We start from the raw sequence: 486,633 nt of genomic DNA on the forward strand, positions 1-486,633 counted from the left end.
GTGTGTGTATATATATATATATATATATATATATATATATATGTAGTAGTTGTTGTTAAATCCCTAACAATATTGGAAAACAGGGACTTTTGTGGATGGAAACTGAGAGGAACCCAAGGCCAGCCACTCTTCCATGACTCCTGCACACCCTCCACTCCCCCACTTCCCCTAAGCTGGGTACCAGCCCCAGTAGGCAGGGTTCACTGAACCCCAGGAGGGACCCTGATCGGAGGCTCTTGGTCAGGGTGCTCTGGTGTCTTCAGCTGCCTGTGAGAAGCAGGAAGCACCTATGCCCAGAAGTTTTGACTATAGTGTTTGCTGTCCCAGCAGGAAGTCCTCTCCTGCCCCGTGTTTGCAGAAAACAGGCCAGAATGCATTCCACACAGCACCTCCCAGCCCTCCCCAAAGCCAGCTGAGTCTAACAGCCCGTGACCCAGAGCCAGCCGACGACAGAGAGAAATCACTCCATGAAAAAGGGCAACCACCCCAAGAATGGGAAGAACTTCACACCTGGGAAAACAGAGCCACCGGAGAAAACAGAACTGGACTGAGGAATGAGAGTAACGTCTCCCAGGAGACATAAAGGGCTATTCCAACCTATTAAAATAAACAAACACACCAGAGATGGGCAGGTATGTATTGTTCTTTAAAAAAAAAAAAAAAAAACCCTCAGAACTTCCCTGGTGGTCCAGTGGTTAAGAATCCTCACTTCCACCGCAGGGGGCACAGGTTCAATCCCTGGTTGGGGAACTAAGATCCCACTTGCCACATGGGGCAGCCACAGGAGAAAAAAAAAACCTCTACTGAAATGAGAGGGACTTCCCTGGTGTCGCAGTGGTTAAGAATCCGCCTGCCAATGCAGGGGACATGGGTTTGAGCCCTGGTCCGGGAAAATCCCACATGCCACGGAGCAACTAAGCCCGTGTGCCACAACTACTGAGCCTGCATGCCACAACTCCTGAAGCCCACACGCCTAGAGCCCATGCTCCACAAGAGAAGCCACCGCAATGAGAAGCCTGTGCACCGCAACAAAGAGTAGCCCCCACTAACCGCAACTAGAGAAAAGCCCACACGCAGCAATGAAGACCCAACACAGCCAAAATAAACTAATTAATCAAAAAAAAAAAGAAATGAGAGCTGGGGGACAGGAACAGAACCCCAACATCCTTTTAATGAGATTTCTAGGAGAGAGAATGAAGGAGAGGTGACATTTACCCCTCCCCTGCCTTGTTTTCTTCAAAGAAGCCATCTCCCACTGGAATTATAATTTGATTATATGCACGTATGATTCTGCCAACCTTAAATAAATTGTCACATCATGTACTTATTTATTTGCTTACTGTCTGCTCCCTCCTCTCCAGTGTCTTGTTCCCTTGGGTTCACCCCTTGCATCCCTAATGCCCAGAAGAGTTCCTGGCACAGGAGATGACCTTAATAACAATTTGCTAAATGAAAGAATGAATGGGGACTTCCCTAGTGGCACAATGGTTAAGACTACATGCTCCCAATGCAGGGGACCCGGGTTCGATCCCTGGTCAGGGAACTAGATCCCACATGCATGCCACAACTAAGAGTTTGCATGCCGCAACTAAGGAGCCCATGTGCTGCAACTAAGGAGCCTGCCTGCTACAACTAAGACCTGGTGCAACCAAATTAATTAAAAAATTTTAAAAGCCTACCAAAAAAAAAAAAAGGAGGGACTTCCCTGGTGGCGCGGTGGTTAAGAATCCATCTGCCAATGCAGGGAACATGGGTTCGAGTCCTGGTCTGGGAAGATCTCACATGCCGTGGAGCAACTAAGCCCATGCACCACAACTACTGGGCCTGCGCCGTAGAGCCCGCGAGCCACAACTACTGAAGCCCGTGCACCTAGAGCCCATGCTCCACAACAAGAGAAGCCACCGCAATGAGAAGCCCACGCGCTGCAAAAAACAACAGCCCCTGCTCAACGCAACTAGAGAAAGCCCACGCGCAGCAACAAAGACCCAGCGCAGCCTAAAATAAATAAATAATTAAAAAAAAAAAAGAATGAATGAGTCACATCAAACAAGTAATAACTGAGGATTTCCCCAGAACAAAGGAAAGACACGAGTCTTCAGACTGAAAAGTGTGTTGTCAAGATGAAAACTTGGTTCAGCCAGTTTGGAAAACTGCAGCAAAATCTGCGAAGCTCCACATCCAACCACCTCATGATGCAGGACTTTCACAGCAGCGCGCATCTTGCAGAGAAATGAAAATAGACGTTCGCCAAAGACACGTGCAGGGATGTTCATAGCAGCTTTACTGGTAGGAGCCCTGTCCTGGAGACAACACCAACCTCCAACCACAGGAGAATGGACAGACGTCTCATGGCAAATCCACCTGCTTAAAGGTGTGCCACAATCAGACCGTGGCACCAAAACCTGCACCGACGTGGTGTATCGTCTGAGCTTTTAAAATTTACTGTATTTCTAATGCTTTGACATCTTGGGGCATTGCTGACCCTGAAGAGACTGCCCTCCAGGGCTGGCCAGTCCCTAGAGATGTAAATGCTTGGCCGGGGAGTGTGCCTTCCATAAGCAAACTCAGACCTATCTCCAGCCCACCACCTGACCTACCTGCTCTGTACGCAGGGCCAGTATTCCCCTGCCCAAAGCACCCCAGGGCCAGGTACCAGACAACTCGACAGACAACCTGAATAAAATTATTCAAACTAACCAATGCTAAGCCTGTTGACCCTGCCTCATCCTTCATGGAAACCACAATAAAGGCTCCTGCCCTGCTTCCCCCTCACACCCTGGGCTCCTGACCCTGGTGCTTCCCTGTATGACCCTGGTGGCACTGCCTCTGCTCTTGGGAACCATGCAGGACAAACTGTCTTGTCCAGGGCAGTGGCCTCCTGATCTCTTGGCCTCACCATACCTGAATAATAATAAAACCTACATTTTAAAACAATTGGTGCAGCGAGCAGGGTGTTTTGGCCTCAGACTAAAAGGATATGCTCTTGGCATACTAACTGGTCCCACCAGGTGGCAGTGGTAGCCTGGGAGGGTGGCGCCACCTGCTGGCAACACTTGTGCTTGGTTTCATTGCCGCTGGGGACTGGCGGACGTGGCCACAATTCCTTGAGTTCTGGTCTGAGCCATTACTTGCCGAGATTCCAGGAGGACGTTCCCAGGGTCCCCCTTTTTCTTGGTTGACCAGCTGAGTTTACAAAGGCCCCTCCGAAGGGAAGGAGGTGTGACTTCCCGCTAAATGTTGTGGCCGGGCCTGACCGGGCAGCACCGATACGTGCGCACAAACTGAGCTGCAGTGAAAGGTGCCCTGCCTTTCAGCCCGGCCCGTGGGGCAGAGTCGTGCTCTTCAGAGCCACACTGCCAGGGCGCCCACCCCAGGGACTGTGGCACCCTGCAGGTCCTGGGGGAAGGGCCATCGTCGTTGTGTTGTTTGCCTTGCTGCAGTCCCATTTTCCCTCCACCCAGAGGAATAGGAGGGAGCACACTGGTGGAGACCTGGGGGGGGGGGGGGGGGGGGGGGCAAAAGACGCGTCCCAGGTAGTGGCTGCTACCTAGAGGCTGACAACTGGGCCCCTTGTCCCTGCCCCTTTTTTGCTTATCGGCCCAAGACAGAAACTAAAAACCACAGAATCAAGCAGCTAAACGCCTCAAACAGAAAAGAAAAGAAAAAAAAAAAGAAAAGAAAAGAAAAAGAAAAAAAGCAGGGGTGGGGGAAAAGAGAAAAAAAGGAAGAATAAAGAAAACCCTAGATACAGGGGGAGAAAGCAAAAGGTGAATAAATAAATTACATATCTTATAAATATATAAATATATTTATAAAATATATAACGGGCTTCCCTGGTGGCGCACTGGTTGAGAGTCTGCCTGCCGATGCAGGGGACAAGGGTTCGTGCCCCGGTCCGGGAAGATCCCACATGCCGCGGAGCGGCTCCGCAACGGGAGAGGCCACAACAGTGAGAGACCCGCGTACAGCAAAAAAATAAATAAATAAATAAAATAAAATAAAATATATAACAAATAAATTTTACATATAGTATGTATTTTTAAATATTTTAAATATATTTATAAAATATAATAAATTTTACATATATACATAAATTAAAGGTCCATAGTTTGACCCAACTGGAGATCCAAAATTTAGACACTAACAATTTATACAATAACTTATATATATATCAATACATAACTACACATAACAAAAATAGCACAGAATTTATATAACAAAAAAATTAAAAAGCACCAGTTGGCTTCTGTGCTTCTATGACATAGGTTCTAAATTAGCTTTAGTATGTGCTGACATCACCCACTGACAAAACTTCATGGGGCTTAATCAATACTGGGGCTCAAATGATTGTCATACCTGGGGATCCCACCAAATTTGAACACTGTGGCCCCTATAATCTTAGGGAAGAAACTGAATATCAAGTAGAGAGGAAATAGATAATACTTCATTTTAATAGTAGCGTTGCCTAAATTTCCCATACTCGTAGTACTTTTGCCCTAAAATATCTCATATTGAGCAAAGACGCTCTAACGCTATGAATAATAAAATTAAAGTCTTTGGCATCTACAAATTGACTTGATAAAATGGGACCCCACAGACCCCCGGTTAAAATAGTTAATATGACCCAACGTAAGTTAAAACAGGGCCGTCAGGGAGTAAAACTTTTATATAAAACCTAATTAACAAAGGGTGAATATCCCCACTGCTTCCATTTAACGACCCAACTTTGCCTATTCTGAAACCTGGGAAAAAGAAAGGGTTCCTCCTGGTGGATTCACAACAGTAAAGCTGTGGTTCATGCATTAAGGCCCCTGACCCAATACCCAATTTTTTAAAGAATATTTATTTATTTGGCTGTGCTGGGCCGTCGTTGCGGCACGTGGGAACTTCACTGCAGCATGCATGCAGGATCTAGTTCCCTGACCAGGGATCGAACCTGGGCCCCCTGCATTGGGAGCGCAGAGTCTTAGCCACTGGACCATCAGGGAAGTCCCTCCGATATTATGAAAATCACTCCCTCCACCCAATCAAGACCAGTATTTATTTTGCTCTTACAGATTTGGCGGATATGCTCTGTTCAGTGCCTATATCAACAGCCTTTCTGCCAGTTTGCCTTCAACTCTAAAGGGACACACACACCTTTTGCAGGCTACCCACGGGGACTTCGACAGCTTTGCCATCACCTCTACATGAGAACACCCACTCCCCAGGGCCTTCCCCTACTACACCCTCCAGCTTCCCAGCAGCACCACGATGACTGCCCCTTCCCCTTGGTTACGCACACCACCACTACCCTCACATAGACTTTACCCGACGGTCACCTCATGCCCCCAGCAACTGCCCCCCAAAACACACCAAGATAATATTGTAGAAAAACAGCCAACAGCAGCAAATCATATGTATCTCTTATATTAATATTTTTAACACACTCTAGGACTCCACAGAGATATTGTCAGAGACCCTGGAAATTTCAGGTCTGTTTTCTTGGGTAATGCCATATAGATGAGAACCTTCGGTATAGACCAGCCTAGAAGGACCCCTAATACTTGCCCCTTGTGTCCTTCCTATTCTCACAGTAGAAACGTATGGCCTCCTCTCTAAAATCCTCCTCTATCATCTCCCCACAAGGGTTCCTTAAAGTTATGTCAAAGCAGCACAGGGCCAATTATATTCATCATACCTATTGATTTTCTGTAATTCGAATGCTCTGACATCTTGAAGCCTTGCTGACATTGAAGAGGCTACCCACCTCCCAGGGCTAGCCACATCCTAGAGAGAATACACGGGGAGTGTGCTTTCCACACGCAAATTAACCAAGCCCAAGCCCATGAGCCGCAATACTAAAGAATAACGAAGTAAAGATTTCAGGACTTACTGTGAGACAAGATGTCCACGTGAAAGAACAGACGCGCAGGCCCACAGGACAGAACAGGAAGTCCAGAAACAGACCCCACACAAACGTACTCAGCTGATCTTTGACAACGGAGCAAAGGCATTCCATGGAGAAAAGAGTCTCTTCAGCAAAGGTTCTAGAACCACCGGACGCCCACGTGCAAAAGAACAAACGAACCTAGACACAGACCTCACACAAAAAATTAACTCAAGATGGATCACAGACCTAACTGTGAAGTGCAAAATGATAAAACTTCTTCAAGAAAACAGGACGCTCAGGTTCGCCCAGGCCTTCGCAGATGGGTGCGCCAGCAACTGCTGGGCCGCGACACTGAGGCAGAGGAGGGGGAGGGGGGAAGGAGAGCCCAGCTTCAGGGGACGGCAACGCCCTTAACCACCCTGCGGGCCCAGCCCTGGCCGCCCCTGTGAAACGAGGGCCCTGGGGTTCCCTCTCCCCCACTGGCCCAAGGGCGCCACCTCTAGGCCAAGGCCCGCTAAACGGCCTCCTGTGACCGCGTGCTGGGCCGCGCGGAGGGGGCCCAGAAGCCGGCCTCGGGAAAGGGCATCTTGGATTACGCGGCGGGAGCGATGCCCTCTGCCCCCCAGTGCCGGGACGCCAGCTCTCAGCCATCTCGGTGGAGATGGGCCCGGCCATCACGCTCTGGTGGCTGGGCGCCTGCTGGGAGTACCACTCCCTTCGGGGACTCCCACACCACAGTCAGCAAGGTCATAATGGGGTGTCGGGTCCCTGCCACGTGCTGCCCTCAGAGGGCTCGTCTGCAGTCCTGGCGGCTGCTTTCTGTAGCGTTACACGGCTCCTGCAGCTGGAAGCGTCCCATTCTGGCCCCGGGGATGCTCATAGCTGACTGTAAAGCGTCTGGCACTCATTGGTCGGGGAGGTCCTCTGAAGAATCTGGATTCAGGCTGCCTTGGGGGGTGCCACGATGCGCCACCACCCAGGACTTTAGGGTTGGCTCCGCGGGTCGCCCAGGCCGGAGGCATGTTGTTCCCAGGAGCATAGAGGGTGCTTGCATGTGGAGTGCAGAGTATGCATTGCTCCCGTGGTTGATGAATACCCTTTGCAGGTGAGATAGGAGCATCCCAGGTGCGGGGAGAGTTTAATCCAGGCTGTTCGCTAGGCCTGGGCACACTGGGTAGGGCAGGGCATTTGAAACAGGGCAGGGCAGGGCTGTGACCTTCCCACCCACACTCATTGCTCTTGCTGCCTACTTCGCCTGTAACTGTAGTGTGAAAGCTGGGAAGAAGGCTGCTGGGATGGCTGGCTCCACTGGACTGGAGGAGAGAGGGAACTGGAGCAGCCAGGGGCCCCAGAAGAGGAGAAAGGGAGGTGAGGCCGGTTCAACACCAGCTGTGTCAGGCTTCGAAGGATGAACCCATGAGGGCATCGGGCCACACAGCGACATTTTCATCCCTCCTCGCCAGCCGGTCCTGGCTCCCCAAGACTCAACCATGGAAGGTACAGAAAGGTGTGTGACAAGAAACTCATGGCTTTTAATCCTGGCAGGAAGGACAAGGAAAACCAAGGATAAAGATTTGATCAAGTTTTACTATTCTCCCACTGGAGATGGGGGACGGGGAATCAGTCATATTTAATAAACATCTCTCTCCTCAAAAAAAAAAAAAAAAAAAAGAAAACATAGGATGGACTTCCCTGATGCTGCAGTGGTTAAGAGTCTGCCTGCCACTGCAGGGGACACGGTTCGAGCCCTGGTCCGGGAAGATCCCACATGCCGCAGAGCAACTAAGTCTGTGCGCCACAACTACTGAACCTGTGCTGTAGAGCCCGTGCTCCGCAACAAGAAGCCACCGCAATGAGAAGCCTGTGCACCACAATGAAGAATGGCCCCCGCTCTCTGCAACTAAAGAAAGCCCACGCACAGCAACAAAGACCCAACACAACCAAAAAATTCATTCATTCATTCATTCATTTTTTAATAAAAGAAAACAGGAGAAAAATCTACATGACTTTGGGTTTGGTGATGAGTTTTTAAATGCAACAGCAATAGTACAATCCATGAAAGAGAAAAAAAATTATAGTTTCCCCTTTATTAAAATTTAAAATGTTTGCTCTGTGACAGACACTGTTAAAAGAATGAACAGACAAGTCACAGAGGAGGAAAACATATTTGCAAAACACATATCTGATAAAGGACTTGTATCCAAAACATACAAACTACTACAAAAAGTCAACAATAAGAAAACAAATAACCCAATTAACAAATGGGCAAAAGATCTGAACAGATACCTCACCATAGAAGATATACAGGTAGCAAATAGCTTATGGAAAGACGCTCAACATCATGCCGAGCAAATTAAACAATAATGAGATACGACTGCACACCTATCAGAATGGCTAAACTCCAGAGCACTGACCCCACCGAATACTGTCAAGGATGTGGGGCGACAGGAACTGGGCTGCATCCATACAATGGAATATTATTCAGAGATAAAAAGAAATGAGCTAATAATTCGCGGAAAGACGTGGGTGACTCTTCAATGCATACTGGTAAGTGAAAGAAGCCAGTCTGAAAATACTGTGTGACTCCAATTATAGAATATTCTGGAAAAGGCAAAACTATTGTGAATACAAACAGAACAGTAGTTGCCAGGAGCGCTGAGGGTAGGGTTAGGGATCGATGGGGGTAGCAGGCAAAGCACAGGGGAATTTTTAAGGAGGTGAAATTATTGTGTAATAGTGACTATAAGACATCAGCAATTGTCAAAACTCGTAGAACTTTGTATCACAGAGAGTGAATCTTAATGCATGCAAAAAGCCATTTAGGAGGTACGGATCCCAGGATGCAATGCAGAATATGACAAAAGAATCTAATTGTCTTAAAAATGGGTGAAACAACCTCACTGAAGGGCCTGGAGGAATAAGGTGCTGACCTAAGTAACACTGGAAATGTGTACAGACTGCAAGACTAAAGGCAAAAGAACTGTACTCTAGTTGAGAAAGTTGTTTCCTGTGGGGACATGTGTTAACAATTTTAGAACCACTCTACAAGTATCCTGGAATTGAACAATTAAGTAAATAAGTGGCAGACGGTAAGAGCCAGGTTTCTTGCTGTTGGAGTGGGATGTTAGGATAAGCAACGGCGAGAGGCTGACATGTTCCAGGCAGTAATGGATTAGGGTTGGAGACGTCAACGTAAATTTATGTTTAGCTTAACATATACACAATGGTTACATGTTGAAATAGTAATAGATTGCCTGGCTTTGTTAGCTCTGAGCACCTAGAAACAAGGACATCCCAGTAGCTATGATCACATGTGATCTTCATTTCTAATACCCTTCTCCAGTGAAGAACCCGGGCTCCTTGGAGAAATGGCGGATGGTATGACTAGGGCTAGAAATATACAAGATGAGCCTGGAGCATCCTGTAATGGCTGAAAGTAAGGAAACGCTCAACACACACGCACACGCGCGCACACACACACACACACACAGAGTGAGGGGGGCATGACAGAGACCCAGGAGCCAACCACAAGAGTTCCCAATAGCCAAAGCTAGGACAATTTGAGCAATAAAATAAAGTAGCATTGAATCATTAGAGAAATGCGAATCAAAACGACATGAGGTACCAACTCACACCGGTCAGAATGGCCAGATCATTAAAAAGTCTGCAGGGCTTCCCTGGTGGTACAGTGGTTAAGAGTCCGCCTGCCAATGCAGGGCACACGGGTTCGTGCCCCAGTCCGGGAAGATCCCACATGCCGCGGGGCGGCTGGGCCCGTGAGCCATGGCCATGGAGCCTGCACGTCCGAAGCCTGTGCTTCGCAACGGGAGAGGCCACAACAGTGAGACGCCCGCGTACTGCAAAAAAAAAAAAAAAAAAAGCCTACAAATGACAAATGCTGGAGAGGGTGTGGAGAAAAGGAAACCCTCCTACACTGTTGGCGGGAACGTAAATTGGTGCAGCCACTATGGAGAACAGTAACGAAGTTCCCTAAAAAACTAAAAATGGAGTTGCCGTATGATCCTGCAATCCCACTCCTGGGCATGTATCTGGAGAAAACTCTAATTCGAAAAGATACACGCACCTCACTGTTTATACCAGCACTATTTACAATAGCCAGGACATGGAAGCAACGTAGCTGTCCATCGACAGAGGAATGGATAAAGATGTGGTACATATATACAATGGAATATTACTCAGCCATAAAAAAAGAATGAAATAGGACTTCCCTGGTGGAGCAGTGGTTAAGAATCTGCCTGCCAATGCAGGGGACACGGGTTCAAGCCAGGAAGATCCCACATGCCACGGAGCAACTAAGCCCGTGTGCCACAACTACTGAGCCTGCACTCTAGAGCCCACGAGCCACAACTACTGAGCCCACATGCCACAACTACTGAAGCCCACACGCCTAGAGCCCGTGCTCCGCAACGAGAAGCCACCGCAATGAGAAGCCCGCACACAGCAACAAAGAGTAGCCCCTGCTTGCCACAACTAGAGAAAGCCTGCACACAGCAGGCTTCATTCTTCATTGCACACAGCAATGAAGACCCAACGTAGCCAAAACTAAATAAATTTTTTAAAAAAGAATGAAATAATGCCATTTGCAGCAACACGGATGGGCCTAGAGATTATCATACTACGTGAAGTCAGACAGAGAAAGACAAATACCATATGATATCCCTTATATGTGGAATCTAAAATATGACACAAATGAACTTATTTATGACACAGAAACAGACTCACAGACATGGAATATAAACTTATGGTTACCAAAGGGGAAAGGTGGGGAGAAATTTGGGATTAGCAGATACAAGCTACTATATATAAAATAGATAAACAACAAGGTTCTACTGTTTAGCACAGGGAACTATAATCAATATCCTGTAATAAACCATTATGGAAAAGAATCTGGAAAGAATAAAGATATATATATATGTATATTTCGGATATATATATATACATATATATATATATAATTGAATCACTTTGCTGTGCACCAGAAACTAACACAACATTGTAAATCAACTATGGAAGGAAGGAAGGGAGGAAGGAAGGGAGGACTGGGACTTCCCTGGCGGTCCAGTGGTTAAGACTTCACCTTCCAGTGCAGGGGGTGTGGCTTCGATCCCTGATTGGGGAGCTAAGATCCCACATGCCTCGCAGCCAAAAAACCAAAACATAAAACAGAAGCAAGATTGTAACAAATTCAATAAAGACTTTAAAAATGGTCCACATCCAAAAAAAATCTTAAAAAAAGAAGAAAGAAAGAAAATGGCATTGGATTATAGCCCAAAGCATTAAACAAATATCCATGAGGCCATATTGATATAAATGACTGAGTAAATAACTAAATGGAGAAGAGACAAGCCTCCCGTGCAGAAGAATTCCGAGGGATTTAGGTTCACACCCCACCCTCAAGGACAACTCCCCACTCCTCAAGTGTGGGCTGCACCATGACTTCCTTCCTTCCGAAGACGACAGTATAGGCAATTCCCTGGCAGTCCAGTGGTTAGGACTCAGTGCTTTCACTGCTGAGGACCAGGATTCAATCCCTGGTCAGGGAACTAAGAGAGAACAAGCCGCGCTGTGCGCGGCCAAGAAAAAAAAACAAAGCAAAACAAAAAAACCCCCGAAGAGGACAGTATGGAAGGGGAGGGGGAAGAGTCACTTCATGGAGGAGAAACCCGACAAGCACATCTCAGCCAGGTGACCCAGGGCAACATCAACAGTGATGAATCTCGTCGATAGTATGTGGCCTTGATATGAAGAAAGGACACTTCACCTCTGCGGTCTTCCTCCCAAACCCGTCACTCAAGTCTAATCACGAGAAACAGTCAGAAAAATCCCAGCTGAGGAACATTATACAAAACACCTGGCGGTACTTAAAACTGCCGAGACCATCAGAAACAAGGAAAGCCTGAGAAAGTGTCACGGCCAGGAGGTGCCGGAAGAGACCTGACAACTGAATGTAATGTGCTGTCCTGGAAGGAAGTTTGGAACAGAAAAAGGACATCAGGGAAAAGCTGAGGAAATCTGAATAATGTATGGATTCCAGTTAGTAATAATGTATTGACATCAATCCGTGTTCACTAATTGTAGCGAATCTACCATACTAATGAGCATGAGTATAGGAGAACTCTCTGGACTATCTTCCCAGTAACTGTAAATCTAAAACTGTTCTAAAATTTCAGACGTTTACTTTAAAAATATACACGAAAGCATGCAGACTATGTTTCCACTTACGTGAAGTTCAAGAATAGGCAAAACTAATCAATGGTGTTAGTGGTCAGAATCGTGGTTTCCTTTGTGGGTGAAAGGGAGCCCACCAGGGGCTGGAAGTGAGTGGTCTGCATCCGGACTGGGGTGGTGGTTACACAGGTGTAGACAATTGTGAAAATTCACGGAGCTGTATTCCTAAAATGTGTGCATTTAATAGGTTACATTTTTAAAAATTGGAGTAGAGTTGCTTTACAACGTTGTGTTAGTTTCTGCTGTACAGCAAAGTGAATCAGCTATACGTATACATATAAGCCCTCTTTTTTAGATTTCCTTCCCATTTAGGTCACAGATCACTGAGTAGAGTTCCCAGTGCTATACAGCAGGTTCTCATTAGTTACCTGTTTTATACATAGTGGTGTATATATGTCAATCCCCATCCCCCAATTCGTCCCATGCCCCCAATACATGTTACAATTTAATTAAACAGAGAACACGGGGACTTCCCTGGTGGCGCAGTGGTTAAGAATCCGCCTGCCAATGCAGAGAACATGGGTTCAAGCCCTGGACCGGCAAGATCCCACATGCCGCGCAGCAACTAAGCCCGTGCGCCCCAACTACTGAGCCTGCGCTCTAGAGCCCACGAGCCACAATTACTGAGCCCGCGTGCCATAACTACTGAAGCCCGCACGCCTAGAGCCTGTGCTCTGCAGCAAGAGAAGCCACCACGATGAGAAGCCCACGGACCGCAATGAAGAGTAGCCCCCGCTCGCCGCCACTTGAAAAAGCCTGCGGACAGCAATGAAGACCCGACGCAGCCAAAAATAAATTAATTAATTTTTAAAACAATGAACACAAAAGGAAACAATAACAGCAAAAATGCCTGACATCACCATCTACAAACACGGTCAAGAAATTTCTGAATACCTGCAATGAAGAGACAAATGCCAAAAGCTCCCAAGAAGAGACAGAAAAGAAACAACCTGTAAAAGAACACGAGTCAGCCTGGCCACAGACTCCTCAGCAACGCTGTGCACAGGAAGCCCTGGAGCCGGCTGCCAGGTCCACCCCTCCTGCCTCTCTCCCACCTTGGCGCCCCCAGCCTGCCCAGTACGCCCAGACCAGGCCAGCTCTGCCCTCGTAGCTAAGTCTGAGCAGCTTCTCCAGCTGCACCCCACAATGCTCCCACCCCCTCCCTGTGTCCCCAAATCTCTTACCTCGCACGCCTTCCCCATCTCTCTCCAAATCCTGCATGCCCAGCCCAAGTGCCACCTCCTCCAGAAGCTTCCCAGACCTGTGAGCCTGAACGAGAGGCTCATCTCTCCTCCACCCTCTCCCCGCAGCACTGGTCGCTATATAATACGGAAGAACCTTTGTATTCTATTACAAGTTAATCACTAAAGGGATGTTGCCTATAAACCTCAATTATACACAATGGCCCGTCTCTGGGGACCCTGCCTCCCAGGTAATGAGTGTTAAGCTAAAATACTTTTGTTTAGCTCATAGGAAACCTCCTGACCGGGTCCATCTGTGAACGGCTGCGGGAAGGAAGAAAGTAACACATCCCCTCCAGAGGCTGGCGGAAACCAGGACTTTACCCTGTCCCCTTTCAGTGTAAAAGCAGCCTGAATTCTAGCTCAGGGAAGATGGTTCTTTGGGACGTCTAGTCCACCACCTTCTCAGTGTGCTGGCTTTCTGAAGAAAGTCGCTGTTTCTTGCCCCAGCACCTTGTCTCTCCATTTATTGGCCTGTCCTACAGCAAAGCAGTAACATCTGTCTGTGTGATCTCTGTCTTCCCAGTTCTGCCCAAGGGGCAGTACAGCCTCTGGACACAGATAGACCCAACTGGGATGGCAGCTCTGCCTCTCACCTGCCAGGTGACCTTGGGCAAGCTTCACATCCCAGCCTCGGTTTTCCCACCTGTAAAGTGGGGATAGCTACTCCACTTCCCAGGGTGGTTGGATGTAAGTGGAAGCCTGTGTAGGAAGCACCCAAGACCTCGCCTGGCACCTCGTAGGCCCTCAAATGAAGGCAGTTATCTGCTGGGAGAACCAGCTGATCACGGGATTGATGGACGCCTCCTCCGTGGGGCCCTTGGCACTCTGGGCGGGGAGCCAGGCCCTGAGCACTCTTGTTGAGATTTAATTCATGACCTTCTTTGATTAAGTCATTTCAAACATGTGGCTTAAGGATAAAATTAAAACCAGTTGGAGAAGTCCGCCCTGATTTGGCAGGGGGAGGGTTCCAACCACAGACAAACGAACCCAGTCAGGTGTGGATGGATGTTTGGGGCATGGGATGCGGTGCCAGTCCCACGGGCCCGAAGTCAGGCCCTGCCCCAGGCCACGCCAGCGCCTCCCCTGGGCCAACGGTAAACTGGGCCCTCCCCCTCCCGTGTGACTGTGGCAGAAACAGGTTCCGCAGAGACCGGAGCTTCTGCCCAGGACTGCCTGGCTTGTGTGTGTTCCAAATCAAAGCTCTTGGAAGGTCCTTGGTCTCCAGGGCCAGATCCCCAGCCCAGGCCCAGGTGTGACAGTGTGACAGCCAGGCGCAGGGGCAGCCCAGGGCTGGCACACTGCACACTCAGTCCTCTCCTGCCTCCGTCCACGCCTGTCTGTGGATCCTGGCAAGGTGTCTCCGCAGGGCCCACTCCTGGACCTGGCAGCCTGCTGAGAAGCGTTCTGAAGCTCAGATCTTATTCAGGGTGTGAGGCCTCTAGGTGCCTTTGAAGCAGGAGGGGAGCAGACAGGGCACAACCTCTGAAAGAATGACACAGCCCTGGAGGACAGGACATAAACTGGTTAGAACCAGCTAGTTCCAAGAGAGCGGAAGATTCGACTTCCAGTGGACGTTGAGCCTCCTTATATGCTCATTGTACTACATTAGCATAAGCTAAGTGACACACCCACCAGCAGCATGACAGTCCCCAGGCCGACCATAAAAGGCCAAAAAGTGGGCGGCGGCCCAGTGCCTGGAAATCTCGGCCCTTTCTCCAAAATAGTTGGAATAATCCTCCCATTCATTACCCAGCTCATAAAAACTAACCACCCCATATTTCGGGGCCTTTCGCCTCTGAGACAGCCCCAAACCTGTCTGTGGAGTGTGTTTCTCCCAAGGCCGGTCTTGCCTTTTGAGATGGACCGCATTCTGTCTATAATGTGTATCTCTCTAAATAGATCCACTTCTTACTTATCACTTAGTCTCTCACTGAATTCTTTCTGTGATGAGACATAAAGAACCTGAGCTTCGGACTTCCCTTGTGGCGCAGTGTTTAAGAATCCTCCAGCCATGGGCTTCCCTGGTGGTGCAGTGGTTAAGAATCCGCCTGCCAGTGCAGGGGACACGGGTTCGATCCCTGGTCCAGGAAGATCCCTACATGCCGTGGAGCAACTAAGTCCGTGCACCACAACTACTGAGCCTGCGCTCTAGAGCCCACGAGCCACAACTACTGAAGCCCGCGCGCCAAGATCCCGTGCTCTGCAACAAGAGAAGCCACCGCAATGAGTAGCCCCCCGCTCGCCACAACTAGAGAAAGCCCACACGCAGCAACGAAGACCCGACCCAGCCAAAAATAAATAAATTAAATAAATAAAAGAACCTGAGCTTCATTAAGTCCTGAGACCAGGTGTGTGATTTTAATTAAAAGACAGTGGGTTCAGGGCTTCCCTGGTGGTGCAGTGGTTGAGAGTCCGCCTGCCGATGCAGGGGACATGGGTTCGTGCCCCGGTCCGGGAAGATCCCACATGCCACGGAGCGGCTGGGACCGTGAGCCATGGCCGCTGAGCCTGCGCGTCCGGAGCCTGTGCTCCGCAACGGTAGAGGCCACAGCAGTGAGAGGCCCGCGTACCGCAAAAAAAACAAAAACAAAAACAAAAAAAGACAGTGGGTTCAAGTCCCAGTCTGGGTTTCGGCTGCATTCAAATCCCATCTGAGCTGTGCGGCTTCACCTTCACTGCCGGCGCCACCCAGTGGGACCACCTTCTGAGCTGGGCCTGGAGTTGGGGGTTGAAATGCTTCCTCCCCACACCCAACACACACACCCACAGACTGTAGAAGACAGTGTCAACCAGTCAGGCCCCCTGGGGGCTCTGCTGGGGCTAGGATCGCCTGGGGCATGGTGGCTTTCAAGAGAACTCCCCAGAATTCACCAGAGTGGGGGTAATGGTGGAATTGCAGGCAGAGTGACTGGGCCCCCACGTGTTCAGGTAGACCAAAAGCCCCGGGTGTGGGAGGGCCCTCTCCTTAAGGGTCTCTCCGGGGTCTGCTTTCAGCTCAACATGGTTGCATTTTCAGGGGATAATCAGTGTTTGCGGCCCACACGAATCCAAAGAGCCCCCAAGGCCTCAGACATGTCCCTTGAGAGGGTCAAGGGGTGGCCCCAGGCCAGCCAGTGGCCTCTGACTTCTCCCCTCCTTGGCTTTGCCCTCACTCTCAGGGCATCTTCCTGAATCCCAAGGGGTAGGCAATACCCCATGCCCACACCCAGGGCCCCCCATCACCACCACCCAAGCAGCCCCAGCAATGTGTCATCAGCCGTGAAGAGTTTAGACATGGGCCACCTTGCACCTAGCAGCTGGGCTCACCCACAGTGCGGAAGATGGGATGGAAATGTGAAATGCCTGTTGGTGTGGCAGCAGGAAAGCCGGAAAAGGAGGCGAGGTTTTTATGCAAAACCTGTAAAAATAAAATGTATGTAGATTCATCACCAGAGATGTGTCTGCCTAAATACACCCACGCCGCAGAGGATTCTGACCAACCTATTTATGTGCTACAAGTGTTCTCATGTATCGGCGTGTCCCTGTGTGGCTGGGTGAGTGCGTGTCTGTGAGTGCATCTGGGAGCCTGGCACCTTGCTGTGTGTGTGTGTGTGTGTGTGTGTCCTTGCACACGTGAATGCTCTGGAGGAGGCCTGGAAGGATGCTCCCCAAGAGGGGATGGCAGGGCAGGGATTACTTCCGAGAGGAGGGGCTGTGGGACCAGGGCTGTTATTTTAATGCTTCTGTCCTGTTTGAGTTTTATAAGCTTAGATCGTTAAAAGAACAAAAAATATCTACATGGACCAAAAAACGTTGCCTGCCATCCAGCCAGCAGCCACTGCAGCCGCCTCCTACGGTGCGCCCTGAGGGGAATTCAGGATGGAGAAAAACGGGATACTGGCCCTAAGTAGTTAGGGTGCATATATAAGGAATAATTTCAATGAGCCCAGACTCTTGCATCTTTTTTTTTTGCATTGGGTCTTCTTTGCTGCACTTTCTCTAGTTGTGGCTCACGGACTCTAGAGCACAGGTTCAGTAGTTGTGGCCCATGGGCTTACTTGCTCTGCGCCACGTGGGATCTTCCTAGACCAGGGCTCAAACCCATGTCCCCTGCATTGGCAGGCAGATTCTTAACCACTGGACCACCGGGGAAGTCCCTAGACTCTTTCCTCTTTCCATACATAGAAAGGCACTAGAATCATTAACTTGAGATGCCTGGTTTTTGTGATTAGCAGTAATCGTTTGATGTTCTACTACTTCTTTTTTTTTCCAGCAAAAACTCCTATATACCCTGGCTCCTCACTTATCTCTTTGGAGCAGTTCCTCAAAGCTATCTGAGAGGCACTGAGCTCTCAAGTTACAGTCCTCGGTAAGGCCACCAAATAAAACATAATTCTCAATTTTTAGGTTTTGCATTTCTTTTTCAGTTGCCATCTAATTTAATGTTTTAAAATTAACAGACCTCTCTGGTCCAGCATCGTTCAGTCTCGCCCTCCTCCACCCCCAAGGCCAACCCGCGCCCCCTGCTGGCTGGAAGGTACACACGCGTCCCTAGCCCTCACTGGGTCACCTGGCCTGTGGCCTTTGCTGTTTTGCCTCTGAGAGTCCCACCCTCCCACCCCGAATCCCGGCCCACCGAGGCAGCTCAGCCCAGCCCCTGCCTTGAACTGCCCCCGCCCCGCTCCGCCCCGTCCCCACCCCGGGGCTCCCCGGCGTGCAGCCGGTGGGAACCGGGGCACTGGTGTCCCGAAGGCCCCCCATCCCACCCTCCCGCGAACAAGCGCCAGAGGGAAGAAGGCCCCGGAGGGGAGACTCGCAGGTCTAGCAGAGAGCTTGGTAGCGGGGAGGGGGGGCCGCAAGGAAGGGAGAAATTCGCTTTTGTAATCCTTCTTTTAACCCCTTTTCTGCCGGCCCATCTGTCTCCTATCTCGGGGAGGGGCGCAACAGGCCCCTCCCTGGGCCACGCTCAGGGCTCTCAGCTCTCCGGGCGCCAGCCACGCCCATGCGGGGACGGGGCGGGGGCGGGGGGGCGAGAGCGGCGAGGGAACAGCCACCCAGATGCCACAACCTTGGTGAGGGTGGGAAGCCCTGAAGCTGCGGGTTCGGGCCTCCAAGGAGAGGGAAGAGAGGGTTCCTGACCAGAGGGAGAAGAGGGAAGAGACTGCCAGCGGAGGGCACCGCTGGGCAGAGGCCTGGCATTGGGAAGGAGCCCGCGGGCTGCGGCTGGAGAGGGCGATCACAGGGGCCTCGGGAGGGGCTCCAGCGGTTGCGGGGGAGAAGGGGCAGATGACAGGCGGCCACGAGAGAGACCATTAGACGTCCTGTAAAACGGGGGCTCCCCCCACAGTCCCGTGGTTAAGACTTCCACTGCAGGAGGCGCCGGTTCCGTACCTAGTAAGGGAAGTTCCGCATGAAGCCAAAAAGAAAAGGAAGGGATGGAGGGAGGGAGGGCGGGAGGAAGAAAGAAAGAGTGAATCCTCCTTCAACATTTCTTCTTGGGCCCCTGCTCCTGGGGCCACCTCCATGGGGTCTGGATCAGGGACACCTCCACTTCTGCAAAGAGCAAAGGGGACTGTACCTGAGACCTTGAAGGAGACAAATGCAACCAGCAAGTCAGTCAGTGGCTGAACCAGGGGAGGTGGCCAAGCCTCCTGTTGGTCCTGCCAGAGAAGCTGAGTGTGCCCCCCATCGGTGGAGTGCAGGAATGGCCTGCTCCAGGAGATGAGAGTAGAGAGCATGCCTAATAGAGCCAAGACTAATCCTTGTGCTGATTTCATCACCTGTGGGCCTAGGGCCCTGGCTCATTCAACCCCACCTGCCTCCCTGGCATGGACTGCAGCTTTCAAACCCCATTCACTGATTCACTACACCCCACCCTCCATTCATCTATCTGCCACAGGGAGAGATTTGGAGAGATTTACCCAGGGGCCAACATAAGGTCACACAGAGGGTGAAAGGAAAGCCTAGAGCTCAGGTGCTGCACCTGCTCCAAAGGGAGTCTCCAAGGTTCACCAACACCACCCCAAGGAGGGTCTTGGACCAGCTTCAACAAGCCTTTCTCCTGGGGAATTCCCTGGCAGTCCAGTGGTTAGGACTCTGTGCTTCCACTGCAGGGGACCTGGGTTCGATCCCTGGTCAGGGAACTGAGGTCCCACAAGTCTCGGTGCAGGGAAAAAAAAAAAACAAAGGAAATAAAAGCAAAACAAAAAAACAAGCCTCTCTCCTGAACACTTCTCTCAGCCAGCAGCCCATCGCTGGCCCCAGATCACTCTCCCACTGCTAAGCCTTTGTTCCAGCGGTTCCCTCTGCCTGGAATAACCTCACTTAGGCCTGGCCAAAGTCCCTGAGCCTTCAAAGGCCAACTGCCTGGTGAAGCTTCCCCAGACCCCTCCCTGGAGCACGGCTCTCCTTGGCCCGGACAGGTTGGCTTATCTCTGGGTCTTCAGTGCCTACTCAGGGTACACAGTAGTCACCTAATAGGTGCTGGCTGAGTGCTCATCCACTCCCTGAATAAACACTCAGCCTGCACTTGGAGCTTCAGTTTCCCATCTGTGCGAGGGAAGCTAGGAATAGCAGACATGGCCTGTCCCTCCGGCAGAGACTTCAGAACCAACAAGAACCCACCCCCTAGGAGCCCCTGGATTAAGGCACCAGTCCAGAGATTTCAACCTGGGGGCTCTGGAGCAGGATGACGGAATGTTTTCTCCCCTCCAGACCAAGGCCAAGGCTTGCATGTCTCACCTCCTGGGTATCTACACACAGAGGAGGACAGCAGAGTCCTAGACACCAAGGCTAGACAAGAGCAGGCGCTTGACCTGGGTAGACCAGGGCGGGGCGGAGGGGTAGGGCCCAGTGACCCCAAGGGATGACAGAAGCCACCAGCTTGAGGTAACCTCAGGACGCTGCCAGGACATTTATAAACAGCAAAGCCAAACCACAGATACAACGACCAGTAAAGTGAACTCCCTGGCGTTCTCTGCTGCCCTGATTTCCACCTTCAGAACAGTTTTCAACAATGGAGTCGACTCAGGTCACGTTCTCGTACAAAAAAAAAAAAAAAAAAGCTGAAAGGGTCAAGTTCCCTCAACCAAGCCTCACTATTAACTAATCACTTGCCATGTGCCAGGCCCCAGGGGGAGGGGGATACAATTATTATTATTGTCGTTATTAGTATAATAACATATAGACGGATAACATAATAATGTTAAGTGAAAGAAGTCAGACCCAAGAGAGCACATACTGTATGATTCCATTGATGTAAAGTACAAAAATCAGGCCAAATTCATCTATGGTGGTTAAAGGCAAGGTAGCAGTTGCCCTTGGTGGGGAATTTTGGGGGCTGAAATGCGGTTTGTTTTTTTATTTTTTATTTTTGTCTGCACTGGGTCTTCCTTGTGGTGCATGGGCTTCTCTAGTTGCTGACTGGGTGGGCTCAGTAGTTGTGGTGTGTGGGCTTAGTTGCCCCGCGGCATGTGGGATCTCAGTTCCCCCACCAGGGATCGACCCCGCGTCCCCTGCATTGGGAGGCGGATTCTTAACCACTGTGCCACCGGGGAAGTCCCTGAAATGTGCTATAACTTGATCTGCATGGAGTCACAGTGTAGACATAGGGAAGAATTCATCTGGCTGCTCACATAAGATTTTACACTTTAATGTAAATAAACCAGTAAAGCTAATATAATAATACTATACCAAAATACTAATGATTGCCCCCCCCCCATTTTTGAGCCCCGCTGGCAGGAAGGGCCGTCTCCAACCGCCGTGTCCTCACGGCCACGCACAGGGCAGCCACTTGGCCGCAACTCTCTCTATTCAACCTCACAACTTTTACAACCATGGAAACCGCGGTTTGGTGGAAGTGGGTCTTGCCTGACTCCAGTGCCTTTCCCGGGAAGTTCTGTGGCCACTGCAGCTCTGGGAATGAAGGCAGAAACGTGAGTCCAAGGATGGAGCCAGGGCTTCCAGCGGCCTGGTGGCCAGCTACCCCCGGCCAGGCCGTGAGGGGCCAGAAGAGGGAGGGTCTAATGCTTCCAGCAGGAGGTGATGTTCAGGCTGAGGGTTTAGACCAGTGGGTGAGGTTTAGACCAGCAAAAACTGGAGGGAGGATGGCAGCCCAGGTGGAAGAAACAGCAGAAGCAAAGGCCTGGAGGGAGGCAAGTACAAGGTGTGGGCGGGATAGGGTGCCCTGGTCAGGCTGGCACACAGGAGCTAGAGGAGGCTCAGCGGAGCAGGTGTGACTGGCACAGCCATGGGTTGGCACCAGGCAATGCTGAGTTCTGCTGAGAACTCTGGGGTCCTGAGAAACTTCCAGAAGGCTTTAATAAGATGTTATTAAACAGGAGTTGTTTGGGGGACTTCCCTGGCGGTCCAGTGGTTAAGACTCTGCAATCCCAATGCAGGGGGCACGAGTTTGATCCCTGGTCGGGGAACTAAGATCCCACATGCCGTACAATGTGGCCAAAAACAAAAATAAAAACAAAAAAAACAGGAGTTGTATTTGAGCTAATGTCAGCCACGCCCAGATTCACAAAAGAGGCTGGAGAAAGAGGACCGTCAAGGCAGGGCGGATGTGACATCACCACCCCCCCACCCATCCCCCCCTCCCCCCACTCCCACCACCCCCACCCCACCCCCGACACAGAGCTTCGTGTGCCTGGAATCCAGGGAGACACAACCAGAGCCCCTCCACCCAGGTGGCTCCTGCTGAGACACTCACAGCTGTGATCACTGGCAAGGACGCTGGACACCTCCCCCAAATGGCCCTAAGGAGCACAGGAACTCTGTTGGCAGCCCAGTCAGGGACACAGGGTTCAGAGACAAGACGATCAAGAGGCCCCTGAATTCCATCTCGGGCATGACCACCGTTAGCCCTCTGCAGGGACTGCGGGATGGGAAAGAGTTTTGTTTTTGTTCAAGAAGCTGTTACTACGTCAGTGGAGCATCTTAAAATCAATGCCATCTTAGACACAAGGACATATTTTATATATATGTGATATAAATGGATATATTTAACCTGATGTTTCTTTCATTTAAAATTATATTGTGAAAAGGATGGTGGAGAAAAGGAAGGAGAAAGGAAAGACATAATAGTGTCATCATTACTCATAGCTGGGAGTCAGTAGATAAATAAAGGACTAAGGGTGTTATATAAACTTACAGAGGTAACCACAAGTACACAGCTACAAAATTTCCAAAATATCAGAAGAAATCTTGCACCTAAATTAAGCCAATAGTTTATAAACTACAAAAATAGAAAGCGTAAAATAAGATGACTTCACTGAGTCTAAGATAGATTTGTCACATCGATATATGCAAACTCATCTGTAAAGGGACCTGCCCGTCAGATGGCTCACGTTCAACTTTAAGCTGGAGGCAAAAGACACTCCCCAATCCAGAGGACTCAGAAGGAATGAAAATAAAAGCATGGTGCAAGGGATAACAGGCAAATGCAAACAAACAGAAAGCAGGGGTCAAGTTCAAGGCAAAACATTAGGTGGGGCCAAGAGGTGCACTTTATAATGAGAATGAGTGCAAGTCACAGTGAAGGTATCACATATCTAGTATGCACCAAACTGCATTCATTTGCTCTTCGGTGCCAACCCTGCATCAAATAACACAGTCCACATTCATACAATGAAAAAAATACAGGGAGCAAGTGAAAAGCACATCGGTAGTAGGAAATTTCAATTCATCTCTCGCAGATACGTGTATTAAGAAAATTAAGAAAAATTAAGATTAGAGAAGACAATAATATAATTATTGACATAGATTTAATTAATTTTTTTGAAGATCTTTTCTTTCTTTCTTTCTTTCTTTTTTAAAAGTTAGCCTTTTGGGCTTCGCTGGTGGCTCAGTGGTTGAGAGTCCGCCTGCCGATGCAGGGGACACGGGTTCGTGCCCCAGTCCGGGAAGATCCCACATGCCGCGGAGCGGCTGAGCCCGTGAGCCATGGCCGCTGAGCCTGCGTGTCCGGAGCCTGTGCTCCGCAACGGGAGAGGCCACGACAGTGAGAGGCCCGCGTACCGCAAAAAAAAAATTGTAAAATGGTTTAGAAGAGAAAAAACAGTAGAACTAATTCAAATAAAATAAATTGAGTAGAAATAATTTTTTTAAAATTGAAAATAGCAGGAATTCCCTGGCAGTCCAGTGGTTAGGACTCAGCTCTCACTGCCCAGGGCCTGGGTTCAATCTCTAGTGGGAGAACTAAGATCCCACACGCCCCACAGTGCAGCTAAAAATAAAAGAAAAAAGAAAGATTGAAAACAGCTAAATCAGTAGTTGATCTAGTCAAGGAAAGAAAGGAATAAAATACAAATACACTACAGATGACGACAGTGGTGGTAAATTTTTCACTGCACACCCTCTGATACCTTTAGAGCTTACCTTTTGCGGGGAGAGAGGCCATAGCGAGATAAATCAATAAGGTTGTTTCGTGTTTTGGCAAAGTCCTTGCTCCCACGGGGGTGAGTGGCCTCTGCAGCAGGACCTGACGCCTGCTAGGAGTGCCTGTTTACCCGAAGCTTTGCCCTGCGCTTTGCGTATTTTTTTTTTAATAAATTTACTTATTTTATTTATTTATTTATTTTTGGCTGTGTTGGGTCTTTGTTGCTACGCATGGCCTTCCTCTAGTTGCTGAGAGCGGGGGCTACTCTTTGTTGCGGTGCGCAGGCCTCTTACTGTGGTGGCCTCTCTCGTCGTGGAGTACGGGCTCTAGGCACGCGGGCCTCAGTAGCTGCAGCACGTGGGCTCAGTAGTTGTGGGTTGCGGGCTTAGTACTTGTGGCTCACGGGCTCTAGAGCGCAGGCCCAGTAGTTGTAGCACACGGGGCCCAGCCGCTCTGCAGCATGTGGGGTCTTCCCAGACCGGGGCTTGAACTCGTGTCTCCAGCATTGGCAGGCGGACTCTCAACCACTGCGCCACCAGGGAAGCCCGCTTCCCATAGTTTTGATGCAGTTACACGCCGTTTTCACAGCTTGAATACTGGGTGCAAACGGTCCTTCCTTGGATGCTTTCTAAGGCGCATCTCCCTTACCCTCGGGCCGTCTGAGGGGTCGAGGCCGGGTCATTGGTCCCCATCTGGACTGGTACAGGTGGGGGTTCCGGGGCCAGAGGACACTTCCGGCTTCCCAGGCCTCACAAGTCACGACCGGCCTTGGCGGAAGAAGCCTCCCTGTCTGCATCTCCTCCGGGTCAGTTGCGGGTGGGCCAACTTCAGCCCTTTACTTTGCCTTGATGGACCCCCCAACGAGCCTGGGGCCCTGCCTGGGAAGAGGGCCCCTGCCCTCCGGGATAAACATCCCCATATAACGATGCTTCCGGATGGAGAGAAAAGCCCAGAGCCCTGGGAAGCCCCAGGGAGTCCAGCCGCTGGGGCCTCCAGGGAAGGCTTCTTGGACGAGGCGGCGTGCACGCTGAGACTTATAAGTCGGGACCTCACAAAGGGGGAGAGTGAGTGTTGGGGGGAGGAGGGCAGACTTGTAACTCCACGGCCCCCACAGACCCCCTCACTCCCGCCCTCAGAGGCTTGGAACTCTGGCTCAGCAGAGCAGGGTGGGATAGAGACAACGAGAAATGATCACTTTCCAGCGGACGCCGGACGACCTCGGCCAACACACACGTCATCGTCAGTTCATAGAAATTGGTCTTTTGGCCAAGTGGACGTCCGGGGAATTGCTAATCTGCAACCTGCTGCCAGCCCCCATTCGTGAGCCCCAGCAGCCCGAGGCGCCCTTTGCCGCCCCCTGCCAGCTGGTCTGTAAGCGCCTCGCTGCGCGGCAGAGCTCGGGGCCCGGGGCCCTGCCAGCGCGAGGATTGGCCGCTCTGAGTCAGGTGCCCCCGCCCCGGGCCAACCAGAGAGGGGGAGGCGGAGTCACCGGCGTGTCTCCTGCTGGGCGGGGCTGTGGGCGGGACGGCTGGGCTGTTCGCTCCGCCCCGAGCGCCCGGCGGGGGACTGGGTGCGCCCCTCCCGGCCCCCTGGGACTTCAGGACGCGGCGCCCTGGAGCTGCAGCTCCCGCCTCCTTTCCCCACTGTCTCCCTTCCCCACTTAGTGGCGGGGCAAGGTTTTCAAACCCCGAAGTGGCTTTTTTAGGATAAAGACGCAAATCCTTGCTAGGCCAAGAGGCCCTGCGGATCGGAGCCTTGCGGCCTCTCAGCCTCCCCTCGGGCCTCGTCCTTGCCGTTGGCTCCTCAGCTCCAGCCACAGCTCCCTCCTGCCCTGGGCTTTCACCCAGTCTGTGCCCTGTGCGTAGTCAGCCCTTCCCCCCTCCGGTCCCCTCCCCCTCCAGCCCCCATCTCTCCTCAACTGCAGCCTCCCTCCCCCCATTCTCCAGTTACGCTGACCCGTGCCAAACTCCCAGATCAAGGCCCCTGGGACTTTGCGCACGCCGCCGCCTCCGGGGTTCACCCAACCCCACCCCCATCACGTGGTCAAGAACAGTCCCTACTTTCCAGAGCCCAGTGCCTCTGCTCTGGCCCCACCAGTTCCCTGAGGACCCACAGTTGCAGAGACTTGAGTTCAAACCGAGCCCTCTGCCTGACACATTTGTGGCCGCCCTGGGAGAATGGCTCATCGGTGTTCTTGCAAAACAGTGCAGCCAACTTAGGGAGAACTCTGCTGATTTGCCGTCACTGAGCAGGGCCTTGGTGGACATTGAACCTCCACAGCCCAGCCTGCAAGGTCAGACATGTGGAAAGGGCCTTTCAGGTTCATAAACAGCTTTTTAACATTAACTCTCAGGTTCTAACTTCAGCAACATCTGACAGTGAAAATAGCCTGTCCTCAACATGAGTCTGGTCCCTCTGGCCAGATGGCCTTCTGTGCACCTCCAGCATCAGGTCCAGCGGGGCTGTAGGGCCCACCTCCGTCTCAAGTCTGAACTCTGGCTCAGCTCTGAATCCTGTGTGACCTTGGGCAAGTTCCTTCACCTCTCTGATCCTCTGTTTTCTTTCTCTCTTCTTTTTTTCTCTTTTATTTTCAATAAAATTAGTAACAGGTACACATCTTTAAAGGACAAATAGAATTACAAGGCTAAAAATGAAAAAACGGCAGTTTCCCGACCTTCTCCCCCTCCCTCAGCCCCACCCTGAGTCCTCCCCTCAGAGGCAGCCATTTGTGCTCTTAGAAGTTTCTTCTGGCTTTCACTTTTTTTTTTTGCGGTACGTGGGCCTCTCACTGTTGCGGCCTCTCCCGTTGCGGAGCACAGGCTCCAGATGCGCAGGCTCAGTGGCCATGGCTCACGGGCCCAGCCGCTCCGCGGCATGTGGGATCTTCCTGGACCGGGGCACGAACCCCTGTCCCCTGCATCAGCAGGTGGACTCCCAACCACCAGGGAAGCCTTTCACTTTTATATGTGTAAGCGACAGGCTTATACTGACAATTACTGATTTTTCACTTTTTTTTTTTTTTTGGCCGCACAGCACAGCATGTGGGATCTTAGTTCCCCAACCAGGGATCGAACCCGCACCCCCTAAAGTGGAATCGTGGAGTCTTAACCACTGGACCGCCGGGGAAGTCCCTGATTTCTCTTTTTTTTTTTTTTTTTTTTTTTAAGATACGATCCAATGGCTGCCTGCTGCTGAAAGATGAGGATTTAGCTCCGTTAAACCCTGGTACCTCCACACTTGTCCCTCGCCCTGTCCTCCCAACGTTACCACACGCCTCTAGGTCTCTCACCTGTAACAGGTGCTGGCTCCTCAGGCCTGGTGTGAGGATAAAATGACCTCCTGGATCCTAGGAACACTTCACACAGTGCTTGGCACACAGCAGGTGCTCAATAAATGCAGCTATTCAGTGATAAATATCTGCTGATTGGTTCAGGTATATTTTAAATTTTTTATTATAAACAGTTTCAAACATACATAAAAGTAGAGAGAAGTTAACAGTCTGATGAACCTCCAAGGACCCATCACCAGCTACAGCTACATCAACCCACAAGCCTAAGGGCAACCACTTTATATTATGGGTTTTCCTCCCATCATTTCTAACATAAATAAAAATGTAGCTATTTGTGTCCCCCTAACATTTTTAGATAGATGATGACATGATATATACAAGAATCAAGTGGGTTTTTTTAAAATACCTTTTCATTTATTTATTTATTCTCTTTTTGGCCATGCAGCATGAGCGATCCTAGTTCCCTGACCAGGGATTGAACCCGTGCCCCCTGCAGTGGAAGCACGGAGTCTTAACCACTGGACCGCCAGGGAAGTCCAAGAATCAAGTGTTTTTTCTTTTTCTTTTTTTCTGTTTTTTTAACATTTATTTATTTATGGCTGTGTTGGGTCTTAGTTGCGGCACGCAGGATCTTTCATTGCGACACATGGGCTCTTCGTTGCAGTGCGTGGGCTTTTCTCTACTTGTGGCAGGGGCTCCAGAGTGCATCGGCTCTCTAGTTGTGGCGCCCAGGCTCAGTAGTTGTGGCGTACAGGCTCAGTAACTGCGGCACGTGGGCTTAGTTGCCCTGCAGCATGTGGGATCTTAGTTCCCCGACCAGGGATCGAACCCATGTACCCTGCATTGGAAGGCAGATTCTTAACCACTGGACCACCAGGGAAGTCCCAAGAATCAAGTGTTCTTAAGTAAACTTTTTAAAACTACTGATTACAAATGTAACACAAGTTTATTATGTGTGTTTATCTCACACAATAATCTCACTGCCCAGCTCTGTGCAGGGACCACATTGCAGGAACGTGTGGAAATTGACAGAAATGTAGGTATTTGCCTACACACTTTTTAATAACACATTTATTGAGATACAATTCTCATGGCCTAAAATTCACCCATTTAAGCGGTTTTCAGTATATTCACAGAGTTTTGCAACCATCACCACTGTCTAATTTTAGAGCATTTTCAACACCCCAACAAGAAACCCTGTACCCAGTAGCAGTCGTGCCCCATTCCCCAGCCCCAACTAATCTACTTTCTATCTCTTTGGATTTGCCAATTCTGGACATTCCATATAAATTGGATCTTACAATATGTGGCCTTTTGTGGCTGGCTTCTTTCACTTAGTATATTTTCAAGATTCATCCATATTGTAGCATGTGTCAGTACTTCATTCCTTTTTAAGGCCATATAATATTCCACTGTAGTTAAAACATTGTTTTTAACCTGCTTTAAAAAATAACAACTTAAAGAAAACCCCGCATATTAGGAAAGTAACACACATCATTGCAGGCGGTCTCCTCTGAAACGTGAGTCATGCAAGAAGCTTAGAGATCATGGCAGGGAACAACTTTGTCATTCACTCATTCACTCTTTCATTTATTCATTCAACAAACACCTGCTGAGCCCTGACGTTGAGTTGGGCCCTGGAGACCCAGAGGTGGAGCAGCCCTGGCCGAGACCTTGCCTGGGTCCGTCCAGCAGGATAGCCCAGCCTGAATACAAACACTTGAGATCAATGCAGATGCTCTGAGGAGAGATGGTAACAGCAGGAAACTAGAGTGAGGGGGGACCTTGTGCTGGGGCTGAAGCAGGTGGAGGCTTTCCAAGGAGTTGGGTGGGGGTGGCAGATGGGGCAAGGGCATGGGGTGGAAAGGCCTAGCAGCGGGAACAGCATGTGCAAAGGCCCAGAGGCATAAAAATCGGCCCTATGCTTCCCTTTCAAGCAGACCCACCCAGTCAGGAAGGCTTGCCTCTCTCTGCACACACCCTCCCCCGCTCCTCTCCTAGTCCCTCTTTCACAAGCCTATTACCAGAGCAGGCCTCTTAACTAGGCTTCACAGAGAGAACCGCAGGGAGGGGAGACCGGAGGCTAGAGAAGCCAGGGGTTTCTGAAATTGGACACAAAAATTTTACATCCTCATCTCCACACACCTCTGACTGATATTTACTTTCTCATCAGTTAGGAATGGGGGCAACAAACTTCAGTGGTGTCAGCTGCACCTGTGACTTTGTCACCAACAGAAACCCAGATATTTTCAAATCACATTTCAACTGAAGAAAAATCTTTAAATATCATTTACACTCACTGCTACTTTAAAATGATGAATTTTAATTTTATTTATTTAATTTTGGCTGCCTTGGGTCTTTTTTTTTTTTTTTGCGGTACACGGGCCTCTCACTGCTGTGGCCTCTCACGTCGCGGAGCACAGGCTCTGGATGCGCAGGCTCAGCGGCCATGGCTCACGGGTCCAGCCACTCCACGGCATAGTGGGATCCTCCCAGACCAGGGCACGAACCCGTGTCCCCTGCATCGGCAGGCAGGCTCTCAACCACTGTGCCACCAGGGAAGCCCCTGCCTTGGGTCTTTGTTGCTGCACTAGGGCTTCCTCTAGTTGCGGCGAGCAGGGGCTATTCTTTGTTGAGGTGCGCGGGCTTCTCATTGTGGTGGCTTCTCTTGCTGCAGAGCACGGGCTCTAGGCGCGCGGGCTTCAGTAGTTGTGGCCCACGGGTCCCGCCGCTCCGCGGCATGTGGGATCTTCCCGGACCAGGTCTCGAACCCGTGTCTCCTGCATTGGCAGGCGGATTCTTGACCACCGCGCCACCGGGGAAGTCCTAAAATGATGAATTTTGGACTTGCAGCTTTGGTCTTTTTATTTAATGTGCTAATAAATAAAATACACTACTACATTGCACACGTGTTTAAAATTTTTTATTAATTGCTTTTCTATATAATTGGTTTCCTCCATCTACTCATTTTAAAATACTGTTTAGAGAAGTCCATAGGTTTCCCCCAGACTGCCTCTGGGGTCCGTGGCATGCAAAGTTCAAAGGTGCCTGGTCGAGAAAGAGGAAAGTTCTCAGGGGTGGCAGTGGAGGCCCCAGGGGAGGAGCAGGGGCAAGAGGCCAGGGCCCGGACCGTGGGGAGAGCCCGTAAAGGGCCTGCCACCCGGCCTACGGAGGGCGCAGACGGGACTGGTCCTTGCGGGGAGGGAGGAAGCCACTCCGGCCACTAACCCGGTTAATTTAACCGGACCCCAAAGCCCGACTTGTGAGGATGGTCAAGGCTGCCGCATTTGACAGCCTACAGCGTGCCAGGAGCTCCAAGCGCATCCCGTGTTACTTTCGCACCTTCCGATGACACAGGCCGGGAAGGCGAGGCGGAGGTCCCCAGGGCAGCCTGTGGTTCCCTGACGCCGCAAGTCATCCCCACGCTCCGCCAGCGCAGCCTCCGGACCCTGCCTGCCTGTCCCGCCCACCCTGAGCGCAGGTGCCACGGGGCGAGGGGGCACAGCGTCCGGAGCCATCGCCCTCTTGGGACGCTTGCTGGTGCTGATTCCCCCTGGCCTGGGGGAGCGACTTTCCCAGCTGCTGCCATGGGCCTTCGGACCCGGACGCGACGGGGCGCACCGGCCATGCCGGTGGGGGGAGGTCGGCCCCATGGGCCCAGATGCGCCGCGGCGCGCAGCCTTGGACAGCCCAGCACTCGGCAGAGATCCCGAGAGTGCCACCCGCTCAACAGAGGGGGCTCCTCAAGGCCGGCCTGTAGTGTGACAGAATCCCATCTCCTTTTTTACAGGTGGAGAAACTGAGGCTTAGAGAGGCTGCGTGACTAGCTCGAGGTCACACAGTGAGTTGGTGGCAAGGCGAGAAGAACCCAAGCCCCTGAACTCCCCGGGCGGGGCCTCTCCCCACGACAGTCTGAGAAGGCAGCAGGTAGAGCCCATGAGGTGTGATACTAAGGTAGGGGCCAGCTGCACATTTCGGTGTTCCCAAGGTAAGATGTGTGTCGTAAGAGAAGTGAAAAATTTGGGCCCCCAAACAGGGACACACAGTTTGACCCATTATATTTTTTAAAGGGCCGGTGGTGTGGGGTGGGAACTCAGAGCCAGGCTACCTGAGTTAAAACCCTGCCCTCCGTCTTCCCTGTGACCTTTAATTTAAGAGCTCTGTGCCTCAGGTTCCTTACCTGTAATAGACATACCTAGTCAGGCAGGTTATTAATGCATTTCTAAAGCTGGGAAGAAATGCACCAATAGTTAACAGTGAGATTTGGGGTGATTTAATTTTGCTTTATTTATACTCATACCTGTACAGTGCAAGCTGTTTTAATTCCTGCTCACTGGAAAGTTTCGAAACACTTGGAACCTGTCTGTCTTAGTTACTGACGTATCCCAGCACTGAGCATGGTGCCTGGTGCACTGGACATGTTTGTTGACTGAATAAGTAAACTATCAAAAACAATGCCCGCCCTCTTGGAACACTCATTTGAGTAAAGAATAATTCTACCCAAAGCAATTTTGATAATATGCAGAAATAGAGAAAGAATAAGAAGAAGAATGTATGTATATGTATAACTGAATCACTTTGTTGTACAGTAGAAATTAACACAACATTGTAAATCAACTGTACTTAAATAAAATAAATTTTTAAAAAATGAGAGCAGCACAGAAAAAGAAAAGAAAAGAAATAGAGAGCCACAGGAGGGAGGGGACCCATAGCTAAAGGGAAGGGGCAGGCTTCCTGGAAGAGGTGATGTTAGTGGCAAAAGGGGTATGGACGTGACAGCCTTTGGTAGTGTGTCCGCACGGACAGAAGCTAGGTGTGCCACAAGCTCCGCAGGGCACAGCATTAGGGAAGGGTGGACAGGTGGTCCAGCCACAGTTGAGGGCCATAAGCATCTTGCTATAAGTCTGGATTTTGCCTGGGGGCAGTGGGGACCCATGCATGCTCTGAAGCAGGAGAGAGCTAGGATGGAGATGGAGCTTCGGGAAGACTAGCTGGGGAGGCCCAGGGCAGTACCCCTTAGGGTGCCACAATGGTCCATTTGTGAGGTGGTCTGGTCTGGGAGGAGGAGAAGAAAGAGATGACATTTCTGAGAAAGTGGATCAGGAGTCGAACTTCCCACAGAGCAAATGGCCAGCCCAGATGGCTTCACCTGTGACTCTCACATGCATTTAAGGAACAAAGAGTTCCACTCTTACACAAACTCAGAATGTAGAAAAAGAGGGAAATGCCCCAGTCCTTCTGTGAGGCAGTCATAGCCTTGACACCAAAACCGGATAAGGGAAATGGGAAAAAGAAAAAGTACAGGGCAATCTCATGCATGAAATACAGGCAAAAATTCAACGTAACAAACGGAATCCAGCAATACGTGAAAAGGGTAACAACACAGCCAAGGTGGGTTAATCCCAAGAGTGCAAGCAGATTGGTTCAACATTGGTAAACTCAGCATAATCTATTGCTTTAACAGAAAAAAAATGAGAAGTCATACCATCCTCTCTATGGTTGCAGATGAAATTCAAGCTCCATTCATGAGAAAAACTGTTAGCGAACTAGGAATGGAAGGGACTTCCTTGCCCTGATAAAGGGCAGCTACAAAACCCTATAACAAGCATCACATACAGTGCTGAAGCACTGAAAGCTTTCCCTGTGAGACTGAAAACACGACAAAGATGTCCATTGTCCACTTCCAGTATGGTTCAAACTGTCCTGAAGGTCCTGGCTAGAGCAGTAAGGCAAGGAGAAAAAGGGTATAAAGATTCAAAACGAAGAAGCAAAATTGTCCTTATTTAGAGAGGATAGAAAAGTCACAGAACCAACACATAAGTTACTAGGACACAAAGGTTTTAGCAAGGTTGCTGGATATAAAAATCAATGTGCAAACCCCGCCCCCCCCAAACCCACCAATGTTAAAAACATTCTAGCTAAGACAATTAGAAAATGAAGTAAGAACAACCATTTACAATAACATCAAATATAAGCCTCTTAAAACATGTACAAGACCTCTTTGGAGAAAATCATAAGACTTGATAATGAGATAGAGGCCTCAGTAAATGGTGAGATATACCATGTCCATGGATTGGAAGACTTAACATTATAAAGAGAGCCACTCTCCCCACATGATACATACGTTCAATGCCATCCCAGGTAAAACCCCAATGGGCTGCATCACAAGGCTCTGCACTGGGCTTACCTGCAGGGAGGAGGGAGGATCATGGTCAGGACAGGGCAATGTCTCTGGGGTTCAGCAGTGTTTTTATGTGGGGGGGGAACATTTTCAGGCGAAACTGGTCCATTGCTGTTGGCCTTGTAAACTGATGCATCCCTTTGGGGGCAAAATTTGATAATTATATATATCAAGATCTATGAAAATGCTGGAATGCTTTGACCCTGTCATTGCTCTCCTGAGAATAATCCAAAAAAAAAAAAAAAAGTAATTTATTCCTTGCCAACGTTATTTTAATCCTGAAAACCGGGAGGAAAAAGCCCCTCAATGTCCAGCAACGTGGCTTGAATTCTGGCCACCTACTAGCTGCTTGACGTCAGGAAAGCCCCCTCTTCCCTGGGTTCGCTTCCTCCTGTGTGGAATGGAGGGAATGGTGTCCAGCCCTCGGAGTGACTGCAAGGCACCTGGCACCCAGCCAACAGCTCCCTGAAGCCTTTCTGGAGTAAGCATGCCCCATGCTTCCGGGGGGTGACTCCCCTGAGGGTGATGCAGCCAGCTAGGCTCCGCTACCAGCCCAGGTGCACTGGAGACAACGTCCCCATGGCTGCAAAGCCCCACCATTCTGCTCTGCTCAGCACTCCCCGACCACCCCCGCTTCCTGCACCCCAGTGCTGTTCTACCAGCCGCTTCAGCTTCCCAAGCACCCACCTCCACACCCCATCCAGAGGCGCCCCGGCCAGGGCCAGCTGCTGCAGCTCACCAGAGTGGATAGCAGCACCTGGCTACAGCACAGCACCTGCTCACACACCTGCTGGCCCTGGGCTAGACCCGGCTTCAGCGCAGCTGCCCGCCTGCCCACCGTCACTCCCGTCTGTCTGGATCAACTGCCATTTCCTGCATTTCCTGTGCTCTGACCGACTTGGCAAAGGCACAGGGCGAAAGGGAGGTGGCCCCCGGCCTCCGGGCTCCCGAGCTCCCGGGTAAGTTAACGACAAGCCTCCAGGCTTGTGGCTGTCTTCCATGAGGATGGCCTCCACAACCAGCTGATCCCACCACAGAGGCCCCATCTAGGAGCCCCCGCCCTGGTCCTGCTGAGGAGTGCTCCTTGGTCTGCAGTCTCCCCACCCTGGGTCCTGAGCCCCTGGATGCTACTGCAAGTTACAGATCAAAGGCCATGTAGAAACTAGCGAAATGGGCCACGTTGTGACTTTTTTGGGGTATTTTTCACAGATATCACAAAATAAGTCCATTTCAACCCAGAGGGGACTTACTTACCCAAGGTCACATGGAGTTAGCAGAGACAAACAGAATCCAGGTCTCTGATTGTGGGCTAGGGCCCGCCCCGCGCCAAGCTAAGGTGGCTTTACATACAGAACCTCACCTCATTCTTACAAGTGCCCTGAAAGCCAGGCCTGTTTCCCCACTGTGGCTCAGAGAGGTTAGGTCACCTGTCCAAGGTCACACAGCTAGTAAAGAAGCAAGGGGGGCCCTGTTCTTCCTAGTCAGTGTCCAGCTTGGGTTGCATTTAGGACGCAGCCACAGAAGCAAAGAATTGTCAAGCTGGAGCAGGCAGGCACTGGAGAAGTCCAGCTCATCCATGGTCAAAGCCCAGCAGGACACAGCAGTGAGCGGGAGTCTGTTTGGAGGCGCAGACAAGTTCCTCCGTGCTATGTGGGGACAACAACGGACACCCAGAAGGATGTGCAACCCCCAAAGCAGCAGATGATGATACATATCTGTGGAGAATGTCCCACAGAAAATGAAATAAAATCCAGGGATCCAATCTGACGCAGAGAATGCAGATACAGAATAATGCACAAGGACTAAAAGACTGGTGGTTTCTGACGCTCGATGAAATGTGGAATTCAGAGGAATATCTCCATTTGGATTTGGATTTGCTGTTAATGTTGTATAGCTTTTGATTAGTGTACTTTATGAATACAATGCTATACACATGATTTCATTTGAAAAACCATATTGTATTTGGGTATCTATTAATAGTTTATATTGGGCCCGGGTTTGATCCCTGGTTGGGGAACTAAGATCCCGCCAGCCGCAAGGCACGGGCAAAAAAAAAAAAAAAAAAAGAAGAAGAAGAAAAAGTTTATACTGTATAGAGAGATTATTTTTTAGTTCAATTTAAAAAAAAGAAAAGCACAGCAGATGCGGGGCGCTTCCCACGGCTCACACTTAGTGGCTCCTGTGGCGTTTCCCTCCCCAACCATAAGGTAAGGCGGGGTCAGGCTCCCATCGCAGGAACCCAGGAGCCCACACAAGCACGCGCCGCTCAGCCTCCTCTCCCCTTGCCTTCACACCCTTTTGTCCCAGTTAACTCGGAAAGCTTTAAGGTCGTTTGGAAGCCCGACAGTGCAGATTCCCACTGGAAGGGACGGCGGCCTACTGTAGCTCCAGGAAGGCGCCTCCGTCCTGTGTGCCCCACTTGCCTCTCCTGCAAATCCAGGCGGCTTCCTCACCTCACCTGGATCCCGAGGCAGTTGTTCCACTCCAGAAATAGCTCGTATTTGTTTTACAACTTTTGAGCTGATACAGATTCCAGCCTCATTTAAGGCAGAGGAGTTTCTTTGTCCCTGAGGTAGGCCAGAACCTGCCCTGAGGACAGAGCCACACCCATGACCCAGGTCCTGCTAGAATTCCTTGATGGGCTTTGGAATCAGAGCTTTGTTAAAACCAACCAGCAACTAGGTTTAAGGGCAGGGGGCCCGGCCAGGTGTTAAACCACCCCCAGGTATATGCAGTGTGTAAAGGATAGGCTGAGTTTAAAGCAGGAAGTGACAGCTAGTTAGTTCTACCCCTTCCCTGACCCATTTTGCATTGGGAATTAGAAAGACGGAGGCTCTGGGAAGTCACTTTAGTCCAGATTCCATATTAAGCACCTCTCTGTACAAGGCCTGGGAAACTAGCTGCTTGCTAACAATGGAAGGAGGAGAGAGAAACAACAGGTACCCAAGGCAGTACAGAACTACACGCCACGATGCTGCAGGGGAAGGGAGAAGGAATAATGGGGAGGGGTTGCTGCCCAGTGCGGATGGTGAGAGACGGCTCTGTCTGGCCAAGCCGCTGTAACACAGTGCCATAGGCTGGGTGGCTTATAGACAACAGATATTTATTTCCCACAGTTCTGGAGGCTGGAAGCCTGAGGTCAGGGTGCCAGCACGGTCGGGTCCCGGCGAGAGGTCTCCTCCTGGCTGCAGATGCCCGTTTTCTCACTGTGTCCTCACAGGGCAGAAGGAGCAGAGGAGCTCTCTGGGGTCCATTACGGCACTAATCCCATTCACAAGGGCTCCACTCTCATGACCTAATCACCTCCCAAAAGTCCCACCTCTTAATTAATACCATCACATTGGAGACTGGATTTCAACACATGAATTTTGCTCGGGGAAACATTTAGTCCTTAGCAGGCTCTCTCTCTGCAGTGGTTATATTTCTTATTTTATTCATTTATTTATAAAATAAATTTATTTATTTTTGGCTGCGTTGGGTCTTTGTTGCTGCATGTGGGCTTTCTCTAGTTGCGGTGAGCGGGGGCTACTCTTCACTGCAGTGCGGGGGGTTTCTCTTGTTGCAGAGCATGGGCTCTAGGTGCGCGGGCTTCAGTAGTAGTTGTGGCTTGTGGGCTCTAGAACGCAGGCTCAGTAGTTGTGGCACACAGGCTTAGTTGCTCCGCGGCATGTGGGATCTTCCTGGACCAGGGCTCGAAATCGTGTCCCCCGCATCGGCAGGCGGATTCTTAACCACTGCACCACCAGGGAACCCCTGCATTGGTTATATTTTAAACCGACAGGGGTTAACACAGGGAATTAATTTACAAAATCACTGGATGGGCTGAAAACAATGGGCCAGAGATCCAGGGATGGCTGAACCACGAACAAGGGCCGAGACCAGGAAGGCCACCACCGGGATTGCCGAATTCAAAGGTGTGCAGCAGGGAATTGACCCAGGGATCAGAAGGCAGGGTGACGGCTGGAGGTACAGCCGTGGATGCGCTGGTGTCTCTGTGATCTTTCTCGCCAGAAAACCAAGTACTGGGAAGCCTTGCACGGAGGGGTGCTCAATATGGGAACTGGACTGGAAGTGATTTCCCTCCAGAGCCTCTGTCTTTCTAATTCCCAACGCAAAACAGCCCTCAGCGTCAGAGAGGGGGTAGAACCAATGAACAAACGAATGAAGGAACGAACTAACTGCACTGCCACCTCCTGCTTTAAATTCAGCCTGTCATTTACACACTGCATATGCCTGTACACGGCAAAGCTGACACTTTATTTCAGCCTTCCAAAATTGAGTATCTGATCGAAGAAACCCAATTTTCACCCAGAACCCCAGCGACCAGGGAGTCTGGGAAGCAGAGCAGGGAAGAAGGTGCCCAGCCCATCCTCCTTCCCAGGAGGCAGAAGGAGAAAAACTCCCCACAGGCCCGACGCTGCTGGTGCCAGGGACTGGATGGGGAGGGAGAAGGCCTGTTCCCAGGTTTTGGTCGGTGCAGTGGGTGGGCGGCGGGGAGAGCGTGGAGCTGGGGGGCCGGAGAGGGCCAGAGTTCAGCTCCCACAGAGCTGAGTCTCTGGGCCTCTTTCCCAGGCCTGTATTTCACAGGGCAGTGGGGAGCTTTTCTGTAGAAGATCATTGATCAGGGGAGAAAAATCAATTAAAGCCCACTGACTGGAAAAGTAACTTGGGCTGGAATTTTTCTAGGGGAAAAGCAGCTCCAAACCGTAACTTATCTACTGCTCTATTAATAACACACGAAGCCACAGCCGATAAGCAGAACAAGCGTGAAGCGTATACATTAACTTTATACTGAAGAGGGAGGAGCCAGTGAAGCTGGGGAGGGAAGGATGACGTATGGGGACAGGAAAAGGGAAAGCAACAGAGGAGGAGAGGAAAGCCCGGGAAGAAGCCAGGGAGACAAGGTGCAGAAAGGAGAGAATCAAGAGGACGGAGAGCTGGGTGCAGAGGGGGAAGCGTTGGGCGACAGGGCCGCAGCCCCACATAGGCAGCGAGAGGCCCGGGTGATGAGAGGCTGACTGTGCCTGTTCTCCCATAAATAAGAACTCTATTTAGTTCACCAGGAATATAAAAATACGCCATGCTTCTGGAAGCAGGCTCCAGCTCCTCTGCCCCGAGTCGCTGACGTAACCCATAACCAGCAGGAAGAGCCGTGATGCAATCCTCAGCCTGCTTCCTAGTGACCCAGATGTGCGCTGCCTGCCTCCTTCCAGCTTATTTCCCGCACTTGCTCAGAGCTCAGTAGATAAGCTTGTTTTCAATTCTTTACATTCTCCCTTGCCTCGCCTAAGGTGACCGTTACTAACTAAAGAGTGGGTACATTCCCGTTCCTTTCTTCGTGCTCATATAACATAAAGATTATCTGTATATCTATATCTGGGGGGGGGGGTGGGGAGAGGATGGGGACGACGGAGGGGAGAGAGGAGCCGACAACATATACACACAAGCACAACCGCAAGCCTGCTGCCACACGGAACATAAACGGCGCACCGATCAGAGAACAGAGGTGGATCAAACAGGGAGGGCTTCTGCCCTGCCCGGCTGGAGTGCTGAGGAGGTGGCCTTTGAGGTGGAAGTTGAAGGATCCAGCGGGCAGAGGTGGAGCCTGGGGAGGAAGACATTCCAGAAGGAAGGAAAGGCAGGGAGGGACAAGGCACACCCAGTGTGACCGCAGAGTGACATCTTGCAAAGGAGGAAGGAGTAGGGCTGACAGGAGGCTTGTAAGAGGAGGTTAGGGCCAAAGAGCTGACTTGGGTCTGCCTGGATGGTCAGAGCTCACAGACGATGGCTGTCAACCAGGATGAGCGCGGGAAAGTCCCTTTCAGCTGAACCTACAGCCTGAATGCCTCGCCTAAGTGTCTCACGTGGGTGGACGAAATCAGGTCTAGGGGCTCTGGACTCAAATTCTTTTTTTTTTTTTTGGCCACGCTGCGCAGCTTGCAGGATCTCAGTTCCCCAACCAGGGACTGAACCCAGGCCACGGCAGTGAAAAACATCAAATCCTAACCACTAGGCCACCAGGAAACTCCCCTCTGGGCTCAAATTCCACGACGCCCACCAAGTTAGTGGATTCTAACACTGCCTCTTCCACCTGAAGCAACAGGTTCCCTGAAGGCCGTCTGGTACCCGGTGGGCCTGTTCTTCGCTGACCCCTGGGTGCCTAGCGGGGTGGCTGCCACGTGGGAACACCTAATCTAGTGACTTGAACTTGCTGCTCTCTCGCTTTCTGTGTAGTTCGCTGGGGAAACTGATGACGCCACTACACCTTCTGAGTGCTGCAGGAACACCCAGGGCTGTGGGCACAGTGGGCGGCTCTCCAGGGACGGTCTCAGAGGCGGGGGGCCGACAGGTACTAGGGGAGCATTCTCAGGTGGTAAGAAGTCAAATAACCTGCTCTTTAACTACGAGGGAAGGGGGGAGATAGGTAGAACGCTTGAAAATGGTTAACCACTTCACTACTCTTAGTTTTTTTTTTTTTTTTTTTGTGGTACGTGGGCCTCTCACTGCTGTGGCCTCTCCCGTTGCGGAGCACAGGCTCCGGACGCGCAGGCTCAGCGGCCATGGCTCACGGGCCCAGCCGCTCCGCGGCACGTGGGATCTTCCCGGACCGGGGCACGAACCCGTGTCCCCTGCATCGGCAGACGGACTCTCAACCACTGTGCCACCAGGGAAGCCCTACTCTTAGGTTTTTAAATGGGGAGAAAGCTCCCAGCCACCATTCTTCCTTCTGATAGGGAAATGGTACAGTTAGTTGTCTAAAGTATCCAAAAGATCTGATACAAAATGGGAAATGATGGGAAAAAAGCACAAATTTAATATGGATAATTTGGCTTCCACAAGCTTTTCTTCATTTGCTACTTTAAAAAAAATTATAAAATACTTATTTGTACACCCATGTTCACAGCAGCATTATTCACAACACCTAAAATGTGGAAACAACCCAAGTGTCCGCTGAGGGATGAGTGGATTAGCAAAATGTGATATATACATACGAAGGACCATTATTTGGCCTTAACAAGGAAGGAAATTCTGACATACCTCATGACATGGATGAATACTGAGGATATTTTGTTAAGTGAAATAAGCCAGACAATAAAAGGACAAACACTGCGTGATTTACTTATACGAGTGAGGTACCTAGAAGTCAAATTTACAGAGACAGAAAGTGAATGGTGAGTCTCAGAGGCTGCAGGGAGTGGCAAGTGGGGAGTTACTGTTCGACAGGAACAGAGTTTCAGTTTGACAAGATGAGAAGAGATCTGGGGATGGACGGTGGTGAGGGATATACAACAATACAAACATACTTAACACCAACGAACTGCACACTTAAACAGGCCTATGATGGTAAATTCTATGTCTTTTACCACAATAAAAAAATCTAAAAGTAAAAATACATGTGTGATAACTGCACACAAATATAAACAAACAAACAAACAAAAACCTACCACATAAACCCCAACTGCTCAAAATTCTAGTTCCCGGAAGCAAACGACACTGTTTTGACATGTTTACTTTCCACTTCTCCTATACCTTTCCCTCAAAAGAGCTGGGATTATAATATATACATAAATGTGCTACATTTTTGCTTATTATTGTATCGTAGCATTTTTTTCATATTAAGAACGTTTACAAAATTAAAAATCATTACATATAAAATCTATCCCGTGGATTCCATATGGACGGACCATAAAATTACCAAGAGACAACCCTTTAGACACGCAGAACGGTAACACCCCCTTCAATGTCCCTTCCCCTCCATCCCATTCCCTGGTCTCTCGTTCCCCAAGGGAACAACTTACAGTCTCCCCTGTGGCAGTAGGTCAAGAATGGGCCCCTGCAAGTTCCTCGCACCCCAGGACAAGGGTTTACGTGAGAAGCCCAGTGGGAGCAGTGGGTTCACGGCTCCACAGGGCCTGACCCCTGACTCTGCAATTCCCTTCGCCTTTCCACACAGTCACAAGATAACGCCACAGTCCTCGCCATCACGCCAGTTTCTGGGCAGGAAGGAAGAGGGGCCGTCTTCTCTTGGGGCTTTATCTTCTTATTAGGGAAGGGAAGCCTCTAATGTAACATATGTTTTCCTTAATATTTCACTGGCCAGAACTGGGTCACGTTCTCCCCGACTCCTTTTCACATCCATCACTGGCTAAAGGAAGTAAGACTGCCTTGGGGGGAAAAGAAAGGGACTTCCTGGCGGTCCAGCAGTTAGGACACTGTGCTTCCACTGCTGGGGACCTGGGTTTGATCCCTGCTCGGGGAACGCAGATCCCGCAAGCCATGTGGCGTGGCCCAAAAATAAATTAAAAAAAAAAAAATTTTTTTAAAAAAGGACTGCCTTCGCTGTTTAGCCAATCATGATTTATCCCGCGAGCTAAGATAGTTCCACCCTCTTCCCGAAGGAGCAGATTTCTACCTGCTACCCGAAGAAAAAACTGGGGCTCTGTAAGGAGGGAGCATTGGATGCTGGGAGAAGAGTGGTCGCTGGCCAGACACCAGAGTGGATGCCACAGGGACCTGATGTATTCTGCTAAACAAATGCACACACGTACATCCGCGTGACATACAGTAACGTGTTCAACCACTCCTCGAGGCTATTTCTAGAAGGGATTTCTGATGTACGACTCCAGCTTACATAAAGGCTATGTGAGAGTCAGCAGCTAACATCGAGCTGGTGGAATAACGTGATGGACGACAGTCAAGACGCCTCCCGTCTCCACAGGCTCCTATGACAGACACAGCCAATAAGATGAAGATCCACATATTACATCTCGTATGTAACAGGTAAGTCACTAAATTTGGATCCAAAGAAAAGCAACGGTTTGAATAGAGGATGGGGAAAGGCGATTTAAAAGCTACATACATGTGAAAGCAAGCAGTGGCTGGTTTGCAGCTCTGAACACTGAAAGGGATGAGTTCCAGTGAACCTTGACACCATGAAGTCACAGCTGAACATGGCCAGGCCCGCTACAGGTGGAAGCCAGAGCGGACAGACTGTAGTCTTTCATCGAGTAGGCTTTGCATCTAGAATTCAGTGGTTTGGGGGAAAAAAAAAAAAAGGGATGAGTAAGCGTCCAAGGGAAACTACCACTTCATGGCTGGAGAGATGTGTGTGAGCAGATCTATAAAACACCTCTACCTGCCTGTAACACAAGCAGCATTGTTACCTGCTTACCACTGGATTAATACATGAATCAAGGCATTTACTTCGGCAGGAAATGGTCTTTCTATGTGGACTCCCTCTTTGTTGTGGCAGTTGCACTGGGGGTTTGCTTGTAGTAAAACGTTTGCTTTGAGAGGGCTGGAGCAAAGACTGTGTGGGCTTTGTGCAGGTCAAAATAAGAGCGCTTTTCCAAAGCACAGTCTCCTTAAAGGGTTTCATTTTTGAAGACACTTTTGAGAAATAATTAGAAATATACACTTTCATGTAGTTTGGGATAAGCAATATTCTTTACTTGTTTCACATTATAAACCAGTTTTCACTGTTTGAATTTCCTAGAATTATGTCTAATTTCCAGACACTTATTTGCTCGCAAACGTGGAAATTCCTACTACTCAAAAAATCTTAAGGACGAGTAAGCTAAATTCAGGGTTCCCAGAGTCTGATTACTTTAAGACTCTGCCACGCTGCTTAGCCCATGAAGCAGCATTTTCCTGTCCCCACCAACCCCCATCAAAGTACACCACCATTCATTTAACACTTAGGGCGTTCCAGGCCCTGAGTAACTCAGATGCATGAACAGCTACGAGAAAGCAGAAGAAACATCCCTACCTTCCGGAAGCTTCCAACTCAGGAACTATCTACAAGTAATTAAAGTAAAAGACAGCTAACTGCTTAGCAAGTTGGGAATTTTCCATGCTGCGGGGAAACGGAAGACCAGGGAGGGCGTTATTTGCAACTGGAGGGTCTAGGACGCCTTGAGGCAGGCTCGGAACTGAGCGTGAGGAAGGCATTCCTTAAAGAACGGGAGTATGAACAAAGGCGGAAAACGAAGGGGCAGATTCACCAACAATGACGCTTCTGTGAGGCGGAACTGCGGGGGTGGGGTGGTGCCGGGAAGCAGCAGGAGGGAGAGTGAAAACCAGGAAGAGGTGAGGGAATTTATTTCGCACCTATTACATGCCAGGAGCATTGTGCGTATTATTTAGATCAAACGTTACAACAATCTTGAATAGTAATATTCTGATTTTACAGATCAAGAAACTGGCCCAGAGGGGGTCTCCTGGTGGCCTAGTGGTAAGGATTCCCGGCTTTCACTGCCGGGGCCCAGGGTCAGTCCCTGGTCGAGGAACTGAGATCCCACCAGCCATGTGGCCCGGCCAAAAAAAAAAGAGTGAGAAATGCGAGTAGAGGGAGGAAAGAGAAGAGGACTGAAAATTGGGGCATTATTCCAAGGTGAGGTTGCCAGACAAAACGCAGGACAGCCAGTTAAATCTGAATTTCAAATAAACAAGGAAGACTTGTTTATCTGAAAAACCAAAAAACAGAAAGAAACTGGCCCAGAGAGTTCAACAAACTCACCTGAGATCACTTAGCTTATAAATAGTGGAGCAAATATTCAAAACCGGGTCTGTCTGATCAGAACTCCTATTTTTTTCCTGCTATGCCATGCTTCCTTTGAGCCCAGCCAAGGATTCGGGACTTTATTCCACGTGCAGCAGGGCTGGAGGACACAGAAGGAGCATCAACGGGCACTTCTGCTCTGACAGGGCGGACGCAGGTCCGGCATTGGGCAGACGAGAAACTCCCTGCCCTCAAAGCATGTGCGGTTTTGTGGATGAGCAGAAACATTAACAGCCGTTTTCATTATAATGTGAGGACAGTGAGAGCAATTTGGTCAGAATGCTATGGAAATTCCCCCCCAAGGAAGGCTTCCTAGAGAGGTCATCTGAGCTGTTTCGGAAGAGGAATAAGGTCGAAGGAGGTGAGAAAGGATCTCCTAGGCAGAGAAAAACAGTCTGAAAACAAAGGTGTGAGCTCTTGTGGTGCAGGTATCTGGGAGTAGCAGGAAGGACAGAAAACGAGGCCGGCAGGTTTAGGAATGCCTGGCTGAGGAGCAGCTCCACCCCGAGTTTGCACTGGAGTAACGTGGTCCCATCTGCATGTTAGAAAAACCCAGGAGAGCCTTGGGAACAGAGAGGGCTGGAGGCAGGTAGAGCGGCTGGTCGCCAAAGCTTTAGGTGAGAGAGCGCCAAGGCCTGCACCAAGACAGTAAGAGCAGGAATGGAGAAAAGTTGGTTTGAAAAATATTTAGGAGGACTTGGTGGCTACACACGGGGATTACGGAGCCAGAGGAGTAGATGATTTCCAGATTTCGGCCCCGGGCAACTGGGTGTGACTGGTGAGAGGGTAGGTGCCCGAGAGGAAGAGGGCAAGAAGGTTGTTAGGGAGACCCCGTGGGACACTGAGTGGGGACAGTGGATGTACGTCTAGAGCTCTGTGGAGAATCCAGACTAGAGACAGAAGCTAAGACTGCTCAGCACGCAGGTGGCTGTTAAGGCCACAGGGATGGATGAGGCGACGCAGGACAGCATACAGAAGAGGGCCAAAAGGAGGAAAAGTCAGAAGCGAGAAGATGGACAGCAGAGCTAAGGAAGGAATCCGGGGACCGAGCAGCTGGCCACATGAAGTGCAAGAAAGGATGAGAAAACGAAGTCAGAAAAGCCTCACCTGGGCAGGGCACCACAGCAGGTGAGGACACAGTACCTGCGGCTCAACAGATGGAGCAGAGACTCTCAACACAGACCTGGTCTCAGGAGGCTTCGCTGGGAATGGAAGGAGATGGGCAATGGTTACAAGGAGACACAGGGTCAAGAGACAGCCTTGTTTCTGAAGACCAGGAGAGGGATTTCCCTGGTGGTGCAGTGGTTAAGAATCCACCTGCCAAGGCAGGGGATGAGCCCTGGTCCGGGAGGATCCCACATGCCGCGGAGCAAACTAAGCCTGTGTGCTACAACTATTGAGTCCACGTGCCACAACTACTGAAGCCCGCGCACCCAGAGTCTGTGCTCTGCAACAAGAGAAGCCACCGCAATGAGAAGCCAGCGCACTGCAACAAAGAGTAGCCCCCGCTCGCTGCAACTAGAAAGCCCGCGTGCAGCAACGAAGACCCAATGCAGTCAAAAATAAATATATTAAATAATAATAAAGACCAGGAGAGACTTAATCCAAAGAAAAAGAGCCAGGGACAAGAAAAGAGCCAGGGACAGACAAGAGATGACAAGTGATGGCACAGAGCCCGAGAGGAAGAGGAGGAGGGAACACAGGTAGAGACAGGACACAGGCTCATCCAGGAGCGGCCACAAAGGGAGAGCTGGTGTCTGAGGGAATGAATTCTGACCCTTCCAACTTTCTTGAAGTAGGAGGCATTGGAAGTGGGCTACTGCAGTGGGGACGGAGAGAAGGACACAAGCAGATTTCTTATGAACTTTGAGGCAAGTAATTTAAAGAATCTGCTGAGCAAAATGGTGGAGGGGGGCTGAGTCGGGACAAGTAAAAAGAAATGTCAAGTGACATCACTTAGGTGATACCGGGGACCATAAGTCACTGCAGAACTCTACATACACAAGTGGCGTTTCTTCCAGTAGATGCCAGGATCTCAGAAGTATACAGACAAAAGTGATACAGACAAAAGGGTGACGTTTTATCAGCCATAAGCAGTGCGGGAAGCTGAGGATGCTGGTAATCGATTGTGGAGTTCTGGTCTGGGAAGGAAAGAGAGATTAGAAAATTGAAGGTTTGAGGCTGAAATAAAGGGATAACAGGAAAGACGGTGTGAGAGCTGGAGAGGATAGGAGATTGGGAGTTTAATGTTCCAAATGTGGGACTTCCCTGGCAGTCCAGTGGTTAAGACTCTGTGCTCCCAATGCAGGGGGCATGGGTTCGATCCCTGGTTAGGGAACTAAGATCCCGCATGTTGCACAGCGCAGCCAAAAACAAACAAAAAGAGATTCCAAATATGGCACTGCTCCTAGGAATGACAAGGACCAGGATATGGCAGCCGAAGAGGTGGGAATGAAGGTAGCTGGAGTTTTGGAAGCCAACGTAAAGAGGCTGCAGTGACTCAGACGACTCAGGGGCTGGTATGGCCTAGGTTTGAGAGAAAGATATTACACAAGTTTAAGCGCCAGGTCTTCGATGAGCACGGGAGACAGTGAGGTGATGATAGAGAGGGGCATTGTGGGGTGATGGCTTTAGCCTCCAACCATGTCAGTCGGCACTGCCTTTGGTATGATTTGGTCAGTCACTAGGAAAAGATCCAGGCGATCCACGATCGCATTCTCGCTGCAATGACACCGCTGTTTACTCAGAACAGTGCAAGGACACGCCCAATCCACCCCTCGGGGAATAAGGGGATGGCATGGTTTAGAATATGATAGTTCTTCCTTTGCATCCACCCTTTAAATCCCCCAATTAAAACTGTACACAAGCGCTAAGGAAGTTTGTTGGCAACCCTGTACTGGGACGTGGAGAGAGGAGACCGATGCTCATCCTCTTCTGTCTGCCACCTCTGGACTGCTGTTTCCCTGAGTGGCAGATGTTGACCCCTCCGTGACGACGATACCCTTGCCAAGTCTTCCTCGGTCTACCCTTTCCAAAGCACCTCTGTGTCACAAGGGGAAAAGTGACCAGTAAGACACGAGCAGCTGGATCCCAATGTCGACCCACTTCCAAAAAGAGCTCCAGTGTTGAGAAGTTGAGTTCTGATTGACACAGAAAACACAAAAGCAGTTGTTTAGCCTACTTTTAGTAGACAGTAATCCACCTAGCTCGGGGAGATTCAAAACTTATCCCTGATATGACAAATCTCTTTAAGAAAAGTCTGGCTAGCAAATGAATTCTTATCTGCTCTAAGAAACCAAGTAAGCACTGGGTCCAGCCTATAAGGATGAGCCCTGAAACCAGCACAGAAACTGAGAGGTGAGTGGCAGAGGCTAGCTCACCTGGAGCGAGATGGTAAGAAGGAAATATAATCAGTCCTGGGAAGCATCAAGCCTTCACACGGTTTACTTACCGCCACGGCGGATTCCTATAAGCCTGAAGACTGGCACCGTTAGGCCCGTTTTGAAGCCGAGGAAATGAAGACCCGAGAGGCTACAAGACCTTGTGGATGTCACCTGGATGACAAAGGGCACAGCCAGGCCCCGACCTGTTTGGACGGCACTGCTCTGCTGCTGCCACTCATCAGTTTTGCCTCCCTAAGTACCTTTGTAGCTGGTCTACCTTCCAAGGCCTGGAACTCCAAGACCATTTCCATTATTAATCCCCAAGTTCAAGTGGGACTCTGAACAAGGAATGGCTCATAATAAACGAAAAAAAAAAAAAAAAAAAAAAAAAGGACATGATGTCAGTAACCAAGTACTGAGAAAACCTCAGGCATCTCAGTAGCAGTTTTGGTGGATTAATTTGCTCATTTGATGAGTTTCTGAGGCAAAAATAGCCCTTTTACACTGAGTGTTGTGGGCTTATCGCAAATATTTACAAATTTATCACTTAATTTATTTTACCTACTTTCTTTTCACATAGAAATTAACATTTCAGGAAAAAAAAAAAAAAAAGCTGGTTTGCAGCCAAGCACTGGCCTTGGCACCTGGTGGTTCATTTAACTCTCAAGTCCCAGGTGAGATGTCCCCTCCTCAGGAAGGCCTTTATCTGACTAGCTTGGCCTAGGTCCACTTGTCCCCAGACTCTCCACTTCTTGTCAGGACTGCCAAGTGGAAGTGAGACCGGTATCTCTGAGCTCTCTGGTCATAGCCTGTCTCCCGTCTGGGCGCATTGTTTGGTTAACGGCAGTATTCTCCAGCCTCGAAGAGCAGGTGCTTGACAAACAGGGATGAACAGCTGGGCTCACCTAATCCGCCCGTCACTCCTCTTTAGCAAACGGAGAAAATCCCTAACAGAGGCTGCGTGTCCAGCCCACTCGCACAGAGCTCCAGCACTGACCTGCCTCACACACCGATGCAGGAGTGGCTCGGCTTCCTGTATTGCTGCGCTGCAGTAAGTATGCCGCGAAACAAGGTACCGCGGATTGAGACAGAACTTGCCATTCATTCTGTTCAATCACACGGGTGACATTCATTTGGATGGCAGGTGGCAGGAGCAACTGCAGTACAAAGCAGCTGATTTAGCTTCTACTTTGGAGGGGCACACAACGAGCGAAGCAGAGAAAAACAAGGCGAATTTATCACTAGAGATCTCAACTTTCCTTAGACTTATGGGCAATGACCAGATTCATCTACTGTACTAAACCACTTAGCCTCAGAAAAAGAGTCTGAGACCCTATAAAAGCGAAGGACATAAAACGTTGCAGACATGGTGCTAGCTTTACAGACTTGCATGGTTAAGGTATTTCACCACAATTTAAGCTCCAAATCTAATGTATGCATTGATTTGGGGGGAAGGGAGGAGTATCCCCTGAATAGCCCAGGTTTCAAAAATTCCACAATCAAGAAATAGTTTAGATGATTAGGAAAATGTGTACACACCTATGGTCAATTAACTTGTATTGATCCAAACCAGGGGTAACTAATTTAGATGCAGAAACACAAATTTTCATCCTGATTTTTCTACATGTTTTATTGGAAACTCGGCATGGATCTGGAACAGGGTCCGACCAGCAAATGTAAAAAGACTTCTAGCCTAACAAAAGGCAAAGCTCTAGCTGCAGCCCCATCACTACGCTGCAATGTGACCTTCAGCAGCTCCTCTCTCAGCTGGTTTCCTTAACTGCAAAATAGAGACTGGGCTAATATTCTCCATACAGTAACCGATGCACAGCACCAACTACGTGCTAGAAGTAACTCCAAAAGAACTAGACATTAGAACTAACCAAAAAGCAATTTCATGAGACAGCCAAACTAGTTTGCGGTAAGGGAAATTACTTAGCATGAGTTCACTGCCTGAATCGTTTCCGATCTGTTAGAAATAAAAATAAGGTAGAATCAGATTTCATCGCTAGCCTCCCTATAATTAATAAATGAGAAAATACTCTGAAAAAAGGAGAGAAAGAGATACTAGGTGTCTCTCAATTCACATCCTTTATTCTTCCACCCACTCCCACCCTCTCCCCTCCTCTCCACGCATGTCCCTTCCTAAACCACATGGTCTTAAAGCTGAGTTGGAAATTTAATGGAGGTTTCCGGAAAGGAACCATTAGGAATGAGGGAGGAGAGAAGCCATCCAAAGAGCTGTGGGTAACAGTCCACACCTTTGTCCTGTGCTGTCCTGTCAAGGGACACACTCCTTGCAGGATATGTGTCACGTCTCCTCAGCCATTAGTGAGCTGTGACTTCTCAAAGATTCTAGAAACTTTACACAACTCAGGATTCTTCCAACCTTCTACTTTCTTCTATAGTTGTTGACATTCATTGCCACGGTGGACTGGAAGTCGTTGGAGCTTTTTTTTTTCTTCTTTTTTTGCGGTACGTGGGCCTCTCACTGCTGTGGCCTCTCCCGTTGCGGAACAACAGGCTCCGGACGCGCAGGCTCAGCGGCCATGGCTCACGGGCGCAGCCGCTTCGCGGCATGTGGGATCTTCCCGGACCGGGGCACGAACCCGTGTCCCCTGCATCGGCAGGCGGACTCTCAACCACTGCGCCACCAGGGAAGCCCTCGTTGGAGCTTTTGAGACACCTAAAATGGCCGAGCACTTTCACACAGAAGTCCTCTCTGTCATGGTGCCTTCATTTTTTGATGAACCAACCAACCAACCATCATTCCATGTACAAGGCATTAGGCTTGTAGACGGACCCAGCCGTGGTCTTTGCCCTCAGTTGGAAGGATGAAAGCACGCAAACATGGCTGTAAAATACCCAGTTTAATTAAGTGGGGTCAGTCAATTTTCTTGCTGCCAAGACAAAAGGACTCTAGAAGCTCCGAGGGAAGGTTCATTGGCCCAGTTTACTCTGCCCAAACAGAACAGGATAAAAGCAGTGAAATTATCCCTACCTTTAGAGGCCCATGGCTCTGGAACTGCACTTTAACCTGTCCTTTTAAATGGATTTTCACCTTTAGCAGCAAACGCAAGCAAGCTAGAGCAAATACAGCACCGTGTCTTTGCATGCCTATTCATAAGGTACTCCACAGCTAAAGAACACAAGACGAGAATCTCTCCCACCATGGAAAACTCAAGACCTATCTAACAGGTCACCTGCTCTGGGGCAATTTTTAAAAGCTCTTCATGCAGCAGGTGGACCGTCTCAGTGCTTTCTCCCACCTACTACCCTTCCTGACAGATAAACCCTTTTCAGCTTTCTCCACTTGACTGTGAAGTCTGTAGACCTATGACTCAGGAGCTAGGCTGCCTAACTGGGTACTTCCCCCATTTCTCTTGTATCTATGGGGAAGCATCAACTACTTGCAAAGACATCCTCCCATCAATTACTAGAGAGTGGGGAAAGTGAAATTAATTAAGCCACACAAAAATTCTCCCACAATTCGTTTTCATTTGTGAAATATTTATGCAGAATTTATAAGCTACGAAGCCAGAAATGACTTATTTCAACAGACTTGACTTTGTCAAACTGTGTGGGTGTAGCACTCCAATGGGAATTACTCAGAATTTAAAACTCAAAGAGACAATGATCTAATTTTTCACTCCCTATACCAACATCCTCAAATATCAAGTCCAATGCCGTTGAAAAATAAGCACGGACTAAACGAGATTGACAAAGTCACTTTTTAATCAGAACACACAAACCTCTTTCTCTAAAGGTTCTCAAGAAAGACACCTGCTTGCTTTAATAAGTTGGATCTAAGATTAATGTATATATTACAGTTCAGAATAATCACGGTGTTCACCTGCAAGAACACTGTTCCAAAAGACAAGGCTAAACGTTGTGAATATACACGTTTGAGAAATGCACTCAGCCGTTAAATTGGCCAAACGGGTACAACAAAGACACACCTTCCCAGCTTCTCACTTTCACATGATTTTCTTTCTTAAAAACCAGTTTTTATTTCTGTTGCTTCAAACTCAAAGTCAGGTCGACCAAAACAATGAATAAGGGCAAAACCACTTCACCGCAGCTATTCAGGAAGGGTTAATTGCTGCTAATTCGTGCCAGAAAAAATATAGGCTCTGCTGCAGGTATTAAGGAGAACAGTGCGGGAAAATTGTGGAATTTTCAACGAGGAAACAAATGCAAAGCCTGGTGGGCATTAGGAGGAGCGTCTATGCAAGTGAGAAAAAGGTGAAGACGGTGGTCGAGGGAAACAATGATTGGCTGGAGAGCGAAGAAAGGGAAGCTCAGAAGGAAATTTTCGAAAGCCACAGAAAGCCAAGCTACCGGACCAGCGGCCGGGACCCTGCTGTTCTTAAGACCTATGGGGAAGCAGGCACCCAACGGCTTCGTCTCAGGTTTCCGCGGGTCACAAAAGGATAACGGACATCCTCCCAACGGTGGACCTGGGGGCTCCGCGCGCCGCTTCCGCCCGCCCCGCCCCGCGTGCAGCCCACCTGCGCTCAGCCCCGGACCCAGCGGGGACGGGGCGCTCGCGGCGATATGTGCCGACCCGCGGCCGCCGGCGGACGTTTCCCTCCGCAGCCCGCCCGCCCACCCTCCTTTGTTCGCCTGGCCCTCCTCCCTCACTCGGCCGCCATCGCCCGCCCGAAGCTAGGCGTCAAGAGCGAGCGCCGCCCGACATGAAAAAGGAGGCACAAGCGTTTCTCGTCAAAGCAGACTTTATTGGGGCGCCGGGACCGCCCCGCGCGCGCCGCCCGCTCCCCCTCGCGGCCCCCGGGCCGCCCACCGGCCGGGACCCTGCGCTCGGCCGGCCCCGCCCTGCCCCACAGGCCCCCTCCCCCGCGGCGCCGGGGGCCGCGCGGACGGCTCACCGGCTCCAAGGCGGCGGCTGCAGCGTCGACGCCCCGCTCCCGAGTGCGGCCCGGGCCCGGGGCGGCGGGCTCCGCAGCTGTGGCACCGCGAAGGGCGGGGGCCGCGCGACTCGCGGCGGCGGCGGTGGCGGCGGCGCGCTGACGTCACGCGCAGCGGCCAGCCAGCGCGCGCGGAGGCCGTCCCGGCGGCCCCAATCCGGGAGGAGCCCGGGTTGAGTGGGCTGGGCCGCGGCGGCGAACGGGCAGATCGATTGGCAGAGGAGGAGGAGCGAGAGGGCGAGCAGGCAAGTAGGAGCGAGGCGGGGCGGGCCGAGGCTGCACGGAAGTCTCGCGAGGCCGAGCTTGAGCGGAGTGTGGCGGCGGCGGCGGCGGCGAGATCTGGGCTCTGGGTGAGGAGTTGGTATTTGTGTGGAAGGAGGCGGAGGCGCAGGAGGAAGGGGAAAGCGGAGCGCCAGCCCGGAGGGCGGGAGGAGGCGCGGCCAAAGCGGGCGGCCGAGGCGCGGCGGGGCGCCGGGGCGAGCAGCGGCCGAGCGAGCGCGGGGCGCACCGAGGCGAGGAGGCGGGGAAGCACGCCGCCGCCGCCGCCGCGCCCGCCCCTTCCCCCCGCCGCCCGCCCCCTCTCCCCCCGCCCGCCCGCCGCCTTCCTCCCTCTGCCTTCCTTCCCCACGGCCGGCTGCCTCCTCGCCCGCCTGCCCGCAGCCCCGGAGCTGAGGCCGCCGCGGCCGTGGCGGCCGAGCCCTCAGTCATGGCCTCGGGCGACACCCTCTACATCGCCACGGACGGCTCGGAGATGCCGGCCGAGATCGTGGAGCTGCACGAGATCGAGGTGGAGACCATCCCGGTGGAGACCATCGAGACCACGGTGGTGGGCGAGGAGGAGGAGGAGGAGGACGACGACGAGGACGGCGGCGGCGGCGACCACGGCGGCGGGGGCGGCCACGGGCACGCGGGCGGCCACCACCACCACCACCACCACCATCACCACCCGCCCATGATCGCGCTGCAGCCGCTCGTCACCGACGACCCGACCCAGGTGCACCACCACCAGGAGGTGATCCTGGTGCAGACGCGCGAGGAGGTGGTGGGCGGCGACGACTCGGACGGGCTGCGCGCCGAGGACGGCTTCGAGGACCAGATCCTCATCCCGGTGCCCGCGCCTGCCGGCGGCGACGACGACTACATTGAGCAGACGCTGGTCACCGTGGCGGCGGCGGGCAAGAGCGGCGGCGGCGGCTCGTCGTCGTCGGGCGGCGGCCGCGTCAAGAAGGGCGGCGGCAAGAAGAGCGGCAAGAAGGGCTACCTCGGCGGCGGGGCCGGGGCGGCGGGCGGCGCGGACGCGGGCAACAAGAAGTGGGAGCAGAAGCAGGTGCAGATCAAGACCCTGGAGGGCGAGTTCTCGGTCACCATGTGGTCCTCAGGTGAGCGCCGGCGCGCGCCGGCCCCCGGGATGTTTTTGTTTTGAAGGGAAGCCATGTTTTATGTGTGTGATGGGCGCCGCCATCTTCTTCGCGGGGCAAGTATGGCGGCCCCAAAAGATGGCGGGCCGCGGCGGGGGCGGCGGGCGGCGGCGCGGCGAAGATGGCGGCGGAGGCGCGGCGCCGCCCGCTAGGCCGCAATGGCGTAGTTTGCTCGGGCGGGGCGGGGCGGGGCGGGGCGTGCTCGGCCAACAGCCGGCCCAGGGCCCGTTGTTCGCGGCCCCCGGCTGGCCGGCCGCGAGGCCGTCTCCCCGCGAGGCCCGGGGGTGCGGGAGGGCGTTGGCGGGGCTGCGCGGCCTGGACCTCGCGCCCGGGCTGGGCCGCCGCCTTTCCCCGGCCTTCCTCTGGGGGGCGTCGCTGTCCCGGCTCCGCCCCCGCCCCTACCCGGAGCCTCAACTGATCCCGGGAGGCGCCTTCCGAGGGGGGCGGGGGCGCCCGCCCGGCCCTCCTCTCGCCCGCCCCGCGTGCAGGCCGGATCCTGCCCGCGGCCGCGCTCGCCTTGCCCGCCTCGGCGGGGCGGGACTTGGGCGGCACGTCGAGCTCGCGTGTGTGCGGGCTCGGCGTCGGCGGGGCCTGTCACCGCGCTGCGGCGAGGGCCTTGCCTCTGCTCCCCCCGCGGCGCCTAGCGAGAGGGGCCGCGGGTTTTTGCAGATTGTTCTCAGTCCTGGGCGTTTGGGGGAGTTTTCTTTCCCTTCTTAAGTATTTGGCTCTTTGCAGGAAGGCTGGTTAGTTACACAGCTAGGAACGTTTGCCACTAAATTGATCAAATCGAGTAAAGCTGCCAGATGCTTTTTACTTGACAGAAAACTCCTTATTTTTCCCGTGAAAAGAAGGATTCTGGAAAGGGTCTTTCTACTGTTTTAGTACTGCTTTGAAGGAGGGCCAGAAAAAATATCTGGGGCAGAAAAGCCTTATCTGCATATGTAAATTTTCTTGTTTTTACTTCGTAACTGGTGTTTTCAAGTCCTTATCCTATTATTTTATTCACAGGCTATCTTGTTAAATTGTTGGAATAGTAAATAGACTGAGAATAATCCTACCATAACTAGTTAACCTAGTACCTGTGATAATTAGATTTAAGTGGTAGAATCCTTTACGCCATAGTTACTCCAGCGCTGTCTTAATAAATTCTCACAGTTGGATGGAGCCTCAAAATGCGGTGAACGTTGAGTATTGAAGCGTTGTTAACATTCTCAGGAACGAATGAAATAGGCGAAAAGTCTGGACTGAGAAGCTGGTCTGGTTGTATCGTATCTATCTACCTACCCCAGGCGGAGGTAACTAAAGCTGGATGGATCTGTGACTCAGGACTGAGCGAAGGAGCGGAGGTTCTGTCAAAATGTAATAGCAAGTGCTAACAGCGCTGCTGTTCTGGATTTCGGAGGGCCTGGTAGAACTGTCAGTACTTGGAGTTTAGCGGGGGCTATAGGTTTCAATGAAACATATATTTGAGTACTTAAAAGGTTATCAAAAGATCCTTTCTGTATGCATTCTGGTAGCGCAGAATGATTGCACAGTGATCATGTTGGAACTAAAAGCCATGTTTTCCCATTATTAATCGGAATGGAATAAGAGAGGGGGTGTTGGTTATTGATGAGTTTGCTGAATTCGGGATTGAAATTGAAATTGAAATTTTTTAATTTTTTAATTTTTTATTTTTTTTGCGGTACGCGGGTCTCTTACTGTTGTGGCCTCTCCCGTTGCGGAGCACAGGCTCCGGACGCGCAGGCTCAGCGGCCATGGCTCACGGGCCCAGCCGCTCCGCGGCATGTGGGATCTTCCCGGACCGGGGCACGAACCCTTGTCCCCTGCATCGGCAGGCGGATTCTCAACCACTGCGCCACCAGGGAAGCCCAGGGTATTTTATATATTGTGCATTTGATCTTATCAAATTGTTAATCCACTTCTCCATACTCAGAAAACTTGGTGATGTAGGCTTTACTTGAAGTGGTACATATCAGGTTAGCTTAAAAGTCATTATTTTCTCTGTGCAGGTGGTTGCTGCAGGGTTGTACAGTTTAGGGGTATTGTAATGTCCATTTCTTTAAATTGTTATCTTGGCATGTATGGTTGGTATCTTTTGAATGGAACAGCAGAAAGGGAATCTAGTAGTTCTGTAGTAGAGTAGTTATAGATCTGAAAGAGTGCCTAGAGATCTGCTTTTTTTCTTTTCTTTTTATTGACATAATTCCCACGTGCACAGTTCGGTGGTTTTTAGTGTATTCACCAGTTTGTGCAATCATCACCACTATCTAATTCCAGAACATTTTTATCATCCCAGAAACAAACCCCATAACTGTTATTCCCCACCCCCACCCCCAGCCCTTGGCAACCACTATCTCACTTTTTCCCTGGATTTGCCTATTCTGGACATTTCGTTTGCATGGAATCATATAATATGTTGCCTTTTGTGTCTGGCTTAGTCTGTTTTCAAGATTTCATCCAAGTTGTAGAATGTGCTTCATTCCTTTTTACGGCTGAGTAATACGCCATTGTAGAGAGAACACAGCAGGAGCTGCTTATTTTTGCAGATGAGAAAAGTAAGGTCTAGTTAAGGCTGAATATGTTTTAATATTTAATCACGGTTTAACTGTGTTTTGAATAGTTTTAATCCTTTGCTTTAAGGCTCGTGTTTGTTTTTGCTTTTTTTCCTTGGCATGTAATTAATGAACATTTCATTGTTGCCAGATTTAGGGCATAGTATTATGTATTTTTTTTCCCCTAGATGTTCATCACTATAGTTTGGGAGCGACAGCCTCTTTTGTAGAACTTACTAAAAACTAAACCACTTAACTAAATCACTGGGTCGAGTAGGAAAGCTAACAATAAGAGCTGAGTATTTAAAACATTTAGTTTTGAGAGAACCCTAAGAAGCCTTTCAAATCTTGAGGTTTCAGGTAGTTAGAATTCGTGATCTTCACTCTAGGTTGTTGGTATTTTAACTGTCTTCGGTTAGACCAAATATAGAAGTGCTTTGTGCTAGATCGAGTAAAACATCTCAGAGCAGAAAGCCATTGACATCAGAATCAGCAAATTGAAAGAAAGTAAAAAAGTATTAAATTTTTTCTCACTTTCATATATTCAGAAGGTTCAGGTTTGCCAAAAATTACTAATCCTGACCATTCCATTCACTATTTTTTCCTTTTTTATCATGCTGTTTAACACTAAGGAGAGATGCCATAAATGTAAATTCCCATGGAGCCAAGCCCAAGAAACCCTCCAAAGTAATCATGTCAACCCCATGACCTACATAGGGCAGCCTAAGTCATAGAGCCCAATGCCTAACCTGGTAGCTCTGGAAGCCTGGCTTACTGATAAGCCTCGGTGCTGTCAGATTGCATCTCCCGGTTATTAACCCTCCCTCCCCACCACCCCCAGTCAACAGCTGTCTCCCCCAGTAGGAAAAGAAAAATCCGTGTCGGAAGAGGCCCCAGCTCCTGACCTACCTACAACTAGCATTTTAGGCTTTTGGAAGAGAATGAATAATAATTTTTTAAAGTATGCCAGACTCCTGGGTTGATATTTACAAAAAGCTTTTCTATTTGTTTTGATGCCTGCTTTAGTAAGATCAGTTTTATTTATTTATTTATTTATCTAAAAAAATATTTTGGCTGCGTTGGGTCTTCGTTGCTGTGCGCAGGCTTTCTCTAGTTGCAGTGAGCGCGGGCTTCTCATTGTGGTGGCTTCTCATTGCGGAGCACGGGCTCTAGGCGCTCGGGCTTCAGTAGTTGTGGCACGCGGGCTCAGTAGTTGTGGCGCACGGGCCTAGTTGCTCCACGGCATGTGGGATCTTCCCTGACCTGGGATTGAACCTATGTCCCCTGCATTGGCAGGCAGATTCTAAACCACTGCGCCACCGGGGAAGTCCGATCAGTTTGTTTTGAGGCTGGGAAATTCAGGGCCCACAACAGGTTATTAGCAAAAACAATTATCAAGAACGAACATTTCCTAAGATCTACATTCTTTTGTCATCTCATGACCTTCTCTTTCTAGGTGACCAATTTATAAACTGCTCTCACTACTTCCCATGGGAAGAGTGAATAAAAGTGAAAACTTTTTATAATTTTTAAATCTGAACATTTACCAGTGAGTTGTGTCCTATCGTATTATTGGATAAACACGCAAACATTGTATTTTCAAAATTTGGCATCAGAAACACTACCTGGATGTTGAAGAAAACATTCATGTCATTACTGTTAGCAGACTATTAGGAAGATGTGGGCAGGTCTTGGAAGTTAGTCGACTCTGTTGTGTAAGGTTGTGCCTTCCTATTTATGGTGGACTTCACAGGTCAGGAGAGGAGCCATTTTCTAGTCCTAGATGTCTTGTGTTAGTAGGTCCCATTCTGTTTAACTTTATGATTAATTATCAGTAACAGCAAGCCCAGTGGTTTCTGGGAATCTTACAGTAGCAGCATCACATTTCCCTTTAGAGGGCACTGACCAGAGGTCTGACCTTGGCATATCTTAACTTCTGACCTTGGGATCTTTGTAAAATGACTTGTTTGAGTAGGAGGACCCCAAAAGGCATTTTTCATTTCCTTTACAGCAAAGAAATTCTACTCCTTTATGAATTCTTCTGTGACAAAAGGAAGCAGTAAACTCAATTTCTTAAAGAAAACTACCCAATTTTAACATGATCTGGTGAGATAATAGGAACTCTCTTGAGTAAAATTCATAGTAACTATTCAGTTACTTTAGTCTTACAGTGTGGTTTCAGATATGAATAAACATTAATGTAAATGGTTGTGATGGGCTCTTTTCTTTCTTGTGTAAGTTATTCCCCTCAAATATAAGAACTGAGGGGCAGGGAAAGAGGCACTGTTGTGCTGGAGGCTGTTCTGTGGTGTCTGGACCCTGTCTCCTCTCCTAGGAGAGCCATAAACTTCAGGTAGAATTTCTAGCGTCTCACAGTATCACACTCTTAAAAACACTCCAAAGTGTCTTTCTCCTTTTACAGTTCTCAACTCTGCCCCCTTCTTTCCCCTTTTTGTCTTCTAGATTTTAAGCACCCCAAAAAAATAGAAGCTGCTGCCATGACTCCAAATTGAGAGTTGGTTTTTAATTTTTTATTTTGTTGATAACTCACTTGTAATTTGCAGTAATACATATGGTTATTGTACTAACTACTGTTTTATAGATTCTTGACAAGGATTGAATACAAACTGCTGGATTTTACTTCTGGGGATCTGACTGGATCACACACACACTATTCCTTTCTGAATTAGATTCTAAGGCTTAAATTATGTGAATTCACTCCCTTGCATAAAAATCCCTCAAGCACAACAGTGAGGATATACTTGATACCACTGAACTGTAAATTTAAAAATGGTTATCAGAATGGTAAATTTTATGTTTTATATCTGCACACACACACACATCATCATCATCACCATCATCCCAGAGACATATCATTGCATTCAGTAGAATCCAGGCTTCTCATAAGCCACCAGCCACACGTGATGTGGCCCTGCTTCCTCCCTGACTTCCTTCCTTGTCCCTATGCTCCCATTATGCTCCAGCCTTCCCGGCCTTCTTTGGGTTTCTTGAACTTGTTTCTTTGGACTTATTCTTACCTCTGCTTCCAATGCTCTGACCTCAGATGTTCACCTTCTTAGTGCCATCTGTTTTTCAAGTCTCAACTCTAAGAGGCCTACGCTTTCATCCTTTCAAATTAGCACCCCCCTCGCCATCGTTCTCTCTCAACCCTGTTTTTCTTTGTAGCACCGTCTGAAATTGTCTTGCTTTTATCTTCTAACTTGCTGCTTGTCTGTCTACTTCCTCTAGAGTATAAGTCCTGGGCTGTAACCCTGCAGCCTTACGATGGTACAAGGCACATAGAAGATTCTCAGTAAATAACTTAGTGAATGAGTGCATGGAATTGTGCTATAAGGCAGAATCCTAGTCTAGAGTCCAAAATACCACTCTTACCTGTTACTACTTTCAGAAAAGGAGTAGTGAGTGTGGGGGAGAGGGTGGAGAAGCATTCCTTTTTTAGAAAAAGCATGGACTTCAGTCAGTTCTAGATTCAAATCCTGGATCTACCACTTTGCCTCTTTAGATACACTACTTGGCATTTCTCCCCTGCCCCGGCCGCGCCATGCAGCATGTGGGATCTTAGTTCCCCGACCAGAGGTCGAACCCTCACCCCCTGCATTGGAAGCGTGGAGTCTTAACCACTGGACCACCAGGGAAGTCCCACTACTTGGCATTTCTGAGGCTTGATTTCTTCAACCAAAAACTTGAGGTTAATACCATAAAAGTTTTGTTTGAATTGAGGAATGTGACAGTTGCTGGCATGAAACAGGTACTCAGTAAATGATAGTATCCTTTCCTAAGGTCTCTGTTAGTGGGGAAAAGTGGAAACAGCCTATGTCTGATTTTTGTCTGTTGCTTAACAATGAATCTCAAGTATTAGCTCCCCCCCATTTCGGTGAAGGTTTGGCTTCATGGCGGTGGTGAGTATATAATGTCATTTTGGTCAAAAGTTACCTAGAATGGTCAGACCAAAGTTAATGGCCTAAGATGGAAGGTGTGGAGAAACAAAATCTAGCCAACCCACAAATAAATAAATAGGGAAGTAGGTAAAAAAATATGTAAATTGGTGAAAATCAGGATCACAGAAAAAAAGGAAGCATTAGGGTCAACCCTAATGAGCTTCCTGGCAATCAAGATAAACAAGGAAATTATACTACTGTTAGCTGATTCTAAGATAGAAAAGCTTCTAAGGGAATCAAACTTTTCTTAGGACTGAATTCTAAAATAAACTGTTTTCTATATAAGGGGCCCACTGAGTGATAGCAGTGCACAGATTCCAGCTAGTATAGTGTCAGATTTCATGTAGTGTCTTGGAGCAGCCAAAAGACTTAAATGTAACCTAATTGAAGGTGATTCTTTACTTGGCTTACTATAGTTTTTAAAAGTTCAACATTCTTTAAAAACCATAAGCATAGGACCTACTCTTCCCCTTAGGCCCAGGAGGGAGGGCAAAGTGGAATAAAGGTTTTTTGTTTGTTTATTTTTTGGAATAAAGGTGTTTTTGCACACCTCTTTTCCAGACACCATGGTACCCATTTAATGTGTTACCTTGTTTCAGCCTTATATATGATAGGTGGTCTACCCTTTAATAAGTAAGGAGACCAAAGAAGGGTCAGTGATAGCAACGAGAGGCCTCTTGAAGGAAAGAGATCTTGATCTGGGCTTTGGAAAGCCAAGGTGGGGGATGAGAGGTGGGCAGGAAGGGAAGGAGCGTTGTGTTTATTCACATACCTTTTATCAGACATTGAATAACATTGCAAGCAAACCAGTTTGGTGGGAGCATGGAGGGCATGTGAAGCTCCACTTATGAACCTGTTTTCTAGGCCTGTAGAGTGCTCCCGGCCTTTACATTTAGTTCAGTTCCTTAGTCATTTCTTCTTGACTGTAAATGTTTTGAGTCTCTCTGCTTTGCCTCTCAAATGACTGAGAGCTTTGGTAACTTAGAAACTGAATAGCTAAGAGACAGGGACTTATTTATGTACCTTTTTAACCTTTTGAATAGTTCCATGTACAGAAAAAAGAATGTTTTTAAAATGTAAATGAATAGATTGTCCTGCTGAAACAACTCAAAGTGTGCCACCCCATTGCTGGATGGTATTGGCTAGAGTTTGTTTTTCCAACACCTTCCATCTTAGGCCTGGTTGTTGTAGGTCATTTGCCTCTAGCCATAGTATTAGTGAGCACGGGAATCATCTAATCCACACTTTTGACCAGAAGTTTTCTCAATATTACGTTTTTCCTACCACCCTACTTCTTTGAATCAATGACTTGTTTTCTCAGTTTTTTCCAAACAGGAATTCTGATATTTGGTTTTCATTTGCACTGCCCAGTTGTGTTGTATAATCACAATTATAAGTTTAAGTCACACTGATTATAGAAACTGATTTTTTTGTTTGTTTTGGAGTATAGTTGATTTACTGTGTTACGTTAGTTTCAAGACTATAGAAACTGATTTTGGTGACACTTCTAATGTGGATTAACCCTGTCCCCTTGAAACAATGAGATAATTAACTAAGTCCTACCCTCAGAGAAAACTCCAGAGAATAATATACAAAACAGATTTTAAAGCAAATTTAGATACTTTGCTTCATGAACATGCTTTACTTTGATGTGTATTTGTTTGTTTGTTTTTAATTTATTTTATTTTATTTATTTTTGGCTGCGTGGGTCTTCATTGCTGTGCACGGGCTTTCTCTAGTTGCGGCTAGTGGGGGCTACTCTTGGTTGCAGTGTGTGGGCTTCTCATTGCGGTGGCTTCTCTTGTTGCAGAGCACGGGCTCTAGGCGCTTGGCCTTCAGTAGTTGTGGCACTTGGGCTTAGTTGCTCCACAGCATGTGGGATCTTCCCAGACCAGGGCTTGAACCCGTGTCCCCTGCATTGGCAGGCGGATTCTTAACCACTGTGCCACCAGGGAAGTCCCTTGATGTGTATTTGATAATTACTCTGTTGCCAGTCACTAGAACTCAGTAACACATATAAGAAACTTGATAATCAGAGCTGATCAGTGAACACCTTCATCCTCTTCTATACAGTGAATCTATTTCAGTAGTCATTCTGAAATGGAAGGAATATAATAATGGCCACGGCAGGCAGTGAAAATCTGTATTTGAATACATGTTATAATAGTAAAACATTTTAAAATAAAATTGTACAAAAAGAAAAAATGAATTAATACTTCTCACTTAGGTGTTTTGAACAAAGAGGGAAGCTTATGTACATATGGTCTGTAAATGCCGTTATTTGTCTTTCAGTGCATCATAAATTTCTCTTCTATTTGGCAAAAACTTCTGAAGATTTTCTTTGCAAAAATCAGATAAAATGGACAAATTATAGCAAACAGTGACATAATTTGATCTGTTGCTTTAATATGTGTCCAGTTCTTGGTGAAAATGAGGCAGACATCTTTGATTTCTTCTGGCAATAGATCCTAGCATCTTTTGTCATTTCTCTAGCAGTCTTCTTTGAAATGTGATTTTTTCCCCCTATATAAATAGTTTATTTTCTTAAATTTTGCTGTTGAATAGTTAACAACCGTCTGTTTTACAGTTTCTGTGCACTGGTCTTCAAGGAGTTCTCCAAATTAACTTCCATGAAATACAGTGTTTGTTAAGGAATAAGTAAGAAATATGTGATGATAATTTGAAGTTTTAAGTATATATTATGAAAGCGTACAGTAACCACAGCAATTATTTAGAACTTAGGCCAACAAAAGTTTTTTAAATTTTTTTTTTAAGGAAAGAATATTGTATCACTGACATTGCTTTCAAAGTGCAGGTATATAGTGATAATCAAAAGCAGACTGATTTTTAATCAGTTTAGTTGCGGTTTTTTAAAATGATGTACAGATCATGCACTTATTGTGTGTACTTCAGGACAGATTGCTTTCACTGTGTGCCACTTTCACTTGGTGTGTCACTGATTAAGATTCTCATTAGACAAAGGTAGTTTTCTCTCTATCTGAACACATCTCTTTAGTCTCCTTTGCAAAGTCCTCCTCATTCTCTCAGTATTGGAATTACACAGCTTTTGGTTCTGAGCCTTTTCTCTTCCTATATTTTTTTTATAGATAAGATATATTTCTGCAGCTTTAAATGCAGTTTGTATGCCAGTGATTCCCATTATATTTCTCTCCAACCTAGATTTCTTTTTATCCCCAGTACGTAGCTATGTCTTACCTCCTTGAGGTCTGTCCACTAGGTGTCGCACAGTTAGCCAGTGGAGCCAAACGAAAGTGGGATTCCAGATCTTCTACTGCAGGTTGTCTCTTCCCCCATTTTCCATCTTAGCTAATGACACCACTGTCCTCCAGGAAACACAAACAAGAAACTGAGATGGCATACTTGACATCCCTCTTCCACCCCCCCCCCCGTCTGATTCATCACCCAGCCATGTTCATTCCTTTTCCACAATAAAACTTGAATCTAACCTGTTTTTTTTGTTGTTGTTGTTTTGTTTTGTTTTTTTAAATAAATTTATTTATTTATTTTTGGCTGCATTGGGTCTTCATTGCTGCACGTGGGCTTTCTCTAGTTACAGCGAGTGGGGGCTACTCTTCAGTGCGGTGCGTGGGCTTCTCATTGCGGTGCTTCTCTTGTCGCAGAGCACGGGCTCTAGGCGCACTGGCTTCTGTAGTTGTGGTACGTGGGCTTATTTGCTCTGTGGCATGTGGGATCTTCCTGGACCAGGGCTTGAACCCTTGTCCCCTGCATTGGCAGGCTGATTCTTAACCACTGTGCTACCAGGGAAGTCCCATGTATTCTGATTCTTAATCATTTGATTGTTTTCTGGGTATTTTATATTCTTGAATGTTGGAACTAAGAACTGATCCTCAAGAAGTATTTCCTCATTCGACTTCAGTTTGTGTCACCCCAGAATTCATACGTTGAAGCCCTAATCCCTGATGCAGTGGCATTTGGAGGGTGGAGCCTTTGGAAAGTTATTAGGTTATAAAGCCCTCATGGATGGGGTTAGTGCTTTTATAATAAGAGACAGAAGCTATGTAATGTGATGAGAAATGGTGTGTATGTAAGGATACAACAAGAAGACATCTGATGTGTGGGAACCAGGAAGAAGGGATTCAATGGGCTGGCACCTTGATCTCCAGAACTGTAAGAATACATTTCTGTTTAAGCCACCCAGTCTAGAGTATTTTTGCTGTAGCAGCCTGAAACAACTGAGACCACTTCCCTCGCCAGAATGTAAGTCCCATGAGGGCAGAGACCTGGTTTTGTTTCTGCTGCCTAGATCAGTGCCAGGCTCACAGGAGGCCCTCAGTTATTACGTGTTGAACTAATACAAGGAATGGTTGAGCCTGTGATTCCTTTATGCCAAGAGTTCAGCTTTGTTTCTGCCCCAGCACACTTGAGACATAATCCTTATCAGTGGCTTGCTCAGAGCAGCAGTGATTCTCAACCTTGCCATCATTCTTATATTTATTAGAAAGATACCAACAAGAATATGTCTTCACTGTGAGAAGAAAAATAGTTTCAGTGAAGAAAAATAGCCTCCCTAACCACCAGTTTATTTCGATACCACTAGAAAGTTGATGTGGTAGTAGTTGTGCCTAGGCTGGAGCGATCAGAGGGTAAAGGAATTATCACAGCCCTGAGAAAAGAAATGAAAGAATCTGGTTACAGTGCGGAATCCCAGCTTTGTAACTTGTGATCAGTAGCCACATTTCCTCTTCTTTTTTATTAATGCATCCAGCGAGATTTTCTTAGGCTTCTTCATATGTAAACGGGTAACCTGGGTTATATTATCAGATTCTTTCTAGTTCCAAACAAGAGGCGGCTGAGCCTAACAGTAAAGCGCTCAGGTCTTAGAGTTCACCCGTCAGTTACTAACTGGTTAACCCTGAGCAAGTTACTTAACCTCTCTGTGTCTCAGCTTTCTCTTCTGTGAAATGAACTTGCTAATTTGCCCACCTCATAGGGTAATATGTGCAGTGATTAAAATAGTGCCTTCCCAGAAACATTCAATAACATGTCAGCTGCTATTATATTCTGTGGTTCCTTGTAATGACCTATAATGTTCCCTGAAGTGAAGAGCGGTGAGAAAGGAGAAGCGTTTAAAGTTTAAAACTGTTGTATTCTGTGCTTTTCATTGTGAAGCAATTTGATGGAGAAGCAGAAATTTTCAGTTAGCATCGAGAGTTTTGAAGCATTCTATTTTCTGCTTTAGTCACCAAAGTAGTAGAAGACTGGTTTTGGTCTCTGGGCGCTTCACTCTAGTTTGAGAGACAAGGCCAGCAAAAGTTCAAAACAGCGTGATTTAGAGTTCATCAATGTTATTATTCAGAAATAATCCAGGAATTCAAAGGTAAGGATCTGAGGTTGGAGCGATGGAATCAGCCAGCCCTTAGAGAATTTGAGCTAGACTCCAGAGGGTAGGCTGGGTTTGGAGAGAGGTGATGAGAATAGAGCAAAGGCAGAAACTCCTTATTCTTATTGAATATTTCCTTCCAAGCACTTCTGAATTAACCTGTGTGAAAAACAGACTGGTTGGAATATAGAGGGCATGTGCAAAGGAGAAATAAAATACTAGATATGGTAAAATGAGACCAGACAGCATAGGACCCAGAATGGTCAATAGTATTTGGTGTCTAGAATATAGGAGACTCATTGTGGGGGTCAGTATTCCTTTTCTTTTTTTTTTTTAACCTGTTGGATTTGTGATGGTAGTAGAGCTCTCCTACATTCTTTGAACACGTATTTTATTTATTTATTTTTCTTCATTTCTTCGGTTGCGTCGGGTCTCAGTTGTGGCACGCGGGGTCTTTGTTGAGGCATGTGGGATCTTCTGCCGCCGCGCGGGGGCTTCTGTCTAGTTGTGGCGTGTGGATTTTCCCTCTCTAGTTGTGGCACACGGGCTTTCTCATTGAGGCACACAAGGTCAGTAGTTGAGAGGTCTGTGGGCTTAGTTGCCCCGAGGCATGTGGGATCTTAGTTCCCCAACCAGGGATCGAACCCATGTCCCTTGCATTCGAAAGTGGATTCTTTACCACTGGATCACCAGGGAAGTCCCTGAACACATATTTATTGAGGACCAACCTACATGCCGACTCAGAGCAAGGCTCTAGGGATACGGGATACATGGGGATCAAAACGGACAAATATCCCTGTCTTCGTGGAGTTTACAGTCTAGTGGGAGTGGGTGACGGAAATCACACAGCTCTGAGTACACGTCGTAGTCAATAAAAATTGCACGGGTAAAGGCCGTGAGGTTAGGGTGGATGGGCCATGGTACCTTGGAGGAACTTAAAAGGCCAATATAGCTGGAGCTAAGAGTGAGCGGAGAAGAGTGAAGAATGAGGAGGCTGGAGCGGTAGGCAAGAGGCTAGCTAAGAGGTGAAGGCTAGAAAATCAGATCTGAGTCAGCGTTGCAGAGTTGCTGGTTAACAGGAAGTGTGTGTGGTGGACAGAAAGCAGAACTCTGAGAAGTGGTAGGAGGAGAAGCAAGGAAGCCGAAAATAAGCCGCCAGTTAGAGAAGTGGGCGTAGAACCGGGAAAAGTGGACGCTGAGGACAGTGATGGCCAACGCTTCCCACTAGGCTAAGAAGGAGCAGTGAGGGAAAGGTTGTTGACTTTGGCATTGAGGATTTTGGTGACCTTCAAGCAGAAACAGGGTTTTAAGAGATTGAGGAGAAAGACTGGGTGGTTAAGAGGTAATGGCTATAAATCACCCATTTAAGAAGCTGCTAAGGAAAGCATTTTTTATGGTTTTAAAAATGTGTTTGCTTACATATACTTCTTTACTCAGCTAAGACGATCCATCTTATGATGTTTTTCAGATGAAAAAAAAGATATTGACCATGAGACGGTGGTTGAAGAACAGATCATTGGAGAGAACTCACCTCCCGATTATTCAGAGTATATGACAGGAAAGAAACTTCCTCCTGGAGGGATACCTGGCATTGATCTCTCAGATCCCAAACAACTAGCAGAATTTGCTAGGTAAGTTGTAAGAACTTTTCCTTTCTTTTAGTTAAAGAAAGTACTTGAGTGTTGCCAGCTGTGTTTTTTGGTGCCTAAGTTACAATAGTGGTTTGTATTCTTGCTCTAGGGAAGCTTCTGAAAACAAAAGCAGTTGGTTTTTATTTTCAGTGGTAACTATGCTATGAATGTAACTGGCACCATTTTAGATTTGAATAAGATGAAGCAAATACCTACTCTTTAATTCTGTAATTGATGTTGCTTGTGAATAAATAAAATTGCACTTAATTTGTTTGGAAATGGATCTTTACACTGCCTCCTGGCCTCTTTGTATACATTTTAAATTTGCGTGTATTGTCCTGGTCTGAAGCTGCTGGAGGCCTGGGTCTGTACTGGATTTGTACAGCTGACCGCTGGAAAGGACTTCATCAGTTCCAATTTCAGCAGGTCATCAGTTAGGCTCCCGGTGTTTTGTTGATTTAAGCTGGCATGACAGGAAGAGATCAAATATTTAGGGCCAGGGCCCTGTGCCTGACTATCCAAGGTGAGGAGCAGGAAGGAAGGTCTGAACCCAATGGTTGTTTATTTGTTTTGCCTGAAACCAGCCAGATTCCTATAGAAACCTTGGCCCCTTTTTACATTATTTTCTAGTATAGTTTGGCAGTTTTTATAAGGACGTGAAAAAACCCACACAGATGTAAAATTCTGAATAAAATGAAATGAACTAATAAAATCTAGAGTAGGAAGTATACTCCTTTTCCCTACTTGAGGTTGAATGGAACCTGGAACAGCCCAGGAAATTGAAGCAAAGACAGAATCAGTAAGAAAGAAATCTTTGTGCTCTCCTGTCCTGTCTAACAGAGTGGAGCACCTTTTCTTTCCGCCCCCCTCTCTTGAGAGCAGAGTAGGGAAGAGCTGGAGACCCTGGGGTGTACTGGTTCCTCCCAGCCTGCCAACAACAAGCTGGGCGGCCTCTGGCCATTTGGAGCCTCAGTTTCTCCACATGTCACGTGGGTATAAGAATACCATTGTGCTTTGATAAAAGGGTCTGTACCCTTTTCTCCTTTCCAGTGAAACTGTAGTTATAGGGAATATAAACATTAATTTATTTCTGACTTATCATGGCTTTAAAAAACTTAAGGCCCTATCCTTTTGTTAATGACACCGTGTTCCAGCTTTTTTTGCTGTTTGTATTTTAAATACAGATATGTGAATTGAATATTAACTGCCCTGCTCCCCTCCCCACCAGAAGTACAAATAAAAATGGAATCTGTAGGGTACATAGTTAGCAGTGAGGTCAAGAGTTTTTGGACAGATTGAGCCAAATATCATACCTGTGTTTAATGTTGTCACGTGTCCCTAAAGTTAGTCGCATCTTCCTTGTGGTCCTCGGATTTATTAGGGCATATGGGCTGCTCTCCCAGCGACAGAGAGCTGGAACACGGGAATCCAGGAGGGCTTTGTGGAGGGGCCAGCGTTTGATTTGGGCCTTGAAGAACATAGAGTTGTGACAGGTGGATGGGGCTTTCATGGTGGGGCCTCCATGGCCAGAACAACATGAACACAGAATACGCATTCGCTGTCCAGTATATATTCAGAAAACAGAAGTAGTCAAGTTTGGCTGTGAATTAGGGTGCTTACAGGGAAATGACTGGGTTTAGGTAAACATAAACCAGATCATTAGAGCCTGTGAATACTGGGCCAAGATACGGGCTCTTTAGTATGTAGTAGACAGCTGGTGAAGGTTTTTGAGCAGTAGAGAAGGGGTTGTATGATCAGAGATTTAATCTGAGAGAATTACTTTTCAGCTGTATCCAGGCTGGATGGGTGCAGGGACACCCAGGAAGCGGGAGAAACCAGTTGAACAAGAGCTCATGAAGGCCTGAGCCAGAATTGTGGTGGGTGGCAGTCAGACTATGTAAATGTGAGTAAATGTGACAGAGATGACAGGAGACAGTGGAAGACAGAGACAGTTTGGCTGTATGTCTAGAGGGAGGGGCAAATGCACATTAATTTTTTTAAAATGCACATTAAAAGCTTTGCTCCATAGGTGACAGGGAAATTGGGAGAGGGTGCTGGTGTGGGGTTCAGAGTATGCAGTGTTTGGTTTTAGATGCTGAAGAGACATCCGTGCTGGACTTGAGATGGATTCAGGAAGTAAGTTAGGGCTAGAGCCGTCTGATGGGGGCCAGCTAAGAGCATGAGAGTGTTCTGTAAATAAGCTCTTGGCGGGGGGCAGTAGGAGGTTTTGGAGAGAAAAGAGTAAAGTCTTGGGAAGGCCCTTGTATTCAGAACCAGTGACAGAGCCAAAGGATCATTCAGACTCAAGAAAATAAGTACAGCGGACTTCCCCTGGCAGTGTAGTGGTTAAGACTCCGTGCTTCCACCGCAGGGGGCACAGGTTCCACTGCATCTCCCTGGTTAGGGAGCTAATAAGATCCCACATGCTGTGGGGTGCGGCCAAAAAAGAAAAGAGAAAAGAAAAAGGTAAGTACAGCATTCCAAGAGCCAGTAGAGTTTCCAGAAGGGCCAAGAGAGGGAAGAATAAATATTTCTCTAAATAATATATTGTGAAGTAATTCTGGTGGAGGAGCAGAGGGCTGAGGCAAGATTTTGCAGAGAGGTGGGGCCCATGGGTAGTGAGCAGTAGAAGTAATTAGGTGTTGGTGACCCTTAGCCTTGTTCCCCTTGCTGGAGAATTGGGGCAGCAATCTTAAAGCTTGTCCCCAGTTTTCTGAACAGAAACTCCAGGATGTTTCAGCTCTAAACTCAGGCACATGTCGCTAAAAGCTTCCAGGGAGAAAAGATAGGTCTACAAAAGGATGATAATTAAACCTGAATGAGAATTTTCTTCAACAGCAATAGATAATTAGAAGACAAAGGAGCAATGTTCTGAGATTTCTGAGGAAAATTATTGTAAACAGAATTCTTGATCCAGCAAAGCTATCAGTCCAACACAAGGGCAAAACAATGACAGTTTTAGACACCTAAGGATTCGTTTTATGTTGCATGCATCCTTTCTGAAGAGGTTACTTGAGGGTGTGCTCCAGTATAATGAGGATGAACATCAAAGGGAAGACTTCCTAAAGAATACAGTGAACAGAAAATCAAGAAGACTGCTGTGCAACAGGCTGGAAAACTTGTTCAGTTTAGAATAGGAAGTCAGTGGGTTGTAAGAATTTCTTCAAGAAAAGTCCATTTCATTCAGTAGTGGATAGAATGAGCAAGGAGCTAGAAGATCTTGGTAGTATGGGAAAGAGTCTTCTAAAGAAGAGAAGATAGAAAGTCCATGACAAGCGTGGCAGGGTTAAGAAAACCATGGCCTGAAAATGGGGCATAATCTTGACCATATTTAAAGAGAGAACACTCATTTGACTCGACTCTAGGAAAGTTCTCTCCTTGGTAACTGAAGCTCTACTGTATTGGACTTGCAGAGCATGAAATATGATCCTAGCACACAGTTAAATTCTTTAGTAAGCATTACTTATGTAATTACCTGAATATAGTGTGTGTTTATTATCTTTTATAATCAGCCTGTTAAAGATTCCATTTTGTATACAGAATAGAATGTAATCTTGCTCCCCTTGACAACATGTACAAAGTAAAGGTACAGGATTTGGGCAGTTGTGAGGTTGGGCTCATTCTCCTCCCCATTTTCCATAGTATCTCTTGAAAAGATGAGTAAAACCAAATAAATCTCTCTAATTGGGCAGTGGTGGTGAGAAATAGTTGAGCCTGGAATGCCCTATTCTGTTAGGGCTTCACATTTTGACAATGTAACAGCTGTGAATAGGACTTTCCAGAGACCCCAGAATGGTGACTGGGTCTCAAAGCTGTTGACAAAGAAGCGCCAAGTTTCAAACTGTTGGGGGCCATATCTTATCTTCTTGGCTCATAAAAATGCACAGAAGGGCTTCCCTGGTGCAGTGGTTGAGAGTCCGCCTGCCGATGCAGGGGACACGGGTTTGTGCCCCGGTCCGGGAGGATCCCACATGCCGCGGAGCGGCTGGGCCCGGGAGCCATGGCCGCTGAGCCTGCGCGTCTGGAGCCTGTGCTTCACAACGGGAGAGGCCACAACAGTGAGAGGGCCGCGTACCGCAAAAAAAAAAAAAAAAAAATGCACAGAACTTCTTCTCCTGGCCTCCTCTTTTCATCCACCTCCACCCTGTGACTCAGTTCTCGGCTTAAGGTGGCATGTTAGTTGCTTTCCCCTCCCCTCCATGTACTGGCATGGTAGGATTCTAGACTGGACTTGGAACTGACCAAAGAATGTTCAGGTTCCTGCTGCACTGAGCCTAGACCGCTTAGTAAATCACTTAGTGTGTTTGAACAGGTATAAGAAATAATGACTTATTTGAAAGTCATGGTATCGCGGAGGTGGGACTATGGTGATTTTGTTCTTTCTTGAAATGTGTTTTTAGTAAATACTTCAAAAATTGGTCAGTGGGTGGGACCTAGAGAATTTTGTTCCCTGATTAAATTTTGTGCATTTTTCATTAACTAAACTTAGCTCTTTGGAAACCTTCTGAGCAGGAAGATCAGATAACAAGTGGTTCGATCAGTCCCGAGTGGGTGGTGGTTTGTTGTTGTGGTTCACTACCCACCCTGAGGCTTTTTCACTGGTTTGATATAAAGATGAAGTGTGATGGTGGAGCTGAAATGCCATAAAACCCCTCAATATCACATGAAAGTACACTAAGAGAGAACCCCTTGAACAAACTTTGGCTCGTTTGCCTTAGGCAACACAAAGAAGGGAGGTGAACGGTGCTTGCAGATGGCAGCGCTGTTACACAGGGCCTTCTGTCCCGTCAGCACAGCTGGTTCCAGTCTGGAGTCAGCTAAGCTGCTTATTTTCATTCAGGAATCACTTCTTCAGAAATGTTTCATCTTGGCTTCTGGGACATTTACAGATTTAACTTAGTCAGAACTTCTGGTTTACATAACGCCCTGCTGAAAATTGTCCAGGAAATTCCTGCAGTTAGTGGTACTGGTGTCCAGCCTTCACAATGTATGCAGAATGGCAGAGTGTAAAATCAGCAGTCACGTCATAGGGCACGTAGTCTCTATTTTTAATTGAATGGGAAACTTCTGTTGCCTACCTGGCTCCTCCATATCATTTCTAATACATGGAGGGGCCTTTCCACGTTACCTGTGCAGTTCTTTCTCAGTCTCTCAGTCCTTTATTTGACAATGGTGGTTTGGAGCCACCAGTACCTTCTGGGTTGTTAAATACAACTGGCATTTTTTTAAGGAATGAACTCAGTTTTGCCTCGGCCCATTTAGCACAGGTTGGCGGTAATAAAAGCCGTCATTTCTCAAGAGCTTAACGTACATCATCTCTTAATTTCCACAGCTTTAAGTAGGTAGCATTAATACCTTTTTACAGAATAAGAAACTGAGGCTGAGAAGTTAAGTGATTTGCTCAAGGTCGTGCAGCTGGTTGAAGCCGGCACCCAGTCACACATCCCATTCCACCTCGCTCACGATGCTAATGCGATGCTAATGCTCTTGTCATCGTCTCCGGGTCCAAGAGCTTTGTAAGCTTCTCAGTCAATGAGAAACTCGTATCTTGGTTACTTGTGACTGACTAGTTTAGGTGGGTCAAGAAGGTATTCTAAGTAGTAGTATATAATTTTAGTCTTTTTAAAAAATTACTCTCTTTTTTAGGATTTCAAATATATATATTTTTTTTTATTTTGTAGGTTTATGTACCAATTGTTGCCACAAAGATTTTAATTTTAATCTTTACTCACAAAACAGAACACTTTCAATCTAGGCACGCTTGTTTGGAAAATGCCCTTTTTAGTGTTTGCATTCGAATATAATGTAAAAGGTACCTGCATATACTGCCACTCTGAAGTGAACAAGACTGATTTGCTCAGGAGCTTAAGAGTGGCTGCAATTAAATACCTCCACTTCCTCCTTGAGTCCAAGGGTGTTTGCCCAGATGCGTTTTAAACTCTAGTTCTAAAATTAAGTATATTGCTAAATATTAGCACACATTTTAAAAATGACATTTTAAGAAGAAATGCCACTTAATAACATTCAAAAAATGAATCAAGAGTTGGGTGAATGGCACATAGGACTGTTCTCTTTACTTTTGTGTATATTTGAAATTTTCCATGATAAAACAAAATTAAGTTCCTAGGAATGAATTTAAGAAAATTTGTGAGGTCTGGGGACACTCGTAGGTAACTGGGCCACACCTATCCTACGGTCATAGGCATTTGACTGCCACTGTCCCCACGTTCAAGCCCTAAGGCGGGTGGAAGAGGGGAAAGGTTGTCAGTACGACGTATTTGTCAACCCAGTGAATGTGTTTTTAAAGTCAGAGTTTTTTGTTTTTGAGATAATTTGCATACAGTAAAATTCACCTATTTTAGGTTAGTACCATTCTATGAATTTGGACAATCATGTAGTTATCTTCACAGCCAAGACAGCATTTGAGTGGAATCATCAAAGAGTAAACATCTTAATTGGGAAGATTAAAGCTTGGTTCTTAATATACAGTTCTTATTATTAACATTTGATTGGTGTAGAACCCTGTCGTATGAATCACTATTATTTTTCAGACTCTGTTATTATAACCTCCAGGTGGCGCAGTGGCACCAAATTTTTGGGTACCTGGTTTTGTGAACTCAGACCCAGACTCTATTTAAGGTAACATAGGCTAGTGCAGAGCCCTGTACACAGCGGGCACTTAGAGGATGTTTGCTAACTGATGTGGTAATCTTCCAAGTACAAGAAAGAACAAGTATCTACACGGTTGGACTGGGGAGGATACCAGACTGAAAACGTTCTCTTAGAATTCCAAGTAGGAAATTTGTACTGTCTTGAACAAACTCCTTTAGAGATAAGTTATAGGTACCAGATGAATTGTTTCACCTCTGCTCATCCAGGATGTGGAAAGTTTAAGGAGGTGATTTCATGAGTTCAGGTTTTAATAAAGTAAGGAGCCTCAGGGAATCCTTTTCTCAGATCAAGAGTGAAGAAGGATGATACTGTTAGGGCCTTTGCTCCCTTCAAGATGACAGCAGCAGTCTTTCATAGTAAAAGAGGGGTGGTAAGTGAGCCTGCTCTCAGGGAGCATCAGCTTAGTTGTGTATTAAATATGCATCCTCACACAGGAGTGTGAGATGGCAAAGCTAGGGACAAGAACATCGGTTTCAGAGATTTTAAATCTTTTTTTCTAGTTTTTCTAGGAACTCTTAATTTCTCACCCTCTACCACACACAGATCTTTAGTGAGTTTTGGAGAGAAAGTTTTGACAAAAGACCAAAGGTTGGTTCAGTGAAAATAGCAGGTAGGTAAGTTACCAAATAAGCAAGCTCTGGGTAGTAACTCCACAAGCAGGACTCTCCCTGACTGCCCAAGTGGTCGAAACTATAATCTCCCTCCCATCACCACCAACACCAAAACTAATAGTATGATAAAAATTAAACAGTGTGAAAAGGTTTGGGGGTTTTCCCGCCAGTCCCTAGGGGCTCCTCCCCAGAGTAACCATTACTCACAGTTTGCTGTGTTTCCTTCTAGAGCTATTATACGTATATGTATATAAATAATTCTCTGTTTAAAAGGACTTTTCTGTACCCTTTTTAAAAAAGAGTCTATTATAAAGATCATTTCTGTCAGTATGAGATGGACAACCCCCCCTTTTTTAAGCAGTTGTATAGGATATATAGTTTTAAGACCCCCCTCCCATATCTTCCTTTTTTAAAGCACCCTTATTATCACAGCAGCTGCTTTTGGATACCTCACTTTGCTTACCTCACTTTGCTCCCACTAGGAGTTTCATCTGTGGTTTTGGGGCTGTTGGTCTTTTTTATTTTTTAAAGAGTTTGGGGAAAAGAGCAGATACTTAAATCATGCAGCTCACAGTGCCATCCTAAGCTGCACCAGCTTATCAGCTACGAGACCATAGGCAGCCACTCAGTCCTGTTTGTGCTTGAGAATACTTACCTGTAGGTTGGAAGAGTGCTTCTTCACAGTCGCAGGTCCTCGGAGAATGTGAGTTTTCTCATCCCTTCCCCTTCACGGAAGCATGTTGTAATCTTAGTTTTTGTACCTATAGGGAAAGCATTTTAGGGACTATACGATTTATGCCAGATGAGTCTACCCATTCCTACAAACCTCTCTCTCTTTTTTTTCCCCCCCTTTGGTAAGAATGAAGCCAAGAAAAATTAAAGAAGATGATGCTCCAAGAACAATAGCTTGCCCTCATAAAGTAAGTAACGCTAGGGGGAAGGTGTGCATTACTGTGGATGAAGTTAGAGAGCCTGTAAGAAATCGCACTTTCTGTTTCCATCTTCATAGTTGAGATTCAGTGAGGAACTATAATCTGGTTTCTAAATTCAAGAGACTGTATCTTGTGATGTAAGTATTGTTGTTCCATAAAGCCACTTAAATTTAAGTACCATTAAATGGGGTTACTGTAGGGTGCCAGTGTTTTTATTATCACTGTACTGAATATACTCTGTTAGGATTTTATTCTTTTTGGATTGTTAAACAAGTCAGTCTTAAGGCATTGGGTTGTGCCTCACCCATGGACCTTTATGGGACTGTGGGCTCCTTATGGAAATTTGGAAATCTTTTTGGATGTGGCTGAAGTGACCCTAATAAGACTTCATCATTTCCTTCGCAATTTTAATTTACCCTGTTAATTGTGTGTTGCTAGGGAGTACTTAATTGTTTTCAAATGTGGCTGTTTATTAGTCTTTAATGACAGCCTAAAAAGTACTTTGAGATATTGATTGGGTCTGTTTTAAACGTAATTGGAGGTGAAAATAAAGTATCAAGTAGGTGGTACAGAAAAACAGGAGGGGAGAGATTTTGAATGGAGTAAAAAATTTAAAAAGACAACAACAATTGGAGAAGGATAAATTTACTTTCGTGGTCTCATCTCTGATGGCTGTGCACCCATAAGTTCTTTTTGTCTCTTTTTTTAATGTTCTTGCTGTGGAAATTTTGATATGTAAAAGCATTTCTGTTGAGGCCAAATACTAATAAGCTTTTGAAAACAGTTATGCCTTAAGTGCTCGTCTTCTCTCTAGCTTCTCTCTGTACTTCTTTTCCAGAAAGATTTTTTTTTTTTCCAATTCCATTTTCTGGATGGAAACTCAGCCTAGGGGTCAAGGTGAAAAATCTGTGGTGCCCCGCCCCCTCCCCCCTGCCCCCCTTGCCTGTGAAGCTGTGCAGTGTTGACTCGTGCTGTCCTTCTGTCCTGCTGTCTGATCATTTCCCCATTCACTCCATTATTGGGCAACAACTGCAGAAGAAATGGTGCAGGACATGCTTCTCCCGAGCATCGCCTACCCATCTACCTCCCCCACCCCGCTCTGGTATCAGTTTACCTGCTTCTTTTCCTAGTGTCTCACAAAATAAATTTCTTCTGTAGTTGCCATTCCTTGGAGACCCTCTTGCTTCTTTCTCTGTCAAGAAGGGGAAAGAGGCAAAGAGAGAAGAGGGAACAGTAGGCGATGGAGAATGACAGCCCATTCTTGCAGCACAGAATACGGGGCCCACCAAAGGTAGTGGTGGACTGCCGTCATCTTAACTCCGTTTCTCTCAGTGCTTCTGTTACTTCATCTGGGGGCATAGCCGGGTGAGGCGGCCGTGGTGTAGCCGGCAGCCAGGGTGTCTGGGTTCTACTCCCAGCCTGGCTCCTACTACTAGCGTGACCTTGGGCAAGTCTACTTAAAGACATCTCTAAGCCTCAGTTTCCTCACTGTAAAACAGAAGTTTGCATTTCATGTTAAGGCCTTTTTCAGCTGTTTTTTGGGTTTTTTTTGTCGTAAATAATATTTCTACTGTAATATGAAGTAAAATGTATGTGGGGAGGTTGGGAGGGTCGTTGTATTGTGTCAGTGAAGGCTGTCAGGCGGTAGAATCGTTTGTAACAGTTTGCAGTGTGAACCACTAAGCTTCTCTCTCTGTTCAAAGGGCTGCACAAAGATGTTCAGGGATAACTCTGCCATGAGAAAACATCTGCACACCCACGGCCCCAGAGTCCACGTCTGTGCAGAGTGTGGCAAAGCTTTTGTTGAGAGCTCAAAACTAAAACGACACCAACTGGTTCATACTGGAGAGAAGCCCTTTCAGGTAGAGCCAGCCCTCCTCCCCTCCGCTGTCCCCACAGGTGTAGGCAGGGCGGCAGCCTGCTGGAGAGACGCCGCCCAGAGAGGCCACAGTGGGGTCCTGGTGACTCACTCGGGGGGCTGCCCCAGCTCTCGCCTCCGCTGCGTGTGATCTGTGTGGTACCAGAGACGGGATGTATCGAGGTGTTTCTGGAGTGTACTTGGCGTCAGGAGAAACACGGGATTGCTCGAGAGCAAGCCTAAAACAGAAGTTCTCATGTGTTCACTGCGGGATTAAAGCAATTTACTTGCTGTAGTTAACTTATTTTTTAGAGTATATTGAACTGCTAATTGACAGGGAACTTCTAAAATTTTTGCTGTAAGAGAGTAACTTTGAAAATAGTGTTTATTGCCTTGTTTTTAGAAGCCCATGGACAAGTGAGCGAATTAGCAGTGCAGCTGGTAAATCTCACATGGTTCTTTTTGATACTTGACACCAGGAACCTTCCTAACCGTTTGCCTCTTATTATTTGAAATATTTACACAAATGTTAGGACCCTAACATAAGATTTAGGAAGATTCTTGCTGTTTTGCTGAATGTTTCTTTTACGTTGTAGTTAAACAATTCATGAGGGCTACGCATGGGTCCTAGGAGTTGTCTGGGCAGAGTTACAGCTCCCTGCTCCCTAATTTAGACTGTATCTCAAAAGCTTCCCCCCAGGGCAGGGCAGGGCAAGGAGGAGCAGGGAGGAGCAAGTGAGGTAGAAGAGGTAGGCTGCTCTCCCCCCAGCAGTGAGCTGCCCCCTCCCGGGCCTAGTCGGAGTCTGAGCGGGTTGTCTCTGGTCTCTCCTCGACAGTGCACGTTCGAAGGCTGCGGGAAACGCTTTTCACTGGACTTCAATTTGCGCACACATGTGCGAATCCATACCGGAGACAGGCCCTATGTGTGCCCCTTCGACGGTTGTAATAAGAAGTTTGCTCAGTCGACTAACCTGAAATCTCACATCTTAACACATGCTAAGGCCAAAAACAACCAGTGAGAAGAAGAGAGAGAAGACCCTTCTCAGCCTCGGGAAGCATCTTCCAGGAGTGTGATTGGGAATAAATATGCCTCTCCTTTGTATATTGTTTCTAGAAAAGAATTTTAAAAATGAATCCTACATACCCAAGGGACATGTTTTGATAAAGTAGTAAAAATTTAAAAAAAAACTTTAATAAGATGACATTGCTAAGATGCTCTATCTTGCTCTGTAATCTCGTTTCAAAAACACGGTGTTTTTGTAAAGTGTGGTCCCAACAGGAGGACAATTCATGAACTTCGCATCAAAAGACAATTCTTTATACAACAGTGCTAAAAATGGGACTTCTTTTCACACTCTTATAAATATGGAGCTCACCTGTTGCTTACAATTTTTTAATTTTGTATTTTCCAAGTGTGCATATTGTACACTTTTTGGGGATATGCTTAGTAATGCTATGTGTGATTTTTCTGGAGGTTGATAACTTTGCTTGCAGTAGATTTTCTTTAAAAGAATGGGCAGTTACATGCATACTTCAAAAGTATTTTCCTGTAAAAAAAAAGTTATATAGGTTTTGTTTGCTATCTTAATTTTGGTTGTATTCTTTGATGTTAACACATTTTGTATAATTGTATCGTATAGCTGTATTGAATCATGTAGTATCAAAATATTAGATGTGATTTAATAGTGTTAATCAATTTAAACCCATTTTAGTCACTTTTTTTTTTCCGAAAAATACTGCCAGATGCTGATGTTCAGTGTAATTTCTTTGCCTGTTCAGTTACAGAAAGTGGTGCTCAGTCGTAGAATGTATTGTACCTTTTAACACCTGATGTGTACATGCCGTGTAACAGAAAGGGCAACAATAAAATAGCAATCCTACAGAAAGAATATGGCAGAAAAAGATCTGTAAGCACAGTCTTATTTCCTTTTGTTGTCCAGAATAATTATAATTCTTGAGCCTCCCAGAAATTGGAAGTTAAATAAAGCAACTCAAGTTTCCTTTATTTTGCACTCAATTCCAGTGACTTGTGATTAAAGCGATGCATGGCTATTTTAATACTTCCCATGTGTACTGAATTCTGAGAGAGTAGGTAACAGGCATCCCGAGTTAAGGAACTACCTCAGAGTACCCCACGCCAGGCCCGTTGGTCATAGGATTTTGATTTTAGCTCCCCCAGCAAACGTGTGACCGAAGCAGTTTGTGCTACCCTGGCCTGTGTGTGTTCTCAAGGTAAGGTGTTACCTGGCAGGGGACGCGAGCAGAGGGGAGACCAGGCATTTCCATTGCTCAGGCCGCCTTCAGGGCAACTCCCGCAGGTCCTGGCTTGTCTAACAGGAAACGCTTATGGTTATTGGCTCTTTGGTTTGAGAGCCTTGGTTCCTCCATCTAGTGGAATCTTGCAGCGCTAGCACATTGTAGCAGTTGAGCGCCAGTAGCTTACTTTTGTGCTTCTAAACAAATGGATACGGAGTGCAGATTGGCAAGGTGATTCGGTTATTAAGAAAACTGTACTCAATGAGTACTTTACCTCTCACATTGTGACCTCTTAAATGTACGATTATAATTTTTGGATTTTACTTAGAGTCAAATATCAAACTCATGAGACTGTTTTATAAACTGCCATGATACAGCAAAATCCCATTTATTCAAAATGCAAACATACTGTGTGTCTTTGTGCTGTACGCTTGACTCTGCAAAGTAACTGACGGACTAGCTAATACCAGAGATTCAGGTACAAGACGTCCAGGACATCATCAGGTCAAAACCAGAGCCCTGTCTCTTACAGCTTCTCCATTGGTCCTATGCAGGAGGATTGGTGGCCTAGTGACAGTGGCCCTGTGGCCCTCCGGGATTTTGAAGTGCCTTCTGAATCATAGATGAAAAATTTAACTTGAAACACTTTTTTCTATTTGTTCAGAATCTGTTATCCATTGAGTAGTTTGATGGAACTGAGTTAATCAGAAGACCCCAGCTGTTCTCTGGGTAAGCCAGGCTTTGCTGTATCTGGCAGTCAGGAGAGAGGTAAGCCCATGGCGGAGGTCCCCTTCAAAGCTGAGCGTCCCAGTGCGAACCTGTGGTTCTTTGACTAGACCTGGGGCAGAGGCCTCCACCGCCGCCCGTGGTGTCAGTGCCCGTGCTTCCCTCCCCACCCCACCATCGGGTGAGCAGTCCCCGGCTGGCTGCGTTAGGCATCTGGAGCTGCGTCACCCTCACCCAGCGTTGTGCCACACTGGAGCCTGGTCCTGGCACTGTCCTCAGGACTCCTGCCCAAGGGCCCACGGCAAGACAGACTTGGGCTGTGGGGAAGTCTCCCCGGCAGCCCCGAGAGCCATGTCATGACCTACAGAAGCCAGGCTCCTGAGTTGGAGGGAGGTCCCTCTTCCTCTGTGCCTTGACCCCTTGGGGGATACCTTTGGTCATCTCTTCTGTCCCTTTCTGTCTCTGAGTGGAATAGCCATCGCTCCCCTTGACTCTTTTCTCTGTTCACATGTTTGCTCTCAATCTGCAGTTAATTCGTGAAAGGCATTTCGTTGGGCGTTTGAGGAAAATGTAATGCCCAAGCTCCTCATTGACAAAGCACTCTCAGCTTAACACCGGTAGTGTAGGAAACTGATAAATGAGCAGCAGCTTACAGAGTAGGGGTAGTTCTCCTTGGGTATAACATACCCATTTTGCTCGTGGTTAGAATTTATAATTTTGGTAAAGATGTAATTTACTAAAATTTAAAATCATGTTCTCACAGTGAGTCAATTGTTTTGAGGATTAATCTGATTTATAAGTAATACTGATAGACATATTTTCTTACATCTGAGCTGAAATAAATGCATGTTTCTAGCATATATAAAAACTCCAGAGGATAAGTTTACATTTAACAAGATGTTGTTTTCTATTTTTGGATTTCTTATTATTTTCCCCTTTTTTTGGTGGTAGGGGTTTAGGGGGAAGCATAATATTTGTATAAAGAACTGTCACCCCAGAGTGACATTTATTTTCCAAGGTGACATTGAGCTCTCTGTTGGTTTCGTATGGTGTTCGTGTGCTGTGCGCCTAGGTTCAAGGCCTGCGGATTTGAGGAAAATCAAAGTTGTTCTTGTGGGTTTTTTTTATTTGGTTTTTACGTACATTCTTTTAAATGTCGACTATTTTGCTAAATTTGAGTAAAGCGAGACCCGTTGGATAGTACCCTGGACGCCTGATGGTGTTGCTGAGTTCTGGTTTGTTTCTTCATGATCTATGAGACCCTTCATTCAGAAGGGCGCCTGTAGAGACCGGCGGCTCTGCCTGAGCAGCTGTTGAAGCTCTTTAAGGAGGTTTACTGCTGCCGGCGCTGCTTAGCCAGACTTACCTACTGTACCTTAACCTCAGGATCGGTGTCTGTGGCGCAGGAAGCCCTGGTCTCTCTACGTTTTTGAGTTGGAACCCTGATAATCCACCCGCACAACAACTACAGGAAGGGAACACGGATCACTTCTTGTGTCTGGTTCTTCTGGTTTGGGATCAGCATGCTTAGTAAGACCACGTTACTAATCCTCAGTTCCTTCTATATTCTTGACATCTGACCACCAGCAAAAGCAAGGACCCCAGAGGGCAGAGCAGTGGCGAGAGCTGAGGCGGTTCGTGGGCGTCCGCTGGACGCCGGGGCCGCACCGCGAGGCTCCCTCTCCCTGCCCCACCCCACCCCCCCGCCCGCCCCGTGACTGCCACTGGATGGCCTTGACCGTGGCCTCCCGGGCACCTGACTGCAGAGCCCCTTGCCCTGGCTCCCGTTGGCAGCGGTGCAAGTGCAGCACATCGTCAGAGCTCAGACCCGGCAGGTCCAGGCAGGTGTGTTCCACCCTAACTTTGACCCCAAGAGGTTGAGGAGGAGGCGCGACCCCCCAAGCTGTGCTTCCTCGCAGCCGAGGTCGCGCGCTCCACAGTCTGCTCCTCTACTTAACAGAGGGTGGCCTCGGGGTCCCTCGCGCCTGCGCAGAAGCACTTGACTGCGTGGCTGGCTAGTCTCCTGCACCGCAGCTTCCTGCCCTTTATGGGCCTTGACTGTCACTGCCCGGACTGTGCGGACTGTGCTCGGGTTCCCTGGTTGCCTGAAGGCCTGTAAGTGCGGGCCCTTCAGAGCCACGGCAGCAGGCAGGAGGGGCGGGCCCTCCACGAGTGGGCGTGTCCTGCCAAAGGCTTCCGGTGTCTGTCCTCATGACCGAGTGGTCTCCGGAGGGCCGGAGAGGATGTTTGCTGGAGCTGGGGCTGGATGGAGACCTGATGGGAGGGGCGGGAGGCGTGCGGTTGGCACACTTCATGCGCTCCCATTGGAAAAACCGGAAGTGATAGAACGTTGGCGTTAGGTCAGCAGGCAAATCAAAATTCCCACAGGTTGGTCACCCGGGCCCCCAGGTCTTCAGCCAGCATTCGGGGAGTCCGCAGAGGAAGGTGGGTGTGGTGGCATCACATTCATCTAAAGCGCGATGATTGGTTTTCCACAAAGTGGCAGGTTTGATCAAATTGACTGCTTTTCGTTCAAGGCACTCAGACGCCGTAAGAAACAGCCTTGGGATGTCATAGGGAGGGGGCCAGTCGCTGTGCTGTATTCTGTTTGCTGCTCTATCAGGGGGCTGCACGATGTCTGCATACAGTATGGAGGGGGAAAGGGCATCAGTACCAAACAATAACCTTTTTTCTACAACATCCAAAACTGGTATGAGGCTCTGTTATCTACAGATGGTGATTGGTTAAACTATTTTCATAGAACAATTCTGTTTTTATTCACTTTCTGGTAACTTCTGTAGGCCCTGGTTCAAGGACTTAGCATTGCGTCTCATGTACATCTTTTTCTTAAATGTTCTTTGCCATTTCTGGAATTGTCCTTGGTTTTTCCTTAGCTCATAGGTCATAGATGCAGAAATATTAATAGTATTTAAGGCATCCGCATCAAATGGCTTTGCATCCAGAAAAACATTTAACAATAACTCAGTTTGAAGCACCAAGCATGTGTAACATGGCTCTATAAACTATAATAAACGCATAATATTGTTAAGCTTTTTAACGCCTGTGCTTCTTGTTTGTTCCGCAATCTCTAAGCCACCTCTTTTCCTGAGTTTCATCACACAGTACAACTGGCCGTAAGCTCCCGCTTGGTCTGCCGGCTGCCTCGGCTGCCCGGGGCAGATCCTTGTGGGTTTCCTTCTGGCACAGGAATGGGAACTCCTAGGATTCAATCTTTCTTGTGTTAAGAAATGCTTTCATAACATAACCTCAACTCCAAGATGGACTAATGGGCCAGAAGGAGTTTAAATGAGAACCTCACCCGCTTTTTTTTTTTTTTTTTTTTTTAAGAATTCAGAACCTTTAAGACCCAGAGCACGGTTTCAGGCCGTAGTAAACAGCAACATTATTATAATTTGTCGTTTTTCTTTTTTGGGTTTTTTTTTGGCCATGCGGCATGTGGGATCCTAGTTCCCAGACGAGGGGTCGAACCTGTGCCCCGTGCAGTGGAAGCATGGAGTGTTAACCACTGGACCGCCAGGGAAGTCCCTTCACCTACTTTTTTTTTTTTTTGCGGTACGCGGGCCTCTCACTGTTGTGGCCTCTCCCGTTGTGGAGCACAGGCTCCGGACGCGCAGGCTCAGCGGCCATGGCTCACGGGCCCAGCCGCTCCGCGGCATGTGGGATCTTCCCGGACCGGGGCACGAACCCGTGTCCCCTGCATCGGCAGGCGGACTCTCAAGCACTGCGCCACCAGGGAAGCCCTCACCTACTTTTTAGAGGGCACGGCCAAATGAAATTCTCATGCACTTGGGTCCATGACCCTCACTCAGTGTTAGTTCTGGAAGCTTCTGTGGCAAAAAGAAAAGCTTACTAAAACTGAGATAGACTCTTTAACACTTGGTAAATATACTGAGAACTAGATAGGATTTAGGGACTGGGGAACGAAGTACTCCCCCACCCTCACCCAGCCAGGCTCCTGTGACTTATGTACTGCAGATCAAGGTTTATTATTACCCCTTAATTCATGTGACTTTACCTCCTCTTTGCTAATGATGGAGGGGCTGCTGACAGAATGTGGCTGAGGGGGCACGTCCACGTGAGGCCCAGACTGCTGAGTGAAGGGCCAAGGTCGAGCTGAGCCGAGGAGCAGCCATGGTGAAAAACTGCGCATCTTCAGGCGTGAGGTGGGAAGGACCTCGGATTGTGAGGGCTTTGGCGTTGCTTTCTGTGGGCACCCCCAGATAACAGCGAGACCAGTGTCCCTCCTTTGCACGTGCCTGTACCTCCACCCGGCGAAAATACCATTTGTTGAGAGCTGTGCCCAGGACCGTGCCCGGCATTGTGAACACCCTCTCAGTCATTCCTCCAAACTGCCCTTGGAGGAATTCCACAGATCACCCCATGCCATGGATGAGGGGCACTGGTGAAGGTTCGGGCAGCCGCAAGTCAAAGCCCAGGCTACCTGGCTCCCAGCGGCACTCTGTTTGCCCCAGAACCCTCAGCCTGAGTTCATCTCCAACCCCCTCTCAAAGAAGCCCTGGTCCCTGTCTGTGGTGGACGCCATGGCCTCTGGGCTCCCAGCTAGGCAGCCTCTCTGGCTCTTAGAAGAGAGCATCTCCTGGTCTTGGATCTGGCTCTCCAGGCACTCCCACTGCCAGCAGTTTTTCAGCTCCTAGATCTGGCCCCTGCAGCCTGCCATCACTGCCGTGCCAGGCTCCAGCGTGGGAGCTGTCACCGCACCGGAACCTCCAGTGACTCCCTGCTTGTACCCGGTAAAACCCTAAGCCCCAGCCCCGACCTACTTTTCCAGCCTCTTGCCTCCCTCTTGGAGGTTTTCATTTCCAAAGCTTCCCTGTCCTTGAATTGCCAGGTTTATTTATACCGCTGAGCACCAATGATGTGTCACGCCCCGTTTCAGGTGCTGATGGGACCGCACTAACTAAGGGTACTAGGATTACATCTAGTAGAGGAGATGGCAAGAGACGATAAAAGATAAGTATGGGGGGTGCTGTGAAAGAAAAGAGAGGAAGGGGCTGGGGAGGGAGGGCAGCCTCAGGGCAGGAGGCCCCAAGGAAGGGTGTGCTTGCCTGGCTGGAAGCGACCTGCCTTCTGCAACGTGTTGCTTATGTACTGGATCCCCCGAGTGTCCCCGGAGCTGGTGGCCAGAGACCCGCTCCAGCTCTGCCCACCACTCCCCCGCACCCCAGGCTCTGCCATGGCGAGTTCAGGCTCTGGTCCCAGGTCCCACGCTGGCTCGCACCTCCGGCTTTGGAGCAGCTCGGCCGTGGGGGGACCGCGGGTGGGGCGGGGGGTCGTGTCTGGGCTGGTGGGGACAGGTGCCCGCGTGCGCGGCGTCGAGGTGCCGGGACCCCGAAAGCCAGCTCCCCTGGAGACGCCTGGCCATTTCGGGAGCCCGAGTGCCATGGGAAGCTTAGGGGCCCTCCACCTCGGCACCCCATGGCCCCCATGCCCGCCGCGGGCCAGGGGGAGGGGACACGGTGGTTGGAAGGGCCTTGGCATTCGACCAACACGAAGGGCACATGACCTTGGGCCTGTTGACCTTGGGCCTCAGGAGCTTCCTCTTCCTGGATGGAAGATGGGAGGCCTGCTCCACCATGAGGGGCCGGCAGGGGGACCAGGGGCCAGCCTCGGAGTCCAGGAGGAGGAGGCACCCGCCCTCCAGGGACCAAAGGCAGGAGGGGAGTGGGCGCTCGGCTGGCCCCCAGGAGAGGCCGGGAGGGCGGTCGGGGGGGCGTCGGGGGGTCATCTGAGCGGGCCTGGGGCTGGGAGGGCTCCTGGCACACGCCCAGACCAGGGAGAGGGCGGTGCCTGCCCGTGGAGGGTGGGGCAGGGGGAGCAGCGGCCCCAGGAGGCCTGGCCATCTCGGCTGAAGTCAGGACCTGTATCGGGAGGGTGGGAGACGCTGAGGCTTCAGTGAGGGGGGCGTGGGAGCCCCCCAGGCCAGCGCTGCTTTGTCTCCGTCACCCTCCTTCCGTGGGCCAGGGGCTGGGCTGCTCATCTTCCCTCCCGCACAGCCCCGCTCTGCTGCAGTCACCCCCTTCTAGTGCCAGGCCTCGGGCTCCCCACCACCCCTGGTGACCTCAGCATCTGTCCTAGGATGGCCCACCGCCGTCTGGCCTGTCTGTTCCTTGGCTTCTTCCTCCTGATGACCCCACCCCTGAATGCACTGCCATGGCTGCCCCCAAATTGCCTTGTCTTCACTGACACCCGCCCCCTCCAGTCTGTCCCTGGGCGTCCTGCTCTCTGATTGCCACTCCTGCCTCAGCCTGCAGGCTGCCAGCAGATCGCCCGTCGCCATTCGGCCACTCAACCCCATGTCCCGGCTTCACTCTCCTGCATCCTTGCCTTCCCTCCCTCTGTGTAGGCTCAGCTCCCAGCAGCCGTAGCTAGTGGCCCTGGTCACGGTGGACACTGCCTCCCCCACGGAGCCCAGGTGGGTGCCAAGAGGTCAGGGTCTGGGTACCAACGCAGCAGGGGAGTTGAGACCAAGGCTCGCACAGAGTGGGCGCTGGCCTGTCCCAGGCTCCTCTGCTACGTGAACTGCCACTCCAACCGCAGAACTTGACGAGTCGGCCACCAGGAGTCGGTGGGGCGGGTAGGGTGGGAGCCCAGGCTGATCCTGGTTCTTGTGAAGCTCCCGCCGGTGGGTGGAGGACGGCCGGTCGCCGTGAGGGCTGTGGGCCCACAGGGCCTGGGGCTCTGGCCTCGTGACCCTGGACAGGGCCCCCCGCCCCCCCGCCGGTGTCCTCTGTTGGGCTCTTGGGAGTATTAAAGTGTGTGTGTGTGCAAAGGGCTGATCCGTTGTTCCTGCAGTCACAGGAGCCCGCCCCCCCATGGGGGAGCCATGAAGGCCCCAGCTCTGTGTGGGGCGAGGGGCTTTTGACCAGGAGAATTGATTACATCAGTGAAGGTGGGCCAGGTGGGGCCAGTGAGGATGGTGTCAGGAGGAGGGGCATGCTTTGTTCACTCCCTGTGCCTGGGGCCCAAAGGATAAAAAAGGAAAAGGAGAGAGGCGTGAAGGGGCACGGGGAAGGGGACGCACTTTCCCACGGCCGGCCTCCCGTGCTGCAGAAATCGGGGAAACGGTTGGTGGGTTGACTCGGGGTTTCCCTCAAACTGCATGGGGGCTTCACCTGTCGCCCTTCATTCCCCAGTGGCCCCGCCCACCTGCCACTGGCACCCTCCCTTCCCAGTCTGGAACTGCCCTTTGGCTCAGATGCCCCCATCCAGGCTTGCCTCCTCTTGCCCAGTGTAGCCCACTCACCTCACAGCCTCCTGGGGGGGTCTTTAAGGCATGACCCAGATCACCCCCCACCCCGGGCAAAACCTGCCAGCTCCTTACCGGGTCGTGATGCATTTGGCTACAAATGACAGAGAAACCAAGGAAGAGTGTGTGACTGGCCTTCCACAGGCCAGGCTGGTTCAGTGGCCCACCAAGGCCACGAGGCCAGCTCTATCCCCACTGCACCTGCAGGCATCCTGTCCCCATTTCATCAGTAAAAGGGGGCAGGGTCAGAGGGCAAGGGATGTGTCACAGCTGCGTGTGTCCCTTTCACAAAGCTTTCTCAGAAGCCCCAGCCACAGCTTTCATCTCACTGGCAGGATCTGGGACCCATGGCCACCTCTAGCTGCAAGGGAGTCTGGAAAGGTGTTTTTTTATTTTTCTGGACACACTGAAGCACAGAACAAACTGGGATTCTAGGCACCTGGGAGCGTCTGCCACGCCGCCCTTCCTTCCCGTCCTCCCTCCCAGGCCTTGGCTAAATCTGCCCCCTCAGCTCCAGCCTCACTGTTCCTCTGTGGCCTGGTCAGCTGTTGCCCTTCCTCCAAGACTGTTCAGCTGTCCCCATCCAGTTACTGTCCCAAGCGTAGCTGAAAGAATAAAGTAAGGAATGCTCACCCGATGAAAGGCCATGCAACTGTTCACAAAAACATGGCCGACTGGAACACACTGATAAGGAAAGGTGTCTGTTGTGGGTTGAATTGAGTCCCCTCAGACGTGTTGAGGTTCTTAACCCAGGTGCCTGTGAATGTGACCTTATTTGGAAACGGTCTTTGCAGGTGTTATTAGTTAGGTCATCCAGGAGTAGGTGGGCCCTTAAGCCAACGCCTGGTGTCCTTATAAAAAGAGAAGACAGGGAATTCCCTGGCTGTCCGGTGGTTAGGATGCCCGCTTTCACTGCCGGGGGCCCGGGTTCAATCCCTGGTTGGGGAACTAAGATCCTGCAGGCCGCATGGTTCCGGGTTGGGGCTGGGGAGAGAAGACGGAGACCCACAGGGGAAAAGGGCACATGAAGATGGAGGCAGACACTGGAGGAGCGATGTGCTTACAAGCCAAGGACTGCTGGTCACCAGGTGCTGGAAGAGGCCAGGAGAGATTCTCCCTCAGAACCTCCAGAAGGAACCAACACTGCTGACACCTGAATTTCACACTTCTGGCCTCCAGAACTTAAGAGGATAAATGTCTGTTGTTTTAGCCACACAATCTGTGGGCTGGTGTTATGGCAGCCCTGGGAAACTGCTACAATCTCCAAGATAATTGTCAACTGAAAAAAGCAAAGAACAGAACGGTCAGTACCTGGGCCGTGCTTTGCGGGAGCGTGGATGTTCCCACGTGCTGGGACTCGCCTGGGACGTGCCGGGAGGGGTGCACGGCTGGGAGGCGAGGACCCGGTTTTTCTCTTCGCAGCATAGCCTGGGTTCCGTTTGCATTTTTTACTTTGTAATGTTAATATAGTATTCATTGCAAATAAAACAAGTAAAAATTCAAATCAGGGAGAAAATAAAGTGTCAAAAAATCCACACAAACCCTACACCTCTCCCAAGCCCTCCTCCCGCCTGAGTCTTTGGTAACGTTTAACCATGGCAGCATGGATGGGAGTGGGGGACCCTGGGCTTTAGCAATTGCCTGGTTTCTTTCAGAGGGAAGAGAAGTGAGAGAGAGGCCAGAGGAACCTCACAGGGGAAGGAGCTGCTGCCTGGGAACCGGGGGTCAGGGGGAACACTGCTGGGTTAACAGAGCCTGTGACGTGTCTGAGGACACCCTGCCCGCGGTCACCAGCCAGCCCCTTCCCACCCTCCTGTCCCCGGAAGCTGCAGACAAGCCTGACGTCACAGGCTGATGCTGGGGATTCAACGGGGTGTGAAGGCCCAGGAGAGCTGGCCCCTCCTGCAGCGGAAGCTGGGCCCTCTCCTGCCTTCCTCTGCGGGCGGGCGGGGGCTTCTGGCTCAGCAGTTGGAAGGAGCGTCCAGGCTGTAGCTGTGGAGACTCAGCGTGTCCAGGATTGACTGCAGGAGGCTGGGCAGAAGTGGGGGTGGGCAGACATGAAGACACTCCTTTGGCAAGCGAGGCTTCCTCCAGGAAGCCCTCTCGGACCACTTAGGTTGGACTAGGTCTAACCTCAGAGGGACAGGTCCATTCGCCCTTCAGAGCTCCACTCAGACCTCCCCTCCTCCGGGAGGCCGAGTCTGGCCTCAGCTCGTGTCCCCTGAGCCCTCCCACCTCAGTACTTGCAGAGAGCTCCTAGCACAGGTCGCCTGCCCTGCCCAGCGGGAGGATGGACGGGGCCCAGGCCTCCCATCACCCGGTCACAACAGTCACGGAGAAGCGCTTGCTGCCCGGCTGCGACTGTGCTCAGCATGTTTGTGAGCCGTACTCCCTTAATCCTCACGCCTCCATTAGCCCCATTTTGTAGATGAGGAAACCGAGGGTCTGGAGGTACCCCGTAGCTGGCCCAGGTCAGGCAGACCACCACCATGCTGGCCCCTCTGACTCGTGTCGGGGTGGGACTGAGACCTCTTCCTCTACGATACACAAAGCCCCGCTGTCTTAAAAAAACAAAGAACACTTTATTCCCTTGGCGGTTTCTGTACAACAATGATGCCACGTGTACAAGGTGGGAGTCCTGTCCTTCCTTGAGCACAGCCTGCCTCCTGGGAGAGCTTATCACTTTGCCCAAGACGCTGAGCGCCACTCGGGGCAAAGGAGGCCACAGTCACCTCCAACTTGTGCAGAAGCATCCTCCTCCCCGCCTATTCCCACGGCCATGAGGCACTGGATGCGCCCGGGCTGCCCTGAGCTCACACCACAGCCCCGCTTCTAGTGACAGCCCCTGGAGCGTGGGCTCAGATGCCCTTCGGCCTGGAGGGGCCCAAACTGGCGGTACCTGTGCCCACTTACAGGCCCTGCGATGATTCACAGGGACACGAAGCATTGAGGTTGCCTGGGAAAGACACCTTTTCCTGGGGAACCCTGGTGTTGGTTCCTGGCCGTTGGTAGTGGGCCAGAGCCCCAGACATCCGCTGACCCACGTCCCCATTTTACAGATGGGCAGCCTGAAAGCCCAGAGGGTGAAAAGACTTCTCCTTGCCATGGCTGTATTTACCTGTTGAGATCTCCCCTCCCACTGACCTGTGCCCGCTCCCCCACCCCGGCCCCTAGGCCAATACGGAGCTTCCAGAAGGTCTCATGGCTTCTTAGTGGTCCCCCAGATTACCCTCCAGTGGGAGCGTCAGGGGTAGGGGTATTCCCAGCCTTGCCACATGGAGAAGCTGGAGTGCACTGGCAGAGGATTCAGTTCTATGACACCGGGAGCCCCTGAGCTGCCTCTCTGTCCCTAACACAGACTGGACAGGTGGCCGAGAAGTGTCCCGAGAGCTCCGCCAGGTGGAGGATTTGCAGCGTTAGCGAGTCGCTGGCAAGCTCATGGGTGGGTCATCAGAGACCCCATGGTGGTGTGGCTGGGATCCCAGGAAAGGGCTGGCGTGTTGGCTGGGTTTCTGGAAGACTCCAAGGAACAGTGCCAGGCTGGGCGCCGCAGGGGCATCATCTCTGAGCTTCCTGACTGTACAACGTGGGCATGAGGATCCCCATTTCACAGAGGAGAAAACCGAGGATGTCAAATTTGTGGCCAGGGTCACCCAGCTCGGGCGTGGAATTCAACCCAGGCAGGTCTGATGGAGTCCACAGCCCACGGGGTCTGGGAGTCCGGTGCAGGGCGGTTGGCGTCAGGGGCCCAATTTATGTCTAGGCTGCGTTTTGGAAAAGCGGCCCCGGGAGAGGTCGGGCCCTCTGGTGCCGGGGGCCCCGGGTGTCACAGGCTGGAGGGCTGGGCCAAGGCGGGCCCCGCCGGGGCGGCGGGCACGGCATCGCCCTCGGGCCGGGCCTCCTCGCCGCGCGCGTAGCTGAGCACCACGGTGACGGTGGCGAAGGTGGCGGCGTTGACGGGGAAGGCGCGCAGCAGCGTGGAGGCCAGCCCGCGCGTGAAGACGCGCCAGCCCTCGGCGCGGTAGCTCTGGCGCACGCAGTCGAGGATGCCCCGGTAGCGTGGGGCGCCCCGCAGCCCGTCAGCCTGCAGCCGCGACTTGACCACGTCCAAGGGGTAGGTGGAGAGCCAGGACGCGATGCCCGACGTGCCGCCCGCCAGCAGCAGCTTGGGCACCAGCAGGCGGTCGCCCGGCTCGCAGCCCAGCGCGCGTGTCAGCGTGTCGTAGGTGAGGAAGTAGACGCCGAAGCTGGGGGTCTCGCGCAGCAGCGTGGACACCATGCCCCGGTTGACGCCGCGCAGGCCCTCCCGCCGGTAGACCTGCGCCAGGCAGTCCAGGGGCCCGCGGTAGGTGCGGGCCGGCCCCGCCTCCTGCAGCTGCAGCCGCGTCTTGGCCAGCTCCATGGGGCAGCAGATGACACACTGGATGGCGCCCGCCGCCGCGCCCGCCAGGAACTGGTTCAGCGGCGAGTCCCGGCCCAGGGCCCGGAGGGTGTTGCCCTGCACGCCGAACACCAGCGCGTTGATGAAGGTGAGCCCCAGGAGGGGCGAGCCCAGGCCGCGGTACAGGCCCAGCACCTGCGGGGCGCAGAGACGCGTCAGGGGCGTTCCCGCTTGGAGTCCGGGGTTGCCCAAGCCCACCTCTCCAGGGACCCTCCATGCAGCTGGCGGCTGCCCCGGCCCACCCTAGCGGTACACGAGGATCAAGAAGAATTTTAGTAGAACCGAAGCCCTCAATCTGAGAGGCCTGGGCACTTGCACCCTGCCATTCGCAAAGCCCGGATTTGCCCGACCGTTGCCCCGACGCCTCTTCTTCCAGCTCTGTGGTCTGCGGACGGCAGCATCCCAGAGGCTGGTTCCCCGCCACACCCCCACCGGCCCCAGGCCACTCACGCCTTCCTGCTTGATGATGGCTTGGAAGCAGTGCAAGGTCCCTCGGTACTGGGGCTTCTCCACGCTCTGGACCTGGAGCCGCACCTGGAAGGAGGGCCCGGTGAAAGGCGGGCTAGTGGAGCCAGGACGCCCAGCTCCCCGGGGCCAGCACTCAGGACACCCGGGGAGGCGCTCTCCAGGAGGCCCGAGGCCAGACCCAGAAGGCAGGGAGCCAGGGAGCTTTCTGTGGCTTTAGGAGTTCCGGGGGGGGGGGGGGCAGGGCTGGGTGTCTGTGCCTCTTCAGGGAAGGCTATCAGCGGGCAGTCACAGGGACAGCCAGCTGCAGAGGGGCAGGGGTCCTCAAGACCCCTGCTTCACTATCTCTGCACCGTGTAGTGACAGTGGGGCATGAGACATCTCTCGAGACCTCCCCACCCTCCCGGTAGCAAATCGTGGCCGACGCCAAAGGGGCTCAGGATCTAACATCCCACCACGCACTCCCTTCATCAGGGGCTGGCAGCGCGCAATGGGTACTGAAAGTGAGGAGCCTCGGGCCTCGTGGGCCTTCTGCTTGGTTTCTGCCAGTGCCCCCCGCTGAGGGCAGTGGTCATGAGTTAGTAAAGCGGTGACAGGAGAGCAGCTGGCAGCCTCCTTGGGGACCGTGTCAGCAACTCTGGGGCCTGGGGGATCAGGCTGCGCTGCCCTTGGAGCCCAGCGGGCCAGAACCTCACTGTGAAAGCGTTCTTTGTTGACCGAGAGCTTATCTCTGTCCTTGATACGCAGGCCCCACAGTGCAGAGCAGAAGCACATTTCCTGAACTCCGAATCCGTGTCACGCGGGTCGGGGTGAGCTAGGTTAGGTCCCATTCCGGGAGCTGGTCTCCGGCTCTGACTCAGAGATTATCACCATTACAGGCATAATCACTGGCTGAAGTGGGTTCGGTCACTCCCATTTCAAAGGTGGGAAGACAGGCTCGGAGATGTTTTGCAGCTCGGTCAGGCTGTCCACTCCAGGGACCTGAGTGGCTGTGTTGGTCGGGGCCAGGGTGGGGTAGGGGTGCTGGCGAGTGCACTTACAGGAACTGTTTTGTAAGGAAGAAAAGAATATACCGTCTCGGCACACAAGGACCTCAGCCAACAGCTGGCAGACACTGCTCTGAGAGGCAGCTGACCACCGAGGGCACCCTGCGACGTTCACCCCAGCACCCCTCCCTGCCCTGGCTGCCAGCTCAGAGGAGAGAAGCACAACCACTCGATGAACTTGGAGAACATGTTAACACCATGAGCTCTGTCTCAGGTTGTTTTCTGTGATGGGAGGCTCTTCATTTTCCCTTCAATGTTCTGGGGTCTCTGGGGGACTGTCTCTTCCTCCTGTGGTCCCCCGACACTGACACCAAGAGGGCTGTGTCAGCAGACATGACCTGAAACGGAGCTGTTCCCTCCGAGGCTGGACTTTCAGATGCCTCGGGGGAGTCTTTTAAGTCTTGACAGGATGTCATTTGAGGACTGAGGGACCCACCCCTGGAAAAGTGGTCATTCGCACACAAGCCCCGGAGGCTCCCAGCTCCCCGTCGGGGCTGGGAGACCCCACGCGAAGACTCCCTGATCCAGAGGGGGCTGATTTTTCTCAGCCAGCCCCCAGGGCTCCCACCCCAGGATCTGGGCTGGGCCCAAGCTCACCTCACACCCTCCCTGTCCCTAGCTGGGGAGAGATCTCTGGGGCATAGGGGGTGGGGAGGGGCGTGGCATGGCGGGGTCCAGGCCCAGGGTCTGATGGGGGGGCGGGGAGGGGGGAACGACAGAGAAGAGAAGCGTTGGGTTCACCTGGTCTGTACTTACTAGCGCTCTCCGGGGTGAGGCTTAACGCTCATCTACAACAAAGTTACATTTTGCTATGGATGGAGACAGCCCCTAGCTCAGAAAGTAAAGGCGGTTAAAGCAACACAAAATTTCAACATCACATCCAGGCAGGGACCCCGGAGGCCAGCCCCCAGCCTCCCCGCCCCCTCCCCTGCCCGGGCCGGCTGTTCCCTGGTGAGAGGGCTCAGACACGGTGTCCCTGGTCACTGTCACATCCAGTGACACAGGACAGAAAATGGCCTTCCCACAGAAACATGTGCGAAGGCGGTGTGTCTGCGGACAGTGGCTGCGGTTCTGGGTGCAACAGAGGAAAACCAAACTTTGGACTCAGATTTTAGCCCCAAAGACCTGGAGGAACAAGCTGCCAATGTTGCAGCCATAAGGCAGCGTGGATGGGCATGGAGCACGGGTGTCCCTGCGCGCATAAGGCAGCGTGGATGGGCATGGAGCACGGGTGTCCCTGCGCGCATAAGGCAGCGTGGATGTGGCCATGGAGCACGGGTGTCCCTGCGCGCATAAGGCAGCGTGGACGGGCATGGAGCACGGGTGTCCCTGCGCGCACAAGACAGCGTGGACGGGCATGGAGCATGGGTGTCCCTGCGTGCATTCCGGAGCCCAGGTCCGAGTTCGTGAGGTTCAAGAGGTAAAACAGACCACAGATGAGAATTAGGATGGTGGCCGCCTGGAAAAGGGGAGGGCGGAGGTGTCAGGAGGGGAGGGGGGCTTCGGAGGGACTGGCCTCGTTTCTTCTCCCAGGTGTGTGCTTCACGGTGATTCATAGATTCGTACACGGCGCGCGTGCGCACATTTCTCTGTGTGTGACACTTCAATTAAAACAACCACCGCAGAGCTATGAAGTAAATCCCACCTTTGCCAAAAGCAAGCAATATATATGGGCCTGTGTACACGTCTGTTTTTTGGTAGAAATCATTAACAAGGTTTGGGGGAAAGGTTACATAAAGGACTGTTGTCTTTTTGTTTTTTTTAGTTTATATGTCTCTGTTACAGTGAACATTTTTTATGACCTACATTACTTTTGTAATAGAAAGTCAACGAAAAAAATGTGTATGTACCCGATGATTAAAAAAGCCATCAAAAAAAAATCACGTTTCCCAATTTTCTTTGAGAATGATTAATGGAAAAAAGTAAAAAAAAAAAAAAAAAAAAAAAAGGCCATTGGTGATAGAGCATTAAATCAAACCAAATGAGTGTCTCTAGAATGAGCACAATTTAATAGTACCTGAGCCCATGGGTGGGACAAGAGTGTCAGTGGTGACTGCTGGGGGTGGGTTTTCTCCCCCTTCCGAATAAAAAGCTTGGCTTTTTTTTTTTTTTTAAGAAGGAAACAATGTAAATATTTTAATAAAAACAATCCCACAGCATTTATTGTCATCTGGTAATAACATAAAGGTGAGCAAAACAATACGAATAAATGCTTTAGAACTACACTTCTAACAAAGGACACCTAAAAACACTGTATTGCCTTCTCAACAATTTCTCACTTCACTGATCATCTCTAGTTGGAGACACTCTGGAGCACAGTAATGTTATCTCCTTTCAGCGTGATCCGACTCAGCTGTTTTCTTGACTTTCATTTAGCATGAATCTCTTCTGCATCATCTAATACGGAGTTCATATACTCATCAAAACCAGTGATACAGCCCTCTGTCTGCATATTCACTTGCTCATAAAGCCACACCTGAATCCCAGATTTTGCAAGCATCGGACGATAAGATCGATGGGATGCACCTGCACCTTCTGCACCTTCCGGCCCCGGCCCCGGTACGCCATGGTGGAAGTTCACAAAGACCACACTACCCCGCACACCAAGAGCTTGGCTTTTTAAAGACAGCTTTGCCCAGATGGGATGCTGGTGGGCCACGGTGGCAAAAACACAGTTCCAAACGGATCTCCTCAAAGCCCACCCTCCAGGTGCCAGGTAAGGTGGGGGGAGAGGGGTGTCCCGGGGGCAGGAACCCAGTGGGGCAGAGGCTCCTGTGCTCAAATTACCGCCGGGGGTGCTGGTCATGGTTCAGAAGGTCCAAGGGAGCTAGAGACGCCAGAGCAAAGTGCCCCCCAGCCTGGCGGGCCTGACTGAGGGGCCGGGGGCGGGGAGCTGCAGAAGGCCTGGCCAGGCCTGGCCGAGTCCTAGCTCAGAGAGGCCTCTGCAAAGCTGGGCTGAAGAAGTGAATCGGAGACACCTCCTGGCTGGATGCAGCTCTGAGAGGCATTAACAACACATGAACACGCGACAGAAACACGGCACGACGTGGACCCTGCCTGGCTGTCCTGGGCTGCTCTGGCCCGTGGGCAGGCTCCGGGGGGTGGCCAGCTGGGCAGACACCGGCAGCCGTGCGGACAGGCTGCCCCAGCACCTCACTCTCCACAGGCCCATATGGGGGCTCAGGGGCTGCTGAGTGGCCAGAAAGCCTGGCCTTTCCAACTCCTCCCCAAATGCGCTGAGTGGCTTGGAAGGAATAAGGAATTCCACGACCTTCGGAACCAGCACTTCACCTGGCACAAACTGCACTGTCGAGCACCGGGCCCAAAGGCCTCAGTAATCTTGCCAACCCCTCACTGTGCAGGTCAGAACAGTTGGCCCAGAGGTAAAGTGACTGGCCCACAGTCCCATGACAGATCAGCCGGGCAGGGGGCCCGGAGCTGCACAGGCCCAGGGACAGACTTATTTTTTTTGGCGGGGGGTGGGGTGGGGCACGGGGGAGACTTTGCTGAGTGGCTTGAGGGATCTGAGTTCCCCGACCAGGGAATGAACCTGAACCCTCAGCAGTGAAAGTGGGGAGTCCTAACTACTGGACCACCAGGGAATTCCCGGGACAGACCTTTTTAAAGTCAGAGCCAGTGCATAAGGCAGGGCCCTCACACCTGTGCTGGAGAAAATCCCTGCCCTAGTTCACAAGACTTGTTCTCAGCCCAGGAACACCTGGGTTCCTGAAGAAAGAGGAGACAGGGTGTCCTCTCAAACCCACCTAGGGATGACGTCCTTGCCTGCGCTCTGCCCTTGCCCCCCTGGGAAGAGATGCCAAGTTCAGTGTTCACAGCGGGACGCCAGGTCTGGCCTAGTGCCTGCTGCTGGCAGCTCACCGGGCTCCCAGGGGAAGCCCGCAAGGAAGGGTCCTGACGTGGCTACAGCTGAAGGACCAAAAAGCCCCAGAAACGGGGGAATCTTATTTGCGAATTTCCAACTGGGTATGCGGACTTCCTTGGTTTCCGTTGAGGTGCCGGAGAACCTGGGGCCCGACGACGTGCCAAGGTGTGGGCTCACGGAGGGGAACTGGGCGCCGGCCCCGGGGCCATGCTCAGGAGCCACCAGCACCCTACAGGTGCACACCAGCCCTCGGGAAACGACTGCTCAGTTTCTCAGCCCTGATCACCACCGCTCTGTGAAGATCACGGTCACAGGAAAGGCTGACAAGGTTTGATTTTTCTGCATTTTCTCCCTGAACTTTCTTTTTCAGGAAGCTGTCTGGAGGAGTTCTGCGTAAAGACGGGGTGGGGGGGTGCCCCTTGCTCTGGGTGGGAGGAAACCTGTCCTTCGGCCCCTCAGTCCCAGCTGGCCAAGCCCCAGAATGGACCTCCAAGTTCAGCCCCATCTGGGAGACTGCAGGGACAAACCTGGGAGGAAAGGCCGACTTGGCCCGGTGGACAAGCTGCCTCTCACCTGGGCAGCAGGGAGAAGAACCCTGACTCTACCTTCATTCTAGAACCTGTGGGAGGACCTTGGAAGGGCTCCCAAGGTGGTGCCCGGAAAGGGGGGTCCAGCCACCAGGACGCTGCAGGCCGCCCTCCAATGTCTGTGCCTCCACGAGGGCCTGAGAACAAAACCTCGACGAGAGACTCACCTTGACCGTGTCAAACGGGTGTCCCACCAGCACACCTGCCACACCTGGAGGGAGAAGGGAGGACGTGTGACCCAGATGCCTTGGAAACCGCAGCGTGGGGCACGGTTCTGGCAAGGACGTGCCTGGCACATCCGGAGAGCCCCTTAATCCTCCGCGTGAGGGTAAGTGAGGGTGACCGCCCCGAGGTGAGGCCAGCGCCTGGCCAGCTCAAAGCTGGTGACCCTCCCTCCGCCCTGCTGCTCACTGCAGGTGACAACAGAAGCTCCCCCTTGGGAGGCTGCACGTGCCATTTCTAAGATGCTCACATCACTCCAAATACCTGGCACGGCTGGGGGCTCCAGGGCTCTGGACTTGGGGCCGGCCCCTCGCCCAGATTTGAATTTTCCCTGTCATTTACCAGCTGGTCGAGCTCACAGAGAACTCGGTGTCCGAGCATCACTCTCCACCTGTACAGGTGTGAAGATCAACCTCCCCAGGGCTGCTCCTGGCCCCGAAGTGCTGACCCAGGACCTGAGGCGTTCGTGCCTGGTTATGTACCAGTCCAGGACCTGTCCGAATCCAGCCCCCCTCAGAGGACAAAGGCTCCCCCTCCAAATGGCCCCCAAGCACCTGTCAGAGTCCTGCGTGCTGTGTGGGTTACAAACATCCCTGTGAACCAGGCAGTCTTGTTACTCTGCTTCATGGAAGAAGTGAGGCTCAGTGAGGTCGGGTAACTGCTGCGCTGACTCCCATGCTTTCCTCCCTAGAATTTCATGTGTGTACATCTTACAGTTCTTCTTTTTTTTTTTTTGCTATATTTAAATGTATAATGAAATATAGCAATTAAACAGGCTAACATTTGTTGAGTAACAAACAGTAACGTTTCTACCTTCTGGTTACCGTTCTTAGTTTTGTCCGTGTACCAACTCTCTTTCTTATGTATGTAAAGAAAGAACCATTAGCCCGTTTTACAGATGAGGAAACTGAGGCATAGAAAAGTAATATGTCCATGCCACACAGCTAGGTAAGTGGTGGAGCCGAGATCTGGACCCAAACCTTCTGGCCCTGGAGCCGCCCTCCTTAACCACTCAGAGCTAGCTCCCTGTCAGAGCTGGTTAGCATGTTCGTGGATGCCCAGAGTCAACAGGAGTTACTACGCTTCTTCATAAATTGAATTTTTTAAAATTTATTTATTACTATTATTATTATCACTTTTTGGCCGTACCGCACAGCATGTGGGATCTTAGTTCCCCGACCAGGGATTGAACCCGTGCTCCCTGCACCGGAAGCGTGGAGTCTTAACCACTGGACTGCCAGGGAATTCCCCCATAAATTGTATTTTTAATCCTTGTATAATGTCCTCTTCATCTTAATGCTTCGGACCTTAACATCCACTTTGTTTGATATTAGCTTTGCCAATCCTGCTTTGTTTCTGGTCACGTGTGTCTGGTATAGTTTTGTCCAGTTCCTAATTTTCAACCTTGTCTTACTGCTTTGTTTTAGTTGTTCCACAATCTACAGCTGGGTTTTGGTTTCTACTCTGGCCTGCAGCAGTCTCAGATTTTGCCAAGACAAGAGCTCTGACATGATTCCGTCTTATTTTATGGTCATGATCTATGTACTTCCTTTCCTTTCCACATTTTTGCTGGTTCAGGCAAACTACTATTTATCCCCTTTCTGCTTGCTCATTTCTAACTTCAGCTAAGAGTTACTTCTGCTTTTGAACACTCATAACCCTTATGTAGAAACAGGGTGAGAACCGTCCCTGCCATGGGGTGAGAGTAGGAGGCTCTCTCTGCCCTCTACTGCCCCACCCTACCCCCAAGGGGGTTCCCACCCTGCCAGCTTCCACTGATCTACAAACCCCACGGGACTCGGGGCTATCCCATCTCCTCTTCACCTCTCCCGCCATCTCGGGCTCTCTACTCCGATCGTTGGAGCCTTTCTTGACTATGGCCCTCAGTTGTAACACATGGGAGACATGCCCTCTGAATTCCTGCTCATCTGCAAAATCTGCTTCTTTAACGCCATTAGGGAAAACAGTCCTGTGCTCTGGTGAGAATTCCGGGCCCAGGCCATTAAGGGCGGCAACGTCCCAGAATCTTCTGGTTTCCAGTGCAGATGAGAAATCTGTTGTCAGCGTGTCTGTTCTCCTTTATCAATAACTTATTTATTCTATGAAGAAGCCACTGAGATTTTATCTGTAGATTTCGGGAATGTCACCAGGAGATACCAAGGGTGTTGTCTTTTTCCTTTAAAGAACCCAGCCTGGAACTCCCCCAGCACAGACTAGCCTTTTCCTGATCAGAGAAAATTTCCTCTATTATCTATTCATCATCTCCAGACCTTTTTCTCCCTCTGGGACCCCTAACATTCAAGGTGGGTGAAAAGACACCCCAAGCCTGTCTTTCCCCTCGAGACTTCCACCTCTGTGTTTCTGATCTTCGAGACACACTTTGTTTTTATCGCTTGAGATCTACCTTCTTTTTCATTTCATGTTTCGAATTTTCTGAATTTGAAAATCCTAATTCTAGGACCTCCTCTCGTGGGCTGTAACTGGATCTCCTCGGGTTCTGGAAACCTAACACTGCCTGGGGTGCGTTGCCTGGCCTTCCTTCTCTCTCCAGCCGTGCCCCCTGCAGCCAGGCCCAGCTGGGGTGGGGGTCCCCTTCCTGTGGGTGGATGCCCCCGCCTCTGGTCCCAGACTTGCCCAGGTGCCAGTAACAGCCTTCATCAGCCTGTGGGGTGGGAGAGGCGCCCCTCAATCCCACCAAGGGCTCCGAGAGCAGGCAGCTGCATTCCTATTTTCTCCCTTGATCTGAGGGCCCTCAGGCGAAGGGCTGGCGCCCCTCACCTTAAACATCTCCATCCACAGAAACAAGAGTCGGCTATGGGCCTGCCTCCATCAGGGCCTCCAGTCCCCCAAATCCTTACCCTTTTAACCTCCCAGTCACCTTGAGAGCCAGGAAGCCTGAGGGCCGTCTCCCTGAGAGGGGCCTACAGTCACAGCAGCCAAAGTGGACCGTGTCTCCCAATTCCGAAGCCGGTGCCCACTGCCTTACATAAGCTGGCCTTTGAGGGGCAACCCGCATCCCATGACCCTCAAGGGCAGGAGGTGGGACCACTGTCCTGGAGGCGCCTGGCAGAAGAAGTGGTGGGAAGGGACACCAGGATGACTGACCTGTCCCCCATATGCAGGGTCCCACTGCCTACGGTTGAATTTCTCTCCTCCCATCCATGCCTGTGGCAAGGGGACCCCCATTCAGAGCCCAAGGTCAGACCAGGAACTGACCCGTGGTGGGGGAGTGCAGGCGGGCATTGGGACCCTTCCACCCCGGGAGACCTCGGGGAAGCTGGCAATCAAGGTCCCACCCGCACCTCCCCGGAAGGCGAGGTTGAACACGTGGCCCACACCCAGCCAATCAGAGGTGACGTACTGTCCTTCCTCCGGGCAATCTGAATCAAGAGGCACCCCAGCTGCGGAAAGGCAGCCTTCATCTGCCCTGAGCCTCCAGGCCTTGAGGAGCTCAAACCCCAAGGAGCCAGGCAGCCTCTGGGGGCCAGGCCCCAAGGCAGGGGCGCCACCTGCGCAAGGTTCCTGGACGGCCCCTCTGCTCCAGCCAGGCCGTGCCAGGGGCCCGGAAGGCAGGCCTGGGACACAATCCGGTCACTGTCCTGTGGGCCAGCCCCTAGCGCCCGTGAGGCTGGGGGCAGGGAAGAGCTTAGCAGCCTCTCTCCACTTCTGAGGGCCTAGGTTTCTCCTGGGTCAAATATACCAGGAGAGGGTCTCTCCTACCCTTTCCCGTCACCGCTCACACAGTGCGGGAGAAGGTGGGCACCACCAGCCCCAGGCTTCCACCTGGATCCAGGTAGCGCAGTGGGTTTGGGGGCTGTGGAGTACCTACAGCTCTCCCGGGTGCTGGACCCTGGCCTTGCCCCAACCCTGGGGCCTGGACAGGATCTCTCCCAGGTGGGCTTGGCGAGGATGGGCAGAAGGCATTCCAGGCAGGGTCCTGGGTAAGCAAGAGCCCGGAGTGACTTAACAAGTGTGTCTGGGGGGATGGGCCTGGCCTTAGGATGAGTGTTCCCAGCCCAATCCCCGTGGATCCCAGGACGCCTGCGTGAATACAGAAGGAATCCTGCGCCTCTGGGGAAAGAACCCACACTCTGCCTAGCGGAAAGGGGTTGGAAGGGGTGTTGGCCCTGGGGCTGAGCCACCACTGGGGGTGGGTAGAGAAGGGTCTGGGGCCCAGGAGAAGCTGGCAGCCTGGTGGCAGGACACTCAGGGAGGTCCCTCAAGGGGGACAGGAAGAGCAGAGAGTGGAATGGGGATGGGGGGGATTGAGAGCTGGGTCTACAGAGGCCAACCCCTCCTGTCTCCTCTGGCACCCTGGGCTTGGGAGAAATGCTCCCCAAATTACTGAAAGCTCTGGGGCCTGGAGCCCTGATTGGGTGACCGTCTGGGACACTTCCTGGGCACACCCCCTTCTCCACCAGCCCTCCTCTGGTGCAGAACAGGAAGCTAGCAACGCACTGGTTTAAATGCTAGATGCTCTCCTCTTCCTCCAGGGTGCCCACGGCTGGCAGGCAGCTGAGAGCTTTATTAAAGACAACAGGGGCAGGTGCCGGAGAAGAGAAGCACCTGATGTCAGAGACTGGATGGGGCCTGGGGACACCCAGCCAGCAGCCCTCTCCCCGTGAGGCAGAGCCCTGCCACTTCTGTCCACTCTGCTGAATTCCTGAGGGCTAAACCTGGCTCCCAGTGAATACCTGTTGAATAAATTAACTCTACAAGTAAAAGCAGAGAAACTAAAGGCCAGAGAGGCCAGTGCAGAGCCCGACGCCCAACGGTCAGGCCACAGCAGAGCCCGTACAACACACTGACTCAGGTCCTCCCGGGGACACAGGACCCCAGCGCCACGCCCCGGCTCCGGTGACACGCACGCGTGAGACCAAGGCCTAGCTCGCGCGGCGTGTCAGGCCCACTCTGCCAGCCGGGTGGAGTCTAACCACCAGCAGAACCACGTAGGAAGGGGGCGGGGCGCCAAAGCGTGACTCGGTGCCTGGGGTCGTGCCGGCGCCTTTTACGCCATCTCCCTAGGGCATCGTCCAGTGGCCCCGGCCCCAGCCCCACCCAGACGGCTACGGGAGAGGGGATAGAGCCAGCTTCAAACTTTTTGGGTCGAGGGAGGGGACCCTGCTCCAGGTGGGCGCGGGCTGGGGGAGGGGGAGAGGGAAATGGGCTCGGGGCCTCGCCGTCCGCTGGCCTCGGGCGAGGAGGGCTGTGGGGCATCCTTCTGGCAGTCCCCTGGCAGCCACGGTACTGTCCCGGAGCGTCAGACCTCTCGTCCGAACGTGCCCTGAAGGACTTAGAAGACACCTGCCCTCGCGGACAGCGTGCTAGGCACCCTCCCGGCTTGTCGTCAATTCACGCCCACGAGAATCCCGTGAGACAAGAGCACTGTTAACCCATTTTACAGACGAGGAATCCCCAGCCTCAGGGTAAGCCACTGGGCCGAGAGCTCGCAGGTGAGCTGGCCTCCCAGCCCGGATGCCTCGCCCCGGCGTCCCGGCGTTCCCGGCCCCCGCACGCGCCCGGGCAGGACCCGCCCGCCTCCTTACCCCCAGCGCATCCAGCCAGAAAGTCGAGCGCCATTGCCGGGTCCTCGGTGAGGCCGCCCTTCCTCCTTGTCCTCTTTCTCTAGCCCCTCGCCGGGCTGGTCGCCGTCGAGGGCTCCCCCTGCCCTGCTGGGCCGGGACTCGGCCTGGCCGCCTCCAGGCACAGAGCACCGCTCAGGCTGGGGTCTGGCGGCGGCGAAGGCGGCTCAACGCGCGACTCCTCGCCGGGCGCACGTCCTTCGCTGGCCGGCTCGCCGGCCCTTGCTGTCGCCAGCGCACCACCCGTGGTCCCTCACCTCTGTCGGCGTGTCCGGCCCCTCGGACCTGCCGGCCGGGCTCGGGCGGGGCGCAGAGCTCAGCCAACGGGCGGGCGAGGCTCGGACAACACCCCGGGCCCTGCGCGCCGCCGCCGCGCTTCATTGGCTGGGCGGACCTGGGGCGGGCGGGGCGGGAGGCACGTAACAGGCAGGCGGGCGGGCGGGGGAGCTGCCGAGGCGCTGCAGACAAAGAATGTGCTTCGTGCGCCCGCCCGCGCCGCCCCGGGCGGGAGAGGAAGCCGGGTGTGTGCTGCTGCGGGAAGGTGGGGCCCGGCCCGGACGGGGAGCCAACGGCTTGCGCGGCCCAGGAGCTTCCCGGCGTGCGCGATGCGGGTCAGCGGGGCGGGAGGTGGCGTGCGCTCGCTCCGGATTGGGCCTGGGATCCTGGGGCCTGGGTTTAGATCCCGACTCCGCCGCCCAGCCTCAGGGTCCTCGCCTGTATAATGGGGACACGCCGCGGTAACGAACGTGGAAGCGCCAGGACCCTCCAAGGCCTGCAGGCTCGGACACTAATTGTCACACTCCTCGAGCGGCGAAACACCCCCTCGGGGAGTCTTCGCCCCTCCCGTCTGTGCGCCCTCCTGGCGGCGGCCCTGCGGCTTCCGGCCGCCTGGCTCACCTCGGGAGGGGCGAGGAGCGTGGTCAGGCCCTCGCGGGCCCGCACTTGAGCGCGAACTGCGGGAGCCGCGGAAGGTTGTGAGGCGGGGGAGGTTCCTGGACTGGTCCGAGAGCCGCGAGGCGGGGGAGGCCAGATCGCGGCGCGTCCATATCGGCGGCCAGGCGCTGTGTGGCCGGAGGGGACGGTCCTCGAGCCGCGGCTCTGGGAGGCCTGCGGGCCTGGAGGGCCAGGCGGAGGGGAGGGAGGGTGCGAAGGCGAAGTGGGAGGGCGCTGGGCTCCTGTCTACGCGGGTGGCTGGGCGGCGGGGGGTCGGGGGGGTTAAGTAGGAGCCGAATCCGACGCCGCTCCCCGCCCCTCCCCCCCAGTCCCCGAGATTGGCAGTGGCAAGGGACCTCCTCCCTGCTCCCTGGGGAGGGTCCGGGTCAGAGACTTCCCCCTGCCCTCCTTCCTCAGCGCCTCACGAAGTCCTGATTGGCCGGTTGGGACCGGGCTTGGCTGGACGCTTCCTCACAATGGGAGTCAGGTGACACCTTCAGGCCTGCGCCCAACTTCCTTCTTCGTGCTCCTGTGGTCAGGACCACACCTTGCGGTGTGGCAGATCACACAGTTCTGTTATTTGCATTTTACTGTTTCTGAAATCGACACGGGGGTTGCCGTGGACATGTATCTCATGGACAGGTTTTAAATATTATATATACTTGGTACTAGGGGGTATATGTCAGGAGAATGTACAATAAGTAGTGAACCCTGGTGGTAGAGGCCACTAGGAATCCGACGATTATGTGCGGTTTCCTTTTCTTCTTCTTAGAATCTAAATAGAACATTCTGTAAGCAGAGACCCAAACCCAGGTCTGCTGACTCCTAGTCCAGTGCTTGTGATGGCTGGTGGGCCCTGAGCTAGGGGTCTGGAGGCCTGGGTTTGAACATCGCCAGCCTCTGACCCAGCTCAGGCCTCAACAAGGCCCATGAGCCAGAAAAGCATGTGGGCCCCAGGAGCAGCCCAGACTCAAAACAGGGGCAGGAGTTGGCTGGAGACCTCTGAGGCCGTGGCGATTAAACTGGACAACCTACGTCCAGGTGACTCACCTCTAGGAACAGGGGGTCCCTGGGTGACTGAGGCCTCAGGAGGTAAAGCACAAATGCCTGCAGCATCCGTCCCTGTTTTTGGAGGTTTGAGAGGAGAGTCAAGTGCCTTAACAGGGCAGTGAGTCAGAAGATTATTATGGACCATTTCATAAGGAGACAAAGAGGACCCGCTTTGTTTTGCTTTTAAGAGAACACAAGTGCCTTTAAGTTAATGCCATGCTTGGGGCAGGTGGCATGAGCCCTGACTCCTTGGGGGGGGTCCTTGGGAAGGGGCCCAGCAGCCTGGTGCACAGTAGGCACTCAATATTTGAGCTTCAGAAAGCTCCTTGGAGGGAAGCCCTGTTCGGGCCGACCCTACAGGGGTCCAGGTGGGGGAGCTGGTAGCTGGAGGGTGGGATCCTACAGGCCAGGGAGGAGGGGTGAGGTGTGAGGCCTCTAGCTGTGCATCCTGTCGGGAGGGCTTGGAAGTGGGGCTGGGCTGCGGGGGAGCCAGCGTTCAGGCTGAGGCGTGTTGGGTTTGGGGACAAAGGTCCAGTATGTGGTGAGCAGTAGAGGGGTGGGCTCTGGGGCAGGTCTGCCCACAGTGGCGTGTTAGAGAGGCCTAGGCTGTGGGTGCTGGGCAGTGGCCTCCAGCTGGGAGCACCCCAAGGGCAAGTCCAGGGTCTGTCCCGTTCATCCCAGGGGGTGCTTGAAGCAGCATCTTCAAGGCCGTGAGGAAGGGGTAAAAGCAGGCATTGCGAGGGGTGCGCCGCTGGCTTACTAAACCCTACGACCACATTGCTCCTGAAGCCGCCTCTCCCTGAGAATCATGCATGTCCCCGCTGCCCGGGAATCCCTTCCTCGGCTGGTGCTCTGGGCCTGGAGCAGACCCTGGACCACATACAGTGTCACTCTAGGAACTGGACGAAAGCAGGGCATGGGGATGGGGTGGGGGGAGACCCTCCTCCCTGACCTCCTGGACCTTCCATGACAGCTGAGGAGAGACCCAGAAGCGAAGAAGTCGTGGCCAAGTAAATGAGTACGTCCAGACAGGCCTGCGTTATTACATCAGCCGCTGGGGCCCATGTCTGTTCTTCTTCATTTCCTGAGGATAAAATTACAGCACAGAATGTGCTCTTTCAAACTTCTCACGTTCCACGGGGCCCCAGGACACTTCCCCCTCCCAGGGGAGGCCAGCTTGCGGGGCTCAGACCCCAGCCTTTAAGAGGTGGGAGGGGCCCAAGGCCAGAGCAGTATGAGGACAGCTGGGAGGGGAGAAGTGGCACAGGGGACCAGGGGTCAAGCCAGGTCACTGAATGCACGGTAGAGTTTTTATTTTGCACAGCTTTTATAACTTCTTACACAAGACAGTTTGGGTTTGGAAAATTTAGAAACACGAGCAGGTAAAAAAAAAAAATGGGTCGTAAATGTTCTCACCTTGGAATCTGATGAATTCAGTGACGGAGGCTATTTGGACCCCGGGTGGGGTGGGGAGCGAGGTTGGAGCTCAAGGTGTCACAGGGTGAGTGGGGTGAGGGTGGGCCGAGGCACCTGCTGTGTAGAACTTCTGGGGTGTTAGGCCATGCCGGAGGGTGCGCAGGGCGAGGCTGGGGGCCAGGGCAGGCGTGATTCTAGGATGGAAGCCACCAGAACAGGTTCCAAAGCTCCTGGGCAAAGGCTGGTGGGGAGGACAGGGCTGTCAACTGGCCCCCCTCTCACTTGGAATAAAACCCAAGCTCAGTGCCTCAGAGCCCAAGGTGATGTGGCTGCACCCTCACAACTCCAAGCTCATTCCCACCTCAGGGCCTTTGCACTGACTGCTTCCCCTGGGTGGGAGCTCCTCCTCCCAGCCTGGCACAGGTCATCTCCAGAACTCAGTTCCCTGCTCAACTCTCAGCTCCTCAAAAGGGGCTCGGCTGGGGGCCCCCCCACCCCATCCCCATGCCCTGCTTTCATCCAGTTCCTAGAGTGACACTGTATGTTCCTCTGTGTTTATCACCTCCCTTCCTCAGGCATGTTAGCTCCACCAGGGCCGGGACTTTGCCCCTCTTTACTAACACTAAACTGGGCCTGGCACACAGCAGGGGGTGAGCAGGCAGCCGAGGAGCCTGCCCTGGGTGAGTGAGTCCTGCCCTGTGGCCACGGGTCTCCCACCCCAAACCTCTAGGATCGGAGTCTCCCAGAGAGACCGCTAAAATGCAGATTCTAGGGCCCCACCTGGGCCCTCGGAGCAGGCAGAGGCAAAACCTGCATTGAAACTGACCTCTTCAGGGGCCGAGACCGTCTCCAAGGACAGGTTCGGGAAGCTCTGGCTCAGTTTTGCTTTTCAGTCTCAACTTGGACCCCTCCTGGCTGTGTGGCCCTGTGAGCCATCTTTGTCTCAGGTTTGTCATCTGTCAGATGGCTTCAGGAGGATTCTAGGGTCCAGAGCAAGTGAAGGAGGCCACGCAGAGTGGGCACAGAGCAGGCGCAGACCCGGCCTTGCTGTCGTTCCTCCAGAGCAAAGTGCCCGGCTCTCTGCCTTTATCCATTGACACCTTTGCAGGAAACATGGAAGATCAGAATTAATCAGCTGAGGTACTGAAGGGTTTCCTAAGGGCCTCTTTTTTTTTTTCTAAGGTCTTCTTAAACCCTGACCCCACAGCTGGGCTCCAGGCCCTGGCTCAGGAGGGCCCTCTAATGGCTGCTGAAGATGCTGCAGTGAACAGGCGCGGTGCCTTTGTGCCGGTGCCGATGAAGGGACTCTGCCCAAGGGGCGTCTTTCTCCCGGTGGACAAACGTCTGCCGTCTGCGTGACCCTCTGGCCTCTGGTCCAGTCTGCACTGGGAGTGACTCAGCCACCCCATTGAGGGTGTCTGCGCTGGGCCTCAGAGGGTGGAGGGCCTGGGACCCCTTAGGGACAGTCAGCCAGTGTCCTGGTGGCCCCACCCGAGTCCACGGCGCCCAGAGTTCTCCTGTTGGGTAGATTTTGCGGAATTCACATCTCAGTTGAATTTAGTCATCCCCAAAACGGCCACCGCGCTGTGTGTGTGGGTTTCTTGCATCTTCCTTCAGCTGCAAACAGTCACAGTTTTCCCCAGGGCCACCTCTCCAAGTGAGCTGTGGCCTCCGCTGCGCTCCGCACCCACTTGGCCTTGGAGTGAGTGGACCGAGAGGCAGGATGGAGGGAGGCTCTGGCCAGATTATGAGATGACCAGAAACTCAAGATGGGGAGCGATATAAATAGACACGGCAAGTGCTCCTGGTGTAAAAATAGAGCTAAGGGGAAGTGCCTGGGGCGCCCTGGACCCGGAAGGCCAGTAGGGGTGGACCCCGCTTGGGTTGGGCTAACTGGCCAGCACAGAGGGGCTGGGCTGGGGGGAGCTCGGCCAAGCGTGGACACGTGTGCTTGCTGCCCACGGGCCTCCTGGGGCCAGGCCTGATCGGTGCCCTCTGCGGGCTCCACTGTCATGGTGGGGGCAGCTGGGTGAGCAGACCGTCCCCGGCTGACGGGCAGTGTGAGCAGGCACCCAGCGCAGTGGCCAGAGGAGGGCCGTGTGACCCCACCCAGGCGGAGTCGGTGGGAGGGTGGGGCAGGAGTGGGCAGGGTGGTGCCCCGGGCAGGGGTACTGGGTACTGAGCCCAGGGGCGTGTCCGGACGGCAGGGTGGCAGGCAGGCTCCTCGCCAGCGCCGGAGACCACGGAGAAAGGGGCTGAGAGAAAGACCTCGGCACCCTGGAACCCAGGAGCCCTGCTGTGGTTGTTGGACCCAGAGTCCAAGCTCCCCTTTTCCAGAACCTGTCCGGGTGGGAGGGGCCTTTGTCAGCGCTGTGTCCCTCCTCCCTCCTGTGGCTTCGTCTGTCCTGCCTGCCCAGCCTGGGGCAGTCACCCAGCCAGACGTGAGCCAGCGCCCGACTGGGGCAACCGAGCAGGGAGAACGGTCCCCTCTGCCCGAGCCAGAATCCCCCCTCTGCCACCTGCCCCGCTGCTTTGGGCTCTGCCCTCTGGAGCCCCTGCCACGGGCCCGGCCTTGGGCCCCTTGGTGCCTGACACTTGGGTCCTGTGCCTCTCAGCCAGGGGCCAGGCTCACCTCCCAGGTGAACCCCTCTCGGGGCCTTGCTGTCCAAATGAGGGTGGCGGGCCGGCTTCTGTCATCCGCCTTTGAGCATCTGTTGTGCCAGCGGGGGTCCAGGTGAGCCTGCCCTCAGGGGCTTCCTGTCAGAGTGTGCCTCTCTCTCCTTCGCAGCTGGCTCAGGCGTCTCCTCCGCCCTGACACTTTGTCCCAGCCTCCCCTCCTTCACTGGCCACTGCCCCCCCAGGCCCGCCGCTTCCCCTGGATGTGCCCGTGCCCACAACCAATGAGATGTGTCCACATGCTCCAGCCAGGGTGGTCCAAGCCCCTCCCAGTCCTGGCCCGCCTTCGGCCTTCCCCCACCGCGCTCCCTGCCTGTCTCGTCCAGGTCTCATGTGCTGAGGACGCCCGTCCAGGCAAGCGCTCCTCTTGCTGCCTGTGAGCAATTTGTCTTTTTTTTTTTTTTTTTGGCTGCACGACGTGGCCTACGGAACTTCCCCGGCCGGGGATCAAACCCAAGCACCCTGCAGTGGAAGTGCGGAGTCTTAACCGCTGGACCACCAGGCAGGTCCCCCTGTTGCTGCCTGTGCAGAAACCACCCCCTTCAAGAGGGCCACGACTGCATAAAGGCATTGTGGCCGGACCCCGGCTGTGTGGGAAGCTAGGCGCCGTGTTTTGAGCCTGCTCAGGCGGTCCTGTGGAGCAGGTCCATTTGGCCAGGAACTGAGGCCCCCAGCCGACAGCCGTGTGAGCGAGTCAGCCTGGAACACGGTCCTCCGGCCCCCGGCAGGCGTCAGATGGCGCAGCCCTGGCTGACAGCTTGACTGCAGCCTCACGAGAGACCGTGAGCCAGAGCCCCGAAACTAAGCTGTTACCGGATCCCTGACCCTCAGAAATGGCGAGATAATAAACATTTGGTATCATAAGCTTCTGAGGAATTCGGGGATAATTTCTCATGCAGTAATAGATAACGAATACACTCCCCAGCCAGGCCGGGGCTGCCGGGCAGCATCTGAGTCATTTTTGAACCCCAGCACCCAATGTGAGGCCTGCACAAGGTGTGCGCTGGAATGAATGAATGACTGACAGACGTCAATAGCTTGCTCTCCCCACATCATCAGATACGATAGGCCTCAGGCCCTGCTTGGGACAGAGCCTCATTCCTCAATCCACGCCCCTGGGTCTTAGATCCGGGTGGTGTCAGAGGTCATCTTGTCCAGGCGAGAAGCCTGAAGCCCAGGGGGTATGGTCCTCTCAGCCCTTCCAGCCAGTGGACCCCAGGGTTGAAGATGCCTCCTGGGCAGGTCGTGAAGGGGTCACAGGGGACTGGAAACAGGAGACGCTGCAAGAAGTGACCGGAGGGTTTTGGCTATGGCCTGGGTGCCGGGGAACTGGGGAGACAAGGCCGGCGTGTGGGTGGAGGCAGGGCAGGACTGGAGGAGCCTGACCGCAGGCCCAGGAGCAAGCCAGCAGCGGAGCCGGGCCTGAGGCTGCTGGCTGGCCCTTCGAGGGTCTCTTCTGCTCTGTCTGACAGCCGGTGCCTGGAGCCTTCAAAGTCCTTACTGGCATTGGGACTTCCCTGGCCGTCCAGTGGTTAAGACTCCGCGCTTCCACTGCAGGGGCTGTGGGTTCGACCCCTGGTCGGGGAGCTAAGATCCCACATGCTGTGTGGTGAGGCCAACAAAATAAGAAAAAAAGAATTTTAAAAGTCCTTATCTGCATTAACCCTGCCCTAGGTAGCTGTCGTCCCTGTTCGCAGATAGGGAAACTGAGTCATGGGGTCCAGTTCATCGGTGTCACCGGTGGCACAGCGGGGCTCAAATTCCAGGTCTTCCCCTAATTGTCACTGGTTGTTTCTCTCTGGCCCACGGTGTCCTCATCTGTAACACAGGGGTGGCTCCAGGGGGCCTGGCGCTCTGAGCTGAGCTCAGACGTAAAGGCAGCACCATCTGGCACCCCCACTGGGAGCAGTGGGAGCTGGGGGCAGCCCTTCCTGTTCACCCCGTTGCCATGGTGGAGGTGGGGGCACGGGAGACAGCAGGGGACGCCCTGTCATATGCTTTGCAACCGAGGCCCTGGGAATCAGGGCCCTAACCCCTCAGGATATCAGAGGGGGCTAGGGTGTCTGGGAGAACTGAGGTGGGGACTCTTCCACCCCCTTTCCCCCGAACCAGTCACACCCTAGAGATACCCCCCCCCCACCAAAGGTGGGTGCAGCCTTGCCTCCTGCCCGTGGCCGTGTGGTCTGCAGCACCCAGCTGGGCATGGTGCGAGTGGGCAGAGCACGGCAGGGGTCGAGCCAGAGTGTACAGGCTTCTCTCCTGTCCCATTTTACAGATGAAGAAACTGAGGCTCGGAGAGTCACAGGGTGAGCCAGGAGAGCACCCGGGCCCTCCTGACCTCGTCCAGTCTTGCCAAGGAGCCCTATTTTCTGGAAATGCCAATCTCCGGAGCCAGCCCGGTCCTCCAGTGCCCATTCTGGACTCATTGCCTGGAAATCCCACTATTCCCCTCACCCCCGCCCCTCTAAATCCTGCCAAAAATGGCAACGTACGTGACAGATAAAAATAGTTCAGGTATCCTTGACCCAACAGACTCCTCTCTGAGAACGTGCCCACTGAAACGCCAAAGACTCCAAAGCGTGATTATTGGAGCACTTTCTGTAATAGACCGGAGTATCAAGTACAGTCCAAAGGACATCACTAGCTCCAAGGACACCACTAGCAAGTTGAATCATAAGGGTGATGTTCAGAGCGTCTCCTGGCTGAAGGCATGGCTCCAGGAGCCTCGTGGCTGCTGACGCTTTAGCTCTCTCAAAGCCATACGGTGGGAAGCAACAGAACTGCTCTCTTACAAAGACACTGAGGCCCCAGCGGATCACACAGTGAGAAGCGCAGGGTGAAGGCCACGCCCGGGCAGCCTGGCTCAGCCTCCTGTCCACCCAGGCCCCGCGGCCACCCCACGGGCACTGTGTGCATGCAGGAGAAGGAAGTGAGTCCCCAGGTGCCACGGTGGCAAGGCATCCCAGATGTATTGATAAGGAAAGGAAGCAAGTCGCAAAACGATGGTAAAAAAGAACTTGTATCTGCCTGCATCGTGCTGGGAGGCGGGACCCGCGCCTGGGTGGCGGGGCTCTCACTTCTGTGCCGGCTGCATCTCTTTGGTCCGGACTTTTTGTTAGTAACTTGCAGTCATTCCTTTTGCTATGAAGTGTAAGAACGCGTTTTAGGATGTGTCAAGCTCCTCCATGGCGCCTCGGCCAGCAAACAGCCCCGCCATGCCCAGGGGGGTCTCGCTCCCCCGAGCCCTTTGCATTGGCGGGGCCACGGTTGTTTGTGCCATGTCTGTCTCCCCCTAGAGGGCGGCTCGGAACTCCTCGCTCGGGCTTTGTAGGGCCGCACGTGGTGGGGCTCTGCCGTTGGTGGAGGAGGCCTACAGCCGACCTTGCTGCTAGTAATAGTAACCCTTGCCACTGGGAGGCGTGGCCCCAGCAGCTGCCCATGGGCTCTGTCTCCTGTCATCCATGCAAGACTCAGAGAGGTCACACCACTGTCCGAGTTCACACAGCTGGGAGAGGTGGAGCCAGGAGCCAAGTCTAGGCTGGGGTCTCCCCCAAACCATGTGGGGTTCTCCTGAGCCAAAACCCCTGCCCACCCTGCCACCAGACGGCCTCTTTGCCAACTCCTGTGTCAGGGGTGAGCACATGACCCTGCCCTGGGTTCATCCATCTGTCCATCCGCTATCCATCCATCCAACCATCCCTCATCTATCTACCCATCCCCCACCTTTCCATCTCTCTGTCTGTGCTTCCATCTACCAGTCCTTCTCTTCTTCCATCTATCCATCCATCCATCTCTCCATCTATCCGCCCTTCCATTCACTGACGCATTTTTCTCACGCATTTACTCACCCAGTCTCGCCAGGGTGCTCACCCTGGGCTGGGCGCTGTGGGCTCAGGGACAAATCCAGTACGACCCTGCCTGCAGAAGCTCACAGCTGGGGAAACGCTTAGACCTGCACAAAGCAGCCTGAACAGTGAGGTGGCATGTTTTCTGTTTCTGCTGTGGAGAAGGCTAAAGTTTGGGCATGTTTGTTCAGGAGACAAAGGGCAGGTGAAACCTGGCTGCGGTGACCAAGAAAACACGCCTGTCTCAAATGCCACCTCTTGGGGTGCCCTTTCTAGCACTGTCCCCGCCCCCACCAACACCCCCTGTCCCCTCCCTACTCTGACTCTCACTGGCACTTATCGCCCTCTGGCAGACTCTTTATTTTGGTTATTTATTGTGTTGGTTTTCTGTCTCCTCCCCTGGAACGTAAGAGCCAGGAGAGGACCTTTGCCTGTGTTTACCGCAGTGGCCCAGTGCCTAGAATGTGGCATGTAGCAGGCATGCAGCGTGTGTTGCCCAGGTGGGGGGCATGGGTGGGGTGGGCTGTTGTCCAGGGGTGGAGACCATGCAGCTGGGGGCTGTGCACATGGGTAGCGGGAGTGGATCCCAACGTGAACTTCAGAGGGTTGACCTCAGGACTGGGTGCCTCACAGGATGTGGGGTGCAGGGGGAAGGGTGGCCAGGGCAATTCCTGGGCTCTGGCTCAGGTGCCTGGGGCTGGGTGGCACTTAACTACATTAGACACTGCAGGAAACATGAGACTAGACAGTTCCCTGTTCTTTCAGTTAGACAACACGCCTCAAGCTCCCTCATCATCCAAGGTTCCGGCCCCTCAAGTGTAACATCTGCAGTTGAACCCATGTCCCAAATGGATTTGCCCTGCTCAGAACTGTCCTGTCGTCACCTCCCTCCTTCTAGAACCTATGCTCCTACTAATGCAGCCTTAGCGTCTGGCTGGCCACTCCCACAGGGACACACGCGGGGTTTGCCCTGAGTGCTTACAGACGAGAGGCAGGCACTGTCCTCATTTCATGGGTGCAGAAATGGAGGTTCAGAGAGGTCAAGGGCTTGCGCAAGGTCTCAGAGCTGGGATGTGAAGGCAGACAGCCTGGCTCCTAACCAGATGCTAGCCTGAACCTCTCTAAAGGCCAGGATGGATATCAGGACTGGCCTTGGAAAGGCTGCCTTTTGCCCTTTGTCCTCTGTCGTGGCAGCGGCCACTGCCAACCTGTGTCCCCCGCCTTGCTCCACAAACAGCTGGGCAGGTGGAGGCAGGGCTCCCCCTCTGTCAGCACCAGTCAGTTCAAGGCCAGCCTGCAGATCCTTCTGTCAGAGGACAGGAAATGGGCGGACACATGGCCCCTGCCCCAGGGCCGCCTGGACAGGGCTGCCCAGACACTGCCCTGTCAACACCTCTCCCCACCGGGGGTGACCCTGGGCAAGTGCACAGCCTCCCTGAGCCTCAGTGACCTCGAAGGGCTGTGTGGGGTCACGTGGGGGCGTGTGGGTCGATGGCCATGAGCGCAGGGCTCACGGGCGTCAGGGCCTGGCCCTCGGCAGCAGAGAGGGGCTGGTTGTGCAAGTATCCAGCGATCAACTCTGGCCCTGCTGCTTGCATGGCCCTGGACGAGCCCCTTTTCCGGGCCTCAGCGGCTCCATCTGTAAAATGAGACCATCAGCCCTGCCTCCCTCCCGGGGCTGTGACGGGGACCCCTGAGCTGGTGAGGGAGGGCTTGGTTAACTGAAGCGGGCTGCAGCTGCCGGGGGGTGCGTCACCATTCTTTACAGTGGTTTCCAGCAGACAGAAGTGGCCTCTTATTGGAGCGGCTTCCCCTCCAGGAGTGCCCTGGTTTGGTTAGAGGCCAAATCAGCAGCCCCTGCCCCCGTCCTTCTGTTCAGTGAGCCCTGTTCAGAGCTGGGTCCGTGTTGGGCGCTGGGGACTCAGAACAGAGGCAGACCTGGCTGGGGCCCTGGGCGCAGGGAGAGAGGTATGGAAGCGGCAGGGGAAGTGTGGGCCCAGGGTGGTGTGAAGGGCGTGGAGTAGAGGGTGGGCTGCCCGTGACCTCTGTTGGGGCTGCTCACAGAAGGGCTCTGGCCAGCCTCCTGGATGCTTAGTCGTCGGTGGCCTGTCGCCCCCAACTCCCTCCCTGCTAACTGGAGCTCCTTGGGGACAGGGCCGGGGTCTTATTTGCCTCAGTGCAGCCTCAACTCAGATAGTGTTTGTTGAATGAATCAGCGACAGAGCTTTGAGGGTTCCCTGGGCAGGAACAATTCCAGGGGAGTCGAGGAGGCCCCAGGACATGGATAAAGTCTGAGCTTGGGCTGGGAGGGATGGGGGCATCACAGCCTCCCAGGAGCTGCCTGGACGTGGCCTGGGGCCAGGCCTGCAGGCGGTGCAGACGGTGATCCTGCTTCCCGAGCTTAAGCCTCCTGTGGTCTCTCACACACTTCCCGACACCTGGGTTCTGAGCACACTGGAACAAGGGTCCTTTGGGGTAGTGGGGAGGGAGTCCAGGTAGGCACTGACCTGCCTGCTGCCCAGCACGGCCTCTGCCTTCGGGGCCACTGGTCAGCAGGCTCCGCCCCCCACCGCAGGTATAAGGTCTGAGAGGAGCCAGCGGGGAGCTGTTGAGGCCACCCTGGTGGTGGCAACGTACCTCTCTCAGGCAGGGCCTTCCCCACCAGCCACGCTGTCCATGGAGTTTGCTGCTGGAGCCATCGGAGGTAACAGTGGGGACAGAGGGGTCTCGGGGGGGAACGCTGCTCCTGGGGCCAGCAGGAGGGGCTGGAGGGGATGCTCTGCCCAGGCAGCAGTGGGGTTTGAAGCCCCCCGGAAGTGGCTGGCACCTGGTGTGGGCCACAGGTGCTGGGAGGACAGAGCAGTCTTCCCGGAGGCTCGGGGCAGGCGACACAGGGCCCAGGAGGAGCTTTTGGGGGGCCAGTGGCGGGGAGTCTGCACTGGCCTGGGGGGGCTCAGCCTGGGAGGCTGAGGGGCTGCTGGGTGGGAGCAGAGGGTGGTCTCTGCGTGGCCAGGGGGAGCCTGGGAGCTGTAAGCATGGAGTGGGATGGCGGAGTCATGGGAGGGGAGGGGAGGCTCCAGGAGAGGGTGGACAGTCAGGACAGATGGGGCCTGGGTCCTGCCACACTGACTGCAAGGGTGGGCGCGGAAAGGGAGGGTCCCAGCCGAGCCCAGCACCCCCGTCCACTGGCTGTGTGCACACACAGGGCCAATCCCGGCCTTGCTGACCCCCGGACCGTTTTCACTTTTGGGGAAAGGGCTATTGTGAACGCCCGATCCAGAGACAGCCGGCCCACGGGGAACGGGCTCCTACCGGCATCGATCACACACACACAGGCTATTTTGGGCGAGGCGCCCTTGGCCTTGCTCCTCTTGTGAAACAGCAGCGGCTGCCCGTCAATACTTCTGGGAACGGTGTGGGGTGTTTTCAGAAGGGGAGGGCGGTGCCGAGCCAGGAAAGACCAGGGCCCTGGCCTCATCAGTGTGTTTCCTGAGGTCCCGCTGTGGGCCGGGCCTGAGGCCAGCTGCTTCCCTGGACATTAGCCCCCTAAGGAGGAGGCTCAGAGAAGGGGCTTGACTTGCCCAAGATCACACGGCAGGAAGGGCTCCCGAGTCCTGCATCTTTTCTCCAGAGCCCAGGGAAGCCCTAGGTGGCAAGGGCTCCTGCTCTGTGCCTGGCTCCGGGTCATGGGGATCAGACCTGGGCCTTTTCCTTGAGGAACTCTAGTTCTGGAGTCAGAGACGGCAGGCGGTGGGACAGCAGCAAAGCCATATGACAGGGGCTGTGACTAACGTGTTTTCTGGCACAGAGGCAGCCCGGAGTATAGGGGTCAGGGAGGGCTCCTGAGAGGAGGTGATGCTACGGCAGGGCTTTGGTGGATGAGTAGGAGTTTGGTGAGGTATATGTAAGGGTCAAGGAGGGGTAATTCTACCCAAGTCAGTCAGTCAGTCTTTTGCTTCACTCTTTGTTCCTTCACTCATTCATTCAGTTTATTCTTTCATTCATGCGTATTTCGCGAGTCCTGGGATACACAGTAAATAGGGCACAGCCCCCACATGCCTTACTGTCCTCAGATGGCCCTCACCGCCCCCCCCCCAACCAGGGATGAAATCCCAGGGACCTGCCCACTAGCTCTCTGTCTTTCTCATGGCAGTGCTGGGGGCTTGGACGTTGAGACCCTGGTGTCAAGACAGGAGAAAGAGATAGGCGGGTGGCACCTGGCCCTCTTTGCAGGAGGCAGAGGGCCCTGGTCCAGGAAGCCTTGAGTCCTACTCTGTCCCATGCAAACTTGTGCTTCCAGGCAGTTTGTCACAGAGGCCTGGGGTGACCCGGACTTTCCCAGCCCCCAGCCTCTGCTTGGGCTGTGTCCCCCCGCCATCACCCCCAGAGCTGTGAGGTGCAGCTGCCTCCTGGCTTGCAGACAAACCCTTCACAGACTGAGACTTGAGGGCGAGCTCGGCCTGGCTTGGAGACAGGGCCCAGCAAATTTTGGACCAAGTCTCCCAAAACACACCGCCAGAGGGGAGGCCAAGGAGTGTCCCTGGCTTTCAGAATGAGGCCCCAGTGGGCCAAGACTCGGGAAGGAGAAACCACTAGCAGCCTGGCAGACATCAGTTCACCTCTCTGAGCCTCAGTTTCCTCATCTGTAAAATGGGGGTCACGCTCCCTCACTGATGAGACACGGTGTGGAAGAGAGGAGCCAGGTGTGGCCTTTCTCAGCAGGAGCACCGTCAGGGTTCACCCACCCCCTCTCCCTGGGACGGCTCAGGCTCCCACTCCTCTCACCGGTTCCTCTGGTTTCCTTCCAGGCGTCTGCGGTGTTGCTGTGGGCTACCCCCTGGACACGGTGAAGGTGCGGTCATCACCAGGCCCCTGCTACCCACCCCAAGGCCCCTGCCTGGGCTTAAGCTCCCCATTCATGGCCAGAAGACCTTTCTAGCCTGCTATTCAGAGCCAGTCGCCCCATGCTCCTCGGGACTGTAGTGCCCCTTTCTCCCCCTGTGCCTCAAATTTCTCATCTTAAATGGGGCTCACTGTCCCTGCTCTGCCCACAGTCAGCAAGGCTGCGACAATCAGGTGTTGGCTCTTCCCCTCCCCCAGGGCCTGCCAACCTTGCCCCTGGCCTGGAGCCACCCCTTCCTGAAGCCCACTTCTCCCACAGGTCAGGATCCAGACAGAGCCCAAGTACACGGGCATCTGGCACTGCATCCGGGACACGTATCGCCGAGAGCGGGTAGGCCTGGGGAGAGGGTCACGGCAGCAAGATGTTGGGGCCTCGGACCCCAGGGCTGCCACTCACCAACCAGCCTGGCAATACTGAGCTCCTCTCTGAGCCTCAGTTCTCTCACCTTCCAAATGGGAAAAGTTGTACCAACCTCCTGGATTCCTCCGAGAACAAGAGCCAGGGTGTCTGGCACAAAGGAGGTGCTCAGAATGATGTCCTGCCTCCAGAAGAGGGTCTAGAGGGGACATCTGGGGACTTGGAAGGTCTGGGGAGGAACCTGTTTGCATTTCTGTCCCCTCCAGCCTGGGCACCCCTTGAAAGAATGCTGGGTGGAGTCATCAGGGGTCCCAGGGTCCAGCTCGGAGCCCCGTCCAGAGGAGGGTCTCAGGGACACTTACCAAAGTGAACTTGGGAATCAGTGCCGACCAGGGGTGAGCAAAAGAGAAACAGCAACGACCAAGCTGCGAGTTCAATGTCATCGTCATCAAACAGCTGCCCTAGGTCAGGCCTGGCCCCCCGCCCTTCAACCCCTCAGCACAACCTCACGAGTCGGGGGTTACAATCCCCATTTTACAGCCAAGGAAACTGAGGCCTGAGGCAGTCTACATGACTTGCCTGAGGGAGGACAGGGCAGGGGCTCAGGACCCCCTCGGGCAGCCACTCCTCCCAGCTGGGCCTCTGGCCTGACTCGAGCCCTCGGGCCCCCTCCACCTGCCGCCAGGTGTGGGGCTTCTACAGGGGCCTCTCGCTGCCCGTGTGCACCGTGTCCCTGGTGTCGTCCGTGTCTTTCGGCACCTATCGCCACTGCCTGGCACACGTCTGCCGGTTCCGCTATGGCAGCGCTGACGCCAAGCCTGCCAAGACGGACATCACGCTCTCTGGATTCGCCTCCGGCCTCGTCCGCGTGAGTGGGGCGGGGTGACGGGGTCCCGGGACCGCAGGGTGGGGAGAGGCTGGATGGATCCTGGGGGACTGCGGCTGAGGACACAGCTGACTCGGTAACTGAGGGCAGGCTAGGGAGCCTCTCTGAGCTTCTGTCTCTTCATCTGTAAGAGGCGTGGTGAGGTCACGCACGTGAAGCCCCCAGCACAGGGTCTGACAGGTATGAGCGAGCATGACATGTAGCCAATGTTATTAGTAAAATTATCCTTTATGTTATCTATTAACTTTATCAATGCTTACATTAAGTGTTACGTTATTCTTACACTAAATACTTACATTAATTAAATAATACATTAATATGTTATTAATAGATTAATGATGAGATTAAGCGCTTTCGTGAACTGGAGTCACATTTACCCGACACCTACTGTGTGTCAGGCCACTCTGCCAGCAGAGAACGTGTAGCTAAAGGAAGCACTGCCTCCGGCTGGGTGGGCGCAGCCGGCTTTGAACCCCACTCCACCATGGCCCGTGGGCCAGCCCGGAGCCTCCTGGGGCCCAGGCTCCCTGGCGGTCACCACGGGCCACAGGGGCGGAGGGAGGCCAGGGGCAGGGAGTGCGGGCAGCGGGCAGCGCTGCATCCTCATCCCTGTCGGCCCCGCCCCTGCTCCAGGTGTTCCTGACCTCGCCCACCGAGGTGGCTAAGGTCCGCCTGCAGACGCAGACGCACACACACACGCAGATGCAGACGCAGCAGCGGCGCCCCTCAGCCTCAGGGCCCTCGGCTGCGCCCCCCACGTGCCCTGCGCCCGCTGTGGGTCGGGCGCCAGGGCCCAAGTACCGCGGGCCGCTGCACTGCCTGGCCTCGGTGGCCCGGGAGGAGGGGCTGCGCGGCCTCTACAAGGGCAGCTTGGCCCTGCTTTTCCGGGACGGTCACTCCTTTGCCACCTACTTCCTCTCATACGCCGTCCTCTGTGAGCAGCTGACTCCCGCTGGCTGCAGCCGGCCAGGTGAGCGGGGGCCAGGGCCTGGGGCGGTGCTGGTGGTGAGGCTCAGCCTGGCGGGGGTTGACGTGGGGGGAGGAGACGGGCTGAGGTCACACTGGCACCCAGGGCCTCCCAGGTGGGAAGCTCATTGCCCTCAACAGGAGTCAGGACAGGCCTGCTCTGGGTGGCCCTGGACAGGTCATGTCGGTGGCGAGAGCCCAGGGCTCCCTCATGGCCAGGCCCCGCCCTGGGTGCCCACCAGCTCTCCTCGGGGGCCCCAGTGCGGCTTCCAACCAACGTGCCTGTGGGGCCCTCCCCGCAGACGTCTTGGGCGTGCTGGTGGCCGGTGGCTGTGCAGGGGTGCTGGCCTGGGCCGTGGCCACCCCCATGGACGTGATCAAGTCGCGCCTGCAGGCGGATGGGCAGGGCCAGCGCCGCTACCGGGGCCTCCTGCACTGCGTGGTGACCAGCGTTCGGGAGGAGGGGCCGAGGGTGCTCTTCAAGGGGCTGTCGCTCAACTGCTGCCGCGCCTTCCCCGTCAACATGGTGGTCTTTGTCACCTACGAGGCCGTGCTGAGGCTCATGCAGGGCCTGCTCTCATAGCTGGCGCCCATCCCCCGGGGCCAACCCGCCAGCAGCTTCCAGAGGCCGCAGGGGCTGGAGGGGGCGGAGGGGAGTGTCGGGGTCTGGGCCCCAGGGGGCCATCCCCTCGGCTGACCACGAGGAGGTCAAGGGGCCCAGGGCTGGCCTGAGGGTCACAGGAGCCAGGGAAAAGCGGGCCTCTGGGATGAGGATGCGGCCGCCTGCAGCCGTCTTTGCGTGTGGTCAGTGGCTCGTACCGGCTCCCCTCCCACCTCGTCCCGCCACCCCCTCGGCTCCCCATCCTTCTCTCCCCGCTCAGCTCTCCCTGCTGGGCAGCGTGCTCTTCATTCCTGGTCCGCAGACGCAGCCAACTGGTCTCCCCACCAGCCGGAACCCGGGTGCAGCCGCCTGGCACCCGGCACGCTCGGTCCCCACACCAGCATGCTCAGGGAGGTGTCGCCCGAGCCCCGTCACCCCCCCTCACTCCGCCTGTGGACCCGAGACTCAGCGGCGAGCTGTTGCCAATAAAACGTTTCTCGGGCAGTTCGGTGGTGTTGCTCCGTGGTCTGTGGGGCTGGTGACTGGGTCCCCATCTCCAGCTTGTCCTCAGAGGCCAAGCCCTCCGAACCTGTGTGACCAGGGCTCCCACTGCACTGACGGCATGCTGAGGCCCCGCCAGCTCTCCGGCTGGCCCCGCTCCCTCGGCCTTTGGCGCCAGGGGCCACGCCTGTGCGCTGAACCTGCCCCAGGGGGCCGTTCAGCGTTCAGCATGATGCCTGCTCTCCTCACCACCTCCATCCCCAACCCACCCCCTTTCTGAGTGAAACTGATCTCCAGCCAGTTCCAGACACCAGGATGTGAGCTGCCTTTCCATGGGGCCTGGAGGAGGGAGGCTCCGTGTGTCCTCAACACTGCTGGGTCCGTACACAGGTTATCACAATGGCTCAGAGAGGACCGGCCTACCCAAGGCCACCCAGCAGGGAGAATGGGGGTCTCACACCTGCACTTCTGAGGCCCCAGCCCTCTCTCTGGCATCACGTGGCTTCCGGTGACGGTCCAACACGAACCCTCCGGGTGCCCACCACAGCAGCCCTCTGGTAAAGCCAGACAGCACCTGCCTCGACGCTCACTCAGACACTAGCCTTGACCGTGACTTTGGACTGAAGTCCAGTATTCACTGGTCCACCTCCAGTGTTCTGGCTGAACACAACTCGTTCCTGTTCCCAGAACACGTGGGTGGACCCTCTCCTCCGGCCTCTGCTGTCGTACGGACCCAAGCATTTGCTTACACCCTGTGCTCCCTGCCAGGGACGCCCTTCCCTCCGCTCTGCCTGGCTAACTCCACGCATCACTAATCCCAGACATCACTTCCTCCAGGAAGCTCAGCTGCTTTGAGGCGTCTCCTGCTCTGCTCCATAGGGCCTGGTTTGTGGTCTGGTCACTTACCCACCTCCTGCCCCACCCCCCCGCCCCCGCCGCCCGAGCCGATGAGCCGCGCACGGGCTGCACATGCCTGATGTCAGGGCCCGGCGCGCAGCAGGTGCTCAGGGAGTGTGGAATGCATGAATGCATGAGTGAGTGAACGAAGGCCCGCAGTGGATTCCTGGAAGTTCATCAGGCTTGCGGTTAAAGATGCTGGGATGCTTTGGCCAGGTGCTGGGAAAAGGGGGTCTCCTAACAAAAGGTTTCAATATTCGTCAAGCCCTGTGTCCACTTTTGGCAAGAAGACGACTAGTGTGTCCTCCTGCTTTGGCCCTGGAAGGAGAGTTACTCCTTCCTCATGCGGAGGGTGGGGACCGTCGGTCACGGAGCACCAGCTCTGCTGTGCTGGGGAAGTGGCTCTGCAGGAAGGCCCGGGCCTTGCTCCGGCTGCATCCTCTGGGAAGCAGGGCCCTTCGGAGGGCGGATGTGAAGGGACAGGGAAGAGAAGGGCTGGGCCCAGTGTCAGCGGGCCAGAGCTGGGCTCTCCTACTGAACGGGGCCACCCTAACCACGTCCGGGCTGCACCTGAAGTTTCAAATGGGAGATAAAGGGTGGTCACCCAAGGGCTCCCAGAGCCTGTGCTGACTGGGGGTCATGGGGCCTCCGAGCCGCATCTGCCGCAGTCTGCGCAGGGCCTGGCCCAGCTCTCCACTGCCGTCAGCGGGCTCCTCAGTGCCCCTCAGATGCAGCTCCACTGGGCTCCCCCAGACTGGGGACAGAGGCGGAGCAAGGTCTGAGGGGTGGACATTAACAGTCACGGGGGCTGGGGACCGACCTCCCACTTCAGCCCCCAGACACCGCCGGGCCGCACACCTGCCCATCCTCATCCAAGGCGTCTCTCGGGGAACTTTAAGAATCTACTGGCTTGCAGCAAAATGTGGCGGGTGGGAGGGTCTGTGGCCCTTACCAGCAGTGACCTTGGGCAAGTCACCTGACCTCTGGCCCAGGGCCCGGCTGACCCAAACATGAGGTGTCAGTGCTCTTGTTTTACGGGGAACGGGGGGTCCCGCCCAAAGTCACTGGCCTGTGTGGGGCCTCAGCCCTGCCCTTCTGTGGCCCCAGGATGACGCCCACTCCTTCTGGAGGCTCTGGCTGGGTGAAGGGGCGGCTCTGCCACCCAGGGGACTTTGTTGTGGTCCCTCCTGTGACGTGGACACAATGGAGCAGAGAGAGGTTGTCTCAGCTGCTCAGGCCACACAGCCTTGCCATCTTCTGGGCTCACCTCCACGGGCCACATCCGGTCCAGCGGGAGCTGAGGCCGGGAGAGGAGACGGGATGAGCTCGTGCCGCACACGGCACCCGGCCACCCAGGTGGAAACCTCAGGGCCCTCACGTGTAAAACAGCCTGTGCGAGGAGACAGCACACGAGACAGGATGGGCATGTTTGGTCGCAACTCACTGTGTGGCCTCGGACAAGTCACATTCCTCTCCTGAGCCTCAGTTTGCCCACGTGCAGTACAGGGTGGGCGGGCAGAGCGAGCCCAGGGCTCCATTCCGGCTGGGCCCCTGGCCTGGGCCCTGTCACTACATGGCGCTGCTCTGATGCCCCCGTGCTCTCCGCGAAACAAGGACATCTGCTTGCCTTCTCCAGCAGCTGCTGGGAGCCTCCAGGAGGGTGGAAACCAGCACGGGGAGACCGCTGAGCGCCAGGAAGGCTCCGCTTCCAGCCTATTCCCGAAGGCTGCACCTCCACACCGTGGGGCTCCTGGGACCACGCTTCCATCCCACACACATCCTGGTATGACCCGTGCAGGAGCTAGGGCATCCACGGAGGGTCAGGCGCAGCACGGCCCTGGGCTGGAGCGAGGCCTCTGCTCACCCCTCAAACCCCAGACGGAGCACAGTGACACAGGCGGGACCAAAGGAAGTTTATCTGTCACGAGCGAGACCAGAGCGGGGCACCCAGGAGTGGACCCTGCACCTCCAGCCAGGGCAGGCTCTTGGACCCAGGCTTCCCCGAGACAGGCCATTGCTTTTCCGAAAGTACACAGGGCGCTTGGTTAAACAGGCCTCCCACAGACACACAGCTGAGGGCCTCGAGGGCTGCTGCACGCTGCCTAGTTGTGCCCACCCGTCTGGGGCACAGGCAGGGCACTGCTCTGTGCAGACAGACTTCCACGCCAGTCAAGTGTCAAAACAAAAGCACCTGCAAAGGCAGCAGACTCCCCTCAGCGTCTGGCACCATCAGAGTAAAGCAGCCATCAGTTCTCAGGATGGAGTGTCTAGGATTACTTGGTGCAAACAAAATATTAGTATGTTCAGGGAAAACAGCTTGATTTCTGGAGTACAGTACATGCACGGTCTGGAGTCTGGCACGCAAACTGGGAAGTTTCACCCACAGAAGACTCAATTTAGTAAAAACTGGCCCACTCTGGCCAATATTCAGAAACGTTCAAGGCCACTTCCAAGCCGAGAGGTCTCTTGGTTAAATGCTTAGCAAAGTTCTTGGCCAGCACTTCTTTTTTGATTTTGGGGGCATTGCTGAAATGCCTCTTGTGCCCATTAAGCTTCCCCACAACAATTTTTCGAAGCACTTCTTTTTGGTTTTATGATAATAACATCTTTTTTTTTTTTTTTTTTTTTAAGGGATAATAACATCTTGATTCCAGGTATGCATACACAGACTACATATTCTTTGATAGAGCACGTTTAAGAGTATGTTTGGATGTGGGATGCTTTCAAACAGGAGCTGTCCTGTGGACCAGAACAGGCTGGCCAGTGGACATCCAGCCCAAGGCTGCACATCCTTGGGGCTGCTTTGTGGGAGAGACTCCAGCTGGACTTGTCTGTGTGACCACTCAGTGTTACCCGGCACCCAATCACCCCACAGGGTTATGCTCACAGGAGACAGGGAATGACATTCAGCAGAAGAAACAGCATTGATACACACAGAGGGCTTATAGACACCAGGCCAATAATTACCGTGTGACACAGCCTAAGGGAAGTGGTGATTCGACTGGGCTGGGATTCTTGGTAAATTACATCTCAGTAAATGTATAGAAAGTGAGCGTTACTCAAAGTCGTAGGACAGCTTCCGGGGAGTCATGAACTCTTTCACTATCTCGTCTGTGACCTCCTTGCGCCGGGCCTGGTGCTCGGCGATCAAGGGCTGCAGAACTTCTATGAGCTCCTTCTTGAGCTCGCCGGTGAGCATGGCCCCGCTGGTATAATCCTGCCCGGGAGGAGACAGGCCATGTGAGAAACGGCTGCGCACGCCCTGGGTACCTCCCTTGCCCGGGCACCACCCATGCAGAGCCTGGCACACAGGCGGCATAGAAAAACGAGAACCTTAAGCCGTGCCTTTCTTAAAATGACTCTGGGCCCTGGTGAGCAGCTGCGACTCAGGCTGGCACAGCGAGGGGAACAACGGGGTCCGCCCCCCACCTCGCCCACCCTCCTGCGGGGTCGGGGGACTCCAAGCCCTGAGCCCGTGGCTGCCCCCTTCAGCCTTACTGGCTTCTCTAAAATCTCTGCCGAATCTTTTTTCATTTTCTGATCATGATGGTAACATGTACTTACTGAACAAACTGAATAAGGTACCGAAACCACAAAGCAGCAGCAAAGTAAAGAAAAAAACCCCTGCGAAGCCAGTGCCCAGAGGCTAAGGGCCACTGCTGCTATCCTGGCATGTCTCCTTTTAGACTTTTTCTGGTGCGTTGTATTTAAACATAGTGGATCTCACTGCACGTCCAATTTGGGGTCCTTTTATCACTGTCACTGGCGTACTCTCCTGTGTGATCATAAACCTCACACCTGCATAATAATCCCTCCTGACAATTCTCAGTTAAGGTTTCCTCTGTTGTACAGAGTCTCTTCTGAACTTTTTGCTACTATCATTTTTACCGTCTTTGCATAGAGAGCTCTTTCTTATTCAGGATTAGTTTCTTGGAAAAGATGCCAAGAATTGGAAAACCTGAAGCAGGAGCTATGGACATTCTTCGGGCTCTTTGGCTCGCTGAGAGGCACGCAGGGAACGCTCGACTCACCCGGGTGGGCCCCAAAGCGTCTGGATTACAATCAGTGCAAATACGGCACAAACCCGCTAAATTAGTAGTGGAATTGTTTCAACACTGAAGGCGTCTTGATTTCACTTCTATTTCTCGATGACTCGTGGGATTAAACCTCTCTGTGTGGCTACTCACTAGCGGTTTGTATTTTCTCTTTTGGGAACTATCTGTTCATGAGGTTTCTGGGCACGTGGTCAGAACACGACCGACCTACTCAACTCTAATCTGGTCTCAGCTGAGCGCCTGCCCCTCAGGCACCAGGGACACCGGCTGCCCCCAGCGTGGCTGCCAGGCCTTCCAGGTCCCGTGTGGGCACTGGGCCCCTGCCTCACCTTCCTGATCTGCTCCAGCCTGTCGTCATCCTCCAGGAAGAAGGTCAGGTACATGAAGGACACGTCCACGTCGCAGTTGCCCCCAAACTGCCGGTGCTCCTCCGTGGTGTCTCTGCCTCCGGAGAACGCGTGCTTGTTGACCTGCGCCAGCGAGAGGACACACATGCTCGTCGGGCCACCGCCCTGCGCATGTAAGCCGGCCCGAGCAGTGGGGGGAGGCCTCGGGCTGCTCCTTCCCACCGAGCCCGGGACGGGCCACTGCGGGGCTCGCTGCGGAGAAGGGGGGACCGGAGGGGGGATGAGCTCTGACCCCCCCACTCCCCAGAGACACAGAATAGAATCGGGAAAGCCAAAGCACCACCTGTGCTGAAATTTGGGGAAAATGTCCTAAAGTGTCCTCGGATTCAGTAAGAGGACAGACATGAGCCATCTTCAGAGCAAAAGGGACGAGCAGGGAAGGGCGGCTGCTGCCTGGGAGGGCGCGCTCTTGGCGGAGGACAGGAGAGCAGAGCACCCCCCCCCACCAGCCCCCCACCGTGGACGGAAGGACACGAGGCACAGGACCCGTGAGGAGCACCGAGGTGGACAGGGCCCGCAGGCGGTGCCCACCTAAAGACAGGCACTTCGAGAAGCTGAAGAAAGAAAGACTCAGAAACTAACAAAATGGTTTGTAGGATTGAAGATAATCTTAGAGAAATCAGGGTCAAGAGGTAAGAGAAGAAAAGCCAAAAAGGGGAGACAAAGTTCCTTCAGTGTTCTTTCAACGAGTATTTGAGAAACCTATCATGTACAAACGTCACCCTCATTTTCTTCCGGAAAAGGGTGTGTCAGCAGTCTCAGTGCAGACGTTTGGTAAGCCTCCCAGCAGGACTCCAGAGCAGATTCCTAACCGGATCATCCAGAATCGCAGACTAACGTCGGGGGGCAGAGGCTGGCGGCCACGAGTGAGGCCAGAGAAAGCTGGACTTTCTGGTGGGAGTGCCAGCGGCTCTGAGGGACAGCAGAAGCTCCGACCTGTCCCTGGGCGTGATGTCCCAGGGAGGCGGGAGGCACGTTTTGGCCTGCATGACAAAGGAGCGGTCCAACGATCCACATTTGAACTGAAATCTTAAATTTGGGTGGTACTCTACAGTTTGCAACCACTTTATATGTGATCTCATGGAAGCCTTGCCCCTAGTCTGCAGTTTTGTACAGCTGCTCCCACTTGACAGTGACACCTGGACAGCCATGGTCACCCACCAATGGCAGGTAAGTGGCGGGGCCCAGACAACCCAGGGCTCCTGCCTCCAGGCCACCCGAGGGCCCAAGCCGTGCGGGACCCGGGTTATGGCCCTGCCCCACTGCTTCCCAGCTGTGTGAAAGTAGGGAAGCTGCCGGACCCCTCTGAGCCCTACGTCCTTGCTTCTGAAATGGACGCAGCCCCCGGGGTGGCTGTCAGGACTCAGTGAGCTCGCACAGGTGAGCACGTGGCAGGAGATCACGCAGCCAAGCTGCCGTGTCCCCAGCACTCTACTGTTGTTATTCGTGGGAGGGGCCTGGAGCAGATGCCCCCTCTCCTGGCTGGCGTGGAGATTCTGCTTCTGGAGTTGAAGGTGGGCTTGGGGATTGGGAACAGGGGCCTGGCCTGACCCTGTCCTGCCCCACAGGGTGCTTGTGACCCTGGCAGCCTGGGTGGCTCCCGACCCTCCACTCACTGCTCACCCAGCCCTCGGGTCTTTGCTCGTCCTGAGTGAATGAAAAATGTCCCAGAGCCAAAATGACTTCTTTAAAACAACTTCCAAAAACAAAACAAAATGACTTCTCTGCTAGAGGGAACAGGAGCTTCCCGTCCCCTCTAATGCACCCCGTGCTCTTGAATTTTCGGCCAGAAGTGAAAGAGAAAGGAAAGCCCTGCCGAGGCTGGGAAAGCTGGTGGCTACCACTTCCTGGAAGACAGTTCTGATACTAAGGTTCCCCATTGTCAACCAGAATCTGGGACTTTCCAGAAGGCGTAGGGGCCCGGTGGTCACTCAGATGGGTGCACTACATGCCTCAAATCCAGTTTCTGTCACTCCTGTTGTGATCGTCCAACCCGCAAACGTGCACTTGGTTCCAAATGAAATGTCAACAGCTTTGTGGAACAGAGAGGGGACTGAACACATACTGGCAGTTCAGAACTGAGCAACAGAAGTGCAGCCCTGAAAAGTAAGGAAGTTCAAACTAATTCTGATTTCCAGTTTCTCTGGTGACCCGGAAAATATTTACTGAGCTCCTGCTGCATGCCGGGCCAGGCATAGCACTCCCAGGCGGGACCCGACTGTGGAAGGAGGCTTATCAGTCCTGAGTCTCAGTGAGAACGCTCTGGAGAAAACCAGCCCCTACCAGCTTGGTAACGGCAGCTCGTGGGCCGTGGGCCAGGAGGGCATCTCCTGGTTTCCGGTGGAAACCTGGTCAAGCTGGTCATCCTCTCCGGGCCTCATCCTTCTTGTCTTTAAAGGGAACACACCACTATCTCCCAGTGAGAATTAAAACCTAGAAACATAAAGAAAGCACCTGGCCCAGCTCCTGGAATACGGCTGACGCCCAGAAATACACTACCTTTTTTCTATTGTTTAACTGTAACTAAAGACAATTGCCGTGATTTTGCTTCCCGAACAGTGTTGGTGAGGAAATCAGAGAAGAAAAAAAAGAAAAAAATTCCAAAGCCTTGCCCACATGAAAAGACACAAATAAGAAAATCCCCCTGTCATCTGGGAGCGGGGACAGGCTGCCTGGACCCTGGAATTCAGGGGCCCCGTGGCAGCGGAGGCCAAAGGGCAGAGCAGCACCACGCGTGCGTGTCTCCCCGGGGTGTGGCCCTGCGCAGGGGCCGCCCGCGCCCCGGGTGCCGCTCACCTTGGTCTTGATCTGCTTGGCCGTGTCTGTGAGGAAGATGGAGGAGTTGGGGTCGCTGGCGCTCATCTTGGTCTGGGCCCCCTGCAGGGCGGGGAAGAAGGTCGAGTGCAGCAGGGCTGGCTTAGGGTAGCCGATCCTGGGGGCCACGTCTCTGGTCATCCTGAAGTATGGGTCCTGTGGGGAGGGAGGGGACGGTGGGAGACGTGGGCCAGCTGCTAGCCCGTGAGCAGCCCCTGAGCGGGCCTCACGCAACCCCAAGCTTCCGGTGAGCAGCCCCTGAGCGGGCCTCACGCAACCCCAAGCTTCCGGTGAGCGCGAAGAGTCAGCTCCGCCCCGCAACACCTTTTCGACCCTCCTTTCCCACCGAAGAGGGCAAAGAGCCTCCTGCAACACCCAGGATGACACAACCCTGGCCCTGCCTCCTGACCTGGTCAATGGCACACGGGATGAGGCACTGGACATCTGTCCGGTCTCGGAAGATCTGGGGGAACGAGTTGCTGAAGGAGGGAGCAGCCTGGATGGCAGGAAAACTGATCTTCCCTGGAAAGGAGGACAAAACATCTTTATACACGAGACCGCTTCCTGCTGGAACTGTAAAAGGGGTGAACAAAAATCGGCTTTCTCCCCACTGGAGAAGTAACAGTCATTAAAGAAAACCTGAAAACTACAGAAGAGTAGAAGGAAGGAAAAACCCCCTATAGTCCCGGTTTGTGTCTCTTTTCACCCATTTCCTCTCCCTTTCACTCTGCATTTCAGCTGTGATTCTCCTCCGGTCTGTTTTTACAGGCTCCACTTTGTACCCACACTCTATCCCATCCACGTGCCCTGGAGAGTCAGCGGTTCTCCACCCCCTGGGCGTCTGGGGTGTTCCTCGGCTTTAATTATGATACATTATGACCTCCTGGTGCATAAAACGTTCTCAATATTTTGGATGCTGCTGTTGTTAACACTGCTACTGCTATTTGCTTAGACCTGCAGAAGCGGAACTCTGGGGTCAAAGGGCATGGATCTTGGTGTGACCCTTGATAAGTGGAGCTGGGCCAGTCTACCCCTCTGTGCTGCTCAGGCATTTCCCAGGTAGCCCACTTGGCTCCAGCCCTGAAATGCTGTCTCTGTGATGCTCTTTCCCGGCAGCTGTTCTCTCCCCTCTGCAGAAAGACATGCCTCATTTCTGGGCTCCTTTCTGCCTCTGGGTGTCCGCGTGGCAGCTGCCACTGACACCAGCACCCCCTTTACAGCACTGAGCAGCCCCGGCTCTGGCTCAGGGCCTTCCCTGGGCTCGTCTACGCCCCACGACTCTATGGAGAAGGTGTCACTGTCGTCCCCATTTTATGCACGTGGACACCAGGCTCAGACTGCCTCTGTGGTTTCCTGGGACTAGTGTGCAGTCAGTGAGTGGCTGAGCCAGGGTTCGAGCCCAGGTCCCCTGGCAGCAAAGTGTGTGCAGCTCCTCATCGCGCCTGCTGTCTCCCTACTCACTTGGGCAGCCTTCAGGGAGACACCTCTCCACTCCATGCCGGGATTCCCAGGGTTAAAAAACCCTTTCAAAAGCACCGGGTTTATGCCCCAGTCGTCAGGAATGATCTGACCGAAACATCGAAGGGTTCTGCTTATGTGAAAAGCCTCCCAATAAGGCCTCTGCGCATTTCTCTCTGCACTCTTCCTTACAGGCCCCTCACGGTGGGCCCTGGAATGTGCTCCATCCCAGCAGGCACACCCGGCACAGAGCGCCTGCAGGCACATCCTGGGAGCTGCCTGGGGCCGTGCACCCAAAATAAAGGGGAGGGGGTCCGGAGGCCCAGCCGCTAGTCTCAGGATTGATTCTCTGCCCAAGGAGCTAAGGGTCTCAAAGGAGAGAAAGCCAACGCATCTGAAGGGGGCGTGGAGGGAGACACAGGGAGAGGGGCGTAAACGTGGGCAAAGGGGCCTATCTGCTGCGGACAAGCCTGGAAGGAGAGCGAGGGAGCGCAGGTAGGGTGGGCTTCCCAGGGCCTCCAGTCAGGACCCTCCTTTTGCAGGTGGGGAAGCTGAGGTCCAGGGAGACAAAGACGGCAGGTTCCGGCCATAGAGCAGGCCCTCCTGCAGCCCCTGGGCCCCCACCAAGGCCTCCCACGTGGACTGGCGTCCCAGGAGCAGGCGGAGGACAGAAGTCATCCGTACCCTTCTCTTCCTTCTAAACGTTAAAACGAACGGATAACTAAGGAGAGGGACAGAGGGTGTCACGAGGGATAGCTCCACATGGCCCAGAAAAGGGGCCAAAGGCATCACACCAGCTCTTGATGTTCCAGGGAAAACCCACCTATTTAAAGAGACAAACTGCAAATGCTACCACCTCAGAGAGAGCCCCGGGCATGCACCAAGCGCGTCAACCTGCCTCCTGCTGAGCTTGGCTCCTGTCTGAGGGCAGCGGGGCGGGGACCGCGGGCAGCAGCGGCTCCTTACCGATGCAGTCACTGTCAGTGAAGCCGAAAATGCCTTTCACCTGGTTGAAGGTGACGTGCTTCTGTATCTTCACCACGTTCTTGTAGAAGCCTGGGCTCATCCTGCAAAGACAGTCAGAATCAAACTCCAGACCCAGAGGGTGGCGTCCACTGAGGGCAAAGCAGCAGATGGTACAACATGGCAGGCCAGACACAGGCCGGAACACACTGGGGAAGAAGGCGCTGTGACGCCCCCTGTACGCAAAGATGCCTGCAGCAGGCGAGGCGAACACACCTCTACCTGTGGAAGGAAATCAACATGAAGCTGATAAGCAACTAAGGCAAGAACACACCGGATTCAGTGGTTGACTCAGCGGCTAACATGAGATATTGAGATTCTGCCAGGGTCACTGCTGAGCTTATGGGGCTGTAAGTTTGGGGGCCCCAGTGCAGCTTTTCTGTTGAGACGGACCGTGTGCTTTCTCGTGGGAGATTACCGTTGACCCTGGAACAACGCGGGTCCACTTACACGTGGTACTTTTCAATAGTTAACACTGCAGTGCTACATGGTCTTGGCTTGTTGAATCCACGGATGTGGGGAACTTAGGCTGTGGAGGGCCGACTGTGAGTTATACGTGGATTAACCTTCTCATTGTTCAAGGGTATTTGCAACCTGTTGCTGGATGTAGTGTCCGGATAGCAACTGACGGGCCCAGGAAGGAGGGTCTGTCTCAGTGCAGCTGGTCCTCCCTGCATCCGGCCACCACTGTCCCCTCCACCGTGGGGCAGCCAGGCTGTCTGGACAGGGCGAACTCTCCTGGGTAGTGAGGGGTGTGAATACAAGGCCTGGATCTGTGGCAGCCATTCTGCTATTAGAAGGAACTAGGCTGAAGGGGCAAAACCCAGAGGGGCTTCTTACACTGCATCTTTTGACTGACATATTCAGTAGCTTTTCCTCCAGGCCCTATTATGTGTCAGGCACCATAAAGATAAAAGGAAAAGGCGGGAAAGCTGCCGTTTACTATCGGGGGCAGGAGCTGTGCTGAGTGCGGGAGATACACTGCCACTGCCCCGCTCCCCTGTGAGGCGGCAGCTTTGCCTCCACTTTCACAGAGGCTCAGAGAGGTTATGGTCATAGACCTAGTGAATCTAGGACCTGGGATCCAAACCTAGGCTCGTCTGGCCCCAAGGCCTGTGCTTTTCTCACCACATCTCACAGCATTTGAAGAGTTTAAGGCTTCTGGCCCTGACGGAGGGCCACCGAATGCCTCTGGGCAGGCACGGGGCGCGCGTCAGAAGCGCAGGGATGCCGGCTGCCTGCGTCTAGGGCAGCCACAAGGCAGGGAGGCCGGTAAAGGCCAAGGCCACCGCAGCAGGGTCTGTTTGAGTTGAGCAGAGTCCCACTCAGACAGGGAGCAAGGGCGGGGGAGGGATGGTGGCTTCCACTTCAGCCCTGGGGGCACCGGCCAGGGTGGGAACAGCGCTGCGAGGACGCGCCAGGAGCAATGGCAGCAAAGCGCTCCCAGCACAGGTCACCCCCCCCCTACACCCCCCGACGTACACTGAACACACCAGAGAGCAGAGCGGGATAGCCACCTGCAGAGATGCCCGCTCGTTCATCCTGCCGGAACAGGAGCGACCTCCGTGCCAGGGGTCTCCTGGGGGAAAGCAGCAGGCCTCGTGCTGCCTACGCCTGGCGAGGACCAGCGCTGTCCGCCACCAGGGGGGGATGGGCAAGAACTCCGTGCATCCTGGGGTTGAGGCGACCGTCAATGCTAGTCCCCTGGGCAGGTCAGCCGGTAGGCCCATCCTCTTGTGTCTGGGGTCGTGCTGCATAAGATGGCCTCCAAGGCCCACAAGGAGGGAAAGTCTACAGCAGCCCTAGTATCAGAAGCAGTGCTTCTGAAGAAGACCGCCTTTACCGTTCTTGGAGGCCGGGTCGCTCTCTGGCTGCACCGAGAGCATGGCCACCCCCCGCCACCCCCCCAGGGATGTCTGTCCCCCGGGCTCGCCCCTGTGCCGATGCAGCGTGACGCACCCCGAGGCTTCGCCTTGGGGACCAGAACAGACCCAGCTGCGTCCTGTAAATGAGGGCTGGGTACCAGTTTGTCCCCCGAGAACACCTGCCCCTCACACTCACATAGCTGGAGAACATGGCCTGGCTGTCCTCACACAGGCAGGCAAATGAGCGACAGGGTTCTAAGTTGGAAGAGGTTTTCAAGAGTGACACTGGGCACTCACCAGGGCCAGGCTCTGCTGGAAGCGCCCCACATGCAGCAGCTCAGTGGTCAGTCCTCATGAAGCTGCAGCGTAGGTGCTCCCGTCCACTGAGCTAACCACCCTGTCCTTTCTGTTCTTCCTTTGTCCTCACAACACTCATTCTCACCTGGTTTACTACCTGTTAAGTCCCGTTAGAGAGAACCTGACGGAGCGGCTGGATAACTGTCTTGGCTGCTGACCCCCAGCATCATCTGACATGTAGCAGATGCTCAATAAACACCTGTCCAACACTCACTGCCCGAGTCACACAGGAGGTGGCGGTCAGGATGCGAGCCCAGGCGGGCACTCTGAACCCCTCAGCTAGACCACCCCTAACTAGTAGTAACCCCCCACTGCATAGGAAAACGGGAGCTCAGAGAACTGAAGGACTTGCCCACAGGAACCAAACCAAGCCCGGCACAGAGCTGGGTCTGGACCACTGGCTTTCAGCGTCCCGGAGCAGTGTCCTTCCACCCCTCGGGGGTCCTGTCAGGAAGGCCCCTCTGGGCCCAAACGTGTGGGGGGACAGGGTGGCGGGAAGCCTCAGCCCCAGCACCGACTCCTTCCCCCATGGAGCCCCCCGAGGGGGTGGAGGAGGCTTTGTTGTGTTTCTTGTTCGTAAGGAAGACTGGCTTGGGAAGGAGCTTTATGAAGTCAGAGGTTTAGATTTTGAGTTAAACTTCAAGAAAAACAGTAAAATGCTTGAGTGTTTAGAAGAAACTCTTAAAGGGAAAAAGACACTTGAAAACAGACTTTAACATTTAAATGTCCCTCCTAAATACCTAAGAAGAGCTAGGACAGGCCCTTTGTCTGGGCTTTCATCTTTACCCCACGTTCATAAAGAAAAAGGGAGTTCTTAGGGAGCAAAGGTGGCAGAATTGAAGCTGCAGGTACCAGAAAGACAGGGTGGAAACCAGTCGCCACAGACGCCACATTCTCTCAGAACGAGCTGAAAGCACGTTGAGCCATGGTGGTCTTCTCATGCGGACTGTTCAGAAGTTCACGCCCCCGCCCTGACATTCTCACGGACTCGTCAGAGGTGTTTGTTTCTGTCCTATCAACATCTCAGCACCACAACAGGGGACTTTGTTTTGCTCAGTGCTGTGTTCTCGGGGCCTCGGGGGGCACCTGCCACGGCGAGCACCCCGTGACGGCTGCTTTACTGGCCTAGTGTGAGAGGACAACCCCTCACACTGCACCAGAGGGGGGGCCCGGGGCGCAGGGGGACCAGAGACGGGTACCTAAATCTGGCTGCAGGAGGGACAGCTCCCAGGAGAAGGTGGTGCTTGACCACGTGTTTGGAAGGCAGCATAGGAATCCGCGGAGCTGGGAGTCCTGGGGTCAGGGCAGAGAAGAGCAGGGACAAAGGCGAGGGTGTGGAACAGCAAATTGTTCTATATAGCTGCAGGGGGCGGTGACCAGAGAGGAACACAGGTCAAATCACAAGGGGCTGGTGTGCAAAGGAGAAAGCGAGAACTTTATCCTGATGATGATGGAGAACCAGGAAAGCTGTGAGCAGGGGACTGAGCCACACCTGCCTTTTAGAAAGATCGCTGGCTGGTGGGGGACCAGAGGCTGAGAGGGGCCACGGTGGGTGGGAAGAGGCTGCACAAAAGGATGCCAGTGACTGTGTGATGCCAGTACTGCCTTGTCCTAAAAAGAGCAGAACCCATGGTGTGTCTATGGGTTCAAGCAGTTGAATCAGGTCCTTTTAAGGAATAGGGGGAGAGAAATAAAACTAAGTGTCATGAAAATGATAATAACGGTGACAACTAAGGTCTCATCTAACCCTATTTCATGGACCAGACTTGCTGACTCACAGACCCTGAACAGAGGAGACCTGGGACTCGAACCCAGGTCTATTTTCCTCCCTTGGAAGGTCATGTTTCTTCATGGACCCCACAATGCCTCTGTGCCCACAAGAGAGTGGTTAAAAAAATGTAATAGGTAAAATTAGAAAATGCATTCATTTACTGGCTGCTAGAAAGGTCAGATTTCATACCAAGGCGTGTATTCCTCTCAATGGCTATAAAGCTCCCCCTCAGATCTCAGTAGTTACAGAAGGGACCCTTCTGGGCAGTGTTAACCAGCAAGCTCCTCTGCACCTACTGCTCACGCAGCCTTTGGTGTTTCCGCTACACCCCGTCTGGGCCTCTAACGAATCTCCTAACAGGGGCCACACTCCACCAGCAAGGTGGGCCCTCAAGCACTGTCCCCCACGGGCGGCCAGACCCGTGCAGGGAGCGCCATATCTTAGGGGCTCATGCAATACTTGGTGACCTGAAGAGCATTCTTCTTGGGACGGTGGACAGAGTCTTACTTTTCTAACACACTTCTTGGTAGTCGTCTGGAATGAAGTTCAAAACCGCAGAAGTTACAGTTTGAGGACTTCCAGAAGGAAATCTTTTGGACTATTAAGTGTCTGGTTTAACTAGACTGTGAGGGAACTGTGTCACCAGTGAGTCTTTTCTCTGTAGGGAAAAAGGTACACTGAGAAAGAGAAAGACACCCAAATTGGCACAACTGACCATCCATGGAGAGAAACTACGACACAGATGCACATCTGTCACAAGCTGAGGATGGAAATCGTATTTGTCAATAAACCAATAAACCAGACCATAACATTTAATAAGGGAAGAAAAACACCTTCCAGACCTCGAGATGCTTCAGGTGTTTCAGCTGCAGCCGTGGCCATGATGACTTGTCTACAATCTGCATCTACTTATTTAAAAGGCAGGCAGGCGTTCTCTCCTTACCCCATGTAGTCAAGGTCAGAGAAGATGAAAGTCTTCTTGATGTCAAAGCCGCAGGCGATGATGTCCTTGGCGTTCTCCACAGCGTAGCCATAGGCCTGGTCCAGGGTCAGGTCCTTCCACAGGTACTTCTCGTCATCGGTCATCTGGATGACCAAGGGCACATTGAACACATCCTGCAGCCACCTAAGAGAGGGGGGGAAGAAGGCCGTCATCTCATTTCCCTGCAGAAAAACGCCACTGTGCCTCTGAAAACACGGTTCCTGCTAACAATGTATGTCAAAACGTCCCTGCCCACAAAATCACACGCTCTGATCACACTGTGAATTTGACTCCTGTTAATAAGGGCTACAACTGTTTATTACCATGTCAGCTCTGTGCTGGTTTCCCTGCACACTTTATTTTGAAGCCTTACGAGAACTGTAGGTGGTAGGTATTATTACTCCCTCTGGCAGATGTGGAAACTAAGGCCCAGAGAAGTAACTCTTCTATGGTCACGTGGACAGGGGAAGAGGAGGACGCAGGTCCACTGACTCCAAAGCAGTGCTCTCTCTACCACCCACATCCCGCTAAAGCGACACCAGGAACAGGGTGAAGAGAAGCCACAAAGGCAGCAACTCCCCAAGACCTTGGTTGTTCAAGCAGATGTGAACTAGTACTGTCTTGTCAGTTCTAGACAAGGTTTGTGACTAACATTTCTTTCTTTTTTTTTTTTTGGCAAAATAATACATATATTATCTATGATTGGCAGATATACTGCTGATTTAGTCTCTCCATGGTTCAAAAGAATTTCAAAATAACAAAGTAATTTTATACACCATACTCGATCAGTAATGTGACTAACATTTCTGATTCACTAATACAAGTGAGAACAGTCATACGACGCAATACTTACTTTGTGAAGATAAACGGGATGAGATGACCTACGTGCATTGCTTCAGAAGAGGGGCCCCTGCCCGTATACAGGTAAAATGGTTTCTTATTTTCATAGGCATCAAGAATTTGATGCATGTCTCTAAAGGAAAAAGGAGAAAAGAAAATAGTGTGATGTTCTGAGAAAAAAATCGCGGTGTGAATGCTCATTTGGAAATGATAAACAGACAAAACAACCCGGATAATCACTAGAGCTTGTTATCCTTGGCACTTATGCTGTAAAAACAACAGGAAACTTCTTCTGAGCTGGTTCTCCTGTGATTGTTTTAAAAGTGGAAGACATGCAGATTGGGAATAATATATTTAAATGTTGGTCAGACACTGGATCTCTCTTGGAATTCCTCCAAGTATCGATGTTGACATACTGCCTGCTTCACACACTTTCCTGGGAGTGACACCAGGCCAACACCACCCAGTCCTTGTTGAGAACCACACAGCGCCGACACTCTGCTGGCCCAGATGGGGGAAATCACAGGGCTCCCACAGTCCTGACTTAGGCAGGGAAGTGAGGGATGCCCCCAGGTGGAGATCTGCTTTGGGCTCCCTCAGCTACACTGGGACCAGGTGTCTTCATCTGGGAGTTATTCTGGAATCATCCACCCTCCCCAAGGACTGGGGTCCACTAACAGCGCACACGAAGAGGCCTCCTCCCTGGCAGTGCATCAGAATCACCTGGCCGGCTGTTTCCACACCACATCTGCCTGAGCTGTGCCTCCACAGACTCTGGTCCAGTGGGTCTGGGGTGACGCCTGGGAATCTGTATTTTTAAAACCCCTGCCGGTTCAGAATGGCCATCATCAAAAAATCTACAAACAATAAATGCTGGAGAGGGTGTGGAGAAAAGGGAACCCTCTTGCACTGTTGGTGGGAATATAAATTGATACAGCCACTGTGGAGAACAGTATGGAGGTTCCTCAAAAAACTAAAAACAGAACTACCATGTGACCCAGCAATCCCACTACTGGGCATATACCCAGAGAAAACCATAATTCAAAAAGGGTCATGTACCACAATGTTCACTGCAGTTCTATTTACAATAGCCAGGACATGGAAGCAACCTAAATGCCCATCAACAGGTGAATGGATAAAGAAGATGTGGCACATATGTACAATGGAATATTACTCAGCCATAAAAAGAAATGAAATTGAGTTATTTGTAGTGAGGTGGATGGACCTAGAGACTGTCATACAGAGTGAAGTAAGTCAGAAAGAGAAAAACAAATACTGTATGCTAAAGCACATGTATGGAATCTAAAGAAATGGTACTGATGAACCTAGTGGCAGGGCAGGAATAAAGATGCAGATGTAGAGAATGGACTTGAGGACACGGGGAGGGGGAAGGGTAAGCTGGGACGAAGTGAAAGAGAGGCATGGACATGTATACACTACCAAATGTAAAACAGCTAGCTAGTGGGAAGCAGCTGCTTAGCACAGGGAGATCAGCTCAGTGCTTTGTGACCACCTAGAGGGGTGGGATAGGGAAGGTGGGAGGGAGATGCAAGAGGGAGGAGATATGGGGATATATGTATATGTATAGCTGATTCACTTTGTTATACAGCAGAAACTAACACACCATTGTAAAGCAATTATACTCCAGTCAAGACGTTAAAAAAATCCCACAAAACAAAACAAACCCTGCCAGTGACTGCAACGTTTGGCAGGGTATGAAACCACCCTTCCAGGGTGTGAATGTTCTTTGTTTCTGGGCAAAGTATGCCCAAATAAAAGAGGAATAGCTGCCTTTTCCAGAGGTCTGGGTAGGAGAACCCAGACAAGAGTATTCTGAAAGTGACTTCTCCTTATGCCCCAGACCAGGGGCTAACAGTGCTTATCTCTGGGCTGATAGGATTAGGGGGATTCTGGTTTTCGTGCATAGTTTTGATTTTTCCCCAAGGAATGATCACCCAGTGATTCTGAGATAAGGAAAGAATGAAACACTTGATTTTGGAAGAAAAAGAGTCCTTCTTTGGTTCTCATGAGTAACCAAATCAAACTTTTATCAGCTTATAGAAAAGAAAAAGAGCACAGCTGTCCCATGAGCTGCTCTTTTTATTTTTTTGCCGCACCGTGTGGCATGTGGGATCTTAGCTCCCCAACCAGGGACTGAACCTGTGCCACCTGCAGTGGGAGCACAGAGACCAGGTCCCGGCTGCGCTGCTCCAGATGGCTTTGCAGGAAGTCTCTGAGCACTCACGACGTGCTGTCCCGAGGGGTGCTGTCCCGAGGGCAGGGCGCCGACGAGGCTCCCGTGCTGGGCTCAGCTTTGTGAGGATGGCTTCCCGCAGGGCCCCCTCGGCTGCAGAGGGAGACAGCGCGTGGCAGATCTCATCAAACGCCTACTTCACAGACCTGAGAGGCGTTCTTAAATCTGAGCATGGCCAAAGCTTCAAGTCCTATGCCTCCCTAAACCAAGAGCCCACAGCATTATTATACTGAAGTAAATACGTCACAGGGCAGTGAGAACTGTAAAATGCTAAGATAAAAATTTGATTTAAGATCAACAAAATTGATAAAGCTTGAGCTAAAAAAACAAAAGACTCAAATTACCAAAGTCAACAGTACTAAACACTTTATAGGAGTAAAAAGGATTATAAGGGAATAATACTAGGAACAGCTGTATGCCAGCAAGTTAGACAACCTTGATGTAATAGACAAATTTACCAAAACTGACTCAAGAAGAAATAGAAAATCTGAACAGATCTATAGCAAGCAAAGAAATTGAACTAGGAATAAAAAAAAGTCACACAAAGAAAAGCCTCGGGCCAGATGGCTTCACTAGTGAATTCTCTCAAATTTTCAAAAGAGAATTAACAACAATCCTTCACAAACTTCCAGAAAAATGGAAGAGGGAATACGTCTCAACTCATGCTATGAAGCCAGTATTATTCTGATACCCAAAGCAAAGACATCAAAAGAAAACTACAGACCAATGTCCCTTATGAATACAGATGAAAAAATCTTCAGCAACTCACAAACCAAATCCAGCAACATATAAAAAGGATTACACACCATAATCAACTGGAATTTGTTCCGGGAATGCAAACTTGGTTCAACATACAAAAATCCATCAATGTGATACACGGTATTAATAGAAAACATGACAAAAGCCACATGATCATCTCAACAGAGGAAGAAAAAGGATTTGATAAACCCAATATTCTTTCATGATAAAAATACTCAACAAACTCAGAATAGAAGGGAACTTCCTTAAAATGAAGGGCATTTATGGAAAACTCACAGCTACTCAATGGTGAAAGACTGAAAGATTTCCCCCTAAGATCAGGAATCAGACAAGGATGCTCACTTTCACAAGGACTGTACTAGAATTTCTAGCCAGAGCAATTAGGCAAGAAAAAGAAATCCAAATTGGAAAGGAAGAAGTAAAATTATCCTTACTCGCAGGTGAAATAATGCTATATAACAAAAATGCTCCATAATCCACAAAAAAAGAAAAAAAAGAGAGAGAATGTTAAAAAGAAAACCACAGGCCCCAAATGGTATCACGTTAAAGCCCATGACACTAAACCTAGACTTAATATCTGATTTAACTGCACTTTCCACCTTCCCCAGAAATGTAATCTTAATCAACCAGTCTGGAATTTTCTGCTCAGCACCTATGAGGTAAACTGTCTCCTGCCCTACACCTTCGATCCCTCAAGAATAAATCTGCGTGGTAAAACCCTTGCCATTCCCTTCCACAAAAAGATGTCCTGGCCTAAAACTAATCCTTTTTTTCCTTTTGCTAATTCCTCCCTTGCCCCACCCTTCTCCCTGTAAAAAGCTTCCATTTTGTAAAACCCCTTGGAGCGCCTTTCTAGTTGCTAGATGGGAGGCTGCCTGATTTATGAATCACTGAATAAAGATAATTAGATCTTCAAATGTATGTGGCTGAATTTTGTTTTTTTTAATAAGAACTAATAAATGAACTCAGCAAAGTTGCAGCACGTAAGATCAACAAACAAAAATCAGTTGTGGTATTTCTATACAGTGGTGCAATATTGTGATTGATTATAAGAAATGTACATTTGGTCTTCGTTCTATCCTGTTTCAAGCACAGAGCTCCTTTAACCATTGTGGGAATTTCCTAAGTGAAAAGAATGATAAAGATAGGAGTGTTATTCATATAATAAGCTCCTTTCAACCACACCAAAATTTATGTTACTTAAGTGACTTTTGGAAAGCCCGTAGATAACCTAAGGAGGCGGGCTGGTTCCCAGGGGAGCTAACTCTGATTAGAGGATTGGAACTTTCAGTACCCCCTGCCTTCGCCCCACTTTCTGGGGAGGGCGGAGGGGCTGGATATTGAGTTTAATTACCAGTGGCCAGTGATTTAAATAATCACGTCTATGTAGTGAAGGCTCTATAAAAACCCAAAGGACAGCTTCAGAGAGTTTCCGGGTTGGTGAACACATAGAGAAGTGGGGAGAGAGGTGCCCAGGGAGACCATGGAAGCGCTGTGCTCCCACACACCCTGCCTTGTGCACCTCTTCCATCTGGCTGTTCTTGAATGATACCCTTTTATAATAAACTGGTAATCTAGTAAGTAAAATGTTTTCCTGACTTATGTGAGATGCTCTGGCAAATTCACTCCACGAAGCAGTCATGGGACCCTCTGATTTATGGCACGGGTAACAGTCCAGACCCGTGATTCCTGTCTGAAGTAGGGAGGTGGGGGGCAGTCTTCTGGGACTGAGCCCTTAACCTGTGGGATCAGACGCTATCTCCAGGTAGACAGTGTCAGAATTGGGTTAAATTGTAAGACACCAGCTTGTGCTGCAGAACCTCCTGATGTGTGGAAACCCCACACATCCGGTATCAGAAGTGAAGCAGAGCTGCAGTGAGCACTGAGCTAGAGGAAACACACAGGAGTGTGCTTTCCCTTCAGAAACAGCAATGAACAATCCAAAAAAGAAATGAAGAAAACGTTATCTTCAACAGCATCAAAACAAACAAAACCTTAGGAATAAATCTAACAAAAGAAGTGCAAGGCTTGGGGCTTCCCTGGTGGCACAGTGGTTAAGAATCTGCCTGCCAGTGTCGGGGACACGGGTTTGAGCCCTGGTCTGGGAAGATCCCACATGCCACGGAGCAACTAAGCCCGTGTGCCACAACTACTGAGGCTGCGCTCTAGAGCCCACGTGGCACAACTACTGAAGCCCACGCTCCACAACAAGAGAAGCCACCACAGTGAGAAGCCCGCGCGCAGCAACAAAGACCCAATGCAGCCAAAAATAAATACATAAATAAATAAATAAATTTATTAAAAAAAAGGAAGTGCAAGACTTGTACACTGAAAACTATAAAACACTGCTGGAAGAAACTAAAGACCTGGTGAATGGAAAGACGTCTATGTGCATGGATAGGAAGACTTGATATTTTAAGATGGCAACACTCCCCAAATTGATCTATAGATTCAGTGCAAAATCTCTACCAAAATCCTAGCTGCCTTTTTTTACAGAAATTAGCAAGTCGATCCTAAAATTCACTTGGAAATGCAAGGGACCTAGAACAGCCAAAATAATCTTGAGAAGAACAACGTTGGAGGACTCACACTTTCCAGTGTCAAAACTTACTACAAAGCTACAGTAATCAAGACTATGTAGTATATTTAATAAACCCTTAAATATATGGTCAATTGATTTTCAACAAGAGTGTCAAGAAAATTCAACAACAGTCTTCAAAAATTGGCGCTGGGACAACTGGATATTCACATGCAAAAGAATGAAGTTGAATCCTCCCTCACATATATACAAAAACTAACTCAAAATGGATCAGAGACCTAAATGTAAGGGCTAAAAGAATAAAACTCTTAGAAGAAAAAACAGGTGTAAATATTCATGACCTTGAATTAGGCAATGGTTTCTTAGATATGACACCAAGCAACGAAAAACAAACAGAAGAAAACTGGATTTCATCAAAATTAAAAACTTGTGCTTCTAAGGACACTGTAAATTAAGAGCTAATATTTGAAAATCAAGTATTTGATAAGAAACTAGTATCCAGAATATATAAAGAACTATTATAACTCAATAATGAAAAGATAAATAACCCAATTAAAAAGTTGGCAAAGGATCAGAAGAGACAGTTCTCTAAAGAATACATAAAAACAGTCAATAAGCATATGAAAAGGTGCTCAACATCATTAGTCATTATGGAAATACAAATCAAAATCACAGTGAAATACCACCTCACACTTACTAGTATGGTTATGGAAAAACACAAAATGGAAAATAATAAATGTTGGCGAGGATGTGGAGAAACTGGGACCTTTGTTTGCACTTTGCTGGTGGGAATGCAAAATGATGCAGTCACTGTGGAAAACAGTTTGGAAGTTCCTCAAAAAGTTAAATGGTTAACTGATGACCCAGCAGTTCCACTCCCACGTACACACTCAAGAGAACTTAAAATATATGTCCACATAAAAGCCTGTATACAGGACTTCCCTGGTGGTGCAGTGGTTAAGAATCCTCCTGCCAATGCAGGGGACACGGGTTCGAGCCCTGGTCTGGGAAGATCCCACATGCCGTGGAGCAACTAAGCCCGTGCACCACAACTACTGAGCCCGTGCGCCACAACTACTGAAGCCCGAGTGCCTAGAGCCTGTGCTCCGCAACAAGAGAAGCCACTGCAGTGAGAAGTCCGCCCACCGCAACGAAGAGAAGCTTCCGCTCGCCGCAACTAGAGAAAGCCCACAGACAGCGATGAAGACCCACAGCGATGAAGACCCAACACAGACAAAAATAAATAAATAAAATAAATAAATTTATTAAAAAAAAAAGCCTGTATGCAAGTGTTCAGAGCAGCATTATTGATAACCCAAAAGTGAAAATACCCCAAATGTCCATCAACTGTTGAATGGGGGGGGGTAATGTCCATTCAATAACATATTTTTCAGGTATGAAAAGGAATGAAGTACTGACATATGATACATCACGGAGGAACTTTGAAAACATGATGCTAAGTGAATGAAGCCAGACACAAAAGGCCACATGTGGTATGATTCTATTTATATGAAATGTTCAGAACAGGCAAATCCACGGACACAGGAAGTAGGTTAGTGGTTGCCAGTGGTGCTGGTGGGGAGGGAGGAATGGGGAGTGACTGCTAATGGGTAGAGGGTTATTTTTTGGGGTGAGGAAAATGTTCTGGAATTAGACAGTGGTGATGGTTGCACAATCTTGTGAATACACCAAAAAAAACCACTGAATTATGTACTTTCAGAAGGTGAATTTTATGTCATGTGAATTAAATCTCAATGAAGGAAAAAGCTTTGATTGCATTCTGCCCAGAAAGAGGGCTGAGCGGGGCTTGGAGTTCTCTGCCTGTAGAATTTAAAGTGTTCGGCAGACTGCCGAGTTCTGTCCTGCACGTGCTCTCCGTAACCCTGATGTGCGGGCAGAACAGAACAACCCTACCTTGGACTATAAACTCCACGAACATGGCCTTGAACCCAACCCGAGGCGATGTGTGGGGTGGGAGAGGCAAGACCTCACTCAGAAGCCGCCTGTTCTCTGATGTTATCTGCATGGAATTTATGATCTCAGGGAGGGATATTCTGTGCATGTTCGCTCTATTAGTTTCTCTCTCTTTTTTAAAATTTTTTTTAACTTTTAATTTTGTATTGGTGTATAGCTGATGAACAACGCTGTGATAGTTTCAGGTGCACAGCAAAGCGACTCTTTGGCTATTATTCATGAGTAGGCCAGAACAATAGGAGGAAGAAGTATGTAATTTCAGGAAGCCTCCTGCTTATCTCATGGGAAATGCTGAACTTGGACACGTTGATCTCTTTTGTTTTGTGACATTTTATAGTTTATAGCACGTAACCTGGCATGAATCTCATCTGCTGTGTACTTGACCTTCACCTTGTGAGGTGGGCAGCTTACAGGTGAATAAGCTAAGGGCCAGAGGTGAAGGGACGGGCACCATCCCACGGCCAGTCACTGCCAGCACAGGAGGTGGAACCGGCCTTCTGCCAACTGGCAACCACTCGCCGCAAGGGCCTGGAGGTCTGAGGGAACAGCACCCTGATAGTTTTCTTCATTAGAAGAAGAGGAGGGGTGGGGGGCCCTGCAGTGAGAAGACCCTGACCTGTGTGAGAAGAAGATTCCCCTGCGCAGGAAGCGGTGCGGCCTCTGACCCGTGGCTCTCTCTATTCGGTTTATCAGCTCCTTGTCAATTTTACTGCTTCCGAACCGAACTGGAAAAAAAAAGAAGAGATGCCGATCTTAGGTGGTGGGAGGTTTGGTGATATTGCTGAGACGAGAGGGAAAGCCTTGTGATCCACGCACAGTCTCCACAGACCCAGGCCTCTTTAGGTCTGAGGCTCTGGTCCCTTCCACCAGCCCAGAGTGGAGGTCACAGCCAGCAGAACAGAAAATAAATTACAGAACAAAATGCTCTTTTGTCTGGGATGGGATTCTGACAGGAAACAGATCCAGAATGCAGTTTAGCTAGCAACTCCAGGCAACCACACACACACACACACACACACACACACGCCCCCGCTGCTTACTGCTCATTAAGCTATAATTTATATTCACTCACAACCATAAATTTAAATAAGTCTTTAACCGAATTAACGGCTGTCTTCAAGAGAATTTTCCCTCATTGATAGTCTATACATAAATCATGGAAAATGGCTTAGACTTAGGTAAGAACATTTTAGTTCTGTTTCTTTTTTGACAGCCATCAATGTTCTCAGAGTAAGGATTTTCCTGAGCAGGAAGCCCTCCAGTGAAGGGCTTGGCAGTGAGGACCTGCCCCCTGTGAGGAGTCATCTTTCTTAAGCTGACTTCCAGCTGTTTAGCTCCACACTCAGTATCACACTGGAGGAGAAACCTTAAGTAATCTATGACTGACTTGTACCCACTAAGTTAGAGACAACTTAAGTGACTGTAAAGATGCCCAGTTCCATGGACCTTCCCCAAGTTCTGAATTGCTCAAAAAAAGGAAAAAGTATATTGTTATGTTAATTAAAAATAATCCTCTGGGAATATAGTGCACCACAAAAGATTTTAGGATCTATTTTCTCCTTGGCATTGAAGCTTGACTGGATGTATGATTAATTCAAATTAGAAAACATCAGTGGAATCAACTCAATGGAATCACTCCTAAAAGCTGGGGCTTTTCCCATAACGTACCGATGAGCTTGTCATAGTCAATGCCTTTTGCACTGCTTGTCTGTACTGTCCATGGGTCCACAAAATCCTCGCCTGCTTCTGTGGCATCCAGGCCACCATCACTCCCAGGTGCCGGGTCCCTTGGAGGGTAGTCAGCCTTGTAATCCTCCCCCGTGGCAGCTTTGTAGCTCATTTTCAAGGATAACAACATCTCCACTGCGGAATCAATTTCATTCTGCACAAAGGAGCAAGGGTGAAGGCTGAGTGTATTAACAACGACTAACATTTGCCGAATGTTACTGCTGTGTGGCAGGTGTTGTGCTAACTGCTTTCACACACATTACCTCCTTTAGCCTTACAATGACCCTACGAGGAAGGCATCATTGTCACTGTCCTTTTCCAGTTGAAGAATGTGAGACTCAGAGAGGTGAAGGAGCATGCCCATGGACACACAGCAAGTCATGGGCCTGAACTTATTTTAATTTATGATTTAAAAAAAATCTATTTATTTATTTATTCGTGGCTGCGTTGGGTCTTCGTTGCTGCGCGCGGGCTCTCTCTAGTTGCGGAGCACGGGCTTCTCACTGCGGTGGCTTCTCTTGTTGCGGAGCACAGGCTCTAGGTGCGCGAGCCTCAGTAGTTGTGGCTCATGGGCTCTAGAGCACAGGCTCAGTAGTTGTGGCGCACAGGCTTAGTTGCTCCGCGGCATATGGGATCTCCCCAGACCAGGGCTCGAACCCGTGTCCCCTGCATTGGCAGGCGGATTCTTAACCACTGCACCACCAGGGAAGCCCCTTTGTTTTTTTTATCTGTTGGTCTAGTGCTACGGATTACTACCACAAACACTATAGGATACGTGTAGCGACACAATTTACACCGTTGTTTATGACAGAGTTAATGTGCTAAATGTTACTTAAACACCACCAATGCCAGCGAACATATGGGACAAGCTCCACTAATCAACTACACTGAGCTCTGCACTGGAACTTGTTTTTACAATCCACACAGGTTGAGATGAATATTTATGGAAACTTAAACAACGATTCCACCAAGGACAGCAACAGCAACTCAAGTAGACATTGTGAAAACAGATAAAGGCAAGGAAAAAATACAGACTTTCAGGTCATAAATTAAGGAGGGATTCACTGGGAAACAGTTATACTACAGCATTTTGGAGTCTTATCAAGCTGTCCAAAGTGTTTGCACATTTAGTGTTTTAAAATAAGCATAAGAAAAACAAATGTAAAATATATTCTTGGGTAAGCTGGAAACCTCTTAAAGACCTCCTCTCTTCCAGGAGCCCACACCAGCCACCCCTGGAAGCCTGGCATTTAAAAAAGCAAACCTAATTAAGCAGATCAGTCATGCTATGCCCTAAAGCTCTACTCCCACAATTGGCCTTGCTGGATTAGATCACAAAGAATATACACAGTCCAATTTGCTTGCCAAGGGAAATACAAACACTTCCATTTAGAGTTTATACATAATGTGCTATAAACTGGGCTTCCCAGTGGAGAAACATCACAGCACCAAACTCCATTCAGAGAGAGCTCCTCTGTCAGGTACGGCACCTGGGCCACAGAGGACTGTTACTGTAGGGTGATTTCGCAAGCACAGATTTGTGTTTCAAACTCCGAAACCATCTGGAATTCATCGTTTAAACGAGTCAGAGTTGTGGCATCAATAGCCCCATGGATAGACCTCATGCAAGAGACAGGATGTTGGCCTACCTTAGACAGGCAGGCATGTTTTCCTCACCTCATTACGGTAGTGCCTAGGCTGTACTTGCAGCAGAATAAAGGCTTAGCAAGCATGATCTATCAAGTTATCTATGGGAGAACTACCTTGCTTTGAAGTGCCCTGAAGTCACTACCCTTTAATCACCAGCTGTGTGACATTCATACTCTATGTGGCCTAACTCAGCTTCCAACCAGGTGGCTCTTTGAAAGTCAAACATCTAACCAGGGTCCCAGTTCAAGGACCACCTGTTAACTGGAATGGGACCGAAACAGACAAGCAGGCTCGTCTTGTCCGTTTTCTTGTTCTCAATCTAACATGGACCAGGACGTTGAAACAGATTTTAAAAGCTGATGTTCTGAAAAAAGCCAGACATGAAAGACTCTATATACACTACCTGATTAAATAAAGTTCCAACACAGAAGGAACTATCCACGGTGGGGGAGGCAGGGTGGAGGCCTCTCTTGGGAGAGTAGAGGCAGGGCCTGAAGCGGCCCGAGGGTGGCTTCTGTGCCATTTCTCCAACTGGATGCTGGTTACACAGGTTTGGTCATTTTGTGAAAATTCAGTGAGCTGCCTGTTTGTGATCTCCATATTTTTCTGAACGAATGATGTATTTCAATTTAAAAAGTTTACTTAAACTAAAAGAAGAAGAAAAAAGGCTCTGTTCTCTACCTTAACCCCTACGATCCAGTGTCATTTCTTGAATCCCGCTCTAACTGTCTCCCGTTAGAGCCCCCAGATTCCGACCTACCCGCCAGGAGAAGCTTTGTGAGCTACTGCTTCTGAAAGCAGTGGGTGTTATTCTCTTGGTACACGAAGGAGAAAGAACGCCGAGGGCCGTGACCTGGACAGACGGCACAGAGAGTGGAGGAAGAGCCTGCGGCACCCTCACTGGACCAGAGACCCCCGAGTAGCTCAGCTATTTCACTTAAAGTGAATTTCCAAAACATCAGGTGCTTCTAGTATGATACATTTCAGGGTCAGATACAAACTTACTCCATTTAACTCTGGTTTCATCATGTAACCTCTGATCTCTCTTGTTGTGTGTCAGCTGACTATGCATTAGTCAAAGACCACCCTCGAAAGAGTTATTCTAAACTGTGTTAACAATGTTCATTGCAGCACTACTTATAATAGCCAGGACATGGAAGCAACCTAAGTGTCCACTGACAGATGAATGGATAAAGAAGATGTGGTACATACATACAAGGGAATATTACTCAGACACAAAAAGGAATGAAATTGAGTTATTTGTGATGAGGTGGATGGACCTAGAGTCTGTCACACAGAGTGAAGTAAGTCAGAAAGAGAAAAACAAATACCGTATGCTAAAGCACATGTATGGAATCTAAAGAAATGGTACTGATGAACCTAGGGGCAGGGCAGGAATAAAGATGCAGATGTAGAGAATGGACTTGAGGACACGGGGAGGGGGAAGGGTAAGCTGGGACGAAGTGAGAGAGAGGCATGGACTTATATACACTACCAAATGTAAAACAGCTAGCTAGTGGGAAGTAGCTGCTTAGCACAGGGAGATCAGCTCAGTGCTTTGTGACCACCTAGAGGGGTGGGATAGGGAGGGTGGGAGGGAGATGCAAGAGGGAGGAGATATGGGGATATATGTATATGTAGAACTGATTCACTTTGTTATACAGCAGAAACTAACACACCATTGTAAAGCAATTATACTCCAATCAAGATGTTAAAAAAAAAAACCATGTTAAGTATTGTTTGCTAAAATGCTGAACATAACTGGAGTCACTAAGAGTTACTAACTAAAAGCATTTATTAACATTATTCGAATTTAACGTTAAATGACCAAAATATCACCGTCAGGTTCCTAAAATGGGTTTATAGAGTAAATGATCAACATTTCGGTCCTTTATTTATTTTAGGTTTTCAGATTTTTTTTTTTTTAAAACAACTTAGCCTCATCTATTGAGCCCTGCCTGGTGTTGTAAACCCCTTTCTGTGAATAATCAACTCCTTTTTTTTGGATATCACTGTTTCTTTCTTTTAAAATGTAATGGATTATTTAGGGTCCAAATAGTCAAAGTAAACTACTGGAGTGACTGTGATATGGTTGATACCATCTGGTGAGAACCTAGGAAGAGATTTTTGAAAAGACGACTACAGGGATTGGAAGTGACAGACGAGGAAGTTATGGACATGAAGAAGCTGGGTGACCGAGAGTGAAAGAAAGTGCTTAGGTGATGGTTACAGACGCAGACTGAATGGGTTACACTTCTAAAACCCACTGCAGCAACAGCAAAGAGATCTTTAAAAAAGGCATAACCCACGAGGACCAAGGGAACAGGAAGAGGATGACAGCAACAAGATTCAGAAGCTGGAAAGCGGAGGGATGAGTGGTACCTGACCGAACACGGGAGAAGAACAAATGCTAAGACAACACAGGGAACCTGGGCAGCGACTGGACTTACATTGCTGTGGAATCCCTGAGAGGTCTGGGCATTGGCGGCCCTAGATACTCAAAGAAGTGAGGGTGAAAGCGGGCTATAAAACTAGGAGCACTTTGAAAGTCTGTCTAAGAAGCAGTTATTGAGATCTCCCCCCTACCCGCTACATCCCCCCTCCCCCATCCAGAGGTTTAGTGTCTCATCAAGGAGAGTAAAAAGTGTCCAGACTGGAGGCGCTTTGCCCAGCGGGGGCGGGGGCAGCGCACAGAGAACGGGGGCTTCAGCGAGCGCTCACACAGCCCAGCTCCTCTGCCCCACTCAGCTCACAAGGCTGGCGGCCGGACCCGCACCCTCTGGACAGCAGACTGGAGGAGTCCTCTCTGGGGACTCTACAAGCCTCAAAGAAGAGCTCTAAAGACCCTGACACTGAAGCCTTCCCAAGGCCAGAGAGCAGCGTGGCTGCCGTCCAGGGAAGGGAAAGCCACAGGACAAGCCCCTCCCAGCTCTGAGCGCTCCCGCTAAAGTGCCACTACACGGCTGAGCGTCACCGAACACCAGACGACGGCATCTAATGCAAAAGGCAGAAGGAACAAAAAGCTAACTTGGAAGAAACCGAGTTTATAAAGTGGGTAGAGAACACTGGGAAAACTATCACCAAGATCTCAGAGACAGAAGGACAGTGCACCCATGAAATAGGAGCAGAGAGCTATGAGGAAAGGCATGTTCAGAGGTCAAACGAGCTCTTGGAAGTCAAAAATGACAGAATAAGTGAAAAACCATAGGAGCGTTAGAAGTTGACGAAACATACCTAAAAGAAGAACAAAAAGAAAAATAAATGAGGAAAATAAGTCAAAAAATAAAAAATTCAGAGGACCAGTCTTTGAATTAAAAAAATACACAAAGAAACAGAAACCAAAACAAAAAACCCAGGATAAATCAAAGAAATGATATAATTTCTGAGAATTATATGAATTTCTGGTTTGAAAGGAACAAACTAAAAGATCCTGTACGCTGCAACTAGATCCCACGTGCTGTGACTAAGACCTGGCGGGCGCAGCCAAATTAAAAAGGAAAAAGAAAAGCCAAGCAGGGGAGTTCCCAAGCGGTCTAGTGTTTAGGATTCTGGGCTTTCGCTGCCGCGGCCTGGGTTCAGTCCCTGGTTGGGGAACTGAGATCCTGCAGGCCGCAAGGTGCGGCCAAAAAACCCCAAAATGAAACAAAGACAAGCCAAGCAAAAAGCAATTAAGACAACTATCAACTCTGGAGAAAACAAAAGTTGGGCAGGAAAGGAGAAGCACTTATGCTATACCCAGTGGGTCAGCAGCGTTTACATGGAGACTGGGGGGATGGGAAGTGCTTACGAAAGTGCTAATTCCTTGTCGTCCACAGTGAAAGCCCCAAACCCGAACACCTATCAGGAGCAATATAATGTGTGGGGTTTTTTTTGTTTTTTTTTTTTTTAATGTGTGGTTTTGAGAGACGTAGGGGTTACATAGCCAAAGAATCAGCTAAAAGAATTGAAAATCGTTGTTTCTGGGAGCAGGAAACAGAGAGAGGCGGGGTGGACGGCTGCTGTGTTTCCCAGGGGCTTCCCTTTAGACTACACGCATCGATGCTGATAAAGGAGAAAATACATTTAAATTGAGAGCCAAAACACCTCAGGTGGTGAGGGAACGGAATCCTGGTAACATGACCCTACAGACATGGCTTGGATGTGTGTGTGTGTGTGAGTGTGTGTAGGACCCAGCTAAATGACATACCTTCGCCGCGTTTCTGGCTTTGAGGGCCCTCACGAGCTCCCCTTGAGCAGCAATGTTCTTGAACAGCTCCAGTGGAGACCCACAGCCCTGCTCACCGTTGGGCACATCTGCCATTTTCCAGGACCTGCGTTCACAGCCGGCTAGGGTGTTGGCAGATTTGCTCAGTGGTCCAGACAAGACTGTGGGGGGAAGAGAGAGAGAGATTAACAAACCATCGCAGCTGTTTTTCCTTTACCGTAGCTAGTTCTTCTTTCCAAAAAGGTTGGAGATGAGTTATAAGAAAGGGCATAGATAATATAACATTAATACAAATATAAGCAGAAATTTGGAGCCATGAAACAGGGGAAAAGAGGAAGAACAAATGCTAATGATGAGGTCGAAAGGAATCGCTGTGATATACAGACTTAGGGAGGGCAAAGAAAGACCCCTCCTAACCGAGGGCAAGTGTGCATCTGCCGAGGTGCCCCTGTGCCTCGGCCAGTGCCCAGGACACAGGAAGGACTCGTGTCTGCTCAGGCAGCAAACACCACAGTGCTTTAGTAACCCTAAGTTCACCACAGCTAGAAACATTTGGCAAATGGCTATTTACTCTTTATCTTAATTGCTTTCGGGATGAATTCCCAGGCCTTTGCAGTCATAACCAACATACTGCTGAACAAATGGCTTCCTTTGCTGGCCAGCTGTTCCGTTCTCAGACGAAGGGAAGTCTGGGTGGAGGCAGGGCCTTATCCCTTTTGGGTTCCAAATGAGGTAAGAATCATATACAGCCTGTCCACTCCACATGCTGCCTTATTTAACCGCAAACCTCTGAAGAAGGTGTCCCTGCACCTCCTATTGGTCATTATTTACTATTAACCTTAAGAAAGGTGGGGCACACGGCAGGCTACCTGAGGCCGCCTTGGGGCCCCTTTTGGGTTGGTCACTTCCCTTTTCTGAGTGTCAGCTTCCTCAGCTATAAAGCAGCAGCCTCGGGAACTCTGTCACCTACCTCAAGGGCTGTTATGAGAAGAAATGAGAAAAAACGACATGGTGGCATTTTACAAAATGTAAAGCAAGGCACAAACCCATTGCAAGCATTATTTGTTAGGGCTCCAGAGCTTGGCTGAGCTCCAGTTCCATCTGTAACTTGCTGTTACACCTTGAACGAGGAGGATGACCGTGACAGTGCGGCTACACCAGAGCAGCTAACCTCCAGCTCTTAAGTGCCTGGTATTCTTCTAAGCACCTTATACATAGTAATTCACTTAAACCTACAGCAATCCTATGGGACAGATTTGCTATCTCTGTTTCGTAGATGAGCAAGCTGAGAGGCTGTAACACTTGCCCAAGATAACGCAGTTAGTGAGTGGTCGAGATGAGATACAAACTCAAACAGTTTGACCCCAGAACCTATGCTCTCAAACATTATCCTATGGGCTACTTAACTGTCATACGCCTCAGTTTCTCAACTGTAAAATGGGAATAACAATAACAACACTAACTTGCAGGACTGGTCACGGAATAAGTGTGATAATGTCGGTAAGTAAATAGCAAAGCATCAGCCACAGAGGAGAGGTTTAACGAATGACTATTTTGTGTCTTTGATCATTAAAAATTTTTTTTCTAGCAGCTCTATGAACAAATTTGAGGGGGTAATTTATTTTTATTCATCCATTTGTTAAATATCTGTTTAAAAAATACGTAAAATTTAAACCAATCTTTATATAAGTCAATGAAACCGTAATACTGAAACCAGGATGGAACAGTAGCCAGTTTCTTTCCCCTCCTTGCTGAGAATTGCCTCAATTCCTGGAAAGGGAGGCCCGTAAAAAAGAGAAGGAATGTGGAAGAAGCTTCTGACTAGCGCTGGAGAGGAGAAACACTCAGGCCCATATCAAATAACCACCGAAGTGATGAAAATTACTTCTAGCCACCAATGCTCAAACATCACGCCCAGATGCTTTACCCATGATCCCCAATTCTCCCAACCTTCAAAGCTGGGTGGTACAGTATCTGCTCTGCATTAGCGACCAGAGGCTGACGGCTCAGGGAAGTTAGAACCGTCCTCTGAGGTTCCATGCCAGAGTAGCCGAACCGGGATCCGATGCCAAAGCCCCCCTCGAGCATGTGCTCTCTCAAATTCCAGCTGCTCCCCCTGCCCGGAACGTCTCATACCCTCCTCTGCCCGCTGTCTTACTAATTCAAACCTCGGCTCCTCTTTGCGGCCTTTCCTGACCCCTGCACCCATGGGGCCAAGCTGGTTGCTCTGTCCTTGGTGATCCCTGAGCACTCGTGAGTGAGGTTATTAGAGCACTCACACTGCATGTAGTTATTTATGAAAATCCACCACACAGAGAATGCAAGTACTGGGTTTTATTCTTTCATGTGCTTCTAGCACCTGGTACAGAGTAGCTCATCAACAGACGTTTACGGAATGAATGTCTCACAAATCATCTAGTTTACTTTTCCCCTTCTGGTTTATATCCTCTTATAATACCTCTGCAGTATTCCAGTTTAAGGTAGATTTCTCCTACCTGGACTTTAGAAGTCCTCTTAGAACGTCCTGACACTGCACTGAGCCTTCCGAGACTTGAGAAGAGCCAGGTTAATCCCACGTACCCAGTCTTGTTTCCTCACCCATTGCGAACATCTGCCCACTATCCTGGTCACTCTTTGTGGAATTCCCTTCGGTTTACCCATGTCCTTCCAAAAATGTGGTGTCCTGCACGGAAGGCAACAAGTGGCTTTTGAAGTCTGCGAGTGGGACCCAAATCAAGCACAGATTAAAATTACCCTGAAAAATTCCTAGGGAAAGCGCCAGGTAGAATGACCTGGTGAGCCCCAGACGGCGAATCTACCCCTGCGAAGGAGCAGATAACTGCAGAGGATCAGCTAGATGAACTGAGCCTGCATTTAGGGTCCCTGTTGTAGGGAAAAACATGTATCTTTAACTATCAGAATCCCATTTAAGGAAGAAGAGGCACACGGGAATGAAACTTGACTGAGGAAACAGCAGGTGAGGTCTCCCTGCTCTCAGGATCACGAGGCATGTACTCACTGTGTGGGAATCACCCACACTGTAATCTCGTGTGTGTGTGCATGATGCAACTTCCTGAGTGATTACAGTGCTTCGGCAGTGATCAGAGACAAAGAGAATAGAACTATCACTTCCCTCATGTCAGGCATCCATTCATTAGCCCATTTATGGGCACATACTCTCCGTTTGTCCTCCTATCTAGTCAACATTCTCCTTTATTTCTTTGTTAACTAACTTTTAGAATTTAATTTAGCTTCAGAGGTTTTTAACCCAGAGTTCAGAACCTCTGAAATGACGTCAACGGTTTGCCTGCACGTTTGCGGTTCTAAGCAGAGTATCCAGGTTTTACTACTTTCTCAAAGTGGTCCGAGATGCCAAGAGACTAAGGACCACTGCCTTCAGTGTTTACTGTGTAAACTGCAAATAGGGCTTTGAATTTTTGTCAAGGAAAACTGCTTTATCTATTTCACAAATACTACAATCTAAAACAAAGAAATGAAGCTATATCTGTGAAGTAATGTATCATCTCCTCTAAAAAAGGACTGGGAGTGAAAAGAGCAAAACTGCAGAGTCCACAGCAGGTCAGCACACAGCTAAGGAGGAAACGACAAGACTCTTCAAAATGAACTCTCCGTTCCTCTTTTTAAGGAACTTGAAACTTGTGCTCATTTTGAAAGGTTCCACTGTTCCCAAGGAGCATAACAGGCACCTGAAGAAACTGTGCACAGTTTTGGGATGAGGAATGGAAAGAGGAATTACAGAACTGTTTAACAGAACGGCAGGACAATCCCCTGGGCCACAATGAAACCATCTCACAGATAAGATCAGAATACACTGATTCTGCAATTTGGGGGAAGGGTGGCATTACGCACTACAGCCAATTCTGGAGCAGCTGAGAAGAGTGGGGTACCCAGAAGTTCCTGGATGCCTGGAATATTACCAGGAGGTGGGAGACCATCTTCCACATCCTGACCCCTGAGTGTGGATGACAATGGCCTTGGACTGTCAAGTTTCCAGAGGACAAGAAAATGATGTCTTACCAGCTAGGAGTCCTTTAACGCTTCAAACCTTGGAACAGATTGAGGTCACTTTTTCTTTTTTAAACACTGAGAGGAAAGCTTACTTTCCCCTCCAAATAATAAAATGAACATCATCTTAAAAGGCAAAGAGGACATTAATTTATATGAAGCCAGGCATAAGCTACTTATGAGTATCACAATGAGATACCGTGGATGGATATCGACTATTTAAGGAGGCCTCATCAGTGAAAAATAGGATAGCCAACATCAAAGTGCTGAACGTCAAGCTACGAATCCAAATAGGCAGCTACTCTTCCAGTATCTCCACTCCCTACAGAAGCTGTGAGCCACCTGAACTTTGGGACAATGAGATGAAATAAAATGCACAACACCCTGGTCCTAAGAGATGCTACTCCTCATGCCCTAAGCCAAGGTTTCCAGTACTTTGGGAAAAGGCTGGTAGAAATACTAATAAACTCTAAGCCTAGCAAAGACGGCAATACATACCCAGGTTGCAGGAGGTGCTGCAGAGGTGGCCACTGGTCACGCTGGGCAGTTGAGAAGCTGAGACTGCCCAGTGCAGCTCGAGCTCGTCTTTAATAGTCTTTCCCTTTTTCTTTCAGTTTCCTTTCTAGAAAAGACTCTTCTCTCTCTTTTTTTTTTCCTGTTTACCCCACCCTTTACTACTTGCATGTAGGAGCTTCTCGTAAATCACCCAATTTCTCAGAAACACTTGAGCCTCTCGACCAACCTCTTCGATGAGACTGTCCAATCAGGGGTGGGCGGAGGGGGGGATGCGGGTGGGGACCAGGGAAACTCTCTCGGGAAGCAAGACATTAGCTGGTCATTGCATCAGCCACCCCGTATCCCAGGTTGGCCTCCATATAACCTCCCCACCCTCTTCCCGTTCCCTATTCTCAGGATCAGTATGAATAACTGTGTTTGTGTATAGTCTTGGGGCGGGGAGGGAGGGGGTTGGGGGGGAAGGCGGATGGTAAATTCCTCGCCGCTGCTGTTCACGGAGGCGGCACAGGGCAGTGGAGAGATCATGAGTTCTGGGGTCAGACCCGGATTTCAAACCCAGTTTGGGAGTCTTCTTGTTACAAGACCTTGCGCAAGTCACATTCCCTCTCCGCTTCATCCTGCGTTTCCTCATTTGTGAAATGGGCATAAAGAAGCCTCGTAACTTTATCGTGGAGGGGACTAAGTGCGATACTACCGGCAAAGCCCCTGTCACATGGCAGGCACTCGTTAAAAGTGAGGGCCTCTCCCCTCGGCGAACGAGAAGAGGAGGGAGACGATGAAAGGTCGGTGCCGGTGGCAGTGGGCGACAGGCCAGGTCGGCGGCGCTGGGAGGACGGGGGCGATGGGCGCCGTGGCAGCCTCCGCGCACCCCGTGGTGCCAGAACCCGGCGAGCAGCGAGCCGGGCTTTGAGGAGGATACTCCGGGCCTTGGCGCGCAGGCGGCTCCGGGAGGGCCAGGTCATCTGGCGCCGCCCCGGCCTCCCTCCCTCTTTCATCCCCTCACTTACCCGCCCAGCCGGGGCCGTCAGCGCTGCCGGCTCAGCCACGGGTGGCCTCCTGGGCGTCCGTGGAAACGCCTTCCGGCCGGAACAACTTCCGGCCTGGCTGCGCCATCATTGGCTGTTCGCGTCGCGGGGCCGGACGGAGGCCGCCGCTGATTGGCTGGCGGCCCCGGCGCCGGCAGAACGCGACTGGGTTGCGGGGTACAGGCAGGACAGCCTCCGGGAAGACCGAGAGCTTCCGGTGCGTGTGGTGAGCGGAGGGCCGGGGGCGGTAGGGGACTGGGATCTGGCGGTGGGCCGAGCGCTCCACGCCACTCCGCGCGGGCAGTTCACTGCCGCTCGCCTGTCCTGCGTGTCCGGTTACTTCCGAACGCGCAGTGCTCTGGACGATCCTCACCTCTCACTCTTGACAGCCCGGCTAACTCCTTTGCATTCTTCAAAACCCATCTCTGGTCGTATCTTGTTTGTTGCCTTCATCAGTCTGTGGCCTCCGGCGCAGGATCCGTGTTTTGTGCTTAATCTCTGTCCATAAGACCTAACATAAGGCTTGGCACAGAGTAGGTAATCAGGAAATATTTGTTGAATGAGAATATCCTATTCCTTTTACTTTCTCTGTGCCCCCCCACCCCCCAGGTTGCATTTCACAAATATTTCTAGATGCTGGCGATCAAACAGTGAACAGAACACAAAAAGTCCTGCCCTGGTGGAGCAGACATGCTGATGACTGCCAATGCCACTCCCCCCTTTTGTAGTCTTATTTCTCCAAAGACGACTTTTTCTTCTGGCTGTTCTTCTTCTTGGTTTAATCGCTCCCTCTTTCCATGAAAAAGTTTCCTTTTCTTCCCCCTTTGCCTTAGAAACATAAAAGGCAGCAAACACTTTCCCCCTAAAGTTTACGTTGTCCCCAGTGGCTCACAATCTTCTCTGTTTTTGCCTGTTTTTCTTGAGTCATCCTTGCCTCCTTCTCTCTCACCCCATTTGATCAGTTTTGTTGGTCCGGTCTTCAGTGTTTTTTTTATCACCTCTGCTCCCTCACCTGCAGAGCATCACCTTCTGCCTTAGGCCTGCCTCGGCCTCCCAATGTCAAACTGCATCCCAGGCCCACTACCACGCCTCCTTTTCTTTTCTGTTTTACTTTTCTCCTTAGGATTTCTCACCTCCGGACATGCTCTGTTTCGCTTGGTTCTGGTCTGTCTCTCCCCACTGGCATGTGAGCATGGCGAGCACAGGGCATCGTCGACCATCTCATTTGCCCTGGTGTTCCTGGTGCCTCGTGTGGGGCTTGGCTAGTAGCCCATGCTCCGTCAGTGTTTGTTGAATGACTGAATGAAATGTACATGAAGCAGATGGGGAGCCCTATCATCCACCTGCCTGCATTCATTCAGTCCTTGCTGCCTTGCCTTGTAGGAAGTGGGGCTCATGGGCCCCAAGCCCACTACTCTCTGATCTTTTGCTGTAGACTTCATCTTTAGTTCTGGTCATTGGTGTCTCCTGTGATTCGACAACTGTGGACAACTGGGTGGGTAGGAATCCATCCCAGTGGCTGCAGACAGGAGCCTTTGTGGTGGGAACCTGGTGGGTTCCCTCTGGCAGGACGGAATGCTGTGGTGGGCGGTCCTGTGCATAGGAATTGAGACAGATGAAGTGTCTGATCAGGATGCAGGACCAGACTAAGTAGTGAGAGAAAAGAAATGCCAAATCCTTCACAGTGCACGCTTCCCTTTGTTTATAATTCGTCCGTTATATTATATTAGTTCCATTTGAGATGGGCTGGCTTGTTGTGGAAGTTTTATTTAGGTAACGGCTCTGTGTGTGGAAGGTGTTACCTGCCTGGATTGGGCTACAGGTGGGGGTGGGATTTTTGGAGGAGGCAGGCAACAGACATTTTTTGAATGATGACATAACTTGTTTGGTACCCTTTATGGGAAAGGCATGGAAGGGGTGGGATGGTTGATTCCAGGGGACATGAAACCCACTGCCCAGGGGAAGACGTGGGTGATAGACAGGCTGTCTGGAATGGCGTAACCGAGGACCCCCAGGGAGTCTTCAGGCCTCACCTGACCCCACGTGTGGGAAGAGGAGCTCAGGATGGTTTATTAAGGTAGGGGACGCAGGCTTTCCCGGAAGTGGCCTGTTGCCTGAGCTTTCAGGGCTGCTCCACCGCGCCCTCTGCTGTCCTGGATGTGCGCAGCAGCGTTGTTTTCCTCTTGATCACTTGCTTCCTGTTAACTGCACAGAATTGAATTCCAGGAGGAAGTACTTCTTTGTAGAAACTAGTTGGCTACAACTGATTCTGTAGCATGTTTCAGAATTCCAGGAGGAGTTTTTTAGGGAGGGGAAATTGTTGTGTGAGCCTGTGCTTGGGGTGAAACTGGTAGATTTGGACCACACTCTTGGAACGGGTGGACCCATGCCTCGGGCACCTCCCCGCCCCGTGTTGCCGCGTTGCCGGTCTATCTCTCCGACTGGCTTGTAGTTGAGCTGGGATGTCTGGGGAAGAGCGTTCTAGGCAGAGAGAATAAAAGGAAGGACTGGAGCATAAAGGGAGGACAAAGGTGAGGGCAGCGTTAGCACACGGTGGGTCCTGGTCATCTTTGCATTTCAGTATTTTCAGAACTAACCTCACTCGCGTTGATGAGCGTGTGCTCTTCTTGTCTGTTGCTCATAAACAGTAAAAGCTATGTGTGTTTAAATTTACAATAGGTCCTGCCCAAAGCGCCCTTCCAAAACGCCTCTTTAAAGCCGTGAGTCTTTCTGTCCAGGCACCCTGTCTCCATTTCGTCAGGTCCTCTTTTATATCTTTCAGTACATTTTTAGTTTTCTTTGTGTAGGTCTTACTATTTTCTTGTTGTTAAATTTTTTTTTTTTTTTTGGCCGTGCGGCGCAGCGTGTGGGGGGATCCCCGACCAGGGATCGAACCCGCGCATGGAAGCACGGAGTCTTAACCACTGGACCCCCAGGGAAGTCCCAAGGCCTCATTTTTAATGTGTTTATTCTTATGGGTTTTTCAGTCTTGGATTTGCTCTGTGGCACGTTTGCTTTGGCACGTGGTAGGAAACATCCTGCCATGCACATCTTCTGACACTTTGTTTGGCCTTAGGTAGTTTGCCCTTGACGGACAAGGAGAAACTGTGTCTTCAATGGCTTCGCTGGTGGCTTATGACGACTCGGACTCAGAGCCTGAGACTGAGCCTGGGGGCAGTTTTAATCCTGCCGGCCAGATGAAAGATGCTTCAGATGCCATCAGACCTCCTGGGCGGGATTTTGCCTCGGAAGTCCTGGATGCGAAGGACGGGGGCGCACTGGCCACAAAGCATGGTTCTTGTGAAGATGCAGCCAGCTGTCGTCTCCCTCTGGCTCGGCTCTGGAGCAGTGACTCAGGATCTTGCCCCAACCAGAGGCTGCAGTGGCCCAGGACAGAGCCTGAGGTCACCTTCCCCACCAGCCAGCCTGCTCGTCCTTCCCTGTGGACCAGCCATGCTCCAGCTGGCCACGTGCCCCTGGCAGCTGCCCGCTTAAAGCAGGTGAAACTCTCCTGGGGAACTTCTGGCTCCCCTGAGCCATCTTTCTGTGCCCGAACTGGATCTGAAACCCCAAGTAAAAACGGCAGCTCTCTTCAGAGGCAGTGGTGTGAGGACTGTGTTGTACCCTATACCCCGAAAAGACTAAGACAGTTGCAAGCATTAAGCACGGAAACAGGCAAGAGTAAAGACATGGAGCCCCAGGGTCCCTGTGCAGGGCGTGCCCCAGCCCCTCTCTGTGTGGCGCCCCAAGTGTCCGAGTTTATTCAGCCGTATTTGGACAGTCAGTATAAGGAAACCAAGATTCCCAGGAAGGTACTCTTCCATCTGAGAGGCCACCGGGGCCCAGTCAACAACATTCAGTGGTGTCCAGTCTCTTCCAAGAGCCACATGCTTCTCTCAACGTCTATGGATAAAACCTTCAAGGTAAGACTTGAGTGAAATTGCTCTTTTCAGCTGCTCTTAGGAATAAACTGCTGGGCTGTTCTTCAAAACGGTGAGGTGGGGCCTGGTTACAGGTTTCTTTTTGGGCATTTCTGGAGTTCTCTTTGTTGCCTTTGGGAGAGGGTTTTCAATGGCCCACCTGGACGGCTGGTGCGTCCTGTCCCATCGCCGCCCCCCTCCCCCGAGGTGGCCTTGCCCAGGCCACCAGAGGATGCTAGCCCCACCCCCTGCTGGGGGCGCCAGGGGCGCCCAGACACACTCACGCCCCTGGAGGATGAGGTCGCTGAGTGAGAGGGAGCAGAGGGGGAAGAAAGGCCCAGGCCAGGCCCCAGGACCTTGGGGACATCCACTGTGACCCCCACTGAGTGCCGAACAACAGTTAGCTCTGTACCAGGTGCTGTGCCGGATGCAGGGGGTGTAAAGGTCGCTGAGCTGACCCTGGCTTCCAGGCCGGCACAGTGGACTAGGGGCCATGGACTAGCGGAGAGGCGCTCACAAGCCCGCGTCGGGGCTGTGAGGATGGCGCCCCAGGGGGTTCCATGGGGGCTGAGGGCACCCGGGGGAGGGCAGCAGCTCAGCTGGAAAGGGCTTGGTGAAGGCTTCCAGGAGGGAAGTTTCACTTGGTGAAGGGAGTGGGCTTGGCTCTAAGCATGGGCAGCTATGAGGCCCATGATGGGGTGAGGGGCCCGAGGCTGGGGAAGAGGGCAGGGTCAGAGCAGGGAGGGCTCTGGATGCCCCGCCGGGGACTTCCGGTTTACGCAGAAACTCTTTTTTGGTTGTTATTTATTTATTTTAAAAGCTCCCGAGGTAAGGCAGACTTGTAGTAAGCAGTGCCCATGTGGACAGGTAGGTAGTGTGACAGGTGTGTCACACCTGCCTGGAACCTGCCCTCCAGCCCCCTCGCCTGCCCCCCGCCCCGCCCCAGACTGTCCTCTGTCCCCCTCCTCACTTTCCTCGGCCCCTAGCAAAGCCCAGTACATAGTTGGTGCCAAATACACGTGAGCCAAGCAAAAGCTTCCTGGAAAGAAAGTAGCTTTGGAGTTGCAGGGACGGGGCTTCGGGTGCAGCTTTGCTGTGAGTGGCTGGCCAGCTGCCCAAGCCGCCCCCTCTGAGTCTGGAGGCTCATCTGTGAAGGGCCTGGTTGTACCTGGGTCATGGGACTGTGTGATGAAAACGCTTCCAAAGCCCCTGGCGCAGAGGCAGGAGCCCCATAGGTGCTCAATAGATGTCAGCTTCCCCGCCTGTTTTCCTCACGGTTCTGGATCCTGCCTGCCGAGGACACTGTATTTGCACGTTTCATTTTGAGCTTTTTTTCTCAGGAGGCATTTTTGGAAGCTAAGAAAGGAAGCCCAAGTACAGTGAAGTCTTGGAAACGACCTCTGTCGATGAGTGTCATTTTAGGTGGCACGTTTGAGTCCTGGAATGACGTGTCTGTGTTCTTGTCTGCGAGGCTGATGGAGTTCTGTGGGGACAGTGTCGTGTCCCGTCTGCAGCCTGGAGCCCCAGGGTTTACATGCATATTTTTGTTGCTTTTCCTGCGAGTTCGGGGGCCCTGTGGTCCGCTCAGGAGGCTCCTCACGTCCCTGGTGTGCGTTGTCACGTGCTTGGACCCATCCCCCAGTCCTGGGGCTTCTTGGCCCTTCCTCCCGCGAGCCTGCACCTGTCCCTCTGGTCAGGAGCCTGTCTGGAGGGTTCCTGGTGGGCAGTGTCTGGCTGGCCCCTGGAGTTAGAATGATCTGGACTCAAGGGCTGGCTCCATCCCCAAAGCTTCGTGATCTTGGGCAAGGCACTTGACCTCTCTGAGCCTCTTTCCTCGATGAGACAAGCTTGTGAGACCTACGGCCGGGGCTTCTCAGGTGGGACACACGCCCAGGTGCTGTGTGTAAAGCCCCCAGTCTGATGCCGGGCCCGTGGTGTGGTGGAGTTCTGTGGAGAGTGGCATGGTTACAGGTGGGCCACCTGAAGGGCGTGGGCAGCCCCTTCCTAGGACCCCAGGGGGTGGGGCCAGTCTGCCAGACATGGGCAGCCCAGGCTTTTGTGTGTGTGTATATGTGTGTATAGTATGTGGCGTGATGTGTGTGTGTGTGCACGAACATGCAGGTATTTAAATTTTTTCCTTTTTTCTTCCTATTTTTTTTAATTTTTTAATTTTATTTTTTTATACAGCAGGTTCTTATTAGTCATCCATTTTATACACATCCGTGTGTACATGCCAATCCCAATCTCCCAATTCATCACACCACCCCCACCCCGCTGCTTTCCCCCCTTGGTGTCCATACGTTTGTTCTCTGCATCTGTGTCTCCATTTCTGCCCTGCAGGCCGGTTCACCTGTACCATTTTTCTAGGCTCCACATACATGCGTTAATATACGACACTTGTTGAGGAGGCGGCAAGCTTGCCGGGGGCCTCAGAGGACAGGCTGGGTCGCTGTGGGCAGAGCTGGGTGGAGGGATGTGTCTGCCCACCCGCCCTCGGGGCTGTGTCTCCTGGTGGGGAAGGGCAGGCCTGGAGCCCTGTGGGGACCGGTCTGCACCCGGCCTCAGTCAGGTGCTCTGCGGGCCCTGCTCCGGTCACTTTTGCCCAGAAAGTTTAGATTTGCTGAGCAGGGGCATCCCATGATAGTTTTGGAACACAGAGCGTCTGAGTGACGCCGCTGACTCGGGGCGTGGTGTTTGTTCGGCCGTGTAGCGGGTGTTCGCGCAGAGATGAGCCTGCGGGCTGTGTGCTGGGGAGGCGGGGAGGCCCCGCGGAGGGGACCTGGGAGCAGCCAACCCGCTGTGACAGCTCATGACCAGAAGAGGGCGCAGTTGGTCCACCTTGGGACGGCTGCTCAGGCAGAGGGACTATCTGTTACAGGAAAGCAAGCCCTGCTTGGGGCAATTCCCTGAGGCCTCCCCTGGCCGTGGGGCTGCCCTGGGCGGGGCCTGGCACCGCTGCGTCGCCCATCTGTCCCGAGGACGGTGGTGTGTGCTGCAGGCAATGACGCGGGCACTGGCTCCTCGCTTGGCCTGGCACCCTCCAGGGAGCCCTGCCCCCGGCGCTGTCCGTCTCTCATGGTGGGGCTGCAGAGTGGCGTTGGGGGTGGCCCCAGGGGCAGAGTGTGGCTGCCGTCATGGCTGCTGCGGTCCGCATCTCCTGACCATTTTCTTACCGTGGGTGTCTCGAAAATCAGGGCCTCTACAAGCCATAGATGCAAATAGTCTGGCCAGGGTCCTCTCTGCTTTATGATGTTTGACAGTTTTCAGTGACAGAATTATTTGGCAAATCGACCTTAAGCAACTTTTCAGTGTGAAGACCTTGAGGCAGGGCTGGAGGAGCCAGGATGGGAAGATGGATGGAGAGCAGCTGGGGGCGGGGGGCTGGAAGCCGGGGAGGGAAGTCCCGGCTGGGGCCTTGGAAGCGCTGGGCCCTCAGGGTTGTGTGTGTACCGGTGGGCAGCTGGCAGCTTTTCCCTCCCCGGTGTCGGAAGGTGGGCCACGTGGGGATCCTTGTGGTCGGGTAGGAGCTGGAGGGGTGCTTGGGAGGCACTGCGTGGATGCTTCATCTGAGGTGGGGACAGGATCGTGGGCGCAGGCAGGAGTCCTGGCTTGCTGCAGCCCAGTCCTGGGCGGAGAGCAGATGCTGGGTGAGTAGGGAATGAGCTAGAAGAGGTGGGTGCGACAGGGCACGCCCCCCCCCCTTCGCCACTCTGCACTCTCTTTGGAGGGTACCTTCCCCTTGTCTTTCAGTTAAAGTCTACCAGAGTGCCTTCTTACCGGCCCCCCCACCTTGGTCAGGAAGGAGGGGAGAGCTCGGGGGCTGGGGTCCTAGGACTTCAATTTGAATCCTCCCTCTGCTGCTGACTGGCTGTGTGATATCAGGCAAGTTACTTCACTTCTCTGAGCCTCAACCTGTGTTATGTAAAGTAGAGGTAGTTATGCATAGCTTGCTGGGTTTTCATGAAAAATAAATGCTATTAGTTATGAATTACCTGGTGCGGCTCCTGGCACATAGGAGGCACTTACTGCGTGCTCCCTCTCTTGCTCTCCCTGGGAATTTTCACCCTTCCTTAACCATGGGGTGGTATCTCTTTCTACCTGCATTGCCATGGAACCGTGTCTGCTTGTAGACTTTAAACTTCTTGAGCATGGGAACCGTACCAAATCCACTTTTATATTCCCCAGAGCACCTGCACAAAGTTTTGTACATGTTAAGTGATCAATAAAGATTAAAAAATTATTTTGGATTTTACTTCCAGCCTTTGGGAAAGGATTCTCTTTGACGTGCATAAATGCTCTTTGCCACTAGGGGGCACAGTAAGACAGTATAAGCTGCTCACCCAAGCTTCTAGAACGTGGAAGAATCCTTGATTCAAGGTAACATTTACAGAAATACGATTTCTTTTCTGATCAGGAGAAAAACAGCACAATCCATGTGATTGATCTAAAGAACGTGGCGCGCCAGTTCCTTCATTGCCTTAAAATGCAGCTTTGGAATTCATAAAGTTCAACTGGGCACATTACAGCAGAAAGATACTTATTTTAATATGTTCTAAATGTTCTGTGAGCGGTAAATTATGGTTATATTAGTTTTGAAAAATTTACAGCTGGAGAAATTAAGTAAAACAAAACAATGACTCATAATTCCTCATCGATGCTCCGTTTTCTTTCCTGCCCGTCCCTCCCTGGCCCTGTCGGTACTGTGCGTCTGTTCCCGTAGTTGTAATCCCAGCACAAATACCCTGCTGTACACTCTTTTCATTTCCCCCCTGTCTTCACTTGGCTCAACATGCTTGAATACCCATTCCACGTAAAGGTAGACTTCAGACTTTGAGGCCCTTTTTGAAGGAAAAAGCACAAACGGAATGTATCCTGCTTTGGCCAAACACGGGCAGCCCTGATGGTCAGCCCCGTGTGCAGAGCCCTCTGCCAGGCACCGAGAAGACTCCCAGAGGCATACGGCATGTTTCTTGCTGCCAGGGACCGACTTTGAAAATGCAGAAAACTCGAAGAATGAAGGAGAAAACAGAAATCACTGACAATCCTCACCCGAGCCAGCAGCTCATTAACACAGGGAGCTCCCCTGGTCAGGACAGCGCATCCCTCTGCGTTTACAGAATCGGTCTGGCGCTGCAGAGCGTGTGTGGTTTTGACTGTGCGCTTCCCCACCCGCATCTTTTTTTTTTTTTTTTTTTGCGGTTCGTGGGCCTCTCACTGTTGTGGCCTCTCCCGTTGCGGAGCACAGGCTCCGGACGCGCAGGCTCAGCGGCCATGGCTCACGGGCCCAGCCACTCCGCGGCATGTGGGATCTTCCCGGACCGGGGCACGAACCCGTGTCCCCTGCATCGGCAGGCGGACTCTCAACCACTGCGCCACCAGGGAAGCCCCCCACCCGCATCTTTTGTACTGTTTGTAAGGGGCATTTTTCTACCTCATTCAAAACTTTCCCCAAACATATTTTTCTCACTCTCTCAGATTCCAAACTTTGCTTGGTCATTTCCATGTTGTGTCCTATTGTTTCCTGCTTTTGTTTTTCAAATAGTCAGTACGGCAGTGAACATGGCTATACATAAATGTCTTTTTGCTGCTTTAATGCAGTTAAGGAGGGCTTTGATTTGAACGCAAGCTTTAGCTGAAACCTTTGTGTGTGGTGAGTAGAACCTGATTAGATTGGCCAACCTCCATCAGTGCCATTGTTACTCGAGACTCCTGGGTTGCCATTTCGTATCTGTGCTTGGTAGCTTTGTGACTTTGGGAAAACCACCTAGCCTCTCTGATCCCACATTTTCTTACTGGTAAAATGGGGATAATGGCTACCTGTTAGGGTTGTTGCTGTGGAAGAGAAATGAGAAGATGCAGCCCAGTGCCTAGCAGTGGGAGGGGCTGAAGAAACAGGTTCCCGACTCCCCTGCATCTGGATCTATTAATTAAAAACAACTGGATGAGAGACAAGTCACCCAGAATCCTCCGACTTCATGTAACTCTTGTTCTTGTGAATCTCTTCATAATCTGTCTATAGCTATATAGTTTTCAAGAGTTTCAATATTACTTCCTGAGATGGCTACTTTTAAAATTTAGAAAGTTTTTGAGATTGTCTGTAGCAAGCCATTTACCCGCTCTGTTTTCATGCACCGTGCGCTTGGAAGTTTATATTGGAGGGCTGGGTCCACGTCTCCAAACTGATCGCGTTCAAGTGTGATGGAGGAGCGTGGACCCAGCGACATTCGCCAGTTCACAGAGTGTTTCTGCGTCTGGGCCTCTGGCAGTGCTGGGGGCAGCGATTTCCCACCCGAAGAGACCCAGGAGAGTGAGTGCCCGGTAGGGCAGGTGTGCCGCCAGGTGGGCCTCGGGTCCCCTTCTTATGTACATTGTCCTGGAGGCTGCGACCTCTGCCTGTGATACAGATGAGAGGATGGGGAGAGCCAACCATCCTGGAGCGCCCACCACCTGCTAGGCACACCCCTAAAACACCCCATCTCGTCTTCATAACAGGCGTACAAGGCAAGCGCTGTTATTATTCCCATTTTACAGGTGAGGAAGTCGAGGCACAGAGGGTTAAGGGATTTGTCCACGGTGACACAGCTGGTAAACGGTAGAGGCAACTGGCTGTCAGGCTCCAGAGCCTGAGCAACAAAAGCTAGAAGACCCATTCTGCTCCTCTGCCTCTGAGAATAAAGGATGGAAAAGCGTATCCCCTCTCCTCGGGGGTGCCCAAGCACTGCCCAGCTTCAAAGCCTTGTGGTTCTTGTAAGGGGCATCAGGAGATGAGGTGATTTCCGTGGTGGTTTGGATTTGCATTTTTGTGTATTACAGGATCCCGTTGATTTGTCATTGTTAGCGTATCAGATGATGTTAGGGTATCTTAGATGTGCTTTGTAGAAAGTAGTATATCTCAGATTCAAAGACAAGGAATTTATGGATTCAAGTGCCAGAGTGAGGGTTTATTTCAGTTTTGAAAGAATTATTCTTGACGGATTTTACAAAATGAGATTGAGAAAGGACGTGGTGTGTACAGTGAGGAGTCGTGGAACATTATGCAGATGACCGGCAATGTATTCCAAGCACGAGGCAAATCTATTGGAAATGAGAGCCGCACAGCTGGGGAGGAGGGCTGGGTTGTGGTGGTGGGCGTTTGGTATTTGGGGAGTGAATGATTAACAGTGCATCGAGGGTAATTAGGTGAAGGCGAGGAGAGAATGGGTGGTGTGTGTGCGCGCGCATGTGTGTGCACGCAGAGATCATCTGGTTCCATCTGCATTTGACAGAAGCCCAGAGAGGGGAAGACACTTGCCCGAGGGCACGCAGGGAGGTCAGGTGTAGGAAGTGTTCGGCTGCTTCCCTCTCTGTACCCTATGTTTGCTCCTCTCTGTCCCCATCCTTTAAGGGTTTTCCTTCCAGGGAAAGTTCACGACCATCTGAATTGTAACAGACCGGGGAGTGAGGGCTTTAGGCTGGTCGACAGCAGGGCTGCCGAGCCTCCGGGAGGAGCTGTGAGATCCTGGGTTGGAACCTTCTCCTCGTGGGAAGTGAAGTTTTGACACTCCTCTCCCCCATATGAAAGCTGCGACGTTTCTGAGGCCAACAAATGAGATATTTCCCACTTCTCCCTCGCCTGCCAGAAGGGCCTTGTAAGCTTGTGACTTGCAGGAAAAACCCTGGGTTGAAAGAGGGATAAGAGAGGAAAGTGTGGCAGAACCCAAGCTGTGTTTTCTTTATGTCTTTTGAAAACTTCATTTGGTTTAACTTAAACAGTTCAGTGTCCCCAGTGCCAGAGGCTGATGGGGAGAAAACAGTGCCGTGTGAAGGTGCAGACTCTGTTCTCCGGGAACCGGCCTCATCCAGTCTCATCCTGTGTCATTAAGGGAAGAATAGAGCAATTTGGGAAAATGCTTTTAATGTAATTGAAAAATGCTGATTGCAAAATTGGCACACTTAGGAGTTGAGACAATCTAGTAAATTATTTCTTGCTGCTTTTAAAACTTGGACACCGAAGACTCTTAAAGGCCCCTATCTAGTGCCCAGTGATGGCTTTGTCCTTCTCCTTTTTTTAAAAAAAAAAAGGCAGAAAATTAAAGATGTAACCATAGACCCTCCACTCAAACATATGGACTATGAACATTGGGCAGGGAGTGTTTCCTTCCCATCTTTTTCCCCATGTGCATCAGCTGATTTTAATCATAGCGTAGGTACTTTATTTGTGTAACCAGCATTAAAAACTGTCATGGTGGTCATTTCCTCTCCCAACTGCTAGGATTTTTATTCCTTAAAAGAAGGAGTGGGTGAGTCTCTCCAACTTCTCAGCCTTTTCTCCTGGCTTCTGCAGTTTGTAGTTTCGCGTCTCTCCCAGATGGACACAGCTCTAGCAAAGACCCCACGAACTGGGGGAGTAGAGCGGGTTGCAGGGGCCAGAGCCCTTGAGTGAGGCCGCGCTGTCAGCCCAGCATCCCTGGAAGCCTGCCTTCACATAGCTTCCCTTTGGCAAGCTTCCTGAAGTTTCTTTACTCGACAACAAAAAAGAGAGCATGCTTCAGCCCCCCTCACAAGATACTGTGACCCAGCATGAAACGGAGGAGGGGCAGGAGGGCTTTGGAAACCTAGCACCGGGGAGGGTGTAGCTCTGCTTTGCCAGGGGTCTTGGAGCTGGTCCAGGGCTGTCTTTCCTCACGAGGAGTGAGATGTGGGGACCTCAGGCCCTCGCAGGGAAGGGGGGCCACGGGGAGATGGGCGACACCCCCCGTCTATTGCCGGTCAAGGGCGTTGACTCTGGGACTCTGATTAGTTAGATGATCTGCGTGTCCCTGGATTGAGCTGCTAATTTTTCTTATCTAGTTTTCTGTTGCTTTGCCTTTCTGTTTTATTTTTCTGGGGAATTTCCTCCTTTATCTTTCAATCCTTTTTTTCCTGGGATTTTGTTATTTCTGATGTCCTATGCTTAAACTTTTCTACTGAAGTATAACATATATTCAGAGAAGTATTCGGTTCTATCATATTTTTACATTCCAAGAGCTGTTTATTTTCTGAATGTTCCTTTTAAAAGATATTTATAGGGTATTATTTTTTATTGCATGTTTACAAGGTCTTTTCTTAGCTCTCTGAGTTCTTTGAAAGTTTTCCCATGTTTTCTGAAATGTTTCTGTCTTTTTTCAGCTCCTTTTGTCTTTTTTTTTTTTTTTTTTTTTGCGGTACGCGGGCCTCTCACTGCTGTGGCCTCTCCCGTTGCGGAGCACAGGCTCCGGACGCGCAGGCTCAGCGGCCATGGCTCACGGGCCCAGCCGCTCCGCGGCATGTGGGATCTTCCCAGACCAGGGCACGAACCCGTGTTCCCTGCATCGGCAGGCGGACCCCCAACCACTGCACCACCAGGGAAGCCCTGTCTTTTTGTTTTGGTGTCTGTGTTTCACATTAGAGATTTTCTGCTGCTCATTCTGATTCAGGAGGGAGACCCAAAAAAGCTGATGTGACCATAGGCTCTGTGTGTGCGTGTGTGCATGTGTGCGCGCGTGTGTGTGTGTGTGTGTGTGTGGCTTGTCCACAGTGACGTTGTTACAGAGTGATGAGGTAAGCTGGACCCCCACATGTGAACATCTCTGATGATTTTCTCTCAGCCTAGTCAGCTTCCCAGAGAGGAACCTTCCACTCCCTGGGGTGCGCTCAGCCCTGCTACCTGCCTTCTGGCATCTGAGTGGGAAAGAGGACTGGGGTCTTTGTTTAGCCTGCAAACTGCCCTCTCCGTGCCGTCCTCCAGCTGGATTTTTCACTCACGTGTGGTGCACATCTTTCCCTCTCAGTGCCCAGATCTACTTCCTCCTTTCTTTTTTTTTTCTTTTAATTGGCGTATAGTTGCTTTACAACATTGTATTAGTTTCTGCTGTACAATGAAGTGAATCAGCTATATGTATACATATATCCCCTCCCTCTTGGACCTCCCTCCCCCCGCCCCCAATCCCACCCATCTAGGTCCCCGCAGAGCACCGAGCTGAGCTCCCTGCGCTATACGGCAGGTTCCCACTAGCTATCTGTTTTACGCATGGTAGCGTATATATGTCATTCCCAATCTCCCAATTCTGTTTATGGCACACAGCATCATTTACGAATGTGATCATGTCTCCTCATCCGCGACAGCGCTAGAATTATTACATTTTTAAACGCTTGCTAATCTAGTGGTATCTTGTTGGAGAACCAAATGAGTTCATTTATGTGCAGCTCTTTTAGAACTGAGCCTGGCACCTCGTTAAGGCTGAAGGAGTGTTTGTGGTGGTGGTTCTTGCCCATTAATCTGCTGTAGTCTTGGTGTTTCTCTTACCAGAGCAATTTACATACTAATGCTATTGACCTGTCAAAATAATCGCCCCTCCCCACCCCCTGCCATGTGGTGTTTGACTTTGGTATTTCATCGTTTTATTTTATTTTTTGCAGAGAAAACCTAACATTTTTTGTGGTCAAGTCTGTGGACCTTCCCCTTTGTAACTGTCCTCTGGCTTAGAGCGTGTCCTCTCCCATCCGGGTGCTGATAAATAGTCACCTATATTTGACCTTCATCTAGAAGTGATTGGCTGGAGCCAGCTTAAATGCTCGTCATCTCTCCCCGGCTCTCCGTGGGTCTGGACAGGCCGTGCGTGCTGTGATGGATGTGGTCCGGGTACCAGCGATCGATGGGTATACCAGGAGCAGCCGCGCTTGGTGGCGCTCCCCACACGGATGCTGGCTACCAATGATTTAAAATGACCTTCTTCCCATCGGCTGCTTCCATAGGGCACGGATACACCGCAGCTACCCAAGCCATTCCTCCAAAAAGAAATGTTGTTTTTGACCATAAAAGAAATACACATACACTATGGAAAAAACAGGAAGGCATAAAGAAAGAAATTGCCCAGCGTCTTTCCACCCAGAGGCAATGACTGCAGACTTTTTAGTATATTTCCATCCACTCTTCAAAAAAATTCCACATTGTTGAGTTCCAGCTATACATATAATTTTAAATCGCCCCTCCCCATTACAGCAGCAGTTTTCAATGCTGTAGTTTATTGCAGTGGTTTTCAGCGTGTCTGCAAACCCCTAGGGGTCCTCGAGACCCTCTCATGGGGGTCTGTGGGGTGAAAATTATTTTCATAATAACACCTAGAAGTTCCTTGCCTTTTCACTCTCATTCTCTCATGAGTGTACGTGGAGTTTTCCAGAGGCTATGGGATGTGTGCTGTTGCCATTGATTAAATGCAGAAGCAGCTATGAGAACGCAGCTGTCTTGTATTAAGCCAGCCATTAAAGAGATGGCAAAAATGTAAACAGTGCTTTCTCACTCTTTTTTTTTTGCCTTGGAAAACAGTTATTTTTCATAAGAGATACGTTATTTATGTTAACGTGTAATGAGTTTATTATTGTTACTTTTACATAAATTAGTAAATATTTTAAAATGTCCTCGGTTTTAATTTTTAATATGCTAAATGTGGAGGGATTAAAACTCACATAAACAGGAGCTCTTTGGAGTCCTCCCTCGCTTTAGAGAGTGTCAACGGGACCAGAGGGTTTGAGAACTGCGGTTTTATCCTCATCTGTAATTCCATCTGGGGGCATGTTTGTAGTGTTCACAACGGTGTCACATCCCCGCTCCGGCGCGTGTGTGCAGGTCAGCCCCAGCTCTGCCACTGCCGCCTCCTGTTTGGTTGGATTTCCAAACTGTGTGACCGAAACACGATCCTGCAGGGTCCAAGCCTCCCTCGGTCCCCCTGCCTCTCCTCCCTGCCCTCCATTTTGCCCTTTACGAAGATGATTTAACAGCATTACAAAATGATGGGGGAAGATCGCCCAGTTCCAACGTACACTAAAATTATGATTATCCTTTTAACACCCTCCCATCGATTTCTGGTCCATATGGGCTTGTGTTTCTCACAGGGTGCACGCACAATTTTGCAGCCTGCTTTTCCCACTTAACATTCTCTCCCAGCCTCTCCTGCCACAGCGCTACCGGCTGCCTCTGAGTCGTTGGAGGGCCGTCAATTTCCACTGGTTCCATGATACTCTATCGAGTTGATTAACTGTAATTTACTTAGCTGTCCTTGGACACTTAGGTGGTTGCTAATTTTTGCTATTATAGATAATGCTGAAGTGGTTGTCTTCATGCATGAAACCTTTTCTGTTGGGTTATTTCTTTCAGATTGATTCCCGGAAGTGGGACTGCTGGGTCAAAGGGTTGCACATTTTCATGGGTCCAGACACATCTCCTGTCAGATTGCTTTCCGAAAGGATTATACCAGTTTGCACCGCCAGCACAGAGCCTGCGTAATAACCAACTATTCTGCTTAACTATCGTGCCTAGAATTTTCCCTTGGAGCCCCGAGGGGGCAAAGGCTCTTATCTAAGTGAATGTGACCTATAATTATTTAGACTAACACCCAAATTGCTTTCAGAACATTTTTAACCTGCTGAGTTTAGGATTCTAATTCACATACGTGCCAGCATTAAAAGTTTCACAAGTAGCAATTTCTCTCTCCCGGCTCACAGTGTGTTTACACAAGCCCTGGCAACTGGAGGAAAACTCAAGGGCTTTTATAAACAGAAGTGGTTTCTTTCTAAACTAGCTGAAGTGTTATTTTGAAAGGTACAAAAACACAAATTAAAACTCATTTTCATTGTAACCTTTGGTTAGAGAAGTTGTTTGTTCTCATCCTGGTTTCTTTTCATGTTCTTTTGCTCTCACCCAAGTGTGTTCTGAAATGTCCTGGCTCCTCAGGGTCTCGTTGTGATGCTCTTAGCCAGGTGGTGGGGGGGACGAGTGGGGAGCACGTGGCTGTCCCCAGGTGCTGGCAGGGCCTTGGTGGGGAAGAGGAACGAGACGCACTCTGATTTGCTCCTAGGGCAGGAGCAGGACTAAAGGTGGAAATTGCAGGGGACAGAGTCAGCACAGGGGAGGGAGAACCTTCCAGCACTCAAGAACTGGTCACCATGGCGAGCGGATTCCTCTCAAAAGGGCTGAGGATGGAAGGGTTCAGGGCAGGCTGGAGCCCACGTTGCCAGTGGGCAGGGAGGTGGGTGCGGGTGTGTGTCGAGGCTCCAAGGCCCCTTCTGGAACAGTGGCTCTGCTGCCCACGGCCAGCCCCAAGCTTGGTCTTGACACGCGGCAGCCCTGGCCTGCACGTGTTCAGAATAAGGTCGCGAGTCCTCCCCTGATTTGTCTGGGCTTCCGTGTTCTCATCTGTGAAATAATTACCTCGCAGGGCTGTAAGGATCAGATGAGGTTAGATGTGTGAAACCACTTTGTAAACTCTAAACCCTTACAAATGGAAGGTGTTATCAAGAAACTTCAAGCCAGGGTTTCTTCTGTAATTGCCTGCTAAGCCTCGTTCCTAAGCACACGGGGCTGGCGGTCCAGGCTGCCTCCAGTTGCCTCGATTTGTTGAACGAATAACCTGGCGGGCGCCACTGACGCCAGCAGCCTCTCCAGGCACCTGGGCTGCGCTGCCTATTTTCCAGCTCAGCAGCATGACGTCGGCCGCTGGTCATTGGGGTGTAGACTTGGGACGTGCAAGCCAGGCCTTCTGGACTCTCTGTTGTACGGCCAGTGAGTTGCTCGGACCTTGTTTTAGGCTCTGTCTGTGGTGTGAGCGGCGAGGGTCCCAGAGGGGCACCAGGTGCCAGAGTGCATGAGTTGCCCCTCCGAGTCTGTATCAGGAGACCTGCTTCCCCTAGCACTTCCTTTGATTGAGCATCCATTGGTCCAGCCATTGATTAAATGCTGGCTCTGGACAGGCTCGGAGGGGATCAGACCCCCTTGCTGGCATGAAAGCTAATGGGGGACAGGCATCAAAACAGACTGACAGTGTGACAGGCCCTCCAGGGGCCCCCTGTGCTGGGGACGGGAAGACAAGGGCAGTGGGGTGGCTCTCTTGGGGACAGGGGCTGAGGACCAGCCAGACTTCAGGGAAGGGGAAGGTTGAGCCGGGTCTTAGAGGACGAGGCGGTGGGCAGCTGGCTGGGTGACAGGGATGGCCCTGCGCTGTGCTGACTGCCACGCTGTAGGGGGGCCAGGGAGGGTGGGCCTAGGCAGTGCTGGGGCCCACTGAGGGGAGCCAGGCGGGGGTTCTTGTGGGCTCTAGGCCTGGACAGTCGGTGGCATGAGGCCAGCGGCTGTTTCCTGTGTTGGGTCAGCCTCCATACGGGCTTTTGCATCTCATTTACCCCCAGCTGCGGCACAGGGCAGTCAGCAGAGCTGGAGTCTCACTGTGGTGGGTGAGGGTGTGTGCTCAACCCTGGCCCCCGCACTTTCTAACTGTGTAGCTTTGAGTAAGTTACATAACTCTTGGGACCTCAGCTTCTCCATCAGTACAGCAGGGGTAATCACAGCATCCATCTCAGTCATCTGACAATTAAGCAAGAAAACTCGTGGAAAACTCTCTGGCGAGCATACAGCAGGCGCTCCCTAATGTAAGCTGGCACCGCCATTAGCAGCATCCTATGTCCATTTTACAGACGAGGAAACTGAGGAGCAGAGAGGGGCAAGCACAGAGCTGGTATGTGATCTCCCCTCTCTCTGCTCTTGCCTTCTGGGGTTGTTCCCTGTGCCCTTCCTGCTTGGGAACTCCAGAAGGCAGTCACGTGTGTGTTGGCAGGGCCCTTAATCTTTGTGAGTCTTAACTAGTTCATCTGTGAAATGAGAAGAACTCTAATAACAATTCCATGATGGCAGGGAGTTTATTTTCTTCCTTTGTTGTATCTCCCCTTCTGGGAGGTGAGCTGAGCACATAGTAGGTGCTGAAGAAACATTTGGGAATGAATGAATAACACCTACTCGGTCTGCCGCACTTTTGTGGGCCTCCTTGGACCTCAGGGGCATGGAGGCTCTTGGGGCTGGTCTTGTCCACGCACCTTGATGCCGTCCCCCACCTCCAATCTGTGCAGGAAGCATCCCTGCAGAGGTGGCTGGGCTTTGGAAAGGGCTTCGAAGATCATAGCTGGACACTAGATCAAAGCAATGATTGTTCCCCATCTGTTGAGATGTTTGCCCGTACACTCTCAGCTAATGGGCTTGGGCCGACGCTTGCAGCTTGCATGTTTATTTATTATTTATTTATAAATCATAAATCGAGAAAAGGTTTGAGGAGGCTTACCATAAAAGACACGAATACAGTAAAGCTGTTAAAACAAAACACAGCCTGAAAAGCCACCCTGAACGGAGAAGGAGGCCCCTAACTCAGGGCTGAGCACCGCCGTAGGGCTGGTGTGGCTCTGCGTGTCCTCGCGGCCCCAGGGCAGGGGTGCAGGCATGCGCAGTCTTGCTGCCCGAGCGTAGCCACAGCAAGTGGTCCCGAGCGGGGACGTGGGCTGGCAGGACGGTGGGGCTTGGGGACAGGCATTTTATTCCAGGGCCTTGGCTGCCCTGCGATGAGATCTGAGGGTCAGAGCGGAGGCTTGGGGCAGTTGTGTAGAGACAGCCTGAGGAGTTCGTGTGCTCTCCCCGGGGCCCTGGGCCGAGTGGCCTGGGATGCCCCTCACTTTTCTGCACCTCAGTTTCTCTCCTGTCAAATGGTGCTGAGAATACGTACCCGGCTCGGCGGACCATTGTGAGGATTAAACGTGGCCCGAGACCTGGCACTTGGCAAGCGCAGTTGTTGCGAATCTGACCTGTGTGGGCTGATTCCCCTGATGAATGTGGTCCTGGGCAGGTCCTCACCCGGGCCCCCGGGTTCAGAGGGGGCCCCGCTGGAGGCGGTGGCAGGACGGGGTGCCCCCGCATGTCCTCGGCTCGTCCGTACTGACGCCGTGCACACTGAGCCTGGCCTGTTCGTTATTGCTTATGAACACTTAAGGAGTTCGAAGCAAAGAGAACATACTTTTTAATTATTTCCCTGCTTGTCTCCAGCAATGCTGTTGTCAAGGAAACCAAAACCTTTGAAAAGCTTTTCAGCTCTCTGGTCAGAAGAGGATACTTGTGCGGGACTTGTGTTATCTGTGGAAACGGACCCGTCATTCTGTAACAAAAATCTGTTTCTCTTAAAAGGGCTTGCTTCCTTCACTTCTGACAAATAGGACCTTTTTTTTTTTTTTTTTAAATAGGACCTTTTGACCCTTTAACGGAAGATGGAAGGTTGTATACTGGTATTTTCTCTTTTAAAAGAGTTGCCCATATTCTTGACTCTGAGGCTTTCATTCATTGAGTATCTGTCCCAAGACTTGGGTGCTGGGGATGGGAGTGGGATGCAGAGATGAATACAGCGTCTCACCCTTCCTTGAAAGACTCCTGGCCTCTTTGGGAGAAAGAAACAGGTGGACGTATACTTCTACTGCATCATAGCTGCTCTGGTGGGTGGAGGATAAGATGCCATGGGGCACAAAGGATAGCCCTGGGGGCGCAGTTTCAGCCAGAGTCACAGGGGGTCTTAGAGGATGGTAGAAGTTGTTCAGCAGGAAAGAGATGGAAGAACGTTCGGGCAGAGGGAGTGGACTGTGTGAAGGCTGCGACGCGTGGAGGAGCCTGCAGATTAGGCAGGGCTGGTCGTTGGACCCATGGACCGAGGGGAGCGAGGTTCTCTGGAGAAGGCTCAGGAGGCAGGGAATCCAGAGCATGCAGTGCGAGGAGGTTGTAAAGGCAGGCTCTTCAAAGCTGTTCTAGTTCTGTCAGACAGAAACCTCGCTCCTTGATGCGCGGGGACACGCCACTCCTTATATCCCAGGTGCAAAGCGCAGGGACACTGCTAACATGTTCCGAGTTCAATAATTCACTTTTCCTGCAGGAGTACAGCTTTCGCTGTAACGTTTCAGTCAGCCTTCCAGTAAAGCTTTAGGATAGTTAAACCCTATCAAGGGCGTTGGTTTTCTATGAAAAAACTAAATCAGTGGGAGAAAAACAGGAGTCTCGTTTTTAAACAGACCTCGTTGTTTTTCTTTGAAAACTTTAAAAAATAATTTTAGATTTATAGAAGAGTTGTAATCCAGAGAGTTCCTGTATACCCGTCCCCAGCTTACCGTGGGGCGTTTGTCAAAACCAAGATGATAACATCCGTATAATTCCATTAACTAAACTATAGACTTTCCTGGGGTTTCACCAGTTTTTCCCCTCATGTCCTTTTCTCTTTCAGGATCTAAGCCAGGATCCCATGTTGCATTTAGAGCGCTTGTTATTTTTATTTGTTAATTATCCGCTCTTGGTGGGGGTTAGCTGGGGGGACAGGAAGTGGACTGAATCTTGTCCTGGCCACTTATTCTGAGCTCCTTGCACTGAGGCCCCCCACCCCCTGTCCCCCAGTCCCTGGCTGCTATCCCCTGTCAGAGCCCCACAGCCAAGCTCAGGCTGGACACTCTTTGGTTTTCAGGACCTGTTTCCTTGTGGAATCTCGAGCAGGACCCGCAGGTTGGCCCGTTAATGAGGCTCAGCGAGCACGCTCACTCATCAGGCACCAGTGGGTCCCTGTCCTAATGGCTGTAGGTCAGTGATAACAGGTCTCCGGGGCCTTTTCTTTTTTCTTTCTTTTTTCCTTCTGGATTTAAGCCAGCCAGACCTTTGGGCTGATGTTGACATTAGTGAGGGTTTGGAGTTAGACCTCTCACTGCACTGACGTTTTTACACAGCTTTCCTGGGGTTTATCAGATAATTGAGCATGTCTCGGGGCACTGACTGAGAGTTGAAATGTGTTACATTTAATGACTGAAACGAGAACATTCTTTGCGGACAGATAGAAGCACATCTGTAGGTGATTTGGCCTGACTGAAGTCTCAGCTTCTGATGTTTCCTCCCCTCCCTTCCCTTCCTTCTCTCACACCCCTCCCCACATTCCCCCATCCTTTCTTTCGCTGTCTTTTTCTGTACTTCCCCCCCGCCCCCCCGCCTTCCCCCACGTCCTGTCCCCGTTTGCCCTCTTTTTAGCTTTTCCTCCTTTCCACTCCCCCCTTGCCTCTTTTCCCTCTCCCCCTCCAGTTTCCTCCTTCCATTCCTTTCTGTGACAGGCCAGTGAAGCTGTTACCACAGAAACAGAAGCCCAGCAGAAGCTCTGCTCTGCTTTCCGGACGCTTCTAACGATGATGACGCAGATAATGTTGAGCTCTAGAATCAGCTGAGCCCCGGCCTGTGGCCTTCAGAGTCCCTTCATTTATCAAAGGCCAAACTGTACCACGGCTCGTAAGTCTGTTCAGTAGACGGTCCCTTTTGATTTGGCAGCTTCAAAATTTTGAGTCATCCACTCTCCCGTGGCCCCAGAAGACTGGTTGCAACCCGTGTGAAGAATACTCGGTGGAGTTTACTTACATTAACGGAGGGAAAACGCCAGGGGAACGGCAGTGGGGCTGCCCGGTTCAGAGAGTCATTTACATTCCACCTGGGAGGGGGGTGCTGCACGGTGGTCGCGTTCTTGGGGTGGGTGACTGATTGCTTTTAAAGGAGGTTGGGGGAAAGAGAAATATAGTTGGGGCCTTAAAAAATCTTCAGATACTTAGTTTCACTCAACAAATGTTCAGTGAGGATTTGCCAGTTCCGAGACAGGCGCTGCTCCTCTGGAGAAGCCCGTACTTGAGTAACAGAGCTGCGGTACGTGTGTGCGCGCACGTGTACGCAAGAGTGCACGCGCGAGCACACACACACACACACACACACACACACACTTTACTGCAGAGTCACATTCCTTGATATTTGTCATAGTAATCCAGTGAGTCCAGCTGTTGTCAGTTCTGCGGAACAGCCCGCATGCCTGCACATTAAGTAGGCTTTGTGGTCCCCTCAGAGGACTATTGGCTTCTGCGTCTTCGTGGAGCTGGTTTATAGTGGTGGCAGCGTTGCTCCTCTCTGTTTGTTCAGGGTCTGACTTAGGCCCAGCTTGTTGGCATTAGCTCAGATTTGGAGTTTTGCCATTCAGCCAATAACCCAGCTAATAACCCAGCAGGGAAGAGTTAGTTCATGGATTATATTTAAGTTAGTACTTATTCCCAAAGGTAACTTTACTTAATGAAAACCTTAAGCCTTTATTACTGTGCTTATGGGTATCTTAGCTCCAGGGTGTAAAAATAAGACTTGTAAAATCCAAGCATTATTTGTGGAAATGCAAAAACATTTTCATTAATAGAGGGTGTGATAAAAAGCAAAAGGTGCTTCTCGTTGATGCCTAAGTGGTCTTTCCGCACTCGGGTCTTTTTATTTTCATAGTCATTTCGAGCTTATTTAAATATCGTCCTTTCAGCGGTGAGTTTTAAAGGAAGGAAGCTTTGGTGTGTGAATAACTTTATCACAACCCACGGTATTTCCAGCCAGTTGCTGTGACTTAAGTTGATAATGGACCCCACACAGCAGTCACTAATGGCTGATAATCTGGAGTGTTTTTGTTATTGTGGTTTTTATTTTAGAAGAAAAGATTGAAATTAGCATAGTAAATCTCTGTGGGATCTTTGCAAATAAAAGAATATTCACGTTAAAAACAACTTTCAGGAAAGATGTATGGTAATGAATAAAACATCAGTGAGTGAAAATAAGCGTGTTTAATTATTCAAGTAGAAGTAGTAATTTAAACTAATTATTGCTTGCGGATTTCATAATTCAGTTTTTGTCTTGCAATAATATTTCCTCTGGGCCTCTGGGGCGCATCGGCGGCTGCTCCCATTCCCGGGGCGGGGCCCCCCTCCCTCCCCACCACAGCCCCTTCTCCTCTGAGCATCTGCACGGCCTCCTGGGTGGCCTCGGGCCCGCGTGGATCCCCCCTTGCACTGCTTAATTAAGCATTTCCTTGCTTATGGCTTTCTCTGGATGCTTCAGGGAGTCCCAGACCAGTCCTGCCCACGGGTCCTAGGTGTTATGGGGGCAAGACACCTCTCCCCGCCGCAGTGTCTTAGACTTCTCTCCCCTACCCTGGCAGAAGTGACCCCAGGGCCCACGTCCCTGCATCCCCAGTTCTTCACGAGGCAGGTCCTTGCCTTCCTGGGCTGCCACGAGTTCCCTCTCTGCTGGATGGCCATCCTCACCCCCTGCTGGAATTGATCATTTCTTTCTCCTCGTAGCTTTGGACCAGTAGGCTCTTAGGACCAGTGGTCCCTTAAAAAATTTTTTTGTTTGTTTACAGTTTTTTATTTCTTTGGCTTTTCACTTTGTTTCTGATTCTAAAAGAAAAACATGTTCATGTGGAGGAATTGAAAAGTCCTGGAGAGGACAAGAAACTGCGGGTGATGAATTGCCCGTAACTCGCGCCTGGGCCTCTCTCCTCCTTCCGCAGCTGCCCTCTGCCCTCGTAGTTCAGCTCGTCCTCTGCGTGCTGGTGCTTGCCATCTTCCCCCTGGATTTTGGGGGGTCATCTTATTTATTTATTTTTGGCCGCACCGTGTGGCTTGTGGGATCTTAGTTCCCCAACCAGGGATCAAATTCGGGTCCACGGCAGTGAAAGTGGACCGGGACCGCCAGGGGATTCCCTCGGGGTGTCATTTTAGCACGACTCCTGGGAGGGGCTCTAGCTCACTCTCCTTGGTGCACCTTTCTGGGGTCTGACTGGCATTAGTAGGTGCTGGGGAAGGAGTAGTAAGTGCTGGAAAGGACTCGTGCTCAATCGTGTGGGGCTTTTAAAACCCAGTGATTACTGCTGCTGCCACGAATGCCTGCGATGGTGCGGGAGCTCTGGAACCTCCCTTTATTACACATATGCCACCTGAACAAGTCTTGACGATTCAGGTGAATTATTATTCTACCCCTCAGAAAGTAAAGGGAAAGCTTTCTCTTTGTAACTTCTTCTTCCCAAGTGCCCTCTGTCAAAAGGTAGTGACATCTGCTCTCCTGACATGGGACAGCCATTATTAGCTCGGTATAATCACACACCATTCCATCTCATGCCCAAAAGCTTTCCATCCATCATGTCAGGAAGGACAGGCTTTATTTAAGACACCCCCCCTGCCTCTGTTATTACTTTTTCCTAAAAAAACAACCTTCTGATTTTACAGGCATGATCTGGGTGAGCAAGTGACTCATTTCTTTATGCAGCTATTACTGTGGACGGGAACAAGACAGGAGAGCCACGGGGGTGGGGAGAGCCGTGGGCTGGCTGTCGGGGCCGGAGTCCACGTGCGGATCTGCGTCTACCAGCTGAGACCCTGAGAAGTCAGGCCAGCTCTGGCTTTGGTCTCTTATTGGGAAAACAGGAAGGTTCCACGGATCTCCAGGGCCCTTTTAAGTGGTTTTGTGATCTGCAAACTAACTTTAGCTAAATGAGGTAATGAGAGGATTACAGGTGTCACCCCAGCTCTTGCTGCAGAGTCACTGAAATGAGCTTTCCGGATGCTGAATCGGAAGTCGTTAAGCGAGCAGGGAAGTTACTAACACCTTGTGACCGTGAAAGAAAATGCCACGGGGATGAAACCAAGGCAGCAGCACCGTGCGGGTCCTTCCCTCTCGGAGGAACTGACGGCTGAGTTTCACTGCCTTTGTGACCTGTCTGGCCGAGCTCAGGGCCTCCATAACACAAGAGCCCAATAAATGGTTGTTGGGGTGAATGAAATTTTTCCTGTAGATCAAATCTCATCTCCCCTATTTGACTGTAAGCTTCCTCAGGAGGAAGAAACCATTTTTACTTATGTCATTAAAAAACTTATTTTTAAGAGTAGAAATACATGAATTTGGTACAAAATTCAAAAGAAATGGGTGAACTGTTTTTAATTTTTTTAGTTTAAATAACTTGGGGAAAAAATAGGCAATTAAAAGAAATCAAAGGAGACAAAGGATGTACAGAGAAAAATGGGTCTCCTCCTCTCTGCCCTCGTGCCCCCCGGTCCCCTGTCCTGAGTCTGGAAGAGCCACTCATCACTCATCTCTGAACCTTGGGGAGCAGTCCGCCCAACCGCAAACTGACTTGGGCTCAGTCGAATTAGAAGGACCTAGCTGCCTTTCCAACCAAAGCACTTATGGCCACATATTGAGAGAGTGAACTGGAGGCAAAAGCCTTCGGAATTATTGGGATCAGTGGGACTCCTGGAAGAAGCTAGCGGACTTGTCCTTTAGCGGCCGGTCTACCTGGGGCCTAGGGAAGGCCCTTGGCCTCTCTCTCCTGTGTCTTGTGAAGTGAGGCTAGTGCCACTCCGCCTGCAGGGCTGCATTGCACAGTCAGCAAGATGGCAGCCCTGAGTGACGCCCGGAGCTTCGCGCAGCCATGGTAACTCCTGGTTCCTTCCCGGTGCTTAAAATTCAAGATGGAGAATGAATATGCATCGTTTTGAATGATGATGTAATGTAAAATCATTGTGGAGGTGTGATTCCATTAATAGATTGCTGATTAACTCACTTTTTAGGAGCCCATTTGTTGCCCAGGGTGAAGCTGGCTGGAATGAAGTGGAATTAGAATGGCCAGCCTACTCTTCTAATTGAAACGTACATAAAGTGCTTGGCCCTCAGACTTCCATCGAGATGATTGCGGCGATCAATATTCCAGTTTGTTTGGCTGGCAGCTTGCAGGGAATAGAACGGATGACGGACCTAGGGAAGCACTGCCAAACGGAGCATTAAGTTAATTCTCGTTGGCCTGGTTTCTGCCTTGCCTGATGAAGTGTCTCGAGGAGAAGGGGCCCATGCTGGTGCAGACTTTACCATGGGCCGCGTCTCGTATCACCAGAACTCAAGGTGAGATTGAATTTTGGTGGGATGATAAGTCCCGTTGGCTGAGATGAAGTTTGGTGGGATGATAAGTCCCACTGGCTGAGATCCCACCATGTTCCCAGCTCAGTGCTGGCATCACACACATGATCAGTCCTCCCCGAACCTCTGAGATGTTGATGGTCTGCCCATCCTACAGTCAAGGAGCCCAGGGCTCAGGCCCATCCTACAGTCAAGGAGCCCAGGGCTCAGAGGGCCTAGGGGCTTGCCGCTAGCAGGTGGCGGAGTTGGGACTGGAGTCCGCGACTGTTTACTTCCAAAGCCAGCGTTCTTCCCACCCTCGCGTGCTGAGTAAGTCACATATTTGGATTCTCCCAAGGCTTTGAGGCTCCAGCTCAATCGAGACGTGTGGGCCCCGAGTTCAAAGCAAAGGACGGAGAAGGGAAGTCTGAAGTCCTCGTGCTCACATGGATAGACGTGTGCCAGCACTGAGACCTGGATGACTGGCTTTGGAGGCCGGTTGGGCTGCTGAGTACTGATGGAGTGGGCTCGCTGCAGGAGCACAGGGCAAGCGTGTGTCCTGGTCGTCATACACCCAGGAGGGGGTGTGGGACGATTCAGTGACATAATTCAGCAGCAGCTGTTGACTGTTCACCGTGCGCGTGGACCTTTGTGTGGATAGCCCCCACTTCTTCAGGAGCCACTTGCAGGTGTTCTGTCTTCATTTTGCAGTTGAAGAAATTGAGACTTAAGCTGGCGGTGTCTGTATTTAGTGTGAGGAGCTGGGAGTTGAGTGGGAAATGCACGTGTGGCAGCAGGTACCAGGTCCCTCCTGGGCGGCTTGCCCAAGGTCAGGCTGCTACCGGTGGTAGAGCAGGAATCCATGCCACCCAGCTTCATTAATCCCCACCCCGCCCCACGCACCTCCAGAATTTGTGCCTGTCGTATGTGCGCAGCCTGGGTCCCCTGATCGTCTTCATGTCCTTTTGGACTGGGTTCTTTAAGGTCGGGGCCGCGTCTGCACTTCCCTGGCTCTCTGCCTTGCACAGAGTGGGTGCCGGCTAGGCATTGGTGCCGTGAGTGAATGAATGGCACACCATGGGGACAGAGAAAGGAGGGGCAGGCTCAGGGCAGTTGGGCAGATGTGAAACATGATTTAAAGACTCGGCAGTAGATCTGTAGTTGGGTCCCCTCGTTCTCCATTCCCTTCTTTTTTCCTCATTGTGACTCAGAATTGCTGTCTGGGCAGGGGGCCACCGAGCAGGACCAAAGGTGGGGACCTGTGACGAGCCCAACTTGTTAGGGAAGCCCCAAGGCGTGCGTTGTGTGGATTCAGCATGATGGTGGCTGCAGTTTGGGAGCGGAGTGAGTTAAGCGCAGAAGACAAAGTTTGCTGAAGTCCTTTCAGGGGAAGAAGCTCGATGCCGGGCTGAGTCTGCAGTTAACGTCGTGATAGTAACCAAAGAGTTTCTCAGAGATTAGGTATATGTATATATATATATATATATACTGATGTATGTGCAGTGCTCAGACATTTAATTTGCATTGTGTCCTATATTCCTGAAAAGTTGCTTTCACATTCTTATTGATGTGCTCCCATTCTGCGGGGTACTTGTTCTCCTTTGACATGAATAACTCCCCTGTTTACTCTCAGGCCCACATACCTCTCACAGTCTGGGGGCAGTGAGGAAAAGCTTTTAATTCTAAGCGCTATTCACCTTCCCAGCTCAGGTGAGATGGGGATTGGAAAGTCAACTTGGCTTCGATCAGCGAGGCTGGCTCCTGGCTGGCTGCTGTGGGCTCCCTCGACTCCTTCTTCAGGGTGCCCTCGTTGGGAGCTGGTGCATTCCCAGGGCAGCTGCTACTGGTGGCTGCTTATTACATGCAAATCAGAGAAACCTGCCAGGCCACCTGTACTCTGGGAGCTCTGGCTATGTCCTTTCTGGAGGCTTTGGAGGCAGCTGTCCCCTGAAGCATAAATGTATTAAGAGCGGGGACCACAGTTTCACACTTTGGTGCCCAAACAGGCTCCGATGCCCAGTATTGCTAGGTTGAGTCTGGGTGCCAGAGATTGGAGCGGGGACAGAGATGTGGCCAGGCCCTCCCCTGAGCGCTCATGGTGTCTGATGAATGTCCAGACAATTATAATAATGTGGGCTGTAGGAAGGACCCTTGGCTGGCGTAAACCGGGTGTCGGGGAGCAACGAGGAAGAGAGCCAGTCCTGATGGGGGCGGGAGGGGACAGGTGAGCTGGGCCTGGGGGTTGGGAGGTGGTTGGGGTGGGAGAGAGACTGCAGGCCGAAGGCCCTTGGGTGCAGAGTACAGATGCCTGCACATCAGAAGGGGAGGAGGGGTCTGGGGTGGGGAGCCGTGGTCATGTAGTGGCCTGTAGTGGGGGGTCGGGGCTTTGTGGGGCATGTGGCTGGATCTCAAGTGTTTCGTATAAGAAGTGGGAGCCGTGGCGAGTTTGTGTACCGGTGTGTATGCAGTTGGAGGGAAACCCCCCTGGGGAGACCTCTTCTGAGGCTCCTGTGATAATGTAGACCCCAGGGTAGAGCAGATGGGGAACGGGTGTAGCAAGCCCGACTTCAGACAGCTTTGCCCACTCCTTTATTGCAGACTCCCGAGATTTAGGTATAAATGTAATCAAAATTTAGGGGCTTAAAAATGCCTGCATTTACTGAAAATCCACTTGTACGTATATTGAGCTCCAGTATTGCCTGGCCCTGTGTGGCGGATGTTAGGGGTGAAGAAACCCGAGGTGCGGGAAGGCCAAGATCTTTCTGGAAGCTTCCACAGAGCCCCTACCCTCTTAGTGCCGGCTCTTTTCCTTCCGGTGCCCCCCCTCCCGCCCCCAGTCTCTAAAGCTGAAGGCGGCTGGGGTTATGAGTGTTTATGCAGGCCTGCACAGGGCTCGGTGACGCAGCAGAGAGCCGCAGAGCGCTGGGTGACTCATCAGACCTTTCCAGACACCGTGGTATTTTGCTGCTCTGAAGGGACGAAAGCAATTAGCTGTTAACGCTGGCAGATGACGCTGGAAGAGTACAAAAACCTTCCCGGCTGGTCTCTTCTGTGCCTCGGGTGTTTTTGTTTTGTTTTTTTTAAAGCCATGTGAATTATTTTCTTTTTAATAATGTTTGTTTTCTTCCGGTTATTAAAATAATGTATGCTTATTGTATAAAATACATAAATGCATTAAATAGGAAATAAAATGCATGAATTATTTTTCCATTACAGTCCTATTAAGAGCGTTTTGCTTGTGCAAAGGAAACTCGGAGCACTAGACTTATTTTATTGGAGGGTCCTGTCGAGATAACTCAGATGGCTGGTTTGCAAACTGTGCTTTGGGGGCTCTGAGGGCTTCATGGAAATTTTCGGGGGCTGCCGCCAAGGAGGGTGAGCTGGGGGGCTCGAGCACCCTCCCCCCTCTCCCCGCATAGTTCTGCATTATCTGTCTCAGGTGGGCTTCCTCACATGGCTGCCTTGGAGCAAATGGCTCCGTGGCTTATATCAGGATGGGGACTCAGTGATCCGGGCCCAGCCTGTCATCTCACAAGTGAGGAGTCTGAGGCCGTGGGGAGATGTGTCTGGCCTAAGGTGACATGGTGGCTTGGGGCTGGTCTCTGTGCTTTCTGACTCTGCATTGCCTTTTAGAATATGCATCAGAAATATTGGCAGACTTGAATGTCGTTATCCCAAGCTATGCCACCATGCAGAGATCCCCCGCAGGGTGAGCAGGGGTCTCTAAAGGGCGTGCTTTGGAGGGAAGGGGAGACCTCAGAGCAGCTGGCCCTCGAAAAGATGAAAAGTAAAGCTCCATCATGACTGTTAGGCACACAGAGGACGAGAAATTGCTCTGGGTGATCCCTGGTTGTATGAATAATGAGAAGAAATTAAGTAAAGGCCGTGTTTCCTGACACTGATGTATTAGAACACAGAGTAGCTTTCTACAGGAAATTGGAACAGGGATCCCTTTAAATTGAATTTGAAGCTGTGAATAGCAAGCCTACATTGGCCCTGCTTGTCCTAGAGCAAGTTAAGTAAGCAGTTTCCTGGGTAGGAGTTAAGTACTTTAGGGATACAGGTTAATGTTGAGGCCAACATGGCACGAGTTAATAAATTACCTCTCCCGTGTACTGTCTGTGAAGACGCAGAAGAGTAATTTGCTGCCCGCAGAGCCGCGCCAGATTTCTCCTACTTGTTTTATTAGATTTTTGGCCCAATACATTTGTTCCCTCTCGTTGGTTTCGTTGATAATAATTACCCACCCTCCTTCCATCTCCCCATGGATCACTTTCGATTTTAATTGTTTGCAGTAGCTGAAAAAGTTTACCATTCTAGAAAACAAGTGTTTTAAAATAAGAACAGTCGGGGCCAGAGCCCTTCTGAGTTTCCAGAGGGAGATAGTTAAAGCTCTGTTTTAAAAGGGATTCTGAGGATGACAGCCACTGAGATCAGGAAAAAGAGCAGCCCCCATCAACCGTGTGAGGCCAATCCCTGGCCTCAGGGAACTGCTTCCTGGCGTTTGGAGCTGCTCGAGGGCCTCCCAGGGGAGGATGGAGGCCAGAGCGCACGGCCTCCACTATGCTGCTCAGGTGTGGCTCTTGACCCTGCGGGCCCAGGGGAAGACAGCCGTGGGTAATGGCAGCCATACTCACTGAGGGCCTCCGGGGTGCCAGACGCCATGTGGGGCCGCTGTGCCTAGCTCACAGTCTAATAACTTAACTCATTTACAAGGTAATTATAAGTAGCAAAGTGCTCTTTACTGGGAAATAGAGGAAAATGGCCAGTAGGTAGGGGAGAACCCGTGGAAAGACAACATGGAAGCTGAGCTTGGAAGTGTGAGGGAAGGACTCAGGAACGAGAATGGAGGGGGCAGGGCAGGCGGTGGGGCACGGAGGCTGGGGCTGGGGGTTGGTGTGGCAAGAAGGGAGACAGATGCAAGAGCCGGCTCGTCCTCAGGTTCTCCTCAGACGAGGCATTTCCTGTATAGTTGAGTCTGTTGAAGTTTCTCAAATTATAGGACACTCTCTTAATTTTGGACCACAAAGTTTAAGCAGATCTTTTGATATTTTGTCTATCACTTAGTTTGTTCCAGCCCATCTCTCTCTCTCTCTCTCTCTCTCTCACACACACACACACACACACACACACACATACACACACACACACACACACTCATACACACAGTCTTGATAAAGCATTTAGCAGTAAATGCATCTGTGAAGGCCATGTTGCTTTGTGCTGGGTTTGGACCCCAACTTCTTAGCTCTGTGATTTTGGGTGAGCAATCGCTTGGTGCCTCAGTTTCCCCATCTGTAAAATAGAGACAGTGGTGCAGAGGGTCTCAGTTTACAACGCTCTTAGTGTCACAGTAACGTCTCCCACCTTTCTCCAGGCCAAAGGAAGCCCCTTAGTGGTCCTGTTTACTAAGGAGTTCGGGCCAAACAGCTTAAGTATTTGTGTCCTAACAGCTCGGCACCTGTTGGACACGCACAAGTTCTCCAGTGTCAGGGGCGGGCCGGGCACTTCCACCCACATGTCCTGTTCCACCTTGATTTTCATGTGATACTTGCTTTTTATCACAGAACCTCTGATGAAAACCCAGCTTTGCATAGATATGACCATGGAATATAGAAACGCAGAGTGATCTAACGTTGAAACGGTTAACGACCTCAGCTAGCAGTCTGCATGGTGTCAACAGATAGTACTGCGTTTCCTTTAAAAAGTTAAAATATCTCTTGACACTCACCCTGGTGAGTTTGCTGGTGTGCCTTGGGGTGCCCTGGTGCAGAGTTTGGGAACTGCAGTGATGTTTACCTCTTGTGGTTTTGTGAAGGTTTAAATGAAGTGTTCATTGCAAATGCTCAAGGCAGTGCCCTATACTAGGTGCTTAGTAACCGCTGGGTTCCCTTTTGGACACGCGTAGAATCGTCTCCTTGGAGTGGTGAATACACTGATCTTGAGGATGCCTAGGGATGGCAGTGGAAGGAGACAGTATTTCTGCACTTGTCATAATAGGTGATTCTAAATATGCATGTGTGTAAGTTAATAAATTAAATATAAATATTTGATTATTTCCTCAGTATCTCTACAAGTGTATATGTTCAAGTTGGCCTCTCTCCTTTTTGTTTTGTTTTTAATCTTCTCATTGGGAAAATGAGGGAGTTCCCTACAGTTTGCCTTAGGTTTGGGATATTAGCAAAGGGGAGAGTGGTGTGAGTTGAGGTTGGTGACTTAGGCAGGAACCAGATTGTGAGAGGCCTCGAAGGACATGACCGGGCCTTAGGATTTTGTTTTAGTTTTTAATTTTTTTGCTAGGCACTGTTTTATTTATTTATTTATTTTTCCTTTTTTTTTTTTCTTTAACTTTTTATTTTATATTGGAGTATAGTTGATTAACAGTGTTGTGATAGTCTTAGGTGTACAGCAAAGTGATTCAGTTATACATATACACGTATCTATTCTTTTTCGATTCTTTTCCCATTTAGGTCATTACATAATATTGAGCAGAGTTCCCTGTGCGGTACAGTAGGTGGGATTTTATTCATAATGAAGTAGAGAGGTTTTACATTTTTAAAAAAGTGAATTAACTTTATTAAGGTGCAATTTACATGTAATGAAAGGCACCCATTTTAAGTGTGCTGTTGGATGAGTTTTGACAGATCTGTACACTTGTGCAGTCATCCACCCCTTCTGCATCATCAAGATACGGAACATTTCCACGACCCAGAAAGTTCCTAGTGTCCTTTATCAGTTACCCTCTTCCTCCTAACCCCAGCCCCAGGCAACCATTGATCTGCCTTGTTATTATAGATTAGTTTTGCCTGTTCTAGAATGTCACGTAAATGGAATTATGCAGCGTGTAATCTCTGTGTCCGGCTTCTCGCACTCGGTGTAATGTCTTGGAGGCTGGTCCACATCACCGTGTGCATCAGCAGTGCGTTCCTCTTTATTGCTGAGTAGTACCCATGGCATGAAAATGCCACCATTTGTTTATCTGTTCTGCTGCTGATGGGCATTTGGTCTGTTTCCAATTTGGGGCTATTAGAGTTAGGACTTTTATGAACACCTGTGTGTGGACATTTGTTTTCATGCCTCAAGTAAATATCTAGGAGTGGAACTCCTGGGTTGTATGGTCATTGTACGTTCAAGTTTGCAGGAAACCACCTATCTTGAGCAGGGGTGCGACCTATTACCTGTGGGCATCTGCTGTGCCGGGCCTGTGCCGACACCAGCTGAGGGAGGAGTGCTTTAGCAGGACACTTAAGACATACTGGAGGCTTCGAGTTCCTCAGTCTCCCATCACCCAGCGAGTCCCTGGGGAGGCAGAGGACCTCAGGCCTGAAGAGCTAGAGTTGGAGCCATGTTTGGGGCCAGGCTCTTTCCCACAACCTGGGTGACTTGCCCCGAAAGGGCCTGAGCCTCCAGGCTGTGGATCCAGCCGCCCTGGCCCTGGCCCTGCCCCTGCCCTGATGCTACTGTGAGCATCTCCCTCCCACAGGAAGGAGAGCTGTGAGCATTACCTCATCCTGCGGATAGGGGTGCTAGAGACCGAGCCTTGTGCCGGCTGCGTCTGCCTGCGAGGTGGGAGAGCGAGCCTTTACCTCGACGCTGCCTGGTCTGTCTGTGTGACAGACACAGAGCCGCCATCGCATTTTCCGCCCGACTTCTCTGGGGCCGCAGTGACCCTGAGCTGTTCCTGGCCACTGCCATCTACCTTCCACTGTCTCTGTGATGGTGACCTTCTCCCCGCGCTGGGCCCCGACACTTAAACTCCGTGCGTGTACTTTTAGGTTGGCATGAAGGTCATTACTGAATTCCTCACATCCTGCTTCCCTGCCCGTGATTTTGTACATTATGCACACAATGACGGCCCTGCATTCGCTTCCCTGCATCTATTAAAAGTGACGACTTTGAGCAAAGTGGTGCCGTAGTCCCAGCCACGTGCGTAAAAGGCAGGATGTGTGACTGGGACACACACCTGGGACAGGCCTAGGGGTCACCGCAGGCCGTACTGAGTGGAAGTCTCCCCGCTGCCAGCATCACCCACGATGGCAGAGCGGGCCGGGGAGTGGTCTCCACGCCGCAACTCACGTGAATCCCGTCCCTTCTCCTCTGTTTTCTCACGTGGGACACCGGCCCTGAAATGCCGCGCTCCAGGGAAGCTCTGTTCCCCTCTCCGTGGGGGCTCCCTCTCTCTGGCTTCCTGGTGCCTCTCACGGCCTGCCTCTCACTGCCTGCCCTGTAATGTGATCTCCTTCTCAGGGAGTCTTCAAATGAACAGTTTTTAGAATTGTCAAAAGCTCTGTTGGAAAACAGAAAAGGCTATTTCATGGGAAGATGATGCCCTTTTTAACTATAATTAGGCAATTCACAGAGGTTTCCAGTACAGTCCAGCATCTTGCCTGGTTGAAATTCGGGGAAAATTCTATGGTAATGTCTTTGGGGATGTAATAGTCTTTAACACATTAACAGTTTAATTTCTTCTTGAAGGTTTGGCAGCCTGGTGTTTTCATTTAGCAAGCCGAGGTAGAGTTTTACAGTCATCCACATTAATATAATGATTATAATTGTGAGCAAGTCATTTCAGACACTGACATCAGGAGCTGTTTTTATAGCGGGAGGAGATCTCAGGTAAGAAGGTGGAGCCTCACGTCTAATCTCCCACGAGAAGCATGATACGGCAAACACAGGCGGTTCACGTCTCTGGACTAGACTTCATATTTCGGGCCGGGGATGTACAGGCTCAGAAATTCTTTCTGCACTCAGTCCTCAGAGAACACGTGTATTTGAAGTTAATGGGAAACTTTCTTTCCTGAAGAGTTTCAAGTACATGAGCCCATGCTCTGAAATTCCTTCTGGACTCTTTGTATCAGGTTGCCCCGTGCCCTGGGGTTGTGTGAGGATGCACCTGGGAGGGGGCAGCACCCACCGAGTCCCACGAGAGCTTCCCTCACCAGGCTGTGTTGCCCAGACCTCTGAGGGCCCCTGGCAGCCTGGAGCTGCCATCTTCTGGGCAAGGAGGCTGTTACTCCCCACCCCTCGGCCCCCTGCACCCCTCCCCTCCGCACGCATCAGGCCCTGGCCGCTCCCTGTCCTCTCAGCTCCTTTTGCTGGCTGGGCCGTCCCTGCCCACAGCGAATAACCTGGGTTTTGTGTTTCACCTTTCCCTTGTGAACAGATTTTTTACAGTTCTGTAGGTATTATTCATATATCATTTTGGATCCTGTTTCTGAAGCTTAATGTCTCTCCTCTTTTTATAGGCTTCCAAGTAGACGTCTTCTTTCATGTGGTTGCACCACAACTTATTAAATCGTGTCCCTATTGCTGAACATTGAGGTTTGTTCCAGCAGGTTTTTTATTGTTGTTTTATAGGCAAGGCTGCGGTGATCATCTTTATGTACATAATGTTTAGCTTCTGTGTAGTTATTTTCTTGGGCTTGGTTCCTAGGGCTGGAATTTCTAGCCAAGACTCGGATCAACTTAAAGAAAAACATAAAAATTTTCTTATCATGGTAACAGCATTTGGAAAATAGGAAAAGGGAGAAAAGGGAGAATAAAGATGGCCAGTTGTCCCCTCACTTGGCGTTTGCACCCTGTGGACTAGGAGTGCCCTAGGCTGCACATAACAGGAAACGCCCCCCCCCGCCCCCCCAGGGCAGCTCAACCAGGTGGAGGCGCGTGGCTCAGGGGACAGGATGCTCGAGGGGGCCCGTGGCTGGCTCCTGGGTACCGCTGAGCCGTTAGAGGTGCTGCCTGTTCTCTTCCACCCCCCGTCCTCAGTGGCTTGGCCGTGGTCCACAGCCCGCTTCCTCGTCCTCTGCTCAGCCTTCCCCATGCAGCAGCTTCCTCCTTGCCTGGCTGCAGCCTTCCCCATCCCTTCCTCTGGATGAGTCTTTTGATTTCTGTCCGCTTCTGCTCCTCAGACAGACCGTCTCCGTCTCCTGCATTTGGGCTGTTATTATAATGAGATATTTGCTGCTATTTTCTGTACCTTCTGCATTTGCAGCTGCCTGTGTTTGTGACATACCGTTTGGCCAAAGCTGCAATCTTAACAGTGTCCAGGCAGAGAAGGGGGAGCCGTGCGCCTCAGGCCGAGGAAGGGGCTCGTCTTTCTCTTTAGTGGAGCTGTCTTTCATCCTGCGTTTTGAGGCCTGCCGAGTCCCTTGGGTTAATTAGCGCATCTCCTTTGCTCTCTGCTTGGCTCCCATGCACCAGGGGAGGGAATGCACTCTTCCTGCGGCCTGTTGGTTTCTCCGGTCGACCTGGCAAAGGGAAGTCCGTCAAGCACCAACCGCGTGCAGTGGCGATCTCGAGCACAGTCCTTGCCTCAGGGAACTCCCAGGAGAGTGGAGGAATCAGCCAGAAATGCCATCACCAGCCTATCATCGTGTAAACCAAGCTGAGCGGCACAGAAATGAGCAGTTAGTGACCTGCTCTAATCCTACAGAAAATAAAAGATAATAAAAGGCTCCCATGGACCCCCACCGGATCTAACTGTTACTAACGTTTTGCCGTGTTTGTGTTGGGTCCCTCTTCTTGTTTTGTAAGGAGTAAAATATTTCTGATATAGCCAAAGGCCTGCCTCCCTCCCTGGCAATGGCTGCTCGCCTGAGTCTGGTGGATCTGCTTTTGAACTTTACTGCATGTGCTTATCCATAAACAACGTGTAATATCGGCTTTGTACTTTAAAGATTTATGGAAATATTACCATGCGCTATATCCTTTTGTAATTCGTAAAACATTAAACATTATGTTTTTGCAGTTTTTCCATACACACAAACACACGCTCGCATCTGTCTGTTTTTCTGGATTATTCATTTTTAACTGCTGTGTACTATTCCACAGGATGGACTAACCTATAGTTTGTTTATTCATTCCGCTACTCATGGAAGGTTGTTTTTCGCTTTTTATCTCTTGCAAACAATATTTCAGTGAACGTGTTCCAGTCATCCACTGCTGTATAATAAAGCACCTCCAAATTTAGTAACTTAAAACAGTAATGTTTCTTTTGCTTGTGAATCTGCAATTTGGGCCGGGCTTCGTGGGGAGAGCTCATCTCTGCTCTGCTTGGCGTCATGTGGGGTGGAGTCATCTGAAGGCTGTGCGCTCACATGGCCGAGGGTGACTCTGGCTGCTAGCCAGGTCCTTGACTATGCTGCTGCCTGGAGTGCTGTGGCCTGGGCTTCCTCACAACGTGGCGTCTGGTTCTGTGCGCGAAAGAGCCAGTCCTTAACGGGATTGCTTTTATGATCTTGGCTCAGAAGTCAGGAAGCGTCCTGTTTGCTGCATTCTGTTCGCTGGAAGCCAGTCACCAAGGCTGACTCCCATTAAGGCTGGGGGGGATCCGGCTCCATCTTAACGGGACAAACGTCACAGCTTTTAGAGCTGCTTTAAAACCGACAGCCTTAGCTCTGCTTCCTGTACACACCTGGGAGGGGCTCTTGGACCCCTCTGGGTGGGCTGACAGGCCTTGGCGTGTTGCCCCTTTGGCCCACCCTGATGTTGCCAGATTGCTGTCCTGGGTGTTTGTTCTCCTGACGCCACCACAGCACTCGAGAGTTCCATTACTTCACACCCTCTCCAGCCCTTGCTGGTAGGGATTTTGAGTTTTGCCCCTCTGGTGGGTGTGAAACAGGATCTTGTTGTTTTAATTTGTCTGTCCACCAGTGAGGCCAAGCGCCACACTGCCTCCTGAGATGGTGTTGTGTTCCCTTTCCCAGCTGGTTGCCCTAAAGAAGACAGAAACGTCAAAGGGCTATTTTTTTGGCTTATGATGTCAATTTTTCAAAAGAGAAGTGGTGAGTATCCCACAGAGTTTATTGAAAACTATTATAAAGACCTTGGAGTTATTATTGGTGTGACTCACTTATGAAAAAAATATGATCTCAGTAACTGCAGGCTGAATTTGTAATGTGATAGATTTTCATTTAATCTCTCACCTCTCTATAATTTGCCCAATTTAAAAATGCCCTGAAGCTTGCTTTCTCCTTGTCTGGGAGTCCTGTTCTTGCTGTGTGTTATCACAATAATAGTAATAAGAAATGATGCCGATATGAGTCTGTCTTCGAGCCTTGCTGCCTCCTTGGTCATTTAATTACTTCTGGTACCGATTCCCCCACCCTGGTCTCCTGCTAGAACAGCGTGTACGTGAAGCTTCTGGGCAGAAGGCCATCCAGGACTGGTAGCCATCGGGGTTGGCAGGCCCCAGGTTGGGAGGCTCACCGTGACCCCCAGGCTGGGTTGGGGTCCTCCCTGGGCCGCCTGGCACCCCACTACTCAAACACACCTTGCTTAATGACGCTGTGAGGTCCAGTGGGCAGTCTATCGCCTTCAGAAAGCCTGGCACCTGGGAGCGTTCAGGAAATGCTCACTGAACCAAATAATTCAAAACGCTTGATTATTGTAATGATCAGTCTGACCTACTGGCTTCTCTCCCAAACATCTGGAAAATAGCCACATCTGATCACGAGTTTTAAAATGAATCCCTAGGCCTTCCTTGAAAAGCGAACTTTGGGCTACTTTTAAATTTAATCAGGTTCCGTCTGAACACTCTCTCCGCGGCTTGCTGGAGAACATTATCTTCTCCATCGCCCTCCTAAGGGGCGCTCGGCTTCTTATCTGTGCTTAGAGCCGGAGCCTCTGTGCCGGAAATGAGGCCTCGTCTGTGTGCTGAGAGCTGGCTCAGATCCTCTGCAGACGCTCTGGAAGCAGCCTCTGCCTCCAAACCAGGGCCCCCGGTGAACCGTGCATGCCACTGCCTGAAGCTTCTAGGTTGGGTGCCTGCAGTGTCCTCATGCCATCGCTGCTGCCTTGCTGTCCAGACCTTGCAGCGGGCGCACAGGTCACTGCAGGAAGCTCAGGGGAGCTTCTGTCCTGGCCAGGCTCCATGCTGGTCCTGGGGAGCTGGTGATGGGTGTTGCTTCACAGAACAGGGCGGCCAGCCAGGACTGTCAATGCTGGTCTCACGGGGCTTGCCCTATACCAACCAGAGTGGGTATAAATGAATAGTTCATTATCTGTATTTTTCAGGGGAGGAAGGCTTTGTGGTGGTTCGTTCGCTCCTACGTGGAGCCGCTGGGTCCTATTTGGGTTCTACTTGGGCAAGGCCTCCTAGGCTGGGGGGGTGGGTGCCCGCAGCTCAGGCACTCCCAAGACCATCCCACTTCCGGGGAGCCAAGTTTCAGAGCCTGTGGAGTTTTCACACCACATTCCAGGGGCCAGCAAAAGTCTAACAAGGGCAGGGCATTAGCTCCATTTTTGTGACAAGTTTGTTCACGGCCTAACAGTTTGTATCCCGTGTAAGCAAATACAAGTACCTGCTGTCTTAAACTCAGACCTCATTTGCATAAGGAGAGTAAGCAGGACATATCCTTTGCTGTTGGGGACCTACCCACTGACTCCAGGGCTTCCTTATCTGATGACCCAGGTGTGACCTGACTATGCTTTGCCAAGGGGCCCCAACCTCCTGTGGGTCTTGAAGGCGAGGACCCTCGCCGTTGCTTGGCATTTGGGCCGGAGCATCCTGGGCCCAGGGGTCTGGGGCCTGTGTTCTGGGACAGCCCTTCCCAGCTCGGGTCTTGGTTTCCTAGTCTGTGAGATTCGTGGGTTGGGCTGATTTGGGGCTCCACCCAACAGCAGCTGATGCTGTCATCACCTAGAGGGCACCCGCGATGGACCAGCCTCTGCCAGGTACCTTGCAGTCACGCAGGGCAAGAGTTTAATCATTCATCGCCCTGGTAGGGATACGTAGGTCCAACAAGGTGATACCTTGCCCGGCACACCCGCCCCTCCTGCCTGCCCCTCACAGCGAATGATCCCACCTCCTGCTTGGTGGTTGGGTGAAGATACAGATGTTGCTGTGGGGTGCACAGCTAATAATTAGGGAGACCAGGATTTGGACCCGCATCTGTTAGATTCCAAAACTTCGAGGTGTGATGGGGAACGATACCCAGGCCAAAGCCCGCCTTGTGTATTTCGAAGGAAGCGTCCCTGGCAGCCTGACTCGCCTCTGTGTGAAACCCATTAGGCAGGGCCGTCCCATGCTGACGACGGTGGGACCCGTCCCGCGTTGACGCGCACTCGGCAGGCTGTTATGAAGGCCTTGGCAAATTTTTGTTTTAAAAGAGTTCTCGAAAATGACAGCCGTCATTTCGGGGGTCTTTGTTAATCTAACAGTGTTTCCTGGCTGAAATGTGTGGACTGTTTACCAAAGTTCTTGCACATAATGAGCTCGGGGCAGAATTAAAACAATTCTGGCTTGTTTCAGGCCCGGTGTGCAGCCGGAGAAGCCATCTGGGGGAAGGAGCCCTCAACACGAGCCCAGGGCTATCCGGGTGGTGCCAGGGTTAGACCTTGAGGCTGTCGAAGGCCCCGTGCTAACATTTTCACCCCCAAGTGGATTTGCATCAGCACAAAGCAGTGCCTGGTTATTCTCCGCACGGTGTCACTGCACATATGCATTCCACGGCTTCGCATGGCGTAGTTTAAAAAATTAATAGACGAGCCTTTATTTCTCTCTCTGTGAGCCAATGCTTAGAATTAATTTTTTCTGGCCCACTAACTCCTGTGGTTAAAAGTACAAATTAAGCTTTCTGGGAAAATCCATCACAAAATTATTGAAAAGTCAGTGTGGAGAAGATAATGGGCCCTGTATTGGGTTATGTCTATAGGGTTATTGTTTTCTGCAATTACACTTTTCTTTGTTTTTCTTCTTCTGTGCTTTGGGAAATCAACCCGAGAATGGTCTTCCAACTCGGAAGAGTTATGGGCTATTTTTCCCGAATGGGATTGCCCTTCCCGAGAACAGTGGGCATCTATTTGACAACAGGTTATAAATTTGTGCTCCAAGTTCTCTGAAGAAAGCATGAATCTCAGACAATGGTGCTGTGGTGCGATATTTCAGGCGGGCGTGTAGAGGTGTCAGAAGTCAATAAAGTCCTCAGGCTCCAGCGTGTACCCAGGCAGCATCTGTCAAGCATTCTGTGTGGACTTTGCGCGGGATTAGAAGGTGGATTACAGCGAGTTCTCCAGCGTTTCTTGCCCTGCAACTTCCCCGTGCCCCAAAGCCCATCCTAGAGCGTGCTCCGCTCGAGCCCCAGCCCTCTGGGGGAGTGTGCCCGAGCCACGCCATCTGTCGGCCACGCTCACAGCATCTTTCCAGTCACTAGACCCTGCTGGGTGCCAGGCGTGGGGCCGGGCAGTAGAGCACACAGAACGCAGGTGTGCCCGGCCCCGGAGAGCAGCTCCCCTGCCAGGTGGGCCCTGTGCCTGTTTCCCGCTCGTTTGTCTAGTGGCAGCTACTGAAGTTGCAGGCAGAGGGGCTCAGAGGTCCTTGATCACTCCCAGTCTTGCTTCAAACCATCCAGAGGGGCCCCTGCATCTCCAGAAGAGAGTCCCGATTCCCCCGTGCGCCTCTGAGGCCTTCTGGGGCCTTCCTCTTCCCTTCTGCGGTTTCATCCGCGTAATTCCAGCTGGACCTTTTCCCAGGGTCCACCCCCCCCACACTGGGTTGGGTGCCCCTCCCAGCGTGTCCCCACTGCCCCTAATCTCTCCCCTCACCACACTTGTCTGTCACCTCTTGGAATGTGTCCCTTTGGTTAACATGGGGGCAGGGCCGCGGGGTCTTTCTCATGGCTGTGTCCCCAGCATGATCATGGTGCTTTGTCAGTGTTTGTGGAGTGACACACGGTGCCCTGCGGGATGGCGCCGGCTCCGTGGGCTGAGCGTGACGGCCCAGCAGCCGCCAGCATGTTAGCGGAGGTCTCAGGGAAGGAGCTGGAGGTGGCGTGTAGGTGAAGGATGTGTGCTGGGGTCCCAGTCATCACTTTCTTTATTAAACTGGGCCTATCACTTGACATCCTTCGCCACTGAGGGAAAAATAGCCTGTTTCAAAGTACAAGTTCAGGGGTGTCTGGGCTGCTGCCGCTGGGAGAAAAATGACTCCTGGCGAGAGTGCTGGGGTGGGCGGGGCTGCCGTTAGGCTGCATTGACGGGCTTCCTTCCTGCTGCCCGCTCCGCTGTACCCACAAGGACACTGGGGCCAGAGGGCAGGGGGAGGAGCTGGGGCCCTGGCTGCCTGACTCCTGGTGCAGGGCTCCTTCCTGCTGTTTTTCCAGGCAGCGGAAGGGCCGAGCAGGCAAGAAGGCAGGCCTGTGCGCTGGAGTGGACGTCTTTGGCCCAACGGCCAGGTGGGTGCTTCTGGTGATTCTGCTGATGCCCCGCCTGGGGTGGGAGGCTCCTCCTTTACCGTTCCCAGCCTGGTTCCCCTGGGGAGCGCCCACCAAGGCCACTTTTCCCTCCCGGGGAAACACCTGTTGTGTGCGCCCATCGCGAGATTTGAGGCTGTGCTGTGGGTTCCCAGACGCCGGCTAGAGGCAGGCGGCGTCCCCTCTGCCCCTGGACGGTGAGGGTGGCCTGGGGCCCACGGGCAGAGGGCCGGGACGACTGGGCTCCGGTGTGGGTGGGCTGGTCAGCGTGGAGTGCGCGCTGGTGGGTGTGCGGAGCCACTGTCCCGGCCCCTCTGGGCTCCGTCCCCTCGTCTGCGGAGGGCTGGCCCCTGAGCTCTGTGCCTGTCGAGGGGAACAGACCCCTCCGTGTGGTTCCTCCCGGTGCCGTGCCCTGCCTGCAGCTGCCCCTGAGCGGAGCCCTCTCACTTCTCTTTAATCAAGTGGATGCACATGTGTTTTGTTTTTTTAATCTATAATACGTTTTTCAGAAGTACCGCACCTTAGTTTTTATTCTACTTTGAATGTAAGTTTAATTTCAATGCACATTTATATTTAAAACCTCATATGTATTAATTTCATGATACTGGTTTGCTTTTCTTCTCACCTTCACGAAGCAGTATTATTGAGCGTTCTCCTGCCTCTCTGGCACCCGCGTCATCACGATCCCCCAGGCCACTCTGAGACATCTGATAGAGTTTTCCAGAGCGTGGCAGCTTCACTTCCACCTAAGTCATTTCAGATCCTGCACTTATTGAATCAGTGAACGGTGCTGTCACTGGAAGCTTTCTACCGGGCCGCAGGTGCTCATTTGTAAAACTTTTGGACATTTTGTTTTTCTATTTGGCACTTTGTGGACGTGGTCCACCCACCTTCTAGAACTCTGACCTTCAGCTTGTCACCACTCCCCCTGTCCTTGGGGACCAGGGAGGTATGGGGGCAGGGTAGCACAGCAGAGGGAAAGGGGGCCTTGCATACTCCCACCGCTTGGGGCTCACAGGAGACCTACCTACTAGCAGGTGAGCAGGGCCCAGAGTGAAAGGAAAGAGATGGAGCCATCCCCTCAGGGTTCAGGGGCTCGAGTGGTACAGGATACAAGCCTGTCCTCTTGTAGGACAATCCACTGTTTATCTGCAAGATGCCTTTTTTTTTTTTTTTTTTGAGGTACGCGGGCCTCTCACTGCTGTGGCCTCTCCCGTTGCAGAGCACAGGCTCCGGACGCGCAGGCCCAGTGGCCATGGCTCACGGGCCCAGCCGCTCCGCGGCATGTGGGATCTTCCCAGACCGGGGCACGAACCCGTGTCCCCTGCATCGGCAGGCAGACTCTCAACCACTGCGCCACCAGGGAAGCCCTGCAAGATGTCTTTTATAAACAAGGTCCCAGTGGCTTGTGGGGAGGCCTAGGCAGTCCTACACACACAGCTTCTAAGAGCCTCAGAAAATCAAAGATTCAACCCAGTGATGTATGTGAAATGCCATGTCTTAGTCTGCCCGGGCTGCCATGACAAAATACCACAGACTGCGTGGCTTACACAACAGAAATTTATTTTCCCACAGTTCTGGAGACTAGAAATCCAAGATCAAGGTGCAAAGGGTTGGTATCTGGGGAGGGCTCTCCTCTTAGGCTGCAGACGGCCACCTTCTTGCTGTATGCTCACGTGGCCTTTTCTCCTGTATGGAGAGTGAGCAAGCTCTCTGGTGTCTCTTACGAGGACACTAATGCTGTCAGATCAGAGCCCCACTCTTATGACCCCATTTTATCTTATTTACTTCCTTAGAGGCCCTGTCTCCAAATACAGCCACGCTGGGGGTTTTAGGCTTCAACTTATGAATTTTGGGGGGACACAATTCAGTCTGTAATATGTTTAGCACATTGCCTGACACATGGTGGGTGCTGCTCAGTGAACATTTGTTGCACGTGAATCTGAAACGTCTTAGGTAAGATGGAATTTGCCCCAAAGGCTCTAGCCAAATCCTGAAGATCAAGAGGCCCTGGGGAGTGGTGTGTCTTCTTAGGAAGGCACATCCTGAACCTGTGCCCTTTAATCTGAGCCATCTCCAGATGCCTTGGTCTCTGACTTCCTGACCCTCCTGGGGAAGTGGAAGAGTTGCAAGGTTTGACCAAGGTGAGGGGATGATACTAATGGGGCCAAATACTGTGAAGCCCAAATTCTTAGTCTGTTTGTTAATCATAATACCTTATTTCTGAGGAATTAGCTCCAGGAAAGCCAGGAGTTTGACTGTTTCATGACCAGCATGTTAAACAGTGCCCCGCAAAAATTAGGTGCTCCCTGAATGGATGTTGAATGGGTGTTGACTTAATCGGAAGAGTTGCAGGGTCCTCATGGACCGCTTAATGCTTCCTGCACTGGCAACTTCGGACGAGGCTGGCAGGGCTGCTGTCCCCGCTGGTAGGTGAGGACACAGAGGCGCAGACGGGACCGGGGACCGTGTAGGTGATCCAGTAAGGAAGCCTGGGCCTGCTGGACTCAAGGGGGCGACGTGGGGCAGGTCCCAGGAGGACCGGGCTGGGCAGGCGTGCACGGGAGGGGCTTGCTCTTCGGGTCCCCCCCCCCACCCCGCCCCCGGCGGCCTGTGCCTTTCTGGCAGGTGGGGAGGGCCCCGGGAGGTGCCCACTCTGCGGTGCTCCAGTCCTCAGCCTGCAGGGACAAACCGCTGGAGAAAGCCTCCCTTCTGGCCTGCCTCGGGTCTCCATGGCCAGCCCGAGGCAGGGGTTTCCTGAGTGAGTGAGTGAGTCAATGCAAGGACACGTTAACCACCCTCGCAAGTTTAAATGGAGGCCATTTCTGCTCAGCTGGTTAACCTGTCACTCCCTTTGGCCCCTGACATTCATTCTGAGGTGCATTCTTCTTTTATTGGTGTGGCTAATTAATGCATGACATTAAAATATTGACATGGATTGATTCGGGTATCTGAACCCTTGGAGCCTCAGTTAATAAAACAACTTTTGATAAGACTAGTGGTTTTAAAACGTTTAGACTTAATTATATTTTCTAAAGGATTTTTCTAGACTCATATGACTGCCTGGCAAGGTACTTCAATTCCCTAGTTAACTGAAAGAAATTGGTTTTTCATTTGGTTTTGCTTAATACAAATTAAAAGTCATATACATTTGATGCAAGTAGTTAAAGGATTATTTATTAAAGTCTCCCTCTTTATTTATTGGGGGAAAAATCTGTCAGAACTGAATTAACTTTGAGCATGATGTGAGGAGAATCTGACAGTTGGAGAGCTGTTTGGCCTGGCGAAAGCTCATTTCTGTCTAGAACTCCCTTTTCGATTCTTCCTCCGGGATGACTGCATTTCTTCTTTGAGTTTCTTCTGTGCGGTAGATGTGTTAGCCCACGTGCATCTCACTTTCAGCGTCAGCAAGTTGTGAATTAAGACAGTGCTTGAAATGGGAGAGCTGAGGAGAATTCAGGTGTTTCATTCTCATCTCACTCAGGTTAGGAAGCCTGCCAGAGGTAGCAATTTCAAAAGAAAGAAAAAAAGAGAGGAAATGAAAAGGAAAGTATCCTCAGAAACACTAACTGTAAGAGGATATAATAAGTCAATGGATATTACCCCACTTGTAAGAGTCAACTCCTCTCATTAATTATTTTCAGAAAGCTCACTGTCACAATGCCAAAATCTCCCAAAAGCATAGCCTAACAAAAGACCTTGCAAATAACTCCATCAAATTTACCAGCCTTCAAAAGAAATCTTTTCTCCTTTCTTCTTCTTTTTTAAGGTTTTGACATAATTTCAGCCTTACAGAAAAGTTTTGAGAGTAGTGCAAAGAATTTCCAGACACCCTTTACCCAGATTCCACTACTGTTAATACCATTTTATCCTCTCTCTTTCTCTCTCTCTTGATATATAGATGTACGTGTATATACATTCGTACATACATACTTAGGTACATTTTTTTTTCTGAACCACTTAAGAGTAAGTTGCAGACTGATGGCCCTTTACCTCTAAATACTTCAATGTGTATTTCTTAAAAACAACAAATTCTCTTTCATAACCACAGTGCATTTATCAAAATCAGGAAAATAACATTGAAACAACATTATTATCTAATCTCCTGTGTATACCTTACTGAGATTTTTTTTCAACAATGTCCTAATAATGTCCTTTATAGTGAAAGAAAACTCAAGATCATGTGTTACCTTCATTGTCATGTCTCTTTAGTCTCCTTTAGTTTATAGCCATTCCTGTATTTCATGACATTCACATGTTTGGAGGGTACAAGCCAGTTATTTTGTAGACTATACTTCATTTTGGGTTTGTCTGGTGCTTCCTCATGGTTAGATTCAGGTTGTAGACTTTTGGGCAGGAATGTCCTAGGGGTGATGCTGTGTCCTTCTCGGTGCCTTGTGTCAGGAGGCACATGCTGTCAGTTAGTCCTATTGTTGGAGTTACTGGCTTTGTTTGGTTAGTGTGATGTCTGCCAGGTGATGTCTTTCCAGTATAGTTACTGTTTTGCCTCTTTTTTTTTTTTTTTTGCGGAACGTGGGCCTCTCACTGTTGTGTCCTCTCCCGTTGCGGAGCACAGGCTCTGGACGCGCAGGCTCAGCGGCCATGGCTCACTGGCCCAGCCGCTCCGCGGCATGTGGCATCTTCCTGGACTGGGGCACGAACCCGTGTCCCCTGCATCGTTAGGCGGACTCTCAACCACTGCGCCACCAGGGAAGCCCGTTTTGCCTTTTGTAACTCAAAAGTATCATGTAGGGAGAAACTTTGAGACTAAATAGCCTGTTATCCCTCAAACTTTATCCACTAGTTTTAGCATACACTGATGATTCTTGCTGTATCAGTTCCTATGATGATGGTTGGAAAATGGTGATTTCTGACTCTATCATTTCTTCCTACTATAAAGAGACCCCCCGCTCCCCATAAGTTTATTTATTTTATAAGAGTGTGGGTTCATGGACTCTTTGTCTAATAAATTCTAATTTTTTTTTTAAATAGAATTGCTGGGATTCTTTCTCCTGTGGGGTTTTTTTTTTAATTATTTATTTTTGGCTGTGTTGGGTCTTCATTGCTGCGCGCAGGCTTTCTCTAGTGGTGGCGAGTGGGGGCTACTCTTCGTTGCGGTGCGTGGGCTTCTTATTGCGGTGGCTTCTCTTGTTGCGGAGCACGGGCTCTAGGTGTGCAGGCTTCAGTATTTGTGGCACATGGGCTCAGTAGTTGTAGCGCACGGGCTTAGTTGCTCCGCAACATGTGGGATCTTCCCGGACCAGGGCTCGAACCCGTGTCCTCTGCATTGGCAGGTGGATTCTTAACCACTGCGCCACCAGGGAAGCCCTCTAATCTGTTTTTATCATTGGACCAGTGGAAGCTCCTTCAAGCTGGCTCCTGTGTCCATTTGTCTCCATCATTCCGTGAACACCCACTTACTATTTGGCACGGCAAAATAATCCGGTCTCATCTTGTTCTATCCCTGTCCCATCTCCAAGGAGCTATCTCCAAGGAGCTCTAAGGAGCTCTGCCTTCTTTTAGTGGAGAAAGGCATTTAGAAACCAAGATTTGGGTTTTAAGTGTGCTCACCACTGCTGGGGTGTCAGTGCATCTCAGAAGACAGATCAGTAGATGTACACGTGCACATACCCATATATACCTCTATCTAGTTCTTTCCATTAAACCCACGAGTTCATGTGGGTTTCTCTGAATCCTACCTGGTATTGTGGGGTTCATTTCGCCCTTTTCCATTTCCATATTTGTGACTTCCTTCTCTAGTAATGTGAAACTTAGCTCCCATTTTCACAACATATTTATATACTTGCTCAATTCTAGAATGTCAAAAAGCCATTTCAGAATTGTTAACCTCTGTAAAAAAGCCTACTAATTAGAATTCATTATTAAGAGTTCTTTTATGCCTTTAGCCTGAGGGTATATAGTCCAAATGTATTCAGATGTTCCTTGGGCTAAGTTCTTTTTCTCTTTCCCTTTCAGTGTGATTTTGTCGTTTGTTTGAAATACCATTTGGTGCATTTGTTTTTCTTTGTGTTCTATTTTTTCCTTTTCCCTCCCTTCCTTCCTGCCTCCCTCCCTTCCCCCTTTCCTTCCTTCCTTCCATCTTCCATGTGAACCACTCACATATATATGCAAGTCAAATCTATAAAAAAAGTTCTATTTAGAGAGGTATCCCCCATCCCCACACCATTTCCTCTATCCCATCTGCCCACTTCCCAGCCCTGCCCTGTAGGTAACCAATCTCATTAGTCTTTGGCTTTTCCTTCTATGTTTCTTTTTGCTCAACTGGGTAGTTTCTTTTTTCTTTTTCTTCTTTTTTTTTTTGATGTGGACCATTTTTAAAGTCTTTATTGAATTTGCTGCAGTATTGTTTCTGTTTTGGTTTTTTGGCCCCGAGGCATGTGGGATCTTAGCTCCCCAACCAGGGATAGAACCCGCACCCCCTGCACTGGAAGGTGAAGTCTTAACCACTGGACCACCAGGGAAGTTTCTTTCTTCTCCTTTTTTTTTTTTTTTGTGACTGTGCCATGAGGCTTGTGGGATCTTAGCTCCCCGACCAGGGATTAAACCGGAGCCCCCGGCAGTGAGAGTGTGGAGTCCCAACCACTGAACCAGCAGGGAAGTCCCTCTCCTTCTTTCTTCATGAAAGCATATTAGCATATTATAGATCCTCTTTCACATTTTGCTTTTTTTTTTTCCCCTCCCACTTAACAATGTGTCCAATCAGGCCACACCAGTCCCTAGAGCTCCCCTGGTAGCTTTGTCACAGCTGCAGAGTATTCCATTGCATTCTCCTTCCTTTTGGCTATCATTTGGGTACATGAGAATGAACTATACTGCGTGTATCTAGGTGCTGGTAATAGTACAGTCCTTCCAGGATGTCACCTCGTTTCCACCTGATGGTGGAAGAGTGGCAGTGTGCTTGGAGGAGGAAACTGAGGCTAAGAGTAGTAGCATTGACCCCATGTTATGCACACTGAGCTGGATCCTGGGGTTTGAGGTCCGTCTGTGTGGTGCTGGAGATGGGGCTCATGCACGACGGCTACATTACATGCCCTCGTTGCCCGTCCTCTGTCAGGAGACGGGGATCAAACGGAGGGTGCTCCTAAAAGGAAGGCTCACATCCCTGGGTGCCATGATCCTGGGGGAGGGAGGGTAACCCAGGAGAAATTGTTGTGCATTCCATTTAGAGCTACTTTTCATATCATCATTCTGAAATTTCTGTTTGTGTGTGTACGTGTTTTATTTTTTATTTTTTTGCGGTACGCGGGCCTCTCACTGCCGTGACCTCTCCCGTTGCGGAGCACAGGCTCCGGACGCGCAGGCTCAGCGGCCATGGCTCACGGGCCCAGCCACTCCATAGCATGTGGGATCTTCCCGGACCGGGGCACGAACCCGTGTCCCCTGCATCAGCAGGTGGACTCTCAACCACTGCGCCACCAGGGAAGCCCGCGTGTTTTATAATATATCTAATGTATCGGTAGAATAGTATTTCTGTACTCGAGGTTATGTGCTCAAAAAAAAAATTTTTTTTTTAATGCTAGTGATAAGTGATCAAAAAAGTTTGGAGGCTACTGAAAGAGTTGTTCTCTCAGCTGTCCTGGAGTGGAAAGAGCCTGGCTGGGCCTTTGGTCCAGAGGTGACTCTTGTGACCCGACCTGTCCCTGCCAAGCGGGGTGAGGAGCTGGGCACTCATTGATTCATTTACTCAGCTCTGCTGGGTGGTGGGTTAATGCGGTGAGCAGTGCATTGCCCAGACCTCATCTAGTGGCTCCCGGTCCAGATGGGAACTCCCAGGCCTCTCAGGGAAGAACACGGTGCTGCGGCTCACCTAGGAGAGGCGCCTAAGCGAGATTTGGTGGTTGGACACGTCTTCCAGGGAGAAACGAGTGACAGCGCAGGAGACACCTGCGAGCCTTCAGCTGAAGAGGGGCCTGGAGGAGGGAGAGCGCAGCTGCGGGTGGATTCACCGTGCACAGATCTTTAATCTCCCCGGGGCCTCAGTTGACTGCGGTGCACCACCAGCCCAAGGGCGAGTCTTCTCAGATGAGTGTAGATGCTTCCAGCCCAGACTCAGGCGTCACTCTTCCAGACTCCTCCTTCTACTGACCAGCCACGTGAGCTTGAGATGTGTAGTGTCTGAGCACGTAACTTTCTCCCTCTCCACTCATCTCATTTAACCCTCCCATCAACATAGCATTTTTTGCATACGGGATCTTGAGGCTCAGGGAGGTGAAATGCTTCTGGAGGGTCACACAGCTAGCTGGGGATTGAGGCCAGGCGGGAGCGCAGGGCTGATTGCCAAGTCTGGGCTCACATTTTCACCACAGACCGCGCGCTTTTTACTTAGAATTCTCTTGAGCTTGAGAAAGGGGTTCTGTTTGCTTTAACGTTACTTTAATGTTTCTTGGAATCTATTTCCTTTGTTTATTTTACAGCCGTATAATTTGCAATAGAATAGTTTTGCCTTGAGCTTCCATGTTTTAATGGTGTTTTAATGGCCTCTTAATGGTGTCTCCATGGATTTGTAGTCAGATACTTTTGTTATCCTGACTTCCTCGCGGCCTGAGCGCCCCTCCAGGCCTGTTGGACAGCTCTGCGATGGGTGCCGCGTGTCTCAGGGCGAAGAGGCCTCTGTGCGCTGGGGAGAGGAGAAGGGGACGTAGGTTGCCCGTGCGCCTGGGTTTCACTTTGCCACGTCATTGGGTCGCTCCTGGGGTTGATTTCCACCTAACAGCACCTGACCGGGCATCATCTACATGGAAGAGAAAGTCCGAGTCTCTGTCCCCGAGTCCTTGGGGATGTGGAGGGCGTGCACCCACCCTAGAAGCCAGGACGCTGACCCCACAGGGCCTCGGTTTGCTAGGGTGCCCTGCTTGCAGTTGTCCCTGTGCCACACCATAGGCTGAACCATCTGTTCTGCCTTTCTGTTTTGGAAACCGTGACACAACAGTTAGGGTCTTGCCTGGTGGAGCACAGAAGGCCCTTTAGGTCTGCGGCTGGGCCTCAGCCTTTTGGGTCCCCCCAGTGCTTGGCATGGAGCAGGGGCTCAGTGCTTGCTCATTGAATGAATGAATGAATGAATGAAGGCTTGAATGCTGAAGACGATGATAAGAAACGAGGAGGTGAAACCCAGTCCCGGGGACTTCTGTTCAGGACGAGCCCACTTGTTGGCCTTGCTCCTGGGACAGTGTCCAGCTACAGAGAGCAGGTCCCTCCATCTCTACCGCCATCCAGCCTCAGCCCTACTTTCTTCTTGGCTTCAGCAAGACCCACCTCCAAGGTACCAGCCGGTGCTCGTCGAGGGCCGAACCTTGCTGTTGTGGTGGTGTTGGCACCCAGTACGTGGTGCTCGTGCGCTAGGGAAAGCTACCCAAAGCTGGGCTCGTACTCCCGCTCTGGCGCTCACTAGCTGTGTGGCCTTGGACCAGGTGGGTGCCGAGCTCCGGCACCTCAGTGCCCTTATCTCGAAGTGGGGACAGTGTGTCCCCGTTTGCAGAGAGTGGCTGTGGGGACTTGGAATGCTGTGTGTCCTGCCCAGCACCCAGACACGCGGACATTAGTTGCTGCTGTCATCATTGTCATTACTATTGCTGTGCCACCCCAATGCGATTATCTGCTGTCCCCCACTAGCACACTCCCCCCACTGCGTGTTCACCCACAGCCCTGGCGCGTTAACTCTCCCTCAGTGAGACAGGAGAGACGCTGGCGTCAGTGTGTATGTCTGCTAAGCTGCTCAGAGGCCCCAGCGGATGACTGGGGATTGAGGACCGGAGGGGCTGGAAGGGAGCGGCTGCCCTCCCTTTTCCTCGCCTTCTCTCTCTCTCCTCTCCTGACGCACCACACTTTTCTCAAAAGAAAAAAAGACATGGTTTGAGTCAGGGAGAGAAATCCCCAGGGCCCTGTTTCACACAATTGTCCCATTTCTAAACTTGAGTTAATAAGAATAAACAAAGTAGTAGGAGGGTTTGCACAGAAGAATATTATTCTGACGATTATGTAAATATTTATGTGTTCTGGCTTTCTCATTTTGTTACTGGTGTCTAATTTCTGAGTCTCATAATGAAGTGTAATTTGGAGAAGATTTGCAAAGACAGGCGCAGCCGTGAAATAATTTGACTTGTTCAGTAAACTTGGTTTCAGCTATTCCTTTTCATCAGTTGTTTTAGAACCGCTTCAAGTTCTTTGTGATTTGACAACCGCTTTTAGCCTGATGAAGATATGACTCTTAAACATTGCCAGGAATTCAGAAGAGGTTTATAATACTGTTGCTTAATAAGAAAATGCATTCATCGGCAGGATATAAAATTTATGGGCTTCAAATGGATTTGAGTTTGTAGTTTTAGCCTTCTGTGCTCCTGCCATTCTTGAGGCTACGAGTGGGGTTTTTTCATTAAGTTAAATTGAATTGAATGAGCTTTTACTGAGAGCCCACTCCCTGCTAGACACAGTCTCCTTAACCCGGGCACTGCCCGTACGGTGGCAATGGGGGGCGAGCTAGCGGAGGCCCAGCGAGGTTCTGCCCCGCGCTCACGCACAACCGGCTGGCGAATCTGGGAGGTGGGATCTGAAGTTAGGGCTGAGGCGTCTGCTCTTTCATCCCCTGCTGATTCCAGGCAGAGCTGATTAGAGAGAAGAGACGGGTTGAGTGGCTTTGCATATGTTACCTGTTTTAATCTTCTCAACCACCCTGTGAAGTTCAAGTTTGTTACATTTCCTTTACTTTACATCTGAGGAAACTAAGGCTGCGAATGGTGTGGTGACACGGCAGGTCACAGAGCTGGTGAGAGATGGAGCTGGGATTTGAACTCAGAGCCCTCTGGCTCCAAAGCCAGCATTCCTTCTAGAACTCCTGGGGGGAGGTGGGGGGAGGAGTGTCTGCATTTCCTCCAGCGTGTGGCTGACCGCCTGCCGTGAAAGTGGCCTAGCACTAGTGACTGGGGCACCTTCCTGTAAACCGAGGCAAGGGGAGGTATGGAGGCGGGGCTGGCCTTCAGTTTCCTGGGCACTTTCTAACTCTCTGCCCCAGCCAGGGCCATCTGTCCTCTCTGACCCTCCCTTTTCCCGCTGGTGAATGAATGGCCATGATGACACATCCCGGTTGTTGGTAGGATTACAGAGAGTATGTGTGAGGCACCTGGCGGTGTGTCTGGCGCGTGGCGGGCCCTGCAGTGAGGAGCCCTGCCCTTTAGAGACCTGCTCGCTGCCGCGGCTGAGAAGCTGCCATTGCTTCAGCCCTGGGACTCCTGTGCATCATGGAGCTGATTGCCAGTGGAGACGGGCGATTCATTCGACGGCCTTTTGTGTGGCATTGTGCAGTTCAGCCTGGCACAGCACGCCACGTCCACAGCAGGTATTCAAGAGCCATTAGTGTTTATGAAGGTGATAAAATTGCTGAGATGGAGGGAAGCCGTCAAAGTAAGAGCCTCTGCCTGTCTTGTGAAAGTTAACTCGCAAACCTAATGACTGTTGCGCTGTCGAAAAAGTGTCATCTGGGTTTCTCGCTGGAGATGGAACCCTCTGGAAGGGTAGTCGGGCAGCCCCTGATGGCTGCGCGGGGGCGGTGCTTTTTCTATGACAGTGAGTTGGAGAAATTAACAGTGGTCTCTGAGGAGCCGCGCTCAGCTTAACCCTTTGAATGGCAAAAGCTTTAAAATGGATCCTGGAAATAGTTGTATATTCTTCATACCCCACCACGTTTTCCCTGAAAATGAAAGCAACTTTGAATGTTTGAGGTTTTGGTGACAAAGATCCCTCTCCTTCGTAAAGCATGTTGCAGTGGTTGGGAACGAAACCAGCACAGCGTGTTCTGTGCTGTAGGGGAGGCTGAGAGATTCGTCCAAGCCCCACTTCTGTTCGGTGGGGGGGAAACAAGGACCCCGACTTTTGGTCCGTGTCCAAATCTATGTCAAGGAGAGGATTCATTCTTTAGAAACAAATGTGAGTAACAGCCCCTGAATAGTCATTTTCAAGTCATTCTCTGATAAAGATAGAATGCTTAATTGAGGCACATTGAATGGTTTCAGGGCATTTGGAGTCGTCCCAGGGTGGACCGTTTCTCCCTGACTTCATTCCGCCGTGTGGGTTAAGGGTCGGTTATACCAGGGGAGCGTTTTCCTCTTGGCTGCGTTTGTACCTGGCAAGTTGCGCAGGAATTCCTTAATTGCAAAGTAGCTGCTCTCAGAATGCAGCCAGGCAGCGGCACTCAGTAGCCTCTTGGCCACGGGCAGCGGGCTGGTGCCAGACACCTGGGCTTGGGTCCTGTTGCGCACGCTGCTTAGCTGTTCTCAGCTGCCGTTTGCTCGCTTGTAAAATGGGGCTAGGATGGGACCCCTCGGAAGGTTCTGGGGGGCACGGAGGCCGGCTAGTGTGATGCGGTGTGTTAGCTCTGCGGGGGCCGCACTGGGTGCTGAGGGACCGTGGGACAGAAAGACAGGCCCCGGTCCACTGAGGTGGAAGAAGCTCGTGTGTCCGGGGCCGCGCGACACCCACCTTGCCCGGCGACCTCTACCTTCTGGGGTATTGAGAGGCTCGTTCCTTGTTTTTGTTCCCTTTTCTTATGTAGGGAGAGTCGGAGCAGCAATTCTCAGGTCAGATTATTTGGAAGATCCATATTACCACTGATTATTTACGAAGGGACAGGCCAGGGGGAGGTAACCAACTCGATTAATTTGTCAGCGAGGCAGCTGGAAGGATGTGTGACAAACAGACCAAGCTGTCATTTGGCCAGAGATTGTCAGCGCTGGGGTTGTTCCCCCAGGAGAGCCATGATGGCAAATGTAATTGACATTTTTTATTAACCCTGAAATGATTAAAGATGCCACTGCTGACTTTGTGTCAAAGTGCCCAGTCCCTGGCATTTTGAACGAGGGTTCTATGTTGGAGCCAGTAAACAGCCTTGTGTTTACTTCCTGTTCATCGCTTTAATCAAACAGGGCATACAGAGATCTGCCTGATTTGGTCTTGAAACCAAGCCAGGGAGCCAAGGCTCTGCTTCCTGGCTTAGGTTCTCAGAACATTCTGGTACAAGCGTCATGATGGACACTTAGAAGGCACTCTGTTCATTGACCCACTTAGGCATCAAGCGTTAGCTGAGCTCCTACTGTGTGCTGGGTACCGAGGTGTACAGAGGTGCGGGTTGGGGGCCCTCCTCTCGTGGGAGGTGTCACTACAGAGCGGGGATGGATAAATGTTCATCACTAATTGCGTGACCCAAGCTGTTGGGACCACGACCAGGGCTGCCCTCATTGCCGGGGGAGTGGGGAAAGTGGCACAGGGGTGATTTGGGTCTCAAAGGGAGAGCGTCTCCTCACCATGCAGGACTCACCTCAGGGGCTTTCCAGGCAGAGGTGGAAGCAGCCGTGCCTGGGGCGAGCGGGCACGTGGAGGGGCATGAGGGGGGAGGGTGAAGGGCACATAGGGCCGCTGGCAAGAGCGTCCCTGCACATGGGCTGGGGGCTCAGTGGAGGACAGCGTGGGCCTGCTGCTTCCTCTCCTGCCGCCGAAGTTACGGAAGCTCTGTGTGCTCAGTTTCCTCATCTGTGAAGTAGAAGCAGTCGTAATCTCCCATCTGTCAGGGCTGCTCTGAGGAGGGAATGACCCTGGGGGTAAAGCTCCCGACCAACCAGCCCGAGCCTGGCAGAGGGCCTGCAGGCACGCCGACAGGGGAGGAGGGAGGTTTGCGGCCATGCAGAGTCCTCACCCTGACTCTCTGTTAGGTATTTTTATTCCCATTTTATAGCGGAGAAGCCTCCTCGTAAGAGGGTCAAGCAGCTGCCCAAGGTTGTACGCGGCAGTGCAGGGGCTGGGAGGGTGCAGGGGGGCTCCTGGAAGAGGAGCGGGCCTGTGTAGCAAGGGGGTTAGGACGTGGCCCATCACGGAGCAATGACTCGTATGTTTCCTGAGCACTTGCTTTGTGGCCCGCTCTCAGATGGGCGGTACACACGTTCACTCAGTCACTGAGCAGGATTTAGTAGGCACCGACTGCATCCCAGGTATTCTACCAGATCCAGAGTACCCTAGTGGGTACCTGGCGGGGAAAGAAGGAAAGAAAATAAAATTATGACATGTCCAGCAGTGTGGATAATTGCTGTTTCAGCCTTGAAATAGTGGGTGCGTGTCATTAAAGTTTTATATACTAGCTCCCCTACAGCCCCAGCTAAAGCCCCCTCTGTCGCCCTCCCCCACTCCCCCCCTCCTCCCCACAGTACAGACTTAGAGCGAGATTTATCACTTGTGACTTAGACCTGTTGCTTGGGAGCCTTCCCCATCAGTTTAATCTCTTCTCCCTTTTAATCCTGTGGCTGGCAGGATGTTGCAGGGGCAGTAATTTAATAAAAGTACGCAGTTTGTAAAGCAGCTGCTATTCTGTGTACTAAGCACATTTGCCAACCTTTTCGGGGAACCCTCCAAGCTGTTCTAGGAACTTGGCGATATTGCAGGAAGAAAAAAGTTATATTTAATTTCATCCTCTGGGTTCTGCAGCTAACAGAAGCGTAAATGCGAGCCATGTCTGAAAGCCATTTCTTTATGTGATTCAGAGAATCAGGACGCTGCAATTACCCCGTATATGAGATTTATGAAAACATTAATGCCTAACGAGAAGAAAACATCTCGGTAAGTTATTTAATTTGAAGTTGCAGGCCTGGCTGCTGGTTCCTAATTCAGACCTCGTGCTCTGCCGCCAGCCCACAGGCACTCACTGCCCTCTGGCTCGCCCAGGAGCAGGGGTGGGGCAGGGCAAGGCGGAGCTGGGTTTGAATCCCGTCCGTCTGATTCCGAGCCCACCCCTCGCTCCCCAGCCCTGCACGGGCAACCTCTTTAGGTTTGTCACATGTGGCAGCTGCATGATCTGCACACATTTAAAAAAATTTACGTGCCGCATGCTTTTCCTTTCTTTATTTCGCTTTCCCCTGAACTGACATAAAAAGGGGAGTCACACACAAGCAGATGTCAAAATGACTGCCGTGCTTTGCCTCATCAACTGGAAAAGCCACCGACTGAATTACTCGCGACACCATTTCTGTTTACGGCAGATGCAGAGCGGGCGCTCGGGCTGGGGGCCGTATGTTTTCCTGTTTTTGGCGATGGCTGAAGCCTTAATTCAAAAACAAATTAAGTCCTTCAGCTGTCACTTGATTGTTCCCTCCGATCTTTGGGGATAAACATCATCGCTCCTACCTCGTATCTCTTCTCTCTCCTTTTCCCCAAAGGTTTTCCCCCCTTAATTTTTTTCTCTTTGCCCAGAACTGAACATTTTTTTTTGACAAAAGCATGCATTATTTAGAGCCTGTCGCTTCCTGAAGTTCTTTAATTACAGAATTAAACCAAAGTAATGACAGTTTAATTTGTTCTTTCATTAATTGGGAGCGCTCCGGGCCGATGTGAAATGAATGCATTTGGAAAGCATGAGGAATGTGCGTTGAGTGATTGGAGCATGGTAATAATAATCGCTGTCGTTTAACGCCTGGCACTGGGCAAGGTGCTCTTAAAGCATATTCTCAGTTTATCCTCCTAGCCACCTTGAGGAGGGGGTCACGCTTCTCTGTCCTGCAGATGAGATCTGGAGGCCAAGAGAGGAATGACAGGGCGAAGTCCTCCTGGGTGCCCGGTGGGAGAGTCAGGCCCGCACACCAGGTCGGGCCGTCGAGCCCCTGTCCTGTCCACAGCACCACTCGGTCCTCAGGCCCGAGCAGTGGTCTCAGTTCTACAAGGAGCTGCCCACAGGAAGACAGGCACAGCCTGGTGGGGTGTGCCTGAGAAGCACGCACCCGTGCCGGGCTGAATGCTGAGGTTGAACCCGTGGAAATGAAAGGAAAGCTGGGCAGGAGGGGGCTGATGCTTCGCCGAGGCTGCTGGTGGTTTTTCTACTTTGAAAGTAGCCATGGGGATGCCAAGAGGCGCGCTTGCAAGCACGGCCCGTTCCGTTTCGTTGTGGGTCAGGAGAGCTGCCCCAGAGAACCACAGGACCTATGTCTCTCTGAAGCCTGTGGTTCAAGGTGGAGCCCAGGTGTGTGGGGCTCTGTCAGGCCTGCACTCCTGGGCTCCACTCTGTCCAGGGCCCGGTCCAGGTCTGCTCTGGCTTAGGACGGGTCTCATCTCCAGCTGAGGCCAAGGCCAGGGCAGCTGCTGAAGCCAAGATGGCAGTCATCAGGGCAGCTGCCTTTCCACGGACACACGTGGCCCGGGCATCGTCCTCCTCACACTGGCCTCAGGGTCCGCCAGACCTTTGGACCCTTCTGTGCAGACTTCGGATGTCCCCGTCATGTCTGCATTGGCCCTGGGCTGGGGCTTTGGTACTGGGCTTCTGGGCCCGAACTGAGGGTGGACACTTGGTACCTTCACTTGTGCAGCTGAGCCATCTGGCCCGGCCAGCATCCCGAAGGGAGGCACTCAAGAAGGGCCTTACTTTGTAGGGTCTCGAGTCCTGTTTGCTCCAACAGAGGGTCATTTCGGCAGCAGGTGGTAAAAGACAGGAAAGAGAACAGACGGCTAGTGGCGCCTTCCTTTGTACCTTCTGCTTTACCGTAATGCCCTCTGAGCCTCCCTGCAGCTCTGGGAAGCGGTAGGCCTGGCCCCATTTTCTAGCTGTGGACATGGCAGCTCAGAGACGTGGTCGTCTGCTCAGGCCATGTCAATAGAAGGGGCACAGTGGGGTTAGGATTCGGGGTGTCTGAAGTGCCCTGTGGAATCGGACCTTGATGTCCTTGTTGCTTTCATCCGGTGTCCCCCAGGCCGCCTGCTTGCTCTCACGGTTCCCAACCCCCGGGACTCTCAGAGCCCCGCGCTACAGTTCCCCTGTGAACTTGGGATTTTATTATTAATGCGTTCTCTGCAGCGACGTCTAGATGAGTTTAGGATTAGAGGATTCAGTTACACTTTATTATTGTTTGCCATTAAAAATCATGCAAATAAGACACAGAATAAAGCAACTTGTATTGTTTTGGACAGCAGATTTACATGTTTACTGCAAGAAAAATGACACCAAACGCCTGCAAGGTGGTAATAAGATTGTACCTCAGAGCTTTCGCTTTGTTGGTCTTTATTCATAATTTATGCCACGACAACTTCCAAAAGAGGTTTTAGACTAGTTTATCATAAAAACTTACAGCACAGCAAGAGGATTTTAAAGCTTACTGTTGTAGAGATGAAAAGAAAGCCTGGAAGCCATGTAGCTCGGGGGAGGGGGTGGAGGCGGCAACACATGCTGTAGCCGGCTGACCTGGGCCCCGAAACTGCCGCAAGCTTCCTGGTCGCTAGAGCTGAAAGGAGGCCTGCTGGGTGGCAGGCTTCTCAGTTTTGGATTAACAGGAAGCTTTCCTCCACCTTCGTTCTCAAGCCCTTGGGTTGCCTTGTTGGGCTTCTGACTTCTCTCTGGGAAGAAGTGGGCACGGAGCCTGTCTGGGAGCATCTGGGCGGAGAAGGGCTGGTGTAGAAAGACACTCTGTTCCATCCTAACCAGAGTGTCGGAGGTGGTGCTGGGGAGCTGTTACCACGCCTTGGAGTTTAGAACCCTGGGCTTCTGACTTGGTGGTGGGGCTGCCTGGGCGATGCCAGCCTTAGGGGCAAGGACTTTAGGTCGGCCAAGGAAAAGGAGGCTCAGTCCACGGTGACCCCAAGCCTTCAGTTAACTGCTACGTCTGGTGCTTCCCCAGCACTGCGACCACCTGATGTTTCAGCCCTGGGCCCACCTTCCGGCGGGCAGGGTGGGAAGGATCGACCGAGGCCCAAGCAGAGTCCAGAGCAGAAGCGGGCTGGCCTTGTGCGCCTGCTCCTGTGGTCCCCAGGGGTCTTCACAGATGATGTGGAGCCACAACAGGTGCACTGCCGACGTTGATGGTCACATCAGTAAAAATATATAAATCACAGCACACGGTACACACAGCGCAGTACTGGTAATAATTAACTCAACAAAGGACAGCTCGAAAGCTAAGCAGCAGCTGTCCTGCTTTCCCTCTTCCAAAAAAAAAAGTTGGAAGCCGCGTGCCATGTCTGAAAGCTTGTGATCAAGAGTGTGGGAGAGACAGATTGACTAATGGCCAAATGAGCCTTCTGTAATCACTACAGGTATTGCTGACCTCACCTGGCTCTTGGGGGAACTGCTGTTCTCTGATGTGTGAATCCTTGTTGCTGTCAGCATAGGTTCAGGTAAAGGGATTTCTGGCCGTTAAACTCCCAGCCAAGCAGCTTCTGTAAACTACAGGCTGTGTGACCACAAAAATCATTGACCTAAGTGCTATGGACTTATTATCCTATTATATAACTTTTCTTAATCCTTTAGAATCGCTTGTTAGACTTTTATAGGTAACATAATTTTGTGCTCATTGAAGTAATGTCATTATACAGACTAATTCAAGACTATTAGAAATTTTGGGGACACCATTTATAATACCACCGAATGCATTCCAGGCACAGTTTGTTAGGGAATAATGAATATTCAACCCCCAAGAACCCCAGGCCTGGGCGTGAGCTTGGGCGCTGAGGAGGTTTGTGTTGACCGAAAGCTACTGGAAACTGGTTAGTTAGTCCTTAGCTGGCCCCTTCAGAAGCCATTAGACTTAGGGGTTGTTTCTGAGAAATGAACTTGAGACGCATAAATGTACTATGATTTTATTTTGGGGCACCAGCCTGGAGATATCACAAAGATAATTTCTGGGGAGTTAACAGCAGTGCCGGCCGCAGAGCAGGAACTTCTGCTGCCGGTGGGCATGGTGGGCATGCGAGCTTTCCGGGGGGAGATGGGACTTGTTCCTTGTCAAGTGTCAGCAGCTCTTTTACTGTCTGTGAATTGAGCAGATCAGAACCATCTCCTTGTCTTTCAGGAGGGATTTGGGGGTGATCTGGGCCGAGGGGCTCAGCCTGCTACCACCCCGGGTGTGAGTGCTCTGAGTTTGTCTACACCTAATGCAGCGCCGTGGGGCACCACTGGGCGGGTCGGGGAGGTGGCAGAAGCCGGGCCTGCAGAATGACATTTCTGTGGCCTAATGATTTTCAAAAACCATTTGTGAGATTGAGGTAATGTATTTCCCAGGCACAAGCAATTTACTCCTTCCCACCGTGCTGAACCAGGCTGTTAAATCCTCTTGCTGTGTGCATATAGCTGCCGGCACCAGGGGGAAATGGTCAAGTTCAATGCCCCTGCCATAGCCATGCTTGGCTTTTCTGGAATTGATGAGTAACTGCTCTTTTGGAAAGGAAGTTTTTAAGAACACTGGAAAGTGTTAAGTGAGGAAAGCAGGAGGCCAAATTGTATATTCAGTGAGATCCCAGGAAAAACCAAGCCTGCAGAGAAAAACACTGGGCGGGTGCTGGCAGCAGGGTCACAGTGGCTCCTTCGCCTGAGCACAAGGATTAGATTCAGTGTCCCCTTCTGTACTTTTTCAGTCCCTTACCCACTTCCCACTGCCTAGAGTGGCAACACCTGGCACCCAGGCGAGGAGCACCCCAGCGAGAAGCACACAGATTTGGACACTGGCCATGAATCCTGGGCCCGTTACTTGCACATTGTATAACCTTGGGCAACTCTCTTCATACCTCAGTCTCTTCACCTATCAAATGGCCCAGTTACATCTACCTCAGAGGGGTGCTGTGAAGATTCCATCACTCGGCTCAGCACCTGGCAGTGTGGGGCAGGTGGGGGTCTAAAGAAGTGATAGCCCCGGGCTTCCCTGGTGGCGCAGTGGTTAAGAATCCGCCTGCCAATGCAGGGGACATGGGTTCGAGCCCTGGTCCGGGAAGATCCCACACACCGCAGAGCAACTAAGCCCGTGCGCCACAACTACTGAGCCCACGTGCCACAACTACTGAAGCCCGCATGGCTAGAGCCCGTGCTCCACAACAAGAGAAGCCACCGCAATGAGAAGCCCGCGCACCGCAACGAAGAGTAGCCCCCGCTCGCTGCAACTAGAGAAGAGCCTGCACTCAGCATCAAAGATCCAACGCAGCCAAAAATAAAAAAGAAATAAAATAAATAAAAAAAAAGAAATGATAGCCCTTGTGGGGGTTATTATATAAGTGCATGTGTTTCTTTCATAATCTTAAAAACATTATAAATAAATAATGGGAGAAAGGAGTAATGACTGAAAATGGAAGAACAAAGCAGTCCATCCAGCTGCACAGTGCCACCGACCACTCTGTCCCGACCACAATGACCACTCTTCACTTGTCTTCAGGAAAGAGGTCAGAGGGCAACCACTGCCACATGGTGCATCCAGCCCTCCAGGAGGGAAAGCATGGAGCGCGATGGGAACATCCACTGGGATTATATCCCAGATAGTCAGGAGGGCTTCCTGGAGGAAGGAACATCTCAGCTGAGACTGGAGGGAAGAGTAGGGGCCAATGTGGTGGAGAGGGAGGAATTTGCTTCGGGTACAGGGAAGGGCATGTGTAAAGCCACAGGTTGCAAAGAGCAAGGTGAGTTTGGGAAGCCTAGCTAGAGGGCGATGCGCAGGTGAGGTGGTGGTGAGAGGTGAGGCTGGGCAGGTGAGTAGGTGGCTCTCAGGTCAACTGGAGGCTTTCCCACTAGACTGGGTCCATTTGCAACCCGTATGGAGTCCCTGAGCGTGGCCAGCAGAAGCCCACAGCCAGATAAGGCCTTAAGGCCAGAAGGCTCTGAGCGTACCTCCTTGCTGGGTGTCTGCATGCGTTTTAGGGTGAGGGGCCTGCGTTTTTTGTTTCGTTTTGTTTTTTAATGCATAGTGAGAAATCATAATGAGAATGACCACCCCCATCCAAACCCCCTCACGGAGGGCTGGTGAGAACCGTGGCTTTGGTGGGCAGTGTGGGCCTGACGGAGCCTGCCCTCAGGGCTGCCCTGGAAGGCCTCTTTGGGGAGCAGAGACAGCCTGGCGCTGGCCTGTGGTGGTTGCCGTGGCAGCAGGACCTGAGTGGCCTCACTTTCTGAGAGTGGTCACCCTGTTGGGGGGTCCTGCCCTGGCTGGCGTCAGGTGGGGTGGGGGACTTAGCTGGGTCTCTGGAAAAGCTGTCAGGAGGTGCTCCCCGGGGACAAGGCTGTGTGTGACAGCCAGGACACCAGGGCCCCCCAGCCTGGGCCTGCACAAGGATTAAGTTGGAGGCCACTGGAAATAAGTCAGGCCGTGCTCTCAGGGGCCCCCACTCAGTGAGTGCTGCACGCAGCCCCTCCCTGCCCGTGGGTGAAGCAGACACGCTGATCACGAACCAGCTCCTCCCCCGGCTCAGGTGGCGGGTGTCCCACCTCCCTGCCACTACTGTCCCTTGTCCCCGTCTGTCTTCCCTGCCACTCCTCCAGTGGTGGCCCTTCTGCCTGCAGCACCCCACCTTCTCAGCTTCTCTCCTTCCACCTCACTGCCAGTCAGATCCACCCCCAGGTCCTGGTGACACTTCTCCAAAATGACGTCCAGTGTGTCCTTAGCCCCGGCCTGCTCCCTCCCCTCTGGTCGTCCTCTTCACTGGTCTCCCCACAGGTTTCTGGCCTCCTGTGCAGACTGTTCTTTCAAAAGGAAAGCTGACTCCTGCTTTTCTCTCCTATGTTTAACCCTTCAACAGCTCCCCATCTTTTGTGGAGGGAGACACTTCCAAAGTTCTCCGATCTGTTTCGCCCGCCCCTGCTGCGCTCCCATCCACACGGGGCCCCTGGCCCCTCTGCAGGCTGGCTCTCCCCGCCCTCCCACCTCCCACCTTCCTCAGCAGCCCGCCCACCTCCCCAGTTAGAATTAAGCTTCACCTGCTATTATTATCTCTTGGAGGCCAGCTCTTTTCTCTTAGCACTGTCCCCAGTTGTAATACCCGTTTGTACATTTGCTTAATATCTTTTTCTTTCATTAGACTCTTGTGAGCTGTTTTGTTCCCCGGAGATTCTAGCAGTGAGCAGTGTTCCTGGCACGTAGTGGACCCTGAATAAGTAAATATCTGTGGAATAAACCCAGTGAATGAATGAGTTGCCCACTTTTCAAAGCCTCTGTTTGCATATCTGTAAAATGGAGGTAACTTCCCTGCTGACCTCGTGGGTCTATGTGAGGGTCACATGGTTCCGTAATTTGGAAAAGTACGGTGGAGAGTGATGCACAGACGTTAAAGTATGATATTATGACTCCTTCTAGCCAGGTCACACCCTCCTCTTTCCCCGGGCATTTTCTGAGAACGAGTACTTCTTAGCATAAAAGAGTAGGGAGCGGTACGAAGCCCCTTTCGGTGATCTGGCTTTAGGGTAGGTGCGCCACGGAGGAGAGAGGCCTGCGGCTCAAGGGCAGCTGTGACATTCAGCCTGGAAAAGTCCCTAACTGCCCTTCCTGTTCCCCCTGAGGTGGGCTGGTCTGGAAGAGCACCTGGCAGTGTTTAAGTGAGCTCCAGCACTGAGACCTAGAGCATTCTACCTATGTTGATGGGCTGCGGTAGTGCTTAGAAACTGTGGAGAAGGGGGGAAATTTGAGGAGACTAGATGGGCTTCCCAAGAGAGAGAAAAGGTGGTGTTAGAAGCTAACTATCAATAAAACTCACATTGACCTCTGGAAAAATTCTACAATGGATTTGTGTTAGAACTCTTGGTTCCAAGTGATAGAACACTCAATTCCTAGTAGCTTAAAGCAAAAAAGTGAATCTGTTGGTTCAAGGGTGACAATGCTGAGGGCTGTTTAGCTTCAGGCGTGGCTGCACTCAGGGGTCAGATGTCCTCATGTCTTTGTCTCACCTTCTCTGTCTCTAGGTGTGCCCTGGTCCCAGGGACACACCACCCCTGTGGTGGCTCCCTTTCAGCCTCAGGGCTACTGCTTCGCAGCCCCAATAGAGAGGAAATGCCTCTTCCCCTCTACTGCCTGCTGCAGCCCTGGGCTTGTACCCCAGTGCCTCGGGTTGTCCAGGACTGGGTTACGTGTCCTTTGTAGAAGCTTTGAGCCAGTGCCTCGTGCAACACACTAGCCGAGTGCGGCATGCGTGGTTCTCCAAGGAAGGTGGGCGCATGGACACCAGGCAAGCAGTAGAATCCATGGCACTGCAGGACTAAAAGACAGGTGTGCTGCTGGGAGCCAGCATTCAGTCACCAAAACCATTCATTCTTTTTTGAGTTCTTAGACTCATAGGATCTGTGTATATTGAGGCCGGAGACCAAGTGTATCTTAATTTGCAAAGGCAGCTGACACTCATGGGGCCCAGGTCTTTAGAATCTTGACGATTCCATCTCATCCTTATTTTGCAGAAGAGCTGGAACCCCAGGTCCTCCTGGTGCCAGAGAATCGCAGGCTGTTCTTGCGAACATGGCAGGGTGGTGGTGGTGGTGTCTACCATGCGATAGTGTCCAACTAGATGGCCGTGGCTTGTTCAAAAATAGCACCCAACCTAAAGAATCAACGATTTACTTCTAGGGTGGTAGAGGTTTCTCATGACCAAAGGGCACGATACTTAGCATTCTTCTGTTCCACAGCTTAATAATAAACAAATTGGGTAGCATTTCAGAAGGGAGGTCTGCTTGTCCAAGCTATAGAGGACTCAAAACTAGGAGAGCCATCCTTTGGTTCCTCTGTCCATTTGTCCATACATCTGTTCATCTGTCCATTTGTCTATTCATCCGTCCCTAAAGGGCTGTCAGTGGGAAGAGGGCTCAGTCTGACTTTGTGTTGTATTAGTCCAGAGAACTGGCTTAGGAGCCGTGTATGGGACCGCAGAGCACATTGCAGGTGGGAGGTGGGTGAGCGTTGATGGTTAAGCCTGAAGGCTTTCCAGCCAGTCTGCCCCCGTCTGATTCTCTGCTCCACCTCTCACCATGTGACCTGGGGCAGATAACCTCTCTGTGCTTCAGTTATCTCAACTGTCAAATGATGTTTATAATAATACCCACCTCCTACTGTGCGGTAAAGATTGAGTTAATTCTTGTGAAGTGCTTAAAACACGGCTTCTGTGTAGTACGGTTGAGTGCGTGATTACTGTTACCTGGAGGTATGAGGTGAGGTGGTATTTTGTCTCAGAATAATGTCCAAGGTTGCAGTGCTCTCAGAAGGGGCTCCAGCTCCTCCTGGAGTCGGGCAATCCCCACCGCTGGACGGCTGCACCACCTGCTGGGGGCCCTGCAGGCCGCCGAGGGCTCCTCCCCACTCCACAAGGAGGGTGGAGTGATGACCTCTAGAGCCCCCGCCTCCACTCTCCACACATTCTTCAGCAACCTCTGCAGACATCTTGCTCTTAATCCTTTTTACGCAAAGAAAACTCTTTTTTGCTCCTTTACATCTTCTACTGGCATTTAAAACTCCTTCCCTTTGTTCTGACCTTATTGAACGAGAGAATAATTTCTTGGAATTCTCTGTCTAATGAAAATGCTCATGTACTTACAGATTCTGATCAAGTTTCTCCTCAACCTTTACTTTGAGGGAACTTGCATCATTTGGTATAGAAAACATTTTTTTTTTTTTTTTTTTTTTTTGCGGTACACCGGCCTCTCACTGCTGTGGCCTCTCCCATTGCAGAGCGCAGGCTCAGGGGCCATGGCTCACGGGCCCAGCCGCTCCACGGCATGTGGGATCTTCCCGGACCGGGGAACGAACCCGCGTCCCCCGCATCGGCAGGCGGATTCTCAACCACTGCGCCACCAGGGAAGCCCCTAGAAAACATTTTAGGAAACACTTAGGAGGATGGTGTAAGATGAAAATGCTGCCTTAGCTTTCACTGTTTTTGCAGATACCAGCCGAGGTACCCTGCTCTTAAGAGATTGAAGTGAAATTGGTTCAAACTATACCATGTATGCTAGGAATGCTGCTGGCTTCCCAGTCTCTCTGCAAGTTTTCCTGAAGCTGACAGGGGTGGGGAGAGTGTTGTGCATGGGATTATTTTCTTAAATCATTCCTGGCTCCTCATTCATGCCTGCAGTAAATGACATCAGTTTGTAGATCACACTGGCCTTCTCGTCATCTCTGTGACACAGTGACCCACCCACACAATGAATGCTCCAATCCCCTGACTTTTCTAAATATTCCTACCAGGATTCAGGATGTGGGGAGATTTTTACTGAAGTACTGGGGTAAAGAGATATTCAGTACTTTTTACTGAGGTACTGGGGTGGAGGTGAGGAGATAGGGTGGCGTATTACTCTCCATTACTGCAAACCAGATGCTTAAAATTAGATATTAGATTTGATTTCCAGTAATGAAGGAGCAGTTCCCATCAGACTAAACCTTCCCACAGCTGACAATTATAAACTCTGAACAAAAGCAACAAAAAACTACCCGAAGGTATTGGAGCACAACAAAAAGCAGGCAGACATAGAAGAGAGTCTTCCCTTCGAAGAAGGAAATAGCACTGGATGAATTTCCTACTTTTATGTTTTTCTGCCTGAGGGTAGGCTCCAGTCTCTGCCAGGCAGAGCAGCTAAAAGTCAGATAGAAAACCTGTAGTGTTACTGGCTTGAAGAACCGTAATTTGGGGCAACTACAGCAGCTGGAGAGTGACGAGAAATATCTCAGAAAGGAAAGAGTTGGGGGGGGGGAGCCACAAATTCTGTGTATAGACTCTGCCCAAATCTCTGATGACTCCTGAACCCATGCATGGGGCAGATTCTAAGCAGGTCAGCTCAGACTAAGACAACTGAATAGAATTTCTGCTGCTGCACACAACAGAGGAGACAAAGTTTGAAATGTGAATAGAGTCAAGTTAGTTTCCTGTTTTAAAAAAAATTGATGTTCTTCAGAGAAACATAACAGAATCCAGAGTTTATACAATGTAAATTTTGTAAATCTAATATTTCACCCAAAATTACTCAATATAGAAAGAAACAGGAAAGAAAGAAAGAAACCCATATTCAAGAGAAAGAGTTTCTCTCCAAGATTATCCAGATGTTGAGATTAGCAGACAAGTATTTTAAAACAGTTATAAAAATGCTCAGGGACACAAAGGAAAATATACACACAATGAATAAAAAGATAGGAAATCTCTGTACAGAAATAGAAACTGTAAAGAAAAAAAAAAAAAGGAAAGCCTAGAACTGAAAAATATAGTGTCTGAAATAAAGAGTTTGTGCTTTGCACTCCATTGCAGAATGGAGATGAGAGAAGAAAGAGCCAGTGAACTTGGAGATAGAGCAATAGAAATTATTCAACTTGAAAGCAGAGAAAAAGAATAGAGGGAAAAAGAAACAGATACTCAGGGACCTCTGGACAATATCCAGATATATTTGTCTAATATATAATAGTATATGTATAATTGGAGTCTCAGAGAAGATGAGAGACAATGGGGAAGAGAAAACTTTTCAAAGAAATAATGCCCAAAAACTCCCTAAATTTGGTGAAATATGTACATTTACAGATTCAAAAGGGAAAAGAAAAACCCTGCAGACCCCAAACAGGGCAAATATAAAGGAAACCACACTGTGGCATATCATAGTCAAACTTCTGGAAACCAAAGCTAAAGAGAACAATCTTAAAAGTAGCCAGAAAAAAAAAAAAAAAAAAAGTAGCCAGAGAGGGACTTCCCTGGTGGCTCAGTGGTTAAGAGTCCATCTGCCAGTGCAGGGGACATGGGTTTGATCCCTGGTCCGGGAAGATCCCACATGCCGCAGAGCAACTAAGCCCATACGCCACGACTACTGAGCCTGTGCTCTGGAGCCTGCGAGCCTCAACTCCTGAGCCCACATGCTGCAACTGCTGAAGCCCACGCTCCTAGAGCCCATGCTCCACAACAAGAGAAACCATTGCAATGAGAAGCCCGTGCACTGCAATGAAGAGTAGACCCTGCTCGCCTCAACTAGAGAAAGCCCTTGCACAGCAACGAAGACCCAATGCAGCCATAAATAAATAAATAAATACATACATAAATATATTTTTTAAGAAAAAAATGTAGCCAGAGAAAAATGAGTATCATGTGCAAGGGAATAATGATATGAAAATGACTGATTTCTCTCATCAGAAACAATGGAGTTCAGAGACAGTGGAATGGCATCTTTTGTAAAAAAACATTTATTTATTTTCTTTATTTTGGCTGCCTCTGGTCTTAGTTGTGGCATGCGGGATCTTTTGTTGTGGTGTGTAGGCTCTTTGTTGCGGTGTGTGAGCTTCTGTCTGTGAGTTGTGGTGCGTGGGCTTCTCTCTGTCTGTGAGTTGTGGTGCGTGGGCTTCTCTCTAGTTGTGGTGTGCTGGTTTTCTCTCTCTAGTTGTGGTGCACAGGCTCCAGGGCACATGGGCTGTGTAGTTTGCAGCACGCGGGCTGTCTTGTTGAGGTGCGCGAGCTCAGTAATTGTGGTGTGTGGGCTTAGCTGCCCTGCGGCATGTGGGATCTTAGTTCCCTGACCAGGGATTGAACCTGTGTCCCCTGCATTGGAAGGCGGATTCTTTACCACTGGACTACCAGGGAAGTCTCTGGAATGGCATCTTTTTTTTTTTTTTTTTTTTTTGCGATACGCGGGCCTCTCACTGTTGTGACGTCTCCCGTTGCGGAGCACAGGCTCCAGACGCGCAGACTCAGGGGCCATGGCTCACGGGCCCAGCCGCTCCACGGCATGTGGGATCTTCCCAGACCAGGGCACGAACCCGTGTCCCCCGCATCGGCAGGCGGACTCTCAACCACTGTGCCACCAGGGAAGCCCCTGGAATGGCATCTTTAAAGTGCTGATAGAGAAATAAAAATTCTCAACTCATGATTCTGTATCCTTTAAGAATGAAGGTGAAATAAAGACATTTTCAGATGAATGAGAAGTAAGTGAGAATTCATTGGAAGCAGCTGTGCACTACAGAAATGTTAAAGGACGTTCTTTAGGATGGAGGAATATGATACCAGATAGGAACTCATATCTTTAGGAAGGATTGAAGTGGCTGTCAATGGCAAATATGTGGGAAGATATAAAAGACTATTTTTTCCTCTTAAATTAAAAGAATACATATGACTATTTAAAGCAAACATTTCCACATTGCATTGTGGGGTTTATAACATATATGGGTGGAATACATATGACAACTATAGTGTAAAGAATGGGGGTTGGAGAAGACATTTATGGTTGCAAGCTTCTTATATTTTATGTAAACTGGTACAATTTACTATAAGAAGACTAAAATATTAAGCATGACATATATACAATGGAATGTTACTCAGCCGTAGAAAGAATGAAATTGAGTTATTTGTAGTGAGGTGGATGGACCTAGAGTCTATCATACAGAGTGAAGTAAGTCAGAAAGAGAAAAACAAATACTGTATGCTAACGCACATATATGAAATCTAAAAAAATGGTACTGAAGAGCCTAGTCGCAGGGTAGGAATAAAGACTCAGACGTAGAGAATGGACTTGAGGACACGGGGGGCACAGGAAGCTGGGATGAAGTGAGAGAGTAGCATTGACATGTATACACTACCAAATGTAAAATAGGCAGTGGGAAGCAGCCGCATAGCACAGGGAGGTCAGCTTGGTGCTTTGCGATGACCTAGAGTGGTGGGATAGGGAGGGTGGGAGGGAGGCTCAAGAGGGAGGGGATATGGGGATATATGTATACATATAGCTGATTCACTTTGTTATACAGCAGAAACTAATTGTAAAGCACTTATACTCCAATAAAGATGAAAAAAATAAAATATTAAGCATTTATATTATAATCCCTAGAGCAACCACTTAAAAAAGGTTAAGAGGCATAGCTAAGAAGCCAATAGATAAAATGGAATTCTAAAAATAGGTATTTCAAAAGAAGGCAGTAAAGGGGGAAAGGAGGAATAAAACAGAGGTAAAACAGAAAACTAATAGCAAAATGGTAGATGTAAATCTGCTCATATCAACAATTACATTAAATGTACATGGACTAAACACTACAATCAAAAGAGATTGTCAGGGCTTCCCTGGTGGCGCAGTGGTTGAGAGTCCGCCTGCCGATGCAGGGGACACGGGTTCGTGCCCTGGTCCGGGAAGATCCCACATGCCGCGGAGCGACTGGGCCCGTGAGTCATGGCCGCTAAGCCTGTGCGTCCGGAGCCTGTGCTCCACAACGGGAGAGGCCACAAAAAAAAAAAAAAAAAGAGATTGTCAGAATGGATACAAAAGCAAGACTAAATTATATGCTGTTGACAAGAGGTGCACTTCAAGTAAAAGAGAAACAAATAAGCTAAAAGTAAATAGGTGGAATAAAGGGATATCATCCAAATAGTAAGCGTAAGAAGACTGGAAGTATTATAATACTAACCAATAAAATAGACTTCAAGACAAAGAGTATTACCAGAGATAAGAGGGACTTTTCATAGTGATAAAATGATTAATTCATCAGGAAGACGTAACAATCTGTGTACCTAAAAACAGAGCTTCAAAATAAATGAAAAAGTTTTCATAGAATTAAAGGGAGAATAAACAAATCCATAGTCATAATTGGAGATATTAACACTCTTCTCTAAGTAGTTGATAGAACAACTAGACACATCAATAAAGATGGAAGATCTCTATAACATTATCAACTACCTTAACTAAACTGACATTTATGGAACACTATACATAACAATGCTGGGTACAGATGCTTTTCAAATTCAAATAGTACTTCTCTAAGGTAGGCCATGTGCTAGGACATAAAGCAAATATCAATACATTTAAAAAAGCTAGAGACTTCCCTGGTGGTCCAGTGGGTAAGAATCCATGCTCCAAATGCAGGGGACCCGGGTTCAATCCCTGGTCGGGGAACTAGATCCCACATGCATGCTGCAACTAAGAGTCTGCATGCTGCAACTAAAACATGCTGCAGTGAAAATCCTGTGTGCCACAACTAAGACCCGGCACAGACTAAATAAATGTAAATAAATAAATATTAAAAGAGGGTTTAAACAATAGAAAGCCTAGTCTTTGATCACAGTGGAATTAAATTAATAATAAATAATAATAAGATACTGAAAAATAAGAAAAACTCCATAAACATTTGACGGTTAAATCACATACTTCTAAATAACTTATGGGGATTTATGCTTTCGGCTAAGATGGAGTAATAGGGACCAGATTTATGCTTCAATCTTAAATAATTAAAAGAAACAGGTAAAATATAAGGAACAGTGGTTTTCAGGCACTGAACACCAGGTAGTGTAGACAGTGATCCCTGAGAGAGGGGAAACAAAATGGGATGAGCCCTGAGATTGTTGCAGCTTACAGCCCGATGAGAGTTTCTGGACTATAGCACAGGGAGGAGAAACCCAGATGGGTCCCAGTGATCTTCCTGGAATCCAGGAAGGGCAAGGCAGCTAGAGTTCTCAGAGTTCTCTCTAGAGTTCTGGTTCTCAGAATAGAGAACCAGAGACTAGAGAGCTGCCCAGAGAGAGAGAGAGCTCCAGAGCCTACAGGAGGTTCCCTCAAAGTCTTCAGTGAAATACTGATCAGCACACGTGTAGGAGGAAACTCCCCAAGGTGGGGAAAGAGCCACTTGAAAGGAACAGGATGAACAATCCCCAGAGCTCACAGGACCAAGAATACATCATATTCCCATAAGCCAGAGTGGGAAATCCTTGTAATTCACAAGGGTATTGCCTCAGGAATGGAGTAAAACAGCCCTAGATAAATGCTGCTCTTTTTCCTCCTATCAAAGCTTAGAGACTATCCTGGCGAGAAGTGAACTGTTTCCAAGTAATTTAATTGTGTCCCAGAACAAACCTCAAGACTATTATAGGAATACAAAAAAAAAAAAAAAAAAAAAAATCCACTAAAGTAAAATTCACTGGGTCTTGCTTCCAAACAAAGATTACAAAGGCATGTGAAAGAAGAAGAAAAATCTGAACCATGATGAGAAGAAAAATCAATAAATAGAAACATACCTAGAAATGGCAAGATGATACAATTAGTAAATAACGTTATACCAGCTGTTATAAATATGCCTTATATATACACAGAGGTGGAGAAAAGTATGAACACAATAAGGAGAGACATGGAAGACAGAAGAAAGGTCCAAATCGAACTCTAGAGGTGAAAAAAAAATGTTTTGGATGAAAACTACACTAGATGGAATTAATTGCAGATCATAAACTGTAAAAGAAAAGGTTAGCAAATTTGAAGACATAGTTATAGAAACTATCTAAAATGCAGCACAGAGAGTAAAAAGCTTGGGAAAAAAAATAAACAGAGCACCAGTGAACTGTGAGATAACTTCAAGCTTACCCAATATACATGAAATTGGAGTCTTCAGAGGAAGAGAGAACAGAAAAAGTTATTTAAAGAAATAAAGGCTGAGGGCTTCCCTGGTGGCGCAGTGGTTAAGAATCCACCTGCCAATGCAGGGGACACGGGTTCAAGCCCTGTTCCGGGAAGATCCCACATGCCATGGAGCAACTAAGCCTGTGCACCACAACTACTGAGCCTGCGCTTTAGAGCCCACAAGCCACAACTACTGAGCCCGCACGCCTAGAGTCTGTGCTCCACAACAAGAGAAGCCACTGCAATGAGAAGCCCACATACCGCAACAAAGAGTAGCCTCTGCTCACAGCAACTAGAGAAAGCCTGCATGCAGCAACGAAGACCCATCACAGACAAAAATTAAAAACAAATAAATAAATAGAAAGAAAAAAATTTTAAATAAAAGAAAGAATGGCTGAAAGTTTTCCAAATTTGATGAAAATTAGAAACTCATATATCCAAGAACCTCAGTGAACCCCAAGCACAAGAAACATGAGGAAAAACTTTACCAAGGTACATCATAATGGAATTTCTTATAATTAATGATAAAGATAAAAATCTTAAATGCAGCCAGAGAGGGAGAAAAAGACAAGTTACATACAGAGGAACAAAGATAAAAATGGCAACAGACCTCTTATTGGAAATGATGCCAGTGGAATAGCATACTTAAAGTACCAAGAGAAAACAAACAGACCACTGTTAACCCAAAATTCAAAACCCAGCAAAACATCTTTTTAAAACAAAGGCAAAATACTGTTTCAGACATTTAAAAGTTGAAGCAATTCATTTCCAGCAGACCTGCACTAAAGGAAATGTTAAAGTTCTTGAAACAGAAAGAAGGTGATGCCAGATAGAAATTACATCTTCACAGAGAAATGATGAGCACCAGAAATGGTGACTATGTGGGTAAATGTAAATATTTTTTTTTATTAAAAAATCACTTTAAATGATGATTTATGTTTAAAGTAAAAATAATAACAATGTTTTGTGGAGTTTATAACATATGTAGGTGTAAAATATATGATAACATGCATAAAAGCTGAGATAGGAGGAATGGTGTATATTGTTATTATGATTCTTATGATTCTTAAGGCAAGTGCTAATATTACTTGAAGGTAGACTGTGATAAATTACAAATGTATGCTGTAAGTCTTAAAGCAAATAGTAATAAAACAAAACCAAGATTTATGGTTAGTAATCTAACAATGGGAGATAAAATGAAGTAACAAAAGATACTCAATCCAAAAGAAGGCCAAAAAAAAATTAGGAAAGAGGGAACAATCGAGATAAATGGAAAACAAATAGCAAATTTAAGCCCAAACCATATCAGTAGTGGATAAAATGGCCTAAATACCCATTTAAAAGGCAAAGTTTGAGGACTTCCCCGGTGGTGCAGTGGTTAAGAATCCACCTGCCAATGCAGGGGACATGGGTTTGATCGCTGGTCTGGGAAGCCTGTGCCACAACTACTGAACCTGCTCTCTAAAGCCCGCGAGCCACAACTACTGAAGCCTGCACGCCACAACTACTGAAGCCCACGTGCCTAGAGCCCATGCTCCGCAACAAGAGAAGCAACCGCAACGAGAAGCCTGTGCACTGCAACGAAGAGTAGCCCCTCTTGCCACAACTAGAGAAAAGCCTGTGTGCAGCAATGAAGACCCAACACAGCCAAAATAAATAAATTAAAAAAAAAAAAAGACAAAGTTTGTTAGATTGGATAAAAAGGCAAGACCCAATTATACAATACCCGCAAGAAACCTTAAATGAAAAGACACCAAAGGTTAAATGTAAAAGGATGGAAGAAGATATACCATACTAATAGTAATTAAAAAAAAGAGTGGCCATATTAATATTAGACAAAGTAGATTTCAGAGCAAAGAATATTAGCAGGGATAAAGAGAGACATCTTATAATGAGAAAGGGGTCAATTCATCAAAGGACATAACACTAGATACTTAACTTTGGGCACATAAACATTAAGGGCATAAATATGTATACATCTAATAAGAGAGCTTTAAAATACATGAGGCAAAGCTGATAGAACTGCATGGAGAAATAATCATATATACAATTATAGTTGGAGCTTTCAACACCATTTTTTCGATAATCAATAGATCAAGTAGACAGAAAATCAGTAAAGGTGTAGAAGACTTGAACAACACTATCACCAACTTGGCCTAATTGGCATTGATAGAACACTCCATGTAACAACAGCAGAACACACATTCTTTTCAAGTGTACATGGAATGTTTACCAAGATAGACCATATTCTAGGCCATAAAACAAGGCTCAGTAAATTTAAAAGGATTGAAATTATTCAAAGTATATTCTCTAATGGTGATAAGATTAAATTAAAAATCAATGACAGATATCCCAAATATTTGGAAACTAGACAGCACACTTGTAATTAACCTCTGGGTTCAGGGAGAAACTGATAGGGATATTAGAAAGTATTTTGAACCAAATGCAAATGAAAACACAACATATAAAATTTTGTGGAATGTAGCTAGAGTAGTTCTCAGATGGTAATTTATAGCATTAATGCCTATATTAAAGAAGAAAATTTCAAATCAATGATCTTAGCTTCCACTTTACATACAAAAGAAAGAAAAGCAAATACAACCCAAAGTAAGCAAAAGAGAGGAAATAAAGACAAAGCAGAAATAATTGAAAGAGAAAACAGATAAACAGTAGAGAAAAGTCAGTGGTGCCAAAAGCTGGTTCTTTGAGATCAGTGAAAGTGATAAACCTTTAGCCACTCATCAGGAATAAAGAGAAAACATACAAGTTACCAATATTAGGAATAAGAGAAGTGACTTAATTACAAATTCTAAAGATATTAAGAGAGTACTAAGGTAATATTATGATCAACTTTCTGTCAATGAATTCTACAACTTAGATGACCTGGATAAATCCCTTGAGAGACTCAAGCAATAAAAGCTCACTGACAAAATTAGATAACTCCAAAGCCTTGTCTCTATTAAAGAAATTGAATTCATAGTTAAAAGCCTTCCCATAAAGAAAACTCCATGCCCCAAAACTTCACTAGTGAATTTTACCGAACATTTAAGTAAGAAATAGGACCAATTTGTTATGGGTTGAATTGTGTCTCTCTCAAAATTTGTATTTCTAAGTCCTAACCTCCAATGCCTCAGAATATGTCTTTATTTGGAGATGGGATTTTTTTTTTTTTTGCGGTACGCGGGCCTCTCACCTCTGCGGCCTCTCCCGCTGCGGAGCACAGGCTCCAGATGCACAGGCTCAGCGGCCATGGCTCACAGGCCCAGCTGCTCTGCGGCGCGTGGGATCTTCCCGGACCGGGGCACGAACCCATGTCCCCTGCATCGGCAGGTGGACTCTCAACCACTGTGCCACTAGGGAAGCCCTGGAGATGGGATCTTTATAGAGATATTCAAGTTAAAATGAAGTCTTTAGGCTGGACCCTAATCCAGTATGACTTTCATTTTCTTTTCTTTTTTTAAAATTTATTTATTTATTTTTGGCTGCATTGGGTCTTCGTTGCTGTGTGTGGGTTTTCTCTAGTTGTGGTGAGCAGGTGAGCAGAAGACTGCTCACCACTCTTCGTTGTAGTGAGCAGGCTTCTCATTGCAGTGGCTTCTCCTCTTGCAGAGCACAAGCTCCAGGTATGCGGGCTTCAGTAGTTGTGGCTCTTGGGCTCTATAATGCATGCTCAGCAGTTGTGACGCATGGGCTTAGCTGCTCTCTGGCATGCGGGATCTTCCCAGACCAGGGCTTGAACCCGTGTCCCCTGCATTGACAGGTGGATTCTTAACCACTGCACCACCAGGGAAGTCCCTATGTTTTCATAAAAAGGGGATATATGAAGACAGACAGGCATAGAAGGAGAACACCATGTGAGCGTGAAGACAGCCATCTACAAGTCAAGAAGAGAGGCCTGGAACAGATCCTTCCCTCACAGCCCTCAGAAGGAACCAATCCTGCCTTGATTTCTGACTTTTGACTTCCAGAACCACGAGACAATACATATCTATTGTTTAAACCAGCCAGTTTGTGGTATTTTGTTATGGCAGCCCTAGAAAATTAATACACAATTCTTTTCAAACTCCTCCAGAAAATCAAAGAGGAGGAAGCACTTCCCAACTTGTTCTGTGAGGCCACCATTACTGTGGTACCAAACCAAGAGAAGAAATAAGATTTAGCAAATCAATCCAACATTTATTTATTTATTTATTTATTTATTTATTTATATGTCATGACTAAGTAGGATCTGTCCCAGGAATTCAAGTTTAGCTTAATATTTGAAAATCAATTAATATCATACAACCTATTGATGAACTATAAAAGAAGAACCATATGATGATCATCTCAAGAGATATAGAAAGAGCTTTTGACAATATCCAGCTTTCATTCCTGATAAAAAGTTTCAGCAAACTGGAAATAGAAGATAATTTTCTCAAACTGTTAAGGAGCATTTATGAAAACATAACCTCTAGCATCTTACTTAACTGTGTAAAAGACTGACTGCTTTCCCCATGAGGTCAGGAACAAGGCAGGGGTGTTCACTCACACCGTGTCTATTCAGCATTGTTCTGGGGATTATAGCCTGTGCAATAAGGCAAGAAAAAGAAATAAAAGGTATCTGGATTGGAAAGGAGGAAGTGAACTTCTTTTTGTTCACATATGTGATTGTCTATGTAGAAAACTCTTCTGAATCTACAAAAAAAAACCCTTTAGAACTAATAGTTCAGCAAGTTTGCCGAATTCAAGGTCAATATAGAAAATTAATTGTATTTCTACATTAGAAAAGAACCTGAAATTTAAAAATTTTAAATACTATTTACAATGTCATCACAACATGAAAAAAATAGGGATACATTTGACAAAAGTTGTGCAAGATTTTCTATCAAAAAACTATAAACCATTGCTTAGAGAAATTAAAGACCTAAATATTGATAAAAAGAGAGATATATCCTGTTCATGCATCAGAAGACTCAATATTGTTAGGACATCTCCCCAAATTGGTCTGTGGATTCAACGCAATTCCAGCCCTTGAATACACACACGCCCTGAAGGATTCCCAAAACTTTTGCAGGTAAATGGCCTGATGAAGGCTTGGGCACTGGCTGCACAGGCTTGTGCTAAGCTGTGCAAGCCTGACAGCAGTCTCTAGAATGATATCCTGGGACAGCAGAGACTGTCGAGGATAAACAGGAGTCCATGAGCTGGGACTGAACTAGGCGGGTCCGTGAGGCAGGAGCTGGCAGGACAGGGCCAAACGGGAGGCAAAGATTCACCCAGAAGTGTGACAGCTATTATCTCCAGGTAGTGGGATGATAGCTGCCTCTTATTTTCTTCTTTGTGTTTTTCTGTTTTTTTTTGTTTGTTTGTTTGTTTTGAAAAATTTTTTGCAGAACACTTATTTACAATGTAATCAGAGAAACAGCCATCCTGTTGTTGATTCCTATGGGGTTTTACTTTTTGCACTTTTGTATAATTTGAGTATTTTTTACAGAGATTGTATTTGTTTTATAATATTGGGTTGGCCAAAAAGTGCCTTCGGTTTTTAAGGAAAAATAAAAGACACATTTTTCATTTTCACCAAGAACTTTATTGAGCAACATATTCACCCTTTTGTTCCACTACCTTCTGCCATTTTTTAGGCAACTTCATAATTCCATCTTCCCAAAACTTTTTATCTTTTTGAGCAAAGAACTGTTCCAGGTGCCTTTTACAGTCTTCTAGGGAATTGAAATTTTTCCCCTTAAGAGAATTTTGTAAAGACTGAAATAAATGGAAATCCAAAGGTGCAATATCTGGTGAGTACGGCGGATGAATCAGAACTTCCCAGCCAAGCGGTAACAGTTTTTGCCTGGTCATCAAAAAACATGTGGTCTTGCGTTATCCTGATGGAAGATTATGTGTTTTCTGTTGACTAATTCTGGATGCTTTTCGTCAAGTGCTGCTTTCAGTTGGTCTAACTGGGAGCAGCACTTGTTGGAATTAATCGTTTGGTTTTCTGGAAGGAGCTCGTGATAGAGGGCTCCCTTCTAACCCCACCATATACACAACATCGCCTTCTTTCGATGAAGACTGGCCTTTGGTGTGGTTGGTGGTGGTTCATTTCACTTGCCCCACGATCTCTTCTGTTCCACATCATTGTACAGTATCCACTTCTCATCGCCCATCACAATTTGTTTTAAAAACGGAACATTTTCGTTATGTTTAAGTAGAGAATCACATGTGGAAATGCAGTCAAGGAGGTTTTTTTCACTTAACTTATGTGGAACCCAAACATTAAAGTGATGAACATAACCAAGCTGTTGCGAATGATTGTCAACGCATGAGTTGCGTACTTTGAGTATGTCAGCTATCTCCTGAGTGGTTCTCAATTAATGTCTCGATTTGATTGGTATCAACTTCAACTGGTCTACCTGACCATGGAGCATCGTCCAGCGAGAAATCTCCAGCATGAAACTTTGCAAACCACTTTTGACATGTTCAATCAGTCAGAGCATCATCTCCATACACCGCACAAATCTTTTTTAGTGTTTCAGTTGCATTTTTACCTTTCTTAAAATAATAAAGCATAGTATGCCGAAAATGTTGCTTTCTTTCTTCCATCTTCAGTATTAAAATGGCAACACAAAAATCCACCAATTTTGATGTATTTATTTATTTATTTATTTTTATTGGGGCATAGCTGTTTTACAATGTTGTGTTAGTTTCTACTGTACAGCGAAGTGAAGTAGAGTTCCCTGTGCTATACAGCAGGTTCTCATCAGTTATCTGTTGTATACATATTAGTGTATATATGTCAATCCCAATCTCCCAGTTCATCCCACCCCCCCTTTCCCTCCTTGGTGTCCATACATTTGTTCTCTATGTCTGTGTCTCTGTCTCTGCCTTGCAAACCGGTTCATCTGTACCGTTTTTCTAGATTCCACATATATGTGTTAATATACGATATTTGTTTTTCTCTTTCTGACTTACTTCACTCTGTATGACAGTCTCTAGGTCCATCCACGTCTCTATAAATGACCCAATTTCATTCCTTTTTATGGCTGAATAATATTCCATTGTACCACATCTTCTTTATCCATTCGTCTGTCAATGGGCATTTAGGTTGCTTCCATGACCTGGCTATTGTAAATAGTGCTGCAGTGAACATTGGAGTGCATGTGTCGATAAGTCTTTTTTATAAATGCATGCTGATATGACAGCTGTCACATACAATCTAACAAAATCGTTTTGAATAAAGTTAAAAACAACTAAGTGCTACTACAGCCATCTTATGGAAAAAACTGAACAAACCTTTTGGCCAACCCAATAAAAAACAAAAGTCAGGCAGGTAGGCAGAGAGAAGGTGACCCGTCGCTAAAGCTATAGGTCTTGAGAGACTGTTAGGAACTCCTGGTGGGGCCATGTCTCAGTAAGCAGAACACGGAAACTGCAGTGAACGTGCACCTGCACCACATTTCACTTGTCATGTTCTTTCTAAACCTGACTTTTGTTGGACACGTAGAATGTCTCCAGTTAATACAGCAAGTCATCTTAGCACATGTGACAGAAGACTTAACTCCTTAATTCCATGAAGGCAGATTGGGCTCTCTAATTACTTAATTGAAAAAAGGTACACACTTCCGGCTGCGCGGTGTTTGGGAATTAATCTTTAAAACCTGACAGCAAACATTAAATTCAATTAGGGAGAGCGATTAGCAAAGATTCTTCTCTCCCTCACGCTGGGTACTTTGAGAAGTGGCTGACTGGGGTGCATTGATTCTGATGCTATCATTGTGTCTATATCAACCAGGAGAGCCAAGTATGCATTTTTCATTTCAGAGGGGAGTTACTGGATAATTTACGGATTGATGGATGTCCTTAAGCATGTCTCCGCGGCTGATTTAGGAGGCCGTGCCAGGAACTCAGACCTCTCTGGTTGCTGCTTTCGGCCTTGGTGTCACCGGGTTTAAGGTCTCTTTTTCCCTCCGTCTTTGATTAGGGTTATGAGCCACCCCCTCCTCGTCCCCCACCACCTCCTTCCCCTCCTTTCCCAACACCTAGCTGATAGCAGGTACCCAGGAAGTGTTTGCTGAATGAATGATTAAATGAATGACTTTAATAGATGGGGACATTTGGGCATATTTGTTTTGGAGCACATTCATTTTCTCACGCTCTTTTTTTTTTTTTTTTTTTTCTGTACGCGGGCCTCTCACTGCTGTGGCCTGTCCTGTTGCGGAGCACAGGCTCCGGACGCGCAGGCTCAGCGGCCATGGCTCACGGGCCCAGCCGCTCCGCGGCATGTGGGATCTTCCCAGACCGGGGCACGAACTCGTGTCCCCTGCATCGGCAGGCGGACTCCCAACCACTGTGCCACCAGGGAAGCCCTCTCACGCTCTCTTTGCCTCTCTTTGGGGGAAATACAGTGTAGTGTTCACAGCTCCCATCCCCCAACCCTGCCCCTCTCCCTCTCCCCTCTCCAAGCATATTTTTTATAGTCTGACTACAAGTACATAAAGAAACATGATAGAGTTTTGCTTCATGTGTGTTTTTAAAATTGTGGTGAAATACACATAAGGTTTACCAGCGTAGCCATTTTTAAGTGTAGGTTCAGCGGCATTAAGTACATTCATTCACATTGTTGTGCAGCCGTCATCACCATCCATCTGCAGAACTCTTCATCTTGCAAAACTGAAACTCTGTCCCCATTAAAGTCTCCATTTCCCCCTCCCCGCAGCCCCTGGTAACCACCGTTCTACTTTCTACGTCTATGATTTTGACTACTCTAGGGACCCCACATATGTGGAATTATACTTTCTGTCATTTTGTGAGTGGCTTATTTCACTTAGCGTGTTGTCTTCAAGGTTTATCCATGTGGTGGGTTGTGTCAGAATTTCATTTCTTCTTAAGACAGTAATATTCCATTGTGTGTGTATATATATATATACATATATATATATGTATATATATATCACATTTTGTTTATCCATCTATCCATCAGTGGACACTTGGGTTGCTTCCACATTTTCACTGTTGTGACTAATGCGTGAACATTGGGATACAGATATCTCTTTGAGATCCTGGTTTTAATTTTTTGAGCGCATACACACAAGTGGAATTGCTGGATCATACTGTAAGTCTATGCTTAATGTTTTGAGGTTCTGCTCTGCTGTTTTCTCTAGTGGCTGGACCATTTTGCCTTCCCACTAACAATGTACAAAGGTTCTGATTTCTCCACCTCCTTGCCAACACATATCTTCTTCTTTTTTTTTTTTTTTTTTTGATAGAAGCCATTCTGCTGGGTGTGAGGTGGTGTTCCATGTGTTTTTAAAACTTAGATGGCATCATACTGCATATATGCGCTTGTCTTATGTATTCAATATTATCTTTTCACTGTTTAGCCAAGTTAACCCTGTAGATCTAGTTCATTCATTTTACTTTATTTTTTCCTTTCAAGTCATACTTGCACATCGTTTTGAGAAAACAGCATTCCCTGTGCTCTGCGTTTCTGCCATGAATTCTCACTTCACTTTGAAGTGTTCTGGCTCTTTCCTCTGTTATCTCTGTTCGTATTCTAAATGTAAATGTTGCTACTTTTTGCTTTTCAGTCTGAAACCCCAGCTGTTGACCCCTTATTAGGAAGAAAGGAACTGAGCTGTCTTACCATTCTTTCAAGGCTACCCTTGACCTCTTGTTTTCTTAATCTTAGACATTTCCGTATGCCCGGGAAATACGCGTTCAGAGCTCTCATCCTATGCATTTTGAGAACCTTCAGGATGTGGCGGGGTGAATTTTCTCATCTTGAAAGGGGAGGTTATCTCTCACATCCAGTTTGTGGATCTGTGTGGGCACGCTTTGGGTTTACTCTTATTAAGGAAATAAGAGAGGGTCAGGGAATCCTGCTGTTAAGAACCGCATGCACTACATGCCTCAAGGAGCACAGCCTCCGGCGCCGTGGCTCCTGCTGTGCTCCAGCTACGGTGCGGTGTGCCCAGCCCTCGCTCATTCCTCACCACTGCCCTTGGGACGGGGCTCTTCTTATGCCCATTATATGGACGAGGAGACTGAGGCCTGAAGAGGCCAAGCTTCAGCCAAGTCACAAGGCTGGAAGCATCACACAGGAGGCCCTGTGGGTGCCTTCCTGCTTCTGTGTTCAGTCCTCTGACCCACCTTGGATGGCAGGTGAGAGCATCCCTTTCTTCCAGCAGTGACACCAAGGGAGGACAGTAGCACTGCTGAGCATCTCTGCGTGCCAGGCCCTGGGCCAGCCTGGTTGGGCTCCTCGCCTGCCGGCCTTTCCCTGGGGTGTGTGGTGGTCGGCAGAGTTTCCTGGGAGAGCTGGTGGGAAGCCGAACGCAGCCCTTTCATGCACAAGTGGTCCTGGCCCTTGGAATGTACCGTTCCATACTTGAGGGCCTAAAAACACATTTCAGAGGTCATTAAGTATACATAGGGCTTTCTGCCACAAGCCTCGCTCCCCAGGGAAAGCAGGGGGGAGTGAGGGGCAGTACTTCCTCTCCCAGAAAAAAGGCCAGCTTGCCCCTCGGGCAGAGATCTGCTCTGCCTGGTTGCAAACACAGGTGTGGCAGACTCTATTTTGGATCTTAGTCTTAAAGCGGGACCCGTGCAGGTAGCCTGGCCTGGTGCGGCATCCACTACAGGTCTCAGAAAGTCCTGTCTCGGAGGACACATGTCAGAGGTGCAGGTGAGGCTGGGCTGGAACTTTTTGGTGGTGAGCAGGTGTGAATCAGGTGTGAAGGGCGGGGCAGGTGAGCGGCAGAACACAGGACATGCTGTTTCCTTGTGAGCTCCCTTAACCCCCAGAAAAAATTTTGTGAAAGTCTCCCCCTCGACTTGCCAGTCCCAAGGCCTTATTACATTTCCACGAAGAGAAGTTTAACATCTAGATGTTGCTTTGATGGTAAAATATTGGGAATCTAGTTCCACTGCGAGAGCCTTTTCCCCGTGCACAGGGGCTGAGCTGAGCCCCCAGAATCAGGCCCCCGCTTGTGACATCTGGCGCTGTGTTTGCCTTGTAGGTGTGGAACGCCGTGGACTCGGGAAGCTGCTTGCAGACCTACTCCCTGCACAGTGAGGCAGTGCGGGCCGCCCGGTGGTCCCCCTGTGGCCAGCGCATCCTCAGTGGTGGCTTCGACTCCGCCCTGCACCTAACAGACCTCGAAACAGGTGTGTTCCTCTGTTTCATTACCCCGAGGCGCCCCCTCCTCCGAGTTGGCGCCTTTCTCACTGGGGAGTTTCTGGGAGGGGGATTCTGCAGCCGCCAGCTGCAGACGGTTTCAGGGCAGGGGCAGACGGGACGAGGGGAGACTCACACTCGGCAAGCCTGCCTCCAGGCTGTTTGCCTGAAACCGAGACTGGCCCGTAGGCTTCACAGTGGACCTCTGCCAACCTGCCCGGAGGACAGAGTCCCAAGGTTGTCCCAGCCCCAACCTGTGGAGCTGGACAGAGGTGGCTTTTTAATCAACTTCTGACATGCGATTTGTACTGAGATAGATTTAGCTTCATCCCAGCGTCCTTTGGTTGGAATCAGTTTAGAATTCCTGTCAATTCACTGTCGCTGAAAGGCTGTAAGGAATGATTCCAGCTCGTACGGAAAGCCAGCAAATGAGCTCTGCTTTCATGCCCACACTGAAAAGGCATTTGGGCGAGATGGATTCGCGCTGGCTAAATCCTAAGGGGGCTCTCAACAAGCAGCGCGAGGAGGAGAGAGGAGTCAGTGGGAGGAACTTTCCATTCCCCGGCATTCCGATGCAGCCGGCACGTTGAGCACGAATCCCGCCACAGCCCCGGAGCGGGGGGCCTGTCTGTGCTTCGGGCGAGAACAGAGCCAGCGAGCGCAGACCTGGGTTCCAGCCTTGCCCCTGACCCCCGGGCCGGCTGCCCTCAGCGCCCACGTTGCCTTTTCCTCCCTGGGTTCCTCCTGGGTCACTTTTCTGCTGGGCATCGCTGCCAGCACCAGGAGGGGAGGCCTGGGTTCACACCAGTGCCCGGGGCGTCCCTCGAGCCCTCAGGCAGCCCCTGCCTGCCTGGCCCAGCTGTGGTGGTCCTGGGGTCCGTGCCTCTCCCAGAGCCTGGCAAACAGGGGGTGATCACTCCGGGGTCCAGCCACCCAGCTCCTCCCCGCAGCTTGGATGCAGCGGGTTTGTTGCTCACCTGGAGTGTCCTCCTCTCTTGCTGGGTCACTGAGGGACGACCCTTTTGAGGCCATGCAGCTCCTTTGGCTGGGCCCCGTGTGCCGTCAGTGGGGTGTTGACCAGGCTGTTGGCTGTGTCGGCGGCTGGTACTGTGCCACAGGCTTTGCACACATTTCAATCCTGCCAGCCATTGTTATCCCCATTTCACAGGCGACTAGACTGAGGCTGCAAGGGCCGAGTGACTGGCTCAGGGCCTCCAGTGGTGCAGGGCAGGTGGGGGTTTGGAGCCACGTCCGTGCAGCTGCAAACCCTGGGCCCTTTACACAGTGCTGAGTGTACGGTGTTCTTTTTGGCAACAAAGACCACGCTCTTCCTGTGAGCCCCTCTGAGAGGGAGTCGAGGCTTAGGGGGTTTGGTGCCCTGGGTGACGGTGACAGTTGGGTCGCTGGTGCCAGCAGTAGGTACTGTCACTGAGCACCGGCTGTGTGCAAGGCATTCCTCTGCAGCTTAACATGTGGGGTGAGGGCCCATTCACCCTTTGAGACTGGCACCACCGGAATCCCCTCGTCACACACAGGCACGGGGCACAACCAGGAAGTGGCTGAACCAGGATGCACACAGGTCTGCCAGGCTCCGAAGCCAGCTGCCTGACTGTTATACTTTGTTACCTGTGTGTCCAATAAGCCGTGCTCGGTATTGGAGACACAGAGGTGAATAAGTCCCAGGATCCACCCTGGAGGAGCTCACATCCACTGGGGGAGACAGAATTGCAGAGAGTCCCAGGGTACAGTGATGGAGAGAGATATAGGAACCGCAAGGACATCTAGCCTGGGAGATCAAGGAAGGCTTCCTGGAGGAAGTGGGACCCAAGCTGAGGCAGGAACTGGGGGACAGAGAATCAGGATGGAGTGGGGCTGGGGAGGGGGAGGGAAGTGGGTTCTCAGCAGATGGAATGAGGACGGAGTTCAGGAACATGAACCACGTGGTGTGTGTGGAAGTGTGGGGTGCAGGGAGCTGGGGGAAGTGAGTTTGGGGGTGCAGGAAGGGGAGCTCGGGCTCCATGCGCTTCCTGGCCTGTGGGGTGTGCATTCCCCAGATGCCGCTCCCCAGTCCAGTGTCACTGAGCACCCATGGGTACCTGCACTGCCTGCCCAAGAGTGGAGAAGGGATGCTTCTCACATGCTGGTAATGCTGTCGTGTTAATCAAATACAAGTTCATTTGATAACATTAATGGATTCCTAGCGGCCCTTTGTCATGATCTATCTTCTCAATCAACAGATGTTAAGCAGACATTGCCATTGTGTGTGTGTATGTGTGTGTGTGAGTGAGTGAGTGGGGGGGGGGGCTCTGATATTTTCAGACGTTCGAAGAGAGTCCTCTCACCTGGCCAGTTAGGCACTGCCGCAGCAGGTGGCAGTAGGGGCCATTGCTGAGTTTGGAGCAGGAGAGAATCATGGCTCCATGTGCACCCTGGGCAGCCCTCCCTGGTGGCTGTAGCGGGCTGGGGGTGACCCGAGGCTGGGTGGGGAGCTTCAGGAGGGGATGTGGCAGCCCTGCCCAGCTGGTGGTAGAACTCGCTGGAGGGAACATTGTCTGGCCCGGTCCCAGCTGCTCCTCTAGCTGTGGTGTGTTGGGTGGGACAGGGGAAGCATGGCCGGGCCCTCAGGGCTTTGCCGTCCCCCCGGGGAGGTGAGGGGGCACTTTTGCCCCCCACCCCTCTGCTGGGAATGGGCTCACCACCCGGTTTGCCTATTGAAGGCCCCCTCTCATTCCTTCAGCAGCTACTTGTACAGGACCTGGGCTGGGGCTACCATGGTCAGCGTGCTGGATGTCCTTTGTTGCTTGGTGCGTAGGGTCCAGGGGTCTGGCCTTGCCCTTGGGGAAGGCCGCCAACCCCTGGGTGGGGCCTCTGCCACTGAGAGGTTTGGTTTCTGTGTCCATCTCCATGGCTAGTGTGGGAGCTCCTTGAGGATGGGGCCCATCCAGGTGGTCTTTGTGTCTCTGTCACGTGGCCAGGCCTGGCTCGGAGCAGCTGCTCAGCGTGCGTGCACGTGAGGCAGAGCTGAGGAGGCCCTTGCCAGGCGGGGGTGGGTCCATCAGGGGCCGCCGGAGTGGGGTCTGCACGCACGCCCACGCCGCATTCCGGCACCCCACCTGGCCCAGGGCGTGCGGGGGCTGTGTGCGGCCCCCGTGGCTCTCGGCCTCGTTTGACTTCTGTCCTGTCTTGTCACCGAGTCTGATCGTCCTTCTCACTTGCTTTGCCTCTTTCCGCCCTCAGTGATTTGGCCGTCCGTTTCAATCTAATTAGAGCTCCCCGCCGGGAGAGAGCAGCGCAGGGCGTTCTCACCGCAGCGATCTGGGGATTAGTCACTCGGTGCCCATTGTCGTTAATGGGAATTTGGCGCCAAGGCCATTTATCCTGGTGTCCTCAGTCAATACAGTTAAAAATCTGTGGATTCTAAAACGTCAATACCCGGCCTGAAATATGGAGGGCCAGCAACATTTTATCTCGTTAATTCATAGTTCTGACGGGCTGTTGGCTTAGAGAACAACCATGAATCAACACTTAAATAAAATCTGCTCACAGGTTAATTATTTCTGGTGCTATCATTTCAGTCTGTAATCTTCCTAACGAAACGGCTCTGGCGCGTCAGGCTGAGGCGGCCTCGGGGAGCGCTGGTCTCCGACTCCACCAGGGCCCCGAGTGCCGCCGGCTTTATGAGTCAGCTGTCCGGCACACCACATCAGCCCGTCTCCTCAAAAGCCCCCGAAGAGCTTGAGCTCGTTCAGTTTTAAGTGGTACTGGTTCTTGCAGATTCCACCCCTTAGACCATCGCCCCCAGACTGGCTGTTAAGGCCTGGGAGGCACACGAGGCCTTGAACTTTGCATTTGTTGGCTGCAAAGGAGATGGTCCTTTCCCTGGAGCCTCCAGGGCCCTGGATGGGCAGGGCACCCTGTCCTCCTTCCTGTGCCCAGTCAGCTCTCCTGACGTGTGTCCAGCCCATCCGGGGCATCCAGGCCGTGCCACCCGGTCCCAGCTCCCGGATGCTGGAGGCAGCCCCGTGTGGTAGGAGGAACTTGGATGGGGTGGAGACACGGCTCTTCCACCTACCCAAGCCGGGCGTCCTCGGGGAAGCTTCCTTTGCTTCCGTTTCCGCATCTGTGAGATGGGTAGCAATGCCCAGCAGCTGGGGTCATGGAGGGGAACAGCTGGGATAACGTATCCAGAGTGCCTGGTGCACGGCAAGCACTCAGCAAAGGCTGCCCTTCCCTTCCCCGCCCCTGCCCCACAAGGCCCTTCAGAAGGTAGGAAATCATAGCCGTGTTCCTCTGAGCATCCGGAGGGCCGCAGTGGCTGGACCACGTCCCCAAACGGGGCAGCTTTGGTGGCTCAGTTCCAAAAGCCCCCAGAGGTCCCCCCGAGCCAGCTTCCTGGTGTCGCTCTTGATCCCACGTGTGGGTCTGGGGGCAGACCAGCAGGAAGACCGCCTTTCAGGGTCTCCCAGCCTCTCCTACGTCCTCCGCTGCTCCGTGACAAAATGGCCTGAGCGGGGTAGCAGCTTCCTCCTCGTGATGGGTCGGCACGTGCCTTTCACTTGAGCGGGCGTCCTCTTCACTCAGACCCCGCTTCCCGCGCCCTGCTGCCCCCGCCCCTGCCTGGCTCCTTCTGCTCTGGGGTCCCTGTGTCTTTCCGTGGGGGTCATGGTGCGTGGGCCCGAGTGACCGACTGGAACTGGACCCATGAATGATCATGACTTTTCTTTTCCAAGAAGTGTCTTCTGGTGTCTCCCTTGTTTTTGCATCATGACTGGGGCCTCCATCACAGGAATGCTCCAAGGAAAAGGGGAGTGACAAATCGGCTGGGCGCTCCCTGTGGGCCAGGCTGTGAGCCGTGTAGCCCTGGTTCCTGGCACCCTGCCTGGCCTGGATCAAGCCAGAATGAATAAGTGGATGTTAGGCTCTCTGCTTATTACATAGTTAGTCTTCACGCTAACCTATGGGGGAAGTGTTTTCATCCCTATTTCATGGGCTCAGAAACTGAGGCTTGGAGCGTTGGATGACTTGCAGTGACAGAGCTGGGGTTCAGCTCCGGCCCGTGTGACTGGCAGAGGCTTTGGCTGTTCAAGGACAAGAGTGGGTACCCTCAAGCACGTGTGTTTCTGGGCTGTGACCGAACAGTTTGCTTAAGCCGACTCCGGGGGAGCCCGCTCTCACCCGGGCAGCTGGCTCACCACCTGCCGAGGATAACTCGGGGCCTCTGGGAAGAAAGCGCGCCCAGACTGATCCCTCTGATGAAGTGACTGGCTGAAGGGTGCTTCTCCGGCTATCGACAGCCGCCGTCCCAGCAGGAGAAATGTTTGCCCTGACGATTTTAAAACACTTGTCAGAGGAAGGGTGAGAAGCGTCCATATTAAAAGCCCGGAGAAGAGTGTCAGGGGCTCACTCGGCTTTGGAGAAGTGGCGGCAGGGGGGCTCCTTGTTGGGCTAAAGCCTTCAGAGTGGTGCCGCCCCCTGACCCTGGGTCTCCTGGGAGGCGCTGGTGAGAGGGGCCTGGGCTTTTCCAGCCTTTAGGCTTTCCAGCACCATGACTATTCTCTGGAACAGCTCAGAGGAACCCGGTTAGGTGTCCTTCACGCGCCCGCGGACAGCAGCGGGCATGGACATGGAGCTCCCGAGGGTGTGGGCACGTCTCGTGTCATTGCTCCTTTGATCCTCGGGGTTTTACTACTAGATCCAGATATGGAGGCTGTGCAGAGCTCTGTGCCCCAGTGAGGTCTGAGCTGATGGCGGTCCCTGGCTGCCGCCCCTCCAGTGCCCTCTTGCCCTGGGAGCAGCCGCCTGCCCTCCTGTCCTCCGTCCCACAGATACAGGCGGGACCCCGCAGACTCCTCTACACAGTGGAGTCCCACTTTCTCCTGAGCTCGCTCCTTCACCGGCATCCCTTTCCCAGCCCTCCTTTAAACTAGTCTGTTCTCAAGGCTGTGCCCTTTTGATCCCGGGCACCCGTCCCCATTCCCACCCACGCTCTTCTCCTCCGCTGAGGAGTATTTCTCTCCAGTCCCAACCTCGATTTCTCCCCCTCTTTCCATACAGCTTTGGAGTAAGAAGCTGACCTAGTTGTGGATGTTAAATCAGATGTTACCAAGCTTGAGTAAAGCCCCTGCCAGCCCCGTATCTCACACTTTAGAACCTGCCTTCGAGGTCCTTCCACGCCTCCACAAACCTCTGACTAGTCATCTGCCTCTAGTTAAGCTCGTGCCAGCCCTCTGGATAAATCAAAGGTGGTTTTTAATCAACGGCACTATTTCATTCATTACCATTATTGCACAGAGGTGATGTTTTTATCTGTGTGTGTGTTTAATTGTGCTTGCACTGCAGTTTGGCTCCCTTTGTAGGTAGGACGACCTCTGTTGACTGACCCCGGAGGCTAAACACAGTCACGGCTTGTTCGTTGTCCTGGTAGTGACTTCTGAGTCCCAGAAAACCAACATAAGTTGTACCTTTGGGACCTGTTTGCAAGTTGAGAACTTTTTTTTTTTTTTTAATTTTGGAAAATTCAGTCTTGTCCAGTTAATGAAATGCAGTGGCCAAACTTGATATGAAAGAAATTTCTACAACAGCTACTGCTGTTTCTGCTGTGACTACTGCTGCTGCTGCAGCCGCTGTCTGTCGGGCCTGTCGTTTGCCTGGGGCTTGCTGTCTTATGTGCATTATTTCTAATTCTCACAACAAGCCCTGAAGGTAAGATTTATTCTCCTGAGTGCACGTATTAGGAGCCCACGGATCTGAGAGGCTTGCCGGCGGATCCCGGGGCTGCTACCTTACCTACAGGGAGCGTGCAGACGCGGGCCCGTCTGACTCTGGCCTGGACCCTCCCCGGGACTCTGCCCGGCGTGCCAAGATGGTGCTCGTTTCTGATTCACAGAGTTTGATTTGAAAGTTAGTAAGCTCCTTTCTTCGTTAACTTTGAGTCAGGAGGGTTAAATTTACGGCTGGCTGAATACTTCCCAGAGGATGAGTGTAACGATATTGATTTTCACAGGATGAGTCATACACCGCCTGCCTGGGAACACAAGCTCAATCACCACCAGCCGACAGCACCAGCCAATCCCTCGTCAGCATCTCCCCTACCGGCTCCCGAGCCTGTGATGTGCGCGCAGAGCTCAGCGGAAGGAAAGGTCACGAATCGCTCGCGGGCGGGCTCCGGGGTCACAGGGGTCCAGCCTCTGTCCCAGCGTGGCCGACTCACAAGGCCCTGGACGAGGCCTCACCTCTCTGGGCTTCCATCCCTCATTCCCCCAACGCTGAGAAATGGGGTAATTACACCTCCCACGCAGGGTTGTGGCATGACACGTGCAAGCCCCAGGCAGGCCTGGAGGCGATAGGCGCCATCTCTCTGGAGAGGAGGGCATGAGCTTCCCTGCTCTTTCTTGGGGACCCGTACTTGGGTTTCACCTGACCTGTGTCAAGTGCTTCTTACGTGCCAGGAACTGGGCCGGGGGCCAGACGTGCTGGGACAGAGGAGGCCCCTCAGGGCCCTGGAGCCCTCGTGACCATAGGGTCCCACAGGGTAGGCGTTAGGGTTGACAGGCAGTGTTGCCTGGCCACGCAGGTGGTCACCCTGGGAAGCTCAGTGTCTCCACCGGAGAAAGAGGGGGGCTCCCCGAGGAGGAGCGCGGCCAGTGTTACAGCTGCCTTATCACAGCAATATTGGTGACGGTGCATTGCCAGCGCTAGTTGTGTCAAGAGACCCAGTTGAGTTTCTGCGTTCTGTCTTAAACAGGCTTTTGTTTTAATGGCGATTTATAGTTTATCTGTATCATTATGGATTCAAGGAGGAAAAGAAGTGGTTTTTCCTAACTCCAACAGAGTCTGAACAGTTCTTTTATCCTGGTTGAGATCATTAGAACAAGATCAATAAAGTCAGTGTCAGTGGACTAAATATTTTAAAACTCGGTTTCTTATAAGCAGCATGCAGTGAATAAATGGAATTTTCCATAACAAACATGTAAACAAGCCAGATAAGTCTCACGGTTAAAGGTTATGTACAACTAACCATTGTGCTCAAAGTAGCATTGCCCAGGAGGGGGTGCGATAAACAAGCTACTCCCGGCTTCCCTGGTGGCACAGTGGTTAAGAATCCGCCTGCCAATGCAGGGGACACGGGTTCGAGCCCTGGTCCAGGAAGATCCCACATGCTGCGGAGCAACTAAGCCTGTGTGCCACAAATACTGAGCCTGCGCTCTAGAGCCCGCGAGCCACAGCTACTGAAGCCCGCGTGTCTAGGGCCTGTGCTCCGCAACAAGAGAAGACACCACAGTGAGAAGCCTGTGCGCTGCAAGGAAGAGCAGCCTCCGCTCACCACAACTAGAGAAAGCCCGCGCACAGCAACGAAGACCTAACACAGCCAAAAATAAAAATAAAAAAAATAAAGAAAATAAATAAAGAAAAATTAAAAAAAACAAAAACAACAAACAAAAAAAGCTACTCCATTTATGAAAAGTTGCAGAGTAGGAACACATCTGACAGCAAAGGACCTTCACCTTGAAGGTGGCTATCACCTTCAAGACAGTTTCTGATAAATATTTACCAGCCTTTATTTGTATCTCTTTAACTAAATGTAAAGGCAGCCCAAGGCATTGTATTCTCATAGCCTCAGAACAAAAACTCAACGTCAGTAATCTCTCAAGTTCCCTGCTCTTAAAAACTCATATCCCTTGGCTTTAGCTTTCAGTTTAACTAAGGGTGAATTCAATAATTTGAGGTTTAGTTTTTTTCAAACTGTAAGAGTTTTCCCCTTTGTTGTTTGCTGTCTGCCAGGCCCTCTAGAATGCTTTCCGTACAGCCCTCCCGACAGACGTGTGTTTATGAGGGCGTGTGACACAGCAGGGAAGGGCCCTGCCCAAGGTCGCTCCACTGGAAGTGACAGAGCTGGGGTGGGACCCGGGTGTGTGTGACTCCCCACCCCTCTGCTGTATCACCTCCCACTTTGAACAGGTTGCTGGGTGACAATGGCTGGGGTCCTGATTTCTGTGCCACAGTCTCGCCCCAGACCTCCTTACCTCGTGTTTCCCAATAGGTATCTGTAATTATTATTCAAAACTGGAAAAATTTCATTTTGGTCCCTTTTAACAGAGAAGTACAGTGAAGGCCTAGGTATTACAAGTAAAAGTAGGAAAAAATAGAAATTACAGCTTGTCTTCTAACTGGAAAATTTTAGTACTTAAAAGACATAGATTCTCTCTCAATCTCTTTGGGGGATTGAGGATGAATAACGTAGTCAGAAATACATTTTTTCAGCAAAAAAGTCCAGTCATTATCTTTTAGCAACTCGACTTTCACTTTTCCTCTCATCTTTTTCCCCCATTATTGGCAAGACTGTCACGGCACTTTTTGAAAAAAACATGGCTAATTCACTGCTTTTCCTGAAATAAGCATATGGTATATGCTATGGTCCAAGAAACAGGGAGAATTTTTTCTCCAGGCATATAGAGTTTGTTTTTCCTTTTGGACTTAAGGGTTGGCAGCGAGTTCCAAAGGAGCAAGGAGTCGGCATTAGGCGCGGCTGTATCTGTCTGGAGAGGAGACTTCTGGCCTACAGGGGCCTTCTTGCGCCGGTGTGAGGGTCGCAGCGACATCTGTGCTCCTTTTCCATCGAGGGGATGTAATGATAGTCCCTCGCCCTTAGCCCCCATGTGGCTCCCCCAGCCCCCTGGCTGGAGCGAAGCTCCTGCAGCCAGCGCTGCAGGCACGAAGCCCATCCCCAGGGCACGCGGTACCGCACGGGCGGGCGGCCCCCTGCTCCATCCTCCCTGGGCGGGGGGCTTGCTAACCGGGCATGTCACGCTTGCTTTCTGACCCCGAAGTGTAGCAGAAAAGGCGAGGAAGAGTTTGGGTCCCAGACAAGTTTCAGGAAAGGAAAAGAAGAATAAGAACTGGGAATACCAGGTTTCCAATTAGACCAGTTCCTCAGGAAGTGATTTTTTTGGTCTACTTGAGAGTGTTGCTTGTCTCTTGACCTAATGAGAGGGACACAGCACACAGAATACGACAAGTCTGCTCATCTTCCTCGTGCTTTTATAGAAGAGTTCTTTACTTATTAGAAAAACAGTATTATGACAGCAATATTAGTATAATTTAAGAAGTTACCTTACTACCCCTAGAACAGCTCATTTCCTGTGGGTGAATCACGTCTTCCCTATCTTTGTTCATGTCAGTCCTTCTTTAATACTCCTGTAATTTAAGAACGGGTATCGAGCTTTGTCCCTCTTGCAACAGAATGCTATTTATCATTCCAGTTGGAAATGGCTTTTCAACATCCCACCAGGCAGAGAACCACATCTGCCTTAACTGCCCTCTCAGCTCGGACAGCTAGGCTGCTGTCTATAGTCCCGTCACCGTAGTCAGTGCAACGACCCAAACTGGCCAGGTCTTGACAGCATTGTGATGACATAGGATGACCGTGGAAATCTTTGTGAGTTGCATTTTGTAGCAAAATAGTTAAGGGGCTTGTTGAGCTTAAAGAGGTATAGAGTCTTCATTTACAAAAAGCCAAGTGTTTCCAGAGTTTTCTCTGATGACAACTGACTGCCAATTGTAGGCCCTTAGAAGATACTAGAAAAAAATCCACACAGTTAGTCATCCATCAAGGTAAAGGTGATGTTTGAACAAAGAACAAGGGAGCAGCCTCTTTCCAAGAAATCTGCGCTTTGGAGAGAACACTTTGAAAACAGATGTTTTTAATTGTTTATACCACTGTAATTTTTGTTGCCAAAAACTATGTGAACGTGTCACCTATTAAAAACTTCAGTGTCAGCACTGTTAACCTGGGAACAGTGTTTTTCTAATCCTGCTTTAAAATCCTGTAAATGAAAATTTCAGTGGATTTTGAATTAGGTTGTTAGAAATAGGAGCATATACAGCAATACCCGCTGATGAGTGGCAGGAGCCATTATTTGACATTAGGGGAACTGGAGCTTTACTAGCAAATTGTTCACAAAATCCTTTGCATCAGTGGTAGATGGAAGCGGAAGATGTCTCCCCTGTTGCTAGTGGTAAACGTCTCTTCCATTCTGGATCCTCACATCTCTGGAAGGAGGCTTTGGGGCTCTGACAGTGTTCAGTGTGTAAACTTAAGCTGTAACCGGGCTACTGTCAAATCACTGACTCACAAAAAGGTCCCTACATTTTAAAAAAGTGTAAGCATATTCAGTCCTGTTGCTCTTACTAAAATTATTATAACTCATTTGATTTAATAATTTCCAAGAGGTTTGTTGATACTCTTAGTAAATGGCATATTAAAATATATTTTAAAATATTGTTTGTTTTATCCTTGTCTCATCTTTCAAAATGTTCTTATTTTGGTAATTGCTTTTAGACTCATAATATACTGGTACAGTAGCACATAAATAAATATACACGTGTTGGCGGTATGCGCCTAAGGGTTTCTCATGGCTGGGATGTACTGTCAGACAAGTTTGGAGACCAAGGATCTAGGCAAATTGGATTTGTCAAGGCTTCTGCTGTAACTCTCGAGAGGACCAATTGATGCCTTTCATTTCCTTACCTGGTGAGCTGGTGGAGCATTTAACTACAGTGTGGTCCTAAACACAGAGCAGGACAGCCTTCCGGAAGTGCTCTCTGAATTGAAGGACCAAGTGTACTTCCTGGGTTCCCGTAAGAGGAGGTGATGCTTGAGATCTTGGCGTTGCATTGGTATCCAGCTTCTTATGTCCAGGGGAAGGGTTTCAAGCTAATTGAGTACCAGGTGGCCAGAGAGTGAGGGCAAATGCCGCTGCTGTTGTGTTTCCAGAAAGTCTCTGTTGGCCGCCTCAGGCCCAGGGGAAGGGTTTCAAGGTTGTCCCTCCTGGGCTGTGGCACCGTGTAGAGGAAAGCATGCTGGCTTTCGAGACCTGGGCTCAGCACAAAAGATCTGTTCCCCGAGTCTGACCTGTTCTAAATGATCGACATTTCTGGCGTTTTTATGGCTTACCTCTAAGAGAGCTCAGTGACAGGAAGACAGTTTCCACGGCAGAGGTGTGTGTGTGCACGCAGACGTTTGCACAGCATCCAGGAGCAGTTGACAGCATTTCATGGCAGATAGAAAAGGTGGTCCACGCACCCCCTCCAACCTGTGGCCTGAGCCACTGTGACGTCACACTCGCATTTATTGCCCAGACGCTGACGCCACCCCACTGGCCACGCTCTATGGAAAACCATCGATGGGTTATCATGAGGGTGTGACTGTAAGATGCTGATCCTAAAAAGAATCACTTTGGAGCATTCTGCTTTTTTTGTTTTTTTTTTGCGGTACGCAGGCCTCTCACTGCCGTGGCCTCTCCCGTTGCGGAGCACAGGCTCCGGACGCGCAGGCTCAGCGGCCATGGCTCACGGGCGCAGCCGCTCCGCGGCACGTGGGATCCTCCCGGACCGGGGCACGAACCCGTGTCCCCTGCATCGGCAGGCGGACTCTCAACCACTGCGCCACCAGGGAAGCCCCTGCTTTTGGTTTTTAGACTCCCAGTAAATAATCTAACAAAATTAATTGTGTAGCTCTGGAAATGTTATTCAGTCTCCCTGAGTCTTGGTTTTTTCAATGCAAACTGGATTATGTGCTTGAAATGAGTTGCTGTGCATGATGTTTACAGAGCACCTAAAAGGTGGATTCAGACGTCTCGTTTATCCCTGGGGGTGGGGGGATTCAGCTAATTGAGTACCAGGTGGCCAGAGAGTGAGGGCAAATGCCGCTGCTGTTGTGTTTCCAGAAAGTCTCCGTTGGCCGCCTCAGGCCCAGGGGGGCTTGTGCTTTCCCGTGGCTCCGTATCAGATGGCATCTTAGTGTCAAGGTATTTCGTTTGTGATCTGAGTAGTTTCTAACCCTCTCTTCTCTTTTCGTGTTGTAGGAACCCAGCTCTTCAGTGGTCAAAGTGACTTTAGAATCACTACCTTGAAATTTCATCCAAGAGACCACAACGTTTTCGTATGTGGCGGCTTCAGCTCTGAAATGAAAGCTTGGGATGTAAGGACCAGCAAGGTAACACCCCTCTTCCTCACATGGCCTTTCCAGCAGAGCTTGCCTGGGCATTTTGAATGATTGGGGGTGGGTCAGCATCTATATATAGGACCCTTGAGATGGAATAATTACCACTTAATATTGAATCAGTGGGAAGCATAATTTTTAGATGTTTTGAAAGAACATTCTTGAGTTGTTAGATTATTAAAGCACTATAGGTGCAATTCTATACAGCATGTTACTAAACATATTTGTTGAGCACCTACTGTGTGCAAATGCTTCCTGATGTTATAAGATGAATCAACCTCAGATTACTCAGGGGAATAATATGTAGATACAAATAAGTGGGGTGGAGAAGTGCTCTGTGTGTGTATGTGAGTGAGAGGAGGGGTGGTGGGGAGGGAGGGGCTGGCATTCAGAGCGGGTGAGCTTTCAGTTCAGCTCAGTGTAAGGAAGGCTTCTCGGAGGAGACAGTGTTCCCGTTGGGGCTTAAAGGCTGGTCGCCGTCAGTCCCATAGAGAAGTGATGTCCACTCCCGTCCTTCACCACAGCCTGCCACTCCTGTTGCTTCCCTAACTTAGGAAATGGCAAGTCCAGGACTTCCCTGGCGGTCCAGTGGTTAAGACTCCACGTTCTCAATGCAGGGGGCATGGGTTCAATCCCTGGCCAGGGAACTAAGATCCCGCGTGCCACACAGTGTGGCCAAAAAAAAAAAAAAAAAAAAAAAAAGTGGCAACTCCATCTTTCTGGTTGTTCAGGCCCAAACCATCAGAATCATCCCTCTCTCCACTCTTCCCGTCATCCCCCCAACACCCAAACCATCAGCAAACCCAGTCGTAACTCAGGTTTAAGCTGCCGTTGTCTCTTGCTCAGATAATTGCAGTAGTTTCCTCTCTGGTATCTGTCTTCCCCCACCACACCCCCCACCTCCCCCGACCCCTTACGGTTTGTTCTCAACACAGTAGCCGGCGTGGCCTGTGACAGTGGAAGTCAGATGTGTCACTCTTCTGGTCAGAACCCTCCAGGCTCAGGTCTCACTCACAGGAAAAGCTGTGTCCCTAGGGCGGCCCACAAGGCCTCCTGATCTCCGCTCAGCCTCAGCCCCACCCGCCTCCTTGCCTTTCCTAGAACACACCAGCACAGTCCTGCCTCAGGGCCTTTGCACTTTCTGCCTGGAATGCTCTCCTCCCAGTTTTCTATGGAGAGGCTCCCTCCCTCCTACAGGGTTCTGCTCAAATGCCACCTCTGCAGTGAGGCCTTCCCAGACCACCATGCCAGCCACCCCTGCATTCACTAGTCCCCCTGCCACCTCTTTTCTCCCCATAGCACTTATGATCACCCGGCACACTATGGATTTTCGTTGTCTATTTGCCTTGTCTCCATCCCCTCGAATGTAAGCTCTTCCAGGGCAGGGATTTTTGTCTGTTTTGTTTGCTGCTGACTTCTAGCTCCTAGAACAGTGCCTGGCACATAGTAGGCACTCATCAGACCGTGGGTGACCGAATGAGTGGACGGAGGCAGAGGGCAGCCACACGGGATGGGGGATACAACGTGTGTGCAGGGCCAGTGGCCTGCTCGACTTGGGGGATACAACGTGTGTACATGGCCAGTGGCCTGCTCAACTTGGCCAGGCGTGGGCCCTAGGCAGTGGGACAGGCCGGGCAGAGAGGTTTTTAATGCCATGAGTCTGGGTTTGGATCAGCAGCGGGGAGCCATGGGAGGTTTGTGAGCAGGGGTCTGGGATCAGGGGTGCAGAGGGGCTCAGGGAGGGGCAGTGGGGAAGAGCCTGACTGCCTCCTGCCTCTGGGGGGGCTCAGTGATTTCAGGATGGCTGTTTCAAGCTCTGAGAAGCACCGCCCTGGTCTGAAGGAGGCACACAGCCACTAGGATGCTACAGGGTAGTTCATGATGATACCGGCATTGATCTTGACCTTGAAAGAAGAGGGTGTGGAACGTCAGAGAGTGTCCTCCTCCATTAGGGATTCAGGGGAGTCAGTGGTCCCACACCAAAGGGCTCTAGCCTGCTGCATCTGCAGCGCCAAAGCCTCTACCTAAAGGCATCCCCCTCCAGGGCCGCCTCCTGCCCCATCCTGGGCAGGTGCAGCCCCCCATCAGGTCTTCACTGAGCAGAGGCCGTTCTGCGTGGCCAGGATGGAAGGAGGTGGGACACGACCTCCAGTGCCGGATTCGAAAGGCGAGTTGGTGCGTCAGACCGGCTGCTGCAGAAAGACGCTTTCCCCCCAGGCTGTGGGAAGGGGCTGCTGGTGTTTGCAGGAGAACCTAAAACCAGAGACAGTTTGCTTAAAGAGAACAGGATGTTCTATCCGTAGGTATTTTGCCTAAAGTACTAAACAAGTGGGAGAATTAGAGCATAGAGAGATGTACTCTTTTTAAAAAAAAACACACATTTTTCTTTTACAAGACTTTTTAAAAACATTTGGAAAAGAGAGAAAAGTTACCCGTAAAGAAGTGGATGTGTGGACTTTTAAAAGCACTTGAACACTTGTATATGGGATATAAATACATGATAAATGAAAGAAGACATTGGAAAGTGCTGCTGGAGTTAGAAACTCTTAGTCATGCTGTTTGAAGCGGGGCCTCCTGATCAACCAGCCCCTGGTGACAGCCACGTCCCTTAGAGGTGTGCTGTTTTTAGCCTCAAAGAGCAAACACGTAAGAAATTACTCATCAAGGACGCCATCTGATTTAAGACTTTGTTAAAAATATCGGATTTTCTCCTAGGGCAGACGCCAGCTGACGTGTTCTGAGAATGCTGGGGGAGAAGCAATTAGGAGCAGATGTTGCTGTGACTGGTATCGGCATGTTTGCCAGTCTCTCCCCAGCTAATAATGTGGGTAAAGGGATCTGTGCAATATTTGTTTCTACTTCCTTTTTACCAACAATCTGACTGCCTGTCCTCCCTTGCTGGGTCACAAGGACTGTTTCCATGTGCATCAGCCAGACATAGGGGACCAGTCTCTTTCCTGCTTCAGTTCTGTTTCCTCTGATAGGTGTGGCCCAAGTGCCTTGTACGGACCCAGCAGGAGGACCAGAGAGGAAAGGTGTGGACAGCCACCTGGGGTGGCTCTCTGCCCTCCTGCTGGGCTCCCGTGGGGCCTGGGGCTCTGTCCCAGGTGCTGAACTTTCCAGCCCTCCCTGGTGAGTGTAGGAACACCTAGGGCTGAGCGGCTTGTCTTCTGACTGCCTTCAGGGGCAGCTGTGGAAACTGCAGGAGGGACACAGACCTTAGCTTAAAATCAAGACGGGTTTCCTCTTTTAAAAACAACGGAAGGACTGTTATTATTATAAAAGTAATATGCGATTATGAAAAAACAAATAGAAACAGAGAGAAGGGGTAGTTGAGCCAGCCAAAGGTAAACATTAGTAACATTTAAATATTTTTATTTCATTGTTCTTTTCCACTGTGTGTTTTTTAAAACACTGTTTGGTCTTATTTTGCTTTTCACGCAGCATTGCAAGGGTTTTCCTCGCAGTGAAATGAACTCTTGTAGGTGTTTAATGCGTCCCTCTGACGCAGCTGCTCGGCTAATTCGCTCCATGCTTTAGCCTCAGCACTCAGGGCCGTGTCTGACACAGCAGGCACTCGATAAACATGGATCGAATGAGTCAATTTCAGATGGTTGAGCTTATTAAGCCATTTCCTGAGGTTGGATTTTAGGACATTTCCTTCTGTTTGGTTTGGTTTGCCATTTAAAGTTAATAGATGTGAAGGTGGAGATCAGGGATCGGCAAGTGCAGCCTGGGGCAAAATCTGACTTGCTGCCTGTTTTTGTAAATAAAGTTTTATCGGAATGCAGTTCCTGTCATTCATTTGTGTAACGGCTGCAGCTGCTTTCACACCACAGTGGTAGAGTTGAGTAATTGCACTGGAGACCACATGGCCCGCGAAGCCAAAAATACTTAGGATCTGGCCCATCCCTGCTAAGACGTATCTGGCTGTGGTGTGTGTCACGCTGTGGCTTGTGGGGACTGATCCTTCTGACCTGGCTGACAAGATGGGTGCCTCTGTGCCTCACCCTATTATGGGCACCCTGTGGAAGCCGTGTGCTCAGAGAATGTCTTTTCCAGAGAACCGTGCCTCAGTCAGGGGTGTATGGGTCGTTTCCCCCTCTTGTTATAACCTCCAGACAAACCATCGCAGTCTACTTTGTGATACATTCCACTGTGAGACACGTTTGTGCATCTAGTGTTTTCCACATTTGCAGTTTATTTCCTGCAGCTTGTGCCCCAGAACTCAAACTGCTGGGTTAAAAGTGAGTCAGCATTTTGAAGGTAAGGGGTAGGTTTCTGACGATGGAGCTGAGCCCACCACTGGAGCAGGACGGTGCGGCCAGACAGCCTCTCGCCGGGTCTGAGGAGTAGTTGGAACAGATAACTTTAAAGCTACTTTCCAGTCATAGACTTTTATTCCTTAAGCTTAGCCACACGATGAATGTTGGGATTCTGGACTTCTCTGGTCCAGCCCAGTGCATTACAGCAAATGGGCTCTTTGGTTCCCCTGTCTTTTCTTGGTCCATCTCTCTCTGCTCTGGTTTGATGAGTGGATCACATCCCGTGTCGCCGCAGAGCACCTGGCTTCATTTCCGGCAGGTCGGCAGGATGTGTTCTGCACGAACCCTCCGAGCCTGCTTACTCGTGCCGGCCCCGTGCTGCCAGTGCAGGGTCTTCTGACTCTTCTGTCTCCCGACGGTCTGCTCGAACGTGGGTCTGGTCTGGAACCCAGGATGTCTGTGGTCTGACCTTCATGTTACCATGGGGGTCCAAGCCCCTCCGGGCCACCAGTGCTTATTGGCCTGAGATCTAGTAGCCCTGCGTTCCCATCCTCCCTCTCCTACTTGCTTAGCTGGCTGATTTTAGGCAAATCTCTAAACTAAAGCCTCTCCCAGTCAAGGGTTTCCCCTGTGGTATAGTAAAGGGGCAGGATGAGGCCATCTTTCAAGCAGGGCCTCTGAACTCCCCTGTGCGTAGGAGAGCGCCTGGGACTCTTGTTAGGATGCAGACTCTGTTTCAGCAAGATGATGTCTTAGTCAGCTCAGACTGCTGTAATGAAATACCACAGCCTGGGGGGCTTAAACAGCAGACATTTACTTCTCATTGTTCTGGAGGCTGGAAGTCCGAGATCAGGGTGCCAGGGTGGTCGGGTTCTGGTGAGGGGGCTCCTCCTGGTTTGTAGATAGCTGCCTCTTGCTGTGTCCTCACATGATGGAGAGCGAGCAAGCTCTGGCCTCTTCATCCCTTAGAAAGGTCCCATCCACTCCCATCATGGGACCTCCACCCTCATGACCTTATCCAAACCTAATTACCTCACAAAGGCCCCACCTCCAGATATCATCACACTGGGGATTAGAGCTTCAAAATATAGATTTTGGGGGGGACACAAACATTCAGTCCTTTGCAGGTGAGATCCTGCATTTCAGCAAGCTCCCAGGAGATGCAGAGACAGACGGCCCATGGACCACACTTTGAGAAGTCAGGTCTCAAAGGGCCTCTGAACACAGAGGTCCCATGCTTCTCTCACGTGGGCACCCCTGGTCTTCGTCCTCGATTGACCTGTACCACCTGTGACCTATCTCAGCGATAAACAGGTTGTGAGCACCTTCACCTGACAGCTATTCATTTACAACTGCCTGTGAGGGGGGCTCAGTCCAGTCACGTCTGCGCCTTGGCATCTTCCACAGGACCTGGAACTGGAGCAGGTGCTCAGGGGGTAACTTGGAGTGAGCTGCTGGGGTCAGCCGCCCCTCCCATCACGATGGAGCCCTGCAGGAGCATCCACCTGCCCACATTTCGGGGGGCAGTGGCCTCCCTGGGATTTCTGCAGAGGGAGTGGGCCCTCCAACAAATGGGAAATAAAGGCTAGCTGCAATTCAGCTGTAACTGGTCATTCCAGAAGTGTAGACAGAGGCCGAGGACTTGGGAGATCCTGGGCCAGATGAGGGCTGGTGCAGTGGTTCTAACACTGCAGCCCTCAGCCAAGTCTGAGCTCTCATGTGCCCCAGTGTCTCATAGATGATGGGGTGTCCAGCCTCGCAGGGCCCTGGCTCTTTGCCCGGCCGGGAATGGGAGCTGGAGAGTTCCAGGTCTGCAGGGCCCACCAGCACTGTGGGAAAGGCTCCAAGGTAGTTACTTTTAGGTTTGCTTTAAGATGACTATGTAGTTTGAGCCAAAAGTTAGGATAGGTAATGAAATTTCTCCCTTGTATCATGCATGAAAGTTGTAGAAAAACTCCTACAGAGGCTTAAAAATCATATTGCATATTTTGTGAATCACCCTTTTTGCGAGACCAAATTCTGGAACCCCAGCCTCAGCACTGCTAATTGGAGCAGCCCTGGAAAATCTGGGACATGTGGCTCCCGACACTGGGAGCCTGGCCTCTGCTCCGGTTCTCTTCCCTTCCGTGGGCAGGGCCGACACTGGGCAGGCTAGGGCCGAGCACGACTTCCGATGCATAGGTCTACGCTGCTCCCGAGAAGGAGAGTCTCAGGTGCCCTCAGGTCCCCACTGGGCCTCGAAAACACCGACCCCCACCCGCTCGGGTAGTTCTCAGGGTGAGATCTACTCTGACAGACCAGCTCACTTTCTTTGCTCTAGTGTTGGTTTGACCCGAATCATCATCAATAGTCCATGCTTGTTCTACATCTTTCTCTCCTTTTAAGTTTGTAAAGGGCCGTCTTGACTTCCAGATCTTGAGTTCATTCCTTCACCTCCTTTGGGAGCTTTGTCCCAAACCCACTGCAGGTGTGTGTCCTATCATGCAGGTGACAGTGGGCGAGGCCTCTGGCTCGTCCTTCCCACCTGCTTGGGTTCTCATCTCTGCCTGTTGTTGTCACAGCCCCTCACTCTGCTGCAGTTTCCCCACAGAATGTAAGCTCCCTGAGGGCAGGGATTTGCTCCTTTCCTGCTGTTTTCCCTGAGCCTAGCGAAGTGCTGGATGGGATGGGACTGTTGCAGGAATGACTAACGGCCTTAATCCAGGCCAATTAAAAAAAAAATCCCAAGTGATAAGCCCACCCAGGTGAAGTGGAAGCTGAGTCAGCATCTGTTAACACGCTCTTCTCCGGCACTGACCGACCTTGGCCGTCCTGCCCCGAGGGGGAATGAACCAGCTGGTCATGCAGCCAGTGGTTGCTGGTCTGGACTGGCTGCCCTGGTGCCATGGTCAGAGCACCCGGAGCCTTAGAGGATACCCACCCACCCTTGCAGGTGGCCTCGGCCTCCAGCGTTGTGAAAACCCTCCAGGTGATTCTAATGAAGAGCCCGAGTGGCGAACCACAGCCCTGGGGGCCAGGGTTTGGGAGCATCAGTGTGAGTCCCGAAGGGTGTTTTGCAGGGTCTCTGCTGTGTAGGTGAGGGTGTCCTGAAATGTCCGTTCCTGCCGTGGCAGCTGTCGGGAAGACTCAGCACCTTCACCTCCTGGTTCCTGGGCGCCATCAGTCTTCGTGGCGTTGTAGGCAGGTTGCTTATTTGCCCTAATGAGGTTCTGATTACTCTCCATTTGTCTCTTTCATCAGCTTTATACTAAAAAGCCTTTTGTTTGGACTCTTCGTACTTCTGCAGTTCTGGCTAAGTTTTGCCTTCAGCCAAACTTCTTATGAGATGAGAGCGGGAGCCTAAGGGAGGTGGAGACGGGGAAAGGCGTGGACAGCCTGGTGATGAGGGGAGCGTGATCACCGCTCCGTGTGACTCGCCATGGGTCCTTGTCCCTTCCGGGCTCCCATTGCCCCATCTGTCAGGTGGCGGTGGGGTGCTCTCGGGTGGCATGGACTGGGCGGCCACCACCTGCCGGGCTCTGTACTGGACCCTCCCTGTGTGTCATCTACCGCGACACAGCAGTCCTTGGAGGTGTACCAGGTGCTGCTGTCACCCCATCCCCCTGGCGGGGTGCCCGAGGTTCAGAAAAGTTCCAGCAGCCAGCACACGGCTGGTTGGTAGGGGGGTAAGACCTTGACCCGGTGCCTCGATTCCCGCGCCCTTGCAGGCCCTCCTGTTCGCAGGTCGAAGGAAGTGTTGGTCTTGGGTGTAAATAAAGCTTTGGCAGTGAGAGCCGTGTGCTTTCTTCTTGGAGAAGCCTGCAGGGAGCAGCCCTTGAGTTCAGACACCTGCTCGGTCCCGCCGCTTGCAGCTCGATGCCTGGTGTCAGGGGCCCCCCTGTGAACTTGACAGTGGTGGGCCCTGCGGCCTCAGGCCTGAAGTCACAACCCCGGCGCCTCTGTGAGGGCAGCCCTTCGGCCTCCACAGGTGGATGTGGAAACCAGTCCTGAAAGGCTCAGCTTTCAGCGCAGGGGTGGACGGCCACTGTGGGGCCTGGACCTGATCTGTCGGCCTCACCGGCTGCCTTCACAAGCGACCAGGGGGTCCCCATGTGTCTCCTGGGTCATCCAAAATCTTGAGCAAAGCTGGGGAAGGGGTCCCTGGAATCCAGAACCTCAGACCCCTGCCCCCAGCCCAGTCCTTCCCTTCACCTTCACTCGGCAGCACTTGGCTTGGGGTGTCAAGCAGACTCCAGTTAAAAACCTGAAATGTGAGTTGCCACCTGGAGCTCAGTGTGTGACAACGGGAGAGCATGGCACTCAGGAGGGCCACGTCCCTGTGTGATCACTTGGGCTCTTAAAGATGCAGTAGGATGTATCAGAAAATATAAAGCAGACTCTGGACCCGTAATGATTATATAAATAAAATATTTATGTAATGCTGATGTATATGACCTTTGTAATTTGTTTTGCCACTAAAATAAGCTGTGTTACATACACTGAACATCTCTCGTTGAGATTTTTTATCTCCTTGAGATTTTTAAAAATTTAATATCTTTATGAAATAGATTCACAGTTTTTGTTTTACCTAAAAACTTATTTTAGTTTGCCATAACTAATAGTATCCAAAAAAAATCATGGGTTTGATGCCCTAGTTATTTTTTGTCTTAATATACTTTAAATACTTATTACATTTTTTTGGTAGCAGCTTTTTTCTTTTAATTAATTAATTAATTAATTATTTTTGTGGTACGCGGGCCTCTCACTGTTGTGGCCTCTCCCGTTGCGGAGCACAGGCTCCAGACGCGCAGGCTCAGCGGCCATGGCTCACGGGCCCAGCCGCTCTGCAGCATGTGGGATCTTCCCGGACCGGGGCACGAACCCGCATCCCCTGGATCGGCAGGCGGACCCTCAACCACTGCGCCACCAGGGAAGCCCTAATTTACTTATTTACTTGCCTGCTCCAGGTCTTAGTTGCGGCATGCAAGATCTGGGTTGCGGCGTGTGCGATCTTTAGTTGCGGCATGCAGGCTCTTTTAGTTGCAGCATGCGGGCTCTTAGTTGCGGCATGCAGGATCAAGTTCCCTGACCAGAGATCGAACCTGGGCCCCCTGCACTGGGAGCACGGAGTTTTAACCGCTGGACCACCAGGGAAGTCCCAGTAGCAGCTTTGTTGAGATGCAATTCATATACCATACAATGCGCTCATTTAAAGTATACAATGCGTTCGTTTTTAGTATATTTACAGTTATACAACCATCATCACTGTCAGTTTAGAACATTTTCATCACCTCAGAAAGAAACCCTCTACCCTTTTTAGCAGTCACCCCAACTCCCCTGCCTCTATCCCCTACCCCCAGCCCCTGGCAACCACTGATCTACCTTCTGTCTCTATAGATTCGCCTATTCTGTACATTTTATAGAAACAGAATCATACAGTATGTCACTTAGCATAATGTTTTCAAGGTTCACCTATGTTGTAGCGTGTGTCAGTACTTCATTCCTTTATTCCTTCAAATAATATTCCATTGTACGGATAAACGGCATTTCGTTTATTCATCAGTTGATAGGCATTTGTGTTCTTTCCATTTTTTGGCTCTTATGAATAATACTCTTATAAATATTCATTTACAAGTTTTTGTGTGGACATGTGTTTTCGTTCCTCTCGGACTCCACCTGGGAGTGAAATTGCTGAGTCATGGTCCCTCTATGGGTGACCTTTTGAGAAACTGCCAGACTGTCTTCCAGAGTGGTTGCACCATTTTGCAATGTATGAAGGGTCCGATTTCCCCGTCCTCGCCTTACTTGTTATCGGTCTTTTTGCTTTTCCCCATCCCAGTGGGTGTGAGGTGGTGTCTCCTTGTGGTCTCCTTAAGGTTTGATATAGGACTGTGCAGACTGTATATTTCTTCATGAATGAGCTCTGGTAGTTTGTGTCTCTCAAAGAATTTGTTCATTACATCTAAGTTATCAAATTTATAAACATAAACTTGTTCATAATATTCCTTTATTATCCCTTTTGATGTCTTTAGGTTCTATCTTCTCCTTCATTCCTGATATTGATAGTTATGTCTTCTTTTTTTTCCTTAATCAGTGTGGCTAGAGATGTATTTTCTTCTACTTGCTTTGGGTTTAATTAGCTCTTCTTTTTCTCATTTCTTAAGGTAGCAATTTAGATCATTGATTCAAAATCCTTTTTAATGTAAGCATTTTAATGCTATACATTTCCCTCTAAGAATGCATCCCACAAATCTTGATATGCAGTATTTACATTTTCATTCAATTAAAACATATTTTCTAATTTGATTTTTACCTCCTCTTTGAACTATGGGATATTTAGAACTTATTACTCAGCTTCCAAATTTGTGGCGATTTCCCTGATATCTTTCTGTTGTTAATTTCCTTGTTATTAATTCTGTTATGCTCAGAAAACATACTTTATATGATTCAAATACTTCTACGGCCCAGAATATGGTCTGTTTCGCTGAATGTTTCATGCGCTCTTGGCAAGAATGTATATTTCACTGTTGTTGGGTGGAGTGTTCTATAAACGACAGTTTGGTCAAGTTAGATGATGGTATTGTTCAGTTAGTTCTTCTAGATCCTTGCCGATTTTTTGTCTACTTGTTCTTTCAGTTATTGAGAGAGGAGTGTTGAGGTCGCCAGCTATAATTGTGGATTTGTGTATTTCTCTCTTCAGTTCTGTCTTTTCTCCCTTATGTATTTTGAAGCTGCTACCACAGCTCCACTGGGGGCCTGCTTGCTGGTCAAAGCTGTTAGACAAAATAAGAAGAAGAAGAAGAAGAAAAAAAAAGACCAAGGAAAGAAAATAGCAGCTCGTCTCCGTGCTGTGCACTCCTCCAGCTTTGCCCTCTCTCCGGGGTCTGTCTGCTTGAGTTCACTTTCAGTGTTCTCAAACGCCAGAGCCTGTTGTAATCAGTGGGCAGAGAGGCTCTGGTGGGCTTACTGGATCCCACGTGGCCCCAGGTGGACTTTGAACATATTTTTTTCCTGGCCTTGAGTTTCCCCTCTTCTGTTGGCTGGATGCCACCTGCCCGTGGGCCTCCACTGCTGTCTCCTCTCCAGGGGCTTTTCCCAAGGCCCCCCTGGGTCGGGTGCCCCCCTCCTTCTCTCAGTCTGGGTTGTAGCTGCTTGGCAAGTGTCACCCCGCACTGGAATGTGAGCCGCATGAGGGCTGGGGGACACGACGGCCTTGTCCAACCTGGCATTGTGTCCCCAGACTCTGTATTGCTGGCATGGGATCAGCGGCTCAATCAGTGTTTCTCGAATAAATGGTCACAGCAACCTCCGTGAATCTGCAGCCTAACTCTGCAAAGATGCTATGACTTCGGGAAAGTTTGTGCGATCCAAATTCGTGCCCCAGCCAAGAGCCCCCCAGCTAGAGGGCGGTGTGGACAGCTGTGCTGTTTCCAGTGCATGGACGTTCTGTGCACCCTGCCAGTGGGCAGACTCTCCCGGTGGCCACAGCCTTCCCTGCCTACCCTGAGGGAAGACTGCCTGGTGCCTTTCACAGACGTAGTGCGCAAGCTGAGAAGGATGAGGGGACGTGTGAGAGGAAACCTCGTGGTGCATCCTGTAATTAGGCTGTGCCGAGCTGTCCACTCATCACGCTGGATTCAGAGAGGAGATGAAGGGTGGACATCTCTCCTCACCCGCTGTGTGCCCTTTTTATATCAAGTGAATTTCTCAGTTTTTAATTCTAGTATTTCACTTAAAAATTTTTTTTAAAAAGATGTGGTTACCTGGTTTGCCTCATTCATTTATTCATTGAACATTTGCTGAGCCCCTGCCACGTGTAGGACATCTTCCTAGTTTCCAAGACTCAAAGAAGCTACAGGAAACGCCACGCCTGCTGTTGGCACCGTTATCCACCAAGTTGCTAGACCATGTGGGAAACCTCCCTGGCAGCTTTAGGACTGCCTTCCCCATACCACCCCCATACCCTGTGCTTCCCTCTTCTGGGGTCGTGCAGGCTGTCCACTGCGCACAGGCACCTGGCCAAGGGGGTGGCTGGGTGCTGGAATCCAGCCTATGCTCCACTGGCCAAGCGATGCCCCTAGCATGGGGTGATCTCCACCTGAAGGAGGGTCTTTTCCCGATATGCACCAAGGGGCCAGGTGGGCCAGCCGTGGCCCCATCCCTTCCCCTCTGTCTGCTCTATCCACTCCCTCTCCATCCCCGCAGCCTCACCAGGTCTGCCCCTCGCCCTCTCCCCCCGAGATGCCAGCGCTGCCCACTGCCCACCGCCTTACGTCTTCCACACCACGGCAAGTATCATCACTTGGAAACGCAAATCCGAACACATCGCCCTTGGGCTCAGGGCTCTTCCCGGCCCAGCACCCTGCAGTGCCCGTGAGAGCAGCTCCAGGCCTTCCTTCCTGGTGAGGACAGCTCCGCACCGCCCAGCCCAGCCTCCCTCACCAGGCTTGGCTCTGAGAGCCCAGCCTGCCCCAAGCCACCACCTCACAGGACTGGGGGACCTCACACCTTTCCAGACTGTTTGACTTGTCTGCCACGAGTGGGATTTACTCTTCAGAATAAAAGAGTAGATACATTATTTTCCAAAGAAGATAGAGGAAGGGGAGCTTGCAAAGGAGCAGCCAGAGACCTGGGAGGAGAGCTGGGTCCAGGGCTGCGAGCGGATGGGGATTGGGGGAGGGACTGTGGACTCGGGGTTCCAGCAACATGCAGAGGTAGAGGTGTGAAAGGATGTCAGGGACCTGGAGACATGGCGTGCCCGTGACATGAGAGCAGAAAGGGAGGCTGTTCTCTAGACGTTCAGATTACAGAAGTAATCTGTGCTTTTTGCAGGCTACTTGCAAAATGGAAAACTGTAATGAGGACGATAACGCATTCAATTTCAACACAGCCAGAACCACCACTGACAGTTGGGGTCCTTCCTTCCAGTTTTTCAATGCATATATTTACATTTTTAAGTAATTTCCCCCCAACTGAATATATCCTTAGTGTTTCTGTATTGTTAAACAGTTTTTGGGTGGTGTAATTTTTAATAGTTACCCAATATACTGTCATGTATTTAACCAGCCCTCTATGATCGGGTATTTATCATCTTCCCAGTGTTCCCTTTATGACAGCACTAAGGCGAACATCCCTGTGTGCAAATTCCTAGATGTAGACTTGATCAAAGGGTACGTGTGCTTTCAGGTTCTGGATCGCACTGAATCCAGAAGCCACTCCTTCCAGAAGGGATTACCAGTTCACCCTGGGAACGGGCTTGGTGGGCTAGCTCGCTTGTTTGGGGCATAGGCGAGGCGCATGCAGGCTCACCACCGTCCGGGGAAGAGCTGGTTCAGGGGGAGGGGCTGAAGGTTGGGGTGGGCGGGGCGACCGGAGGTGGAAGGAAGTGGGGCGGGGGGCCAGGGCAGCCAGGCCAGGGGGGCCTGCTTCCTTCCAGGGCCCCTGTCTCGGCCATGGACTAGGTCCCTTGTGCTCTGGTTTCCTTCTCTCCGGCCCAGGCAGGACAGCCCCACACTCTCCGTCTGTCCTGTCCAGAGTAGGCCTGAGCCTCTGTGCGTTGCCCCGTGTTGCTTCTTGAGGGTCCGAGACGCCTGGAAGAGATGGGTGCATACCGTGCACGGCGCAGGCGTCCAGACTCCGCCGAGCTGCGCTGCCCTTGGAGGTGGCTGCATTGTTAGAACCCTATTTTAGTTCATACCTCCATTGTAAAGTGAGGAAAACCAATTTTTCACTTGAGAGGTTCAGCAATGTGGATACATGTGTAATTGTCTATTTCTGCCTTTCTTCCTTTCTCTCGTGTTCTGTAGCCGTAATTTACAATTTCACGGTCTCCAACCTGATGGCTTCTCTGTGGGCATGTTCAGATCCGCCTCAGGTTCAGCAGGCACTAATTGAGCAGCTACTCTCTGCCTCTGGCTGGGCAGCCTGTGGGGTGCGGTGGGGGGTGGGGACGGGCTCCGGTGTCGGCCGCAGATCGCATGTCACGCCGACTCTGCCTCTACTCAGCTCTGTGGTCACCGGCAGGCCCTTCCCGTTTCTGAGCCTGGGTGTCCTCGTCTGCACAGTGGGGCTGGTAATCTCCACCCCGCAAGGTGGTCATGAGGATTAAGTGAGGTCACACGTGAAGCCCCTAGCAAGGCGCATGGCACACAGTAGGTGTTCAGTTAATGCACCCTGCCGTCTCCGATGATCACCACAGGGTCGTGCTTTCCATGAGCTTGGGATAATTGGCAGTCAGGAGCTGCCTTCAGCTTTGCTAAAAGCTGAGTGGGGATCGTACCTTTCCCCCAGCCAGGCAGCGCGCCTGACCGAAGTGTCAAGTGCCTGCTTCCGGCTGAAGACGTTCTAACCGGTTGTGATAACACAGGCTCTCTCAAGCTGATCAGAGGCTCAGATATGCATTCCCCCGCGTCTCTGATTAATTTTTAAAAGAGAGAAATGAATTAATTATTGCCTAGTGAGCATGGATGCTCAGAGTACAGGGGAAGAGCAGACAGCGGGACCGCAGGAGATGCCTCGTTGGGAACCTAGCCCCAGGCGCCCAGGAGTTGTCCCAGGTCCGGTGAGTCCCAGAAAACTGGCCAGTGCAGAGACAGAGGAAGGTGGCGACTCAGGCCCTATCCAGGGGTGACTGTGTGGGTGTGGGTTTCCTGGATTCCCTGGGGCTCCTGGACAGTGAGATGCAGTTGGCTGCTTCTCTCCAGGTGTCCCCTCATGTCCCCCTCCCCCAGGCCCGAGGCCCACGACCTGCCCTGCTACTCCCTGGCCAGCTCCTTGGGCTACATTGTGGAGGGTCACACCTAGGAAGGCGGTCCTTGGGGGCCATATCCTGCTCCTGCTTGGCCGTGGTGGAGGAGCCTGAGGCAGTTTCTGGAGGTGCCGTGTGGGGAGAGGTGCGGTGCCCTGGGCCTCCCACCCAGCTGCAGACAGCTGGTGGCTTCCTTCTCCACGTGGTCTGAGGGACAATCGTCCCCGCCACTCCTCCACCCCCACCCCCTTGGGGAAAAGGCCCGTCCTCTGGGCCGTAGTCCTCCCATCTGTCAGGAAGGGGCTGGACTCTGTGATGGGGTCTGCACCGAGCAGAGCCCCCTCCGCACAGGGTGTATCTGGGAAGGGCTCAGCTGAGGCTTCATGCTGCAAGCAGTCAGCCTCCTGTCCCGCGCTCAGGGGAACTGGAGGCCCAGACGGGGCTGCTCCCCACCCGCTGACTCCCCAGGGTCCTGGAGTGCTTGGTCTAGATCCATTCATCAGGGGCTCCTTCAGACGCTCACCAAATACCTGCCGGGTGGCATGTGGCCACAGGATGGAGGGAAACGAGGCTCATCCCTGCTCCGAGCCCTGAGCTCACAGTCAAGGGGAAGAGACAGAATCAGGCAGAGTGTAGTGTGATGGTAGCTGCCGTGGAGGGGATGACGAGAGGCCCACAGAGGAAGGAACTGATGAGTCTGCCTGGCACTTTGGGAGGCTTGGTTGGCAGAGGGTTTTAAAGGATGCATAGGAGTGTTCTAGGCATCAAGTCTGGGTAAGGAATTCTAGGCATAAGGAATGCACAAAGGCACAGAGGCGTGAAAGGGCTTGACAGGTGAGGGAATGGTGAGGGGTCTGTGTGGCTGGAGTGCGCACAGGGTGTGTGTGTAAGTCGATGTGGGTATGTTTGTGTGTGTGTGTCCAGGAGGGTTAGGAATCAAGGTGGCTGTCTGTGCAGGGCCTCCACCCCAGCCATGTTTAGGTTGTGGCCCAGGGCTGAACACCTCGAGGGAGGCTTTAGAGACAGGGAGCCCTCGGACACCCCCGGTGCCCTCAAACAGGCACGCAGGCACCCCCAGTGCTCACGACATTGCCTTTAGGGAAGGCTCAGAGCAGAGGCTGGTCCTCTGGGAGCCCGAGCTAGCTCATCAGTTACACCTAAATGTAAAAGGGAAAGGTGTCCTCCCCCAGCATATGGTTATTAAAGCTCGCCATCTTTAAACCTCATTAAGGAGTGTTAAATGCTAATGAATTTACAGAAGGGCATCTTGGGGCCTCTGTTTCCTAGGAAACATTTGAGAGCAGGTGCTTTATAATGAGCTGTACCTATTTTAAAAGTGAGCCACAAGGCCCACTTTGATAGGCTGGATCTCAGATGCTGATGGGTAAGTGTGAACAAAGCCGGTGGAGGCCAGTGGAGATGCTCTGAGCTCTCTGAAATATCATTCTCTGGTGGTTTCTATAGAAACCACTGGCACCTAGGTAGGAGAATTGCCGAGCTCTGGAGTCTCATTTACGCAACACAGCGTTGCCTGCAGCCTCAGCAACTCGGCCCCAGCCTCTGAAGACCACTGGAGTCCTGTTGGCAGGTTGGGACTGGGTTCTGGACAAAACAGGACAGATGTGTGTTGCCACAGCTGTAATTTTGCTTTAATTATGTCTGTTCTATACCTGCTGCTTGATTTCCGCTGGTCCCCACTCTGCTTGTTATTTCAGGCCCACTGACAATGAGAAGAATTAACATTTGTGGAGCTCATTCCTCCCCACAGAGCACTTTAAAGAAACTTTTTATTATTGAAGCAGTTAAATATATACCAAAGTAGAGAAACTGATGAACCTCCAGCACCCTGTTTAAACAATTATAAACATATGGCCAAGCTTCTTTTAGCTATAATCCTACCCATTTTCCCAACAGTCTCTCCCTCTGTGCCCCCGCTGCTGAATTATTCTGAAGCAAATCCCAGAAACATGCTAGTATTTCATTTGTACTCTTGTTTCTTTAAAAGATAAGGACTGAAAAAGATGATTATCATACTGTTGTCCCTTCTAACAATTTAGCAATAATTCCTTTATATCATCAGATATTCAGTACATCTTTCAGTTTCCCTGATTGCCTCATAATTTTAAACATTTTACAACAGTTGCCTTGTTCAAATGGGCATCTGAACATTTGGTTGATAAATCTCCCAAGCCTTGTTTAATCTCTGGGTTTCTCTCCTTCTTTGTTTTCCTTGTAACTTATTTACTGGGGAGTGAATTGGTTGTTTGTCCTTCATTTTCCTCACTGCATCCCCTGTGGTGTGATTTAACACATTCCTCTGTTCCCTGTATGTCTTATAAACCAGCAGTTAAGGCCAGACAGGGCTTCTCATGCTGTGGCGTGCATGCAGATCACCTGCGGAGCTTGTTACTCCAATTCTAATTGACTCTGTGGCTCCAGAGAAGGTACATTTCTAATAAGCTCCCAGGTAATACCTATGATGGAGGCTTGATAAGAGTCAGGGACTTATTTTCTCTTTCCTTTTTTAAAAAAAATTTTTATTATAAATTTATTTATTTTATCTTTGGCTGCATTGGGTCTTCGTTGCTGCGCGTGGGCTTTCTCTAGTGGCGGCGAGCGGGGGCTACTCTGTTGTGGTGCGGGGCCTTCTCATTGCGGTAGCTTCTCGTTGCAGAGCACAGGCTCTAGGTGCGTGGGCTTCAGTAGTTGTGGCATGCGGGCTCAGTAGCTGTGGCTCATGGGCTCTAGAGCACAGGCTCAGTAGTTGTGGCGCACAGGCTTAGTTGCTCCGTGGCATGTGGGATCTTCCCGGACAGGGCTCGAACCCATGTCCCCTGCATTGACAGGTGGATTCTTAACCACTGCGCCACCAGGGAAACGCTCTTTTCTTTTTTTCAAGAATATTTGATCAGATTCAGGCTCAGTTTTTTGAAGAAGAGGTCATAGGTGGTGGTACATACTTCCATCAGGAGGCACCTAATGTCTGCTTGAACCATTTTTGATGATGATGTGATTGATCAGGGAGTTCAGGGGTTGTCTGCCTGGTACCTCATTTATAAAATCCTCATCAGCTTTGCACCTAATGGTCTCAGTAGTTACTAATGATCATTGTCTAGATCTATGCAGTCATTAGAAGTTGGAAAATACTGGACTACTTCTATAGAGAAAGATTTGCTTTCAAACTTAGCTACCCTGAGGTCAGGAAAGCCAAGAGAAAGGCTTGAATCTTTTCCTTTATTCACAAGTTTTCAGAATAATGGGTTGCTTCCCTAGCATCTCCAAAGGTACCTAATTGGGTTTTCATGGGTGTTCTTTTTTTTTTTTTTAGTGTCATTATGAACTTTTGGCTTTATAAAATATTTGCTATGTCTCAATCAGTTGTGGCCCTTATTACCGCGGTGGTCAAATTGCCCTGTATTTCGTGAGTGAGTCTCTTTAAATATGCTTCTGAATCTTTTTTTTAAACCAGCTTTACTGAAGTATAACTTAATACAGTCAACTGCCACCCATTAGGGCGCACAAGTCAGTGAGTTTTGACAGATGTACACATGTGTGGAGCCACCGCTACAATCAAGATACAGAACATTTCCATCACCCCAAAATTCCCTCGTGCCCCTTTGCGATGAATCCATTCCTCTATTTCAGCCCCTTGGTAACTACTGATCTACTTTCTGTCACTAAAGAGAAGTTTGCATTTTTCTGGACTTTTCTATAAATGGAATCATACAGTACGTAATCTTCTGTATCTGGTTTCTTTTAGCATCATTATTTTTGGGTTCATCCATATTGTTGTTTGTATCAGTATTCCTTCTTATTGCTGAGTAGTATTCCATTGTACGAATATGTCACACATTGTTTATCCGTTTACCTGCTGATGGACATTTTGGGTTGTCTCCAGTTTGGGGCTGTTATAAATGAAGCTGCTGTGACTGTTCATGAGCAGGTCTTTGCGTGGATATGTATTGATATTTTCATTTCTCTGGGGTATGTAACTGGGAGTGTAGGTGTTAAGTGGTCTAGTATGTGTAAGTTTACATTTATAATAAACTGCTAAGCTGTTTCCTAAGTGGTTGCACCATTTTGCATTCCCATCAACAGTGCAGGAGAGTTTCGGTTCCCCCCACGCTCTGACCAACACTTCGCGTTGTCGATCTTTTCCATTTTAGCCATTGTAGTGGGTGTGTAGTGGTATCTGATTGTGGCTTTCATTTCATTTTCCTGATGACTAATGATGCTGCTCATCTTTTCCTGAGTTTGTAAACCAACCATTTGAATATCTTCTCCTATGAAGGTCTGTTCAAATCTTTTGCCTATTTAAGATGATGATGATGATGATGAAGAAGAAGTTCTACGAATTCTTTGTATATTTTCTTCTCCCATTCCATGGCTTTTTGTGTCCTAGCTAAGAAATCTTTGTCCACTGTAAGGCTGCAAAGATTTTCTCCTGTTTTCTTATACAAGTTTTATAGCTTTTCCTTGGTTTTGTTTTTGTTTTTGTTTTTGGCTGCGTTGGGTCTTCGTTGCTGCGTGCGGGCTTTCTCTAGTTGCGGCGAGCGGGGGCTCCTCTTCGTTGTGGCGCGTGGGCTTCTCACTGTGGTTGCTTCTCCTGTTGCGGAACACGGGCCCTAGGCTCACGGGCTTCAGTAGTTGTGGCGTGCAGGCTTCAGTAGTTGCGGCACATGGGCTCAGTAGTTGCGGTGGGCTCAGTAGTTGTGGCTTGCAGGCTCTCGAGCACAGGCTCAGTAGTTGTTGCTTGTATTTTTAAGTCTATGATCCATTTTGAGTTAATTTTTGTGTATGGTATGAGGTAAGGTTTTTTTTTTTTTATTTTTTTTTTTATTTTTGGCTGTGTTGGGTCGTCGCTTCTGTGCAAGGGCTTTCTGTAGTTGCGGCGAGCGGGGGCCACTCTTCATCGCGGTGCGCGGGCCTCTCACTGTCTCGACCTCTCTTGTTGCGGAGCACAGGCTCCAGACGCGCAGGCTCAGTAGTTGTGGCTCACAGGCCCAGTTGCTCCGCGGCATGTGGGATCCTCCCAGACCAGGGCTCGAACCCGTGTTCCTTGCATTGGCAGGCAGGTCCTCAACCACTGCGCCACCAGGGAAGCCCTGAGGTAAGGTTTTTATTTTTGTCACAGTATTTTGTAGGATACTCAGTTGCTTTAGCACCATTTGTTGAAAAGACATTCCCTTCCCCATTAGATTGCTTTAGGACCTCTGTTTGAAAATCACTTGGCCATGTAAGCATGGTCTCTTTCTGGGTTCTCAGTTCTGTTCATTGATTGATATAGCTATCCTTTTACCAATACCATTCTCTCTTGGTTACTGTAGCTTTACAGTAGTTCTTGAAATTGGAGAGTACAAGCCCTCCAACTTTGTTTTTCTTTTTCAACATTTTTCTGGCTATTTTAGGTTCTTTATCGTCCCATTTCAGTTTTATAATCACCGTGTCAATGTCTACAATAAAGTACCTCCTGATATTTTGATTAGGATTATGTTTAATTTATAGATTGATTTCAGGAGAACTGACATCTTAACAATATTGAGTCTTCTGACTCATGAGCATTATATCTTTCTGTTTGTTTAGATCTTCTTTAATTTCTCTCAGCAGTGTTTTGTAGTTTCCAGTGTTCAGATGTTTCACATATTGTATGACATTTATTCCTTGGTATAAACTATATTTCATGGTTTTGGATACTATTGTGAATGAATTCTTTTAAAATTTCATTTTCCAATGTTTGTTGCTTGTATATAGAAATACTATTTACTTTCTCATTTGACCTTGTATCCTGTGACCTTACTAAATTAACTTCTTAGTCCTAGTAGTTTTTTCATAGATTACTTAGGAATTTTCATGTACATGATCATGTTGTCTGCAAATAATACAGTTTCATAGCTTCCTTTCCAATGTATATGCATTTCTATCTTTTTCTCACTATATTGCAATGGCTAGCACCTCCAGTACAGTGTTGGATAAAAGTGGTGAGAGTGAACATCCTTGTCCTGTTCCTGATCTTATGGGGTTTTACCATTAAGAATGATGTTATATGTGGGGGTTTCTAGATATCTTAAATTGGCTTAAGGGACTTACCTTCTAGTCTTAATTTTCTGAAAGTTTTTATCATATATTGGTGTTGAATTTTGTCAAATCTTTTTTTCCTAGATTCAGTTAATATGGTGGATTACATTGATTTTTTTAAAAATGTTAAATCAATATTTATGCATTTCTGGGATAAACCCTACTTGGTTGTGATATATTATCCTTTTTATATACAGTTTAATTCTAGTTGCTAATAATTTGTTAAGGATTTTATATCTATGTTCATGATGATTATTGGCTTATACTTTTTTCTTATGTTGTCTTTGTCTGGTTTTGATGTGAGGTTAATATTTTCCTCACAAAAATGAATTGAGAAAGGTTCTCTCCTTGTATACTTTCTGAATGTTTGTGTAGGATTGGTGTTATTTCTTTCTTAATGTTTGATGGAATTCACCAGTGAAGATACCTGAATCCAGGGTTTTCTTTGTTGGAAGGCTTTTACTTATAAAATAATTTTTTTTAAGTATAAATAAGGAAACCATAAACAAAATGAAAAGACAGCGCACAGAATGGGAGAAAATATTTGCAAATGAAGCCACTGATGAGGGATTATCTCCAAAATATACAAACAGCTCATGCAGCTGAATATCGAAAAAACAAACACCCAATCAAAAAATGGGCTGAAGATCTAAATAGACATTTCTCTAAAGAAGACATACAGATGGAATAGACACATGAAGAGATGCTCAACATTGCTAATTATTAGAGAAATGCAGATCTAAACTACAGTGAGGTATTACCTCACACCGGTCACAATGGCCATCATCAAAAAGTCTACAAAAAATAAATGCAGAGAGGGTGTGGAGAAAAGGGAACCCTCCTACACCGTTGGTGGGAATGTAAATTGGTACAACTACTACGGGGAACAAACAGTATGGAGGTTCCTTAAAAAACTAAAAGTAGAAGTACCATAGAATCCAGCAGTCCCACTCTTGGCCATATATCCACAGATAACCATAATTCAAAAAGACACATGCACCCCAGTGTTCATTGCAACACTATTTACAATAGCCAAGACATGGAAGCAACCTAAATGTCCATCAACAGATGAATGGATAAAGAAGATGTGGTACATATATATACAATGGAATATTACTCAGCTGTAAAAAAGAATGAAACAGTGCCATTTGCAGCAATATGGATAGACTAGAGATTATCATACTACGTGAAGTAAGTCAGACAGAGAAAGACAAATATCATATGATATCACTTATATGTGGAATCTAAAAAAAATGATAACAGGTGAACTTATTTACAAAATAGACCCACAGACTTCAAAAATAAACTTATGGTTACCAGAGGGGAAAGGTGGGGGTGGGGGGCTTCCCTGGTGGCGCAGTGGTTAGGAACCCACCTGCCAACGCAGGGGACATGGGTTCAAGCCCTGGTCCAGGAAGATCCCACATGCCACAGAGCAACTAAGCCCATGAACCACAACTACTGAGCCCGTGTGCCACAACTACTGAAGCCCATGCACCTAGAGCCCGTGCTCGGCAACAAGAGAAGCCACCACAACGAGAAGCCCATGCACCGCAATGAAGAGTAACCCCCTCTCGCTGCAACTAGAGAAAGATCATGCACAACAGCAGAGACCCAACTCAGCCAAAAATAAATGAATAAATTAATTAATTAAAATTGTTTTCTTAAAAAAAAGAATCTGAAAAAGAATGGATATGTGTATATGGATAACTGAATCACTTTGCTGTACACCTGAAACTAACACAACATTGTAAATCAACTATACCCCGATATAATATAAAAAGTAAATTAAAAAAAAAGTATATGTAGGGCTATTCAGGTATTCTATTTCTTCCTCATTTTTGTAACTTTTTTCTTTCAAGGAATTTGTCCATTTCACCTAAGTTGTCAGATTTGTTGGCCTAAAACTGCTCTTATCATTATTTCTTTCAATTTGTTTTTTAATTGGCTGTAAGGTCTTCATTTCTTCCTGTTGATCTGAGCACCAATCTGCTGTCATTACCCTTCAGCCTGAAGAACTTCCTTTAACGTTTCTTGTAGTACAGGTTTGCGGGTTGTGAATTCTCTCAGTTTTTGTTTATCAAAAAAGTCTTTATTTTGCCTTCATTTTTTCCATGTCAGCCCTTTAAGAAACACCTTTATAGAAGTATAAATGACATATAATAAACAGCACATATCTGAAGTATACAGTTTGATAAGTGTCGACATGCACATATGTCCATGAAACCATCACCACAACCAAGGTTAAGTATTGATACATCCATAACCTTCAGCTGTTTCTGTGCCCCTTCATAATGTTTTCCTCCTACCCCTCCACTGATCTGTTTCCTGTCACTGTAAGTTAGTGTCCATTTTCTAGAATTTTTGTGTAAATATGGTCATATGGCAGGTGATTTTTGATTTTGCGTGATTTTTTTTCCGATTCAGCATAATTATTTTGAGATTGATCCATGTTGTTGTGTATCAGTAATAGTTCATTCCTTCATATTGCTAAGTATTCCATAGTATTCCATTGTAAGGATATACCACAGTGTATCTTTTTACATATTGATGAACACTGGGTTGTTTCCAGTGTTTAGTTATTACAAACAAAGTTACAGTGACCATTCATGTACATGCCTTTGTGTGGACACATGTTTTCATTTCTTTAGGTGTTATGGGCCGAATTGTGTCCCCACCCCCCGGCCCCCTTCCCCCAAACTAAACTGGTATGTTGAAGACCTAACCCCTAATGTAACTATATTTTGAAAGCAGGACTTTAAAGACATAATTCAGGTTAAATGAGGTCGTAAGAGTGAGGCCCTAAACCAATAGGACTGGTGTTCTTAGAAGAAGAGGAAGAATCACCAGAGCTTTCTCTGTGCACCGCATAGAGAAAAGGCCACGTGGGAACACAGCAAGAAGGCAGCACCGTCAAGCCAAGGAGAAAGGCCTCCCCAGAAACCAGCCCTGTTGGCACCTTGATCTTAAGACTTCCAGCCTCCAGAACTGTGGGAAAATAAACGTCTGTTGTGTTAAGCCCCCAAGTCTATGGAACTTTGTTATGGCAGCCTGAGCTGACTGAGACATTGGATAAGTACCTAGGACTGGAATGTCTGGGTCATATGCTGGGGTACGTGTAACTTTTTTAGAGAAACTGCCAGTTTTCCAAATGATTGCACTATTTTACATTCCCGCCAACATTTTGTGAGGATTCCATTGCTCTCTGTCTTAGCCAACATTTGGTATGGTCAATCTTTCTAAGTTTAGACATTCTAAAATGTACTGATATATAGTGTGGTATCTCACTGTGGTTTTGATTTGCATTTCCCTAATGACTAACAATGTTGAGGATGTTTTCATGAACTTATTTGCCATCTGTTGATTTTTTTGATGAAGTGTTTGTTCAGATTTTTTGCTCATTTAAAAAATCGGACTGTTTGTTTTTGTAATACTGAGTTTTGAGTGTTCTTTATATTTAGAATATAAGATGTTTATCACATATGTGATATGCAGATACTTCCTCACAGTCTATAGGTTGTATTTTCATTCTCATAACAGTTTTTTTTTTAAAGAGCAAATTAAAAAATTTTTGGTAAAGTCCGATTTATCAACATATCTTATTGGTGTACAATCTAAGTAAACTTTGCCTAACCTAAGGCCACAAAGATTTGCTCCTGTTTACTTCCAGAAGTGGTATAGTTTTGGGCTTTATATTAGTCTGTGGTCCATTTTGTATTAATTTTTATTTTTGGTGCAAGGTATGGATGGAAGTTAATAGTTTTGCATATAGATATTCAATATTCCTGTAACATTTGTTGAAAACAATATCTGTGCCTTTATGCCTCTGTGGAAAATCAGATGACTAAATATGTGTAGGTCTTTTTTGAACTCTCTCTTCAATTCCATTGTTTTCTTTGTCTATCTTTACCCCATTGTTTCCATTATTGTAATCTTATAATGGGTCTTGTAATCAGGTAGTGTAAGTCTTCCAATTTTTTTCTTTCGCAAAATTGTTTTGACTATTCTAGGTTCTTCGCATTTACATTTCAATTTTACAATCACTTTGTCAGTTTCTACAAGAAAAGCCTGCTTAAACGTTGAATGATATTGCATTTATTTAATCTACAGATCAATTTGGAGGAGGACTGAATTCTTTTTTCTTTTTATATTGACTTACAGTTTTGTTTCAGTGTTCTTATGTGAGCTTATGTGAGCTTTATGAGGGAGGACTCTACTCTAGTTTTATTTATACCTTAATTACCATTACTCCAAAAACCAACCAACCAACCAACCAACCAGCACTCCTTATTGCTATCTAAAGGGACATTTTATATATATATATATATATATATATAAAATTTTTAATTTTTGAATTTTATTTCATTTATTTTTTTATACAGCAGGTTCTTATTAGTCATCAATTTTATACACATCAGTGTATACATGTCAATCCCAATTGCCCAATTCATCACACCACCATCCCCACCCCCCTGCGGCTTTCCTCCTTGGTGTCCATAGGTTTGTTCTCTACATCTGTGTCTCAACTTCTGCCCTGCAAACTGGTTCATCTGTACCATTTTTCTAGGTTCCACATACATGCGTTAATATACGATATTTGTTTTTCTCTTTCTGACTTACTTCACTCTGTATGACCGTCTCTAGATCCATCAATGTCTCAACAAGTGACCCAATTTCATTCCTCTTTATGGCTGAGTAATATTCCATTGTATATATGTACCACAACTTCTTTATCCATTCGTCTGTTGATGGGCATTTAGGTTGCTTCCATGACCTGGCTATTGTAAATAGTGCTGCAATGAACATTGGGGTACATGTGTCTTTTTGAATTATGGTTTTCTCTGGGTACATGCCCAGTAGTGGGATTGCTGGATCATATGGTAATTCTATTTTTAGTTTTTTAAGGACCCTCCGTACTGTTCTCCATAGTGGCTGTATCAATTTACACTGCCACCAACAGTGCAAGAGGGTTCCCTTTTCTCCACACCCTCTCCAGCATTTGTTGTTTGTAGATTTCCTGATGATGGCCATTCTAACTGGTGTGAGGTGATACCTCATTGTAGTTTTGATTTGCATTTCTCTAATAATTAGTGATGTTGAGCAGCTTTTCATGTGCTTCTTGGTCATCTTTATGTCTTCTTTGGAGAAATGTCTGTTTAGGTCTTCTGCCCATTTTTGGATTGGGTTGTTTGTTTCTTTAATATTGAGCTGCATGTGTTGTTTATATATTTTGGAGATTAATCCTTTGTCCGTTGGTTCATTTGCAAATATTTTCTCCTGTTCTGAGGGTTGTCTTTTCATCTTGTTTATGGTTTCCTTTGCTGTGAAAAGCTTTGCAGTTTCATTAGGTCCCATTTGTTTATGTTTGGTTTTATTTCCATTACTCTAGGAGGTGGATCAAAAAAGATCTTGCTGTGATTTATGTCAAAGAGTGTTCTTCCTATGTTTTCCTCTAAGAGTTTTATAGTGTTTGGTCTTACATTTAGGTCTCGAATCCATTTTGAGTTTATTTTTGTGTATGGTGTTAGGGAGTGTTCTAATTTCATTCTTTTTCATGTAGCTGTCCAGTTTTCCCAGCACCACTTATTGAAGAGACTGTCTTTTCTCCATTGTATATCCTTGCCTCCTTTGTCATAGATTAGTTGACCATAGGTGCATGGGTTTATCTCTGGGCTTTCTGTCTTATTCCATTGATCTATGTTTCTGTTTTTGTGTCAGTACCATATTGTCTTGATTACTGTAGCTTTGTAGTATAGTCTGAAGTCAGGGAGTCTGATTCCTCCAGCTCCGTTTTTTTCCCTCAAGACTGCTTTGGCTATTGGGGGTCTTTTCTGTCTCCATACAAATTTTAGGACTTTTTGTTCTAGTTCTGTAAAAACTGCCATTGGTAATTTGATAGGGATTGCATTGAATCTGTAGATTGCTTTGGGTAGTATAGTCATTTTCACAATATTGATTCTTCCAATCCAAGAACATGATATATCTCTCCATCTGTTGGTGTCATCTTTAATTTCTTTCATCAGTGTCTTATAGTTTTCTGCATACAGGTCTTTTGTCTCCCTAGGTAGGTTTATTCCTAGGTATTTTATTCTTTTTGTTGCAGTGGTAAATGGGAGTGTTTCCTTAATTTCTCTTTCAGATTTTTCATCATTAGTGTATAGGAATGCAAGAGATTTCTGTGCATTAATTTTGTATCCTGCAACTTTACCAAATTCATTGATTAGCTCTAGTAGTTTTCTGGTGGCATTTTTAGCATTCTCTATGTATAGTATCATATCATCTGCAAACAGTGACAGTTTTACTTCTTCTTTTCCAATTTGTATTCCTTTTATTTCTTTTTCTTCTCTGATTGCCATGGCTAGGACTTCCAAAACTATGTTGAGAGTGGACATTCTTGTCTTGTTCCTGATCTTAGAGGAAATGCTTTCAGTTTTTCACCATTGAGAATGATGTTTGCTGTGGGTTTGTCGTATATGGTCTTTATTATGTTTAGGTAGGTTCCCTCTATGCCAACTTTCTGGAGAGTTTTTATCATAAATGGGAGTTGAATTTTGTCAAAAGCTTTTTCTGCAGCTATTGAGATGATTGTATGGTTTTTAGTCTTCAATTTGTTAGTATGGTGTATCACATTGATTGATTTGCGAATATTGAAGAATCCTTGCATCCCTGGGATAAATCCCACTTGATCATGGTGTATGATCCTTTTAATGTGTTCTTGGATTCTGTTTGCTAGTATTTTGTTGAGGATTTTTGCATCTATATTCATCAGTGATATTGGTCTGTAGTTTTCTTTTTTTGTAGTACCTTTGTCTGGTTTTGGTATCAGGGTGATGGTGGCCTCATAGAATGAGTTTGGGAGTGTTCCTTCCTCTGCAATTTTTTGGAAGAGTTTGAGAATGATGGGTGTTAGCTCTTCTCTAAATGTTTGATAGAATTCACCTATGAAGCTGTCTGGTCCAGGACTTTTGTTTGTTGGAAGATTTTTAATCACAATTTCAATTTCAGTACTTGTGATTGGTCTGTTCATATTTTCTATTTCTTCCTGGTTCAGTCTTGGAAGTTTATACCTTTCTAAGAATTTGTCCATTTCTTCCAGGTTGTCCATTTTATTGGCATAGAGTTGCTTGTAGTAGTCTCTTAGGATGCTTTGTATTTCTGCGGTGTCTGTTGTAACTTCTCCTTTTTCATTTCTAATTTTATTGATTTGAGTCCTCTCCCTCTTGATGAGTCTGGCTAATGGTTTATCAATTTTGTTTATTTTCTCAAAGAACCAGCTTTTAGCATTATTGATCTTTGCTATTGTTTTCTTTGTTTCTATTTCAATTATTTCTGCTCTGATTGTTATGATTTCTTTCCTTCTGCTAACTTTGGGTTTTGTGTGTTCTTCTTTCTCTAGTTCCTTTAGGTGTAAGGTTAGATTGTTTATTTGAGATTTTTCTCGTTTCTTGACGTAGGCTTGTATAGCTATAAACTTCCCTCTTAGAACTGCTTTTGCTGCATCCCATAGTTTTTGGATCGTCGCATTTTCATTGTCATTTGTCTCTAGGTATTTTTTTATTTCCTCTTTGATTTCTTCAGTGATCTCTTGGTTATTTAGTAACGTATTGTTTAGCCTCCATGTGTTTGTGTTTTTTAGGTTTTTTTCCCTGTAATTCATTTCTAATCTCATAGTGTTATGGTCAGAAAAGATGCTTGATATGATTTCAATTTTCTTAAATTCACTGAGGCTTGATTTGTGACCCAAGATGTGATCTATCCTGGAGAATGTTCCGTGCGCACTTGAGAAGAAAGTGTAATCTGCTGTTTTTGGATGGAATGTCCTATAAATATCAATTAAATCTATCTGATCTATTGTGTCATTTAAAGCTTCTGTTTCCTTATTTATTTTCATTTTGGATGATCTGTCCATTGGTGTAAGTGAGGTGTTAAAGTCCCCCACTAATATTGTGTTACTGTCGATTTCCTCTTTTATAGCTGTTAGCAGTTGCCTTATGTATTGAGGTGCTCCTATGTTGGGTGCATATATATTTATAATTGTTATATCTTCTTCTTGGATTGATCCCTTGATCATTAGGTAGTGTCCTTCCTTGTCTCTTGTAACATTCTTTATTTTAAAGTCTATTTTATCTGATATGAGTATTGCTACTCCAGCTTTCTTTTGATTTCCATTGGCACGGAATATCTTTTTCCATCCCCTCACTTTCAGTCTGTATGTGTCCCTAGGTCTGAAGTGGGTTTCTTGTAGACAGCATATGTATGCGTCTTGTTTTTGTATCCATTCAGCAAGGCTGTGTCTTTTGGTTGGAGCATTTAATCCGTTCATGTTTAAGGTAATTATCGATATGTATGTTCCTATGACCATTTTCTTAATTGTTTTGGGTTTGTTTTTGTAGGTCCTTTTCTTCTCTTGTGTTTCCCACTTAGAGAAGTTCCTTTAGCATTTGTTGTAGAGCTGGTTTGGTGGTGCTGAATTCTCTTAGCTTTTGCTTGTCTGTAAAGCTTTTGATTTCTCCATCGAATCTGAATGAGATCCTTGCCGGGTAGAGTAATCTTGGTTGTAGGTTCTTCCCTTTCGTCACTTTAAGTATATCATGCCACTCCCTTCTGGCTTGTAGAGTTTCTGCTGAGAAATCAGCTGTTAACCTTATGGGAGTTCCCTTGTATGTTATTTGTCATTTTTCCCTTGCTGCTTTCAATGATTTTTCTTTGTCTTTAATTTTTGCCAATTTGATTACTATGTGTCTCGGCGTGTTTCTCCCTGGGTTTATCCTGTATGGGACTCACTGCGCTTCCTGGACTTGGGTGGCTATTTCCTTTCCCATGTTAGGGAAGTTTTCAACTGTAATCTCTTCAAATATTTTCTCTGGTCCTTTCTCTGTCTCTTCTCCTTCTGCTACCCCTACAATGCGAATGTTGTTGTGTTTAATGTTGTCCCAGAGGTCTCTTAGGCTGTCTTCATTTCTTTTCATTCTTTTTTCTTTATTCTGTTCTGCAGCAGTGAATTCCACCATTCTGTCTTCCAGGTCACTTATCCGTTCTTCTGCCTCAGTTATTCTGCTATTGATCCTTTCTAGTGTAGTTTTTCATTTCAGTTATTGTATTGTTCATCTCTGTTTGTTTGTTCTTTAATTCTTCTAGGTCTTTGTTAAACATTTCTTGCATCTTCTCGATCTTTGCCTCCATTCTTTTGACAAGGTCCTGGATCATCTTCACTATCATTATTCTGAATTCTTTTTCTGGAAGGTTGCCTATCTCCACTTCATTTAGTTGTTTTTCTGGGATTTTATCTTGTTTCTTCATCTGGTACATAGCCCTCTGCCTTTTCATCTTGTCTGTCTTTCTGTGAATGTCAGCACTGAATTCTTAACTTCAAGTCTTCCAATCCATAATCATAGTATATTTCTCCATATATTTAAACCTTTATTTTTTCTCACCAATGTTTTGTAGTTTTTATTGTACAACTCCATCACATTGTTTTTGTTTAGATTTATCCCTAAGTATTTATATATTTTTATGCTATTGTAAATAGTATTTTTCAATTTCAATTTCTGGTTATACATTGTTAGAATATAGAAATATAGTGGATATTTGTATATTTACCTTGAATTCTGCAACTGTGGTAAGCTCATTTATTAGTTCTAGTTGCTTCTTTGTAGGTTCTATTTCTGCAAAGATGATCATGTCATCTGTGAATAAAGGCAGCTTTAATTCTTCTTTTCTAATTTGGATGTAATTTCTTCTTTCCTTCTTCCTCCTGTTACCTTATTGCACTGGCTCAAACCTCTAGAACAATGTTGACTTAGAAGTGGTGAGAATGGACATACTTGCCTTTCCAATCTTAGAAAAAAAAATTTCATTCTTTTTCATAGTTACATATGATGTTAACTGTAGTTTTTTTCGGTAGATGCCCCTAGCAGTTTGAGGACATCCCCTTTTATTCCTAGTTTGTTGAGATTTTTTTATCATGAATGAACGTTGGATTTTGTCAAATGCCTTTCTCACATCTATTGAAGGGATAGTGTGGTTTTTCTCTTTTATTTTGTTAATATGGTGGAATTTCTTGATAGATTTTCAAATATTAAAACAACATTGTATTACTGGGATAAATCTCACTTTATTATGATACATTATCTTCTTTATATCTTTATGGGATTCTATTAGGTAAAATGTGTTAAGAATTTTTAATGTATGTTCATCAGGGGTATTGATCTATATTTTTCTTATAATATCTTTGTCTGGTTTTGGTATCAGAGTAATTCTGGCCTCATAAGTAATTTGGGAAGTTTTCCTTTCTCTTCAGTTTTCTGGAAGAGTTTGTGTATAATTGATATTATTTATTCCATAAATATTTGCTAGAATTGACTAGTGATGAGACTGGCTTGGCCTGAAATTTTCTTTGCGGGAAGATTTGAAACCTCAAATAAATTTATTTAGTAAATATAAGGTTATTCCAATTTTCTGTTTCTCTTTGAGTGACCTTTAGTAGTTTGTATCCTTCAAGAAATTTATCCATTTCATCAAAGTTATCTCTTTGACATAAAGTTTTCCATACTATTTTAATTATTAAAAAAATATCTGTATAATCTGTAGTGATGTCACCTCATTTCTCTCATTCCTGATATTGGTAATTTGAGTCTTTTCTCTTTTTCCTCTGATCAGTCTGGATAGAGATTTATCAATTTTGTTGATCTTTTTTAAGTATACATTTTTGTATCATTGATTTTTCTCTATTTCTTGTTTTTAATAAATTTATTTATTTATTTTTGGCTGTGTTGGGTCTTTGTTGCTGCACGTGGGCTTTCTCTAGTTGAGGGGAGAGGGGGCTACTCTTCATTGTGGTTTGTGGGCTTGTCATTGGGTGGCTTCTCTTGTTGCGGAGCATGGGCTCTAGGTGCATGGGCTTCAGTAGTTGTGGCTCGCGGGCTCTAGAGCACAGGCTCAGTAGTTGTGGTGCATGGGCTTTGTTGCTCTGCGGCATGTGGGATCTTCCCGGCCCAGGAATTGAACCCATGTCCTCTGCATTAGCAGGCATATTCTTAACCACTGGGTCACCAGGGATGCCCTGATTTTTCTCTATTTCTTTTATTTAAAAAAGTGATCAATTTTGCTTTTAAACATTTTTTTTTCTGCTTAAAACTTAGGTTTATCATTTTTTTCCATCATGAAGTGGAAGTTGAGGTCATTATTTTGGGATTTTTATTCTTTTCTATTATAGATGTTCAGTACTTTTAATTTTCCTCTAGGTTTTGCAGCTGCATTACACAACTGTTGATATATTGGTTTTCATTTTCATTCAGTTAAAAATACTTTCTAATTACGTTTTGTATTTCTTCTTGATTCATGGATTATTTAAGAGTGTTTAGATTACAAATACTTGGGAAATTTCTACATACCTGTTAGTGATTTCTAATTTAACTCCATTGTGGTCACAAAACATACATTGTATGTTTGAATCCTTTTAAATTTATTGAAATTTTGTTTGATGTTCTATAACATGGTCTATTTTGGTAAATGCTCTGTGTGCATTTGGAAATAATGTATATTCTACTGTGTTGTGTGCAATGTTCTATAAATGTCAATTATCTCAAGTTGGTTAATAGTGTTATTCAAGTATTCTGTATCCTTTCTGATATTTCTATTTGTTCTGTTAGTTATGAGCACCTAGTTGAAATTTGTGACTATAAGCGTAAACTTGTCTAATTTACTTTTTAAGTTCTGTTAGTTTCCCGTCACTTATTTTGAAGCCCTGTTATCAGGTGCATAAACATTTAGGATTGTTATGTTATCCTGACGAATTGATTCTTTTATCATTGTGAAGGACCCTTTTCATCCCTGAAAATATTTTTTACTGTGAAATCGACTTTGCCTGTTACTAACAGGCATTCTTGGTTTATTTTTTTATTTTTTATTTTTTTTGCGGTACACGGGCCTCTCACTGTTGTGGCCTCTCCCATTGCGGAGCACAGGCTCCAGACGCGCAGGCTCAGCGGCCATGGCTCACGAGCCCAGCTGCTCCGCGGCATGTGGGATCTTCCCAGACCGGGGAACGAACCCCCGTCCCCTGCATCGGCAGGCGGACTCCCAACCACTGCGCCACCAGGGAAGCCCCTTCTTGGTTTATTTTGATTACTGTTAGCATGGTATATCTTTTTCATCTTTTTACTTTAACCTATTTGTGTCTTTATTTTTAAAACATGTTTCTTATAGACAGCATTTAGTTGGGTATGGCTCTTTCATTTTAATTCTGTATAACAATCTTTTCCTTTGACTTGTGTATTTACCCTATTTTAATTTAATGTAATTCTTGATATGGCTGGGTTTAAATCTAGCATCTTGCTATTGTTTTTTGTTTGTTCCATCTATTCCTTTTTCTCCTTTTTTTGTTTTTATGGTTTCCTTATAGATTAATTTAGCTTTTATTTTGTGATTTCTTTCTTATCTCCTTTGTTGCTTTATCATCTGTGGATTTGTGTTGTGGTTTATTTTTAGTGGTTGCTTTAGAGTTTATAATATATATTTTTATCTCATCAGTCTACCTTCAAGTCTTAACTCCTTTTGTATTGTATGAGGACCTTGGAACAATATGCAGATGTTCAATCTTACCCCTCAGGGTCTTTGTGCTATTTTTGGCATAAATTTTACTTGTACGTATATTACAATCCCCTACAATACATTGTTATTATTTTTGCTAGAAACAGCAAGTTATCTTAAAAATATTTTAATAATAGAAAAGCATTTTTTATTTCCCTTCATATTTACCATTTTTTGCTGCTTTTCATCCTCTTGTGTAGATTCAAGTCTGGTATAGTTTTCTTTCTGCCTTAAGGACTTAGAATTTTTGTTTTCAACAGTCATGCATATTTTAAAGAACTTAACTGGAGAAAAATGACCTTTTATATTTGCCCAATCGTATGCCATTTCTGTTGTTCTTCCTTCATTCCCGAAGTTCCAAGTTTTCCTCTGCTATTATTTCTCTTCAACTTGAAGAACTTCCTTTAGCGCTTGTTTTAAATAGAGCAGGTCTCCTGATGACAAATTCTCTTAGTTTTTCTTCATCTGTCAAGGTCTTTATTTCACCTTCATTGCTGAAGGATATTTTTACTGTCTATAAAATTCTGGGTTGACACTCCTTTCTTTCACCATTTTCAGTATGTCCCACTGCCTTTTAACCTCCATAGTTTCTGATGAGAAATCCACAGCATTTAAATTGTCGTTCATATAATGGTTCATTTTTTCCCCAGGTGCTTTCAAGATTTTTTTCTTTGAGGTTTTCAGCAGTTGGATTGTGGTGTGTCAGGGCTTGGATTTCTTTGATTTTTACCCTCTTTGTGGCTTGCTGAATCTCTTGACTCTAAATTTATGCCTTTCACCAAATTTGGGCATGTTCAGTCAGTATTTCTTTTCTGCACTGCTCTCTTTTCCCTCTCCTTCAGGAACTCCATTGACAAAAATATTTAAGCTTCTGATATTATCTCACAGGTTCCTAAGTCTTTGCTTATTTTTTCTTTAGATTAAATTATTTCTATTGATCCTTTTTCAAGTTCACTAAGTCTTTCTTTTGTCACTTCCATTTTGTTATTGTGCTTATCCCATGATTAAAAAATTTTTTTTTCAGTTCTAAAATTTCTACTTAAAAGTATATATATAATTTCTGTTTCTCTGTTGAAATCATCTCTCCATTTATTTCAAGGGTGTTTATCTCATTGATGATTATTATTTAATAGCTGTTTAAATGTGTCTGATAATATGGGTCAAACATCTGGGTCACTTCAGGGTTGACATCTATGGTTTCTCTTTTCTCAAGGGTACTGTTTACATTTTCCTGGTTTTTGTGTGTCAAGTAATTTCAGAATATATCCTGAATATTTTGAACATTATGTTGTAAGATCCTGGGTCCTATTAAAATCCTGTAGAGAGTAGTGATTTGTTTGTCTTAACAGGCAACCAAACCTGCTAGATTCATATTGCAAGTTCCTTCTCTCCTGTGGTCAGTGGCTCCATTTTCAGTTCTGTATTAAAAACCTTTGTTATGCGGAACCACTAAAGGGTTAGTTTCGGACTGAGGCAGCAGTTATATGGTACTCCACGTCTCAAAGCTTTAGCTGTGCCCCTTTGGCCGTGTTCCATGCACATGTAGCTTAGGGATTGTCCTGGGATGTGTGTCAGTTCATACACAGAAGTAGAGGATTCCCTTCTCAGCTATCTCCTCTTTGGAATTTCACCCACACTGCCTGGCTCCCTGGGTCTCCTTTCCTGGTTCTTCTGCCCAGAGCAATGGAGTTCTTTCAGAATGTTAGCCTTCTCCCTTGTCACACAGTGTCCATAACCGGGATCCCTTTCAAAGCAAATGGGCCAGAGAAGATAGAGGAAAAAATAACATGAATTTCCGTCCCTTTTCCCAGTTCTTCTCTTCAGGTTTTTTTCCCTTCTGGTTTTTAGGTATTTGTGCTGCACTGCCAGAGCTGTTGGGATTGGCATCAGGGCAGGGCTAGGAGAGCAAGGAGATATTTTAAAAATTTCACCCGGTACTCTCTGGCTTACAAGGACCCACTTTCTTGTTCCTCTGGCCAGGATGATGGATTTATTTCAGAAGCTTTGCTGTCCATGTCTACTGTGTAATTCCTTGATTCGGTCTGTCTGTGGGTCAGCACCAGGAGTTAAAAGACAAAAAAACTCCCCCAAACCCCCAAAGTAAAAACTAAAACAAAAAACTAGAACCTTACCTGTCATATGGGTCTTTCTTCAAATTTTGACTTCCCTCTTCAACCTATCAGCTGTTATTTACTTTTCAAAATCTTCGGGTAGTTGCTTCTTGAATTTCGTCCAGAGTTTTTAGTTGTAACTTATGAAAGAGAGTGAGAGACCATAGTGGGTTTGCTCCATGTTGGTTTAAAACTAGATTTTGTTCATTTTAAAAATTCAGTCTTTTTTCTCTCCAGTATGTTTTGAAATTTTCCATTGCTATGTCCTCTAGTTTCAGTAATGTTCTCTTTTGCAATGTCTCATCTGATGTTAATCCCATCTAATATAGCTTTTCCTCCAACATTGTGCATTTCATCTTCAGAAATTCAATGAGGGGCTCATACATCCTCCATGCCTCTACTAACCTTGCTCAGTCTTCCTTCTACCTTCTTAAACATATGTTATGTATAGTTGATGACCACTGTAATGCCTTGCTCTGTCATCTGTGTCACTTGTGGGTTTAGAGACCAGAATCTGAGTGTTGTGGTTGGTCATTGTTACTAGACTTCTTCTGTGGACAGAGCTAAGAAATGTGTTTCTTGTTAAGAAAAAAATATATCATTGTTTATGCTGACTTGTCCAATTCAAATTTAGCATTACAGAATTTTTCTTTAGCTTCTTTGTTTTTATATGTTTTTGATCTCTTTTAAACTGAAAAATTTTATTTCTGTCTTCCTTACCACAATTTTTTGGGTGTATGTGGACACGAGCAATGTAATGACTGAAAACAATTGAAGATTTCTCACAGTTCTTTTTGTCCATAAGGTATATCCGATTAGGGTTTACCATCAGATTACTGGTTTTCTGTTCATAATGTATATTCAGCTGAGGATCTGCCTTAAACTACTATGCTTTAATGTCTCTTAAAATAAACCCCGTTTGTGTGATTAAGGTACCAACTCAATACATGTTTAGTTTCATTTGCTTAATTTTGCTTTCGCATTTTAGAGCCTGCTTTTTAAGTTAATTTTGTTGTATAATTTTATAAGATACGTACATGGTTCTGGAGAAGGGATTGGAAAACTACAGCCCATGGGCCCAGTCTGGCCTACGGCCTGTTTTTGTATGGTCCTTGAGTTAAGAATGATTTTTACATTTTTAAATGGCTGTAACGCACACACACACACACACACACACACACACAAAGAGAATGCAACAGTGACTAAATGTAGCTTCCAAATCCTAAGATATTTACTGTCTGCCCCTCTGTAGAAAGCCTCTACTTTCTGCCTCCAGCCCTGTCTCCCCCGTTCTGTCCCCTCCCCTCTAGAGGCAGTCTGACTGATTTATTTATTTAGTTTCTGGTTTGTCTTTCTACTGTTTTTTATGGAAGCAGACACAAACCTCTCGTATTTGCTGTACGCCCTTTTGCTCTCCACCTTGCTTTTGCGCTGAGCAGTACCTCCTGGAAGCCAGCCCACAGCAGGCGGGGAGATGGGCCTCTTTTTTACAGCAGCACACATGGTATTCCAGAGTGTGTCTGGACTGATGTCTGTGTAACTGGTCCCTTCTTGTACATTTGGGTTATTTCTGCTTTTTAATTTTACAGGTAGTGCTGCTTTCAGCGGCCTTGTGCTTGTGTTTTCTGGTGTTTGCTGCTGTAACTTCGGGGTCAGTTCCTACAAGTTGGTTTGCTGGGTTATGTATATTGCCGAGTAACAAGGCACATACTGCTTTGCTTGGTGTCACCCAGATTCTCTCCATAGGGACCATGCCATTTTGCATTTCTGTCAGCAGTGTGCAAAGTAAGTAATGCCCAACAGCCACCTAACGGAGTGTGTTGTCAAACTTCTGGCTTTTCTAATCTGACAAGTAAGAAATGATACCGCCAAGTAATTTAAAATTTCATTTCTTGTGAGCAAGATTGAAGGACCAGTTACATTCCCTCTCATATGAACTCTCTGTTCAGTTCTCTTGCCCATTTTTCTGTAGAGCTCTTGGTCTTTTTCATCGATTTTTAGACCCTGCCTGTGTACTAGGGACAGTGACCTTTGCCTCTAATATAAGTTGCAGATATCTCTCCCATTTGTCTTTTTTATTTTTCTTAATTATTTACCTGTTTTTTATGCCGTGCAATAATGTTTATTATTATTATTACTATTACTATTATTTTCATATAGCCAGATTTATGCATCTTTTCTTTTATTGCTCTGGCTTTGGAGTGATGACCAGGAAAGTTTCCCCTACTCTCAGATTGTAGAAAAATTCAGTCATACTCTCTTTTCATACTTGTATAGTTTCTTTTGTTTTAATATAAATTTCTGTTTTTTTAGAAAAAATTATCCACAGAGCACTTTTTTTTTTTTTTTTTTGCGGTACGCGGGTCTCTCACTGTTGCGGCCTCTCCCGTTGCGGAGCACAGGCTCTGGATGCGCAGGCTCAGCGGCCATGGCTCACGGGCCCAGCCGCTCCACGGCATGTGGGATCCTTCTGGACCGGGGAACGAACCCATGTCCCCTGCATCGGCAGGCGGACTCTCAACCACTGCGCCACCAGGGGAGCCCCACAGAGCACTTTCGGTGTACACTATCCCGTGTGATTCGCTACCTTTACTTGTGTGATTTTAAACCGTAGAAAGGGGCTCTTTACTCACCTCTCCAGTTCGCCATTGTGCAGAGACTCCTCGCATCTTAGAATTTGAAGAGACCAATATATTCAAGGGGAAGGAATTGAAATCTGGGGAGAAGGGACTTGCCCAGGGACCCCCAGCCCCATCCCAGGGACTAGCTCTGGCCGGTCTGGGAAGAGGTTTATGAGCATCTGCTGTGTGTTGGCCTCTTGGCCAGGCCTGTCACCGTCCTTCACGCCCAAGCTCTAGGTCCTGCTATTAGCCCCACCTTATAGGTGTGGAGACTGAAGCGCTGAGAGGTGAGCTGCCTGCCCAGCGGCGCGCAGCCAGTGATAGGCCATCAGGCTCAGATACCCGGGTGTCTGCCTGAGAGCTTGGCCCTCCCGCCTCCGGACGTCTGGTGGTGGCGTGCATGCGCTGAGCCCTTCCCTCCCCTCCCCCGTCCACGGTCTTGGAGGTCCTTGGCGGCTGAGGTGTCCTTGTCTCCACGCCGAGGGCCATGGATGGCCCCGTGAATGAACATCATCTCCCAGGGCGCCTGCTGGAGCCAGTGGCGGCAGGACCACGTGCATTGCCTCAGCCCCAAGGGCCCGCCTGTTACTGGCAGCCAGAGGCCTTTCAAGCTGTTCCTTTCGTTCGTCCGTCCATTTGGTTATCTGCTCATTCACTTATCCAGCCCTTAATTCAGCACAACTTACTGATGCCTGCAGTGTGCAGACCCAGTCCTGGCCAAGGGTGTCCCAGAAATGTGACAGGCGTCTGTCCCCAGGAACTCACAGTCCTGTAGGGCGGGCAGGTGGCCTCGGCCATCCTGGGGGGCCCAGAGCAGTGTCTCCCTCATTTTCCCTCCAGGCTTGGGTGCAGAGGACTGGCCGGGGTGGAGGGGAGGGGGGAGCTGGGCCCCCAGCCTCCCTCTTTCTGGGGTCCAGCAGCGCATAGACGCGAGAGGCTGGCTTGTTGTCCAGTCCAGGCCCCTGGTGGTGATGACTCAAAACCAGCCGCGGAGCGGGCAGGGATGCCCCAGGCACACAGTGAGTCAGCAGCGGGCCAGGACCGGAGCCTGCCCCCCAACCCCGCGCACCTCGGAAGTGGCACGGCCCGGGGAAGGGAAAGGCGAGCCTTCGGAGGTCTGTTTGGTGGGCCAAGCAGACAAGATTTTAAGGATATTAGGTGATTTTCATCACACCTGAATGTGTCTTGATCACGTCTTCCATTTTTCCCAAAGCCGTAGACTTTTGGCCAAGTGTCTGCAACTGTCTGCCGACAGAGGCCCTGGTTGCCAGAAGGGTCTGAGTGAGGTTCCCTCCGGCTCCAGCTAGTTAGGCCCTGTAGCGCTGTCCCACGCCCCTGGGATGGGACGTACCAGCTGTCGGTGTAATTAAGGTTGCCATAAAACCCACCAGCTAGACACACAAATGGCTCCCCTGCTCTTTCCCGGGGCAGCAGCAGTTGTGAAGGCAAGTAAATCATGTTCGGCGGCAATCACTTCAAAGGTCAGCCTTCCACTTACAGCAGCACTGTTGGCAGGGATCGCCCGTAACACGGCTTGTTTCCCGGCCATTCGATTTTACGACGCCCTAATGAATTGGGCCATTTCCATCCATTCTCAGGAAGTGTACAGAACGAGGGTTTTCGTTCTCCTGGAAAAGGCAGGTGGTGTGTCGGTGGGCACGTGGGTGGTTCTGCCGGGGACAGGCCGAGGACCCGTGGCACGTTGCTTCTCTGGGCCTTCGCACCGCCCTCTGGGAGCAGCTGCCCCCTGCTGCCATCAGGAGATGATTTCTGTGAAACCCCCGGCCTGTGGCTGGAACTCAACGGGCCCTCCTCTTCCTCCAGGCTTTCCTGGGTCAGTGTGTTTTCCAAGTGCGTGTGGGGATCCAGGTGCCGCCGCTGGAGAGGGGCTCAGGTGCCCACAGATGTCACGGTCCTGCCCATCGGCAGCCACTCCCTATGGGCTCTTGGGGCTGTGTCCCCGCCGCCCGGGAGGAGACGCGCCTCAGTGCACAGGCCACATCTAGGGACATGAGTTGGGCCGGACTTATCACTCTCCCTTGATTCCCTGCTCCTCGCCTGGACTGTGGTGATGGGGAGGGCGTCGGGAAAGGCGGCAGGAAGGCCTTCAGGCCCCACGTGGCCTTGGCAGATGGAGGCCTGGGGCTGCTGGTGGAGAGGGTGGTTTAAGTCAGAGGTGACCGTGGCACTGGGGATGGGAGGTGGGGATGGATCTGGAGCCGTGACGACGGGCCTTGCTCCCTCCCCTCCCTTCTCTTCCCACCAGAGCAGATTCCAAACCCTGCCCTGGGACGGCACTGTTCTTTGAGTCGGGATGTTGTGCACTTCTCAGAGCACGTGTTGGGGACTCTGGTGGTCCACGTCCCCTCCCAGGCCCTAGACCGCTGCCCCAGCTCCAGACTGGGCAGGCCAGAGCATCTGCCAGCAGCACGGCTCCTATGCCCCTCCTGGCGGGGGCTCTGGAGCTTTCCTTCCAGTCCACACTCCAGGAGACTCATGGCTACCTGGGAGGGCAAAGCGGGCATGTGGGATCCTGGTGCACAGAGTGGGAGAGGAAGGGAGGGAGGAAGGTGGGCAGTTCCACGCTGCCTGGGGCGCAGCTACACAGGCTGGCCAGTGTTCAGAGGCCTGCAGGACTGCCTTCACTTTCCTACCCCTGGACTACTCCTCAGGCTCCAGGGGGCCCACCCTGAAATCGCCCTAGCTGAGGGCTGCTTCTGAAAAGGCTCAGAGAAGGTAATCGTTTGTTCCCCACCCTCCACCAGGAATTTGCCCCAGCGTTTACTGAGGCAGGACTTGGCCAGAAGGAGACGGGGATGTGGGCCCCAGAGAAGCACCACACCCTGGCCCTGCGCCCTGGAGAAAATCCCTGCATCTCTCTGAGCCTCAGTGTTCCTCATCTGGAGAATGGGTCTCGAAATACCCCTCTGTCTAAATTGGATTTATGGAGTGCTGCATTTAATGTGAATTTGACTTATATATATTTGAAAGAGGATGATAGAAGATCTATGTCTGAAACATTTTGAAAGTTTGTAAACTCCAGTTTTTATTTTATTTATTTTTTTAGATATTTACTATTTAAAATTATGTTTATTTATTTATCTTTGGCTGCTTTGGGTCTTCGTTGCTGCGCGTGGGCTTTCTCTAGTTGTGGTGAGCGGGGGCTACTCTTCCTTGGTGTGCGCGGGCTTCTCACTGCGGTGGCTTCTCTTGCTGCAGAGCATGGGCTCTAGGTGCCGCAGGCTTCAGTAGCAGTGGCGTACGGGCTGAGTTGCCCTGCGGCATGTGGGATCTTCAGGGACCAGGGCTCAAACCCATGTACCCTGTCTTCTCAGGCGGATTCTTAACCACTGCGCCACCAGGGAATCCCTAAACTCCAGTTTGTAAGTAAGTGTGAAGACAGCTCGTTTCACGGCCGGCTGCCGAGGTGCCGGAGAGCTGTGTTTATGCTGTGGCCACATGGTGGCGCCCTGGGAGCTGGTAAACAGGCCGCCAGACCCCGCAGGCGGGCCCGAGGCACTGTGCCCGCGGCCTGTTGCTCACTATTGCAATTTGAAGTCGTGTTGCCCAGGAGTTTACTGCATGGAGGTGCGTGTTAGTCCGGGTGCTGGGGCCTCCACCCTGCCCCTGCCCAGCCCAGTTGCTGTAGGCTTGAAGGTTCAGGTGAGAAAACGCCCTGAAGGAAGCGGGACAGCAGCTGGCCGCTTGATTGTGTTAGTTTAGAGACAGGAGGCTGTGGAATGTTGGTGATGACGTAAGAAAGAAAGAGTGTCTTTAAAGCTAACTTACATGCTGCGGTTCTGTGGGCTCGAGAACACTGGCTCCCACGATGCACTTATCGCTCCAGGGACGTTAGGCTGAGGCTTTGAAAGCTGTGAATTACGTGACCTCTTCAGAAGCAAGACCCTCGCACAGAGTATGGCCCTGGCATTGATGGGCATCACTGGTGCCTTTAGGTGCCCTGGGCTGGGCGTGGGCCCTTCCCTAAGCTCTCCTTCGCTGGACCCCCGCTGCTCTCCAGGGCACCAGTCTGACTGGGGAGATCTTCATGCCTCCCTGCACCCATGCGCCAGTGGGTGTGGGGAGGGGACGCGGAGGACTGCCCACTGTGGAGGTATCACGGGGCAGGGCCTGAGGTCACCCCGCAGCGGCCCCACCTCCACGCTTGGGCTCCTCAGCCTGGGGGCGCATTTTCCAGCACCAGCCTCTCCAAACTCTCCAGCCCTCGGGGCACTCAGCGGCCCTCCTTGTCCCTGTCTGTGGCACCCGCCCTGTACCCCTGGGGCCCACCGGCATGACGGGTGCCCACTCTTGCAGGTGGTGAGAAGCTACAAGGCCACCATCCAGCAGACCCTGGACATCCTCTTCCTCCGGGAAGGCTCCGAGTTTCTGAGCAGCACAGATGCTTCGAGCCGGGACTCTGCCGACCGCACCATTATTGCCTGGGATTTCCGGAGCTCCGCCAAAATCTCCAACCAGATTTTCCACGTGAGAAACCCTGTTTGGCATTGCTTCCAGTTTCAGGGTGCATCCGTGTAGTCCCAGGCTGTCCGGGGCCCCAGGTCACTTCTGCGGAGATGGTTCAGCAGACAGGACCTTTGGAGACAGATGGGCTGCCTGAAATCTGCAGGGTCGGGGAAGGCAAAATGCAGGTCCAGGCCTGCCCAGAGAACCTTCCACTGGCTCCCAGATCGGAGTGACTCCCTAACGGTCCTCTCACTCATCCTCCGTCCAGCACAGCCTGGCTCTGGGGTAAGCGTGTGGAGGGGCGGCCTGGTCCAGATCCACGGGAACGCGGATGCACCCCCGAGACACCCTTACCCTCCCTCCGCCACCCCAGCCAGCCTGCAGGGTTCCACCTTGCCCTGGCTCAGTGGTTTTGGCAGGGGCTGTGACTCAAGGGTTCAAGCAGGGACCCCGAAGGTAGACCATCTGCATTAAAATCCTGCGTTCACCACTTATAGGCAGAGGGCCTGGGCCCGTTATTTACCCTCTTTGATTCTCATTTTTCTCTTCATAAACTGAGGGTGAGAATGTTTCTTGCCTCATAGAGTGGCTTTGAGAATTAAAAGACATAAGTACTTATAAAGAATCCAGCACAGTGCCAGGCACAGGGAGTTCTCCATAAAATGCACCACCTGTCACCACCCCACCTCTATTACCATCACCACTGTCATCATCATCACTACTGTCATCACCGTCACCTTTAGTACCATCACCATCTCCAACACCATCACCATCTGCAACACCATCACCACGCACCACCGCCATCACCGACATCACTATCGCCACCCACCATCATCTTTTAAGGTTTCAAATTAGCTATGGCTAATCTCTTTGGTGCTGCCACCCTGAATTTAAAAATACATGTCACGTGTATATATACACCATCTTCCTCTCCCTGCTTTTTCCCTTGTTCTTAGAGGATTCTAAGTGACCCCGAGCCAACCTGCCTCTAGACCTTCACTTCAGGGTTCTAGTGCAACCCACGGGAACAATAAGCCCTGGGAGGGCCCGGAGGGTCACGTCTAGCCATTGGGGCATCCTGCCTCTGACGGCCCTGCAGAGGACAGGGAAGCAAGTGAGGTAGAGAAAGTGCTGTGTGCCTGAGCCCCAGCCCTCCTAGGGTCACACCTCCTCACCTTCTGTGCAGGCAAGCAGGCACTCTGCCCGGTAGCATCACACCAGGAGCTCATTATCAGGTTCCCATGTGCCTCTGACAGCACATTAGTCTGCAGCCATGGTTCCACCTGCTCCTGACGTCACCCTCTGAATTTGGGCTCATTTAGAGGCTGTGGCTTCAGGACATCACCTAGAACACGGAACACGTACAATGGAGAAGGGAGCTTTTAGGGGTGTTTCTGTGTGACCGAGCCTGTTAAACAGTGAGATTTTCCCTCCTGTTTGGAACCCCTTGTGCAGGCGTTTACCTCCCCGCTTGGCCAGTCACCTTCTCACTTACTATGTGTTCTGGCTGCGTGGGACCCTGGGCTGGGCCGGGGACCCTTGACGGCTCACTGTGGAGGTGGGGAGATGGGCGTGTGGATTCGTTTTCTATCGCTGTATGACAAATTACAAATTACCATAAACCTGGTGGCTTAAATCAACAGAAACGTATTTTTTCAGTGATGGAGGCCAGAAATTTGTAAAAAGTATCACGGGGCTGAAATCAAGATGTCGTCAGGGTCCGCTCCCCTTGGAGGCTCGGGGCAGCGCCTGTCCCTTGCTTCTTCCAGCTTCTGGTGATACTGGCTTGTGGCTGCATCACTCCAGTCTCCGTGCCAGCATCTTCAGGTCTCTCTCTGCTCCGTCTTCACATCGCCTCCTCTGTGTGTCTGATCTCCTCTGCTTCCCTTTTATAAGGGTGCCTGTGATTGCATTTAGGGCAGTAATACACGATAATCTCATCTCAAGATCCTTAAGTTAATTATACTTGCAAGCTCCCACCGCCTTTTTTTTTTTTTTTGACATATAAGGGGACATTCACACGTCCCAGGAATTAGGACATGGAAGTATTTGGTGGGACATTTTTCAGTCTACTCCAAAGGCCATGAGCTGAGGAGTGCAGGGGGCCCCTAGAAGCCAGAAAAGACAAGGGAACAGATTCCCCCCTGAGGACTCCAGAAGGAACGAAGCCCTGCTGGCATCTTGAGTTCAGTTAGCCCAGAGAGCCCGTTTCGGACTTCTGAGCCCCAGAACTGTAAGATGATAAATGTGTTGCTTTAAGCCACGACAATGGAGGCATTTTGTTACAGCAGCAGCAGGAAACTCATACAGACCCCTAAGCCAGGTCTGGGCAGAGGGCCCGGGGCCCTGCGGGCAGAGTCTGGGGGGCGAGTCCGTCAGAGGCAGAAGCCCAGTTGGGAGCCTCCTCCGCCCTGTCTGTGGCCCTGCTGTTTCTCAGGAGAGGTACACCTGCCCCAGCCTCACCTTGCACCCGAGGGAGCCTGTGTTCCTGGCGCAGACCAACGGCAACTACCTGGCCCTCTTCTCTGCCGTGTGGCCCTACCGGATGAGCAGAAGGCGGCGCTACGAAGGCCACAAGGTACCTCGTCCCTGTCCCCCAGGTGGAAAATTGTCCCACTGACAACGCCAGCAAGGGGCTTGCGGCCCCCGAGGGCAGGGACCCTCTGTCCAGGCAATTCGTTTTTTCTCTTTCCTGGGTGACCCCATGCCACGTGGCCTGGTGTCCACTCGAGGCCCCGGGCCACATCTGGGCAGGGACAGTTTCGTTGATCTGTCAGCTCACGTGGACAGGTCACGGGGCTTGGGGAGGGGCGCAGGACGGAACGGGAGTGGGGCTGTTTCTCCATCTGCCCCCTTTCCCTGCTGAGGGCTGCCTCATGGGGCAGAGCCAGTGGGGACCCAGCGCCTGGCGCGGAGGCCAGACGCCATCAGCTGTGCTGGAGCTGGGCTGTCTGGGGTACACTAAACCAGCCTTGTGGCACAGGCCGATGCCGGGGCCCTGGCCTCAGGGCAGGAGCTCGGCCGCTGGGTGTGAGGCCCCGCCCTGCTCCTGGCCGGCTCTGGGCCCCAGCCCGCTCCCCTGTGGGAGGGGCAGGCGAGGCCGTGCGCCCTGTGCCGTGCGGCCTGCTCACCCCGGGTCGCCCTCTGACCCCGGGTCGCCCTCTGCAGGTGGAAGGCTACTCGGTGGGCTGCGAGTGCTCTCCAGATGGTGACCTGCTGCTGACGGGCAGTGCCGACGGCCGGGTCCTCGTGTACAGCTTCCGCACCGCCAGCCGCGCCCGCACGCTGCACGGGCACACGCAGGCCTGTGTGGGCACCACCTTCCACCCCGTGCTGCCCTCCGTCCTCGCCACCTGCTCCTGGGAGGGCGACGTTAAGATCTGGCACTGAGCCTCCCAGCACGGAACCTTCCAGACACCGGCCGGGGTGGGCCGGTGATGAGGAGGCTCTGAGGTTGGCTTCGGGGTCCGGCTCGGGTGGCCGCTGCCTTCTCCACCCTCTGAGCCTCAGCGTCCTCATCTGTAAAATGGGGACAAACCCGTGTGCCTCGGGGTTCTGAGGACTGCGTGAGCGAAAGCGCCTGGCACGGTGCTGGTGACGCTCAATAAACGTGAGTGTTTTGCTCTTTCTTAGGTTATTTCAGCAACAAATATGTATCGGCTCCCCACTCGCAGGCCTGCTGGAGCTTGGAGACAAAACCTGGGGTGGGAGCTGGAGGGGGGGCAGCCCCCGGGGGCGCTGGGTCCGGGTCTGCCCACCCCCGGTCTCACAGGGCCTGCTCAGGCGCGGGCCGCCCTCTCCCTCCCCCGAAGTGTGGCCAGCGGGGTCCCCGGGTTTGTCCGAGCCCTGGGCCATCTGCGCTCCTCCTCGCCCACTGCCTGTCAGGTGTGCGCGCTGCCCCCGGGAGTGCGTCTGCCCCGGGGGAGGGAGCAACGTGCAGACGCAAAGGTCCCTTGAGGAGCCTCGAGGAGCCGTAAGCCCCAGGAGCCCAAGGTCCACCGATGGGCGAGGGTGGGGACCAAAGGTGCGCACGTCTCAGGACGGGCATCCCCGAAGCCTTGGGAGTCTCCCTGGAGGGGGCAGACCGTGAGCCTGTGAGGAGGGTGTCCCTGGCAGGGGGTCAGTGAGGAAACACAGGGGACCCGAGGAGGAAGCCACAGGAGCAGCTGGTGCCCAGCCTGGCCTCTCCAGAGCCTGGGCTCCAGGCCCGGCTCTGCTGTCCGTGTAGCCGAGACCAAGTCATATTTCCTCTCGGAGCCTCAGTTACCCCCTCTGTAAAGTGGTGTCAGGACCCCCAGCCTGCAGGCTTGCTGTGAGGGTCCAAGAAGGTCAAGTATGTGGGGGGTGTCAGCACCCTGGGAGCTCCAGTCTGGGGAGGGGCTCTGGGCAGATTGGGGGGGGGCTCTGGGGCTTGCTGGGGCTGGTGGTAAACGTTTATTTCAGTGTGTCTAACCCACCCCCGGGCCCTCGGGAATCTTGGGGTCCACAAGCAGGGCATCCCAGGCAGAGGGAAGGGCAGTGCAAAGGCCCTGAGGCGGGACTCATCCTGAGGGCCGACCCCTTTTCTGTCCTTCGTCCTCTTCCCCTGCAGTCAGCACGAAGCCTGGCCTGCAGTGGGTGTTGAGCGGACGCTGTGTCCCCGAGCTGGGCTGGAGAGACCAGGGCCAAGCGCGTGGGTGGGTGGCAAGCACAGGATCCCGGGTGTCCCTCACACCAGGGAGGTGAAGAATGGCTCCAGAATGGCTCAAGGCTCAAGAATGGCTTCTTTGGTGGAGGGAAAGATAACCGCACCCCACGCTCAGCCCTGACAGAAGTGGAGGCCCGCATGGGGGGCTGCCCCAGCCTGAGCAGAGGGGAGGCTGAGTGTGCATCCGCTCAGAGCCTGGGCAGGCAGTGGACACTCCTGCCTCGCCCCTCACGCCCCCAGGTGGCTTCGCTTCACAGAGGAAGTGACCCGCCCTGGGGTCACTTCCTCTGTGAAGCCTTCCCAGGTTACAGCTGCCTCCCGCCGCCCCCTGTGCTGGGCCCCTCTTCCCCCCGCACCCCGCTCCTTCAGGGCTCCGAGTGTAACAGGCGCCCTGAGCCCCGCCCCCTCCTGACGCTGCCTCCCAGCGTGCGTGCTCAGTGCCGTGCAAACTTCCCGGGCTCGCAGGGCCCTGCTCCCGGCTGCATCCCTGGCCCCTGCGTGCGGGAGGCATTCTGTGAATTACTGCAGGTAAGACCTGCCCACAGGATGCGGGCTTTGGGATCTGACGGCCATGGACTTCAACCCCGTCACCCCCTTTCGCTATTGTGCGGTCACAGCCAGTGCTGAGCTGCCCCGTGCCTCAGTGTCCCCTGCTGTAAACGAGAACTCACAGCACCCAGCTTGTGGGGATTCGTGAGGTTGGGTGCGACGGCTCTCGGCAGGACGTGTATGCAGCGGGCGCTCAGGAGCAGCAGTGGGAGTATCAGTATTAGCGATAGTATTAGCATCAGTGTCAGCCCAGCCACTGGTGCAGGCGTTGAGCCAGTTCAGGCCAGAGGGCGCGGTTGGGTTCATCCTCAGACCTGGTCTGGCGAGGCCCCCTCTGGCCAGCTCTGGCTCACTCTCACGGCAGAAGCCCCCAGTGAGCTCCTCCCACTTGACAAGTCTCAGGGAAGGCCTCTGACTGGCTGGCTTGTGTCACATGCCCGCCCCAGACCAGGGGTCCCTGGCCAGGCATAGCTGCCACTATGCAGCTGGAGGGGAGAGTGACGGGACCCCCACAGTATTGTCATGAGGGTGTGTCCCCCCAGGTCCAGCCCGAACAGCCCCTTGGCTGGCATTTGTCGGATGGATTGACCACGTGTGAATGAGCCCAGACACAGGCCGGGAGGGGAGGCTGTGCTCGTCTGGGGCGTAGCGGGGCCCAGCCTTCCCAGGTGCCTCTCGCCCGCCTCTCCTGCCCCCACCTTGCATCCAGCCCCAGATCCTGGGGTCCAGACATCCTACTTTCTAGCCCAGCCCGAAGCGGGCGTTTTTCTGCCTTCCTTGATGTGGAGTGTGTACCGAGTGAGAATTTCATCGCGTGGTTTGCTGACTGCTCTCCCCACTGTGATATGTCGATATGACCACTCCTTTGTTTAGTGAGCATCAGTTACACACGTACTCGACTGGCTTTGGCGTGGCTGCTGGGGTGTGGCCAGGGGATGACCTCCCTGTCCACCGAGCTGCCCGGCCCCTCCCCTGTGCTGAGTCCACACCCCGGCTACCTGCAGCCTTGTGGGACACCATGGGTCCCAGACCCGTCACCTGCTTGCATGGGGCCTTTGTGGGCTGGGACCCTTTTGACTTCTCTCGGGGCAAACAGCAGCCAGATCTCTGTCCTTGGAGGCCGTTTCTTTACCACACTGGTCACCTGGAGCCCGCCGAAGCGCTGACCCTCCTGGGACAGGGATATCCAGGGATCCCCAGACACCACTGCAGCTGCTTCTTAGCACCCCTCCCCTGTGGATTTGATTTCTTAACTACGTGCCCTGCAAGCCCTACCCCTTCTTAGGTTATTTTACTGGGAAGAATGGCAGGTGCTCTCCGTACCCTGATCCTCTGCAAGGCGTCTAGGAGTTCACCATTTGCAATTTTAAAATAAGAGAGCTAAATTTAGAAAGTATGGAGCAGGAAAGAAAAAGGAGTGTGGGCTGCCCCTCCACCCACTTTCCTGGGGCTGCGTGCCTACCTTCGCCTCACCCGTGAATCTGAAATACAGATCCGAAGCCGTCGTGGGAGAAGAACGCTTTCATGTTGAGATGCCAGCGTGGCTGTGTCTGTTGCTGAGCGAGGCTGATGCTCGCAGCCCCCGTGAGGTGGCTGTGGGCCCCCCCGTCCCGGTGGGCAGAGGGACAGGCCCGGGAAGCCTGCGCTCCTCCCCTCCCTCGGGACCCATCTCTGGCCCAGCCTGGGGCTCTCCATGCAGTGGGATAGCCACTAGTCTCGAGGGCCCCTGGGAATCTCACGAGTCACAGTCCTCAGGCTCCAGAAGGGGAAACTGGCCCAGAGGGCCCAGGACTTGCCCAAGGTCACACAGCCCTGCACTGCCTGCTGTGGGCTGAGAAGAAACATGGACAGAAGGGTCGGTGGACGGTGGGTGCACAGCCAGGGTCCTGTTGGGAGGGAGGCAGGACCGGAGTGGAGCGAGGGGTGCTTGGGGAAGGAGGGAAGGAGGGAAGGAGGGAAGGAGGGAAGCCCATCCCGGCCGTGGCTGGCTTCAGAGGCCATGGCAGGACAGCTCTGTGAGGCCTGTTGGCCGCCTGCAGGGACGAGCAGTCAGACTCTGAAGTGACCATGTAGGGGCCCGCCCTTCTGGGCCCAGACTGCAAAGTCCTCAGGGTTCCCAGCCCTGCTGTCCGGTCTCCCAGCCCACGTGGTGCTGACGAGGCTCAGGGCCCCTCTGGGAGCGTCTCTGAGCGAGAGCCTGCTGGGTGCCGGGGGCCATGTGTTTTCCCCTCCACCCACTCATTTGCCCCCCAGTTCGGTGAGGGTTCCTTCCCCACCTGCCCACAGGGAAACCGGGCCCCACACAGGGGAGCTGACTCCGGAGCCTCTCCACAGCCCCTCCCCCGCCAGCAGGCTGCTTCCTGGGGCACATCTGCTCCTGGGGGTGGGCAGCCGGGCCTGCAGTGGCAGGTCAGGTGCAGGCACCCTGGAGCTACACAAAGCTGGGTGGGCCGGAGAACTTCAGGTGTGCACCTGGGCCAAGGTGGTCCCCTCCCAGTGGGAAGAAGCAGACATAAAGCCCCCTGGGGGAGGGGCCCTCCATCCTACGCCTTGCAGAACGTTCACAAGTACTGTCTCAAGGGCATCAATGAGCATGCTCAAAGATAACCAGGCACACAAAGAAACAAGGCGACATGGGCAGGAGCCAAGATAAACAGTCTACACAGACCCCACCTGATGGACGTGTCAGGCCCAGACCGTGAGCCAGCTGTGCCCGCTCTGTTTAAGGAAACAAAAGACAAGCTTGGAAATCTCTCCAGGGAATAGGAAACTATTAGAAAGTGGCATAGTGGGTTTGTAGAATGACCAGACAGAACTTCTAGAAATGGAAAACGTTAATAACCAAAACTAAAAACGTGGTGGCTGTGTTGGGCAGCTGAATGGACGCAGCAGAAGAGAATTAGTGACCTGGAAGAATGCAGGTTGAGCACGGTGACACCACGGTGTGGGTCTCAAGGAGGCAGGGACACGGAGGTAGAGGACACAGAGGTTCTGATGGCAGTCCCAGGGGGAGGGAAGGGTGGAGAAATAGTTTAAGAAGCAGCTGAGGATTTTCCTCAACTACTGAGATACACCAATCCACAGATGCAAGACTCCCTGTGAATTCCCAACAAGGAGGAATCCACAGCGAGACACACCTCAGGGAAATGCAGAAAACCAAAGGGAAGATCTTCCACAGCTGGAGAGAAGAAGACAGATTAGCACCAAAGGAACAACTCCTGGGAAGGGGGGGGACTGATGGTGAGTCCCACCCCAGCAGGAAGCCAGGGGACATCTCTGTGCACTGAGGGTAAGAGACCCCCGCTGACATTCTCCCCAGTGAGAATATCCTTCAGAAATGGGGCAAAGACATCTTCAGAGCAAAAAAAAAAAAAAAAACCCAGAAGAGTTTGTCACCAGCAGAGCCGAACTAAAGGACATCCTAAGGAAGCTTGAGGCAGAAGCAAAGTCTATAAGGAACGTTGTATGAAATGGCAATAACAACGTTTAGTGGGTTGAGACGATGGAAGAATTCAAACACTGGACAACACGGTGCCAGGGCGGGGGAGGAGTGTTATCATCAGGCTGCCCTGGCCTCAGAGAGGGGAGGATGGGGGGAGACACCCAAGGCCACACGTCCCGAGATCAAAAGGCAGGGGAGAGAAGAAACTACCCAAACCCAAATTCTTTCCACTGACGTCTTTTATTAATGAATGCAAAATACAGTACTGAGACGGGGCATGCATCACAGACGACAGGAAAGCAAGCTACAGAAACCGGGGTCGGAGGGCCTCATTACATCTGAGGTAGAGCGAGGTGGTACCGGGGAGCGGGACACTGGGGGGACGAGCACCGGCCCCACTTGGGACTACGGACCACGGGGGAGCTGGGGGGTGGTCGGTCGTCGGCCACACGGCAAGAACAGCTGAAAACGTTACACATCCCTCCACCCGTTCCAGTCCCCCTCTTTGTGGACAGAGCGTCAGGGTTCCCTTGTCACTGGCTGGCGGGGGGTCTCCGCAGGACACCGTCCTTCCCTCTGAGGGGCAGGCCCCACTCACCCTCACCCGAAAATCAAGGAGCGTCGCGTCGAAAACGCCTAGGCCACCATCCAGGGAGCTGGAGGCTGAGTGCGTTAAGAAAGACCCTTTTGCTCTATAAAAATAGTTGCACTTTATAAAAGGGGGGATGCTCATCTCCGGTGGGGAAGGAGGCTGCTGTGTGAGAAACGGTCCACCGTGGCGGTGCGGGGGCGGACGAGACACGTGGGTGGGGTGCGCCCCCTCCCCCGGCTCAACGGGGTCCTCGTTTGCGGGGCCGGGAGGACGGGTATCAGGGAGGCGAGGCAGCACCCCTCGGGACCCGGTGTGCGGGGTGGCCACGGCCGAGGCCTGCACGTGGGTGCTCAGTTGAGCAGGGTTCCGTAGAGCTGGGCTTTTGTGAGACTGTCCTTGCGGCTGAGCCCCGAGCCGCCAGTCCGAGGGAAGGCGGGCTGGGGGCTGAGGCGGGCGCCGGGGTGCATCTCCGGGGAGGCCTCCATGGAGCTGGGCTCCAGGGAATCCCTGGAGCTCCGAGGGCTGTGCTCGGGCTCGGGGCTGCCCCCCGCCCCACAGAGCTGCACCCCGAGCCTCTCCCGCTCCCCCTCGCTGGCCGCGTAGCTGGGCAGGGGCTCAGCCGAGCGGCCGGGGCTGAGGCTCAGGTCACCGGCCGCCCGGAGGTAGCGGGGCTCGGCCAGGTGGCCCTGGGAGAGGTCATCGCCCTCCGAGAAGCTGTCAGCCTTGTAGCTGGCATAGAGGGGGCTGGCGCGGCCCTCGGCCTTCTCGCCCGGGCCGCCTCCGGCCCCAAAGTAGCGGTCGTTGAAGCCGCCGGGCGAGGCGCGCCCGGGGGCGGCGGCGGCCGCAGCGGCGGCCGGGAAGGGGTAGGCGCCGATGTCCTCCACGCTCAGCGGCCGCCACTGGCCGCGCACGTCCTCTGCGGCCAGCCGGGCCGACCCCGGCTTGGCCCGCAGGTTCCACAGGTTGGGGGGCATCAGGGCGGGCTGGGGGCCGGGGGAGACCGGGAAGCGGTAGGGCTCGGCGGGGTACGGCGACACAGTCCTCGCGAACCCCGGGGCCGCCTCGGCCTCGAGCGGGGCGGCCACCGCAGCCGCGGCCGAGGCATAGCGCGGGCTGCTCCCGTAGGCCGCAGGCGGCGTGCGGCCGAAGAGCTCGTCGCGGCTGTTCAGGTAGATGGCCTGCTGCGAGGCGGTGAGCGTGCTGGCCTGGGCGTGCTCCTTCTCCTCCGACGCGGCGCTGAAGCTCGAGTAGGAGCTGGACGTGGGCAGCGAGGCCGCGTAGCCCCCGAAGGCCCCGTGCCGGTAGCCCGCGGGGTAGGCCGCCGCCTCGGGCTCCTCCTCCTCGGCCGCGCTGTCAGTGGAATTCTGGGCCCGCAGGAAGCCCACGTCGGTCACGGGCCCGTCCGCACTGGGCCGCCGGTCACGGCGCCGCTCCTCGGGGCAGTAGAGGGCCGTGTCGCTGCAGTAGATGTCCCCCTTGTAGGGGGGCCGGGGGCCCGGCTTTTCCAGCCTGTCGCGGAAGGCCAGGTCACGGGCTGAGGCATCCGACAGATGGGAGGACAGGCTGCCGGGGTCTGGCTTCTCCAGCACCTTGGCGAGGACGCAGGGGGGGACACTGTCAGCGTAGGCCGGGCGGCAGAGCGGGGAGGGCAGGCTGCAGCCTTGCTTCTCCATGTGCAGGCTCACGTGCTCCTGGAACTCTGAGGGCAGCTAGAACGGGATGCCGCGAGGAAGAGGAGGGGACGGGGGTCACGGTCAGCCCCGGACCGGCAGCCGAGGCTGACCCACCGGGGACCTGCCCAGGGCCTCTCTAATCCCACCAGCTGGAGCCGACGCCCGGGATGCTCTATTTCGCAAGCTCCCGGGATGTGCCTGTGAACCCCTGGTCACCGCCACCCAACCCGGCCCACTCCAGTGGGGCACTGCAGAGCCTGGAGGCTGGAACCCGGCTCTGACTCAGGCCTCTCTCGGGCCTTCCCCTGAGGTGCTGACTTGCTCTCCCAGCCCCAGGGTCTCTGGGAGGGCACCCCCGGCCCACGCACGTGACCTGGGTGCTCCCAAACCAGACAGACTCAGAAACAGATGCGACAAAGATTGAGAGCCAGGCGCCCAGCGGTTTCCGCAGGAGCGCCTGGTGCCCTGTGGGGGGCGTCCCGCTACTGTTTGATCTATTTTGTGAGCGTCTTAGGTGTGGCCCAGGCTCGGGGAGGCGGCAGGTGGAAAGGCCTGGGTGAGAGGAAGGGCAGCCTGGCTGGGGTGGGAGCCCTGGGTCCGAGGCTGGGCCCTGTGGCCTTGGCCCAGTGACTCTCATGTGAAGCCAGTTTCTTATCTCTGAAATGAGCACTGTTAGGAATTGTACCCAAACCAAACCACAGGGTTTCGGGGGGGCTCACACAGCGGGTGGGGACTGGGGGCTGTGCCCGGAGGAAACGGGGTGGGGGGGTGCGCCGGCTGTCCGGGCTTGGCGGGGAGGTGTCTATGCGGTGGTCCCTCCACCACGTACCCAGATAGGCCAGGGCACGGCAGGATCGAGTAGGGCCAGGGGGCCTCGGGCGCAGCCAGCCCCTTCACTCTCAAGGGTGGGACCTGCGAGGAAGGGGCCCCGAGTGGTGGCAGGGGCAGCGGTGGGCCTGGCCGGGGCGGGGCTCACGTTACCTCGGACACCTTATGGCCCCTGCCGTACGTCTGGCTGCACTGCAGCAGCTGGGCCGCTAGATTGCAGTCCTTCCTATAGAGCTCCTAAAAGACAAGAGAAGCTGTTCTGCACAGGCTCGCCCCTCGCCAAGGTCGCTGCCACCCTGACCGGTGCCCAGTGGCCAATGCGGAAACCGGCGGGCAGAACCAGCTGTGCAGTGGGCAGCACGAGGACCCTCTCTGGGCCTCACACTCTCTCCTGCAGAACGGGGGCCCCTGCTCTGACCTGGAGCCTCTGGGGCATGGAGGGCGCCCTCCCAGGCAGTTCCACCACTGACCCGGGTGGGAAGCTCCCACAGGGTGGGGGGCAGTGGGAGAAGAAGGGCCTGCAACGTGCCCTAAAGTCCCAGAGGCCCCAGGCATGGACAACAGGCCCGGTCTCCCTGCCTGCGGCCTCTGAGTCCCTCCCAAGGGAATGCGGTGGAGAGCGCCGGCAACGGCAAGGGACGAGGAACGGGCCTGCCGCTCCCACGTCTCAGAGTGAGGCCTGGACTCGGGCGTGGCTGCAGGGCCGGGCAAGGGTCAGGGCGAGTGGGGGGCAGAGGGCCTGTGTGACCCCAGGTCCGGGCGGGGACCAGCTCAGCCTCCTGAGCTGAAAACAGATGCAAACAGTAGGCCTCGAGGGGTTTTGGTTTCATCTTTGGAAAATCTCTGTTGCACGTGCCTGCCGCTGGGCCTTGGTTCCCACTGCCGGCCTGGGACCCTCTGCAGCCAGGGCTCTGATGGGGGCGGGGGGTCTGGGGTCCACCAATGGGCCCTGAGGTCCACCTGCTCCCATTGTCTCAAGTCAACCAGGCCCAGGCGTCCTGCAGCTCAGGTGAGCTGCTGAGGGCGTGGGCGCCCCTGCCATCCCCTGACCCTGGTCCTGGTGGCTGCGCCCCTCCACCTTCCGTACTGAGGCTGGTGCCCCGGCTTGGCCTGCACAGTGGAGGGTACCCGGGTCTCCCACTCCTTCAGTGCATCCCTGAAAGGGTATAGTTGGTTGAGAGCTGGGAACTGGGCTCCTGTGAGGCCCCAGACTGGCTGCCGCTGGCGTCAGAGGGCTGCAGGCACCGTCTGGCCAGCCCAGACCTGCCACCAAGCTATTAACAGTCTTCTGAGAGCCGCCCCTCATCTCTGTACACTCTTCCGCCATCTCCTACCTGTGGCATCTCCACCTGGCTGTCCAGGGCCCGGCTCCAGCCCCACGCCTGCCACCCCTCCCACGTCTCCCCCAGAAGGTCCCAGCCCAGGAGATGGCAGGTGGCTCCCTTCCAGCAGACTCGGACCCCTGCAGTCGGGCTGGACCCATTTTTTCTTCTCATAACCCACATCCCAAATCAGTCAATCACTTTGGTTCCAGCTTCAAAATATAACCAGAATCCAAGCCCCCCGCTTCCCACCTCCCTGGCCGCCATCCTGGCCAAGCCACCATCGTCTTTCTCCCAGGTTGCTGTCTCATTGACCTTCCCACTCATGGCTTTGTCCTCTACGGTCTGTCCTCAGCAGAGCAACCACTGGAGCCCAGTAAGAGTAAGTTCAGTCAGGCTACCCCTCTGTTCAAGAACCTTCAGTGGCTCCCTACTTCACTCAAAAAAAACCCCCAGATTCCTATCGAAGCCTATACAATGCGGCCTCCTGTTTTCCTTCTGATCTCAGACCCTCGGCCTCTCCTCCCCACAAGAGCCCCTTCTGGTCTCTTTGCTGGTCTTCAAGTTACTCAGACCCACCTTTGCCACTGTGGCTCTTTCTGCCTGGGAAGCGCCCTTCCCCGCTGTCGCATGGCTAGCTCCCTCGTCGCTTTCAGGCCTCGGCTCCAGCAGCCTCTTCCAGAAGCACCCGACTGAGATTCCCTAACCCTGCACCTGGCGACTCCCAGCGCCATCCCCTGCTTTACTTTTCTCTGCAGCGTTTAGCCCTTCTAAGTCACTACACAGTTGACATATCTATCCTGTTTACTGTCCGCCCTCCCCACTCCCCTGCTCAGATGTAAACTCCACGTGGGCAGGGCGCTTGCCTGTGTTGTTCACACGTATTCTCAGAGCCTCGTAGGGTCTGGCCCGGCGAGGAGCAGAGGCTAATCAGTGAGTGTGTGCTCAGCTGACGGGTCTGTGGCAGGCAGCGGGGCCCTTCTCGCGGGACCCTGGAAGTCAGGACCCACGGGTAGCCACAGGACTCTGATGTCCACTGAGAGTGGCCGAAGGCAGGAGTCCTGAGTGGCCACGCCCCAACCCTGGGGTCAGGAAGCCCTGCCTTGACTGGGACAGCGTGGCCCCATGCTCCCTATCTCAAGTCCCATCTCCTTCCAGTAGAGGGTCTCGCGGGATGCAGTTTGTGAGGCAGCCCCCGTCCTTCCCCGACTGCCCAGGTACTCCGTGAGGTCCTGACCATCCCGTCTGTCCACCCGGCCCTGCGCCAGCCCCTCAGGGTCAGAATGGCCCGGCACTCACGTTGTCCTCCGATAGCTTGTCGATGGTCACCTTGGCCTCCAGCAGGTGGCTGTTGAGGGCGACGATCTCGTGGCTAAGCGCTCGTTTCTCTTCCTCATAGTGCTGGCCCTGGAGGTGGGGGACAGGCAAAAGAGGGAGGCGCTCAGCAGCCAGCCAAGGCCTGGGGCCTCCTGGGTCCCCTCTCGCAGCCGATAACGAGGAGGAGTTTGGAGGCCAAGGCACGCAAGGGTCAGAGCACAGAGCAGCCCATGTTCCAGTCCCGCTCTGCCAGGGAGGAGCCAGACGGCCTTGGGCAAGTCACTGCCTCTCTGAGCCTCAGTCTCTCCTCTGCACCATGGGGACAGTGATAGGTGAGTGCTGGAGAGCACCCAATCAGGGCAGAGACAGGTGGGACTGGCCCAACCCCGGGGAGCAGGGAGCGGGCAGCGTGGAAACGAGGCCTTTGGCCCAGCTCCTCATGGGCAAGGGCATGACCACCAGGCCCGAGGTCCTCACCATGGTTCCAGAGCTGGGGGCCCAGGGCTGGGAGTGCTGGGGTGTGGGGGTGTGTGGCGTGCCCTCACCATGCGGTACAGCTTGTCCTCCAGCTCCTGGTTGATCCTCTGCAGCGCCATGTAGTTGCTCTGAATCCTGGAACGGAGGCCTTGACGTCACTGCTGTGCCAGGCCTAACCCTCCCACGGCCCCCGTAGCCATACAGCCCGCTGAGGGCTGAACACAGGCCCCACCCTGCTCTAACTGCTCCTGTGCTAGAAAGCATCTGATTGAAGCTAACTTGTTGCAACATTTCCTGGGCCAGGGCCGAGGACCCCTGTAGATGAGAAGGGAAGGCCTGTTATTCACAAGGGACTCTGTCGGGTCCTCACTCAGAGCCGGTTAACTCACAGTTTACACACAGTCCTTACAAAGCTGGCGAAAGGGTTCACAGTTCAATAGCAGTTTAGCAGGGGTCTAACCTGAAGACTGTGTGATGTGCCCTGGGGTGAGTGCTGGGGACACACAGTGAATAGGATACGGTTCCCCCTGGAAGAGGCTGAGACGGAGGCAGGTCTTGGGTGGGAAGCCGTTGACGCCATGCGGTGTGACGGTGGAAGGGGCAGTGTCCATCCTCTCGACAACCTATGTGTAGTGTTATTGCCCCTGTCTTGCGAGTGGGGAAACTGAGGCTGGAGGTGCTTAAGTAGTGAGGGACAAACAGCCTCCCTGCAAATCCAATGCTCTATAAACATTTATAACAAACCAAGCCAACAGCAAAGTTTGCGTTTCCTTTCATTCTTCCTACAAGAAGCCTGGAAAGCGTGTAATAGTTTTTAGAAGAATACCCATCTTACACGTGCAGCACGATGTTTACAGAAGTTTCGTTTTTAAGGGAGCCATTGCTCAGGGTCCCGCACCCTAGCCTGCTGTCACTGGCTGCTGTGCTGCTCAAGGGAACCGTCTCTAAATGCTGGTTCACCTCCAAGGCTGGACATCATTTCCCGGTCAGAGACCCAGGCGCCAGTGGCTGGGGTCTGGGTCTAGGGATGGCTGCTCCTGTGTCTTGCTGCCGCCCCACCACATAGATACAAGAGAAGGAATGAGCAGGGGACGCAGAGGTGCCTGGGAAGAGCCTGTACCCGGCAGTAGCCAGCGCCAGTTCAGATCCTGGTGTGGCAGCTCTTGGCACAAAGCGCGACTCTTGTCAGAGCCGCCTGCCCTCGCTGAGCCTTGGACTCCCCGTGTACGAATGGGGTCACCAGCTCGGGTGGGAGGCACGGCCCTGCTAGCGGCAGGTCGCCGGCCCCGCGCCCCGCGCCGCCCAGGCCCCGCCCCTCCCAGGCCCCGCGCCGCCCAGGCCCCGCCCCTCCCAGGCCCCGCGCCGCCCAGGCCCCGCCCCCTTACCTGCGCAGCTTCTCCGTGACCTTCTCCAGCTCCTCCTGCGCTCGGCGCAGCTCGATCTCCAGGTAGTGGCGGGTGGAGTCGAACTCGGTCTCGAGCTTCTCGAGCTTGTGCGTGGTGTAGGACAGCCGCTTGCGCAGCTCGCCCTTCTGCTCCTGCAGCGCGCTGCAACGACACGCGGCGGCGGGCCGGGCCGCGGCGCTGAGCTCGAGGCGCCGGTGGGTGCGCACGGGGTGCGCCAGGCCGCACCAACGCACGCGCACACGCACCACAAGCACGCACACCGCCCAGCCCCCGCCCCGGGGGTCAGGGTCTCTGACCCTGAGCCAGTCTGGCACTGGGGGGGGCAAGTGCTTGGGGCGGCTTAAAGGACCCTGGTTTAAAGAGCACCCATCGGCACCCAGTCTCTCGGTCTGCGAGCCGACCTCCAGATGGCATCGCTTACAGGGTCCCCCACTTTTGCTCCTCCACAGCGCTGGCTGGGGACGCTGAGGCCCAGAGGCACTAGTGCCACACCCTAGACCAGGATTGTCTTCCCCAAATCGACTGTGTGGTGCCAGCAGGCTGTGTGATCTCTGGGCCAGGGAGAGGATGAGCCTGGATGCCCCACGTCCAGGTAGCATCCGCCACAGTGGCCAGCTAGCTGCACAGAGCATCAGACACTCAGAAAACCACTGGCCTGCTCATGTCTCCCTTCCTCCAGGAAGCCTTCCAGGGCCAGGCTTGGCTCTTGAGGCGCTATTTTCCCCACAGACTGAGGGCTCCTCTGGGACCCCAGGCCGCCGAGTTCCCATGCTCAGGAAAGAGGAACGGGATGATTCACCCTCTGAGCCATATGCCATCAATTCACATCAGCTACCGTTGGGCACAAGGCAGGAGGGACAGGTGTGGTGGCCACACCCAGGGGACTGGCCACGAACTCCACCAGGGCAGGGGCCACACCCTCCTGTCGGCAGCCACCCAGGTCCCAGGGAGCACCTAACCACGGGCCGACCTGAGGCACCTTTCCCCTGACTGGCTGAGCACGCAGAAGGGGCCAAGGGGGAAGGACTCACCTTAAATAGCCGGGAGGGCTGATTTCTGCAGGGAAGGGAGAGCGGCCCGGTGGGTGAGGGGCGCCAGGGGAGTTCTGCTGGCTGTTAGCCAGGAGTGAGGCTAAGGTTCAAGCTGCCGTTCAGTGCCCTGGGTGTGCGCTTTGCTCTGTCACTCCCTGCACTTTGCCCCCGTCACCCCCTACATTACAGTCACAACGAAGCCCAGAATGGTGCAGCCTGAAGGTGAACTCCATGGTGTCACGGGGTGGGCGGGGTCCCTGCCATCACACAGACCTGGCTGCTGGTCCCCGCCACGCACCCCCCCAGTCCACCTGCGACTGTCCTCATCTTGCCCTGGGGACACAAAGCCCTGGCTTCAGAGAGGTGTCCGGGTCGGAGTAGGGGCCCAACTGGGCTGTTTGCTGGAGGAAGCCCAACCCTCCTCAGGGGACCATTTGGAGCTAAGACCCTTTGGATGGTAACTTCTGGTGGGTTTGCTGTGGGCAAGCAGGAGGCTTCCTCCAGAGCCCGGGGTAGAGTGGGCTTCAGTCTTGGGCCCTGTCTGTAAACCACGCGTGTTACCATAGGCGCACACCCAGAGAGCCCTGATTAAGCCTTCCTGGATTCCTGCCCAGGTCTACATTCTTAAAAATAAATAAAAATAGGGCTTCCCTGGTGGCGCAGTGGTTGAGGGTCCGCCTGCCGATGCAGGGGACATGGGTTCGTGCCCTGGTCCGGGAAGATCCCACATGCTGCGGAGCGGCTGGGCCCGTGAGCCGTGGCCGCTGAGCCTGCACGTCCGGAGCCTGTGCTCCACAACGGGGGAGGCCACAACAGTGAGAGGCCGCATACTCCCACAAAAATTAATTAATTAATTAATTAAAAAAATAAAGAGTTGCCTACGTTTTGAGAACCTCAGAGAAGGGCGGGGTGGGTCCTCCCAAGAGTTGGTCCCCAAGGAAGATGCAGTGACAAGCAAGGAGGGAGACCAGTGGCAGAGTGCCCGCCCATGGCTGCCAAGCAGGCCCTGCCGCTTCCTCCAGGCAGCACGCCTGACTGACTCACTCCAAGCCCCCTGCAGCTACAGGTCCCAGACTGCCCCTGGCCCAGGCCTTTCTCCCCAGGGGGCTGGCGAGCTTCCTGGGGGCTCTCCCATGTCACCCAGGGCCCCCTGCACACATGGGGTCAGGCGTGGGAGTGGGGCGGCGGCCCCTGAAGTCAGTCATCCTGCAGGGGCTGCAGGTCACCCACAGCCCTCGGTCACAGGGTACAGGCGGGGTCCGCACCCTCAGAAAGAGGTGAGAGCACCCGTGGGGCCACCTGAGCCCCCGCCCTCCCCCACCTTGGTCACTCGCCTGCAGCCACAGCTCGGACCCTGCCATCAAGACTCTCCACACCTGACGTGACCCAGCCGTATCCCCCTACGATGCATCCACCCGTCACCCTCCTTCCTTCCTTTCCTGCCCTGTCCCACCATTCCCTGCGCCTCACAGCACTAATGAGACAAATGTGGTCCCCGCCCCGCGGAGCTTATAGTCTCGAGGGGAGACAAACAGTGAACAAGGGAGCAGGTTCACCAACAAGGCACGTGTAGGAGGAAAATATGACAGGGCTGTAAGGTGGGCTCCGAGCAGAGCCGGGACCCGCCAGACGGGCATCTGAGCCGCGACGGCCCCTCACGAGGCAGCCAGCTTCATCGAGCCGGCCCACCCCAGCCTCAGTTTACCCTTGGCCTCCGGATGGCCTTCCAGACATACTGGGCGGCTCTGTCCCACCACCCGTCAAGTACTGCTCTCACCTCCTGAGCCCCTCACACCCACCCACCCACCCCTCAGCCACAGCGGGTCCGGCCCTGGGCTGCCACAGCCCCCAGCCCGCTTGCTGGAGGTACCTGGGCCCTGGCCCTGGACACGCCCCCCTGGTCCCTCAGTCACAGCAGCGCCAACCCCGGTGCCCCACCACGCCTCCCCACCTCTGCCGCTCCAGCTCCGTCGCCCAGGCTGATCCTCAGGGCCCTGGTTTACCCCTTGCCCCCTCCCCGCACATCTCAGGCCTAAGGTCCTCTGTGCCCAGCCACACACGAACCCCTCCCCAGCCTCCATCTGCAGCCCCGACCTCTCTCTAGGGCTCTACTGCCCTCCACGTCCAGCCACCCACCGGCCTCTCCTCCCAGAAGGCCTACAGGCACCTCACAGCCAGTGCGTCCAGTGCTGACTCTTCTCTGCCCCCTGTGCTCCCCAGCCCCGGGAAGGTCACAGCTACCAGCGGTCCCCAGTCAGACCCTGAGAAGCCGTGGTGACCCCTCTCACTGCCTGTGGCCACCCTTCACAGTCCTTCACCAAGTCCTGGCCATCAACTACTCCAGAGCTTTGGACATGTCCCCTCCCCTGCCTGGTCCAGGGAGGGCCCTGGGCTGGGCACCCTGAGGTCTTCAGTCACCTGTTTGGTACCACCATCCTTTCCTGCCTTTCCCTCCCAGGGAATTTGCCCGAGCCCTGCCTGACCTCAGCCTCAGTCTCCACATCTGTAAAACGGGGATGTGTGCACCCACACGCTGAAGCACCCACCCTCAGGGAGCAGGGCTGTCACCGTGGTCCCTGCATTCCCCGGATCATCAGAACCGCCAAGAGACGATGCCGGGGGCAGGCACCATGGGGGGAATGCTCAGTGCCTCTGCCTCCCCCCTGGTGTGGAGTTGGCTCAGGGGGCCCCTCAGCAGATGCACAGGGAGGGCCTGGAAATCCCTCATGCGCCACCCTCCGGATCAGGGTCACCCTCCCGGCTGGGGGGCTCGGGAAGCCCTGCTCACACTGCTGCCCGGGGGGATCCCCTCGCTTTGACCTGGGTCCTGGTGAATTGATCAGTATCTGGCCTCACCCGGCAGGGTGTGTGCTGGTGGGTGCATGCTTCGTGGTTCCCTCCTTGCCCGTGGGAAGCCCCTGGAAGGCTTCCCCACCTCACAGGGGAGAAAGATGAGCTCCCTCGGCGCAGAGTGGGATCCCGCCTGCCTCCCACCAGGAGCCCCTCTGGCTGCTCAGCAGAGGCCTGAGCCTGATGACCGAGCCCAGGGCTGGTCTGTGGGGACACCGGGGCCTCGCCTCCAAGACCAGATGGCCGGGAAGCAATGGCGAGGGTGTGCTGGCAGCCGACACCCTCCCCCTCTCTGGGCCTCATCGGGGGAGTTGATGCAGATGTGGGATGGACGTCTGGGGACAGGCGCAGAGACACCGAGGAGCCGGGGAGACAACAGGTGTATTACCTGTCCCAGAGCGAGGGTGAGGACCTGGCCAGTCGGCCCTGCAGGACGCGGGGTTGCCCGAGGCACGAGGGCACCCAGGGGCTGCGCAGCCTGTGGGTGAAGAGGACAGAGCTGCTCAGAACGGGGACCGGGGGCCACACCGGGCCCGCCGTGGGCACGCAGTCACAGAGAGATGGGGGATCGTCCCCCACCGGCAGGAGAGCTCCTTGTCATCAGCAGGGTGGCAGGGTAGGAGCGTAGGAGCTGGGGGGGTAGGCACCTGCCAGCCCCGGCTGCCCGAGTGCATTGCTGTCACCGAGTCCCACCCCAGGCCTGCATCCCCATCTCAGCCTCAGAGGGGAGCCACGGGGGGCAGGCTCCCCCAGCTCCAGGTTTCTGTCCGGCTACTGCTCCTTCCTTGCAGGACCCGTTGGTCAGAGAGCCTGGGAGGCAAGGAGGATGGAGGGCGTGTGACCCCCGACCTCTGCTGACGGACACCAGTGGGGTATTCTGGAGGTTGTGGGACCTACTGGATGTTAGGGGTCCAGGGCAGGACCCACTTCACCCCTCCTGGCACCCCTTCTCACTCACCCTGCCTGTGGCCTGTCTGGGCTGGGCGGGGGGTGGGACAGAGGCGGGTGGATGACCCACCCCAGCCCCATGGTGCCACCCTGCTTGGGGGCAACGGGACGTACATCACAGCTTTAGGCGCAAGTCGGCTTGGTCGCCCCCTTCCTGTAGTCTCTCCAGGGAGGGCTCCCGGTGGCCTGGCTGGCCCCGGAGCCGGAGCAGAAATCTGACGGGAGGACGCTGCCCCGGACATGAGGCGTCCAGACAAGGCTTAGAGACACGGGTGAGTGTATGTGCTAAGAGAAAGGGCAGCACGACCCCATTTACAAAATAACTGCGTACGGACACCACACAAGATAACAGAAGGGAAGGAATGTTAATGTTGTCTTGGGTGGGTGGTGGGATTCTGGGCAATTAAAAAATTGTCTTTTATACTTTTCTGGATTTGTCATATTTCCTACAGCGAGGATGAAAAATCCTCACTGGCGGTCCAGTGGTTAAGACTCCGTGATTCCACTGCAGGGGGCGCGGTTTTGTTCCCCGGTCAGGGAACTAAGATCCCACATGCTGTGGGGTGCAGCAAAAAAAAAAATTTACTAGGATCAAATTTTGCCCCTCCCCCCAGAGAAGGTTGAAAGTGTTGATTTGATAGGCTGGGGGCTGAGGGGACCGTGAGCTGCACGTCGATCACCACTTCCGTAAGCCCCCATCTGCTCATCTGTGAAATGGGCTGCCCCTGGCCCTGGCCTCCTGGGCTGATCTGCAGGCTGGGCTGGGGGAGGGGTGGGGGGAGAGGCGGCCGCTTGATCTCCATTTGAACTGGACTTTGGAAGTCCAGGCCCAGGGTTCACTCTTGGCCCATGACCCCGACGCTGCTGAGTGAACGGAGAGGAGGGGCAGGACTGGCCCGTTCCCGTGGGAGCAGCCAGAGACCCAGTCTCCCCTTTGGCGGCTCGGCTGGGTCCAGCAATCCCTGGGGGAGTCCCCGTCCCAGCCCTCGCCAGCCAGTCCCCACCCCAGAAGGCCCTTCCGCTGGGGACTCCTGGCAGGTGAGTTCTCAGAAGAGTAGAAGGGAGGCTGGGACCCTGGGAAACTGAGGCCCAGGGAAGGGGCGGGGCTTGCCTGGAAGCACAGAGAATGGGGGGCATGGCTGTGACTTGACCCAGACTCTGCCGCTGGTCACACACAAGGCATTTATCCCTGACAACCGCTCTTGTTCTGACCCAGATTCTCATTTCAGGCCTATGGCATGGGGGAGCGCCTCTTCCTAGAGTTAAGAAAACTGGGGCCCAGAGAGGTCAAGCAAGATCACACAGCAAGTCTGGGATGCGGCTGAAACCCCGATGCCTGTGATGCTGTGCTGGGCACGGGGTGGAAGGACGCGTGAGCTCTGGGGCCCGGGGGCCATCCTTCCCTCCTCCGCGGTGTGCACAGGGTTCCTGGGGGCAGAGGTGCTCCCTGGTGGGCTGTGGTGATGGGGCGGGTGGGGCTAAGGAGTGTCCGCCCTCCGGCTCCCAGGTACCAGGAGCCGGTCCCCGTGGCACCCCCGTGGCACTGCCTGTCTCCACACGCACTGTCTGCGCTCAGGCTCTGGCCCCCAGTCATGCTCCAGTGACACCAAATTGCTTGTCATTCTTCACACGCTGCAGGCAGCTTCTCATCCTGGTGACTTTGTCGCTGTGTCCCCTCTGCCAGGACGGCACTCACTCCTTCCCGCTCAGGTTAACTCCTCCCCACCCAGGGCTCACTGGTGGGACCCTGACACCCATCCCGCCCCAGCCTGCCCGCCAGGGAGCGTCACTGGGGTTGAGCCTCTGTCCCGGGGCCCGGTCTCCTGTCCCGGGGCCCGGTCTCCTGCCCCGTGCCGGCCCCCAGTCCGGTCTCTGCCCTCCGCCAGGTCATGAAACCCAGCCAGACCACTCCCGCCTCTGGGCAAAATTCCCCGAGATTCCTTCCCGAAGCCCCCGTCCCCTCAGACCCCCACGGCCCCCACCTCGCCCTGCGCTGGCCCCCTTCCCGCGCGCTGGCTCCAGGCTGTGCCCGAGTTACCCTGAGCCCCTTCCTCTCCACCTCAGGGCCTTTGTCCTCGCCGTCCTCTCGGCCAGGTACCCCCCCCCCACCTCAGGCCCCTGCAGCCAGGGACAGCATTCCCTCCTCCACCCTCTCCCATTCCTGCGGGGACAAGGACCTGGGGACCTACCTGCCTGCCCTCCCCTGGGACCACCTCCCTCCTTCACCGACTCGTCCCGGTGCCCCGTGCTGTGTCCACGTGGAGCCAGGGACCAGCAGCATGTGCTGCGTGAACGGCTGCAGAAACATCTGCAGAAACATCTGCAGGAGAGGAGCCGATCTTGTCTCCGGGGCTGCAAGGTCCGGTGCATTTTTATATCCCCAGGGCCTACTCTGGGGTTGGATAAATGGGGGGGTAAGCCCCCCCAAGTCCTCCTTGCTCCCCTGAGGTGCTGGTGAGAGCACCCGGTCCCTCCCCCACTGGCCTCTCCCCTTCCCGCAGGGGCCGACACCCTGGAACTCATGGCACAGGGACTCGTGCCAGCTCCCAGTGTCAAGGGCAATGCCCAGCAGAGGCAGACACCATGGAACCACCCTCAGAGCTACCACTGACGGGCCACCTTGGCCAAGGTGAGCCCAGCCCTGGGAGAAGGTCTTTGCCCCCAGAGCTGCTCAGACCCAGCTGGTCCTCTCCCAGCTGGGCCTCCAGTGGGCACCTTGGGACCACCGCATCAGACGCTTGGGATGCCCTGTGTGGGCCCGGGGGCGGGTCCCTGGAGAATAGCCTCTGGCCCTGTCCCATGCTGGCATCATCTCTGAGTCTCCCTGTAGAAGGTCTGGTACCACCATCCTTCCACAAAAGGAGCCAGAGGCAACCCCTGCAGGGCCTCAGAGCCCCCTCGCCCCTGCCACACCCCCCGTGCCCTGGCCTGTGCCCCCGTGCTTGGTGGCCACCACTTTTCTGTGTCTCAGAACAAACAGTCTTTATTCCCCTTGAACTTGTTCACTGCCGCACTGATTCCATCCTGTGTCCCCAGTGGGAACCTACTGAGGACCCTTCTCGAGGGGCAGGTGGGCATGAATGGTTCACCAACGCCCCCAGCACCTGCCGAGGGCCTGCCCTGCCCCAGGTGCCCACACATACCTACTCATCTAGTCTCAGGCCACCCTGTGAGGGAGGCGTGCACCACACCCATATGACAGATGAGTAAACTGAGGTTCATGGCAATGACGTCACACAGCCCTCCTGGGGTTCAACATTGGGCAGCTGTTCTTCCCCTCACGTTGAGATGACAGATTTTAGTGCAAATCGCAGCCCTTTACTCTTCCTTGAACCGTCTCCCGCACGTCAGAATCACAAGGCACAGCCACGGTCTCCCTGCGAGGGTCGACCGCGGCCAGCTTGACGGGGCAGAGGCTGGAGTCTAAGAGGTGAGCCACCTGGCAGGGTCAAGGGCAGGGGCCTGGAGTCCCACAGGACAGCTCATCCCGCTTCCTGGTGGGCCGTGAGCTTCTCCTTGGAGGGAAGCAGTCCTGGGCCTCCGGCTGGCACTGGTCTGCGCTCAGACACGCCTGCGCAGCCCTGGGCAGCCCCTGGGCTGACTCTCTAGCAATTTCACCAGCACCGCCACGTGCACGGAGAAGGGGACTCTGGACACGCCAGGCCACTGTGCAACAGCGTGTGTGTGTGTACTGGGGGAGGGGACTGTCACAGGGCTGGCCTGGGGGCCCACAGCCAGGAGGGGTCACCCACTCAAGCCAGTCAGGGAGTGACCTCAAACTCTACGCCTGCTCAGGCCCTGCTCTCTCCTGGTTTGCTGACCGAGGTCATCCAGTGGAACCAGTCCCTCTTCCCTCCTCGCGGCCCGGTGACACGGACGCTCCACTGCTCTCCTGCCCAGACAGGAGACGGGAGACGCTGCAGGGAACATTTCATCTCGCTTCCGCCTCATCTTATCAGGCGGCTGCAGCCCTGCTCCCGCCACCCCCTCCCCCCACGCCCATCAAGGCAGAACCACGTGCTGGGAGCTGGCAGCTCTGCAGCCTGGGAGCCCTCAGTGGGCGGGTGGACCCAGGGGTGCTCAGGGCCAGGACAAAGAAGAGCAACCTGGGCAAGTGGGCGGAGCAGCTGCAGAGTCACCGCCGGGCCTTTGCACATGCTTCCCCTCCTGCTGAGAACACCCCTCCCCTGTTCTTTAGTTCATTCTATCTACCTCTTCCAAGAAGCCCTCCCGGACCTCCCAAACCCCACTCTGGTTAGGGTCAGCTCTCCATAGACTCGGCGCCTGCACCTGTACAGATGGCAGGAAGTCACACGGCCGAGCTGACAGGCCTCCCTTTCTGCTCATCCGGCAGACTGACCCGGGAACCTTACCACATCCCCTGTTCCGTTCCTTCACTTTCTCCTGTCTGCTCAACCTCCCAACGCCTCCTCCCGCACCGCCACTCACAGCTGATGACCTCGCTTCCTTTTCCACGGCAAAAAAGAAGCCACCCCTAGGGAACCTGGCAGATGCCACCGCCAGGTCTCCCCACCTACCAGCATCTGCCCGCCTGTTACTATAGACAGCCCGCCAGGCAGCCCCTCCGCCCACTCCAGGCGCGGCTCCAGCTACCCTCCCCTCACTCCCAGACCACCAATTTTCCCCTCTTTACTGCATCATTGTCTCCAGCACAAGAACATGCAGGTACGCTTGCCATATTGAGAACAACCCTCTGCTGACCCTCCTGGACCTGTCCTCATTCTCTGCTCCAAGAAACGTTGCCTGTCCTTGCACCCAGCCTGCCAGGACCAATACCCAACCTGGCTCGCGTCCCCTCCACGCGACTGAACCAGCTCTCGCCGGTCCCTGACCTCAGTGCCCAGGTGACCTGAACCCTCAGCGGCCAACGGCACGGTCGACGCCTCCCTCCTCATGCAAACACCATCCTCACCTGGCCATCCTTCTCAGCCCCCTCTGCGGGTGGCCCTCCTCTCCCTGGCCTCCTAACCAGCTGGACCCAGGAATAGTGCCTCCAATCTCTCTCCTGCCCTGGGTACACTCACCCCATGGTGGCCCCAGCCACAAATACCATCGCTCCACTGAGGGCACCCAAATTTGTGTCTCCCCGACTCCAGGCGTGCATACCCTCAGCTGCCTCTGACTCTGCTTGGATATCTCGCAGATGGCACAGACCTGCGGGGCCCACTGTATCCCACTCCGCTCGCCCTCCCCAAATCCACAGCCTTCCCTCCCCAGTCCCTGCCCCGACCCAGCAGGGCCAGCACTCCTCCCCGAGCCTGGAGGCACCCTTGACTCCTTTTCTCTTTCCAGCGCCGCCCACCACGCTGAGTCCAACTTTTCTTGTGCGGCATTGCTGCACACCCTCCTAACTGACTCCTGCCCTCACCTGCTCTCAGCCAGAGGGGTCCTGTTGAAGGCTAAGTCCAATCCACCCTCCATCTCCAAAGCTCCTGCATCGCTAGGGTCAGGCCCAACGTGCTCACACGGATCACCTGATGGCAGGTAGCCTTCCCATTGCCCCCTGGACCTCACCTTCCAGCCGCATTCAGCACGGCCTTGCCTCAGGGCCTTTGCACGTGCTGTTCTTCTGCCTGGATCTGTCTCCCAGATAGCCCACGGCTGCCCCTCTCCTCCTTCACTCAACATTCAAACGCAACTTTCTTGGCGAGGCCTTTCCTACACTCTGCAGGCATCCTCTCTCCCCGTTTCCCTGCCGGGCCTGTGTGTCCTTGGCCTCACCCCCTGGAGTGGCAGCTCCCCAGGACAGGGATTTCTGTCTGCCTCGTTCCCTGCTGGGTCCTCAGACCCTGCAGCAGAGGCTGGCAACCAGGAGGGCCCAATAAACATTCGCTGAATGAATGAAAAACACAGAGTGAATGCATTTTACAGATGAGCAAACTGGGGCTTAGAGGGAGAAAGCGCGCCCCGCCCCAGGTCAACAGGCTGCAGGCCTCCTGGCAATCAACCCGAATTCCCCTCCGCAGCTTCCAGTGCTTTGGGCTTTTCCTTGCCTCTGAGGTCAGCGGCTTTAGGGGGTTGGCTTTGTTTGTCTGGCTCTGCCAGAAGAAGTTGCTCTCTGATTTCCATAAGGGCTGAGCCCCCTGAAATGATCATGAGAGGGTGAAATGTGAATTTCAGGTCCATAATGAGTGTTCAGTGTAAGTACGTACAAAACACGGCATGGAAGTACTTACACTAAGTAAGCATCCAGCTGTTTATTGAGGTCGGGGAGCCCGACAAAGTAGAGGATGCCCAGTGAAATTTATTTAAATTCGCTTAAATTTCACTGGCCATTCTGTACTCTATCTGGCAGCCCGAGTACGGAGACAGAGGTGACCCCATGGAGGAGGGCCTCCAGCACCGGCAGGAGAGGTTATCCCGTGCCCGTCATGAAGAAGGCCGGCCATCTGCGCGGGAAACACAGCTTGGGCAAAGGCCGGGAGATGAGTGTGGCCAGAGCCCAGGCCTGGGGCAGCTGGCAGGAGGCCGAGAGCGCCTGGCCCCGAGTGTGGGCCAAGTGTCCGGTCCCCTTGCTCGGGGCGCCGGGAGCCCCAGGGGAGCTCCACAGCGGAAAGGACTGGCGACAGGCTCCGGCCTGGGGCTGTCCCTCTGGTGGGTGAGTCGGGACAGGGAGTCCCAAGGAGGCTGCCTCAGGAGAGGTAGGGCCAGCCACACAGCGGGCCCCAGGAAGCCCCCAAGGCCCCCCTTTCTGGCTGTGTTGGGGCTCCTTGGGCACCCCCGCCTGGCCTCGTCTTTCCCAGCACCCAGCCCAGCACCGCTGCTCATCTACTCTCTTTCCTCACCCCCTAGACTGAGGGGGCCTGGAGGGTGGGACTGTGCACACGTTGGCCCTGGACCCCTCCCCTGCCCCAAGGCCACACCTGCTCTCTGCCCAGAATCCGTGTTCAGGGGGCGTCCGCTGGGAGGACAGGTGGGTGGTGTGGTGCTTCCGCTGGTGAGGCTCCCAGATGAAGCTCCCAGCGCCCGCCACGCTGCCCTGGAGCCCAGGTGAGAAGAGGCTGCCGTGCAACACTCTGATGATCAGGTTCTGCCCACCACGGAGCCCACGCTGGCTTCACTCATGTGACCACCCCACCACAGACACGGGCACGCATTAACTGGACCGGCGGTGGGGCCTGCTTTCCAGAATTCTGGGGATCATAAAGGTAATCAGGGCTGTGGGAGGCTTGTTGATGACCCTGGAGCGCGGGGCATAGGGTGGCCTGCCCCATCCCGGCACTCTCTACGTGCCCCTGGGCCCCTCCGGGATGCCCTTGGTCCCTGGTCCCTCTGCCCTCACTGCCCCACCTACCCCGCACCTCTCCACACCCACAGGAGACAGTCCTGGGGGCCAAACTGAGTCTGGAAGAAAAGAACACTGGCGTTACGATCATAGATTTTAGCAGCAGCTGGTGGTTGCAAGGCACTGGGGCCGAGGAAGGAGGCTGCTTTTCTGGGCCTCAGTTTCCCCATCAGTAACCAAAGCCCAAAGGACACCTGTGACCATCACCTCCTCTGGAAGCTTCCCCCGAGATCACCCCCATTCAATCACTCAATCACCCAGTGAGACCTACTGCGAGCCCTTGACAGTCCCCTCACTGAATCCTCACCCGAGGCCTGGCAGGGAGTGGGGAAGCGACCCATTGTACAGATGAAAGAATTGTGGCCTGGAGGGCCAGGGCCTTTCTCAAGGGCACCCAGCTAGTGAGCATGGGAGCCAGGATAGAACCCTCCCCATGGCAGCCCCTCTGGCCAGGACACAGGACACAGAGGCGCAACCCCCTGCCCTGGCAGGGCACCCCCCCATGCTGTCTGCCACGAGGGCTGAGGATCCCAGGATACCTGCTCCCGAGCACCCATCCCACAGACATCTTGTGCATCCCTGCCTGCCCCATCTCCATCCTTCCCATGTCAGGTAGCAGCAGCTCCATCGCTCAAGGAAGACACCCAGGCCTTGTCCCCGACACCGGCGCCCTGATGGGCAACGCCTCCAGAGCCTCAGTGGGCCTGTCGAGGGATGCAGGCGATGCGGCAGCTCTCAGGCTGTCATGAAGGTAGGGTGAGAGCGTGCAGGAGGGGGCCAGAGATCTCAAACAGTCAGGGCTGGCTTTCTGCGCGTGGTCAATGGGGGTGAGGCAGAACGCTGAGAAACAGGTACACGGCACGTCCTTGCTCTGAAATACTCAGCCACCACCAGGACTGGTGATGCGCCCTCTCTGGGAAAGATGCAGTCTGGGGGCACAGCAGAGCTGGCCCGCTGCCCCCGACCCTGAAATGCTCTCGCAGTCCTAACTCAGTCTAGGTCTGCAGGTCACAGCCCGACACCCGCCCTCGCCAGGCGGTCCTCTCCTTCACGATGGGAATAATGCCATCTGCCCAATGGTTGGGGAAACAGGGTCTGGGAACAAATGAGACCATGTGAGAGGCGGGCAGGAGGCTAACAGGGTGAAGCGGCCCACACAGTGCCAGCCACGTGCCCAGCTCCACGTTCACGAATTCATTCGCAAAACAACCTTCCAAGTTAGGTGCTATTATTATGATCTGCGTTTTAGAGATGCAGAAACTGAGAATCAGAGAGGTTCAGAAACTTGCCCAGGTCCACACAGCCGGTAAGTGGCAGGTCTGGGATTCAAATCCAGGTAAGTCCACCTTCTTAACCACGTACTTCATCAGGGAGCCTTTGCAGAGGAGTGGGACTCAGATGGGCTGTGAGGACAGGAGACTTTGAAGGGCAGGGCAGAAGAAGGTAAGAGAGAACAGTCCATATGGATGGTCCCTTTATAATGCCCTGACTCCCAAAGGGAGAAATCAAAGTGAGGCAATCATTCACAGCTTAGTAAGAATTAGCGCATAAGACCTCCTCTGCTAGAATCATGTTTAGAAGTGAGGCAGAGCTGGGAGGAGCAGCTGAGTCCAGGGCTCAGGTGGCCACACAGAGGGGCGCTGGGTGCCACACAAGAGCTTTGGGTTTTCTGAAGGGTCAGTGGGGGCCCGGAGGCCTCGGAGGTGCATCCTCACTCTGGGCTTCGGGAAGGGTGCGGGTGTGGCCCTCAGGAGGGAAGGGGCGAGTGGGCTGCAAATTTTGGCCCAGACACAGAGAGGCCTCCTCCCACTGGGCAGTGTCCAGCTGCTCTGGGAGGCTGTGGCTGTCCTGACCCCGGAGACCTAGACAAGCCCCTTTCCGCCTCTGGCCTCTGTTTCCCCAAACCCCTTCGGCTCCGTGATCCCTCCTGGCTGGCAGGGGCGGGAGGCCGAGAGCCCGAGAACGGCAGAGCTCAGCTGCCAGGTGAGGAAGAGCATCCCCCCTGCCCGCGGCATCCCCCCTGCCCGCGGGCCTTTGCCCACATCGGACCCCCTGCCGGGAATGCCCTCCCCCCACTCCTCCTTATCTCCGTCCAAGCACCTCCCTCTCAGGAAGGCTCCCCTACATGCTGCTGAGGCCAGATCCCTCCGGTGGAGGCTCTCACACCTCTGAGGGCCTCTCACGGGGTGATTTTTTTAAAAAAACACTACTCCCTGAGGGGGTGGGGGGCAAAAGTGTCCCCAACACTCCCCTTCCTGGGAGGCAGAGTGGAGGCCCCCCTCTCGGGCATCATGAAGCGTGGGGAATCGCTGTTCCCCATCCTCCTTCCTCACTGTGCACCACACTTTGGTCTCATTCCAGAGCATTTACTGAGCATCTACTACGTGACAGCTCTAAGTGCTGGGGGTCAGCAGTCAGTTGCTGTTCTTGGTGGGGAGACGGATGTAAATAAGATAAATAAATAAGACAAATTGAGAGTCAGGTGGGGATGAGGGAGATGGAAAATCAAGGCAGGGAGGAGGAGGAGGCTGGGGGAGGGGCTATAACTGTACATGGAATGAGTGGTCAGGAGCACCACCCTGACCAGGGATGACATTTGAGAAAGATGTGAAAGGAGGGGAGGCAGGGAGTCACGTGGATATCTGGGGATGAACATTCCACGCAGAAGGAAAGGCACCTGCAAAGGCCCTGGGGCAGGAGCCTAAAAAAAAAAAGCCCAAAACAAGGAAAACCAAAAATATTTAAAAAACAAAAAACGAAAAAATTAAAAACACAACAAAAACACAAAACAACCCCCCAAACAAAAAAAAGCCAAAAAACAAAAAAACCCCAAACTCCCACAAAACCCCAAAAAACACAACCCCAAAAAAACACAACAAAAAAACCCAAACAAAAAAACGAAAAAATTAAAAAACCCAAAACCCAAAAAATCTCCAAAAACCAAAAAAATTTAAAAACAGAAAACCCAGAAAACCAGAAAACAAAAAAAGCCAAAAAACCGAAAAAAATTTTTTAACCCAAAAAACAAAAAAATCCCCAAAACCAATAAAAAAAAAAACCCAAAGTAAAAACCCACAAAACTCCAAAAAGCAAAAAAACACATACACACAAAACGAAAAACCAAAACCAAACCAACCAACCAAACAACAGCAGCAACAAAAACCCACAAAGAACGACGACCAAGAGGAGCCTGACCTCAAAACCATACGCGAAAATCACTTTCAATAGCTTCATGACGTCAGAAGGGTTTCTTAAACAAGACACAAAAAGCTTTCATCAAAAAGTGAAAGCCTGAAAGATTCAAGAGAAATTCAACGGAATTAAAATTAAGAACTTCTGTTCATCAGAGGACCATTGAAAGAGTGAGAAGCAAGCAAACCAGCGGGAGGTGCATTTGCCACACGTGTGACTGACAAGGGCTCTCTGAAGAGCTCCAAATCAATAGGACAAGCGATGGAAAAACACACAGAAGTCACAAACGAGGAAGCCCAAACGGGCAGTAATCCAGGGCCGTGCAATTAACGCTACAGCTACCGGAGGAGCAGCTCCCCGCCTGTGGCCTGAGGGAGCCCAGGGAGGGGAGGCTGCGGAGACACAGGAAGTCCCAGCGCCGCGGGGAGGGCGTGGCCTCATCTCCTAAAGCTGGCGGTGGGCGTGCCCTGTGCCCCCGCAGTGCCGCCCCGAGGTACCCCAGGAAGGCTGCACGAGCTCCCCAGCACCTGGACAGGCACGGTCACAGCAGTTTCATTCAACAATGGTCCAGGCTGGAAGCCGCCCGTCCGGATGGCCATCAGTGAACAAAGAGGTATAACTTCACTCACAAATGCCGTTCCCCAAGACAGCCAGCAATGGGCAGCTCCACGCACTCTAAGGACACCTCTCGAAAACATGATGCTTTAGTGGAAAAAAAAAAAAGCCAACCTGAAAGCACAGGCTAATAGACACCATGTATGTGAAGTTGCAGACCGGGCAAAACAAAACGATGTCAGTTAGGGCTGCTCTCAGCGGCCAAATCGGGAAGAAAACAAGCAACCACTTTATCACAAAAGCCAGGATCCTGAAGACTTCCGGGGGAGGGGGAGGGGGCTGTGACTGGGGAAGGGTCTCGATGGGGGCTGACCCCTGGGAGGTTGGCAGCATTCAACGTGTTGACCTGGGTGGCGGTCGTTCTAAAGTTAACCTCTAAACGGCACAGATGTTTATTACTTTTTCTAGATGCCTATCACAGCTCACAACTTTGAACAATTATATTGTGGGGGGGAGGGATGGACTTGGAACAGGAATAGCTCTGGGTTTCCTAGGCACCTTCTGTGTCCCAGGTGCCATGTGAGGCGACTGACCCACTTTGCTCTATGACAGAGGAGAGAACTGAGGCTCCCACAGAGGAAATGGCTTGCCAAAAGGCATGCAGCAAAGCGGCCACGGCGGTTGTTAAAACAGGCGGAGCCGGGGCAGACAAGGCAGAGGAGGGGATTAACTTGGGATTAGCGGTGCAGCGGCTCCGCGTGCTGACAGCCAGCCGGGACTCGCTAATATCTGCAAATATTTGAGTGTCACAGGAAGAGTTTTTCAAGCAGTCAGAGGCAGGAGAGCTGGGTGAGCGAGGGGCAGGGGGCATGCATCAGGCCAGAGCAGAGGCGGCCAGATCTGGGGCTGGAGAAATGGACCCCATGCTCTGCTCGCAGGGGCTTCCTTATGGGGCGGAGAGGACAGAGGACACCCCACCGACCTCCACTCCCCACCCCTCACCGGTCTCCCTGAACACAGCCTTGTTTCCTCAGGCCCCCAGGACGCTGCACCTCTAGGAAGGCTCGTCCTATCTGTCCTCCTTGCAAACTCCTATTCATTCTTTAAGCCTTGGCTCAAGTGTCCCTGCTTCCAGGAAGCCCTCTCTGATTCCCCAGGCTAGTGTCTCCAACCTGGGATCCCTGGGGGCCTGTGTTTTGGGCCTGGGTCCCTGTTCTGGAGGGCTGACCTGTCTCAGCATCAGCGCAGGACCTGGTACACAGAGGGGGAATGAGCCCATCTGGGGGTGAGGGATAGGAGAGTCACAAAGGCCTCAGAGAAAAGTGACACGGAGGATAACTAGTCTGTCATGTGGACAAGAAGGTGGGTGGAAGGGCATTCTGAGCAGAGACGACAGCATGGGAGGCCTGAAAGGCAGAGAGGCATGAAGGTGACAGCTAGTTCGGGACTCAGAAGTGGGGCTGCAGCGTGGGGTGGTGGTGAGGAGAGAGGCTCGGGCAGAGGGAGCCCCAGCTGGGTACCTGCTCACAAAGGGAGCCGCTGAGGGTCACAGGACATAGTCCTTGTGGTTCGGGCACTGTGGCTGGGTGTGTGTGTTGTGTGACAAGTGTTGGACGGGGCAAAGGGCCTGCCCTCTCGGAGCTCAGTTCAGATTCCTAGGCCCAGCCTGCGATGCGGGCCCCAGGACAAGAGGAAGGACCCCGGCACAGAGCCATCCTGCTGGACAGCCAAGACCCCTTCACTTGGACCACAAATGAATCCTCTCCCGCCTGAGAACCCAGAGTTGTGCAGGTCGGATGCCCCACAGTGAACCTCTACCTGGACACCTGCTGTGGGCCAGGTCCCAGGTGAGGCCCGTCAGACCCCAGTATCTCAGGTCGTCCTCCCAACAGCCCTGCAAGGTGGGGGTGCTCAGGATACCCACTTTACAGATGAGGAAACTGAGCCCCAGAGAGGGTCAGGACTTTGCCAGAAGACCCTGTGACCTGCACCATGGGAGGCCATGCTGACCAGCTTCCCCTACATCCCTTGGGGCCTCTTGGTCCTGGACCCCTGACACTAAATGCAGGGCAGAACCCTACAGGGGCAGCCCCAGTACTGGCTGGGAAGAAAGAGTCTGGAAAGGCCCTCGAGGTCACTCTGAAACTACTAATAGGGTGAGAGGGAGAGGAGAGCAGGATGCTCCCCAATTCTGGGAGGCTATGCTGTGTCCTGGCCACACGGGACCCCCAATCCCACCAGCTCCTGAGCTCTGCTTCCGATGCCTCAGTGAAGCCAAGAAGCCTGGGCCCTGTGGCCACTGCGACTAACCTTCAGGATTCCACTCGGGGAAGCCCTCAGCCCACCCAATAAAGAGATGCTCGGCGCCCTCAGCAGCTGGGACAGTGCATCTGCCCACCCGGCTCACTTGCCCACCTGTGTTCCAGCCAGGCTGGGCCACGTCTCTGTCCCTACTGCTCACAAGCTCCAGGCTGGGCATGGAGAGAGAGGGAAAGAGAACCAGAGAGGGGCCCCCCACCAGCCTGGCCTCAAGGTGCCCCATGAATGCTACCTTCTTTTCAAGTCCCAGGTACGTAGTGATGCCTCCTCCACAGACAGCCCCATCCAGTAGGGGTACTGGTGAGATGACAGCCGATGGGGGTATAGAGGAGGATCCTGGCATGAGGTCAGAGGCCTGAGCTCATCTATGTGGCCAGAGGCAGGGCTGCCGCTGTCTGGGCCTCATCAGCCCCACCTGGACCTTGACCATGATAAGGTGGGCCTGGCTGATGGACGTTTGGTTTTGTGTCTGAGCTCCTACGACCTAAGAGACTGGACTCCTCCTCCCAGCCCAAGACTGATGGGTTCTGGTCCTGTGGGACCCACAAGGGAGGGCTGCACTCCAGCTCAGCGGCCAGAAGAAGGCCCTGCTCTCATGTCCAGTCTGGGGCCTCCCTGTGGGCCCACCTGTCCCCAGGGTCCCCCTGGGCATTCCCGAGTGACCCATCCACAGCACATGAGGGTCACTTGGGAAGGCCCCAGGGCCCTCTCCCCTAGACCGTGGGGCCTGCACTGGAACACGCTGGGCTCTGCTGGGTCCCTGCCCCTTGGGGAATGGGTGCACCCGCTACCGAGCTGCCTTCCCAGGGATGCTGATCCTGGCCTTGGGAGGGGGGAAGAGGGGGGAGGAGGAGGCCAAGAGACCCTCCAGGCCCCGCGGATCTTCCTGAAACCCAGCAGCCAGAGCTGGGCCTCGGTTCAGCTTCCGGAAGGAAGACACAGGAGGGGTGATCCCAAAGTGGGGGTCAGGGTGCCCAAGGGAAGTTGTGAATATTCAAATCGACTGATCCCGGGCCAGCCGAGAAGGGCGCCCAGTGGAGTCCTTAAGGCTCAAAGTTTAGCACCTGGAGGGAGGCCGAGGGAGACTCTCCCCAGACGCCCTCTCGGGATTCCCCTAAAATGGCTCCAAGACACGACTGCCTGGCCCGCCGGGAGGACCCCATCCCCCGCCCCTGCCCCCACAAGGTGGAAACTTAAAAACTCAGAACAGGCAATTGTCAGCTGGGGGATGGGAGACCGGCCGGCGCGGGGGACTGATGCGTAACGGCAGGAGCAGCGTCCCGGGGGACAATCCAGAGTCCAGGGCAGGGCCGGGGGTACCGCGTAAACCCGCGCGCGCGCCGACCCGGCCCTGGGTGGCGCACTCCCACCCGCAGCCGCATCGGCCCCGGCCCGGCCGGGGACCCCCCGCGCGGCGCTCCCCGCGGTCTAGCCGAGCGCGCGCGCGCGCACACACACACGCACCACACACACGCATACCGGCCCGGGCCAGCCCCGCCGGGCGGCCGCGGGCCGTAGATGCGCTCGGGCAAAGCCCTCTCCCGTCGCCCTCCCTAGCGCCCCCATCCCCGACCCCGGCCCCGGGAGCCGCGGCACGGAAGACGCTCCACTCACCTGAGTTTCTCCATGTCTGCGGCAGAGGCCTGCGAGAAACCAAACGAGAGGGTCAGCAGGCAGGAGGCGTGCGCTCCGCGGCCGCGCCGGGCGGAGCTGGGCACCGCGGGCACAGGCGGGCGCGGCGGCGGGTCACCCCCGCGCGGCTCGGTTGTTGGAAAGTCCGGCCCGCGCGCCCCCAGCCCACACTCACTGGCCGCAGTCCCTGGGACTCAGTGGGTGCGCGGGGCCTCGGCCGAGTAACAGGTGAGCCCGCCCGGGCCGCCGCGCACCGAGTTACGCCCCCCGGGGAGAGGAAGGGGCTGGCCCGGGGACTCGGGACCGCGCTGACCGGGCCGATCCCAGTCTCGCCTGCCCGAAAAAGAGGGGACCCGGACTGGCTGCGTTAACTCTCCGGCGGCCGCGGTCCCCGCTGCACCCCCCCCCCCCCCCCCCCCCGCCCGTTAACCCTTCCAGCCCCGCGCTCCCTCCCGGAGGAAGCCAAGCCCTGAATTGCAGAATCTCCGAGTCGGAGAAATGTTCAAATCGGGCAATTGGGGGCCATATGGAAGTGCAGAACCTGACACGCACACGATCCGAGGGTGCTAGCAGTCGGGACCTCAGACTCCTCAATCAGGGACCCTGCTGCCCTCAGCTCCTGGGGTCCGGGCCTGGCTCGCCCCTCTGGGCCCAAGGGATTAACCCTTGCGCGCCCTGTTCGCCAGCGGGGCTCCCTGCCGGGCTTGCGCAGACCCGCCCGCGCGCGGCTTGGAGACCCTCCCCGCCCAGCCCGGCGCAGCCGGGAAGCCCCTCCGAGGGCCGGACGGGGGGCCCATCGGCTGCCATTAACCCTGCGGGCGCCGGCGAACAACCCGGACCGCTAGCGGCCCGGGCGGGATCGCACTTCCTGCGCGAGGCGGGGGGCGCGGGAAGGGCTCTCCATCGCCCGGGAGAGGCCGCTCCCGGGGGCTTTTCCCCGTCCTTCCGTACCATGGCCGGCATTAAAGGGGGACGGGGGGCTGAGCCCAGGGACCACGCGACACACCTGGGAAGACTGATGGCTGCCCATCCCGGCCCCTCGCGCCAGGAGCCGCCGCCGCGTCCGCCGGGAGCGCGCTCCGCTCCGGTCGGGGCCCCACGCCGCCTCCCCACCGCCCCGCCGGGCGAGGGCGCAGCCCGGCAGCCAGCGCCGAGCTGGAAGGCCCGACCGGGGGCCCTCCGCCAGGCTCGGCCACCAATTCCCCGGGTGCTGGTCAGGACCTCCCGAGACTCCCCTGGCCTCAGTTTCCTCACCTGCGAGCTGGGCTTGGGGGCAGGCGGAGCAAGACAAGGCGCTCTGCTGCCCTTCTGCATCGCGGACTGCGGAGGGGCTGGGGTGCGGGAAGGAATTCCAGAGGAAAGGATCCCCGAGGCGTCTGGACTGGCGGCCAGACACAATCCCCGACGCTCTAAAAGTTGTCGGAGACCACGAGCCCAGACCCCTCTATATACCCTCCTCCCCCAAGACAAAGAGCTGGCCGATTGGCCAGCATCTCCCCGACGCCCCCTATGTACCCAGGCCCACCTTTCCCAGGTTCCCATCACCGCGCTCAGCACACTAGATCCCAGCATACAGCAGGCGCTCAATAAACACGGATAATGCATGCTTGAATCCTACACCTCTCTGGCGTGTCTTTCCTGCCTCTTCCCTTCTGGCTGTGAGTTCCAGGCAGGAGCCGGGTCCCTTCACCAGGGCACCCCCAGCACCCAGCAGGCCTGGCTTCCACCCCGCCAACGCAGGGTGGGAGGAGCCCCGCGTTGCGAGGGTCAGCCCCAAGCCCCAAAGTCCAAGTGTTCCATCATCCACCCACGGTGTCTCGCTCATTCATTAGCTCTGGGCTTGGTTCTTGCGGTTCCGAGGCGGCAGCAAATGAGGCGAGCCCTGCCCTCAGGGGCTAATGGTTGAGAAATGAAACCGCGGCTCGCCTCCCGGGAGTGTCCACTCACAGCAGAACGGCAGAGATAATAAGGACACCACCGCCCAGCAGCCCTGCGTTCACCGCACTGTCCGGCTCTTCCTCAGGGAAGCAGTCACTCGCATTTTACGCATAAGGAGAGCGAAGCTCAGAGACAGAGCCCAGCCGGGCCTGGACCCCATTCCTCAGAGACCTTTCCCACCCAAAGCCTGGGGACACCCCTCAGATGCCTCCAGTTGCCTCAGTCACTCACAGTGAATGACCTGCCAGGGAGTTTGTCTAAAATTAATAAGAATGTATTAAAATTTAATTATAAAAATCTCACATTTATTATTTATATTGAATGTTTCAGCTCTTCTCAAAGGCCTGTCTGGGGATTTCTTCCCCAAGAAGGGACTCTAGGAGAGGCTGCTGAGTTGCCCTGGTGGCAGGGGGTGGGGTGGGAGGGAGGGAGGGGGGTGGGAGGGGCAGAAGGCTGACAGGGAATGGGAGGGGGGGTCCAGCCCCAGCACCTCAGCAGCCCCTGCCTTCGCTCTGCTAATCCAGACCCTGAAGCCTGGCTCTGATCCTACCACGCAGTCTCCCCAGACCCAGTGACTGTGTGGTCACCACCGCCCTCACCCTTAAAGGCCGCTTCCTCCAGTCAGCCCTCCATGATGGAGGCCCAGCGGAGTAGTTGGGTTTGGCCTCCACACCAGTTCTGTACTCCCTGGGGCAGGGCCTGTGTCTTGCCCAGCTGTGTCCCGGGGCTAGCCCAGCACCTCACCCAGGGGGTGGGAGCTGTGCGTGAAGCTCTGGGTGTATGTGCAAAGAGTGTCACAGCTGTGTGGGGCTGGCCCTGTGCGGAGGGGCTATGCCTTTGGCAATGGTCTTGGTACTGGGGCCAGAGAACCACGTTTGAGTCTTGACTCTGCAAATCATAATCACAAGATTTGGGGATATTCCTGACATGCCCCTCTTTTGGATGAGGAAACCTGGGCCGGAGCATGAAGTGGCTTGCCCTGTCACCTGAGGTTAGCTGAGGCCTGCCTGTTGGGCTGGGTGGAGGAGAACGGGGCACTGCGTGGGTCTCAGACCAGAGGTGGTGCCTCCATTATAGGAGGGGGGCCGGGGCTGGTGGAGACCATGACTATGAGGGACCTTGAGATGTCTAGGGTCCCCAGTGTGAAATGATGGGGCAGGAAATACCCTCAAGGTCCCATCTGGCCCCTCCAGGGACCACAGGCAAGTGGGGTCCCAGTGCTCTCCTGATACAGGTAGGAACACAGGCTGGCACTCTGGGTGCCCTCAGAGGGAGAGTTCATCCCTGCCCTGGGCGCTGTCCCTCTGGTTCACCCCATACTCACAGCCCCACGCCTATTCCTACGACACACCTGTGACATTGTCACTGTCTGTCCTAGACTCTCCTCTTGTCTCTTCTAGGTGGTCCAGCCCGGTGGCCATCTTTATTTCACACAAGCCCCACTTGTTGGCTAAACCGGACCACACCATGCATCCCTGCCTCAGCCCACCTGCTACGTCTTCCTCCATGCCTTTGCTGGTGCTGGCCCCTGCCGCCCCGAATGCTCACCCTCCTTCACCCCAAGCCATATTCTGAGCTCCCTGCCGACCACCACTGCCCCACCACCTCCCTCCTTTCCCTATTCCCTGAGAGACTCTGAGCTTCCCGAGGGCCAGAGACAGGCCCCTCCACCCTTAGTTGCCTGCTGTACAGCCAGCGCAGCCTTTGGCCCTGTTAAGGAAATCAATCCTGTTTAATCCCCATCGTGACTTGCGAGGCGGGTCTTACAACCCCCATTTTACAGATGCAAAAACAGAGGCTCCAAGAGGCAAACCCCTGCAGGTCGGGTGCAGAAGCGTGGAGGGTTGGGGCAGCTTCCCGAGCGGCCATCCTCCCGGTGGCACCTGGGCACGTGACTGATGCACACAGTAGGTGCTCCCAAGGGCAATGGAGGGAGGCGACTCTGCGTCACAAGTCAAGCCTCAACGAGGGGTCGGTAAATACTGACTGGGCCCGGCCTAACCCTCTGGCCACACCCCCACCACCTGCCCTTCACTTGGCACACATTGGCCACACTGGCCACTTTGCTGGTCCCAAGCTCACCCAGCTCACTCCTGCCTCAGGGCCTTTGCACTTCCTTCCCTCTGCCTGGATCTTTCCTTCTCTGACTACCCACCTAAAGTAGCTCCTCTCTCCCACCAAATGATTTCTCATCACGCCCTGTCCCTTTGGACGCATCCTCCGTGTCCGTTTGCCTGCCCCCGCCCCTGCACCTGCACTACAAGAGACACCCCTGACAGCAGGGTCCCTCTGCTTCAGCTATGGTGTCTCCATCACCAGGGCCTGTTGCAGAGGCCTCTGATGAGCCGTTGGTGACGCCTGAATGAATGCAATCGCTCTTAATCCCCAGCCAGTGGCATCTGCTCTCCACCTCGAGCAGCCTCTGGTCTGCTCTCACGGTCCCTGTCACTCACCCGTCGTCCCATCCCCTCCCCCAAGCCCACCCCCATGTTGGGGGCACCTGAGCCCGCTTGGTACCCAGCACACACACACCTGCACAGAGCCCTGCCCAGGGAACCCCTCTGCTGATGGGGGTCAGTCCCACACTGGCCCCCACGAGCAGATGTGTGAACCCTCTACTGGACCATCTGGCCCGGGTGTGTTGCTGCCCTTTCCCACCCAAATCTTGTGATGCCTGGAAACTGTCGCGAGAAGGAAAGCGGGTCCAGGTCAGGGAGGGGTCTGCTGGGTGCTGAGGCCTCCCCTCTGCTTCCGACTCACCCTGTGACCCTGGGTGAGTCCCTGCCTCCCTCAGGGCCTGTGATGGGTCCCCTGGGCCCTCCTTAGATCTACTCTGAGCTCCAGCTTCCTTGTTCCTGACCCTGTTCCCTCACCCTCTTCTCAAGGGGAGGAAACGAGCCGAAGAGTACAGAGGGCAGAGATGGGGGGGGACCAAATCCCAGATGTGGCCCAGGCAGTGGCCACCCACCTCCCACTGACGGAGACTTGGGCTTCCTATGCAGCTTTGTGAACTTGGGCAAAACCCTCAACCTCTCCGAGCTCAATCCCTCATCTAGGGAGGATGGAAGATCTTCAAAGGACGTTGTGAGTGACACGGTGGCCACGCATGCGTATGGGCCTGTCTTGGGGATAGGGCTGCAGCCACTCCCGAGCCAGACTCTAGACGTCATCACTCAGGGTGGACCCTCTTCTAAGAGGTTTTACATCACTCCTTGCCTTCTTGCATTCACTCAACAAACATTCACTGTGTGCCCTGTTCTAGGGGACTCAGCAGTGAACAGACTAAACTAGAGGACCTTCTCTGCTCTCACGGTGCTGAGATTCCCACCGCGGGGAGGCAGATTAGCCAGGGCATTAGTGCAGTGCCCGTCCTGCCCTGAGTTCAGGAAGCGTCCGGTCACCAGTGGGCAGCAGAGGTTGAGTTGGGGGCCCCTCGGGCTGCTGTGCGGAGGACGCACTGAGGGGTGAGGGCAGGGCCCGAGGAGTCCAGCTGCAGGCACCTACACAAATCCAGTGGGGACCAGGGTGGAGGCAAGAGAGGCACTCAGATGCCCTGACAGACTAGAGAAGGGGGTGGAAGGAAGAATCGCCAAAGATGAGGCCACGGGTTTTGGCCTGAGCAGCTTGAAGGGGGCTGGGGAGAAGCTCGGGATTCGGGTCCAGACATCCCAGCAGGGATACGGACAAGAGGGTGGGGACTTGGGTTTGGAGTTCAGAGGAGGGTCCAGGAGATGTGAATCTGGGAGTGGCCAGCATGGAGACAGCAATTAGGCTTGGAAACTGGATGAGGTCGCCAAGGGAGCAAGCGTAGATGGGGAAGAGGAGGGGCTCTGCCAGGCGAGGGTTCAGAGAGGGGGCGGGGCCAGCCCAGGGCACCGAGGAGGGGCAGGCGGGGAGGTAGGAGGAGAGTGTCATGGGTGAGAAGCCAGCCTCGGGTCCCTCAGCATCCCCCGCAGGGCTCGCTGCGCTGGGCACACAGTGGGTCATCCTGATACCTCAGTCGGAATACCAAGGTGAGCACAGGTGGACGGGAAAGGGGCGAGCGCTGGCCCAAGGTCACTCAGCAAGTTGGGGGCTTGAACCCGTACCTTGGCTTGGGGCTGTCCCCAGATGGGGCCAAGAATGTCCTTCCCCTGCGGATTCTGGAGGACCTCGCTGCAGGCTGAGAGGTGCCCCGTCCCATCTCCCCGGCCGGGCCCCAAGCTTCTCTGCGTGGCCTGGGCAGGGCCTCGGCTTCCCAGCCGTGCGCCGGTACAGACGGACTAGGCCCGCGGCAGCAAACTGGCCCGCTGAGCTAAATCGGGCCCGCCGGCATGTTGTATTTGGCCTGCGAGAGGGTTTTAATTTTTTTTTTTTAAACGTTTGAGCCAACATTTAAAAATTGGGAGAGTTTACATTTTAAAATCCGTATTTTTGGCTTCTACTGAAATTTTGGAAATCTGGCAACTCCGGCCCACATTCCCACATGGCAACAGTTGGGGAGCAGGGAAGCAGCTGCCCCCTCCAGAAGCACCTTGGGGGTCCCCCACCGGGGAGAGGCGCTATCACACCTTACGCTGGCCCTACAGACGGGGAGCCTGAGGCCCAGAGGGTGGAGGGGGCTCGCTCGTGAGGTCTCACGTGGGAAAGCCCCTCAGGCCGGATCCAAACGCAGCCCTGGGGAGTTCCAGGCCTGGCGTCTGGGGTCTTGTCACATCACTAAGGCCACTTCAGAGCCGCCAGCCCGCCTCTCCTTCCTTGACCCCGGCCTGTGCTTTCTGCTCTCTTCTGCCCGTTTTGTTCTCAGGAAACGCCTGGCTTCAGTCATTGACACTGTAGTACGAGTGAGCCTGGTACCAGGTCTGTGACAGTGACGGCTGGAGGTCCCTGAGACCTTCCACAGTGGCTTCTTGTTTGCTGGACAGTGAAGTGGCGGACCAGAGTCCCCCATGACCATGCCGCCAGACGGGGCAGAGGCCTTCCCCCACCCTTGCCTGCTCTGCCACTTCCTCCCTGAACTGGCTGACGGCGCGGCTCCAGGCACTGTCCTCCAGAAAGGGCTTTCAGACGGCTGCCTGGAAGCCCGGGGTCTCCCTACCTTCCCGAAGCCCCACCTTCACCCTGGGAACTGTTCCGAGGACACAAGCCTGTCCAGGCTAGGTAGAGGGGCCGTCGTCTTCACCTTCATGGCCACCATCGTCCCAGGGACGGGATTCCTGTCGTGCGCCAGGCACCTCCACTGGCGACACACACGAAGACACTGGGGGATGCGGCTTGTCCGGGTTCCCTGAGCCGGGGCACAGCCCAGCCAGAACCCTGCCGGGCCCTGCTCGCTGAGCCTCAGTTCCTAGTCTGAGAAATGGGCCAGATCCTAGTATCTCTCACTGGCCTGTTTGGAGTATTCGACGCGAGTCTGGAGCTGACCACATATGACGCTGGGCTGGGCTGGGCTGGGCTGGGGGCTGAGGCCCACCTCCCGCTTCAAGGAGCCAACACCAGCTCCTTGGGAAGGACATGCTGGCCGGGACCCAGGACAGAGCCCTGCCCCCCAGCACCTGCTGCAGGACCCCGACAGGTCCCCGAGGCCCTGTGCTGCCTTCAGACAGAATCTTCCAGAGGCCTGAGCATCACGGGGCTCCCCCGGGCCCAGTGGTCCCTGGAGTGAGGTCTGCATGGTGTGCAGAGCCTAGAGCGGAGGGTGGGGAGGTCCCGGATGGCCAGGCCCACGTGGAGGGGGCCGGGGACGCGATCCTTACTGGGTGCCTGCTGGATGCTTTCCCCGTGACAAGGCAAAAGAAAACTCGTGACCATGACCGCTTTTCCACGGCCGGGGAAACCGAGGCCCCGAGTGGGTGGGCAACCTGCCCAGGTCCTTGAGCTGGGTCCCCCTGAGCTGAGAACTCCCCGGCTGCACTTGGCCCAGCAGACCCCAGAGGAAGGGCTGGTGGTCTTCAAATACCCAGAGCTTCCCTCCAGCCACGCTGCTCCCTGGCTCTCCCTGGAGAAAGGCAGGTCAGGTCATTGGAGGCAAGTGACGCGGAGAAGCGTAGGTGCAGAGGGGGAGGTGAGACAGCCTGTGCCCAGCCCCGGCTCCTCCCGTGACCTCCCCTCGCCTGTCGCCTCCCAGTGCGCAGTAGTTCCGCAGCACAAGGATGACACCGACCCACTGGGGGTGCACAGGGATGGAGAGTTAGAACAACTCTGGTAAGCACTCGGCAAGCATCAGCTCTCTGCTACCGCCCAGGATCTTATTTTTAAAAGAACCCCTCCGTGCAGGGCGGCCATTCCGGGAGGGGCCGGGACGAGATCTCCACCACCTGGCCCTGCAGCCCCACCTCGAGCCTGTGGCCAGGACAAGGCCCTCAACAGCCCATAAGGACCCGCCCTGGTCCCTGGGGACACAGGTGGTTTGGGAGACGAAGGCTAGCAGCGAGGTGGGGTGCCGTCATCCTGACACCTGCACGACCCGATCCCCCAGGACGGCCGAGCAGGTCTCACCGAGTCCTTCTTCCCACCTGTCTGAGGCTGAAGTGTGTGTGTGTGTGGGGGTGATGATGGGCTACTTAGATTCCAAGACCTCAGTCCAAGCCCAGACTCCCCAGGGGGCCCCGGGGCAACTCAGAGCCTCAGTTTTCCAACTCCATAAAATGGGCAGCTAGGAAGGACGTGGACCCACCCGTCTGCCTGACAGGACTGTGACATCCGACCTCACGTGGACGTGTCTGAGGTTCAAAACTTCAAAAGAATCATCATATAAAATCCCACGGTGAAACACCAAGGTCTCTGCCACTGCGGGTGTGATATTATTGTTATCATTGTTTACTCGTGCGTACTCCAGAAATAGCCTGCCTGCCCCAAAGCCAGAAATTTCATCCTAGAGCTGCATTCTTCGGGTGCTTAAGGTCTTTCCCGTTACAGTGATTATGAAAGAGGGGTGATGAGGGAACTCGGAGGGGGTCAGCCAGAACTTGTGAGGAAATGGCCCATCAAGGAGAAGGGAAGGGGCCCCAGCAGACCTCTGTCCAGCTGCCCCCTAGGGGATGGGCGAGGGCTGAGACTCACCGGGCTTGGAGGCCTCTGGGGGGAAGCAGCTGGGCCTCCATGCTTGCCGCCGCCCACGCGAGTCTCCGTGGCCCGGCCCGGCCCCCCTCTGCTTGCAGCCTCCGGGGCCACCTCCGAGGACAGCTGGGGGCTCAGGGCCAGGGTCTTCTCTGGGGCTGCAGATCCTGCGAGGGGCTCCCGGGCCAGGCCTGGGTCTTCCTCGTCTGGGGAGGGCTCCGGGCTGCGGCCTCTGGGGCCCCGGAAGGCCTCCAGGGTCCCGGGGTCCAGAACCCGCACGGCGACCTCATCCAGGAATCTGGAGAAGGGCAGCCTGGCCTCCTGTCGGCGGCTCAGCCGGGCGAGAGGGCCGGTGGCAGCCCTGCTGCCAGTGCCCAGGGGCTCCGGGATGGACAGCGGGCCAGGTGATGCCTTTGTCTCCTCCTGGCCAGGCTGTTTCAGCCAGCTGGGGTGAGATGGTGGGCCCTTGGGGTTCTGACCTGAGCTGGGGCTCAGTCTGCAGCTTTGAAGGTCCTCTCTGCAGACCTCCTTCCTGGGGGCTTCAGCCCTAGGCTCCACAAGGGAGCCGTGGCCATCCTGTCTGCGGCTGCCGGGGTCAGAGCCCCGTGCCTGGAAGCCGGCCCCTGAGAGCATCCTCCTTGGGCAGTCCAAGGCCAAGCCTCTCCAAGTACCTCACTGACACCTACTTCTCTCCTCTCACGTGGCTGGGACCCCTTTGCCCTCTGTGGGGGGCGGCGGCAGGGCCACCCGTCCCTCACTGGCCAGAGTGATCAGCTGAACGCTCGCCCCCATCGATCCAGAGAGCACGTGGCAGGGGGCCTCCCGCCCCCTAAATTGATTCTCAGTAAATAGGAGCTGGAATCCAGGGCTTAGAAAGTGCTAGAGAAGGGAAGGTCATGTCCTGGGCTCTTCATCTGCCTGGGGAGGCAGCCTGCACTGAATGAGCACCTGCTGTGTGCCGGGGGGCGGGGGGAAGCCCTGGGCTGGGCCTCACACCCTGCACTCCCCACGTCTCCTCATCTCTGCCAGGTGTGGGGTTGGGTGCAGGGACATGGGTGAATATGGGGCCTGAAGGAGGGGAAATTAGAACCGCAACCATCTGGCAGAATGGGAGGGTGTGGTGGAGACTGCTGGCTGCCCACTGTCCTCCCACTCTTCCTTAGTGAAGAACCCTCCTTTTATTCTGGGAGGCAAGATACCCAACTAAAAGACTGCATTTCCCAGGCTCCTCTGCAGCCAGGGGTAGCCAATGAGATATAAACAGAAATTACTGGGTGTGACTGCTCCTTAAAAGGGATCAGAAAGCTTGGCTGTGCCCTTTTTGCTCCCACTCCCAAACCCTCCTGCTTCTTATCTAGAACATGGAAGTGATGGTCGGAGCTACTGCAGCTGTTTCGCACTGCGAGGCAAACTTGAGGCGGAAGCCATATATAAAGGCTGGAGGAACAGAAAGACAAAAAAGAACCTGGGTTCCTGATGACCACTGAGTCATCACACTAGCCCTGGACCACCTGCCTCTGGCACTGCCTTAACTTGACAGAAATAACCCCCTGTCTTATTTAAGCCATGGTTATTTCCAGTCCCTGTTACTAGCAGCTGTGTGCAATTCCTCACTGATACACAGGGGATAAGGTTAGGAACCATGGTTGACAGCGCTACGAGGCAAGAGCCTTTGGCACATGGGGGCCCAGGGTGCAGTTAGATGGGGAGTGAGGTGGGGAAGAATACCCCAGAGAAGGGCCAGAGCCCTTGCTCCTTTGCGTGAAGGGAGACACACAGATCCCTGGCATCTCAGGAAGCCAGGGGTCCACGCAGAACTCCTGGGATGCAGCTGCATGAGTCAAAGGAAGGCTCGCTAGGGGGTGGCAGCCCCAGGCTCTTGGCCATGATCCCCAGCCCTGGCTTCTGGTGCTGCTTGGAGGATGGCCTAGGCTCTCTTTGGCACTGCCTGCTCACGGCTGTGTACCTGGGGCCTCTGCCCATCTGGCAGTGCCGAGGTGCCTCACATCAAGTGCTGGGGACCCCTTCTTTTCTGAGCTCGGCTGGACACCTCTCTGGACGCCTCACAGCACCTGTGACTAAATGTCTGAAAAGCTTCATGAGCTCACCTGCCCAAGACAGGGGTGGAAGCTGCCTGGACCTGCCCGCTCCCTCTCCCCCTTTCCCCCGCTGTACCCCTAGCCGTCAGGCCCTAACTATTCAGCCTTTCTCACGCCTGGCCACCTCCCTCCATCCTCAGCATCACCTTGCTGGTCCCAGGTGCCACCACGTTTCATCCGAACACCTATAATCACCCCTCCCTGGGGTCCCTGACCCCAGCTTGGTCCACCCCACAAACGAGCCAGTGTGAACTTTTAAAATCACAGACCAGATAACCAGACAACATCACACATTCATACGCCCTGCAAGGCCCCAGTGTCTTTTCTACCCTCCCCCACAGACCACTCCAGGAACTTCCGTCTAGTTCCTGGATGTGCCAAGCTCTCTCTGGCCTCAGGGCCTTTGCACTTGCCGTTCCCTCTCATCATCTAACTCCCAGCTAACTTTCAGGGCCCCAGTTCAATAGCCTGTCACCTTCCTGGCCCCAGTTCAACAGCCTGTCCCCAGGCTATTGAACTGGGGCCCTGAAAGTACATGATGCTAGCATGTACCCATTCACACCTCATCTGATCAGGACTGTAGCCCCAGATCAGATCAGGCACCCCTGCAGCAGCCTCTCATAACCCCTGCTCTTCTTAACATGACCCCTACCTGTAATCGACATTGCAATTATTTGTTTATTATCTGTATCCCCCTAGAAAGTAAGCTCTACTCTACCCCAGCTCCCCGCACAGGGCCAGGCACATAGGGGGCACTCAACAAGTAGTTCTCGAATGAATGAGTAAGTGAAGGCACCCCAGGTCCGACTCTCTCTTCACAGGCATCCCCAGCCTGGTGTGGGCCTCCTCTGGGCTGGGCACTGGGCAGGAGAACGTGGGGAGTCAGGGGTCTCAGGCTCTTTGGAAGGCCACAGTGCTCCCAGCCACTGCTGCAGGCCCTGGAAGGCCACCCCTTTACGCATGGACACCCCCCTCCCCCGCAGCAGTCATCCAGCCCTGCTCCAATACTAGTGGGAACTGAACTTGGAGGCCGGCAGGTCCAAGGTCAAATCTACCTCCAACACCCCAACTGATCCTGGGCAAGTCACGTCCCCTCCTCATTGCCACGTGGGAACACAGCAGTACCCCGCCCCGGGCAGTGATATAGTGAGAGTGCAGAGAGCGCGCTGGGTGTCTTCAGCACAGAGCCTGGCATCTCGTGGGACCTCAGAACCCATCAGCCCAGGGCTCTAAGTTGGCCATTCCCCTACTATGTGCGGTCACAGGAATGTGCTGGGGGCCCTGGCCAGCCGGTCCTCTGAGCCTCTCCCAGAGTTGCTGGCTGTATCAGACAAGTTCCTGTTGTCATAACAACCCCCTGGCTGTCCGCCGCCTGGGCCCGAGGCCCCGGAGGATGCTGTCGGCTGCCACGGCTCGCAGCCTGGGCCTGCTCACCTCTTAGCAGCCCGGGCTGCCTCTCCTGAAAGGGCTTCCGGCTCCCCTGCCTCTTGACTCATCTGCTCCAGCCCCGCTTCCTGAGCCCCTACTGTGTGCCAAGCTCCACACCATCGCCCAGATCCTCACCCAGTCCTGTGGGGGGGACAGCCGTGAACTGTCTTATGCTTAAAGGAGCAGCCTCTCACGGGGGGCAGGTGACTTGTCTGAGGTCACGTGGCTTGGAGGCGGCAGACCCAGGATGGGACCCTCAGAGGTCAGGCACTCATGCCCTGTTTCACTCCTGGACCCCCTCAGTCCCTCCTCTACCACCCAGACCCACCCTGCTCCCAAGGATGGGAAGCTGGTGTCTGTGAGCTCCGAGGGAGGAGGGACCCAGCTCCTGGTTGCCTCCTGGGGCTGGAACAGGAAAACCCGGCCACAGGGCACTGGTGGGACCCTGCAGCGGGGGCTGGGGGGTGGGGAGGGCAGGCTGAGCATTCGCTAAGAGCTCCAAACATCACCTCACTTATTCTCACGGCACCCCCCAAACTGGGCCGTGCTACCCTATTTTATGGAGGAGGGCACGGGCTTCGGGGGCTGAATGGTAAACAGCCATGGCCTGCCACAGGCCAGGGACTGCAGCCAACACCCACAGAGCGCAGTCACCTTCCAAGCCTCCCTCAAGCCAGTGCAGAAGTTCCTATTACCATCCCCCGCTTTCATAGATGAGGACTTTCCGGGTCTGAGGATTCGCACACTTTTCATCACCCTGCCTCTGCTTCTGGTTATTTCTGTGCTGGCCTCAGAACCCTCGAGGGCGGCCACAGGCCCAGCATTCATGCTCTGTGCCGTCATGCCTGCACTCTGAATTTGGCCCCGGCCTTTGTTCCTCAGAAGGGGGGTGCACTTGAGCCATCCAGACCTTCCAGAAAGTCTCCCGGGACAAGGAGCTCCATGCAGGAGTCCCCGCTGGTCACCTGTCTTTACAGAAGGCTATACTGCGGCTTCATCGTTCCCTGAGCATGTCTTCCAGCATAACTGGAGAGGCCTCATGGCCCCCTGCCCTCTCCCCAGCTCTGCAGCCTCCCTGCTATGGGATCACGGAACGGGAGGGACGGGGGGTTACATGGAAAGAGGCTCCACCCATCCATCCCCGTAACCATTCATCTGCTAGCACGTACCCATTCACGCCTCAGTGCGTCCTTCCGTGCCTGTACCTGCCATCCGCCTCCCATTCACCCATGTATCCATCCTTGTCATTTGTATCCTGTATCCACACATCCATCTGTCCATCCACGGTTGCATACCTCCACCGACGTGTGTCTATTCGTGCACTGATCCACCCTCAAGCATGTCTCCATCCACTCTTCCTGTACCCATCCATTCACCCATCCGTTCTTACATCCATCCCCTTATTGACATTATTCAAGTCCCCATCCATCCATCCAGCCCGGCATCCACGTGTTGCTGCAGTGGCAGCCTCCAGGCGCATGGCCTTTGGGGGCTGGAGCCACTGCTGCGTCCCCTTCCTGGCTGGGGGCGGGGGGACAGTGAAGGTCCCCGTCACTCTCCTAACACCTGCCACACTAGTCAAGGTCCATGTCTCCTGGCGGTAGACTGAGATCTTGAAAGGTGAGGTCTGTATCAGAGTCACCTAAGTGGTCCCAATGAAAGGGGCAGAGGGGTACATGGGGAGAGTGCGCTAGGGGGATGGAGAATTCCTTCATTTATTTGCTCACTCAGCCATTCATTCCTGTAATATTGAACCAACAGACAGCTCTGGTCAGCTCTTCCCACCACCAGCTACCATCGAGGGCCTGCTCTCGGGTCACGGAAGCCACTCCTCTGACCGAGAGAGGTGTTGTGCCTCAGACAGTGAGCCCCAGAGGGGGCAGGGCCTTGCTCAAGGTCACACAGCAGAGGAGGAACTGGAACCCGCGACTCCAGACTCCTATCCAGGCCTCTCCTCCAGGCTAGTGACCTGCTCTGCGGCAGGAGGGGGAACCCGGAGGGGACCCTGGGGGTGATTCTAGGCCAACACAGTGAGCCTGGGGTCACCCTTGGATTTGTCTCCAGAGATCTTTACCTGCTGTGAGGGGAGGAGACACACACACACACACACACACACACACACACACACACACACATGCCGACCCATGGCCATGCCCTTGACCTCCACACTCCAGCTGGACTGACCCTCCTCTGATCCTCGCACGCCCCCCTCTCACCCCCAGGCCTTGACTCAGGCTGTGCTTCTCAGGCTCCTCCACCCCTCCCCTGTTCAACTCCTACTCACTCCTGGGCTTCACGAGCCTCCTGGGATTTGGGAAATTGTGAACCATCTCCAACCAAGCCCTGGATCCACGGACTGCCCTCCTCCCCTCTCATTCATTCATTCTTAACCATCCTTAAGTGCCTACAGGAGTAGGGGTGCTACTTCAAAGTGTTGCCGGGGAGACGATGCGTGAAGATGTTTATACCGGGCCTGGCACGTAGTAGGTGCTCAATAAGTGGCAGCTACCTGGGGCCAGACCCTGTACCCAGGGGTCTTTGAGAGAGGATGGGGTATCGATCACCTTCCAGACTGCTTTGACTCACTTCCGCTCCCTGACCCGGAAACGACCCACTCCCCACGCCCGGCGCATGGAAAGCCAGACCCACACCACTGAGGCTCTAGGCACCCCTAGCCCTGCCCACTCAGCATCCCAGGTGCGAACAGCTCCAGGTTCTGAGGATAAGAGGAACTCGAGCGCAGGAATCTATAAATATGAGACAATAGCTCGGGAGGGTCCCTCTGCAGCAGCGCAGCCTCCCCTCGCCCGGCGCCAGCGCCCAGCAGCCAGGAAGAAGCCGCATCTGCCACTGTGCCTGCTTTTCTGTGCCGGCCTGATTATAGTGAGACTTGGGGAAATTAAGGGTTTTCGGGGACGCTGCCAGGGCCCAGGCTGCTGCCTTCCCGCCCTGTGCGTCACAGATGCCAGCGGAGCCGCCTCCATGGGCCACTTGCCCCAGCCGGCAGGGCCGCACCCGGCATGGCTGGGACGGCACACCACAGTGTATAAGGGGCTTTCTTCCACAGTCCTCCCTGGCCCTGGGAGTGCAGAGGGCTCTGCTGCAGGCAGTGGGCAGGGGAACTGGGGCCCGGTGAAGGGCAAGGACCTGTCCCCGGCCCCAAAGATCTAGGGCACTGGGGCCTCCATAGGAGCCAGGCCCATGGAGACCCTGTCCTGCTGGCCTGGGGCCCCAAGGCCTTGACCCCTGGTCAGCTTTCGGTCTGCACAGCCCAGGTCTGTGGCTGACCTTGGCCATCCAGGGCTCCTCCTTTGTAGGCACAGCTCATTCTGCCACCCCCGCTCACTCCTGGGTGCCTACTCTGCTCCCATCCTGCTGGTCCAGGAGGCTCCAGGATGTCGCCCACGCTGTTCCTGCCCCAAAGGAACCACACTGGGGATGGGGTGGGGCCCAGACAAGGAAGGAAACACCTCTAAACCAGGCAGGAAGCGGAAACGCTAGGGCAGCAATTCCCATCCAACAGGGCTGGGGTTCAGGGAGGGAGGAAGCTCCAGTGGAGCGGCCCTGGGCGAGCCCTCCCCTCCCTGAGCCTCAGCGGCTTCGCTTCTTACTGAGGAGAAGGGGAACACCTGCCCCGCAGGTGCCGAATGAGACCACCGAGGGGGTCTGGGGCCGGCGCAAGCCCACGCGCTGCAAACGCTCAGTGAACCAGCCCCTGGTCCAGCCTCCTTCCGGCTCCTCGACCTCTCCCAGGCGGTCGGCCTCACCGAGCCCTGACCCCGGGCAGGAGGGGGCCTGCCTGCACCGCGGCCACCCGCCGGGCACAGCGGAGGGTCCCAGATCCCTAGGCCCCGCCCTGCCCCCCTCCCCCGTCCCACCCTCCCTTTCGCCGCAGGCACGCACGTGTTGGGGGGCGAAGACCCGGCAACTCGGGCCCAGGTGCTGAGGCCGGCCGCGTGGGGGGCAGGGCAGCGCACTGAGGCCGAGTCCCCGCCCCGCCCCGCCCCGCAAGCGCGCCCCGCGAGTGCTCCCCGCGGCCGGGCAAGCGTTCCTGTTGGGGCCCCGGCGCACCGGCACCGGAGGGAGCGCCACGGGCGGGGGAGACGACGCTGGACCGTCGCCCCCCTAGCGGGAGGGGGCACGCGGGCCGCCTCCGGCGCCGCGCGGAGACCGCCCTGCCGCGTGGGTGGTGCCCGCCCCGCCTCCGCGCCCGTGCCCGCGCCCTGCCCTCCCGGCTCGCAGGTACTCACCGCCCGGCGGAGCCGGCCCGGCCGCCGGCCACCCGTCCACATGGCCCCGGGGCAGCCACGCCGCTCGCCGCCGCGCTCGGGTCCCGCCGCTGCCGCCGCCCCCGGCCCGCGCCCTCCCCGCCGAGGCCGAGCGCGCCCGGAGCCGGCGCGGCCGGGGCTCCCCCACCCCGCCCGGCTTCCCGCAGGGAGCGCCCGCCCCCCGCCCCCAGCCCGGCTCCTCGCCAGCCCCGGCCCCGCGCAGCCGCGGCTGATTCAGCGGCTCCCCCCGCAGCGCCCTGGTGGGGCGCACTCGGGGGCCGCGGGGCCGGACTGGGGGCGCGGGGCGCCACGTGCGCACGGGAACCGGGGAGGGAATGGCGGCGGGGCAGGGAATGAATGAACCTGCGTGAGCATGAATGGCAGAGCGCGTGAATGAATGAGTGCGGAGCGTGCGGGAGGAACGAATGAATGAGGAATGAATGCACAGGCCGAGCTTTGAGGGAAAGAGTGAATGAGCCCTTGAAGGCGGGAACCCTCAGTACTCACCTGTCTAACCCATTCACACATTCACTCAATCCATCCCTCAACATTTATTGAACACCTCCTGTATGCCAGCCCTGCTCTAGGCCCTGGGGATACTCCGCCTCCTGGAGCTCACGCTTCCCAGATTTAGAAAATTCAGGGCGAAGGGTGCGACCCGCCGACTTCCCCCTGTCCCTTGCTCTGCCCCACTTCCCACTCGGTGGCCCACTCCAGCACTGCAGATGTCTGCCCCACTTTCCCTCTCTGCCTGACCCGGCACACGTGTGCCAAGGTAGCCAAGTGATGGGGGAGGGGCACTCCCTTCCCCCACCCCGCCAGCAATCAGGAAGGGGAGGTGGCCTCTGGATGGGTCAGTGTTGCTCCGGGAACCTCTAGCTGGAGCACCCCTATCCCTGGCCCCAGCGGAGCCCAAGGCTGGCCCTTTCCTAGCCCTGAGGAAGGGTGCAAGGTGAACCTCAGCCCTTCCTCCCTGAGGCATTGGGCAAGGTGACCTTGCTGGTCCAAGCCAGGCTGGGGCCTCCTCAAGAAGCAGCCTCAGTTCTGAGGGCATCAGAGCTCCCTGGGGGCAGCTGGACAAGTCTGCCAGCCCACCCAGCCCAGCAGCAGCCAGTATTCGAACCCTGGAAACAAACACAAGGGGGCCAGGAAGGATCCTGGCTGGTGCGAAGAGAGGTCACAACGCACAGGCACTTGACTCGTGTCCTCCCTCAGGACCTCCGGGCCCATCGTTCACACGTGTTTATATAATTCCCAAGCACATGCTACCAATGAATATATTTTTTGACTTTTTTTCATCATATGGTAAAACATATACACAGAATGTACCGTCTTAACCATTTTGCAGCGTACAGTTCAGTGGCCTTAAGTACATTCACCTTGTTGTGCAGCCATCCAGCTTATATTTTATGTGTTGTGTACTTTGCAGATTCTATTCACTCATTTAATTAGGGGAGTAGGTTGCGACATTCAGGCATAGGACAGTGCTGTGAAAAGGCATTGAAAGCAAGGGAAGTGAGAAAAACAATAAAAGGAGACAGGAAAAAGGAGCCAGCAGCTGACTGGAGGCATGAATGTGGAGGCAGAGTCCTCTCTCTCCTCCCCCTCAGGCCCTGGGGACATTGTTGAGTAACAAATGGAGAAAGGGAGGTGCAGGGTGGGGTGAGCGTCAGAGGACAAGCTTCTGTCTCCAGGCGGGCACACAGGGTCTACGATCCGGACAAGAGGAGAGGTGGCGGCTCCGTGACCTTCACTCCTGCCCTTTAGGGTTCTGACACCGTTCAGGCCACAGGCAGGGGTGGGAGTGGCCCACAAGAGGCAGTGGGAGCCCAACCCCCCACCCGCCAGCCCTAAGGTCCCTGCCCTCCCAGGTCCCAGGGGGACAACAGTAACGGCGGAATGTGGATGAAGTGTGCACACAGGGCTCTGCCCACATCTCCTGCCCAGACACTGGTCCTGCTCAGATGGTGCCAGAACATTCGCCAGCAGCCCTGGCTCTGCTGCTGCCAACGCTGCAGATGGCTGGGGAGGCGGGGGAGGGGCGGGGGCGCCCATGCCCAGCTCTGGCAGCTTGCACACTTGAGCTTGGGGCCGGCTTGGGGAGGCCCCAGGAGAGCCCTTCCCCCACGCTGCACACCTAATCCCCACCCAGCAAGCCCTCTCTTCTCCCCTCCCCCAGCTCACTGATGATGGGAAGGAGGGGAGAATGCCAGCACTGCCTGGTGGTGGTGGGGGGGGGGTCTCAGTTAACCCCCATGGGACCTTGTGAGGGAGGTGGCACTAGCCCTCTTGGGCTGATGGGAAAACTGAGGCTCAGAGAGGCAAAGTCCCTTGCCTAAGGCACTCAGCAAATAGGGACTAAGCTGGGATTTAGTACCTTGGTCATTCTGGTCAGATGTTCACCCCCATTCAAGTCTCACCTTAGGACCCACCTCTAGGCATCTCTGAGGAGAAGGTCCAGTTGATGCAACCTGAAGATCCTTGCAAGACGGGCTGGTCTGGAAGGGCCTCTGAAGCCAGTGTAGCAGGAGCCTGGAGCATCAGTGGCATCCAGGCAGGCTTCCTGGAGGAGGTAGGGTTTCAGGTGAAGGTGGGAAGAAGAGATAAAAGTGGCAGGGCTTGGAGACCATGCCCTGGGGCAGGGTAGGTCCCTTGTCCCCTGGCCTCCTGCCCTCATTTGGGCGTCTGTGGACCACCCTGGCCACAATCCCTGCCCTCTGTCTCTCAATCCCGTTCCCTGGTTTTATTTTCTTCATGGCTCTTGCTAATCTCTGCGGTTACCTGATTTACTTGTTTCTGTGTGTTTACTTGATCTCCCCAGCCGGAGTGTGTGCTTTGAGATGAGAGGAGGGGAGCTGGGGAGGAGAATGAACAAATGAGTGGAGGATTGATGGAGGGAGGGGAGGAGAAGGAGGGAGGGTTGGAGGAGGCCTCTGGTTGCGGTGGCCGAGTGGAAGAGGGAGGACAGCAGATCAGGGGTCATTGAGAGTGAGGTTCCTGTAGACACCCGGGTGTAGGAGTCCAGCCCGTCCCTGCCTCGGGCTCCAGAGTTGGCCGGTCTGGCCAGACGCGAGCCTTCTGTGTTTCCTGCTGCCTCTCAGGCTGGGATGGAGAAGTTTTTCGGAATGTGAGCTCTGGACCTTGCCGCAGCTGAGAGGTTTGTTCACTCCATGCCCCTACGGATGCTGTGGCTTAGCCTCCAGGCTGCCCTGCAGGGTCTGGTGGAGCTGCCCTCTGCAGGGCCAACGCCCCCAAACCACTGCTGCCCCATCCTGTTGCCCTCACCGTCCCTCACTCATTTCTCCTGGGAACACTTTCTAAAAAGTCAAGGATTCAGGGAATTCCCTGGCAGTCCAGTGGTTAGGGCTCTGTGCTTCCACTGCAGGGGGCATGGCTTCCATCGCTGGTCGGGGTACCAAGATCCTGCCTGCCGCACGGTACGGCCAAAAAAAAGTCAAGGATTCAGTGTCTGCTTCTGGGGGTAACCAGACTTCCAGGCAACCAAAGAACAAAATTGTACCCAATTCACTCAAAAAAATAGGGGAGTCAACACCATGTAGCAAAGGCTCCAAGAAGAGTCCTGCCCTCTCCCGCCTCCCGCGGTCCTGGGCCCGCCTCACGGGATTGCATCCCACCCACAGGTCCCAGGGCCCAGCTTCTGGCCCAGGGCTGTCTTTGGGTTCCTCATCCTCTCTGCTGTGTCCCCACCCTGGGCCATCCCTGTGGGAAACGGCAGCAGCCTCTCCAGGACTCTGCCCCGTGCTGGGCTGTTCTACCAGGGAGGATGGACTGGGCGCTGTGACCTGGGCTCAGAAACTATAAGGAGGGGAAACATTTCTACCAAATATTTATCAAAACAATACATGTGAATATACTTACTTATCACGCAGAAATAGACAAGCCAGGTGAGGCAGAGAAAAATGAGGGCAGCCCTCCTGGAAGGAGGGGCTTCCAGGCACCACAGGACATGGATCATTTCATCCCACCGGGGACAGCTCTGGTCAGTGCCTTGTTCTCCCTCTGGACCACCTGTAGCCCCTGGGGAAGGGCAGCGTCCAGATTCCTGCTGGGAAGGGGCGCAGGCCTGGCAAGGGAGCCTCTCTCTGGGCCTGGACGTGGTGAGAGACACGGAGCACGGAATGGTACCAAGGTGGCCTCACTGGGACGAAATTGCCACTAAGTGTATACCTGCCGCCAGTGGGCAGGTGTTAAGTAAGGCCACACCTGGGGACCCAGGCTTCTTCAGCAGCCCACCTGCTTGGTCCTGGTCCAGGCCTTGGCTCCTGGGGTGGGTGGGCTCCCGCCCTCCTGCCAGGCTGAGGGCTCTTCCGCAGCTGGCCTCAGCTCTAGCCCCATTGTCAATGTCTACACGCTCCCGTTTCTGGGCCTTTGCACCTGGTGTCCTCTCACTGTGGGACGCCTTTCCATGGAGTGTCCTCCTGGAAAACTCCTCATCTCAGCTCCCAAAGTTGCCTTCTCTCAGGAGGTGTGACCCCAATCGGTGTGTGTGGCTTCCAAACGGCAGCAGCCTGGGGGTCACCAAGCAGGTCGTAGGAGGGGGACCCTGCAGGGGCCTGGGCACTGGGGCAGGGAAATGAAGGCCAGCCCTCTGAGAGGCTCAGGAGGCAGGAACAGACCAAGAGGCAGAGCTTGAGGTCAGGGATGGCCACAAGCCAGGTTGCCTGGAGGTGGAGCGCCAACTCCTGGTGTGCTCGTCTGGCACTGTGCTGAATGGCATGGCTGACGGCGGGGGGCAAGGCAGTGCCGAGCGGGTGGGCTGGTCCAACAGGGTGGAAGCTGAGGGTGCCTGGATCTGGGCAGGTCGCTACACCCACTATTCCCAGCCCAGAAGCTCCCATCTCCAGGGAGCCCCCCCAGGTTCCCTGTCGCTCCCTCTCTCTGAAACCTGCCTTATGTCTATTCTGGGTCCTGGACAGTGTCCCCAGTACCTTTCTCACGCTGTCCCTCTATTGTTCAGGAACCTGCAATGGCTCCCCACTGCCTGACACATCCCATCCTGCACTCAAGGCCTTCCGTGGACTTCCCTGAGTCTCCGGGAACCTGCAATGTCTCCCCACTGCCTGACACGTCCCATCCGGCACTCAGGGCCTTCCACGGGCCTCCCTGAGTCTCTGGTGTGACTTAAACTCTTGACAGAGGTAGAGGCTCTTCTGCTTCCTCATGTCCCTTCCAGACTGCCCGCTGCCCCCCTCCACCCCCAGGAATGCCCACTCAGCTACTTTTCCTCTTGTCCCAGCTCAGAACAGGAGACAACACTCCAATAAAATAAAGGCATGGGCTTCAGAGCCCCTGGAATGGTGAGGATGGGCCCCGGGTGTGGGGCGGGGTCCGCATGGTGCCACCTCTGTCCAGATGTCCCCCCTTCCTGGCCCCCAGCACACACTGTTTCACCACTTCATTCTTCAATAGCTGTAAACCCTCTTCTCCAACCAGAGGGTGACCCCTTCTGTGGTCCCTTCTTGGTGGCTCCCACCCAGGACGATGACAAGGTATGGGTGACCTGTAAGTCCCCTAGATGTTCAAACGGCCACTGGTTAGGCCTCTGGCCTGGGCCCCAGGAGACCGAGGTTCCGGTCCTGTCTGCCTGGGATTCCCCGGCAAGACATTCTCCCCTCTGATCTGTTTCCTCACCTGGGCGATGGGAACCAAGCCTGTGAGCCCAGGGACAGAGGAGTTTGCAGCCTCGGTCTGGGGGTCAAAGACCCCGGACGCCCCGTCGCTGGGACGCGGAGCCACGCAGACGGCGAGGTGGGCGTGCAGGCCGGGGCCACTGGAACTGGGCGGGCTGCACTTGGTGAAACTGGGCTGCAGAGGCGGACGCCAATTTTCCCCACTCCACTGGGCAGGAAAATTATTTCTTCGGATTCTTCTGTGTTCCCGCCGGTTCCGGGCCTGCAAGAGATCTAGAGGCTGGTCGGAACAGTGGCTGCGGCGAGCCTCAAAGTCACGCAGCGGCAGGGACACCCGCTCCGGCCGCGATTGGAGGCCGAGGCAGCCTGCCCGCAGTGGCCGGAGCTCTTCGGGGCCCTGGAGCATCTCCAGCTCCTCTTTCTGTGGGCTCTGCTCTGACGGCCCCCACGCCAGGGCAGTGGATTCGCTCTGGGCTTCTTACGTCCAAAACGAGGGACCCAAAAGAAAAGCGAGTGGGACCGCCCCGCACGTCCTCTGCCCATTATTGCTGATCCCATGGCAGCCTTGCCAGGAAGAGTCTCAGCCCCACCTTAGAGGGGAAACCGAGGCACAGAGGATGAGGTGAAAGTTCCCAGCGGGAGTGAAGAGGCTGCGATTTGTCTGCCACAACATCCGAGCTCTTCCCCGTAGCCAGTGGCCTCGCTTGTCCACAGATGGGGCCAGCCAGGTGGAGGGAAGCCGCAGCAGGTAAAGCAGTGGGGATGGTCCCGTACCGAAGCGCCCAGGACAGAGAAGTCACGTCCGGGCGGTCAGACGCAGGGAGAACACAACCAAAGCCTCGCGTCTGAGGATGCGGGCCAGGGGTGGGGTCACAGCTAAGGTCTGGGAGCCCAGCGTGCTGCTCTGGGGCTGGGGGGCGGGGGCGCCAGGGACCGGGGCAGGCTGGAACACAGCTAAGGTGACTGACCCAGTTGGCACAGGACTGAGTGGGTTCCCGGGACCTGGGGCTTTCGGCTCTCAAATGGGACAGTCCTGGGCAAACCAGGATCAGTTGGTCACCCTAGGCAGATAAAGAACTTGCAAGGGTTCAAGTCCAAAACGGTAGACTGGGAGGTAGTGGAAGCTGCAGGGCTAGAAGGAATCAAGCGGAGGGGGGGAGGGCTTTGCCTCTGGAAGCATTTCTGGCTGGGAGGGAGGTCAGGGCGGCGTGTTCCAAGGGTCTGCCAGGAGCTGAGCACAGTCCTGAGGGACTTGTGGGCTTTTCCTGGTGGAGCTGCCCCTCCGGGACCCGGTGTTGGACCCCACCCCTCCTCAGGGCAGCCACCCCCGGATGCTGGGTCCGGCCTCCGGGCCATCTGGATAGCCATCCCTTCATTGCTAGCGTCTCTCTGGCCAAACGAGCAAACCAGGAGGCAGAGGGAGCACAGTCAGGGCTTCGTTCAGTTCTCAGCTTGGCCTCCTCCTTTCCCTGGGAGAGGCCATTGCAGCTCGCGCCTTTGTTCCTGCATCTGCAAGACTGCATACTGACTCTTCTCTGCAAGGATGCTGTGAAGCTGGAAGACTTGAAATAAGGTCTGTGGAGGCCCTGGCATGGACCCCGGCGCACCGAGGGAGTGTAGCTTCCCCTGGGCATTGGGTCCGGGAGCAAGGAGCTTGGAAACGAATGGAACAAGTTTGAATTGCTGAGCAGGAAGACAGGGGCTGGATAGGGGCTCCCAGACCCCGGTCAGCCCCGGGGGCCCATCCACAGCCCCCAGGGGGTGCTAACCCAGAGACTGCACTTGTGGCCAGTGTCTCCCACCCACATGGCTCCCTCCCTCCCTCCTGAAGAGAACCTTGTTCTGGGGGCGGAGGCCCAGGCCCAGCCGAAGGACGACATTTTCCAGCCATCCTCACAGCCAGAACGGCCAGGTGAATCGTGTGGGGAATCGTGTGGAAGAAGGTGTTAAAAGGGATTTTTTGTCGTCGTTGTTTTCTTACAGCATTATTAAGGCACAATTGACTTACAATAATCTGCTCACACGTAAACTGCGCAAGTTGATAAGTTTCATCATGTATGTCAGGAAACCATCACAATCAAGATAGCAAACATTTCCACCAACTGCAAACACTTCCTCCTGCCTCTTTGCAAGCCGTGCATCACTTCCCCCGTCCCCAGGCAACCCCTGATCTGCCTTCTACCATTACAGATTAGCTTGCACTTTCTAGAGTTTTATATAAGTGGAATCCTACAGTGTGTATTTGCTCTCCTTTTTTTATTTTTTATTTTTGGCTGGGGGAGTTCTGGCTCTTTCCACTCAGCATCATGATTTTAAGATTCACCCATGCTGTTGGGTGTATCAGTAGTTCATTCCTCTTTGTTGTTGAGTCATATTCCACCGTATGAATAAGCTATCATTTGTTTATCCATTTCCCTATTAATGGACACTTGGGTTTTTCCACTCTTTGGCTATGATAAGCAAAGCTACTATGAACATTTGGGTCCAAGTTTGTGTGTGGACATATTGCTTTAACTTCTCTTGGGAAAATACCTCCGAGTGGAATGGCTTGATCATATAGTAGGTGTATCTCTAACTTGTTAAAACATTGCCAAACTGTTTTCAAAGTGGCTGCACCATTTTACCTTCCCAACAGCCGAGTATGAAAGATCCAGCCGTTCCACATCCCTGCCAGCACTGGATATGGTGAGTCTTTTCAATGTTAGCCATTCATAATGGGTGTGGGCTGATACCTCGCTGTGCTTTTAATTCTCATTTTTTGAATGACTGATGATGCTAAGAATCGATTTTAGTGAAGCGTCTGTTCAAATCATTTGCTTATTTCCTAGTTGGATTGTTTGGGTTATTATTATTCAGTTAGAACTGCTCTCTCTCTATTCTGGACATGAGTTCATTGTCAGAGACCTGTTTTACAAATACTCTCGGGCTTCACTGGTGACACAGTGGTTAAGAACCCGCCTGCCAATGCAGGGGACACAGGTTCGAGCCCTGGTCCGGGAAGATCCCACATGCCGTGGAGCAAATAAGCCCGTGCGCCACAACTACTGAAGCCCGCGCGCCTAGAGCCCGTGCTCCGCAACAAGAGAAGCCACCGCAGTGAGAAGCCTGCACACCACAACAAAGAGTAGCCCCCGCTCACTGCAACTAGAGAAAGCCCACGTGCAGCAACAAAGACCCAAGCAGCCAAAATTAAATAAGTAAATTAAAAAAACCCAAGCCAGACAAATACTATTTACCAGGCTTTTTTTTTTTTTTTTTTTTTTTTGCTGTACACGGGCCTCTTACTGCTGTGGCCTCTCCTGTTGCGGAGCACAGGCTCCGGACGCATAGGCTCAGCGGCCATGGCTCATGGGCCCAGCCGCTCTGTGGCATGTGGTATCCTCCCGGACTGGGGCACAAACCCATGTCCCCTGCATCGACAGGCGGACTCTCAACCACTGTGCCACCAGGGAAGCCCCTCTTTACCAGGCTTTTGCTTGCCTTTTAACTTTCTTAAAACTCTTTTTATTTTTTTTATTTTGGGCTGTGTTGGGTCTTTGTTGCTGTGCACAGGCTTTCTTAGTTGCAGTGAGCAGGGGCTACTCTTCGTTGCGGTGCGTGGGCTTCTCACTGCAGTGGCTTCTCTTCTTGTGGAGCACAGGCTCTAGGCACGCAGGCTTCAGTAGTTGTGGCTCACAGGCTTAGTTGCTCTGTGGCATGTGGGATCTTCCCAGACCAGGGCTTGGACCCGTGTCCCTGCATTGGCAGGCGGATTCTTAACCACTGTGCCACCAGGGAGGTCCCAAAACTGTCTTTTGAAGAGTAATGTTTTGATACAGTCCATATTATCAATTTTTTAAAATAATTTGTATTTATTGTGTTAAGAAATCCTACCTAGCCAATCGTTTGTTGCTAGTATGTAGAAATACAATTGGCTTTGTATCTGGCAATCTTGCTAATCTCACAGATTAGTTTTAATAGCTTTTTTTGTAAATTCCTTAGAAATTTTTACGTAGGTGGCCATGACATCTGTGTGTAAAGTGTAGCTTTACTTCTTTCTTTACATCAGTATGATTCTCACTTTGTTTTGTTTTCTTGCCTTATTGCACTAGCTAGGAACTCCATTACAGTGTTGGATAGAAGTGGTAAGAGTGGACACCCTTACCTTGTTCTCTGTGTTGGGGGCAAGCATTGAATTCTTCACTATTAAGTGTAACTTAGTATTAAGCTGTTAGGTTTTTCTTAGATGCCTTTTTCAGGTTAAGAAAATTCCTTTCTGGGACTCCCCTGGCAGTCCAGTGGTTAAGACTCCACACTTCCACTGCAGGGGGCATGGATTTGATCTCTGGTTGGGGAACTAAGATCACACGGTGTGGCAAAAAAAAAAAAAAATCCTTTCTGTTCCTAGTTTACTGAGTCTTTTTTTAAATAAATAAATAATTAATTATTGGCTGTGTTGGGTCTTTGTTGCTGTGTGCAGGGTTTCTCTAGTTGCGGCGAGTGGGGGCCACTCTTCATTGTGGTGCGTGGGCTTCTCATTGTCGTGGCTTCTCTTGTTGCGGAGCACGGGCTCCAGGCACACAGGCTTCAGTAGTTGTGGCTCGTGGGCTCTAGAGCTCAGGCTCAGTAGTTGTGGCGCACGGGCTTAGTTGCTCTGCAGCATGTGGGATCTTCCTGGACCAGGGTTCGAACCCATGTCCCCTGCATTGGCAGGCGGGCTCTTAACCACTGCACCACCAGGGAAGCCCTACTGAATCTTTATTAGGAATGAAAGTTGAAATATGTCAAAAAATGTTTTGCGTGTGTTGAGATGATCATATATATATATATGATCATATATATACACATATATATTTTAGTTTGTCAATATGCTGAATCACAATGATTGATTTTCAAATGTTAAACCAATCTTATATTGCTGGGATAAATCCTACTTTGACATGTTGTCATTCTTTTTATACTTTGTTGAATTCCACTTGCAAATATTTTGTTAAGAACTTTTGTGTCTATGTTTATGAGGAATATCGGTCTGTAGATTTCTTCTCCTGTAATGTTGTTGTCTAGTTTTGGTATCAGGGTAATGCTGGCCTCAAAAGATAAGTTGGAAAGTTTTCTCATCTTCTACCTTTTGGGAGAGTTTCTTTAGAATGGGTATTATCTCTTCCATAAGTGTTTGGTAGAATTTGCCAGAAAAGCCATCTGGGTCTGGAATATTCTTTGTGGAAGCTTTTTAACTACAAATATAATTTATTTAATAGATATGGGGTTATTCAGATATCAATTTATTCTTCAGAGAGCTTCGGTAGTTCAGATCCTTCAAAGAATTTGTTCAGTTCACTTAAGTTGTCAACTTTTTTGGCATAAAGTTGTTCAAAATATTCACTTGTTATCCTTTTAAGTTCTGTAGGATCCATTGTCCCCTTTCTTATCCCTGAGATTGGTAATGTATGTTTTCTCTCCTTTTTTCTCTGATCGGTCTGGTCAGAGATTTGTCAAGTTTATTGACTTCTTCAAGACCTAGCTTTTGGTTTCATTGATTTTTAAAATTGTTTTAGTGTTTTCTATTTCACTGATTTCTGCTCTTTATAATTTCCTTTCTTCTGTTTACTTTGGGTTTTTCTCTTCTTTTCTCTGGTTTCTTAAGGTGAATACTGATATCACTAATTTGAGACTTTTCTTCTTCTATATATAAGCATTTAGTGCTATGACTTTCCCTCCAACCATTGCTTTAGCTTCATCCCACACATTTTTATATGCTGTGTTTTCACTGTATTCAGCTTAAAATATTTCCCAATTTCCATTGTAATTTCTTCTTTGACCCATGGCTTGTTTAGGAGTGTGTTGTTTAGTGTCCAAATGTTTGATGATTTCTAGGCATCTCGCTGTTATTGATTTCTAATTTAATTCCATTGTGATAGGAGAACATACTTTGTAGGATTTCAATTCTTTAAACTTCACTGAGATTTGTTGATCGCCCAAAATATGTTTTATCTTGGTAAATGTTTTGTGTGCACTTAAGAAGAATGTGTATTCTGCTTTTATTGAGTAGTGTTCTATAAATGTCAAGTTCATTGATATTATTGTTCAGATCTTCTATATCTATATTGATTTTCTGTCTCTTCTATCAATTATTGAGAGAATAGTGTCAAAATCTCCCATTGTAATTGTGGATTTGTTTATTTTTCTTTGCCATCAGCTCTTGCATCATACATTTTGAAGTGTTGTTACTAGGTACACAAACATTAAGATTGTTAAGATTGTCCTCAAGCTGAACTCTTGAGGAATTAAAGTCTTTATCATTATGAAACTACCCTCTTTATTCCTGGTAATATTCTTTACTCTTAAATCTACTTTGTATGTTCCTAGGATAGCCACTTCAGCTTTCTTTTGACAAGTGTTAATACAGTATATTTTTCTCTATATATTTTACTGTTAATTTATCTATGCCTTTATACTTAGAGTGGGTTTCTTGTACATACTGTATAATTGAGTCTTGCTTGTTCATCTTATCTGAAAATCTCTGCTTTTTAATTGGTGAGTTTAGACAATTTGTATTTAGTATGATGATTATTATGGTTAGGTTTAAATTGATTATCTTAATACTTATTTTACTATTCTTAATTCCCTTTTCCTATTTTCCTGCCTTCTTTTCTGATTAATAGAGTAATATTTATTATTCCATTTTACCCTTTTTTAGCTTAACAGCTGTGCTTCCTTGGTTGTGTATGTGATGTTGTGGTTTAGTGGTTTAGATCTTACATCTTTAATTTATCACACTCTACCTTCAAATAACATTGTATTATTACTTCATGGTTAATATAAGAACCTTACCACGATGTACTTCCATTTCCCCCCATTCTAGACTTCAGGTTATTTTGTTGTACATTTTACTTCTGCATATACTATAAGCTCCACAATTTGTTTTCCCCCCCCCTTTAAACAGTAAATCAGTTTGTAAAGAGATTTTTAAAAATAAGAAAAAAAAAGCCATTTATCTTTACCTACATAGTAGCCATTTCTGGTGCTCTTCATTCCTTTTTGTAGATCCAGATTCCTTCTGTTATCATTTTCCTTCTGCTTGAAGGACTCCCTTTAACATTTTGAGCTGTTCTGCTGGTGATGGGTTCCCTCCAATTATGATGGTCTGAAAAAGTCTTTATTTTACCTCCAAGTTTGAAAGGAATTTTCACTGGGCATTAAATTTAAGGTGGTCAGCTTTTATTCTTATGATAAAGCTGTTGCTCCATTTCCTTTTAGCTTGGATTATTTCCAACAAGAAATCTGCTCTTACTCTTATCTTTTTTTTTCGCTGTACATAATTTGTCTTTTTATTCTACTTTTATGGGTTTTCAGCAATTTGATTATAATATGGCCTGGTGTAGTTTTCTTTACCTGCTTGAGGTTCAGTGAGATTCTTTGCTTTGTTTTGTTCCCTGCTTGGGGTTCATTGAGCTTTTTGGATCTGTAGATTTATACTTTTCATCAAATTTAGAAAATTTTTGGTCATTATTTCTTCAATTATTTTTTCTGTCCCCTCTCCTTTTTTCTCCCTGTGACCCCAGTTACACGTGTGTTGGGCCACTTGATGTTGTCCCACAGGTCAGTGATCTTCTGTTCATTTTTTAACCCAGTCATTTTCTTCTCTATGTTTAATTTTGGGTAGTTTTTATTGCTGTGGCTTCCAGTTCACCAGTCTTTCGTTTTGAAGTGTTTAATATGCTGTTAAATCCCACCTAGTGTATTTTTCCATCTTGCACTTTGTATTTTTTTTGGTTTGAGAACACCTTTTTTTTTTTTTTAAATATTCTCTTCCATTACGGTTTATCACAGGATATTGAATATAGTTCCCTGTGCTATACATTAGGGCCTTGTTGTCTATCCATTCTATATGTAATAGTTTGCATCTACTAACCCCAAACTCCCAGTCCATCCCTCTCCCTCCCCCTCTCTCCCTTGGCAACCACAAGTCTGTTCTCTACATCTATGAGTCTGTTTCTGTTTTGTAGATAGGTTCATTTGTGCCATATTTAGATTCCACATATAAGTGATATCATATGGTACTTGTCTTTCTCTTTCTGACTTACTTCACTTAGTATGATAATCTCTAGTTGCATCCATGTTGCTGCAAATGGCATTATTTTGTTCTTTTTTTTATGGCTGAGTAGTATTCTGCTATATATATGTACCATATCTTCTTTATCCATTCACCTGTTGATGGACATTTAGGTTGTTTCCATGTTTTGGCTATTGTGAATAGTGCTGCTATGAACATAGGGTGCATGTATCTTTTTTGTTTTTTGTTTTTTTTGGCTGAGTTGGGTCTTCATTGCTGTGTGCGGACATTCTCTAGTTGCAGTGAGCGGGGGCTACTCTTCGTTGTGTTGCGTGGGCTTCTCATTATCGTGGCTTCTCTTGTTGCGGAGCACAGGGTCTACGCGTGCAGGCTTCAGTAGATGTGGCACGTGGGCTCAGTAGTTGTGGCTGTGGGCTCTAGAACTCAGGCTCAGTAGTTGTGGCGCATGGGCTTAGTTGCTCCGTGGCATGTAGGATCTTCCTGGGCCAGGGCTCAAACCCATGTCCCTTGCATTGGCAGGCAGATTCTTAACCACTACGTCACCAGGGAAGCCCTCATGTATGTTTTTGAATTATAGTTTTGTCTGGGTGTATTCCCAGGAGTGGGATTGCTGGATCTTATGGTAATTCTATTTTTAGTTTTCTGAGAACCTCTGTACTGTTCTCCATAGTGGCTGTACCAACTTACATTCCCACCAGCAGTGTAGGAGGTTCCTTTTTCTCCACACCCTCTCCAACTCTTGTTATTTGTAGACATTTTTGATGATGGCCATTGTGACCAATATGAGATGGCACCTCATTGTGGTTTTGATTTGCATTTCTCTAATGATTAGTGATGCTGAGCATCTTTTCATGTTGCACATTGTATATTTTAACTCTAAAAGCTCAATTTGGGCCTTTTAAAATATATTCTATTTCTTTCATTTTCAAGCTCATGGTTTCTTTTACCTTCTTGCACATATACCTATTTTATCATCCTTTTTCCTCATTCTATCATCAGGTCATTTATGGATTCATGTATATTGATTTATTTGTCTTCTTATGGATCCTATTTTCCTCCTACTTTGCATTCCTGGTAATTTTTTTTTTTTGTGGTACGCGGGCCTCTCACTGTTGTGGCCTCTCCCGTTGTGGAGCACAGGCTCTGGACGCGCAGGCTCAGCGGCCATGGCTCACGGGCCTAGCTGCTCCGCGGCATGTGGGATCTTCCCGGACTGGGGCACGAACCCATGTCCCCTGCATCAGCAGGCGGACCCTCAACCACTGCGCCACCAGGGAAGCCCATTCCTGGTAATTTTTGATTAGATGCCAGGCATTGTAATTTTCCTTTGTTAGGTGCTAGAGTTTTTCATATTTCTTTAAATATTTTTGGCTTTGTTCTGAGCTGTAGTTACTTGGAGACAATTTGATTCTTTCAAGGTTTACTTTTAAGCTTTGAGGCAGATCCAGATCAGCCTTTAGTCTAGGGCTAATTGGGCACAACCATGAAGGCAATAGTCTTCTGAGGACTCTACTTATGCCCTATCGTTATGAAGTCTTTCCACTTGGGCTGGTGGGAAGATGAACTATTCTCATCCCTGTACAAGTCCAGGGGATTGTTCTGCCTCTTCCATTCTTTCTTCGGCCTTGGTAGTTTCCTCACACTCATGCACTGATCAGTACTTAGCTAAAGACTGGAGGAGAACCCTCTGCAGATCTCTGAAGCTCTTTACCTCTGTGCAGCTCTCTCTTCTCTGGTGTTCTAGATTGTGAATTATAGCTGTCTTGGATGCTCTGATCTCTGTGTCCCAGCTCAGAGACACTGTTGGGCTCTGAGTAGGTCTCCCTTCTCTGGATGTGGCCTGGAAACTGTCTCTAGGGGACATTGGTAGTGCTCACCTCATTTGTTTACCTTCTCTCAGAGCTCCCTATCCTGGGCTGCCTTCTATCCACTGTTTGAAAAACCACAGTTTCATTAGCGTGTGTGTGTGTGTGTGTGTGTGTGTGTGTGTGTGTGTGTGTGTGTAGATTAAGATTGGAGGGTAAATCTTATCCCTGTTACTCAATTTTGGCTGGAAATGGAAGTGCTTTGCATGACTTTGGCGAAGGGAGACAGCTGGGCAAAGTCTCCCTTTGCATTCCCCCATCCTTGTTTCTGTTATCTGGGATTAAGACACGATGGCTGGAGCTCCAGGAGCTTTCTTAGATCAGGAGGTGACTTACAGCATGGAAGCTACCTTCTAAGGATGTAGGAAAAGAGAGATGGATGGAAGCAGCCCAGGACCCAGCCATGCCAGCTCTGCACGGCCAACTTCTCAATTTCTTTTCCTTGAGAAAACAAATCCTTGTGTGTTTAATCCTCATTATTTTGTGCTTTCTGCTTTGCAGCCAACCCTGATTCTAGTGGATACAGCCCCTCATCCCATCCCACCCCAATCTTCCTCTCAAATGTCCAAAGAGTGCCCAAAGGACGTGGCTCCACAGTGAGGAGTGGTGAGGCTGGCATTGCCCCCGACCACCGCTCATTCCATCTGGCTTGGGTCTGGGCAGGTCTGGGCTTCCCTCCCACCCTCTGTAGCTGGCCCAAGGGTGGCCTTTGCTCTGGGCTCTACTTCCTGACTCTGCTCGTGCTCCTTGGATCCCACCCCCAGCCATGGTCCCGCACTCCTGGGCCCCACTCACCTTACAAGGTGCAGTGGTGGGACTTCCCTGGTGGTGCAGTGGTTAAGAATCCGCCTGCCAATGCAGGGGACATGGGTTCGATCCCTGGTCCGGGAAGATCCCACATGCCACGGAGCAACTAAGCTCGTGCGCCACAACTACTGAAGCCTGCGCGCCTAGAGCCCGTGTTCCATAACAAGAGAAGCCACCGCAATGAGAAGCCCGCGCGCTGCAATGAAGAGTAGCTCCCATCCGCTGCGACTAGAGAAAGCCCGCGTGCGGCAACGAAGACGCAACGCAGCCAAAAATAAATAAATAAATGAATGAGTAAATGAATTTTTTTTTAAAAAGGTGCAGTGGTGCAGATGGTGTGGCTGTGTGGCAGTGGGGAGGGCGGTCCAATGGGCAGAGCGGTGCAGGGGCAGAGCCGTGCAGGGGCCAAGGGTTTGGTGGTTAGGTAGCGCAGGCAGGCAGCAGAGGTGGTGCAGGTGATGTGGGTGGTGCAGCGCAAGGGTGTGGCTTTGGTGCGGATGGTCTGACTTCGCTTCTACTTCTGCCTCCTGCTGACTGAGGTCCACTGGCAAGGGTGGCTGACACTGACTGGGAATTGTCCACCCACACCCTTCTACTCACTCCCTTGCCCGCCCTTCCTCCTCGCCAAGGGAACATCTATTTGCTCTGGTCACCTGGCTTCCTGCACGCAGCCAGCAAGCCAGTCACAGCAGTGCCATTGCCCTCACCAGCAGTGGTCTGGGAAGGCCACTGGGACAGGTTGAGGAGACCAGAGGAAAGTATGCAGGGCTCTGTGGGGACCCATCAAAGAGCCTCACAGCAAAGACAGCACCTCTTTCCCCTGAAGATGTGTTGTGGATGCAGGTGACATCGGGAACCCGGGGCTACCCTAGGGCAGGTGGAAGCCAGGTCGACACGCCACGGCTAGGAGAACAGACAAACAGAAGGGTCTGAGTCCCGGTGATGCCGTCAAGGTGTGTCCCCTTCCTTGGGTGACACGCCTTCCTATGGCTTGAGGCAGTCACATCCTGCAGGTCAGTGTCCCTGGTTGTGAGGCAGGGACAAGAGTCACCATTTGCCACGTGGTCATGAGGAGCAAAGGGCCCGAGCCGGGGACCCCCAACCAGCTTGGGCACACTGTGCACCCCCGAAGTGCTTGCTTTCCTCCCTTGAACGGGAGGCGGTGTCCGTGGCAAGAAACCCTTGGGTCCTGGATGCCCACCTGGGGGCACACAGAGGACTTCAGTATTATCTGTAATGTTTCTATATTCTGCATTGAAAGAGAGAAAGAGTTGAAACAATTGGAACAAAATGCCAGTGATTGTCATGTCTGCGCGGCGCGTGCACAGCTGTGCGCTCTTTGTTCCGTGTACTTTTCCAAAAAGAAATCAGAGGCGGTGCGGAGCTGTCCTTCCTCTCTCCCCCGTGCGGGTCTGCAGGCCCACTGGCGGGGCAGGAGTGGCCCCTGCTCTGCTCGCATCGGGGTTGGTGGGGAGCACTGCCAGCCCAGCGGCCCTTGCTGGCGTCCTAGCTGCCGGCTCACGCGCCTCTCTGCAGCCCACCGTGCTCGGGGCACAGGAGCAGATGGCGCTCCAGGGGCCTCCCTGACGCCCTCCAGCTTGTCCCTGATCCCTGCCATTGTGCCGGGGCCACGCTGCCTTCCAGCAGCTCCTGGGCAAGGCTGTGCGAGGCCTGCCATGGGCTGAGAGCCGGGAGGTCCCTGCGGGGGGCCGGGGAGGGTCGGGGGAGATGGGGGCCAGGGGCGAGGGAGGGTTGGCGCTCTCCGCTGCTCCTGAACCAGCAGCTTTCAGACCACAGCTGTGTGTGCGTGTGTCGGGGGCAGGAGACACAGTCAAGAAACCTAGTGTCACTGGGGGTCCTGCTTTACTGCTTGGGGGTCAAAGGATGCCCTCAGTGGGGTCCCAAAGAGCAACTCGTAGATCCCAACACATGCACAGTGACAGGAAGCCCCAGGAGGTCCCCTGGCTCCAATCAGTGTCATGTGTCCTCAGTCCCTCCTGCACGTCTCGCTGCCCCTGCCAGGTGCCCGGGTCCGTGGGGGTTTGGCAGAGGATGACTTGGAGGAGGGGCTGGGTTGATGGCAGCAAGGTAGGGGATGGCGCAAACTGAGCATGACGGGAGTGGGTTTGGGGAGGATTGGACTCTTTGAGGGAGAAAAGTGGGGCTGGTGGGCCCGGGTGGGTCAGAGCAGGGTTCAGTCCCGGTCTGGTTCAGAGTGGCTGAGTGACCTTGGGCCAGTCATACTGCCTCTCAGCCTCGGGTTTACCCCTTCATAAAATGGGTCTAATATTGACAACTCAGGGATCAATAAAATGTATGTGAAACGTCCACCCTGGACTTCTCTGGTGGTGCAGTGGTTAAGACTCCGCCCTTCCACTGCTGGGGGTGCAGGTTTGATCCCTGGTCGGGGAAGTTCCGCATGCTGCGGGGTAGAGCCAAAAAAAAAAAGAAAAAAAAGAAAAGAAAAACCAAAAACGTCCACCCTGGTGCCTGCCTCATTCAATAATTCAATAACTACCACCCCCTTCCCCTCCTCCATGGGCGGGCTGGCCGCCCGGTTCCAAGCACCGAAACTCGCAGAGGCCCTGCCCTCTGCCTATTGAGACCATTTACTTGCTCTCTGTCTGGCCTTCTCTGGGGTCTCATGGCCACCGGGTCACCTACACGCGGAGCAGCGGACACCTTGGGAACTGGGCTGAGACATCCCATGCGCGCTGTCTCGGTCCTGGACAGGCAGCTCCGGCCTGGCCGAGGAGCCGGCTCACGTACGGGTTAAACGCTGAGCCCTTGTGGCTATTTCACTATTATTGTTGCAAAAAGAAAACCCCCACAATTCTCACACCCGTCCTCCTCAGCAGCGTCTCTGGAGGTACAAACGTGTTAACCGTGTAAAGCAAAGCTGGAGATTTCTAAGCGCAACTGAACCGCAGGACTCCTGGCCTCCATCTTCCTCCCACACGCCCCTCCCCTCCCTCCACCCTCTGTTTCCGGGCTGGGAGCGGCGCCTGAGGTCTGCAAGTCTTCGAAAAGTGATAACAGCGATCAACGTGGGCTGTGTCGCTGGAGGTTTTCTCCCCTTCTAAAATTATGGAGAGGGAAGGAAAGAGCTCCTGTCTGTCCTCCGTGGGTTGTGTTTGCCGAGTGGCGTGCTGGCTGCGTGGGACTGTGAATGTGGGCGGTGCTCACCTTCCTCGTTGCCGTAGCTTCGTCCCTGGGACAGTAGTTACACCCGGAGGCTCCTGGCCGGCCACCAAGCCAGTCATTCATAGTGCCTCTCAGATTCATAGTAGCTGAACTGAGTGATTTTGCTGCAGTGACGAGCAGAAGCCCAGCTGAGCTTTCCAGCCTCCTCTCCTGCCCACTGGCCCAGCCTGAGAAGGCCTTGCTTTTTGTGTCTATTCAGTGAACCCTGTATTTTATGGCCCTGCCCTTGGGCCTCAGGCAACCAGGAGGGATGCTCTATCTCTTATAGGACTCTTTAGGTTGCAAAGGACAAAAAAACAACTCCTCGTGGCTTCAACATAAAGGGAATTTATTGGCTCATATAACTGAAAAGTTTAGAAGCTTCAGGTCAGGCTTGATCCAGCAGCTCAAAAGACTATCACCATAACCCAACTGTATTCTGTCTCTCCACTTGTTTTCCTCTTTGGGCTCCAAATGGTACCCCTAGCAGCACCAGCTGCTCTCCTCTTGGTAGCAAAATGTCTGCCCCACATGCTTAAATCTCCCCATCACCCTATCCCGGGGCAGAGAGAGAGTCATTTTCAGTAGCACCAAACACATCCTGAATTTTCTTCTCTTATTGGCTAGAATTAGGCTACATGCCCATCCCTGACCAATCACAATAGCCGGGGCGGGGGGAACATGCTGATTGGCTTAAGCCAACCCTGGTCACTTTTTAGAGTGAGGTTGGGGTCAACTGTGGAAAACTGAGGCTCAATTGGCCAGAGACGTGGGCAGCCAAGGGAACACAGTGACAGTGCGCCGTCATTGATCGAGCATCTGTGATGCACAGGGTCTGTCTGCCGCGCTCACACGTTATCATCTCATTTAGTTCTCATGACAACCCTGGGGGTGTGTGTGTATTACAACAAGGAAGCTAAGGCTCAGAGAGGAAAGCCATGCAGCCACGGCCACACACCCAAAAGCATGGAACTGGACGGAGGGGAGCCTAGGTCTGGCCCTTTGTGCACCGCAGGGCCCTGTGCGGGAGCCAGAGCTGGCGTCAGTTAGGCCCTCAGTGCAGCACTGGCCATGCCCTCCGCCCACCCCGGGGGATCCTGAGCTTGTGAGCAGTGTCTGGATAAGCTGTCCCCATCCCACCTCAAGTACCTGCATTATCCTGCAGAGGGTTCCCTGGCCTCGGAGCGCTGGGCAGCTGTGAGGTGCCTCTCCAGAGCTGGGGGTGGGAGTGGCGGATAAGCACCCAGTTTCTTCTTCTGGCTGTGGGTTGTGCCTGAGGGTGTTCCCCACCTTCTCTCTGAGGGTCCCCTGCAAGGTGAGCCACAGTGGTAACGGATCATTGACACAGCCCGTATGAACCTGCTGCCCACCCCACTCCTTTCCCTGTGTGCTTCCTGGAATCTCCTCCCGGACAAACAACTTGCACCCAAATCCTTGTCTCAGGATTGCCTTTGGGGACCCAAACTGAGACAGCAGCAGCTGGGACTGAGTCCCTCCCGGAGCTCGAGGGGTGCATGCTGCCAGGCACACTGGGATCGACTCTCTATCCAACCCCTGGGCTCAGGGCCTGAGGACGGGGTCTGGGCATGGGGCATGCGGCAGGAGAAGATGGGGTCCAGCCCTCCAGGTCCAGCTGAGGTCAGAGGCCTGCACATTGTCCATAATCTGGCAGAAGGGGGCTCAGTGGACACTCTCCTGCGCTCCCTACCTGATGCGTAAATTCTCTGTATGGCTTCCCTGTCCTAGTCATCCACTCTGTTTGCATACCCCTAGGGATGGGGAGCTCACTACCACTCCAGCAACCTCCTCCATCTATCAATGGTGATTTCTTAGCACAAATACTGTGTGTTGGGTAAATAACTAACAAAAACAGTTATTTTAATATCAACTCTCCCAGTGCCTCCGTTTGGAGGCAAAGAGTCAGAAACACGATAATGCAGGGAACGAGGACATTAGGGAGCACTTCTGTAATCTAGTTCAGAGACAGCCAGTGGCTTGAATCCAGCCTATTGTCTGTTTTCATACATCCTGCAAGCTAAGAATGATCTTTATGTTTTTAAATGGTTGGGGAAAAAAATAGAAAGAAGATTTCATGACACGTGAAATTATATGAAATTCAAAATCCAGTGTCCATAAATAGAGTTCTACTGGAGCAAAGCCAAACGAATTCATTTACATCTCGTCTGTGGCTGCTTCCTTGCCACCGCAGCACAAGTGTTTGCGACAGAGACGGTTTGGCCCACAAAGCCTAGAATATTTACTATCTGGCATTTTACAGAAACACCATGCCGGCCCCTTGTCTACATGCCTGTGAGCAATGTCACCCCATTTTCCAGTTGAGGAAACTGAGGCACAACCGGGTCAGGGAACCCCGAATCCACACACGGCAGGACGTGAGGGGCTTGGCAGCTGGGACGGACAAAATGACCCCAAAGCCTCAGGACCTCTGACAGCCGGGTCGTCCCTCCTGTCCTAGTGAGCCCAGTGGCCTGGGCCTGCCCGGCCTGCCCTGCCCAGAGCTCCCCTGCGCTAGGGGCCAGAGCCAGCCGCAATCAGAGGCGCATTGAGGTGACAGCAGTGCACATCAGAAGAATCGATGCTGCCTTGCTGGGCAGCTGGTGACATCTCCGAAAGTGGGTCAGGCCCCAGGAGGGGAATTCCATTTTTAGCTTTTCATTAGGGCCTCATTCATTAATTCCTTCATTTAATATTTACTGAGCAGCTACTCAGTGCCAGCCCCTGTGGTTGAGGGTGGGGGGGGGTGGGGGCCATATCTGGGCCCTAAAGGCACCTGCACTCTGCTGAGGGGACGATCAGAGAAACAAGCGTGAAGTGGGTGTGTGATCCAGGCAGAGAGCACCCCCCCCTCGCTGCCTTTCAGATGAAGGCTGGACGGTCAGATGCCAACGGCCTCCCAGCTTTGAACTGGACTGAAAGGAGGATTTTGCCGGCTGGGGTGACAGGAGGGCCTGCTGGGCAGAAGGAACACTGCATGCAAAGGCGTGGAGGCGAGACAGAGTGGCACGGGCTGATGCCTGTGCAGGGTGGTGAGGCGGCACTGGGAGAGGGTCATGGGAGACACGGAGCTTGCCCTGTGTGCTGCAGGGGAAGGGGGCCCAGTGACAGCTGAGGGTGCGGTCGGGGACTGGGTCAGGCCTGCAGCTGAGAAAGCTCACCCTGGAGCCACAATGTGGAGGGGGCACTGGACACCAGAGTGAGCAGAGTCCGGAAGCAGGCAGCGGGGACGACAGGACCCACCAGCCCTCAGCCTCCAGACCAGGGCCCCAGTGCCCACCTTCCCGCTGCAGAGCCGTGGCGCCTTGGCTCCCAGCCCTGCTGGCTTTGGGGAGGCCCCCTCCTGCCTGACTTTTCTGACCTCCAATGTGCATGCCTCCCAGGACCCCACCCCTGGGGCCTGGCAGGCTCATGGCCACCGCGCTTGATTCCAGACGAAGCACAGACACATCCCGCTTCGGCCGGGAGATGGCGGGGGTGCCACCATCAGCGCCTTCCCTTCCTGAGGGCCGATGGAGGGACCCGGGGCCAGACCCGCCTTGGGGGAGGGATGACTCGGGGTTACTCAGAAGGCAGCCGCCACGCCTCTGCCTGGGAGGCCACGCTCACAGTGTTTCCTCTGATCCTGCCGAGAGCCTGGGTCGATGTGTGTCCTCCACCCAGCCCCCACCTGGGGAGAGAGCACACTGCCGCTCTCACACTTTCGTCACCTAATCATAACTCTCGCGTGACTTATGTGCCCCCGGGAGGCTGGGTCCTTGGGCCACAGTTCCCACCCTCAGCGCTGTCACCCAGGGCCCAGAAGCTGGGAGCGGGGTCACCAGACAGCCAGGGCCACGTGGCCTGGGTGGCGGGCATCTCAGGGATAATCAATGGGGTGGAAATGGGCTTCCTGGAGCTCGGCCAGAGCCTGCATCCGCACTGTTGGTTTCCAGCCTGGGGCAGGGCCCAGGGAACACGTGCCTGGATGGAGGGAGGGTAGAGAAATGTGGGAGGCCGCCAGTGACTGAGGAGAAGGGGAGGCCCCAGGCAAGGCTCCAGAGGCCCCTCTTCACGATCCTTGGTCCCAGGTGGACTTCCTGAGCACCCCGGGCTGCTCGCGAGCCCCTCAGTGGCCGTGAGCCCCGGCTCCTGACACTGTAGGTGAGGGGTCCCATCAGGCCCGGGGGTGGACCCCCTGCCTACCCACCATCCCCTCCTTGAGTTGAACTACCTGTTCCACCTTCTGGGTGTGGCCCAGGTATTTTTCCGGTGGGGAATCGCCACGGCTCCAGCAGCAGAAAAATAGGGTTGAGTTTGAGTCACCTCAGAGGCTCTGGCGGCGTGAACGGGAGAGCATGTCCCCAGAGGTTCTGAGTCTGCGGGTGAAGCGCCCCCCAAGCAGGAGTCAGCCGGAGCTCCGGGAAGAGACCCTCTCCTCTGTGCTGACGGTCGGGCGGCCTGGCATGGGAGGGGGCCGTGCGGAGCTGAGGGCCATGCCCCGGGCCGTGCCCGCCCCTGTCCACCACTGTCACCATCATCACAGCGGCCGGCTGTGTCATGGAGAGCAGGGCAGGCGCTGACGCCTCTGGGCACGTGCCCGGGAAGCCCCCACCTCAGTTGCCTTCAAGTCACGACGGTGGTTGTCTCAAGGAGAAGAAGTTTCTAGAAGGATCTCTCGGGGAAAGGCTTCGATGAGCTCCTTCATCTCTTCTGGGATCTCAGCACCCAGACTGAACTTTCTTTTGGGTCCCGTCCCTCCCCCTGGTTTTCCATGGTGAGTCTGAGGTGGACTGAGGTCACCAGGTCAGTAACCCTGTACTTTACGTTCAAACTGGGACACTTGTTACTAATAGGTCGGAGAGACAGGGGAAACCGAGGCAGACTGTGTCCATCCCCACCCCAGCCCTTCATCCTGTCTTGGGAAGGGATGCCCCTACCCAGGCTCAGTTCTGTTCCCCCCACCACATGATTCCCTGCCATCATTCGTGGGGCCTGTGCATCACGCCCCCATTCATTCATTCAGTAGCTGTTCTCTGTACACCTACTGTGTGCCAGGCTCTGATGTGGCACCTGGGGACATCGCCTTGAAGAAGCACCCCCGCCCTCACGTGTTAGTAGGGAAGACAGGCATAAGTCAACCAGCAAATCAATCGTGAGCGGGTGTAGGGGGAGCGGTCACTCCTGGCCCTCTATTTGGACCTGGAGACTGCAGTCAGGGGAAGCGTCTCTGCAATACAAAATTTCCCATCTTAACTGTCTTCAGGTGTTCAGTTCAGTGGGATTAACTAAATTCACAGGGTTGGGCAACCATCGCCACCATCATGCCCCAAAAGTGAGGGCCGAGTGGGGAGAGCGCTCCGGTAGCAGGAAGGTCGTGTGGCGGTTTTGGAAAGAAGAATCTGCCGCTCTTGGCAGTAGGGGAGGAGAAAGGAAGCGAGCCCCGGCCGCCCAGGGTGGCCCCAGGCCAGCTCGGTCCCTGGTTCCTGGCCATGCAGAAGCCTTGGTCCTGATACGGGCTGAGGCGGGGTAGGTTTGGGGCAGGACAGCGTCTCTCATTGGCGTGGGGGGCGGGGGGGCGGGTAGAGGATGAGAACCCACCTACCAGCATCCACGCAGAGCATCCATCGGGACCGGGACCTACGACCACCACGTCCACAGGAGGGGCTGCTCTAGGACGCTCTTGCCCGGGAAGATAAGACAAGCCGGTGGATAACTTCCTCATGTGCTTTCCACACTCCCTTTGCTGCTGTCTTCTGTTTATAAGCAAGTCAGGGTCCCGCCCACACTTGGAGGCGTGAACACCAGGAGGTGTGATCTCAGGATCAGCGGCAAGTCTGTCAACCACAGGATGACGTGTGAGCATCAAGTTATCCACACAGTGGGTCGCTCAACCCACCCCCTTCACAGGACAGCGGGTGCCCATATGGACCCACGTTTCCTTGTCGGGTCAGCGGATCCCTCAAAGTGGGGAGGGCTGCTCACTTATGGATCCACTGTTTACTCGTCAAGACCCACTTTCAGACCCTCCCCTCACTGTGTCCACCCATCCTAAGCTGTTATAGCAAAACCTTGACCAAGATTCCTCCAAAAATTAAACATAGCATTACCAAATCCAGCAATTCCATTTCTGTGTGTATACGCAAAAGAATTGAAAGCAGGGAATCAAATAGATATTTGTACATGCTTGTTCACAGCGGCGTTATTCACAATAGCCAAGAGGTGGGAGCAGCCCACGTGTCCATCGATGGCTATGTATAAACAAGATGTGGTCCATTCATATGACGGAATATTATTCAGCCTCTCAAAAGGAAGGGAAAATTGACACAGGCTACAACATGCATGAACCTTGAAGACACTATTCTAAGTGAAATAAGGCAGTGCGAAAGGACAAATATTGTATGATTCCACTTAGATGAGGTCCTCAGAGGAGTCAGATTCATAGAGACAGAGAGCAGAATGGTGGTTGCCAGGGGCTTGGGGGAGGGGGCTGGGGGTTCGTTTTTAATGAGGTTTCAGTTGGGGAGTTTCAGTTTCAGTTTCAGTTGGGGAGGATGAAAAGAGTTCTGGGGACTTCCCTGGTGGTCCAGTGGTTAAGACTCCGCACTCCCAACGCAGGAGGCTGGGGATCGATCACTGGTCAGGGAACTAGATCCCGCGTGCCGCGACTAAGATCCCACGCGTGGCAACAAAGATCCCGCGTGCCGCAACTAAGACCCAGCACAGCCAGATAAATAAATAAGTAAAATAAATATTTAAAAAAAGAAATGAGTTCTGGGGACAGATGGCTGCCCAAGCATGTGAATGTACTTAATGTCACATAAAAATGGTTAAGATGGTAAATTTCATGTTATGTGTAGTTTAAAAAAATCCTGAGGGAAAACAAAACAAAACAACCTTTGCCAACCCCTGCATTGAAAGGGTTGTCTTAAAATCACCCAAGCCCAGACCCCCAACCCCTATAGGTATTAGTCCCTCAACTCCCCCTTCCGAGACGCAACAAAGACTGTCCAGGTAGCAGGTAGCAAGAGGTAGGAAACCTGGCTTTGCTTCAGAACAAGTTATTCCGGGGCTCTTTTCTTTTGGGCAATCGGCAGTGCCTATATTATATTATATATAGGAGTATATATAGGTAATACATATAATATATTCCCAGAATGTCAGAGTGCGAGAATGGGGGTGCATACGTTGGGGGGTGCATCGCTGTGCTGGTACAACTTGGAGGAAGCCCCGCCTTTGTTCTCTCTCCTGGGATGACTTCAGAGAGGCCGCCTGAAAACACTTGTCTGGAACATATGTCTGGGGGATGGAAGGGAGAAAACACTGTCCACAGGTTCCCGTCGCCCATTGGCCAAAGCAACTGGGAAGATCTCTAAGCTCTAGGCAAACTGGAGAAGGGAAGTCTGATTGCCCTGGGTGTGTGAGGGACGGAGCCAGGGAGGGTGGGAAGCTGCAGTTTTGCAGGGAAACTGGCAGGCTGGTCCGGGCAGGGCTTTCCAAGAGCAGTGGGAGGGGTGCTGGCGCTCCCTAAAGGAACACCCCTTTTTTAAAAAAAATTATTTATTTTTGGCCGCATTGGGTCTGCGTTGTTGCGCGCGGGCTTTCTCTAGTTGCAGCGAGCGGGGGCTACTCTTCGTTGCGGTGCGCGGGCTTCTCATTACGGTGGCTTCTCTTGTTGCGGAGCATGGGCTCTAGGCGCGCGGGCTTCAGTAGTTGTGGCTCGCGGGCTCAGTAGTTGTGGCTCGCGGGCTCTAGAGCACAGGCTCAGTAGTTGTGGTGCACGGGCTTAGTTGCTCCGCGGCATGTGGGATCTTCCTGGACCAGGGCTCGAACCCGTGTCCCCTGCATTGGCAGGCGGATTTTAACCACTGCGCCACCAGGGAAGCCCAGGAACACTCCTTTTTAAATGAGGGTGGAGCCTTAACGATTTGGGTCCCTGAGGTGGAACCAGAATTAGCAGCGTTTGAGCTAAAAACGAAGGCCCCTTAGGGAGGGCGGGCTTTTAGAAAAAGCCTAATTTGTTTGGGAAACTTTCCTAAAATAACACTGTTCAGAAGAAAGATGAGAGCCCAGTTGTGCAAACAGAGAGGAGTTTAGCATGTGTGCCCGCTTGTGCCCCGCCAGCTCAGCACGTGCTGGACTCGGAGGCCAGGCTCCCGGGGGGGGGGGGGGGGCGGGTGGTGACATGAATGAGGCCTTCATTCAGAAGCCAGAGCCGCCCCCCCCTCGCTTTTCTGAAGGATGTACAGACACAGAAACGGGCTCCGGGGCCATGAATGGGGCACTGATCAGCCATGTGGATCCTGTCTATAATCCTTTCTAATGGACTGTTCCTTTTTTAACGACTCTCGGGTTTCACTTGGTGTTTCTGTATTTCTAAAGCAGGAGACCGCCTCCTGCCCCCCTCACACACCCCGGGGTCTGGGGGGAAGCAGGAGCTGCCACTGGGAGAGGTCTCCATTACTACAGAGCACGGCTGCCTGCCTGGGGCTTTTGGGGCACTGCAGGCTCGAAGCTGGGGATCCACGAGGCTGTCTCCACCCTGGGGCGAGGAAAAACAAATGGGGAAGTTGTGTCCCTTCTGCCCTTCCTGGAAGGAGACTGCTGTGATGTTTGGCTTATGTCACCTCTGTGAAAAGGACTCTGAGTCCAGAAAGGCAAGGTGACTTCCAAGGCTGATTGAACTCTGGGTACCAATAAAGCCTCCCCAAATTCTGCTACCCTGTGTCCCCCTTAAGCCATCTCCATCCGCGGGATGGCGGCAAGGTCAAGTTTACCGGCAGCTGCAAATGCCAACGTGTTTGTAATTGCTTCCAGAGGACCGGTGGCCATTGCAGGAGTCGCTCTGGAGCCAGGCCTACTGCCAAGCTCTCAATCATCGTCTGTAAGCCCCCCGGCAGCTCTCCCCACACTCCCGAACCCACCAAGCTTGAAAACTGAAACTGTATTCCTAAGCTTGGCTGCAGAGCCTGGCCCCAACTGACCAGAGGCCCCGTGGTCTTTATCGAGGACGAGGGGGGAATATGCACTCATTTCAGTGTGGAGATACTGACGTTTGATTCCGGGGTGCTCCCCCAGGTCCTGCTGGGGTGTCAGACAATAGTTGGTATGTGTACTTGATGACTCTCTGAATCTAAGAATTCTAAATCCTACAGGGCATCTGGCCTTGAGGGTCTAGATGAGGGATTTGGGCCCTTCTTGTTTCACAGAGGGGCCTGTGAGATATTGGAGTCAGAAAGGGAAGCTGGGATTTGCTCCCAGGCCTGTGAGACCCCAAAGCCGGGCACTTTGTAAGGCTCCTGTGAACCCAAATCCCGTCTGGCCCCCAGGTCCAGACTCAGCGCCAAGGAAAGGGTTTGTCTGGCTTTCTCTGGCCGTGTGGGCTTTGGGAGGTCACAGGGCTGTGTTCAGCTCGTTCAATGCCATCAAACATTATTAGTAAGTGACCACTGTCACCACGGTCACAGTTACTCATGGCCCAGAGGACAGTGGCACCATTTTACAGTGAGACCCAGGACTCCTGTCACAGTGCTCACAGGAGGCCCAGCCTGGAGGAGAAGCGAGTCTCTGGGCTTCGTCCCAGTTGGGCAGAAGTTTCCGCTACGTCCAGGAGGCAGGGGAAACTCATTAAACAAGACTATTTTAGATGCCTCTGGGACCAGGAATGGGTCTGACCTGGCCGCTTCCCCCAGGGAGCCCCGAGTCTACTTCAAGGGCGAGCTGCAGCCGGCAGAGGGGCAGAGCCAGCGTAAGGCGGGGCACCTCCAGGGCCCGACCAAGGGCTCTATGAGCCCAGGTGTCTGTGGCCTCACGCTGTACCCTCCCCGCTGCCTGGAGCCAGGGGGGAAGGCCAGCCAGGGAAGGGGTGAAGAGGAAGCAACCTCTGCTGGTTAACCCGTGCCAGGAGCCGTCAGCGCCTCTGGCCTTCCAGGCCCCCCTGTAATTCAGGAGAGCGGCTTTTTGCAAGTGCTAACTTTTAGCTCTTGCGTTCATGTGGAACCTGGAAATTAATTAGCTCAGACATGAGCTCCGCAGCATAAAAAGGATCCTCGTTAGTAAAATGTTGCCCTTTGGCTGGCGGTGGTTGGCTGCTGGAAGTCAGAATGTAGAGCTGCAGCTGGGCCGACAGTGATGGTGGGAAGGCCACAGCAGGTCCCCAAACCCTCCAGCTCAAGCCCACCTCCCTGCCAGAAAAGGTGTTCCAAAGCCAGTCAGCACCTGGGGGTGTTCCTGAGCATGAACCTAATGGGGATTTGGGGAATATCACAGCAGGCTTCCAGGGGCCCCAGGCTATGCACTAAGAAACCCTACAGTGGGAACCTCCTTCGGATGGGGGCCAGGGAGGGCCTATATATGGTGACTTAGATAGTGACGGTTCAGCAGGAACCCAAAGTAGGAGTCAGTTAGCCAGGCAAAGGGCAGAGGGAACAGCATTCCAGGCAGGGGAACAGCCCTTGCAAACACCCTGAGTCAGAAATAAGCTTGGCAGAAAGCCAGGGTGGCTAGAGCACAGGAGTGAGGAGCGCATGGCAGAGCCTCAGGGGGGCGAGGACCAGCCTAGGTGGGGCCTCGGAGGGCTGCTGGGGTGTTTGCTCTTCTCTCTGACTTCATTCTAAGAGCACTGGGATTCTGCAGGGGTCGGGCAAGGGAATAAAGGCCCAGGCATCTTCCCCAATGACCCCCCCCTCCTCCAGCACCCTCTCCAGAGGAGGAGAATTAGCTCATCCCCCCTCCCAGCCCCCTCCCCCACGGTGCCGCATCTGGCTCCATCACCATCATCATTGTGGGTAATTGCTAGGTGGGCTGGGCATACGCTTTCTCTTCTGCTGAGCCAGCGAGCAAGCGATAATCACAGCTTTTCACACTCCTCCCCCCCCACCCAGCACCCTGGCCCCAGCTCCTCTCAGATCCTTTATTTGGCAAAGCGCAGAGGAGACTGAGCAAAGTGGCTCAGGGATTAAGAGCTAGGAGGGTCCTGGGAGACCACTGAAGATGGGTCAGGTGCCACGCCAGTCTTCCCAGTGATAATGGTGACGATACGAAGAGGCAGCCAGTATTTACTGAGCTGTCACTATACTCAGGCCCAATTATGTGCATTTCCTCATTCATTCTGTACTTCAAACCTGACGAGATGGGGCCATCATCAGCCCATTTTACAAAGAAAAGAGAGATGCGAAACGGTGGAGCACCTTTCCCAGGCCACGCTGCCTGGCAGCCCTCCCCACTTCCTCAACCACTGCCCTGCTCTGCGGGTCTGCGTTAGCACCGACCACCATTTGCGCCCACTCAACAAGGGGCTCCTACACACCCCACTCGCACCAGTTGGGGCTGAGGCCTTATTATGTGGGCCTTGCCCCAGCCTCCACGGGGGGCGGCCCCAGGAAGGCCACGTGCCCCACCCATGGCCCCAGCTGATTGGCCTAGGACAGACGCTCGCCTGGAAGGCAGCCAATCCGCATGGCAGGGCGGGGCATGCAAAGACGGGCAGGACCAATCAGATTCCAGTTCTCAGGCCTGGAGGGGAGAAGCAGAGAGGGGCTTTGGCCCAGACCTTGCCCAGAGGGCAGGTGTGCAGAGAGGGTCCGAGGTGCGGGGGAAGCCAGACTCCAAGGCCGAAGGGAGGAGAGGAGGAGGCTGGCCCACTCCCGTCCTGGCCTGCGTGTTTGGCTGTCCTGGGTCCTCCAGGAATGAGGAGGTGACCGCAGGGACAGAGGCCACACCCTGCCATCCAGCAAGGAGCCTGGGGCCGCCAGACGTCCTGCTGCTGCCCCACCAGTCCCCACCTCCCAGCCTGCAGACCCCGCTGGATGTGACGGGCAGCCAGCCCCCCATGAGCCCCGGTGGGGGTCACTATTGCCTCTGCTCCATGGTGGCAGCTGAATGCAGTTCCGCGTCCCTTCAGCGGCCAGAGGCTCTGACCCCACACTTCAAAGAGCCGCGCCAGGACCCTTGTAACAGCGACGTGAGGAAGGAGCTGTTGTCCTCACTTTAAGGCCCACGTGCATTATTAGGGATCATGGGGACTCCCTCACCCGGGAGGAGTGAAGCTGGAACGGGGGATGGCAGAGCGGGCAGGCAGGGGCTACGGAACAGCCGATTCTTAAGAACCGCAACTACGGCTGCGAACCCATCCTGAGGCTGCCCTTCCTCTGAAGCCTCCCCGGCTTGCTGCCCCCTCCCCTTCCCTGCCCCGCCTGCCTCCAGCCTGCACTGCAATGGAGGGCAGGGCCGGGGTTTCTGTTTGAAGGATTCTCATGCATTTTAAAGTTTGCCTTCACGCTGATCAAGAAAAACCAAACCAGAAAGGCTGATGTGCAGCTGACGGAATAAATGACTGCCTGCCTTCCAGAGCTGGCGAGGAGGGACCGGGGAACTGATTAGCTGCTGCGGGGGGCGGGGTCCTCAGAGATGCTGCGGTGTGTGTTTGTACGGACGGCAGGTTGGCATGAGTACCTTGAGGCTGCCGCCCAGGTGGGGAAACGTTCGATTTCGGGTTGGTTTGTATTGCTTTTGGCCAAACCTTTTCAAGAACGCAGGAGCAGAGACCTTCTGGGAGGGCCAGAGATCAGGGCGGTTTCTTTCAGGAATGACTTAAATGAGAGGAAGCCTCAGGCGATGCGTCTTGGGGTCGGTTTAACCTGTGGCGTCGACATGGATGGCAACCCTGATTAGCAAGAAGGCTGACTGGGGACCCGGGGCCTGGCCCTTGCTCATGGGGCCTGTTGGCAGCCCCTGCCTTCCCTGATCTGGCCCAACCCAGCTCTCACTAAGGCTGCACCTGTAGGTCACCTCTTCCCCTGACCCTCCACGTCAGGTGCGTCAGACAACATTGGGGGCCAGCTGCAGCTCGCTCCACCCCTCCCAGGAAAAGGGAGACCTCAGATGGAAACCCTAAACTCTTCTGAATTATAGACAATTAAGGCACTTGGTTTTCTTTCACGCCCTCTGCCCCATGCCCTGGCTGCTCTCTGAGCACAGGCTTCCTGGGCGTTTGGTGCCTGCGTTGCTCGTACAGCCTCCCCGACTAGACCTTGAAACCCTGCGGCCTGATGCAGCACCGCATCCCAGTGCCTCCTTTCCAGATGCCCCTGTCTCCAAACTACGCATGTTCAAATCAGCTGAAGCAACCAAACTCGAACACCCGTACCTCCCAGGAAACCCTTTCCTTTCCGGTCTCCTTGGCTTTGCTCCAGCTGTAGCTGCCACCCAGGACACTGTTCCTGAGGCTTGGCCGCTTCTGATCTAACCCATCTTTCAAGGCCTACTCAGGCCATCTCCTCCTGAAGGCTGACCTCCATCTACTTGTAGGGGCATGGCTCCACCCTGGCACTCTGGCAGCTCCGTACAGCTCCACAGAAGCCGTGTATACAAGGCCGGACCACAGCTGATCTAAAGCCTGGCGGGACGTCCTGTTGTCCTCCTGGAACAGGAGGCTTGGGGGCTTGTGAGGAGCTGCCACGAGGCTGTTTCCCATTCCCCGCCCCACCTATCAGGGCGGCCGGCGTGAGACGTGAAACTCTTATCCCCTCCCAGGTTCTGACGGGGTCTAAAAGCTTTTACCCCTCCCCCAAAGGGTACAGCTGCAGGCCATAAAAAGGCTCGTCCTTAGCAGGGTGTCCACTATCCGTGTTGCGGTCATTGCCCCATTTGTTTTGCTGTTCCCCTGTATGACGGTCGAGCGGAGCTGACGCCATTGGCTGCTCTCACTTTTGCTGTCTGTGGAAGGAATAAGTCGTTTCTTTGCCAGCTGAATCTCTTAGCTTTCACCTCTTGACACAACCTGAGGTGTCAGGATCTGGGATCCCAGAGCAAAGAGCTTGTCCCTGACCCTAAGCTTATGATACTTCACACCCAGGGGCCCCAGTGACACAATCATGATGAACCATAGACGCTTCAAGGCTGGGATGGTAGTGGTGGTGACAGGCCTACTGCCTGCCGTTTATAAGGTAATGGGCGAGGTGCCTGCTAAGGCCCTGACGTGCAGCCCTAGCAGGCTGGGTGCCATTATTATTTCCATTTTTCTAATGTGGTAACTGAGGCACAGAGGGGTTGATAATTTGCCCAGGGTCACACAGCAGTGAGTGAGTGATGGAGAAGAGAGTTAAGTCCCGGAGGTCTGGCTTCTGAACCTGCACCTTTGACCTACATGTGGGTCATCGTCTGCCCCCACCTGGGCTGATTCTGTATTCCTTTTTCTCGGACCCTGAATGCTTGGCCCTTGTTTTCGTCTGCTTGAGCTGCTATAACAATGACCATAGTCCGGGTGGCTGAAACAACAGCTCTGCCGGGAGCGGGTGGTACCCCCCACAGCTCCTGACAGCCCTGCACCCATGGCTTTTGTTGGAGGCCACCTGGCCTGTTGAAACCTAGGTGGTGGCCTTGATGGTCTCTGAATCACCTTGGGGACCATTCTCCTCTTTTCTTTTATCCTCCCAGTTTTATTTATTGAGAAATAATTGATATACATCACTGTATATGTTTAAGGTGTACAGCGTGATGGTTTGATTAATGTATATTTTGAAATGATTACCACACTAGATTGAGTTAACGTCCGTCATCTGATACAGATACAATAAAGACAAAAAAAGTGTTCTTCCTCGCAATGAGAACTCTTAGGACCAACTCTCTTAACAACGTCCCTGTACGTCACACAGCAGTGCTAAGTATAGGCGTCACGTACTACATCACATCCCTGGTACTTATTTATCTTGCGGCAGGAAGTCGGTGCCTTTTGACTACCTTCTTCCAATTCCCCTTCCTCTTTTCTTGAAGAATAGTGCACATTCGCAGCTGAACAGCTTTACCGTCCTGTCCTACAGAATCTAAGTAGTCCACAGCTTTCCTTCATTCTGTCCCATCTCCATCCCCTTCGGTTCCAACTGGGCTGGCTGGTTCACACCTGCAGTAAGGGCTAGTCAGCCACGCCCACAGGACTCTTCCCTACACGCTTTCTCGTTTTGTACAATATGGAACAGGCGGAGACTTTTCTAGATATTTAAGTTCTGGCTCCTTTTTGCTTAATAATTCCTTCTTCAATTCACTTCTGTCTCCTCTCATTTTACAGTCAGCAGTCGGGAGGAACCACTCTGCTTAGGCATCTCCTCAGGTCAATGGCCAGTTTCATCCCCTGCAGGTTCTGCCTTCCACGAAACACTAGAACACGGACATAATACAGCCAAATTCTTTGCCACTGTGTTGCAGGATCAACTTTTCTCCCTTGTTCAGTAACACGTTCCCCATTTCCATCCTCAAGTCCCCCTTCACCTTCACAGTTCTACCAACGTTCTGTTCGTGATTATCTGGGTGCTTTCCAGGAGATGGAGGCTTGCTCTACAGCTCTCCTCTTTTCTTTCTGAGGTCTTAACAGAATCACCTTTCACTGTCTGCTCGCAATATCAGCTTTTTCTAGCATGTTCTAGCAGAACTCTTCCAGCCTCTTCCCATTACCTGGTTCCAAAGCTGCTTCTGCATGTTTCAGTGTCTATTACAGCAGCACCTGACTTCTCAGTACTAATTTCCGTCCTAGTCAGCTCGGGCTGCTGTAATAAAATAGCACGGGTGGCGTGGCTTACACAACAGATATTTATTTCTCACGGTGATGGAGGCTGAGAAGTCCAGGATCCAGGTGCCGGTTGATCTGGTCCCTTGTGGAGGCTCTCTTGCAGATGTCTGCCTTCTTTCTGTACCTCCCATGGTGCTGGGGATGGGGAGAGGGAATGAATTCTCTGGTGTCTTCTTAGAAAGGCACCAATCCCATCCTGGGTCCTCTATCCTCACGACCTCGACCTTATGTAAACCTAATCACCTCCCCAAGATTCCCTGCCTCCAAATACCATCATGTGGGGGACGAGGGCTTCAACAAACGAATTTTGGGAACACACAAACATTCAGTCCATAGCAGCCCTATAGCCAATGCTTAGGAGCCCCATCTTGCTTTGAATTTTAGCTGAATTGGCCTCCGGGTCACTGTGCAATAGGTATTGTCATCCCCTTTGTAGGAATGAGGACTGGAGGCTCAGAGAGGCCGGCCAACCCGCCCAGGGTCACACAGCAGCTGCGCAGAGAGAAAAGAAGCAAAGTCCGAGGCTTGCTCCCCGTTGTCTCCTGGGATGCTGTCGGGGTTCTCCACTGTGGCCCACTCACTGTGCTCCTGATTTGGGGGAGGAGTTGTGGAGAAGAGGTGGCGTGACCAGCGGTCAGTACCTGCCGGCCGTACAAGATGTGCTTGAAATATCCCCAGACCCTTCAGAATCAAGGCTCTACTGAGCCATGAAGGGAATGCCCACACCCTCCTACCTGGAAGAAGGAGAAAGGTAAAGGTTATCACCAAACAGGGAACGTAGCGACAGCCAGCCAAGGAGGACCCAGCCCCTGGATGGAGGCACAATGCAGAAAAGTCCCTGGACCCACCCCCCGCTTCCCGTCCTCTGCCTCTCATTGGCCCCACTGATCTAAAGGGCCACCTCAAATATGGACCCCAGTCATCAGAGGCCCAAGCCCCCAGCACCCTCCACTCTCTGGTCCTTATATCCATTCTGAGTCCCCCCAAGAATGTTTAGACTCAGAATCTGGTGATGAGCACATGCGTCTGTTTTGCTCTTGACAATCCAGTATGTTATTATATATGCTTTTTGGTGTCTTTTCTGATGTGCCTTTGGTGCGAGGGTCTTTCCTTATTGTGTGATTGAACCCTCCTGAGGACCCTGGTGGGCGTCGTGATCCCTGTTTCGCAGATGAGGAAACAGGACTCAGAGAGGGTAACTGGCTCACTCAGCGCTTCCCAGCTAGGAAGCAGTAGAGCCTAGATCCCAACCCAGGACGTGCTGACTCCAGTGCCTGTGTTCCTGGCCTCTGTGTCCATTTGCCTCCCCTCCCACAGGTCCGACAGGCTGCAGATAGCTTACTTCTCAGGCAGCGAGGGCGTAAGATGTGTGGAATTTCGACTAGACAGCTTAGCAGGGGAGTGGTACTCTCCATCCCGTTTCCCTTGGGGACAGCGCTCTGGTCCCGCCCACCTGCCCAGGACGGCTCCTCATGAGACAGCCCCTGCAGCTGGACTCAGCCGTGTCAAAGTCTTGCTGGAAGAGCTCACCCAGGCAGGCTGGCTCTTGCCCAGGGCTGGCGTCTCAGTGGCCGGGCTGCTGCTCTGAGCCTGGCAAAGGCATTGGGAAGCCAGCGCTGGGGGCCGAGGATCACAGCGGACCAGTGAGCTGGCCACAGGACAGACAGCCCAGGAGCCCACCACGAGATGCAGAGAGAACACACAGGTGTTCCCTCTGGATGTCTGCAGGGGTTGGGACTGTCCCACTCCCGGCCCCAAACCAAACCCTCAGACAAAGCAGTTGGGATGGGCAGGGCGGTCTGTTAGAGACACGCTTTCATGTCATTTGCAGCGAGAGCAGCCAGCTCTTCCCCGCAGACTGGACGCTAACGCAACGAATGCTCCAGCATCAGCCTGGTGTGGGCCCGCCCCTCCTCCCCTCACCCCCATTCACGCTGCCATTAGCTGCCCTTTTGTAGAGCAGAAGGCTCTGGGGTTATGGGCCCTGCCCAAGCGCACAAAAACCTTGGCCCCAGCACAGGGGTGTCTGCGGTAGAGAGTCCTCTTCTACTGGCCCCTTTGTCGGTAGCTCATCAGGAAACAGAGCGAGCCGGGTTATGTGGGGAAGAGTCAGGAGGCACCGGCGAGTCACTTGTTTCAGAGTGGGTTCCTCGTTCTGCCGGCGCCTGAGTGACGGAGCCTATACTTTGCACATCACGATTATGAAGGGCCGCAATTGGCCTCTTGGCTTCTGAAGGTGCGGAGGATTCAGCTGGGGCTGTGAGCATCCTCGCGCTGAATCACCCCCTCATCATCTCTGTCCCCGCCTCCTCGCCCAAAGACCCCCTCCCTCACTGCAGCCCCCGAGCTGGGGCTCTGTCCCTGGCAGGACTGGAATGTGACAAGCCCATCATTCCACAGTGGGGAAACCGAGGCCGGGAGAGGGGAGGTGACTTGCCCGAACCTGGACCAGAGGGGACCCAGCGGCAGCTCCCCGGCCCAGCCCGTGTTCTCTGGGCTGGGGAGTCGTGAACTCAAGGATGGCCTGCTGCCTTCAAAGAGGCTTATGGGAGTAGGGTAGGGAACTGGTGGCTTCACCCCCCGAATATTTGCAGGGGGACTTCTAGGACCCTGAGGCTGGAGAGAAGGGAAAAGGGTTCTACTGAGGGCATCCCTGTCCGAACATGTGTAGGGATGAGTGAATGATGGTCATAATCAGGTGACAATAGCAAGCTCGCTGTGTGTGCTGGGCGCTGTGCAACCCTGGGGCCATTCTTGACTCCTCTGTTCCCTCACACCCTGTATCCAGGAGGCAGGTTGCTCTCTTGGCGCTCTGTATCCTAGGGCAGCACTGCCTAGTAGAACTTTCGACGAGGAAGGACACTGTCTGTGCTCAACTGCATGGCTACTGACCACTTGATGTGTGGCCAGTGTGACCAAGGAACTGATTTCGTTTTCCTTTAATTTTAATTAACTTAAATAGCCACCTAGGGCTAGTGGCTACCATATCGGACAGCATTGTTCTAGATAATATCCAGAATCTGACCGCCTTTCCCGCCTCCTAGACGCCCACCGTGTCCCAGCCATCATCTCCCCTTCGAGTCTCCTTTGCCCTCCTGCCTTTGCCCCTGCAGTCTCTTATCCAATACGTCTGCTCAAAACCCTGCAGTGGGGCCACCTCCCCAGGCCCTCACGTGTTCTGCAGGCCCCTGTTATCCTGCTGTTCCTCTGATCTGCACACCTCGCCCTCTCCCCTGCTCTGTCCCACTGCCCTTACCTCCTTGCTCTTCCTATACACATAGTCGTGCTCCTGCCTCAGGACCTTTGCACTGGCTGTTCCCTCTGTCTTGAGACTCTTTCCTTAGTAGCTACATGGCTCGTGGCCTCTCCTCCTTCAAGCCCCTCATCAAACCCCACTTTCTCAAAGAGACCTTTCCTGACGACGGGTAAGGGACATAGATTGGCAATGTTCCCCCTTCTCCTTCTAGACGTTGTATTTTTCTTCAAAGCATTTACCACCACCTGGCATTGTAAGGTTTTCTGATTTGTTTATTTTCTACCTCCCCCGACTAGAATGTAAATTCCATGAGGGCAAGTTTATCCCCTCTGTTTTGTTCATCGACGTATCCCATGCTTCAGGAACTGCACCTGGCATACAGTAGATGCTCAATAAATGCCAACCGAATGGAGGAAAGATGATCTCAGTGCTCACTGTCGCCCAAGAGGAAGGTGTCCTTACTCCCAGGTTACAGGTGAGAAAATTGAGGCTGGGGGGGTCAACTTTAAACCGAGGTCCATGCAAATGGGAAACCCACCTGCACAGCCGCCATGTTCAGCAGTGAGACAGAGCGACTCATTCCACCTTGGGGCCTCAGTTTCCTTGCCTGGGAGTCCATGTGTCACATGAGGGGTCTCCACAGGCTCTGGGCCGAAAGGGGACTGACCGCGGCCCCATGTTAGGGGGAAGTCTTGCCAGACAGTGCAGGAAAAGCATGTCCTCTGCCTGGCAAGCTGCCCCCTGGGCAGACGAGAAGAGGGGTGTGTGGGGTGTGGCCAGTGGCAGGAGCCGGGGTCTGGACCAGGGTGTTGGCTTCCACAGGGTTCTTATAAAGCACCTTAAGCTTCCTGTCCCTGACTTCCACACCCAGCCATTTCCATTTTCTCCTGCTGCCATGGGGTGTGGAGAGCAGCATCTGGGAACCGAGGCTGGGGCCGATTCCTCGGCAATGTCGCCCTGGGGGGTGGCTGGACAGGGAATGGCCAGGAGGAGTGGTGGACCGAGGCTACGAGAGTCAGGCCTCGAATGCCGAGCTCAGATTCTGGGACACGTGTGAGAGGTACGAGGAGAAAGGAACAGGGAGGGGCCGACATCAATTACGCACCTGCTGTGTGCAATGTGGGGCTGGCCATGGGCTCTCTCACTTAGTTCTTATGACTCACCACAAGCCAGTATTCCCACTGCTTTCATTCGTTCACTCATTCATTCATTCATTCACCATGTGCCAGGTCTGCTGACAGCTGATCCAGTGCTCTTATCCAAGGGTGAGACAGAGGCAGGGAGCTGTGAGGACAGGTGGCCACAGGGTGGCCCTGTCCAGGGGGTCCATCGAGAGAAGGACACTGAGACTCAGAGAGCTGAGGGGACACGCCCAGGTCTTGGGGCTCACAGCCTGTGCCCCACCCCCCGGTGCCTCGGGCTGGGCAGGTGCAGCCTGGGTAGGGATGCCCAGAGTCCCCTGAGCCCAATTTCCCTGGGCTCCAACAGCCAAGGCTGCAGCTCTCACTTTCCCCATCTCGGCAGAGCAGAAAGACGGGCTGGTTGCTTTCCTTCCCGGGTTTCGGGGCTGTCCTCTTTGCTCTGTCTCTGACTCAAATGCTAATCTCTCTGGAAACAACCAGAAAGAATGTTTTGCCAGCTCTCTGGGCATCCCTTAGCTCAGTCAAGTTGACACGTATAAAGCGGTCACATTTTCCTCCAAAGTCCATAGTTTACATTGGTGTTCACTCTTGCCGTTGTTCATTTTATGGATTTGCACAAATGTGTAATGACATGTATCTATCATTATGTTATTATATAGAGTATTTCCACTGCCCTAAAAGTCCACTGTTCCCTGCCTATTCATCCCTCCCTCCCTTCTAACCCCTGGCAACCAGTGAACTTTTTACTGTCTCCACAGTATTACCTTTTCCAGAGTGTCGTATAGTTGGAATCATGCGGTCTACAGCCTTTTCAGGCTGGCTTCTTTCACTCAGTAATATCCATTGAAGGTTCCTCCATGCTTTTTTATGGCTTGATAGCTCACTTCTTTCTGTGCTGAGTAATATTCCATTGTCTGGACGGATCACAGTTTATTAACCCATTCACCTACTGAAGGACAGCTTGGTTGCTTCCAAGTTTTGCCAATTATGAATAAAACTTCCATAAACACCAAACTGCAGGGTTTTTGTTGTTGTTGTTTTTTGCTGTACGTGGGCCTCTCACTGTTGTGGCCTCTCCCATTGCGGAGCACAGGCTCCGGACGCGCAGGCTCAGCGGCCATGGCTCAGGGGCCCAGCCGCTCCGCGCCATGTGGGATCTTCCCGGACCGGGGCACGAACCCGTGTCCCCTGCATCGGCAGGCGGACTCTCAACCACTGCGCCACCAGGGAAGCCCTATTTTTATTTTTTAATATATTTATTTATGGCTGTGTTGGGTCTTCGTTGCTGCGCGTGGGCTTTCTCTAGTTGTGGCGAGCGGGGGGTTACTCTTTGTTGCAGTGCGCGGGCTTCTCATTGCAGTGGCTTCTCTTGTTGCGGAGCACGGGCTCTGGGCACGTGGGCTTCAGTAGTTGTGATGTGCCGGCTCAGTAGTTGTGGCTCGCGGGCTCTAGAGCGTAGGCTCAGTAGTTGTGGCGCACGGGCTTAGTTGCTCCATGGCATGTGGGATCTTCCCGGACTAGGGCTTGAACCCATGTCCCCTGCATTGGCAGGCGGATTCTTAACCACTGTGCCACCAGGGAAGTCCCTCTCACTGTTGTAATTAGAATTTCCTTGATGACATACGATGTGGAGCATCTTTTGATATGTTTACTTGACATGTGTATATCTTCTTTGGTGAGGTGTCTATTAAGGTCTTAGGCCCATTTTTTAAAATTAATTTATTTATTTATATTTATTTTTTGCTACGTTGGGTCTTCGTTGCTGCACGCGGGCTTTCTCTAGTTGTGGTGAGTGGGGGCCACTCTTCGTTGCGGTGCGCGGGTTTCGCGTTGTGGTGGCTTTTCTTGTTGCAGAGCACGGGTTCTAGGCACGCAGGCCTCAGTAGTTGTGGCACACGGGCTCAGTAGTTGTGGCTCACGGGCTCCAGAGTGCAGGCTCCGTAGTTGTGGCACACAGGCTTAGTTGCTCTGTGGCACGTAGGATCTTCCCGGACTAGGGCTCAAACCCGTGTGCCCTGCATTGGCAGGAGGATTCTTAACCACTGCGCCACCAGGGAAACCCCTAGGCCCATTTTTTAATTGGACTGTTTGCTTTCTTATTATTGAATTTTAAGAGTTCTTTTTATATTTTGGATAACAGTCCTTTATCAGGTATGTCTTTTGTAAATGTTTTCTCCCGGTCTGTGGCTTGTCTTTTCATTCTCTTGGCAGTGTCCTTCATGGAGCAGAACTTTTGAATTTTAATGGAGCCCAGTTTATCCGTTTTTTCTTTCATGGATCATGGCTTTGATGTCTAAAAAGTTATCACCAAACCCAAGGCATCTAGATGCTCTCCTATTTATCATCTAGAAGTCTTAACAGCTTTACATTTTACATTTAGGTCTGTGATCCATTAGGAATTAATTTTTGTGAAGGGTGTAAAGTCTGTGTCTAGATTCATTGTTTTGCTTGTGGATGTCCAGTTGTTCCAGCACCATTTGTTGAAGAGACTATCTTTTCCTTATTGTATTGCTCTTCCTCCTTTGTCAACGGTTAATTGACTATATTTATATAAAGGGTCTATTTCTGGGCTCTCTAATCTGTTTCATTGGTCTGTTTGCCTATTCTTTCACTGATAACACACTGTCTTGATTATTGTAGATTTTTAGTATGTATTTTTTGAATTTGAGTAATGCAAGTCCTCTGACTTTGTTCTTCTTCTGTGTTGTGTTGGCTATTCTGAGTCTTTTCCCTCTTATGTAAACTTTATGTATGTATGTATTTATTTGTTGGCTGTGCCACACGGCTTACAGGATTTTAGTTCCCCGACCAGGGACTGAACCCAGGTCCATGGCAGTGAAAACTCCAAGTCCTAACCACTGGACCACCAGGCAGCTCCCATAAACTTTACAATCACTTTGCTGATGTCCACAAAATGACTTGCTGGGATTTTGACTTTTTGGAATTGCATTGAGTCTATAGATCAAGTTGGGAAGAACTGACATCTTGACAATGTTTGAGTTTTTCTACCCATGAACATGAAATATCCTTTTATTTAAGATTTTTTTTAAAAAATGTCTTTCATCAGAGTTTCCTTATGTAAGACTTGTGCATATTTTGTTAGGTTTATATTTCATTTTGGGGAGTGTTAATATAAATGGTTTTGTGCTTTTTGTTTCAAATTCCACTTGTTCATCGCTGGAATATAAGAAATCAAGTGATTTTTGTACACAGGCACACCTCATTTTATTGTTCTTCACTTTATAGTGCTTCACAGACATTGCATTTTTTTCAAATTGAAAGTCTGTGGCAACCCTGCATCGATCAAATCTGTTGACACCATTTTCCCAACAGCATTTGCTCACTGAGTGTCTCTGTGTCACACTTTGGTAATTCTCAAAATAGTTCAAACTTTTTCATTATTATTAGATTTGTTATGATGATCTGTGATCAGTGATTTTTGATGTTACTACTACTACTCACAGAAGGCTCAGATGTTGGTTAGCATTTTTTAGCAATAAAATATTTCTAAAGTAAGGTAGGTACATTGTTTTTTAGACATAATGCTATTGCACACTTAATAGACTACAGAAGAGTGTAAACATAACTTTTATATTAATTGAGAAACCAAAAAAATTGCGTGACCTGCTTTATTAAGATATTTACTTTATTTTGGTGGTCTGCAACAAAACTCACTATATCTCCAAAGAATGCCTATATTAATCTCGTACTGTATCTTGCAACCTTGATATACATAATCACTTGTTCTAGGAGGTTTTTGTTGTTGTTGTTGTTTGTTTGTTTTTGGTCAATTCTTCTGGATTTTTCGCATGGACAATCATGTTGACAAAGGCGGTTTTATTTCTTCCTTCCCAATCAGTGTACCTTTTATTTCATTTTCTTGTCTTATTACATTAGCTAGAACTTCCAATACAATGTTGAAAAAGTTTCAACATTCAACAGTAAACTATTCCTAGTTTGTTAATTTTTTTTTATGATAAATGGGTTTGGGATTGTATTGAGTGATTTTTCTGCATCTGTTAATTGACCATGTGATTTTTCTTTAGCCTGTTGATGTGATTGATTACATTAATTGATTTTCAAATGTTGAAACAGCGGTGCTTACCAGGGATAAATTCGACTTGGTGTGGTCTGTAATTCTTTTTATGCACTGTTGGATTTGGTTTGCTAATATTTTGTCGAGGATTTTTGCATATATGTTTATGAGAGATATTGGTCTGTAGTTTTCTTTTCTTGTAATCTCTCTGCCTGGCTTTGGTATTAGGATAATGTCAGCCTCACAGAATGAGTTAGGAAGTATTTCCTCTGCAAGAGATTGTAGAGAATTTGTATAATTTCTTCCTTAAATGTTTTGTGGAATTCACCAGTGAACCCATCTTGGTCTGGTGCTTTCTGTTTTGGAAGGTTATTAATTATTGACTCAGTAATATTTAATAGATGTAGTCCTTTTAAGATTGTCTATTTCTTTTTGTGTGAATTTTGGCAGATTGTGTCTTTCAAGGAATTGGTCCATTTCATGTAGGATATCATATTTGTGGGCATAGAATTCCTTGATTCATAGTCCATAGTATTCATTTTAATGTCCATGGGATCTGTAGTGGTGTTCCCCCTTTCATTTTTAATATTAGTAATTTGAGTCTTCTTTCCTAGCTAGCCTGTCTAGAGGTTTATTGATTTTATTGATCTTTTCAAAGAACAGGTTTGGGTTTTGTTGATTTTCTCTACTGAGTTCTTGTTTTCAATTTTATGGATTTCTGCTCTAATTCTTATCATTTCTTTTCTTCTGCTTACGGTCATTTTAATTTGATCTTTTTCCAGTTTCTTGAGGTAGATTAGATGATTGATTTTAGATCTTCCTTCTTTTCTAATACAGGCACTCAGTGCTATAAATATCCCTTTAAGTACTGCTTTTGCTGCATCCTACACATTTTGATAAGTTATGTTTTCATTCTCTTTAGTTCAAGGTAGAGTTGACCCTTGAACAATACAGGGCTAGGGGTACTGATACCCTCACAGGTGGAGATCTGCATGTAACTTTACAGTTGATCCTCCATATCGCTGTTCCACATCCACAGATTCAACCAACCAAAGATTGTGTAGTACTGTAGTATGTATTTATTGAAAAAAAAATCCACATTTAAGTGGACTTGTGCATTTCAAACACATGTTGTTCAATGGTCAACTGTATTTTAAAATTTCTCTTTTGACCCATGTGTGATTTAGGAGTATGTTGTTTAATCTGTAAGTGTTTTGGGATTCTCCAGTATTCTTTTTGTTATTGATTTCTAGTTTAATTCCACTGTGGTCTGAGAGCAGACATTGTATGATTTCTGTTCTTTAGAATTTGTTAAGGTATGTTTTATGCCCAGAAGTGGTCTATCATGGTGCATGTTGTGTGTGAGCTTGGGAAGAGTGTACAATCTTCTCTTGTTGGATGAAGTAGTCTATAGATGTCAATTTTATCCAGTTGATTGATGGTGTTGCTGAGTTCAACTATGTCCTTACTGATTTTCCACCTGTTGGACCTGTCCATTTCTGATAGAGGGGTGTTGAAGTCTCCAATCATGATAGTGGATTCAGCTATTTCTCTTTGAAATTCTATTCATTTTTGCCTCATATATTGTGATGCTCTGTTGTTAGATGCACACACATTAAGGGTTATGTCCTTTTGGAAATTTGGACATTCATCACTTTTTAACACCCTTCTTTATCCCTGATAAAACTCTTTGCTTTGAAGTCTGCTCTGAAATTAATTAGCTATTCCTGCTTTCTTTTGATTAGTGTTAGCATGGTTTATTTTTTCCATCCATTTACTTTTAATCTATATGTGTATTTATATTTAAAGTGAGTTTTTTTTCGACAACATATAGTTGACTCTTGTTTTTTGATCCACTCTACCAATCTGTCTTTTTTTTTTTTTTTTTTTTTGCGGTACGTGGGCCTCTCACTGCTGTGGCCTCTCCCGTTGCGGAGCACAGGCTCCAGACGTGCAGGCTCAGCGGCCATGGCTCACGGGCCCAGCCTCTCCGTGGCATGTGGGATCTTCCCGGACCGGGGCATGAACCCGCGTCCCCTGCATCGGCAGGCAGACCCTCAACCACTGCGCCACCAGGGAAGCCCCAATCTGTCTTTTAATTGGTGCACTTAGACTATTGACATTCAAAGCGACTAGTGATATAGTTGGCTTAATATCTACCACATTTGTTACTGTTTTGTGTTTGTTACAATGGTTCTTTGTTACTACTTTTTTCTTTCACTTTTTCTGCCTTTTTGTGGGGTTGTTTTTTTTTTTTTTTGAGTAAGAAATAAATATTTATCAAGTCCTTGATATTTGGAGATTTTTGTGTTGGAGTAACTCTTCTCTTTTCCCCCAGTTTTATTGAGGTATAATTGACAGAAATAAATTGTATAAATTTAATGTGTAAAACATGATGATTTGATATACATATATATTGTGAAATGATCACCACAATAAAGGTAGTTAACACATCTGTCACCTCACATAGTTACCTTTGTGTGTGTGTGTGTGTGTGTGTGTGTGTTGAGAACTTTCAATATATAATACAGTATTGTTAATGATGGTCACCATGCTGTACATTAGACCCCTGAGCTTATGCACCTTATACCTGAAAGCTTGTATCCTTTGACCAGCACTTCCACACCCCAGCCCCTGGCAACCACCATTTTACTCTCTGTGTCTATGATTTCAACTATTTTAGATTCCACATGTAAGTGAGATCATACAGTATTTGTCTTTGTCTGACTTATTTCACTTAGCATGTTTTCTCAAGGTTCATCCATGTTGTTGCAAATCTGCCTTTTGTGGTTTTACCTGAGCATTTTATATAATTCCCTTTTCTCTCCTTTCTTACCCTATCAGTGATATTGCTTGTTTTTAGTGGTTGCCCTAGAGTTTGCAATATACATTTACAGCTACTCCGATCCACTTTCAAATAACACTATATCACTTCATGGGTTGTACAAATCCCTTATAATAACAAAATAATCCTAATTCCTCCCTCCTATACTTTGTATCATTGCTGTCATTCATTTCACTTATACATAAACATTCATAAGCATATATATTATGTATATAGTCAAATACATTGTTGGTATGATTATTTTGAACACATCATTATCTGTTAGTTCAAGGTTAAGAATAAAAAAAATAAAGGTTTTATTTTACCTTCACTTTATTTCTTCCCCTATGCTCTTCCTTTGTTTATGTTAATCCATGTTTCTGACCCATATTATTTTCTTTCTCTCTAAAGAACTGCTTTGAACATTTCTTGAATGGCAGGTCTACTAGCCACAAATTCCCTCAATTTTTGTTTGTCTGAGGAAGTCTTTATTTCCCCTTCACTTTTGAAGGGTAATTTCACAGGGTACAGAATTCTAAATTTGGGGGGCTTTTCTCTCAGCACTTTAAATATTTCACTCCACTCTCAAGGAGCTGGAAGTAATTCTTACCTTTGCTCTTCTATAGATAATGTGCTTTCTTCCCCTCTGGCTGCTTTCAGGATTTTTTTTCTCTTTCTCTTTGCCTTTCTGAAGTTTGAAAATGAAATGCTTAGGTATAGTTTATTTGGGGCATTTATCTTGTTTGGTGTTCTCTGAGCTTCCTGGATCTCTGATTTGGTGTCTGACATTAATTGGGGAAATTCTCCGCCATTATTGTTTCAAATATTTCTTCTGTTCCTTTCTCTCTTCTGCTGGAATTCCCAATTACACATATGTTACACCTTTGTAGCTGTCCTGCAGCCCTCATATATTCTGTTCTATTTTTTTTAAGTCTTTGTTCTCTTGGCTTTTCAATTTTGGAGGTTTCTGTTGAGATATTCTCAAGCTCAGAGATTCGTTCCTCAGCCGTTCCTCTACTAATAAGTCCCTCAAAGGCATTCTGCATTTCCTTTCCAGTGTGTTTGATCTGTAGCATTTCTTTTGGGTTCTTTCTCAGGATTTCCATCTCTCTGCTTACACGTCACACCTGTTCTTACATGCAGTTGACTTTACCCATTAGAGCTCTAGCATATTAATCATGGCTGTCTTAAATTCCTGGTCTGATATTTCTAACCTCCCTGCCATATCAAAATCTGGTTCTGGGGCTTCCCTGGTGGCACAGTGGTTGAGAGTCCGCCTGCCGATGCAGGGGACACGGGTTTGTGCCCCGGTCCGGGAAGATCCCACATGCCGCGGAGCGGCTGGGCCCGTGAGCCATGGCCGCTGAGCCTGCGCGTCCAGAGCCTGTGCTCCGCAACGGGAGAGGCCACAACAGTGAGAGACCCGCATATCGCAAAAAAAAAATCTGGTTCTGATGCTTGCTCTGTCTCTTCAAACTATGTTTTTTGCCTTTTAGTATGCCTTGTAACTTTTTCTTGAAAGCCGGACATGATGTACTGGGTAAAAGAAACTTCTGGAAATAGGCTTTTAGTAATGCAGTGGTGAGGTGGGGGGAGGGGAAGAGTTCTAGGTCTCAGTTCTGTAGTGAACCTGTGCTTACAGAACTGTGAACTTCATGAATGTTTCTCATCCCTTCCCACCCCCATAAGTGGGGAGGGATGGCTAGAGTGGCTTGGAGTTGGGTGTTTCCCCTTTCTCACCTCTGTTAGGCTCTGATCAGACCCAGGGAGATTAGGCTCTGATTAGGTTAAACTAATAGATTAAATCTGATAGATTAGGAGGGCTGGCCTTGTTAAGAACGGATATTCTGGTGTATTTCACAGTGGTTCCTTTTCTCCTCCCCTGCTGGAAGCACACGGGGATTTTCCCTCCAATATTCACTTGTGAGAGCAGATTGGGGACCTGGAGGTAAAGTTCACAAACAGGTGAGGACCCCTCTCGCACTGGGCCCCCTCTGGAGTTTCAACTTTCAGCCTCATCCACACTGGGCCTCCAGCAGCTCGTCAGTTTCCGTTCCGTTTCCCTTCCCTAGTCCTGGTTCCTGGGCAGCTTTCTGCTCCCGGAGCCGTGGGTCTCTGCGCTTGCCTGTCGGTGCCTCTGATGCGGTTTGCCCTGTGGCCTCGCTTCTTTCACGAATCTAACAAGAGTTGTTGATTTTTCAGCTTGTTCAGTTTTTTACTTGTTGTTAGGACTGAGGGGCAGCTTCCAAGCTTCCTCTGTGCTAGGCCAGAAACCGGAAGTCTGGGATTGGGTTTGGAACAGCTCCCCTGGCTTCGGGGTGGGGGATGGGTGGGCAGAGTGGAAGGGGATACTGCAGGGTCTGGGGGAGGGTGAGATGCAGGGTTACCTGAGACATTTCCCTCTGCCGTTTGTAGACTCGCCCAGTGGCTCCTTGGGCATCTTCCAGGGCTCTGGCCACATTCCTGGAATTCCCTGGGGGGTTCAGGAGACCCTCACTGCTCCCCCCACCCCACTGGCTTCCAGCTTCCACTTCCAGTCAGGTGGGAAGTTCTGTGTCAGAGGCTCCATCTGCCAGTCCCAGGGACGCCCTGTTCTCAGTGGTCCCCACTTCCCTCCTAAAGCAAGAATCCTCATGGCCGAGCTGTGTGGCAGGAGGGGCGGGTAAGAGAGGAAGGGAGAAGGAAGTGCATCAGGAGATGGTCCAGAAATGCCTGCCTTTCCCTTATGACAAAGCCTCTGTGTGTCCCGGGGCCTTGGGCAGAGCCCAGGGGCAGAGTCCTAGAGCAAACACGCCCAGGAAGGGCACTGTCAGGGCCTCACTGATACTGGAGTGAAAACGGAAAGGCTCCTTCCCGTCTTATGCTACTCCCTCACCCAGCATCTCCTCCTCTCCTTGGTCGCCCTCTTTCTAGGGGTTTCCGCCCCCAAGAAGCCTTCTGGGGCCTCCCAGGTGAAACCGAGGAGGACCCCATGGGGCTGCTGGGCATGGAAGCCTTTTGGCCCCCCGTTTCTTGTAGGCAAGACTCCGGCCTCCATGACCTCCCCTGAGTGCCAAAGGGAAGGTTCGAACAGCTGCTAATCAAGGGAGGAGCGGCCAAGGCTAGGAGGCGAGATCACAGGGACCCGAGAAGCTCAGCAAGGCCTCGCGCCTGAGACCCCGCGGCCCCTCATCTTGTCAGCAACCCCGCCCTTGGGAGGTATTGTTATAAAACTCCTTATCAACTCCTCCCGGGCTGGTACACATAGTTTTCGAGGGCAGGAGCCCACTGTGTTCCTCCTTTGCCTGGCAAAGCAATAAAGCTATTCTTTTCTACTTCACCCAAAACCCTGTCTCTGAGGTTCGGCTTGGCACCGGTGCGCAGACGCTAAGCTCTCGGCATCCCCGGCGAGCGCCCTGGGGGGGCTTCCCCTGCTCCTTGTGCCTCACGGCAGTGTCATTAACTAGCGAATCGTGTGATGATTTGTTCGGTTCTGTCTCGCCCGCTAGACCTGGTCTGTCTCGTCCACGTCTGTGTTGTCAGCATCTGGAGGGATGCTTGCCCCATACAGGCACTCAGTGAACTTTGTTAAATAAAGGAATGAATGTTGAACAAATAGGTAAAATGGATAATGGCTCGTGACAGACTGTAGCTAAAATCACCCGATGGAGACCCCAAGGTGGAAGACCGTTCCCCGCCCTGTGGGGTCCTGTTCACTACACTGATGATCTGGGGTGAAGGGGATGCCGGTCTGCGGGCGGCCGGGCTCTGCTTTCATACCCCATCGCTTGCTCCAGGGGCAGGTGGCGGCTTCAGCAGCCCCAAGAGACTCCCTGCTCTCTGCTCTTAGGGTCCCGGCTGCGGGGAAGTGGGAATTATGGAGATGCCCATCCCTCAGGCATGGTGCTCCGGCTGTCCTGATAAACACGCTCTTCCAGTGTGGGCCCCAGATAATGTACTGTTCTTGCAATATGGTTTCTCCAGAAGGTGAGTCCCAATTAAGGAGAAAACAAGCCACGATCCTGCTGCGGAAGCTTCCCGCGTTGGGAGGCAGTGGGAGGCTTGGGGTCCTGTCCAGCCCTGGCAGGCCAGGTGTGAAGAGCTTGGGTTCTGGAGTTGGTGATTTGGTGGACGTGCCAGCCCTGCCACTGCCTGGTGGGTGTGTGGGCTGCCCTGTACCTCTCCTTCTAGTCTGGTTGGTGGGGACTGACATTTCTGTCATTCATTGGAGCTGCTGCACGAACCCCAGGCAGCTCCCTTCCCTCTGCCGGTCAGTTTCCTCACCTGTAAAGAGGGGATAGTGATGTGGTCATCCTCCCAGGTTGCTGTGGGAGGACCCCTGGAGGTAATTATTAATAACAGAGATAATAATGGAAGTTGGTGACACTTGTCAAGGACTCACCGAGCACCAAGTGTTTCTCAGACCACCTGGATGTCCCCATTCTACAGATGAGGAAAGGGAGGCACGAGGCATTATGTGACCTGCCCAGGGTCCCACGGCTGGAAGTTTGGGCCACTGAGCTTCACGGCCAGCGCCCTGTCCCTCCCCATCCAGGATGGTGGGAGACAGGGCGGCTGCCTCGAAAGCCCCATGAGCCATGGGGGTGCTGAACGCCTGCCTCCCTCCAAGTCCCCACCCTCAGGTCCGGCTTAGCCCCCCTCAAGGCCACTGCCACTTGCAGGAACTTGGCTCTCCTCCCCCTGCCCCCCACCTCCAGTGCCCCCTGCGTCTCAGCCTCCAGGCAGTGTGGGTCGGTCTGGCTGGGCCCCGCAGTCCAGGCCGACGGCCACAGTAAATGCAGCAGGAACAGGGCCTGGGACTCGGTCCTCTAGGGGTCTGCAAAAATGTTCATTTTCATTTCTCGTAGAATCAAGAGGAAAAAGATAAAATAATATGAATCCAGCCTGGATTATATTTATCTTTATACCAGTGCAGTTGTAAAATGTAATTTAAAAAATTTTTAGGGCTTCCCTGGTGGCGCAGTGGTTGGGAATCCGCCTGCCAATGCAGGGGATACGGGTTCGAGCCCTGGTCCTGGAAGATCTCACATGCCGCGGAGCAACTAAGCGCATGCTCCACAACTCCTGAGCCCGTGCGCCACAGCTACTGAGCCCACGTGTCACAACTACCGGAGCCCGCACGCCTAGAGCCCGTGCTCCGCAGCAAGAGAAGCCACCGCAGTGAGAAGCCCGCGCACCGCAACGAAGAGTAGCCCTGCTCGCTGCAACTAGATAAAGCCCGCGCGCGCGCAGCAATGAAGACCCAACGCAGCCAAAATAAATAAATACATTTATTTAAAAAAATTTTTTTTTAATATTGGAAGGGGCCCACAAAGGCAAAAGCACCTCAGGTCCCCGAAAGCCACCACGTGGCCCAGACTGCAGCGTCTCCCATCGGCGCCAGGTGAGGGCAGACCCGCCCTCCGCAGCCTCCCTCCTTGGCCCTAATGCTCCAGACACAGCCGACCATTGGCAGTCATCCTGTCTCCAGCCATCACTCCCGGGTCCCCTGGACACTCCCCTCGTGCCTGGCTCAGCCCAGCCTTCATGGGTCACCCCCCTGGAGACATTCTCTGACTGTCTCTCACGGGTCTCAGAGCGGCTCCAGACTCACGCTGTGTCCTGGTCGCCGGGTCACCCTGCCCAGGCCAGGCCTGGGGGGGCTCCAGGGGTGCTGGGGAAGGGGTGATGGTGTGGCAGACACTGTTGTTTAGAAGGCAGGAGGCACAGAGGCAGAAGCGGGCCATGCTCCCGGGCTTAGGGCAAGATGGAGGCCTGGGGTGCGAGGACTGCGGGGAGACAGGCAGGTTGTAGGTGGGGGGACGTGGGACAATGTGAGGAGGGCCCAGGGGCTGGGAGGTGACGCTGACCCTGATAACTGAGCTCACTTCTGAAGCCCATACCCCGAGGAGCTGATCCCTGAGGGGACAGGCAAATAAGCGGACTGCTCCAATCCAGAGGCCCGAGGACAGGGGTGGGGCAAGGCCTTGGGTCTGGGGGAGCCCAGCAGAGCATCTCCATCCCCGGCCAAGGGTCTGGTGGGAGCCGGAGGACAGGCATGTTTCCAGGCCCGGGAATCGGCATGTGTGAAGGCTCAGAGGTGGTGCTGCTGTAGGTCTGAGTGGGAGGAGGGCCTGGGATGTCCCCTGCTGCACGGACCTTGAAAAAGCATGAGAGCCGCTTGCAATCATTTGTGGGAGAACTTCACTGTGGTCAGACCGTGTGCCCATACCTTCTTTCACTAAGAATAGGGAGGTGGCCATCCTCGATGTCAAATACCCACAGATGCCGACTACAGACCTGGTCTTGTGAGGGTGCTGGGGACACAGATGTGGCTCAGTCCCAGGTCTCCAGCCGGTGGATGAGACGCATGGGTGGAGGCCATCGGCTGTTGTCTGCAAAGAGCTTGGGAGGTAGAAGGGGAGCTGCATCTGGCTGGAGGGTGTGGGGACACTTCCTGCAGGAGGGGGGCCGGGGCTGGCCTCGAGCGAGGCAGAGGGGTCCCCAGGGGAGCCTGCAGAGTGCGGGTGCTCCTGAGCTAAAGCATAGAGGGAAGAGAGTGGGGGAGACCGGGGGCCAGACTGAACTGGAGCCGATGCGGCATGACGCTGGCATCGCCCTGGGCGGACGCAGGGTGGGCGGCCGAGGGGAGGAGGAAGCGGGGGTAGGGCGTGGGGCGGCCTGGTTGGGGGCTGCTGGTGAGCTTCATCTCAGACTCTGATTTTCTAAACGAATGAAGCCACGTCCTGGTGAGGCAGGAGATGTGGTCAGAGCAGGAAGAGAGAAGCTTGGAGGTGGAGGGTCTCCCGAGATGAGGCCTGGGCCCAGCTGGTACGATGTTAGACCCCGTGTCTCGGTGCAGGTTTCCCTGAGAGGATGAATGGGAGCTTATTTGGGAGGTGATGAGCGAGGCACTGTGATGGGAAGGCAAGGGAGCTGCAAAGCCACTCCAGGAAGTGGAGCCCATGCCCGCAGGGGTCTTCAGGGTACAGCGTGGAACGTGCAGCAGAGCTGACCCATCCAGGGGTGAGGGTGCTAGGGCCACTGGCTGAGGGCTGATCTGGTGGGAGGAGCGTGATCCTGGCCCTTGGGCTGCCCCACGCTGCAGCTGAGTGGGCTCTGATGGCTGGAGGAGCTGCAGGTGAAGGGCCCAGGAGTGTGGAATTGGAATCTGCTGGTTCAGTGTGCTGGGGACAGTGATGGCCGAAGGGACATGGGAAGGGCGTCGACTGCATTGGCTGCACCCTGACTTGAGAACTCAGGGCGCCACTCCCTGCCAGAGCCTGGGGGACTGATGGGACCCTGTTCCTCTGAGCAATGGGGGTGAGGTGAGGGGCACCTGGACAGAGGGGCTTGGACAGCCCCTCTGAGCTTCCCCACTCCCAGGGGGGCTGCAGAAACAGCGGGAGAAGTGGGGATGTGGACCAGAGAGGAAGGAGAAACCTGGAGAAACTCTGGGGTCAGGACACCGGTGTGACTTGAATGGACCGAAAGTCAGGATCCAGGTGAGCCGTGGCCATGAGTGCCAGCATGGACCCTATAATGGGTTGAATAGTGTCCTCCAAGTTATGTCCATCTGGAACCTCAGAAGGTGCCCTCATTTGGAAATAGGGCTGCTGCAGTTAAGATGAGGTCATCCTGGAGGAGAATGGGCCCCGAATCCCACGTCTGGGGTCCTATGAGATGCGGAGAGACCCATGGCAGAAGATGGAGGGAGAGATGGGAACGCTGTGTGCGCAAAGCCGAGGGCTGCGGCTGCCACCGGAAGCTGAAGAGGGTGTTTTCCCGGAGCCTCAGAGGGCGTGCAACCCTGCCGACACCTCGATCTCAGACTTCTCGCCTCCAGAACTTTGAGAGAATACATGTCTGTTGTTTTAAGCCTCCCCGTTTGGGGCAATCTGTTACAGCGGCCACGGGACACTAATACAGACCCCAAGGCACCTCCGAATCCTTAGTCCCAGGAGGGCTCTGGGGCAGAGACAACCCCCAGGGGGATCTCAAACCCACTGAGATTGGGAATGATGTGCAACATTAACATGAATCTCTGTTTTAGGAAAGCAACGCACGGCATTTCTGGCGCACCTGAGATCACGGACGGGGTGGAGGCTGCCGCCGTGTGTGAGGACTCTCTTCTCGGGCTCTGGAGGGAGGGCACGGCTACCTGGGCCCTCCCGGTCGAGTCTCTGGATCCCAGGCTGGCGACATCCCTGACCTCCAGGGCAGCACTGGAGAGCCAGTGTGTGAGCGGCCACCGTATCAGCTGCCCCGCATTAATATTTGATGGTGTTGAATCGCTTTCTTCTGAGACAGAGAAAAAGAGGCCATTACACGTGGGTAATAAGATGCGCTGGGTTATTCAGCGGGCTTCCGGCTGTCCGGGGCCTGAGGAGGTCGACGATTCTGTGAATAATTCATCTGCCTGTAATGATTTTTCTAGTTCTGCATCCCTCTCGGCCAGCGAGAGCTTGGCTGCCCCCTCCCTGGCAGTCCAGCCCAGTCACACCAACGTGAGCGTGAGAGGCACGTGTTCCCCCCTGCTGGGGGATCTGGGTCTGAGGCCTCATCTGCACTAGCAGGGGTGCTGTGTGCTCTGCCTCGGGCCCTCTACCCCCCAACAGGAGGTGCAGAGAGGTGGGGAAGTACGGCACTCAACCTGGAGTCTGAGCCACCCGTGTGATGTGCGACCCTGAGCACGTTGCTTCACTCCTCTGAGCCTTGGTCTTGTTCTGTTAAATGGATTTAGGAGAACTTCCTGCCCTGCCTATCTTACTGCTTTGGTTAAACATCTCTGACTACCTTCCCAGGGCCAGGCACAGGATCAGCTATAGCCCTTTAATCTTCTCAATCAGCAGGTTTCACATTCTAGATCCAATCCAACCATCCTACTCACCTGAGCCTGCATTCGCTCCTCCACGTCATCCTGAGGAAGCCCTGGCATCTCAACTTCATGAGCTGTGGGCCACCATTGAGGCCAAGTTCTTCTGGTCAACCAACCAAATAAGCTGTCAGAGCCACTTCGGGCCGGTGGTGGGCAGACTCTAAGACGGCTCCCAGGGACCCCACCTCTTGGTATTCATGCTTCTGTGTGATTCCCTCCGCTTAAGGATGGGGGAGCCTGTATCAGACTTCAAACCAATGGACTATGACAGTAGGCTGTCACTTCCGGGACTAGCTTACACAAGACTGGGTCTTCCGTCTATGCCTTCTCAGCTTGCAGGCTTGGGGACAGTGACCAGGTTGAAGCGGTTCATGAGGACAGCAGCCAGCTGGTCACTGAGGCCTGCAGGGAACGGAATTCTGTCACCAACCATGTGAGCTTGGAAGCGGATCCTTCCCAAGTCAAGCTTTCGGATGAAAGGGCAAGACACTGCAGTCCCGCCCGACACCTGGGTTATAGCTCTGGGAGAAGCCTTGAAGCAGAGGACCCAGCTAAGCCATGTCCAGATTTCTGACCCATGGAGACTGTGAGATAATAAAAATGTATTGTTTTGAGTCTCTAAGTTTGTGGTAATTGGTTATATAATTAATACATAGTTACATAAGCTAACACATTAAATTCAGAGTCTCTAGTAAGCGCAGCTATGCCCATCTTATGTGGCCTGATCTAATGTTATATTCCTCCCTTTTTGGTCCGATCCCCTTAGAATCCATTCCCACACTGGTTTCCCAGGTTTCTACCAGTATGTACCAGCAAAGCCTCACAATTCTTCTGCTGGTTAAGCTTTCGGTGGTCAAAGTGTATACCTATGCTCCTGGAGTATATTGAAAATGGACCTAGTCATGTATCTAGTGGCAACAGGGCGGGGCTGTGATGGGTCTGGAGAGGGCGAAGCATCCCTTTTCAGGGCCCCAGGTGAGCTTTCACGGAATTTCCAGGCAGAGGGAGGCTAGTCTCTTCAGACACAAAAAGGAAAGCTACTTCGCCTGGCAGGGGTGGCTCAGCGTGATTTGGGGGTTCAAGGCCAACAGTTTCATTTGGATCCAATCCGATGTCCCCCTTCCAAGGTTCAGGATCCTATCCTCTGCTAACCAATGCCCTAACTGTGTCATGAGACATTTTTTGAGACTATGAATTCAATGGTTGTATTTCAGCAAACCTGCACAATTAAATTTTGTATTTGCTTTCCAGTAATATCAGGCTTGCGGCTAAAAGAAACCTGAGCTGCTTTAGAGCTGTCAGGGAAGCTGGCTGGTTCCCAGACTGCGACTCGAGCTGAGAGCTAACGGGGCTCAGCCTGTCCTTTTCTCTTTGAAAGTTCTCAAGTGCCCTCGAGAGGACCCGGAGCTCACCCGAACCCTCATAGTCACCGTGACTGCTGTAAGCGGCAAGTTCAACATCTCCTCGGGCTCCTGAACCCTTTCATTGACATCAACAACAGGTGATGGTTTGGTTAACGGTGTTGCTGCTGTATATATGGATTACTGACACACCACTTCCTGCAGTAGGAAGCTCAGCGCCGTGTGCAAGCCCAGAGGCATAACCAATCCCATCCCCACATCTCATCTACCACCTGGGACCACTCCTGCTACCAGTTTTGTATCAGTCAGGGTCCAGGAGACAGAAACTACACATTAATTTGTTATTGTATTTTAAATTAATTAATTAATTTTATTGGTCTGCGCCGGGTCTTAGTTGCGGCTCGCGGGATCTTTCATTGCGGTGCCCGGGCTTCTCTCTAGTTGTGGCGTGTGGGCTCCAGAGCGGGCGGGCTCAGTAGTTGCGGCACTCGGGCTTAGTTGCCCCTTGCAAGTGGGATCTTAGTTCCTAGACCAGGAATTGAACCCGTGTCGCCTGCATTGGAAGGCAGATTCTTAACGACTGGACCACCAGGGAAGTCCCTACACATTCATTTGAACAAGGAAAGTCTGTCCTCCGGGATTATTACCTATAACAGGATTGTAATAATGAGAGACTGGCTGGTTAGAAGTAAAGAGAACTCTGAAGAATAGCAGATATAAGGAGCAGCCCCTGCTCTTAGGGCTGAGACAGCACCCAAAGAAGATGCCACCCACCCCTGGACTGAGCTCTAGATATTATTGTGGGAGGAGTGGTTATGTTTTACTGAATGGCGAAGGGGTCACTGTGGTACCAGGCTGGCAGAAGCTGGAAGTCCATCGCAGGGAACTTGCTGGAAATCTGCCCTCTGGGGTGTGGGGAAAGCTGTCCATGGAGAAGTGGTCCATGGCCAAACCGCCGGGTAGGGGCCGATGCGGGGAAGCCGGGCGCGCTGCAGGACCTGCTCCGCCACCGAGCAGACCAGGAATGAGCTCTCTTCCTCCTGCATGGACTCCAGAGCCTTCTGGGACAAAGCTCAGTACTGTGCCAGCAGCCTGGAAAGTCTCAGGGGCTCCTCGTCCTTCACTAGGAGAGACATCAAGGTGGCTTTGGAGCTGAAAGGCAGTACGGTGATAACCGGCGCACAGAGAACCCAGCAAGGGCCCCTCGGAAAACTGAGACATCGCTCATTTCTCCCTTTGCCCCAGTTCCTGAGTTTTGTTCACTAGATTGTGATTTTTCGTTTTTCCTATTGGTTTTCTTCTCTTCCTCTAAATAATGTTCCAATAGCTGGTGTATCAGACCACTGAACTCAGTGGGATACAGACAGGAAGCGGCTGTGCTCTCTGCCCGCGGACTTTGCAGGCCTGGTCGAAGGGTGGGGAGAGCGGCTCTGTCTCCCCGACCCGACCCCCCCGTCCTAGTCCCACTGGGCTGTTTCGGGGGGACTTCTTTAGAAAATGGGGGCCCTCAGGCTAATTGCCTGCACTTTGGGGGTTAAGGTCTTACTCTGAGAGGAAAGTCCCCATTCACCATCCTTGTCCATCCTCGAACCCCTGGGTCCCGTACCTCAGACGGTCTCTTAACTCCTGTTTGGGTTGAAGTGTGTTCCCGCACAAATTCGTATGTTGGCGTCCTAACCCCCGGTGCCTCTGACTGTGATCTTATTTGGAGACAGAGTCTTTACAGAGGTACTACGTTAAAGAGAAGGCATCAGGGTGACCCCTAATCTAATAGGACTGGTGTCCTTAAAAGTAGAAATTTGGACACAGAGACACATGTAGAGGGAGATGGCCATGTGAACACAAAGATGGCCGTCTACAAGCCGAGGGGACAGGCCCAGGACAGTCCTCCCTCGGCCTCAGAAGGAACCAACCCTGCCGACACCTTGATCTTGGACTTCCAGCCGCCAGAACTGAGACAGTACATTCTGTTGTTGGCGCCAGTCAGTTGGTGGTATTTTGTTATGACAGCAGCAGGAAACTGATGCAACTCCCAAATGCAGACGGAATCAGGATAGCATGGTAGCCAATTGTTTGGCCTCTGTGGTTGGATTTGCTGTTTCTGATCCCATCTCCCACTCCCTAGCTGTGTGACCTTGAGCAAGTTGCTCAGCCTGTCTGTGCCTCAGTTTTCTCACCTGTAAAGTGGGACAATAACAGTACCCACACACTGGGCTTACATACCTGCTTACTTACATAAGTGATATACATGGACCACACAGAACAGTGTTTAGCACCTTCTTCCAGGGGGTTGGGGAGAGGCCAGCAGAGGAAGAAGAGCAGAGTGTCCTCAGGGGCCCCAGAGCCAGAGAGTGTACAGTTGGGTCATGGCCATGAAGTAGTGGCTGATACTCAGGATGGACAGTCATGTCTGGCCTCGGACCCGCCACCTTCACTGACCCTCACCCGCCTACCTCTCACATACTTCCGTCATCTGGTCCCCACACAGCCCTTGGGGTGGCTGGGGAGAGGATGGGGAAACTGAGGCTCAGTGATCTCCAGATCACACGGGGAGGACACCTCTGAGTCGGAACTTGAACCCAGGTCTCTGGGCTCCAAACTTGGTGCCCCTGCTCTGTGGGACACTGTCTCCTGGTGGCTGCCTCTGTCAGGAGCGGCTCTGGATAGCGGCAGGGGCGGGGGTGGAGATTCTTCCTGGAGTGCGCACGCCCCACGCAGTACACCCCGCCCCCAGAGGTCTGTGCTCATCCTGGCTCCCCCTTCCCAAGGAGCAACTTGGGGTTCCTATGGATTGAGACCCCACTGTGTGCTTTCATTTCACCCTCACCACAACCCTGCAAGATGGGTGCAATCACCCCCATTCTAAGCGGGGGAGGAAGTGAGGCTCAGAGAGGCAAAGACACTGGCCCAAGGCCACACAGTCGGGAGGTACTGGCGCTGGGGCTTGAATCGACACAGGAGGAAAGATATACCTGCCATCCCCACCCCTGGCCTCGGGGATCCCCAACCATTCTCCTCCTGGCAGCAGAGCTGGGTGCAGGAGGGGTACAGAGGAAAAGCCCCTCAAAGGGATGCCAGTCTGGGCCCAGCAAACAACAGGTGCTCGAAGCAGGTGAGGGTGGAAGATGGCCAGAAGTGGGGTGCCACCCCCAGGCTATGTTTTGGGTGGACTCCCTGTGGGGTTCTCTGTGGGCAGCGGGCTCCCCTTCAAAGGGCTGGGGAGCACTTTGAAGAGAACTTTGCCAGCCTCTGCTCGCTAACGATCAGAGTGGAAGTTAACTGGCCGGAAGGCTCTGAGCCCTGCCAACCTGGGGGCGTCAAGGCCGAGCATCCCGGAGCCAGGGCTCCGGAAGAGTCAGGGGCCGCCTCGCACCCGCTCTGCCCAGGACTAAACTTTCAGCCACTGCTTTTCAAGGTTCCAAAAAGAAAGAAGGGGGGCAGAGAGGGAAGGCGTTGTTTTCATGCCTCTTGCCTCATTTGCATAAGGTGAAAAATGTTTCCATAGAAACAAGCAGAGTCTGTAATTTTTGAATAACGATTTCTGCACAAAGCACAACCTGTCTTTTTGCGAAAGGGAATTAAGAAATTCTCAGCAGCGTTTCACACCACGACAAGAAGCAGAGTCGCCCAATGCTGGGAGCGCTGCTTGGCTGGGGAGGGTCTTCGCTCAAACCCCTGCCTCTCTGGGCCTCAGTTTCCCCACTTGTGAAATGGGGTGACTGAGCATTGGATCAGAATCGGTGGTAATTAAACTTGGTGCGCATCAGAAGTGGGAGCGGGGCCTGGTGTGAAATTCCATCCCTGGGCCCTCAGCCAGGATTCGGACGCAGGGGATCTGGCTGAGTTTTAAAGAGCTTTCCAGAAGAGGCTGGGGCAGAGGCCCGAGGGCCATCCAGGCTGCAGGGGAGAGGTCGGCCCCTGCCCAGCGCCTGGTCCCCTCTTCAGACCAGGACGGACAGACGCGTCCCGGTGGTGCCCGACCCAGCTCGCTGGAGCAGAGGCAGGTGCTGTGCCTGGGTGCCTCTGCCCCCTTGTGGCCCAAGGGCACTGCAGCATTTACTGGCCTGGGGCTGCCCTTCCACCACGGGGCTTGGGGTCAGGTCAGGCGGAGAGAGGGACCCTAGGATCATCCTGAAACTGGCCCTCCTCCCCAGGTCTCTAGGCAGCCGGCCCCCTACAAACGGTCCCATGGAGAGGGTACCTGGGGGCCCGGGGGAATGCAGATCCCCAGGTGTGCCTCTGCAAGTCTGACTCTGAGTCAGGATGTGGAGGCTCAAGCCGGCAGGGCTGAGCCCAGAGGGACTTGTCTGCTCCCCCATACTACAGATGGAAAAACTGAGGCCCTGAGAGAGGTCGGGCATTTCAACGGCCTCCCCACTGAGGAGGCCCTGCAGCCTCTGTCCATCTCGAGGCCACTGTCACAGTGTCCAAGGCAACAGGGTGCTCCTGGGGTCCTCAGAGCACGGTGACGGGGGCAGGGGGGACTGTCATCCTCGCAGGAGTCCGGGGCGTCTTTATTTATCCACGTCATTTAACTGTGGGCTGAAACATTGTTCTGCGACTGGAGCTGAGCAGGCAGAAATGCTCCGCACTGCGAGCTTAATTATAGCCGGAGGAGACGGGAGAAATGAGCCGTGAGCTGCCGGTGGCTCCAGGCAGGAAACAAGCCTTCGGACGTTCTTCCTTTTATTTTTACGAAATACACATAGGATGCCTCCCTGGCTGAAAAATATTGAATCCACTGGATGGTGACCTTTTGGGGAACAGGTGTATCTGCCCCCACCCAGCGCTTCTGGAAACTTCCCATCGTCCCGCTGCTCACCTGGGTGCCGGGTTGCTGGGCATGGGTCGGGATGGTGGGGGATGGGATGCAGCCTCAGAAGAACCCGTGTGGAGCCTGGCCTTGGGCAAGGACCACAACTGAGGGTGCAGATGAGGCAGAGAGCCATGGTGGAACCCTGTGCCAACGGGTCATGCCCTCTGGGAGTCCAGAGGGTGGCCCCTCACCCTGCCCGGAGAGTTTCCTGCCTCACAGGTGCAGAACCCCTATCTACTAGAAGGTCCTCCGCCCATCTGGTGGCAGGGGGCAGAGGAAGGAAGGACAGAAGCAGAATCTAGGTCACCCACCCCAGCCTTATGCGTCCAGCAGCAATACAGCCTTTAGTGGGAGACCGAGCAGAGGCCAAAGGGCAGGGGGAGGGTGACCACAGGCCATACAGATGGCGGCACGTGCCGTGTCACTGAGAAGGGGCTTTGCTGCTAGACAGACCAGACCTTATCTGCTGTGTGACGTTGGGAAAGTTACTTCACCTCTCAGAGCCTCAGTTTCCTCATCTATGAAATGGGGCTTTTGTAAGGGCTGCTGGGAGGATGAAAGGTGAGTGTATCTGTGAGCAGCCAGCTCAGGGATGAATTCCCCTCAGTTTCGGGGCAGCGAAAGAAGACGGGGCCTTTTTCCTTCCCCAGATGGAGTCTTGGAGGAGAGCAGCTGCCTCGTAGGAACAGAAATGTAGGTCCACTGGCTACTTTGAAACAGCAGGGGCTGGTTGTCCTGAGCCTCGGGGCTCCAGCTGCAGACTGAGCTCTCATCCCAGTTAAGCTGTCGATGCCCCTGATGGTTGGTTGGTGAAATGGGAGACCGCCGACCTCAGCGTGTTCTTGCGGGAATTCAAATCCATGTTGCTGAACTCATTTAGAAACAGTAACAGTTCATTGGAGCACGAAGTATGGTTTCTGTGATGTAACTCAGACCTCAGGATGCTCTGGGGGAGGGACAGGTGAGAAACTGAGGCATGTGACCCAAGGCCACACAGCGGGGACACATCACAGCTCAGATCTAGGCGGGTCCAGTCTTGGTGGCATCTCAACTTATACAATTTGGGGGTCCCTCAAAGTCAGGTCAAGGGTGAATATTCAGAAGGAGAAGAGAAATCCCAAAAAAGTCAGACAAATGTCACAGATGTCAACACCGCCAGGTCCTCCTGCCGGGACAAAGCAGCCCTGGCAGTGACTCAAACCCACATCTCAGACTCCTTCTCCAGAGCTCTTCCTGCCAGAGCAGCTACCTGTAAGGCACCCAGTTTTCTGTGAATGAGCTTCTTTACCTCTGGAATGAACCAAATATTCAGATAAGGCTTTCGAAATAAATGGTTTTGCCCTGCTTGCCTCCACAGTGCCTTCCCAGCACAGGGAGCAGAGTGAGGTAGAGATGCTCTATCTCGGAGGTGGGGTGGGTGGATTTGTGGGGGGACGAGACAGCCTCTGAGTTCTGTGCCCATTTACACATTTACTCTGTTCACTGTCAAGAAACTCCCTCCCTTCCCAGGTTCCTGAAGGCACGGCTCCCCGAGGCAGATAAAAGCTTAATGGAGTTTTACGACATGAAAGTCAGTCGGAGGGAATAGACTTGAACAACCTGCGTCGAGGAGAAAGGCAAACAGGATGTGGGAAAGATGAAAGCATCCTAAATTATTTTATGACAAAGGCAGCCCTCGTGGCCACAGAGGTGAGGAGAGAGGACCCCAGGAAAGAGGGATAATGTATTTCATGGAAAAGTGGACACCACTCTGAAGAGTTTGGGCAATGTCCTGTGAAGTGGTGACACCTGCCGAGGGGAACACAGGGGCTCCTTACCGGGAGGCAAGGAAGAGCATCTCACCTCCAGAGGTTGGGGAAGGCGACCGTGGGGAGGCTGGGGGACGCGGAGCCCATTGCCGGAGAAGGCCACGCTCTCAGGAGCGTAGGTGGGTCCAGCTCAGGTGGCCCTGGGCCAGCCCAGGGCAGGGAAGCTGGGGCAGCTTGGCCCTGGGGAGGAGCTGTGGGCTGGGCAGGTGCCAGGAGCCAAGGGTCTGATGAGCCCCTTGTTGACTTTGGGGTTCCACTTTGTCCGGAGTGAGGCTGCCTTCAAGGTGGACACTTGGTGGGGGCAGTGGGAGGGGAGGTGTGCCGGAGGACAGCGCTGGTGGCATCTGGGGCAGAATGGCCCTTGAAGGGCGTTAATATTTCTGCTCTGGGTGTGAAAGGGCAAGCTACCCCCTTTCTAGGTCACTTATTTATTCAACAAACATGTACCGTATCCTATGCTGGGCCCAGAGAAGCTCCGGAAGAGTCGCTGGGGCTGTCACTGCCCCAGGAAGCCCCTGTCTGGGGTGCAGGCTGACTTGTGACAGTCCAGCCCAGTACAGGGTAGGACCTGGACAAGGCAGAGTGGGGCTGCCGTGGACAAGCCAGGGGGGTGGACAGGAGCCCAAGATGGCCACTGAGGGGTCATAGGGGATGGGCAGTAAGTGGGAAAACCTTCCAGCAGGAGAAGACAGCAGGAGCTCCCCAGCACCTGGGGCTCTGCTGGGTCCCCGCAGACAGTCGCAGACAGTCAGGGTTCCGGCGTGGCCAGGGTGGGGGAGGGTTGGCAAGGAGCCGGAGGGAGGGCCGATGAGGTCTCGCCATGCTGGGTCCCGGTCCCTGGTGGGAGGAGTTGGGACTAGCCCGTTGGACCATGGGGAGCTGCCGGAGGGTCTGGCTGGGGGTGACAGAGATTCCATTTGTGATGTGGCTCAGGTAAAGAGGGAGCGGGAAGCCCACGGCCAAAGAGGAGGTCGCTGTCATGGGGGAGAGAAGAGTTCAGAGGCACCACGCTGCTTCTGCACTGGCCAGCCTCTGCTCAGACACCGCTGCTGCTTCCGGGGCTTTCCTCCCAGCCCCTTTCTTCCTCCCCTCCCTGCTCCTTCCTTCTCCCTCCCTCTCAGCAGCTTCAGCAGAAGGCCTTCGACAGCAGCTCAGGAGCAGGGGTCTGCCTCAGCCTCCCTCCCCTCCAGCCCAGATGACTTCCTCCGGAGCCCCTGCACCCCAACCAGCCTGTGTGCCCCTTCCCAGGCCTGGGGACCCAGCGGAAGCAGGGCAGGGGCCCCTGAGCTGAGCCCAGACGTCATGGATTTCCTCCGTTTTTTCTGTCTCGGCTGCAGACCTATCCCAGCACCGGCCAACCGGGCAGCCGTGCGGGGCCCGCAGACACGGGTGTGACGGAGCCCACCCTCCTCCGTCCAAGCTTAGTGGCTTAGGACTGGGTGGGGGCAGCGCCCCTGGGCCTGGGCAGGGGGCGGTGCCTGCAGATTCACCCAGACACCACCCTGGGGGCCCTGCTTGAAGCGAAGCCCAAAGCCCTGCGGGATGGAGCTGGACGGATGGGGCTGGTTCTGAAGGGAGTTCCCAGGAGCATTAGCCGTCTCCGGAGCACACCTGCTGGCCGGGGGGTCAGTTCGCTCAGTCTTATCCTCAGTCCCCCCACCTGTCAGGGGGCTGCTCTGGGGGTGTGTGGGGCGTTGGGGGATACACTGAGGCCAAGGTAGGGGAAGTCGTTTGGAGCCACCAAAGGCCCCTAGAGAGCTCGGGGCTGCTGCGGCATGGACACTGGGACATGGGACCCACACAGCGTCAGGACAGCACGAGAGACCCACACACAGAGCTGCTGGCCCATCCGAGGGCCAAGGCAGGAAGAGCTGACCCACCTTCAGAAGAAGACAGGGGGCTCGGGAAGGGGGGAGTGTGGCTAAGACAGGTGTTCCAGGGCCTGGGGCCCCAGCACCGGGCCCTGGGCTCCATCTAAGGAGACACACTGCCCCTCTGCTCCCCTCCCACAGGGAGCGGAAGTGAGCTCATCCTGCCCTGTGGATTGGAAAAGTCTCCGATCGCCTTCCCACAGGGCGGAGCTGGGCCTGGCCTCCACTGCGGGGCAGGCCTGGGCTGCAGCTGGGGGCCACGCTGCCCGCTCCCCCCCACCCACCGTCCCCGGCCCTGCCAAGCCTCGTCCGGCCGGGCCTCCCCCGACCAGGCTCTGCTGTACAGGAGGGGAGGTTCCAGAGGCCAGGAGTACCCAGGCAGCCTGCAGTAACACCGGCCAAACGGCAGGGTGGATTTTCCATGGGGGGAGCCAAACCAAAGCTCTGGGCTCCGTTTTCCTGAAGAAGTAAAACAGAAAATCTGGAACCCATCAGCTGTCATGGGGATGGAGTGTTAAGACCGCCTCGGCCGAGGAACCCGTGATGGCCCAGGTGTGGGTCTGGGAGTGTGCATCCTGCCTCGGCACTCCCGTCCCAGAAATCCAGGCTTGGTGACCTGGGAGAGCCAGAGGGGACCGCAGGATGAGGCGGGAGAGCCTCCGCCCCAAAGGGCGTGCAGCAGGCAGCCACCCACCGCCGTCCTGCACCTGCGTCTGCTATTTGAGCAGAGGCCCAGCAGCCTGCATGGGGAGGGGCAGCGTGGCTTTGTAGGAAATGGCTGGCTTCAGGATGTCCCTTAGCCTCTGTCACTCAGCTCAGTGGCCTCCTTGCAGACCTATATGCCCTGGGACCTACCTGAGATTCAAAGACTGTCAGAAATCAGAGTGGAGTGGCCGTCACCATCAGGGCCATCTCCTGAGAGATGGAGAAGGACAGGACAGGGTAGAGAGCCCAGCAAATGACTCACCCTCCCCCATATCTCAGTTTTCTCATCTGGAAAATGGGTATAATACGAGTACCTCCTTACAGACTTGCAGGATTAAGTGAGATAATGCGCCTAAAGCTCTCAGTGTGGGTGGCCGGTCACATAGTAAGTGCTCAATTAAAGGTGGTGGGGTGCCAGCTATTATTCATAGCATTATTAATGTCCCCAGAGCTCCACGAGGTGTCCTTCAGCTTCTACAAGAACACACACTCAGTCGACCTCACTCCAGAGATATACTTGGGCTCGTCTTTTTTGAGGAAATTGAGAACTGGAGGCCCGGGGGGAGGTGCCTGGCCCAGCGTGCTGGTGATGGAGTTGAAGCAGTTTCTCGGGTCGCCAGCCTCCTAGTCCAGGCTGTTTCCCTTCCCTGGGGTCACCTCGGCAAACCTTTCAAAACAAACAAGGTTGTACCCCCTCGTGGGTCGGTGAGGGAACCAAAGGCAGCTTTGATATGTGGACTTGGGGAACAAGCTGGTCACAGCGGATAATGGGTGCTACTTTCTGCCTGAGGAAATGACTCTAAGTGATGCTCTTCGGGTTCTCCTCCTAATGTGCTCGGTGTTTATGATTTTTTTTTTAAGGCCCTCATCAAAGAAGATGCAATAATGATGTTTCTAACTTAACAGCAGTGCTTTAGAAGGGATGAATTATTCACATCAGAGATGAAACAGGGATTCTGCAAACTGGGCCAGCTGAAGCAGTCCCTTTCCTTGGGACTATTTTTATCTTCTTTTGCAGTCTTTCATCTTGGGAGACTTACAGTTCAGAAAGTACGGGGAGCCCATCGCACGGAGCCCAAGTTGGCAGGATGTCAAGCCTGAAGTACTAGGCATCTTGGAGCTTCTCCCTAGAGTACAAAACCGAGGAAACTTCAGAAAGTGTGAACAATGGGGCAGCAGCAGTGCTAACCAGGATGACGGAGGAATTCTGAGGACTCCGTGTTTTTTAATCTTGGAGGACCCCAGCGGGCCTGGTCCCCCATCGTGGGCCAAAGTACTGTGGAGCCATCTGGCCTTTTCCTTCGCTGGCATCCGACGTATCTGGAATGATGCGTGGAGCTCTTGGGAAAGCATATGTGTGTTCTGTGCGGGGCACCTGGAACAGCCTGCCCCGAGGGAGGAAGGGATTTTGTGATTGCAAGGCTGCTCAGGGTCAAGTACGGCCCAGCAGGGCCCCGAGCTCTCCAGGCCGTGCCAGTCCAATGTCAAACTTGTCCACGCCCATTTGCTTAAAAAAACCCCTCTAGACCCTCGTGGTCCAATACAGTAGCCACAGACCTCACGGGGCTATTGAGCGCTTGAAATGTGGTTGATGCAAACTGAGATGTGCTGTGAATGTAAACAACACCCTGGATTTCAAAGATTCAGCGCTTTTAAAGAATGGGAACCATCTCATTCATCATTTTTTATATTGATTATGTGTTGCGATGATAATATTTTGGATACGTTGGGTTAAATAAAATATATTGTTAAAATTAATTTCACCCGGTTCTCCTTTTTTAAACGTGGCCACTAGAAAATTTTAAATTACCCATGTGGCTTGCATTGGTGGCTTCATTTATATCTCTGTTGGAGAGCTGCTGTAGAAGGGAACCTAGGAAGCTAGGAACCAGCCGCTGTCTCTTTCTGGTGGAATTACAGAAGACTCTTTTTTCTCTTTTATACTTTGTGTATTTTCTAAGTTTTGCAGAAACTTCAAAACTAGCCACCCTTGCTTTATACCTGAAAAGCCACAGCTACTACGGGTTTTTCCTTTTTTTAATTGAAGTATAGTTGATTTACAATTTTGTATTAGTTTCAGATATACAGCAAAGTGATTCGGTTATACATATATATTTTTTTTCCCGGTTCTTTTCCATTATAGGTTATTACAAGTTATTGAATACAGGTCCCTGCGCTATACAGTAAATCCTTGTTGTTTATCTATTTTATATATATTGGTGTGTATCTGTTAATCCCAAACTCCTAATTTATCCCTCCCTCCCCGCATTTTCCCCTTTGGTAACTATAAGTTTGTTTTTTACGTCTGTGAGTCTGTTTTTATTTTGTAAATAAGTTCATTTGTATTATATTTTAGATTCCACATGTAAGTGATATCATATAATCATTTGCCTTTAAATATCATATAATATTAAATATCATATATTTAAATATCATATAATATTTGCCTTTAAATATCATATAATATTAAATATCATATAATATTTGCCTTTCTCTGTCTGACTTATTTCACTCAGTATGATACTTTCTAGGTCTGTCTGTGTTGCTGCAAATGGCAATATTTCATTCTTTTTCACCGCTGAGTAATATTCCATTGTCTATGTATACCACACCTTTTTTTTCATATTCTTTTCCATTATGTTTTATTACAAGATACTGAATATAGTTCCCTGTGCTATACAGTAGGATCTTGCTGTTTATTTTATTTTTTTTAATTTTTTTAAAATTTATTTATTTTATTTGTATTTATTTTTGGTTGCGTTGGGTCTTCATTGCCGCGTGTGGGCTTTCTCTAGTTGCAGCAAGTGGGAGCTACTCTTTGCTGCAGTACACGGGCTTCTCATTGTGGTGTCTTCTCTTTGTTGCAGAGCACGGGCTCTAGTCTCACGGGCTTCAGCAGTTGTGGCATGCGGGCTCAGTAATTGTAGCTTGCGGGCTCTAGAGCACAGGCTCAATTGTTGTGGCACACAGGCTTGTTTGCTCCGCGGCATGTGGGATCTTCCCGGAACAGCGTTCGAACCCTGCATTGGCAGGCGGATTCTTAACCATTGTGCCACCAGGGAAACCCTATTTATTTTATATATAGTAGTTTGTATCTGCTAATCCCAAACAACTAATTTATTCCTCCCCCACCTTCCCCTTTGGTAACCATAAGTTTGTTTTCTATGTCTGTTGAGTCTGTCTCTGTGTTGTAAATAAGTTCATTTGTATCATTTTTAGATTCTACGTATAATAATTGTCTTTCTCTGTGTGACTGACTTAGTATGATAATCTCTAGGTCCATCCATGTTGCTGCAAATGGCAATATTTCATTCTTTTTTATGGTCAAGTAATATTCAGTTATATGTGTGTGCGTGTGTGTGTGTGTGTGTGTGTGTGTGTGTGTATCACATCTTCTTTATCCATTCTCTGTTGATGGACACCTAGGTTGCTTCCATGTCTTGGCTATTGTAAATAGTGCTGCTATGAATAGTAGGGTGCATGTACCTTTCAAATTAGAGTTTTCATCTTTTCTGGATACGTGCCGAGGAGTGGGATTGTTGGATTATATAGCAACTCTATTTTTAGTTTTTTAAGGAATCTCCATACTGTTCTCCATAGTGGCTGTATCCATTTACATTCCCACCAACAGTGTAGGAGGGTTCCCTTTTCTCCACACCCTCTCCAGCATTTACTATTTGTAGACTTTTTGATCACGGCCATTCTGACCGGTGTGAGGTGATACCTCACTGTAGTTCTGATTTACATTCCTCTAATAATTCAGCTACTATTGCTTTTAACAAATTCCAGGGCTCTGTGGGAATTGGAACTGAGCTAAGCAGCTGCCCTGGAAGCGACAGTATCACCATCTGTGTAGTGAGATGGGGGTGGGAAACAGCCAAAGAAACGGGGGGTGCTGCTTTGAGGCCATCAAAGATTAGAACTGGGGCTCAGGGTCTGCGAGCTCAGGGCTCTGGCGGCCAGGGACCCAGATGGGAGGAGGGTCACAGGGAGCTCTGTCGGTGTGACACAGGAAGCCACGATGGGGGAGCCTTTGGGGAGGGGCACACTATAGGAAGTTGTTCTCTTCCTGCTGGGGGCCGACTGGGCTTGCCTATCTCTTCCATCACTCCTGCAAAGAGTGGAGGCCACTCTGGCGTTGGGCCAAAGTCAGGAGGCCCAGGAGAGAAAAGGGCCTGGGCTCCACTTCCCAGTCAACAAGTTGTTAAAAACAGAGCCAATCCTCGCTTAGCACTTACTACCACGTGCGGCTCTCTTCTACATACTTTACATGCATTAATTTTCTATTCCTCAATCGCAATTTTATGAGATAATAACTGTTATTATCCCCATTTCACAGATGAGGAAACTGAGGTGCAGTGCCGTTCAATATTAACTTGCCCCGGGTCACAGCTAGTAAGACAGGTCCTCGATGGGCTGAACTTCCCCTTCCCAGCCACCAGGGGCGCTCTTCACAGCAGCCTAAGCCCTGGACCAGCGCTGTCCAACAGAATAACGAGCCACACAAGACGGGAATAAAGACACAGACCTACTAGAGAATGGACTTGAGGACATGGGGAGGGGGAAGGGTAAGCTGTGACAAAGTGAGAGAGTAGCATGGACATATACACACTACCAAATGTAAAATAGATAGCTAGTGGGAAGCAGCCACATAGCACAGGGAGATCAGCTCGGTGCTTTGTGACCACCTAGAGGGGTGGGATAGGGAGGGTGGGAGGGAGGGAGATGCAAAAGGGAGGAGATATGGGAACATATGCATAACTGATTCACTTTGTTATAAAGCAGAAACTCACACACCACTGTAAAGCAATTATACTCCAATAAAGATGTTAAAAAAAAGAATAATGAGCCACATTTTTAAAAAGGTAAATGAAAGGTGAAATTAATTTTACTAATATACTTCCTTTAACTCAGCGTATCCAAAATATTATCATCCTGACGCGTAGTCAACATAAAAGTTGTTAATGAGCTATTTTACACTTTTCTGGCTGTGCTGCATCTTTGAAATCAGGCATCTCCTTCGTACCTAGAACGCATCTCCTTTAAGTACTCTACGCCGTTTAGGCACTCGGTAGTGTGGCTAGTGGCTACCATACTGGACAGTGCAGGCCCAGAATCCGGGAACTTAAAATTGAAGAGCTAGCCTGGGACGGCAAAGCCCAGCCCGTACCATCAGCCAGCCCTGATTGCTGGTGCCGGCTACTGGGAGGCCCGGTGTGAGGAGCGTGCTGAGGCAGTGTCAGAATTCTGTGTGGAAGGATGCTGTGATAGAGGAGCAATGCCTGCCATGAACACGGAAGGGGACGATAGAGGGGGTCTGTGCCCCTCCGTCGTGTAGTGAGTCCAGCCTGCCTCTGCGGTCCTGTAGGCAGGCCCGTGGAACACACATGGAGGGTCATCTGGTAAGCACCCCCTTCTCTGCTTTCCTGAAGTTTTTACTGTCCACATTGGGCCAGGCTCCATGTACACAGCTTGGGTTCTGGGCCCAGATCCCTGTACTTCCACTTTCTGCCCGTGTGACTCCAGAGAAGCTAATTTGCTTCGTGGAGCCTCCGTGTCCACATCTGAAATATGGGCATAACAACCCCTACTCAGCAGGACTGTGGTGAGGCTTAAAGGACATGGAGCATGTGAAGGGCTGGTGCACAGCAGGTGTGGAGTAGGAAGTAGCTCCCTGCTCTCCCTTCTTTTCATTCTGTGTCCCCCCCCCCGCAGCCCCATCCTGCTCTCCATTCCACTCAGAACACAGGCAAAGTCTGCCCCCACTCGAAACCCCCTTGGGAGGCACACAGCTCCTTACTGCGCCTACCCAGAGATTTCTCTGCCCCATCCAAGACTGAGGGAGGCCTCTTGCATACTCGCTCCTAGCCATGACCCTCTGACAACCCCTCCTTCAAAGCCAAGGACGGCCTCAGCTCTCAGCAGCCTAGCCCAAGAGCCCTGGCATCTTGGGCTCCACTGGCAGACATGCCGTTACAAGCTCTGGGTGGGGCCTCCACACCTATCAGACAGTTGATGGGGCTGAGACACTCTGCCAGCCCCATGTTTCTTAATTACTCCCTCCCGGCCACTGTAGACAAGGACGTCCGCTTCCCAGCCTCCCTGTAGGATGCCGGCTCTCCTCCAACCGAGCGCACAGCGGTCTCCTGTGGCTCGCGCCAGTTAACACCTCTCCCAAGACTCTCCGGGTTCTCTTCGGGGGAGGAATTTACATCCAGCAACATCTGGCAGAGAACGCGCGGTAAATGGCGAACACGCCGGCGAGGCAGTGACTCCAATTAGGAAACAACCAGCTTTCTCTGAGTATGATGGGGAAAGTAATTCTCTGGCCAACAGAGTTTAATCAAAATGTTTTATGCAAGACGTATCCCTGACCCTGACAAATCTTCCCCCTCTTGCTGGAAATTAAACAAATATATTGTCAGTGAGGATTCCAATGAGCGCATAAACAGATGCGGGGCCGGTGGAGTCATGAGGTTATGGGTTTCAACAAACTGAGATTAGCAAAGATCAGGCCTGAGGCTTTTGTATTGTCCTTTGGGCTTTCAGCAGCCCCTGCTTCCCGCCTCAGCCTTTGTGTCTTTCTTGTGGCATCTCCCATTGCCCCCCCCGCCCCCCGCACACACACACCACTGGAGCCGTGCCCTCTGCCTCCTCGCGGCCTTGTCGTCTGAATCATATCCTGAATTCGCTTCTGTTCTGACTTGTGCCGCCCTGTCCTGCGAACATTTGCTTCAGCATCTGTCTTCCTGGCAGCCTGTGTCCGATTTGTCTTCGCACCCCTGGCACCGAGAACAATGCCTGGCACACAGAGGACCTTGAACAACTGTTCGTGGGAGGAAAAGAGGGGAGCAGGGAGGGCGGGTGAGGTCCAGGGACCTTCCTTCAAGGGCCTAACACGGTCTAGACATGCCCAGCATCAGAGTCTGGGGAGCAGAGTTGCAACTCTGCCAGGTCTCACCTCTGTAAGTCTCAGTTTACTGACCAGGAAAGTGGGCATAATGACCCACGGCATCTGCTCTGGTTGCGGTGCGAATGAAGTGAGCTAGCAGATGCATCTGGTGCAGACGGGGCGCGAGGTGGTGGTGATGGGAACAGAGGGAGGGCGGGAGAAAGACAGAATGGTTCCATTGCAGAGAGGGTGCTGCTCGGTCTGGCTCTCAAAGGTGGAGGGACCAAGGTCCAGAGAGGTGGCTCACCTAGTCTCCCAGGGAGGACGTGTGTGTGGCTTGTCCAGGACCCTCTGATTCTAATGCCTGTATGTTCCCTGTTATACGTCCCCAGGTATTTCTGGTGGAGTGTAGACATGGATCCTAATGTGGGTCTTCCCAGTGGCTGTAAGAGAATCACGCTTGGAAAACTTTAAAAAAGTCCAGTTCCCCTGCTCCAGCCCCAGACATTCTGACTCAGGAGAGGCAGGAGGGGCCCCGCCTCCATCTTTGGAACACACTGCCCAGGTGATTCTGATGCCCGGGGAGACTGGGGGCAGTGGGTGTGGACCATCAATTTTATAAATGACTGTAAATACAAGTGCTTTAGTGACACGGGTGCTCAGCCGTGTCAAGATGGGCAGAGCTGGTGGAGGCAGGATGAATGTGATAAAACCAGCCTGGCTGAGGCGCCCGCTTTCCGCTCTCCCAGCCCCTCCCCCTCCCTTCTCCTGGGGACCAGGGATTCCCATGGTGCAAGGGGTACCCAAGGCTCCGGAGCAATGCGCGGTGCCCAAGGAGCCTGTGGATCCCCGCCCAGGGACCTGAATGCTGCCCACAATGTTCTGCCACGGAGAGGCCTATGTCTTCCTCCCTCTTCAAGATGGTCCTGTTGTCTCAGAGGTTTTCAGAGCGAAGGTCAGCAGCCAGCCAGGCGGGCATTGCCGAGTGATGGATTCTGAGGTCAGACAGGCTGGCTTCCTCCTAACGTTATTGATGGAGAAAAAGAACCCAAGGTCAGAGTGGTCCCCATCAGCATTCTGGCCGTGGGTATATGAGACTGAACTCCTCCTTGGGTTGAATCTCCTCAGGATTGAACAACCCTGAGGTTGTTCTCCTCAGGGAAGAACTCGGGGAGTAAGCCAACGTGCCAACCACTAACGGTCTGGCCTGGGTCTCAAGGGGTCTGAGGGGACACCTCCCAGGCCCACTCCTTCACCCCCAACCCGGCCCCACCTCTTCCTGGCTCACGGTCCCCTCTCTCCCTGCAGCCCACACAGACAGGATCCACCATTGTGGGTCTGAAAGGCACAGCTCTGGTGGGTAGTGTTTGAGGCTCTCCATTTGACAATGACGAATGTGCGCCCAGGGAGGCCAAGGACACAGTCAAGCCTGAGTTTCACCAGAGAAGGGGATGCGTGTGTGACCCAGGATATCACCTCTAGCAGGAGGAAGATGTCACCCCATTTCTCAGGCAAGGGAACTGAGGGCTCAGAGAGACTCGGCCGCACACCCAAGGACCGTGGCAGGAACCTTGGTGCCCGGCACCCACCCAGGGCTCTGCATCGCCCCCCCTCCCCTGCGTGGCCCCAGCCTACCTGGGCCACTTGGATCTGTTTTGTGCATTTGGGGCATGTGTGTGAGAGCGTGTTTGAAGAATTATGTTCTAAAGTGAAAAAGTTTGAAGTCAACAGACTTAGCCTTTCACTGCAGGGAGCCTCACCGGGTTGTAGAGAGGGTGGGGTTGGCCCTCTGGGTCTGGGCCGGACACGGATGTCCGCACAGTTGTTAAGAAGGGATGGCCGGGCACCCTGCCTGAAATGTCCCCAGTCACCCACTCACGTTCCAGGAGGCGACCAGGCCCAGGACCACATTCTCCAGGCCTTCCGCGACGCACATCCATTCGCCACGGGCACAGATGGAGCGTCGGGAAGCGGGAAGCATACCCATGCTCCTTGCCAACAGATCAAATGTTCCCTGGCTGGGCGGATGTGGAAATCAGTGCTCTCTTGTCCCCTGAACTCCGATGCCTGGTCTCATCTTGGAAAAACTCTCCCCGTAGCAATGCCAGGCAGCTGGGCTCTCACAGAGGGGGCCTCTTGGCCCAGGGGACCCAGGGCAGCAGTGGCCGGATCTTCCCATGGCCCATTTGGCCTGCCCTGACCACCTGGCCAGTTGTGTCCACACCTGGGCCCATCCTCAGTGGTCTGGGCCAGGAGTCTCACCCAGGGCCCGGGTCAGGGGACTGGGGGGAGTGGTGACCCCTGGCCTCTCAGATGGACGCTCTGGCGAGGTGTGTAGAAAGCACTGCTCAGCGTAGTGGGGGGATTGACGGGAAAGGGAGGGTATCACGGACCAAGACGGAGCAGGACAGGGGCAATGGGTGGGCATGAAGGAAACTGCTAGAATCAGGCTTGGGAGGGGGAGGCCCAGGCCATGCCCTGGGAGCAATGGGCCTGCATGTTAGCGCCATGGACAGTACGGTCCCCGCCTCCACTCGTGCGTCAGGGAATGCAATGGCCGGGGGAGGAGGGGGCCTTGCTGGGGGGTCTGGCTGTGCCCCAGCACTTTTCTTGGGCCTGAGGTGAGGAGGGGAAGATGAGCTGGATATCGAACACGGGACCACTGGTTTCAGCCAGCTTGTCATTCCACACGGGCGTCCTGTCTGTGCCTGGTTCCTGGAATCTCAGTCTGTCTCGTAAACTGGCCATACGTCATGGGCTGCACTGGCCTGGCTGAGGCCTCCATGGCTGCGTCTGTTTTAATGGCTTTTACTTTTAGGAGGTCCAAGCCTGTTGCAAAGTCCCAAGTGAAAGAGCATCTTTTCCAGCAAAGAGCATCTTTGCAGTCCTTGCTGCAAAGCAAAGGGCCTGGGGGGAATGTGTCTTCCTGGAGTCTTCTTTCATGCATATACCCCATCCCTAGCAATAATTATTTAAGACTACCAGGTGCTAGGCGCTGTGTGGCGTTGAAGCAATTGCACTGATAAGACCACGTGCTTGCCTCGCACAAGCTACATCCCTGCTACAACCCCCTATTCCTCTTTTTCTACCTGACAAACTCAGGTTCACCCTACAGTCCCAGGGGAGGAAACCATAAAACATCTTACCCAGATGGAGCAGACAGAGGAGGAGCAAGGACTTGGGCCGGGTAATTGATGGAAGTCTTCCTGGAGGAGGTGATGTTGGAGTTGGTGCCTGATGGGGCAAGAGGACTCTGATGGTCAGACAAGGTGGAAGAGAGCTTTCAGACACAGGAGACTGCATGTTAGGGTAAGGAGGAAGCCAGATCTACAGCCCTGGAGCTTTGGGAACGCAGCCTCTTTCTGGGAGGGCTACTGAAGGCTTCAGGAGGGCTGGCTAGAAGCACTGCCCATGTGTCCACTGCTGCATCCCCCTACCTGGCACAGTGCCTGGCACAGAGTGGGGCTTAATAAATATCAGTTGAATACATGACTGTGCAACCCCCCTCCGCCCCCCGGACATACACCACATACTCTTGCAAAAGTAGCATGCTGAATGCTGGCTGATACACAGTGAAATAGGAACAACTGGGGGAAAACACTTCTTCCAGCCTCAGGATCTTTGCATATGCTGTCCCCTCTGCCTGTAACCCTGTTCCACACCCCACTTTCACCGCCATTTTTCATAGTGTACTGTGTCTCGCTCCCATTGTGTCCGCCTTGCCAAGCATAGGGCTGTCCGTTGGTAAATATTCATTGCCTGATTTCATGTGCCCAATACACAGAAGTAAATGTTCAATATCTTGTATGAAATAAAGATTTAGAAACGCGTAGGTGTGTGAATACCCACACAGAGATCCTGGCTGATGTCAGGAGATTGACTGATATCCAGCAAGGGAAGAGACAAACTAGGGGGAAAATGCAGTGTTTCTGTTTAGCAACCTGTTTCCAAGGCTAAGAAACCTAGAGAAATGGTTCCTGGCTGCTGGTGGAAGCCACTGCCTCTTCCTGCAGAGCTCGGAGCGTTCTCTGTTTCTCGGCACTTACTGAGCTACCCTTCAGCTTCAGTTTCCTCACCTGCAGCACGAAGCCAGTGATGACCCTAGAGGGTCATTGTGAAGATTACTCACAGTAACTCGGGCAAAATACTCAGCCCAGTTCCCTGCACAGGGCAGGGGCACTGGAAGCGGTGGCGGTCGTTACTGAGGTGGGAGCAGCCCCCCACTTAGAACCAGGAATGCCACTCTCTTCCAGAGATGGTGGCAAACCTCTACCAGGTCACCTGGCCGTCCTGCAACACTGGTGTTTGGTCCTGAGCCCAAATCTGCCCCCCACCCCGGGGCTCCCCCAGCACCTGGCATCCTGAGCCGCTCTTGGGCTACTTGGTCCCAACCTGATCGCTCTGATCTGACCCCAACGCAGATTTCTCACCCTGCAATTTGGGGCCTATTGAAACGGGCTGACATTTGCCAACAAACAGCCTGCGATTCTATCGCCATCTGTTACAAGCGCATCTTTCACTTTCTGCAAAGAAAAAATCAATCTCCCGGCTTCCTGGCATTCTCCGGCTGGCTCATCGGGGGCGGAGGCGGGCAGGACCCAGAGGTGGGCCTCTCCTCGGGGGTGCTGTCCGCAACCTCCCCCGGGGCCCATCTCTGAGAGGGCGGCTGGAACGAGAGAACCAGACTGGCTCTCCATTGCCCGCTGCACCCGCCGCTTCCAGCCCAGAAGCAATTTGCTTTCATTACGAAGGCCACGCGAGTATGTTTGCAGAAGGACTCAGCTTCCCAGCCGCCTGGACTGTGGGGAAAATTTTCCTTAATTATTTTTTTATAGCCTAACTTTTGTGTGAGACGGTTTGTTATTATCCCTGCCTCACTTGAGAGTCATAAGCCTGCAAGAAGAACCATAAATAAAACTTTACTTAATATTCAAAGTCCCCGTGAAGGGATGATGGATGGGGGGGTGGGGAGGCAGCCCCTCCCCCCTCCCCCCTCCCCCCTCCTCCCCCACGGTGGTGGAGCCGTCCTGGCTTTCTGCCGGAAGGCAATTACTTTGAGCTCCCTATAATCAGAACCACTTACTACCTCTGCATTTTGTTTTTCTAACTTTCTCATTTAAAACACGGATGGGCGAGATTGTATCCCATTTGTATTGTGCGGAGAGAGATTACTCCAGGTGCTGCTGGGCGCAGGGCTGCTGGACTGCAATATTTTACCTGGGAACCCGCCTCTGAAACATTGAAGTGCGACAACTACAAAGACAGGGCCATGATTTGATCCCCAGCTTCCCGAAGCTTTGGGGACAAATGCCTGGCAGTGGAATTAATTTTTCTTGGGGAATAGGAGAGCTGTAACTTTCCCCTCTATTATTTCAAATCCGCCAGACTGACTCTCCCAGGGTCAAAGTAGAAACAGAGGGGGCTATGGTGGAGGAGGCCCGGGTTCTCTTGGCCAGGGTGCGCTATGTGACCTTCTGTGTGGTCATGCCCCTCTCTGGGCTGCAGTCACCTTACCCAGAAAATGGAGGTGCTGGACAAGACAATGATACTAATATCACCCTTTTCTGAGTTGACATTTTGTTGAGCACCTACCATGTGCCAGGCACCATACTAGGCTCTTAATGTGCATTATGGTGAGAAAGCCACAATAGCCTGACAGGCAGGGCCGTCCACAATGCACCCCCAAATATTATTGAGGCCCTACTGTGTGCCCAGCGTGGTTATAGGCACTGAGTGCACAGTGATGAACAAGAGAGGTAAGGATCTGGCTCTCCTAGAGCTTCTGTTCTGGAAGGGGAGAGAGAGCATAAAAACGTAAACAAAAGAGATCCTTCTGGGGAATGAGGGGGTGCAGGCTTTGGGGAAAATAAAACAGGATGATACAGCAGATGGTGACCAGAGAGAGGTAAAATGAGAGAGCGTGATCATCATGACAGCCTCTTTGAGGAGGTGATAACCAAGCAGAGCCCTAAAGACAAGGAGATACCCAGACACATGAAGATTGGGAAAAGCATTCAGGTAGAGTGAACAGCATGTGCAAAGGCCCTGAGGTGGGTGCAGTAGACACCACAGATCTCTTCACCCAGCACCATTCCATCTACCACCTGCCCTTGCCTTCTTGTGCTGCAGAGCCTGGAAAGCTAAAGCAGTGTTTCTCTATAGAAACCTTGGTCCTGAGGTGAAGGTCGTACATGGGACCTGAAGATGCCCCTGCACACGACAGGGAAAGGAAAGGCAGGTGACGGCAGAAAATGACTTTCTAGTGCACCTGGGGGCAAGTGTCACAGGTGCTGTGTGGAGAGAGGTGGCGGCAGAGGGGTCCTGCTATGACAGTGGGGGTCAGGGCTGCCACAGCCCCCCTGCACCTAGGCTTTCCCTGCCCTCTGGCCTGACTCCCCACTGGAATCACCGGCAGTGCTTCCCCTGAGCTTTCCCGTGCACAGGGCAAGTCCAAGTGCCAGAGACTTTCCCTCGCCCCCTGGGAGTAGCCCTCAACCAGTCACCGACCCCGGGGCACCCGTTGGCAGGATGCCGAGATGCGTCCTCTCCAGCGAGGGCCCGCGGTGCTGGCTGTAGTGGGAGCACCCCCTGCCCAACCCCATGCTGGCTCCTGGCCTCCCTGCCGCCTTCCTCGACCCAATGAGTCCTGCCATAGCCTCCCAAATAAATGGCTTGCCCTCGAGTCCTTGTCTCTGGTCTGCTTCTGCGAACCCCAAAGAGCTGTTCTTTCATATCTCTTCGCTGTTTTGTTTCCCGGAGGGTGGAATCAGGCTTCATCGCCTCGAGATTCCACGAGACTTCTAATCTCCCCTCACGAAACCCTCCTGATTAAATTAGCGAGAGTGGATTCTGACGTCGGCCACTGAGAACCTGACAGGCCCTTTAGGTATCATCACTCTCATCACCGCCTTTTTACTGGCAAGGGCGCGGAGGCTCACGCTGTGCTCCAGGCACCGACCTCCGTAATTGCCCGGTGCCGCTCTGCCTCTAACAGAGATGGATTCTCAAGCCTTGGTCCTGGGCTGGCGCATCTGGAGCAGAGATCCCTCATCTCTTGGTAAACGTGCTCTTTGAAAGAGCTGAAAAGGTTAACGGGGCTTCTGCAGGCTACCGGCCAACTGCCAGGTAGCGGCTTGGGCAGCCCATGCTGTAGCTCTTTAGGTAGCAGATAGATGAGGACGCAGCCCTATCTCGCTCCTCGGGCTGAGAAGCCGCCATGGGCCGTCCTGCCAGCCCCTCCGTCGGCTCTGCAGATCCCTCCGTGTTGTTCTGCTGTCGGCTCCGCTCACGGCTCACGTGCACACGCAGTGCACCTGCTCTGTGCCTGCCCGGGGCTGGGCTGGGGGCTCAGAAGCAGCTCAGCCTCTCTCCAGGGGCTCCCAGCAGACAGAGTAGGCCCCAGCTAAGACCCCTAATAACAGGGCACAGGCTCACCTGCCCCTCCCCTCTCCCTCCTGCAGGCTCAGAGGTGGGAACCGAAGTTGTCATCTTGTGACAAAAGACAGTAAGCTAAGAGTGGTGGGGAGGGGACAGAAAGAGCCTGGGGTCCACGAGGGCCTCCCTGAGCTGTGGAACCAACACCAGCACGGCCTGCCTCCAGGCTTCTTGCTAAGTGAGAAAAAAAGCCTCATTTGTTGTAGTCGCTGTTACCCGGGTTTGCTGCGACTTGCCTCCAAGATCATTCCTCATTTATACGCCCAGGTACTGGCCCACAGAGGAAATCTGAACGCACCGTAGAAATTTAAATCACTGAGTCATGTTCTAAACATTGCAGGTCCCCTCCTAGGCGCCCTCAGGAGGCGACCCAGGACTGACCACTGCCCCCTCCACGCCCCCACCCCTGACCTTGGCCGTCCCGTGCTCGGAGCATTTTACGCTGTTGCCATATACACGTGTAACACCCCCATCAGACCGTAAGCTCCTGAACCCTGGGGCCCAGTACGGAACTGACTTGGGGACGTGATCAGATACTGTTCGAAGGACTGTGTGAGGGGCCTGTCTACACGGGATGACACTTTTCCATCCTGGGAGTCCGTAAGTCTTAGTTGAAATGGGGGATAGTGTGGGCAAAATTGGGCATTCAGTTGGTGGTGAGCCGGGAGGCTGGTTCTCTGGGGAATAAAAAGCCCTGGTGTGTCGCATTTGCCAATTTCCCTGGTGTAAATACTCCCACCGTGGCCAGTTGGTCCTTGCGAGCCCGTGCAAGCCAGCTTCAGAACATAGCTCACTTCCAATCCCCTTCCTTCCTTCTTTCCTTCCTTCCCTCCCCCTCCCTCTCTCGCCTCCCAGGACCCGTCTGGGTGCTGGGCCCCTGGTAACCGACTCTGCTCTTCTGGTGGGGCAGATGGTCCCGTCCATAGAAACAACACAGTCATTCAATAGAAGGGAATGATTGTACTCCGATGAAGAAGATGCGGCGGTCAGAGAAGGGGCCCCTGCTCCAGCCTTGGGGGAGGCAGTTAGGACAGCCTGGAGGAAGCATGGGGTGTCTCCGCTGAGACTCCAGAAAAAGTGAGCTTTGCCCAGCAGAGGCTTGGGGGGAGGGGTCACTCCCAACAGGAGGAACTGGGGAGTCTGGGTGTCTGCCCTGGAGACGGGGAGGGGAGGGGGCAGAGGGTGGGCAGTGCCGATGTGGTGAGGGGCTTGGCCTTCGTCCCAAGGGCAAGGTTAAGCTATTTCTTTTTAAGTGGGGAAGGAGCAGATTGGCATTTTAATAAGCTTCCCCCAAGTGCAGAGAGGAGGGGGCAGGCAGGCTGCGGGCCAGTCCTCGTGGAGGGAGAGGGAAGGATGCAGGGAGCATTGATGAGACCGCCATGCTGCAGGCTCAGGACCGAAACAGGCAGTGATGGGGGGTGGGGGGAGGGGCACTGTCAGAGGAGGGTCAAGAGCTTGGCCACCTAGTGGATGCTGGTGCCTCTTTCCAGGATGGGGAAAAAATGGGAGGGGGAGTGAGATCTGGGGGAAAGAAGGAAAACTCTTGCCTCCTCCTGGCTTCTCCCCTGTGGGCGGCTCTGTTCCAGGGCCGGGGGGCCCTTGCGCAAGGCCCAGCCTGCCATCGCTTAGTAGGGGAATGGGTAAGAGGTAGATCAGATAGGCGGTGGCCATATCTATGCGCACAGGGGACTGACGGGTCCTGACGCGATGGGGTGCTGGGAGGGTACCCCATAAACCAGCCACGGGAAAACAGGAACCCCAGCTTGAGACGTGGAACAGCTCAAGGCTGAGAGGACTTTGAACACCAGGGAGAAAAATGGGTCTGAAAGTGAGCAATCAGGGGCCCTTGGGCTGGGACCCCATGGCCAGGCTCTGAGTCATCCCCCCTGCATTTGGCGGGCTGCAGGGGTGGCGGGAAGGCCAGCTCCGGGCTGTTTTCCTGGGCACAGGGACACAGCCATTCCCCAGGCCAGACAGGTACACAGGATTAATAAGGCTGACTGTGCGCTCTCCCGGGGGTGTGCGCTCTCCCGGGGGTGTGCAGCGGGGCCAGCAGCGCGGCCTGGACCATCAATCACTGGCCCCTAATAGCTCTGTAGCTTGCTCCCCCCGCCGAATTTAAAGCGAGGATCCAGGCCGCCGGCAGAAAGATGCCGCAGCCCTTAACCACCGTAATTACGAAGTCTTCGTGGAAAGAGATGCTTATCGTTAATGTTAAGTGAACAGAGCAGGAGACCAGATGCCCTGCCGGTGTGTGTGCAGCCGTGTCCGCAAACGCCTGCCTAGAAATAGGGGGGCCAGGAGAGCTGCCACTTCCATGGTGGGAGCGGGAGGGGACAATCTTCGGCTTTGAACAGTTCAAAACCGCAATTAGTAACATGGACGCATCATTCTTTTATTAAAAAGTGTATCTTTTTTTTTTGTCTGATTATTAAAGGAATCAGCTCACTGTGGAATCAGTGGGAATTGTGTGAGTACGAAGAAGAAAATTAAAATCCCCGTGATCCCACCCAGAGGCAGATCACCGGGGTGAACGCGCTGCAGTGGTTTTGTTCCCACGGCTCTGTGCCTATCTGTTTGCTTTGGGTTGTTTTTACACTATGGAGATGATTCATTGTATTTTTAATACTTTTTTTTTTTTTTCTGTGGTACGCGGGCCTCTGACTGTTGTGGCCTCTCCCGTTGCGGAGCACAGGCTCCGGACGCGCAGGCTCAGCGGCCATGGCTCACGGGCCCAGCCGCTCCGCGGCATGTGGGATCTTCCCGGACCGGGGCACGAACCCGTGTCCCCTGCATCGGCAGGCGGACTCTCAACCACTGCGCCACCAAGGAAGCCCCACTTTCCAGTTTTGTTCACTGCTGTGTCCGTGGAGCCTAGAACAGTGTCTGACCCAGCGTATTGTGAAGTAAGCGACTTGTCTCAGGTGTGGGGCTGAACTGATCGTGAAAATTTTGTCCATTTGACCAGTAAATCCAATTTACGAGGGGAGAAAGGAGAATAGTTTATACACATAAAATCATTATAGACCTGTGCCCCCCGAACCTAGCAAGATCGACCGTCTGTTCCATGCACACCTCAGGAGCCCCTCGGGCATGCAGGGTCAATGACAGGAGCCATGGAGGGGACCCGCCTCACCCCAGCCTCCACATTCCTAAGATGTAGAGACACCATTGGCGGCTTGAGGAAAACCTGAGCGTCCCTGGGGTTTCCGGGGCATCCGGTGGAGCCCCTGGAGGAGGAAGCTCCCCTCCAGCTGTGGTTCTCTGTGGCTTAGAAAGGCGGGGACACACCTAAGGTTTGTGACGGCTCTGTCCTGGAAAGGCTTTCTGGGTCAGGGGTGATAGCTTAAGCAAAAGCGTGGAGGCCAGATGGCCCCTGGTCCAGCTGGTTTGAAATGCAGGTTGCTTTTTTTCTGGTGCTTTCCATCTTGTGTGCCCAACTCCCTCTTTGAAGAAAAAAGACTTCTTGCTTTCCATGATTACTGCCCACTCTTCCTCCAAGATCCAGTGCCACTTCCTTCAGGAAGGCCTCCTTGGTTTCTCGGACTGAGCCAGCTGTCCTGCTCCAGGCCCGCAGCACTTAGCACTACTGAGATGCCAGAGTCACATGATTGATTGGTTCACATGTGTTGCCATCTCCCCCACTCCCACCAGTAAACCATCTGCCCCGTGGTGCTGGGGCTGTTTTGCTCACTGTCGCCAGTGCCAAGCCCAGGGTCCACCCGCGGTGGCGCCCAGTGGTTGAAGAACAGAGCTCACAGTCTTCACGACCTGTCAACCCACTTTAGGAGTAGAGGGTTCAGGGGCCCAGGCACCTGCATCCCCTGCCCCACGGGGCTCCGGCCTCTGTTCTCCGCTTGTCTCTCAGCTACTTTGTTGCAAAGTTCTGGGCACGGAGGGGAAGTTTCTAGGGACTCTGGCTTTTGTTTCTTTCTTTTTTTTTCTGGTGACCTTTCCATGTAATTAAAAGGCAGCTATTCCAGGAGGCGAGGCAGCCGGAAGCAGAGACGCTGCTCTCTGTGTACGTGTGTGGAAATTTATTGTCTGGAGCACAGAATTCTGCTGGAGGCTGCTGTGCTGAAAACATCTGCTGCTTCACTGCGGGTGGGGGGTGGTAAAGACCCGGATCCAGAAAACGTCCCCCCTGCAGGCCTGCAGACCAGCAGGGTGCACGTCTGGGCTCACTGACCCTCGAGCAGCCCCGCTATGGGGGATAGCGCCTCTGCTTTTTTCGAGAGACTAGCTCTCCTGAAGGCCCATCAGTCCAGTGATGTCCATGGGGTCGGCCTCACCCGGGCGGCCACTGGGTTGATGAGCCGTGCCCCGCCCCCGCCCCCGCCCCAGGATTCAGGTTTGCGGCCTTTGTCCCTCAGCACAGAGCCGGCACTGGGGGGCCCTGGGGGGCACAGCACAGCCCTGCCCTTTTCTTGGATGTGAAATCTCATGCTCGGGCCCCTCCTTGGCTTGCCGTTTGAGGGGGACTCCCCTTGCACTAGAACTAGAGGCAATGCCAGGGAGATGAATGTCCAGCTTAGGGAAACGTGTTTCTAGACAGCCCAGGCCAGAGCACGGTGGGTGTAGCCCTCGCCTGGGAGGACCTGGTTCAAATCCCAGCACCCACTTCTTCGTTTGCCACGTGACTCTGGATGAGAACCACCCCCTCCTCTGTCGGGGCCTAGCCTGCTCCGCACAAAGGTTGTGTGCACAGCACTCCCTCACTCCACTCTGGTCTAAGAATGCTGGGAAAGTTAATTTTCTGGACGGAAATCCTTCCTGGGCTGTGCCTTCCCTGAGCTGGGTCTGGGGCCCGTCTCTTCCTTCTGGTTCAGGTCAGCACCTCCCCAGAATGGTACCCCTCCCTCGAGTTGCTGGGCCCCTGGGTGCAAGGTCTAGAGGTCCTGCGGCCCCTGAGCCCCCTGCCCGGCCAGGCCTCCACCCCTTGGCTCTCCGTAGCTGCAGCTGCTGAGGATAATGCAGGCCTGGCCTGGGCCCAGCTCCCCTGTGCCACGGAGAATTGCAATTTAGCAAGTTCGTCAAAATCCCAAGGCAGGAGCCCAGAGCCACATCTGTGACATCAAGGCATCCCAGCGGCATCGGGGGCCTTCCGTCCCCATCCGCCTCCTCGCCCTGGTCCACTTCCCACAGGCCTGGATTAGGCCCCAGCAGCTGGGCGGGGGCGGGGGCCAGGGGAGCTGGGGGTGCAGGGCTGGGCGCCCAGGCCAGTGGGGCCCTGGGTCTCTCTGGCCCAGCCTTGCCACGTGGTCCCTGGTAGGGTGCTGCGCCCTGGACCTCAGGCATCCCACCGGTAAATGGGGGCGGAGTCTGCCTGCCCATCCATGGGGTCCTGGAGGCGGTAGCCACACCCTGGCAAACCCACATGCCAACAAAGAGGGGCTGGTGGAGGGCTCTGAGGGTCTCGGAAGAGCTCAGGTCACTCAGGAAGGGGGTGAGTGGAGATGGCATTGCAAGTGGGGCCTCAGGGCAGGAAGGGGCTGAAGCTGGAACGCGGTGGGTGAGCCTGGTGGCCAGGATCTTGCACTGGGCCTCAGGAGCTGGCAGAGCTGAGGCAGGAAAAAGAGAGAAGCTGGGGCCTCGGCGGACTGTGCGCAGGCCCCTCCTCTGCCTTCTCTGCTTAGAAACTAAGAATCTGGTGTTTGTAGCAACCTATGTGGCCCCTTAAAGCATCTCTGATGCGTACCAGGCACTTGCATGGCCAGGAACAGCACAGGCCTCATGAACCACAAGGCCGAAGGGCCAAATCACTCCCTCCAGACCCCCTGAGGATCAGAGCCTCTGCAGACCAGAGTGCAGGGCACACACAGAATCCCAGAATCCCACACAGAGATTTGCTTGCCTCCAGGGATGGAGAGCTCACTACCTCATTGGGAGCCAATTCCTTCGTGGAGGAGTTCTCATCATTAGGAAAGAGCTTTCTAGAACTGCTCTTGGGTCCCAGTGCATCTGGAGGTGGCAACCTGAACCTCCTGAGCTCTTTCCTCCAGACCAAGCCTCAAAGCTTCTTTTATCTGTTCCTGCATGACGCACTTCAGTGCCTTCCTCTGAACAGGAGTCATTTGTCAACTTCTCCCGGAACTGAGCGTTAGTGCCCCAGCTGTAGTCTGCAGCAGACTCTCACCTCCCTAGCTGTGAAGACCATGCTCCTATTAATTAAACCCTAGGTGTCTTTTCCTGACCCATCACACTGTTGAGTCTTGCACAGAGTGGGGTTGGTCATTCTGATGGCGATAATGGATGAAGCAGGAGGACAACGTGTGCAGCTTGGGGAAACTGAGGCCCAGAGAAGAAGGACCCTGCTCAGAGTTACACAGTGCACCATCAGTAGGGCTGGGGGAAGAACCGGAGCTCCTGCCTGTCCTCTTAGGACACGGTTCCTTCATCTAGACAGAGAGAAGGGCCCCCATGCACCCTTCGCTCCCTCCTCCTCCCTCTGCTCTCCCGCCCTCACTTCCTGAGAACCTCCAAGCTAAGCCAGAGAAGGTGAGGCCCACGGCCTTCAGATGGTCATGATTACGCGTGGAGGGGTGAGCGCAGGGCAGGAGGGGACCCGGGCCCCATGTCCTGCTAACTGTTCCAGGGAATCAGCAGCGCCCAGGGGCTTGGGGGCCAAGGTCCTGCACAGCTGACCTCGTCCAGCTCATTCTGCAAACTCTGGGTGTTTCTGAGATCGCTGGGCCTGCACATTCCTTTCTGCTGAGGGAACTCCCGGCAAGTGTGGAGAGGCACCGGCCAGCTCCAGGAGGGTTTCTGGTGGGAAAAGAAAGGCAACTCGCGTTCGCTGGGTGCTAATGTGCACCAGGTGCCGATGCGAGGGAGGGGGGCGTCTCTCCTGTGCCACTCGGCCGTGTTCTCCTTGCGGAGGGGGGCAGTGACCTGACATGGGTGTGGTCCAGGACTGTCGACAAAAGACTTAGCTCACGGGGGGGGGCCCAGCTCAGAGCTCGGAGCCCGTGGGCGGCCACTGAGTCTCGCTGTTACTGTCACCAGCCCCGTAGCAGATCTGGGATTCGAACCCGTGTCCACGAGCCAGGGCAGCGCCTCCATGGTAGGTGGTAAGGGCCACGCTGTTCCGGAGTGGCTGCCTTCCTGCATCGCCACCAGTCTGGTCCCTGACCTGAGGCTTCCAGTGGTCCTGGGGAAGCAGTGGGTGTGGGACTATGGCCTCGGCCTCTGTCCCAGCAGAGAACATTCCACAGTGGGAAGCTGCAGCCTTGGGCCCCCCTCCGCCCTCCGCCCTCCCCCCTCCGCCCTCCCTGCCCCTGCCCCTGCCCCTGCCCCACCAGAGGCCGTGCGGGTGTCCTACGGGCAGGCTGCCGCCACCGCTGCAGAGGGCTGGCCGGCAGCCCTTGGGTTTCCACCAACTAATAATTTTTACAAACCTCCAGCCTCATAAAAAAGTGCACAGTGGCCTGAACAACCTTGGCCGGGAGCCTTGTGGGAAAGCGGAGGCACTGAGGCTGGGCACCAGTGATCTTGGCCAGAGGCCACCTCCTGCCTGTACTCGGGATCTTTCCCTCAGGCCTCAGACCCGGACCTGTCCACTGTGGCCCTTCGGATAAAGGCTGCCCCACTAAGTGGCTCAAGGAGGTCCTCCGTGCCGGCCACCCAGCCCCGCCACCCCCATGGCCTCCCATCTGGAGCTCTTGGCCCACTGCCCTGAGCCGCCTGTAACCCACCCCTGTGCTCCCCTCCCACTGGGCACAGGCCTTTGCATGTGCTGTTCCTTCTGCACAGAATGCCCTTCCCCTCCCTCCATAGGAATGCAGATAATGACATGTCTTTATCCAAGAGGGCCTCCTGTGCCTGGGGACCTTGGAGGAAGGGACATGTGTCTGCCTTGATGTTCTCCAAACAAGGGATGGGGTGTCCAGGAGAGAAGGAAGGCAGGGCAGGTGCTAGGGGCCCCGAAGCCTGAGCACGGTCCTGGGAGTCACTGGGGAGCTCCTTGTGGGAGGGGGTGGAGCTGGGCACGGGAGACCAGACAGGCGGGAGGACAGGGGAGTGGGTGGGCTGGAGGGAGGCTGCTGAGGCAGAAGTTTGGAGACTAGAGATTACCTGGACCTGAGGGATGAGGGAGCTGGGTTAAGTGGAGGCTGGCAAGCACTTTCTGCTTTGGCCCCCGATCCCAGGGATGGGATCCTGAGTCACAGGTGCCAGGTGTGTGATTCTGGGGTGCTTGGTGGCGGCAGGGTCCATGAGGCAGGTGGGGCCCCGGGGGCGAGCTCAGGCTTGAGCGGCAGACGGGGTCTGGGATTCCCGGGCACACAGGTGGGGTGTAAACGCTGGGGGAGGATAGTCTTGGGGGGGCGTGTCACAGAGAGAGGGCTGGGCATCCAGGATGACCCTTGAGGAAAGTCTGGGAGGGTTTCCAAAGAAGCAGGAGGAGACTCCGGTGGGTCCCAGAGCCAAGAGAAGACAGTGTTTTCACCGGAGCGAATGAGCAGCTGCACGGGCTGGGGGACGGCAATGACTGGAGCCACGAGGGGCATCCGTCAGACTTAGCCCTCTGGGCTCACGGGCATCCTTGGGAGGGTGGAGGCAACAGGGGGTGGGAGCAGCTCTGTGAAGGGGGAGCACCTCACCCTGGGACCCTGGCGCCCGGATGAGCAGCTGGGGGTGGAAGGTTCCCTCGGGCCCCTTTTCCTGTCCCTCCATCCGCTGCCAGGGACTCTCTGGTGAGGGGCTCGAGTCTCCAAAGGACCTGGATCAGCTCCTGGGAGGCAGCTGGGGCCGTGGAGGGGGGACACCGTCCTCCCCCGCAGGATGGGAGAGCAGCCGCATGCTCCCGGGGCGCGGTGAAGAGCCGCCCGTAGGTTTCCCTGCACCTGCGGGAGGTGGTCAGGGCCCCTTGGTAGTCATGCCGTAGCTCCAGGGGGGGATTCAGCGTCCCCGGCGCAGGAGGCCTCTCTGGGAGCCCGATTTACGGGCCCGCCCCTTGGTGCACCCGGATCTGGCCCTTCTCTAAGTGCCTGTTCAATCCAATTAAAAGTGCCGGAGGTCAGAGGAAACGTCAATTACCTGAGTCTCTCGGCAGCTGTCCGCACACTCAATACGCCGGAGAGGCTGGGAGCCACGTTCCTCCTCTCCCACCTACAGAGTGGCCGATGGGGAGGCCGACCCAGTCTCCAGGAGGGTCACTGGCCTCAGTGGCCCCATCTGTAAATGGGGACTCTGGGTATGGGAAAGCAGGACTGGAGGCCCATGTCCCCTGAATCTTGGTGGGAGGGTCTGTAGTGTGTTGCCTACTGCCAGGACTTCTGGGGGGTCTTGTCCCAAGCAAGGGTCTTCCTGCGGCTGACCTTAAAGACAGGCCTACGGGACCCGGGCACAGCCAGCCCACAGGCAGGGGGCCAGGCCCACCTCCTGCCCCCTCTGCATGTCACTGCCCACCGTGCCTCAGTTTCTCCTCTGGAAACCTCTCTCCAGGGTCAGTGTGTGTGAGAGGCTCAACTCTGCTCCCAACTCAGACATATTTTTATAACCTGCTTCGTATTTGTACCCCTGTGTTCACAGCAGCACTACTCACAACAGCCAAAAAGTGAAGCAACTCGATGTCCATCGACGTATGAACAGATAAACGAAACGTGGTCCCTCCGTACGGTGGAATATTTTCAACCTTGGAAAGGAAGGAAATTCCAACGCAGGCTACAACGTGGATGAACCTTGAGGACGTGATGCTCAGTGAAATGAGCCAGACACAGAAGGACCGATGTTGTAGGATTCCGCTTACATGACGTACATAGAGCAGGCAAGCTCCTGGAGACAGGAAATGTAAAGGTGGTTTCCAGGGGCTCGGGGAGGGAGAGGATGGGGAAGTACTGTTTGCTGGGGACAGAATTCCAGGTTGGGTAGATGAAAACATTGTGGGATGCCTGGTGACGATGGCTGCACAGCCACGTGAACGTATGGAAAGCCACCGGAGCGCACACTTAAAAATGGCTAAGATGGCAAGCTTTATGATTTGTATATCGTACCACAACCGAGAAAAAAAATCAAGATTTGTATTTCACGAAGCGTTTATTAAACCAGTGTGCCTCACAGCCCGGAGAGGGGGATTGCTCGCGTCACCAGCCCGCACGTCATTTTTCTTTTCTCCTTTTCCCCCTCCCTTCACGCTTGCCAGTAAAAGCCACCTCCTTAGGGAACCGTCTGAGAATTAAGCCCGGATCTCCTGGCATCTAGCCCAGAGCTCCCGGGAAGGGACCGGATGAGCCCGGCTTGGGAAGAGACTGCAGAAGGTAGGGGTCTCGGCGACACCCTTCTAGCTAGAAAACCGCCCAAAGCTCTCTGCCAGCCGCCCACCTAGCCCGGGTCAGAGAAAGCCAGACAATTATTGGATGGACCAGAGTCGTGCAGCCTTGTCGGCCCCTGCGATATCAGATGCTTCGGAGACCTCCGCTGTCTCCCTGCTCAGCTGACACCAGCCTTTAGAGAACAAGCAAGTCAGAGGATGGAATTAATTTCCTAAAATTGAGTGTTATATCGAAAAGTCACCTCAGCATCTCTCGCCGGGGAGGAAGAAGAAATGGCCATTTGGTCCTTGCTCTCTTGATAGCTCATTGCGGCTTGCACTCAAATCTTTAGTTTTGGGATGAAATGTATAAAATTGTCTTCTCTGTAGGGCAGAGATGATAGAATCTAGGCAATTTTATGTGGTTCTATCTATTCGAAATAACTATGAAAATACTGTACCAGAGAAAAACGGAGAAAAATACCTCTGCTATCTATTTTCTGGGTAAGTGGTATGACTGAGATTCACATCAGATTATTTTGCATCTACTGAATTAGCCGAATGCAGTCAACCCTTGAACAACACGAGAGTTATGGGCGCCAACGCTCCGTCCAAAATCTGCATATGACCTCTAGTGGCCCCTTCGTATCCGTGGTTTCTCCATATCCAAGGTTCTGTGTCTGAGGATTCGACCAACCTCAGATCACGTAGTAAATAGTATTTACTATTGAAAAAAATCTGCATAGAAGTAGACCTGCGCAGTTCAAACCTGTGTTGTTTAAGGGTCAGCTGTATATACCTTTAACTACAATCCCGGAGACAAACTCGTCCCAAGGGCGGGAGGGGGATGTGAAAATGACATGGCCCCTTTAGAGGCGCATGTGAAAATAGGTACAAAGAGTTGTTATATATGTGTTGAGGCCCAGTAGTCCAGCAATCCTACTTCTGGAAATGTGCTCCTAAGAAAACCCCCCTAAGAAACCCTCGTACCCTGTTGGTAGGACTGTAAATTGGCACACCCTCTGTGGAAAACAGTATGGAGGTTCCTTAAAAAATGAAACCTAGAACTACCATATGCTCCAGCAATCCCACTCCTGGGTATATATCTGGAAAAAACAAAAACACTAATTTGAAAAGATATATGTACCCCAATGTTCACAGCAGCACTATTTACAGTAGCCAAGACGTGAAAACAGCCCGAGTGCCCATCAACAGATGATTGGATTAAGAGGATGTGTTTTACACACACACACACACACACACACAATGGAGTATTACCCAGCCACACACACACAAAAAGAAATACTGCCAATTGCAGCAACGTGGATGGACCTAGAGGATATTATGCTTAGTGAAGTAAGTCAAACAGAGAAAGACAAATACTATATATCACTTACGTGTGGAATGTAAAAAACAATAATATGCATGTATATGCAAAACAGACACAGACTCACAGACATAGAAAATAAACTGTGGTTACCGAAGCAGGGAGGGACAAATTAGGGGTGTGGGATTAACAGATACAAACTACTATATATAAAATAGATGAGCAACGAGGATCTACTGTAGAGCACAGGGAATTATAGCCATTGTCTTGTAATAACCTATAATGGAATATAATGTGCAAAAATACTGAATCACTTTGCTGTGCACCTGAAACTAACACAATGTTGTAAATCAATTATATTTCAATTAAAAAAAACAAACCACCCAAGAAAAGCAAAAAGGCATTTGCATGAAGATGTTCACTGCAGTGTGAGTCAGACTCTGAAAAACAGACCTAGACCTTTACTTCCAATGGCAGGGGGATAACCGAGCTGGTAACGAGCCACAGGGAAGCAGAATTTGGAGGCTCTTCCAAATCAGACCCGGGCGGTGCCCGAGCGCCCTGGTGACCCTGCCGCGGGAAGGTTTTCCTCCAGCGTATGTGACTTGGGTTGGTTGCACTAGAGTTCAAATATGTCAGTTTCACTACTCCAGCGTGGAAACTTCAGGGGTTAGACCTGTGTGTGTGTGTGCATGTGCGTGTGTGTGTGCACACTTCTTAAACTAGAAAATGGAGATGGCTAATGAAACATGACAAAGTGAAAAAGCAGAGAGCAACCGTGGTCGTGCCTTTGACTGCGGTGGGCAGAGAGCAGACAAGGCAGCCGAGCGCAGCGGAGCAGAGGGGGCGGGGTCAGGCCGGTGCTGCTTCTTCCTGTCAGCATTGACTTCCGTGCTTAATGTTCATAACTTTTTTTAAGGTGAAAAACCAAGAAAGCTGCCCCCTGTCTGTGCTCAGACTTGTGAGGTTGCCTCATACTTCCCATCCCTGCCAGATCTCCTCTGATCCCTCCTAGGACCTCCCAGAGCCTCAAGGGGACCAAACCCTGCTGCCCCCCTTCTACGTCAGCACACGCTCACCGCTGCCACGGCCCCATCAGGCATGTGGGGAGGGGAGGGTGGGAGCAGGCGGTGGCCAGCTGGAGGGGCCTGGGGCTCACCTCTGGGGTGCGGGGTGCACCCCCAACTGACTACACCTACTATCCGCCCAACCCGTGCTAAAGGCATCTCCTCGCCCGCCCCCAGCTGCCCTCTCCAGGCCTGCGAGCTCCTTGCCGGGAGGGGCGGGTTGACTGTCCCCAGCTGGCAACCACGTCCTCCTGGTCCTGGGGTCCCAGGTGCCCTCCCCTCTCCCAGGACGCCTTGAACCAGTCATCACCCTGGGTCCTGGAGCACGGGTTGGGGGTGAGGGTTCAGGCAGGTGCTCTCTGGGGTCTCCTTCCTCCATCTGACATTCGAGACCTTTTTAATTCTAAGGGAGACCGATTAGCCCCGAGGGAGAAATGGAAGTGACCTGTGTGGGCTGCTCCCCAGAGGCTGCCGAGGATGGGGAGTGAAGGAGTAAGACTCGGGAAGCTCTGTCTGCTGCTCTGCACCCTCCGTGGGGGGCCCAGGGAGGGACCCCCATGCCCCCCCCCTCCACTCGCTGAGCGCATGGGCTCCGGGGAGGTGGCAGAGGCAGCTGTGTGTTTCGGGACTGCAAAGCAGGAGGTGAGACTTGGACACGGAATCGTTCAGGACCTGTCAGCTGCAGACCTGCCTGAGCTCATTGTCAAACGTGAGGAATGAAGGGTCTCTCTCAGGCAGGCGCCGTCAGGTGGAGAGATCTTCCTGTGGCCTCCAGTGACCTTGGCATGGCCAGCTCCCGTCGCTGCCTCAGTGAGTAGCTCCGGGAACTCCCCGGGAAAGACATTTCTGGCTCCACTGGCCCCTCTCCAGGCTGGGAGCCCTGAGGACACCTGGGGATGTCCCGGCCTCCTCTTCTGAATGGCACATGCACCATCAACTCAGCCTCCAGGGTGCCCTTGACCATCTGCCTCTCCCAGCCGCGCAGCCAGGGCCCCAGCTGAGGCCACGTCCCTCCCACCCAGACCACCTTCCAGGTGGCCGCCAAGCTCAAGTCTCACATCTATTCTGAGCCTGGGCCAGCGGCCTAGACCTCCACGCTGACCATGCCGCTGCCCTGCCCACAGCTCCCGGGACCCAGCAGCCTCGGGGTTCAGCCTGAGTCCACGGCCCTCTTGAATCGGCCCCATCCCCCTCTGGCTGCACCAGCGGCTCCTCCTGTGGTCCAAACATTCAGGCCTTCGCATCCCCCACCCCACCCTACCCTCCACTGCCTGGCTACCTGTATCCCTCGGGAAGCACAGCTCACCTGTCCTCTCCTCCAGGAAGCCTTCCCTGACCACCACCCTCATAGAACTCCCCATCCTCTGTCCTTGTGACCCCCACCTCCACCCCAGTCTAAATGGGTTTAGTTCCAAGCAGCAGGAATGCGAGTGAAGGACGGATGAGTAGATGAACGTGAATGAGTGAGTGAATGAATGAATGACTATATGGATGTGTGAGCTTAGAGATGCCTCTGCAAGGCTTGGGGGTGGGCGAGGGTGCAGCCCACCAGGCCATTCTCCCCACGGCCCCTCGTGACAACGTGGGCCTCTGTCTGACTCACTTCCTGATGCCCACCTCCCGTTCCCAGCAGAAAGCAGAACAGAGGTCTCTGGGGCTTGTGGCAGGGCCGTGGCTCCGGCCCCCTCCATTTCCTCCTGTCAGTGTGGGCGTCCTCCTGTCTCCCCGGCTCGGGGTTGGGGGGGGATTAATCACCCTGGAAGGCGAGGCCCAGTGGCTGGAGAGGAACGGCGGGGAGAGCGACCTGGTGTTGCTTCCCCGGGGCCCTGAGGACACGCGGGGATGGGGGCTGCGTCCCTGGTGGGGTGCTAATCGCTGCAGGTGCCCCCTCCCCTGCTTCTGCAAGGTCCCCGTGAGCCTGTGCAGGGCCCCACCCACAGGGCGGCCCGCATTAGTATTCCCTGCACGGGCGCCTGCAAAGAAATGACTCACACTCTGATTGACTAATTTGAAAGTAAGCTGTTTTTGCTGCAAGTGGGAAGGTTCAGTGAATCTTAAGAACTAAGCGATGGAGATTTTATTCCCGTTCTAGACCTTTCCTTCTGTTGGGAAGGCGGCTCTGCCACGGCCGCTGTTTATGACAATAGAAGCGTCTTTTGTCGGCTCACCTTCAGTGGGCGCGAGTGAGACGCCGAGTCTCAGCTTAGCTCCCACCTGCTCTGTGGCCTCCGCGAGTTACTTAACCTCCCCAGGATGCCAGGAACAGTGTATAATGAGGATAACTCCGGAGGAAGCACCGCCGCACACAATGTGCGTTTTGTGGGGCAGGGACGAGGCCCAGGCCTGCAGAACCAGGGTGAGGCTCTGGCACGTCCCCCCCTCCCGTGGGCTGGTGGGCTGCAAAGAGGGTGTGCATTTCCCCACGTGTGCGGGGCTTAGGGTAGCCTCCCATTTTACTGATGGGTTATTATCCTCCCATTTTACTCACGGGGGGCCAAGAGGCACCAAGAGGTTAGGTAATTCACCTGAGGTCACACCGCTTCTATGTGCGGAAGGTGGGATGACAACCTAGGCTGTCGGCTGCAGTCTGTCTTCCCAGTTTAGGTCACCCCATTGAGCTAGAGAGGGGGACAGGGGCTGGACCTTTGGAGCTGAGGGATGACTTTTATCTTTGTCCTGTGGCAGGTGGGGTGTGAGAAATCAGACCTGAACACACTGCAGGAAGCAGGAAGGCCCTGGAGGAGGTGACTGAGGAGTGGAGGTTGAAAGCAGAAGTCGGCTGGGCCTGGGTGGTGGCAGAGGAGGCAATGACATGGTGAAATTCAAGACACGCCTCCAAGGTGGACCCGGTGGAACCCTGGCATTCGTTAGGGAGAAGATGAGAGAAAAAGTGGTCAAAGGACTCTTGAGAGTCTGGTTGAACACCTCATCTTTAGGACCGCGACCCCCTACCCTGAACTGCCCACACCCAGTGGGCCACCTGCCTCCCCTCCCTGGCTACCTTCATCAGACACACTGTCTAGGTGTACCGTCCGTCTGTAGCACAGAGGGGGCAGCCCTGGCGAGAGCGACAGCTGCCATCTCCTCCCACGCCCTTCCATCTGACCTCAGAATGGGGAGGCACAGAGACCGAAGAGGTCAGAGTAGGAATTCTCTGGATCCTGGGCTCTCAGGCCACCGAGCGCGACGCCCTCTGTTCGCTCCATGACTTTGGGAAAGTTTGTCAAACATTCCCTCCTCCAGGTCCCCACCTGCACATGGGAATCCTACTGACCGCTGATTATCATGTGATTCTTACTCTTTGCACCTTCTTAGCCCTTTCAGGGTTCACAGTCACACACTTCCTCCAGGGCTGAGTGAAGGGATGGGTGGGCTGAGCACTTGGGACAGGCACAGAGGAGGCATTTGATAAAGGTTTGCGGTGATGTTTGTTTTTCCTTACTCGCTGTGTGTCTTTGGACAAGCGGCTCTGCCTCTCTGAAATGAAGCTGTTTTGTCTGCAAAGCAGTGATGACATGGTCCCTGTTTCCCAGGAAGGAATTCGGGACGTCTTGACTAGGTGGCTCATGGAACACTCTTGGCGTGGTTCTGGCCCCTTTCACGGGCTCCCTCAAGGCTCGCTGTGATGATGATGAAGTGGCAGAGCTGGGACTGGCTTTGCAGCGCCAGCCTCCTCTGCAGCCACCTCACCTTCCCCGGGCAGCACCTTTTACTCTGGCAGCACGAGGATGAGCAGAAAATTGAAAAACTTAATCAAACTAGCATATTACTTTCCTAGAGCCTCCCGCCACCTCTCCCCTCCACCAAAACACAAGCCAGAGATAACACCTTCCCAAATAGGTTTACTGAGGTTAGCCCATTACAAGTGCGGACATGCCCGGAGATAAGAGAAGACTGTGAGTTCTTAATATCCTGCCCGGCATGCAGAAGGAATAAATGAGGGACGGAGGCGAGACAGCCCCGACTGCAGACACTCTGTCGTGTCCTTTGGACATCCATCAGCCCGTGTGTCAGGCAGTGTCTCTGGCCGTGGGCTTGGGAGATATGGTCACCATACGATCGAGTCAGATGCGTCCTTTCAAAGACAGATCTGCTTAAAATTCATTAACGTAGACAACTCCACCACAAGAAGCGATCAATTCCTTGAACTCTATAATCATGCTCCTCATAGGAATCTTTTTGCCTTAATGTTGGTTAAGCTAATAAAGGCTGTTTGGGTCCACTGGAAAGAGAGGCACGAGAGGGCACAAGGCAAGGAGTCTGGCCTTGATGTTCTGCAGCCAGCTCGGACCCAATTAGTTCCTGGTGCCTTTGTCTCTGGAGTGAGTCATTCATCACATCAGCCAGGGCTGGGGGCCTGCTCGACCCCTGCTGGGCGCCGGGCTGGGGCCAAGGGTGCCGAGCAACCCAGAAATGGTCTCACTCACAGGAGCTGCGGTTAACCAAGGAGGAGATCTGGGGACAAGCGTCTGGGATCGCTCTTGGTGATCTCATTCTGCACGTGGCCATAAATCCCATTCCCTCGCCGATGAGTCCTGAATTTGTATCTGCAGCTGGGACCTCCCCACTGAACCCCAGACCCTGCTATCCCAAGGCCCACCCTGTATCTCCACCAGGATGTCTAATGAGCATCGTAAACCAGCAACGTCCGAGTGCAGCCAGACCCATCTCGAGTTCTTCCAGCGGCTCAGGCTGCAGATGGAGGGTCCCTCTGGGACTCTTCTCTGACTCTTACATCCCACTTCCAGCTCGTTGGGAAGCCCTCCGGGTCCTGCCTTTTGAGACCAGCCAGATTCCAGCCGTGTCTCCGGGCCCAAGCTGCCTGCCCACAGCACCTGGATGACCGTGGGAGATCCTACCTGGTCTCCCTGCTTCTGCCCGTGCCCCTCCCCCGATCTCAGCCCGACAGCTGGAGGAATCCTTTGCACATGTAAACCACAGGAGCCTTTCCTCTGCCCAAAGCTCACCAAAGGCTCCTGGGTTACCCACGTCTCTCTGAAGCCCTCCAAACTGCCTGTGCCTCCCTGGCCTGACCTGTTACTCTCCACCCGCCGCACTCCACTGCAGCCACCACAAACACCCGGCCACACTCCTACCCCAGTGCCTTTGCACTTCCGGCCCCCTATCTAGATGCTCTTCCTGGGTCTGTACCCAGAAGTGAGGCTTCCCTCGTCACCTTGTCTGAAATTGTACCTCTCCCTGAGCTCTTTCCGCTAACCCCAGACGCCACCAGCAGAGTGTAAGAGCCACAGAGCGGAAGGGAGTGGCGGGGGCTTCCGTGTGGTCCCTGCCCTGGAACACTGTGGGCGCTCAGGAAGTATGCAGGGAATGAATGAATGAATGAGTGAATGAATGAAACTTGTCTCTCTCTCCAGAGGGCTGCTCCCTGCCCCCTCATCAGGGAATCAAGCTCTCGGCTCCATTTGGAGACTTCTGGTCGTGGCTCTTTCACTGTGGTGACATCCTTTCCCGCCTGACGAGTCGGACGCTGGCCCCCATCTGACCTGTCCCATCTGCTGCGTCCAGCCCTCGTCATGCCTGGTGTGGACTCTGGCTCAGTCAGCCACCCACTCTCCGTGCCCTGGCTACATCAGCCCCCGCCCCACAATTCCCTTCTGGAACCTTCTATTCAACTATTCCCCTTCCGGTCCCTCTGGATACTCCCTCCTCCCGGCTCTCCCTGGGAAACCTCAACTCATGATCAAAATCTCTTTCTCTCACAGTATGGACGTTCCTTAAAAAACTAAAAATAGGACTACCATATGACCCAGCAATCCCACTACAGGGCATATACCCTGAGAAAACCATAATTCAGAAAGAGTCATGTACCACAATGTTCATTGCAGCTCTATTTACAATAGCCAGGACATGGAAGCAACCTAAGTGTCTATCAACAGATGAATAGATAAAGAAGATGCGGTACATACATACAATGGAATATGACTCAGCCATAAAAAGAAACAAAATTGAGTTGTTTGTAGTGAGGTCAATGGACCTAGAGTCTGTCATACAGAGTGAAGTAAGTCAGAGAGAGAAAAACAAATATCATATGCTAACACGTATATATGGAATCTAAAAAAATAAAAAGGGTTCTGGAGAACCTAGGGGCAGGACAGGAATAAAGACGCAGACGTAGAGAATGGACTTGAGGACACGGGGAGGGGGAAGGGTAAGCTGGGACGAAGTGAGAGAGTGGCATGGACATATATACACTACCAAATGTAAAACAGATAGCTAGTGGGAAGCAGCCGCATAGCACAGGGAGATCAGCTCGGTGCTTTGTGACCACCTAGAGGAGTTGGTTAGGGAGTGTGGGAGGGAGACGCAAGAGGGAGGGGATATGGGGATATACGTATATGTATAGCTGATTCACTCTGTTATAAAGCAGAAACTAACACACCATTGTAAAGCAATGATAACTCCAATAAAGATGTTAAAAAATAAATAAATAAATAAAATAAAATCTCCTTCTCTCCCAACCTGCTCCGATAGCATCAGCCCCCACCCCATGGTCCAGATGGAAACCTGGGGACCCTGGGTGCCTCCCCACCCACGGCCCTGCTCCCCCTTTCCTCTGCCCCCTCCTCTGGACTCCCAGGCCACCGCTGCTTCTTAGCCACTGTCCATCCAGCCTGTGAACCTGCCCCTTCCCTCGTACCAGGCGGGCGAGGGCAGGGCTGCAGCTTGTGGGTTGGAGCGGGCATCCGTGTGGCCCAGTGCCGGTGCTGCTGGGGTAATGAGGTACCACTTATGCATTCGACAAACCCCATTAAGACGAGCAGGAGTACAGCGTGGCCTCGGGGCATGTGCAGCGAGCCTGGAAGCTTCCAGGCGGTGCGCCTCGCGTTCTCTGTTGATACAATTCAGTTCGATCCGCTTAACAAACATTTACTCAGCGCCTGCAGCCGCATGCAGAGCACCGGGCCAGGCCCTGCGGGAGGCTCCCCTCCGCCGCCGCCCCGCCTCTCCTGCTCCGCCTGCGGCTTTGTTTCTGCTCCCCCGCTTCCTCCGCCTGACCCTGTCCTCCCACCCCCGCCTTCCCTCCTGTCTCCTCTGCCCCTTGGAGGCGCAGCCTCTCAGTTCTCACACTCAGCCTCACACGGGGGCCTCTGATGGAGGGGGCGGCAGGAGGAACAGGCTTCCTCAGCGTCCACGGGACTGGTGGCCATGCTGTGATGTCCCAGGAAAGGGGCATCCAGGCCGAGAAACCACCTGGTCCAGGCACACAGAGGGGAGCTGGGGGGTGGCCAGGCGACTGGAACATGTAGGACCCAGAGAGCAGCAGTAACCACAATGATCGCGTCACCAGCCGCTGCCCCCAGCCCTACACTGTCCCAGTGCTTTGACAGTGCATGTCTGGGGCACATATGGGAAACTAGGCCGGGAACACATGTGGCTGAAGGTTGTGGGCCTGGAATGCGGGGCTAAGGATTGGAGGGAACTCCCGTTCATCTCTGCCTCCCACCATGGGCCTGGCTCAAAGTCAGAATAATAAAAATGCAAATCAACCCAGACCTCAGGCTTACCACGCTCCAGGCACCCGTCCAGGCACCTTTGCATGGATACAAACTCCAGAATGCTGCCAAGGAAGGTGCCACTTTTACCCGCATTTTACAGATGGAGAGATGGAGGCACAGAGAGGTTTAGTAACCTGGCCAAGGTCACACAGCTAGTGAGTGACAGGGCAGGGGTTCAAACCCTGGGAGATGACCCAAAGCTGTTTGTGATGTGAGTGAACAGGCTGAAATGGTCCCCACACACCTCTGACAAGGGGGATGGTGATGAGTGGTGCTGGGGCAGGGACAGAATCTCTTCACAGCTTGCCCTTTGGCCCGATGATGGGGAGAAGCGAATTCTCTCAGCCACCTGTGTTCATTCATTTGTTCATCCACCCATTCATTCATTCACTCATTAAACATAAAGTGAACCCCGAGCCCTGGGGACTCAGGGAGAACTTAGACGCCGCCCTGCCCTCACTCCTGTTGCCACCCAGACACAGGGCTCCAGGAAGCAGGTGGCGTGATGAGAGAGTGACCCTGGAGGCCTGTGGGCCGCGAGGAGGAGGGGGTGAGCCGAGATGCAGGCAGGAAAATGAAGCCTCTCCTTTGTTCCGTCTCGGGGGGAGGCTCAGAGCTAAACCGCCCTGGCGGGGGTGGGGCGGGGTGCAGGGTGGAGGCTGGCGCAGACACCCTATGGCCCACACTCACCCGCCTCTGACTTTGTTTTCCGTTGCCTCATCTTCCTCGCCCACTTCTAATTTATCCGGCTGCTCTGGTGTCACTTCCTAAGCCCTCCTAAAGCTTCTGCAAAATGAAGCGGGGATAAATAACATAGCTGCCGCCAGCCTCGGCCCGGTGGGACCGCCGGACCTGCCCTCAATCCCAGGCACATCTGCCCAGAAGGTGACCAGAAAAACTTCGAACGTAATTGTTCCGAGACTCGGTTTTTCTATTACGGCCAGGAGACTGAAATTGTTTCCCTGGCCACGGCTCACCTCTTCTGTCACCCAAAGTTCTCCAAACCGAATACCAAAAGAAAAAGTGTGTCCTGGAGGAAGTTAAATTGTCGAACAAGAGTATTCAGCCTTGAAAAACTGGCCTCCATGTCCACTGGCTTTGCCAGTCACTCTTTATCATTAAGATGAACGGTGAATTCGTTCATCTTCTCCATATTTTTGTCCTTCGTTTTATAGCACTTTTCCCTTCACTCTCTAAATAAAAATAGCCGCTTGACCCTGAGTTAGAGAGTGAGGGGGCCCCGCGACCCCCCAGCTCACATCTGGAACACAGAGCAACTTTCAACGCTGTGGACAGTTTCTCTCCAGATTCTTCTAAAAGATGAGAGTTCTAAACTCTGACAGTTGGTAAAACTGGTCACCCGCCCGCCCACCCTTCCCAACAGTGTGGCTGTTGATAGATTCAGGGCAGCAAGGCCAAGGTGAGGGTTAGTCCAATGCCACCTGTACTCCCTTAAAAAGCTCTCGCTCTTGACAGTTCTGTCCCTAGTTATTTTACCATCAAGCGTCTCTCACGTCAACACGTCTTCGTAAACACAGCTGCAAACCTAACATCCAGGGGTCAGAAAGAAGGGCCCCAATCACCGGCGCCACTTTTACCTCACGTCAAGAACCAGAGCGATGTCACGCCCAGACTGGTTAGTGGAGGGTTAGGTGGCATTAACCGGGGCGCCCTTTGCAGCCTCGGCCACCCCTCACAGACACATCAGCGGTGTCTGAGGTTCAGGGCTTCTCAGCAAGTTCCCCTGTTGCACTGTCTCCCCCCACTTCCCCAGGCCAGGAGATTGTGGAAATGACCTTGAAGGCAGCGGGAGGTCTTTGATCTGCCGAGTGATTGTGCTGGGACCGTGCTTTCCGGCTGGGCTGAGCAGAGTCAGGTGCTGTTTAGTAGCAAAACCCTCTGGTGTTACTCCTTTCCAATGTGCATGACCGGCTTGTAAATATCACTGCCAGGGGCTGGTTTCTTGCAGTTTCTTATTAAAGAAACTACCCAGGTTTTACCAAGTACTGGGTTCATTTCCTGGATGCTTCTAAACCCGCGTCCGAGAACACCCTCTGCTTTCAGGCGGCTGCCCCTGACTGTGGACTTGGCTGTGTTTGGAGGGGCGGCTCTGGGAAGAGCTAGCGCTTAGCCGGCGCCAACTGTGTGCAGGCTGCTTCCCAGCGCCATGGAGGGAGGAATTCATCTAGTTCTCCCCAGCATCCCATCAGCTGGGGACCATTTTTTTTTTATTGAGGTGAAATTCACATAACATAAACTGAACCCTTTGAAAATGAATAATTCAATGGCATTTCCTACATTCACAATGTTGTGCACCATTGCCTCTACCCAGCTCCAGAAGGTTTTTATCACCCCAAAGGGGACCGCATACCCATTAATCCATCAGTCCCTGTTTCCCCTGCTCCCAGCCCCTGACAGCCACCCGTCTACTCTCTGTCTCTGTGGATTTGCCTATGCTGGACATTTCATACAATTAAAATCATACAATGTGTGGTCTTTTGTGCCTGGCTTCTTTCACTTAACACGTTTTCAAGTCCCATCCATGTTGTAGACTGTACCAGAACGTCATTCCTTCTTACGGCTGAGGAATAGTCCGTTGAACAGATGGGCCACATTTTGTTAACCCATTCATCTCTCAATGGAAATGTGGGTTGTTTCCACCATTTGGCTACTGTGAAGAGTGCTGCTACGAGCACGCTTGCGTGTGTATTAGTTTGGGGGCTATTCCTCATCATCCCCATTCTGCAGATGAGAAAACTGAGGTCCTGAGACGTTCAGTGACTCGCCCTACCTGCATGGGACTGGAGAGGGATGGCTTCGGGGTCGCCGTGGAGAGGGGGTCATGGCCACGTAAGTTTGAATATTTTCATCATTCGCATCGTATTTTCCCTGCTTTCAACCTTTCCCTTCACGTTCCATTTTTAATCCGTGATCCTTGTTCCCAGTTGAAACACCATTTAAGACTTTATAATTCAAAAAGATGCATGTACCCCAATGTTCATAGCAGCACTGTTTACAATAGGCAAGACATGGAAGCAACCTAAATGTCCATCGATGGAGAAATGGGTGAAGAAGATGTGGTACATATACATAATGGAATATTACTCAGCCATAAAAAAGAATGGAATAATGCCATTTGCAGCAACATGGATGGACCTAGAGATTGTCATACTGAGTGAAGTAAGTCAGACAGAGAAAGACAAGTATCATGTGATATCGCTTATATGTGGAATCTAAAAAATGGTACAAATGAACCTATTTACAAAGCAGAAATAGAGTCACAGATGTAGAAAACCAACTTATGGTTACCAGGGGGGAAAGGGAGGGAGGGATAAATTGGGAGATTGGGATGGACATATACACACTATACTATATATAAAATAGATAACTAATAAGGACCTACTGTATAGCACAGGGAACTCTACTCAGTACTCTGTAATGACCTATATGGAAATAGAAGCTAAAAAAGAGTAGATATATGTATATGTATAACTGATTCACTTTGCTGTACAGCAGAAACTAACACAACATTGTAAATGAACTCTACTCCCATAAGAATTAATTAAAGAAAAAAACCCAAAACAGTGCACTTTGAAAGGTAAACCAAAGCTGTTTAGAGACTCTCCAAATCCCATCTTGTCGGTTCTCCTGTGTCATTGATGTGTCTCACTGGCAGGGGCAGAGGCCTGACCCTCAGCAGGAATGTGTGTGTGAGTCCCAGAGGCTGATGCAGGTTGGGGGCTGGGGATGGGAGCCCCGCCGCCTGGGGCTCAGGGGGTGTAGCGACGCCAGGGCGTCCACAGTCAGTCCTGGGGGCAGGGGCACTTCAGCCTCCTTACTGGGTGGGCGAAGCCCCCGCCAGCAGCAGCAGCAGGTGCTGCCTGTTGGAGGAAGGTCCAGTGAGGGTGGGGCTCCTCGGACTCTGAAAGATTCCCCCATTTCCTACTTGGGAAAATGAGGCACAGATAATGCAACTCGCCCAAGGCCACCCGGCCACTCAGTGGCAGAGCTGGGATGGGGGCAGCTGGGATGAGGATGGGGAGGGGGGCGTGTGGGAGCCAGGGGCTTGCGGGGGACCCAAAGTCCAAAAGGCATGGGGTCCCCAAATGACAAACTCGTCTTTCAGAAACAACATGAGCTGTGTAGACACATGCAGGATGTGACGAGACTGGTTCCCAGTCCGAGATGGCTGACTGGCCAGAGCTACAGCATCACTTGATATCGAAAGCCCGGTCCCGGGTCCCACAGGGGCACCGACCTCTCCAATCCCTCCGACCTTCAGCAGAGCACGTGGCTGGGTGACGTGGAAAAGCAGGACGGCACCAGTTTTGCTGTGGCTGTGACTCAGCCCCTTAGAAGAGCAAAGTGTCATGACCTTCTTCCCCCGGAGCCTTGGCATGAGGGATGTTCTGGAAGGTACGTCCTCAGCCCCGTCCTGCCCACCCTTCTGCCCGGGAGCCGGGCTGTGCTTCTCTCTCCCCTCTGGGCTGCGGAAGTTCAGAGAACCTAGGATCACGCAGAAAGCCTTTCCAGTCCCTGGAGGCCTACTTTGTTTCTTTAACAGCTTTATTGAGACAGAATTTATGTGTCATAAAAATTACCATTTTAAGCGCGTAATTCAATAGTGTTTGGTAAATTTGCAGAGTTTTGTACAACCATCGCCAGAATCGAATTTTAGAACATTTCCATCACCGAAAGGAAACCCCGAGCCCTCCTAATTTTGTATCTTCACTGTCGGAGGCTTTCCTCTCCGCTCTGAGTAACGGCGGATTCTCGGTGTGCACTGTACCCCCTACCAGGTCCTGTTCTGCGGGCTAAGGACACATTCAGTAACCGTCCTGGCAGCCATGCTGGGCCGGTCCCGTTATCATCCGCCACTTATGCCCACGGAAGCGGAGGCAGGGGAGTGGCTGAGTTCCCTCCTGTGTGGCTTGAATGGGGCCTCCCCCGAAAGCTGTGTCCACGTCTGAAACCTGAGAACCTGTGACTGTGGCGTCATTTGGGGAAAGGGTCTTTGCGGATGTAATGAAGTCCAGGATCTCGAGATGAGATTATCGGGGTGGGGGGGCCCTAAATCCAATGGCAAGCGTGGGAATAAAGGAGACCAACCAGATGGGAAAAGCAAAGGCTGTTCTTTCGGAGCCGCTCAAGCCGGGGGGTCAGCACCCCTGCTTACGACTGGGGAGCCTCACGGGCAGGCAGAGGGGGAGCTTCACGGTGGGAAAGGTAGGCTCCTGACCCGACGGGGCTACTGGTCTGGGACGGTGGGAGCAGCCCGCTGGAGGAGGGGCTCCTAGGTGACCCGTTAGGGGGCGTACTTTGCTCTCTCTGTTGGGTCCCAAGTTGGAAGCGGGGACAAAACTTAGGGCAGCGGTGATTTATTGATCAAGTCCCGGCCATTTGGGGCCGACTGTTACAGCATCATTGCTCCTGCCTCCTGCTGGTCTGAGCTCCTGCAGGCTGGCTTCCTGGGCTGTTTACTGCAGGGGAGGGCTCGGCTTCCCGCACAGGTGGCTGCAGGCTGTGGGTCGGAGTTCTGTTTCCACGTACGGTCTGGCTATTGTTCCTCTGTGCATTTGGTCTCTCCACTGTCCTTATAGGAGACCCACAGACGAGAGACACAGAGGAGGAGACAGAGACTGGAGTGATGCAGCCACAAGCCGAGGAATGCCGGGAGCCGCCAGAAGCCGGAAGAGCCCAGGAAGGATCCTCCCCGGGAGCCTCCGGGTGGAGCGGCCCTGCCGACACCTTGATGTTGGATTTCTGGCCTCCAGGGCTGTGAGGGGAGACATATCTGCTGCTTTTAGCCACCAGGTTTGTGGCAATTTGTCACGGTAGCCACAGGAAACAGATACACTTACCGAAGATTACACAGTTGGTGACTGCCCTGTGAAGGCAGGTGGATGGGGGGCAGGGAGGACAGTGGACGGGCGGGGGGACTCGGATTCCCTACAGGAACCGGGCAACGGGGCTTTGTGCTGGTTTGAAGTGGGAAACCTGGGGCCATGGGTCTCGTTAATTCAATCTTCACTGAGATCCCTGGGGACCTTGGGCTCGTGGACTCTGAGTGTTGCCCTGACTAAACATGTCCTTCAAGCAGTCCTTGGCCCTGTCAGAGGTCCCCCGGGAGACGCCCTCAGCCCATGTGCCTGCAGGAGCCCCTTGCAGACTGTCAGCCCCCAAACGCCAGGACCACTCAGGCTTTCCACTGTGCTGATACCCTAAGAGTTGAGGGAAAATGCAGCTGTCACACCTGTGTCACCATTGATGGCCTTGTTTTATTCTTCCCCTCACTCTGTTCCAGACGGCTTTAAAGTGGCTTAGGAAGCAATGACACCCACGCAGCAATTTCACTTAGAGGGAGGCAGGGAAACTGGGCAGGGGGGGAAGGAGTGGGAACTCAGAGGGCAGTGTGAGCTGTGCAGACCTCCACGGGCAGGACACAGGGTGGGCACCGAGCTTCCAAGTAGCCAGAGGGAAGAGGGGCTCATGGGCAGTGTGAGATACCAGCAGAGAGAGGACTAGGGCTGGACAATGGTGTAGGGCCACAGCGCTGCTTGGGTCAAAAAGCCTCAGGCTGGACCCCCTCTCTCTGCTGGGCTGGCCAAATCTGGCCTGGGGGAGGGGACAGATGGTCCATTTTGGTTTACCATTGTTTTTTCCCTTGGAAAGCTCTCCCTGCTCATCATGGAGCCCCACCTCGCCTGCAGGGGTGAGGGTGTGACTTGAGAGGCCCGTCAGAGTGGTTGAGGAGAGAGATGCACGGTTGTGCGGGGGGGGGGGGGGGGGGGGAGACTGTGAGCTATGGTGACAGTGTAAGTGGGAGGAGGCTGTCCCGTCTATCTTCCAGGACTTCCCGGAGGTGGCCATCTGTTTCAAGAAGGAATGAGGCCAGGGCCCAAGGGAGAGCAGGGTTGAGCAGAAAGGAAAGGTGATGGGATAAAGATAGAGTCTCAGTGACATTCCTCTTGCTCCTGGATCCAGCCATGCCTGACATCCATCATCTTTCCGCAGACCTCCCAGTTAAGAGGGTCAACAAGGTCCTCATAAATTTCTTTTACACAGATTGCTCTTGCAAGGAACAACTTGAGCTCTGCAAGTATCTCACATGAGAAGGATGGGGGTGAGGGAGAAGTACTCTTCAGGTGACTGCTAATTCCTGTTTCTTTCTTTGATGGTCACTGGGCTGTGATGGGCCCCAGCTGTGCTCCCTGAACCTAGGATACGGTGCCCCTCATTGGCCTCACTCCACGGATAATGGGCTGACACTGGTGGTTTTCTTCTGGCATCAGTACTGCTGAGGGTTCACTGTGGGCCAGGCACTACTTAGGTGTGTTTTGGGGAGGCGCCTAGAGTAAGGATGAAGACAGACAGGTCCTGACCCATGGGGCTCACAGACCACTGGGCAAGGGTCACAGAGACCCCGCAAGAACACCGTGTGCCCCTCTCCCCCCCGAGTCAGGCCAGGGAGGCTAGCTAGTGCAGAAAATAAGAATATGATTTTTTTCCATAGAAAATATTTTGTTTCTTCGGCAGGACACAGAGGAGGAGAGAATCTAGGTATTTCTGAAGCATTAATGTTTTGTTTTTAGCTATCTTTGGTCCTTCCCCCAGAGCAGGGTTTCTCAGCCTTGGTTCTCTTGACATCTGGGGCTGGGTCACCGTCTGCCGTGGGGCTGCCCTGTGCACTGGAAGGCATTTAGCAGCATCCCTGGCATCTACCCACTGGATGCCAGTAGCATCCTTCCCCACTCCCAGTTATGACAAAGAAAAATGCCTCTAGGCAGTGCCAAATGTCCCCAGAAGGGGGACAAATTTGCCTGGTTGAGCGCCTCTGTCCTAGGGACTTCTGCATTCACAGCTCAGACACTGGACGATACAGTAGAGAAGGGGGAAGAAAGAAGTTAATTTGTGTGTGCGTATGTGATTTTTTTTATTGTAGTGAAATATATATAATATAAACTTTACCATCTTGACCATTTTAAAGTGTACTAGATTCAGTGGCATTAAGTACTTTCAGGTGTTATACAACCAACACAATGACCCATTTCCAGAACTTTGTCATCCTCCCAACCAGAAGCCCTGTCCCCATTAAACACTAACTCCACCCCTTGCAGCCCCTGGCAACCACCATTCTACTTTCTGTCTCTACGAATTTGACTATTCTAGGGACTTCACTGAAGTGGAATCATAATATTTATCGTTTTGTCCCTGGCTTCCTTCAGTTAGTATAATGCCCTCAAGGTTGTAGCACGTGTCAGAACTTCGTTCCTTTTTAAGGCTGAATAATATTCCATTGTACAGATAGACTACATCTTTTTAAAAAATTTATTTATTTTCTTTTATTTATTTTTGGCCACAGTGGGTCTTTGTTGCTGTGCACGGGTTTTCTATAGCTGCGGCGAGCCGAGGCTACTCTTCATTGCGGTGCACGGGCATCTCATTGCACTGGCTTCCCTTATTGTGGAGCAAGGGCTCTAGGCACACGGGCTTCAGTAGCTGTGGCACGCGGGCTCAGTAGTTGTGGCTTGCGGGCTCTAGGACACAGGCTCAGTAGTTGTGGCACACGGGCTTCCTTGCTCCGTGGCATGTGGGATCTTCCAGGACCAGGGCTCGAACCTGTGTCCCCTGCATTGGCAGGCAGATTCTTCACCACTGCACCACCAGGGAGGCCGCATATAGACTACATCTTGTTTATCCATTCGTCCATCAAAGGCCATTGGGTGCTTCTCCCTTTTGGCTATTGTAAACAGTGCTGCTGTGAACAGGGGTGGAAAATTGTCTTTTCTTCAAGTCCCTGCTTTCAGTTCTTTTGGGTATATACTCAGAAGTGGAATGACTAGATCGTCTGGTAATTCTATGTTTCGATTTTTGAGGAACCGTTGTGCCGTTCAGAAGTTCATTCTCGACTTTTGAATTTCAAAATAGACTTTGGAGGTTCACTTGCAGAGGCGGAAGGAGAGCTAGGCGCAGATATGTCATGGATCTTTAAGCTCTCGTCCCCCCCACCCCGGGCCAGAGCTGCTCATTCTGTCAGCCCCTCCCCCCACCGAAGTTCCCAACCTTGGGAATGGGATGTGGGATGAGGGGGGTGGCACTGACCTGAGGGCTGGCTTTGCCACCCACAGGGTGGGTCCTCAGAAGGGCTGAGTGGTAGAAAAATAAAGTTATCCTTCTTGTGTTCCTGAGCTTGTGGCCTGAGAGCTGTACTGTTACACTGGGCCCCAAAGTTCTCCACCGTGGAGCGTGACTACAGTATTTTTAGCCTGGAAATATCTGAGGATGGGAGTCGCCCAACACCTACATGGGCCATAAAATAATTTCCACAAAGCGGCCGTGGAACACCTCTCGGAGCCCTGCGAGTGCCTGAGAGCCCTCCAAGATCAACACGGCCCCCGAGGCCACCAAGGCCCCGAACAAGGAGAGCTGCTGTAAGGGGCCAGACGGATGCCATAGGGAGCTCTGTGCGGGCCACCTGGAACAAGGCTGCAGTCTCAGGCCTTCCCTCTGCAGCCCTCTTCCCCGGGGGCTGAGCGGTGGCAGGACCAGGTGTTTGGGAGGAGCCGATAAAGGCCGCCTGTCTGTCCATTTGGGCCCATGTTGACCCCGGAGGGACTTCAGTGGCCCCGGCCTCAGAGGTCTGGTCTCTGCGATCGTGAGTCACTCACAAGGGTGGGGCCGGCACAGTCCAGCAGCTTTCTCAGAACCGCGGGTGACGAAAGTGGCGAGCTGCCCAGTTCACAGACGAGGAATCTGTGCTCTGAGGGCGCAAAGCCAAGTCGGCAGGAACCTCAGAACCGCCCCAGCCGAGCCCCTGCCCGCACCAGCTCTGCGCCGGGGCTTGGCGTCCTGTTTGCTTATTTCTGGGTCGATTTCTCTCAGCGCCACAACTGTGAAAAGAGCCCAGGGGAGGCTGGGGTGGAGGCCGGGGAGGGGTCTGGGGAGGGGTGGGGGCCGGGAGGGGTCGGGGGAGGGGTGGGCGGCAGCGCCTGAAGACCCTGGGCATTTGGCCTCTCAGGCAGGTGTTTGATGAGGCTGGGCTGTCCACCCCCACCCCCAAAGCAGGGTGACTTTGAAGGGAGGGGCCTCTGCCCCACTGACTGGCCTGTGTGTCCTGAGGAGAGGCCCTTAACCTCTCTGAGCCTTTGCGCCCCTGGACACATGGGGACTGCTGTGAGGCAGGGCGGTTGTAAGATGAAAGGGGACGATGCAGGTGAGCCTGGCGCTGGGTGAGTCTGCAGTAAGCGTTGGGTGGGGGGCGCTCTGGGGAGGTACCAACATCAAGCTGTGAGTCTGGTGTAGGGTTGACAGTCGGGGAGGGAGTCAGCGTGGGTCTCCAAGGGAAGGAGGACCCTGGCAGTTTTCTGGAGCCTGACTCCACCATGGGGAGGGGACCGGGCTCAGGGGGTGGACAGGGAATTCCAGACCTGAGCTGATGCCCCCCGGCAGCCCTCCGGTGGCCCCTTCTGATGCCACCGTGCAGTGCCAAGGGACGCGGGAGCCGGCGGCTGAGCACATGTCCTACCTGCAGCCCAGGGGTGCGGGAGCTGAAGGGCAGGCAGGGCCAGCTGGAAGCAGCGTCACTCGTGACCCAACAGAGCAGATTCACCCCACGTGGGCACTGACCGCAGCGCAAGGGCCGAGCACCCTCAGCAGACGCGAGAGGCAGAGGCCGGCCTGCGGTGAGATGCACGTGGTTGATCTGAATGGATTTCAGGGGGCCGGTGTCCACGGCTGGGCTTTCCTCACCACAGGGCGAACCGACATGGTGGGTTGAATCTGCTTCAGGGGGCTGGGCTGAGACCCCAGGGCACCCGAGGTGCAGGCCAGCTTTGTGCCAGTCCTGGGGCTCAGGGTTCCACACAGTCCCTGGCACCCTCCCTGGCAGAGCGGGGAGGAGGAGACTTCAAAATATTGTTTGCAGAGCTGATTGAGGCGTGGCTACCCCAGCTTTCCGGAATTCCCCAGGGTCCTGGGAGAACTGACAGAGGGAGCACGGGGCGGGAATCTCTCTCCTCTGATGTCAAATGGAGACCAAGAGAGGTAGGGACTTCGCACCTGGTGGGTTCCTTCCTCCTTCCCGGGAAGTGGGAACACATCCCTGCCCTGCCTGCCGATGGGATGGCTGTGGGTATCTGATGAGCTCTGAAGCTTTGCTGGTGGTAACATGCTAAATGAATGAGCAAATCACTTGATAAACGACAAGTGCTTGGAGAAAATTAAAGCAAGGAAGCGGACACATCACTGAGAGGGTGAATCTGACCAAGACCTGGAAGAAGTGAAGGAGTGAGCCGCGTGGCGATCGGGCAAAGCACACTCGGCAGAAGAATGAGCCCGTGCGAGGGCCCGGGAGTAGGGGCCTAGGCTGGTGTCCGAGCACCAGCAGGGGCGCCAGTGCGGCTGGAGACGAGAGAGAGGGAGGAGAGAAGGGCTGTCAGGTGACAGGTGGGGGCTTGGGGGCAGGTGGGGCCCTGGTTAATGCCCCCGAGGTGTTCTGGCTTTCACAGGCTTGCCCTGCAGGGGAGAAGTTGGGAGTCCGTTGCTGTGATGCAGGCGGCAGACGCTGGAGGCTCAGGTGGGTGGTGGCACAGAGAGGGTGAGAGGTGCCTGGATTCTGGACATATTTTGAAAATAAAACCAGCAGGACTCGCTGATGGCTTGGATGTGGGTGTGAGAGGAGGGCCGTCAGGATGCCTCCGGGCTTTGCGCCCAGAGCAATCAGAGCACGAGGTGGGAGCTCACCTCGTGGGCCCGTGCAGGTGATGAGGGGGTGGTGGAGACACGGGGATGGCCAAGCTGGACCAAGCGCACCTCCAGCTTCCCGGGCGATGGTGGTGCTTCCTGTGGGCACCCAGAGGGCAGCTGGGAGCCTTCCAGACCCGGTAAAGCCGTGGGACCCATCTCACGTAACATGTTGGCTGATAAAGCTTGAGACCGTCTCCCCTCTCCATGAGAGTGTGCGTACACTGTCACACTCACACACACACACTCACGTCTGGGTCCTCAATGTGCAAATGTTGACAAGGTTCCTGGTGTCTTGTGTCTTCCTCTTTATAATCATCTCTATCTTCTACGTTTTCTGAAATGAATACATATTGCATCAACCCCGAAAAAAGCCCTATTGTTTTCCTTTAAAAGATTTCCATCATCTTAGATAGAGAGATTCTACTTTTGAAAGGAATTCATCTGAAGTATGAGAGTACCATTAGGTACAATGACACCGTGTCCGAACTGCCTCTACTAATCAATGGTAAAATGTTCAATCCGAAATGTCTCCAATAAAAAATTACCAGCCAACTGTGCTGCAAACCACACAATGAACTATTATGTAGCCATGGATACTTTCTCTCTGTTGAATTTGTATAAACAGAGGGAAATATTTCTGTATGGGAACCATCAAGAAACAAGATTACAGATGAAGTCGGATTCCCGGCATGTGAAACCAGCCTAAGAGAAAATGAACAGAAAAAAGACTGGAAGGAAATGCTTCGGTGTCAATGTTTTCTGTGTAGGGAAACCATGCTTTTTTTTCTTCTTGATTTTCAGCCTTTTCTAAAATTGTCTTTAAGCAGCATATATTCCTTTCAGGAAGAAAAACAACTCCAAGTTACTTTCATTTTAAAACTCCTACTCCATCTTCAAAGCCCATTAAAAGATGTCTTGATCCCCACACCTGCAAGGCGTCTTGTCCTGTCCGTTTTGCAGGTACACGGGGAGTCAAGAGGTGTCTGGATTCATCCTTCCTGCCCTCACAGAGCTTCGGGCCACAGGGGCAGCCAGTGGAACCGGAGGTGACTGCCACCACTGGGGCTGCCTCCGAGTGCCACGGGCACGTGGGGCACAGCCCGAGGACGCGGCAGGGGCTGTGGGAGCTGGGAGTGCCCCTGGCAGGGCCCAGGCCTCTCTGCCCTCACCTGGTCACCTGGTCCGGAGCCTCCCTGAGGTAGAGCGCGCGTCAGTTACTGGCCGAGGCCTCTGGGTGGCTCCACCTGCCCTAGGCTGGGAGACTGTCCCTACCCTGCCTCTTACCCCTCCCAACGGGCTCCTTCCGGGAATGTGGAATGTCTGTCCTCCCTAGCGGCGACAGCTGAGGGCCTGAGAGCAACAGGGCTGGGGGGGCCTAGAAACATCTCTCTCCTTATTCTATTCAAGGTGGCCCTGTGGGGCATCAAGTGACCCCTGTGCACCCCAAATCCCTGCATGCTGGGAAGTAGGCTGGAAATATGCTCCGCTTCTGTGCAGAGAAGTCCAGGGATCTGGGACGCGTCAGCGGGGGCGGGTGGGGGGCGGCGGCTGGACAAAGGTGGAGAAATCCAGCTCACTTTGGGCGCGGGCAGGGTGGATCCCAGGCCGGGCAGTGGGCTTCTCTCTCCCTCCTCCCCTCCCGCATCCCTGTCGCACACTTTGGGGTGGCCACTGGCTTCTCCCCTCTCTGTCCTCCCACACATCTGCTGACCGCTGGGAGCGACCTGGGAACCCCTCCCGTATGCCCCTCCAGCCAGTGTGGCCAGACCCGAGGTCGTCATGACGCCAAGGGAGCCGTTTGGCTGGGCTTTGCGCGGCCTGATGGGAAGTTTTATTGACCAGGCCCTGCAGTCTGGGTTTTGTCTAACGCAGCTGTCTGTGCGTGCTCCCGGGAGGGGTGAGAACATCTAGCCACCTGGCTGAGCTTGCTGGGAACGGACGTCAGGAACAGTAACTGGAAGGCCTGGGCCTCCACAGGGGCCTGGCAGGGGGAGAACAGCTCCACGGGGCCCCGGGGCGCCTTCCCGCTGCACACAATTGCCAAACTCCGTGACCCGTAAGACAAAGACCTCTCTTGTCACTGTCCCCGTCCTGGGCCTCGGGGTCACCCCTGGCTGGGTCTGTCGCCCTCCAATCCCACCCCCCCCCGGCGTCCGCAGGGGCCCATGGGAGTGTTCCCCGCCGCCCCCCTCCCCCGCCCCGCCCAGCCTCCGCCGCCAAGGCCGATAGGGATGGGCGACCGGGAGAAAATAATCCAATGCATTGTCATCTTAATGCTTGCGCAATGAGGTGTGAAATTCTGTGTTTCCAAAATTTGTTATCAGCCGCGCGCTCCGTCCTCCCGAGCGGGGCCGCATCCAGGAAATTCGAGAGAAGCGGTGTGACTTCTGTGACATGAGTTATGACACGCCTGCGTCTCCATGGCTGGGAGCACTCGGGCCCGGGAGGGATTTATCACTCCAGGGAGAGCCTTCAACAGGCTTCATTAGGCTGAAAATGATAATGAATATCTTCCCCTAACCTGTTTTCATTAATTATGGCTTCCCTCTTATCTTTTTGCCACACGGACCACCCTTTTCAGAAATATACACACACCAGCGAGAGAAACGGGGAGGCTGGCAGGGAGAGCAAGTATCCCTTTCGCCCCGGCCCCCTCCTCCTCCAGCAGGGGACGCCGCGGGCTCGCCGAGAGCGGGGTGCTGGCCAGGACAGGGCGGTTGTGGGGACCTCCAGGGGGACGCTGGCAGTGGCCAGCTAGACGTGCAGGGAGGAGAGCCAAGCCTTCTGGAAACTTCCAGGCCCTCACCACCTCCTGGATGGTCCCCCAGCCATGACTGATGGTCAGGCAAAGGCAGGCCTTCTCCAGCCATGTTTTCCGCCTTTACTAGCTGAAAAGCAGGGCCGTGGGAGCTCAGGCCTTTAGCGGGGGGAAGAGGGGCCTGCGCTGCAAGGGAGCAAGAGTTGGGGGCAAGGCCCGGAAGTTACTCCGACTTCTAATTCGGGGCACCTGCCTCTGGGTCTCTGACTGACGGACGAGGCTCCCAAAATAGCTGGGCACGGCGGCGCCCTGGCCTTCCCTGGCGCAAGTTTGTCCCGCTGCCGGGAAGGCCTCCCCCTCCCCTGCATCTGGCAAACTCATTGGTACCCTTCGAGGCCCATCCCCAAGGTCACTTCCACTGGGAAGCCTTCCAAAGGCTCTCAGGCCTGCCTGGGCCACCCAGGCACTCTCGTAGCTCTGCCGGTGGGAGAGGGTCCCGGGCTGGCCCAGCCCTGGGCTCCCCAACCAGCTCAAGGCTGTGCCCTTCTGGGGGCTCTGGGTCAGCTGTGCCCTCCTGTCCCTCTAGGCGCCACTGGCGACCAGCTGTCCCCGGGCACTTACCTTGGGCACAGCAGACCTAGGTCGTTGGTCCTAATGTCGTTTCCATCTTGCAGGTCAGGACTCAGAGGCTCAGAGGGGTGTAAGCTGCTCGCCCAGATCCCACAGTCTCTCAGTCTGCCTGTCGGTGCTCTTCTCTACAACCCTGCCCTCCCTTTACGAAATTCCAGCTTCCTCCAGTAACCGGGCGCTTGCTCCCGGGGCTTCGCCGGAGGAAGACTCGCCCCGTGAAGACCTGTACGCGAGGTCCCTGTTCAGCCACTCTGGGGTCCCCGGGAGAAGGCGCACATCTGGCACTTGTGACTCTGGGCCCAGAGTTGCTGCTTTGTGAGGTGAACATGCCGGGCCGCCCTTCCCCAGGGGCCCGTGGAGAGCTGGTCAGGCTGGCGTTTGTGCTGCGTCTCCCCAAGACCGGCACCTGCAAGGTGGGCTTGTGTTTTGACCAGTGACAAGGTTGAGGAAGGACACTCAGGTGGAGGGATGAGCGCGAACTGAGGCCCAGAGGGGGGACCTCGTGGGGATGTGGGAAGCGGGCAGCAGGCTGAAGTCCGCATGGCTATGACATCAGGACAGGCAGGCTGGCCCTGGCAGGGGACAGAGGGCTGGGAGACCCTCGCTGCCAGCCTCGTTTGCCTCAGGTGAAAGGAAAGGAGGGAGGCGTGACAAAGGTGTTCGAACTGGGCAGCACTGTGGGACGGGAGTGTGGACCAGGATCCAGATGGTCTTTGGGTTTTTTTGTTTGTTTGTTTGTTTTTTTGCGGTATGCGGGCCTCTCACTGCTGTGGCCTCTCCCGTTGCGGAGCACAGGCTCTGGACGCACAGGCTCAGTGGCCATGGCTCACGGGCCCAGCCTCTCCGTGGCATGTGGGATCTTCCCGGACCGGGGCACAAACCCGCGTCTCCTGCATCGGCAGGTGGACTCTCAACCACTGCGCCACCAGGGAAGCCCGGTCTTTGGGTTTTGTCATGACCATCCCCCGGGTACGGAGGGGGAAACTGAGGCCTGGGCGGAGGTGCGGTGACGGCTCTCTGTGCCACTCTCGCCCAGAACACCCATGTGTCTGCACAGGCTGCTCCCCGCCAGCCTGTGGACTCCCGGTGGCCCGTCCGCAGCCTGCCGCCCCTGCCCCCGGGCCTGGGGACCATGTGAAGGAACGCAGTGGCATCTGGGCCGCCTTGCTGGGCCCCTTGGTCACGGACTTGCTAATTAATTGGTAACTACATACCCCGAGAAATGTGCCCGTTTTGATTCCACGCTCAGCTTGCCAGCACTCCGGTTTGCCTCTTTCCCGGCAAGGCCCGGAGAAAAAACCCAGCAGCTTCCCTTCTCTCGAGGAAGAGTCACCCGCAGATGTTTTTACAAAGTCGGGGCCAGAGAACATACGAATAAATGCCACGATTCATGTTTGCAAACCCCTCCCCGCCAGCTTCTGTCTTGACGAGCAAGGGGGGGCTGGGGCGGAGGCAGGCAGATGTGGAAGCCGGGAACTGGGCCAAGCGCTTTTTTCAGACAGCGTTCCCCATCACAGGCAGAACGAAGCGGCGTGCAGAACCGGGGAAGCTCCGTGACCATCGGGGGCTCCGGGGTGCCCGCAGGCCGGCCCACTGGCCAGTCATCGCCTGGCCGCCCCCAAGCAGGTGGCCAGGCTCTGAGGAGGGGGGGCGCCTGTCAGGAAGGCCCTCCCGCCCTTGAGAGAGGCTCGGTTACCCCAAAGGTCAGCGGGCACATTCCTAATTACTGTAATAACAATTAGTAGGAGTGGTGATAGCCCAGTCCAGGCGCTCTGCTCCCAGCTCTCCCTCCAAGCCCAGCCCCACGGCCTTGCCGTAGCCCGAGACGGGCCCTCGGGGCAGGGGTCCTTAGCTCCATCTTACGGATGTGGCCACTGAGGTCAGTGGGCTTCCAGAGCCCCGTTCCAAGGCACCAGTCGGGCAGTGGTGGGTGGGACCGCGTGCCGGCATTCCACCTGCTAACTTTGGAAGTGCACGGTGGGGTGGTCATCAGTCCGGGAGGCAGGTAGATACTTTCTGGGTTGGTAGGGTGATCCCTGAGGTCACATATAGAGGGTGATCGCCTGCACTGGTTTTCTGCAAAACCAACCCTGGTCTCTCTGACATTTATTGAGCGCCTACTGTTTGCCTCTGTGGGACACTCCTCCCCCACAGACTCCCACAGAGGGGAGGGGCACTCTTGTCCTTCGGGAGCACCCCCAGCAGCCAGAGACCCTCCTGGCCCCGAGCGTGCATCTCCCTGGCAGGGCTAGGAGCAGGAAAGGGCCAGGTGCTGTGACCTGGAGGCCCAGGAGGTTGGGAGGTGGGGGGAAAGCAGGAGGAGGGATGCTTCCCCACATCCCGTGGGGAGCAGAGCATGGACAGGTCCAACGGGATCTGCACGGGGCCACCAAGGCAGCCGAGCTCAGAGGAAGGATGGTAGGCTGCCCGGTGGCGAGCTGGCCGGCTGACTCCCCCCGGGGCCTACGACGATGGTAAAGGAGTGTGGCCGTCAGGGGCTGAGCAACTGGCCACGGAGCTGTGAGCCACTGCCCCTGGGGGAGTGGGGATAGACCCACCTCTGGCCTGACCCTGGGAGAGAGATGTGCATCTGTGAGGGGGCTGCCTGGAGGAGGTGGCGGGGTCTGAGATGGAGCCAGGCTGCAGGGAGGTGTGTGTAGTGGGGGCCCCCTGCTGTAGCACATACTCGCCCACCCCCGGGGGGCCTGTTGGCTCCTTGACCCCAGGCTTCTGGGGCCTGGGTGCACTGCGCCCTGTGTTTGCAGAGTGGAGCTGCCCCGGGAGGGCAGGGTTCTCCCAGGGCTGGAACCAACCACAGAGGCTTCCCTCGGCAGCCCCAGAGCCGTGTTTTAATTAGTCAAGTTCTCAAATCATGTACCGCTCCCCACACACGGAGGGTTTATTAAAAGCCGTGCCAAGTTAAAAATACTGGTGACAGGGATGTGCAGGCCCAGGGAGCCGCCGAGACAGGCGCCCCGACCGCGAGGAAGCCGGAGCAGCTCCTCCCAGGGGAATCCCTGCCCACGTCCTGCCCGTCGCCCAGCTGGAGGGAGACGGGGCGGCCACTGCAGCTGTGCCAGCCCTGCTTGTCCACGCTGAGCGCAAGTGGGAGAGCAGCCCTGCGCCCCTGGGTGCTGAGGGGCCGTGGGCAGGGGCTCCGTGTGGCCACCACCCTGCTGCACCCCTCCCCTCCCCTCACGGACATTTGCAGCCCGCATAGAAGCCTCAGGTCGGCACAAGTGCAAGGATCCTGGCTGGGTGTTCACGGAAAGCCCCCTGGAAGAGGTGGCACTCAGCACGGGGTGGCCCCGAGGGGCGGGCATGGAGTGGACGTTTCAGGAACAGCCCAGCAGGAGCCAGGGCTCAGGGTCAAAGAGGTGGGTGGGTTTCCCTGGTGGCGCAGTGATTGAGAGTCCGCCTGCCGATGCAGGGGACATGGGTTCGTGCCCCGGTCCAGGAAGATCCCACATGCCGTGGAGTGGCTGGACCCGTGAGCCATGGCCGCTGAGCCTGCGCTCTGCGGCGGGGGAGGCCACAGCAGTGAGGGGCCCACATACCGCAAAAAAAAAAAAAAAAAAGAGGTGGGTGTTTGGTGTGTCCTGCTCACGGACAGTCCTTGGAGCCCAGGATGAGGTATTGGCCTTCATGCACAGGCTCAGGGGCAGTGACAGTATCGGGGAGAAGCCCTGTGGCAAAGCACTCAGTACCCTCCCCAGGAGTAGGCCGTCTTGCGTGGGGCTCCCAGAGTCAACACGTCCATGGATGGGGGGACACAGATCCTAAAGCCACCCCTACCACCACCTTTCAGAGGGAGTGAAGAGGAGGGTGTCCAGGACTCCTCTGGGGGCAGCGGATGACTGACTCTTGGCCTGAACTGATTTGCCATCATTGTCATGCATTAATGCTTCCAAAGATGGGCACTCTGCCACATGCCCTGGTCACCAGGCCTCAGTTTACCCACGTGACAAGAGAGAGAATTTTCCTATTGGACACTCCACAGTGACATCCATTAGTCCATCCATCCATCTACCCATCCATCCATCCACCCATCCACCCATCCATCCATCCATCCAGCCAGCCAGCCACCCATCCACCCATCCATCCATCCATCCATCCATCCATCATGTATTCACTCAACAAACACGCCTTGGACTCTTACTACATGGCTGGGGCACAGAGGAGAATCAGCCGTCCCCCCCCAGCCTCGCACTACACGAAGTGGCTCACTAGCATCTAAAGCTGAACGTGACAAACGCCGGGTTCTGGGGAGTAAATAAAATCCATGTGAAACCACTTTGAAAGTTAAAAGCACAATTGTTAATTAATGCAGGCGCTCCACCTGTAAAGACAGTTGTCGAGCGCTTTCCCTTTACCCGTGGTGTATCGCCGGGAGGGAAATCATGGAGCACTTACTATGGCCCAGACGGCGGCGGCTGGACATGGTAATTTAATTATGGCGAGTCTCCCATTAGCGGAGGTGTCAGTTCAAATCCTCCTCTCCCTACCAGGCCAGGAACTCGCAGAGGGGAGAGACCGTGTTCTCATTCAATTAATCAATTACGCCCTCACTCCACATCTGCAGCCTGTCTGCCTGTAATGTAAACACGCTCTAGTCTCTCCCATCTTTAAATGTAGACACACACACACACACACACACACACACACACACACACAAAACCTTTTGCAAAGTGAAGCCCTTTCCCATCTCACCCTCTCTTTCTTCCCGCTCACAGCTATGGTTTATGGCCTCCAATGCCTCACTGCTTACTCACGCCCTCTGCAGCCTGCCCCGTCCCGCCCCATCACCTCACCCATCCCGGTGGCTACCTCTCCGCCTTGGTCTTAACTGATGTCCCTGCCTCACTGGGAACCAAAGGCCACCTCCTTCCTCACTTGCTGTCTCTCTTGGCATCGGGGATTCCTCGGTATTTACAAAGATGAGGGATTTGAGACTGTTTATGGGTGTCAAGGAGGGACGGGGGGGATGTGTGAAAGGAGCTGGAAATTCGGAGCCAGGAGGGGGAATGGGGTAACTGGATGAGAGGAAGCCTGTCGCTGGTCCCCGCCTGCCTTTTGACAGCGTCTTCTGTTTCCGTTGTGAACTCCTCTCCTTCCCCATTGCTGAAAGGCTGCTGTGTCACGGCGCTCCGTTCCCCGCCGAATCTCTTGACTCCCCTTCTCCAAGGGTCACCCCTCCACTTTCCATCACCACGGTCTGAAGTTCCCAGCCCCGGGCTCCCTCCTAGAGCTGCCGTGCTTACAGCTCACACTCGCAGCTCAGCTCAGTCCACAGGGACCGTCCCCTTCCCTTCCCACCTCCCCCAACCTGGTCCACGGCTCCTCCAACCACCCAGGCAGCAGGGTATGTGCACAGGTGAGAAGTCAGAGCTGGAGAACGTCAAGTGGGAAAACTGAGGCCTGAGAGGGGAAAGACTTTGCCCAAGATCACCTTGGCCCTACCCGCATCCTGACACCTGGCCCCAAGCCACGACTCTGCCAACGCGGGGCTCTTGCTGATTTCAGCCCCCCTTGCCCCCAGCCCAGCGCGTGGCTCAGCTCACGTGGTGTTTCGGGTGCTCCCCGAATTCGTGGCCCACTGCGACCCTCCCGGTACAGAAGGCCATCATTTGGGCACTGCTCCAAGCAGGCACACACCCCAGAGCAGTGAGGGCCAGGATTCCAGCCAAGAGACCTGGGTTCAAATCCCAGCTCTGCCCCAAAAAGGCTTCTCCAGCCTCAGTTTCCCTGACTGGGAAGGAGGCAGTTGGGCTCGGCCATGCCCCCGGTTGTGAGGGCTCTTTTCCTTTTGTCCTTCGGCCCCTGCTCTGTGCACCTGGAGGCCCACCTGAACTTCTACGTCAGTGGCTCCAGGCCTCTGCTCCCAGCTGGGTGAGCCCCCAGGGCCTCAGCACATCAATGGATGGGAGGGGTCATCCAAGCCCCACCCTCTCCAGCAAGCTCTATGCGCTTCGAGCTCAGGTGACAGTGCACCCCCTAAGCCCCTAGGCCCACAGGGTGACTGGGCCTGCTGTGATCCCTCCAGTTCCCTCACACCCTGCCCACATCTCTGTAAATAACCCTTTATTAAAGTCTCCCTGAATCTACCATCTTGTATGCACCATCTGTTTCCTGCTGGGACCCTGCCCGAATCCTGCAGCCTCCCCGGCCCTCCGGTTTGTATCTCCTTGTTGACTCAAGCAGCCAAGTGGGGAAGGGCGAGGCTGGGCCCAGATCCCCAGGGAGGGATCCAGGTGCCGGATCGGGGAACGGCATGACCTCAGGGCACGTGGGCCTGGAAGGCAGCGAGCAAGGAACCTGGATGGCAAGTGACCTTTGCCGCCATCATTAGCACCCTCATTTCAGAGGCGGGGCAGGATGGGGCCCTGAGCCCCTATTGGGGACCCAGTGGGGGTTTCCCTCCAGAGCCTCCCTTCCCTGCCCAACTCTTCCACGGAGCGGTTATAGCCTCACAGGGAATAAAGAGCGTCCCAGGGGGCCCGAACCAGCTTCCCAAGCTCACCCACCACCCACACGCTCACCCACCCGCCCTCCGTGCCCTTTCCCTTCTCCTGTCACCCCCTCTTAGGCAGAGAAAATACTCAGAAAACAACAAATGCGGGACTGTTCCTCGTATCTTCTCTAGTTAGGAGGGAAAAAAACCCACCATGGCCAGGGTGAGAATGAACCAGCGGGGGCCCCTCCGTGGTGTGCACGGATCAATCGGGGCCCCTTTGCTGGCGTGGCCAGCGAAGGCTGTTGCCCTCCGCTCATAGAGGGAAGGCAGAGTTAAGTAAAATACAATCAGAAATAATTGGCTCATTGGAGAGAGGCAGGAAAAAGGTGCTGAAAAGAAACTCGTCTACAGGATGGAGGCAAATCTTTGCAGGGAAGAGGGGCTCCCTTTTAAAGTGGTTTTAAAAGACCATTTCCGATCCCCAAGGTGTCCCCCATCCCTGCCAAATGCATCCTCATCTATGCCTTGATAAGATGGTGCAATTCAATTCCACAAACTCTTAATGAGAACCTACTGTGCGCCTAATTCTGAGTGTGCGGCCCTGGAGGAGCTAAAATGGGTTTCTAAGAGGCGGGAGTCCTCCCTCTCTCCCTCCCTCCCTCCCTCCCTACAAACCCGGGGGAGCTGGAGTTTGGAGGACTGGTGACTGATGCAAGCCTTGGTAAGAGAGGCTGGGAGCTTGGACCAGGGTGGTGGCAGCTGGGATGGGGGTATGGGAGTGGATGGGAGAGCCTTTGTGGAGGTACAGTCCCCTGGACTTGGGGTCTGTGTGTTCCTGGACAGGTAAGGCCGAGGGAGATGGTAACTGCAGGATGGTGGTGGCCTTCAAGGAGGCCTGGGGATGACAAATGGAGATGAGCATTTCAGAGAGTCCTTGAGGGCAGGTGCTCCAAGGCAGTGGGTCTCCCACCCGGACACCAGCTTTGGAGTAAAAAAGCCAGAGAGAGCTGGACCCCATCATGCAGATGGCTGGGCAGGCCAGAGACAGGGCAGGGAGAAGGAAGGAAAGAGAATGATGGTGGGGAGAGAGTGCGGCTGTCCCTGGAACCAGTCTTGTTTCCCTAAATTCGTCCCAGCTAGAATCCTATTCTCATGACATGATTTCTTCTCTGTTTTGAGTCTGTGGGCTTTCTGGTCAGATTTCAGATGCACCCCTTTAAACAAGGGAACCTGGAGGTTCCAAAAAACACTTTTTACAATCAACTTTTAGAGTCATCCCGGCGGGGCACCAGGCACCAACATTCTGATCCTGTTCATTCAATACCTGGCTGTGTGACCTTGGGAGAATGGCTCAGCCTCTCTGGGCCCCAGCCTCAAGCTCTATGGCTAATAGGGGAGCCCCTACAGGTGGAGAGGGAGGAGGAACAGACATTTCTGTGCAGGTATCAAATTAAGGCTCGTCTTGGAAGACCATGCTTGAGTTTGGGGATAGCGAGAAACCCCATGTGTGTTGGGTGGGGTGAGCTGGGTCAGCTCAGGCTGGGTGTCCCCTGCCCCCCATCCTTAGCTGGAGCTTGGCTGCAGGCAGCTAGGTAGGGCCTGTGAGGCGCAGAGCGTCACCATAGGAACGGGCTTGTGGAGAGCGGCACAAGGAGCCAGGCGCTGGGGGAGGTGGGCAGGGGGGCAGGTGACAGTGGGGGCCCCGGCTGAGGTTTCACTGCAGCTGCTCCCCACATTCTACTGGGGGGTCCTGGTGGGGAGGGAACAAGGTGAGGTTATCACTGCAACCTTGGAGGCCGCCCTCAGGAAGCCCAGTTTGAGGGGGTCAGCAACCCCTAGAATGCAGCAATCAGGGATGGCCAGAAGGTGCTGGTGGACAGGGCCCTGGCCCAGGCCAGTTGCTAGGACGCAGGACCTTTGCGAGGGGCCTATGGCTACCCCTGAGGACACTTGGTGCCTCATCCATTTATTCATTAACTCACTTAATCCACAAACACCCTGTGGGGAGCCCTGCAGGCTGCCGGCTGAGGGGCGCAAGGCTGAGCAGGCGCTTCTGGTCCTGCTGAGGTCAGGCACACGTGCAAAATCTATTAACACCAGGCGGGGGAGATGTGCTCGGGGCGGATGGTGCTGCTGGGTGGCGGGGGGCGGGGGGGGGGGCTGAGGGGAGGCCATAGGCTCACTGCTTTCCAGTCCTGGGTGGGTTGGAGGTGGGGAGGGGGCAAGGGCTGGGAGGACCTGGCAGGTGGTGGCGAAGGCCTCGGAGGAGGAGGGGAGAGAGGACAAATAGGTGATGCCCTGACCTCCTGCCCAGCTGTCCCAGGGCCCTGCTTGGGCACAGGGCAGTGTCTTTCTTTTGCCAGAGATCCCTAACGCCTGGGATGCAGAAGGACACCAAAAACATTCTTTGAATATAATGGAATGCAAATGCTCGTGCTTTCTTACAAGTAAGAGAATAAATATAGTACGGGACCATCTTAAATTCCTCGAGAGCTGTGTGTGTTCACGTCCTTAAACTTGCCAGGTGTGGCAGGCCGAGCCACGATGCACAGCCTCTTTTTCCTAGACCCGGACTCTTGGAGATGGAAAGAGGCTGTGATCCTGCCATAATCACCCCCCACCCAAACTCCTAAACTGGGGCCAGGATGGGTGTCCTCCTTCTAGGGGCTCAGGGCTTGAGAAGACGTTTTCTTCCCTGGCTAAAGGGGGTCCCCTGTTTACACTGATCTCGGGCACTTTGTCGGTGCCTGTGAAGGGTCTCCAACCTGGACCCTCCTGGGAAGGTGTGTGGGCGGGCACAGCAGGGACCACCGGGGCGGCTCAGCCCAGTTCCCAAGACTTGGCACAAGTCTGGGCGAGAAAAGGCGGGAGTCCTTTTCTTGTTCGTGGGTTTCTTGTTTCTTGTTCTTGGGTTGACGCTGGTATGAGAAAAGGGGGGTTTGTGTTACCTGGACTGCTCGCCAGGGTAGGGGAGGCGGAAGAACATTCAAGAATAGGTCAGAAGGATTCATATCCAAAATGCTGAAAGTTTTGTCGTGGTCTCTCTCCAGCCTAACCCTGTCCCAGTCACAATGAACAACCCACACTCTTTAGCCATCACACGCGTGCACACCCAGAGGTCCTCCCGTAATGGCACACCCTGGAGAACTGTGCATCCTCACACACTCCCCCCGCCAGAGAAGAGCTCAACCCCCTTCCCCACGTGTGCACGGCTCTCCCAGCACGCACACCCTTGCGGGTCAGAGGCCCGTAAACGCTCTGTCTCCCCTGCCCCTTCAACTCTTGGCGGTGAGGGACCACCTGGGGGTCTATCGCTGTATACACTCCACCCCCAGCAGAGCGCCAGGTACACAGTAGGAGCTCAGCCAATGCTGAATGGATAAATGACTACGTTTAAAGAGGTCCGCCTCTGTTTTACGGAAAATTAACTTCTGGGAATTTCTGATGAATGAAGAATTGCTGTGCGTTTTGCCAAAGCCTGCATCGACAGACAGGCTAAGTGATGAAAAGACTCCTTTTTCCTCTGGTCTTGATTGCTTGCTCCTGGGAGGGGGTGAGTTTACCTAGAGAGTATGGGGGTGGGATGGGGAGTTGTCATTAACCCTTCTGGGGACCCCAAGAGCCCCCCCACGCGCACAGCGTGACTCAGTGGCGCCCTTTAAAAGGATAATTTGATTGATGACGTAGACAATTAGACTTGTGAACTTGACATCCATGTCGATTCCAACGGCGAGAAAGGAAGCGAGAAGAATCTATTTTTGAATCCTACCATCCATGATGAGAAATTGGCTCTGCTCGGGGGAGAGGCGCGACCCGGCATAGGTCAGCACTAAATATGGCCCCAGACCAAGACGCCTCTTGTATCCTTCCCTCCCTGGAGCTTCTGGTGGGGCCTGGGGGAGCTGTGCTCCCTCCCGTGTCACATGCAGGCCTGCGCAGGGGGGCTCGGGGAAATGGGCCGGCTCTGTGCTCCTCCGCAGCCCCACGGAGAGCCCTGCAGTGGGCCCGGCGCTGTCACGCGCCTCTCCAGGCCCCGCGCACGAGGCCGGAAGCTGAGCGTGCGCCTCCTCGGCTGAGCTCAGTCCCACTTCAGACTGAAGAGGCTTCTCTCTGATTGAACTTGAAACCAAGCCGTCATGTTCTCGAGCCCAGCCCGAATGTACCCGGGTGTGTCTCTCATTTGTCTCCGCCCCCAAGCCCCCTCCCCTTGGCAGAAAAAAAAAAAGATAATTTCTCTCTCCAAAGATGAACTTAAGCTTTGGAAAAGAATCATAATCGCGGCAGCTGTGTAGCTCTTTGGTGACTGCGAGAAGCCCCCGAAGCCTCCAAGGCGGCTGGGCTGCGCCCTCACCCGAGGAGGGGAGAGCAGGGTCCTGGGACTGTCCTCGGTGTCTTCCCACTTGTCCTCCCTGCCCTGCTCTCTCTTACCCCGCGGCTGGCTGCGCAGAGAGCCCAGAGCTTGGAATCCCCGTAGACTCGGATGTGAATCCCAGCTCTGCTACTTATTAGCTGCACACCTGTCTCGGGGTCTTCAAGCCTCAGTGTGCTCATCTCTGAAGTGGGCCTTGCAATCCTGACCCAGCCCAGCTGTGAGGAGGCCCCGCTGAGATTCGGCTAAAACCGAATTTAAGTCCCAGGCGTGGGGTTGGGGGGTGCGGGGGTGTCAGGGAGAGGCAGGAAGGCAGCCCCGGTTTGCCTGTAAACGCCTAGCCTGTGGCCTGGTGGCGGAGAGACCACTGCCCCACTGTCTCTAGGATATTTCAGCTCTAGGGCTCTAACCAGGTGCCCTGAATTTTGGGCACTGGGCTCGCCTAGTTACAGGAGCCGTCCCTTTGGGAAGAGCTGCATCTCCGGCAGGGCCAGGCAGCTGTGCCCTTTCCTGGAGGGAGGATGGAGAATGCACAGCGTCGGGGGGGCAGAGGGGAAGAGGGGACAAAGGCTCCTGTGAGTCTTCATCGGGCCTCAGTTTCCCCAGCCGTACAATGTCCCACTAGGACTGGACCAGTCAGGGTGCAGAACTGGATGCCCCAGCTGCCTTGCCCCTGCTGTGCACGCCCAGGATTAGCTGGTCTCTGAGGCCCCTCCAGCTGGACCCTGCTGGGCTGGCCTGATCAGTGATTCTGTCTTTAATCAAGGGCAAAATGGTCTGGTGCAGTCTGGGGGCCGTGTTAGTGTTTGGAGAGGCGGGAGGGGGAGAGGAGGAGGGGGCGTGGAAAAGGGCTGGAGATAACACCTCTTTGCTTCGCTTAGAAAACTTTCACCCATCACCAGCTTCCTTGCTGCCCCCTGGGAGACTGAAGCCCAGCCTCTGTTCCTGCTTACCAGAGGACCACTGGCTTTCTGGGGATGGGGGGAGTAAGTAGGCAGAGCCAACTCGGCCTAGCAGAAGCATAGAGTTCAGCTCGGTTGGCAGGTCTAATCCCTGCTACCTGTGTAGACCGCCTGCCACGCCAGGCTGTGATGACCGGTGGGTCAAGCATTTCCCGAGGGTGGGGGCTATTTGCCTCTTCTGTGATCTCAGAGGCCTGTACTTCACAGAGGAGGGGAGTGAGGGGAGGGGAGGGCAGCGGGGAGGGGAGGGGAGGGATGCACAGATAGAGGAGGGGCTGCCCTGTGCTCCTCAGCCCCCAGGGCCCGCTTGCAAACAGCAGACGGAGTCGACTTCTCCTCAAGGGACCCGATTGGCATTTTCGTTCTTCTGTGCAGCCTTGAAGCCTGCGATAGTCACCAACCACCCTCCCCATGGCTTCTCAGCTACCCTTTCTCAGCGTCTGCTTGCTGAAAAGAAATCTCAGGTCTCCTGAATTTACAGGCGCTTTATTGAGACTAGAGCAAACCAACAGAAAGCTCTAGGCTTATAGATACCGTCAGGCAGGAACCCCTCTCCCTGCAGCGGCCCTGCAGGGGGCTCCGGTAGAGGGCTCCATCCGCAGGACCCTGTCCCCACCCCCTCCGCCGCCAGCTCTCTCTGGCCACCTGGGGCGGAGGCCCACTGGCAGCTCTTGGAGGAAGGGCAGGAAGGGGCCAGGCCTTGTAAGTACCGTGGTTTTCTACTTAGGAAAACCCGAGTTCCTTTTGGGGACAGGTGTGGCATCCCTGTTTATAGACAAGGAAGCTGGGCTCTGCGTGGCAGTGGTCGGCGCTCAGCAGGCAGGGGATGGAGCTGGGATTAACGAGCAGGTACCAACTGGCCAGGGCAGTGCCCTTTCCGCCTAAGCTCCTGACATTTGGGCTTGGAAGCTGTGGAGGGAGCCTGCCCGCCCGAGGCCCCCCTCCCTCTCCAAAACTGGAGAGGGCAGCGGTGGGAAGGGACCCAGGTAGGGAAGGGAGGGGTCTAGGTGGGGCACACTGCATGGCTGCGGGGGGAGGGGGGTCCTTGGCGCTCCGTGCTGTCCCCACGGGGCACCTCGTGACTTGGTCTGGAGGGCAGGGGTGGGCCCTCACCTCAGACCTCTCGGTCCTGATATCCCCGCTTCTCCTTAGCGTCTGGCTGGGAACGCAGCCCTCCCTATCTGTCCGCTGCCTAGGATAATTTTGGAGGCTGAGGTCAGGGTCCTCGGAGGGAGGGGGCATCAGAGAAGCCGTGCGATCTCCATGCAGTGGACAGTTGGACCTCCGGCCACTCCCACCGTAGCCCAGAGGACTTGGGCAAAAGGCCTTCCATCTCTGGACTCAGTTTCTTCACTTGAGGAAAGAGTTCGTGGAAGAGGATGGGGTAACGGAAAGGCAGGCATGTGGGGTGGGGAGCTGGTCGGGGCGGCTACTGTGTGACTGCTGCCCTCCAGCCTGTCACCAAAGCCGTTCCCAACGCACCCAGACCCCGCTTCTGGGTCTTCGGCAGACGGCAGGGAAGAGGCGCCGTCCACAAGGGTGTCAGGGGGCTTCCCTCCAGCCTCCAAGAGTCCTCCCAGAGCAGGTCCTGCTTCTGGGTTGCAGACTTAGGGCCTCAGGGCCAGCAGGGTGGCAAGTGCGGGCTCCCCCTAGCCTGACTTCCCAAACCCATCCCAAGGACAGCAAGTCTGTCCTCAAACCTGCCAGGGCACTGTGAGATGGCCCAAAGGCCAAGGCCTCCCAGCCCAGGTTCATAGTGGCAGAGATCACCCCCCACCCCAGCGCTGTGGGCAGGGTAGGCCAAGAAATGGGTGGGCGTCCACTCCCAGTCCTGTGGCATCTCTATGCAAACTAATCAATGCAAATGAAGCATACACAAAAGATCCTTCTACCGTCAGGACCTCCCGGTACCCTCCCCAGAGGTTAAGCACCTTTGATTCCCTTTCTGCCACCTGCCACCGCCTACCAGGTCCTTCCCCATTTCCCTAAACCTCCCTGATAGGGAGAGGGGTGGGGGGGAGACAGCCCAGCAGACTGTGGGGCTCTAAGTTCAGGCTGGGGGCTTCTACCAGCAGTTTTTTGGAGGGGGAGGGTCTGTGGCAGGGTCACCATCCCCCAGCCGCACTTCCCTGAGACCCGAGGCCAGAAGCCTCCCGGTGGTTCTGGAATATGTGCTGAGTGCCGGGTGTGCAACTGTGCACGTCAGTGTGAGCATACTTGTGAACTTGCCCACATGTGTCAGTGCGGGCAAGGATGGATGTGTTGGGGTCTGCGTGTGTGTGTGCGCGCGCGCCCGTATGCGCTGGGTGACCGTACCTGCGTGTTTTGATAAGCGCGTAACCAAGAGCCTGAGATTTGTGAGTTTCGGGGACTGGGTATGTGTGTGTGTGAATATCAGATGTGTGAGAGCCTTCCGGCAGGCCTAGGGCCTGACTGCGTGTGTGTGGGTGTATGTGACTGAACATGTGCCCGGGTGTCTGTATGTTTACAAGGGTATTCGCATGTTCAGGTGTGCACGTGGCTGTGCACGTGCCTCTGTGTGGACGGCCGGGCACATGTTGACGGATGTCCAGGGTTTCATAACTGTTATGTCCTCAGCCCCTCTGCGTGCCTATGACTGAGCCTGTGGCGCTCCCGACTATTCCCAGGATGTGCGCGTGTGTTGCAGTGTGTGTTTGTGGCGTAGCACGGTGTGTCGGGGTTGCCTTGTGTGCTGCTACGAGTGTGTCTGCATTTCCCTGCGTCTTTATGGCTACGAGTGTGGGTGCCTAAGGCTCCTCATAAGTGTTTTTCCCGGTGCATGTGCGACAGTGTGCGTTTTCCCCGTCTCTAGAGCGTGCGTTTGGGTTTTTCTGGGTGCGTGAGCCATGGCGTGCGTGCTCGGGACCTTGGCGATAAGTGTTGTGGTGTTTCTGTGCGTGTTTCTGTATTCCGAGCGTATCCTCGCGTCTTCCTGGGGTCTACGGCCCAGCCCGTGTTTAGCTCATGCGACTTGTCCTAAGCGGGCCCGTGTGTGCGCGCCCGTGAGCCGTCCTGTGGGGGGAACGTGTGCCAAAGGCGCGCGGGGTACCGGTGCCCGTCTAGCCAAGAGTGCCCCGCGTGCGCGAGCCGGTTTCCGGGACGCCGCAGTGGTGGGGGGCGGCCCCGCGAGGGGCGGGGGTCACCGGGACTGGCCGGCGCCGGCCCAGTGCGCGCGAAGGCGGGGGCGGGGGGCGGGGGCCGCGGGGGGGCGGCGGTACGAAAAGGGCGGCGCGCGCGGCGGCGGCGGCAGCTCGGCGGCGGCAGCGGAGAGCGCAGCGCGCAGACCGGTGCAGCCCTGGCTTTCCCCTCGCCGCGCGCCCGCGCCCCCTTCCGCGTCCGCAACCAGAAGCCCAGCGCGGCGCCCGGAGCCGGACCCGCGCCCGCGCCGCTCCCGGGACCGCGACCCCGGCCGCCCCGCGATGACCGCGACCGCAGCCCTCCTGCCCGTCCTCTTGCTCCTGCTGGCCTTCGGCCGCAGTGCCCATGGTGAGCCCCCCGGCGGCCTGGCTCGCGCCCCCTCTGGGGAAGCCTGCGACGCCCCCCCCGGCCGCCGTGCCCCGCGCGCCCCGTCCCGCGCGCCCCGACTTCCGCCCGTCCCGCCTAATCCTAAGCCCCGCGCCGCGCCTGCCTGGTCCTCCCTGCCACCCTCGCATGCCAAGCCCGGCCCTGGGGTCCCCGGGGGCGGGGGAGCTGTGGGACCCCGGCCCCTTCCCGCCCCGCAGAAGTGGCGCTCGCAGCGTGTCGGTGTGCAGAGAGGAGGTATGGAGAAACGAGGTGATGCTGGGGAGCCCTCTGTGAAAATGCTCTGGGGTTCAACTTCGGGGGGTCCCTGCGTGTGTGTTCGGGAACAGGCCGGTGGGGGGGTAACTTTGCCGTCGTCGCCTCAGATTGCCAGCTGGGAGCCCAGCCCGAGCCCCTCCTGCGTGGCGTTTGTCTAGGTGAGGGGCTGCGACACTCCTGTCTGTGGCGGCCATATGTCTCTGACAGCGAGAGAGTTGCCCCCTTCCCGCAGGGTCCCCCAAACCGCTGCACGAGTGGTGACGGGGGTCCTGTCTGAAAAGCTGGCGGGAGTTACAGGCACTGCACACAGTAGGTGCCTATTAAAGTGTCAGAATCTCTAAGTAGTGTCAGAATTACGGTCTTTTCCGCAAAACCCTTGTTCGTCTTTTTAATACGAAGAGTCTGGCGTGGGGAAAATTGGGAGTTTGACCTGGGTGCCTGGCTTAACTGGGATTAACCTTTAAAAACTCCAGACGCCTTACCTGTGAGCCCTCCAGGTGAACCTGTCTGGGCTTCCCCAGAGCTGAATACCTCAAAATCTGGCCCCACCCCCCCTCGCCTTTAGCTCACTTGGCAAAAGTGAGGGTCTGGCCGAGTGCCCAGGGGTCAGAATCTTTCCGTTCTCGTTCACTGTCTCCTCATTCCTGCTTTTAGGATTTGGCGTCTGTAATTTCTTGGAGGGACCCTGGGTGTCTGACCTGGTCCTGGGAGCTGGGCAGTGGGCTGCGGTCACTCCATAACCAGGGACATGCGGAGATTTTTCTCCTACGTGGGTTGGGATGCAGTGCCTACCGTGTGCCCAGTGGGGAGAGCCACAGAGGGTCGGAGGCTGCCTCCTGGGAGGCCGTCGTGGCCTCTGCCACAGCCTGCAGGGCCTCGTGGGGTGAATGGTGTAACCTTTCTTGTGCCTCAGGAGCTGAATGCTTCCCGGCCTGCCACCCCCAAAATGGATTCTGCGAGGATGACAATGTTTGCAGGTAATGGAGCGGCTCCCCAGAGGCAGCGTGTTGGAGGGCCAGGGCAGAATTCTGGGGAGTCGTGACGTCAGGCAGAAAAAACGGGGAGGGCTTGGCCCCTGGACTGCAGCAAACAGCTTCCTCGCCCCCGCAGGAAACCAGTGACGTGTGGGGGGAGGTGAGGGGGACAAGAGGACCGGGAGGCGGGGGATGCTGGGAGCGGTGGCGGGGACAGGACGGCGTTCTCAGAGGGGTGGGTGGCGGGAGAGCCTCTTGCAGGTGAGACCACTGCAGGCCACTGCGGCAAAACGCAGCTCTTCCTCTGGCTCTCGGGGACCCCTCTGCCTGCTCCCCAGCTGATCTCCTTTTTAAGCTTTTCCATTCAGGTGACTGGTATTGGTTTCCTGGGACCCACCGGCCGGGCACTGGGCAGAGACCCGCGAGGGCTCTTGGTTCCACAGAAAGCAACCGGAGCCCCTTCTCCATCCCTGCCCCCCCCACATACATCCGCACCTTTCTTCCCCAACTCCCGCAGGTGCCAGTCTGGCTGGCAGGGTCCCCTGTGTGACCAGTGCGTGACCTTTCCCGGCTGTGTTAATGGACTCTGTGTGGAGCCCTGGCAGTGCATTTGCAAGGACGGCTGGGATGGACATCTCTGCGACCTAGGTTGGCACCTGCCCCGCCCACCCTGGCCCCGGCCCCCGGCCCCCAGCCACCTCCTCCCAGCCCGGTGGCTGCCGCCCCTCCCCCTCTTGCCTTAGCCCAACACACCCCAGCGCTCTGTATGGTAATGATCTGTTTATACACTTCCTGCTGGTGCTGGGAGCCTCCTCACAGGTAGGGACTTCATTTTGCTCCCTTCTGCACTGCCAGCACCGAGCACCAGGGAAGGCACTGGGGTAGGGGGGCTGCCAGTTGAATAAAGAGTCGCAAACACGCCACGCGAAGCTGAGCGGGTGGGGACCACAGCCTCGAGAAACCTGTTCGGGGCACTGAAGCTCTGAGAGGGGAAAGGACTCAGGGGGTCGCAGAGCCGAGACTCCATGAAATTCACCCGCCAGGCTGTTCAGGATATGCTGCAACAGCAAGCAGACAGACGCGGGGAGGGGTGCTGGGTGCCGAGCGCTGGGCGCAGCGGGAGCTGAGTCAGGGCCGCTGGGACAGGGCCGGGGGCTGTGCTGGAAGAGGTCAAGTGCAAGGGGAGGTGGGGGGTCGGGAAAGGCTGAGAAGTAGCTCAAGTGCAGCTTGGCGTGATCTGTTGATTCTGTTAACTTATGCAGTCTTTGCCCTCCGTTACCCTGAGCAATTGAGAGCTGGCTGTCGCTGCACCTTCAGGCTGCAGAATGTTCACCCGAGCCCATTCTCACTTGGCAAAACCTGCCCTGAAGCCCAGGCAAACCAAGGTCCTCGAGAGAACTCCCAGCAGTGTAGGCAGCTGCCGCGGGCTCTCTGCCCCTCGGTCCCGACGGCAGCGTCAGTAAAGACGAGTGGTACCAGTAGGGAAACTGAGGCTTCGGGAAGCAAAGGGGTCTGCTCAGGACACCTAAGAAGTTGGGGGGACAGCCAACTACAAAACCCCTCCCTGTGCCCCAGAAATGGGTTCATTCTCATCTGAGGCTGTTTCTAACACTCTCCCGTTAAGAAAAACCTAAGAGCACGCTGTTGGCACCCCTGCCCCGCGTAGCCAAGGCAGTGGGGCTTTCAAAATCCCCCATCACGTTGTCTCGGGACTTTAAAGTCTCCCCAGCCAATATGATGCGGGCTTTGCCCCACAGCTGACTCACGCTCTGGCCAACAGAGCTTGGGCTCTGCACCCTTGAAGTACCTCTGAGCTGTTTTGGGGACCCAAGGGGTCCCAGAAAAGCCACCATTCAGGATCAGGGCTTTTAGCCTGGAGCCCACTCTTTCTGATATCTAATCCAGGACGCCCCCCGTGGAGTTCTCCAGACAAAAGGTCCCTTCCCCACTGGGTTGACAAAAGCTTGGGACGGCTGGGTCCAGAGGAAACAGCCCTCCGGGTAATCGCCGGCCCTCTCCCTTTTCACCCGTCTCTGAGGCTGTCCTCGCCACAGCTGCTGCCCCGGCAGGCAGGCAGAGACACACACACACACACAGACACACACACACAGACACACACACACACACACACACACACACACACACACACACACACACA

The 486,633-nt window shown here is 52.4% G+C and overlaps 7 protein-coding genes, 2 long non-coding RNA genes, 1 other non-coding gene and 1 pseudogene across 19 annotated transcripts in view; 6 read left to right on the top strand and 5 right to left on the bottom strand.

Moving 5' to 3' along the window:
- Positions 1-4,915: 4,915 nt before the first annotated feature.
- TRNAG-CCC (transfer RNA glycine (anticodon CCC)) lies at positions 4,916-4,988 on the bottom strand. The gene has a single exon. It is a non-coding gene; the product is annotated as a tRNA-Gly (tRNA).
- A 47,316-nt stretch (positions 4,989-52,304) lies between these two features.
- YY1 (YY1 transcription factor) lies at positions 52,305-83,104 on the top strand. Its single transcript, XM_027120569.1, has 5 exons — positions 52,305-53,449; positions 66,833-66,995; positions 75,138-75,198; positions 76,914-77,072; positions 77,905-83,104. Exons 1-5 carry the CDS (start codon positions 52,777-52,779, stop codon positions 78,085-78,087), a joined length of 1,239 nt encoding a protein of 412 aa, XP_026976370.1. The 5' UTR covers positions 52,305-52,776; the 3' UTR covers positions 78,088-83,104.
- Positions 83,105-89,900: 6,796 nt separating this feature from the next.
- SLC25A29 (solute carrier family 25 member 29) lies at positions 89,901-103,641 on the bottom strand. 2 transcript variants are annotated; one of them, XM_027120572.1, is made up of 5 exons: positions 103,529-103,636; positions 98,537-98,669; positions 97,928-97,971; positions 92,230-92,313; positions 89,901-91,914 (listed from the first exon to the last, which is right to left on the bottom strand). In XM_027120572.1, the coding sequence occupies exons 2-5, from the start codon at positions 98,607-98,609 to the stop codon at positions 91,165-91,167; spliced, it is 951 nt and encodes a 316-aa protein (XP_026976373.1). In that variant the 5' UTR covers positions 98,610-98,669; positions 103,529-103,636; the 3' UTR covers positions 89,901-91,164. The 2 variants fall into 2 exon arrangements, with proteins under 2 accessions (XP_026976373.1, XP_026976375.1); XM_027120574.1 differs by lacking the exon at positions 98,537-98,669 and having other exon boundaries at positions 103,529-103,641.
- Positions 92,357-103,609, bottom strand: LOC113627662 (small nuclear ribonucleoprotein E pseudogene; annotated as a pseudogene).
- Positions 103,148-121,465, top strand: SLC25A47 (solute carrier family 25 member 47). Of its 2 annotated transcripts, XM_027120575.1 has the most exons (7): positions 103,148-103,408; positions 116,060-116,188; positions 118,293-118,336; positions 118,646-118,717; positions 119,430-119,612; positions 120,264-120,600; positions 120,899-121,465. In XM_027120575.1, the coding sequence occupies exons 2-7, from the start codon at positions 116,161-116,163 to the stop codon at positions 121,177-121,179; spliced, it is 945 nt and encodes a 314-aa protein (XP_026976376.1). In that variant the 5' UTR covers positions 103,148-103,408; positions 116,060-116,160; the 3' UTR covers positions 121,180-121,465. The 2 variants fall into 2 exon arrangements, with proteins under 2 accessions (XP_026976376.1, XP_026976377.1); XM_027120576.1 differs by lacking the exon at positions 116,060-116,188 and having other exon boundaries at positions 118,646-119,612.
- A 3,754-nt stretch (positions 121,466-125,219) lies between these two features.
- WARS1 (tryptophanyl-tRNA synthetase 1) lies at positions 125,220-158,895 on the bottom strand. 2 transcript variants are annotated; one of them, XM_027120571.1, is made up of 11 exons: positions 158,825-158,895; positions 153,258-153,436; positions 147,362-147,575; positions 146,310-146,418; positions 138,181-138,300; positions 137,289-137,471; positions 132,296-132,396; positions 130,281-130,393; positions 129,854-130,027; positions 126,980-127,120; positions 125,220-125,812 (listed from the first exon to the last, which is right to left on the bottom strand). In XM_027120571.1, exons 2-11 carry the CDS (start codon positions 153,369-153,371, stop codon positions 125,651-125,653), a joined length of 1,431 nt encoding a protein of 476 aa, XP_026976372.1. In that variant the 5' UTR covers positions 153,372-153,436; positions 158,825-158,895; the 3' UTR covers positions 125,220-125,650. The 2 variants fall into 2 exon arrangements, with proteins under 2 accessions (XP_026976372.1, XP_026976371.1); XM_027120570.1 differs by lacking the exon at positions 158,825-158,895 and adding an exon at positions 157,800-157,983 and having other exon boundaries at positions 125,238-125,812.
- A 143-nt stretch (positions 158,896-159,038) lies between these two features.
- Positions 159,039-303,245, top strand: WDR25 (WD repeat domain 25). The gene is made up of 7 exons (XM_027120577.1): positions 159,039-159,059; positions 161,919-162,765; positions 243,595-243,742; positions 256,616-256,746; positions 299,459-299,629; positions 302,046-302,186; positions 302,777-303,245. The coding sequence occupies exons 2-7, from the start codon at positions 161,959-161,961 to the stop codon at positions 302,996-302,998; spliced, it is 1,620 nt and encodes a 539-aa protein (XP_026976378.1). The 5' UTR covers positions 159,039-159,059; positions 161,919-161,958; the 3' UTR covers positions 302,999-303,245.
- Positions 303,246-307,870: 4,625 nt separating this feature from the next.
- On the bottom strand, positions 307,871-352,573 carry BEGAIN (brain enriched guanylate kinase associated). 4 transcript variants are annotated; one of them, XM_027120579.1, is made up of 8 exons: positions 352,488-352,573; positions 335,717-335,745; positions 320,171-320,260; positions 315,881-316,042; positions 314,564-314,630; positions 314,001-314,108; positions 311,533-311,616; positions 307,871-310,587 (listed from the first exon to the last, which is right to left on the bottom strand). In XM_027120579.1, exons 1-8 carry the CDS (start codon positions 352,527-352,529, stop codon positions 309,229-309,231), a joined length of 1,941 nt encoding a protein of 646 aa, XP_026976380.1. In that variant the 5' UTR covers positions 352,530-352,573; the 3' UTR covers positions 307,871-309,228. The 4 variants fall into 4 exon arrangements, with proteins under 4 accessions (XP_026976380.1, XP_026976383.1, XP_026976381.1 ...); XM_027120580.1 differs by lacking the exon at positions 320,171-320,260 and having other exon boundaries at positions 307,872-310,587; positions 352,488-352,563; XM_027120582.1 differs by lacking the exons at positions 320,171-320,260; positions 335,717-335,745; positions 352,488-352,573 and adding an exon at positions 315,456-315,542 and having other exon boundaries at positions 315,881-315,994.
- A 38,610-nt stretch (positions 352,574-391,183) lies between these two features.
- On the top strand, positions 391,184-402,958 carry LOC113627781 (uncharacterized). The gene is made up of 4 exons (XR_003435727.1): positions 391,184-391,351; positions 400,742-400,843; positions 401,897-402,076; positions 402,842-402,958. It is a non-coding gene; the product is annotated as an uncharacterized LOC113627781 (long non-coding RNA).
- A 42,849-nt stretch (positions 402,959-445,807) lies between these two features.
- On the top strand, positions 445,808-448,706 carry LOC113627782 (uncharacterized). The gene is made up of 2 exons (XR_003435728.1): positions 445,808-446,075; positions 447,951-448,706. It is a non-coding gene; the product is annotated as an uncharacterized LOC113627782 (long non-coding RNA).
- Positions 448,707-482,975: 34,269 nt separating this feature from the next.
- The window catches only part of DLK1 (delta like non-canonical Notch ligand 1), an 8,301-nt gene continuing 4,643 nt past the window's right edge, over positions 482,976-486,633 (top strand). The window contains exons 1-3 of one of the 4 annotated variants that reach the window (XM_027120850.1): positions 482,976-483,207; positions 484,415-484,478; positions 484,993-485,123. In XM_027120850.1, coding sequence (XP_026976651.1) covers positions 483,141-483,207; positions 484,415-484,478; positions 484,993-485,123 — 262 coding nt within the window. In that variant the 5' untranslated portion in view covers positions 482,976-483,140. The remainder of the gene's footprint in view (positions 483,208-484,414; positions 484,479-484,992; positions 485,124-486,633) is intronic. The other 3 variants (XM_027120853.1, XM_027120852.1, XM_027120851.1) reach the window with 3 other exon arrangements.

This window comes from Aethalodelphis obliquidens, unplaced genomic scaffold (assembly GCF_003676395.1).
Source record: "Aethalodelphis obliquidens isolate GAN/ISIS:26980383/991018 unplaced genomic scaffold, ASM367639v1 scaffold21, whole genome shotgun sequence".
Taxonomy (NCBI): Eukaryota; Metazoa; Chordata; class Mammalia; order Artiodactyla; family Delphinidae; genus Aethalodelphis; species Aethalodelphis obliquidens.

Coding starts and splice junctions, on each gene's coding strand:
- YY1 (XM_027120569.1), top strand. CDS start 52,777: ATGGCCTCGGGCGACACCCTCTACATCGCCACGGACGGCTCGGAGATG. Junction 53,450..66,832: donor GGTCACCATGTGGTCCTCAG/GTGAGCGCCGGC, acceptor GATGTTTTTCAG/ATGAAAAAAAAGATATTGAC. Junction 75,199..76,913: donor CAATAGCTTGCCCTCATAAA/GTAAGTAACGCT, acceptor CTCTGTTCAAAG/GGCTGCACAAAGATGTTCAG.
- SLC25A29 (XM_027120572.1), bottom strand. CDS start 98,609: ATGAAGCAGAGTAACAAGACTGCCTGGTTCACAGGGATGTTTGTAACC. Junction 92,314..97,927: donor ACCCGTTTGACACGGTCAAG/GTGAGTCTCTCG, acceptor CCCTCCTTCCAG/GTGCGGCTCCAGGTCCAGAG. Junction 91,915..92,229: donor CCATCATCAAGCAGGAAGGC/GTGAGTGGCCTG, acceptor TGCGCCCCGCAG/GTGCTGGGCCTGTACCGCGG.
- SLC25A47 (XM_027120575.1), top strand. CDS start 116,161: ATGGAGTTTGCTGCTGGAGCCATCGGAG. Junction 116,189..118,292: donor TGCTGCTGGAGCCATCGGAG/GTAACAGTGGGG, acceptor GTTTCCTTCCAG/GCGTCTGCGGTGTTGCTGTG. Junction 118,718..119,429: donor ACACGTATCGCCGAGAGCGG/GTAGGCCTGGGG, acceptor ACCTGCCGCCAG/GTGTGGGGCTTCTACAGGGG.
- WARS1 (XM_027120571.1), bottom strand. CDS start 153,371: ATGGCAGATGTGCCCAACGGTGAGCAGGGCTGTGGGTCTCCACTGGAG. Junction 132,397..137,288: donor TCTGACCTTGACTACATGGG/GTAAGGAGAGAA, acceptor CTGTCTTTGCAG/GATGAGCCCAGGCTTCTACA. Junction 130,394..132,295: donor CACTGACAGTGACTGCATCG/GTAAGGAGCCGC, acceptor CCTCCTTTCCAG/GGAAGATCAGTTTTCCTGCC.
- WDR25 (XM_027120577.1), top strand. CDS start 161,959: ATGGCTTCGCTGGTGGCTTATGACGACTCGGACTCAGAGCCTGAGACT. Junction 243,743..256,615: donor CCTAACAGACCTCGAAACAG/GTGTGTTCCTCT, acceptor TTCGTGTTGTAG/GAACCCAGCTCTTCAGTGGT. Junction 299,630..302,045: donor TCTCCAACCAGATTTTCCAC/GTGAGAAACCCT, acceptor GCTGTTTCTCAG/GAGAGGTACACCTGCCCCAG.
- BEGAIN (XM_027120578.1), bottom strand. CDS start 316,533: ATGCTCTGTGCAGCTAGCTGGCCACTGTGGCGGATGCTACCTGGACGT. Junction 314,631..315,880: donor GTCACGGAGAAGCTGCGCAG/GTAAGGGGGCGG, acceptor CCTCCGTTCCAG/GATTCAGAGCAACTACATGG. Junction 310,588..311,532: donor GGGGCCATAAGGTGTCCGAG/GTAACGTGAGCC, acceptor ATCCCGTTCTAG/CTGCCCTCAGAGTTCCAGGA.